The sequence below is a fragment of the Rhinatrema bivittatum genome, chromosome 8, assembly GCF_901001135.1.
Source record: "Rhinatrema bivittatum chromosome 8, aRhiBiv1.1, whole genome shotgun sequence".
NCBI classification, from domain to species: Eukaryota; Metazoa; Chordata; class Amphibia; order Gymnophiona; family Rhinatrematidae; genus Rhinatrema; species Rhinatrema bivittatum.
In genome coordinates, this window is record NC_042622.1 from 249,553,624 (window position 1) to 250,130,339 (window position 576,716).

General features: G+C 46.8%; 3 protein-coding genes across 10 annotated transcripts; all 3 read right to left on the reverse strand.

The window, feature by feature from the left end:
- Window positions 1-472: 472 nt before the first annotated feature.
- LOC115098162 (perilipin-3-like) lies at window positions 473-74,663 on the reverse strand. Of its 4 annotated transcripts, none has more exons than XM_029614539.1 (8): window positions 74,606-74,663; window positions 20,385-20,458; window positions 18,391-18,586; window positions 17,417-17,499; window positions 16,968-17,253; window positions 10,969-11,168; window positions 9,995-10,111; window positions 473-1,533 (listed from the first exon to the last, which is right to left on the reverse strand). In XM_029614539.1, exons 1-8 carry the CDS (start codon window positions 74,646-74,648, stop codon window positions 1,177-1,179), a joined length of 1,356 nt encoding a protein of 451 aa, XP_029470399.1. In that variant the 5' UTR covers window positions 74,649-74,663; the 3' UTR covers window positions 473-1,176. The 4 variants fall into 4 exon arrangements, with proteins under 4 accessions (XP_029470399.1, XP_029470400.1, XP_029470401.1 ...); XM_029614540.1 differs by lacking the exon at window positions 74,606-74,663 and adding an exon at window positions 21,599-21,638; XM_029614541.1 differs by lacking the exon at window positions 74,606-74,663 and adding an exon at window positions 21,543-21,613.
- An 11,200-nt stretch (window positions 74,664-85,863) lies between these two features.
- Window positions 85,864-110,486, reverse strand: LRG1 (leucine rich alpha-2-glycoprotein 1). 2 transcript variants are annotated; one of them, XM_029614543.1, is made up of 3 exons: window positions 110,368-110,461; window positions 108,536-108,713; window positions 85,864-87,715 (listed from the first exon to the last, which is right to left on the reverse strand). In XM_029614543.1, the coding sequence occupies exon 3, from the start codon at window positions 87,697-87,699 to the stop codon at window positions 86,683-86,685; it is 1,017 nt and encodes a 338-aa protein (XP_029470403.1). In that variant the 5' UTR covers window positions 87,700-87,715; window positions 108,536-108,713; window positions 110,368-110,461; the 3' UTR covers window positions 85,864-86,682. The 2 variants fall into 2 exon arrangements, with proteins under 2 accessions (XP_029470403.1, XP_029470404.1); XM_029614544.1 differs by lacking the exon at window positions 108,536-108,713 and having other exon boundaries at window positions 110,368-110,486.
- A 38,817-nt stretch (window positions 110,487-149,303) lies between these two features.
- Window positions 149,304-429,730, reverse strand: SEMA6B (semaphorin 6B). Of its 4 annotated transcripts, XM_029614550.1 has the most exons (19): window positions 429,283-429,730; window positions 301,956-302,194; window positions 264,876-264,970; window positions 242,351-242,486; window positions 240,492-240,621; window positions 205,121-205,181; window positions 204,428-204,490; window positions 202,987-203,088; window positions 202,101-202,191; window positions 194,747-194,866; window positions 194,259-194,347; window positions 193,576-193,793; window positions 181,853-181,984; window positions 176,945-177,094; window positions 176,119-176,313; window positions 173,915-174,055; window positions 172,698-172,775; window positions 170,976-171,034; window positions 149,304-151,763 (listed from the first exon to the last, which is right to left on the reverse strand). In XM_029614550.1, the coding sequence occupies exons 4-19, from the start codon at window positions 242,460-242,462 to the stop codon at window positions 150,748-150,750; spliced, it is 2,757 nt and encodes a 918-aa protein (XP_029470410.1). In that variant the 5' UTR covers window positions 242,463-242,486; window positions 264,876-264,970; window positions 301,956-302,194; window positions 429,283-429,730; the 3' UTR covers window positions 149,304-150,747. The 4 variants fall into 4 exon arrangements, with proteins under 4 accessions (XP_029470410.1, XP_029470409.1, XP_029470411.1 ...); XM_029614549.1 differs by lacking the exon at window positions 301,956-302,194; XM_029614551.1 differs by lacking the exons at window positions 264,876-264,970; window positions 301,956-302,194.
- Window positions 429,731-576,716: the final 146,986 nt, after the last annotated feature.

Consider the following 576,716-nt stretch of genomic DNA (forward strand, 5'->3'; position numbering starts at 1 on the left):
GGACATGTGTTTGTGTTCTCAATGAACTTATCACCCTGTATGATGTACATACCAGCTGCTGTATGGTACATGCATTCCAGCTACTTCCCATGAACAAACTACACAGATAATTTCAAACTAATCACCACAGGGTGACAAGGGAAAGCAGGTGAGTGAGGTAGCTGGTATGACTCTGCAAGTAGATGCCCTACCTGCAATTTGTACTGGAGGATACAAGGCAAGTAGTTACTTATTCTGAATTGGGCCTATTGTTTGACCCTTTAGAAGTTGTCTACATAGAGGTAGGCTTGATCTGCAGTGAGACCTCTGCCTGCAGTTGCAAGTCAGGTGCTAGCTGCTACATACCTGAAAGTTCTAGCTAAAGCCTTTAGTACTGTAATTCAGCCTTACACTGGACCTTTGATTTTAGATACTCCAGCTAATGACATGAGCATTAGCTTGGTAACAGCTCACAGCAGTATACTACAACAAGTTCAATGCAATAAAGTTTTATTTTGGTTTTAGGAGTACAAGTTATGGCACAGTACAAAATCTATTAGGCTAAGAATCTGATACATATATTCAGAAGGCAGCTTGGCAATTGTATGTTTTGATACCCTGGAAAGGCAGGTTTGGCTTCTCCTATGAAGAAGTTTAGCTTAGACCCCCCCCCCCCCCAATCAATAGGACATTTCTTCCAAGAAATGTATCACTTCAGTAGATTCTGCCTGGATAGATGGCTAAGTTTTATTCTGACATCTCAAAGCCACCCTGAATAGAAGATGAGTGAGTAGCTGCTAATAGAGTAGAGCATCCCAAGTGTATAGATCCCTAATGAATTTAATCTGCCAACACTTATGCAAAACATGTATTAAAGTTATGCAGTTAGAATGTCAGAGGCAAGTGCAGATACTAGAAAATTGCACATTCTAGAGACTAGTGGGTAGAGGGCTTTGAAGTTCTAGCACCACATTAGTGCACTTGAACCCTGGAGGCAAGGTGTGTTTGGCAAGTAATTTAAAGTAAAGTTGGCTTTGTTCTCTGGAGCTGGTTAGATTTTGGAAGTACTGAAAAACAGGACATGCAGCTAAGACTGCCTGCAGGCACTCCCACCAGCTCTGATTAATGTAGGATTAAGTAGTATTCATTGTGAAAAATCAACTGAAATGTTGGACCTTTGGGTGTCCCCTGATACAGTTACTGAATCTCCTCCATCTCCTGCTCTTCTGGATGCTCCACAAGTTGAGGAGCAAAGGGCCCCACCAGCCAAGTAAGGGGAGTGTTTGTCACCAAGTAGTTGACTAATTCATCCATGTGTTCCCAGGCCTTGTTCACTTGCTCTCTGCTCTGGGCCAAGACACTGCTGGACAGATCCTGGAAGGAGTGAGCTGTGGAGAAGGAGTAGTGGAGCTCCTCTGTATTCTGGCGCAGCTGCTGGACTTTCTCCTGGATGTTAGATGGAAGGCCCTGCATACTGGATACAAGGGTCTGGCAGGTGGTCTGGAGTTGCTGTGTCAGAGAACGTGTCATAGCCAGAGCACGAGACTCAATGTGCTGTAAGGAAAGTTAAAGAAAGCTTTAAGCCAGTAATCCTGTTGCTTTTTAGGGTCGCTTCACCTCTTCACCAGCTGCTCAGTGCAACTAGCATCCTGAGCCATCCCATGTCCACCTGCAGTTGCTACTACCCCATGCAGCCTACAGTCCTGCCCCTTGACCATGTCTATGGCTGTGACTGAGGTTTTAAAAGCAGGTGCCAGCCCTAGGCACTATGTGCAGAAGGAGCATACCCCTTGGTGCTGCATCCACCACACTTCCAACAATTGACCTGAACAGAAGTGGAAGCCTCAAACACCCTCCCTTCTGTTAGCAACTGCTACAATTTGGCTCCTCAATATAACTGTGCTCCCCCCCCCCCCCCTTTTGCCTTTATAGTTAGCATTTTTCCCCATCCTCATCTACCTTGCCCTATTCTCAAATACTATCCTTCCAAATTCAGGAATCCACCCTTAACCCAAGATTCTTGCCAATCATGTTATCCCCTCACAGGTTCTGGGCCTCACAGCTTTCTCCCTCTTCCAATTCCCAATCCATCGTTAAGACTCCCATACTCTGACATCTGTACTATAACAGAAACCTGGTTCAAAGAAACAGACTTAGTCCTCTTAAACCAACTCACCATGCACATAACATCTTCTATACCAAGGCAAAAACAAAAAACTCCTGTCAGCTAAGAGATTGCTATGTTAGAGAGCAATATGAACACTGCACCCAGATTTGAAATAGGTCTCTTCAAATCTCCACAACTATAATTGTTGAGTCTACACCCCCCAGGTCTCCTTGAAAAAAAAAATTCCTCCCCTCATTGAATTTATAACATAGAAATAGAGACATTCCTGTGATCATGCTTGGGGATTTTTTTTTTTTTTTTTTTTAACTATATAGATGCCATCCCCTCACTTGTGGAGCCTTCCTAGCCTCCTTCAATGCCATGAGTTAAGCAAATTATCTGGCCCCACTCACAAAGCAGGTCATTCCCTAGATTTAACCTTTATAAACTCACATCCTGACACTCCCTCGGTCTGACCATTCACTCAAAAAAAAAAAAAAAAAAGAAACCAACCCCCCCCCCCACACAAACAGTACTACCATCATTTCAGAAAACCCTGCACCAAAGAGGACCTAATCAATTCCCTCACTAATGCCCTTGACAAACTTGAACCACTGAAACTGCACTCTTTTTGGAATAATCTCACTACCGCCATCCTAAGGAACTTAACCCTTCTTGCAACAAAGGAAAAAAAAAAACCAGACCTAAGTCTCAACGAAAAGAAATGGTGTAAAGATCCCACCCAGCTGGCAATACACAAATCCTCCTTGCACTTCTACCAAGAGACTCCTTAAAACCAAAGGAGACTATGCCCTTAGAATCCACAACCTGCAATTCAACACCAAAGCACTATTTGCATGACTTTCTGATCTAACAAACTTCCACCCCACCTATATCAGACAAAGACTCCAAATCAAAAATGTGATGACCTTTGCATATGAGCCCGCTTTTTCAACAAAATCACAGAACTGATACTATGTTTCCCACCAGCCACCTTGCACACCAAATTCTACCCAATAAACCCTCATAATACTATGAATGCTTTTGAGACCACCTCCATCATAGAGATAGAATCCCTTTTAAAGAAAGGGGTTTCCTTCAGGAGCGATGGGAGGAATATATCAAACTCAAGCCCAGGACTCTTTGGGAAGTGGGAAAAGCAGTGATGCGTGGGTACATCATAGCATATGTTGCCACTCAGAATAAGGCTAGAAACACCAATACTTAAACTTAAAGAGTTGAAAGCTGCCCAACTGACATATGCAGGTGATGTCCAGAGTATTCATGAAATGTTACAAGCGCTCTTACATCAGAGCGTCCAAATCCTTGTGCTATTATCAGTTTCAGATGTATTATGGTAGAGCTAGTAAGCTATTAGCTAGTCTAGTACATGTGTGTGGCCCTAAATCTTTATCACCAGTATTAAGGACCACACTGGGGTGCACCATGTCACCACACAGGTGATAGTGGATCAATTTTATGAATACTACAGTTAAGTTATATGGTGATAAGCCACGTAATGAGATGAGGGAAGCATTTAATAATTTGCCTTGGCCTAAGTTTACTGCAGAACAGGCCATGTTAAATAAACCAATAGACAGATGTCCATGCGGGCGGTGATACATGGATTGAAGCCAGGCAAGGTGGTGGGGCCGGATGGATTAGGACTGGAATTCTACAAGATCCTAAAATTTCCCATGCTGCTGGTGTTGAGGCAGTATTATAATGGGTTGCTTCAGGGACCAACAGTTAGTCCCATGGAAAAATCAATCTATAGTTCTATTGCTGAAACAAGGCAAAGATTTGCAAGATGTTGGCTCTTATAGGCCTATTTCTCTTAACAGTGACCTGAAGATTCTTTCTGCTGTCTTTGCTGCTAGATTAGACTCCCTCTTGCCTTCTGTAATTCATGAAGACCACATGGGTTTTATTAAAGGGAGGCAGGGAGTAGAGAATGTGATGAGTTTGATTGGCCTGCTAAATTTTCAGCAGACAGAGGCGGTGGTTGAGCCTGGATGTGGAGAAGGCTTTAGATTCCCTTTCTTGGAATTTATTTTGGGCTCTACAGACTTATGGTAGCTCTGGTCCTTTTCTCACTTGGTTGCAGGCACTGTATTCTAATCCTAGTGCCCATCTCCTCATTAAATGGGGCCTTATCTACACCTTTTCCTATTCAATGTAGGGTAGGACAGGGGTGCCCCCCCCTCGCCTTTTGTTTTGTGTTAAGAGCCTCTGGCTACTACATTAAGGCTGGATGGGGAATTTGAGGGCCTATGACTGGGGAGACGACAGATGAAACTGGCAATCTGAAAGCTAGTATCCCAGTTATCAGTCATGTTACCTCTTTTCACAGTATAGCGGGCTTAGTTTTGCAAAGTTGGAGGCTCTGGCATTAAACCCTAATGTGCAGGAGATTTCACCTTTACTTGGGCCCACAAAATAAAATTGGGGGTTTGGATATCATGAGATCTTGCAGACTTTTATGAACTAAAGGTATCCAACACTATTGCAGCTTTAGCTGCCCAACTCCAGACATAGTGGACCCTGCCTCTTTCCCTATTTGGCAGATGTGCTTTGCTTAAAATGGTTCTACTGCTGAAGTTACTCTATAAGATGCACATGTTGCCTTGTTTGCTAACAGGCAGGGACGTCAATTGGTTACAAGCAGTTTTCCAAAAGTTTGTGTGGGCTGGAAAGAGGGCTTGGCATACTCTTGGGGGAGGGGGGGTCTAGGTCTGCCAGATAGTAGACTAATGCAGCCCATCAGCTACTTGATCGCTATACTTACTGTGAAGATGGCTAGTCAGTATGGTTTCTCCGTGGTCCCCATTATACCTTATGCAAGCTAGTAATACTGTGTATTGGTCTTTACAAATACTGTGTAGTTTGGTTCACTCCTGCCGCCAGGCACGGCGATGGATCCAGGCACAGGGAGGCTTGACTGGACTCCTCTTAATGCCGTTGCTGGGTAACTGGGATTTTCCCCCAGGGCGTGAACATTATGCTATTTGACAATTGGCTACAAAAAGGACTCCCGTTTACTTATCAATTCTATTCTGAGGACACACCACTAGTGCAAGATTTTGCATTGTTGGCCATAGATTATGAGTTGCCAGCTAAGCAATTTTCTGCATATTTACAAATGTGTCATTTGCAAAGTTTCAAGTGGACAGACAACCAGTACAGACAGGAACGCCTATTCACTCAGTGTTTGATGCGGCCTTAAAGCAAAATTCAAAGGATGGTGCGAGGTGGGTAGGCAATATCATTTGCCTCAGTATCTCATATCTAGCACAATATTGGACTGAAATGGGGTGACTGATGTTGCCTCATCCTACTTGCTTTCATGTTTCAAAAATATGCAAAAAAGGTTTGCTGGATTTATCTCCAGGAACTACAATTTAAAATTTTACATCATTTGTGATGACATGCATAGTTATCAAATGGGGATGCTTGCATCGCCCACGGAATTAAGAAAAACAGTGACCTAACCATCTTAAGTAACTATAGACCTGTTTCAAACTTGCCCATGATTGCAAAATAGAAAAAGCAGTACAAAAGCAACTAGCAGAACATCTAGACAACATACTCTTCCCATCACAACATGGTTTCAGAAAACACTATAGCACTGAAATGTTACTAATCTCTAACAGATACTTTACTTCATGGATTTGACAGTGGAAAACACTACATCATGACACTGCTAGATCTGTCAGCAGCATTTGACATGGTAAACTATGACATACTATTGAAAAGACTGGAAGAAATAGGATTACAAACAAAACAATTGAATGGTTCAAATCCTATCTTAACAATAGATCTTATCAGGTTCAGATAAACTCAATATCAGACAAAATCACACTAGTGACAGGAGTCCCCCAGGGTTCAGCACTCTCAGCAACTCTTTAACATTTACATGCTCCCCTCTGCCACCTACTGGCTGGGCTAGGTATCACTACATATATGCCGATGACATTCAATTGATTCTACCGGTTGAAGAATCAATTGAAAAAACACTAAACTTTGCAATGTTATACCTAGACATAATTAAACTATTAAACCAAATGGAACTAGTAATTAACATTGAAAAAACAGAATTTACACATCTTGAATGAACATTGAAAGTTCAAAATCCCATTAGACTTAAAAATGACAAATCAATAGAATTAACTGATAAAGCTAGAAACTTAGGAATTATAGACACGGAACTGAGCCTTAAGCAACACATCAATAAAAGCAAGAGAAGGCTATGCCAAACTAATGGTCCTTAGAAGACTAAAACCCTTATTAAATCAGGAACACTTTTGTACAGTACTACAAGCATTAATATTTGCCAGCACGGACTACTATAATTCACTTTTCCTAGGATTACCATACACCAGACTACTGCAAATACTACAAAACTCTGCTGCCAGAATACTTACTGGTAAAGGCAGAAGAGATCACCCAACCACTTGCAGATTTACACTGGCTCCCAATAGAACAGAGTTCTATTTAACACATTATGCACAGTTCATAAGCTAATAAATGACAAATTCTGACTGGCTAAACACTGCATTACGATTACATGTCCCTCAAAGAAATCTCAGATCAGCCAATAAAGCTCTAACCATACCCTCAGTCAAAACAGCAAAATTGACCCAAGTTAGAGAGCACTATCTTTGGCAGGACCATTACTATGGAACACATTACCACTGAAATTAGACTAATGAAAGAATTAAAACTCTTCAAAAAAGCTAAAAACATGGCTCTTCAAAAAAGCATTTCACAATGAGGTAGCGGAATAACACACAAAGCAGAAAGTCACCATGAAAAAGCAGGACTGCTTATTTGTTATCTCCTCACAATTAAGTATTAAATGAGACAGTTAATCATAAATGGTAACTACACCCATTCCCCAATTAGAGTATATTATTGAACTATGTAACTGTATAATGGCACCCCATGGATAATTTAGAAACCACATTTGTGCCTAACTGTAAACCGTTGTGATGATGCACTAAACGACAGTATAGAAAAGCTTTAAATAAGCAAATGTAATCAAGGCAGAGGAACTTTGGTCTACTGGTTATTTAAGTGCCCACAGTTGGCAGGGTTTTGGAATGAAGTATTGGCTGTTTTTGCTCAAAGTACACATTCAACCATTGGCAGGAGTGGTAAGCTTCTTCTGTTGGGCCTGTGGGGTGCTGTACCAGTCTATCAGGTCTCTTTGGACAGGTTTGGGCATACTGCTATATTATTGGCTTATTGCATGGTCCTGGCAGACTGGATACAACTGAATATACTCCCTACCATAGAGGCATAGTACTATTGACTTGCATCCTCTATGCAAATGGAGAGATTAGCCTCACTGCAGGGCTTATGGCTGCTGGACCCGGACTACAGACAGACAATGCTGGGCTGTTTCACCTTAATTCTGCTGGAAATTCAAACTCATCTGCTTTCAATGGGATATTCATGGAAGTGATTAAACTATGCCAGTTTATAGTTATAGAATCCTTGTAAATGGGTCAAATTGGCTGGGCTATACTGTACTGCTTTATCTGATTTTCCTCTGAAGGAGTATGTCTTACCAGTCCTATGTGATACTCTCCTAGGGATTTGGGGAAGGGGATTGGATGAGTGCATGTATGGGATGAATGGGGTGAGTGAGATGTGTGACTGATTTAGCAGATTCTCTGGTGGTCAGCATCTGCTGGAATGTGAAAAAGTGGGGCAGTGTGCCTGGCAACAGGTGGAAGTATGATATGACACTATTGTGGGATATCTGACACTTGTTTTGATGGTTGTACTGTCTTTACTCTTCAATAAAGATTAGAAAAAACAGAAAAATGAAACCCTCACTGCACCCATCTGATACCATCCCAACTAAATCCCTCATGTCCATCCCTAACTTGATAGCCCAACCCCTAGAAATGTTCATGATTAACAAGCCATAGTCAAACCCATACTAAAGAAACTGAATTGATCCAAATGACCTTGCCAACTTTTTGGCCAATTTCTAGTTTATGCTTCCTAGCAAAAATCCTCAAAAAAAAAGTAGTAAACCTCCAACTGACCACTTAGATATAATCTATTCCCTCCCAATTTGGTTTCTGCAAATGTTTCAGTACTGAAACATCTTATTCACAGACACTCTCAAAAGGTTTAGACAAGGGCCATTCTTGCATTACTAGATCTATATTTCATCTGCTTTTGACACCATAAGCCACAGCACCCTATTAGACAGTCTTACTGAAGTTGGCATCTCAGGAACCCCCTTTAGCTGGTTTGAACTGTACCTAGATAGACTCTGCAAGGTCAGAATAGGTAATGAATCCAAAGCTATCAACCTAACTAGAGGCATTCCACAAGGCTGCCCTCTTGCCAACTCCTCTCTGATCTAGGTCTCACTTCATTTATGTGGATGAAGTCCAAATCTTTATCCCTATTAAGGACTCTTTATCCAAATCCCTCAAAACCTGGGAAAACCCCTCTATCTCCTTGCTTACCTCAACCTTGCACTTAATACTTCCAAAATGGAGCTTCTCCCCCACCATAACCCTCTTGACATTAACTCCTGCCCCCTGCAATATCCTTCTCAAACATGTGAAACCTAGGTGTCATTGATGACCAACTAAACCTAAAATTCATCAGCTCCATTATGAAAGAATGGCATTATAAATTCCATATTCTAAAGAAACTAAGACCCTCCTCCCCTTAGACTTCCCACTGTCCTTCAGGCCACTATTTTCTCCAAAATGGATTGTAATGCCTTACTTCTAGGCCTCCAAAGCCACCATTAAACCCCTACAAATGATTCAAAATTCTGCTGCCAGATCCCTCACGAACACTTGCAAAAGAGACCATATCACCCCCATCCTCAGATCTCCACTGGCTCCCAATCTCATTCTAAATTCTCTACAAGATGCTCACAATCATACATAAAACCCTACATAACTAACACATGCACTGGCTAACTCCCTTCACTTCCACACCTCTACAGACCCACCAGATCTTCTTACAAGGGAACCCTACACACCCTCTCTCCTAGTCTCACTCATCTGATTGCAACAAAAGAATGTGCACTATTGCAGGACCATCCATTTGGAACTATGCCCCCCTGACCTGTTCCAAGAACACTGTACCCATTAACAAAAAACTGAAAACTTGACTCAAGCAGGCCTTTGCATAATTCCCCCCACATTATATTAAGTAATGCTACTGTATATTACCTCTCCACATGCCTTTATATCCTCATTGTTATACTAGTTCAGTTCTAATTTCATATGTTGCTGTTAGCACTGTTCTATGTAAATCTTGTTTGAGTTGTTCCATGTAAACTGATGTGATATGCAAATTGTTGGTATAAAAAAAGCTTTAAATAAAAATAAAGTGTAGCCATACTGTGAATGGCTACCTGGCCTTTTTGCATTATATTTGATCAGTTAAAGTCTGCCCAGGAAGTATATTTCATGCACAAGCCCAGCCTGTATTTCAGAATGGTACATGGTTTAGACTGAGCCAGACTAGCCTGTAAGTTTGAAATTACTAGTCAAGGCCTCAAATCACATTTCTGCCATTCCCCAGTCATACAGGATTCTAATGTGCCTGAGGCACCAGTTACTCAGATTTGCAAGTCAGCATGCTGAAGTGTCATGAACACAAGCACATTTTACCAATAGGAAGAGCCTAACAAGGCTATGATTAACTGCCAGGGACTCAAGTCTTGGTAAAGTGGTGCATTAGTATACATCATTTGCCAATTAGGTTCTAGCAGCTGAAGCTTTTCTTGGTACAGGGTAGCTAAAGCCATGGATTAAAGACCTGTTTTATAACACAAGTATAGCTACTGTCAGCTACAGAAGAACAAGAATGTTTAGGATCCACCAGAAAGACCACTTTCCACCTCTCCTCCATGAGTGTTACCTCTGGCTCTGCAGGCCTATCAGCACTGGTCCCAGCAGCCTGTTTTTTGTTCCAGTCCAGCCATAGTTGATTCAGCTTCTCCTGGCCATCATGAATGCTTTGCTTGGCCATGTCAATCTGGAAAGAAGTCACAAGCCACAACTTGAGTGAATGGCTAAAGCTACTGAATAGACACTTGCCAGTAATGAGATTGTTCAATGCCATATGTAAGCTTTGGCCTTATCTAGCAAGCATACATGTATCCCACAGCAGATAGGGGCCCAATCTAATGGACTAGAAGCAAGCAGTTTGCAGAAGTGTGCATTTTAGTAGGCCATATCTATGCAAGTTATTGAAAAGCTTGGTTTGGTCCATTCCAGCCTCCTTTATGTAAGTGAGGTGTCTCATGCCTTGTCATTGGTAGAAGTACCAAAGATGCTCAGCTATGTTTTATGCATGAGCAGATGACCTAGAAGATTTAGTTTTTGTATTGTTAATTGGAATATGAATAAGGTTTGTAGTCAATACATCTGGGGTAGTTTTATAGAGGTGCCTTAAATTTTGGAAGGCAGCCAGTATTACAATGAGTCAAGACTTGTTCTTGAGGCATTTTGAGCATTACAAAGTTTGATCATATTTTTGTTCAAGACGAGCTTGGCTGCATTCCTGGCTTTAGTACAGAAATAGCTGTTAGGTACCTGGTGCAAGGATGGCAGAACTGACTTGCCACTGGCTATAGTGCCTGTTCAGAGGAAAGTAGAATCTCTAACCACCTACCTCCCCCATTCCCCAGAGAGCCTAATGTTCCAGGATTTGACCTGCAGCAATAAGTGATATCTCCTGTGCATAGTAAGCTGTAGAAGGGTGCAGAATGTTGCCACCATGCTAGTGTACTGTCAGACAAGACATTTAGAGCAAGCAGTGAAAGCATCTGGCAGAGAGATAGTAGGCCCCACAGGACAGTGCTTTAGAGGGACATAGAAGTGTATTCCTACCAGGTCGATGGTTTGATGAAGCTGTGAGAGTGCCTCTTGAGTACTCTGCCTGGCATGCCTCACCTTGCCCAGGGAGTGCTGGTATGCACGATTGCGCACTTTGGTTGACAGTGAGCCCAGACGCACAAAGTAACTCTGCTCACTTTTTTGCTGCTGCAGAGAAGCTCCCTCAAAGCCTTCCACAGATGAAGCCAGGAGAGCTGTAGGACATAGGAACCAAAGAACTAGTTAAAAGCTAGGCTACCTCATGTCAAATGAGAATCCAGATCTACCTTTAGATGACCAACAGAAATGGAGAAATTACTTACCTGATAATTTCATTTTCCTTAGTGTAGACAGATGGACTCAGGACCAATGGGTATAGTGTACTCCTGTTAGCAGTTGGAGACTGATCAGATTTCAATCTGATGTCAGCCCCTAGTACATATACCCCTGCAGGAAGTGCAGCTCTTCAGTATTCTCCTTGAAAAGCATTGGATATGTGTGTGACTGATTTATGAAGTTACTCAAGTTAACCAAATTAAAGTTAATCACTTTGTTAAATGTTCAAACTTGATCTGGTTGATTGACTATAGCTGGAGACTGCCACTGTACTCAACTGGAAAGTGTTGACACCTAGCAGGGTGGATGCCCTAGGTAAAATGAAAACATGGCTTACCCTTGAGTTATTTGAAAGACCATGCATAACAGCAGACAAGTGTGGGATGCAGAGTCCATCTGTCTACACTACAGAAAATGAAATTCAGGTAATTTCTCAATTTCCTAGCATGTAGCAGATGGATGCAGGACCAAGGGATGTATAAAAGCTATTCCTGAACCGGGTGGGAGGCTGCCTGTGGTCCACTTAGTATTGCCCTTGCAAATGCCGTGTCCTCCTGAGCCTGAACATCCAGATGGTAGAATCTAGAGAAAGTATGGTTGGAGGACCATGTAGCTGCCCTGCAGATCTTGGCTGGTGACAGCATTCTAGTTTCTGCCCAGGATACTACCTGGGCTCTGGTAGAATGAGTCTTGACCTGTAGAGGTGGTGAATTGCCATCTATGTAGGCTGCCTTGATCCAGTGGGCAATGGTTGCCCGTGAGGCTGCTTCCCCTTGTCTTTCTGCTGTGAAGGACAAAAAGGTGGTCTGTTCTTTGTATGGGTTCTGACATTTCCAGGTACCTGGTAGGAGTCTGCTGATGTTGAGGTGACGTAGACTATGGACTTCTTACAAATTCAAGCCTTCCGTCGTTTGTAGTGAGATGGTCTGTTTGAGGTGGAAGTGTGAGGCCACTTTGGGGAGGAAGGAGGGAATCGTGCATAGTTGGATGGACCCTGGGGAACGGCTCACGGCAGGACAGTGCTTGTAGTTCTGAGATGCGGTGGGCTGAACATGCTGCTAGCAATAACACAGTCTTTAGGGTTAACAGGTGGCGGGACAGGCCTCGGAGGGGTCTGAAGGTGGTTCCCTCTAGAAGTCCAAAACGAGATTGAGATTCCACAGAGGTACCGGCTCATGGTAACTTTATATGAGTGTGGCCTGATGTTGTGGTCTTCGCACCAGGCTTCAAATACTCTCCAGATCCTTATGTTAAGGATATGGAGAACGGTGTTGATTACCGCCCGAGTATCCGCTCTCAGGCGGGCCCTCAATGGCCAGACCGCAAGAGAGAACTGAGCTGGGTCTTCTTGGAGGATTGGATCTTGTTGTAGCAGGTCCCTGTGTGGGGGCAGGGGGTAGAGGGTTCCCTGCCAGCAGTCTTCTCATGTCTGCATACCAGGGTCTTCTTGGCCAATCTGTAGCCACCAAAAGAACTAGTCCTGTGTAGTTGTATCTTGTGAATGATTGCACCCAATAGGGGCCATGGCGGGAAGGTGTAAAGTAGAGTCCCTGGTAGCCAGGTCATTGATCCCTTGGGACTGTGGCTGAAGTATCTGGATACTTGGGTGTTTGATCTGCTTGCCAGAAGGTCCATGTCCAGTGTCCCCACAGATTCACTATCAATTGGAAGGCTATGGATGATAGCCTCCATTCTCCTGGGAATAGACTTTCCCTGCTGAGGAAATCTGCCGTGATGTCTCCCAGAGATGTGGACGGCGTAGATCTCCTGGAGGTTTGCTTCCACCCATGCCATCGGGGTGGGGGGGGCTATTTCTAGGGACACCTGTTGGCTCCTGGTTCCCCCCTGCTGGGGGATGTAGGCCACTGTCATGGTGTTGTCTGACAAATCTGACCGCTTTGTTTCAGAGTATGTGAGCAGACTGCAGACAGGCTAGTCTGACTGCCCGTGCTTCTAGGCAGTTGATGTTCCATCCTCCTCTTCTGCATTCCACTGCCCTTGGGTGGTTAACTCCTCACATCCTCATAGACTGGCATGTCTTGAGTAGGGTCCAGGGTGGGGAGAATAGCCTTGATCCTCTGCTCATGTGGCTGGCCTGCAGCCACAACTGTAGTTAGTCCGAACTCTGTCTGGGAGTGAGATATGTGGTGTAGTTCTGGGACCCTGGGCTCCACCGTGATAGGAGTGAGCATTGTAGGGGGCCTCATGCCCATGGCAGAGCTTCCAGGGTGGATGCCATCAGCCCAAGGACTTGCAGGTAATCCATGCTGTAGGATGAGGATTGTTCAACAAGGTTTGCAACCAGTTCCACAATTTTGATCTCCTTGTGGAGGGTCAGGCTGACCTTGTCCTCTTTGGTGTCGAATCAGACTCCTAGGTATTCCAGTGACTGTGAGGGCTATAGGGAGCTTTTGTTTGTGTTGACCACCCATCCTAGGCTCTCCAGTAGAGTTATGACTGCTGGTTGCTTTCCTCTGGTGACTTTGCCCTGATCAGCCAATTGTCCAGGTAAGGGTGAATGAGGATTTCTTCCTCAGTGTTGCCACCACCACTACTACCTTGGTGAACGTCTGGGGTGCTGTGGCTAACCCGAAGGGTAGTGCCCGGAACTGGTAGTGATGGTTCAGGACTTTGAAGTGTAGGTACTGCTGGTGATCCTGATTAGGATGTGTAGGTAGGCCTCCGAAAGATCCAGGGTTGTATCGCCCTTATTACGGATCGTAGGGTTTCCATGCGGAAGCGGGGAATCCTGAGGCGGTGGTTGACCGACTTGAGGTCCAGGATGGGCCTGAATGTTCCCTCTTTCTTGGGGACAAAATAAATGGAATATGCCCAGTACTTATTTCTTGCGGAGGCACTGGGGTTATGGCCTTGAGGGCCAGTAGCCTGGACAGTGTAGCTTCCACTGCTGCCCTCTTGGAGATGTCGTGGCAGGGGGACTCCACGAACTTGTCTGGAGAGATTCATAGAAAATGCAGGTAGTACCCCTTCCGAATGATGGCTAGGACCCACTTGTCTGACGTTCGACCCATCTGTGGTAGAATAGGGCTAGTCTGCCCCCTATGGCTTCTTCCTTTGGATGGGTTGGCTGAATCTCATTGTGGGGTGCAGCTGGGGCCTGTACCCGAGTTGGTTCCCCTCTTGTTGTGCTTGGTCCGAAAGGACTTGTTCCTGCCCATAGGGTGGGGGGCTTGATAGTTGCTCCTGTAAGGATTGAAGCACTGAACTTCTGCCCCTGGAGAAGGGTTGCTGGTTTTAGTCTTATCCTCTGGTAGGCACAGCAAATGGGACTCACCCCATTTGTTGGCCAGTTTCTCTAGTTTGCTGCCAAACAGGAGGGATCCTTTGAAGGGCATCCTCATGAGGCATGTTTTGGAAGATGTGACCAACCAGCTTTGGAGCCAGAGTTGCCTCCTGGCTGCCACCAGAGGACACTCCTCTGGCTGCGGTGTGCACTAGGTCGGAGGCAGCGTCCACAAGGAATGATACTGCTGGTTCCATGTCTTCTCCCGGGGTGTTGCTCCTGGTTTGTGATAAGCAGGCAGGTGTCACCACAGTGCAGCAGGCCACAATTTGTAGAGACATAGCAGCTATGTCAAATGACTGTTTGAGGATGGACTCTGTCGGTCATGTGCATCCTTGAGCACGGCTCCTCCCTCCACCGGGATGGTAGTACGCTTTGAGACTGTGTAGACCATGGCATCAACTCTTGGGCATGCAAGCAGATCTTTGGTTGCTGGGTACAGGGCTGCCAAAGCTAGTCCCCCCTTGAAAGTGGACTTGAGCATTCCATGTCAATCAGCTGTTGTGCTGCTTATAACAGAGGGAAATGGCAAGAAGTCTGTTGAAGACCCTCCAGCAGGGGGTTCGGTTTAGGTTCCCCTGAAGTACCTGGGCCCGGGATAGCGAGCTCTGTCAGGCATTGGTTGACTAGGTCTGGGAGCTCGTTTTGTGAAGCAGCATCTCATGGTTCGGTGAGGCTCTGTCCGTGGGGGGGAGCTCCCCCTCTAAGGGTTTGGTTTCCTCCTCAAGAGATGTCAGAGTCACCATAGGTGGGGCTTCTGGGTAGTGGAAGTCTGTGCCTAGGTCTTGAAGGGTCCTCCTGTGGCACATGTGGCTGGTCAGCCTGAGGTTCAGTTTGCATTTGAACTAAGGCATGAATCCCCTTTAAGAACTCCACCCATGAGATAGATGCTGGTTCCTTGGGGGTCCCTGTCTGTGGAGAGGTCCACCTGGCTAGGACTGGGGTACCCCCCCCCCCCCGAGGAGCTAGAACTCTGCCCTGGGTGGGACTGGGTCTCCCAGGGCCTCTTTGCACAGGGTGTCAGCCTCCTCACTGTGTGGCTCTGATGTTGCATGCTGGGTAGAGGCCTTGAGTCTTTATCCCCCTTTCTGGAGGTGCCATGGCTGTCGGCACAAACTTATGCGCTCCAGTGCACTTAAGATGAGCGTATAGTTGTGTGCACAGCTGTGCGTTCAGCCATAGATATGCACCTGGCTCTGTGCGTGCAACTTATGTGCGCAAGGTTTTGTGCCTAGCTCGAATTGTGTGCTCTTGGAACAGTGTGTCGAATAGGGCCCAAGATGGCAACGGCGAGCATGCGGGGCAATATGGCGACCCCTTGGAGGGTCTCCATGTGGGTAGACCCTTGGAAATAGCCAGGGCCTGGCCCTGCTAGGGCAGATCAACCCAGTGGCACTGGTCCTGGCCAGTGACCTGTGCTCCTCCTTGATCTTCAGAGACTGGATTCAAGCAGAAGATTTCTACCTTACCTTGTCTTTGGCGCTTCCTGGTTTCGTCCCAGGTGGTCTCTGGCTGTGGGGGGGGGAGAGGGCAAATACCTTCACTGCTGCACCCACTGCCTCTCAGCTGTGCCCAAGTATCGGGGCTAGGTCCTCACTGCAATTTGGCTGCCAGACCGAGGCTTACCTCTGAGGGACCACAGAAGTCACCTTGGGAATCTCAACTGGGGGAGGGACCAGAGGGTATCACTGCAGGACAGCAGGGCTCATCTTCAGGTAGGTTTCTTCTTTAAATTTGGTTCTAATGCTGTGAGTGTGCAGATAGTCCCTAACTGCTAGTACAGGGGTATATGTACTAGGGGCTGACGTCTGATTGAAATCTGATCTGTTTCCAACTGCTAACAGGAGTACACTATACCCATTGGTCCTGAGTCCATCTGCTACATTCTAGGAAGCCAAAGTTATTGAGTGGGGAGGCAGTTAACTCAGTCCCTCTTACCCGTTCCCAATGCAGTACACCAGCAAGTACTTACTACAGAAAGACAGGTATCTAGAATCTTTTCAGATTTAGAAATAGGATGCCTGGACAAGTCCAAATCAACCCTCCCCCCCCCCACCAAGTTCTATCATGCAGTTAAGACTAACTCCAGATACTGCATGTGCCCCATCTAGTGGGCTGTTACTCAGCTGTGCCTCCTTTCTCTTGAAGGTCAGGCCACAAGTACAGTGTGTTCTTGCCTATTATATATGTTATTAGGTTTCCTTATGGAAACTTTTGTACATGTGGAATATAGGCAATATAAATTAAGGTTAAGGACCACTGTCAAGATTATCAGCATAAGACATCACCCTGCAGTTGCTCAGTACAAGTATTGTCCTGTTGACATGTTTTATAGAAAAAACATGGAGTTTGTCACCCTAGTCTGAAGTCTCACCCAGTTCCTCATCTGTCATAGGCAGATAATGGTCAACCCACTCTTCCGATTTCCCCAGCATTGTGCCGACACTGCTGGATACCAGTTGGCCTACTTTGGAACCCATAACTGTGTTCACACTGCTGGTCACTGCAGCCTTTGTCATCTCCACACTGCCTTGTACTGCTCCTTTGGCCATGTCCACCACACCAGTGACCCGGTTGCTCACAGCATCTTTGGCTCCAGTGACTGTGCTGGAAACTGCATCTTTAGCACCACTGACTAGCTCTTTGGTTTCTGACACCACCTAGAATGAAAAGTCAGATAAATGTAGATTTAACATCTAAGAGGAGATTTTACACCTCTTTAAGACAGGCCATGACAAAGCTTTCATCTATGGTACCACCACTGGTAGGTCAAGGTGTTGCCATTTGAGTATTCTGAACACCCCACCCCATGAAGGGCATTACCTTCTCAGTGGGCTGCTGCAGGAATGGTAGCTTCTCCTCCAGCTTATCCAGTCCTTTACAAGCGTACTCATTAGCTGTTGAAACTGTTGTAAGATAGAGGATAGCTTATTTCTCAGGCAAACAAAGCTACAAGAATCCTATCTAATCTCAGTTATTTACTGTGCATGTGTAGAGGCATTTAATATCTAGCTTTGATATAATTAGGGATTGCATAATAAGACATTACCACAATGCTTTTAGTGTCTCAACATAAAAAGTATGACCTGGTAGCAAGTGCTTTATCAGATGTAAAGCTAGCAAACCTCTGCAGAGTTTACTGGGAAGGGACTGCCACCATTCCACTTCAAGGAAGCTTTGCACGTTATGAATGCCATCTCATGGGGTATTGTGCACACAGTCAAGTTGAATTGACAAGTACATTGTTATAAGCTAACAATGATAAAGTATCAGAAGAGTGCTTCTATGAGTTGAAAACCCTAGCCAAGAGACTTAACAGGCAACATAGAAAAATTAGGTACAAGGGTGCTTTTCCCCCTTTCCCAAAAAAAAAACAAAACCAAAAACACTTATACTGGCAGAGGTAGCTGTGTATGCCCTTGCAACATGGTAGCTAGAGGTCATAATGCAGGCTTCTGGAATGTTGCCTACACATTTGACAGTCCAGATTTATGGATAGGAGGAGTACTCAGGCTGGACCTCTCCTCCCCCTAATACCCTACAAAACAAGGACAGTAGTGAAAGGATCTTAAATGCCACTTGATGCCAGCAAATGCTGTTATAGCCAGCTTGCTCTGATATGTCAGGCACAGTTAAGATTTGTTTGGGAGTGTTATCCTCCTACAGACACTAACCAGGAGTGCTGTGAGAAGCAGCCAGTGACATGACCCCTGCACTGTCACAAGAATGTTTTGAGGGCAGCATTAATATTTAGGAGTGCTACCTCCCTCTTATTCCCCTCCCCCCACTTCACTCACTTTGTGGTTCAAGTTTGTTCAGGATTGGCTGAGCACCACTGACTGCTGCAGCAGTGATGGTCTTAACTCCCATTTCAGCCACATCACAGACTGATTTGATGTAGGGGTGGTTTTCCTTGGTGGATGTATAAGCACTGGACACCATGTTGTAGGCTGAGCTGACCAGAGGCAGACTGGCTACCCTGGAGACTACATTCTAAAAAAAAAAAAAAAAAAAGTTACTGAAAATTAGACTAGATCACATGTTCTGACAGCATTGTTGCTAAGTTAACTGCACAAAAAACCCACCTCTAAACCCTTAAACAGTTTAATTTCATTTTGAACATTTTTAGACATGCTATGCTTAACACTTTTGACTACCTAAGGAGTTGCCTAGGAGTTAAGTTCCATCCTGTTTTTAGATTTAAAACAGATGGAACCAGTATCTACTAGGCTATGACACTAGAAGGTGCAGCTTCCATTCTACACAGGTGCATGGTATTCAAGATTGTCCCAATTCTACTTCAAGTCTTCATAGATGAAGACTTGATTCCCTACTTAAATCTAGGAAGCAAGTCTAACTCTAAAGCCAAGAACAATGCACTCATCCAGCCACTAAAGCCATTATTGTGATTACCAGTGATGCCTCCTAGTGGTTAGAGCAGTAGGCCAAGAACCAGACACCTCCTTGTGACCTTGGGCAAGTTGTTTCTCCCTCTATTGCCTCAGGCATGGATAAGGAAATAACCACAGTACTAAAATGCAAGTCCCCTTGAGCTACCAGTGGGGCAGATGCAAAAGAGTTGTGCTGAAAGTGGGTACTATGTTCAGTGCCTGCTTTCATAACATACCCCCAGGCACCTCTCCTGGGGACACGATGTATTAAATTAGGGCTCTTGCTGTTGAGGCGGTGCTAGGGGAGATTGCACACCTTGACGGCACCTGCGGAAGAGGTCTGCTGGATAAGAAAGTGGATGCTGAATTTGATTATGGGCACCATAAGGAGTGTATAAATCAATATTATTGATTAAGGAGATTAGTTAACACCTATACAACCCACATCCAACTGTGGGTTATACAGTGCACTGGCCATAGTGAAAACTTCCTAGTTTTATTATTTTTCTCATATTTAAGTATTATACTAGAAAGACAGTATAAACATATTACACTAACAATCACAAATGGTAACCACACCCATTTAGAGTATATTATTGATCTATGTAATTGTATAATACTGGCACTTTTTTGGATAAATTAGAAACCAAACCAAACATATTTGTGCCTAACTGTAAACTGTTGTGATGGTGCTCTATTAAATGACGGTATAGAAAAGTTTTAAAATAAGCTAATTGAGTTGCCCCAGAGGTTACAGACCCCATTTCTGCAGCAACTCCACCCAGCCTTAGGAGCTGGAAGTATTTAAAAAGTGGATGATCAGACTGGCTGCTAAATTCAGGTAGGACACTGGAGTTACATGCCCCCCCCCCAAAAAAGGGATAATTGAGTTTTCAGTGTCAGGAACTCTACAATATGAAAGCCATTATAAAGTATTCTAAAAAAAAAAAAAGTGGAGCTGAGTTCAGCTATTCCCAGTTTTTCAAAATTACAAGATGAAATTGAGGTTTCTATGATTTGTGCTGTGCTCAAACCCACACTTGTTAGCATTAAAGTGTCTAGATCTACTTTAAAAAAAAAAGTTAGCTACTTGAATGACTTGTAGCTGCACAAGGCTCAATGCCTGTTGCTTACCATAAGGGTGATCTCAGTACATCCCTTAAAGGCAAGTAGGAACATCAGAGCTACCCCCCTTGTTCACCACCTCCAGATTTAAACATTTTTATATACCGGCATTCGTCGTGGACGAATTCACAGTAAACAGTTAAGTTTGGAAATTACATTTTAACAGGGAGGTCAAAACCGGGAGAGGGGGTAACGATAGGCAGCTAAGAAAAGATAGGGTAAACAATGAACAAGGTACCTCACGGAGAGGAGATGGAGTAAACAGATAAACTCACCTGCTGCTCTTCACTCTCTGGTGTAGCAGGATTGGTGGATCCAGTTGTGTCTGAAGACATTGTTACTTTTACAACTGAAAGCATAAGGTAGCAATTAATGCTCATCTAGGTCTTAATCAGTCACATCTGAGAGAATGGGTAAAGTACAGTGCCACACAGCAGCTCAGGTTATGTGAAGTAGAGAAAGTAGTGGTTTACCAGAGCAGTTATAGTGTTAGCTACATTGCATTAATGTGAGCAGTTAGAACAAGACTACTGTAAATATTATTTCATGTTCAGGAGTATTGCTGTAGTTAGGGCATCAAGTAGCATTTACAGACCAGGTACTCCAAGCTAATGTGACCTAACCCTCCCCACTGCATCCAGGCACAAGATACAAGAGAAATTACTTTAACCCCCTATAAACTTTGTCCGAGGGAGTGACCCGCTTTATCTAAATAGTGCTATCTCGGGAAATTCAGCTGATTAGGCTTACTAGCTGATGTAAAGCTTTAGACCGCAAGTATACAACCCTATAACCATTAGGTGCCGAGAATTTCCGAAGTCCGAGACTGGAGTTTTTTAGTCCTACCTTCATGTTTTCGAACACTAGTACACCCCACAGATTTAAGTGAGCCAATGATACAATTAAGTGTGAAACCAAGGCGCAGCAGTGACGTTTGATTTGCATACTTAAGTCTCCAGGAATACTAATATATTTTACAAATCCCCTCTAGATAGTCTAATAAATCATATCCTTAGACTACTAAGTGTTACTAGTAAATAAAGCATGGAATACAGCCAAACCCCACAAGACGACAAGATTAGGACGACCACGATTCTATGATTCAGTGAACTAGGATAGAGCTTGTTTACCCCTAGAAAAAACAATGACGAAAGATCTAGTAGTTAGTAGACACTTAAACGCAGCCCCCCGGCATACAGATCTAACCTTGGACAAAAAAAAAACAAAACCCAAAACACGCAGAAGGAATACCAGGAAGCAGATCACGTGCTATTAAAGCCCTCAACATACCACTCTTTAAATGCATAAAAGGGGAGAAAAGTTTTTCAGAGACAGCTCCAGCCAGGACTGTCCTGGCGTGATTAAAGACAGAAGAAAGACATAGTTAAACCCATACTAAAAAAAGAAGCCAAATTGGCCTCGCACGCGCTTACTCTTCACCGTCTACTCTCTCAACTCCCGGGGTGTGAAACTAAAGTGCAATCCCAACCTTTAAGTATCTGCCCTGACGTCATCGCGGGGGCAGGGTAAGGGCGGGGACCAGCCTCCTGTCCCCGCCGGCAGCCGTAACGTCATATGGGCGGAGTGTAAGGGGCTCGTGCCCTTTGCCCCTGTTCACAGCTGAGCTGGGTAAGTAAGGTGGGGGAGGGGAGGGGAGGGGAGGGGAGTGGGATTCTGAAAGGGCACACCCGTGGAGCCAGGAGATTCTGGGCATGTGTTAGACTTGGCAGGGGCGGAGAAGAACTGTGACAGATTCCCCCGCTCCATGCCCAGAGTTCTATTCATTATGGTCATTTGTGTTTTCACTTTTATTTATTATTGGGATAAGTGGAAGAAATTAGTAGATCCGCGCTGTGTATGGTGGTGGGGGTGGTAGTGTCTGAGAAGAAAGCGCCTGTGGGAGCCCCTAAACACACTGCAAGTGTTAACTTTATAGTGTATTACCTTATGATGAGTTTCCGAGTGCTCTGCTGCCTTCATATGCTTCCAAGATGTTTCGCATAGGGAGATAGGATCCTTCATGGTGTGGGGTGTAAATCTGAGGGAGTTCATGACTTTGGACGTGCTAACCGGATGCTCACCAGCTGTTTAATTATGTGGAAGAAGTTCTAAAACAGCTTTGGAGCCCATTAACTTTAATACCAGCTTTAAATGAGACTGCTTTTGGATTCTTCCTTTCTTTGGTGTAGTTTAAGAATTATTATTTTTTTTAATTTATTGTGTTTTATCATGGGAGCCAACTTGTCAAAATGATTGGGGTGCTAAACACAACACATATCACCCCTCTCTGGAAACAGAAAAGGAGTTTGCTCAATCTTGGGGTTGCTCAAGCACCCACAGAGCTGGCACCTGTGCCTCTGTGATATCTCACTGGGCACTAGGGGATGCTGTAATCAACAATAGTTGAGATAGGATTAGATCTGTAAATTAGGGATATGCAGCAGCCATACTAACTCAGTGTTCAAGCTGCCTGTTTTTTTCTCTAAAGACACAGTAACTCGACAGGCTCATTGGCTATTGGATAGAGTTTGTTTTGCTTAATAAATCTGTAGGACTAAACATCATGATGTATACTTCTATTAAGTCTAAAACAATTTTGATGCTTCTGGTTGTAGAATGGTGGCACATCATGAGATCCCTTTCATTCGAATCGGAAAAATCCAGTTTGTCCCAGGGCCAGCCAATGGGATCCTTAATGAGGTAAGTGAGTGATATCCTGATGGTGTTAGCACAAGGGACAGCTGATGCCTTTCTAATGCAGAGCCTTCTATCACTTTCATGTGATAATGGGTTCGGAGCACTTGACCTGGTGATCCTAGTTTTATTCATGAAGGGAGAAGTGGCACCTTACAGACTAACAAATTTATTAAAGCATGAGCTTTCGAGGACAGAATATGGATTCTGACAAAGTGGACTCTGTCCTCGAAAGCTCATGCTTTAATAAATTAGTCTATAAGGTGCCACTCCACTCTGTCTTTTTTGCTAGACCAGACCAACACAGCTATCTCTCTATATGCCAGTCTACTTAAATGCTTGACTTTGGCTTCTTGTGATTGGGGAATGGGAACATTGTGATCATAAGAGTTGCAATAGTAAATGATGGCAGATTGGCCCATCTAGTCTGCCAGAAGTCTGAGGATCTTTAGCTTATCAGAGGACGTCATTCATGAACAATCCTACCATCTCTCTTGGCATGGCTGGCTTTTGGGGTGTCTGACCTGTGTGGTTACACAGGGTGCCATGCACGGGCGGGAGGCAGGGGTGCCGCTATGTCAGCGCCTCCTCTCCCGTCGTGCTACCACATCAACATGGAACATAGAGAAGGAGATGCTGGATAAGGGAAGAGAAAGGGGAATACTGTGCTGGAGATACCGTGACTACAGAAGGAGAGGCGTCTTTGCCAGAATTGCCACTGCTGAAAGGGAGAGGATGCCAAGTTCAGTTTTTGCTCAGAGTACAGCTGGCCTAAAACCAGCCTTGTATCTCTGGGATAAATATTATCTTCCTTGGGAATCAAATAATACTCAAAGCCCTCCATGCAGAAACAAATGTCTTCACTGGTTTGTATTATTTTATTTTTTTTTAGCATTTGACAATTTTTTTTCTCTGATTCATTCCTTAGCATTAAATCGTCTAGACTGTTATGCCTTTTATCAGGGCCTTATTGCTATTTCATTGAAACTCCTCCAAAAACCTGCAGCTAGGCTGTTCTGTGGAGCCAAAAACTTTGAACACATAAGTTGACCTCTGGTCAGACTTCATTGGCTGACTAATGTGGGTAGAATCAAATATAAAATCCTCGTTTTGATGTTTTGCTGCCTATCAGGCCGATACAGTACAGTGCGCTCCGGCGGAGTACACTGTTAACCCGTGATTGGACGCGCGTTTTGGACACGCTAGCTTTACCCCTTATTCAGTAAGGGGTAATAGCGCGTCCAAAACGTGCATCCAACCCCCCCGAACCTAATAGCGCCCACAACATGCAAATGCATGTTGATGGCCCTATTAGGTATTCCCGCACGATTCAGAAAGCAAAATGTGCAGCCAAGCCGCATTTTGGTAGGCGCTAATTTCTGCCAGCACCGGAACCGGAAAAGTGCACAGAAAAGCAGTAAAAACTGCTTTTCTGTGCACCCTCCGACTTAATATCATGGCGATATTAAGTCGGAGGTCCTGAAAGTTAAAAAAAAAAGTAAAAAAAAAAAATTTGAAATAGGCCCCGCGGCTCACGGGTTGAAAACCGGACGCCCAATTTTGCCGGTGTCCGGTTTCCGAACCCGTGGCTGTCAGCGAGCTTGAGAACCAACGCCAGCAAAATTGAGCTTCGGCTGTCAAACCCGCTGACAGCCGCCGCTCCTGTCCGAAAAGAGGCACTAGGGACGCACTAGTAGCTCGGGGTGAGGTTTGTGGGGTGAGTTGGGTTTTAGGGGGCAGGTTAACATACACAGTCATACGTATGAACAGCACAGTAACCTTCAGTGAAGATTTAATGTGATTTGGAGGGATGGAAGGTGAATGAAGAGTAGATTTGTATCTTGTTCTCTCTCCCTAACTTGATGTACTATCTACCTAGCTGCAATCAAGCTAGGTAGAGAGAAAACATGGTACAAATCTACTCTTCTTTCGCCTTCCATCCCTCCAAATCACATTAACTCTTTTCTGAAGATAACTGTGCTGCTTGTACATATGACTGTGCATAATAACCTGCCCCCCTAAAACCCAACTACATGCACTACAGTCGTAGCTGGATCTGTTGCTGAGGCAGGGAATATCGGGAAAGTTACCCTTATATAGGGCAATGCCAGTGATGTCATCAGTAGGGGCCACAGGGACACTCCCGCCATGGCCCTTTTAAATGACCCGAGGTCGGGCACATGCATGCCTAAGGGGAGGCATGGGTAGCTGAAGCTAGCAGTGTCCTGCTGCATCGTGCCTGGCTGCCTCCCACTAGGGGAAGAGGCGGTGTCCTGCTGCGCTTGGAAGAAGAGCAGCCAACCTGGCCGCAGAGGTAAGAGGGGCAGTTCACAGGAGCAGCCCGCAAACCGCTGAATGCAACAGATGAGGCATCAAAGTCCAAGTTGACCAAACTACCCTTCAAAGGGGAGTTCTTGTTTGGAGAAGAACTAGAGAAACTTTAAAGGGCTTGGGAGAATCAAAATCATTAAAGTTCCCGAAGGACAAACCACAAACTAGTTCTAGGGCCTCAAGGTATTACCGACTTAGAGACTATCGTGGATATAGAGCAGGTGGCTATGGTACACAGCAGTCTAAAAGATTTAGGGCTCAGCCCTTTCAAGGAGCCAGAAGGCCTAGGAATGAACCCCAGGCTCAGGCAGGAACCAGTCGCCCATCCAAGTGTCAGTTAACGGATCCCTCTGGGAATTCCACCAGTAGGTGGACACTTATGGTGGTTTTACACAGAGTGGACCCAAGACACTACAGACTAGTGGGTCCTGGAAGTCATCTGAAGGGTTATGCACCTGAATTAAGAGAGCTGGTTCCTCAAGTCTTTGTGGCTTTCCCGTGCACTTCGTCCGCGAAAAGAGAAGCCATAGAGTCGACTCTTTGAGGACTGCAGGAGCTACAAGCGATTATAGAACAGGGCTTAGGGACATACTCCATTTATTTTGTGGTCCCCAAAAAGGATGGGTCATTCCATCCAGTGCTGGGTTTCAAGGGAGTCAACAAATTCCTTAAGGTGCCACATTTTCAATTTGAAACCCTGAGATCGGTAATAGCAGCAGTAAAAGATGGGAAGTTTCTGGCCCTCCTTGATTTAGCGGAAGCCTACTTTAATATCCTTATAAAGGACTCTTACCAAAGGCTCTTAAGATTTTGCATTCTAGGAAAACATTTTCACTTCCAGGTGCTACCATTTGGAATTGCAACAGCACCAAGGTAATGGTGGTAGAAGCAGCAGCTCTATGCAGTCAAGGTATACTAGTCTACCCTTATCTGCACGAATGGCTTATCCAGGCAAAGTCTGTGCAGGAGAATATTCAGGCCATGGCCATGGTAATATGTTTGCTAGAACAACTAGGATGGGTGGTGAATTACAAAAAGAACAATCTTTTTCCCACCCAGACCTTGGAGTTCCTGGGGGCACAATTTGACACAAAAGGGTGGAGAAGTTAATCTCCTGTACCTCAGCCTTTCAAGGACATCAGGCCCCCGAAGCTTGGGACTGCCTGCATCTACTGTGATTCATGGCAGCAACAATCGACCAGGTGCCTTGGACCAGAGCTCACCCTGTGTCCGCTACAAAAGGACCTCCTAACAGGATGGTCTCCAGCCTCAAGCAACTACAGGCACGAGATACCCCTATCTTGCTACGGTAAGGGACAGTCTCGATTGGTGGACTCAGCCCACCAACCTATTGGAAGGAATGAGTTTTTTCTCCACCCATGAGGGTGATCATAGACACAGATGCCAGCAGTTTCGGCTGGGGAGCTCGCCGCTTCAGCCACATGGCACAGGGACAGTGGTTGGAGCAGGAAGTGCATCGAACAGATTAGAGCTAAGAGCTATCAAGGTGGCTCAAGTTGCCTTTCTCCCACTGTTCTCCTGCAGTCCTCAAAGAGTCGACTCTATGGCTTCTCTTTTCGCTGACGAAGTGCACGGGGAAGCCACAAAGACTTGAGGAACCAGCTCTCTTAATTCAGGTGCATAACCCTTCAGATGACTTCCAGGACCCACTAGTCTGTAGTGTCTTGGGTCCACTCTGTGTAAAACCACCATAAGTGTCCACCTACTGGTGGAATTCCCAGAGGGATCCGTTAAATGACACTTGGATGGGCGACTGGTTCCTGCCTGAGCCTGGGGTTCATTCCTAGGCCTTCTGGCTCCTTGAAAGGGCTGAGCCCTAAATCTTTTAGACTGCTGTGTACCATAGCCACCTGCTCTATATCCACGATAGTCTCTAAGTCGGTAATACCTTGAGGCCCTAGAACTAGTTTGTGGTTTGTCCTTCGGGAACTTTAATGATTTTGATTCTCCCAAGCCCTTTAAAGTTTCTCTAGTTCTTCTCCAAACAAGAACTCCCCTTTGAAGGGTAGTTTGGTCAACTTGGACTTTGATGCCTCATCTGTTGCATTCAGCGGTTTGCGGGCTGCTCCTGTGAACTGCCCCTCTTACCTCTGCGGCCAGGTTGGCTGCTCTTCTTCCAAGCTCAGCAGGACACCGCCTCTTCCCCTAGTGGGAGGCAGCCAGGCAAGTCAAGTCACGTCAGAAGTTTCTTGGACAATGCAGCGGCGGTCTCATACATGAACCGGGAAGGGGGAATGCACAGCCAAACACTAGCCCTCAAAGCCGCAAACATCTGCAAGTGGGCAGAACAGAACCTGGCCTTACTATCAACAGCACGTATTGCAGGAACAGACAATGCCCAAGCAGATTTTCAAAGCAAGAACAAGCTGAATCCATAGCTAAACCCTGTGACTTTAAGCATTTATTTTTGAGAATCGAAGGCAGCTGACCAAGGATCAGCTTTGACAGAAGGCACCTGTTGCTGCCCTAAGCCACACCTCCTTGTAGTGAGCCTGATATCATGGAAGGTGTGGCCTCTGTCGCCACCAACTGCAGAGAGGGGAGTTCCCCAAAGTAAAGACTGGTCTAGCAAGAGTAATGGAAAGAAGATATAATTTCGCCTTCCTGCATATAATGGTGAATTTTCAAAAGTTGCGTGCGTAAAAAATAGTACTTGTGTGTATTAAATAACACATATGTCAGTATAAGCTATTTTAGAAACCTCAACATACACATGCAAATCCGGGTCCAAAGTAAACTTACACATGTATAAAAGGGAGTGGTCCAGGGTTGTTCCCAAGCAAGTTGCTGTTTTATAAGCAAGTTACACAGGTAATGTGGCATCGTGCTCACGTATAATTTACTCCTGCTCAATATCAGAATTAAGTGATTGTAAACAACTTAAAATTAAAAAAAATAAATGACCGGGTAAGGGGGTCTGGGTGAAATTGGGAGGCTTCAGGCTGAAGAGCCAGGAAGGACTTCATGAACTGTAGATAGACTGGCCGAACTGTTAGACTAATTGGCAAAACTGGTGCCGTACGCATGTCAGAACATCCCCCAACCTATGCATGTAAAAGCCGACTTGCGGGGAGGGGGGGGGGGGGTAAATGCATCTAAATAACGCATGTAAAATCTATTCGCATATCCCTTAAGAACATAAGAACATAAGAAAATGCCATACTGGGTCAGACCAAGGGTCCATCAAGCCCAGCATCCTGTTTCCAACAGTGGCCAATCCAGGCCATAAGAACCTGGCAAGTACCCAAAAACTAAGTCTATTCCATGTAACCATTGCTAATGGCAGTGGCTATTCTCTAAGTGAACATAATAGCAGATAATGGACTTCTCCTCCAAGAACTTATCCAATCCTTTTTTAAACACAGCTATACTAACTGCACTAACCACATTCTCTGGCAACAAATTCCAGAGTTTAATTGTGCGTTGAGTAAAAAAGAACTTTCTCCGATTAGTTTTAAATGTGCCCCATGCTAACTTCATGGAGTGCCCCCTAGTCTTTCTACTATCCGAAAGAGTAAATAACCGATTCACGTCTACCCGTTCTAGACCTCTCATGATTTTAAACACTTCTATCATATCCCCCCTCAGTCGTCTCTTCTCCAAGCTGAAAAGTCCTAACCTCTTTAGTCTTTCCTCATAGGGGAGTTGTTCCATTCCCCTTATCATTTTGGTAGCCCTTCTCTGTACCTTCTCCATCGCAATTATATCTTTTTTGAGATGCGGCGACCAGAATTGTACACAGTATTCAAGGTGCGGTCTCACCATGGAGCGATACAGAGGCATTATGACATTTTCCGTTTTATTCATCATTCCTTTTCTAATAATTCCCAACATTCTGTTTGCTTTTTTGACTGCCGAAGCACACTGCACCGACAATTTCAATGTGTTATTCACTATGACACCTAGATCTCTTTCTTGGGTTGTAGCACCTAATATGGAACCCAGCATTGTGTAATTATATGCATCACCTTGCACTTATCCACATTAAATTTCATCTGCCATTTGGATGCCCAATTTTCCAGTCTCACAAGGTCTTCCTGCAATTTATCACAATCTGCTTGTGATTTAACTACTCTGAACAATTTTGTGTCATCTGCAAATTTGATTATCTCACTCGTCGTATTTCTTTCCAGATCATTTATAAATATACAAGCCGTTAAGCCCGTCACAACGGGCTACATTACATTTTTGTTTTCGGTCCATTTTCGAAAACAGCACCCTCCTACACTTTTTCTCCCTCATTCCCCCTTCCCCCTCAGTCACTCACCCCCTTCCCACCCCTCAGTCTTACTCACTCTCTGTCTCCCACTGCCTCCTTCCCCTCACTCTCACCTCCCTCCCCTTCGTCACTCCCACCTCTCTCCCCTTCCCTCAGTCACTCCCCACCCTGTCTCAATCCCATCTCCCTCAGCCCTCCTCCACTCCCTTTTTCTCTGCTCCACAACTTCTAACCCTTCCACTTACTCACATCCCTGTCTCTCACCTCTCCCTCATTCTCACTCTTCCCCACCCCCTACCTCCCTCCCACTCAGTCCCTCCCCCTCAGTCCCTCCCTCCCTCTCACTCAGTCCCTCCCCCTACCTCCCTCCCACTCAGTCCCTCCCTCCCTCCCACTCAGTCCCTCCCTCCCTCAGTTCGTCCCTCCCTCTCTCTCTCTCCTCCCTCCCTTGCTACTGGCCGCCGCTGCCGCCGCTCCTCGTCATCATTCGCCGCCACCGCCGCTGCCACCCGCCGCCGCTGCCACCGGACGCCGCCGCCCCCCGACACCGCCGCCACCGCTGCCGCTGCCCCCCGACACCTGCCGCCGCCACCGGACGCCGCCACCGCTGCCCCCCGACACCGCCGCCGCCACCGCTGCCGCCGCCGCCGCCGCTGCCCCCCCGACACCGCCTCCACCATGTTTTTTTTTTTTTTTTGACGCTGGCTAAGACCGACGTCCTTGCCCGCACATGCGCAGTAGAGCTGTGCTCTACTGCGCATTTGCGGGCCGTCGGTCATGGCCCATTTATAAGGTAGATTGAACAGTAAGGGTCCCAATACAGATCCCTGAGGCACTCCACTGTCCACTCCCTTCCACTGAGAAAATTGCCCATTTAATCCTACTCTCTGTTTCCTGTCTTTTAGCCAGTTTGCAATCCACGAAAGGACATCGCCACCTATCCCATGACTTTTAAATCAACTTATCGTCTTTGCTGCTGCTTAGACAAATTCGGACTTATCCAGCTAAGTAGCAGCAAGACACTACTTAGCCGGATGAGTTTGAAAAAGTTCTACGTAGATGAATATGTCTTAAAACGCTATGGGGCAGATTTTTAATATTACGTGCGTGGGGTACACGCGGCACGCACAAACGTACACTCGATTTTATAACATGCGTGCGCTGCTGCGCACATGTTATAAAATCCAGGGTCGGTGCGCGCAAGAGGGTGCACACTTGTGCACTTTGGGACAGATTTTCAAAGATATGCGCGTACCCCCCGAAAACCTGCCCCAAGTTCCCCCTGCGCACGCCGAGCCTATGTTGAATGGCGCGCGTAAGTCCCGGGGCTTTCCTGGGGGGGGGGGCGTGTTGCAGCATCACATCATCCGGGGGCGGGGCCGCGAGTGTGGTTCCGGCCCGGGGGCATTTCGGGGGTGTGGCCGAGGCCTCCGAAACTACTCCCGGGCTGGGGAATCGTGCGCCGGCAGCCGGCCCGGTGCGCGCAAGTTACGCCTGCCTCAGGCAGGCGTAACTTTGCCAACAAAGATAGGGGGGGGTTTAGATAGGGCTGGGGGAGTGGGTTAGGTAGGGGAAGGGAGGGGAAGGTGCGGGGGGTGAAAGGAAAGTTCCCTCCGAGGCCGCTCCGATTTCTATTGCGTTCGTGCCTGTTCTCGCCCTCGCTCCACCCTCTCTACCTTAGTGGAGACTCCCTTCGGGTCTGATGGACAGATGCTGCCGCGGCTTCTCCTCGCCGTACTTCCTGGAATCTCCGGGCTGGCCTGACGCTGCGGCTCTGCCATGTTCCTGATGACGTAAGGGCGCGCGCACGCGCTCCAGAGTTTGTACCAGCAAGGGCGCGAACCTCGGGGGCGTCCCCCCGTAGTGACGTCATACGCTTCCACCTTAAAAGGTCTTTGCTTGCAACTACGAATCGAGTTAGCAAGGACTCTGTTGGACTAGCTTCGGCTGTCCAAGACTACTTGCACTCGGGGAATTCTTTCCCTGCTGTTCTGCCTCCACCAACTTACCTAGGGCCCCCGCTCCTCGGGGGCCCTGATCTCTCTTCTTGATTTCAGATTGCTAAGACGGGATAAGGTACTCGCTCCACGAGGGCCTACGTCCCTGAATGCTCAGAAGACTCCTTACTACCTGGAAGCGATCGCAGACGTGAACACAGTGGGCCGGATTTTAAAAGCTAAATCTCCCCCCCACCTTATTTCATTGAGTTATGCCTGCCGGCTCACCATCCCTCGGCACAGGACACTGTGCAGGAGGATTCTGGCCCGCCCCCGAACTGCCGCCACGCCCCGGCCCCGCCCCTGGCCTGCCCACGAATCGCCGTCACGCCTCGGCCACGCCACTGGACCGCCCATTTTTTAAAGCCCCGGGACATACGCGTGTCCAGGGGCTTGCGTGCGCCGCCAAGCCTATGCAAAATAGGCTCGGCGCGCGCAGGGGCAGGTGCGTAAGTTACGCGGGTAACCCTTTGAAAATCCACCCCAATATTTGCATGTATTTTATTATCTTCGCATATCAGATATGTGCAGGTTATAAAATACAGTATCAGCTTTGTGTGTAGGGTAATTTTTGAGGTAGAGATCACTTCAGTATGGAGATGCAAGCTGAGGCTTTTAGTTGCTTTTATTGTCTTATTATTACTAATATTTTTATATTATATTGTTTTATGTATTTTACTTTTTGATACTGTTTTTGTTTTATTTATTTATTTATTTATTTAATGTCTCTTATATACCGATGTCCGTTTGCACATCGCATCGGTTCACAGTAAAACATGAACTTTATGGGCGAAGCCCTTACAAGGAACAGATAAATACAGTTAACTTTAGGGCATAGCCCTTAACAAAAACCAAGGAAGAAATACATTGGAGGGGGGTATTGATTTACATACTATAACCTATATATATGTATATATATATATATATATATAAATAACTATAAACATAAAATTATAACATTTCAAGGTACCAAAATCAGAGGCATTTCGTAATCCAATGTTCAGGCCGAGTTCACAAATGTGGATTGGGGTTATCCATTTCGGAAGGAGTTTATGTGATGGGGGGTGACGTAGGGTAGGCTTGCTGGAAGAGCCAGGTCTTTAGTTTTTTTTTGAAAGTGGGTGTATATGACTCCATGCGGATGTCATGAGGTAAGGAGTTCCAGATAGTGGGACCGGCTAGAGAGAAGGCTCTGCTTATGGTGGAGGAGAGTTTGAAAGCTTTAATGGGTTGGGAATGTAGGGTTCCTAGGAGAGCTGTGCGGGTGGGTCTGTTGGAGGTGCGAGGGGTGAGTGGAGGGTTGATCCAATTGAGATTGGAGTGTAGCAGACTTTTGTGGATGATGGAGAGTGCTTTATAAAGAATTCGGGAGTGTATAGGGAGCCAGTGTAGAGAGATGAGTATGGGGGTGATATGGTCCTTCTTTTTGGAGTTTGATAGAATACGAGCGGCAGCATTTTGTAAAAGTTGTAAAGGCTTGGTGTGTGAAGCGGGGATGCCAAGGAGAAGTGCGTTACAATAGTCTATTTTGGATAGAATAATAGACTGAAGTACAGTACGGAAATCCATGAAATGGAGAAGAGGTCTGAGTTTTTTTATTGTTTGAAGCTTATAATAACATTCCTTAATGATAGAGTTAATGAATGATTTACAAGTCAGGTGATTATCTATAAGTACACCTAAATTGCGAACCTGTGTGGGGAAAGAGGAGGATGAGTGTGTAGGTGGAATGTCTGGAAGAGGTTGCTTGTTAGATATAATTAAAAGTTCAGTTTTTTTGGGATTTAAAGCTAGATGCATGTCATTAAGAAGTTGGGTGATGGAGGAAAGGCAGGATTCCCAGTTATGTAGGGCAGTTTGGAGGGAGTCGGAAAATGGGAAAATGATTTGCACATCGTCAGCATAAATGAAATGCTTGATGTGCAGGTTGGTGAGCAGGGTGGTGAGAGGAAGCATGTATATATTGAAGAGGGTAGAAGAGAGGGAGGAGCCTTGGGGAACACCCTGAGGCAGACTAATGGGGTCAGATTCTTTATTATCCACAAAGACAGTGAAGAAGCGATTTTGGAGATATGATTGTATCCAGGAGAGGGCATTGCCGGAGATCCCAATACTCCTGAGGATGTTAAGGAGGACATCGTGGTTGACTGTGTCGAACGCAGCCGAGATGTCAAGCATGGCAACCAGATAAGAGGAACCTGAGTCAGTCCCTCTGATGAGAGTATCATGCAGGGAGAGCAGTAAGGTTTCAGTACTGAGATGTTTCCTGAAACCATGTAGTGTGGGAGGGAGGATATTGTTTAGTTCAAGGTGATCAGAAAGACGAGAGTTGACTAGTTTCTCAAGGATTTTAGCTAGGAAGGGGAGGTTAGAAACAGGTCTGTAGTTAGACAAGGTAGCGGGGTCGAGATTGGGTTTTTTGAGTAGTGGTTTCACTACTGCTTGTTTTAGGAAATTTGGGACTGAGCCATGTTCTAGTGAGCAGTTCAGGATATTCGATAGAGGTTTGGCAATTACTTTGGGTATTGAAAGCAGGAGTTTCGAAGGAATAGTTTCAGAGGGATGCGATGAGGGTTTCATCCTTTTAAGGATGTTTTCTACTTCGAGGGAGGAAGAAGAGTCGAACGAGGAGAGGGAGACTGAAGCGCTAAAAGTCGGTAGGCAAATATTTAAGTTATTATTAGAGAATTGCGTTGTGATGGCGGAGACTTTATTTTTAAAAAATTGGGCTAATTCATTGCAGCGATTTTTTGAAGAGTTAGAAATTTGTTGTGTGTGGGAGGGAGAGGTGAGTTCAGCTACCATAGAGAAAAGGGCCTTGGGATTGTATTGCAAGCCATGTATTTTTTTGGCGTAGTATTCACGTTTGGTGTGAATGATGGAATTTCTATATTCATGCATGCGTTGGTAGTAGATTGTTTTATTAGAGGGGGATTGTTGTTTGCGCCAGGATCTTTCAGCAGCTCTAAGTTGTGTTTTAAGATTTCTGAGGTACGGATTGTACCAGGGTTTTCTATTTCTGTGGTTCAGGTTTACAGTTTTTGTTATTTGTGGGCAATGCTCATTGGCAATGGAGAGAGTAATGTTGACCCAGGTGGAGAAGGCGTTTTCTGGGGAAGAGAGGTCAATTTTTTTTTCTAATTCAGCGCATGCTTGTGAGATGGTATCAGTGGAGCAGGCTTTACGAAATTTAAAAGATAATGGCTGTCGTGGTACGGTGGTAGAACTTTGAGGAAGAATAAGTTTAGTCTGGATCAAGTAATGATCTGACCAGGGAACTGCTGTGCAAGAGGGTGGATTGCTGATGTTGATGGGGGAGTTAATAAAAATCAGATCAAGTGTGTGGCCAGCTTTGTGTGTGGGAGAGTTCACAATTTGATGGAAACCCATAGCTTCAAGGGATGATATGAAAGCTTCGCAGGCCGGGGATTGTGGGGAGGTATCAACGTGTAAATTAAAGTCACCTAGGAGGATCGTAGGTATATCATGGGATAGTGAGTTTGCAATAAATTCAATGAGTGGGGATGAGTCTTTCTCTAGAAGCCCTGGGGAGGTATAAATGAGACAGAGCTGGAGTGTGTTGGATTTGAAAAATCCAATTTCGTATTGAATTGGAAGATCGCATTTTTGGGCCAATAGTTGTAAGTCCTTTTTAACAGCTAAGAGGATGCCGCCTCCTCTCTTCTTTTTCCTAGGGATTGAGAAAACATCGTAAGTATCTAAGGGTAATTGGTTGATGAGTGGTGTGTCATGCTGTTTGAACCAGGTTTCAGTGACAGCGCATATTTCTGGTTTCGAATCAGTTAGAAAGTCATGTAGTATATGAGTTTTCTTTGTTAGTGATTGTGCGTTGAAAAGGATAATGGAAATGAGTGAGATACTAATTGCTTGAGAGCGTGTGAGTGTCTTTATGGGGATCAGCCTTCTTTTGTTGAGAGAGATCTTGTGTTTTGAGGTCAGGTGTGTGAATGAGAATGGCTGATTAGAGTGGTGTTCTGGTTGGAAGGCAACAGAGCAGTTGGTGATTAAAGGAGGCATTGTGTCCTGCACGTGTCTTGAGGTATTAGAGTCAGGAAAGAGTGGGAAGTGAAGTATAATTGCAGCACAAGCAGGGTACAATCCAAGTGACAGGGCAAGTGCATTCAAACAACATACAAACAACATACAGGTATCAGGCATACTACTGACTGCTAATTAATAAGGTGGATTATACAGTCAAAACCTAGATAGTCGATACTTTTATCCGTTGAGAACTAGCAGACTACAATACCATTCGTGCTGCTTAGCCTTGTCTTGCTTGATCAGAGGTGTACGGTGAACTTTGCTGTCCTTTCCGGATGTGGGAAGCGTGATGAGGTGGGTGGAAAGATGTTGCCGTACTCAACGTCCATTTATATGTGGCCGCATATTATAGGAAACAAGTTACAGTGCTTTGGGGCTGTCTGAAGGGATTGCTCGAAGGGGCGCTCAAAGGGGCAGGCCCCTTTGTCGCGCTCCTTCGGCGCGTGACGCTCGGCGCGTGACGCCTAGATTAGCAGGTCTTTTAAAGCCCAGCGCGGGCTGCCTTGATATAAGTATTTTAAACTGTTGTAAACTGGTATGATTGTATCAGAATACTGGTATAGAAAATTAAATAAATAAATACACAGAGAAAGAGAAAAGAGGCTCTTATATGTCAACTATTTATATCACTATAGGAGGGCCAGCTAGTAATTCGAGGTGAGGTTTTGATGGTGGTGTAGGGTTTTGGGACCAGTTTTACATGCACAGGAAGAGGTACGAACAGCACAGTACACATCCCTGAAGATTTGACGTGATTTGGAATGAGGAAAGGTACACAAAGATAAGATTTATACAATGATCTCTCGCCCTAGCTTGATGCACTCTCTACCTGGGTACTATCAGGCTAGGGCGAGAGTACATTGTACAAATATTTATTTTTTTTATTATTTTGTTATTTATTTTTTTATATTCATCTTTGTGTACCTTTCCTCCTTTCAAATCACATCAAATCATCACTGATGTGTACTGTGCTGTTTGTACCTCTGCCTGTGCATGTGAAACTGGCCCCAAAATATAGCTATTTCCAGCGTTATTGCCACGATAGCATGTATAACGCAAGTGTTGTGCTAAATAACACATGCGTTAAAGTGTTATCGTGGGTGTTGGGGCGCTAACACGATTTGATGAATGGCCCTGTTAATTTGAAACCAACAAATGCCCATATTTTTTACACACCCTGGGCTCTGATTGATTTTCAAAGCACCACTTAAATGCATAAAACAAGGTTTTATATGTGTAAGTCATTTTGAAAATCAAGCCCTAAATATCTCGCCTTTGTTGTAGTATAAAGAACATCTGCCTTGATGCCTAAGATAAAGGCATTTTACTAAGTTAATAATTAAATCCACTTATCTTCCTCTATGGTTCTTTACCACTTTGGATAGATGGGCGTACAAACCAAGCCCAGTTCCCCTATCCCCGGTGTCTTATACCCAATTGAGTTCCCACCACTGCCCTCTGTATCTGTCCCAGGCATGTTTAAATTCTGTTACAGTGCTGGTCGCTGCCACTTCCAATGATGCACACTTCCAGGCATGGTTGTCTTGCCCTTTGGGTCTTACATGTCCCAATACTTAAGCCAGCGCCCAGGCCCCCACCCAGGTCTTACCACCGAGCTTTGTAGTAATCCAAACAGCCCACCAGACACTATTGAGCAAGCTTTTCTGTGCTGATGCTACAGTGAAGGGTTATGCATAGAATTTGATATGTTTGTGCATACTTTATGAGGCTGTGGTTATTGATTTGGCACTGATTGAGTTGTCATATCATTTATGTGTTATTTGGTAAATTACTCAGAACTTTGAATGTGAGGTCTGGAAAAACTTTTAAATTAATTAATAAATACCCTCAGTGGGGTCTAGACCTGCCGTAATAAGGTGTGCTCAGCTATGTGTGCGCACGTCAGCACAAGGTTGTGTGTGCAAGATTGCTCCCAGTATGGCAAGGAGTTTTGCACACAAAATATGTACTCCTTTTCACTCAAGTATGTATGCACAGCTTAGCACTCCTCCTTGCAAATCCCATGTTAATCAAGGTGTTCGCTGCTGCTCCCCAAAGCAGAGTTGTGGGGAATGCGTTTCTCGTGTTTTCCTTAGAGCTGGAAAAATAGTTCCTGGTCAGAACTGGGGCAAAGTTGGCAGGGGAGTCCTGTACTTGGGGAATCTATACACACCAATTTTATGCTCTTAACATGATTTGTGTGCAGTGCTTTTTAGGTGTACGACTTTGGTGCTCATAAACCACGGTTATGCTTCTAAAACATGCTTTCTGCGCATTAGCCATAAATTATAAGTATAAACTATGGTTTGTGCACATTAAACATGATTTATGTGTGCAGTTCAGTTTTTGAGCCCTTTTTTATGTTTACATGCTTTTTTTTTTTTTTTTTTAAGTCCTTCTGCATTTGCATACCTCATTAGCTTACCTCATTGGGAGTTAACTTTTTTTTTTATTCAGCGAGAAAATGAGTGCTGAAATACAGCATACAGTTTTTCCTCCTGTCTTATTACATCAGGCCTTTGTATAATTAAGCTGTGAAATCAATTCAGATCCGCACCCACATCCTCTTGGAATGTGTAAGAAAAGTGATATCTTGGTGAGCTGCAATACCTTCTTTTGCACCAAGGAAATCAAAGTTGTGCCAGGTGAGCTAGAGATCTCGCAGGGGACGGCTTCCTTCATCAGACTACAGGCCGGATTCACTCTGGCTTAAGAACATAAGAAATTGCCATGCTGGGTCCATCAAGGGTCCATCAAACCCAGCATCCTGTTTCCAAAAGAGGCCAAACCAGGACACAAGAACCTGGCAATTACCCAAACACTAAGAAGATCCCATGCTACTGATGCAATTAATAGCAGTGGCTATTCCCTAAGTGAACTTGATTAATAGCAGTTAATGGACTTCTCCTCCAAGAACTTATCCAAACCTTTTTTGAACCCAGCTACACTAACTGCATTAACCACATCCTCTGGCAACAAATTCCAGAGCTTTATTGTACATTGAGTGAAAAAGAATTTTCTCTGATTAGTCTTAAATGTGATACTTGCTAACTTCATGGAATGCCCCCTAGTCCTTCTATTATTCGAAAGTGTAAATAACCGAGTCACATCTACTCGTTCAAAACCTCTCATGATCTTAAAGACCTAAGAACATAAGAACATAAGAACATGCCATACTGGGTCAGACCAAGGGTCCATCAAGCCCAGCATCCTGTTTCCAACAGTGGCCAATCCAGGCCATAAGAACCTGGCAAGTACCCAAAAACTAAGTCTATTTCGTGTTACCGTTGCTAGTAATAGCAATGGCTATTTTCTAAGTCAACTTAATTAATAGCAGGTAATGGACTTCACCTCCAAGAACTTATCCAATCCTTTTTTAAACACAGCTATACTAACTGAACTAACCACGTCCTCTGGCAACAAATTCCAGAGTTTAATTGTGCGTTAAGTGAAGAAGAACTTTCTCCGATTAGTTTTAAATGTGCCACATGCTAACTTCATGGAGTGACCCCTAGTCTTTCTATTATCTGAAAGACTAAATAACCACCTCTGTCATATCCCCCCTCAGCCGTCTCTTCTCCAAGCTGAACAGCCCTAACCTCTTCAGCCTTTCCTCATAGGGGAGCTGCTCCATCCCCTTTATCATTTTTGTTGCCCTTCTCTGTACCTTCTCCATCGCAACTATATCTTTTTTGAGATGCGGCGACCAGAATTGTACACAGTATTCAAGGTGCGGTCTCACCATGGAGCAATATAGAGGCATTATGACATTTTCTGTTCTATCAACCATTCCCTTCCTAATAATTCCTAACATTCTGTTTCTTTTTTGACTGCTGCAGCACACTGAGCCGACAATTTTAAAATATTATCCACTTTGATGCCTAGATATTTTTCCTGGTTGGTAGCTCCTAATATGGAACCTAACATCGTGTGACTACAGCAAGGGTTATTTTTCCCTATATGCATCACCTTGCACGTGTCCACATTAAATTTCATCTGCCATTTGGATGCCCAATCTTCCAGTCTTGCAAGGTCCTCCTGTAATGTATCACAGTGTGCTTGTGATTTAACTACTCTGAATAATTTTGTATCATCCGCAAATTTGATAACCTCACTTGTCGTATTCCTTTCCAGATCATTTATATATATATTGAAAAGCACCGGTCCAAGTACTGGGGCACTCCACCTTTTACCCTTTTCCACTGAGAAAATTGACCATTTAATCCTACTCTCTGTTTCCTGTCTTTTAACCAGTTTGTAATCCACGAAAGGACATCGTCGCCTATCCCATGAATTTTTAGTTTTCGAAGAAGCCTCTCATGAGGGACTTTGTCAAATGCCTTCTGAAAATCCAAATACACTACATCTACCGGTTCACCTTTATCTACATGTTTATTAATCCCTTCAAAAAAACGAAGCAGATTTGTTAGGCAAGACTTCCCTTGGGTAAATCTATGTTGACTGTGTTCCATTAAACCATGTCTTTTTATATGCTCTACGATTTTGATCTTGAGAATAGTTTCCACTATTTTTCCTGGCACTGAAGTCTATAGTTACCCGGATCGCCTCTAGAGCCTTTTTTAAATATTGGGGTTACATTGGCCACCCTCCAGTCTTCAGGTTCAATGGATGATTTTAATGATAGGTTACAAATTATAACTAATAGATCAGAAATTTCATTTTTTAGTTCCTTCAGTACCCTAGGATGCATACCATCAGGTCCAGGTGATTTGCTACTCTTTAGTTTATTAATCTGGCCTACTACATCTTCCAGGTTCACAGTGATTTCATTCAATTCGTCTGACTCATCACCCATGAAAATCATCTCCGGAACTGGTATCTCCACCACATCCTCATTAGTAAACACTGACGCAAAGAATTCATTTAGTCTTTCTGCAATGGCCTTATATTCCCTAAGAGCCCCTTTAACGCCTCGGTCATCTAATGGTCCAACCGACTCCCTCACAGGTTTCTTGCTTCGGATATATTTTTAAATGTTTTTATTATGAGTTTTTGCCTCTATGGCCAACTTCATTTCAAATTCTCTCTTCGCCTGTCTTATCAATGTTTTACACTTAACTTGACAATGCTTGTTTTATCCTATTTTCTTCAGATGGAATCTTCTTCCAATTTTTGAAGGATGTTTTTTTGACTAAAATAGCCTCTTTCACCTCACCTTTTCAATTAAAAGTTTTTTATTGAACCAAAGAATAGAACGTGTAAACCAGGCTGTACGGCCAGGATAACAGATATACATGACAAATATCATGGCTAACAAAATAGAACAGTATGCACAAGTAAGGTTTACATCACATAATTGAAATCACCAAGTCTTTCATGTTTTATAGAAGTAATAAACCCCCCTCCCCCCATGCTTCACATGAGCGCTATAACAGAAAGTAATTATTGGGTACCCCACAAAAGAAGATGGGTAAGCCATAAAATTACACCCAGGGTATGAATGAAGAGCCAGGCTGCCCGGGAAGTCGGGTCGCATATAAAACATAAGATAGCGATTAAGCCGAGTTGCCCACAGACATAAAAGAGAGACATTTTTGGTAGGGTTTCCAAATCGATTCAAAGCAAGATAGTCTCTTATGCTTATATGCTGTAATTTTGGATAATAAAAAGATCCTCTGCACTTTGTGTTGAATGGCTTCTGTTGTGGGAACTCTGGGGGATTTCCACAAGCGTGCTATCTCGCAGCGACTAGCGGTTAATATATACTGGGCTAACTGGTTAGAATCCTTCGATAGCCCAGGTAGTGTCATACCTAATAGCGCTTGCGCAGGTGTAAAGAATGTCAACCCAGGGAACAAATTTCTCAGCCACTGAAAGAACTCTCCCAGACAACCTGAACTTGGGGACAAGCCCACCACATATGGTAGAATGTATCCTTCTCCATACAGGATCGCCAACAAGTGTCCGGGTATAGAGGTGTGTATTTATGCAACTGAGAAGGACACAGATACCAGCGGTACAACACCTTATAAGAGTTCTCAATAAGAGAGGCCGCTATATATCCTCTACCCATGTTTTGAAAAATCGACTTCCAAACCTGTGGGGTCCAGCATACCTGGAGATCTTGTTCCCAAGACTGTTGAAAGGTATAGGTAGGCATGTCCTGTGGCAATAAAAGTTGGTATAGCCTGGATAATACTTTAGAACAACCATTAGCCTTCTCACATAACTTCTCAAAATCGGACTTGCCCTGGGAAAGATGTAAAGCAAGCATATTTGCCCTGGCAAAATAAGCTAATTGTAAATATGAATACAAAGCCGAATCAGGCAATGCATAAGCTCGCTGAAGATCTGCAAAAGGGCGCATGGTTGTTGGACCTCAAACATGTCCCCAATACCTGATGCCCCGTCTCCACACTGAAAAAGCCGAGCTCTCAAAACCCGGGCGGAAAGCTTTATTAGTGTATAAGTTGGTACTAGTATGGTATGCCCTGTTGCCCACCATTGAAGTACCATATTGTTGCCATAAATGAAGCAGCATAAGTGTGGAGGGAGGGAGCACCAAACCCGGGTCTACTGTCCAAGTGTGTTTAGGCTGCCAGAGAAGACTGCAAAGTGGCACAGATCCCATAAGTTCCTGGTTAATGAGCACCCACTGCTTCGGTCGTCTGGATAAGTGCAAATCCACCAATTTTTTAAACTGGGCGGTGCGGAAATAACGGGTAAGATCCGGCACACCAAGTCCACCTCTGAGTTTGGGTTGTGTAAGGACCCTACGAGCTACCCGGGGCCGCCTTCCCGCCCAGATAAAGGCCATACACCGCTTCTGCCATTGTTTTAACAGAGATACAGATACCAGAACGGGGAGTGTCTGAAATAGATATAGAAGTTTTGGTAAAATATTCATTTTGAAAGCAGCCATTCTACCCAGCCAGGAAATCTGGTAGCGGCTCCACTCTTCCATGTCCTTAGATAATTTATTCCATAGAGGGATATAATTAATGGTGAGTAAGTCCTGCATGGCACTAAGCTGAATCCCTAGGTATTTAATCTGTGTTTTAGCCCATTTGAATGGAAAAACTCCTGAAGTCGACTGACCGTCCTGGGATGTAGATTTATGTTAAGAATCTCCGACTTGTCCCAATTTACTGTGAAGCCAGAGACCCTACCAAAGGCCTCCATCTCATCAGTTACACTGTCAAGGGAATTTGCTGGATCAGTGAGAGTGAATAAAATATCATCTGCATACAGAGAAATTTTAGTGGAAAGGTTGCCTATGGTCACTCCAGAGATATTAGCGTTTCTACGGATAGTAATAGCAAAAGGTTCAAGGAATAGTGCAAAGAGTAGGGGGGACAGCGGGCAGCCCTGCCTAGTCCCTCTGCCCACTTCAAAAGGAGATGAGTAACCTCAGTTTATCTTCAAGCAGGCCCTGGGAGAACTATAGAGCTGACGCAACCACTGAAGATAGGGGGTGCCAAAACCCATACACTCCAATGTCTGGAAAAGATAAGGCCAGTGCACCCTGTCGAATGCCTTCTCAGCATCAATTGACAAAGCCAAAGCCGGGATTTTGTATTTTTGAGCATACCAGATAGTGTCCATAATTTTGTGAACATTGTCAGCAGTAGTTCTCCCAGGGATAAAACCTGCCTGGTCGGCCCCCACCAATTGAGTTATGAAACAATTCAAACGGTTCACCAGAATTTTTGCCAATAATTTAACATCGATATTCAACAGAGAAATGGGCCTGTACGAACCACATATCGAAGGGTCCCGACCAGGTTTGACCAGTAGCGTGATCTCGGCCATATTAGCCTGTGCAGATAAAGTGGTCCCCATCCTGAGAGAGTTGAAAAACTTCAATAGAAGGGGCGTTAGGGCCGTAGCAAATTGTTTATAAAACCTTGGAGTGTACCCATCGAGGCCCGGGGATTTTCCTGGTTTGAGTGAGTTAATAGCTTCCTGGAGTTCTATGGCCATAATGTCCCTATCTAAAAATTGCCTCTGGGCAGCGGTCAAAGTAGGGAGAGGAATCTGAGATAGGTAAGCCTCGATCAAGTCTGCCTGTATGCCCAGATCACCACTGTAAAGTGACGAGTAAAACTGATGAAAACGTTGCCTAATTGAGGTGTTATCAGTAAGGATCCTCCCAGTATTATCTTTAATTTTGGAGATATTAGCCTGTGCCTGTCTCCGTTTAAGAGCGTGGGCTAAATAGCGTCCAGCTTTATTCCCGCCCTCAAAAAACTGTTGCTAGGCCAGTTCCATATGATGGGCTATCCGGGCTGAATCCAGAGCCATGATCTTATCCCTAATCTCCTGAATAGAACCCCGCAATTGGGAGCGAGCCGCATCCCGCATGTGGGCCTGTTCCAACTTAGATAGGGCCATCAGCAAAGTCTGGCGTGCCTTCTCCCGCTGCTGCTTAACATGAGACGCCCGGGCAATGAAAGAGCCCCGTAAGACACATTTCAGACACTCCCACAGAGCCCCTGCACCAACTTCTCCTGTGTCATTATTACGGATGTATTCCTGAATTTCCGTAGCCAGCTGCTTCTGAAAGGTACTGTCCTCCAACAGGGAGTCATTCAGACGCCAAAAGCGCTGACCTGAATCATACTGGCTTATGGATATTTGAAACCAAATGGGAGCATGATCAGACCACACTATAGGCTCAATATCTACCGCACGCACTGCATTAAGTTTGGTCTTATCAAGCAGAAACATATCTAAACTAGAGTAACTATTGTGAGGGGGCGAGAAATAAGTATAGTTACGAGAAGTGGGAAAGCGAGAGCGCCAAATATCCACCCCCGCTGTAAGTGTGAGAATCTGTTTAAGAGCCTTCCGGGCAAGGGCAGAATCGGAACTAGTCCCCGAGGAATTATCCAATCTAGGGTTAAGCGTCAGGTTAAAGTCCCCACCAAGGATGACACTTCCCTCCGCATTGTCTGCTAAAATCTTATGGAGCTTGGTAAAAAAAGCTTCCTTCTGAGAAGTAGGACCATACACTGAACAAAGTGCAAAGGACTCCCCACCCAAAATCACATTGAGGAGAAGATATCTGCCCTGCGGGTCAGGGAATGCATCCCGTACTTCAAAATGGACATCTTTGTGTATTAAAATACCACTCCCGAGTACTTGGATTCTTGTCAGAATTGGTTTGGGTAATTGTTGGAACGTAGGAGGCCTTCATATCGCTTGCGGAGGTGAGTTTCTTGTAAGTAAATCACATCAGCAGATAAACGCTCCATTTCCTGATATAAAAGCCTCCTTTTCCTACCAGAGTTTAAACCCTTAACATTAAGGGAAATAAATTTAATTGTGGAATATCATTACTGTCCAGCCACATCTCCCTGCCCATTCCCATATCCCATCGCCTCTGGTCTGAGGAACCAGAGCAGCAAGCGCCAAGGTAAAAAACACATTCCCTGTAACCCCAGGGGATAGACCCTGGAGCTCCCCAGGATTATTAGAACCCAATGCAAGACCGACCACCAAAGAACCACCCTAAAGTGTAAGAGACCGCCCAATGTGAAGCAATATACCCTTCCCCCCCTCCCCCATCCCCCAATGTACCCAGGAAGGATTCCCTCTTTCCTGGAAGAAATCTGGAGGAAGAAACCATGCCGGGAGGCGGATTCCTCCTGCCCCGGAGCACCTGCTAATACTCGTGTAACATTTTTATGCTCAACTGAAACTGAAATTACCCACTCTGCTGTATAACCAGTCAGTCCAAGTTAGGTGAGAACGTGAAGAGTAGCCAGCTATAAGCCAGTTAGTGAGAAACAGGCCAGCCAAAATGGCTAATCAGTTCAGGTAAGGGCTTCAGCCGCCACAATATCACTGGCATTCCTGCAAAGTCTGCATCCTCCTTTGTTGACACGTTGCCATCGCGGTGCGGCTATTTTAGAACTCGAGGGAGCTCCTTCCTTCTGCACCGGCAATTCCACCGCTATTCCCACCTCTTTCAGGGCCTGTACCGCTGCATCCAGACTTCGAACCTTATAGGATTTCCCGTCCACCTGGAACCATAAACTGAAAGGGAAGAGCCATCTGTAACGTATGGATGCAGAAGCGAGTGAAGAAGTGATTGGTCTAAAAGTTATTCTCTTGCGTAAGGTGCTGGATGCTAAGTCTGCATAGATGGCAATCTCATTCCCTTCCCAGGTCCAAACTCACCGTTGCCGGGCTGCAGCGGTAATTATTTCTTTGTATGCGAAGGAATGAAAGCATACCACGATATCTCGTGGCCGGTTGCCAATCCTGGGCCCCAGTGACCTGTGCGCACGCTCTATCCACAGTTCGGGCGGAGTGCCCCCGTTGTCAGTCTCCATATCCCCAAGAATCAGGTGGCAAATCTTCTGAATGGTGGATGCGCAGTCCACATATTCCTCTTTTTCAGGGATGCCCTTAAAACGTAGATTACAGCGTCTGGACCTATTCTCTAGGTCTTCAAGTTTGTCCGCCATTTCTGCCTGAGCTGATCTTAGAGCTGTGACCTCCAGTTGTTGTTGCTGCCAGCGCTCCTCATCAAGCCTGCATCCCAAAGCCGTGTGGTCCTCCCTCATTTCTTGTAAAGTCTCTGCAATCTCGGTTTTAAAAGCTTTGATATCTCGCCTCAGTTCCATAAACCATGAACGCATCTCGGTGCGTAGAGGCCGTTCAGCTTCCAGCGAGCCCGGATCAGCCCCTTCATTCTCCGAGTCCTCCGACTCGGCAGCAGCCGCCATTTTGCTGTCTGGAGGGTCCGGGGCATCTCCTCCTTTGATGTACGAAAATTTTTTAAAATCCACCGACTTTTTTTTTGTCGCCATGTTCCTGCTACTGTCCGCTGTCGGAGACAAGAAAAAGCGCTGCAATTCGCGTGGGTTTAGCTGTTTTTTTTTACCAAAAACGCTCCGGGGGCAGAGAGCACCGCTAGAAAGCAGCCGGCATGGGAAGTGACGTCACTTCCTCCTGTCACCTCACCTTTTAACCATGACGGTAATCGTTTCGCCTTCTTTCCACCTTTCTTAATGCGTGGAATACATATGGACTGCGCCTCTAGGATTGTATTTTTAAACAATGTCCAAGCCTGTTGAACACTTCTAACTTTTGCAGCGTGCAAAGGAGTTTTTTTCTAACTATTTTCCTCATTTTATCAAAGTTTCCCTTTTGAAAGTTTAGTGTTAGAGCTGCAGATTTACTTATTGTCCCCCTTCCAGTTATTAGTTTAAATTTGATTGTTATGATCACTGTTGCCAAGTGGCCCTACCATCGTTACCTCTCTCACCAAATCCTGCATTCCACTAAGAATTAAATCTAAAATAGCTCCCTCTCTTGTTGGTTCCTGAACCAATTGCTCCATGAAGCAATCATTTATTTCATCCAGGAACTTTATGTCTCTAGTAAGTCCTGATGTTACATTTACCCGGTCAATATTGAGGTAATTGAAATCTCCCATTATTATTGCCAAATTGTTTTGCTTCCCTGATTTCTCTTAGCATTTCATCATCTCTCTGACCATTTTGTCCAGGTGGACAAAGTTCTAACAATTCAAAGTTCTAACAATTCAAAGTTCTAACAATTCTACACAATGCAATTTATAAAGCCGACAACACAGCTCTGGACAATGTCATACATGTACACAGGGCACTACGTACGACCAGGTCAACAAGTAACCTACATCTAGAAGTGCCACCACTACCGCTAGCCAAACTGTCCTCCACAAGAAATAGAGCCATTTCCATTGCTGGCCCGAATCTATGGAATTCCTTACCGCAACACCTGAGCTCACAAGAAAACCTTAAAACTTTCAAAAACAACTCTCACAACATTCTCTACCCTTCTCAATTCGGATTCAGGAAACGCCTAAACACAGAATCCCTCCTTCTTTCTTTAACAGACAACATCCTGATGGGCCTTGACAAGGGACAATCCTACCTTCTAGCCCTTCTCGATATTTCAGCGGCGTTCGACACGGTAAACCATACTATCCTCATCAACCGTCTAATGGAAATAGGCATCTCTGGCTCTGCACTGCTATGGTTCAAATCCTTTCTGAACAACAGGCACTACAAAGTTAAAATAAATGACAAAGAATCCCAACCCATTCCTGCTAAACAAGGAGTACCACAGGGTTCCTCTCTATCCCCTACCCTGTTTAATATCTATCTACTCCCTTTATGCCAGCTACTCAACAGCCTCACCCTCACCCATTTTATATATGCGGATGATGTGCAGATCCTAATCCCCATCTCGGACCACATCTCCACTACTCTAAATTTTTGGAACAGCTGCTTACACTCCATCAACCTCCTTCTCTCGAGTCTCAACCTGGTCCTTAATACACCCAAAACAGAACTCATGGTTATCTCCCCCAGCGATAACAACCTCTTCGCCAACAATGCAACTACTCCACTAGCAAGCCAGGTTAGAGACCTTGGAGCCACCCTAGACTATAGATTAAACTTCAAAAAGTTCATTAACTCCACAACTAAAGAATGCTTCTTTAAGCTACAGGTCCTGAAGCAGCTAAGACCACTTCTACACTTCCAGGATTTCCGTTCAGTCCTTCAAGCCATCCTGTTTTCAAAGATCGACTATTGCAACGCACTACTACTCGGTCTCCCCGCCTCTTCTACTAAACCCCTACAGATGCTGCAAAACGCAGCGGCCAGGATCCTTACAAACACACGTCGTAAGGACCATATTACACCTATCCTAAAATTCCTACACTGGCTACCTATCCAATATAGAATTCTCTTCAAGACACTCACCATCATCCACAAATCTATCTTCCAGCAAACCACACTCCAACTAGCCATCCCTCTGGAATTACATACTTCAGCAAGGCCAATCAGATTTTCCTACAAAGGTTCTCTCAAGGCCCCCCCCCAACAAATCCTCGGTCCACAACTCCATCCATAAGAGAGCACTTTCGACAGCGGGCCCGCTACATTGGAATTCGCTTCCACCAGATATACGCCAGGAACAATCCCATCTCACCTTCAGAAAGAAACTGAAAACCTGGCTGTTCGCACAAGCTTACCGCTGAATGAACCTCGATCAACTAACATTGACTCTCACCTTCCTACCCTCTACCCTCCCTCCCCCCTCCCAGTCCCTACCATCCCTTCTCCCCCCCATGCTTACCTCCCCGTGATCCCTGCTTCCTCAGGAAACAATATGTTAATAATTGCCTATGATATCTACAGCCGATCTCAGCTACCTTTATATGACTCGCAACTCTTTTGTTTTTATTTAACTGTTTTTTAATACTCTCCAGTTGTATTCGTTTATATATCTTTCCTGTCTTCCAACTCCCATGTTCTTGCTCCCTGTTTAATGTAACTTTACTTTCTGCATAGTTGTTAATTGATTTCCCCCAGTTACACTGTAAACCGGTACGATAAGACCTGGTCTTGAGCATCGGTATATTAAAAGAATTTAAATAAATAAATAATAAATAAAAAAGAACTCAAAACATGGCTATTCACCCAAACACTCAAAGACGGCATAGGATAACACAACAGACCACACCTACTGCATCCCCTCTTCGGATATGCAATATCATTCCAATGACTATTCCACTAACTCACCGAAACCTCATCAATCTTCTCCCTCTAACATCTCTTCCCCAGACATAATTTAAGCACAGCTATATACTTCGTTATATGATTTTTTCGTTTGTTTTTGTTTTTATTTATTGCACTAAGTTATTGTTCAGTAGCAGTTCCAATTACTGTTTAAATGCTTTAGATGTAACAGGTTGTTGTAAATGTAAACCGGAGTGAAGGCATTTTTTGCTATACCTTGGTATATAAAAAACTCCTAAATAAATAAAAATAAATAAATCTTGTTGGACTCTATACTCTCCCAGACATAAAGTGCCACACCCCCACCAAGTTGATCCTCCCTATCATTGCGATATAATTTGTACCCTGATAAAGCACTGTCCCATTGGTTATCCTCCTTCCACCAAGTCTCTGTGATGCCAATTATGTCAATCTCATCATTTGCTGCTATACACTCTAACTCTCCCATCTTACTTCTTAGACTTCTGGCATTGGCATACAGACATTTCAAAGTGTGTTTTTTGTTTGTTTTAACAACCTGCTTTTCAGTTGTTTGGGATAATTCGGAAATCATTAACTTCGGTGATTTTTTACATATAGGCATATGAACTATGTTTGCTTTTAATGGAACCTCTCTGTTGGGATGCCCTAACTCTCCTGTTTCATTAGTATCCTTCAAGGATACATTTCTCCGAACCATGCACTGCTGAGTGACTGTCGGCTTTCCCCCTTGTTCTAGTTTAAAAGCTGCTCTATCTCCTTTTTGAAAGTTAGTGCCAACAGCTTGGTTCCACTCTGGTTAAGGTGGAGCCCATGCTTTCGGAAAACATAGAAACATAGAAACATAGAAATGACGGCAGAAGAAGACCAAACGGCCCATCCAGTCTGCCCAGCAAGCTATACACTTTATCCATTTTTTTTATCCCCTTTTTCTCTCTCCCACCTTTTACTATTGGCTTCCAGTACCCTCCAGCCCTAATTCCCCTCCACCCCACCACCAATTTAGAGAGCAGCGCCGTATCTGCATCCAAGTGACATCCAGATCAATTAGGGGTAGCAAACGCTGTAACAAGCAGGCCACACCCTTGCCCCATTCTCTTACCCACCCCTGTTTTTATTTTTTTGTTTGTTTTTTTATTTTTTATTTTTTGAGATAGCAGCCCTCCATCCTTCCGCTCCATGAAGGTGGAACACTAACTACTGGCCACTGGCATCCCGCTCCATGAATGCCTCTGTGGCTACTGCCGCTCCGTGCAGTGTTTGAATGCCTCTGTGGCTACTGCCGCTCCGTGCAGTGTTTTGCTGCCTCCACTTTATTCATGCCCTCTAGACTTGATGGATCCACAGTGTTTATCCCACGCCCCTTTGAAGTCGTTCACAGTTTTAGACTTCACCACTTCCTCCGGAAGGGCATTCCAGGCATCCACCACCCTTTCCGTGAAGAAATACTTCCTGACATTGGTTCTTAGTCTTCCTCCCTGGAGCCTCAGCTCGTGACCTCTGGTTCTGCTGATTTTTTTCTGATGGAAAAGGTTTGTCGTTGTCTTTGGATCATTAAAGTTTTTCAAGTATCTGAAAGTCTGAATCATATCACCCCTGCTCCTCCTTTCCTCCAGGGAGTACATATTTAGATTCTTCAATCTCTCCTCGTATGTCTTCCGATGAAGACCCTCCACCTTCCTGGTCGCCCTTCTCTGTACCGCTTCAATCTTGTCCTTGTCTCTTTGTAGATACAGTCTCCAGAACTGAATACAGTACTCCAGGTGAGGCCTCACCAAGGACCTGTACAAGGGGATAATCACTTCCCTTTTCTTACTCGATATTCCTCTCTCTATGCATCCCAGCATTCTTCTGGCTTTTGCTATCGCCTTGTCGCATTGTTTCGCAGACTTCATATCATTAGACACTATCACCCCAAGGTCTCTCTCCTGCTCCGTGCACATCAGCCTTCCCCCCCCCCCATCGAATACAGTTCATTCGGATTTCCACTCCCCATATGCATGACTTCGCACTTCTTGGCATTGAATCTCAGCTGCCATATCTTCGACCACTCTTCCAGTTTCCTTAAATCCCGTCTCATTCTCTCCACTCCTTCCGGCGTGTCCACTCTGTTGCAGATCTTAGTGTCATCCTCAAAAAGACAAACCTTACCTTCTATCCCGTCCGCAATGTCGCTCACAAAAATATTGAACAGGACCGGTCCCAACACCGATCCTTGCGGTACACCACTTAAAACCGCTCTCTCTTCGGAGAAAGTTCCATTTACCATCACACATTGTCTTCTGTCCATCAACCAGTTTTCAATCCAGGTCACCACCTCGGCACGCACTCCTAAGCTTCTCGTTTTATTCACCAGTCTCCTGTGCGGAACCGTATCAAAAGCTTTGCTGAAATCCAAGTAGATGACATCGAGCGCTCTTCCTTGATCCAATTCCTTGGTTACCCAGTCAAAAAAGTCAATCAGATTTGTCTGACAGGATCTTCTCCTGGTGAATCCATGCTGCCTCTGGTCCATCAATTCTCCGGACTGTAGATAGTTCACTATTCTCTCTCTTCAACAGTGACTCCATTACTTTTCCCACCACCGAAGTGAGGCTAACCGGTCTGTAGTTACCAGCCTCCTCTCTGTTCCCACTCTTGTGAAGCGGGACCACCACCGCTCTTCTCCAATCACTCGGCACCACTCCCGTTTCTAGGGATCTATTGAACAGGTCGCACAGCGGACCCGCCAGCACATCTCTGAGCTCCCTCAGTATCCTTGGAAGAATCCCATCAGGCCCCATGGCTTTGTCCACTTTCAGATTCTTTAGCTCTTCCCATACATTTTCTACTGTAAAAGGATTTTCATCTATTCCACTTCCCTCCAGTTTCTTGTTGTGTAGAGATGGTCCTTCTCCAGGGTCTTCTTTAGTGAACACCGAGCTGAAGTATTCGTTTAATATTTCTGCCATTTCTTGGTCTCTCTCCACACATTGATCATTTCCACCTTTCAATTTCACTATACCACTTTGGACTTTTCTCTTTTCGCTGATGTATCTGAAAAATGTTTTGTCACCATTTTTTATCTCCTTGGCAATCCTCTCTTCCGCTTGACTTTTTGCCAACTTGATTAATTTCTTCGTCTCCCTCAGTTGAATCAAATATTCTTCTTTGTGCTCCTTCCTTTGGGATCTTTTATATTTCTTGAACGCTGTTCTTTTAGCTTTAATTTTGTCAGCCACCTCCTTTGAGAACCAGATAGGTTTCATTTTTCTTTTGCTTTTCTTTACATTTCTAACATATAGAGCAGTTGCCTTGGTGATTGCTCCTTTTAGATTGGTCCACTGCTGATCCACATCTCTCTCATTCTCCCATCCATTTAGTTCTTCCTCTAGGTACTTCCCCATTTCCTCAAAGTCCGTGTTTTTGAACTGTAAAACTCTGGTCTTTGTGCTTCTTTTCCATATTCTTTTAGTGATATTAAACCATACCGTTTGATGATCACTGGTGCTGAGGTGGACGCCCACCTTGACATCAGAGACATTATCTCCATTAGTGAGCACTAGGTCGAGTATAGTTCCTTCTCTCGTGGGTTCCAATACCATTTGTTTGAACAAAGTTACTTGCATGGCATCCACTATTGCTCTACTATTTTTAGATTCTGCAGATGGGATTTTCCAGTCTACATCTGGCATATTAAAGTCACCAACGATCACCACTTCCCCCTTCATACCTATCTTATGGATGTCTTCAACCAGATCTCTGTCCAGCTCTTCCTTTTGGTTTGGAGGCCTGTAAACCACTCCAATATAAATGGATGCTCCATCATCTTTTTTTAGGTCGACCCATAGTGCTTCTTCCTTGCCCCAACTTCCTTGCAGCTCAGATGCTTGGATATTATTTCTGACATAAAGAGCCACACCTCCCCCTTTTCTATCCACTCTGTCCTTCCTTAACAAGTTATAGCCTGGTATTGCCATATCCCATTCATGAGATTCTGTGAACCATGTCTCTGTGATAGCAACAATGTCCAATTCTGCCTCCGTCATTAGGGCCTGCAGATCTGGGATTTTATTTCCCAAACTATGAGCATTTGTGGTCATAGCTTTCCAGATACTCTCTTTAAGGTTATTGCTTTTCCTGTACTCCTTATGAGACTTTAGTTGAGATTTGTTATTCACTTCACTCTTTCCTTTTACAGTTGTGCCACTGATGCCAGAGTTATCCATCTCAATTAGCTTTTTCTTTTGGTTATGGATCTTGAAATTCTGCATGCATTGGTTTTTTCTCTTTTCTGGTAACACTTCAATATTTTTCTCTAGAACTTCTTCAGTTATTAATATAGGGAAGGCTTTTTGTTCTTGTTGCATTTGATACTGTGTGTGTCTCCTTGTTACAGGTCTAATTCTACCAGAGCCCACCGTAATCCTGGTTTTTAATGATTTACTAAATGACCTGTTTGAGTGGGGGGTATACTTGTTGGCTTCCCATCTGTCAAGAATGGGTGACTGTGGGACACATGTGTTATCCTACCTGAGTCTACTGTATTTCTTTTTCTTGACTCCTGGTTATTCTTTGGTATTGGGGAATTATTTTCTGAGTAATGCAATGTGGGTGTAATTCTTGTAATTGAAGCTAATTGAGCTGTAACCTCAGTCAGCTCCTTTTTGAAAGAAGAGAGCTGTGCACAGATCGGGCAAGCTCCAAGTCTCCAGATGCTTTCCCTCAGAATAAAGGCTCCACAACAGTTGCATTGGATAGTTCTCATATTGGTAAATTTTTGGATTGGCATTTCCTTAGCCGTTAACAATTTACTAATTTATCTTGTTGCTAATGCTAATTTATTCAGTCTATATTAGAAATCTAACTCCAGGGGTGGGTGGGCAGAGGGGTAGGGTGGGAGGGAATCAAACAGTTTAACCTGGGACAAGCTGGGTAGAGCAGGACACTTTCTGGAACTTTACTAGTCCTTTAGCTATTAAATGATCCCTCAGCACTTCTGTCCCCTTCTTCTCCCCTTTCCCCAAAAGTTTCCCCAGTTCCTTACAAAGCTGAATCCCTCTTCCCTGCACCATTGTCTCATCCACGCATTGAAACTCTGGAGCTCTGCCTGCCTCTGGGGACCTGCATGTGGAACAGGAAGCATTTCAGAGAATGCCATCCTGGAAGTTCTGGATTTCAGCTTCCTACCTGAAATCCTAAATTTGGCTTCCAGAACCTCTCTCCCACATTTTTCTATATCGTTGGTGCCCACATGTACCACGACAGCCGGGTCCTCCCCAGCACTGTCTATAATCCTATCTAGGTGTCGCGTGAGGTCTGCCACCTTCGCACCAGGCAGGCAAGTTACCAGGTGGTCCTCACGTCCACCAGCCACCCTGCTATCTACATTTCTAATAATCGAATCACCAACTATGATGGCCGGCCTAACCCTTCCCTCCTGGGCAGTAGCCCTGGGAGACTTGTCCTCAGTGCGAGAGGACAATACATCACCTGGAGAGCAGGTCCTTGCTACAGGATCAGTTCCTGCTACACCAGGGTGATGTTCTCCTACTGGGAGACCTTTCTGATCCAAGGCAGCACTGGGGCTGCCAGACTGGATTTGGGACTTGGCTACTATGTCCCTGAAGGTCTCATCAATGTACCTCTCTGTCTCTCTCAGCTCCTCCAAGTCTGCTACTCTAGCCTCCAGAGATCGGACTCATTCCCTGAGAGCCAGGAGCTCTTTGCACCGAGTGCACACATTCAATCTCTCACCGGCAGGTAAAAATTATACATGTGACACTCAATGCAAAAGATTGGAAAGCCCCCCTCTTGCTGCTGGACTCCTGCCTTCATCTTAGTTTTGTTTTTTTTTTCAATATAATGTTTATTCAAATTGCACATATTGTGAACATTTGTACGATAACATGCATAAAGTTACAAAACCTCTCAGAAAAGAACCATACTATGCACATAATCGAATTGTATAATACATAGTACTGCCGTACAACCTTAGCAAAATTAAGAATAAGTATAAGAGATGCACAAGTATTATAATAGAATCTTCTCATTGTCCACCGGTGGAATATTATCTCGCCTCAAGAGATTGAAAACTGCTGCTATCAACAAATGGTAAGTATGACTAAGTCATGTATGAACAAAACAGCTTAATAAAGTATAACAATACCACAAGCATCTGAGTCTGACTGAGTTCATGTGTTCCTTACTATTTATGCAGGAGAGTTAGTGGTTCCCTCGGCTAGGGGTCCCTCTTCCCTTCTCCAATTAAGAAATGGTGCCCACGTCTTTTCAAATTTGGGGATTTGTCTGTGTTTTTGGGCTGTTATCTTATACATCACACTCATAGTATCTAACTTTTGTATTAAGGAAGTCTTAGTAGGTACTGTAGGTTGTTTCCAGGAGAGCGCTAATATGCATCGTGCCCCCAGACAGAACTGATTAACGAGTGTACTTTCGAACTTAGAGCCGTCAACTGGTGCATTTAAAAGACCCTGTACCTGTGATAAAACTACTCGCTTCTTTAATGTACAATAGACAATATCCTGCATATCCAACCATAGTCTCTGGACTTGAGTACATTCCCACCACATGTGCAAGATCGTGCCACGTTGTCCACACCCCTTCCAACACAAGTCAGTATCACATAAGTGAGCTTTATACAGCCTACTCGGAGTAAGATGCCATCTGAACAAGATCTTATACCCATTCTCTGTAAGGGAGGAGGATACTGAACATCCCTTAGTATGGAGAAAAATCTGATCCCACTCCTCCTCGGATAACATTATTCCCAAGTCACTTTCCCATGTTGAAACATATTTAGGCCGTTGTGGCAACAAGTTTTGTAACAGGGTGTAATTTTTCGATAAGCCACCAGTTATGCGATCTGCCATATCACACCAGCCTTCGAATTGCGATCTACCTTTAGCTATTTCTCCCTTCATGTTCTCCCGTCTAATGAATTGTTGTAATTGATAGTACGAGAAATAGGCGGTGGGTGGAAGTTGGTATACTTCTTGCAATTGTGTAAATGTCATGATATCAACTCTGCCCTTCCACTCATGATATCAACTCTGCCCTTCCACTCATGAAATAGTGCAGAGTCCCACCCCGGAGGAAAGGATACATGATGGAATAAATGAGTATTCATAAAGTAACGTCTCGTGCCCACCAATAGAGCTTTCCATCGATCCCAGGATTGTAGGGTAGTTTGTAAAGGTAAAGAAATATAACCTTCAATTTTCAAGGATTTCTTAGGTTGCCATATAAGAGCTCGTAGTGGAATGGATCCTAAAGTAGCCTGTTCTATAGCTACCCATCTAGGTTGCTCGCCACACTTGTGCCAAGCCAAAATGGCAGCTAATTGGGCCGCAGCATAGTACCATTGAAGTTTTGGAACCCCTAATCCTCCTCGTAACTTATGGCGATAAAGAGTAGCTTGCGCTACCCTAGGAGGTCTCCGCTTCCAAATGAATGTGAACAGGCGTTTCTGCCAAGTTTTTAACATAGCCGTGGGGATCGAAATCGGTAATGACTGGAATAGGTAGTTAAATTTAGGAAGTATTGTCATCTTAACTACGGCTACCCTCCCAGTCCAGGATATTGGCAGATTATTCCAATTATCCAGGTCCTGGAAAATCTTAGACACAAGAGGTAGGTAATTCAGTTTAAACAGGTCATCCAAATTCTGGCCAATTTGTATCCCAAGGTATTTAATTTTTGACCCAGCCCATTTCAATGGGAATTGGTGTTGCAGACTTAATGTTTGTGCAGGGGGCAGAGAAATGTTCAATACCTCTGATTTATCAAGGTTAAGGCGAAAGCCCGATACCAAGCTGAACTCTGACAAGCGACCTATCACCCCTGTCAATGATTGTTGGGGGTTTGTAAGAATGAACAACACATCATCTGCAAAAAGCGACATTTTATAGTCCTCCACCCTCACCTTTATGCCGGATACTGTCTGGTCCCCCCTTATGATTGTAGTGAGAGGCTCTAAGAACAGAGCGAACAACAGGGGAGATAGAGGGCAACCCTGTCTTGTGCCCCGCGTTATTGGGAATGGATTCGAGTAGGTCCCATTAACCTTCACTCTCGCTCTAGGATTATCATAAAGTCTGTATAGCCAGGTTAAGAATTTGGGTCCAAAGTTCATTTTTTCCAGCGTACAAAAGAGAAATTGCCAGTGGACCATGTCAAACGCTTTTTCAGCGTCTATAGCAAACAATATGGCTGGAGTTTGATCCCTTTTAGCATTCCATAATAAATCTAGTATTTTCCTGACATTGTCCGCTGCCTTTCGCCCCGGAATAAAACCGGCTTGGTCTGGATGAGTCAATTTCGCCATCACCCTATTCAATCGTGTAGCCAAAATCTTGACTAATAGTTTTAAATCAATATTAATCAAAGAGATTGGGCGATATGACCCACACTCTAGAGGGTCTCTGCCTGGTTTCGCCAGGATTGTAATGCCTGCAACATTAGCTTCAGCAGGCAGGGACTCACCGTCTTGCAAAGCATTAAAAGTCTCAAGCAAGTAGGGAGATACCCGGTCCGTGAATTTTTTGTAAAACAGACCAGTATAGCCATCGAGACCTGGCGCTTTATTAAGTTTGAGAGCCTTAATTGCAAGCGAGAGTTCAGCTGGCGTTATAAGTTTCTCAAAATATTGCCGCTCAACATCTGTTAATTGGGGCAAAGTAATAGTAGCTAGGTAGTCATCGATATTTGTCGTAGAGATACTAGAGTCTGCCGTATACAAGTCCCCATAAAATTGCTGGAATCGACTCTGGATCTGCTCTGCGGAGTCCAAAAGGGAACCATCTACTGCTTTATAATCCTGGTAATCTGATTTTGAGTGGACAACTTTTTCAATTTACGCGCCAATATCCTACCAGTTTTGTTACCCCACTCAAAATGTTCCTGCCGAGTAAGTTGTAATTTATGGGCAATATCTTTCGCTTGGAGATCTTTCAAAGCCGTGCGAGCTCTCTGAAGTTGGCTATAAAACCTTGGTAGATAAAGATATCTTATGTTGTTTTTCCTGAGCTGAGATAGCGGACAATAACTCTGCTTCTTTTGCTTGAGTAATCTTTTTTTGGTGCGAGGCCTGAGATATAAATCTACCCCGGAGAACCACCTTTAAACATTCCCATATAATAGGCCTAGAGTGTGCATCTGATCTATTAAATTTTTGATATTCCTCTATTGCTAATCGAATATTTTGACAGAAATCATCACTCTCCAGTAGGGAATCATTAAGTTTCCAATAGCGTAACCCGGTCTGGGAAACCTGCGTCCTTAGTGACAGCCAAATCGCACCATGGTCCGACCAAGTTATGGGACCAATACCTAGATCTCGTACCCGAAAATTAAGTGTTTTGTCCAATAGAAAATAATCAATGCGGGAATATGAATGGTGGGGGTGTGAATAAAATGTGTAGTTTCTAGTGCCATTATTCCTGTGGCGCCAGATATCCAACACCTCCCTGGTCTTTATAAATTTTTTGAGACGTTTACGGCCTGCAGCTGATCCCAAACCGCCCCCAGAGGAATTATCCTCTGGGGGCGGTTTGGGATTAAAATCACCCGCAAGAATTAAATGATTTTCCTCCACAGTGGTAAGGATATTATCTAGCTGGTCTAGATAATTCGAGTGAGAGGTATTGGGAGCATAAACATTTACAATAGTGTATGTTTCCTTATCTACCACTAATTGGAGCAATAAAAACCGGCCCATAGGATCTGCAATATGTTGAAGTACAGTGCCCTGGAAGTCCTTACGAAGCAAGATACTAACCCCAGTGTACTTTCCTTCCTTAGGGGCTGCAGCATGATATTGTTGGAGGTAGAGATGCCATTGAAGCAAATTTACATATTGTTGCTGCAGGTGTGTTTCTTGTAGAAGCAAAATATCTGCCTGTGACTTCTGTGCTTCCCGTCTAAGGTGCTGTCTCTTTTGAGGACTGTTGAGGCCCTTTACATTCAAAGACCATATTTTAAATGACATCATAGTTCCCTCCCTCACATCCCACCCTTCGCAGTAATCTCCCCTCCAGGCACTCCATCAGCCAAACCCAGTTCCCCCCATGAAACCCCACTCTTAAACCAGTATTCAATCCCTGCTGCATTTCAAAACGTGTGACCACCTTTGTGGATATGTATTGTGCATTATTTCTGTTGTGCATTGAATGTATAGTCCCTCCCAATCCCTCCCACCACCCCCCTCCCCACTTCTGCCAGAATGCCTCACGGAACTGTACTAATACCATTCCGTAAAGGTTTGCAGGGGTAGCAATCACACCGACGAGGCCCGCATCCCCCCGTTCCGGCCCCTCCGCCGCCGGCACCCCCTAGCACAATGTCAGTAAACCACATTTTAAACCATAACCTAACATGTAAAGGCAATACGCAACAACATCGCTGTAAACATGAACCAAAGTCCAACAGATAATAGCATCACCCAGCTTATTCACGATAGGTTCAGCCCTTCCCCTTGTTCTGGTCCGATGAGCTGTCTCCCGAATGGCGTCGGAGCCGCCTCCCGCCATTTCGGACTCTCTGCCAACGTGGGGTCTCCAATGAAGCAATAGAAGAGGATGAAGATGAGCTCCCCGTTATAGTGGCGGCGTTCACATGATGACCTGCGGACTTTAAAATGGCTGCCGCTTCCTGCAAGGTCTTAGCCGTGGTAGTGGCGCCTTCAATGGTGATGGCTATACCAAAGGGGAACAACCAGCGGTACCGAATGTTCTCTTTACGAAGTAATGTTATGATTTCTTTAAATTCCATACGTTTCTTCAAGGTCAGGGGAGAAAGATCTGTAAATATCTGTATTTCATGGGATTCCCATTCCCATGTTGCCTTCTTCCTTGCAATTTGGAAAATTGTATCTTTCACCGGGAATCTGGTAAAGCATACTATTATATCTCGTGGTTTACCAGCAATTCTGGGGCCCAGAGTCCTGTGTGTACGTTCCAATTCAATCCGAATAGCTGAGTCCTGTCCTGCAGTGTTCGTTGGTGTTTGTTGCAGGAGAAAAGCACAAAGCCTTTGAATCGTGTCTACACAGTCTGCATACAGATCCGTTTCAGGGATGCCCCTGAATCTCAAGTTGTTACGCCGGCTCCTGTTTTCTAAATCTTCCAGTTTGGCCAAAAAAGTATCTGAATCTTGTATAACCCTGTGCACTGTTTTAGTGATGGCGTCCATTTTCTCAGATTGCACATCCAAACGCATATCACAATCATCCACGCGCCTTCCTATGTCTGCCATATCTTCTTTTAACTGCTGAATTGTTGCCATAAGTTCCTTTTTATTATCTTTCATTTCTTTGCGTATGTCCCCAAACCAGCGGCGAAAATCATCTCTTGTGGGAAGATCCGGGACCGCTGTCTGCGTGCCACTCAACATGCTCTCTCCCTCGGGCGCCATCTCACTCAATGCCGAGGCTTCCAATATGCTCTCGGGCCCCTCTTCCAGGTCGGGGAGTTTTGAGAACGCAAACTGCTTGAGATCCGTTCCCTTTTTACGCTGTGCCATCTCAAGGGTTTCCGATTGCTAAAGCAAGTGGTTTACTAGCTTTTACTGCAGGTTTCACGGGGGTACCGGCGAAATCCGGCCCGGAAACACGAGGGAGCTCTAGATTAGGTGGCCATCTTGCTCCGCGGCGAGAGCACCCCCCTTCATCTTAGTTTTATTGAGTTCATAGTTAAGTTTAGGATACTAAGGGAGTTGGAATGAGAGTATTTTAAATTTACAGGTGAATTTACTAATTAATCAGCTAGTGTCCTACAAGGGGATGATTAAACTTTCAATAAGGGCTGGTACAATAGTATGATTAGATAAGACCCTGATTGATTTTAATGAGAAAGTATCTCATGCCTAAAAATCAAGGGGTTGAGTGGCTGGGGAAAGACAGACACTAGAATTAACTATCTTGGCTTGCTTATTAACTCAGACACACAAACTCTAAATAATATATCCCTAATTTCACCTTTCACCAAACTTTTATAAGCCCAAAAATTTCTGAAAGCTATACTTACCAATCCTCTTTAACCACCGTTAAATTAATCTTTACTCAGTTAATGGAAGGGTTTGAGATTCGGCGCGCGCTTCTGGTCCTCCTCTACCTGCAAAGGGTTGCAGGGCCTCTGGAAGCTGGGGCTGTGGAAGTCAATCCCTGGATCGCTTGCGGTGACCTCTGGACTCCTCTCCTGGGGATGCTGGGAGCAGTAGCAGATGAGCCTTCCGGTCCTCCTCTACCGCAAAGGGTGCAGGGCCTCTGGAAGCTGGGGCTGTGGAAGTCAATCCCTGGATCGCTTGTGGTGACCTCTGGACTCCTCTCCTGGGGGATGCTGGGAGCAGTAGCAGATGAGCCTTCCGGTCCTCCTCTACCGCAAAGGGTGCAGGGCCTCTGGAAGCTGGGGCTGTGGAAGTCAATCCCTGGATCGCTTGCGGTGACCTCTGGACTCCTCTCCCGGGGGATGCTGGGAGCAGTATGCAGATGATCCTTCCAGTCCTCCTCTACTGCAAAGGGTGCGGGGCCTCTGGAAGCTGGGGCTGTGGAAGTCAATCCCTGGATTGCTTGCGGTGACCTCTGGACTCCTCTCCTGGGGGATGCTGGGAGCAGTATGCAGATGAGCCTTCCGGTCCTCCTCTACCGCAAAGGGTGAGGGGCCTCTGGAAGCTGGGGCTGTGGAAGTCAAGGACCAGTTTCCACTATTAGCATGTGCAGGGATCCAGATCGAAATCAGTTAAATGAGTAAAGGAGTATAGTCTCGGCTTACCCACCCGAATACCAAAAAAAGAAGTAGTTAGTCCTGTGAATGAGGTGGGAGTTCTGTTACAAACCATCAGATGCACTTTCTCCATTTACACTGTAAAGTCAATAATACCCATAACCTGGTAGTATTTAAGGAGAAAAACCAATAACCAAAATATAACAAAAGCTAAAAATATAAGTTAACGAAGTGGTCCAGGCATGATTAGAAGCAGGATTCCTCCCATTTCAAAAAAGGGACCCCATATTTTTTGAAACAACGATTTACGTTTGTGCAAGGCAGCTGAGAGAGATGCCATCCAGCAGTAAAAATGTACTCTTTGTTGTACTTTTTGTAAAGAGGGAATTTCAGGGCATTTTCAATTCAGTGCATGTTCGCATCTAGCTGCAATAAAAACTTGTTGGCAAAATCATTGTTGATATTTCCCCAGGGACTACAGTGGAATATTAAGGAAAATGTCACATAAATCTCCAGCTCCTAAGATCTCCTCTAGCCATGTAATCACCGCTGCCCAAAACAAGGAAACCTTTTTGCACCCCCACCAGACGTGAATAAAAGTGCCCACTTCACCACATCCCCTCCGACAAAGATCACTAAGGGAGGAGTATTGGCGATGCAATTTGTGTGGTGTGAAATGCCATCTCACAAGCAATTTATAACAATTTTCTTGTACCACTGCTGAAATGGAGCATTTCCAAATGGACATAAACACCTGATCCCAAGTTTCCGATGGTAGTTTCCTCCTCAAGTCTGCTTCCAAAGCCCCAATATGAGGAAAGGGTTGTCTAATAGGACCATTAAAGAGAGAGAATTTTTTTTAGATCAAGCCTTGTTTCCTATCAACTTCCCCACACAAATGCTCAAAGAGGGTTTTCCCTTGTGCTAAAGTGGAAGAGATCTCCAGGGACTAAAGAAAGTGGGTAATAGGCCAAAAGTCTAGCTCGACGAAGTCATTCTTAGTCTTGAAATCTGCACTAGACATAAGGGCATCCCCAAACATCATAAGTTCAAATCAGGTTATACCCCAGGTTCACCATCCCAGAAAGGCCTTATTAAGGTGTTGTGGAGGTGGACCCTTGGCCCACAGGTCCCCACTGTCGGGAGGCGAGGCCAAACGGGAAGCGGAGGCTAGCTGGAGCTTCGCCAGTACCAGCCCTCGTTCCCTGCAGGTTGAGCCCTTGGATGCCGGGGCCAGCTGGACTTAGGTGGGCCTCCACATGGATGATCCCGATGGGTTGGCCAGAAGATGTACGCCAGAGGGCAGCAGTGAAGAAGAGTCCCAGCAGAGATACGCAATGTGGTACGAAGTCAGGTTCAGGCAGATGGTCAGAGGCAGGCGGCAAGTTCGTAGTCAGGTTCAAGTCTGGGTCAAAGCCAAGGAGGTCTGTCTGAAGGGAAAGGAGGGCTGATGCAGGAACTGGAACTGGAATGCCAGTTATCTATATTCCCATCCCGCACAGGAGCGGGATCTGGAACTGGAATGGGTACTGGAACAGAACTAGAATGAAGCAGGAATAAGAGCTGGAGCAGGAACAGGTACTGAACAGGAAGTGGAACTAGCAATGTAGTAACACCAGCAGGTCTGCGTGGAGACCCGTTGCAAGGCAGGCTCTGACGTTGGAGCCTGCCTTAAATAATGGAGCTAGTCAATGTCATCAGCAGGGGCTGCGGGAGTCTTTCCCGCCGCAGCCCCTTTAAATCCAGCAGAAATGCGTGCGCGCCTAGGACCGTTGAGCCGAAAGAGAGGTGATGGCAACGTCTTCCCATGCGACAGAAGAGGAAGCCAGATCGGGCCCAGGGGAACTCCCCGTGGAGCTGGAAGGGGAGCGCAGGAGGAGTGCGGGCGCATAGATGGCTACCCGCCGCCGCCAACGAGGTTGGGCCAGCTCCGGAAACTTGGTGTTGGGGGTGAGTGAACCCGGCTGAGGGACTGCCATGGCCGGGGAGCGCAACATAAGGTATCCTGCTGGAAAGTTTTATTGTGAAACAAATGAGCAGAGTAAAAATAATCTCTCCGCCTTACTATTGAGGCCTTCCATCTGGACCACACTTTCAATGTGGTGTGTAGAGAAAATGGAAGATTTCATCTCCCTCCCGGCACAGGTATCCTGCGGCTACCAAGGCAATGCACTCAGAGGCATCCTTCCATCATACATTGTTCCAGCTGAACCCACTGTTTGGGTGTGGTTACTCTACATAAGAACATAAGAAATTGCCATGCTGGGTCTGACCAAGGGTCCATCAAGCCCAGCATCCTGTTTCCAACAGAGGCCAAACCAGGCCACAAGAACCTGGCAATTACCCAAACACTAAGCAGATCCCATGCTACTGATGCAATTAATAGCAGTGGCTATTCCCTAAGTAAACTTGATTAATAGCCGTTAATAGACTTTTCCTCCAAGAACTTATCCAAACCTTTTTTGAACCCAGCTGTTGCGGTCCCGGTCGCAGCACTGGCAACCGGGACCTTACCTTTCGTTCCGTGGTTCCGGATCCCGGATCCGCCGCTCCGCGGCTCTGGCTTCGGGCAGTGGCCACCGCATCCAGGCGGGCCTGCGCGGCCTGTTCGGCGGTGTCTCTAAACGTCGCCTCTCCCTTCCTAGGCACGCGCGCGAAGGAGGGCAATTTAAAGGCCTTTTCCCAACGGACAGCGGGCCGCCCCTTTTGTGACGTCAGACGCCAGCAGATACTTAAGGCCGGCGTCTACCCTCAGACAGTGCCTTGCAACAAGGTTACCTGCTTTCCCTGTTGCTGTGTGCTCCGGACGCTCGTCTGTACTTCTTGGAATCTTGATCCTGTCTTCAGTTCCAGGTTCGGATCCTGTCTTCAGTTCCAGTTCCAGGTTCGGATCCTGTCTTCGGTTCCAGTTCCAGATCCTGTCTTCAGTTCCAGTTCCAGGTTCGGATCCTGCCTTCAGTTCCAGATTGTCCTCTTCAGCTCCAGTTCTGGCTTTGGTTCCAGTCCTGGTTCTTCGTTCTTCAGTTCCCGCTCTGTTTCTGTTCCGGTTCCGAATCTTCCTCGTTTGTTCCTCCGGTACGGACCTCTGCCTGCCTCCGACTTTGCTTGCTAGCCGCCTTCCTCGACCCTCGGACCGTCTCTTCCAGCTTGCTGTTCGCCTAAGTCCCAGCGGTCCGGGTTCCCACGGGCTCCTCCCGGGGGAGCCTTGGGCTTCCAGGGTGAAGTCATCTTCCTCGGCCACCTAAGTCCCAGTGGCTCGGATCCCCAAGGGCTCCTCCCGAGGGGATTCCACCTTCCAGGGTAAAGAGCTTCCTTCTCGCTCTGTTAGCATCCGCCTCCTGGCCTGTGTCCTATCCACGGAGACGCCTTCTACCATCATCCTCTCTCCGTCAGGCCGGCTCAAGGGTCCACCGTTACTCCCGCAACACCCAGCTACACTAACTTCACTAACCACTTCCTCTGGCAACAAATTCCAGAGCTTTATTGTGTGTTGAGTGAAAAAGAATTTTCTCTGATTAGTCTTAAATGTGCTACTTGCTAACTTCATGGGATGCCCCCTAGTCCTTCTATTATTTGAATGTGTAAATAACTGATTCACATCTACTCATTCAAGACCTCTCATGATCTTAAAGACCTCTATCATACCCCCCCTCAGCCATCTCTTCTCCATGCTGAACAGCCCTAACCTCTTCAGCCTTTCCTCATAGGGGAGCTGTTCCATCCCCTTTATCATTTTGGTTGACAGTAATTGAGCAGCCACATAAAACCAGTTCAAGTTCGGTACCCCCAACACCCCCCCTTTCCCTTGGCTGATACAAAAGAAGTTGTGAAATCCTTGGAGGGCGCCTCCTCCAAATAAAATAAAAAATCTTCTTCTGCCACGTGCGCAGGATACCTGTACTAATGAAAATTGGAAGGATGATAAATACAAAAAAATGCGGGAGGATTTTCATCTTTACGATCGCAATCCATGCTAGCCATGAGAAAGTTTCCCTCCACAGTTTTCACTAATGGGTGATAATTTAGGGCAAAGAGATCTTGCACATCAGAGCCAATCTGAATTCCTAAATATTTTATGGATTTTTTTGACCATTTGAAAGGAAAAGTCGTTTTTAGAAGTCTAGTTTCGCTGTCCACTAGGGCAGTGGTTCTCAACCTTTTTTCGGCCGGGACACACCTGACAGATGGTTCTCACATGTGTGACACACTGAACATGTGACCATCACGGGGCAAAATGTAAATATACATTCTGCATCCTCAGGAACCCCCTCGACCCCCAAAAATGGGTGCAAAGCAGAACTAGGGCATTACCCATACAACTCACCATACAAAAAAGATATTCTGGTTCTGATGACATTTCAGTAAAAGCAAAACAAACTCTCTTTACTGGCAGGCACAATACCCCGACCTTATGAAAAGACAATAATTTACTACTACAAATATTTAACCAGGCCTTAAATACTAACACACCTACTATTAGGAAAACGGAGCAAGCCAAGCTGCTATAGATAGAAACCCACTTAGAAACAATTGTAAAACTATACTAATAAATGTTATAAAATAGCTGATGAACAAAATAACATCCAACAATTAAAAACTCATAAAAATGATTACACATTGTCCAAATATCAATAAAATATTTCAAAACAGCAGACACATCCCATAATACCCAATAATTAAAATGGCAGTCAATCAAGAAAAATAAGCTTAAAAAGCCACTTTTACTTACCCTCTCCAGCAACTCTCCTCTCCTTTTCCTTGCAGGCCAAGGCCAAAGGCACTCACCAGAAGCAGCAGTGGCTGCTGAAGCTCTGACCTCACAGTCCTCTTCCTTAGGGCCCACAACCAGTCACAACCTGTCTCACACAGACCAGTCACCTCGCTAACTAGTATCTCTTCCTCACACAGACACCAGTCACCTCCCTGACCAGTCGCTGTCTCTCTCACACAGACACCAGTCACCTCCCTAACTAGTATCTCTTCCTCACACAGACACCAGTCACCTCCCTGACCAGTCTCTGCCTCTCTCACACAGACCCAGTCACCTCCCTGACCAGTCTCTGTCTCTCTCACACAGACCAGTCACCTCCCAAACTAGTATCTCTTCCTCACACAGACACCAGTCACCTCCCTGACCGGTCTCTGTCTCTCTCACACAGACCCAGTCACCTCCCTGACTAGTCTCTGTCTCTCTTTCACACACACCAATCACTTCGCTGACCAATCTCTGTCTCGCTCTCACAGAAACACATCCACCTCTGACAGTCTCTCTCTCATCACAACACATGCTCTGTCACTTACATAGAAGCTCTCAATCACACACAAATGCTCTTGCTCCCATTCCACCACACACACACAAAAGCTGCCACCACCCAGGCACCCATTCTACACACTCACACAAAACTGCCACTCACAGCACTCAGGCACCCATTCTATCACACACACACACAAAGCTGCCACTCATGCACCCATTGTACCACACACACACACACACAAAGCTGCCACTCATGCACCCATTGTACCAAACACACACAAGCTCTCACTCATGCACCCAGGTACCATTTTACCACACACACACACACACAGCTGCCATTCATGCACCCAGGCACCCATTCTACCACACACACACACTCATGCACCCATTCTACCACACACACACAAAGCTGCCACTCCTGCACCCATTCTACCACACACACAAAGCTGCCACTCATGCACCCAATCTACCACACACACACAAAGCTGCCACTCCTGCACCCATTCTACCACACACACACACTCAGCTGCCATTCATGCACCCAGGCACCCATTCTACCACACACACACTCATGCACCCATTCTACCACACACACACAAAGCTGCCACTCCTGCACCCATTCTACCCACACACACAAAGCTGCCACTCCTGCACCCATTCTACCACACACACACACACAAAGCTGCCACTCCTGCACCCATTCTACCACACACACACACACAAAGCTGCCACTCCTGCACCCATTCTACCACATACACACACACAAAGCTGCCACTCATGCACCCAATCTACCACACACACACACACAAGCTCACATGGAGCCTCTTCTCATTGTTTGGCCCAATATGCCTGGCCTCCGCTTATCAGTCGCTGCTGGCCTGACCTCCAGCGGTGTGCAACGTCTCTCCAACCGCCTCCGGCGGTGTGCAGGGTCTCTCTGCTCTTCGTCCCGCCGGCCTGGCCTCTGGCAGTGGCGCACAGATCACTCTTCAGCTGCTGGTGGCGGCGCGCAGCGTCTCCATTCTTCGGCCCCGCCGGCGGTGCACAGGTCTCGCCAGTCTTCAGTCGGCGGTGGCACGCAGCATCGCTCCTTTCTTCGGCCCCACCGGCGCTGCGCAGCATCGCTTCCTTCTTCGGCCCTGCCGGCGGCGCGCAGCATCGCTTCCTTCTTCGGCCCCGCCGGCGGCGCGCAGCATCGCTTCCTTCTTCGGCCCCGCCAGCAGCGCGCAGCGTCTCTCCCTTCTTCGGCCCCGCCGGCGGCACGCAGGTCTCGCCAGTCTTCAGTCGGCGGTGGCACGCAGCGTCTCTCCCTTCTTCGGCCCCGCCGGCGGCGCGTAGGTCTCTCCAGTCTTCAGCCGGCGGTAGTGCGCAGCATCTTTCCACTCTTCAGTCCTGCCCCTGGGGAGAAGGGAAGCACAAGCGGGGCAGTGGGGCACCGGGAGCCGCGACACACCTGCCAGTGCTTGGTGACACACTGGTGTTTCGCGACACACCGGTTGAGAACCGCTGCACTAGGGTAACGTTTAGTATTCCGGATTTCTCTAGATTGACTTTTAATCTAGAGGCAGCACTAAAGAGTTCGCTTGCAATGTTCCGCAGTGAAAGCGTGGGCTTGGTTAGAGTGAATAGTAAATCGTCTGCAAAAAGGGATTTTTTGAGGTCCATATCCCCTCTCTGTATACTGCAAATTCCTTCAGAAGTTCTAACTCTTTGAGCAAACGGCTCTAAAATAAGGTAAATAAAAACAGCAAGAGAGGGCACCCCTGGCGAGTCCCTCTCCCCACAGGAAAGCTACTACCACATAAACACCATTAACTTTAATACATGCATGCGGATCACGATATAATTGTTTTATCCAATTTAAAAAAAAAAAGGCCCAAATCGCATCTTCTCTAGCGTAGAGAAAAGAAATGGCCAGTGAACCATATCGAATATTTTTTCAGCATCGATAGAGGAGAAAAGAAGGAATACTATTCTTTTTAATCCACCATAAAATATCTATGACTTTCCGGACGTAATCAGCAGCCATATGTTGTGGAATAAAGCCCACCTGATCTCTATGCACCAGTCCTGAAAGTACGGTATTCAATCGTCCTGCTAGAACTCTGGCTAAGATCTTAAGATCAACGTTAATTAGAGAGATTGGGTGATAGGAACCGCACAAGGTTGGGTCCCTACCCGGCTTAGCAATAATCATGATCCCGGCAATATGTTTTGGGAGAGAGCTTCCATCCCTAATACTATTAAAGAATTTCATTAAAGGGTCTATGAGCAAAGGGTGAAACTGTTTATAATATCTTCCTGTAATCCCATCCAGCCCCAGAGATTTCCCATGTTTAAGAGATCTAATTGCCTGTAAAAATTCTTTAGAATTAATAGCCTCCTCCAGAAATTGTATTTGGTCATCTGACAAAAAAGACAATGAAACTGATTCCAAATAGCTTGAAATGCTAGTTATCTATATTCCCATCCTCACTATCAGGCCGATACAGTGTTAGCCTGCTATTGGACGCGCATTTTCCCTTACCCCTTATTCAGTAAGGGGAGGAAAACGTGCGTCCAACCCGCGGCACCTAATAGGGCTCTCAACATGCAAATGCATGTTGAGGGCCCTATTAGGTATGTGCGCGGGATACAGAAAGTAAAATGTGCAGCCAAGCCGCACAAGGTCGACGCTAATTTCTTCCAGCGCTGGGAAAGTGCACAGAAAAGCAGTAAAAACTGCTTTTCTGTACACCCTCCGAATTAATATCATAGCGATATTAAGTTGGAGGTCCCGAAAAGTAAAAAAAAAAAAAAAAAAAATTGAATCGGCCCACGGCTGTCGGGCCGAAAACCGGACGCTCAATTTTGCCGGCGTCCGGTTTCCGAGCCCGTGGCTGTCAGCGGACTCGAGAACCGACGCCGGCAAAATTGAGCGTCGGCTGTCAAACCCGCTGACAACTGCCGCTCCTGTCAAAAAGGAGGCGCTAGGGACGCGCTAGTGTCCCTAGCGCCTCCTTTTCCCCGTTTTTACCGCGTCACCTAATTTAAATACAGAATCGCGCGCACCGGCGAAGGGCCGGTGCGTGCGCCGGGAGAGCGGGCGTTCGTCCGCTCTCCCGCGGATTTTACTGAATCAGCCTGTATATAAAGAAGAATAGAAACTGGTAAAACATTCCCTTATGGTAGGGGTGGTGGTTATTATTTTCCTGCTAGCACCTTCAACTTTGCTATGCTATTCTGAACCTTTAGTTTCCGTTAGGGATGTGAATCGTTTTTTGACGATTTAAAATATCGTCCGATATATTTTAAATTGTCAAAAATCGTTAGAGCCGCGATACAATAACAATTCCCCCGATTTATCGTCAAAAATCGTAAATCGGGGGAAGGGGGAGGGGAAGGGGGAGGGCAGGAAAACCGGCACACTAAAACAACCCTAAAACCCACCCCGACCCTTTAAAATAAATCCCCCACCCTCCCGAACCCCCCCAAAATGCCTTAAATTACCTGGGGTCCAGAGGAAAGGTCCCGGTGTGATCTTTTACTCTCGGACCTCCGTGCGTTGTAGAAATGGCGCCGGCGCTACCTTTGACCTGACAGGTCAAAGGTAGCGCCGGCGCCATTTTGTTTTTTTGTCCCCCGACGTCAGGAGCGTAGGAGATCGCTCCCGGACCCCCGCTGGACCCCCAGGGACTTTTGGCCAGCTTGGGGGGGCCTCCTGACCCCCACAAGACTTGCCAAAAGTCCAGCGGGGGTCCGGGAACGACTTCCTGCACGCAAATTGTTTTTCCGTACGGCCGTACGGCAACACGATTCGACTGCAGGAGGTCGTTCCGGACCCCCGCTGGACTTTTGGCAAGTCTTGTGGGGGTCAGGAGGCCCCCCCAAGCTGGCCAAAAGTCCCTGGGGGTCCAGCGGGGGTCCGGGAGCGATCTCCTACGCTCCTGCCGTGAATCGTTTTTCCGTACGGAAAAACGATTCGCGTGCAGGAAGTCGTTCCCGGACCCCCGCTGGACTTTTGGCAAGTGTTGTGGGGGTCAGGAGGCCCCCCCAAGCTGGCCAAATGTCCCTGGGGGTCCAGCGGGGGTCCGGGAGCGATCTCCTACGCTCCTGCCGTCGGGGGACAAAAAAACAAAATGGCGCCGGCGCTACCTTTGCCCTGTCATATGACAGGTCAAAGGTAGCGCCGGCACCATTTCTACAACGCACGGAGGTCCGAGAGTAAAAGATCACACCGGGACCCTTCCTCTGGACCCCAGGTAATTTAAGGCATTTTGGGGGGGTTTGGGAGGGTTTGGGAGGGTGGGGAATTTATTTTAAAGGGTCAGGGTGGGTTTTAGGGATGTTTTAGTGTGCCGGTTTTCGATTTACACGATTTACACGATATTTAAAAACCCAAACTGCGACGATCCGATTCCCTCCCCCTCCCAGCCGAAATCGATCGTGCTAAAAATTTTCCCTGCCTTATTGCCCCCTTCATAGAAGGTCTGTTTATTGCGTTCCAGCATGAACACTATGGGGCAGATTTTCAAAGGCTACGCGCGTAACCCAAGAAAATCTGCCCCTGCGTGCGCCGAGCCTATTTTGCATAGGACTTTCGAAAATGGGTGGATCGGGGGTGGGGCCAGGGGTATGATGGTGATCTGGGGGCGGGGCCAGGGGCGTGGTGGCAGTACGGGGGCGGAGCCGGGGCAGTTCCAAGTCCTTTGGCACAGCGGCCATGCTGGAGTTTCACGCGCCGGCAGCTGGCTGGTGCGCGCAAGTTACGCCTGCCAGAGATAGGCGAAACTCCATCAAATAAGTTAGGGGGGGGATTTAGGTAGGGCCGGGGGGTGGGTTAGATAGGGGAAGGGAGGAAAAGGTGGGGGGGATTAAAAAAAATGTTCCCTCCAAGGCCGCTCAGATTTCGGAGCGGCCTTGGAGGGAACGGGGAAAGCCAGCGGGGCTCCCCTTGGGCTCGGCGTGCACAAGTGTGCACCCCCTTGCGCGCGCCAACCCTGGATTTTATAACATGCGCGCGGCTGCGCGCACATGTTAAAAAATTGGGTGTAGATTTGCACGCACAAATCTACGCCCGCACATAAGTTTTAAAATCTGGCCCTATTTGAGCAGATTCTACAACATTTAATTCACTTCGAACAGCATTCAATTGTCTTAGCACCGAGCAATTTTGTGATTTCATGTGAAGACATGAGAGAGTTGGCAGCCTGTCTAGGAATACCGATTTGCGGTTTTTCTTCTCTTGTTTAAGAAAAGAAGCCTGAGCTATAAAATAACCCCTCATTACAACTTTGGAACATTCCCATACAGATCCAGCAGATACCATGGGGTCTGTGTTCAACTGAAAATATTCTTTAAGCTTAGCGCTGATGGACTTTCAAAATCCCTCATCCTGAAGCAAACTATCATTCAAGTGCCAGTATCTTAGTCCAGTCTCTTTCCATAAATTGAAGAGAGACCTAGACAGGGGCACGCCCAGGTCTGACCACGTGATATCACCAATCCCAACTTCCTGGGCTCTATTGTGCAATAATGTGTCTATTAATAAGTAATCAATTCTTGAGTATGTCGCAAGAAACTGGAGGGAAGTGGAATAGATGAAAATCCTTTTACAGTTGAAAATGTATGGGAAGAGCTAAAGAATCTGAAAGTGGACAAAGCCATGGGGCCTGATGGGATTCATCCAAGGATACTGAGGGAGCTCAGAGATGTGCTGGCGGGTCCGCTGTGTGACCTGTTTAATAGATCCCTAGAAGCGGGAGTGTGCCGAGTGATTGGAGAAGAGCGGTGGTGGTCCCGCTTCACAAGAGTGGGAACAGAGAGGAGGCTAGTAACTACAGACCGGTTAGCCTCACTTCGGTGGTGGGAAAAGTAATGGAGTCACTGTTGAAAGAGAGAATAGTGAACTATCTACAGTCCGGAGAATTGATGGACCAGAGGCAGCATGGATTCACCAGGAGAAGATCCTGTCAGACAAATCTGATTGACTTTTTTGACTGGGTAACCAAGGAATTGGATCAAGGAAGAGCGCTAGATGTCATCTACTTGGATTTCAGCAAAGCTTTTGATACGGTTCCGCACAGGAGACTGGTGAATAAAACGAGAAGCTTAGGAGTGAGTGCCGAGGTGGTGACCTGGATTACAAACTGGTTGACGGACAGAAGACCATGTGTGATGGTAAACCACTTAAAACCGCTCTCTCTGAAGAGAGAGCGGTTTTAAGTGGTGTACCGCAAGGATCGGTGTTGGGACCGGTCCTGTTCAATATCTTTGTGAGCGACATTGCGGACGGGATAGAAGGTAAGGTTTGTCTTTTTGCGGATGACACTAAGATCTGCAACAGAGTGGACACGCCGGAAGGCGTGGAGAGAATGAGACGGGATTTAAGGAAACTGGAAGAGTGGTCGAAGATATGGCAGCTGAGATTCAATGCCAAGAAGTGCAAAGTCATGCATATGGGGAGTGGAAATCCAAATGAACTGTATTCGATGGGGGGGAAAGGCTGATGTGCACGGAGCAGGAGAGAGACCTTGGGGTGATAGTGTCTAATGATATGAAGTCTGCGAAACAATGCGACAAGGCGATAGCAAAAGCCAGAAGAATGCTAGGCTGCATAGAGAGAGGAATATTGAGTAAGAAAAAGGAAGTGATTATCCCCTTGTACAGGTCCTTGGTGAGGCCTCACCTGGAGTACTGTGTTCCGTTATGGAGACCGTATCTACAAAGAGACAAAGACAAGATGGAAGCGGTACAGAGAAGGGCGACCAGGAAGGTGGAGGGTCTTCATCGGATGACATACGAGGAGAGATTGAAGAATCTAAATATGTACTCCCTGGAGGAAAGGAGGAGCAGTGGTGATATGATTCAGACTTTCAGATACTTGAAAAACTTTAATGATCCAAAGACACCGACAAACCTTTTCCGTCAGAAAAAAATCAGCAGAACCAGAGGTCACGAGCTGAGGCTCCAGGGAGGAAGACTAAGAACCAGTGTCAGGAAGTATTTCCTCACGGAAGGGGTGGTGGATGCCTGGAATGCCCTTCCGGAGGAAGTGGTGAAGTCTAAAACTGTGAAGGACTTCAAAGGGGCGTGGGATAAACACTGTGGATCCATCAAGTCTAGAGGGCGTGAATAAAGAGGAGGCAGCAAAACACTGCACGGAGCGGCAGTAGCCACAGAGGCATTCACGGAGCAGGATGCCAGTGGTTGGTGTTCCACCTTCACGGAGCGGAAGGATGGAGGGCTGCCATCTCCAAAAAAAACCAAACAACCAACCACTGGAGCGGGATGCCAGTGGTTGGTGTTCCACCTTCACGGAGCGGAAGGATGGAGGGCTGCCATCTCCAAAAACAAACAAACAAACAAAAAACAAAACAAAACAGGGGTGGGTAAGAGTATGGGGCAGGGGTGTGGCCTGCTTGTTACAGCGGTTGCTACCCCTAATTGAGCTGGATGTTCACTTGGATGCAGATACGGCGCTGCTCTCTACATTGGTGGTGGGGTGGAGGGGAATTAAGGCTGGAGGGTACTGGAAGCCAATAGTAACAGGTGGGAGAGAGAAAAAGGGGAAAAAAAATGGATAAAGTGCGTAGCTTGCTGGGCAGACTGGATGGGCCGTTTGGTCTTCTTCTGCCATCATTCTATGTTTCTATGTTTCATTCTATGAGGCGTGGAATAGAACGTGTAAGACCTACCGTAAATGTGGGATAACGTTTCCAGATATCTTCTGTTCCCCATCTGCCCATCAAGGATACCAGTTCTAATTGTGCTTTAGTGCCGGATGTTAACCTATAATGAGATGTGTCGAGTCTGAGATTTCTAACAAAATCAAAATCCCTCCCCCATACTACCATTCCTTCAACATGATTTTTTAGCACATTATCTAATACTCTCAAAAAAGCGTATTGATCTGTGTTAGGTGCATAAACGTTCAAGAAGGTAAAAGTTTCCCCACTGATTTTTAATTTCAGAAGTACGGTATATATCACCTGAGGGGATCTGCAACATGATGGAGATACTCATGAATAAGGGTTTGGGAAATAACATTGCCTACTCCAACATACTTCGTACCCTTCGTACTGGCTGCTAAATACTTATTAGGGTTTCCTCCACCTTATATGAGTTTCCTGGCACAGGGCAATTGAGACCTTATAATGTATTAATTTTGTAGGAGAAGATGTCTTTTCCTATAAGAATTTAGCCCCTTAACATTAAGGGACCACATACACACAGGCATCATGGGTTTGAGAAGGCACCCCAATAAGGTATCGGGGTGCCCGGAGTAATGTGGGTGACAGGCTAGATTCGTGCCAGCACCAAAAAGGGGCAGGGCGAGCTGCTGGGCGTGAAATGGGGGCGGGGGGCTTTATGCCTGGTGTGCCAGCCCATTGGCTGGCTTGTATTGGCGAGGTTTTGGGGGGGGGGGGGGAACCAGGAACCTTTTGGTTCCCTTGGGCCCAAGTCATCAGGCGGGGGAAGACCAATTGGGGGAGGGCGGGGATTACTGTTAGAGAAACGGCCAACAACACTTGCCTGCTGTTGCTCTGGGAAGCCTCTTCCCTCCTACCCACCCTCATTTGCATTTGTATTTCGATTGTTGAGATTTTCAGGGGCTGTGTTGCTGCAGCTGGGGGTAGGTTGCCTGAGCCAATCAAGATTCAGCGTGGTCTTGAATGGTGTGACAACCCGACAGGTGTCAGGTCTGAACTTCGGGTGGGACAATTGGGTGCAGTTGTCCTGCGTGTGGCTCCTTTGCTGGCAGGTGGCGGGGGGCTTATTTTCACGACTCCTTGCTGGGTGATGGCGGGGGTTGTGGGTGCGAATCTGGCAAATGTTAATGGCACAAGGTTGACTGGCCTGGATCTGTGCATCTTGCTGGTGGGTGGCGGGTGCATATTGAGGCCTATGTAACTTACTTGAGCTCGGGCACCTAATTGTTGTGCAATAAAGCTGGGCCTGTTTAATCCCCAATTGCTGTATGTGTTTTATTGCTATGGATTGTGAGAGGGTGGGTACTGGGAGAATAGTTGGTCCTGCTACCCATATTAGAAAGAAAAAAGAAAAGAAATAGAATCTATAATCCAAATTCCCCAAAAATCAAGGATGATTACTGAGCCATATTTCTATACAATTGTTGTAAGTGTAGGTGTATCTCCCTCCCCATTTCCATTACCTTCCCTCCCAGCTACCGCGTGCATACCTTGGACACCTCCCAATTCGAGGGGCTAGTCACTCAAACCAAAGAATCCTCCCCGCCTCAAGCTCCAACAACCCAGTACACCGAAAAAAGAAATCCCCCGTGAACCTATATAACCTGGAATCAATTAGTGGTTCAGCTATAGTATAGCATTCCACGTGTTAGACTACGGTCAGTAGTGAGGTGCCAGAGGTACCCCCAGCATTTAGATTCGCGAAGTTGGGTATAAGGGATGGCGGAGTTTACATTGTTTGTTTCTTCTTTTCTCAGATTTATGAGATTGTTGATGTTACTTTATATTTTGTGATATACGCACTAGTTTGGATAAAGGTATTAGCTTCAGGTACCATGCCCATAATGGAAGTGTCACTGCAAAGCCTGTCTCTCTTTATTAAACCATGGTTAAAGTAATTTCTCTTATGTAAAAGGCCTTAACACCTATAGGAAGCACTTTCTCCCTCAGGAGGGAACTAACACACCTCAAGCTGATGTTGCTTTTGTTCAGGAAACTCACCTGAAACGTAAACACCATCATCTTTTAGCTTTTTAAGGAATATCCACATGTCTTCTTGGCTGCCAGCGGGAATACTAATAAATATGCAGGTACGGGTATTCTCATATCTGCCCAGTTAGTATTTGATCTCCTTGTCCAAGTCCTAGATCCTTCAGGCAGATATGCACTGATAAAAATCCAAATAGGATCCCAAATATACACCTTGGTTTCTATTTACGCCCCAAACCGGGATCAGGAAGCCTTTTTGCAGGAACTTCAAACAGGCCTTCTCCTAACCCTTCCACACTCCACCTCCACAGGAATCATAACTAATCCTTCACCAAACTCTGACTTCCAAACTGTACATAGTTGGGTCTCCTTCTCCTTTTTGTTTCTCCTCCCTCCCAATTTATTTAATGCCATTCTCTCCTCCCTCCCAATTTATTTAATGCCATTCTCTCCATGCTACCTGATTACCTGGTTTCCCGGCGTTTACCATATTTCCTGGTTCCCATATGGTCCATGTTATTTATTACTGTATAATGAAGTTTATTTTATTATTTTGTGTTCCATGCACTCGTCGTGCCATGCAATTAGCATTCTGTTTCCTTGTTCCATGTAAACCGATACGATGTGAAAACGGATATCGGTATATAAAAAAATACAAATAAATAAATAAAATAACTTCAGGGCATCCTGCTAAAATATGTGGAAGGAGCTCTAATTATGGGGGGCGACTTTAATATTACACTATGCCAGGCTTTGGATACCTCCAGTGGTCAAGCTTCCGCAGCCAAGCATAGCCATCTTAAGCTGAAGGGTATTATGGATCACTGGCAGCTGGTTGACATTTGGAGGAACCGGTACCCTCACTCCTGCACTTACACTTTTTATTCTGCTCCCCACACTAGCTATTCCCGAATTGACTACAGGCTGGTTGATAAACTATTATGTAATCAGGTCCATAGAGTCGACATCGAAGCTATCACGTGGTCAGACCATGCACCAGTAAGCTTGGAGGTCGAGATGGAGTAAGGGATGTGGGTGACCGTTTCTGGAAATTAAATGAGTCCCTGTTACAGGATGACAAGTTTGTTCATACATTAGATACTCAGATACAAGAGTATTTCTTATTAAATGCTAATCCCTTAATTTCGCCCAGCAACCTGTGGGATTGTTCCAAGGCCGTAGTGAGGGGATTTCTTATCTCCAGGGCCACAGCATGCAAACGCCAACAAAACCAATGAAGAGCAGCATTGCTTTCCAAGATCAATCACTTAGCCAAGGAGCATATGAGAACCCAGTCCAGTCGTTGCTATAATAAGCTTTTAGCACTTAAATCCGAACTCTATCAATTAGATCATAAACAATTACTCCACACCCTGGAAATTACTAAGCAAATATATTATGAAGGGGAGATAAAGCGGGGCGTCGTCTTGCTAGACAACTATGACCTCTGATTTCCCAGAACAACATTTCTAAGATCAAAGGCTCCACTGGGACCATGATCACTGATTCTCCGGAATCCGTGAGGCCTTCTCTCTTTTTTTATCAGAAGCTATATAGCAAGGAAGAGAATATCCAACCTCCCCAAATAGAGGACTATTTACAGTCGATCACTCTACCAAGTCTCACACCCGAACAATGCCTAACTCTTGAATCACCCGATCACTGCTGATTAAGTACTATCTGTTATTAAGTTACTAAAGATGGGTAAATCTCCTGGCCTTGATGGGCTGTCGGGAGCTTACTATAAAAAATTTGCACATACTTTAGCAGAGCCGCTAGCCCAGTATTTCAATAGTCTTCGGGAAGCTGGGATGATTGGAGCTCAAGCCAATGTGGCAGGCATCACTATTCTTGCCAAGCCAGGGAGGGATCCAATGCAATGTAGCTCAATTAGACCTATCTCCTTAATAAATGTTGATCTTAAAATTTTGGCTAGATTACTTGCTTTACAGCTTAATAAGTACCTTCCATGTTTAATACATTCAGATCAAGTGGGCTTTGTGCCATAACGTATGGCTGCGGACAACTTAAATGGTTTTGGATTTGATGTGGTGGGTGTGTGAGGAGCAGGAGCCGGCAGTGCTTCTATCTATTGATGCTGAAAAAGCGTTTGATCTGGTCCACTGGCCGTTCCTGTTCCTTACCTTGCAGAAGATGGCGTTTGGGCCCTTTTTCATCACATGGATCCAAAAACTTTATAGCCATCCTCAAGCTAGGGTAAAGGTCAATAATGGGTACGGGCAGGAGTTTGACATTGGTCGTGGCACTAGACAAGGGTGCCCTTTATCACCTTTGCTCTTTTCCCTGTACTTAGAACCACTAACATCCAAAATTCAATTGGCCTCTGAGATTAAGGGAGTTTCACTGGGTACAAAGTAATATAAACTTTCTTTATTTGCGGATGATGTTCTTCTTATCTTAACTGACCCAGTTAAATCCTTGAAGGGGGTAATGCGGGAATTAAATGGCTTTGGTAAGGTTGCTGTTCTTAAAGTGAATTTAGAAAAATCAGAGCTCCTCAATATTACCCTGGCCCCCCAGGATGTTAAAGTAATTGGGCAACAATTCCCATTTAAGTGGGCTAAATCCTCTATCAAATATCTGGGAGTGCGCATTTCAGCAAACCTTCCAGATTTGTACTCAATCAACTACACACCGCTTCTTACCAAGATTACCACAGACTTGAGCAGATGGAACAAGGAAGCCTTCTCCTGGCTAGGCAGGATAGCTATCATTAAAATGTCAGTACTCCCCAAATTTCTGAATTTGTTTTCATCACTGCCAGTATTTATACCCTCGTCCATCTTACGATCCTGGCAGAAAAACATTTTCGATTTCATTTGGAGGCAGAGGCCCCCAAGAATAGCCAGTCAGGTGCTTTATTTACCAAAATTCATGGGAGGAATGGCAGTACCAAATCTTACCTGGTATTATGGTGCCTCCCAATTGCGGGCTATGGTAGATTTTTATCGCCTCAAAGCTCAGAAGCAATGGGTTCAAATTGAGCAGTTTATTGTGGGACCCATGGAACTGACTGCTATGATGTGGCAACCCCGCACCACTTGGCGCCCAGTATGCAAAATTCCCTGGTCGCTGAACGTCACTATACGCATATGGGCAAACCATAGACAACGACTGGTTGGGAAATATCAATACTATTATCAGTCCTCCATTATGAACATAGTGATGAACTCAAGGGATCAGTTTCTAAAATATATCAATTGTTAATTCCGATCCCAACTGAGCCATGCAGGTTCGTTGTTCAGTGGGAATCGGATTTGGGTAAATCACTGGGTAACAAAACCTTGGGAGAGGTTCTTTTGCGAGCTTGACGCAGCTCCATCTCAGCCCGTTTACAAGAGAACTGCATTAAGATGATATATAGGTGGTATCTCACACCAGATAAGCTTCATCGGTTTTACCCTCAACTGTCAGATCTTTGTTGGCGTAATTGTGGAGCAGGAGGCACTTATATGCACATTTGGTGGGAATGCCCTCGGATCACACTTTTCTGGAATGCTCTCTTTGAATGGCTTGGTGAGCTTCTCCACATCCCAGTTGCTCCCTCCGTAGAGGCCGCACTGCTGCATGTATTTCCTGACAATCTGGGTAAACTCTATCACAGATTTTGTATCCATGTATTCATTGCTGCTCGCACATTGGAGGCCCTTAAATGGAAGTCGATTCAGCTGCCCCAGCTTAATGATGTTATTGCTAGGTTACACACTTATTTCACATTAGCCTCTTTAACTGCAGTAAAATATCGCACTATGGCTTCCTTTCATAAGAACTGGAAACCTTTTTCAAATTATATTGCACAACTGTGATGCTTACCATATATGGACCATACACAGACCTGTCCTTTATTTAGTTTTTTCTTTATCTAGTTTTTACTAATTGTTTAAAATGTTCCAATGTGAAATGTACTTTTGCATGTCATGAATCTGTTTTATATTGATGCTTTAATACATCTCCACTTAGGGGAAGGGGAGGGAGGGGGGAATAATGGATATTCACAGTACTTTTCATGCTAATACAGTATTGGTTGTGATATCTCCTATATGTACATTATGTTATATGTGTTACTTATTTCACATGTGTTAAAAGTACAATAAACTTCAAATACAAAAAAAAAAATTCAAAACTTATCCGCCCTGGTGTATCAGCAGTAAGCGCTACACCGGCATCAATCACCGTGAGCCGCAGTCCCATGCAAAATAGGAAGATTGCAGGCCTCGGACATTTTGATTCATGATGTCATTAATAAACTGTTCAAGCCTTCTGTGATGGAGCTCAGCGGGCGCTTGCTGATGTCTGACGCTTTAGTCTCCTGCGATTGCCAGCTCTTTGCCACCTCGGCAGGGCATTAGCTTTCATTCTGTCCGCCTCTCCTCATTGAACTGGGAAATTCACCAGTAGACTTGCTTGTTTAAAAGCTTTTCCAGCCTCCTGCAGGATTTTGACCTTATAAGTCTCTCCATTCATGGTGAAAGAAAGGCCAAATGGAAATGCCCATTGGTAACGCAGCGCAGCCATGACCACTTTTAAATCATAGCGCTTGCGTAGCGTGGTAGGAGCGAGGTCACTGAATATTATTATTTTATGGCCTTCCCAGTGCCAGTCCTGCTGCTTCCTGGCTGCTGTGTAAATCTGCTCCTTGGGAATATAACTATGCAGGCAAATTACTCTATCTCGTGCCCTGCCTGCAACCCGAGGCCTCAAGGACCCATGAGCCCTCTCTATTTTTATGTCCTCTAAAGTCTCCTGTCCAGCAGTCGCCGAAGAAGAGGCTGAAGTGATTAGAAACTTACAGATTGCAGCTGACACTGTGAAGCAATTGTTGTACTCCGGTGACTCCGGCACACCGCGAATCATCAGATTTCATCATTGTGCACGATTTTCCAAGTCCTCCATCTTTTCCACCAAGACCTCTTGCTCAGCTCGCAGGTTTTGTTGAAGGTTTGCAATCTGCTTTATTGAATCCTCCTGGCCCTCCACGCGCACATACATGTCATCGACACGTGCTCCCAAGGCCACAGGTCCTCCTGAATTTCAGATATAGATGATAGTAGTCCTTGTTTATGTCTGCTCGAATGTCCATAAATCACTCCCAAAGTTCCTCTCGAGTGGGTATGTTGGACAGGCCTGGGTAGGGGGAATTATTCTTTGCCAGATCGTCGGTCACTTCCGCAGCCTGCCTGCCTTCAGCCTCCAGCAATTCTGCCGCGGTTTTGTTATAGAAAAACTGTTTAAGGTCAGCAGTTTTCCCTTTAGCAGCCATGGTGAGTGTATCAGCACCTTCTCTTTCAAAATTAAGCTCTGAACAGGCGCGGATGGCAAAGGTTCACGATAGATTCTTGCAGGGTAGCAGGAAGCTCTCGGGATAGGCAGCCATTCTCATTGGTGATGTCAGCACACCCCCCTATTTCTCTGCTCTTTTACCATCAACGGAATACAATAAATGGTCAACACAATAATTCAAAGTATGATGTCTGTCATGTTTTTAGAAGATTGTGCCTGGATGGAAGAGGTAATTGTGATTCTTCAATTTGTCTTAAAATCTTGGGGGAGGGGCTGGGCCTGGGAAGGGACCTTTGGGCCCATGCCCCAGATCTTTTAAGTACCTAAGCAAAGCCCCTGGCCATCTTCTAACTACTAGGGATCCTCTGTGTTTATCCCACACCATTTCAAATTCCATTTCCATTCTTGTCTTCTGGAAGGGCATTCCAGGCACCACCACCCTTCCTCTGAAAAAAGACTTCCTGGTGTTCCTGAGTCTACCCCCTTGGTGATTCATAATCCTACAGCTTCCTTTTCCGTCAGAAAAGGTTGGATTCTTGAGTATTGTAATACCTTTCAGGTATTTAAAAGTCTGTATGATATCTCCCCTGTCTGACTTCTTCAAGGTATTTATGTCATCAAGTCTCATTTTATGTCTTTCAGTGCAGACCCCGCACCATTTTGGCTGCCTTTCTCTGGACAGCTTGTGTCCTATCTTCTAGAGCTTTCTTTCCTCTGGATCTATACCTATGAAGTATTTGCATGTCTCTGTCATTTCTACCTATCTCTGGGGCTGATTCAGCACCGTGCTCTAGCTGCTGCGCACGGCCTAACATGTGACTGGATGCGCGTCCATAACACCCGATCCAATACATGTGTCCAAATCTCCACCTAGCTAATAGCGCTCATCACATAAAAATCAATGTAGTTGAGGCTATTAGCTAACCCCTGCGATCCAATAAATTTTCTGCGTGACCAATGCGCCCTTGTAACGCAGCAAATTTTACGCCATCCTGGGATTGGCATAAAGGTATATCACACTCAAGGGCATATTGAAAAAAAAAGAAAAATCCTGGTTTCTGAGATTTCTCCTAATAGGATCGTAGCAATACTATGTAGGAGGAACCAAATAAAGCAGTATTTATTTAAAAAAAAAAATTCTTTGAAAAAATAGAAATTGGATGTCCAGTACACACACAAGATGCACAGTCCAGGCTGTGCATGTATATGTTGGTATAAGGAGAAAGCGGATGCTCGTAGATTGAGCGTCCGTTTTCCCAACCTGCTTGACAGCCACCTCCCCTGTACGTCCGATTCCGAGGAGGTGCTAGGGATGCCCATTTTTCCCCAGCGCCTCCTTTTTAGCATGACTCCCTCATTTTAATATTGGATCGGGAGCCCAGGAGAGATGGCTGAGGCACACGTTAGGAAAACGGGTGCTCAGCACTGAGCACCTGTTCTCTGCACACATTTATTGCCTTTCTGACACAGATTACAGCTGAAATTGGGAGGGGCAGGGGGCATTCAGTTCAGCCTGCAGCTCAGAAGCTGCACTCAGGGCTGCTCTCTCTCTGGCCCAGCACTGAAATATCCACTGCTCAGGCTGCTGCTGTTCCTGAGTGATGTTAGATGGCTGAGCCCCAGAAGTGCAGGACCCTGGCCAGTCACTCTGATTTGCCCCTCCACCCAAAGATGGTTCTGATTGCACTTAGGATACATGCATGTGATTTTGTTCTTGTGTTTGCATGTTTTCCCCCTCCCCAACTCAGTTTTTTATTCTGGTTTCCTGCAAAGACTGTCTTGACATGGGGCTTGTACAGCTGTTGTATATCCCAGTGATCCACCCTCCTCTACTGTTTGATGTGGAAGATTATTTTTGTGCCGTGTGGAACAGGATGAGAAGGGGCATTTGCAAATGTGACTGCCTGTTCTGCAAGCAGCTGAATGTTCCTCTCTGCCAGACATTATTTATTTCATACCCCTTACTAGCTTTAGCAGGCACTGCAGCTGCAATTATCATGTGCCCCCTGCCCTGCTGCCTTCTATTCTGGTGCATAGGGGTGCTGGCAGTCTGGCAGGTGGCCAGGTCAGAGACTGAGCGTTGGACCACTGTTGAGATGAAGAGGATGCATCATTGCCTCAGCTCTCAATGGGCCGATGCAATACAGTGAGCTCAACTCAGCGCACTGTTTAACCCGTAGTTGGATGCAGGTTTTGGACGCGCGTCCACAACTCCTTATTCTATAAGGGATTAGCGCGTCCAAAACACGCATCCAACCCCCGTGAAACTAATAGCGCTCATCACATGCAAATGCATGTTGATGAACATAAGAACATAAGAAAATGCCATACTGGGTCAGACCAAGGGTCCATCAAGCCCAGCATCCTGTTTCCAACAGTGGCCAATCCAGGCCACAAGAACCTGGCAAGCACCCAAAAACCAAGTCCATTCCATGTAACCATTGCTAATGGCAGTGGCTATTCTCTAAGTGAACTTAATAGCAGGTAATGGACTTCTCCTCCAAGAACTTATCCAATCCTTTTTTAAACACCGCTATACTAACTGCACTAACCACATCCTCTGGCAACAAATTCCAGAGTTTAATTGTGCGTTGAGTAAAAAAGAACTTTCTCAGACTAGTTTTAAATGTGCCCCATGCTAACTTCATGGAGTGCCCCCTAGTCTTTCTACTATCCGAAAGAGTAAATAACCGATTCACATCTACCCGTTCTAGACCTCTCATGATTTTAAACACCTTTATCATATCCCCCCTCAGTCGTCTCTTCTCCAAGCTGAAAAGTCCTAACCTCTTTAGTCTTTCCTCATAGGGGAGTTGTTCCATTCCCCTTATCATTTTGGTAGCCCTTCTCTGTACCTTCTCCATCGCAATTATATCTTTTTTGAGATGCGGCGACCAGAATTGTACACAGCTATTGGCTATTCTCCCCCAAAAAAACCATGTACGCCCAACACACACATTTTTACCCTCAGAAATTAACGCCTGCCCAGAGCAGGCGTTAATTTCTGAGCAGCCCAAAAAGTGCTATTTTTCTGTACTTCCTCCAACTTAATTTCGTGGCGATATTAAGTCGGAGGAACAAAAAGGAGGGGAATGTAAAAAAAAAAAAAAAAAAAGTTTTTTTAAAGTGTGCTGGCGGTCAGGTTAGAAAAAAGGGACGCTCAATTAACGAGTGTCCGTTTTCTTAACCCGTGGCAGTGCACCGGTTAGGAAAAGGGATGCTCGTAAAATTGAGTGCCCGTTTTCCTAACCCACTGACAGCCACCTCTCCTGGTCGCCCACTGCCAAGGAGGCACTGGAAGCGCACACTTATCCCTAGCGCCTCCTTGGCAGCATGACCCATTTAAATATTCAATCGTGTGCCCAGGAGAGGTGGCTGGGCGCTCATTAGGGAAGCGGTTGCCCGTTTTCTGCGCTGATTTATTGGATTGGCCTGTTTGACTTTCTGATTCTTAACAAATTATTGAATTTTACCATCATTTTCTTTTTGCACATCATAGTTCTGGCCTCCCGTGATGGTGCTGCCGGTATTGGGCTCACATAGGTGCTTGCACAGGGCACTGCATCTTCCAGACAGTATTATCAATGCACAGGTGTTGGCCATAAGCCCGGATCATGTAACCTCCCGCTCAGTACTTTGAGAATATGAGATTACTTGTATGTGGGAGACTCTAGTCCCCCACTCCTTCCACACCCTCTTTTGCTCTTTCCCTCTCTCCCGTTGTGCTGTACTCCTCTAGCTCTTCTTACCACACCCAGTGACGTCTGTACCAGGAGAGCCCTCCTCCCCCCTGCCAAGCACACTGCCAGACACACAGGGCTCAGATTAAGTGCTGGGGCCCACTGACAGGTCCCTCCCCTCCCCGTACCATTTTTTCACATCACTCGCATTCCATCCAGGAGCAATATCGCTTGTTAAGTATGGAAGAAGAGGACTCATTAGACTACATGGAGTCTTTTTTTTTTGTTTTTTTTATTGACGAGATAAATCAGGATAGATTGTGCTCACAGTTGGAGCAATTCGGTTTAATTGAAAGCTTCCCCAGGCTCTCGGTCATGTCATAAACTTACAGGCATGGCATGGGAACATTTTGTTTCCATTTAAGAGGGAAAAAGTGAGAAAAGGAGTCGCTGAGAGCCAGGTGGAGGAGGACGGTTGCCCTGGGAAGGATTCTTCCTAGTCTCTCCTGATGCTTTCTTTATTTTAAACCTGTGAGATTGGACTGGGCTCTTGTGGATGCCATTGATAATTTACAGAGCTTGATACCAGGCTGCCGTGGGCTGTGTGCACATGCAGGATTCAGACAGCACTGCTGAGGGATCCAATTTCTATGCAGACAGGGAGACTAAGTCAGTCTTGGCCTTTTGACACCCCTGACATTCTGATGCATATTATTGCGTACAAGTGGGGACTAGAAATCAATGTGCTGGGATACAAATTTTAAAAAAATGGTCAGGAATGGCCAAAGTCTTCCTTGCCAGGCCTGGTTCATCTCCCACTGGAAGAAATAGAAACTCCAGGAATAAAGGATGGAATTTCTGGATATGATGAATGCATCCATCTACTGACCTGTGTTCCCAGGATAATAGTAGTCCTTTTTTCACAATTGGCGAGCATGGATGTTTTAATACTAGGTGATTCTACCAAGCCTGAGCTGAGCACCTTTTATGTTGGTGGACTGTGAAGCTTGACTCCTCACTAGCTTCTTGGCCCACTGAATTGATGTAGTTATGGGTACGGAGAACTTGAGAGGACCACGAAAGATGAAGGAGTCAACAGAAATGGTGTAGCAGTTTTTGAGAGACATTGGAGATCAGCTGATTTTTTAGCTGATCCGGAGTAGCACAGACTGTATCCTCTAATGAGTAGAGTATCTCAGACTTGGTAGCCACCCACTCGTGCAGGTAGACCAAGTAGCAATCGCAGTGCCATCTGTTCCAAGAGAGATCGAGCCCCTTCCCGTTCTGGTGCCCCAGCTTCAAATTCTTCTCAAACAATCTTGGAGGAATGGAACTCAGCTTATTCTGAGACAGGTCCAAGGTGTCCAACTGGGGCAAGGGATGGAAAATTTCAGTGGGCAGCTTCTCCAGGCTGTTGTTCTGCAGGAATAGGAACTTCAGGTTGGACGTGTACATGAAGAAGTCTTCTGCAATGGAGTGAAGTTGATTGCCTTCCAGTATGAGCCTTTCCAGCATGGACAAGTTGAAGAGCATCTCAACTGGGAGCTCTTCCAGCTGGTTGTGAGAGAGGTCAAGAATCCTCAGATTGGTGAGATTGCTGAAGGAGTTTAGAGGCACCTTCTGGAGCCGATTCCAGGATAGATCCAACCACTCCACCTGCTGTATTCCCTGAAACCACTCGAGGTCCAAGGCAGCCAGCCGATTGTCACTCAGCACGAGGGAACGTAGGGCAGGTGTGCAACTGAAGATTTTGGGAGGTAGAAACTCCAAGAGGTTATTGCTCAGATCCAAGGTGTGCAGTTGTGCGAGGTCCTGGAATAGGATTTCAGGCAGGCTTGCTAGCTTATTGTTTGTTAGGTGAAGGACCTCCAGGTGGAGAAGGCCAATTAGGGCAGCAGGGACAATGCTGCTGATATTGGTAAATTGAACAGTGATCATGAGCGAATATGTAGGAAAGAAGGATGGGAAGGTGGAGATGTTTTCTGATGTGCAGATGACAGCTCTGTCACTTGTGATGGTGGTGCACTGGCACTCAGCTGGGCATGCCTCGATGCGTTGTAACCACAGGAACGATAGAAAGGTCACCAGAGCAGGCTGCCAGGAACTCATCTTTAGGAATGATAGGCTTTATAAACAGGAAATGGAGCAATTAGTCACTGCATGGATATGACCACATTTGATTTAACGTTAGAAGGGGTTTTGAGATTAGTTTAATGCAAACCAAGACCCTTTGGGGGGGGGGGGGGGATTGTTTAACTTTCTTTATTTATACACAAAATAAAGGCATTGGAGTTATAATCAATTCAAACTATTAGTGAGATACAGAAAAATATAATAATCATTATATAAAACTACTGGGTGTACCCAGCAGTGGATTTATACCTCTGGCTGCTTAACAGGAAAGGACACTCTAGGGATGAGGGTGAAAGGGGGGTAGACTCAGGTGTAATCTTAGGAAATATTTCTTTACAGAGAGGATGGTGGATGTGTGGAATAGCCTCCCAGTGGAAGTGGTGGAGACAAGGAAAATATCTAAGTTCAAGAGAACATGGGACAAGCTTGGAGAATCTCTGAGGAAGAGGAAGGGACTATAAAGATGAGCAGGAGATGTGGCCGGCTAGACTGGATGAACCACATGGTCTTTATCTGCATCTAGTTCTATGTTGACAGTCTACGGCCCCCTCCCCACAACTTTCCTATGTGAAGCTAGAAAATGAGAAGGAAAAACAGTGGTAGTGGTGCTGGACCATAGCTGATGATGTAAAACAAGTGACACATAAGAACATAAGAAGTTGCCATACTGGGTCAGACCAAGAGTCCATCAAGCCCAGCATCCTGTTTCCAGCAATGGCCAATCCAGGCTACAAGAACTTGGCAAGTACCCAAACACTAAGTAGATCCCATGCTACTGATGATTCCCTAAGTCAACTTGATTAATAGCAGTTAACGGACTTCTCCTCCGAGAACTTATCCGAACCTTTTTTAAACCCAGCTACACTACTGCACTAACCACATCCCCTGGCAACAAATTCCAGAGCTTAAGTGTGCGATGAGTGAAAAAGAATTTTCTCCGATTAATTTTAAATGTGCTACTTGCTAACTTCATGGAGTGCCCCCTAGTCCTTCTATTATCTGAAAGAGTAAATAACCGATTCACAGTTATCCGTTCTAGACCACTCATGATTTTAAATACCTCTATCATATCCCCCCTCAGTCTTCTCTTCTCCATGCTGAACAGCCCTAACCTCTTTGCCTTTCATCATAGGGGAGCCTTTCCATTCCCTTTATTATTTTGGTTGCCCTTCTCTGTACTTTCTCCAGCCACACATTTGCCTATTCTGCCAATTGATAAATCTGCTCATATATGTACACAGTGCTATACAATGGTGATAAGTATTCAGGTGTGGTAAGTTCCTGCCCAAGTGAGCTCACAATCTAGTTTCGTACCTGTGGCAATGAGAAAGAAAGTGTGAGCAGAGGTATTAGAACCTGGGATCCTTGAGGGCCGTAATCAAGTTGGATTTTAAGGATTGCCTCCATGAATATGCTTGAGATCTATTTGAATGCACTACCTCCATTGTATGCAGAGAGATCTCTTGCATATTCATACTGGCAATCCTGAAAACCCTGATTGAGTTGTGGCCCTCAAGGACCAAATTTAAGGATCCCAAGTTACAGCAACAGGCTGGGAACCAGGGTTCTAGTACCTCTTCTCACACTTTCTTTCTCATTTATAGGGACCGAGTTTGGGAACCCCTGTTCTTAACTCCTTACTCATATCAATTGGTAGTATGTGTTACGAGCGCGGTCGTCGTAAGTGGGTGGTGAGCCCTTGGGCCACGGCAGGACTCAAGGAGGAGCCCCAAGCCACACCGTGGGAGGTGAGCTGAGCAGGCATGGTGAGCCAGGCAGGCAGGAACAGAAGCAGGGAGTCTGACCCTCAGCCGGACCTGCATGCCCATGGTAGCCAACACGGGGAAGTTGACTAATGAACGGTCCTCCGACTGTTCCCGGCCCTTTCGGACCTGCCGCTGGGAATGGCAATGGGCAGCAGGCCGGACAGAGGCGAGGGCAGACAGAGTCCTTTACAGAAGACATCAGACGGGGGCTGAAGCAGACATCCAAGACAGGCTAAAGCAAGACGTTGGAGACATCAGGGCAAGGGCTGAAGCGAGACATAGGAAAGATCCAGGCGGGCAGGAACTCCGATGCTGGGATACTAACATCCGAAGCCCCTTCAGCTGGCAGAAGCTCAAGAGCCCGTGGGACGAATCCCTCCTGTTGGCCACTCCAGGGCCCAACAGGACAGAAGGCTCAGGAACCAGACGAGGACGTAGGTCAAGGCAGAGACACGAAGACATCAGGGCAAGGGCTGAAACAGACATCGAGACAAGGTACCATCTAGACACGGCAGACCACGGAGGACCTGGATCGGGAGCGGCCACAGACAACTGTGTAACCCAATCCGAAGGCAAACAGGAACTAACAAGCAAGTCCTTATATACTGGAGGTTGTAGGCAACTCCCTGGGAGGAGTTAGACAGGACCGCCCCTTGCTGGCCCTATAACTGGGGAAGAGAGCTGCGGGCCAGCCCCTAGAGAAACGGGCGTGGCTGAAAGCAGGAAGTCCAAACACAGGCACGACGCCACAGGAACAGCTAGGCCTCTCAGGCCCTGGAGCAAGTCCCGGATGGAACACAGGCGAGGCCCTGGCTTCAGAGCGGCCTCTGGAGGAAGGTAAGAGACCTCCTGTAGCGCAGCAGCAAGGGGGAACGCAACAGTATGTTAGTGTGTTAAGATCTGCGGTAGGCAACTCTGGTCCTGGAGTGCCAAAAATAGGTCTGGTTTTCAGGATATCCCCAATAAATATGCACAAGATATTTGCATGTAAAACATTTAAAATCTAATTTTTTGTTTCTGTGTTTCAGTAGCTTCATAGGAGTGATGTGAAGAGGAAACCGTTAAATCGGGTATTATTGATGTAATGCCATTTGGCTTCATAATGCAGATTTAAAAGATTTTCTGTGGTAATATTTTAATTTTCAATATGATTAGAATGGGGCAGTGAGTCTTATTTTCTGTGTATAATGGTGACTTGTTAATTTTGCCTATTGTAGGATATTTATCCCCCTGAGGAAGCCCGGTTGGGTGAAATGAGGGTCCCTTGTAAGGGAAGACTCTCTGTGACGGCACAAGATTATTTTTCAATATATTTGGAAGGCATTTTTCAGATTCGGGAAGTCTTGCAAATGAATTATATGAACCTTTAATAGGGGAAGATTCTTTGTGACAGGACAAGATTGTTTTCGATACATTTGGAAGGCATTCTTCAGATTCCGAAGGTCTTGTGAATGAATTATATGAACCTTTAATGTAAAGTATTTTCAATAGATGTATCATCTTTAAGAAGGACTTTTGATGCATTAATAGATAATAGATAGATAAAAGAAATGTGGGCAGTATTTTAGATATTGAGATATAGTCCATATGTCTCGAATTTTAATGACATGAATGAGGTATGAATGGGAATTTGGTTGTTGGATTTTTATTGTGCTCATTGAATGATTATATATAGATGAGAAATTATCGTGCAGTAGGGTATTCCCTTATTGTGAGGTTGTATCTTTGCCCTTTAGTTATTTATGTACATGTGTTGTTCTATTTGTCTATGAAGTTGCTGTAATAAAATTTGTACATGTTTTACATTTCTGTAAATTTTTGCGTATATCTTTCATTGGTTATATGAATGAATGCAGTTTTATATTGAGAGTAATGTGCAATTTCACCTGCTTAATTTTTGTAATTCAGAAGATCCCAACCAGCATACCAGTGGATTTTTACCCCAGTGAATCAGCTGCTGACCACAGAAGACTTTCTGCCTATTCTCCCTGCCCATTCCTTCTGACCTCCAGCTGGCAGGAGAAGACTGCAAGCCGAGCTTCTTACCTGCTACTGCTGCTGCCGCCGTTCCTCTGCAATCAGAACCGAGTGGGGCCTTGTAGTCTCATGAGTCCCACCAACTTCATACAGTTCTGATTGCAGAGGAAATACAGTAGTAGCAGGTAAGAATTGTTGCTCCATGAATATGAGGGATGAGGGGATGATGAAAGTGAGTATGCCAGGGTGGGTGGGAGGATGATGGAGATGATGTGGTTTTGCCGGGAGTGTGGTAGGATGAGGAAGGTAGCATAGTAAAGTGATGTATTTATGCTGGGGGAGAAGGGGGGAAAGAGAGGGCAGGGACAGGATTTTTTTTGGGGGGGGCATGTGATATTTGGGCAGATGCAATACTGACGCGCTAAAAATGTGCATCCAAACTGGACACACTTTTTTTTTAAACGCACACACAATCGCCTCTCCGGGGTGCTCGATGCAATAGGAAAATGAGCCGCCACATTAAAAAGGATGCGCTAGGGATAAGTTGTACGTCCCTAGCATGTCCTTAGCATTGGGCACCCAGGAGACGTGGCAGTGCTGAACGCTGGCAAGACCTTTTTTTTTTCACATTGCTGCTTTCTGTGGTTCCTCCAAATTAATATTGCCACAATTTTAAATCGTCGGCCCAGTGTGCTGTGGCGATCAAAAAAGCAAACAGAATGTTAGGAATTATTAGGAAGGGAATGGCGAATAAAATGGAGGATGTCATAATGCCTCTGTATTGCTCCACGGTGAGACCGCACCTTGAATACTGTGTACAGTTCTGGTCACCGCATCTCAAAAAAGATATAGTTGCACTGGAGAAAGTACAGAGAAGGGTGACCAAAATGATAAAGGGGATGGAACAGCTACCCTATGAGGAAAGGCTAAAGAAGTTAGGGCTGTTCAGTTTGGAGAAGAGACGACTGAGGGGGGATATGATAGAAGTCTACAAAATCATGAAAGGACTTGAACAAGTTAATGTAAATCGGGGGACACTCCATGAAGTTAGCAAGTAGCTCATTTAAAACTAATCGGAGAAAATTATTTTTCACTCAATGCATAGTTAAGCTCTGGAATTCATTGCCAGAGGATGTGGTTACAACAGCTAGTGTAACTGGGTTTAAAAAAGGTTTGGATAAGTTCCTAGAGGATAAATCCATAAACTGCCATGTCGGTAATTAATAAGCAATAGTAGCTTGTGATCTATTTAATGTTTGGGTACTTGCCAGGTACTTGTGACTTGGATTGGCCACTGTTGGAAACAGGATACTGGGCTTGATGGACCCTTGATCTGACCCAGTATGGCATTTCTTATGTTCTTATGAACCACAGAAAAGCAGTATTTTCTGCTTCTGTTCAACTTTTGGGGCTCCTCAAGACTTAATGCCAGCTCCGGGGCACATTGGGGGTACTAACTAATAGCCTCATCAACATGGCATTTACATGTGATGAGCACTACTAGCTATGCACTAGTTTGTGTGCATGTTTTGGATACGCTAATCCCCTTATTGCATAAGGGATTATGAACGCACGTCCAAAATGCGCATCCAACCGAGGGTTAACTTGTGCAGTAGCTTGACCGCACGCTATTGCATCAGCCTGAATGTTAGCATAAATGTGATATAATTGATGTAGAAGTGAATGTACTGGTGCTCACACGTATGTGGGGGTTTAAGAATGTATTTATGGTGGGAGAGAGCCTAATGTTCTTGTTTGCCTAGGCTATATGCCTGGGAACTCTCTGGAATTTGCATCAATTGCCAGTTCTCCAGGGAACTGCTCTGAGGACACCCCATTTAGGAAGCCTGCAGGGAGCAAGAGAGGAGGGGGTCAGCCTGGAGCACACACTGCAGGCAGCATGTGGGGAGAAATGGGAAAGGGGCTGCAGAAAAAAGTGCTCACCTCTTTGTGATTCCAGAACCTGCAACTCAGAGGAGGGCAGAGCAAAGGTGCTCAAGTCAGGGAGCTGTGTCTTGCAGGGGGCTGGGAGTGAAGAGCCTGCCAGAGGCAGGGAAGGAGGATAGGGGAAGAATGCTGGAGGGGACAAATGTGCGAGTGCTGGCGGGGGAGAGAGAGAGGTGTTAGAACAGAGAAAGTTGATGTGTGTTATTCCTTGCTCCACCCTCCTGGCAAATGAACCACAATCTCAGGGTGAGGACAACTCAGAAGCTCCCAGGTATGAGACCAAGAGTGGCCAATCTGGGCCATTTGGATGAACCTGGCAGATCCTAATAGGAAAGTCCATTCCCTCTTGTAAGAGGTGGAGGCCCATGTCCATCCTGCTAATAATCATTTATGAACCTGTCCTCCAGGAGCTTGCCCAAACCCAGTTCAAACTCAGCTGTATTAGCAGAGCCTTGACCACATTCTCTGGCAACAAATTCCATACCTTAATTGTTCATTGATGGAAAGAATAGTTTAAAAAATGTGTTTGAAATCTGCTACCTGTTAGTGCCAAGGAGTGTCCCTTTCTCACAGGACAAGCAGGATGGTAGTCCTCACATATGGGTGACATCATCAGGATGGAGCCCAATCACGGAACACTTTTGTCAAAGTTTCTAGAACTTTGACTGGCACCTACTGGGCATGCCCAGCATGGCACTAACCCTGCATCCAGCAGGGGTCCCCCTTCAGTCTCTTTTTTTTCCACGCAGCAGTAGCCACACGGGTTAAGGTGCTCTATAGAGATTCCTGACAGGAATTTTCCTCACGGAACTTCTTTCAAAATTTTCAAACATTCTACCCCATAGGGGTCCCCCTATCGATATCCGTACTCTGTGTCGAAAGGTAAGGCTTTACCCTCGTTTGCGGTCGATTCCTGTCGAGTTTTCCCTTCGGGGCCTACTGGCCATTGACTGCACCGCGGCTAAATTTTTGTCGAAGCCATGGCGTCGGGTTTTCGTCGGTTCCCTGATTGTCCTCGGACAATGTCCATCACAGACCCACATAGAGTTTGTGTATTGTGCTTGGGGTCCGACCATGACACCCTAACTTGCACCAAATGTGCCCAAATGACGCCGAAGGGCCGTAAGGCCCGCTTAGAAAAGATGGGCGCCCACCTCAGCACCAGTGGGCGCCATCCAGGTGGGCACCCACCTCAGCACCAGTGATCATCAAATGGTATGGTTTAATATCACAAAAAGGATACAGAAAAGAAACACAAAGACCCAAGTTTTGCAGTTCACAAACATGGACTTTGAGGAAATGGGGAAGTACCTGGAGGAAGAACTAAAAGGCTGGGAGAACGAAAGAGATGTGGATCAGCAGTGGACCAATCTAAAAGGAGCAATTACCAAGGCAACTACTCTATATGTTAGAAAAGTAAAGAAAAGCAAAAGAAAAATAAAACCTATCTGGTTCTCAAAGGAGGTGGCTGACAAAATAAAGGCCAAAAGAACAGCATTCAAGAAATATAAAACAACCCAAAGGGAGGACCACAAAGAAGAATATTTGATTGAACTGAGGGTGACGAAGAAATTAATCAAGATGGCAAAAAGTCAAGCGGAAGAGAGGATTGCCAAGGAGATAAAGAATGGTGACAAAACATTTTTCAGATACATCAACGAAAAGAGAAAAGTTCAAAGTGGTATAGTGAAATTGAAAGGTAGAAAGGATCAATGTGTGGAGAGTGACGAAGAAATGGCAGAAATATTAAACGAATACTTCAGTTCTGTGTTCACTAAAGAAGACCCTGGAGAAGGACCATCTCTACTTAACAAGAAACTGGAGGGGAGTGGAGTAGATGAAAATCCATTTACAGTAGAAAGTGTATGGGAAGAGCTGAGGAATCTGAAAGTGGACAAAGCCATGGGACCTGATGAGGTTCATCCCAGGATACTGAGGGAGCTCAGAGATGTGCTGGCAGGTCCACATGTGACCTGTTCAATAGATCCCTAGAAACGGGAGTGGTGCCGAGTGATTGGAGAAGAGCGGTGGTGGTCCCGCTTCACAAGAACATAAGAACATAAGAAAATGCCATACTGGGTCAGACCAAGGGTCCATCAAGCCCAGCATCCTGTTTCCAACAGTGGCCAATCCAGGCCATAAGAACCTGGCAAGTATCCAAAAACTAAGTCTATTCCATGTAACCATTGCTAATGGCAGTGGCTATTCTCTAAGTGAACTTAATAGCAGGTAATGGACTTCTCCTCCAAAAACTTATCCAATCCTTTTTTAAACACAGCTATACTAACTGCACTAACCACATCCTCTGGCAACAAATTCCAGAGTTTAATTGTGCGTTGACTAAAAAAGAACTTTCTCCGATTAGTTTTAAATGTGCCCCATGCTAACTTCATGGAGTGCCCCCTAGTCTTTCTACTATCCGAAAGAGTAAATAACCGATTCACATCTACCCGTTCTAGACCTCTTATGATTTTAAACACCGCTATCATATCCCCCCTCAGTCGTCTCTTCTCCAAGCTGAAAAGTCCTAACTTCTTTAGTCTTTCCTCATAGGGGAGTTGTTCCATTCCCCTTATCATTTTGGTAGCCCTTCTCTGTACCTTCTCCATCGCAATTATATCTTTTTTGAGATGCGGCGACCAGAATTGTACACAGTATTCACCATGGAGCGATACAGAGGCATTATGACATTTTCCGTTTTATTTACCATTCCCTTTCTAATAATTCCCAACATTCTGTTTGCTTTTTTGACTGCCGCAGCACACTGTACCGACGATTTCAATGTGTTATCCACTATGACCCCTAGATCTCTTTCTTGGGTTGTAGCACCTAATATGGAACCCAACATTGTGTAATTATAGCATGGGTTATTTTTCCTATATGCATCACCTTGCACGTATCCACATTAAATTTCATCTGCCATTTGGATGCCCAATTTTCCAGTCTCACAAGGTCTTCCTGCAATTTATCACAATCTGCTTGTGATTTAACTACTCTGAACAATTTTGTGTCATCTGCAAATTTGATTATCTCACTCGTCGTATTTCTTTCCAGATCATTTATAAATATATTGAAAAGTAAGGGTCCCAATACAGATCCCTGAGGCACTCCACTGTCCACTCCCTTCCACTGAGAAAATTGCCCATTTAATCCTACTCTCTGTTTCCTGTCTTTTAGCCAGTTTGCAATCCATGAAAGGACATCGCCACCTATTCCCATGACTTTTTACTTTTCCTAGAAGCCTCTCATGAGGAACTTTGTCAAACGCCTTCTGAAAATCCAAGTACACTATATCTACCGGTTCACCTTTATCCACATGTTTATTAACTCCTTCAAAAAAGTGAAGCAGATTTGTGAGGCAAGACTTGCCCTGGGTAAAGCCATGCTGACTTTGTTCCATTAAACCATGTCTTTCTATATGTTCTGTGATTTTGATGTTTAGAACACTTTCCACTATTTTTCCTGGCACTGAAGTCAGGCTAACCGGTCTGTAGTTTCCCGGATCGCCCCTGGAGCCCTTTTTAAATATTGGGGTTACATTTGCTATCCTCCAGTCTTCAGGTACAATGGATGATTTTAATGATAAGTTACAAATTTTTACTAATAGGTCTGAAATTTCATTTTTTAGTTCCTTCAGAACTCTGGGGTGTATACCATCCGGTCCAGGTGATTTACTACTCTTCAGTTTGTCAATCAGACCTACCACATCTTCTAGGTTCACCGTGATTTGATTCAGTCCATCTGAATCATTACCCATGAAAACCTTCTCCATTACGGGTACCTCCCCAACATCCTCTTCAGTAAACACCGAAGCAAAGAAATCATTTAATCTTTCCGCGATGGCCTTATCTTCTCTAAGTGCCCCTTTAACCCCTCGATCATCTAACGGTCCAACTGACTCCCTCACAGGCTTTCTGCTTCGGATATATTTTAAAAAGTTTTGACTGTGAGTTTTTGCCTCTACAGCCAACTTCTTTTCAAATTCTCTCATTAGCCTGTCTTATCAATGTCTTACATTTAACTTGCCAATGTTTATGCTTTATCCTATTTTCTTCTGTTGGATCCTTCTTCCAATTTTTGAATGAAGATCTTTTGGCTAAAATAGCTTCTTTCACCTCCCCTTTTAACCATGCCGGTAATTGTTTTGCCTTCTTTCCACCTTTCTTAATGTGTGGAATACATCTGGACTGTGCTTCTAGAATGGTATTTTTTAACAATGACTACGTCTCTTGGACATTTTTTACTTTTGTAGCTGCTCCTTTCAGTTTTTTTCTAACAATTTTTCTCATTTTATCAAAGTTTCCCTTTTGAAAGTTTAGCATGAGAGCCTTGGATTTGCACACTGTTCCTTTTCCAGTCATTAAATCAAATTTGATCATATTATGATCACTATTGCCAAGCGGCCCCACCACCGTTACCTCTCTCACCAAGTCCTGTGCTCCACTGAGAATTAGATCTAAAATTGCTCCCTCTCTCGTCGGTTCCTGAACCAATTGCTCCATAAAGCTATCATTTATTCCATCCAGGAACATTATCTCTCTAGCGTGACCCGATGATACATTTACCCAGTCTATATTGGGGTAATTGAAGTCTCCATCTTATTACTGCACTACCAATTTGGTTAGCTTCCCTAATTTCTCTTAGCATTTCACTGTCCATCTCCCCATCTTGACCAGGTGGACGGTAGTATACCCTATCACTATAGTCTTCCCTGACACACAAGGGATTTCTACCCATAAAGATTCAATTTTGTATTTAGTCTATGCAGGATGTTTATCCTGTTGGACTCTATGCCATCCCGGACATAAAGTGCCACACCTCCTCCCGAGTGTTTCCTCTCTGTCATTGCGATATAATTTGTACCCCGGTATAGCACTGTCCCATTGGTTATCCTCTTTCCACCATGTCTCTGAGATGCCAATTAAGTCTATGTCATCATTTACTGCTATACATTCTAATTCTCCCATCTTACTTCTTAGACTTCTGGCATTAGCATACAAACATTTCAAAGTTTGTTTTTTGTTTGTATTTTCATTCTGCTTTTTAATGATAGGGATAAGTTAGAATTTTTTTAGCTCAGGTGAGTTTTTAGTTACAGGCACTTGGACTGCTTTTCTAATTATTGGAACCTCACTGTCGGGATGCCCTAATTCTAATGCATCATTAGTATCCTTTAAAGATACCTCTCTCCGAACCATGCGCTGCTGAGCGACTGTCGGCTGTCCCCTTTGTCTAGTTTAAAAGCTGCTCTATCTCCTTTTTAAAGGTTAGCACCAGCAGTCTGGATCCACCCCTGGTTAAGGTGGAGCCCATCCCTTCGGAAGAGACTCCACCCTTCCCCAAAAGGTTCCCCAGTTCCTAACAAAACTGAATCCCTCTTCCTTGCACACCATCGTCTCATCCATGCATTGAGACTCCGGAGCTCTGCCTGCCTCTGGTGACCTGCACGTGAACAGGGAGCATTTCAGAGAATGCTACCCTGGAGGTTCTGGATTTAATCTTTCTACCTAAGAACCTAAATTTGGCTTCCAGAACCTCCCTCCCACATTTTCCTATTGTCGTTGGTGCCCACATGTACCACGACAGCCGGCTCCTCCCCAGCACTGTCTAAAATCCTATCTAGGTGACGCGTGAGGTCCGCCACCTTCGCACCAGGTAGGCATGTTACCAGGCGATCCTCATGGCCCACCAGCCACCCAGCTATCTACATTTCCTAATAATCGAATCACCAACTATGACGGCCGACCTAACCCTTCCCTCCTGGGCAGTAGGCCTTGGGGAGATATCCTCAGTGCGAAAGGACAATGCATCACCTAGAGAGCAGGTCCTTGCTACAGGATCCTTTCCTGCTACAACCTGGTTGGTGCTCTCCCATCATGAGAACCTTCTTCCTCCAAGGCAGCACCAGGGCTGCCAGTCTGAAGTTGGGACTTGACTACTATGTCCCTGAAGGTCTCATCTATATACCTCTCTGTCTGGCCTCAGCTCGTCCAGGTCTGCCACTCTAGCCTCCAGAGATCGGACTCGTTCTCTGAGAGCCAGGAGCTCTTTGCATCGCATGCACATGTACAACTTCTCACCGGTGGGTAAAAAATCATACATGTGACACTCGATGCAAAGACTGGGAAGCCCCCCTCTTGCTGCTGGACTGCTGCCTTCATCTCAATTTTGATCAGTTCCTAGTTAAGTTTAGGTTGCTATGGGCAGTAGGAATGTGTCTAACTTCCTTTAATGTATTAGTGAATTCACTATGTGTCTGGTAGTGGGCTACCGGGGTCTGATCGAATTCTCAATAAAGTTTTTGTTGATGTTTTTTGTTTTTGTTTTTTTTTTTTTGTGAAAGTGGCATCTGCCTATAATTAAGGGATGAGCTAGGACGGTTGGGAAATACAACAGTCTAACTTCAGAGTGGGAACAGAGAAGAGGCTGGTAACTACAGACTGGTTAGCCTCCACTTCGGTGGTGGGAAAAGTAATGGAGTCACTGTTGAAAGAGAGAATAGTGAACTATCTACAGTCCGGAGAATTGCTGGACCAGAGGCAGCATGGATTCACCAGGGAAGATCCTGTCAGGACAAATCTATTTGACTTTTTGACTGGGTAACCAAGGAATTGGATCAAGGAAGAGCGCTTGATGTCATCACTTGGATTTCAGCAAAGCTTTTGATACGGTTCTGCACAGGAGACTGGTGAATAAAATGAGAAGCTTAGGAGTGAGTGCCGAGGTGGTGGCCTGGATTGCAAACTGGTTGACGGACAGAAGACAATGTGTGATGGTAAATGGAACTCTCTCTGAAGAGAGAGCGGGTTTTTAAGCGGTGTACCGCAAGGATCTGTGTTGGGACCGGTCCTGTTCAATATCTTTGTGAGCGACATTGCGGACGGGATAGAAGGTAAGGTTTGTCTATTTGCGGATGACACTAAGATCTGCAACAGAGTGGACACGCCAGAAGGAATGGAGAGAATGAGACGGGATTTAAGGAAGCTGGAAGAGTGGTCGAAGATATGGCAGCTGAGATTCAATGCCAAGAAGTGCAAAGTCTTGCATATGGGGAGTGGAAATCCGAATGGACTGTATTCAATGGGGGGGGGGGGGAAGGCTGATGTGCACGGAGCAGGAGAGAGACCTTGGGGTGATAGTGTCTAATGATATGAAGTCGGCGAAACAATGTGACAAGGCGATAACAAAAGCCAGAAGAATGCTGGGCTGCATAGAGAGAGGAATATCGAGTAAGAAAAGGGAAGTGATTAGCCCCTTGTACAGGTCCTTGGTGAGGCTTCATCTGGAGTACTGTGTTCAGTTCTGGAGACCGTATCTACAAAGAGACAGAGACAAGATGGAAGCGGTACAGAGAAGGGCGACCAGAAAGGTGGAGGGTCTTCATCGAATGACTTATGAGGAGAGATTGAAGAATCTAAATATATACACCCTGGAAGAAAGGAGGAGCAGGGGTGATATGATTCAAACTTTCAGATACTTGAAAGGGTTTTAACGATCCAAAGACAACGACAAACCTTTTCCCATCAAAAAAAAAATCAGCAGAACCAGGGTCACAAGCTGAAGCTCCAGGGAGGAAGACTCAGAACCAATGTCAGGAAGTATTTCTTCACGGAGAGGGTGGTGGATGCCTGGAATGCCCTTCCGGAGGAAGTGGTGAAGACCAGAACTGTGAAGGACTTCAAAGGGGGGGCGTGGGATAAACACTGTGGATCCATCAAGTCTAGAGGATGTGAATGAAAGAGGGGGTGGCTCGCGGGAATGAAGGCTACTACCTGGAGATAATACCTTTATTCAATATACATACACACGGTTTAATGCGACTCCAACATTGCTCTAAGCTTCAACGGGTAAGAGGAAATGTGGAAAAAAAAAAAGAAGGATTTGCATTCACAAAAAAGCGGGGTGTAGCTTGCTTGTTATGGCGGATACTACCCCCAAACCAAATAAGCCTGATACTTGACTTTCAATGCATATCTAGCCAGGATAGCTCTCTGCTTCAATTGGCAGGGGAGAAAGTCTGATACTTCACTTTCAACGCATAACCAGCATAGCTCTCTGCTTCAACGGCAGGGGAGAAAGTCTGTTACTTCACTTTCAACGCATAGCCAGCATAGCTCTCTGCTTCAACGGCAGGGGAGAAAGTCTGATACTTCACTTTCAACACAGATCCAGCATAGCTCTCTGTTTCAACGGAAGACTTTCTCCCCTGCCGTTGAAGCTCTCTGCTCAACGGCAGGGGAGAAAGTCTGTTACTTCACTTTCAACGCATAGCTAGCATAGCTCTCTGCTTCAATGGCAGGGGAGAAAGTCTGATACTTCACTTTCAATGCATAGCCAGCATAGCTCTCTGCTTCAACGGCAGGGGAGAAAGTCTGATACTTCAGTTTCAATGCATAGCCAGCATAGCTCTCTGCTTCAATGGCAGGGGAGAAAGTCTGATACTTCACTTTCAACGCATATCCAGCATAGCTCTCTGCTTCAACGGCAGGGGAGAAAGTCTGATACTGATACTTCACTTTCAACGCATATCCAGCATAGCTCTCTGCTTCAACGGCAGGGGAGAAAGTCTGATACTGATACTTCACTTTCAATGCATATCCAGCATAGCTCTCTGCTTCAACAGCAGGGGAGAAAGTCTGATATTTCACTTTCAATGCATAGCTCTCTGCTTCAACGGCAGGGGAGAAAGTCTGATACTTCACTTTCAACGCATAGCTCTCTGCTTCAACGGCAGACTTTCTCCCCTGCCGTTGAAGCTCTCTGTTTCAACGGCAGGGGGAGAAAGTTTGTTACTTCACTTTCAACGCATAGCCAGCATAGCTCTCTGCTTCAGCGGCAGGGGAGAAAGTCTGTTACTTCACCTTCAACGCATAGCCAGCATAGCTCTCTGCTTCAATGGCAGGGGCAATGTAGAAAAGAGTATCTATATATATAGACAACAACCAACAAGACTAAATTACATAGTCGAGTAAACAAAAGCATGGGTGTAGCTTGCTTATTGAGGCGGTTACTACCCCTAACTAAGCTACATATTCAATTAGATGCACTTCCAACACTGCTCTCTACATTAATGGTGGGGTGGAAGGGAATTAAAACTAAAAGGTACTAAGAGCCAAGCGTAACAAGTAAGAGGAAAAAAAAAAGTGCATAGCTTGCTGGGCAGACTGGATGGGCCGTTTGGTCTTCTTCTGCCGTCATTTCTATGTTTCTATGGAGTTTCTTTTTCATTCAAAGCCCCAGATTCCATCGACCGACTTCGTCTGAGCCGGTGCCATCGACCTCTCGCCAGCAGCAGGACACCGGTGTTGCCTGACCGGCATCGACTACTCCAAAGGTTTCGACTTCTTCCTCATCGCCTCAGGAGAAGGATCGAGGAGAACATTGTGAAAAGTGTCAACACCGTCATCGGAAGACTCAATCTGCTGATCCAGGCAAGGCATCGGCGTCGACAGAGCCACCGACAAAGAATCCTGTCCAGAGAAGGCCCCATCCTTCTCTGCGACCAGATCACCAAGGCGTTCCCCACTTTCATCGGTGCAGGGAGCCACGACTCCACTTTTACCGGTGGACCCTCTGGCTACACCTCTGTTGCCTTCCACTCCGGAGCTGGGGATTACATGCCCCAGGCTTCCACGAGGAATTGGATCGGTTGATCGGTAAGACACTTCAGGGATTCCAACCTCCATCGGCACCAACACCGATGCAAGCCCAGTCACCGACCCGATACCCACAGTGCTTGCACCGCTCCTAAGTAGACTGGATGTGCTGATCGGTGCTCTTCCACTGGTGGAACCGAGAGTACCGGTGCCTCCACCGCCATCCACGCCAATACTCTTGTCGTCGGAAGATGAAGAAACACCGATACACATACCGCCGTCTGGAATCTTGCCACCAACTCACCCGATGTCACTGGTTCCATCGGTACCTTTATTGCCATCGGTACCGCATCGTCCTCCATCGGTGATACCATCGATGCCTTCGGTGCCACAGTCGGTGCTGCCGTCGATACCGTCTGTGCCTCCTCCGTTACCATCGATGCCTAGGCCTGATCCTTCAGGACTAACACCATTTCTTCCCTCTGGTGATCACTCTTCCCAGGATTCTAATGATTTGCCTTCAGAGCCCTCTCCCCCTGAGGAAAGATGACGCTCTCCTCCAGAGGATCTTTCCTTTATTAATTTCATAAAGGAAATGTCTGAAACGATTCAATTTCAGCTTCAGATAGAAGAGGACTCGAGGCACAAAATTCTGGATGCCCCAAAGGAAATCATGTCTATTCCTATTCATGAAATCCTAATTGACCTGCTGAAAAAGAATTGGGAGCACCCAGGCTCGGTACCACCTGTCAACCGAAAGACAGATGCCACCTACCTTGACCAGACAGCCCCTGGTTTTCAAAGAACACAGCTGGCTCACCATTCTGTGGTTGTGGAGTCAGCCCAGAAGAAGGCATGACGTTCTAAGCCTCATTCCTCCATACCTTCAGGGAAAGAACAGAGGTCCCTGGGTGCTTTTGGTAGGCGTGTCTTCCATGGCTCAATGCTCATTTCTCGCATTGCTTCCTACCAGTTTTACATGACCCAGTATAACAGGGACCTGTTCAAGAAGATCCAAGATTTCTCTGAATCTTTACCAGAACAATTCCAAGATCCACTCAATGCTCTAGCTAAAAAAGGTCTGCAGTGGGGATTAGTGCAAGAAGGTGGGCCTGATTGAAGGACTCAGACCTACGACCAGAGGTGCAGGACCGGTTAGCAGACCTACCCTGCGCTGGAGATAATCTCTTCGGGGACAAAATCAGGAAACAGTGGCACAGCTAAAGGACCACCATGAAACGCTGCGCCAGCTTTCCTCAGTACCCTCTGATTTCCCATTCACTTCTAAGAGAACATTCTGAAGGGACTCTAAGCGACCATCTTTCAAGCCACTCGGGGCCGTCCTTCCAGACCTTATCAGAAGGGTCAGCCCAGGCAAGCCCAACCTCAGAAGACCCAGCCAGCACCTCAACCGGGCCCAGCTGCTGGATTTTGACTCCTTGCTGGAGAGCATAAGCCAACTTCCTCTACTGTCCGTACCAGTCGGCGGTCGGCTGTGCCATTTCACCAACATTTGGCACATGATCACTTCAGACCAGTGGGGTACTTGCTGCACTGACCCAGGGCTACCACAACTTCCTATCGGTACCAGCAGACTCCCCACCTCGGCCAACGTGGGGTTCATCTGACCACTCCTCTCTTCTGGAAGAGGAGGTATCAACCCTCCTGAAATCCTGGGCAATAGAACCAGTGCCCCTCTCGCAGCAGGGGCAGGGGCTCTATTCCAGGTATTTATTCATCCCAAAAATGTCAGGCTGCGTTCGTCCAATACTGGACCTGCGCGCCTTAAACAAATATCTACAGAGGGAGAAGTTCAGGATGGTGACCTAGGGTTCTCTACTGCCTCTTCTACAAAGAGGAGATTGGCTTTGCTCTCTAGATCTTCAGGACATGTATACACACATCTTGCTCACTCCGAACCACTGCAAATTCCTTTGTTTCCTGGTCGGCCCCCAGCATTTTCAGTACCGGGTGCTGTTCGGCCTTTCATCCGCTCTTTGAGTCTTCACCAAGTGCCTCATAGTGGGAGCAGCCTATCTGAGATGTCAGGGTGTCCATGTCTACCCTTATCTCGACGATTAGCTGATAAGGGCTCCGACTCAGATGGGTGCATTAGCCTCCTTATGTCTAACTATCTAACTATCTCGGATTTCTGATCAACTACCCCAAGTCCAGCCTAGTTCCATCTCAAACCCTATCCTACATAGAAGCCAACCTGGACACCATGCAGGCGAGAGGATTTCTCCCTCAGGATCGAGCTCGTACTCTCATATCCCTCGCACAATGCCTCCAGATTCGGCGTTATTCGACAGCTCGTCATTTTCTCATTTTGCTGGATCACATGGCGTCCGCTGTACATGTCACTCCAATGACATGCCTCGCCATGCGAGTCATGCTGTGGACTCTAAAATCCCAGTGGACTCAAGCTTACCATCCAATATCCAGCAATGTCCACGTTACCAGGCAACTCCACCTGCTGCTGGCCTGGTGGATGCAGCTCTCCAACCTTCTTCAAGGCCTTCCCTTTCAGGTTCCAGAGCCTCAAATTGTCCTAATGACAGATGCCTCCAATCTAGGTTGGGGTGCTCATGACAACGACCTACAGACTCAGGGTCCCTGGTCTCCAGAGGAAAGCAAACATCAGATAAATTTCTTGGAACTTCGAGCGATCAGATGTGCCTCAGAGTCTTTCAGGATTGCCTCTCAAACAAGACCATCCTGATCAAACCGACAACCAGGTAGCGATGTGGTGCATCAACAAGCAAGGGGGAACGGACTCCTACCTTCTGTGTCAGGAAGCTGCACAGATATGGGCGTGGGCTCTTTCCCACTCGATGTACCTCAGAGCGACCTACTTGGCGGGCGTGGACAATGTTCTGGCAGACAGATTGAGTCGGACCTTCCATCCGCATGAATGGTCTATCATCTTGCGGTAAAAGGACACAATCTTCCAAAGTTGGAGGTATCCACACATAGACCTCTTTGCATCCTTTCCACAACTGCAAAGTAGAGAACTTCTGCTTGCTCACTCGCAGCCGCCACTCACAGCCGAGGGACACTTTCGCCCTCTCGTGGTCCAGCAGTCTCCTCTATGCGTACCCCCCCTTCCACTCATATCAAAGACTCTCGTGAAGTTATGAAGGGACAAGGGCTTAATGATTCTGATAGCCCCTCATTGGCCACGCCAAGTCTGGTTCCCAATTCTTGAGGATCTATCAGTTCAACGTCGCATCCCTCTAGGGAAGGATCCGCTTCTGATAACTCAGAGCAATGGATGCCTGCGCCACCCCAATCTCCAGGCCTTGTCACTGACGGCCTGGATGTTGAAAGGTTAATACTTCAACCCCTTAACCTTTCGGAGTCAGTATCCCGAGTCCTGGTAGCTTCACGAAAGCCTTCCACGAGACACTCTTATCTATCCAAGTGGAAAAGGTTTACGGTCTGGTGCACGTCTATGTCCATAGACCCCTTCACTTGTTCCACTGCGAAGTTTCTGGACTATCTCTGACATCTGTCAGAATCAGATCTGAAAACTTCCTCTATAAGAGTGCATGTCAGTGCGGTAGCCGCCTTCCACAACGGAATAGGAGATGTCTCTATTTCGACACAGCCCTTAGTCACACGCTTCATGAGAGGGTTGCTCCACTGAAACCTCCATTGCGCCCTCCGGCTCCCACTTGGGACCTTAACGTGGTCTTAGGGCGGCTCATGAAACCTCCGTTTGAGCCTCTCCACTCCTTGCTTCAGGAGGAGGGGAGAGAGGACTGGGGCTGCCCCGGCACCCATCTACGCGGCCAGGGCAGGTGAGCGGGGGCTGGAGGAATGTTTGCCGCCTACCCTTAACAAAAGTTAACTTACTTTTTATTACAGTCCTCTCTGCCCTCCTCTGGAGGCACGCACCGTGGCTCCCCTGCCTTCCTGGGGCAGCCGGCGGCGAAAGCAGCCCCTGCCGGCGAAGATGGATGAACGCACGCCCGTAGTGCAATTTGGGCGCTCAAGCCAGCAAAGGTGCATGAACGGGCCTGCGTGATGTCACGGCGTTCATTCATACGCTTTCGGTGCCTTGAGCGCCCGTCCCAAATTGACGGGTGCTCAAGCCAGCAAAGGCGCATGAATGGGCGTGCGTGACGTCACGCACGCCCGTTCATGCGCCTTTGCTGGCTTGAGCGCCCAAATTGCACAAAGGGCGTGCGTTCATCCATCTTCGCTAGCAGGGGCCGCTTTCGCCGCCGGCTGCCCCCGGGAGGCAGGGGAGCCGCGGTGCGCGCCTCCGGAGAAGGGCAGAGAGGACTGTAAGAAAAAGTAAGTTAACTTTTGTTACACTTTATTCCCAATACTTAAATAGCATGTCGAGTCGCTTTTCGCCCTGAGCCTTGCTTCGGGAGGAGGGGAGAGAGGACTGGGGCTGCCCCGGAGACCGGCACCCATCTACACTGCCAGGGCAGGTGAGCGGGGGCTGGGGGAAAGTTTGCCGCCTACCCTTACCCCTGCCTCTAACGCAGGGGTAAGGGTAGGCGGTAAATTAGCAGGTAAAAGACACGGCAAGATAGCAGGTTAAAAAGGAGATAGTTGGGGCGCACGTTACTGTATGGGAGGGAATAGCTAATCGGATCATTTACATACATATACATGCCGCGGGCGGAAAGGGATACGCGTCGAGTAAAAGAAGCGGTAAGGATCGGTAAAAACAGATAATGAATCGCGGGTTAGACTTAAGCGGCCAAATTGTGAGTACACAGCGGGTTAGAAACGGGGGTAACTGTGGCCGCGCCTTTACTGTATCAGCCCGTCTGTTAGGGCCGTGGCAACTTCTGTGGTTCACCTTCGGTCGGTGCCACTTATTGATATTTGTAAGGCTGCAACCTGGAGCTCTCTCCATACCTTCGCAGCCCATTATTGCTTAGATAAGGCTGGCAGACAAGATTCCATTTTTGGCCAGTCTGTTCTACGCAACTTAGTCTCAGCTTAACTACCCAACATCCTACCAGAGACCCGTTCAGGGTTTTCAGGATGCCCTCCTACTCAAATTCACCCCTGTTGTTGTGCCTGTTGCACATCTTTGGGTGCATTTGGTGCATTGCTCGGGCATCCTCAGCTTGCTACTCACCCATATGTGAGGACTACCATCTTGCTTGTCCTGTGAGAAAGCAGAGTTGCTTACCTGTAACAGATGTTCTCACAGGACAGCAGGATGGTAGTCCTCATGAAACCTGCCCGCCACCCCGCTGAGTTGGGTTCACTTGCAATTTGTTATTTTATTTTTTGCATGTACTTTTTGCTATACACGAGACTGAAGGGGGACCCCTGCTGGATGCAGGGTTAGTGCCATGCTGGGCATGCCCAGTAGGTACCAGTCAAAATTCTAGAAACTTTGACAAAAGTGTTCCGTGATTGGGCTCCATCCTGATGATGTCACCCATATGTGAGGACTAACATCCTGCTGTCCTGTGAGAACACCTGTTACAGGTAAGCAACTCTGCTTATTCTTAATACTAATTGAAAAATTAAATGACTGCTCCTATTTACCTTTTCCACCCCACTTATGATTTTATAGACCTCTATCATATCCCCTCTCAGCCGTCTCTTCTCCAGGCTGGAGAGCCCTAATCTGTTTAGCCTTTCCTTACAGCAGGGCCATTCCCATCCTCTTTATTGTTTCGGTTGCTCTTCTCTCTGTCTTTTCTGTTTCCTCGACATCTTTCTTCTGATGGGGGCGACAAGAACAGCACATAATACTCAAACAATGCAAACCTAATTAAAAAATATAATTTGATTTCTAGTTTTAGACTCTCTCTGCCCACTTGAAATCTGAGGAATGACTGGTGGGTTCCTGCCAGACACTCTCTCACTGTTCCATGCAGTGAGTTTGGTGTCAGACCTAGCTAGAAATCAGGGCACAGCACATAAACCTTCAGTCTCTGCAGTCCTCTTGCTCTGAGATCACCAGCCTAATGAGTCTGGGGGCTCAACTCTGTGCTAGTTACATGGCAGCTGTAAGCAGTCGTGGCACATTCCCTGCCTCCATGCCAGGCGACAGCAGCCTGTACCCTGACCCAGCCGCACACTGTTGGAAAGGAAGAAGATCAAGCTTGCAGACAGACTCCAGCCATTCAGCCACATGCCCTGCTGCTCCCTGAACTCTTACCCATGCTCCACTTTGAATACCAATAGTCTACACAGTATGAAATCTAGATAGTTCGTGATGGGCTAGTTGCTTCTTACTTTGACTGTGTTCTAATCAGTGATGGATTTTGGCACCCCTAGGTGCTGCATGCCCACCCCAATCTCAGATCCTATCCCATAATACCCCCTGCCCTGGCAGACGTCTGATTCCATTCCCCACCTAACCTCACATCTAATCTCTTTACTCCTCCCCACACCACAGATTCCATTCTCTCCTCCCTCTAATTTCATCCCCACCCCCGAAACTCGGATCTGATCCCCACCTCTCCCGAAACCTCAGATCTGATTCCTTTAGTTCCCTCACCTGCTGACCCATATCTATTCCCAAGCTACCTTCACCTTAGCAGCAGGAGGGGAACCAGGCAGCAGCTCTTCATCCCTGCTCCCTGCCTGTAGTAGCACCAGCACGCTTTGGACCCCAAACTGGGGCTGCATGCAGAAGAGGAAGCCAGCGAGTTTTCCAGCCCTGCTCGCTGTGTGAGCGGCAATGGAAGTCGGCTGCTCTCTGGCATTGAGGGCCACCTTAGGGAAGGAGGAAGGCAGTGGCAGCTTTTCTACAGCAGTGCTGGAGGTAGTGGGGCCCAAGCAATGAAGGGGACACCCAGCAAGCAGGGTACGCCTGAGTAGCTTAGTCAACTTCAGCCTGCATGGCTCCCATACGATATGGAAACTGCATGGGCTCCCCCCCCCCTGCAGTTGCTCTGTATCCCCACCTCTGATTTTGTCATTAGTAGGGGCCCAGTTTGATCATTGTTGTGCCACTGATTGGGAGGGAAGATGCATAGAAGGGGTGGCGGCCTCTTCTGCCCCACAGTTGCAGACAGCAGCAGCAGAACGGACAGAACTGGAGGCGGTAAAACGATTGTTCTGTTTGCCACCCCCAGAATTTTGCTGCCCAAGACACAGGCTTGGTATGCCTGCGCACAGATCCAGGCCCTAAGGAGCAAAAGTGAGCATAGATGGAATCCAGTCGTTTGCGCTGTGTCACACAGAAACCTCCGTTTAAATGACTTGCTCTTCTGATGCAGGGATACAGAAGAGTCCCCTGGAATCTCCACCGCTCCTCCCCTTGTACGGAAAGGGATCTGGATGTTATTGCTTTCTTCTGATGCATTTATCTCTGCAGACCTCTGGAGAAAGATGGGGGGGGGGGCGAGAGAGGAATTTTCTCTTACCTGCGGTGGGAGCCTCAGTCTCCGAGCAGTAGGTGCCTCTGCAGAGCTGGCTGCCTTTTATAAAGTGCCACTCCCCCACCCCATGCTAACATTTCCAGTAGCCTTGCAGGACTTTTCCAGGACAGGGGGGTGCTTACGACATCAAACCACCTTTGTTGTCTTTTAGGAAACATTTTCTTCATTCTTGGAACAGACTGCAGCCTGGACTAGGTCCATGGGGAGAAGGTCAGCATTTAGATCCTCTGCCAATGTTTGCAACATCCAGTCTTGTGTAAAACCCTGCCAGGACGGCCAAAGTACACCATGATTAATGCTTGCTTTATAATTTGAACTGATCCCTGACCCCTCCCTCTTCCCAACCTGGACACACACAAACACACACACATGATATTGGCTAAATTCTGCTGTAAAGATGATTCGAAACACAAACTTTTTTTCACATGGAGGAAAATCTAAATAAAATGACATGCAGATGCCATTGTTTATGGACTGCAAATGGCAACTTTGTGAATTCTGCCAAGCCAGGTAACCTCCCTGTGATCAGACTTGGCCTGTAAGTCCTTTGCTTTAGGGATACAGCAGCCAAGGGCTTCTCCGCATACCTGGGAGCTCTCAGGATTTCACCCCGAAGGAACTTGCATCAGTTGCAGGATCTCACTAGAAATCTCAGGGCCTCTCTTTATACAGCTCAGCCACCCTGCTTCCTCAGTAAGCCTGCAGAGAACAGGAGACATAGGGTGAGTATGGAACAGCTACTGCAAGCAGCATGAGGGCAGAAACTGGAGAAGAGACCTGCGAGACACACAAAAAGCCTGCAGCTGTGATTCTGGACTCACTCAGCTAAGGGCAGAGAGAGGGTGCATAAGTCATGGAGCTGTAACTTATAGGGGGTGGGAGCAAAGAGGAAGGGGAATTATGCTGGGGTTATCTCTGCGGGGGGGGGGGGGGGGGGGGGGACAGGGGAGGGGGGGGAGAAAGAGAACGTGCGGATTAGTGGGGGGTGGAAGAGAGAAAGCTGAATCATATTATTCCATTCCTTCCCCTCTGCTAATCAATAGCGATCTCAGGGTGAGGCCAACTCAAAAAGCTCCCAGGTATGCAGGTGAGTCCTAATCCTCCGACACCCCCTTTTCCCCTTTAATCAGACTTGCTCCAGACTTTCTAACTTTCAGGAAGCAACTGGAAACCTTTGAAGCATCCTTCAGTCCATGCTGCCTGCCTGCCAAGGCCCTAGACTTGGCACACACCCTCCCCTCCCCCTACAATAATCACTGCTGTCAGTCACTTCACTTCTTCCCTAGTTAGATCTCCAGCTGCTCCAAACAGATAGTGGTCACTAGGTCCTGCACCTCATATTTATTTATTCATCTATCCATATTTGATGTACAGGAGACTACCGTCTTGACATGTGTCACTTGATACCCTGGACTCGTGTTTCCTGTCCCCCCACCTCCAGTATAGGCTTTAACCGACTGAACTGTTCTGCATTCGCACTGCCACTGTTTCCATCAGTAAATTTCCCTACTGCTATTTCTTTTCTGAACATCTGTTTCTATAGTTTAGACGAAAATCTATTGGAATCTGACTTTACCACTGATTCCCATTTGTGATTGTTCTTCTAACATTTTATATTTAGACCCAAATCTATGGAAACAGCTGGCCCCGCATTGTATGGGTTTGATCCTGCACTTCTCGTTTGCTGTAACCTCCGACTTAATATCACTATGATATTAAGTCGGATGGTGTACAGAAAAGCAGGTTTTTCTGCTTTTCTGTACACTTTCCCTGTGCCGGCCAAAATTAACTTCTGCCTTTGGGCAGGCGTTAATTTCTGAAAGTAAAATGTGCAGCTTTGCTGCACATTTACTTTCTGTATCGCGCGGGAATAGCTAATAGGCCCATCAACATGCATTTGCATGTTGTGGGTGCTATTAGTTTCGGGGGGGTTGGCCATGTGTTTTCGACACGCTATTATCTCTTGCTGTATAAGGGGTAAAAATAGCGTGTCGAAAATGCGCGACCAAACCGGGGCTAAAGGTAAGCTCGGCCGAGCTCATCATACTGAATCGGCCTGTCAACTCGCTGTACGTAACCGTTTCCTCCTCCATTCACTTGCTGCGCATATCATCACACCCTGCTCGCCTCCTTGCAAACCCAAACCTATTGTTACATGCTCTGAACGCACTAGCGTGATATAAATAGACGGTGATTTACGTACAGTACCTGGGGTCACAGCTTCTCTCTGGAGCAGGCTAAATTGCCCTTTCTTGTTGGATGGTTTTGACTGCTGAGGATGGTTCTGCTCTCGCCTCGCTTTACTGCCGTTGAACAGCCAGAGCCATCTCAGAGTGTTTGATATGGGACTGGCTGGGAGGGGAAACCGGATTAAAGGTCAGCCAAGGGTCGTACTTAGCAGGGCAGCTTAAATCAACCACCAGGGAAGGGGTGATACTGGGTCCACTGGGCCCAACGACAGCTCCTCCCTCTAGCCTCCAGCTAGGAGAACCCTCAGCCAGCCACTGGCTTCCGCCCCAGTCCCATGTGATACCCCAGGAGTTGAGCTTCATCTGGTTCAGCCCCCTGCTGGTTGTTTGCCCCCACGCTGGAGAGTTCCGTGTCTTAGAGGCATGCAGTTTCGTAGCAGGCACTACAATAATTCCCTGCTTTCCACCTGGGTAAAGTGGAAGCCAGCACCCCCAGTTCCAGCCCTTGTTTATCAGTAGAAAATGAACCCTTGTTGAGTTGTTTTCTTCAAATCACAGTGTACCTAGAAGTTGTGGTAGACCTGATTGACAAACTTAAGAGTAGTAAATCACCTGGACCGGATGGTATACACCCCAGAGTTCTGAAGGAACTACAAAATGAAATTTCAGACCTATTAGTAAAAATTTGTAACCTATCATTAAAATCATCCATTGTACCTGATGACTGGAGGATAGCTAATGTAACCCCCATATTTAAAAGGGGCTCCAGGGGCAATCCGGGAAACTACAGACCGGTTAGCCTGACTTCAGTGCCAGGAAAAATATTGGAAAGTGTTCTAAACATCAAAATCACAGAACATATAGAAAGACATTGTTTAATGGAACTAAGTCAGCATAGCTTTACCCAAGGCAAGTCTTGCCTCACAAATCTGCTTCACTTTTTTGAAGGAGTTAATAAACATGTGGATAAAGGTGAACCGGTAGATGTAGTGTACTTGAATTTTCAGAAGGCATTTGATAAAGTTCCTCATGAGAGGCTTCTAGGAAAAATAAAAAGTCATGGGAATAGGTGGCGATGTCCTTTCGTGGATTACAAACTGGCTAAAAGACAGGAAACAGAGAGTAGGATTAAATGGACAATTTTCTCAGTAAAAGGGAGTGGGCAGTGGAGTGCCTCAGGGATCTGTATTGGGACCCTTACTTTTCAATATATTTATAAATGATCTGGAAAGAAATACGACAAGTGAGGTAATCAAATTTGCGGATGATACAAAACTGTTCAGAGTAGTTAAAATCAAGAGCAGATTGTGATAAATTGCAGGAAGACCTTGTGAGGCTGGAAAATTGGGCATCAAAATGGCAGATGAAATTTAATGTGGATAAGTGCAAAGTGATGCATATAGGGAAAAATAACCCTTGCTATGGTTACACAATATTAGGTTCCATATTAGGTGCTACTACCCAAGAAAGAGATCTAGGCGTTATAGTGGATAACACATTGAAATCGTCAGTCAAAAAGCAAACAGAATGTTGGGAATTATTAGAAAGGGAATGGTGAATAAAACGGAAAATGTCATAATGCCTCTGTATTGCTCTATGGTGAGACCGCACCTTGAATACTGTGTACAATTCTAGTCGCCGCATCTCAAAAAAGATATAATTGCGATGGAGAAGGTACAGAGAAGGGCTACCAAAATGATAAGGGGAATGGAACAGCTCCCCTATGAGGAAAGACTAAAGAGGTTAGGACTTTTCAGCTTGGAGAAGAGACGGCTGAGGGGGGATATGATAGAGGTGTTTAAAATCATGAGAGGTCTAGAACGGGTAGATGTGAATCGGTTATTTACTCTTTCGGATAGTAGAAAGACTAGGGGGCACTCCATGAAGTTAGCATGTGGCACATTTAAAACTAATCGGAGAAAGTTCTTTTTCACTCAACGCACAATTAAACTCTGGAATTTGTTGCCAGAAGATGTGGTTAGTGCAGGTAGTATAGCTGTGTTTAAAAAAGGATTGGATAAGTTCTTGGAGGAGAAGTCCATTACCTGCTATTAATTAAGTTGACTTAGATAATAACCACCGCTATTACTAGCAACTGTAACATGGAATAGACTTAGTTTTTGGGGTACTTGCCAGGTTCTTATGGCCTGGATTGGCCACTGTTGGAAACAGGATGCTGGGCTTGATGGACCCTTGGTCTGACCCAATATGGCATGTTCTTATGTCTTCATGGCAAGCACTTTATTAAAGCCTCACCCTGAACTAAATTCTCATTAAAAACATTTGGCGTTCTGTTGGCTCCTGCTGCTGGATCCCAGCTTTGACCACCAGGTGGCAATCTTGCTATTCTTTTCTGATGAAATGAACCATCTGAGATCCAGGCTTACAAGGCTGAGCTGTGAGCCAGGGGTGGCTCCTTCTAGGCCGTGACTATGGGGGTAGGGGAGGGATTTAATGCCCTGTCTCAGCTCTTTTGGGGACATGACATAATAACCATGGTTAAAGTAGGAGAATTACTAAAAAAACAAACTTCCCACAGCAGCTCTCAGAACTCAGATTTTTACTGAAAACCTCAAGGCCTGATTTACTACGCTTTTTTTCCCATAGACACAAAAGGGCTGATCAGCTGCGAAGTGGCTAGTTAAGTTAGCCAGATATAACTATCCATCTAACTTAACGGTGTATTCTCTGGCATGGCCGCACTGCTGAATATACCCGGCTATCTTAAAGTTAGCCACATAAGTATATCTGGCTAAATTTAGGTCAACCCTATGGCTAACTCTGAATAGCAGTGATAGCCATGTAACTTATGCGGCTAACTCTGGCCCATCGCAAAATGCCTCCCACCTGTCCCTGGGCCACCCTTGAATTATGCAGCTAAATTCTAGCCTTGTAACTCATTATGCGGCTATGATCTAGCCGCATATGGCTTCAAATATCACCACTTTGCCATTTCAGTTATCTGCCTAAATGGCTTCTGAATTTCAGCCTCAAAGTGGGATAAAAGCATTAGTAAATCGGGCTTTGACTTTTGTTGCGGTGGGTCTCCGGAATAATTGTGGGTGCCATGTAGGGCTTGCTTTAGGATGTGGGTGCAGCACGGAGGGGGAAGGGTGTTGGATGGACTTGTGGCTGCAGCACTGGGAGAAGCGGGTCCTGGATGCCGAATCACTCCCCGGGGCCTGAGGTCCTCCAGTGTGGCTCCTTTGTGCTTTTGCAGAGGAGAATCAATGTCCTGGTAATGCCTTCCTTTTTATCTGCTTCCCATGCTCCGGGGGGTGGGAGAGAGACGCCATGATATAATGGTACAAGCAGAAAGCCTGCGGCAGTCTAGTGACATAGCCACATTTCTTCGTCTGATGGAAAGATCAATGGAGCAGGTTTATGTGAGCAGAAATGTTGTAAATGCTAAATTAATTTTAAAGGAATTACAGTGTAAAGGATTCCAAGCACAAAAGCTTCTCGGAAGATATCCAGTTTCCAAACTTTAAGGGGAGCTCACTGTGCCGCAGTAACCTGTGCAGTGCTGGTTATTGAGACGGGTTTGCTGTGATAAATTCTGTAAAGGAAGGAACTGTGAAATGTGAAATGTTCTGCTAAATGTGGACCTAAAATACCGGAAGGAAAAACCCTCCTATTGTAGTAATTGCTGCCCCATGCAGGATACCCCCAGATAACACAGCTTACCCTTTTCTTCATTTCCTTCCATTTTTTTCCCATGCCCTTTTGAATTCCATTACCGTTCTCATCTTCACCACCTCTTCAGGGAGGCCATTCCAAGCATCCACTTCCCTTTCTATGAAGAAATATTTCCTAATGTTGATCTTCTGTCCTACCTCCTTGGAGCTTCATATTGTAACCCCTAGTTCTACAACTTCCTTTCCATCACAAAAGGTTTGATTGCTGCACATCATTGATTCCTTTCAGGTAGCTGAAGGTCTGTATCCTATCTCCCCACACTCTCTTCTCATCTCATAAGTCTTCCCATGCAGACCCCACACCATTTTGGTCGACTTTCTCTGGACAGCCTCCATCCTGTCTCTGTCCTTTTTGAGATGAGGTCTCCAGAACTGAACCCAGTACTCCAGGTGACGCCTCATCAAACACCTGTACATGGGGCGTTATCACCTCCTTTTTCCTGTGGGTTATGCCTCTCTCTATTCAGCCCAGCATCCCTCTGGCCTTAGCCACCACCTTATCACTTCAGACACTAACACCCCGAGGTCTCTTTCCAGTCCATGCACATCACTCTTTCTTCCCCCATCACACAGTTCCTTTTGACTCTGCACTTCTTGGCTTTGAATCCCAACTGCCACTCTATGAGGTTTAGATTGCTTCTCATTCTTTCTACTCCTTCAGGTGTGTCTACTCTGTTGCAAATCTTAGTGTCAAAAAGGCAAACGTTTCTTTCTGACCCTTCCTCAGTATCACTCACAAAGATATTGAACAGAACCGGTCCCAGCAGGGGCTGCTCAAGGTCACGTGCTGTTTGAGGCGAGGGATGAGATAGCGCTCATCCCCACCCCAGGCACAACACGAGTCAAATCACTGAGAGGCCCAAAGGGGGTCTCCTTGGAGTCTGGCCCTTTTGGTGACTTGAGATGCTACAGAAGGGGGAAAGCAGGGGTCAGAGTTCCCAGAGGAGAGGCAGGGAGAGTGTCAGTGATAATGTTTCTAGGAAGATGGCAAACCTGCCAGACTCCCACTAACTCTACCACCTACCTCCCATGTTTCCCCTGTAGCTGTCATCCACAGAGTTTAAGGAACAGTCTTCTTGTCAGTTAGTTTCTGCGTTTATGGCAAATTTGCCAAGATTTACAGGAATTTAAGCATCAAGCTTAGCTGTTATTTCGATGATGTTTGAGATGGGGCTTTCCAGTCAAAGTCATTAAACAAGTGTACAAGCATATCTTGTGCATGCAGAGACCTTTACTGTTGACTTAGCAACTGAAGATCCCCAGTGATATGACCTGTGTCTTACAGTTTTCGGCTAGGACTCAGAAAGTAGCCGGTATACTTCACCGACATTGGCATGTACTTAACCTTTCATCCTGTCTTTCGAGAACATTTAAGGATAGCATTTTCATGAGGACGGATTCTTAAAGATATTATAGTAAAATCATTATTGCCCATTTTACAAGAGAGTGCAGGAAGACACAGTGAGTTATTACGCTTGTGGACAGTGCTCCATGTGTGAGACAGTGATGCAGGGGCCCATTTGGATCCATTCCAAAACAAGAAAGGTCATCGCACTTAAGAGGAAAACAGAATGACAGCAGGGGTCATTTATTTGATTCGGTGCTCCTGTGATTTGGTTTATATAGGATGGACTAAGAGACCTATTCAGACCAGACTAATTGAACACCATAGTCACCTTGGAACTGAAACAGGTAATGCTCTAATGGTCTCCCGTTCAATGGAGCACCAGCATACTTTTCAGAATTTGCGTTATGTAGTATTGGAACAAGTCCAAACTCCCATGTGGGGAGGGGACTTTCAAGTTATTTTAAATAAAGAGAGCAGTATTGGATTTTTCATTTGTGCACCATGAGCCCTCATGGTTTGAATGACCAACTATAGTGCTTTCTTTAATTTAAATAAAGTGTCTTTGCAACTTAAGAACACATTGATATTTTGACTGCAATTTAAACAAATAGGTGTTAACAAAGGAAGTTACATTTTTGATGACATCACTTCCAATTCTTTCATGTCATAAGTAGTTTTTCTTTCAGATGTCGACAGGACCATCTTAAAGGACTGAAGATATGCAACAGCAGTAACGGCTGAAGGATAAGGTTTGTGATGCAGATGATATCGAAACAAGACACCATGTCAGGATTTCTGCACTAGGATCTAGTGGTTGCACATAGAAAAGCTAAGTTGCTATTGGTTTTTAAAAAGATAAGAGAAATATGTCTCAGCACCATACCGGGAACTTTTGACTTCCAGTCACCCTGAGATTACCATGGATTAGTGGGGAGGGCAACTGCATAGTGGGACCAGATGCTCACAAATTTGTTCTCATAAACACTCTCTTATATGTTCACACTTACTTTCACTGCTCATTCTCTCATATTCTCACATGTCCATTTACACCTTTACTTCTGCCATTCTCCCCCCAACACACACACACTCATTCACTCACGTCTCTCCCTCTTCCATATACACATGCCCACTCACTTTCACACCCATGCTCACTTGCACTCAGCTCTCTCCTACTCACCTACATACACTCTCAGATCTCTTCTTCCTACACAAATACACACATACTCACTCACTCTCACAGACATGCTCATTCATTCTTTCTCCCCCCCTTTCAAAACACACTAGCAACAGCAGACTCTAACTTGGGCACCTGGAGCAGCAGCAGCCTCTTCCTTCTCCTCCTGTGCTGCGGAAGTGGATGCTGTCTGTTTCTTACTCCTCGTTTGATGCACGGGCAGGAAATTGCAATGTCGATTGGCCAAGGCAAACAGGATGGGGCGGGCAAGTGGCTGGATACAGGAAACAGGCTGTGTAGGAGCAGGTGGTGTCACGAGGAAGCGAAGTTAAGAGTTAAAAAGGTCCAGAGATGGTAGAAATCACTGTTGAGTTCCTCCTTTTTCAGCCGTGCAAGACCAATGATGTTCCTTTCTTCTTTCCGGGTCCAAGCAGATTGGTTTTGCTGCAGCACCCGGAGATTTCTGGTATTGGCCCGGAGACCCGGTAATTCTTTTAGAATTCCGGAGTCTCCGGGCCAAATCCGGAGAGTTCCCAGGTATGCTCAGCACTCATGAACGCTTATTGAATGTTATCCAATAAAAATAGGGACTAGTGAGAAGTAATGGAGCTTTGGTTTATAAATCCTCCAAGACGGTTCAACGGTCCCCCAAACTCGTGCAAAGTAATAGAAGGTAAAATTGTGTACAGGGAGATTTATTAATGTGATTGTAGAGCTCCTCCAAGTATGAGCAAATAATTGGGGCTTTTTCTCTGTTCCCATGCTTCCCCAGCATTTGCCCCATAGAGAAGTGGGATATGGATGAATGGTGGGGGTCTGGGTGTGGCGCACTCTCTCCAGGTCGGTGCAAGAGTATTAGGTGCCCTAAGTGAATTTTACAGCTTTGTGCCACCTCCCTTCTAGCCATCACCACACACAATTAAAAACTGGACATTTATAATAACAGATTTTACAGGAAAAATGACATTCATAATCTTCTGAAGTAAAAATATCACAACAACATGTATATTATTTTTATATACACTGCAGTGCCCTGCAAAAAAGACACTTGGAACCCATATGGTATTAGGCCTATTGTAAAGTGCATTTGAGTGGGCTTGGCCCTCAGAGAGCACACAGACACATGCATATGGTTCTCTCACACATCCACACTAAACACACTTGCACACTGGCTCTCACACACACACACACACACACACACACACTCTCTCACCATGTATACAGGCTCTCTTACACACATGCGCACACACACACACACACACACACACACACACACATACACAGTCACACTCTTAGGGCCTCCCCCTCCCACTTTTGCCCCACTGGGCTGCCTCTTTAGGTTGTGGTGGAATGGGCTCCATTACGACCCCCGCCAGGCATCCTCTTTCCAAGGGGTCACAGTGGGGTGGGCTCTGCCACAACCCAGCCAGGCTTTCTCTTTCATTGGGCTGCAGTGGGTAATAAGCATATTTTTGCCGCTTCCAAAATTGCCTCACCCTACCTCATGATAGAATTGCCCCTGGGCCCCAGAATCGAGGCACTCTATTTATAACTTTTCTCTCCTCGGAGTAGGTTTAATTTACCATTGTCATCTGTCTGTCAATTGATAATCCATTCCACCATCTTGGGACCCACTCGCAGGCTTTTCATTTTGTTCATGAGCCTCCTGTGTGGGACACTGTCCAAAGCTTTGCTGAAATCCAAGTAAACCACATCACTTGCTCATCCATGATCTAATTCTCTAGTCACCCAATCAAAAAAATCAGTCGGTTTCCTTTTTCCTTTGGTAAAACCATGTTGCCTTAGATGCAGTAACCTAGCAGATTTTGGTAGTTGACTATCCTTTCCTTCAGCAGAATCTTCATTAATTTTCCCACCACTGGCATAAAGCTAACCGGTCTATAGTGTCTAGCCTCATCCCTGCTATCACTTTTGTGAAGCGGGACCTTCTCCAGTTCTGGGTTGTTCTCTCTTTGATATATGGAGCTGAGGAAGGAAAGATGATTTGTAAGACCACTGTTAACCTCATTTAAAGAAACGGGCATCCTGGGCATGACCCCAGCAGCAATCAGATTCTCCAAAAGTAGTGTGCTGTGTATCAGGAGGAGAAGCGCTGATTTAGGAATGGCATTTCTGAGTCTGCATTTGCAATGTTGTAAAGGTTTGCAGCTCTTTCTCCTCTCCCCCCACCCAAGTGCATCTGAGTCTAAGCTTCCTGAATCTGATTTATCTTGCAGGATGAGGGAATATTTCTCTTGGGAATCTGCTTGTTAGCAGCAGCCTTCTGAAGGCCTGAAGAGTGCCAGCAGGGTGTTTTTAATGAAGACAGTGTTTGGGGACTTAGTTTGGTGGGGGTTGGGAGTAGACAGATTGCCGGTGATAAGGTTGGTAGTAACATAGCAGTGATGGCAGAAAAGGACCATCAAGTATGCCAGCAAGCATAAGGAAATTGAGCATATAGAAAACTTGTTACGTTCTAAGAACATGAGAATATAACATTTTCCAATCACTCGGCTTTTATCTCCTTGGGAGATGTTTAAAAAATTCTTGAAAGAGATGTTATTATATCAAGATGAGGAAATTCCAAAAATTTCAAAATTTATTACTTGGAAAAAAAGGCCCTCAGACATACTGGAGGGCAGAATGATAATGGAGAAATCCCATCTACTCTGGGAGTGTCGATCTTCTTAGAGGAGTCGATTGATATTATCAATAAAAGAGCTACTCTCTTTATATCATTCATTGCTGAGCAAGATAAGGAGAATATATTTAAGAAGTTCTTTAGATCAAAAAATTTGTTATTTTGTGGCCATAAATTGTAAATATTTCCAGATGTGGCCAGGGCCACACAAGCTAGAAGAAAGTATTTCTTATCGTTAAAACTTCGTGTGCTTGCAATTGGTGCAACATTTTTCTTAAAATTTCCGTGTTTATGCCTTGTTAATTATAGAGGGAAGAGGTTTGGATTTATAGATCCCACACACTTAGAAACATTTTTGTCTGATAAAAGTCAAGCTAAACTATTAAGGGATGATGTCCAGTAAAATAAACGAATACCTCCCTTCTTTATTTTTGCTTCTTGCTGTTTAAATAACAGAATGTAAGAATTGCTTTGATTTATTATTTGTGAGGATTATTCATTAATAATGTCTATTTAATGTCTCCCCCAATTATGAAATATGTAACAACAGGAATAATGATGTGAGATTTGTTTCTTTGCTTTCTTTAAGTTGTAGTACATATTTTCTTGTTTTCATAATGTAATATTTGTGAAAAAAGTATGCCAGCAAGCTTCTTATGGTAGCATCTGTTGTGCCGTGCAGGTTATCCCCCATGTTTCACTTAAGGGTAGCAAATGTTGCTCCATGCAGTTATTCTCAAGCCTTATGATAACCCATAAAAAATGAACTGCTAGCAACATTTTTACTGGGTGATGAGCCTTCTTGAAAATTCAGACAGTGCTGATGTGTTTTGCTTGTTGACTTGGCCTTAGAAGCAGTTCTGTGCTTTTTCACTTATGTCTGCATATCAGTGCCCTAGACCGTAAAAGTCAGGGCACCTGAATCCAATTCCTTTTCCGTCCCTCACTGCTGTCAACTGATGTTACAGTTGTGTCAAAAGCATCAAGGCTTATTGGGTAAGGGTAGTAATCCCATGCCTTCTGTTAAGGGTAGTAATTGCTGTTCCGCGCAGGTTACCCCCATGCTTATCAATTCCCTAGACCATAAAAGTCTGGGTCCTCATTGGTTGCTGTCTGAATCCAACTCCCCTTTTCCCTTTGCTGTTGAAGCGGAGAGCAATGTTGCAATTGTATCAAAAGTATGAAGGCTTATTGGTTAAGGGTAGCAACCGCCTCACCAGCAAGTTACCCCCATGCACTCCTTTCTTCATTTCCATCCTTTAGGGATCCACAGTGTTTAATCCATGCCACTTTGAATTCTTTGATTGTTTTTGTCTTTATCACCTCCTCCGGAAGAGCATTGCAGACATTCACCACCCTCTCCGTGAAGAAATAGTTTCTGATGTTGGATCTGAGTTGTTCCCCCTGGAGTTTCATTTTGTGACCCCTAGTTCTATTGATTTATTTCCAATGGAAAAGGTTTGTAGTTCATACAGACCTTCAGGTACCTGAAGGTCCGTATCATTATCTCTCCTGCACCTCCTCTCCTCCAGAGTATGCAAAGTCAGATCCTTCAGCCTCTCCTCATAAATCTTTCAATACTGACACCATTTTGGTCGCCCTTCTCTGACTGCCTCTATCCTGTCTCTGTCCTTTTTGAGATACGGTCTCCAGAACTGAACACAGTACTCCAGATGAGGCCTTACCAAGGACCTGTACAAGGCATTATCACCTCCTTTTTCTTACTGATTATTCTTCTCTCTATGCAGCCCAGCATTCTTCTGGTTTTAGCTATCGCCTTGTCACATTGCTTTGCCATCTTCAGATCACCAGACATACCACCCCAGATCCCTCTTTTGGTCCGTGCTCAATAGTCTTTCACCTCTCATCACATATAGGTCTTTTGAGTTACTGCATCCCAGATGCATGACTCTGTACTTCTTAGCATTGAATCTCAACTGCCAAATCTTCGACCACTCTTCATGTTTTCTTAAATCACTTTTCATTCTCTCTACTTCTTTAAGTGAGTTCACTCTGTTGCAGATCTTAGTATCATATGCAACTAGACAAACTTTACCTGCTTTCGCTTCTGCAGTGTTGCTCACAAAGATATTAAGCTAGTCCCAATACCACTCCTTGTGGCACTCCACGTAACATCATTTTCTTTTCAGAGTAGGTTCCATTTAACATTACCCACTGTCTCTTGTCAATCAACCAGTTTGTAATCCACTCCACCACCTTGGTGCTGACTCCCAAGCTTCTCATTTTATTCACAAGTCTTCTATGTGGGATCATATCAAAAGATTTGCTGAAATCCAAGGAAATCACATCGAGCATTCTACATCAATCCGATTCTCTATTCATCCAATCAAAAAGATCAATCAGATTTGTCTGACAGGACTTTCCCCTGGAGAATCCATGCTGCCTTAGATCCAGCAACTTTCCAAATTGTAGATAGTTCCCTATTCTTTCTTTCAGCAGTCTCCCCAATAATTTTCCCACCACCGAGGTGAGGCTAACCAGCTTGTAGTTTCCAGTCTACTCTCTGCTACCACTCTTGTGAAATGGGACCACAACTGCTCTTCTCCAGTCAAGTGGTACCACTCTTATTTCCAGGGATCTATTCAACATGTCTTTTCAGCAGACTCTCCTGGACATCTCTGAGCTACCGTAGTATCCTGGGATGTACCTCATCCAGCCCCATGGCCTTGTCCACTTTCAGTTTTCCTAGTTCTTACCATACATTCTGTTATTTAAAAGGAGTTGTGTCTACCCCATTCCCATCTATGGTCTTGTCAACTAGCAATGGTCCTCCTTCAGGGTCTTTAGTGAACACAGAACTGAAGTATCTGTTTAATAGTTCTGCCATTTCTTTGTCCGTCTCTACACCTTGCTCCTTGTCACCTTTCAGTTTCACTATACCACTTTGGGCCTTCCTTCTTTCTCTGATATATTTGAAAAATGTTTTGTCACCTCGCTTTACCTCTTTGGCAATCCTTTATCTGCTTGACCTTTTGCTTTCCTGATTTCTTTCTTCGTCTCCCTCAGTTCCACCAGATCTTCTTCCCTGTGTTCCTTTTTTTGGGATGTTTTATACTTCCTGAACGCTGTTCTTTTTGCCTTTATTTTTTCAGCCACCTCCTTTCAGAACCAGATCAGTTTCTTTTTCCTCTTGCTTTCTTTTACTTTTCTAACATATAGATTTGTTGCCTTTGTAATAGCTCCTTTTAATTTGGCCATTGTTGTTCCACCTTGCCCATTTTCTCCCAGTCTTCCAGTTATTCTTCCAGGAACATCTCCATTTTGTCAGTCCATATTTTTTAAATTCAGAACTCATGTCTTCATATGTCTTCTCTGTATCTTATTTGTGATATCAAACCATACCGTCTGATGATCACTGGCGCTGGGTGGCATCTACCCGGACATTAGAGACATTATCCCTGTTAGTGAGCACTAGGTCGAGTATCACACCCTCCCTTGTGGTTTCCATTACTATTTGTTTGAGAAGAGCCCCTTGTGGACATTCACTAACTATTTCCTGCAGATTCTGCAGAAAGAGTACTCCAATCCACATCTGGAAGATTAAGATCTCCAGCAATCAACACTTCTCCCTTCTTTCCCACCTTTTGGATGTCTTTCACCCGATCTCAATCCAGGTCTTCAGTTTGGGTTGGAGACCTGAAGACCAAGCCATTGCCATTCGTTTTTTAAGACAGCCCATAATGCTTCCTCCCTACCCCACGACTCTTGCATTTTGGTTGCACTGATATTGTTTTCAGCATAAAGAGCTACTCCTCCCCCTTTTCTTTCCTCTCTGTCCTTCCTTAACAAGTTATAGCCCGAGATGGCTGTATCTTAGTCATGATGCTCCATGAACCATGTCTCCATAATGGCAACAATGTCCAAGTCCATTTCCACCATTAGAATTTGCAGATCTGGAATTGTGTTGCCCAGGCTATGAGCATTTGTGGTCATAACTTTCCAGCTTTCCACCCTTAATTTGCTTATCTTCATAGTCACCTTTTCTGCTCCTTTGCTTGAGCTGGAATGTAGAGCTGATTGATTTTGTTATTTCCTCTCGCTTCCTGTATTGCTTAGTGGTGGCATTCCAGTTTCATTGACCAACTTCTGCCACCCCCATCCTGTAGTCTAAATGCCTGATGATGTATGAATGGAATTTTTCACTGGGACGGTAGCTTTTAAACAGCCATGTGGGCGAGGACGCGGCCATTTTATAACATATGTGCATATATGCACGCATGTTATAAAATAGCTTGGACGTGCGTACATGCACGCACAATTTTAAATGGTCGCGCACATGTGTGCGCAAATGCCACTTCTACCATGTAAGTATGGAAAATTTTACAAAGGATGCACGCTGATGCCATAGGTAGTTTTCCCAGTTCATTCCCAGTTTGCCCAGTTTAGGGACAGTTCTTGCCAACCCCCTTAATTTTATAGCCACTCTTCCCCCATTAGCCCTGACCCTGAAAACCCTGCTGCCTGGCCTAAATTTTTAAATTTTATTACTTACACATCCTCTATAGCAGAATTAAATTTACGTGGCAGGGGACCCTGGCTTGTGCCAATGCATGTATTTACGCACACATTTTTTGACAAGGCCTCAACTCGCTCATGCCCATACCCCACCTCTTTATAGAAACTTTTCACTTGTGCACGCAGCGGTAGATAAGTGTACTGCTTGGATAATGTTTCCTGCAAGGTCATTGGTCCCCATATGGATGATAACATTGATATTAGAGTCTTTACTTTCTTGTTTAATTGCACCAATTACCTGGATTGCTTTTCTACCAGCTGAAGATCCTGGAAGGCATTTCATTTTCATCGCCTTTGGAAAGAGATCACAAATTAGTTCCTCTAATGATTGAGTCTATCAGAAGGAGCTTTTTTTTTTTTTATGAGGTTTGATAACGTTAAAGGGTTTTCGGTTGCATTGGATGGCCTCTTCCTTTACAGACGTCCACTTATTGTCTGTTGGAGGAAGAGCTTCAGTTTCCAGTGCAGAAAAGGCATTATGTAAGAGCATCAGCGTGGACAGAGGATATCTCTTCACCCCAGGCCTTAATCTACCAGAGCCCACTGTATTCCTGGATATTTGACTCCTCTGAGATTGGGGGCAGATATCCTGAATGTTTCTCAGTTGAGGAGAGTGGGTGTCTCTGGGTCACAGGTCTTGTTCTACCAGAGACCACTGTAATCCATTACTCCTGGATATTTGAGTCCTCTGTGGGAGTGGGGCCAGATTTCATGAATGTTTCTTAGTTGAGGAGAGTGGATGTCTCTGGGTCACAGGTCTTGTTCTACCAGAGCCCACTGTAATCCATTACTCCTGATTATTTGAGTCCTCTGTGGGAGTGGGGGCAGATTTCCTGAATTTTTCTTAGTTGAGGAGAGTGGGTATCTCTGGGTCACAGGTCTTATTCTAACTTACAAGTAGAAGCTCTTAATATCTCCATTTTGAAAAAGGAAATTTGATATAAAGACTAGCCAAAAAATACTCTCTTTACAACTATGTAAAAACATGTTTCAGTTGGCAAGGCCTGTTCTAAACAATGTAGCACAGAGAGCTTTAATAAATATCAGCTGGAGCATTGTGATCTACAAGCAAGATCACTGTGAAAATATACAGACAGGATAGCCCAGGTTAATAAACTCAGACGTAGGAGAAAAGGATTAAACAGCAGCAGAAAGAAAACACACTAAGAAAGGGAAAGTCTTGCCTCACAAATCTGCTTCACTTTTTGAAGGAGTTAATAAACATGTGGATAAAGGTGAACCGGTAGATGTAGTATACTTGGATTTTCAGAAGGCGTTTGACAAAATTCCTCATGAGAGGCTTCTAGGAAAAGTAAAAAGTCATGGGATAGGTGGTGATGTCCTTTCATGGATTGCAAACTGGCTAAAACACAGGAAACAGAGAGTAGGATTAAATGGACAATTTTCTCAGTGGAAGGGAATGGGCAGTGGTGTGCCTCAGGGATCTGTATTGGGACCCTTACTTTTCAATATATTTATAAATGATCTATTGCGATCCTGCCCGCGAGGAGCGCGGACAGGCTCTTACCCTCATGCGGCCAGCCGGGCCGCTGACGCTGTCGCCGTTGCAACGGTCCTGCCGCGGACTCCGGGCTCCTCCCCGGCCGTCTCTTGTGCCATGCAGCGGGGCCGAACCACTGCAAGCTCCCCCTCGCGGCCTGGACCCCCGCTGCCTCTCCTGGCCTGCCCCGGCGTGCTCTGTCTCCCCCGGGGCCTCAGCCAGCAGGGAGGGCGTCCCTGCCGGTGCCTGTTGCTGTAGTTCGGGTCCTTGCCCGGCAGGGAGGCCGTCCCTGCCGGTGCCTGCGGTCTGCTCAGTTCCCACAGCTCCCTGCAGCCAGCCTTACCTCTCTGCCTGCAGCCTGCTACACCTTCTTGCTCGTCCTGCAGTCAGCCTTTTCCAGCTCTCTGCTTCCTGCTTTCGTCTGCGTGGCTGGAAGCCGCTCCTGCGACCTGTCTTCACCCAGCTTCAGTCCAGGGTTGCTCCGCGGCTTCCCTGGGCCTCCACGTGGCTGAGGACGCCCCCAGCTTCCAGCGCTCGTCTCTCCAGCTCCCTAGGGCGCGGGCGCGCGCCTCTCGTCTGTTCTTCAAGGGCCAGCCAGGTGTGGCCCCTGCTGGCTCCTCCCTGGGCGTTGTCCACCTCAGCTCTACAAAGGGATTCAACGTTCAGTCTGTCTTTGCCTTTGCAAGGAGTTGGTCACTCCTGAGATCCTCGTTCCAGGAGCTGCCTTGTGTTCCAGCCTTCTGCAAGGTCCAGTGTTCCATGTTTCCTGTCGGAGCTTCTTGTCCAGTTGTTCCAGTCCTGATGTTTCCAGTTGTTCCAGTCCTGATGTCTTCAGTTGTTCCAGTCCCGATGTTCGCCTGTTCCTGGTCCTGCCTTGAGGTCTGATTCCTAATCCGGTGTCCATGATCCAGCCCAGATATTACAAGCCTTGCACCTTGATCCTGAAACTCGCCTGAAAGCTAAGTTCCTTGTTCTTGAATCTCTTGAAAGCTAGCACCTTGATCCTGTGTTCTCCAATGTCCTGGTACCTCACGGCAAGCCACGCCGTGGTCCGTGACCAGCCCTCGGGGCGGGCTGTTTAGGGCCATCTGCGATGCAAGCCATGTTCCTCGTTTCTAAAAGCTAGCACCTTGATCCTGTGTCCTCCAATGTCCTGGTACCTCGCGGCAAGCCACGCCGTGGTCCGTGACCAGCCCTCGGGGCGGGCTGATTAGGGTCATCTGTGATGCAAGCCATGTACCTCGTTCCTAAGTCTCTGAGAAGTCCTTGTTCCTGACCCTGTCTCCTGCTTTGGCTGCCGGTGTGCAGCAAACCAGCCTCTTCCCTGTTACCTTGATGTCGGTGCCAGATCCAGTTCCTGATCCAGTCCCATATGTTCTGCCCTTTGTCTTCATCTGGCTCCTGAGCCTTCTGGCCTGTTGGGCCCTGAAGTGGCCAACAGGTGGGATTCGTCCCTGTGCTTTGGAGCTTCCCTTCCTGCCAGCCGACGGGGCTTCGGATGTCAGTATCCCAGCATCGGAGTTCGCTTCGCCTGGATCTCTCCTGCATTCTCCTGTTCTCAGCGTGGTCCGTGACCTGCCCTCCAAGGCAGTGTTGGGGACGCCTGGGACAGGGTGGCCCTTGACTCAGTCCCAGGAGTGGTCTGAGCGGGGTGCCCTGAGGGACAGTGCCCATGTCTTCCTTCAGTCTTCCTGAGTCTACATCTTCCTGAGTCTACATCTGCACCTTCAGTACCTCGTTTCTGAACCTACCTCAACATCTTCAGTACCTCGCCTTTGAATCTACCTCCACACCTTCAGTACCTTGCTTCTGAGTCTACGTCAGCACGCCCAGTATCTTGTCTCTGAGTCTTCGTCTGCACTTCCAGTACCTTGCTTCTGAGTCTACGTCAGCACGTCCAGTACCTTGCTTCTGAGTCTACGTCTGCACTCCCAGTACCTTGCTTCTGAGTCTACGTCTGCACTTCCAGTACCCTGCTTCTGAGTCTCGTCTGAATCTATGTTCCAGTCTTCGCTGTCCTGGCCTCCGTCCGGCCTGCCGCTTCGTGCCGTACCCTGCGGCAGGTCCAAAAGGGCTGGGAACGGTCGGAGGACTCTTCACAAGACCAACATTGCGTTGTTGGGTCTTCCGAAGCGTGCAGGTCCGGAGGAGGGCCTGTCGTCTGGTCATCACTCCAGTCTTGCTTCCGTCCTACCCATGCTCGGGCATGCCACGCCTCCCACGGCCCTCTTCGGAATCCTCTGGGGTCGAGCCGCGGCCCAAGGACACACCTCTCTCAGGAAGTGGGATCGCTCTCTGAGCGCTCCACAACATGATCTGGAAAGAAATACGACAAGTGAGATAATCAAATTTGCAGATGATACAAAATTGTTCAGAGTAGTTAAATCACAAACAGATTGTGATAAATTGCAGGAAGACCTTGTGAGACTGGAAAATTGGGCATCAAAATGGCAGATGAAATTTAATGTGGATAAGTGCAAGGTGATGCATATAGGGAAAAATAACCTAACACAATGTTAGGTGCTACAACCCAAGAAAGAGATCTAGGCGTCATAGTGGATAACACATTGAAATCATCGGTTCAGTGTGCTGCGGCAGTCAAAAAAGCAAACAGAATGTTGGGAATTATTAGAAAAGGAATGGTGAATAAAACAGAAAATGTCATAATGTCTCTGTATCGCTCCATGGTGAGACCGCACCTTGAATACTGTGTACAATTCTGGTCGCCGCATCTCAAAAAAGATATAATTGCGATGGAGAAGGTACAGAGAAGGGCTACCAAAATGATAAGGGGAATGGAACAGCTCCCCTATGAGGAAAGACTAAAGAGGTTAGGACTTTTCAGCTTGGAGAAGAGATGGCTGAGGGGGGATATGATAGAGGTGTTTAAATCATGAGAGGTCTAGAATGGGTAAATGTGAATCGGTTATTTACTCTTTCGGATAATAGAAAGACTAGGGAGCACTCCATGAAGTTAGCATGTGGCACATTTAAAACTAATTGGAGAAAGTTCTTTTTTACTCAACGCACAATTAAACTCTGGAATTTGTTGCCAGAGGATGTGGTTAGTGCAGTTAGTATAGCTGTGTTTAAAAAAGGATTGGATAAGTTCTTGGAGGAGAAGTCCATTACCTGCTATTAATTAAGTTGACTTAGAAAATAGCCACTGCTATTACTAGCAACGGTAACATGGAATAGACTTAGTTTTTGGGTACTTGCCAGGTTCTTATGGCCTGGATTGGCCACTGTTGGAAACAGGATGCTGGGCTTGATGGACCCTTAGTCTGACCCAGTATGGCATGTTCTTATGTTCTTAAAGCATACATAAAGCAACATAACACAAACCCAGCATCGCTTGCCACCCTCGAGTTGATGTCTGCTCTAGAAATAGAAAACATCCTCAAGAAGATGAAGCCCTCTTCCCACCCATCAGACCACATACCATCCAATCTGCTGTTCTACATTCCTAACATCATCGCCAAACCCATCGCTGACATCATAAACTGCTCGCTGTCTCAAGGCCAAGTCCCGGACCAATTTAAACTGGCAATACTCAAACCCCTCCTTAAAAAACCCAACCTTCAGACCCATTGCTAACCTTCCAATGATCGCTAAAATCTTGGAGAAGGTTGTAAACAGACAACTATCTGAATTTTTGGAAGAAAACAACATTCTCACCTCAAACCAATTCGGATTCCAAAAATCACTGAACACCGAATCACTTCTAACCTCTCTCTCTGACTCCATTCTCATCAACCAGGAAAAAGGTCAACCATTCCTTCTCGCACTATTGGATCTCTCCTCAGCATTCGATACGGTCAACCATTCGTGCCTCATCCAGCGTCTTGCAGACATTGGCATAACAGGAGTGGCGCTCAACGGGTTTAAATCTTTCCTTGAAAACAGGCTCTACAAGGTTAGGATTAACAACAAAGTGTCACACCCTATCAGATCGAAGCATGGAGTACCACAAGGATCTTCCCTTTCACGTACACTATTCAACATTTACCTTCTCCCTCTCTGCCATCTACTATCCAGCCTCAAGCTAACTCACTTCCTATACGCGGATGACATCCAGATCCTCATCCCGATAACTGAATCTCTCCACAAAACGTGGTCTTACTGGAACAGCTGCCTCACAGCAATCAACAACCTGCTCTGTAGCCTCAACCTTGTACTAAACACCAGCAAAACCGAAATCCTCATAATAGCTTCAGATAATTGCACCCGGCTCAACCCAACATTTACTTCTCAACTCTCCCTCACACCGATCGACCACACGCCGCAAGTAAGAGACCTTGGGGTGCTCCTAGACAACCGACTCAACTTCAGCAAGTTCGTAAACAACACCACCAGAGAATGCTTCTTCAAATTGCAGGTATTAAAAAAACTAAAACCTCTACTACACTTCCGAGATTTCCGCCTGGTTCTACAATCTATCATCCTCCCAAAACTGGATTATTGCAACTCTCTCCTCCTGGGCCTGCCCGCCAGCACCATCAAACCGCTTCAGATGGTCCAGAATGCGACGACTAGAATCCTCACAAACACCAAAAAAAGAGAACACATTACCCCTATCCTCCAGAACCTTCACTGGCTGCCTATAAAATTCAGGATACTCTTTAAAGCAAGCATGATGATTCATAAGGCTCTACACAACATCTCTCCCCTCAACCTATCTTTTCAACTACAGCTACACACCTCAGAGAGACCGATCAGAAGTGCATACCAGAACTTGCTTCACACCCACCCGGCTACAACTTCACTAAAGAAACGAGCTTTGTCCACTGCTGGTCCCCTCCTTTGGAACAGGCTTCCACCAGACCTCCGCCAAGAACCTTGCCTAGCAGCTTTCAAAAAGAAGCTAACGTTCTGGCTATTCACCCAAGCCTTCCCTGAGATCTAAAACTTGATGAAGAGACGGACGGTACCCATATCACCGTACTAACACTTTCTGTTGGTGCACTATGTAGCACCTGTTATACCCTGATTTTGTACCTAGTTCTTTTACCATACTCAGTTATTTTGTTTTTTGAATTGTTCTCCCTCAAAGTTCTATGTCAATTTATTACAATGTATTACGCCCCCGAGGCGACAGTTCAGTTCCTTGTAAACCAGTGCGATATGTATTGTATACAGGAACATCGGAATAGAAAAATTAAAAAATAAATAAAGCAGACTCTCTCCTCCTGGTTAGCTGACTATACTTCCTTTTGCTTTCAGCAAGCAGGGATTCCGCTCCAAGACCTCAGTAGCACACCTCTGCTCGGTGCCACTTACTGACATTTGTAAAGCTGCTACCTGGAGCTCTCTCCATACCTTTGCAGCCTGTTATTGCTTAGACAAGGCTGGCAGACAAGATTCCATCTTCGGCCAGTTTGTCCTACGCAACTTATTTGCCAATTAATATACCAACATCCTTCCTCTGACCCATCAGATTTCAGGATGCCCTTTTAACCAAATTCCACCCCAGTTGTTGTGCCTGTTGGACATCTTTGGGTACATTTGGTGCATTGCTCGGGCATCCTCAGCTTGGTACTCACCCATATGTGAGGACTACCATCCTGCTTGTCCTGTGAGAAAGCAGAGTTGCTTACCTGTAACAGGTGTTCTCATAGGACAGCAGGATGTTAGTCCTCACGAAACCCACCCGCCAGCCCGCGATGTTGGGTTCATTACGTTTTCTTATTTTTCGTATGTACTTTTACTATAAGACAAGATTAAAGAGGGACCCCTGCTGGATGCAGGGTTGGTGCTATGCTGGGCATGCCCAGTAGGTGCCAGTCAAAGTTCTAGAAACTTTGAAAAAGATTTTCCGTGATTGGGCTCCATCCGGATGATGTCACCCATATGTGAGGACTAACATCCGGCTGTCCTGTGAGAATACTTGTTACAGGTAAGCAACTCTGTTTTATTCTCTATTCCTTTCCAAATAATCCCTAGCATTCTATTTGCTTTCATGGCTGCTGCTGCACACTGAGCAGATAACACTGCTGAATTCTTTTGAATCAGGCTGCACACTGAAAGTGTGCCGCAGTCTGGTTAGGACCTGTTTTACTTTTTTTTTTTTTTTTTAATCTTCTAGGACCTTTGGTACACTGGCTCCCCTCCTATAGAGACAGCTTTGTAGCTTTGTACAATGGACTAGATAGGACAGGTAAATCTAATCTTTGAACCCCACAGCAGATTCACCAAGCTAAGTTTCTTTTAGAATGAAGAGCAGCCCTTATATATTTCTTATTTGGAAATAACAGATTCTCCATGCAAGCAAAGGAAAGAGTAAAAGAATTCCAATAGGTCAAGGAATCAACAATACAAACAGATTTAACAACCAGGCTATAAGCAATAGCTTTTAAAAAGGAATATTAAAAAAACAACCAAGGCAATCGCTTATTCCAAACAATGTAGCACAGAAAGCTATTAATACATGTATTTATTAATTAATTAATGGTTAGCCTGGCCTGCCTCACAAGCCCTTTCCCTCAGTTTTTTCCTGATCATTTTGAATGCAGAGGTAACCAGTGATATTTTCTTTCTCCCAAAAATAGGTCAGGTGTACAGTTGGTGCAGTTCTTTGAACTACCACCAGGTGTCAGCTTAAGAGCAGTATTGTCTGTACCCTGCCCCAGCTGGCCAGAATCTTAGTTCTGGTTTAAGCTGTAGGGAAAGGTGATTACAGTATCGATATTAAATACAGCTGTATTATATACTATTTTAAAAAGGGTTTAAAACAATTAAGGTCAATAGTTAGCACTGCTTAACTGGTTAAGTTCCAACACAGAAACATAAAAATGATGGCAGAAAAGGACCAATGGTCCATCCAGTCTGCCCAGCAAGCTTCCCATGGTAGTATCTGCCATGCCGAGCAGGTTACCCCCATGTATCAGCCAGCTTTGCTTGACGTGCTTTTCTTATGTACTTGGCCGTAGAAGCAGTTCTGTGTTTTTTCCTTAATGTCTGAGCATCAGTATCCCAGATTGTAAAAAAGTCATGGCTCGTGTGGGTTGCCCCTGAATCCAAATTTCTCTTTCCTTTCAGCCCCCACCTCCCTCCTTCGAAGCAGAGAGTGATGTTGCAGTTGCATCAAAAGCATCAAGGCTCCTTGGTTAAGGGTAGTAATCCCATGCATTCTATTAAGGGTAGTAACTGCTGCACAGTGCTGGTTACCCCCATGCTCATCAGTTCCTCAGACTGTAAGAGTCAGAGCCCTCGATGGTTGCTATCTAAATCCAATTCCCCTTTCCCCCTGCCATTGAAACAGAGAGCAATGATAGAGTTGCATTAATGGTATGTAGGCTTATTGATTAAGGCTAGTAATTACCCCCAAGCACTCTTTTCTTCATTTCCTTTAAGACTTGGCCAAAGAAGCAGTTCTGTGCTTTTTCCCTTATGTCCATATTCCAGACCATGGGATGCTCGTTTGTCGTCTGAATCCAGTTCCTCTTATCCTCCTGCCATCTAAATGGGGAGCAATGTTGCAGTTGCAATAAAAACATTAAAGCATATTGGTTAAGGCCAGTAAACTGCATGTCTTCTGCTAATGATATTAACCGCTGTATCAGCAAGTTATTTCCCTCTAGCCTTTAGAGATCCACAGGGGTACATTTTAAGAAACAGCGTGCACCAGGCGCGAACAAAAGTACACTGGATTTTATAAGATACGCGTGTTGCTGCGCGTATCTTATAAAATCCGGGGTCGGCGCGCAAGGGGGTGCACATTTGTGCACCTTGCGCGCGCTGAGCCCTGCGCGCGCTGCCCGTTCCCTCCGAGGCCGCTCCGAAATCGGAGCGGCCTCGGAGGGAACTTTCCTTCCACCCACCCGCACCTTCCCCTCCTTCCTCTACCTAATCCACCCCCCCGGCCCTATCTAAACCGCCCCCCCCACCTTTATTCTAAAAGTTACGCCTGCCTCCGGCAAGTGTAACTCGCACGCACCAGTGGGCTGCTGGCGCGCCATCTCCCGACCCGGGGGCTGTTCCGGAGGCCTCAGCCGCGCCCCCGGAATGCCCCCGGGCCGGCTTAATGGCCCCCGACACGCCCCCGGGAATGCCCCGATCGTCGCGCCGCCCACCCGACATGCCCCTCTAGCGAAGCCCCAGGACTTACGCGCGTCCCGGGGCTTGTGCTCGCTGCTGAGCCTATGCAAAATAGGCTCGGCGCGCGCAGGGGGGTTTTAAAAGGGTTACGCGCGTACCTTATGCAGGTAACCCTTTTAAAATCTGGCCCACAGTGTTTATCCCATGCTGCTGTTACAATTCCCGGTCTCATGAAGCCTGTTCCTACCACCAGGCCCGGGCCACGACCCTTCTCTTCTCGGCCACACCTGGCGGTCGCCACCGCAGACCTGCTGCCTCCCAGCTCCCCGGCTCAGCCCAGGACTGCTCCCTCGTTCTCCCATCCATGGTGGAGGGGTGCCGGTGCTTCAACTTCCGCACGGGCTGCCTCCCGGCCGGAGCAAGGGAGCAACGCCATGCTGCCCACGCTGCCGCAACCGCCCTGCTGCCCACACCGTTGCAGCTGCCCTGCTTGGCCCCTGCTCCTAGGTGCGCATGCGCACCACTGGCCAGGATTTAAAAGGGCCGTGGCGGGAAAAGCTCCCGCGGCCCCTAGTGATGACGTTTCCAGCCTTGAGTATATAAGGCAAGCTCTGACAGTCAGAGCAACGGGTCTCCTCGCTTTCATTTGCTCGAGTTCCAGAGTTGCTGTTCCAGTTCCTGCGTTCCTGTCCTTGCACCCATCTCCTGCTTCTGCTCCGGCTCTCCTCATTCCAGTTCCCGTTGTTCCTTGCTTCCTGAGATGGATCTCCACCTGCTTGACCTCTGGACCTGACCTGACCACGCATCCTGCCGCCTGCCTCTCACCTCTGGACCGGAGCTGACTACGGATCCTGCTGCCTGCCTCTGACCTCTGGACTGGACTTGACCACGCATGCTGCTGCCTGCCTCTGACCTCTGGACCATACCTGACTACACAATCCTGGCACCTGCCTTGGACCCCTGGACCAGGCCTGCCCACACTCTCCGCCACCCGCCTTGTCCATCAGACTGGATCTGACTCTGCCTTTGGCTTCGGCCTCGGGCCTCTCTCTCCTGGCTGCCACTGTGCTCTCTCGCCAATTCCCTGGGATCATCCACACAGAGGCTCACCTAAGACCAGCTGGCTCCGGTACCCAAGGGCTCAACTTGTGGGGAATGTGGGCTGGTACTGGTGAAGTTCCAGCTGGCCTCGCCACCCAACGGTGGGGACCTTTGCGGGGTCCCCCACAGTTGGTGCCAATACCACCTTGGGCCAAGGGTCCATGATCGCAACAGCCCCTTTGAATTCTTTGACTGTTTTCTTCTTCATCACCTCCTCTGGAAGAGCATTCCAGACGTCCACCATCCTCCTTGAAGAAATATTTCCTGACATTGGTTCTTAGGCATCCCCCCTGGAATTTCATTTCGTGAATTGTATTGTTTCTTTCCAATGGAAAAGGTTTGAAGTCCATACATCATTGAAACCTTTTAGGTATCTGAAGGTCTGTATCTTATCTCCCCTGCATCTCCTCTCCTCCAGGGTATGCATATTTATATCCTTCATGTTGCGGTCTGGTCCGCGAGGCTCGCGTACCGGCCCTTACCTCGAGGGTCTGTCCCAGCTGGGAACGTAGCGGAGTCGGAACCTGGGCGTCCCCGCGGGGGAGACGCCATTGCTGGCCTGCCTCTAGGCGCGTGCATGCGGCTGCCCCGCGCTTTTCTAGGCAGTTTCCCGCCCGAGGGTGGCTCCGCCCCTGGTCTGACGTCAGACGCCGCGGCCTACTTAGGGTCACCGCGGACACCTGTTCAGTGCCTTGCAACAGGGTTCCCTCGGTCCCCCATTGCCTCGAGCCCCGGAGTCCGCCAGCGCCCTGGCTACTCCGTTCCTGCCTGCCTGCCATAGTGGTACTCGCCTTGCTCTCTTGTACGGGTTCCTGCCTGTCTACAGCCCAAGTCGGGTTCCTGCCTGCCTCATCCAAGCCTGGTACTCGCCTGCTTCCACTCCATTGGCTGTCGTACCTATCCTAGGTCCAGCTCTGAGCCTTGCCTAAGTCCCAGTGGTCGGACCCCTACGGGCTCCTCCCGGGGGTGCTCCGACTTCCAGGGTGAATCTCCTAAGTCCCAGCGGCTGGACTCCCAAGGGCTCCTCCCGGGGGAGTACCAGCTTCCAGGGTGAAACAATCTCCACCTGTCCGCCAGAGGTTTGCCTCCCGGCCTGTTCAGTCGAGACCAGTGAAGTCCTTCCCAAGTCTCCTATAGGCCGGCCCAAGGGTCCACTAGTCCATTGATCACAGCACTTCAGCCTCTCCTCATAAACCTTTCAATACTGACACCATTTTGGTCGCCCTTCTTTGGATTACCTCCGTCCTGTCTCTATCCCTTTTGAGATACAATCTCCAGAACTCACCAAGGTCCTGTACAAGGGCATCATCACCTCCTTTTTCCTGCTGATTATTTCTCTCTCTATGCAGCCCAGCATTCTTCTGGCTTTGGCTATCGCCTTGTCACATTGCTTTGCTATCTTCATATCCCCAGACACTGTCACCCCAAGGTCCCTCCCTTGGTCTGTGCACATCAATTTTTCACCCCCCCGTCACATACAGCTCTTTTGGATTATTGCACCCCAAATGCTTGACTCTGCACTTCTTGGTATTGAATCCCAGCTGCCAAATCTTCGACCACTCTTCCAGCTTTCTTAAATCACTTTTCATTATTTCTACTCCTTCAGGCGTGTCCACGTGGTGCTATCTGAAAATTCAGCCACGCTGACCAGCCACCACTTAGCCAGCTAACAGCCAAATAAGTGAGGGACAGGATGAGGGCGTTCTGGGAAGAAGCTACTTATCTGGCTAACTTGGCCAGGTAAGTGCTGATTTTCAGCCTTATCCAGCTATTTTGCTGTCCTATAGACATTCAGCTAAATTTATCCAGTTAACTGTAAAATAGCCAAGTGTAATCAGTGGTGCAGCCATGTTGCTGAATATCTCACCAAGTTAGCTGGATAAGTTTATCCTGCTAAGTTGCTCAGTCAGATAGTGGCTGAATATTGATCTCTCGCTCTCTCTTTATATATACAGTGTGTGTATATATATATATATATATATATTTTTTTTTTTTTTAAATCTAAATGCAACACACCAATACATTTCACTGCATCCAGTATCATCCTTTATGGTTTCATTCTGATCATGCTCGACTCCATTTCAGGGCATTAGTGGTAGTTTGATCCTTTTTGATGTGGTAGAGCCTAGACTAGAGAGTTATTGTTTATGATCTCCAGCCAGGCTTTCCTACTACAGACTGCAGCTTTATCACAGGAGCTCTGAATTTCTCAGTTGTGCAGGCTTTTGCAGTTGGCCATGTCCAGGATTTCAAGGTATATGTCTTGGTGCACCAAACCATGGTGTCCAACATTTGCTGTCTGTGCCTGTGGCTCTTGCAAGCCCCCTCCAGTACTTTGCTGTGGCATCACTGGCAGTGCATCATGAGAATTCTGAGGCTCCTAGAATCCAAGATGGCCACCCTTTATCCCTATTCCATGACTGTTTAAAATATAAACTTTTGTCCATCGAGGCAAAATTCCCAGAATCTGAAAGACTGATGGGGGAGTTTTATGTTTTGCAGTGTGTGATAGGGATTATTTTTTGTTTTTGTGGCTTTTTCATTTGACTCCAGACTTAAATTGCCTCGGTCTTGTTAACATCTAATTAGTCTTGCAGAATACGAGTGACTGAAAAATGGTAAGAAATGAGAAAAAGGTAAATTTTCCACTAGTTTTATAACCTCCCCCCACCCCCCCACCAGTAGTTCAGCATTTCTCTGGGAAAGTTGCCATGTCCTTCCTCACTGCCGGGGTTGGGGAGTGGTGGGAGGCGGGAGGTGGGTGTCAGTCTGTTTAGCTTTATGGAGGAGACCCAGGCTATATAGCACAGTCCAGTATACACAACTTCCAAAAAATTTCTTTTAAAAAAGGAAATGCAAGAACACTTTAAGTTAGAAAACCATGCCATTTTTAACTGAACTGCATCTGCAGTTTTCAAGTGCCTTTGCTGTTTAGTTTAAAAAAAAAATAAAAATCTACCCTGTGTGTCAGTTTATTGGTGAGCTGCAAAGTTTGGTAAAGATAATGTTAGTGGTTAGTGCAACAGCCTGAGAACCAGGGTTCAAATCCCCTTCTCCCACTGCCATTCTCTGGGACCTCCTGGGCAAATCACTTTATCTTGCCTTACCTCAGATACCCACTTAGGGGCCAAAGGAATTAATGTGTGCTGAAAGCAGGTGCTGAATACTCAGTGCCCGCTTGCCTAATGCGCCCCCAGGCGCCCCTCCTAAGGACACCATGCAATATTTAAATTAGGGGCCCCTAGTGCCTCGAGAACGGGAGCCTGCGAGCGGTCGGCCGTCTGCCAGTTAGGAATACAGACACCAAATGTATTGGCATCTGTTTTCCTAATCGGCGCACAGCCAGGAGTTCAGGAAATGGACGCTTGTTAACTGAGCGTCCGTTTTCTGAACCTGACCGCTGGCACTTTTTAAAAGTTTTTTAAAGAGTTGTTCCTCCTACTTCATATTGCAACAACATGAAGTAGGAGGATGTACAGAAAAGCAGTTTTTCCTGCTTTTCTGTACAACATTTGGGAGCAATTAACGCACATTTTTTATTTTTTGCATTCGGAGTGAATGGCTAATAGCCTCATTCACATTGCATAAGGGGATTAGTTAGCACCTACTATACAACCCGCATCCAACTGCCGGTTAAACAGTGCACTCGGCTGAGCGCACTGTATTACATCGGCCCCTTAGATTGTAAGTACCTTGAGCACCCTTTGGAAAGGTGAGCTAAAAGTCTCAAATTTATTACAGAGTTTGGAGGAGAGGGAGCAGGCTCCATTTCCTGAACCATCTTCATCCTGGGTAGAGTTTTTCTAGTGCTTACATAGATGAAGCGCATGGATCTGTCTACTGCATTTTTTTTTTTTTTTTGGAGGATGGCCCCTGGTTTTGATTATAAAATGACCATTTCCCAGCTCCGTCTTGCCAAAAAAAAAAATAAAAATTTTCCAATCCAAAGCATTATCTGCATTCTCCCCCTTCCCTCAATGTGCCCAAGGACTGTGGCCACCCTGGGCCCACTTGCTCTTTGCATGGCTGACTGCTGCAGCCGTTAAAACTTGGACTGGCTCGTAATGAGGCTTGGCAGCTGCAGGCTTGACACCAAAGGAATTCATTAAGTGCGGCAGAGAAGCGCTCGTCATCGGAGAGCGTTTTCTGGAGTGGCAGCCTGGCTCCCTGCATATATTATATACACGCCATCTGTTAATGCCAGCCCGCCACTGTCCCACTGGGTCCTTTTCTCATCTCTCTCCCTGTCCCAGCCTGGAGAGCTGCATGGAGCCGAGGACTGTCTGTCTCTCCCGTCTGCAGTCCTGCTGATTATGTAGCCTCCATACTCCTGATTCTGTGCGGCTCCACTCTCCTCCTTCCCTCATCTCTATCTTACCTGCTCCCTCTCCCCTTTATAGCCTGCTTTCTGAAAGGAAAAAAAGGTTCATGGGATTGCTATGTCTGTGTGCACTACCCCCATCCCCTCCCCACAACCAAATTTCCACACCAGTTTTTCAGTATAGCAGGAGGTCCAAGGGGCTATTTTTCCCCCCTTTGGAGATACAAATGCCCATTCTGGGATGCAGGCTCCATTAGTTCTGCCTGGAGGGGAGCACCGCATCCACTGCAGCAAGCCCCGCCTCTGGTTTTTGACCCTAGCTCCTTGCCATCCTGGCTCTTTGACCCAGTCTTGAGGTTTCCATGTCCTGTTGTGTCCCTCTTGCCCATGCATTTCCATGGAGAAGTCTGGGACCAGACTAACCAAAGTCGCAAAACCAGGAACTGGACTGCACTGTCTTGCCAATGTGGAGTGAGACGCTACCTCAAGTCCTGTCTGTTATCACAGGCAGAACTGCATGGTGCAAGCAAAGCCCTGGGTACAGTCTTATACCTCTGAATTTCCTAGATGATACTGATGTAAAGGGCCACAGACAGACACAGACAGAAGAAAAGAGCTGGCACCCTTAGCCTTGTAAACAAAACTTTATTGGCAGGAAAGTCTTCAGAGCTCATGCAGTGGGGTGCAGGGCACAGAATAGGGTCCCTTTTTGGACCATTTGTTTTACTGATTTCATCTTGTTGGACTACAGCCATTACAAAACATTTGCTGATAGTATTACATAGCCAGTGCCCAGCCCAGCATGGATGGGGAAGGGCTGGTTGTTAGATCTGGCAGGGGAGAGGGGGGAGGAATCGATAAAACACAGCTGTCTCAGATGAGGGTTCTCTTAATATACCCCCCCCCCCCAAGTCCTCAGGGCCTGCCCCGTTACAGAATTGGGGCCTCAGAGTGGGCTCACAGCTCTCGTCTCTGCCCTAGGGAAGCTGCGGTGTCTTCCAGGCCTGATGGAGCGGGCAGGGTGGACATGCTGGGAAGCAAGGCTCCATGTGCATGCTGCCCTTATCTGCTGTGGGCCTAGAATGGTGAGCAGCTCAAGGACTAGGTGTGTTCCAGGATACAGCAAGTGAGAGCCTGCAGCACATCCTTCCCAAAATCTTAGGCGACATGAAGAAATGCTATACTGGGTCAGACCAAAAGCCAATCCAGGTTGCAAGTCGATAAGCAGGATCCCAAAGAATCAGCCTAATCCTTCTTGCTCATAACCGGAGACAAACAATGGCTTTACCACTTACCAGGTCTACATGGGCAACAGTGGTTTATGGACTTTTCCTCCAGGCGAAAACCATTAGTGGATGTTTATGCCTCCACTGATTGTTCAGCACATCCCACCTTTCCTTCATAGCGTGCAATGCTGAGATCCACAACTTAACACAACTCCATTGGAGTTACTCCCATGACCCAGCTATAAACATAGTGTGCACCACAATACTACCCGCAGCTGAAACATTGATTTTAATCCATGCCATTGTGGCTGGATGAAGGATTACGCTGGTTCTCCTTCATCACATGTTTTGGGAAGCTTATGTAATTACTTTTTTGCTATAACATAGATTTCTGTTGAGCAATGTGATCTTACTGGTGTAGTCTAGTCTCTGTAAAGTGAACACACACAGGGTCTTGGTGTATAAAGATGTTTTTTTTTTCCCATAGAAACAAGGAAGGCAAAAATCAAAGCTATTTCCACAGATAAAACAGAAATAGCTGTTTGAAGATTTCCCACCCCAGGTTGAAGATTTCCCACCCCAGGTTGCTGCTTAAGGACAGAAGGTGCTGCCTTTCAACTCCTCGTATGGTATGTGGTGTGCAGGAGCAGAGAGCTGCTTTTAAGTGCCTTTTGTCTGCAAGCTCTATCAAAGATATAGCGTTAGATAATTTACTATTGATTAGTCTCCTCGGACTTCAAGCACATCTTGCTCTGGGCCAGGCTCACTCCTGTAGTGATAGGCAGACGGGTGTTCTGGGTTTCACATCTCCAGAACCTGCCATCTGAATGCCCTTTGGGTAGCCGACCTGGGGGAGGAAAATTGTAGCTACTACCTCTGCATCACCACTTGGCAGGAGGAGCAGGCAGACCAGGTCAGGAACTGATTGCGAATCTCTTCAACAGAGATGCCATACTGTAATCACCATCTACCAATTGTTCCTCACGCCAGATTCAGACTTCCATGAAAGGGGCCGTTTGTTTGTTTTTTTTCGTGTGTGCAGTTGCTCTCTGTTCACCAAGGCGGGAAACGCGCCTCGAGAGTCATTTTTTTCTTGAAGGGCCTCCTATTCTCTGGAAAGCAAGGGGCTTGTGCTTGAGAACCGCTACCACAGCAGGGCAGTGTCCTGTCTATGGGATGAGTAGTGGGCAGCCTCTATACCCGCAGCAACAGGTTCAGCTTAACCTTGGGGCTATGAATTCCTTCCCACTGCATTTTGGGAGCTGTAGTCCTGATTTTCTCTCTAAGATTTGCAGGACTACAGGGATGAGTAGTGGGCAGCCTCTATACCCGCAGCAGCAGGTTCAGCTTAACCTTGGGCTATGAATTCCTTCCACTGCATTTTGGGAGCTGTAGTCCTGATTTTCTCTCTAAGATTTGCAGGACTACAGCTTCTAAAAATGCAGTATGTTTTTTAACATTAAACCCAATGCCCATCAGGGCATCCTGCCTCTGACAGGCTGGGGGGAGACACGGTCTTTGATTGGATGTAACTCATGATTTTGTATTTTATTGTGTGATCTGATGCTCATAAACAAAGTATCTAAAACACAAGAGAAGACCCAGGACCGAGACAGCCATGTTTGTGACTTCTGCTGCCCTCCAGGGTTTTCTCGCTTCTTTCAGAAAGGCATTCTGAGATAGCATTTTGCCAGTGTTAGATGTGAGTACAGGGCTGTTCCCTTCCCTTGGTAATGGACCCTCCAGGCTTCTCTGCTCAAGACTGCAAGGACTTTTGGAAGAGCACCTCCTGCCATTGCATTTTAGATGGACTTTGGGATAGGCCCCTGCCTTAACGAGGTAGAGGTGAGGCCGCCGAGAGCCCTCCCATGGTGCAGAAACGAAGGAATGCGCAGGGCACAACTGACCTTTTGTTTGGGGGCTGCATTAACATAAGCACCCAGCAGCAGCAGCTGTCCTGTCCAAGCCGTGTGTTGGTCAGATCTGAGAGGAGCTGCACATCTCCTTCACCCCCAGCCCTCCCCTCACCCCCATCTTCTGCAGCTGTGGGGATGACTCTGCCCAGCCCTAACAGATATGAAGAGAGGGACCGAGGAAGATGCAATCCCCATGTGTGGAAAAAACACAGCAGTGTTACAAAGCCCCCCAAATCCCTAGTAACATTTCCCGGGCACACACAATGCTGGGGCTACATGCCTGCCACAAAACTGAATTAAAAAAAGACAAAAACAGTAAGAATAATTATAATAAAACAAAAGTACATGGATTGTTCGATCATTTAAAAAAAAAAAAAAAAAAATCAAACCGGACACCCCTCTTCCAACACCCAAGCAGGCTGAGACTGAGACCTTTCTTCACAGTATCTGCAAACAAATACAATCTCCAAACAAGAAAAAAATAAAGCACATGAGAAGCAAAAATATCAGTGCTTGAAAAGACCGTGGGCTTCACCCCAGAACCTGAAGATAAATCAGATTTGTGCTTTTCGCAGTTATGGAGCCAAGGGAGATGTGCCCTCGGCTTAAGTCACGTGGTAGCATGCCCAATGGATGAGGTTAGCAGCTGTTGACCATCAGATGATGGTGGCGGGGGAAGGGGGGCATTTGGATTGTCCCATTCTGTTCCCGAATACAGACACACCTACAGACATACAGTCCTCATGGCATCATCGTGTGGTGGGATCCTGTGTTTCCTGCAGCAGTGATGTTGTCGGTGGAAGGCAAGGATGGCTCTCCCAGAAGGGTGCCTGCAGGCCACAGCTGGGTGCAGTAACTGTGCCAGAAAAGGAAATGCTGTGGCTTGGACTCAGCTCCGATGATGGCAAACCCAGTATATAAAGGATGGATTGTGGGGTCAGGTTCCCACAGAAGGGTCCCCTTCCCACTCCCCTTCTCTTTTATGACAAGAATGGATGGAAGACTCACAGGCCCAAGCTCATGCACTAGCCAGATTCATACAAGGGTGAGCCCTCTGCACCGGAAGTAGAACTTTCATACAAGACATTTCCTGCTATGGACAAGCTCTCCTTCAATGTTGGGAAGCCTACTGAAAGCTTGAAGACCCAAGGACAATTTCAGACCATGTGGTCCTTCTAGCCCGAAATGGCATAAAAATCCCAGGGTTGAGTTTTGCACCTTTCAGCCTAAAGGCAAAGAGGGGGGACGTGACCTGTATTAGTCTGTTGGACATATCAGAGGGTGCAGAACTGAGATTGCATTTTAAGAGGCAGAAGAAAAGAGAGCATGCGTCTGAAACTGAGACAATGGAAGCCCCTCTAGGATCATGGAAGACTGGGCCATGGTCCCTTTCACCCTCTCTTCATCAGAAGAATTATGCATCCCTCTCTGCTTTAGCTGTGAGAATGTACGAATGCACATGTCCTTAGGCGGTGGAATAGATGTGCAGAGTTTTTTGTCGGAGAAGAAAAGCTGTGCACTCTGTTTGCATAATCTGTGCTGCTCACAGATCCTGTTACAGTCACTGGGTGCTTCCTCCATTGCATGGGGAGTGGGCTTTTAGAACCTCATCCACCACAAAGGGGACTGCGTTGTTAACAGCATAAAGAGCTTTGTGGCACGTGAATCTTCCTCCCTCCCGGTGTAATTCCCCCCCCCCCAGAGCAGCAGTAGGCTGAGTAACTGCTGTGAACTGGAACTTCCAAAACAGAGCACCTAGATTGGCTGCTGGGTAGCTGCCAAGCTATGACATCACAAAGCCCATTGTGAGGGCACAGTGGGCTATGTTGCAGTGGTAGGGTTCTAGATTTTCCCCCTCAGTTCTGTTAACCCCCTCGCTGCTGTTGATGTTCCCTCCATCTTATGCATGAATAAAGGATGTGTTAATTTTTAGCCTACTTTCTGAAGGAAGAAAAATAGGCTTATGAGATGACAGTGTGTTGTCCATCCCCCCCACCCCCAATAACTTTTGTGTTTGGTGTCCTATCCATACCAGATTTTCAGAACATGGTGGGGGATGGGTCCAAGAGGATCCTGTTCAATGGGCATTCTATGTGCACCCTGGAAATTAGACTCTGTTACTTCTGAGAGGACCTTCTTATTTTCCAGTCATTCCGCAAAAATTCTTTGAGCTCATGAAATCTTTCCACTTTGTAACGGCAGTTTGCTGCAGGGTGTGAGGAATGGGGTGCCACGTCTCAAGTTTGTCATCTAAACCTCCTACCACCTTCCACTAATTTGTTCCATCGTAGAACCTAGACTTTTAAAGGGAAAGTTGCACTGGGGAAATAACGGATATTTCGTGAATCTTGGATGACGCTGAGGTAGTTGCAATGACTGGCTCTCCCCCACCCCCAGTCTGATTATGCTAAGATCCTGTATGCACTTATGTCATGCTTATATTATTGTCTATTCCATATATTTAGGATTGTCTGTCCATAGTATTGGCAGATTGCCAAGAATTCAAAGTGTAGCAGCTCAGCTCTTGGAGGAGGCAGGGCTTAGAGAGCACGTTGCTTCTATTCTGTGCATTTATACTGGTCACATTTGCTCAGCAGTACTGGCTCTGGCATGTAAAGCACAGAATGAAATGGGTCCAATCTTTTTAACTAAGAGGCTATCTAGACATCCACCTGGTCAGCTGTTATGATCACAAGCAGTGGGGCATTTGGAGGTACCATCTCTCCATTTGATATCGCGTGCAAGGGCTCATGCCTGTTCTTGTTATGGAACAAACAGCCAGTTGGATTGCGACAAGCGGGTGACCTAAAGCAGTTTAGATGAGAGCTAAAAATGTTTTTGTTTGCTGGAATTGATTAAGTAATATGAGCTAGGGCAGTGATGAGGAAAGATGGGTCAGCAGATGAGAGAGGGGTCTTATGTGTGTTTATTCCAAATGTTATGTTGTAACCTAATCTGGGGGTTTTCGATAGGATTGGGACATATCAAAGTAAATAAATACATTTGAAGAGGGTTGAGGGTTGGGCGTGGAGAAGAGCAAGGCAGTGTAAATGTTAAGGATTTTAATTTGGTTCTGGTTCGAGTCTTTCAGTACTGTCACAACACCAGTCCAAAAGCTGCCTTCCCAGTGGAAGGCGTCAGAAGTTGTGCAAATAAGCATTACTAATTGCAGCCCCTCCAACCAAAGCCTGTCACATGGCGGGTTTCTTCATCTCTTTTACACATTTCTTTGATTGTTTTGTTATGATTTGACTATGTTCGATTTTTAAGCATTTTGTCTGTATGTTTTTCTATTATTACTTAGTTTTATTGACATATTTGGGCGGTTTTAATTGGAAAGGCAGATCAATACAAATTTTGAGTTGAGATTTTTCTAGAAGGCTCTGGTGAGATTTAGCCTTCCCCCTGTAGAGAGCAAGGTTTCTATAGAAACTTGGTTCCAGCTGTTAAGCTGATTCTTCTGTTCAAACCACAGCCCCCTCAAACTCCTAACCAAAACTACCGTAAAGATCAGTACAGGAATACTTCTTAATAAGAAGAGGTTTACATGTTCTAGAAATCCCTTGCTGGTCCGTCTACAGACGGACCAGCATATTACACCTGCTTGCCAAATGTAATTCCTGTATTACGTTGGCCAGCGATAGTAAAGTATTGCAAGCTCTCCTATATAAATACATTCAGTTATTGTAATTAATATGTATGAGTGCAGTTAAAGTCTTTGGGTGGATGCTGTTAGCTTAATTTAGAGGCAAGTGTTCTAACACTGCTGCCAGGAATTGATTAGCAGTTGCGAGACTGGAGGCGATTCTATGATGTTGCAGGCATTTCATGGGGGACTATGATGAATGTTTTGTTGGAAATTTATTTTTTGTAGGTGAGTTGGATTCTATTGGGGGGGGGGCGTAGGGTTGGGAAATGTGCATACTTTGTTTACCATTAAACTAGGGGCCCTGTTGCTAAAAAAAATAAAAAATAAAAAATGTTGTTGCTTGCATTGTGCAGCTAATTACTGATATCATCCACTGAGGGCTTGTTTTGGTCTGGTACATCTTGTGTCTGAGGTAGCCCAGTGGCCATTCACCAGGGACCCTGCCCTAAGAACATAAGAAATTGCCATGGTGGGTCAGACCAAGGGTCCATCAAGCCCAGCATCCTGTTTCCAACAGAGGCCAAACCAGGCCACAAGAACCTGGCAATTATCCAAACACTAAGAAGATCCCATGCTACTGATGCAATTAATAGCAGTGGCTATTCCCTGTTGTTATACAAGCCCAGTGGGCAAATCCCTTCTTGCTGGACAAGGACTGAACCTGCAAGTCACGCATCCATCCTTTCCCTGTTCTGGTTCTCACAGGCCTTGGACAAACTTGGTGTTCAATAGATCCACTGGGAATGTTCATGTAAGAACCCACTCAATGCACACTTTTTGGGTTACCCTAAAAACAAGGTCCAGTTGTATGGCTCTTGATGGTATGGACTCAGAAAAACCAAAGTCTTCCAGTGAAATGCCTATGTAGTTTACATCAAGGATAATCACAATTTAAAACAAGCAGGAGCTGCATCGAAAGGGAGGTGATATCGCCCCCGTATAGGTCCCTGGTGAGACCTCACTTGGAATACTGAGTCCAGACCCTCAAGAGCCATACAAACGGACCTTGTTTTTAGGGTAACCCAAAAGGTGTGCATTGAGCGGGTTCTTACTCGAACATTCCCAGTGGGATCTTATTGAACACCAAGTTTGTCCAAGGCCTGTGCGAAACCAAATATAAACAGGATGGAGTCAGTCCACTAAAATGATCAGTGTTCTTCTTCTAAAGCTATGGGGACAGAAGATTTAATATGTATACCCTAGCAGAAAGAGTGAGATAGGGGAGATATGATAGAGACATTTAAATACTTCCAAGGCTACTTGTGCAAGAGGCAAGCCTCTTTCAACAGAAATGAGACTCTAGAATGAGGGGTCCTGGGATCAGGGTGAAAGGAGATAGGACTCGGGAGTAATCCAAGACAATATTTTACAGAGGGTGGTGGATGCAAGGAACAGCCTCTAGGTGGGAAGTCAGGACAGTCCTCTGAATCAAGAAAGCATGGAATAAACACAGGGGGCTCTCTGAGGGAGTGGCAGGGATTGTAAACTGAATTATGTGGTGTGGATGAGCAGACTACATAAGCAGCATGGTTTTTTGCTGCCATTACGTTTCTATGGGAAGTTTGAGTTAAAACTACTAGGCCAGGGGCTCACAGCCCTGCTCCGTGTCCATTCTTTTTTTTTTTTGGTAACCGTGCTATACAAATAAAGCTGATTCTTAAACTAAATGTGTTAGATACGCCCAATGTAGATTCAGCGTGGAGATCCTGAAAACCTTGTTTGTGGCCCTTGGGGGACCTCAGCCAAGCACTTTTAAACCACCTTCATCCCTAAACCGCCTTAAAATCACTAAGAGAAATATCTCCCTCCCAGAGCTGACCTTGGAGGGAGGGGGTGTGTGGAAGGGATGGGCAGAGCCCAGGCCCAATCGGCTGCAGCAGGGCTCTGGCACACTGATGGCAGTAGTTCCACCCCCATATTCACTGGAAATGACAGTGCTGGAAGTGGGGCTACGATGGGAGCACAGGGCTCAGAGCAATCACCCCCGCCTAAGGGTGGCCCTGCTCCATCACTTGATCTGCCTCCTCTGGTGAGTTGCATTTCAGAAAGAAGTTTAGCGGTAATATCGCTCTCAAGGAACCTGATTTATATAGGAGTAAATTCACATAACTTATATAGGTTTTGGGTTGCAGTGTTAATGGCACGGATAGGATCGCAGGCCCTCCACTATTAGTGTCATGGAAATTTCTGCAGATGGGTGTGGTACATGACCTGTCTAGCAGGTGAAAAAGCAGTAGGCTTTTGTTTGATAGGCCCAAGGAAGAGTTGGCATTTTCACCAGTGAGTGAAGGAGTGGGTTTCTCTAAGAAAGACCTCGATACCAAATGGCTCCAGGTAGCCATCTGGGGACAGGCTCAGCCAGGCCTGCATTCGTCCTAGTGAGACTCTGAACCTGTAGCTCCTGCTAGGCTTAGGATAATTGACTCAATCTATCTATAAAGGCAGTGGGAGGGGTAAACATAGGCTCGACTCAGACTGTGCCTGCTGCTAGGACTTGTCTGTAACTCTACTGGTAGGAGCTCTGCCATAGCAGTTGACGTTCTGTAGATGGACAAGGGCACTTTAATAGAGGCGGGGGAAGGGGGGTTGGAACTGGGCAAAGCAAACAAACAGATGGACCTCATCACACATTCTGTTAATGGGCCCCACCCATGGGAGGAGGGCAGCTCCAGCTCTAGGGTGGCAGGTTATCAAAAAAGTAAAAGTGACTGGTAAAACAGTTTCAGCCTTTCAAAACGCCATGATTTTCAATTCTTTTTGGCATGCCCCCTCCCCCTCTTTTCCCTTAGACTGAGTTTTCTGGCTGAGGGAGAAGCACCAGCAGGCAAATGATCTTCCCACCCCCCACCTCCATAAAAATGAAGTTTCCAGTACTGTCCGATCCCTGAGGATCCTAGGTGGCTCCAAAGTTGTTGTTTTTTACATATAGATAAATTTATTTATATAGAATCTGTGTATTAGTAACAGCATGGCCTCTGGCCCAGCAAGCTCTCTGTTCTGAGTCAGAGCTACGAAAATGAGCTCTCTCTTATTTCAGAGTGGGAGTCCGCTCTGTGCCGTACTTGAGCAGGAGGCTGAAGTCTGTGAATCCACACTGCCCACTCATGGCCGTGGTAGCCCGGTGTGGGGGGGCCATATGCCTCAGATAGAGGGGTTCTGCAAGCCGGGAGTGGCTGTCTGTACTGTTGAATGTGTGGTTCCTCTTGAGGTGGGCTGGTCTGACCGCATTGTTGCTGTTGAAGTTCAGCTTGTCTGGGTTCCAGTGCAGAGAGCTGGCATAGTCCATGGCGCAGGTGGGCGCAGAGACCACCCGCCGCCGGTCAGGGCTGTCATGCGGCGTGACAGGGAACTCGCCATAGGAGCTCCTTCCCAGGCTGACCCCAGGCCTGTGGTGCAGCTGCCTGGGGACCTCACTGTGCTCGCGCCCACTGATGGGCACATAATGCCTGTCCACTGAGGAGTTGCTGATCTCGTCCGCCAGCTCCTGGTCCATCAGCATGGAGTGGCAGGAGATGGGAACAACTCTCCCGCTGTTGCTGCCTCCAACGTGGTGACTGGTGTGTAGCAGGATCATGGATGACCCTGGATGGCACGAGGGATCCCGGATGGAGGAGTTAATCAGGTTGTGGCTCTGCTCCCAGCTGCAGGTCTTCAAACTGTTGGGGCAGCGTTTCTGCTGCAAGGGCGTCTGCTCTGGTGTGGGCAGGACCCCTGAATCCAGATTGTGCTGACTTATTTTGATAAGACCCTTGGGCCAGCCGTTCTGCATCAAGGGTGCCAGCAGGTTCTCAGGCTGACCCCTGGGCCTGCGTTCGGACATGCCACCCAGCCGACTGACACTGACCACGGACTCGCTGTGGGAAAGGATGTTTTCCTTGTCCTTTCGCCGGGCCATCTCCTTCCGGTCTCGGTGGCCAATAAACCAGCACACGCTGAAGCCAGAGATCACCGCACCGATAACAAAGGCAGCCACAGAAGAAATCACCAGCAGATTCACGGACACCAGCCCATCTGGCTCCTCCACAAAGCTCTCAGTGACTGATCCTGTGGCAGAGGAGGAACAAAAAAAAGTAAGTGTATAAAGAGGAGAAACAGTGAGGCACAGACTGCTATATGCTTTGTGTCTATATTGTGCAACTTAACGAAAAGTCCACACAGAAAGCATGTGATTTTATTTTCTTCCTCCAATTAAATATTTAATAGCCTTCCATCAATTCCCCTGGATCTTTAGGAGCTGCTGTGTTGGTAACGGAGTCACACATTGTCTTCTCAAATAGATCTTTTTGGTTTAGACTGGATGTGATGTAAAAAAACCTCTATGAATGAGCCAATCAAATCCTATTCCATGTGTCACTGTTCTGGGCATGGCTGCTCCTAAAGAAACTACAGGAAAGAGCTTTAAGAGCTGTAACAATATAATTCTAGGGCAGTAAAATACTGAATTGATAGAGGATGCTTTTGAAATCTGCCCTAGATGGCATCTAGAACTTTTCTTTTAAGAGAAGCCTGCATGAAGATGGGGGTGTAACAAGCACACAGGCCGATATAGTAAGGACGCGGTAGAAAGAGTGTGGCAGTGCCGGGCGCACCCTCATTTGCTGCACGCACAGTTCAGATCACATACCGCTCGATACAGTATTTAAATGGCATGCAAATGCAAGCCGCGTCCAAAGCGCGTCCAAGAAGCGTCCATGAATCCATTTTACTGTATAGAGCGCTATACAGCACCTATACAGTATCCTGGGTGCGCTGGTACCTGTCATTTCAAATGACATTTGAAATGACAGGTACCAGGAAGTGGATCCCAACTTTAAGCAAAAGAAAAGGGTCAGAGAAGTATCAGCCAGTCATTAACAGCAAGGGTCATGATTTAGCAAGACAATTCCACTAGGGGAAAAAAAATACAATCAAATCAGACCAAAAGAAAAACGTGCCTGCCCAACCTAAAATCTAACGCACCGGGAAAGCCACTCTTCAGATGGCGACTAATCCCATCACTGGAAGGACGAAAGATTTTTTTAAGCGTCCCAGTTCCTCTCTCCGTTATGTCAATGCATTCTCCTTTCCACTGCAATGCGAACAGTATTCTGAAAAATAACTTTCAAACCCAGGGTGGTGGAGGATTGTTGTGCTTGATAAAACCTGCCCTCAACAGGATCGGGCAAACTTTCCCCCAGCCCCCGCTCACCTGCCCTGGCCGCATCCATGGGTGCCGGTCTCCGGAGCAGCCCCAGTCCTCTCTCCCCTCCTCCCGGGGGCAGCCGGCGGAGAGAGCGGCTTCAGCAGCCCGGGGCGGATCGGGCACTCCCCATGCGAGGCGGCTTCCAGCAGCCCTCGCCGGCGATGGTGAATGAGCGCACGCCGTGACCTCGGACGTCCAGCCGGGCACTCAGGTCACGGCGTACGTTCATGCACCCTCGCCGGCAGGGGCTGCTGGAAGCCGTCTCGCATGGGAAGCGCCTGATCCGCCCCGAGCTGCTGAAACCGCTCTCGCTCTCGCCGCCGGCTGCCCCGGGAGGAGGGGAGAGAGGACTGGGGCTGCTCCGGAGACCGGCACCCATGGACGCGGCCAGGGCAGGTGAGCGGAGGCTGGGGAAAGTTTGCCCGATCCTGTTGAGTGCAGGTTTTATCAAGCACAACAATGCTCCACCACCCTGGGTTTGAAAGTTATTTTTCAGAATACTGTTCGCATTGCAGTGGAAAGGAGAATGCATTGATATAGCGGAGAGAGGAACTGGGACGCTTAAAAAAATCTTTCGTCCTTCCAGTGATGGGATTAGTCGCCATCTGAAGAGTGGCTTTCCCGGTGCGTTAGATTTTAGGTTGGGCAGGCAAGAGTTTAGGTTATGCTTGGAAACAACAGGTCCTTCCTTCCTGCTCTGGAGCTGTCAGCGCGCGACCAGGGCAGGTGAGCGGGGGCTGGGGGAAAGCTTGCCCGATCCTGGCTCCTCTAAAGGTCTTGTCCTGGGGGGTGAGGGGGTTGTTTGCCCGGGAAATTTCGTCTCTCTGACCTGACGCTCCACACTAACGCAGGGGTAAGGGTAGGCGGTAAATTAGCAGGTTAAACACGCGGCAAAACTGCAGGCTAAAAAGGCGATAATCGGGGCGCACGTTACTGTATGGGAGGGAATAGCTAATCTGATCGTTTACATTTCATATACATGCCGCGGGCGGAAAGGGTTACCCGTTGATTTAAAGAAGCCGTAAGGATGGGTTAAAAGGGATAGTGAATCGCGGGTTGGACTAACGTGGCCAAATTGTGAGTACAAAGTGGGTTAGAAGCAGGGTAACCGCGGCCGTGCTTTACTGTATCGGTCTGACAGAAAGTCAAGACACTGATTTTCCTCTGTGGTGGCACAGGGACCTTCATTTTCAGTTTTTATTTTATTTTTCCCTGGAATTTATCAATGTTTATTATAACAAACAAACAAGGGAGAAATCAGTGGAAAAAACATGAGTCATTCCTTTCCCCTGATGTTCTCCCATTTTTGTTTGTTATAATAAATACTGCTAACTTCCAAAGAAAAATAAAAACTGAAAACAAAGGTCCCTAGGTATACATTAAACACTACAAAACAACTGAAAGTGTCCTTCTGCTGGCAGGCAGGGAACAGGGTTGACAACTTTCAACTGTGAAAATTCCAAACACTTGGACGAGCTGAGTAAAAACTTTGCCAGCGTCCTTCCACGTGACTATTATTTCATTTTAAACTTTTGGTAGATACCTCATCACTAAAAAAAAAGAAAAACAAAAACTGTACAAAAGCAAGGTACAACCCAATGGTCCCAAATATTAACAAACCAATTGCATTCCCTTAAAACCGTCCAGAAAACTGCAATTACTGCCACACCCACCATTAGGAAAACCTGCATTTCATTTGAAGGAGAATCACAAATACCTGTCATTTATCAGGCCACACAAACATTTTAATATAGAACAAGAACGAGTGACATGTAAAATACCAAGGATACATGTTTCAAATGGACAAAACATGAGATTAATTATCAAATAGCCTTTATATTGAAATTTTCTTTAACCGGAACCCTGAGGGCACTCTCTATAATTGTATAACTTTTGAAAACATATTACTCATTAGTATTTTGTGCCTTACTGTAAACCATTGTGATGGTACATAACTTAACGACGGTATAGAAAAGATTTTAAACAAATAAATAAATTAAAGTTATTTTGCCTGATTTACTCTTGCTTGTCCCTCGAATCAGTGATGACAGTGTCATAACGTAAGAGAAGAAGCAGATAAAGACCAAACGGACCCATCTGGCCTGCCCACTTGGGATGTTTCTGCTCTGGGTAAATGAGCACTCACATTCCCACAGAATTTATTTCTTGAGTCAAACATCAGCCATTAACATGTCTTCTACCTGATATCTCGAACCTTTGTCCACCAGTGCTATCCACATCCGTCCCAATTGTGCCCAGTGACACATATTGACAAGTTTACAACAATGTAAGAGAGGAGAAAGCATGCCTTGTGGCACATGTTTTAGTGTTTATGGTGCTGGATTTGCCTAATTCAACAGTTAAGTGTTGGGAATGAATTGCAAAGCAATTAATATAAAATGCTAGACGTCCAAGTGGAAATACAGGCACCCACGTGGGTTTGTCTGACAGTCTACAATAGTAGATTCGATTAGCAGCTGGGTCTATCTAGCAGGCTAAAAGTACCATTGATAACTAGAAATCGTAGCAAAGACGCAGATGCTCATATTGCCAGGTCTGTCTGGCAGGCTACATGGCTCACTAGTAATGGTAGCTATTTAGATCAGGCTGTGATGATAGAATCCAACTAGCAGCTGGGTCTGTCCAAGAGGTTGCAACTAGAGAAATTTCTAGAAGACCTAATGGAACTCATATATTCATGTAGGTGGGTCAGTCTGGAGACCTAGCTGGGCATACGTCCGAGCTAAAGAGGGGGAAAAACCCAGGCCAATGGGCAGAGAGTGGAAGTACAGTTGTATAAGGCTTGATTAAATCCTAGCAGTAGTGGTAGGCTGTGTTAGGTTGACATGGTGAAAAACCTAACTACCCTGGGACACCCTGCACAGTGCTGCAGTTACAACCGTGGCAGCAGCAGTACAACTGCATCGGGCTTTCAAGGAGGCTATGGTAATCTCTGTGTGTGTTTTTCTGAGGTTGTATGTGTCTGTATGCATGGGTGAGAGAGAATGTGGTAAAGGCTTTGGAAACTGACCACATGCCATGACACCTGATCCAGCAGGACAGGGAGAGACGACATGTTTAGGCTGCAGCTGGTAAAGGCTGTGTGCTGGAGCTGGGAAGCAGCATGTCAGCAGCTGTGAGTCAAAGTGGCAGCAATCAAATCTGGAATTGCATTGCAGCTGGAGGAAGTGTGTGTAGGGGTGGGTGGGTAGGAGGGGCTTTGTGCACCTGTTCAAGCCTCCAGGAGAGTGCACCAGGCATAGATACTATGATATTTGAGTGCACCATTCCCACCGATGCATGTCCAAGTGGAGGCAGGGCTAAGAGAGACATCACCATGGACACTCTTACAGCAGCATGCACATTTTTTTTATATAGTGCGCAATATAGATATATACAGATTGATAGATTCTGATGTGGATATTATACATAATATAGAAAGATCTATATTGACTTATATAAAGATATATATATACTCTGCAGGAGGACACTTTCAGTTGTTTTGTAGTGTTTAATGTATACCTAGGGACCTGTGTTTTCAGTTTTTATTTTTCTTTGGAATTTAGCAGTATTTATTATAACAAACAAAAATGGGAGAACATCAGGCGAAAGAAATGACTCATGTTTTTTCCACTGATTTCTCCCTTGTTTGTTTGTTATAATAAACATTGATAAATTCCAGGGAAAAATAAAATAAAAACCCGCTTTGTGTATACAGTATATTTATATGCATATGCACAGCGAGAGAGGTCTCTGTGTGTATACAGTATATATACATATACCAATTATTTCTTTTATTTATTTATTTATTTATTTATTTAACTCTTTTTTTTTTTTTTGTAATACAATTTTATTGGTTTATCAAGAAAATAATACAACACGGGAGGCGGGTGTACACTTCACCACCATCCCTGAATACTACAAACTCGTTATACCCCACTGAGAAACGTCCCCAGATATCCCCCCATTCCCTCCCACCCCCCCTCCCTAGTCTCCCTGGATATGCAACTCATGAATAAGAGTCCAAGGTCGAATCCAGTCCTCGGTGTACAGAAGAAATCCGAAGAAGAAGTCTCTGCCAGTCCAAGATGTACGCATTACATGCCCTCATTGTAGATCGAGCTGCGGACACGTTGAGGTAAGGATTGCAGGTATACATCCCAGACGTCCATGAATCGCTTCCGATGACGTGGAGAAAGACGCATAGAAGCAGCTTCGAGAATCATCAGGCGGTGGAAACAGTTACGCCAAGTCCAATAAGAAGGAGGCTGGACCTCACGCCATTGCATCAAAATCACTTTTTTCCCCACCAAGCACGCCTTATGAATAAATAAGCGGATTCCCCAACCTCGCACACGCAAAGGAGAGATGCATCCAAAGAGAAGCCACAGGGGGGACAGGGGAATAATCACCCCCAACAAAGTTTCCAAGTAATGGACCAAGCGAGCCCACAACGAATGAACCGCGGGGCACGCCCAAAAAGCATGAGACAGTGTGCCCCGCAGGCTGCCACAGCGGACACATGCAGGGGAAGCGGAGATTCTAGAGTTAAATGCCCCCTGCGCTGATATATAGCTTCTCCTTAAAAATTTATATTGCATCTCTCTATACTACGAGTTCACTGAGAGTTGGGAAATGCGCCGGAAGCCAGCAGCAATAATTTGTCTATTAAGGACAAACACCCCATCACTATTCCACCTCTGAACTAAGATTGAGCAAGAATCCACCTCTGTTAACTGCCGCAACTTGATATAATAGGAGGACAAAGAGGGTAGCTTTTCTCGAGTAAGAGAGAACAATGAGTCTAAGGCGTGAAAGTGCGAGGGCTGTCTAGCATCCGGGGGAAGCGAAGAGACATAATGCTTCAACTGTAAATAGGTAAACACATCAGCTTTAGGAATACCATAGGCGTCCCCCAATTCAATGAAGGAAAGTAAGGACCCGTCTGGGGACAGGACATGGCCCAAAAAGGAAATCCCCTTCGTACGCCAATGCTGAAACGCCCCCGTGTGCGTACCCGGGGTGAAATCAAGATTTCCCCGGATCGGTAAAAACCAGGCAATAATACGTGGAACGCGCAGGATGCGGGTGAGCCGAAGCCATGCGGCCCGAACTGGACGAACCAGGATATTACTCCCAATGTGGCTAGGGATCGAGCTAGACGGCGCCTGTAACACAAAAGGAAGCGAAAAGGGGGCCACCAGCTCCGTGTCTGCCGCCAGATGTACGACCTCAGAAGAGGTTCGCAGCCAATCTCTAATCAGTCGCAAATTGCTGGCTAAGTTGTACAGTGCCAAATCAGGGACCCCTAACCCCCCTCTTCCCCAGCGCCCCCGCATCCACCCTAAAGGGATACGAGATTTCCCTCCCTTCCAATAAAAACGCCTTTGGGCCTTGTCTAACTGCCGAAGCTCCGCAGTGCGTAACTGCAAGGGTAAATTTTGGATCAGGTAAAGCCATTTTGGCAAAATAATCATTTTGAATAGGTGTACCCTACCGCCCAAAGAGATGGGTAAGCCTGCCCAAGCCGCCAGCTTGTCCTGTGTAAATTTGAGTAAGGGAAGAACATTTAATCGATATATCTGAGAGAGATCCCGGGATAGAACTATACCAAGATACTTAAACGAGGCACCAGCCCACTGTAAAGGGAAGTCGTCCCCCCACCCCGTTTCCAGGGACTCAGGAAACGGCAAAGCCGCCGACTTAACAAGATTTAAGCGAAAGCCTGAAAAGACGCCATACTCCCAAAAAATCCGAAGTAAGGAGGAGAGGGAGGCCCGAGGGTTAGTAAGAAAAACCAAAATGTCATCGGCGAACGCGGCATATTTAAAGGTAGTAGACTGGAAACGAAATCCCTTAACAGTTTTACACAATTGGATATGCTGTAGCAGAGGTTCCAATTGGAGAACGAATAAAAGAGGGGACAACGGACACCCCTGTCTAGTACCTCGGGAAATCGAAAAACTCTCCGAAGAAGAACCATTGGCTATCACCGTGGCCTCCGGAGCCTGATAAAGCAAGCTCACTGCATCAAGGTAAAAGCCAGCAAACCCCATCTGTTTTAACACCCAGAAGAGGTATTTCCACTCCACCCGGTCGAACGCTTTCTCCGCGTCGAAACTGACAGCTAGGAAGGGGGCCTCCATCCGCTGACACATGATCATTGCCGCTAAAACTTTACGGATGTTAGTCAGAGCATACCTCTTACGAACAAAGCCCACCTGGTCCGTGCCCACTAATGTGGGAAGGATAACCGATAAGCGATCTGCCAACACCTTAGCAATCAACTTATGGTCAAAATTCAGGAGGGAGATAGGGCGATAAGCTTCGGGTGCCAGAGCGTCCTTCCCGGGTTTGGGTATCAAAACAATATTAGCCATATTAACATGAGCTGGGAACGAACCCTGGACAACAAGGGCTTCCACCACCTGCACCAAAGGGGGCCCCACCAAGTCAATCAAGCATTTATAAAACTCTGCCCCATATCCATCAGGGCCCGGCGACTTAAGAGCCTTCGCCCCCCGAATATCAGACTGTATTTCAGCTAAGGTCACCGGTCCGTTCAAACGATCCCTCTGCTCACAGGTCAGACAGGGAAGTTGCAACCTTTCACAGAAGCGAGCACACGCCTCCGGATCCCAATGACCAGACGTGTAGAGCTCCCGGTAATAGTCCCTGAATCTGCCCAAGATGTCCTTAGTGGCCGTCAATACCCCCCCGGTATGAGAGCGTATCGCGGGAATGTAACGTGACCCCTTAACTGAGCGTACTAGGTTAGCCAGCATTTTCCCTGCTTTGTTACTGTGCTGATGAAGTTTATACTGGTAATAAAGAAAACTCTTCCGGGCCCTCTGGTGAAGGAGAGTATTTAACTCGCCCTGAATAGTGAAGTAGGCCACCCGCAAGCTATGTGTGTTCCTAGCATTTAATGCCGCCCGGGCCCTCTGTAAATTGTTGGTTAACGTCAAGATCCTATGGTTCATAGCCTTTTTCCGATGAGTCATATAAGAAATAATTTCGCCCCTTAACACTGCCTTAGCTGTGTACCAAAACAGTATCGGGTCCTCAGCATGTTGAGCATTGAGGGTCGCATAGTCTGTCCAGCGAGCTCGCAAAAATTCTTGAAACTTAACATCCTGCACGAGATAAAATGGGAATCGCCACTGATAAGTAGTACTCAAGGCTCGGCCCAGTTGTACCGCCAGTGACACCGGGGCATGGTCTGAGATGACAATGTCGCCAATGACGACTTCCCCCACTTGTGCCAAAAGGTGGGCACTGACTAGGAAATAATCAATCCTCGAGAGGGTACCATGCGCCCGAGAGATATGTGTGAAGTCCTTCTCTCCAGGGTGCAAAACACGCCAGACATCAATCAAATGAAAGGATTGCTCCAAAAAGGAGGGTCCCCTTCCATGTCCCCCCTGCGAACCCGCTGGTGCAGACCTGTCCAAATGTTCATCCCGGATCGTATTAAAGTCCCCCCCGATCAGTAAGGGTTCCACTGCATATGGGAGAAGATGGCGATATATTTCCTGATAGAAGCTGGCACTATAATTATTGGGAGCATAGATATTACACAAAATCACCTTAGTCTGATTGACCTCAGCCTCCAAAAGGAGATACCGCCCCAATGGGTCCTGAACTGTAGAGTGTACCTGTATGGGCATCTGGGATTTAATCCAAATGACCACTCCCGCAGATTTGGTCGTACCAGAGGCATAATACACCTGGCCCCCCCAGAGTTTACTTAATTTCTCATGTTCCCCATCTGTGAGGTGCGTCTCCTGCAAAAATGCAATATTGGCACCCTTACGCTTAAGGAGAGTGTGAATTTTAGAGCGCTTAATAGGGGAGTTTATCCCACAAACGTTCCAGGTAATTAAATTAAGGGCAGAATTAGAGGATCAGCCGTAAAAATAGATTATTCAGTAAAATCCAAGTCCAAGTTGTAAGAGGCAGAGGCCCTCCCAGCCGAGGCCTCTCCCCCAAAAAACCACCAGGATTGGCAGACATATTGTAACTGGTCGACCATATTTGACAGAATATACCCCAGGAGACTAGATCCCAAACCCCCCCCCCCCTACCCAACAACCCAAATACCCTAACCCCTTCCCTATCCGCCTTACCAAATCCCCAGTAAGGACTTCTGTCCCCTTTAACAACGAGATCACTGCCATACTGGCCTTCCCCCCCCCCCCCCATCTGCATCCCACAGCAAGAACAAGAACAAGAAAACACTTAGAGACGTGGTTTGGGCGGCAAGACCCTCACTAAAGACAGTAAAAAAACTGCTCAAAAATCCAACCATGGATATAAAACAATAGGGTCATCCTCATCACCAAGTCATAACAGATATATAACATAGCATTTGAAAGGTTATGAGCAATCATACACCCCCAATTCCAAAATAGCAGCATGGCATTCAGTCTCAAAACAAATAAAGGAAAATACTGAAGCAGGAACAGTTGCTTTTAACAAATGTCAGGTTACAAAAAATCTGAATAGGAACCATAACGAGAGCCTGCCATGAACTAGCTCCTGTAGAGAGACTGCACGAGGGAGAGTAGACTCGCATCATCAAAAAAAAACACAGTCTCAATCCAAGGCAGCTTAGAAACACGCCACAATGGTAATTCCAGGCAACAGAAAATGAAAAAAAACCACTCAGAATGTACGTGAGGTTCAGTTCAGTTCCAAAGGTGCGTCAAAGCATGCCCCACAATGAGGGCCGCGAGCCAAGTATAAGGAGCCATCCAGAAAAAGGCAAAACAACAACAAAAACAAAAAAAATTAAAGCAAAGTCCGCTCTGTAATCGGAGCCATGAATGCACGCAGCCTTCCTGACATTTATGTCAAAACGGAGCCCCACTACCGAATCGCAAATTCAGGGGATATCAAAACTGCACCCCGACTGTGGCCGACTACGCCGAGGCTCCAGCTCACGGTAGCGGCGAAGCAACCGGGGACCCCGCCGTCGGTTCACTGGAATCCAATAGCAAGGCACGGGCCTCTTGAGGAGATGTGTACCACCGGACTCCCGCCTCAGTGGCGACCCGCAATCGGGCCGGGAATAGGAGAGATGCACGGACTCCTCGTGCCAGCAGCTGTGTACAGACGGGGGCCATCGCGCGCCGCTGAGCCAAAACCGCCGACGAAAAGTCCTGAAAAATCAGAACCCTCTGGTTCTCGTAGTGGAGGGCGCGGCCTTTCCGCATGGCTGCCAGAATCTCCTGCTTGTGGGCAAAGTTTAATAGCTTAGCCACAACCACCCGGGGTCTGCCCGCCTCCGGCCTTTTCGCCCCAAGCCGGTGCGCCCTCTCCACGCGCAAGGCCCCATGAGCTGTGGTAAGTGAGAGTTCCCGGGTGAGCCACGTTTCCAGGAAGTCCCCGAGGGCACGATCATCGATGGTTTCGGGCAAGCCTACAAAGCGCAGATTCGAGCGCCGGGCCCGATTCTCTAGGTCTTCCATTTTTGCAGTGTTTTTGGTCACCTCGGCCCGCAGCGCCACGAGCTCTGTTTGCATGCTGTGGAGGCCATCTTGATTTTGGGAGACCCGATTCTCCAATTCAGCACAGCGGGATTCAAATTTGTTTAAATTGGCCGAAATTTCAGCCACCGCCGTCGAGATCGATTTCAGTTCGGGCCCCAACGCCTCGAGAACGGCTGTCTTGATTTCGGCTAACGCCGGCGCCGCAGGCTGTTCGGCTGGGTGTTCCATGGCCGCCATATTTGAGGGCCCCGGGGGTGCCAGCAAATCTTTTCCCTTCTCTTTTATAGATTTGGCCGAACGAGTCGGCATGCCCAGGTCCGTGCCCGTACCTTAAGGGAGAGTGCCACGTCGATTCCGAAGCCCAAACACCGTTTTTAGGGTGCAGATGGGGGAGGATTCCAGAGGCAGGACGCCGAGAGCAAGGGAATCACATCCTCCACCCTCAGTGCATCACGTGATCTCCATTTATTTAACTCTTTTATATACCGACATTTGTTTGCACATCACATCATTTTACATTAGAACAATTGAACTAAGAAAGGAAATTACATCATAACAATTCGGGTAACTAGGAGTTAACAATATGGAACAACTCTGAATTCAGGGAGGGGGGAGAGGATGCAGGAACAGAAGAGAACAAAATCAAAGAGGAACAAGTAACTATAACTATTGAGACTGTAGTGGTTAACATGTTGACTGGGGAGTTCATATTTTATATCTTTTTAAACTGTAGTGGGTAACCTGTTGACTTGGGAGCTTACATTCTGTAAGGTGGCTGTGGGGGGGACGGGACGGGACAGGTTGTGTGAGTGATAGTAGAGTGTGTGAGAGTTATTGGTAGGCTCGTTTGAAGAGCCAGGTTTTCATCTTTTTTTTTTAAATTAATAGTATTAGATTCAAGCCTTAGGTCTAGGGGCATAGTGTTCCAAGTGGTGGGACCGGCGAGGGAGAAGGCACGTTCTCGTGTTGAGGATAGGTTAGTGAGCTTGGGGGAGGTTATTGGTAGAGTGCCATTATTGGCTGACCTTGTGGATCTTTGGAGGGGTTGACAGAGGTTATATTTTGATTGTATAGTGTTTTGTGAACTAGAGTAAGACTTTTAAATCATATTCTGAGGTGAATGGGGAGCCAGTGTAAGTATTTTAGTATAGGGGTGATGTGTTCGTTTCTTCTGGAGTTTGTGAGGATTATGGCGGTGGCATTGTGGAGCATTTGTAGGGGCTTAAAGGATGTTGCTGGGAGTCCTAGGAGTTGCAGTAGTCTATTTTTGATAGGATGAGTGTCGTGAATCTCCGTGAGGAGTTAGCAATCTGTCATAATCCACTATGTTGATGGGAGGAGCAATCAGATAGGAGGAGCAATCTGATGTATTCTGTAGGCGGAGTAGCAATCAATTGTTATAGACTGCTGGAGATAGTAGTGGGTGGATCCTTGGGCCAGTGGCAGATGACCATGCCCCCGGGGGAAGATCCCGAGAGGGACCACCAGCTAGGCTTAGAGTATGGAGACAGACACACACTAGTTCTTTTATTAAACAGGTCTTGAAACCACCAGAGGTGGCAGTAGTGAGCTGAAGTGCCCAGCAGGGCTAAAGTCTCTCAGATACTGGAACAGCGATCCCTGGATGGCTGAGCTGTTGAGAAACTGTAGACAGTGAGTAGGCAGGGTATGCAGAGTTCATGAACAAAACTTAGATGACAACACTCACATATTGGTCTCAGGGAGCTCAGGAGCTGGAAAGGATAGGCCCTAACCTTTGCTAACTCGGTTTGTCAGCGATATCAGAGACCTTTAAATATCGGAAACAGATGATGTCATCTCAGGGGGACGCCCCTGAGGTTCGCACCCTTGCTGGTACTTCACTCGGAGTGCACGCGCCCTAGGCTTCAAGCAACATGGCGGATCTGCAGCATTGAGCCGGTCCGGGGACGCCGGACGGAGACGGCAGGGAGACACCGCGGCAGCCAGCCATCCTTCAGACCTGGAGGGAGTCGCCACAGAAATAAAGAGGGCGGAGTGAAGACGTCTGGCAGCGACGATCGCAACAGAATGGTACCAGGCTTAGGTTTTGAAGGATGCGCGAGGTGGAATTGACGAAGCATCTCTTTGTCTAAGATATTGGTCTGAGGCTCCCAAGAGATTGTCGGGGCCGAAACCCTCCCATATCAGAAGGTATTCAAAAGTCTTGCCTCCTATACGAACATCCAGAATCTCTTAGATCTTAATCTCTAAGTCGTCATCTGCATCGATGACAGGTGGATCTTTTGGAAGAATTTTGTTTGTAGATAGCAGCAGCAAGGAATGAGCTACTGTGTATGTCACTGAGGGAATCAATGGAAGTGGCGGTGATAGGGAACGTCCAAAAACCACTTCAATTGGTGATTCTCCAGTAGATGTTGCTGGATGAGAGTTGATGGCATCGCTTGCGGATACAGACTGGCTGGATGCCAAGGGTATCTTCTTCGGGTCTATTATGTGCTGTGGTTCATCAGGCACATCTTCTGAGTGAAACGAGCGTGACAGAGCATCTGCTCTGGTGTTTCGATCTCCAGGTCGGAACTTAAGCACAAAATCAAAATGGTTGAAAAATAAAGACCATCTGGACTGTCTGTAATTCAAACGTTGTGCGTGGAGGAGATACTCAAAGTTCTTATGATCCGTGAAGACGGTTATTTGATGTTGAGCACCTTCGAGCCAAGGCTGCCACTCTTCGAATGCAAGTTTTATTGCCAGGAGCTCCTTGTCGCCGATCCTGAAGTTCTTCTCGGCTGGAGAAAATCTTCGGGAGAAGAATGAACAGGGTCATAAGGTTTTTGAGTCTACCGCTTGGCTCAACACAGCCCCTACGCCTACATCTGAAGCATCAACTTCAACTATGAAGGGCTTGTTGGGGTCTGGATGCCGCAAGCATGGTTCTGTGGAGAAGATGGTCTTCAATTTCTCGAACGCGGAAATGGCCTCTGCTGACCATTTTGAAGCGTTGGCAATCTTACGAGTCATTGCCGTCAAGGGTACGGTTAAGGAGGAATAGTTCTTAATAAAGCTTTGATAATCATTGGTAAACCCCAGAAATCTCCTTAAAGCCTTCAGACTGGTAGGTTGGGACCAATTCTTGATACTTTCAAGTTTGTGAGGGTCCATTTGGAAGCCTTCTTTTGACACTATGTAGCCTAGAAAAGGCACAGAGTCTTTATGAAATTCACACTTGGAGAGTTTGGCGTACAGCCGGTGTTCGCGGAGACGATGGAGTACTTGCTTGACATCTACAATGTGGGTGTTCAAATCCTGGGAGAATATGAATATGTCAACCAGGTAGACCACAACATTCTTGTACAGCAGGTCCCACAAGAGGAGGAGGAGGAATAGCCTAGTGGTTAGAACAGTGGACTATGAACCAGGAGACCAGGGTTTGAGTCCTGCTGTCACACCTTGGGCAAGTCACTCTACCCTCCATTGCCTCACATACAAAAACTTAGATTGTAAGCCCTCTGGGGATAGAGAAATACCTACAGAACCTGAATGTAAACCAGTGTGATATCTCAATTGAGATCAAATGTTGGTATATAAAATAATAAATAAATAAGATGTCATTCATCATATTTTGGAAAATGGTGGGTGCATTGCACAACCCGAACGGCATTACAAGATACTCGAAGTGGCCGTCTCACGTACTAAAGGCCGTTTTCCATTCATCGCCGCTCCGAATGTGAATGAGGTTGTAGGCCCCCTTCAGGTCAAGCTTTGAAAATCTGTCAAATTGACAGCTTTGCAGTCTGTCAAATAGCTCCGAGATTAACGGCAAGGGGTAATGGTCTTTGATTGTGATTTCATTCAGACCTCAGTATTTGATACATTACTCAGTGTACCGTCCTTCTTCCCTACAAAGAAAAAGCCTGCGCCGGCTGGCGATTTAGATTGTCGGATAAAACCCTTCTGGAGATTTTCCTCAATATATTCCAACATTGCTTTATTCTCAAGCACAGAGAGAGGATACACCCGTCCTTTCGGTGGCTCGGTATTGGGCTTCAGTCTTATGGCACAGTCATAAGGCCTATGTGGAGGAAGAATATCAGCCGCTTCTTTGGAGAATACATCCCTGAAGGATGTGTAGTGGGGCGGCAGTCCTGGCATTGCTGGAGTCATAGGCATGCATATGTTAGGCGAGATCTCCTTAAGACACTTCCCATGCCATTCTGGGCCCCATTGTGAGAGATCCAGGGATGCCCAGTCAAATTTGGGTTGGTGCACTTGCAGCCAGGGTAACCCCAGGACGACAGGGTGCATAGCCTTTTCCAGTACAAAGAAGGAAATAGAATCCGTATGGAGTGCTCCGGTGCGAAGAGTAACTGGTACGGTTTCGCAAGTTACGTTGCCCGGTAAGGGCTCCCCGTGAATGGAGGATAACAGTAGTGGATCTTTTAATTTGATGAGAGGGATACTCAAGTATTCCACTAAACGTCTGAGAATGAAGTTGCCTCCTGCCCCTGAATCCACCAAGGCAGGAGTCTGAACCGTAACTGGTCCGTAGGTTAAGGAGACTGGGGGAGAGGACGCGGTAAGGCCTAAGAACAGTCCTCCTGCAGGACTTAGGCCCGTCTGTTTATCAGACACAATGGAGCATGTAGAGACATCATGGCCGGACTGACCACAGTACATGCATAGGCCGGGCTTCTTCCAAAATCTTCTCTCCTTGGAGGTCAAGTGTCCATGACCAAGTTGCATCGGTTCATCTGTATCAGCAGCGGAAGTTACTGGAACCATCCGAGATACATTGGTAGTACTGGCCTGTTTCAACCCTGGTAACATCTTAGGCCGGAGTTCCTTCACCTTGTCCCGGAGTTGATGATCAATCCGAGTGGCCAAGGCTACTAATTCGTCCAGCGAGTCAGGTGTCTGGCGAGCAGCCAGCTCGTCCTTCACATGGGTATTCAGGCCTCTGCAGAAGAGTGTCTTGAGACATTTGGGGTCCCAGCGGAGTTCTGCCGCAAGAGTCTTGAATTCTATGGCGAATTCAGCCAATGATCTGCTGCCTTGCTTCAAGTCCACTAAAGCAGAACCGGCAACAGAGGTTCGCGCAGGGTGATCAAAAACGGATTTAAACAAGTCCATAAATCCTTCTATGTCCTGCAAAATGGGGTCCTTGCGTTCCCACAAGGTGGATGCCCACGACAGAGCTCTACCATCCAAGTACGAAAGGATGTAGGTAGTCTTAGAGAGTGCCGTAGGAAATAAAGATGGTTGTAAAGTAAAGTGCATGCCGCACTGGTTCAAAAAGCCCCGGGTCTTCTGGATTTCTCCGGAAAAGCGGATTGGAGCTGCCAGTGGTACAGCAGTCTTCAAAGTTACCTCCTGTAACTGACCTTCATGGTTGGAAGCTGTGCCTTGAACCTTCTTGTGTGTGTAGCTGATAAAATGCTGCAGTAAGTTTCTCCAAGGCATCTTGCTGCTCCAAGATGCGCAGGGCCAGGCCCAGTATGGCCTGCAAGGCAGAGAGTTGTGCCAGATCCATGGAGTTAGGCCGGGTCAGTGCAGTCAAGCCAGATCCATAGAGTTAGCTGGGTCCTGGAGTCATAATCCGCTATGTTGATGAGAGTAGCAATCAGATAGGAGGAGCAATCTGATGTATTCCGTAGGTAGTAGTGGGTGGATCCTTGGGCCGGTGGCAGATGACCACGCCCCCAGGGGAAGATCCCGAGAGGGACACCGACTAGGCTTAGAGTATGGAGACAGACACACACTAGTTCTTTTATTAAACAGGTCTTGAAACCACCAGAGGTGGCAGTAGTGAGCTGAAGTGCCCGGCAGGGCTGAAGTTCCTCAGATACTGGAACAGCGATCCCTGGATGGCTGAGCTGTTGAGAAACTGTAGACAGTGAGTAGGCAGGGTATGCAGAGTTCATGAACAGAACTTAGATGACAACACTCACATATTGGTCTCAGGGAGCTCAGGAGCTGGAAAGGATAGGCCCTCGAGGAGCGAGTACCTGGTTCTAGGGAAAGCTCTGAGAGAGCGATGGTAACTCACAATGATGTAGACAGTGATGGCTTCCAGGCAGAAGAGAATCAGCAGATAGTCAGGGACGAGGGCCCTCGAGGAGCGAGTACCGGTTCCTGTCTGTAACCTGAAAAGCAAAGAGAGAGCGAGGCCCCCGAGGAGCGGGTACCTCTGGTAAGTCTGAGGAGGCAGAGTAGCTTAGGCAGGGTAACCTGAGTAAATCTTGTCCTAACCTTTGCTAACTTGGTTTGCCAGCGATATCAGAGACCTTTAAATATTGGAAGCGGGTGACGTCATCTTAGGGGGATGCCCCTGAGGTTCGCGCCCTTGCTGGTACTTCACTCGGAGCGCCCGCACCCTAGGCTTCAGGCAACATAGCGGATCTGCAGCGTCAAGCCGGTCCGGGGACGCCGGACGGAGACGGCAGGGAGACGACGCGGCAGCCAGCCGTCCTTCAGACCTGGAGGGAGTCGCCACAGAGGTAAAGAGGGCGGAGTGAAGACGTCGGGCAGTGACGGTCGCAACTATGAGTGCCTGTAGGACTGTTTTGACGTCATTTTGATGGAGGAGGGGTCTTAGCTTTTTTAGCACGTGTAATTTATAAAAGCAGTCTTTTATAGTTGAGTTTATGAATTTCTTTAAGTTTAACTCATTTTCTATTGTGACGCCTAAGTTTCTAACTTCTTTTGAAATGGGGGGTTGTCCTTGCTGAGGGGAGGTTATAGAGGGGAATATGTTGTTGGATTTATGGCTTAATATCAATAGTTCGGTTTTGTCGGTATTGAGGAGTTGTTTGATGGAAGTGGGGTGTTTTCCCAGAGGAAATTGTTAATGGATTCAGGGATGGGGATGAGAATTTGTATGTCGTCCGTGTAGATGAAGAAGATGAGACCAAGGTCTGTTAGGAGTTTACACAGGGGGAGCATGTATATGTTGAAAAGTGTAGAAGATAGGGAGGAGCCTTGTGGTACGCCTTGGGTTATTTTGATAGACTCAGATTCAATTTTGACAATTTTGACTTTATATTGTCTATTCTCTAGGTATGAGATAAACCATTGTAATGCAATGCCAGAAAGTCCAATTTCAATTAATCGGTCGATAAGGATGTTGTGATTAACAGTATCGAAGGCAGCTAAGATATCAAGCATAGCTAGGATGAAGGATTGTCCCTTACCTAGTCCTTTGAAGACGGTATCGGAGAGGGAGAGTAATAGTGTTTCTGTGCTGTAGAATTTGCGGAAGCCAAATTGGGAGGGGTGTAGTATATTGTGTTTTTTGAGGTGTTCTGTTAGTTGGTTGTTCACAACTTTTTCTAGGATTTTTGCAAGGAAAGGGAGGATGGATATGGGTCTGAAGTTATTTAGTTCAGCGGGGTTCAGTTGAGGCTTTTTTAAGATGGGATTGACTAGGGCTTCTTTTATGTTGGTAGATACATGTCCTTGAGATAGGGATGTGTTTATAATGTCTGTTATGGGTTTGGCTGGGTGTACATATATGTACACCCAGCGAGAGAGAGATCTGTTTGTGTGTATACAGTAAATATACACACACACACACACACACACAATTATAACTGATATATATACACCCAGCGAGAGAGAGATCTGTTTGTGTGTGTGTATACGCATGATCAGGCTGGGGAAGGAGGCAGCAGCTTAGTGCTTTAGCCTGGGCCAGGCCCAGTGAGCAGATTAAACTTTAGGTTGGCGCTGCTCAATAATACTGCAAGTGCACTCCTCTAATCCGCCAGCCTGTCTGCATGCAAGATACTGTACGGGCACTGGCTGCCGGACTGAGAGAGCTGGGATTCTCGCTGGGCTGGCAGGTGCACTCACTCACTGCATGGAGGGGTAGAATCAAGGAACTGCAGTCCTGGACTCAGAGGGCTCAAATCTGGACAAGGTCAAGACATCTTAGCCCTCCCACAATCTTCTGGACATGAAGCTGAAATTTAGTACTAGCAGGGAAGGAGGGTAGCAAGGTTAGAGCTGGTGACTCCAGTTTAACCTCCTCTGTTGGTCTCTGGGTTTTTGCCTGTGATTGTGCTTGTGGAGGGCAGGTTAGAGAGAGCATTGTCAGAATGGTTGTTTCCCCTATAGTTAACACTAAAAACAAGAAACTGTTTTTTTTAAATTTCTGATTTGGAATAGCAGCTTATATCTTTCCACTCAGTGAACATTTTGGGGCAGGAGCTGGTTGAATTCTGGTTCCAGGGTAGCAACGCAGACCCCTTGCAATCTCAGTTTTAGGTAGATGCAGCTTCTCTTACATCTAATCCCTATGGCTGGTGACCACGGCTCCTCATTAAAATGAATTGAGGGTGCTGGGGAACTGAGTTTACCCAGTCAAAAATTTAAAAAACACTTGCCTCTTGGAAGCAGTCACCCCCTGATTGTGCTGCCTTAGAGCAGGTCCCAGCACTGACTGGGTATCCCTCCAAAAGAAAAGCTTTTTTGGGTTTCTTTTCTGCTTGGGACAGCCTTGTTGGCCTCTTGGGGGGAGTTAGTCCACTGGATTCCAGAGCCAGGAGTTCATGCATGGGCCAGACGGTGAGGGAGGGGAGTGTTGCAAGCTCCTGTACCTACCTACACATTCGCCAAGGTGCAAGGTGCTGCCTCCAGCAATGTCCTGTTCAAACGTCACCCTAAGACAGGAGCACAAGAGAAGCCGCTCAGCCTCAGGAAGAGCAATACCAGGCCTCATTCACCCACAGCACCCCCTGAGAAGGGCAGGAGAGAGCCGGCTGAGAGCCAAGACCAGAAAAGGAGCAAGGCGGGAAAGGCCAGAGTGGGAAGGGGCAGGTTTCATGATGGCGGCATGTTCTCTCACATTATGCACAGCAGCCCATCTGCCCCAAACCCCGAGAAATGTAAGCTGCTGAAATGTAATAGCAATTCTTATAAAAATGCAGCCTCCAATTCTCTCCCCCTACTAATTCTGGAAACATAAGACCTTTTAGTTTCACCTAGTCTGCTCATGTGCATCTTCTTTGTTGTCACAGGTCTGGTTTTCCCGTCTGCTCTCCCGCCTAACAGCATTTCTGACTCCACTTGAGGACTGTCTGGCTGGAATTCATATGCCTCCCTCCTCCCATCCCTTATCCTTAAGGGCCGGGGACAGCAGACCTGTCTCCGAGAGCCGCTAGTTGTTCTGGATTCCCAGCCCAAAATACCTCCTGTGTGTGCCAGAGAAGGGAAACAGAGATAGCTTGGTACACTAAATAAAGTGGATCTGCTTCTCGCTAGGGAAGCAGAAAAGTAAGCTGGACGCTGTTTCATGCCGTCCCTGGTCAGGCATGGGTGCTCTTGGCAATCCCTGAGGCAGCTTGAAGGATCTCTTAATGAAGTGGTTGGATTAAAAAGATCATCAGTGATCCATCATCCAGCCCAACCCATCTGGCAATCTTTTTTTTTTTTTTTTTTTTAAAGATGAACCACTGATTTGATGCAGGAGGGAGTTGGGGGCAAGGGTCGTGGCAGTTCAGAGGTCTCCTACAGGCGGTGGGGGTGGAGTGCACTGTGAGATCCGTCCCTGGTACAGGCTGTAGCATTCACAGATTTCACACAAAACATGAAACTGGCTCTGCTCCCTTCAATTTCTCTCTTTTTTTTAATTAAGCTTGTCTAACACTCATATTTCATAAAAAAAAAATGCTTGCAGTAAAATGAAATTGTCTGTGTAGCTCATCCTGAACTTTAAAGGAAAAATACATGTATTTAATGTTAGCTGACGTTTTAAAGTAGTTCTGTATATGTTTTTGGGTCTCAGTTAATATTTCCTTTCACCCAGCACCTCCAGTACTTTCTAAAAGTGGGCCTTGACTTGCAGGGGTGCTGAAATGTGAAGAAAGGGCTCCTGCAGCAGCATGGATCTGCCCTTACTAATAATGATCCTTTTTCCATGAATGGGCCTAGTGCTCTCAAAACTGTCATACTGGCTCCATTTCCTCCATATCAGCTGCTCCAGGCCTGGTTTTTATGCTGCTGGCATGCATGGGCTGGTGGTCTTCCCGCAACCAAAAAAAAAAAATTATATCAGAACCACAGGCCTGTGTGGCAAGAGCTAAATCCAGATCTATTGGGTAGGAAGATAATTTATCTTCACATCAGGGGGAACAGGCTAAGACAGTTCTGGTTTTACCCCTTTGCATTCAGGGAAGTAAACACCAGGCTGGGTCATGCTGGTGCATGGTCACCCTACCATCAGGTGACCTGACTGCGCCGGCTCTTGTTTGATTTCTACGTTGACAGGATGCTAAGGCCCTTTTTTCCCCCCTCCAAATCTGTATTTTCTCCATTCTCTCCTACCTCACGCCTGGTTCCAAGAATAGGCAGGAGCCCTCGGGTGTCCATCCGCAGTATGGGTCCCGGCTCTCCAGGCAGCTCCTATAACCAGCAATAAAAGTTTTTAGGTGAGCTGCAATTAGGAAGAAAGACCAGACTAGATAAATGGTCAGGAGCTGCCAGCCTGAGCTTGCCCTCCCACTCCCCTCCCAGGATTCCCCTGGAATTCTCCCAGCCTCTCTACATCTGTCTCCTGCTGGTGCCTGGGCCAGAACAGGCCTTTCCCTGCAGGAGGTGGGGCACGGGTACCCAAACTTTAACAAGCTTCGATGACAAGATTAAAAGGAGAACAGGAGGACAGGGGAATGCCATAAAGAAGTAAGAGAGAATCTGTGGGTAGGGAGGCTGGAAAGGCAGCTCTGTTTTGTGGGAAGGCAAAATGAAGTGAGCCACAAGCTATCCCCTTCTCCTATAGTCCATAAAGGGGGAGGGTTCCAGACCACTCAACACCCTGACCCTCCACTTTCTCCCCCACCAATGGTTGCTGGAGTCAGGCCCTTGGGTGGTGCATCCCCTCCACCCTTTACATAAACTCTGCTCTCCCAGAGCGCTGACTGGCAGGGCTCCCCTCCCTGCTGCAGCCAGGATTTCGTTTGCCCTGAGCTTCCCCAGAGGGCAGCACGTTTCTAATTGGGCTCAGGGTTGTCAGCAGCTACAAGGGAGGAAAATAGTTCAGGTCTCCCAAACTTTGAAAAATGCTTTTAATAACCTGCTGCAATTTTTCAACAGCATTATCTTGAAAGAAAGAAAGAAAGAAAAAAGTGATAAACCCATTCGTTCTGCTACAAGATGTAAAAAGTGGTTGTCAGGGCATCCTGGTGGGTCAGTGACAGTGCCATGCTCCATCATGGGAAGGGCCTGGGTTCAGTTCGCGGGGTCAAGACTTCCGCTTCCAGGGTCGGCCGGGGACTCCACACAGGCAGGGTTCACAGCCCTGGGAGGAGTAATCAGGGTTCAGGACCCCTGATCTCAGGGTTCTGAAGGGAGCCCTGGTGCACAGCCCCCAGCCCTGCAGCACACTTGAGTGACTGCACTAAAGGAATGGTAGGAGATTAACCTAATCTCCCCTAGCATGATTTAAGCTCATTGCTTCTTGTCCAAACTTCAGCAGAGATGGGGAACTGAGCCCCTGTCCTCCCTCTCCTCCTCCCCTCTGTGCGACTGGCGACTGAGAAACTCACTTCATGCATCCCGAGTGCTGCTGGCACCGTGCGATGGGTGCCTTCACCACACAGGGCGAGAAAGCCAACAGCAAGGATCCAGAGGTTTTGTCCAATGCCATTCCCAGGAGCCGCCTATCCTCCTCGCTGTCCCGGCCACACCTGGAGGAAGAAGGAGGAAAAAGCTGTAGGCTTGGCTTGCACTATCTGCTCGCGTATATCCGAAAGGCAAACATGAGAGATAGATCCTTGCACGCTATACATCTCCACACCAACTACACAGCTGCACTCTGTAACCTGCTTTGGCTAAAAGCAGCCTGTAAACTGGATGGGAGGGGGTTAATGAATTAGATTTGGAGGGAGATTTTCAGAATCCCCAATGGCATGCATCTTTCTACCCCAGGGAAATGGTGGGAGGCCAATAATGGGGGGAAGAGGGGTTGGATTTGTGCGAGGAAGGAGCGGGGATGGGGCACAAAATGGAACAAACATGAGAGTCTGGCCCCACTTGGAAGAGGTTGGGCTCCTCCAGGGCAGAGATGATGAGCAAGCTCCAAGGATCCATGAGGCTAAATGTCGCTCTTCATGAACACCTCAGAGTATCTCCATAAAAATCCCAACACTTGCTTGCTTTGGAACAGTACTAATCTGATGCTGGTTCAGAACTGCCCAAACCAGTCCCAATGACTCCATGTTCTGTCACGATATTCATAATGTACATGCAAGAGATAAGTCTGCATATATTGTATCAAATGTATGCAAATTTCTCTCATGTATATTCAGTGGGCATATTCTGAAAACCCAACAGGACTAGTTTGAGAAGCCATGTGCTAATCCTTCCCAGCTTCTTGTCTTTAAACATGGGGGAGCTCTGACTGGAGCCCCTGGGTTCTCCTTGTTGTCCAGATTCATTCCACCTCCTTTATATTCTCATCCTATTTAACAAAATCAGGTAGGTTCTCTATTTCCCCCTTTGCCCAGGGCTGGTGTTTCAATTAGGCAAATTAGGTGGCCGCCTAGCATGCCAGAATTTTGGAGGCAGCACAATTCTGCCAGTGCAAGACCAGAAGGGTGCTGTGCCAGAGCCACTGGTGGTAGTGGCTCTGGCACAGCTATGTTGGAAATGCCACCAATAGGTAAGTTAGAGGAGGGGAGGGGGTGTATGACTGGAGATTCACCTAGGGCGTCAGCCCTGCCTTCCCCTTTACTTCCTCTACATTAAACACCATCTGGCATTTGAGGTTGGCACATAAAATCTCTCTCCGGAATGACTGTACCGACTGCCCTAAAGGTCACATAGATCTCCGGCAGCTTCCCACAGCCCTCCTGTTCTAGGATTCAGAGTACTTCCAGCAGCCATGCTGGTCCTGGAGAATGCTGGAGCATTTGGGTTAAGGACCACCACCAACAAAAAAGATGATGTGGACCAGGAGCTTTACAGGTCCCTTCCTAAAATGTGACTTTAAGGCTGAAGGAAGGATGGATGCTTATGTATCTTGAGGATGATGTGGGGCAGCCACTCCCACCAAAATGACCATCAGGATATGTCCAGGATAACTAGATTAGCATCAGCAGGTGTCTAATGTCTTCCCAGCCTAATGATTTCAATGGTGGAAATGGCTGCCCCACTTCTTCTAGAATGCTTTCTTCCTTCTACCTTGAAGCCAGATTGAAAGAAGGCGCTTGCATGGTCTCCTAAGCTCATAGATCATGTTGCCTTGCTTCTTTAGCAGATATCACAACCTACTAACTCTCTGGGATTCAGTGTGCCACCTCTGTTTCTCCGAGGCAAGAGAGACAACCTTGGCTTGGACATGAGCTCAGAAAGGCACATAGTCCTGAGGATAAGGACCATCAGATCAATCTTATTCGAATAAAATAGATAAGAAGCTCAAGGACACATGATAGGGAGTCATGATCGGAAGCTGAAAGGAGAAAGGCTTCAAGGAAATGCAAGGACATGGTGCTTTCCTTAGAGGCTGGAGGGTGCCTGGAACTGCCACCAGCAGAGGTGGTGGAAACCAAACTTGTGACCGAATTCAAGCATTCCTAGGGCAGATCCAGACATAAGAGGAAGGGTGGAATATTAGTGGAGATAGAGTAGGGTCTGTGGTGACATAATACATAGGGCAGGCTGAGAGGTCAGTATCTGCTGATTACTACCATCTTGCTCTGACCTGTACATTCATGGCATCGACTCATATAACATGAAAAACAGTTCCTACTTGTCAGGATGGTATGTCTCAAACTCCTCCAGGAAGACACTCTGATTAGCCATGTTGACGGCAGATCCCAGTGTGCTGATGTTGGGCTGAATGAGGAACTTCAGGACAGTTCCTGTATCTGATCCCAGAAAGACAACAGTATGATTGCCAAAAGGCCCAGCCGCAGTGTCCACCACGATCTTACTGAGCTGGAACCTGCAAAGAGGAGGAGATGAGGGCATCACTGCCTTATGGCAGAGGCATGGAAGGCACTACGGCTGAAGTTCACATGCAGTGGGCGAGCACAAATGCATTCATATGTACGTATGCCTGCTTGCACAAGCACCAAAGGTACAGATACATCCTTGCTCACATGCACCCATACACATCTTCGTAAGCAGATACCTAGACATTCATAGCTTTCTCCTTATTGAACTGATCTCTCTGCCCTCCTCCCCTTCTACATAGTCTCTGAATTGGTTTATTGGAGGTCAGCCTCCAATCTTGTCACTATGAGAGTGAGCTGTTAAACCCCCTCCACTATCCAGCAGAGAGGTGCTGCGGCCTCTTTTCCGCTCTGGGCCCCTACCCCACCATTATCTGCCACTACTGGATAGGCACCTCAGGAACTTTCAAAGTAAAAGAAGTGGGGATTTAAAAAAAAAAAAAAAAAAAAAAAAAAAGGAGCAATAGGGTAAAAATATGGAGATTAAGTAGTGGAGAAATCAGAGCAAAGGGTGCTGAGAAGGGAAAACTGAGAGCAGAACGGAGAAAGCAGCTCGCCCCTCAGCTCTATTTCTGGATGGGACTAGGCCGCCGGTGCCAGACTCTGGCAGCTGGTACTCACCTGGTCATTGTCCTCATAACCCAGGGGGTGTCCCCCAGGGAAGGCACAGACTCGTCCATCAGTGGGTGGGTCTTCACAAAGTTCAGCATCTCATCGGGGAAGCTGATGGAGGAGTTGTAATGCAAGCTGGGGGTGGCGCAGCAGCCGGGGCTACAGGGGACAGGAGAGAAGAAGGTAGAGCAGAGCCTCAGGGCGGGTAGGTCACCGCTGCCTTGCAGCTCCTCTAACACACACACCTTTGCCCTTCCTCTGCACTGGCTGAGATTAGGGAAAAAACCATTTACACTTTTAACTGTCCCCCTGAGAGGAACCTGCCTTGTAGTGAGCTTTGGCTTACTCTATTAAATCAACTGCTGTAAATTCTCTCCTGCCCCTGGCTTTTTTTTTTTTTCAATTTAAACTTTTATTATATTACAAAGGAAATACCAAAAACACAAAAATAAGCGTGAGCAACTACACACAAGACTAGAACAGCAACAAGTCACTATACAAGAAAAGGTCATGCTCTCAAGCAAATCTAAATACTGATTCTGAAGCATATGTAGTCATATTTCTGAATTTCTAAAATTCTGGATAATTTCCTTCTCCCCAGCCATACTCCCACTCAAATCTAGTCCTATGCATGAATTTCTAATATTGAAATCACTGTTGATATGGTAAAGTAGCCTCGAAAAACTGTGAGACTGTCATAATACAATGTTCATAGTCCTGAAACAGTGTACAGCACATAGCTAGAAAAATATAAGGTAAAAATGTTACATTATAAAAAGATACAAATATCATACCCTATTAATGTGCTTCTCTTTCCGCTGTATACTTACAGCGGAAAGAGAAGAATAAGAATAAGACCATATCTTTTCAAAGTTATTCAGCGTGGGGTAGATTTTAAGACCTGCGCGCGGGCATACATGTGCGCGTGCTACCCGGCGCACACATGTATACCCGATTTTATAACAGATGCACGCAGGCACGCGCATGTTATAAAATCAGGGGTCAGCGCACGCAAGGGGGTGCACAATTGTGCACCTTGCGTGCACCGAACCCGTGCCGAGCCACGCTGCCTTCCCCCGTTCTCTACCCTCCCACCACACCTTCCCTTCCCTTTCCCCCCTACCTTTTTATTCTTTTTTCTTTTATTTCCAAACTTACTTCAGCCCTGGGGCTGAAGTAAGTTGCGCGTGCCAGCTGCCTGCCGGCACTCAAACCCCGGCACAGCGGTAAATGGCCACTGTGCCAGGACCCTCTGACCCCGCCCTACCCTTTTTTGCAAGCCCTGGGACTTACACGCGTCCTGGGGCTGTATGCGCGTCGCCGGGCCTTTTGAAAATAGCCTGGCGCGCATAACCTTTTGAAAATCCGGCACTGTGTCTTCTATAAGTGGTGATCCTACTTAAGACGGTATATATGATCTAAGCGTTTAAGAGTAGAGAATACTGTTGGAGCATTTAGTTTTTTCCAAACTATTTCACAATGGGCGGCTAAGGAAATCTGCTTAATGAGCAATTGTAAATTTCTATCTGCTTGAGGTACTGGTAAATTCAATAATGCTTATTTAGGTGACATAGTTATATGCAACCCTGTGATATTCTGAATCAAGCAGTTAATCCCTTGCCAAAATGCACTAATACTTCCTTGTTTCCACCATATGTGACAGAAAGTTCCCACCGCTGAACAACCCCTCCAACACGTATCACCAGTCTTTTAGCCCTTTCTGACCTGCTCCTCAGTAATTCCTGCTAAATTCTCAAAGTAGCTGAACACTGTGAGACACCACTCCTGCTGCTGCCGGGAGCTCTTTGGAGCACCACTGCTGCCACCATTGCTGGGAATTTCTCTGAGTGCCGCTCCTGCCATCATTGGCAGACTTACACTGGCTTCCAAGAAAACAAAGAATCAAGAATAAAATTTTGTGTATTATACACAAATCGTTAAATTGTGACTGAACTGAATGGTTAAACGCTTCTTTACATTTGCATACACAGGAAAGGAATCTCAGGTCTGCAAATAAAGGTCTTCTCACAGTGCCTTCTATAAGAACAGCACATTTATCTGAAGTCAGAGACAGAGCAATTTCAGTGGCAGGCCCTAATTTATGGAATTATTTACCACATGAGCTTAGGCTCCAAAAAGATATCAGAATATTTAAGAAAAACCTTAAAACCTGGTTATTTAAAAAAGCTTATGACAACTAAAGACTAATGCAGCAGTCAGATGTGTTTTTATGACAATGGTTTAAGTAGTATTCAGCAGTCAGTAATGTCCTTATTAATCACATTTTTATCGTATGTTAGGCTTAATTACTTTTAGTTATTTTTATTGTATTTTAATGAATTTGAATTTAATATTTTGTATTATTTCTATTATATGATTATTGTATACTGCTTGTCAGATCTGAAGCTTATTTTACTTTTCTTTTACTTTATTTTAATGAATTTGAGTTTAATTTTTCTATTGTTTCTCTTGTAAATGATTATTTTAAAATGTTTTCTTTTAATTTTGTATTTATTTATTCTACACCATCTAGACTGTCTACAGATTGACGGTATATAAAATTAAATAAATAAATAAATAAATTGGCTCCTCCAAGCACTGCTCCTGCTGTTCCAGCTGGAAAAGGGATCCTTCAAACACCAGCCCTGCTACTGCTGCCAGGGATTCCTCCAAGTGCCAATGAGCTTTTTTTTTCTGCTTCATTCACAGACCTGGCTCAGAGGAACCCCTGGCAGCAGTGCTATGTACAAGAAGGCTAGAAACTGCTAAGGAACCCTAAGCTCAGCAGAGGTTTATGAAAAGAAAATGTGAGCCTAACACAGGGCAGGATATTCTGAAAGGTTAAAAATGGGCTGTTTAACAAGGGAAATCTTTTTTCCAGTCCCCCTTTAATTTCAGATTGAGGTTAGTTTCCTTCCTTCAGATAATAGCTTCTCTTCTTGCTAGCTGTGGCATGTTGCACCTGGTTTCTGCTGAGCGCAGCAGTACAACCCAACCCAACTCACAGGTCGATACAGTAACGTGCGGTTAAAGATTCCCCGTCTGTAACGTGCTGGGAGCGCACAATACAGACGAGTAAGGCCATCCAGCGATACAGTCTCCAGTTTCACGCGTCCTTAGCGCTTTGTAAAATAGACACATAACCCTTTCCGCACCCAGCATGTAAATGAACGAAAAAGCTGTATAATGAAGGAATTAGCTATTCCCCTCCGATACTGTAACGGGCGCTGATATTATCTCCTTAGTTTACCGCCTCCCCCTAGTAGGAGTTAGGAGTCTAGTAACAAATCCATCGACACCGCTTAAGATACTCAAACACAATAAAACAATAAGCCTGGCACCCTCCTTGATGTAGTACGTCCCGGATGCCCCCCCCCTCCCCAGCGCGCCCGCCACTACCCCTTTCATCAGCTGCATCCACCCATTATGCCCCTCACGGGCATGTCCCGCTTCACAGAGCGCTCCCACTCAAATCCGTTCATGGGTATATACCCTTTCGCCCCCCTCACAGCGCCATGCTACCACTGCGACCCGGCAGTCCCGTGAGGCCTACAAAAAAAAAAAAAAATCCCCGGCTCACGCGCCCCCGCACTGGCCCGCCGACTCTACCCCCCTCCTCCCGATCGGGCGGGTAGGCGGCGGCGAAAAGCAAAAAAAAAACAAAATCAATTTTTTTTTTTCAAAAAGCGACATCACACAATGCATAAAATAATTTCTCCAGCCTTAAAGCGACAATTTTGGTTTTTTCCAAAAGCGACTTACTTTTGGGATCTGTCAAGATCCCAAAAGTAAGTCGCAAAAGTAACTTACTTTTCTGAAGCCATCAGGAACACGATCTTAGCTCCTCCGGACGAAGACGAAGATGGCCGCCTGCACGGGGAAAGCATGCAATTGACAGCTGAAGACGTGACGTCACGACGTTTGGCGTCACGGGATGTGACGTCACGTCTTCAGCGGCCAATTGCACGCTTTCCCCCATGCAGGCAGCCATCTTCGTCTTGAGCTACGATCGTGATGGCTTCAGAAAAGTAAGTTACTTTTGCGACTTACTTGACAGATCCCAAAAGTAAGTCGCTTTAAGGCTGGAGAAATTATTTTATGCATTGTGTGATGTCGCTTTTTGAAAAAAAAAAAAAATTGCTTTGGTTTTCGCCGCCGCCTACCCGCCCGATCGGGAGGAGGGGGGTAAAGTCGGCGGGCCAGTGCGGGGGCGCGGGAGCCAGGGATTTTTTTTTTTTTTGTAGGCCTCACGGGACTGCCGGGTCGCAGTGGATGCAGCTGATGGAAAGGGGTAGTGGCGGGCGCGCTGGGGAGGGGGGGGCATCCGGGACGTACTACATCAAGGAGGGTGCCAGGCTTACCGAAACGCTGCTATTGCCTCTGCTCGCAGGTCTATTTCGCCGGCTTGCTGCACGCTTTCGCTTTGCTCGCATGCTTTCGCTTTGCTCGGCTCTGCTCGGCTCTGCTTTTTCTCCTCTCCCGTCTGTCTTCGCCGCTGTGCCTCACCTCCTCCCGGAGCAAGGCTGCTTTCACGCCCTGCTCCGGGAGGAGAGACACAGCGACGAAGCAACAAAGACTTTTCGTGTTTTTTACACTTCCTGGTGCCTGTCATTCCAAATGCCATTTGAAATGACATTTGAAATGACAGGTACCAGCGCACCCAGGTTACTGTATAGGCCCTGTATTAAGCGCCTATACAGTAAAATGGGTTGCGCGGGCATAACCCTTCCCTAACGCTTTAAAGCCGCGGCATGCATTTGCATGCAATTAGAAGAGAGTATCGGGGACTTAGTGAAGAGAACTGTGCGTGCGGGGAGGAAGGGTGCGCCTGACACTGCCGCACTGTTTCTACCGCGGCCTTACTGTATTGACCCGTCAGTCTGATCTCTTCCAAGCCCCTAGAGTTTGGCCACTTACCGGGGTTTTGGAACCAGTTCCTCTGGCACAGGAGTCCAGATGGACTCGGGGGACTTCTGTTCTCTGAAGCGTCCCTCAAATACCAGTACTATCTGTTCCATATCAAAAGCACAGACAGCCGAACCAGGGATACTACAGAAGGAGAGAGAAAGAAAGATGCTGGTAACCCAGATTCAGGTACAGGGGAAAAGCAGGGAGAGATATTTCAGATCTTGGCGGGTGGCCAATGTAACCCCGATATTTAAAAAGAGCTCCAGGGGTGATCCGGGAAATTATAGACTGGTGAACCTGACTTCAGTGCCAGGAAAACTATTCTAAAGATCAAAATCACAAAGCATATAGATAAACATGGTTTAATGGGACACAGCCAGCATGGATTTACCCAAGGGAAATCTTATCTCACAAATCTCCTACATTTTTTTGAAGGAGTGAACAAGCATGTGGACAAAGGTGAACTGGTAGACGTGGTGTATTTGGATTTTCAGAAGGCGTTTGACAAAGTCCTGCATGAGAGGCTTCTAAGAAAACTAAAAAGTCATGGGATGGGGGAGATGTCCTTTTGTGGATTACAAACTGGTTAAAAGACAGGAAACAGAGAGTAGGATTAAATGGAGAAATTACTTACCTGATAATTTCGTTTTCCTTAGTGTAGACAGATGAACTCAGGATCAATGGGTATATTGTACTCCTGATAGCAGATGGGAGACGGAGTCAGATTTCAACGCTGACATCAGCCTACATATATCCGTGCAGGAAGCTTAGCTCTTCAGTATTCTCCTCAAAAATCAATTGTGGATATATGTGTGCTTTAATAACTTGATTAACTTGATTAACTAGGACTGGTTCAACTGATTTCCAAATTGGAGACTGCCAGCGCACTCAACCGAATAAAGCCGACACCCGGTAACTATGGGTGTCTAGAACTAGGGGTAATACCTGGCTTACCCGTGCTTGTCTTGTTCTCGGGGTTTGTCACCCGAGGTTTCCGGATTCCGGGGCAGCCGTGAGCGGGATGCTGAGTCCATCTGTCTACACTAAGGAAAACAAAATTATCAGGTAAGTAATTTCTCCATTTCCTTGCGTGTAGCAGATGGACTAAGGATGTACAAAAGCTAGTCCCGAACAGGGTGGGAGGTTGCTTGTGGCCCACTTAGTACTGCCCTTGCAAAGGTTGTGTCCTCCCGGGCCTGGACATCCAGGCGGTAGAACCTGGAGAAAGTGTGTCTGAAGGACCACGTAGCCGCCCGACAGATCTCGGCAGGCGACAGCATCTTGGTTTCCACCCAGAACACTGCCTGGGCCCTTGTAGAATGAGCCTTGACTCATTGACTCCACTTGTAGAGGTGGAGGCTTCCCTGCCTCTACGTAGGCCGCTTTGATTACTTCTTTGATCCAGCGGGCTATAGTTGCCCGTAAGGCCGCTTCCCTCTGTTTCTTTCCGCTGTGAAGGACGAATAGGTGGTCCGTCTTTCGCACAGATTCCGATCTTTCCAGGTATCGGGCTAGGAGTCTGCCAACGTTTAGATGGCAAAGACGGGGTGAGTCTTCCGATTCCTCATGATCATCTGGCGATGGCAGCGAAATGGTTTGGTTTAGATGAAACTGAGAAACCACTTTTGGTAGAAAGGAGGGGACAGTGTGTAGCTGTATGGTTCCCAGTGTGAACCCGAGGAACGGTTCCCGACAGGATAGTGCTTGAAGCTCGGAGATGCGACGGGCTGAACATATTGCCACTAGGAATGCAGTCTTCAGGGTCAGGAGCCGTAGTGACAGACCGCGTGTTGGTCTGAAGGAAGTTCCCGCTAGGAAGTCTAGTACTAGATTGATGATTCCATAGGGGCACCAGCCACTTTAATGGTGGTTGGATTTGTTTAACCCCTCTCAGGAAGCGGGAAACATCTGGATGGGTTGATAGGCTGATGTCGTCCACTTTGGCTCTGAAGCAGGCCAGCGCGGCCACCTGAACCTTGAGGGAGATGAGAGACAATCCCTTCTTCAAGCTGTCCTGTAGGAATTCCAGGATCATGGGAATTTTGACTGTCCACGGAAGGATCTCGTGGTCCTCACACCAGGCTTCGAATACTCTCCATATTCGTATGTAAGCTAGTGATGTGGAGAACTTGTGGGTTCAAAGCAAGGTGTCATTCACTGCCTTAGAGTATCCGCTTTTCTTTAGGCAAGTCCTCTCAAGGGCCAGACCGTAAGAAAGAATCAAGTCGGGCCTTCGTGGAGGATCGGTCCTTGCCGGAGAAGGTCCCTGTGTGGAGGTAGGCACAGAGGGTTCCCCGCAAGAAGTCTTCGCATGTCTGCATACCATGGCCTTCTTGGCCAGTCCAGGGCCACTAGAAGTATTAGTCCCCTGTGGTGTTCTATCTTGCTGATGATCATGCCCAGTAGTGGCCATGAGGGAAAGGCGTACAGCAGGTCTTCCTGTGGCCAGGTATGGACAAGGGTGTTGATTCCCCGGGATTGCGGTTCTCATCTGTGGCTGAAGAACTTGGGAACTTGGGCGTTGGACCGGGTTGCCAGGCAATCCATGGCTGGGGTTCCCCAGCAGTTTACTATCAACTGGAAGGCTGTGGTCGAAAGTGTCCATTCCCCTGGGTCTAGCCTCTCTCTGCTGAGGTAGTCTGCAGAGACATTGTCTTTTCCCACGATGTGGGCGGCTGAGATCCCTTGCAAGTTTGCTTCCGCCCACGCCATGAGGAGGTCTATTTCCAGGAACACCTGTTGGCTTCTGGTCCTCCCTGGAGGTTGATATAGGCAACTGTTGTGGCGTTGTCCGACATGACTCTGACAGATTCGCCCCGGAGTCTGTGGCCGAATCATAGGCAGGCTAGTCTGACTGCTCGGGCTTCCAGTCGGTTTATGTTCCATCCCGACTCTTCCTTGTCCCATTGTCCCTGGGCCGTCGGTTCCTGGCAGTGGGCTCCCCACCCTCGCAGGCTCGTATCCATGGTGAGCAAGATCCAGTTCGGTGGGGATAGTTTTACTCCCTTGCTCAGATGGTCTTCCTTTAGCCACCATTGGAGCTGGGTCCGAACCTCTGCTGGTAGCTGGAGGTGAATGGAGTAGTTCTGGGAAGTCAGGTTCCATCGTGACAGTAGGGAACGTTGTAGTGGGTGTTTGAGAGCCCTTGCCCATGGAACGACTTCTAGGGTTGATGTCATGAGACTTGGAGGTAGTTCTATACCTTGGGGGGAGCATAGTTCAACAGTTTTCGCAGCTGACCTATCAGTTTCCTTCTCCTTGGAGGGGGAAGGACAACCTTGTCTTGTTTGGTGTCGAACCGGACTCCCAGGTACTCTAGAAATTGGGAGGGCTGCAGGCAGCTCTTGGTTGCATTGATGACCCACCCAAGATTCTGCAGTAGATTCTTGACTCTGGTGGTCGCTTGGTAACTTTTCTCTGGAGATTTTGCCTTGATCAGCCAATCGTCCAGATACAGATGTACGAGGATTCATTTTTTCCTCAGTGTTGCCGCCATTACCACCATGATTTTGGTGAAGGTCCGAGGGGCAGTAGCGAGTCCGAAGGGTAGCGCCCGGAACTGGTAATGATGGTCCAGTACGCAAAGCATAGGAAGCGCTGATGTTCGAAATGGACCAGGATGTGGAGATAGGCTTCGGATAGATCCAGTAAAGTCAGGAATTCTCCCGGCTGTATTGCCCTTATGACTGAGTGTAAGGTTTCCATGCGGAAGTGTGGTACCCTCAGGTAGCGATTGAGGGTCTTGAGGTCCAGGATGGGCCTGAACGTTCCCTCCTTCTTGGGGACGATAAAATAGATGGAATAGTGACCAGTATTTTGTTGGTGCATGGGCACCGGGGTTATCGCCTTTAGGCTGAGTAGTTTTGTCAGTGTGGATTCCACTGCCATCCTCTTGGAGAGGGAGTGGCACAGTGATCTCACAAATTTGTCTGGAGGGATGCTGTGGAAGTCCACATAGTATCCCTCTTGAATGATGGTTAGAACTCACTTGTCCGACGTTATCTCGACCCAACTTTGGTAGAAGAGGGTAAGAGTGCCCCCTATGACTTCTTCCTGTGGATGGGTCTGTTTATTCTCATTGTGGGTTGCGGCCGGGGCCTGTACTTGAGCCTGCTTCCCTCTTGTTGTGTCTGTTCCGAAAGGACTGGGACCTGGCTGCGGGCCGAGGTGCTTGGTAGTATGTGTTCTTGTATGGTCTAAAGTGCTGGGCTCCTCTGCCCTTGGTTCTTCGGGGGGAGGAGCACTGGTTTCTTTTGTTCCTGTCCTCCGGTTGTTGCGTTCGTGGCTGCTCTATGCCCTTGCTCCAACCTCTCTACCTCTGTGGCGACTCCCTCCGGGTCTGATGGACGGCTTGCTGCCGCGGCGTCCCCATGCCGCTTCTCCCTGGCGTCCCTGGACCGGCTCGATGCTGCGGATCCGCCATGTTCCTGATGATGTAGGGCACGCGCGCGCACGCTCCGAAGTATGTACCAGCAAGGGCGCGAAACTCAGGGGCATCCCCCTGTATTGACGTCATCCGTTTTCAACATAAAAGGTCTTCACTTTCGCTTATGATTTGAGTTAGCAAGGACCCGGACTCCGAATCGGACTAGAACACGAATTCGGTCTCGGACAAGGATTCGGAATCGCTTACTGGATTCGTCCAAGCTACTCTGCCTCCTCGGGGGCCTCGCTCTCTTTTCTCTATTTCAGATTGCAGATAGGAACCGGTATTCGCTCCTCGAGGGCCCATGTTCCTGAATACTTTATGTATGTTATATTTATAGTTTTCACTATTTATTGATCTATTAATTTGCATTGCCTACTCCCCCGGTTATTTGTATTGTTATCGGTTATATGTAAGGGTGCTGCCCAAAAGTTTTTTGTTCATTGTGAACCGATGCGATGTGCGAATGGCTATCGGTATATAAGAGACTTTAAATAAATAAATAAATAAATTCTCTACTGCCTGGAAGCTCTCGCAGATACAGACATTCGTGAGTTACCACCGCTCTCTCAGAGCTTTCCCTGGAACCAGGTACTCGCTCCTCGAGGGCCTAACTCTTTCCAGCTACTGAGCCTCCTTAAGAATCTATGTGAGATTGTCATCTACTACTGGCTATGTATTCAGCATACCCTGTCTACTCACTATCTATAGTCTCTCTACAGCTCAGCAACCCTGGGATCGCAGTTCCAGTATCTGAGGGACTTCAGCCCTGCCGGGCATATCAGCTCACTATTGCCACCTCTCGGTGGTTCTACTAACCTGTCTAATAAAAGAACTATCTGTGTATGTCTCCATACCCAAGCCTAGCCGGTGGTCCCTCTCAGGATATCCTCCTGGGGGCGCTGTCATCTGCCATCGGCCCAAGGATTCACCTATTTACATTCCTTTCCAGCTGAGTACCCTCTCTAGTACTCCGCTGGTACAGATTGCCAACTCAGCAGTCTATATCATAACAAGATTGCTAGATTGCTAGTTCCGCCTACGGAGCATATCAGATTGCTAAACTCCTCCTTCCACGGGAGCCAGTCCCTAACTGATTGCTAACACTGCACGGTGACTCATAACAGATTGCTGACTCCTTCCCCAACAGGAGTATCCAGCAGCAGATTTACAACAGATTGCTCACTCCTCCCAATTCAGGAGCTGAGTACAACAGATTGTTAACACCTCCCACTCCAGGAGCTAATTCCTAACAGATCGCTAACTCCCATCTGCTTGCTCCTCCCATCAGCATAGCAGATTCTAACACCGGTAGATGAGGTACTGGAGATTCGCCCCATTTGTTGGCTAAGTTCTCCAATTCACTTCCAAACAGGCATTCTCGTGAAGTTCGCTTTGGAGGTCGCGTCGGCTGACCAATTTCGGAGCCAAAGTTGCCTTCTGGCTGCCACTATGGAGGAGACGCCCCTGGCTGAGGTTGCATCCGTGAGGAAGGATATCGCCGGTTCTAATGTTTCAGCGGAAGTGGTTGCATCTCTGGAGAGAAGCAAGCAGGATTACCTAAAGTGACGTTACATTCGATACAACTTTTGTTGAACTCAGCTGCAAGGCTTGTTTCACATTCAAAGCGTTTTGAGCACATTTCTCCCATCCTGTGTAGACTTAATTGGTTACCAGTAACTGATCGAATTGTATTCAAAATTGTTATGATTGTCTTTAAGCTTCTTGCTTCAGATTCTTCGTTTTGGCTAAACGCTTTATTACGGATTTATAAACCTGTAAGAAACTTAAGATCGTCCCAGTTGAATCTTCTAGAAATTCCATCGGTTCGACAAGCACACTTGTTCTGTACTAGAGAGACCTCCTTTTCCATTGCTGCACCAGCTCAGTGGAATCTTATTCCATTTGAACTCCGGTCTTTAGATGATGTAAAAAAATTTAAATATCTATTAAAAGAGTATTTGCTCCTTCGTGCTTATAATGTATGTTAGAGAAATGTAAGTGAGAATAATTCTTATAATAAGCTGTGATGTATAGGAGATACGATCTAGAGCTAATGTATACCTAAGTATCTTTATATGGTATTGGTTATTTTAGTTTCTGTGAAACTAAAGATTGTGTGTTACATATATGTTAATTACATGTTTTTACTATGTATGTATGTATTGTATATCGCCTAGGCCTACTTGTGTTAGGCGATTAATAAATTTTAATAAATGAAATGTGCGTCACAACGGCACAGCAGGAAGCGATCTGCAGGGTCATTGCTGCAACATCAAATGACTGTTTGAGGATGGATTCCTGACGTCTGTCCTGGGCATCTTTGAGTGTAGCTCCTCCTTCGACTGGGATGGTCGTGCGCTTTGAGATTGTGCAAACCATGGCATCCACTTTTGGGAACCGTAGCAGGTCTTTGGCCATGGGTTCCAGGGGGAATAGGGCTTCTAGGGCCCAACCTCCTTTGAAGCTGGCCTCAAGGGCATTCTATTCCAGGTCAATCAGTTGTTGTACGGCCTACAGCATTGGGAAATAGCATGAGGCCTGACGGAGGGAAACCAAAACGGGGTTTGTCTTTGGCTCCGCTGTGGTACTCATGCCTGGAATGGTCAGCGCCTTCAGGGTTAGGGACACGAGAGCTGGTAACTCGTCTTTGGAGAAGAATCACAGCATGGTTCGGTATGGTTCCATCCCTGGAGGGATGTCCCCTTCCTCCAGGGAGTCAGTCTCGTCCCCCGAGGTGTCTGTATCCCCTTAGGGAAGGCTTTTGCTTGAATGGGGCACGTCTTGGGAGGTCCGAGAGGTGCTTGGAAGGTCTTGTGCTTCTGATGGAGACTGGGACTGTGTCGCAGGCAGTACCGATTGCGCCTGGACAAAGATTTGCAGCCCTTTGAAGAATTCCGCTCAGGAAAAAGTCCCTGGGTCCATATTAAATCCAGTGGAGGCCCCCGAGGTGCCCTCCTGTGTAGGCGCTGACTCAGAGATACAGAGGTCCGGGGTACTATCATTGGTGGATCCAGATCCCTCTACTGGCTGTGGGGGGCCTTGCTTAGGTTCCCCCTGAGCCTCTTCGCACTGCAGGCATAGGACGGAGGCCACTTCAGGTTGCGCAGCGCTCAGGTGTCAGACTGGGCAGAGGGCTTGTCCCTTGGCTTTCTTGGCTGGCGGTGCCATGATTTGTGCACGTGGAGTGACTCAAAACTCGTCTGTACGCGTAGGTGCGTGCGCCGGGAGGCTTAGATGTGCGCTCCGGTTGCGCCGATGATGTGCGTGCGGGATGCGCAAGATGTGTGTGCAGGTTACTATTTGTGCGCCTGGCTAAGATGCGCGCGCCGCTGTGCGCAAAGGCCTATCTGTGCGCTCGGGCCATTTGTGCAGGCCACTATGCGTAGGGCACAATTGTGCGCGCCGCTGTGCGCACAAGTCGGTTGTGCGCACGGCTCAGGTGAGCGGACAATACGGTGGTCAAGGGGGGGGGGAAATGGCGCCGATGACCATGCAGACAAGATGGCGACCCCCCGGAGTGTCTCCATGTGTGTGGACCCTCGCACCGGATCGCGGTCTAGCCCAGACGGGACTGCTCAACCCGATTTAACAGACGCCGGAAGGATGATCTGAGTGGCTAATCGAGCCTCGGAGACTGGAGAATTTAAGAGAGGTTTCTACCTTACCTGGTCTCGGCGTTTCCCAGTCTCATGCCAGGTGGTCTCCGGCTGAAGGGGGAGAGGGAGTTACCTTCACTGCCGCGCTCATTTCTGCACCTGCTGCCTCTCAGCCACTCTGGGGGCTAAGTCCATGCCGGGAACCGGCTACCGGACCGAGGCTTGCCTCTGAGGGATCTCTGAAATCACCTCAGGAATTCTCGACTGGGGGAGGGACCCTTAGGCAGGAGAGCGGGGCTCGTCTTGTAGAGGTAAATTTTCTTTTTTTTTTTTTCTTTGGTTTAAATTTTCTAACACTATTCTAGTGTGTGTAGTGTCCCTATCTGCTTTAGGAGACGGAGAAATACTGAAGAGCTAAGCTTCCTGCACGGGTATATGTAGGCTGACGTCAGCGTTGAAATCTGACTCTGTATCCCATCTGCTATCAGGAGTACACTATACCCATTGGTCCTGAGTCCATCTGCTACACGCTAGGAAATGGTCAATTTTCTCAGTGGAAAAAGGTAAACAGTGGAGTGCCTCAGGGATCTGTACTTGGACCGGTGCTTTTCAATATATTTATAAATGATCTGGAGGTGATCAAATTTGCAGATGATACAGAATTATTCAGAGTAGTTAAATCACAAGCAGATTGTGATAAATTGCAGGAGGATCTTGCGAGACTGGAAGATTGGGCATCCAAATGGCAGATGAAATTTAATGTGGATAAGTGCAAGGTGTTGCATATAGGGAAAAATAACCCTTGCTGTAATTACGCAATGTTAGGTTCTATCTTAGGAGTTACCACCCAGGAAAGAGATCTAGGTGTCATAGTGGATAACACATTGAAATTGACTCAGTGTGCTGTGGCAATCAAAAAAACAAACAGAATGTTAGGAATTATTAGGGAGGGAATGGTGAATAAAACGGAAAATGTCATAATGCCTTTGTATCACTCCATGGTGAGACCGCACCTTGAATATTGTCTACAATTCTGGTTGCCGCATCTGAAAAAAGATATAGTTGCGATGGAGAAGGTACAGAGAAGGGAGACCTAAATGATAAAGGGCACAGAACAGCTCCCCTATGAGGAAAAGCTAAAGTGGTTAGGGCTGTTCACCTTGGAGAAGAGATGGCTGAGGGGGGATATGATAGAGGTCTACAAAATCATGAAAAGACTTGAATGGGTAAATGTGAATTGGTTCTGATAATAGAAAGACTAGGGGGCACTCCATAAAGTTAGTAAGTAGCACATTTAAAACAAATCGGAGAAAATTCTTTTCACTCAACACACAAGCTATGGAATTCATTGCTGGAGGTGGTGGTTAGTGCAGTTAGTGTAGCTGGGTTTAAAAAAGGTTTGGATAAGTTCCTGGAGGAGAAGCCCATAAATTGCTATTAATCAAGCTGACTTAGGAAATAGTCACTGCTATCACTGGCATTAGTAGAATGGGATCTATTTAATGTTTTGGGTACTTTCCAGGTACTTGTAGCCTAGATTAGCCATGGTTGGAAACAGGATGCTGGGCTTGATTGACCCTCGGTCTGACCCAGTATGGCAACTTCTTATGTTCTTATGTACCACTTCCCTCCCTGCTGAAATAAACCCTAGTGAAGTTTTTCTGTCCAAGCCTCCACCATGAGAGCTTCACGGTTGGTTTCTCTGCCTAATCTCAAGGGTCACACAGAGGCTCTCCCCACCTCTGATACCCTGCAGATCCACCCTCATGCTTTCTCACCAACAGAAATGGGGACACCTGCATCTGTGGCCCTGCAGTCAGGCTTCATGCAGCTGGCTAGATAGCAGCTCGGTTTGCTTCATTTATGCTGGAGCGAATGAGTTTCTTAAACAGGGCTGGAGCATGCCTGTGGCAGACTGCAAGGGTCTTGCACCTTCAGCAGGGCCCTGGGGTCAGGAGAAACACCCTTTCATGAAGCAATGCACCAGAACTTCTAGCCCATAAGGGGAGGTTGGGATGATGGTTAGCTCGAGGGCAGCTTAAAGGGTGTGCCCTTTCGAGTGAGAATGGGCCCAGAAGCATCAGAACATCTTCACCGAAGGCTCAGGGTCTGACAGTAATACAGCGGGGCCTGGTGTTCCTTTATTCCCTTTGTACAATATCGCACTCATAATTTAACTGATCCTGTTTCAGCTACCGCCTGGCCTCATCTACCTAAGGCTCCCAAAGGGGCTAATGGGCTACTTCCGGCATCTGCCTGCAACATCTGTGTCAACCTGCAGCTCATAGGCTCAAGTCCTGGCACGGGCCCACTTAGCCTCTTAGCCTGCAGAGGAAAATAACAGGAGGGTAAATTGTAAGTTGATAATTACCGAGCAATCTGTCTGTAACTCGCACTAGAAAGAAGCATCATAAAAAAACACCTGCACTATTACAGGAACGAGATGCCATGGGGAAGGGAAATAATCTCAGACACAGGTCTCAAGCCACGAGAGGAAGGGCAGAATCCCATGGACACCTCTCCATTCCCAAGAAGACATTGAGATGGGATAAATCCCATAGACGCAACCACCTCAACAAGTCGACACAGATGGGAACAATCCCCACAGACACATCTTCATCCACAAGACGATGCAGAGAAGAGGAGAATACTGAGGAAATGTTTCCAGCCATGAAAGGGTGGGTAGAAGTGAAGATTCCCATGGATAAAAATAAAAGGTTTTCCCTGGGAGGACATAGAGAAGAAAAACATCCCAGAGTAAATGTGTTGCAGCTGCTGTAGGAGGAGAACTTCCAGAGACCCAGTCATCAACCGAGGACACAAGACTGACTTCAGGAATAGGGTCAATGGGAAGGTCAGGGAAGGTCAGGGAGCGGGTGCCATGGGAGGAAATCAGCAGATCTCAGCTCCGACATGACTTATTTCTGTAGGAGAGATGGCCCTGCTTTTTTCTGATTCCAGGAAGGGGCTCCCAGGCCATATTGTTGCACAAGTCGCTTGCCATGTGGAATAGCTCAACCACCCTCCCCCCCCTCAGCAAAGAGAAACTCTATGCACACATGGCAACCCACCCCCCACCTCAATTGCAAGCGAACAGAAATTAATTGCAGCAGTAGGAAGGCTTCTTCGTACAGTTAGCAGCGCCCACGACAATGCGGGAGGCTCATAATAAACAGACACTGGCTGTTCCACTCCTAGCGATGAATATTCAGAGCACAGCAAGTCCAAAGCAGGCCCTGGCGCTTTTGGTTTCTTTTTGCTTTCTTTTCTCCTCTGCTCGGTAAAGGAAAACAGTTGGGATGCAGGCCCAGGAATGCTTTCCACTAGAGCAATCAGAAAGCCCCCATGCTAGGAACTGGGAGTCTGGCACTCGACAGAGACTGAAGGAAAAAAAAATCTGTTCTCACAGAGTGGCTGGCTCCCTGTCACTCCTGAAACGTGTCAGGCATGGTTGAGCTGGAAGCACTTAAAACAGCCACTAGCATGAAAAGTGTGCAAATTCTTCCTTCCTATCATCTTAGAAGGACCAGGATTGGTTTTAGACAGGCCCAGGGCAGTTGGGCTCTTAGGGACAGGGACCTTTTTAAGATCCTTTTGGGGTGGGGGTGGGGATCTGGCTTCTCGTTAGGTAAAGGGCATCACGGTGTCCCCCAGAAACTGCACAGCCCTGCAGGCAGCAGCAGTCCCATGGGAGGAGCAGGACTCACCTGTTGGTGGGGGTGGAGAAGACCACAAGGACTACGGGCCGACCACCTAGGAAGATTATGTCCGTCACCGACTGAATGACATTGAAATAGAAATGCGAGTCTCCTGGGACAGAGCAGTTCAGGCGAGCCTTGAGGAAGGAGGTCCACTGCTTCTCCAGCACACGCTGAGAACCACCCAGGTCATTCTTACACACGCGGCCAACACGGGACACCACCACCTGCAACAGGGATCAGCTAAGAGGGAGAGGAAAAGACATACAGCTACAGCCCACCCCTCCCTCACCTCAGAATTCACTTTTCCAAAATCTCCTGCAGCAGGGAGATCAGTCTGTGGTATTAGTTAAAAAGCAGATGAGATGGACTTTGTGGTTGCTATCTGCCATTATGATCCTATCAAATTAGAAGATAAAAGGCAAAAGACTTCCAAGTTATGTTTTTTTTTTTTTACTTTTAAAACAAAAACAAAAAAAGGCATGAGTATAATACAAATGAGAATTTCTGGGTCTTCAGAAACCCATGACTGGCCTGCTGCTGAGCGCAGGGCGGATGCCAACTAGAGAGGTTAGATATGGGTAAAATCTTTCTGCACCCCCACCACTTTTGACTTTGCTTAAAATTTGCACAGGGCCCCCTCTTCAGATCCCTCCTTGGTAAAGCCAGGGAGATAGAACAGACTCTCTTACCTTTTCCAGGTAGTTGTACTCCATGGCAATCTCCCGGAAGAAGAAATAGACATGGCTCCCCCACTCTATGGCATGAACGAAGAATGGCTCTAACAGAAAGAGTCCAAACACAAGATGAGCATCAACTCAGCACAGGTGTGAGCTAATGTAGCACTATCAGCACTGTGGGCAGTGTCTTGATCCAAGGCTCCTTAATGAAGAGGGACTCAACTACCTGGGAGTTATCTGGCAGAGGTGGTCCTAGAGAGCGCTGAACCTCTGCCTGGTGCTAGCACGCACAGAAAACAGAGAACTTGATCACCAGTAGAAGGGGGCAATTTGTCCCTTAGTTTGTATAGGTTATCAGAGACTGCCCTGATCCAAAGATCTTTTGTAAGGAGGAACCTTTCATTTGAAATCTTTAGATAATGAGGGGCATCCTTATCTGGGGCTTCTCCTATGCCCTTTCTCTAACTTTCAGAAGCCCAGCTGCTCAGCGGCTGCCTCACCTTTGAACCACTTGGAGTCGTGTTTGACCGTGCGCAGCGTGGGGCTGTCTCCAAGGCTTCGATAAATGACGGCATCGATTGCCAGGAAATCGGTCACCGTAGCCGTGAAAAGCATCCCGTCTGGTTAAAAAAAAAAGAAAGAAAAGAGGGAAGGACCAGGAGAGAAGGTGAAAGGAAGAAAGAGGAAAAATTGGAGAAAAAATAATTGGAAATCTCATCCCACCCTGGGTCCTCGAAGACAGCATGGTACACAAGTATTACAGAGAGTCAGGGGACGATCCACCAACTTGTCACTGAACTGGCTGAGCCTTCTATGCCTCTTATTCTGCATACAGTATGGTCTTGTGATTGGGAAAAGCAACAGGGGAAGGTAATTTCCCCCTAATGCCTTTAAAATGTAAAAATGTTAAAAGTTAATAGTTGACACACATGGATGGTACTGCATGTGTTGGAGTTGGGAGGGGGCGGAAACCCTCAGTTCTTGCTCAAGCTGTGGATGAGATCTTTGGGCTGAAAGCAATCAAAATATGGCCAACTCTGAAGTTAGCAGAGCGAGACGTAATGTCGGAGTATTTAGTATAACCCACTAAGGAAAAATAAAAGGGATGGAATGGCTCTGCTGAAAGGAAAGATTAAACAGGTTAGGGCTTTCCAGCCTGGAGAAGAGATGGCTGAGAGGGGATATGATAGAGGTCTATAAAATCATGAGTGGGGTGGAACAGGTAAAAAGGGAACCGTTAATTATCCTTTCAGATAGTACTAGGGTTAGGAGACACTCCATGAAAGTAGCAGATCAATTGGAGAAAGTATTTATTCATGCTACCCGTAATTAAACTATGGAATTTATTGCTGGAGGATCTGGTCAAGGTATCTAGCAGAGCTGTGTTTACAGTTCCTGTGGAAAAGCTCCATAAGCAATTATTAACCAAGTGGACTCTGAAAAAGCCACCACTTATCCCTGGGAGTGAGCAACAAGGATTTCCAACTGCTCTTTGGGATCTGCTGGATGCTTCCCAATGACCTGGATTGGCCATTGTTGGAGACAGGATCCTGGGCTTGATGGACTCTTGGTCCGAGCCAAAGGAAAATTGGTTCTTACCTGCTAATTTTCGTCCCTGTAGTACTACGGATCAGTCCAGACTGCTGGGTTTTGCCTCCCTTCCAGCAGATGGAGACAGAGAAAAACTTGAAGAGCATCCCCTCTTAATCTGGTGTGCCACCTGTGTCTCTTCAGTATTAACCTTACCAAAGCAGAAAAACCAGTTTAAACAACGGTCAGATCAGGCAAGGACAGAAGAAACCAAACAAACTATGTACATGTGAGAAATAATCTGTAATCTTCTTCTGCAGCACCTAGGAGATCAAATAGGAAATGCTGTGAATAGAAACAACGAGCGGACTCTCAAGGAAAAAAACTGGACACCCCTCCCCCCCAATGGGCGGGTATGTGGACTGATCCATAGTACTACAGGAATGAAAATTAGCAAGTAAGAACCAATTTTCCTTTCCCTGTATGTTCCAGGATCAGGGTGGGACCTGGAGAGTCCCGCTCGAATGACACTGCTCCCAAAACAGTTGATGTCCAGTGCCTGGATGTCCAAACGATAGTGTCTGGCAAAAGTGTGCAGAGACTTCCAAGTCACCGCTTTGCAGATTTCTTGCAGCAATACCAACTGGCTCTCTGCCCAGGAAGCAGCTTGCAACCGGACTGAATGAGCTTTTAAACCGTCCGGAACAAGTTGTCCATGGCAAATATAAGCGGAAGTGATAGCCTCTTTCAACCAGCGGGCAATGGTAGCTTTAGATGCTTTATGTCCTTTCTTAGCACCATTCCACAGAACAAAAAGAAGATCTGAAACCCGAAAGGCATTGGTGACCTCGAGGTAACGCAAAAGAATTCTTTTGACATCTAGACGCTTCAATTCTTTAGCGTGAGGAGTATCCCAATCAAAAACCAGAAAGGCCGGGAGTTCCACTGACTGATTTAAGTGGAAGGCCAAAACAACCTTCAGAAGGAAGGAGGGAACCATTCTGAGTAAAACCCCTGAATCAGAAAACCATAGAAAAGGCTCCCTACAGGAGAGGGCTTGAATCTCAGAGACCCTCCTTGTGGAGCAGATAGCCACCAAAAAAAGTGTCTTGAGAGTTAAATCCTTTAAGGTGGATTTCTTGAGGGACTCAAAGGGAGGTTCACATAACACCCGGAGCACCAAATTAAGACTCCACAAAGGACAAATGGAACGGACCGGAGGGTTCATGCTTCGCCCCTATAAGAAAACGTACCACATCAGGGTGAGCTGCCAAAGCCGCACCCTCAATCTTGCCTCTAAGACATCCCAAAGCTGCTACTTGCACCCGGAGGGAACTAAAGGATAACCCTTGCTGAGGCCTTTCTGTAGAAATGCAAGAATCTGTGTCACCAAGGCTTGACGAGGAAGGACTCCTTACTCGCTACAAAAAGAGTCAAAGACCTTCCATACCCTGACATGTTATAGAAGTAGAGGTCTTTTGCGCCCGTAAGAGAGTGGTTATGATATCCTCAGGATAATCTTGCTTTCTCAATTGTCTCCTCTCATAAGCCAGGCCACTAGACAAAAGCGATCCTCCTGGTCTAAAAATACTGGACCCTGATGCAGCAGGTTTGGAAGATGACCATCCAAGGCCAGGTTGACTAGATCTGCAAACCATGGTCTCCAAGGCCACTCCAGAGCTACTAGGATGAACGTCCCTGGGTGAGCTTCTATTCGCCTCAGAATCTTGCCTACCAGAGGCCATGGAGGAAACATGTAGAGCAGAATGTCATGGGGCCAAGGAAGCATTAGTGCATATACCCCTTCCGCCCCATGTTCCCTTCTGCAACTGAAGGAGCGTGGCGCCTTTGCATTCTTTTGAGTCGCCATGAAATCCAAATGAGGAGTGACCCATCGGTGAAAGATAAGTGCCATTGCATACCAGAACAGCTTCCATTCTCTGGAGTCCAATCATTGATAGCTGAGAAAATCCGCCTGCACATTGTCGACCCTCACTATGTGAGAGGCCACCAGCAGGGCTAGATGACGTTCCGCCCAGGCCATAAGTTTCTCTGCTAAGGCTACTGGACGACTCTTGGCTCCCCCTTGACAGTTGATGTAAGCCACTATCGTCGCATTGTCAGACAATACTCTCATCGCCCGACTGTGGACTAGAGGGAGAAATCTCTGCAACGCCAAGTACACCGCTCTTGTTTCCAGGAGACTGATGGACCATTGTGCCTCCTCTTGCCACCACTGGCTCAGGGCTGACTGAGACTGGTACACAGCTCCCCAACCAGAGAGACTGGCGTCTGTGGTTACTATCACCTCAAGGTCCACACTTTGCTTCAAGTGGTCGAGGACAAGCGGACTATGTGAGTGGTAAGGGAACCTGGAACTCCTCAGACATCGGATCCCAGCGGGAAAGCAAAGCTCTCTGTAAAGGCCTCATATGAGCAATCGTCCATGGGACCAATTCCAGAGTGGATGCCATGGAACCAAGAACCCGCAAGTAATCCCAGATCCTGTGTGCTGGCAGTGTCAAGAGATGATGAACTTGCGACATCAGCTTGGTTATCAGTTCCTCCATGAGGAAGACTTTGCCGACCTGAGTATCGAATCACGCTCCCAAGAAGTCCAGGACCTGGGAAGGAAGCAGATGGCTCTTGGACTGACTGATGACCCAGCCGAGGGAGCGCAGGTGGTGTAAAACTTTGTGTATCACCAGCCTGCAGAGGTCCTCCCATTTCGCTTGAATGAGTCAGTCGTCTAGATATGGATGAACCAGTACTCCCTCTCACCTGAGAGTTGCCGCCACCACCATCATCATCTTGGTGAAGGTGCGGGTAGCTGTCACCAAACCGAACCTTGAACTGAAAATGCCTCCGGTTTCTCTGAACCGGAGATATCTCTGATGATATTTGTGGATTCTGATGTGCAGATATGCTTCCGGTAGATCCAGAAAAGCCAAGAACTCATCACTGCACACTGCCGCAATGACTGAACACAGGGTTTCCATCCAAAACTATGGCACTTTGAGAGCCTTGTTCACCTGTTTGAGATCCAGAATCGGACGGAAAGTGCCTTCTTTCTTGGGCACCACAAAATAGATGGAGTAACGCCCGGTCCTGAATTTGTCTGGGGGAATCGGAACTAAGGCCCCAAGGCTTTCCAGCTTGTTGAGATTTGAGTCACAATCTGCTTCTTTACCGATGCCGTGCAGGGAGAAATCAGAAATAGGTCTCAAAGAGGCCGAGCAAATTCTAAAGCGTAACCGTGTTCTATAATGTTTAGAACCCACTGGTCCGACGTTATTTTGACCCATTCCTCGTAAAACAAGGACAGCCATCCACCGATGAACAGAGGAATTGGTCGGTCTTACCTCATTGAGAGGATTTGGGTCCAGAAGAGTCTTGGTTGACTCCGTCGCAGACTGGTCTGAGCCCTCGAAAGGACTAGGACCAGGAATGAGATCTCCCTGATGTTTGCCGCTGTCCCAGGGGAGGTGCCCTGCTCTGTCGAAAATGTCTCTAACCCCGAAAGCGAGAACGAGGAGGGAGGAAATTTCTAGTCCCTCTAGGCTTGTCCTTGGGAAGCTTATGCACCTTATTCTCCCCTAAAGACTTTATCAGCTGCGCCAAATCATCTCCAAACAGGAATTTTCCCTTAACGGGGAGCACCCCCAGCTGAGACCTAGAGGAAACCTCAGCCAACCAGCTATGTAGCCACAAGAGCCTTCAGGCCGAAACTGCAGACACCATAGACCTGGACGAGGTACGGAGGAGGTCATACAAGGCATCCATACCATACGCTACTGCCCCCCTTCCAAGCGCTCCGACTCCTGAACTGAGGAGTTGCTGAACCCACCTCAGGCTTGCTCCCTGCATGAGACCGCTACAGTCAGCAGCCCTCACCCCTAGTGCCGACACCTCGAAGATTCTCTTGAGGTGGACTTTGAGTTTCTTGTCCTGGAAATCTTTAAGGGCCGCTGCTCCTGCCACCGGGATAGCTGTTCTTTTGGTGACAGCTGACAATCAAGATCTCCAGAGACTCCTCAGGCAGTGGATATAGCTTGTCTGTAGCTCGCTCCACTAGCAGACCCGACTCCGGATTGTCCCACTCCCAGATCATCAGCTGTTGAAGCATAGGATGAAAAGGAAAGGTCCTAGCTGGACCACGCAACCCGGCCAGAACAGGATCTACCGTGTCGTGGCCCGGGACATCCTGAGGGAGCAAAATTCCCAACTTGGCAAGGACATGCAGGATCAGCGGGTCAAGCTCATCTCTCTGAAATAAGCGAACCACCCTCGGGTCATCACCTTCCACTGGAACAGACCTCTCTGGTTTATTTATTCTATTTATTTAAAAACTTTTCTATACCGTCGCTAAGTTATATACCATCGCAACGGTTTACAAATAGGCACATAGACTAAGGTTAGTAAATCTAGGATATCGTACATTCTAACAGGTGCCAATAAAGTTCGGTTACAATTTCATAAACAAAATCATTATTTGAGTAATGTTGGTCAAGTCCAGGTATATTATTGAGTTACTATCTCTTTGAGATATTACTTCTTAAATGTAGGATTGAGTAAATTCATTCTCATCTGCATTCCTCTGTACTTTCATTCTCTACCCTCCACACTCTTTAGTGAAGGCTTTTTTAAAGAGCCATGTTTTTAAATTTTTCTTAAAAGTTTTGAGATTATTCTGTAATCTGAGTTTGGGGGGCATCGTGTTCCATAGTATGGGCCCAGCCAATGATAAAGCCCTTTCTCTCACTTGGGTTAATTTTGCTGACTTTACTGAAGGGATTGTTAGTAGTTCCTCGTCCTGATCCATCCCAGTGAGGGGAGCAGGAGGCTGGGAAGAGTCAGGGCCTGGGTGCCCCCGCAGGTCCGAGGCCCCTTGATCTCCACGAGGTGAGGGACCCTGGATCTTATGAATCCGAATAGCCCCCTGCGACGTCAACCACCTGGGGACCTTCCGGGGTGGTGGGTCTTCAGGCAGTCCGCGCGCTCCTGTCTTGCCCGGCTCTGACCTGCTGGCAAAATAGGTTTTGTGCATCAGCAGCACAAAGTCCGCGGTAAAGGCAGGTTGGCCCCTAGGATCCCACACCGGGAGAACGGGATCGTCATTGGGGAAATCTTGAAACGAGTCCTGGGGACTCCCAGGACTCAAATCTGGGGGAGAAAGTTGTGGCGGGAGATCCCCTCCCCCTGCCGCTCGAGCTGATGCAGCAGCAAATGTATCCAAAATGGCTGCTGTTCCCGTGTTCAGTGAGAACGGGTCAGCCTCATCCCCCTGCACAGTTGGCTGCTTGCCCGCACCGCGAGACTTAGCCAAACTTCTCTCCGCTGCCTCCGATGTTCCCTTCCTGCCGGGGAGGCACCGGAAACACAGGCCTGTTCGGGAGAATTGCCAAGCCAGCTCCCCACAGGCGCTGCACCGAGACGCACATGGCATGCTGGAGAGGGGAGAAGCGCGTGGGCGCTCATGTATGGCGCAGAGCAAGCTCTAAATAGCGAGCGGATGCCAGGAGCCTAAGGCGCGACAGCGAGATAATACTGCCACCGGGCTGGTGGAGTAAAGGGCAGTCGCACGGCTTTTCTGTTTTTGTTTCTTTTTATTAAAGGCCAAGCCACTCAACCAGAGGAATTCAAAAAACTTCCCTGGAGCTGATGTGAAGGAGGGGGAGGGACCAGACCACTGGTAATCACCCCAGGCGCCTCACTGGATCAAGGGAGCAGGCAGAATGTCCAACCCCAGCTCCAGAGCTACCTACAACCAGGGGGGATGGACCCACCAGGACCTGCCTACCCCCTGGGAGGATCAGTACCACTTGTAGTTCTGCTGCAAAACTCTTCCCTTGTTGTCCTGTTTGATCTGTTTTTTTTGTTTTTGTGAACTTCAAGATCAATTCAGGACTGCAGGTTTTGCACCACCTCCGTCTGCAGGAGACAGAGAAATACTGAAGAGTCGCAGGTGGCACACCAGGTTAAGAGGGGGTGCTCTTCAAGTTTTTCTCTGTCTCCGTCTGCTGGAAGGGAGGCAAAACCCAGCAGTCTGGACTGATTCGGGTACATACAGGGGACATGTCATTTCTTAAGTTCTTAGCAGAAAAGTACTGAAAGTACACACCCAATAAGTAAATGAGTCATGGCTTCCCCAAGCCCCCTAGAATTAGTGGGGTAATTTCTATCTTTAAATGTGGGGCCCAAAAGCTTCAGTGAGTCATGGAAGGTTTCCCAGTTGTCATATCTGTTGATTTTTATGTCTCCATCAGAGAATAGATAGTGACCCGAGAACCCTCTCTCAGTTCAGAGGAAGCTAACCCCCTTTACCTGCAAACAGGGCCACATTGGCATGTTTGGGGTCATAAGGGCACCGAGCCATGCCACTGATACTCTCCCCGACAGACTCCAGCGTGTCCATCTGCAGCAAGAGAGAGAGAGAGAGAGGGAGCATGTGAAAGAGTGGGAGAGCGATCCCCAAGCAGGCAGAGCCCAGAAAAACAAGGAGACAATGTCAAGATAGACAGAGGAAGAGGAAGCAGAGCCAAAGAGGCAGTGACGAAAGGCAAATATGAAGGAAGGGCTCAGAGGGAAAGAACGAGGGACAGAGGGAGCCAGGGGAGGTGAGTGAGGCTTGCCCATTGCCAGAGGAACTTACCAGTTCGAATTGCTGGAGCACTTGTTAAATTACAGCTCAAGATGATTCTTTATCATTTTGCCTCTCAGTTCTTTTTGGTGGAGGGAGCTTTTTAATATAAATTGCAGCACAGCGGGTAGGCAGGTGCGATGCGGATACCTTTCAGGGCCAGCTGCCTTTGCTTTCCCAGTCCACAGAGGAAAGCAGGGGATGGGGTTTTCCAAGCATCAAAAAGGTAGTGAAAAGGCAGGATAAAGGCTCACAGCCCTTCCCAGGCCAGGCACAGCAGGAAGCAATGAACATGGACCAGGCATTGGTTTCATTCCAGTTTTTGCCTTGCAGAAAAACCCTCCCCTCCTCCATGCTCTCCCACAGGGAGAGGCAAGCAGCTGAGCAGTTCAGACTGTCCTAAAGATTTACTTTGAAAGACTGGCAATTCAAATCAGATTGGAAAATTGGAAAGAGAGAGCGAGAGGCGGAGACCTACAGTCTGAGGAGATTACACTTGCAGGGGTGGGCAGAGCTCTGCAAGGCAGCTGTCAGTCCCACAGCCTCTCGAGGCGCCACGCAGGTACTCACAGTGTAGTTGGCACACGTGGGGTTGAAGGCGTTGGTGCCACACACAAACAGCGTGTGATCGTTCCTCAGCAGCAACACCTTCACAAAATTCCTGCACTCATCCTGGGAAGAAAGCAGAGAGAGAGATGGGCGATGGCCACCAAGGCGAAGGACAGACACGACAGCAGCAAAGAGGGTTGTGGTGGGGAGGGATCGTAACCTGTTTCCCTGCTCTGCCACATCAGCTACGGTGAGAGGAACATGCCCTTTTACAGACTATTCCCTATTGCCCAGCCTAACACAGCACAGCAGCAAGAGGAGAGACAGTGATCGATATCTACCCCTTCATGCAAGAAAAAGGGGAGTGGCATCCACAGCTGTTTAACAATCCCGGCTTCAGTCCGGTGACATTACTGATGTGGTCTCATTTGTTTGTCCCTGCAGACAGCAATGGGAGCTGTTTCAGCGTGACACCTTAGCAGCTGCAGCCCTGCCCTGGGTGTGCTGAGAAACCTTCAGCCCGAAGTGATGCAGCGCCAGACCTGTGACTCTCTCATTTCTGTCTGCCTGTCTTCTTCATCTGATCTCCCATGCTCAGGTTCGGAGCCGCAGCGTGGGGGGCTGGGAATACCAGGAATTCTGGGTCTGCTCCACCAATCATCCTGTCTTTCCTGGCATCAGGGCCTGCAACATGCAGCCACTGCCAGCATCAGCCGAACATTAATAGAATTGGGAAATTAGATTTCTTGCAGATTATGAGATGTGTCTGTTCTGATCAACAGACCAGAAATAATTAATTACAAAACCGATTACACAGGCGTCTAATAAATTGCATTTGACACTAATGATTTGGGGGAGGGAGGGGGCTTGGGAGGCACAGTGTGTGACAGAGGGCCAGCAGGCACCAGTGGCGCTGCCCACAAGAGTGTTCATGGAGAAAATACAAAGATCCCTTATCGCTGCAGCCCTTGTGACTTATCAATAAAAGGACAAGTGACCTTTAAATTTAATGTGCAGGACAAATCTTAGCACTAGCAAACAGAAGTGTGGTGGCTCTTAGAAGGTTAGGTCCCAGTCCTGGTGTGAAATGGGGGGAGGGGGCACGTCAGATCCACATCCTCATGCAAATCCCAGCCCTGATGTGTAAGTGAGCCTAGCACGCCTGGGATCCAATCCCAATGCACATAAGAGACTGTGTGTATAGACTATGGTGTCTCTCCTGCTATATAGCTTACCAGAGGATGAAATTCCTAACAATAAAAACAGCCCCGCAAGTGATTCTTAATGGCCAGAAATTCAGGGAGTGGAAATCCTGCTGCTGGTGTGCCTTCTGATGTAGTCAAACTGGGGAGTGGCTCCCCCCTGCTTAAAGACGGGGTAAGCACTGTCCACGTTACCCTCCCTCAGGGGAGAGCACAACTGCTTCAAATGCTAAGAAGCAGCAGGAAGCACATTGCCTCACCTCGTGCTTTCCTTTCATCCGGCAGACCTTGATATCCTGATGGTTGGACTTCCAGCTCAACTTCTGCATGTTCCAAAAAGAAACCAAAAAAAAAAAAAAAACCAAATCAAAAAAATGCACAAAACAGAATTCATGGAAATGGCAAGAAATTAATAACTGAATTAAAAAAAAAAAAGAAGGGCAAACTAGGAAATCTAAGCGATGGAATTTGAGGAGCAGGAACGGTGCCTTCTGCCATGAATGATCTGAGCTGTGACCCCAGGAAATCACCAACATAAAAGGGAGGGGAGGGGGTGCTGGCTTAGGGTGGACCCCCTAAATTAAGCTCAGAGATTTCATTTTGAAATCCCGACACCAGTACAAGCAGCCCGCAGACTTTCAAAATTGTCCTCATAATAAATAGCATCAGTGCGGTACTGTGGACAACATTATCATCTTAATGCAATGATTATTAATCCTAGCTGCACCCATTCACGGGTATTTGCCCGCAAGCTGCTCACATTGCAAGCTTGCGGTGCATTCGGGCTCATGGCCCTCCAGCTCCCGCCGGTACCGGAGGACTGGGAGCCAGTCCCGTCACTGCCTTTGCTGCGCGGACAGTTTCGGGATGGATCTGCCTGGAAGGGAGCAGCAGCCGTATAGGGGATGCATTCTCTAGGACCCTCCTGCCCCTACCCACACACACACACTTACCCGGTTGTAGTGCAGCTCGCCAGACGGAGAGTAGTCCAGGTCCACGCGGTATAGCCTATCTCTGCAAGGAAGCATAGAAAAGGGGAAACTCAAGGAAGGCCAAGGTAAGAAGTGGAGAGGACCAATTCTCCTTACCGTGCTAATGTCACAACTCAAGGCAACAACCCAGGCCCTGCTTTCTATACCATAACAAAGCAGGTTATGACAGTTTCATGGCCCTGTCCAGGGAATGTTTTTCCTGTAGCACCTGCTTTTTTGGGAGCTCAGACATCTTTTATTGGACCAACACATGAGCCACCCAAATACGAGCAGATGCCTAAGCTTTTGAGACCACATGCGTCACTTCTTCAGATCCAAGACCTCCATTTTCTCCAGGGTCAGCAGTATTACTAGATCCCTGCGCTGGGGGTGGACAGAGCCCCTCTCCCCGAACAGCTCTAGCACTTCCCCTCCTCAAAACAAGAATTCAAGGCACCCAAACTAAACAAGAATTCTCTCCAAGACAGACAAAAAAATGCCCTTATAAGTATGCAGGACCCAGAAGGCGTTAAGGAAATACTTTTCCATATTGTGTGGCTCTCTGTGTCTGCTCTCACCGTACCAGAGTTACCATGGTTACTTTTACTGAGATCGCTGTTACTAACACAGCTTAGTAAGCTGACTTTCCATCTCCTGAGATGCCTGCTTCCTGCCACAGGGCACTTGGCTTTTCTGACTGCAGAGTCACTTCCTACTTTCTGGAAACCAACGCTTCCCACCACGGCATTTCCTCTGGCATTCCAGCCACAGCTCAGTCTTCCTGTCAAGTTGAGAAAGGGTGAGGTAGCAACTTCCCTCCCTGCCTCCCCCATCAAGCTCATTTTCTAGAGCAGAATGGAAAGTACTTGCTCACTGTTATGCCACTGTGCCTCAGTCTTGGTCCACCTCAGGACAAGGAATGTCCATGCCTGGGCAACCCTTGGCCTCTCTGCGGAGACCATCAACAAGGGTGACAGTGTGGGTTTGGGATGGCAGGATTTTAAATTTCAGCAATAGTGATGGCAGCTGGACTGAGACCACCAGCTTGTTTCATGTCAGCCACCGAAAAGCTTGAAGGGCTGATTAACACACACACACACACACACACACACACACTCTCTCTCCCCACTGAGCACCACCGTCCCCAGTGCTTGAGCTGGACCTTATCCTCTGGCTCTGCTCCAAGCTCGTTGTTGCTGGGTGCATAGTTCATTTTTGCTTTCCTACCTTTTGCAAGGTTTTTCTTTTTTTTTTTTTTTTAAATTCTTTCTTTATTAGAATTTTACAATAAAACACCAAACACTAGAGAACATTAGAACACAATGGATCCCCATCCCCCCTCCCCATCCCATCCCCCCCCCCCCACATACACCACAGTCCATAAGCATGTCACAAGCTGCGTAGAGCTCCAGTACTGACCCTTCAGTTTCCCTCGAGACTTAGCACCCAGTCTCACCCGAAGATTGGTATTTGTATCCAGTAACCTTAAGAATCAAATCCCTTGTAGAGCCGGTTAAGGTTTTTCTTTTAAAGAGTTTTCATTTCACACTTCAATAAAAAAGCATTATTGTTCAACAGGCACCTCTGGTGCATCAGTGTGCTTCCTTTTCTGGGTTTAATCGCTCTGAACCATTCCTGGCACACTGCACTGCATCCCCCTCCCCTCCACCCTGTTTCTTTCTCTCTTCTCTTTCTGGCGCTTGCTTCCTGTTGCTTTGACCTTTTGCTGCAGGGAAAGGTGGAACCAGGGCTGTATTATTAAATGAGGAATTGCCCACGGGCACTAAACGGATGCCCCCATGAGAATGCCCATTTCTCCCACTGTCAGAAGACTGCCCAGCTCTTCAGGACAATGAGCTGGCATAGCCATGGAAGGAAGGTGGGTCAGCAGGATTAGGAAGCATTTCCAGAAGAATGAGATTGTTTTAATTTAAGACAAAAAGCTGAAATGTCACTCATGTGAAGTGTATGGAGGTTAGTACTGTTGAGGAGTGGGCTTAAGTTTCTTAAAATGAGGGCGAGTTGAAATGTCTGGCTAGGGAAGGGGTTACATGTCTCTGGGTTCATAAGTGTAATATAGTCCCAGTCTGGTTTCTGAAGCTGATTACCCCCTCCGCCAAAGCGTTTTAGGACTTGTAGCCTTGGTAGGGTAAAACAATTTCAGGCACCTATCCCAGGATGTTAAAAAAACAACCAGCCCAGCCTTGTACCTCTGTGACCTGATCTTTAGAACTCAAAGAGAGCCACCGTCGCATCAGAATAAGGGCAGCTGGCAAGGGGCTGAGGTGCGTTTCACCTATGCCAAGCAAAGAGCTCACAGTCCGAGCAGCTGAGTCTTACCCAGGGGCTCCTTTGGCTGGGCACATGGGCATGTGAGCCATCAAATTGTGACCGAACAAGCTGGAGGAGGGAGAGTGGACTTCAGATGTACCACAGGGAGACAGAAAAAAAAGGGGAAAACAGAAACAGCTGGGGAAAATGAGAAGGGAAACAGGGGGAGGGAGCGGGTAGAGGCATAGAAGAAAGACAAGGGAAGGAAACATGGAAAGGAAACTCATGGGGAGAGGGAGAAGGTAGAAGCAGAGGAAGGAAGAGAGATAGGAGATGGAGAGAGAAACTGAGACCAGTGCAGAAATGAAACTAAGGCTAGTGCCAGACACCCTGAAGCTAAGGGGCTCCTCGTGGTACTTAGGCCCCCATCAATTACCCTGCTGCCTCCTCCTCCTCCACCAAAGCCAGCCCGGACTGGGACCTTTATTTATTTATTTATTTATTTAAGCTTTTTTTTATATACCAACAATCATTGGAAACATCTTATTGGTTTACAGAGAAAATAATGCAGCAACAGGCTTTACATGGAACACTTAATAAGGGAGACATGAGACAGCTGCTCCTTACCTACCTTCTAACCGGTCGATGCAATACCGTGTGCTCAGGCTAGCACACAGGTTAACCCGTGGTGATGCAATAAGGGGATCAGCGCGTCCAAACCAGCGCGCAGCTAATAGCGCTCATCACGTGTAAATGCCAAGTTGATGAGGCTATTAGCTAGTACCCCCGATGTAAAAAATAACCTTGTGCCCGACGCGCACATTCTAACCCTCAAAAATTAATGCCAGCCCTGGAGCTGGTGTTAAGTCTTGAGGAGCCCCAAAAGTTGAAGCAGAAAATACTTCTTTTCTGTGGTTCCTCAGACTTAATATTGTTGCAATATTAAGTCTGAGGAACCACAGAAAGCAGAACATGGGGAAAAAAAAAGTCTTGATGGCACTCAGGTTTGGAAAACCGACGCTTGATTTATGAGCGTCCTCTTTCCTAACTTGTGCACAGCCACTTCTCCTGGGCGCCCAATGCTGAGGAGGCGCTAGGGACGCACAATTTCCCCCAGCGCCTCCTTTTTAACGAAGCGGCTCATTAGCCTTCTGCATTGCACGCCCGGGAGAGGTGGGTGGGTGCGCGTTAGGACAGCAGGCGCACAGTCACAAGCGCCCATTTTTTTTTGTGCGCCAACACTGCAATGGCCTTTTAGAAAGCAGTGCCTTGTGTTCGATGTCTCTTAGCATTCCTTTGCAATGTATGATTGACGGCTGTTTGTTGCTGATCTGTGAAAGACACTACCCATACATCAGCAAGACTTATAAGCAAACAAAGGGAAGAGTAAGGCATATGGCAGGGCTCGCAAGCCTCACTTGGGCCAAGGATGAGAGTCCTCTGCTATGCCAGAAAGATTCCAGGCATAGGAAAGAGCCTTCGCCCTCTGCTTCTTTACTCCCCAACCCCCTACCTGACCCCTGCCCGAGGATAGCAGAGCAAAAAAAAAAAAAGCCATAGCTTCCAGGAGCCATCTCGCAGGTTTTATGAAATCTTGTGACTATTCTTGTAATCTGACCGCGTCCATTGTAAGGAAGGACTTGTGCTCAGCTGGTGCTTCCTGAGTATATGTTTGTGCTTCCTGAGTATGTGTTTGTGCTCATTACCTTGGAGGGGTCGTGGGATGAATTCCCAAAGGTTTACTCAGGACCCAGGTGGGTAAAAACAAGAAGATACAGAAGGAGATGGGCCGAATCTGCATAAGTGAAATTTTTTTCTCACCTGAAGACTACGCTTCAAAGAGAGGCATTTATGACTTCCGGGATGATGTCACTGGGGTCGGCAGTATAGGAAGCCAGCTCCGGGCCCTCTCTCTCACAAGCGGCTGCCATCCCTCCGTTAAAATTTGCCATCACCTCCCCTCTTGCTAGAAGGATGTGGAGGGAGTTCAGGGCTCTTGATTCGCCATAAAATCTGGCAAAAACGAGCATAAGGAGGCGGTAAGGAGCCCAACCCCCCTCGCTGCATCAGCACGCCTGATCTGGGCTCCCTCCAGCTTAATCAGCTGTCAGCCGTGTCCCTCGGTTTCATTCACCTGTTTTTTTTTTGGGTGGAGGAGAAAGAAGGCGCTAGGAATAGCCTACTGGTTACAGCAGTGGACTATGAACCAGGAGACCAGGGTTCAAGTCCTGCTGTCGCTCCTTGTGACCTTGGGCAAGTCACTTTACCTTCCATTGCCTCAGGTACAAAACTTAGATTGTAAGCCCTCTGGGGATAGGGAAATACCTACAGTACCTGAATGTAAACTGGTGTGATATCTCGATTGAGATCAAATGTTGGTATATAAAAATAATAAATAAATAAATCACCGTGGTCTGCGGTAGAAACAATCATTCCATGGCCCGTGATGTGCCAAAGATCGGTGCTATCCTCCCAGCATCACCAGCAGCCTAGTGTGGCCAAGGTGGAGGCCGTGACTGCAGGTGAGCACCAACCCTGGTGGCAGAGGTCTTGGAGGAGGCCCTGTTAAATATCTCTGCCAGGGTTACTGAGGCCTTAGATGTAAGGCTCCTTAAAATCCAATCTTCCTTGGAGGATATTAAAAATGCAGTAGAGGGGCAGGCAAAAAGGCTGGACGAGGCAGAGCACAGACTGTCTGCTCAAGAGGACCAGCTGAATACTGTGGAAAGGCAAGTATAAACCTTATTTATGCATAACTCCTTGTTGCTGGACCACCTAGATGACCAAGAGAATCAGAACCGGTGCAATAATATTAAAATAATAGGCCTCCCTGAATCGATACCAGCACAGGAACTGTAGGATCTTATTGAAACCTGGTTACCGAGTCAATTGGGTCTGACCTTCACTTCTGGATGCCTGTGCTGTGAAAGGGTATATTGGATGGGACCACCCTGGGAGGACGCCAGTAAATCACAGCCTGTGATGGCCAGAATTTTAAATTGGTCACACAAAATTCAGCTTATGCATGCCTTCCGGCAACACTCTGGTGTGGAATACCAGGGGAAGCGGCTCCTGTTGTTTCATGATTTTTCTGCGGCAGTGTCAGTACAACGCAAAGCCCTTTCTCCTGCATGTACTGAGCTACATGAGTGGGGGATACAGTTTGCGCTCCTTTTTCCTGCTAAACTGCGAGTTCAGCATTAACGGCAATGTCCTCTTTTTTTGTAAAAAGGAAGAAGCCAACTCCTTCATCTCTTCTTTGGAGCCTGGACAGATTCCTTGATTAGCACTGGCCAGCAGGCACTGAAGCCATCAGAGCTCGTGTACCCACTCCACCATGGCTGTAAAAACACTGGTTTTGGTCCACTATAGAGGGGCTGATTTCCGTCTCTTTATAAACTGTTCTTTCTTACCATTATTTTTCCACGAGAGACGGTTTTGTTGTTAAGAACAAAAGAACATAAGAAATTTGCCATGCTGGGTCAGACCAAGGGTCCATCAAGCCCAGCATCCTGTTTCCAACAGAGGCCAAACCACACCACAAGAACCTGGCAATTACCCAAACACTAAGAAGATCCCATGCTACTGATGCAATTAATAGCAGTGGCTATTCCCTAACTAAACTTGATTCAAAGCCGTTAATGGACTTCTCCTCCAAGAACTTATCCAAACCTTTTTGAACCCAGCGAACACTAACTGCAGTAATCACATCCTCTGGCAACAAATTCCAGAGCTTTATTGTGCGTTGGGTGAAAAAGAATTTTCTCCAATTAGTCTTAAAGTGTACTTGCTAACTTCATGGAATTCCCCCTAGTCCTTCTATTATTCGAAAGTGTAAATAACTGATTCACATCTACTCGTTCAAGACCTCTCATGATCTTAAAGACCTCTATCATATCCCCCCTCAGCCGTCTCTTCTCCAAGCTGAACAGCCCTAATCTCTTCAGCCTTTCCTCATAGGGGAGCTGTTCCATCCCCTTTATCATTTTGGTTGCCTTTCTCTGTATCTTCTCCATCGCAACTATTTCTTTTTTGAGATGCGGCGACCAGAATTGTATACAGTATTCAAGGTGCGGTTTCACCATGGAGCGATATAGAGGCATTATGACATTTTCTGTTTTATTAACCATTCCCTTCCTAATAATTCCCAACATTCTGTTTGCTTTTTTGACTGCTGCAGCACACTGAGCCGACAATTTTAAAGTATTAACCACTATGACGCCTAGATCTTTTTCCTGGTGGTAGCTCCTAATATGGAACCTAACATTGTGTAACTACAGCAAGGGTTATTTTTCCCTATATGCAACACCTTGCACTTGTCCACATTAAATTTCATCTGCCATTTGGATGCCCAATCTTCCAGTCTTGCAAGGTCCTCCTGTAATGTATCACAGTCCGCTTGTGATTTAACTACTCTGAATAATTTTGCCAAAAGATCTTTAGCCTACTCTGAATAATTTAGCCAAAAGATCTTCATTCAAAAATTGGCAGAAGGATCCAACAGAAGAAAATAGGATAAAGCATAAACATTGGCAAGTTAAACGTAAGACATTGATAAGACAGGCTAAGAGAGAATTTGAAAAGAAGTTGGCTGTAGAGGCAAAAACTCACAGTCAAAACTTTTTAAAATATATCCGAAGCAGAAAGCCTGTGAGGGAGTCAGTTGGACCATTAGATGATCGAGGGGTTAAAGGGGCACTTAGAGAAGATAAGGCCATCGCGGAAAGATTAAATGATTTCTTTGCTTCAGTGTTTACTGAAGAGGATGTTGGGGAGGTACCCGTAATGGAGAAGGTTTTCATGGGTAATGATTCAGATGGAGTGAATCAAATCACGGTGAACCTAGAAGATGTGGTAGGCCTGATTGACAAACTGAAGAGTAGTAAATCACCTGGACCAGATGGTATACACCCCAGAGTTCTGAAGGAACTAAAAATGAAATTTCAGACCTATTAGTAAAAATTTGTAACTTATCATTAAAATCATCCATTGTACCTGAAGACTGGAGGATAGCAAATGTAACCCCAATATTTTAAAAGGGCTCCAGGGGCGATCCGGGAAACTACAGACCGGTTAGCCTGACTTCAGTGCCAGGAAAAATAGTGGAAAGTGTTCTAAACATCAAAATCACAGAACATATAGTAAGACATGGTTTAATGGAACAAAGTCAGCATGGCTTTACCCAGGGCAAGTCTTGCCTCACAAATCTGCTTCACTTTTTGAAGGAGTTAATAAACATGTGGATAAAGGTGAACCGGTAGATATAGTATACTTGGATTTTCAGAAGGCGTTTGACAAAGTTCCTCATGAGAGGCTTCTAGGAAAAGTAAAAAGTCATGGGATAGGTGGCGTTGTCCTTTCGTGGATTGCAAACTGGCTAAAAGACAGGAAACAGAGAGTAGGATTAAATGGGCAATTTTCTCAGTGGAAGGGAGTGGACATTGGAGTGCCTCAGGGATCTGTATTGGGACCCTTACTTTTCAATATATTTATAAATGATCTGGAAAGAAATACGAGTGAGATAATCAAATTTGCAGATGACACAAAATTGTTCAGAGTAGTTAAATCACAAGCAGATTGTGATAAATTGCAGGAAGACCTTGTGAGACTGGAAAATTGGGCATCCAAATGGCAGATGAAATTTAATGTGGATAAGTGCAAGGTGATGCATATAATGAAAAATAACCCATGCTATAATTACACAATGTTGGGTTCCATATTAGGTGCTACAACCCAAGAAAGAGATCTAGGTGTCATAGTGGATAACACATTGAAATCGTCAGTACAGTGTGCTGCGGCAGTCAAAAAAGCAAACAGAATGTTGGGAATTATTAGAAAGGGAATGGTGAATAAAACGGAAAATGTCATCATGCCTCTGTATCGCTCCATGGTGAGACCGCACCTTGAATACTGTGTACAATTCTGGTCGCCGCATCTCAAAAAAGATATAATTGCGATGGAGAAGGTACAGAGAAGGGCTACCAAAATGATAAGGGGAATGGAACAGCTCCCCTATGAGGAAAGACTAAAGAGGTTAGGACTTTTCAGCTTGGAGAAGAGACAACTGAGGGGGGATATGATAGAGGTGTTTAAAATCATGAGAGGTCTAGAACGGGTAGATGTGAATCGGTTATTTACTCTTTCGGATAGTAGAAAGACTAGGGGGCACTCCATGAAGTTAGCATGGGGCACATTTAAAACTAATCGGAGAAAGTTCTTTTTTACTCAACGCACAATTAAACTCTGGAATTTGTTGCCAGAGGATGTGGTTAGTGCAGTTAGTATAGCGGTGTTTAAAAAAGGATTGGATAAGTTCTTGGAGGAGAAGTCCATTACCTGCTATTAAGTTCACTAAGGGGCGGATTTTCAGAGCCCTGCTCGCGTAAATCCGCCCAAAACCAGGCGGATTTACGCGAGCAGGGCCCTGCGCGCCGGGAAGCCTATTTTACATAGGCCTCCCGGCGCGCGCAGAGCCCCGGGACTCGCGTAAGTCCCGGGGTTCTCCGAGGGGGGCGTGTCGGGGGGCGGGCCCGGTCGTCGCGGCGTTTCGGGGGCGTGTCGGCAGCGTTTTGGGGGCGGGTACGGGGGCGTGGCTACGGCCCAGGGCGGTCCGGGGGCGTGGCCGCGCCCTCCGTACCCGCCCCCAGGTCGCGGCCCGGCGCGCAGGAGGCCCGCTGGCGCGCGGGGATTTACGTCTCCCTCCGGGAGGCGTAAATCCCCCGACAAAGGTAAGGGGGGGGTGTAGACAGGGCCGGGTGGGTGGGTTAGGTAGGGGAAGGGAGGGTAAGGTAAGGGGAGGGCAAAGGAAAGTTCCCTCCGAGGCCGCTCCGATTTCGGAGCGGCCTCGGAGGGAACGGGGGGAGGCAGCGCGGCTCGGCGCGCGCAGGCTATACAAAATCGATAGCCTTGCGCGCGCCGATCCAGGATTTTAGTGGATACGCGCGGCTCCGCGCGTATCTACTAAAATCCAGCGTACTTTTGCTTGAGTCTGATGCACAAGCAAAAGTAGGCTGATCGCGCTTCTTTTAAAATCTACCCCTTAGAGAATAGCCACTGACATTAGCAATGGTAACATGGAATAGACTTAGTTTTTGGGTACTTGCCAGGTTCTTATGGCCTGGATTGGCCACTGTTGGAAACAGGATGCTGGGCTTGATGGACCCTTGGTCTGACCCAGTATGGCATTTTCTTATGTTCTTATGTTCTTTTCTGCAAATTTGATAACCTCACTCGTCTTACTCCTTTCCAGATCATTTGGTGGATCTCTTAACTAAGCTGCCAGACTGTGATTTAATAGTGGGAGGCGATTTCAATGCTGTTATGGACAAGCAAATTGATTGTAGACCCCCCGAGGCCCATAGGCAGTAATGATCTGCACTTGGGAGTCAATTTCCTTTGTCATGAGTTGAATTTATTAGACATTTGGAAGATTTTACACCCAGGAGAGCAAGATTTTACCTTCTTTTCTGTTGTGACCATCGCTGCCCGACGTCTTCACTCTGCCCTCTTTACCTCTGTGGCGACTCCCTCCAGGTCTGAATAACAGCTGGCTGCCATGGCGTCTCCGGTGTCCCCAGAACGGCTCAACGCTGCAGATCCGCCATGTTGCCTGAAGCCTAGGGCGCGCGCTCTGAGTGAAGTACCAGCAAGGGCGCGAACCTCAGGGGCGTCCCCCTGAGATGACGTCATCTGCTTCCGATATTTAAAGGTCTCTGATATCGCTGACAAACCGAGTTAGCAAAGGTTAGGACAAGGTTTACTCAGGTTACCCTGCCTAAGCTACTCTGCCTCCTCGGACTTACCAGAGGTATCCGCTCCTTTGGGGCCTCGCTCTCTCTTTGCTTTTCAGGTTACAGACAGGAACCAGTACTCGCTCCTCGAGGGCCCTCGTTCCTGACTATCTGCTGATTCTCTTCTGCCTGGAAGCCATCACTGTCTACATCATTGTGAGTTACCATTGCTCTCTCAGAGCTTTCCCTGGAACCAGGTACTCGCTCCTTGAGGGCCTATCATTTCCAGCTCCTGAGCTCCCTGAGACCAATATGTGAGTGTTGTCATCTAAGTTCTGTTCATGAAGTCTGCATACCCTGCCTACTCACTGTCTACAGTTTCTCAATAGCTCAGCCATCCAGGGATCGCTGTTCCAGTATCTGAGAGACTTTAGCCCTGCTGGGCACTTCAGCTCACTACTGCCACCTCTGGTGGTTTCAAGACCTGTTTAATAAAAGAACTAGTGTGTGTCTGTCTCCATACTCTAAGCCTAGCCGGTGGTCCCTCTCGGGATCTTCCCCCGGGGGCGTAGTCATTTGCCACCGGCCCAAGGATCCACCCACTACTATCTCCAGCAGTCTATAACAACTGATTGCTACTCCGCCTATAGAATACATCAGATTGCTCCTCCTATCTGATTGCTCCTCCCATCAACATAGCGGATTATGACATTTTCTCACCCTCATGGTTCTCATTCCAGGCTGGATTATATTTTGGTGCCGGAAAAATTTTTTCCCCGAGTCACGGAAGCCAATATAGGGGTAATTTCAGTTTCCAATCATACCCCTGTCTCTGTTACTTTACAAATCATAAGTCCCCCCCTACGGCTTTTTCCTGGAGAATGCTGCCTGATCTGGGTTCTGATGTCCACTTCCAGGAATATATCAAAGCGGGATGGGAAGAGTATATTAAATTTAATAATTTGCCCGATACTGCCCCACACACGCTCTGGCACGTGGGGAAAGCAGTCATGGGGGAGAAATTATAGCTTATGTTGCCACACGGAATAAGCAACGGAATGCAGAAATCGTGCGCTTAACCACAGAGCTAAAGATAGCGCAGAACCTATTTGTACGGGACCCCACTACTGCAAATCAGCAAGCGGCGGACTGGGTGCACCAAGCCCTTAAAAGTGCTTTGCACCATAGAGCGTCTAAATCGTTAAGGTTTTTTAAATACAAGTTGTTCAAACATGGGAATGTCCCGGGTAAGCTCCTGGCAAATTTAGTTAGGCCTCGACGAGCACAATCCTTCATAGCTGGAGTTAAAGGCCGCAATGGCGCCTATTAGACCCATCCAAAAGATATTGAAGCTAGCTTTGTGGATTATTATAAGAATCTATATGCTTCCAAACCTCACACTCAGTTGGTGTCTGAGGATTTTTTCCAAAATTTTCCCTGGCTGCAATTGCTTGGTGACCAGCTCCCGGCATTAAATTTTTGCCATTATCCAGAAATTAAAAAATGGTAAAGTGGCTGGTCTCTATGGGTTGAGCAATAAGTTTTACAAAGCGCTAAAATTTCCTCTTTTACTGAGCCTGGTGTCTTATAATTCTCTTCTCCACAATCAGTCCCTCCCGCTGAAGAAAATTGCTCAACTATCATCCTTTTGCCTAAAAAGGGGCGGGATCCACAGGATATGGGATATTACCGACCCATCTCCCTAATCAATGTTGATATCAAAATACTTGCAGCAGTCCTGGCTGCCCGGCTTGCTGCTCTCTTACCCATGTTGATCCACTCAGATCAGACTGGCTTTGTTCAATGTTGGCAGGGGGTTCAAAATGTGAGACGTCTCATTGCAGCCCTCAGTTATCAGGAGGAAGCGTTAATTCTTAGTCTAGATGCTGAAATAGCTTTTATTTCCCTATCCTAGGATTAAATGTTTTGGGTACTCAAGCAATATGGGATAGAAGGCGATTTTGTCTCCTGGTTAAATGTTTTATACCACAATCCAAGTGCTCGACTTCTTATCAATGGGGGCCTGTCGGTTCCTTTCCCTTTACAATGCGGAGTACACCAAGGATGCCCGCTTTCCCCCCTGCTATTTGTATTGGCAATTGAGCCCTTAGCCGAAACACTCCGGCGAGACAAAGGATTCTGGGAGCTCAGTTTGGGAGGGCACTCCATTAAACTTGCCATGTTCGCCGATGACATTTGTAGGCCGGCCCAGAGTGTACCAGTTATATTGTCACGCTTTACAAAGTTTACAAACATAGCCAGTCTTCACATTAACTTTTCCAAGTTAGAGGCCTTGGCTCTAAACTCCCACCTCCCTATGTTTTGGGGTAGTCCCTTCCCATTTACGTGGGCCCTCGGGAAGCTGAAATATTTAGGGGTCTGGATTCCTAGAGAGTTGGAGAAGCTGTATGACTTAAATCTCCCTGAAACTTTGGCTAATATTGGGCAGCAGTTACAGGCTTGGCAGTCCCTTCCCCTCACCTTTTCTGGGCGTGGTGCTTTAATAAAAATGATGATTGTTCCCAAATTATTATATAAACTTCATATGCTTCCTCTTTGGCTCAAAATACGCGACTTTAAAAAGTTGCAGACGGGGCTGACAAAATTTTTATGGGCAGGAAAATGAGCACGGATTAAATATCAAACTTTGGTGTACTCCAAGACACAAGGAGGGGTGGGACTGCCTGATTTTCGAGTTTACAACGTTGCTTGCCAGCTGCGCTTTATAGGGGAATGGATAATTGATGCTTATACTTACTATGAGGAGGGGTTGTTACCACATATGTCCTTCCCTTGGTCTCCCTTGTATTTAGTGCAGGCGCCAGCAGCTACACTGCAAACATTGCATATCCCTCACTGTTTTTTGTATTCCTGCCAAAAGCCCTGGAGATGGGTGTGCAATCTTTACCAATTGCGAAAACCTCTCTCGCTGTTAATGCCATTAGTGGGCAATTGTGACTTTCAGCCTGGAGTGAGTGCCAGTGGGGTTTTTAAGACATGGGCCCGTCAGGGTTTAATGTATGCCTTTCACTATTTCAAAGAAGGTGTCCCTCAAGTGTTGGGGTATGAGACTTTGGTTAAAAATTATCAACTACCACACAAGGTTTTCTATGCTTATCTTCAAGTGAGACATTATCTGCAGGCCTTCCAGTGGCAACCAGAGGAATTTTCTCACGAAGTCGCCTTCGCCAACTCTCTGTTTGAAACTGCATGTTTGCATAACTCCATCAAAGGCTGGAGTGGGCTGCTTAAAAGCCAGTGGTCGGCACCACACCTTGAGCATCTGGCCACATATTGGTCGCAGTTATGCCCTCCGGACATATCTACAACATTCATTCCTTCCTGTTTTAAACCTCTACATAAATGACTGAAAGATAGTGGGCTTCGAGATCTCCAGTTCAGAATTTTGAACCACATCATATGTGATGATGTGTGTCGCTTTCATATGGGACGCCTTCCTTCTCCGTTATGCATTAAATGCACTCAAGTAGAAGGTACCATGACTCGGTTAATTTTTTGCCCAACTTTGGATTTTTTCTGGACTCAGATAATGGATTGTATTGCTAAATGTATCCAGGTACCCCTCCAGTTGTCATCAGCTCTTCTCTTGGCCGGACCACAAGCGCTTTCTGATACGTGCACTGGGGGTCAGTATCGTTTTGGCAGGATTGCGGTTTTGTTAGCATGCCGAACTATTCTTGCTGTTTGGACTGATCCCTTACATGCGCATGTTGTGGCCTGGCATCATCGTATGATGGACCGGGTGCTGTTGGACCAAATGGGTTATCCACGTTCACCCTCTCCTGAATATCAAGGTCATTTGACAAGAGCAGGTTACCGTGCTCATTGGTATCCCACTGCTTTAGTCGCATCTAAGCCTTGAGCGGGACTATGATGTATGTTCTTCTTTTCTTTTTATTTGTCAGTTACCGTCTGTGGAGGTGGGCACTGGGGCTCCTGGGATAGGCTCATCTGATGGTTGGAGTGGATGATTGGATGGAGGGGAAAGAGTGGGGTGTGTCTAGTATGAATGTCACGAACGTGTGTTCTGAAATTTGGGGTTTTCGTTTGTATGCAAGGGTGGGAGCTGATGTTTAAATGTAAACTCCTTCACATTCCCCCTGCATGCAAGAGACCTAGGTGTCATTCTTGATAGCCAACTCAATTTTAAAAAATTTATCAATAACATCACCAAAGACTGCTTCTACAAACTTCAGGTTCTAAAGAAATTAAGACCCCTCCTTCATTATAATGACTTTCGAAGTTATCCAAGCCACATTATTTTCAAAAATTGATTATTGTAATACACTACTCTTAGGCCTACCCACATCTACCATCAAAACGCAGCAGCCAGAATCCTCACCAATACCCGCAGAAAAGAACATATCACGCCAATTCTTAGAGACCAATTCTTCCGATCCACTCCAGAATCCTCCATAAGAGCCTCACAATTATTCATACAACTCTTCACAACCAGAATGTTCACTGGCTTAATGACTCTTTACACTACCATATCTCTAACAGACCCACCAGATCCGCCTGCAAAGGATCCCTTGTAACACCCTCGCCCAAACTTACCCAACATATGTCCACCAAAGAACGAGCGCTACCTATAGCTGGACCATCAATATGGAATTCTATGCTTCCTGACTTACGCCAAGAACACTGCAAAAGGACTTTTAAGAAAAAATTAAAAACGTGGCTGTTCAAACTGGCATATACATAAGATCACCCCTCTCACCCCGCCTCCCCCTTCCCTCTGGTTCTAGCCCCCCAGTTCCCACCCTTCCCCCCCCTTACTCTACAATAAAATTATTTATGTACGCCATCAATTTCAGTCATAAATTATGGTTAAACGTTTTTTATTGAGTTTTTAAGATTAAAAGTAATAACAACATCGCTAGGGAGAGCAGGGCACTTGGCTCTCCCCAGCTCTGGACAACAAATACAGCAATCAGTACTTCAATACTCCTCTTAACACCCTCCCTCCCCCCCCCCCCCCCCCCACCCCCCACAGACAAGGGATATAGTCTGTTATAGGAACACTGCGAACCTTGTAACATTATTACATTATTACAGTAGAGTTGGTGCATAATTACTTTCAGAAAACTTAATCGTTAACCACCAAGCTTCGGGCTTTCGAGGAGAGGGACTGAATATAGGGTTGCCACACCTTCAGAAAAAACTTTTTACGTTTCGGAGAGACCCTCGCCTCCAAGTTCTCCATTGTCATCATGATATGCCAATGATTTCTCCAGGCCCAGTAGGACGGAGTCTCCGAGGATCGCCACGCCGAGAGTATCAGCTTCTTCCCCACCAAACTAGCCTTTTGAAGGAGCATTCGGGAGCCCTGATCCCGAATTCTAATAGGGGATATACATCCAAAGAGCATCCACATAGGGGTTACTGGAAAAGATATATCTATCAAATCTGCTAAATAAGCTGCTATTCTGTGCCAGAAAGGCACACGCCCAGAACATGTGAGAAAGAGTCCCCACCACTGCGCCACACTTAGGACAGGTCGCAGTGAGCGCGATGGTCGATTGCTGCGCCGCTTGCGGCGATATATAGGCCCGACTGAGAAATTTAAACTGAAGTTCACGGTAATTCGTGGCTCTCGAGATCCTGGCTATACCCCGAAATGCTCTCTTCAATATTGTCTGACTAACCACGAATACCCCGTCTCTATTCCAGCGAGCTTCCAACACTGCGCACATATCTACCTCCACGGTACGAACTAGAGTTTTATAGTATGTGGATAAAGTGGGGGCATTAACCGCCTCGACTTGAAACACCTGATCAATAGTATGATATGTCAAGGGGTGTTTGGTCTCCACGGGTAACGCTTGTAAATAATGCCTGATCTGTAAATAAGGGAAGGTGTGTGTGACTCCAAACCCAGACGTTGCCATAAATTCTTTAAAAGAGAGACACTGCCCCTCCCCTGTCAACAAGTGTCCTAATAAAGTAATTCCTCTCTCTTCCCATCGCTGAAAATAGGAGGCCTGTAACCCCGGGCTGAATTCCATATTCCCCCTAATTGGGAGAAAGTAAGCACACACCCCCTGGGTCCTCAAACGTTTCATCAATCGTAGCCAGGTCTGCCTTAAAGGCCAAATCATCATATTTCTGGTAATGAATGGGACAAGATGTGTGGATCTCGCTTGTAGCGCATACCTCGGTGCCACTGGGGCCATTATTGCCCGGTCTGCTTGTAATGCTGTGTAAACTGGGTTATTTGTCAGCCAATCACGGATGACTCTTAGGTTACAGGCCAAATCAGGTAACCCCAAGCCCCCTCTCCCCCACCCAGTCTTTAACCAAGACAGGGGCAGCCGGGATTTCCCTCCCCGCCACAGAAAACGCCGAATGGCACTATCGTCCCCGACCTCGGCGCTATCGTCCCCGACCTCGGCGACGACCTCGCTGAAAATAGGAGGCCTGTAACCCCGGGCTGAATTCCATATTCCCCCTAATTGGGAGAAAGTAAGCACAAACCCCCTGGGTCCTCAACGTTTCATCAATCGTAGCCAGGTCTGCCTTAAAGGCCAAATCATCATATTTCGGGTAATGAATGGGACAAGATGTGTGGATCTCGCTTGTAGCGATTACCTCGGTGCCACTGGGGCCATTATTGCCCGGTCTGCTTGTAATGCTGTGTAAACTGGGTTATTTGTCAGCCAATCACGGATGACTCTTAGGTTACAGGCCAAATCAGGTAACCCCAAGCCCCCTCTCCCCCACCCAGTCTTTAACCAAGACAGGGGCAGCCGGGATTTCCCTCCCCGCCACAGAAAACGCCGAATGGCACTATCGTCCCCGACCTCGGCGACGATAGCGCGGCAAAGCTAAGTATAGCTGTCCGGCTAGAAAAAGAAAACAGAAAAATCAAAAACCGCGCCGAAAACGGGAGCCCCGCCCCCTGATCCAGCTCCACCAATAGGAGCCAGCCCTGAGGGGCTTTAAATCTGGATTCGGTCCGGCGCCATTTCCTCTTCACCACAGGCATGATCGGGGAAGACCTGCGCTACCGGTGCCGAGCCCCGCCGGGGGAAGGTCTGGGCTTCACTCTCCCCACCCGGGGGACCTCGGCGACGATAGCGCGGCAAAGCTAAGTATAGCTGTCCGGCTAGAAAAAGAAAACAGAAAAATCAAAAACCGCGCCGAAAACGGGAGCCCCGCCCCCTGATCCAGCTCCACCAATAGGAGCCAGCCCTGAGGGGCTTTAAATCTGGATTCCGTCCGGCGCCGCGCGCCGAGCGTCGCGCGCCGAGTTTCGCCCCTTCGTACAGCCCCGAGGAAGCACCGAGCCATACCCGCGGAAGAATCTAAAACTACATTCATAATAATTGTAGCTGTCTGCATAAGTCCTGAGCTAACAGATCTTGCTAGCTGAAATAAAGCCACCACTCAACCAACTTCACCAGCAGCCACTCCAGCATTCATTCCAGCCTCTCCAACGTCCATCAAGACTCTCCAGCACCCGCTCCAGCCTCTTCAGCATCCACCCAGCATCCACTCCAGCCTCTTCAGCATCCACCCAGCACCCACTCCAGCCTCTTCAGCATCCACCCAGCGTCCATTCCAGCCTCTTCAGCATCCACCCAGCATCCATTCCAGCCTCTCCAGCATCCACCCAGCACCCACTCCAGCCTCTTCAGCATCCACCCAGCACCCACTCCAGCCTCTCCAGCATCCACCCAGCTTCCAATCCAGCTTCTCCGACATCCAGCAAGACTCTACAACATGCTAGCCCAACATATTCCAATAAGATACCATCGACTACACCTCAACAGGCTTCCAGCTCTGACTCCGATACCTCCAGTAAGAACCCCTAGATCTCTCATTCCAATCATGATAAACCCGCTGACTCAGTTCCTAGGACTAACTCTACTCTCAGTGACCCTAGTTAACTCTCAATCTCTGACAAAAAAGACTCACATCCTCAACGACTATCTCTTGGACGGTAACCCAGACATCTGTGCAATCACAGAAACATGGCTAAAAAACTCAGACATTGCCCTTATCAACCAATTACCCTCCCACAAATATGACTTTTTTACAATTCACAGACAAAAAAAGAGAGGAGGCGGTCTGTTACTAGCCACCAAAAAAGAACTCAGACTAACTCCGCATACAATTAAGTCAGAATCTAAAATTGAGCTAGGCCTATTCAAATCAAACCAACTGCAAGTACTACTAGTCTACGCGCCCCCAGGAGTATTAGATACAGATGCCTCCCCTCTTATAGAATCCGTGGTGAAACACGTCAACACTGACTCACCCACCATAATCATGGGAGATTTCAACTTCCACTTTGAGGCTTCTTCCCACTCATCCAACTGTGACGCCCTCCTCACAGCCCTCAGTGCAATGGGATTCACTCAGATTGTAAACAAACCAACACACAAAGCAGGACATACCCTGGACCTTATTTTTATCAACTCTAACTTCTCCAACTCCACGGAACCTGTGTGTACCCCTATCCCCTGGTCAGATCACTTTCTGATAACAACCACCCTCACTACAAAAAAACAGTCTCCCCCCCCCACAGCACCTTTCATCCTTTCAATTCAGGAAACCCTGTGCTTCTGAGACCCTCAGTGAACACCTCTCCAAGGAACTCTCTAATTTAGATCTGGCCAATCCTAACACTGCAGTGCTATCATGGCACAAGATCACTGAAGAGGTAGCAAATAAACTCTGCCCAACAATCACGAAACTAAGCAACACGACAAAAAAAGGAAATCAACCTTGGTTCTCCAGCGAACTCAAACGGATAAAACAAGAATTACGCCACAAAGAAAATAAATGGCGCAAAGCACCTTCCACCACTACACTACTGTCATACAAAGGAACTCTACATTTCTACAGGACTTCAATTCTAAAAGCAAAAAGAGAATACTTCGGTAATAAAATCCATGATCTCCAATTTGATGCAAAAACCCTCTTTGCATATGTCTCTCAAATAACAAAGTCTCTACCACCATCAATTCCTGACGAACAAGCTCAAACCAAAGCAAATGAGTTAGCCCTATTCTTTCAGCAGAAGATTTCAAATACACTTGCTCTCCTTCCAACCAAGACTGACTACACCACCTCATTCGATAACACCTACATTCTTAAGGGAATCAAATTTGACAAATTCGAATTAACATCGACCAAAGAGATCGAATCCATTCTCAAAAGGCAAAAACCATCTAGCCACCCATCGGACAACATACCTTCCAAGCTACTGCTACTTATCCCAAATATAATCTCTGGTCCCTTAACCAAAATCATAAACTGCTGCTTAACTCAAGGATTCTACCCAGATAGTCTAAAAAACGCTTCCCTGAAACCACTCCTCAAGAAACATAACCTAGACCCTGGTGTTCTGGCTAATTTCCGCCCTATCTCGAATCTACCATTTTTAGCCAAACTCACTGAGAAATTGGTCAACACCCAGCTTTCTGATTATCTAGAAGATCACAACTTACTTTTCCCTTCCCAATATGGGTTCCACAAATCTCGCAGCACTGAAACCCTACTCATATCTCTAACAGACCATATTATTATGGGGCTAGACAAAGGACACTCCTTTCTCCTAATCCTTCTAGACATCTCGGCTGCTTTCGACACCGTCAACCACCTCATCCTCTTGAATCGCCTTTCAGACATAGGCATCTCGGGAACAGTCCACAATTGGTTCAAGTCGTTCCTCAGTAACAGGAGTTTTAAAGTCAAAATCAACAATAAGGAATCACCATCTACAAATTCCGCTCTTGGCGTACCACAAGGTTCATCCCTATCACCTACCCTTTTCAATATTTACCTCCTTCCCCTTTGCCAACTGTTAACTAGTCTTAACCTCATTCACTACATCTACGCAGACGATGTTCAGATTTTGATTCCCATAACAGAATCTATTAACAAATCCCTCGCACTCTGGAAGAACAGCTTACAAGCCATCACTAATCTCCTCAACAGTCTAAATCTGGTCATCAATGCATCTAAGACTGAATTCCTATTCATTTCCTCCAACCAAGAAAACCTCTCATCTCAGATTCATCACAAACACCTTCTCACCCACTCTCATGTGAGAGACCTTGGAGTAATTATAGACAACCGTCTTAACCTAAAGAATATGATCAAAACCACAACTAAAGAGTGCTTCTACAGACTTCAGGTGTTAAAAAGACTCAAACCTCTCCTATATTTTCATGACTTTAGGACTGTTCTCCAATCTCTAATATTTGCCAAAATTGACTACTGCAGCGCTCTCCTCACCGGCCTACCAAGCTCTACAACCAAGCCCTTACAGATGATACATAACGCTGCAGCAAGAATTTTGACAAGCACCAACCAGAGAGACCATATTACGCCCATCCTCCGTAATCTTCACTGGTTACCAGTCAGTTACAGGGCTCTACACAAATCGCTAACTCTAATCCACAAATCAATTCATAACCTCCTCCATCTCGACCTCGAATTCCCACTCAAACTCCACACTTCCAACAGACCAATGAGGGAAACCTACAAAGGAACTCTACAAGCCCCGCCATCTAAAGCCACACGACTCATCTCTACCAGGGACCGAGCTTTTTCTACAGCAGGTCCATCCATCTGGAACAACCTCCCCTCAGAACTCAGAATGGAACCGTGCCTAACTACATTTAAAAAAAAACTCAAAACTTGGCTCTTCTTACAAGCCTTCCCTGATCCATCAAACTTTCACTAGATAACTACTCAGCTTTTGAATATGGAACTTCGCCCCGCCAATATTCACCTCATTTACTAGTTTGGACATATCACAATGTACTTAATTTAATACCTTCTTAAGGCTTCTCTTTTTCCAGCTGAACCAGCTTCCAAGTTCAAGGTCCTTGTTATTATGTAACTTTTTGCTTCTCTGCTCTTGTCTCTTACCACAAAATTTGCTCCTTATGTTATGTTACGTTATACTGATCTACCCCTGTTCGATGTAAACCGACCTGATATGGTATTCAACCTTGAAGGTCGGTATAGAAAAAATGTTAAATAAATAAATAAATAAATTCTAAGCGCAATATATCCATTCGCTTGATAAGTAAGGGTATATTTTGGAGTAAGTAAAGCCATTTGGGCAAGATAATCATTTTAAGTAAATTTACTCGACCAATTAAAGAGAGGGGCAATGTCCGCCAAAGAGCCAGCTTCTCTGTGGTCACTTGAACCTGCCTGGGTATATTAGCCACATAAATGTCGACAGTCATAAATTATTTATGCCTTTTAATCACAGTTATAAATGCCTGTCCTTGGTCCGCCTGACCCTCCTTTTTTCTCCCCTTCATACCCATCTTGTTCCTTTATCTCCTTGTTACATGTAACTTTTACTTTCCTTTCCAAAGTTAAATTTACCGTTCTTTGTAAACCGATGTGATTATGCAAATGAATGCCAGTATATAAAAGTTTCAAATAAATAAATAAATAAATAAATAAATGTGGATTTGCACAACCACTGTCTTGATTGTTCCATTGTTGGTTCCACTTCTGTACCATTTATGAGATTGTGGATTTGCGGGTCTTCACAATAAAAGTGATTTTGCAAAAAAAAAAAAAGAGAGGCATTTAGGAGGTAGGGCTCTTTACTGTAAGCCGCGTTGAACGACTGTATCAATGATTGCGGGGTAGAAGAATAAATAAGTCCACGTGGACCTTTACACCTTTAGCTGAAAGGATTTATAAAACACGTGCATACTTACTGTGTAACCACAACCTGATCTGCCAATGTAAAATATGCCTTATTGTGATGACAGAATTAACTAGCAACTGGGTCGGTCAAGCAGGCTGCAGACTGCAAGCACAATATCTCCAGAGGTCAACATTGTCATTTGTCTACCAATAGCATGGAATAATTACTTATGTAAAGATGCTATATATTACAATGTTTTGGATCCTAATTGTTTTTATGTATTTTATTTGTTTTAGTTTTGCTTGTAATCCGCTTAGAAGGGTTTCCTGTATAGGCAGAATAGAAATTGTTGAAGAAATAAATAAAAATAAATAATAAACAGAAGCCCTTGCAGAAACACAGGCGTTCACGTAGCCGGGTCCGTCTGGCAGGATATGCATTTCTCCTGTTGACTGGTTGGCGCCAGCAGATTTGTGATGGTGGGGCACCATCCAGAAAGGCCACAGCCACCTAGGAGGCCAGATGTTCTGCCAACAGCCATGCTAGTATTGGTAGCTATGTAGATTATTACCAAGCTGTGTGGTCAGACATGGGATAGGAGGGGTTCCAGCCATAAACTAACAGCTCAATACAGTAAAGTGCAGCCGCGGTTACCCTGCTCCTAACCGGCTTTCTACTCACTTTTCGGCCGCGTTAGTCCAACCCGCGATACACTATCCCCTTTAACCTACTCCTACCGCGTCCTAAAATCCCTGGGCAACCCCTTCCGCACGCGGCATGTATATTGCATGTAAACGATCGAATTAGCTATTCCCTACCATCCAGTAACGCGCGCCCCGACTATCGCTATTTTACCCTGCCGTTTTGCCGCGCGTTTAACCTGCTAACTTACCGCCTACCCTTACCCCTGCGTTAGAGGCAGGGGTAAGGGTAGGCGGCAAACTTTCCCCCAGCCCCCGCTCTCCTGCCCTGGCCGCGTCCATGGGTGCTGGTCTCCGGGGCAGCCCCAGTCCTCTCCCCTCCTCCCGAAGCAAAAACAAAAAGCAAAAAAAAAAGTTGCAAGAGAGCGAGGGGAGAGAGGACGGGCAATCCTACGCTCGGGATTGTCAGCCCTCTCCCCTCCTCCCGAAGCAAGCAACCAAAGCGGAAAAAACGAAAAAAAAAAAAAAAAAGTAGCAAGAGAGTGAGGGGAGAGAGGACGGGCAATCCTACGCTCGGGATTGCCAGTCCCCCCTCCCCTCCTCCCGAAGCAGGGCGCGAAAAGCAGCCTTGCTCCGGGAGGAGGAGAGGGGGGACTGGCAGTGTAAAGTGACGAAGCGACTTACTTTTTGCAGCCCCCCTCCGGACATCGGCGAGGACGACCCCCTCTCCTGCCTCCAGCTGCCCGCGAAGATACACGCCTGCACGGGCAAAAGCGGCCCCTGTTCGTGCAATTGGGCCGCTCAAGGCGTGACGTCACGACGTTTGGCGTCACGGCATGTGACGTCACGTCTTGAGCGGCCCAATTGCACGAACAGGGGCCGCTTTCGCCCTTGCAGGCGTCCATCTTCACGGGCAGCTGGAGGCAGGAGAGGGGGTCGTCCTCGCCGATGTCCGGAGGGGGGCTGCAAAAAGTAAGTCGCTTCGTCGCTTTACACTGCCAGTCCCCCCTCCCCTCCTCCCGGAGCAGGGCTGCTTTTCGCGCCCTGCTTTGGGAGGAGGGGAGGGGGGACTGGCAATCCCGAGCGTAGGATTGCCCGTCCTCTCTCCCCTCGCTCTCTTGCTACTTTTTTTTTGCTTTACACTGCCAGTCCTGTCTCCCCTCCTCCCGGAGCAAGGCTGCTTTTCGCGCCTTGCTTCGGGAGGAGGGACTGGCAATCCCGAGCGTAGGATTGCCCGTCCTCTCTCCCTTCGCTCTCTTGCTACTTTGTTTTTTTTTTTTTTCGTTTTTTTCCGCTTTGGTTGCTTGCTTCGGGAGGAGGGGAGAGGGCTGACAATCCCGAGCGTCGGAGAACTGGCCACTTCCTGGTACCTGTCATTTCAAATGACATTTGAAATGACAGATACCAGCGTGGCCGTGAAGCGTTAGGCCCGCGCACCCAGGTTAATGTATAGGCGCTCTATACAGTAAAATGGGTTGCGCGGGACTAACGCTTCACGGACGCTTCTTAGACGCAGCTTGCATTTGCAAGCTATTTACATACAGGATCGAGCGGTAGGTGAGCTGCACTGTGCGTGCGGCAACCGTGGGTGCGCCGGGCACTAACGCAGCTCTTCCTACCGCTCGTTACTGGATTGACCTGTATCTTGGTTATAAGGCGCCTTTTCTTACAGCTATCCAGTAATACGCACACTGCCTTCTGAAGCGTTAACACAGAGTTTCCTGGTGCTAAAGATGACTGGAATCTGTGTAGGCTGAGATACCTTTTAACTGGACCAACGAAAGGTAAAGTAGTGCTGTGACCTTTCAAGGCCACCCAGGTCTGTAGGGCAGACGTGACCCATGTGGTCTCCAAAGCTCACAGCAGCATTTTTATTGGCCTGATTGAAAGGATATCAGAACCTACAAAGACTCTTTTTGAAACTGGCATACTGCCCACCAGTCTTTTCCTAGGAGGCCTTCCCTGATAAAGCACCTCTCTGTCATGTATCACACTCAACTTTACTGCAATTCCCTCCGATGAAATGCTCTCTCCAGCTGCAGCTGAGCCCTCATCGCCTTACAAAGGAGAAGAGTCGAAGAAGCCTTTTTAGCCTCAACTTTTCAACATTTTATTCTGTTCTACAGTAAAAATTAAAAAAAAAAAGTGCTGAAAAGGCTGTACTGGGGAGAGCTCTCAGGAGCCACACACAGGGATCCTGAGCGCCATGCTGCAATTTACGACTACAAAAACCACCAGAGCTTCTCAGATAGGTTCCTATCATTACTGCCGTGCTAAGGAGCAGGTTGGCATGAACTACAAGGTTGGGGGTGGGGAGTTAGTGTGTAAATTTCCATAGAGAAGGAAGACAACTTTTCATAATGATTGGGGGGTGCTAAGCTCAATACAAATGACCCTTTCCTAGGCACAGTGAAGGTGTTTGTCCCGTATTGAGGGTGCTCAAGCATCCACTGCCCGCACAGAACTGGCACCTATGGTGCCAGTTGGTGGTGCACGTGCTCGGTAAGAGAATTTTCAGAAGGGTGGAAATGTGTGCACACAAAGAGGGTGCTGCAAGGCAGGGGTATGGAAGTGCATGCTCATTTCCATATTTCATAAGCAGAGCATGTGCTCGTGCTTTACGCCTCCTAACCACATCACCTAAATTAAATCAGACTTTTGTCTGCAGTTTTTGGGTGGGTGGGGGGTGAACTGGTTGAAGGGTGGAGGTGAAGCTAGTGCTTGGAAGAATGCATATCTTCATGTATGACATACGTGCATACATCAGCCAACTTTACAAAATACTGCCTCCACACATACACGGAGGGTTATTATGTATAGGTTACTATTAATTAACATGTAAAGTATATGTGCTCACTTTTAGAAGATTGGTGTACAAACTATGTGGATCTCTGCATTAAAGAAAACGTACATGTACTGAAATGTGTTTGTATATTTCCAGGGCTTTCCAAACTTGTCCTGGGGATGCCACAGCCAGTCAGGTTTTCAGGATATCCACAATGAATTTGCATGAGATACATTTGCATATACTGAGTCTCCATTATATGCACATTTATCTCATGCATATTCATTGTGGATATCCTGAAAATTCGACTGGCTGCGGGATCCCCAGGACAGGTTTGGGAAGCCCTGCACTATGCTCCCGCTGAACAGTTTAGAAAATGCAGGTGGAATGTTAGGCACAGTTACTTATGCGTGTATTCTACTGAAAATGATCATATGTTTAAATAATAGCACCACAGAGTGACTGTGTAGCTGCATGTCAAGAGGGACAGGCTTAGCCAGTCCTAATTTTGCCCCCATTGCATGCTGGGAGATGTAGTTCTTATTTCCCCTAAGGAAAGCAGAAGCTTTACTCTCCACGCTGAGACCACCCCTTATGACATGCAGCCATCCAGTCATCCATCACCACTAACTTCCCATGGCTGAAGTTAAGTCATGACACGGGTGCCCAGTTTGCACATTGGTAATTTATGTGGCGCATGGCCCGGATCGGGTTTTAATTCATCTCAATGAATGCATGGTGGGAGATCCTGAAACATTTGATGTAAGCCTGATAAACAGCTGGATTACAGATATGAATCAGCATTTCTTGTCTGCATCAGAATGAATCGCTATCAAAAACAGCGCCGTCTGCAACCGGTGCCCTGCAGTGGACCAGTGGGTAGAAGGAGCCTGCCTTGTCCGCTGGGCACTCCCTAATCGAAATAAATTCTGAAAGTCATGCCGCCTTCCACAGGCCTCCAGTACTGAATTATGACAAGGTTTGAGAAAACAGAATCTTAAATCAATACTGGAAGAACGTGTAAATCACTTTAAATATCACCAGCTTTTTTTTGGGGGGGGGGGGTGGGGGGGAAATCTTTTTTTTTTTTTTACCACTTAGGTCAAAATGAATAAACTGTTACAGATATTTATATACAATGTCTGACGACCTGACTTGGAAATGAAATATGCAGAGCTTGTAAATCACCACTGTTGCTCACAAACTCTGTGTGCTTTGCATAACCTAAATCTGATCTACAAATCCAATGATTAAAATGCAAAAAAAAAATAAAAAAATTCCTTTTAATCATAACGGTTCTCCATGTTGTGGGGACAGACTGCTTGTCATGAGCGAGAGGTAAAACTAAACACCGCCATCGTAACCAAATTATTTTGAAGGTGTGAGGTACTGCCTGTCCTTCCCTCCCTCGCCAATGGTGGTGTTCCCCATCCATTGGGCTGATGCTGTGAACAGGGTGAACACAACCCGAGCCTGGTCATCCAGTTCCAGTCAGCAGCAGCAGCAGCAGTCAAGGTGGCACAGAAAACCCCAGCAGGTAGGACCTGGGAGTCACTGAGCAGGCTTAGATGGGACACTCCCACTCCCTCCCACTAGACACTGTATATTGCTAATTCTAATAAATGCCAGGAGGTAGAGCCTTCCATGGCCACCCAGCACAAGCTGGAAACAGTTTCCATACATCCTCACTCGCCCTCACTCCTGGGCTTGTCCTTGTAAAATCCATGATTCTCTTTTCTAATTATTGAAAGTCACAGTGGGGGTCTCAGTGGCTGTCTACTGCAGACATACTGTAGGAGGGGCACTTAGGCCAGGATGGCGCCGACTCACATTCTATGGTGAACCCAGGGGTCCCCAACCTTTCTGGGAGTGTGGACCCCTTTTCAGTTTGCTTCCATTTTTGCACACAGTTATATACCATTAAAGAAATATTGTTATGCATACCAGAATCATTCATAATGTATAAAACTTCACATTAAATAATGCTTACTGATCTAAACTGAATACACAGGGAGGGCAATTTCCATGTCAAGATCTGGTGGTAAACCTGGCTTTGAAGACACTGCAAGCCTATAATTTATGTGGGGTGTATTAATGTTTGCAGGGCGGGAACAGAATCCATCTGACAGATGCTTTTGTAATGAAAAAGAAACCAGAGGAAATGTGTATATTCTGTTACTTGGTGTGTGTACACAGGATTTTGTATGCTGTGCTTGGAATTTCAATTAAAAAGTTTAAACATAACAAAAAGATTCTTAGTTTCAGCCTGGTAGAAAATCAGCACTGTTACCTGTAGGCCCGCACTCTCCTTTTCAAAGGGAAAGGCGGCCGGTGGGGAGGGGGTATTCTGTACATGCGTAAAAGCATGCACAGGGATTCCAGAATTAAATCCTTGCATGTGTTCCCTTCCCCAGCCTAATCCTGCTCCTTTCCCCCTACCGCATTCTCTTCTCAGTGCAGGGACTTTTACTCAGTGGCAGGGTGGAGCATAAAATGTTTTGAAAATTAACCTTCCTGAAAACTCCTCGCCCCCCAGCCTGCTTTTCAAAGGAATGAAGGCTTATGAGCATGTCTGTGAGGGTGTGTCCTCTAAATAACTTCTGTGTTTGTCCTTGTTTATCTACACCCCACGGTCAACTCTTCCTCCCTCCTCTTTGAGCCCAGTGGCCTCCTGCCCCTTCTTCCCTCCTGATCTTCTTGATCCCAGGCAGCTCTTTCTCCTTATCTCCGGTCCGGCAGGAAACCTGGGGCTCCTTTTCTCCCCCTCCCAGTTTATGGTGCTCATCTCTCATCTGTTAGGCTGCCATCCACAATCATTCCCCTTAGCCAGGCCAATCCTGGCTTTGTCTCCTCCTTTTCTTCCTTCGTGCTTATCACATTCCTTCTCCCCTCCGTCCTTCCCCTTCAGACTATCAATCCCAGTCCTCTTTCCTCCTTCCTTCCACTCAGCCATTCTACTCATGTTTTGATAGAGAGATCCTCTCCTCTGCTAGTCAGGCACATGGCAGTGACAGGACATGCTCCTCACCACTGATCACCCAGCTTTCTCCTGCTTTCAGTGCAGCTTATGGCTATTGAGAGCTATGATTGGCCCCCACCTCTGCTGGACATGTGGCAGTGCGATCTGAGGCTCTAATGGCCATGATCGTTCCCCTCTGTTTCGCTTCCTGCAGCAATATGGGGGTGCAGTAGGCCCTTTTCTCACTCTTTCTGGCCTGCTGCAGCAGCTCAACTAATGACAGCTAGCAGCAGTCTAATCTTTTGCTCCCCAGCTAAACTTGCTTGCATTCCTTCCAGCAGACCTCCTACAATGGTCTCATGTACCCCAGGTTGGGAACCACTGCTCTATAGCATTTGGAGGCAAGAAGGACACTCAGATTCAAACCCACCCCCACACACTCTCTGGTCAGCTGCAGAGCTTTGAGTGGGTTTAGATTCTCTCTCCTGGTGGGGGATTGAGAGAGGTCAGGATCTTTGCTGAACCTGCAGGATGGGGTTGGCTTCTCTGTCCTTCTCTCTGGGGGGGGGTTTAGGGGAGGAGAGGAGCCTCACCGCACTGCAGAATTTTGGGTGGGGTTGGCTTTCCTTCCTTCTCCTGGCTGCAAGAAGCAGAGGTGGGGGGAGAACTGGAGGCAGAGCTCTCCTGGTTAAAGGATGACTTCTGATGGAGCTGAAGGGCTGAGCATTCTCACTATCTCTGGGCTGCACGTTGCCATGGTGATCCAACATGTAGGATGTACTTAGGGCTAGTACCTGGGCCCCAGCATGGATGCTCTCTGTATATCCCTCTCCCCAGGAGACCCCAGGATTTCAGCAGCACCAGCCCTTGGTAATCCCCCTCAGAATTAAACAGAAAACATCAGACCAGCACTCGGATGACTCAAATTGGGGGAATGGGCGGGTAGAGACAGGCTGTGACTTACTAGGGATGAAAGCATCGTAACTAAAAATGGAATTCCTGCCCCCCCCCCAACACAAAAAAACAGGTTTCTTCTTTCTTGCCTTCATCCTTTGTCCTTTTGGATGTTTTTTTTTTTCTTTTTTTGCTACCAGATTAAATTTTCTACTGCAGAGTAGGTGCAGAGCCTCAGACCATTACAGCCAGTGTCTCCTGCTGCAAAAACAGGGGGGGTGTAGTCAGAGCCGCCAAGATAGCCCTCCCCTCGCACCTGCTGCCTTGCTTCCAACAATCATTTCCTTCCCCAGAAAGGAGCAGAGATGTGGTCTCGTTTCTATACATTCCACCCCATTCCACATGCTGAAATGAACCCGTGGAGGCACCCTCTCTCCCTCAGACTCATACCAGCTGCCGTTCGGATTATCCTGGCTATTGTGTTTATTTCCCGAGCTCAATGATTTGCACCAACATAACGTTCTTCCTGCTTGGAAGAGCACCATGTGTGGGGTAGAGAGTAGTGGAAGGGAAGTGGGGGGGGGGGGGGGAGGAGTGTGCGCACAGCTCTCAGCTGAATACTTCCTGGCTGACAAGCCGATTCAGTAAAAGTCGCGGGAGAGCGGGTGAGCGCCGGCTCTCCTGTGCGCACAATTCAGGGGGGAAAAAGATGCAAATGAGGGCCCCGTTAAAAAGAGGTGCTAGGGACACTAGCGCATCCCTAGCGCCTCCTTTTTGACAGGAGTGGCGGCTGTCAGCGGGTTTGACAGCTGACGCTCAATTTTTCTGGTGTCGATTCTCAAACCCGCTGACAGCCACAAGTTCGGAAAACGGACACTGGCATAATTGAGCGTCCGTCTTCCGACCCATGGGCCGTGGGCACATTTAAAATTTTTTTTTTTATTTTTGGGGCCTCCGACTTAATATTGCTATGATATTAAGTCGGAAGGTGTACAAAAAAGCAGTTCCGGCAGAAATTAACGCCAGCCTTTGGGCAGGCGTTAATTTCTGAGAGTAAAATCTGTGGCTTGGCCGCACATTTTACTTTCTGAATCGCGAGGGAATAACTAATAGGCCCATCAACATGCATGTGCATGTTGCAGGCGCTATTAGTTTCAAGGGGGTTGGCCGCGCGTTTTCGACGCGCTATTACCCCTTACTGTAGAAGGGGTAAAGCTAGCGCATCGAAAACGCGCGTCCAAACCCAGGCTAACAGTGCGCTCCACCTGCCCGTGATTTAGAACATCAAAAGTACAACTCCTGCAAACCTCAGCGGTTTCCTCCACCACTATGAGAAGCACGAGGGTGCAGCAGGAAAGGATCCTTTAGCAAGCACCTGCTCTCCAAGTGATGCATTGCCCTTTGGCACCGAGGATATCTCCCCAAGGCCTGCTGCCCAGGAGGGAAGGGTTAGGTCGGCCATCATAGTTAGTGATTCGATTATTAGGAATGTAGACAGCTGGGTGGCTGGTGGGCGTGAGGATCGCCTGGTAACATGCCTACCTGGTGCGAAGGTGGCAGACCTCATGCGTCACCTAGATAGGATTTTAGACAGTGCTGGGGAGGAGCCGGCTGTCATGGTACATGTGGGCAGGGAGGGAGGTTCTGGAAGCCAATTTAGGCTCGTAGGTAGAAAGCTTAAATCCAGAACCTCCAGGGTAGTATTCTCTGAAATGCTCCCTGTTCCACATCCAGGTCACCAGAGGCAGGCAGAGCTCCGGAGTCTCAATATGTGGATGAGACGATGGTGCAAGGAAGAGGGATTCAGTTTTGTTAGGAACTGGGGAAACTTTTGGGGAAGGGGGAGTCTCTTCCGAAGGGATGGGCTCCACCTTAACCAGGGTGGAACCAGACTGCTGGCGCTAACCTTTAAAAAGGAGAGAGAGCAGCTTTTAAACTAGAACAAAGGGGAAAGCTGACAGTCACTCAGCAGCGCATGGTTCGGAGAGAGGTATCTTCAAAGGATACTAATGATGCATTAGAATTAGGGCATCCCGATAGTGAGGTTCCAATAATAAGAAAAGTAGTCCAAGGGCCTGTAACTAAAAACTCACCTGAGCTAAAAAATTCTAACTTATCCCTATCAATTAAAAAGCAGAATGAAAATACAAACAAAAAACAAACTTTGAAATGTTTGTATGCTAATGCCAGAAGTTAAGAAGTAAGATGAGAGAATTAGAATGTATAGCAGTGAATGATGACATAGACTTAATTGGCATCTCAGAGACATGGTGGAAGGAGGACAACCAATAGGACAGTGCTATACCGGGGTACAAATTATATCGCAATGACAGAGAGGAGCACCCAGGAGGCAATGTGGCGCTTTATGTCCGGGATGGCATAGAGTCCAACAGGATAAACATCCTGCATGAGACTAAATGCACAATTGAATCTTTATGGGTAGAAATCCCTTGTGTGTCGGGGAAGACTATAATGATAGGAGTATACTACCGTCCACCTGGTCAAGATGATGAGACAGACAGTGAAATGGTAAGAGAAATTAGGGAAGCTAACCAAATTGGTAGAGCGGTAATAATGGGAAACTTCAATTACCAAATCCAAAAATTCTCTTACTATGTAATCCCACGATTAGCACAATCTATAAATAAGAGACGTGGTACTAAGAGATTTTTCAACTTGTAAAGCTGTATATAACAATGCTTGTATATATTTAGACTGTAAATTTAAGGACCATCATACCACACATAGTGCTCACAAGTTAGAACTTGTATTTCATGCACTTCATTTGGGTCACTTTTAATCATTGGTCGGAATCAGCTAGCATCCAGTATATTAGTTTTCAATGTTCAAAAGAATTTTTTTGGTTTTTTTAAGTGTATATATTTAAAACAAATGAACTTCCCTTCTGTAGCTGTCGGGGTTAATCGTCCGACGCGCGCGTTTCGCAACACTGCTGCTTCAGAGACATCAATTCAAAACTCTCCTGATCCAGCACTCCCCTTCTGATTCTTTAACGGGGGTGTACCTCAGCGATGCGAGTTTGTGCGATGCTGCGGGTCCATCAATTTTTCAGACCCGACGCCATTTCCCCGCCAAATTTCTAAGCGGGGAAATGGCGTCGGGTCTGAAAAATTGATGGACCCGCAGCATCGCACAAACTCGCATCGCTGAGGTACACCCCCGTTAAAGAATCAGAAGGGGAGTGCTGGATCAGGAGAGTTTTGAATTGATGTCTCTGAAGCAGCAGTGTTGCGAAACGCGCACGTCGGACGATTAATCCCGACAGCTACAGAAGGGAAGTTCATTTGTTTTAAATATATATGCTTAAAAAAACCAAAAAAATTCTTTTGAACATTGAAAACTAATATACTAGATGCTAGCTGATTCGGACCAATGATTAAAAGTGACCCAAATGAAGTGCATGAAATACAAGTTCTAACTTGTAAGCACTATGGGTGGTATGATGGTCCTTAAATTTACAGTCTAAATATATACAAGCATTGTTATATACAGCTTTACAAGTTGAAAAATCTCTCAGTACCACATCTCTTATTTATAGACTTCAATTACCCCAGTATTGACTGGGTAAATGTATTATCGGGACATGCTAGAGAGATAACATTCCTGGATGGAATAAATGATAGCTTTATGGAGCAATTGGTTCAGGAACCGACGAGAGAGGGAGCAATTTTAGATCTAATTCTCAGTGGAGCACAGGATTTGGTGAGAGAGGTAGCGGTGGTGGGGCCGCTTGGCAATAGTGATCATAATATGATCAAATTTGAATTAATGACTGGAAGAGGAACAATATGCAAATCCACGGCTCTCGTGCTAAACTTTCAAAAGGGAAACTTTGATAAAATGAGAAAAATTGTTAGAAAAAAACTGAAAGGAGCAGCTACAAAAGTAAAACATGTGCAAGAGGCGTGCACAGTCGAAATGTATTCCACACATTAAGAAAGGTGGAAAGAAGGCAAAACGATTACCGGCATGGTTAAAAGGGGAGGTGAAAGAAGCTATTTTAGCCAAAAGATCTTCATTCAAAAATTGGAAGAAGGATCCAAACAGAAGAAAATAGGATAATGCATAAATGTTGGCAAGTTAAATGAAAGACATTGATAAGACAGGCTAAGAGAGAATTTGAAAGGAAGTTGGCCGTAGAGGCAAAAACTAACAGTAAAAACTTTTAAAAATATATCCGAAGCAGAAAGCCTGTGAGGGAGTCAGTTGGACCATTAGATGATCGAGGGGTTAAAGGGGCACTTAGAGAAGATAAGGGCCATCGCGGAAAGATTAAATGATTTCTTTGCTTCGATGTTTACTGAAGAGGATGTTGGGAGGTACCCATACTGGAGAAGGTTTTCATGGGTAATGATTCAGATGGACTGAATCAAATCACGGGTGAACCTAGAAGATGTGGTAGACCTGATTGACAAACTGAAGAGTAGTAAATCACCTGGACCGGATGGTATACACCCCAGAGTTCTGAAGGAACTAAAAAATGAAATTTCAGACCTATTAGTAAAATGTGTAACCTATCATTAAAATCATCCATTGTACCTGAAGACTGGAGGATAGCTAATGTAACCCCAATATTTAAAAAGGGCTCCAGGGGCGATCCGGGAAACTACAGACCGGTTAGCCTGACTTCAGTGCCAGGAAAAATAGTGGAAAGTGTTCTAAACATCAAAATTACAGAACATATAGAAAGAAATGGTTTAATGGAACAAAGTCAGCATGGCTTTTCCCAAGGCAAGTCTTGCCTCACAAATCTGCTTCACTTTTTTGAAGGAGTTAATAAACATGTGGATAAAGGTGAACCGGTAGATGTAGTATACTTGGATTTTCAGAAGGCATTTGACAAAGTTCCTCATGAGAGGCTTCTAGGAAAAGTAAAAAGTCATGGGATAGGTGGCGATGTCCTTTTGTTGATTGCAAACTGGCTAAAAGACAGGAAACAGAGAGTAGGATTAAATGGACAATTTTCTCAGTGCAAGGGAGTGGGCAGTGGAGTGCCTCAGGGATCTGTACTGGGACCCTTACTTTTCAATATATTTATAAATGATCTGGAAATAAATACGACGAGTGAGATAATCAAATTTGTAGATGATACAAAATTGTTCAGAGTAGTTAAATCACAAGCAGATTGTGATAAATTGCAGGACGACCTTGTGAGACTGGAAAATTGGGCATCAAAATGGCAGATAAAATTTAATGTGGATAAGTGCAAGGTGATGCATATAGGGAAAAATAACCCATGCCATAGTTACACAATGTTAGGTTCCATATTAGGTGCTACAACCCAAGAAAGAGATCTAGGCGTCATAGTGGATAACACATTGAAATCGTCGGTTCAGTGTGCTGCGGCAGTCAAAAAAGCAAACAGAATGTTGGGAATTATTAGAAAGGGAAAGGTGAATAAAACGAAAAATGTCATAATGCCTCTGTATCGCTCCATGGTGAGACCGCACCTTGAATACTGTGTACAATTCTGGTCGCCGCATCTCAAAAAAATATAATTGTGATGGAGAAGGTACAGAGAAGGGCTACCAAAATGATAAGGGGAATGGAACAGCTCCCCTATGAGGAAAGACTAAAGAGGTAGGACTTTTCAGCTTGGAGAAGAGAAGACTGAGGGGGGATATGATAGAGGTGTTTAAAATCATGAGAGGTCTAGAATGTGTAGATGTGAATCGGTTATTTACTCTTTCGGATAATAGAAAGACTAGGGGGCACTCCATGAAGTTAGCATGTGGCACATTTAAAACTAATTGGAGAAAGTTCTTTTTTACTCAACGCACAATTAAACTCTGGAATTTGTTGCCAGAGGATGTGGTTAGTGCAGTTAGTATAACTGTGTTTAAAAAAGGATTGGATAAGTTCTTTGAGGAGAAGTCCATTACATGCTATTAATTAAGTTGACTTAGAAAATAGCCACTGCTATTACTAGCAACGGTAACATGGAATAGACTTAGTTTTTGGGTACTTGCCAGGTTCTTATGGCCTGGATTGGCCACTATTGGAAACAGGATGCTGGGCTTGATGGACCCTTGGTCTGACCCAGTATGGCATGTTCTTATGTTCTTATGAGGGGATGGGGAGGGGGTGCCCTGCTGAGGCTACATCCCGCTGCAACTGGGGAAATGCACGCTTCTCTCTCCTCCCCCCCCCCTCTAAACCTAGGCTGCCATAAGCACTGCGTCTTCTGGAACATCAGCAAGGGGCATAAAGGAAGCAGTCGCTTAAAGTCCTACTAAGAAATGCAGCCCGAAACTATCCAGTGCCGGCACCCTATAGTGGCACCTTCTGATGCGGGGACAGCACGCCTGCAGGTGGTCCCCTATGAGAGGCTCAAGTCCATACCTCTTAGCCAGAGGAGCGTCAAGGTGTACATTCATAGCCACACACACGTGCACACACCTGTCTCCAATGTACAACGTTCTGTTCACTTTAAGCATTCGTTGGATGTTAAGTTGTTCTGAACTGCCAATGTCGGTCACAGAGGATCTTCCCGGTCCACTTCCCATAAACACGGAGTATTCCTTCACATCTGTAGGGGGAGAGGAGAGAGACAGCATGGCAGATGGTTAGGCAGGTAAAAATATTATATTGAAGTTGAACCAGAAAAGACTATTTTTGCACTTATATTTGTTGAACTATAGTTGCTGAGTGCAATTTTTGCTCCTGTGTGTGATTGGAGATGGTTAGGCAGGACCATCACAGCCTTTCTAACCACTGGATTCTAAGCCTCAGTCTAAAAAGGGAAAAACAAAAAATGGAAAATCACACACATAGCACACATATACAGAGCAGATTCCCTTCTGCAGAACAACAGATAGGCATGCAATCTCCCTTCTTTAACCTAACTCAACAGAAAAACAGCACCCTGCTATTTCTAAGACCCTCCCCCCCCCCAATACACCTCACTTATGCCCTGCAGCACCCTCTGCTACAACAGTACCGAGAGCCATACACGCACAGTTCTGCCAATACACCTAACTCCCACCCTGCAGCACCCCTGCTATTCCCAACACCACCACATATACAACTCTGCCAATGTATGTCATTCCAGACCTGCAGCACAGCACTCCTTACCAATCCAGCTCACATACACTGCTTCAGCTGCTACACCACTCATCCCCTGGAGAAGTGACCACTGTGCTCCAATTCAGCTCACATAGCGGGGTCATCCGAACTGGGCAGATGGCCAGCAATCAGTGCTTCCCAGTCTGTGTCATCCATGGAGCAGAAAGGATAAACCCTCTGCTCCAGAAGAAGCCATCAGAAAATCCTCTGATGTATCCCCACCACAAGAATACAAATCCCAGACAAGCATCCTCATCCAACCTCAAACTCCAGCAAGGGCCATTTCAGTTTCAGCCATGCCTGATCCTCAATCCTAACTTTTGTGCCCTCTCTCTCCTTACATTGTATTCTGGTGCTTGGAGTTCGGAATGTTCTTTTTGTTTAAAAAAGGACTCCAGGTCTCAAATGCATAGCACTGCAAGGTTCAACTCCTCTCCCCACTCCCAGGAATTAATAAATCTCCCAGGATACATGTCAGCAAGACGGCCAAGCTGGTTACATATTGCAGGACATGCTGAGCTCAGGTCTAGTTTTAAAGTGTTACATCACCTGTTTAACCTGTTACATCACTTCTAGTCCCTGCTTTCTTTCAGACGTCGGAACTACAACTCCATAGAGGCACTGAGGGCAAAGCTAGCCTGGCCCTGACAACATGGAGCTATCTGGCTACCTTAGGGTAGACCTGGCTTCCCAGTTGCTTTCCTATAATAAACTTTGCCAACCCTAACATTTTAAAAACTTACTAAAAAAAGAGACTATGTGAATGCTCTTCTCAGAAACCAGGTTATCACACCTGGGAAGAAGGCCCCAGGTGTGACAGTAGGCCAGCATGTGACACACAGCTAGACAACGCCTGGTCTCACTTTTTTGCCCCAGACCTTGCCTTTCTACATGACATCTTACCTCTTCTTAAGGGGTCTGGCTATTACTACCTCAGAAGCTTCAGGTAACCTCCTTCATCAAAACAAACGAGTCGATCACTGAACAGAAGGGGGTGAAGAAATCCCCCAAAACAGTCTTCAAGCACTCTCAAAATGCACTGCCAACTGGTTCGATTCTAGTTTCGCATGCACTGGTGGAGCAAGTTTAAGACGTGCAGTGCTGCGGCTCAGTCTAAGCCTGCACACCCTGAGCGTCTACAATCTAAACCCTGGAAAGAGCGTGAAAGGTGAGTCCAGTTCTCCAACACTCACAGTGTGCAGGTGAGACGCTGATGGGCTTTGGCTCGTCAGGGAATAAGGCATCCACTGCTCCCTTCAGTAGGCACAGCGAGAGCGGGAGCAGCAGTAGGGCACAGGGGCTCATGATCCCGGGGTGTGGCCGATGCACCTGCAGCAGAGTGAGAGAAAAATGGGAGGGGTGATTGAGGGTCTGAGAGAAGAGAGAAGTCGCCAGCGCTCAGCAGGGAAGGGGGTGATGGAACAGGATGGCAGCAACACACATGAAAAAACAACTCACGGGTGCCCGAAGGCATATACTGAAGTGCAAGGAGCGCCATTTCAAAACACTTGTTGATTGGTGACTGAGTCAAAGAAAGCAATGGACCTCACATCCTATTCCCTCCTCCTGCAAGTCTCAGCTCTTTTCTTTCCTAACTTTTTCATTTCTTAATGGATGAATGGGATAGTCTAAACACAGAGGATCTTCAGCGGTGGCGGGGACTAAACAGGGTCTACATTATGTGGTAAGAAAGGAGGGGAAGAGGCTGACAAGATGGCCACTATCATAAGAACATAAGAAAATGCCATACTGGGTCAGACCAAGGGTCCATCAAGCCCAGCATCCTGTTTCCAACAGTGGCCAATCCAGGCCATAAGAACCTGGCAAGTACCCAAAAACTAAGTCTATTCCATGTAACCATTGCTAATGGCAGTGCTATTCTCTAAGTGAACTTAATAGCAGGTAATGGACTTCTCCTCCAAGAACTTATCCAATCCTTTTTTAAACACAGCTATACTAACTGCACTAACCACATTCTCTGGCAACAAATTCCATAGTTTAATTGTGCGTTGAGTAAAAAAGAACTTTCTCCAATTAGTTTTAAATGTGCCCCATGCTAACTTCATGGAGTGCCCCCTAGTCTTTCTACTATCCGAAAGAGTAAATAACCGATTCACATCTACCCGTTCTAGACCTCTCATGATTTTAAACACCTCTATCATATCCCCCCTCAGTCGTCTCTTCTCCAAGCTGAAAAGTCCTAACCTCTTTAGTCTTTCCTCATAGGGGAGTTGTTCCATTCCCCTTATCATTTTGGTAGCCCTTCTCTGTACCTTCTCCATCGCAATTATATCTTTTTTGAGATGCGGCGACCAGAATTGTACACAGTATTCAAGGTGCGGTCTCACCATGGAGCGATACAGAGGCATTATGACATTTTCCGTTTTATTCACCATTCCTTTTCTAATAATTCCCAACATTCTGTTTGCTTTTTTGACTGCCGCAGCACACTGCACCGACGATTTCAATGTGTTATCCACTATCACACCTAGATCTCTTTCTTGGGTTGTAGCACCTAATATGGAACCCAACATTGTGTAATTATAGCATGGGTTATTTTTCCCTATATGCATCACCTGGCACTTATCCACATTCAATTTCATCTGCCATTTGGATGCCCAATTTTCCAGTCTCACAAGGTCTTCCTGCAATTTATCACAATCTGCTTGTGATTTAACTACTCTGAACAATTTTGTGTCATCTGCAAATTTGATTGTCTCACTCGTCGTATTTCTTTCCAGATCATTTATAAATATATTGAAAAGTAAGGGTTCCAATACAGATCCCTGAGGCACTCCACTGTCCACTCCCTTCCACTGAGAAAATTGCCCATTTAATCCTACTCTCTGTTTCCTGTCTTTTAGCCAGTTTGCAATCCACAAAAGGACATCGCCACCTATCCCATGACTTTTTACTTTTCCTAGAAGCCTCTCATGAGGAACTTTGTCAAACGCCTTCTGAAAATCCAAGTATACTACATCTACCGGTTCACCTTTATCCACATGTTTATTAACTCCTTCAAAAAAGTGAAGCAGATTTGTGAGGCAAGACTTGCCCTGGGTAAAGCCATGCTGACTTTGTTCCATTAAACCATGTCTTTCTATATGTTCTGTGATTTTGATGTTTAGAACACTTTCCACTATTTTTCCTGGCACTGAAGTCAGGCTAACCGGTCTGTAGTTTCCCGGATCGCCCCTGGAGCCCTTTTTAAATATTGGGGTTACATTTGCTATCCTCCAGTCTTCAGGTACAATGGATGATTTTAATGATAAGTTACAAATTTTTACTAATAGGTCTGAAATTTCATTTCACCCACTTTACAAATTTGCAGCTGGCATGTCTAGTATTGCATTAAGAAAGGAAGGAGAATTAGAATTTCTTTAAAGAACTTTTATATAAACATGAATCTAGCTGGTTTCACCATTTAATACGTCACAAACAAGCACTCAGCCGCCTCTGAGGTGAAGGGCCTGGGAGCACGTCTCGGACAATTTCCAAAGGGAAGAAGGCGTGTGTTATAAATACTCAAGAGGCTTACTGGTTAGAGCAGCGGGCTATGAACCAGGGAAACCAGCGTTCAAATCCTAGTGCTGCTCCTTCTGACCTTGGGCAAGTCACTTTACCCTCATTGCCTCAGGAGCAAATTTACAGGCCGATAATAAGGTGTGCTCGGCCGAGTGCACCATTTAACCTGCAATTGGCTGTGCGTTTTTGACGTGCATCTATTACCCCTTATACAGTAAGGGGTTTAGCGCGTCGAAAACATTCGACCAATCCTTCCCCCCGAAAACTAATAGCGTTCATCACATGCAAGGGAAGGTGTTAAATTCTAGGCAACCCGGAAAAGTGTAGAGAAAAGCAGAAAATACTGTTTTTCTGTAACCCTCTGACTTAATATCCTAGCGATATTAAGTTGGAGAAACCAAAACTCAAAAAAAAAAAGTAAAAAAAAATCTGCCTGTTATGGCCGCCGGCTGTGGCAGTCCGCAACTGGGGCCGGCCACTCACCCGTGGCGTCAGGCCCTCTGAGGCACCTGTAGGAGCAGGTAGCTGTCCCAGATGCTCTCTTTGTGGCCGTTGCCGCTACTGAGGCCTGGCCGCGTCTTCCTTCCTGCCGTGCTGACTCCTCCCCCTCCGGGCCTGTCTAGAGCCACACATGCGGCTGAAAACCAAATTAAAAGAGGCAACGACAGGAAATCGTCATGGCTCCTCCCTAGAGACTCCTCCTTCCTAAGGACTATTTAAGGCAAGACCTGCCCTTGCCTTGGGTTCTTGGCTCCTGGTTCTGTGTTGTTCCTGCAGTCCTGATCCTGTGTTCCGGCTTCCTGTTCTCCGCAGCCTGTCCTCATGGAACACGCTCCTGGCTTCCTGCTCCCTTCTCCCTTGGATGCATTCTTCTGGCTTCAAATCTGTAATTGTTGTGGGATATAGGATATTTAAAGCATTAGCTAAATCAATTCTGCCCTTATCTCACCCATATCAATTAGAAATTGCATTGGAATCTGTTGAGGACCTAACAACAACCCCTGGACCGGCTTCCGACCATTCTTCTGGCTTCGACCCCTGGACCGGCTTCCGACCATTCTTCTGGCCTCGACTCCTGGACTGGCTTACGACAGCGCCAGCTGTCTGGATTCCTCGACCTGCAGGAGGCGCCTGCACCCATCTCCAGTCCTCAGGGGTTCACCTAAGTCCAAGCGGCCCGGGTCCCTATGGGTTTCCAGTGGCGAAGTACTTGTTAGGTCTTGCTTTATTTGGCCTCACCTTCTGATGGTAGGGACCTAAGAGGGTTTACTCTCTCTCAGGTAGTGCCAACTCTACCTCGGACTAAGGGTCCACCTTCAGATCCGCAACAGTAACCCAAGGCCATGGATCCGGCAGAGGCCTGGCCCAGAAGATTATGGAGCAACAACAGGTATTAGAATCCTTGGTGTCCTCCCTAGATCGATTCAACGCTCGCCTTGATTCAATGGTCACGGCACACGCAGTTCCTCCTCGCAGTTCCTCCACCAGTTGCGCTATTGTCCCTAGCGCCTCCTTATTAGTGCACCACCTCATTTAAATACAAGATCGCGTGCCCAGGAGAGGTGCCTGGGTACGCGTTGGGAGAGCGGGTGCTCAACACAGAGAGCCTCCGTATTTTTTAATGTATCGGCTTTTTGATTGAAAGCCCTCTGGGGATAGGGAAACACCTCTAGTATCTGAAAGCAATCCGCTTTGAAGCGCCGAAAAGCATAAAATAAAGATCAATAAACTGAGGCACAGGAAGACTGCATTTTGTGAATGGTTACACAAAGATTTGGTAGTGTTGTCAGAAAGGGTTTTAGCTTGCCTTCTGAGATTCATCCAGACTTGCACTTCACTGGGTCACCCCTCTCCCGTATCACCATTTACACTTATTAATCATGTCTACAAATGCTCCCAGCGATTTACAGATTGTAAACTTCTTGCCCAGATCAGTTGTGAATACCTCAAGGTCATGGGACTCGCTTGAGGTTATGGCAATAGCTAAGATGTCCAGCTCCATGCTCCAACCGCTCCACCTTCATTGCCAAATGACTGTGATGTCACAAAAGCTAATGATGTCATCAAGCAGGAAGAAGGGGCAGGCACGGGCTGTGAGAATATTTTCCTCCCTAACAGGAGCAGCTGCCTCAGATGAGGGATGAGATGGCACTCCCCTTCCTCTCCCCCCAAGGCATTGAGAGGCCCAAGGGGCATCTCCTTGGAGTCTGGCCCTTTTGGTGATTTGAAATGCTGCAGAAGAAGGAAAGCAGGGGTCAGAGTTCCCAGAGGAGTGACAGATACATGCTCCCAGGAATCCTATGACCTGCCTCCCGCATTTCCCCAGCATTTGTCACCTGGAGAAATGGGAAATGGGTGAATGATGGGGGTCTGTGTGTAGCACACACTCCCCAGGTCAGCGCAAGGGTATTAGGTGCTCTTACCTAATTTTAGAGCCTTGTTCTCCCTCCTTCCCAGCCCTCACCACACAAATTAAAAATAATGCATTTAAAATAACAGATGTTACATGAAAATGGACATCCCAACATGTATATTTTATTTACATGCACTGCTGTGGTGCCAACCAAAAAAAGCTGCAAAAAAGACACTTGGAACCCATATGGTATTAAGCCTATTGTAAAGTGTGTTCGATGTGGGCTTGGCCATCAGAAAACCATGAGTATAGTAAATCTTCCATACTAAAACAGCACTAACTGCCAACATCCAAACAGTAACAATCCTACCTATTAAATGGCAACACTGCAAATTTACCTACTTACTTTTCCATTTTTTCAGGCACTTTAAAACAGATTACATTTCAGTATTGAAGATTACATTCTGGTACTGCAAATATTACACCAGGACCTAAACACCCATACACCTCCTATTAAGAAAACAGAACAAGCTAGATCCCTACACAGAAACAACATGCCAGCAGAGCACAGACATTCTCTCACCAAATACAGAATAAAGACTCCATAAAGTATAAATAGAAATGTGCAGACAAAAACAGAACTGGAAATCGCAAGAAGCCAGATTGCATGCTGTGCAACAATGGAAAAACAGAAACACCGTCATTCCTCATAAAACAATAATAAAATCAAGCAATATAATAGAACAATCATAATAGTGAATTATACTAATAGAAAGAATAAATACTTAAAAAAAGTTAACAGATCATTCAATAATTAAACAAAAATTTTAAAAAGTTCTCAAAAATCAATAAAATATTTCAAAACAACAGACAAAACAAATAATACCCAACAATTAAAACTAATAAAAATAAAAAAATTCCCTGCTCTTCATATCTGAGATCTTTTGATTTACAATCACCCTGAGATTGTCCTGGATTGGGGGGCGGGGGTCACACAAACTTTATTCTCATATACACACACATACACCCATGCTTTCACACACACCCCCTCTCTCATATACACAGGCTCTGTCTTCCTCACACACACATACACACGCTCTCTCTCACACATATGCATACAGGCTATCTCTCACAAACATAGACAGGCACACACTCACACTCTCCCTCACACACATACAGGCTCTCTCGCACACCCTCTCTCACACATATTCAGACTCTCAGACAAATCCTCTCTCTCTCTCACACACACAGATATTCACTCATACCCCTCTTCGGGCTGCAAGCACTTAGGCATCATATCTGTGGCAAGGTGAGGCAGCCACCACAGGAGTGTTTTAGGGAGCACTTTTTGCTGCTCCCCAAATTTTGCTGCCTGAGGCAGTTACCTCACCCTGTCTTATAACAGAACCACCCCTGCTCACTAAGCATTCCCCCCCCCATGAATAAAGAAAGATTGTTCAATCCAATCCCTGTCCCTGCCAACAGTCTCACTCCTCCTCACCCACACAACTGTAAGCTGGTGGCATGTGGTGGCTATTGGAAACCTCAGTCTCTGCATTTTCTCAAACATCTCTATTGTTTTGCACTGCAGTTGGACAGCAAATGAATCCCTGCATGGGCCACCCAAAGGAAGAATATGCTTCCTCTCCAGGAAGATTTGGGGCTTCCCTTGAAGAATTCAACTTGCATTCACCACCAGATAGACAAACATTCAGAACATTCAGGAGTACTTTTCTCATGAGGATTTTATCTAGAACAGTGGTTCTCAACCTTTCTAATGCCGTGACCCCGCAATACAGTTCCTCATGTTGCGGTGACCCCTCGCCCCGCCCTCGCCCCGTGAGGGTGGGGTGAGGGCGGGGCTTTGGTCATATGGGGGCGGGGTTATGGATGGGGTTGGATTTTAGTGCACACTTATCATTTAATTATGACATTTATAATGTGAATGTAACTCAACTCACCATAGGTTCTCACATGCATGGCACACTGACCCATGATCGTCACGGGGCTAGATGTAAAAGTACAGTTTGTATCCACAGGAACCCCCCTGACCCACAATAATGGATGTAAAGCAGAATTATGACATTCCCCATACAACTCACCCTACAAAAAAGATATTCTGGTTCTAGTGACATCTCAGTAACAGCAACTCAAACTCCTTCTATTTCCAGGCTCAATAGCCCTTCTTATGAAAAGACAGCAGTTTACCACCAATGCATGTCCTCTGAGAAAACACAACAAATAAGACCGATACAAACGCTTACATGCTAGCAAAATATCTCATCTCGGTAACAGACACAGAACCAACCTAACATACTCCCAGGATCTGTAGTAATGCACATAAACTAATCCGCACACAGTTACACCTGTATTATGGAATACACTCAAACAGGAGCAACCCTATCTATGAAAAGGCAACACTACAAATATTAAATCAGGTCCTAAAAACCAATACACCTCTTATTAGGAAAACAGAACTAGCAAGCAGCTGTATATCCCCACACAGAAATAATTGTAAAACTATACTAATAAGCAGAATAAATGTTTCAAAACAGCTATGAACATCCAACAATTAAAAACTCATAAAAACTATTAAACATTCTCCAAACACCAATAAAATATTTCAAAAAAGCAGACATCACACAATTAAAATGGCAGTCAAGAAAAATAAACTTAAAAAGCCACCTTTACTTACCCCCTCCAGCAGCTCTCCTACTCCCCTTCCCTGCAGGCCGTGGCACTCACCAGAAGCAGCAGTAGAAGCTAAGCTCTATACTTATGGTCCTCTTCCTTAGTGCCCATGTCTCTCACACACACACACCATACCAGTCATGCCCCCATGACCAGTTTCTGTCTCTCACACACCAATCATCTCCCAAACAGTCTTTGGCACACACACACCAGTCACCTTCCTGAACAGTTTCGCTCATGCCATACACACACACACACACAGGCTTCCCACTCCCGTGTTCTACTTACATATACGGGCTTCTCACTCTCATAATCACTTTCTCACACACACACACACACCAGTCACCTTCCTGAACAGTTTCTCTCATGCCATACACACACACACACACAGGCTTCCCACTCCCGTGTTCTACTTACATATATGGGCTTCTCACTCTCATAATCACTTTCTCTGTCTCTCTCTCTCTCACACACACACACACTCACTCACTCACTCACCAGTCTCTCACTCCCATGCTTGTTCTCTCCACGTGCACAGGCTTCTCATTCCCTGAATCACATTCTCTCATATTCACACACACACACCAGTCTTTTTCTCTCACACGCACCATCACCTTACCAAGCAGTCTCTCTCTCTCATGCATGCACACTCACCCAGGTTTCTCACTCCCATGCTTTCTTTCACCCCCACAACACCAGGCTTCTTATGCCCATGCTTTCTCACATACCCAGACTTCTCACTTCCATGCTTTTTTTCTCTCTCACACACACACATCAGTCACCTCCCTGACTAATGTCTCACACTCTCACATACACATCAGTCATCTCCCTGAGCAATCACTTTCATTGTCTCTCACATACACACACACATCAGCTCTCTGACCAGTCAATCACACAGGCTGGCTGGCTGCTTCTCTCTCTTTCTCTCACTCACTTCCTCCCCCCCCCCCCCCCCCCCGAGCACAAATGGGAGCTGCAGCAGCCTCCGCTGGCCAAGAAAGAAGAATCCCATCGGCCGCGGGAGGCTCATGCTGCTGTCTCCTTTCTCCATTACCGGCTGCTTCTATTGCTCGAGGACCGATGCTGCAGCCGCTGCTGCTACTTTTTCGCGCGGCGCGGCTCTCTCTCCTTCCCGCGCACCGCGATTCACTTCCTGTTCCGGGTCACGGGAGGGGGGGGGGGGCGCAGGCGCAGGAAGAAGAAAAGGCCCAGCCACGGGTGCACAGCTTCTTCTAGCGCCGCTGCCGTTCCCGCTGGGCTTGAACGTGCTGACAGCCCGGCGGCAACGGCAGCGGGAGAGACCGGGAGCGCGCGACACAAGGCGACCCCTGTGTTTTGGGCGTTTGACCCCCGCCGGGGTCGCGACCCATAGGTTGAGAACCGCTGATCTAGAACATTTAGAGAGTCTGTAGCCACTAGGCTGGTTGCCTGGCTCCATTTTGTCTCAATGACTAATCCAATGAGAAGCTTTATAAAGGGAAAAGAGAGAGGAAAGGAGAAGAGAAAGAGAGCGACAATAGTTGAAAGAACCGTGGAAGACAAAACTAGAAATGGGGAGAGACTTATACAGGGCTAGTGCAAGGGTGTTAGGCGTCTTAGTTGAACCTTACAGCCTTATGTGCACTACCTTTGTCCTCTCATACACAATTAAAAAATTATGCATTTATAATCTACTAATGTATAGTTTCTACTTGTTGCGTCCGTTGGTCTCAGACGGCTTTGACCTTTGTGCCTCACCTTTCTTCCTTCTCTCTTCTCAAGCCTTGGGAGGCTGGCTGCCACCGCATCTTCATGCCGCTCTCCCCGGCGTCCCCGGATCAGCAACGGCGACGGTGTTCGCCATGTTTCTACTAAGGGCCTCCTAGGGTGCGCGCGCACATGCCACCCACGTCTTTATTCACGTCATGGCAGGAACCTCGGGGCGTCCCCTCCGAGTGACGTCAGCACATCCTGGTATTTAGCCTGCCCTTCATTTGCTAATAAACTGAGTTAGCAAGGATTGGATTGCTCCGGTCTAAGCTGCTCTGCCTGAAGCTCTCTCTCTGCCCTTCGGGGTAATCCATCGCTAATCTGGGTACCCGCTCCTCGGGGGCCCATCTTCTCTCTTTCAGGTACCTATCTGGGAAACCGGGTACTTGCTCCTCGAGGGCCTGCGCTCCCTACACTGGTGCCTGCAACTGCTTCGCTTCTGCCTGCCAGGATCTCCATCAATACAGCTAACTACTCAGTGAGTACTGATTCTCTCAGTCTGTTCCACCTTCAGCTTCAGCGCTTGGAGTCTACATCCGGGTCCTGCCTCTGCTATCCTGCGCTGCCTTTCATCTGATCAAGAGTGGGACTGGTCTCCTCTACCGAGGACCCCTGGACTGCTTCTACTGGGTTGCCTTACTGCCGTCCACCCCGGGCAGTACCATCCAGCTGTACAATAAAAGCTACTTCTCTGTGTCTGCGTGTATAGAGTTTAGCCTAGTACTGTGGTTCCTCACGGGACTCCTCCCCGTGGGAGTGGCCATCTCCGCAGTACCCAAGAATCCACTTCAACACCTCAAAACGCTAAATGATTGCTAACTCCATGGATTCGGCTCAGTTCACTGCCTTACAGGCCATTCCGGGCCTGGCCCAACGAATCTCCGAACAACAGAACTCGTTGGACAATTTGACTGTTGCCTTTAATCAATTACACGTACAGATGAATACATCGACTACCGCAGGTAAAGAAGCTACACCGTTTGAAGTGACAGTCAAGTGTACAGTGCCTCTATTTGCTCCGACATGCTTCGCGGGTGAAGTTTAGAAATGTAGAGGATTTATTAATCAATGTTGCATGCACTTCTCTCTGCAACCTAACCATTTCCTCACAGCTTATGCCAAGACCACCTATATCCTTTCGTATCTGGACAGAAGAGCGTTGGCTTGGGCCTCACCACTGTGGGAGTGCAATGACCCTATCCTGAATGATCTTGCCGGGTTTCTTGAACTGTCTAAGTCAGTCTTTGATGGCCCTGCCCAGTATTCGACAGCAGGATCAACCTTGGTTCATTTAAAACAAGGCAATAAACTTTTACCAGATTTCGCCATTGAATTCAAGATGTTGGCTTCTGAATTACATTGGGACCCGAGGTGCCTAAAGACCCTATTCTTTGAAGGCTTGAATTCCCGGTTGAAAGATGAACTGGTGACTCATGAGATGCCTGAGACCTTAGTGGAACTGATGAACTTGGCAGCAAAGATTGATTGCTGAATTCACGACAAGGTTCAAGAGGTCAGGAGTCCCAGAAGACCACTTTAGGGAGAGACTTGTGTCAAGTCTATACCCAGGCCTACACACCCAGGGCCTGTTGCTGGCGAAGAAGAACCAATGCAATTGGGCAGCAGTCATTTGACTTCTAAAGACAGACGATTCCGAAAGAGGTCGGGACTATGTATGTATTGTGGACAAGCTGGTCATATTGTACAAACATGCCCTATATGTCCGGGAAACTGGCAGACCTAAGTCCTGTGGGAGGACTCTTCTTAGGTCTAACTGCACCCTCTCCTCCACTCTCTCTTCCTGTATCTTTAATCTGCGGGCCTTTGGAATACCAGACCCTTGCCTTAGTGGACTCTGGGGCAGGGGGAAATTTCATTTTGAAATGTCTAGTGGAACATTTGCGGATCTCTACCACTACTATGACGCCTCCATTACTTTTGTCCTCTATTCATGGAGAGCCTTTACCGGGTGAAGTAACCCTGCTTACAGAACCAGTGAGCTTACGTACTGGTGCTCTTCATATTGAAACTATTTTCTTCTTTGTGCTAGAGAAGGCCATGTACCCTTTGGTACTTGGGCTACCGTGGCTGCAGAAACACATGCCACAATTCAACTGGGCCACCTTGGAGCTTTCATGTTGGGGTCCAGATTGGCATGGCAAATGCTTGATGGAAGTCTCTCCTATACCATGCATGCCAACTACCCCGTTTTGCCTGGGTTGCCGCCTCAATATGCATCTTACCAAGATGTATTCTCAAAAGAAGCTGCTGATGTGTTGCCTCCACACAGATCATATGACTGCGCAATTAACTTGAAGCCAAATATGGAGCCACCCAAAGGAAGAGTTTACCCCCTCTCCGTGGTGAAGAATAAACCGATGTCAGAGTACATCCAGGAGAATCTCCAGAAAGGCTCCATAAGACCTTCTAAGTCTCCTGCCGGAGCAGGATTTTTCTTCGTGGGAAAGGGGGACGGAACGTTATGTCCATGTATTGACTATAGAGGTCTGAATGAGATCACCATAAAGGACCGCTACCCTTTACCACTCATCTCGGAGCTATTCAACAGGTTACAGGGAGCCAAGATATTTTCCAAGCTTGACCTCAAAGGAGCTTATAATTTAGTTCGCATCCGCTCTGCTGATGAATGGAAGACCGCTTTTAATACCCGGAATGGGCACTTTGAGTACCTGGTGATGCCCTTCGGCTTGTGCAACGCCCCGGCTGTCTTCCAAAACATGATGAACGATATTCTGCGCGATTTACTCTACCAGTGTGTCGTTGTCTACTTGGTCGACATCTTGATATTTTCTCAGGACCTGCAATCCCATCAAGAAGATGTCAAAAGAGTTCTGCAGAGACTTTGCGAGTATCGCCTGTACGCCAAATTGACCAAATGCGAATTTCATAAGGAATCAGTACCCTTCCTAGGGTACACTGTCTCAAACCCAGGTTTCCAAATGGACCCTCAGAAGCTTGAAAATATCCAAAAATGGCCACAACCCACTGGCCTAAAAGCTCTAAGATGGTTTTTGGGATTTACCAACTACTACAGGACGTTTATTAAGAATTACTCTTCACTGACTGTTCCATTAACAGCAATGACTAAAAAAGGAGCCAACGTTGCCACTTGATCTACTGAAGCTGTGACAGCATTCCAGAAGTTAATACATGCCTTTTCAAGCAAACCATGCCTCTGCTATCCATATCCTACACGACCCTTCATTGTGGAAGTCGATGCCTCTGATGTAGGTGTAGGGGCCGTGCTAAGCCAGACCAGTGATTCGAAGATCTTGCACCCCTGTTCATTCTTTTCCCGACGCTTCTCGCCAGCGGAGAAGAACTACGGCACTGGGGATAAAGAACTGTTGGCAATAAAAATGGCATTTGAAGAATTGCACCCCTGGTTTGAAGGTGCACAACATCAGATCACTGTTTACACTGATCACAAAAATCTGGAGTACCTCCGTCACGCCCAACGCCTCAACAGGCAAGGTGGTCCCTGTTCTTCAACAGATTTGATTTTCTGCTGAAATATCGCCCTGGGGACAAGAATGTCAGAGCAGACGTATTATCTCACTCTTTTCTCTCAGAGGACGTACCTGATGAACCCCAGCATATTATTGACCTGAAGAGAGTGATTCTCGCAGCTACACATCCGATACCCCTGGGCAAGACTATTGTACCCTGCAATTTAAGGAAGAAATTGCTAACATAGGCTTATGATTCTAGATTGGCCGGACACCCTGGTCAACGGAGAACACTGGCTAAGCTACAGAAGTACTATTGGTGGCCCACCATGAAAGAAGACATTCTTGCGTACGTAGCCTCTTGTTCCAACTGTGCCAGACAGAAACCTCCGCCCGGACGTCCTTGGGGCCTGCTTCAACCCTTGCCAGCACCGGATGAGCCCTGGACCCACATTGCAACAGACTTTGTGGTAGACCTGCCACTTTCCAGAGGTAACAATACCATTTGAGTGACAGTGGATCGATTTTCGAAGATGGCTCACTTCATGGCTCTCCCTGGCTTGCCATCAGCCAAGGAACTTGGTAAATTATTCATCAGTCACATCAGTCACACGGCATGCCTAAACACATTGTTTCTGACAGAGGAACTCAATTTACAGCAAAGTTCTGGAAAGCCTTGTGTAAGAAATTTGACATCACACTTGACTTCACCTCTGTGTATCATCCTCAGTCGAATGGCCAAACAGAGAATGAATAGAACGCTCAAGCAGTTCCTCCGTGCCTATGTTGGTTCACGACAGAATGACTGGGCTGAACTGTTGCCCTGGGCTGAATTTGCCATCAATTCCCATCCAGCGTCATCTACTGGATCTACACCATTTGAAGTGGTCTGTGGACGACAACCTTTACCACTTCCACTTACTGTGTCATCCCCGGCAGCTCAATCTACTGCCAAAGATATACAGCAGCTCTGGAGAGAGACTAAAAGATGCTGCAAAAAGCAGGACAAAGAGCAAAGAAAGGCTATGACACTAACCGAAGTAAGGCTCCTGAATTTCAGCCTGGTGATAAAGTTTGGCTGTCTATCAAACATCTGAGATGTAAGCTTCCATCTGCTCAGTTTGCTCCATGCTTTGTTGGACCCTTTTCCATTCTCCGACGGTTGGGCTTTCTCACCTATAGTCTGAAACTTCCTCCAGCTATGAAGATCCATAATGCGTTCCATGTTTCGCTGCTGAAACCGCTTGTCCTGAGCGAGTTCTCCACCAAGGCACCTGAACCTACTTCTGTTGATGCAGAAGAAGACATTGAGTATAAGGTTGATGCCATCCTTGATGTAAGAGGCAGAGTTTGGGAATACTTCCTGTCATGGGAGGGATACGGACCAAAGAAAACTCTTGGGAACCATTAGCTAATATCATGGACAAAGAGATGCTTCATCAATTTCATCCTCAAAAACCAAGACCAGGTAGGGGGTCTGGAAGGGGCCCTTTGAAGGGGAGTACTGTTGCGTCCATCTGTCTCAGACGGCTTCGACCTTTGTGCCTCACCTTTCTTCCTTCTCTCTCCTCAAGCCTTGGAGGTTGGCTGCCACCGCGTCTTCATGCCGCTCTCCCCAGCGCCCCGGATCGGCAACGGCGACGGCGTTCGCCATGTTTCTCCTAAGGGCCTCCTAGGGTGCGCGCGCGCATGCCACCCACGTCTTTATTCACGTCATGGCGGGAACCTCGGGAGCGTCCCCTCCGAGTGACGTCAGCACATCCTAGTATTTAGCCTGCCCTTCGTTTGCTAACAAACATACAGGCCGATACAGTAAGGACGCGTAAGAAATAGTGCGGCAGTGCCGGGCGCACCCTCGTTTGCCGTGCGCACAGTTTGGATCACATACCGCTCGATACAGTATTCAAATGAGACACAAATGCAAGCCGGGTCCAAAGCGCATCCATGAAGCGTAGGCGTGCGCAGTCCATTTTACTGTATAGAGCGGTATACAGCCGCCTATACAGTATCCCTGGTGCGCTGGTACCTGTCATTTCAATGTTGAGATTACTTACCTGATAATCTCCTTTTCCTTAATGTAGACAGATGGACTCAGAACAAGTGGGTATAGTGTGCTCGTGCTAGCAGTTGGAGACGGATCTGACGTCAGCACGGGTACATATACCCTCACAGGAAGTGAAGCAACTCAGTAATCTTCCTTGCAAAAGCTGTTATGGATATATGTGTACTGACGATCAATGAATTAGTGAAACAGGATTCCCCTGACCGATTGATAGTAGCTGGAGACCGCCAGCGCTTCCAACCGGAAGGCGTCGACACCTGGTAGAGTGGACGCTCTTATGTAAGAAAATGACATGGCTTACCTTGAATCGGTGAAACCCATGTATACCGGCAGCCGGGCAGGATGCTGAGTCCATCTGTCTACACTAAGGAAAAGGAGATTATCAGGTAAGTAATCTCAACATTTCCTGGCGTGTAGCCAGATGGACTCAGAACAAGTGGGATGTACAAAAGCTACTCCCGGACTGGGCGGGAGGCTGCCTGAGGACCGCGTAGGACTGCCCTCGCAAATGCTGTGTCCTCCCTGGCCTGGACATCCAGACGGTAAAATCTGGAAAAGGTATGGCGGGAGGACCATGTCGCCGCCTTACATATCTCCGCGGGCGACAGCATCCTAGATTCTGCCCAAGAGGCCGCCTGCGCTCTGGTGGAATGAGCCTTGACCTGCAGAGGTGGTGACTTCCCGGCCTCTACGTAGGCCGCTCTGATAACTTCTTTGATCCAGCGGGCTATGGTGGGCCGAGAGGCCGCTTCCCCTTGCTTCTTCCCGCTGTGAAGGACGAACAGATGGTCCGTCTTTCGTACTGCTTCTGTCTTTTCCAGGTATCTGGGCAGCAATCTGCCGATGTCGAGATGGCGTAGCAAACGCCCTTCTTCTGATTTCTTCAAACCCGCCGTGGTTGGCAAAGAAATGGTTTGGTTGAGGTGAAATTGTGAGACTACTTTAGGTAAGAAAGAGGGAACCGTGCGAAGATGGATAGCCTCTGGAGTGATTCTAAGAAAGGGATCACGGCAGGACAGCGCTTGTAGCTCTGAGATGTGGCGTGCGGAACACACTGCCAGCAAGAACACCATCTTCAAAGTTAGCGAATGGAGAGACAGGCCCCGAAGGGGTCTGAAGGTGGATCCCGCGAGGAAATCCAAAACTATGTTGAGGTTCCACAGGGGCACTGGCCACTTCAGTGGCGGACGAATGTGCTTGACTCCTTTCAGGAAGCGGGAAACATCTGGGTGCGTGGCGATGGTCTTGCCATCCTTCCTGGGACTGTAGCAAGACAGCGCAGCCACCTGAACCTTGATGGAGCTTAGGGAGAGACCCTTCTGAAGCCCATCCTGCAGGAAATCCAGAACAATAGGGATTGTGGTCGCATGTGGATTGGTGCCATGAGTGTCGCACCAGGCTTCAAATACTCTCCAGATCCTTATGTAGGTGAGGGATGTGGAAAACTTGCGAGCTCGGAGGAGTGTATCTATCACCGGCTCCGAGTAACCTCTTTTCTTAGGTCTAGCCCTCTCAATGGCCAGAACGTAAGAGAGAATTGAGCCGGATCCTCGTGGAGGATGGGACCTTGACGAAGCAGGTCCCTGAGAGGAGGCAGGGGAAGAGGCTCCCCTGTCAGTAGTCTTCTCATGTCTGCGTACCAGGGTCTTCTTGGCCAGTCTGGTGCTACTAGAAGAACTAGGCCTCTGTGCCTCTGAATCTTGTGTATAAGGGCACCCAGCAGGGACCACGGAGGAAAGGCATATAGCAGTGTCCCTGGAGGCCATGGCTGAACCAGGGTGTCGATCCCGTGAGAGAACGGATCTCGCTTGCGGCTGAAGTATCTGGGTACTTGAGCATTGGACCTGTCCGCTAATAGGTCCATGTCCGGAGTTCCCCACTGATCCACAATCATCTGGAAGGCTGTGGGGGACAGCTGCCATTCTCCCGGATTTAGGCTTTCCCTGCTGAGGAAGTCTGCTGCGGTGTTGTCCCTTCCGGCAATGTGGACGGCGGAGATGTCCTGGAGATTCGCCTCTGCCCAAGCCATCAGCGGGGCTATCTCTAGGGACACCTATTGGCTCCTGGTTCCGCCCTGTCGGTTGATGTATGCCACCGTGGTGGCGTTGTCGGACATCACTCTGACTGCTCTGTTCCTCAGTCTGTGAGCAAATCGCAGGCAGGCTAATCGGACTGCCCGTGCCTCTAGACGGTTGATGTTCCACCCCGACTCTTCTCTGTTCCACCGCCCTTGGGCGGTGAGCTCTTCGCAGTGTGCTCCCCATCCGCTCAGGCTGGCATCTGTGGTGAGCAGAGTCCACGTGGGGGAGGACATCTTCGACCCCCTGCTCGTGTGGTTGGACTGCAACCACCACCGTAGCTGGGTCCGCAGTCTGGCTGGTAGAGGTGGATGCACAGAGTAATTCCGGAAGCGTGGGCTCCATCGAGAGAGGAGGGAGCGTTGTAGTGGGCTCATATGGGCCCGCGCCCAGGGTACCACTTCCAGGGTGGATGCCATGAGACCGAGAACCTGCAGATAGTCCCAAGCTATGGGCCGGCTGGCCCCCATCAAGGACCGTAGACGCGTCTGGAGTTTTAACCTTCTCTTGGTGGTGAGGCTGATTTTGTCTGCCTGGGTGTCGAACTGGACTCCCAGGTATTCCAGTAATTGGGAAGGCTGTAGGCAGCTCTTGTTTAGGTTGACTACCCATCCCAGGCTTTCCAGCAGGGAGATTACTCTGTTGGTTGCCCGATGGCTCTCTTCTCGGGATTTCGCCCTGATCAGCCAATCGTCTAGGTAGGGATGGACAAGGATTCCTTCCCGTCTGAGCGCCGCTGCCACCGCTACGATCACCTTGGTGAAGGTCCGCGGCACCGTGGCTAACCCGAAGGGCAAAGCTCGAAATTGGAAGTGTCGTCCCAGAACCTTGAAGCGTAGGTAGCGCTGATGATCCTGATGGATCGGGATATGCAGGTAGGCTTCTGACAAGTCTAAGGCCGTGAGGAATTTCCCTGGCTGTACTGCGGTCTTGACTGAGCGCAGAGTTTCCATGCGAAACCTCGGGACCCTTAAGTATCGGTTGACTGACTTGAGGTCCAATACGGGCCGGAAAGTGCCCTCTTTCTTGGGTACCATGAAATAAATGGAATAGTGCCCAGAATCCATTTCCTATGCAGGTACTGGGATTGCGGCTTTCAAGGACAGGAGCCTCACCAGGGTAGTTTCCAATGCTGCCTTCTTGTGGATTGGACACGGAGATTCCACAAACCTGTCCGGAGGGATGTGATGGAAGTCCAGATAATACCCCTCTCGGATGATGGCGAGGACCCACTGGTCCGACGTAATCTCGACCCATCTGGGGTAGAAGAGGGTTAACCTGCCCCCTATGGCTTCGTCCCCCGGATGGATCGGCTGATTCTCATTGTGGGGTGTGGCCGGGACCCGAACCCGAGCCGGCTCCCCTCTTATGCTGCTTGGTCCGAAAGGACTGGTTCCTGGCCTGAGGACGAGGTGCCTGATAGCGACTCCTATAGGGAGTGAAGCGTTGGGAGCTTCTACCTCTGGAGGGCCTCGGAAAGGTGCGCTGGTTCCTCTTGGACCCGTCTTCCGGCAGTCGAGGTACTGGAGAGGCACCCCATGTGCTGGCCAGTTTATCTAGGTTGCTGCCGAACAGAAGAGACCCCTTGAACGGCATTCTAGTGAGATGTGTCTTAGAAGGAGCGTCGGCTGACCAGTTCCTTATCCAGAGCTGCCTCCTGGCTGCTACTGAGGATGAGACCCCCTTGGCTGTCGTACGGACTAAGTCGGAGGCAGCATCCGTAAAGAACGAAAGAGCTGACTCCATGTCTGCTGCCGGCGCATTGTTCCTGACCTGTGACAAACAGGAACGCGTTACCACTGTGCAGCAGGTTGCGATTCGCAGAGACAGAGCTGCCACCTCAAAGGTTTGTTACAGGATGGCGTCCAGGCTTCGGTCATGAGCCTCCTTGAGGGCCGCCCCCCCCCCCTCCACTGGAATGGTAGTGCGCTTGACCACAGCGCTAACCAAGGCGTCCACCTTAGGGCACGCCAGCATATCCTTGATTGCCGGGTCCAGGGGGTACATGCCGGACAAGGCCCGACCCCCTTTGAATGAGGCCTCCGGCGCATTCCACTCCAAATCGATCAGCTGTTGCGCCGCTTGCAGGAAGGGGAAATGGAGGGCTGTGGGACGAAGACCCTCCAGCAGGGGGTTCTGCGCAGATGCCTCCATGGTGCTGGGGCCTGGAATAGCCAACTCCGTCAGGCACTGAGAGACCAGGTCGGAGAGATCCTCCTTGGGAAAGAACCGCCTCATAGTTCGATATGGCTCTATCCCCGAGGGAAGTTCCCCCTCCTCGGGGGGTTCAGACTCGTCCTCCGAGACATCAGGGTCCGCAGGAGCCGGACTGCCCAGAGATGGGTGCCCACGATAAGGGCGAGAAGGTCCAGGGGCAGGGTCAGCCGGAGCGGCAGCAGGGCCTGGACGGGAAGCTGACTGCATCTGTACAAAGGCATGGATCCCCTTAAATAAATCCACCCAGGAAATGGAAGCGGTCTCAAGCCGTCGGGGTACCAGGTCCCCCGGGATTCCTGGTTGTTCGAGACGGCCCGCTAGATCCGGGGTGGCCCCTGGGGAACTGTTGGTAAACCTCGGTTGAGACTGGTCCTGGCCCGAGGCTCCCATGGCCTCCTCACATTGGGCACAAAGGGAGTCTGGCTCCTTGGTCTGTGTGGCTCTAAGCTGGCACGCTGAGCAGAGGCCGAGAGCTTTCACGCCGGAATCAGGAGGTGCCGCCTCTCGAGACGCCGGGGCGTTTAAATATTCCATCGCGTCTTGCGAATGCAGGGCGCCGGCGCTTATGCTGCCAATAATATGCGCTCAATAATATGCCGTCAGCAATATGCGCTCAATAATATGCGCTCAATATACAATATGCGCTCAATAATATGCGGCCAGCAATATGCGCTCAATAATTTACAATATGCGCTCAATAATATGCGATTAGCAATATGCGCTCAATAATATACAATATGCGCTCAACAATATACAATATGCGCTCAATAATATGCGATCAGCAATATGCACTCACTAATATACAATATGCGCTCAATAATATGCGGTCAGCAATATGCACTCACTAATATACAATATGAACATACGCTTTAGCAATAAATATGCTGCGTTGTGCGCCCATCAACAGGCGCCTATCATGGGCGCTCAATACCTGAACAAGGCAGACAAAATGGCGACCTCCACAGCGTGCCACATGCAGGCAACGCCGCCGATCCTCGTACCTCGGAGACCAAAAGTAAGAGATGTACGCCTTACCTGATCCTCGGCGCTTCCCGGCTGTAACCCGGGCGGTCTCCTGCTGCGGGGGGAGAGGGGAAATACCTTCACTGCCGCGCTTGAGGAAATGCATCCGCTGCCTCTAAGCCGCCAAACTCGTCTCGCTCGGGGCTAAGTCCTTGCCGGGACCGAGGCGCCTCTCAGCCAGGCCCGAGCCCTTCTCGCTCGGGGGCTAGATCCCTGTCGCGATTCGGCCACCGGACCGAGGCGTAGAGCTCCGAGGGGTCGCGGAAACCACCTCGGGAAACTCAACTGGGGGAGGGACCCAAGGGTATCACCGCAGGAGTGCGGGGCTCGTCTTCTGAGAAATTTGCAAAGTAGAAAGTAAAAAGTAGAAAGTAGATTTGGAAAACACGCTCAGCGAGCGTGCAGGCGCTCCAAACTGCTTTGGAGACGGAAATTACTGAGTTGCTTCACTTCCTGTGGGGGTATATGTACCCGTGCTGACGTCAGATCCGTCTCCAACTGCTAGCACGAGCACACTATACCCACTTGTTCTGAGTCCATCTGGCTACACGCCAGGAAAATGTCATTTGAAATGTCATTCCACCAGGAAAGTGGATGGTTCTCCTACAGACCCCGCTGCCTTGAGCGCCAGCGGCAGCAAGCCCCAGCAGCCAGCGATCGGCGGCAGGGAGTGCAACAAAGCACCTGTGCGCGCAGCTCCGATTTTCCGCCTCCTTCGGACAGGCAAGAGAGAGACGAAATTTCACGGGCAAACTTTCCCCCAGCCCCCGCTCATCTGCCCTGGCCGCGGCCACGCAAGCCCCCAGCAGCAGCAGCAGAAGGGCGTCCATGGGTGCTGGTCTCCCGTGTGGGTGCACTGACAGCTCCGGAGCAGCCCCAGTCCTCTCTCCCCTCCTCCTGAGGCGTGCACCGCAGCTCCCCTGCCTTCCGGGGGCAGCCGGCGGCGAGAGCGGCTTCAGCAGCCCGGGGCGGATCGGGCGCTCCCGATGCGAGGCAGCTTCCAGCAGCCCCCACCGGCGAAGGTGCATGAACGCATGCCTGTACGCCCAATTTGGGTGCCGTTCTCCCATGCAGGCGCGCTGACAGCTCCGGAGCAGGTTAAAGACGCGGCAGGTTAAAGACAGCTCCGGAGCAGGTTAAAGACGCGGCAAAATAGCTGGTTAAAAAGGCGATAATCTGGGTGCATGTTACTGTATCGGAAGGAATAGCTAATCCGATCATTAACATATCATATACATGCCGCGGGCGGAAAGGGATATGCGTCGATTTCAAGAAGCGGTAAGGACGGGTAAAACCGGATACTGAATCGCGGGTTAGACATACGCGTCCAAATTGTGCGTACAAAGCGGGTTAGAAACAGGGTAACCGCAGCCGCGCTTTACTGTATCGGCCTGTGAGTTAGCAAGGATTGGATTGCTCCGGTCTAAGTTGCTCTGCCTGAAGCTCTCTCTCTGCCCTTCGGGCTAATCCATCGCTAACCTGGGTACCCGCTCCTCGGGGGCCCATCTTCTCTCTTTCAGGTACCTATCTCAGAAACCGGGTACTCGCTCCTCGAGGGCCTGCGCTCCCTACACTGGTGCCTGCAACTGCTTCGCTTCTGCCTGCCAGGATCTCCATCAGTACAGCTAACTACTCAATGAATACTGATTCTCTCAGTCTGTTCCACCTTCAGCTTCAGCGCTTGGAGTCTACATTCGGGTCCTGCCTCTGCTACCCTGTGCTGTCTTTCATCTGATCAAGAGTGGGACTGGTCTCCTCTGCCGAGGACCCCTGGACTGCTTCTACTGGATTGCCTTACTTCTGTCCACCCCAGGACAGTGGTCTGTGTACGACAACCTTTACCACTTCCACTTACCACTTACCACTTCAACAAGCCAGGGTGCTATAGATCCCTAAGTAGTGTTAGCGTTTTGAGGTGTTGAAGTGGATTCTTGGGTACTGCAGAGATGGCCACTCCCACGGGGAGGAGCCCCGTGAGGAAACGCAGTACCTGGCTAGACTCTATACACGCAGACACAGAGAATTTGTATTTACTATATAGCTTGATGGTACCATCAAGCTATATAGTAAATACCATCAAGCTATATAGTAAATACAAATTCTCTGTGTCTGCGTGTATAGTCTAGCCAGGTACTGCGTTTCCTCACGGGGCTCCTCCCCGTGGGAGTGGCCATCTCTGCAGTACCCAAGAATCCACTTCAACACCTCAAAACGCTAACACTACTTAGGGATCTATAGCACCCTGGCTTGTTTTGTTTTCCTAATAGGAGGTGTATTGGTGTTTTAGGACCTGGTGTAATATTTACATTGTTGTCTTTTTATAGGTAGGGCTGTTTCTGTTTGAGTGCTGATAGTCAGTGCTGTTTGGGTATAACAGGTTTACTATATTGTAATTGTAATTCAGTTTACTCATGGCTTTCCGAGGACTAAACCCACATTACAATAGGTATAATACAATATGGGTTGGGTCTTTTTAGCAGGGTATCCTGGCTGGCACCATAGCAGTGCATGTAAATGTAACAATCATGTTGTTAGAAGTTATATTTTTACCTCATAAGATTATACTTTGAATGTCCTTTTTCAAGTAAAATCTGTTAATCCCTCATCTTGGTCACACGTGCAGAACACAGACGATTCCTCACCAACTACAGAATAAAGAGATTAAAAAGTATAAACAAAAATGTGTAGACAAAAACTGAACTGGTATGGCCAGACTCTGTTTGCAGTGCAACAATGGAAAAATAGGAACATCACCAAGCCTCATAAAACTTCAAATAAAATCAAGAAATATAAAACATCAATCATAATAGTAAAAAAAAAAAAAAAGTAAGGTTAGGGTTACAGAGAAATAAAGAACTAGAACAGGACAAATGAGAAAACAGAGCCATGAAGATGGAGATGACACAACTGAAAAGGTTTCCTGTCTAGGCAAATATCAAACTCTTGTCTCTGGGAATATGTAAAGCACCATCCGTGGCTAGCAATGATGACCTGACCAGAATCCCATTTCCAATGAAGGTGGGTCCCATCTGCATAACTGCATAGGGTCATGAGATGGCTTCAGGCCATCAGAACCAGGCCTGGGTCTACCCCCAACGCCTCTACGGACTTATGCTCCTGCTTTTCATAGAGCAACTGGAACTGCAGGTGCATACGGGCCACGGGCCATAGCCAGGACCAGCTGAGCCTGGTGTTTGATGACCTGGTGTAATCTGGTGACCTTATCAGTAAGTAACAGAGCCCCCTTCCCCATTCTTTGCTAATGGAGGTCAACCTGTAGATTTATAGTGGGCAGGCTCCAACGGCATACCAAATCACTCTGTCTGTGATATAGTTGTGATGGAGAAGGTACAGAGAAGGGCAACCAAAATGATAAAGGGGATGGAACAGCGTCCCTATGAGGAAAGGCTGAAGAGGTTAGGGCTGTTCAACTTGGAGAAGAGACGGCTGAGGGGGGATATGATAGAGGTCTTTAAGATCATGAGAGGTCTTGAACGAGTAGATGTGACTCGGTTATATACACTTTCGAATAATAGAAGGACTAGGGGGCATTCCATGAAGTTAGCAAGTAGCACATTTAAGACTAATTGGAGAAAATTATTTTTCACTCAACACACAATAAAGCTCTGGAATTTGTTGCCAGAGGATGTGGTTAGTGCAGTTAGTGTAGCTGGGTTCAAAAAAGGTTTGGATAAGTTCTTGGAGGAGAAGTCCATTAATGGCTATTAATCAAGTTTACTTAGGGGCGGATTTTAAAACGAGCGCGAATAGCCTACTTTTGTTTGCGCTCCGTTCCCTCCAAGGCCGCTCCGAAATCGGAGCGGCCTCGGAGGGAACTTTCCTTTGCCCTCCCCTCACCTTCCCCTCCCTTCCCCTACCTAACCCACCCGCCCGGCCCTGTCTAAACCCCCCCTTACCTTTGTCGGGGGATTTACGCCTCCCGGAGGGAGGCGTAAATCCCCGCGCGTCAGCGGGCCTCCTGCGCGCCGGGACGCGACCTGGGGGCGGGTCCGGAGGGCGCGGCCACGCCCCCGGGCCGCCCCGGGCCGTGGCCACGCCCCCAGAACGCTCCCGACACGCCCCGAAAAAGCCGCGCGGTTCGGGCCCGCCCCCCGACACGCCCCCTCCGAAAACCCCGGGACTTACGCGAGTCCCGGGGCTCTGCGCGCGCCGGTAGGCCTATGTAAAATAGGCTTCCCGGCGAGCAGGGCTCTGAAAATCCGCCCCTTAGGGAATAGCCACTGCTATTAATTGCATCAGTAGCATGGGATCTTCTTAGTGTTTGGGTAATTGCCAGGTTCTTATGGCCTGGTTTGACCTCTGTTGGAAACAGGATGCTGGGCTTGATGGACCCTTGGTCTGACTCAGCATGGCAATTTCTTATGTTCTGTGTCCACATGGGAGCAGGTTAGCTGCTTCCCAAACAGTTAAAAGCTCAGTGAGCATTATTTTTTCGCTGTCATTTGAAGATCGCTCGCCACATGGCTGCTTCTAACTGGCTTCTTGTCTGAAATGCAATTGCATCGGGCAGTGCACCGTGTTAAAAAAAAAAAAGAGAAAGAATCAATTCAAACACATCGCAGTTCAAAGCAGACAGTTTTAAAAAAGCCTTTTTCACTCTAGCTGAACCTGCTGAGAAAATCACCAGTCTTCAGAACCTTCCAATGACGGTAAAATGGCCCACTGGCCTCTTGGAGCTCTCACACAAACAAGGACTTTTTAACACGGGCACCCTGAACAGGCTGGGTCCCTCCCCCCCTCTCTCTATAGAGCTTACAGCAGGAGCTAGTCTTGGAATGAAAGCCCAGGCTCCTGGCAACCATCCAGACATCGCAAATTAGTCCGTAACCAACAAATTAATTAATTCATCGATTTAAATGTAACCACTGAGCTGGGACATGGGTTATATTAAAAGAGACTCCACTCCCACACACGAGAGGCCGCCAGCTGTTACACTATACCACCAGTACAATGCACCTCGGAACCCATGGGGTGCTGGGAGGTGGGGGGAAGGGGGTTCAGGACTTCCTCCAGGCCAAAACCAAAAACAGATATATTGGGGAAAAAAAATCCAAACAATCCAGAAGGGTTCTAAGAATAGCTGCACCTCGTAAGTGGAATTCTGCCACTGGATTAATGCCTGCTGTGATTAGACAGGGTTATTATGAGATGGATCGACGTGCTCTTGAATGGGCAGAGTCAGTCCTGGTTTTACCCCAATGCAGGCTGGGAGATGTAGTCCTGCTTTTGCTAGAGAAATCAGAATTTCATCTTTCTGCATGGCATGAGGCAAAAACCAGGACTGGCTCAGCTCGTTCTCGGCGACTGAGTCACCCTCTGTAGAGGGCCAGGCGGGTCAGCTTTGCTGGAAAATGCTACAGTGGGAGCATGAGATAGGCGCAGATGTGACTGATCTTGCAGAAATCTGATGGGAGGTGTGTGTGTGTTGGGGGGAGAGTTGGCCTTCGATAGATAAAAGCAAAGCTGGTCACTGGCTGATTGGGTTTACCCAAAAACGCTGGAACCAATGTGAATGCCCATGAGAGAACCAGGCTCTTCCATTCTAAAAGCACTAATATACCCAGCAAACACAAGCTTCATTCCCTGGCTGGTGCCGTCAGACAGCAGGAACATTTTGGTGATGGTGTGAGCTTCCGACAAGGCTACACAGAGCCCTTCACATGCTTTCGAGATCATGTCCCTGAAAAGCAATATTCCTCTAATAAAGAGCAAGTTGATATTTGAGCCAAAACCAGTGAAATAAATAACATTTTCTTAAGAAATGTCAAGTTTAGGAAATGAGAGACTGGCATTAAATTAGAATTAAGTTCATAAACTAAAAACAGGACACAGAATACCTGCTAGAAGTGCTGTTCCCAAGCAAAAACTGCCATCGTCTTTTGCATAATATATCCTGCTATGCCTAGAGGGCCTGGTGTCTGTTTGCACAGCTTGTCTTATGGGAGATTTGTTGCAGAATAGCAGCTGAAGGTTACTTGGAAGCAGTACTGAGACACATCACTCTAGGACTTCTATTATATTATAGAAAGCTCTCAGGAACCTCCAGTTCTGAGACTCGACTGCATTAATCTCTTCAGCATCCAAATGTCTCCAACCCATTTGCCAGCAATAACAGCACCAGTGAATCATCGGTACCTATATTCTTATCATGGTTGGCCAGTGCTTGAGAAATGGCACTACTGCCAAAGTGGCCACCATCCACCAATGTCGAGGATCATAAGACAAGCGCGGCTCTACACACATCATTATCATCATCTGTAATAATAAATGCCCAACCAGACATCAAGTCTGGGAATTCTGCATAAAGCAGGTCCCATTTTGATTTAAAGGAAATTGGCTGTTATATGAAGACCATGGCAAGCCTTTGTCCACTTGTGTTAACAAAGTCACACCGAGGGCAAGAACTACAATAAACTCATAACCAACCCATAGCCAGCCCTTTGCCAACTGTGGCTTACCAAGGTCTACAGTTTAATGGGATGAGAAACGCCCTGGTTACCGTTTCAACCTCCCTTACCCAACTTCAAAACATAAAGCACAGATAGAAACATAGAAGTGACGGCAAAGGAGAAGAAGTGACGGCAAAGGAGAAGAAAAAGGGTTCGCACTCAAAACGCGGGGAGTAGCTGGCTTGTTACGGCAGTTACTACCCCAAACCAAATGTGCCTGATACTTCACTTTCCATGCATATCCAGCATGGTTCTCTGCTGCATCGGCATGGGAGAAAGACTGATACATCACGCATTTCCAGCATAGCTCTCTGCTTCAACGGCAGGGGGAAAAAAAAAAAAAAAACAAAACAAAAACAAAAAACTGATGCTTCACGCATATCCTGCATAGCTTCAACGACAGGGGTGAAGAAAAAAGGATTCGCAATCACAAAGCAAGGAGTAGCTGGCTTGTTACGGCGGTTACTACCCCAAACCAAATGTGCCTGATACTTCACTTTCAATGCATATCCAGCATGGCTCTCTGCTTCTACAGCAGGGGAGAAGAAAAAAAAAAACCAACAAGAGCTGTACAACATAGTCTAGGTAAAACAAATAAGCATGGGTGTAGCTTGCTTATCGCAGCAGTTACTGCCCCTACTACCCCTAACTAATCAAGCTAGATATTTCACTTGCATGCAGCTCCATCACTGCTCTCTACATTAATGGTGGGGGTGGAAGGGGAATAGAACAAGGAGCTAAGAGTAACAGATAAGAATGAGAGAAAAAATGTGTGAGGCTTGCTGGGCAGACTGGATGGGCCATTCGGTCTTCTTCTGCCGTCATTTCTATGTTTCTATGTAAGACCAAACGGCCCATCCAGTCTGCCCAGCAAGCTTTCACACCTATTTGTTTTCATAATCTGTTACTCTGACCACTGAGGTCAGGGCCCTTATTGGTAACTTTTTGGTTCCAGTTCCCTTCCACCCCCACCATCGATGCAGACAGCAGTGCTGGAGCTGCATCTAAGTGAAGTATCTAGCTAATTGGTTTGGGGTAGTAACCGCCTTAATAAGCAAGCTACTCCCATTTGTTTACCCTGCATGTGCAATTCAGCCATTGTTGGCTGTCTGAATAAAAATCCTCTTTACTTAATTCCCTCTGTTGCTGAAGCAGTGAGCTGCGCTGGATACTTATTCCAAGTCAAGTATCAGGCTTAATTGATTCGGGGTAGTAGCCACCGTAACAAGCAAGCTACACCCATGCTTATTTATTTACCCAGACTATGTAATTCATTCCTTGTTGGTTGATGCTGATATAAATCATAAAGATATAAGTACATCACAGACTGGTGTGCTGCCCTGCTTCTTGGCAGTTTACTATTAGCAATTATGGTCTCCTCCATCCCCCCCCCCCCAACCCCTCCATTTCCAGACTCTCCTCACCTTCCAATCCCATCATTATCTCCTTATTTCTAAAAGCTTTCCACCAGTCCATAATCCTCTTCCCTGCAGTGTTCTGCCATTAATAATATATGATCATATGACAGGCATCGGGAAAGAATTAGCATAATTAGAAATTAAAAGCTGCTTCTTCACACAAAGGGGTCCCTAATTTAAGGCTCTGGGCAATCAGCCGACAAAACAAAGAGTGTCAATATTTCATTCCCTGCGAAAAACACATGCTCTGGGAATGCGTGTCACAGCTGTGATCTGCTAGGAAAGGCCAGTGCCCTGTTACTGGGGGGCCAGCAAGGCAAGTCACCCCAAGTCAGTAGTGCTCGGGGTGGAAAAACTTAAATCAGCTTTGGTCAGGGCCCAGAGATCTAGACCAGAACACTCTAATTTCAGAAGCAAGATGTAGTACCACAGCCAGGAACCAGTATCACCGTTTCTGATATGCCTGCACTGGTAGAGGGGTGGCAATGAGACAGCACCCCGCCCCCCACACTGCGCTGTCATCATAGCTAAGTAGAGGCAAGGGTGGTAAGAGGTTGGGTGCTGCAGTCTGTGGAGCTGGAGGAAGGTCCTCCACTCTTGCCTGTTTCTTTCTTGCAGCAGTGGGAGGATCCCTGTGCTCCCCCCCACCCCCTTCATTCTATTACCATGTCTCTCATCTTAGACTGGACAAGGTGTGAAGAGAGACAGACATAGTAAATCCCCCAACCTCCGCCCCCACTACCAAGTGCTCCAGCACAGACGCAGGTCTACCACACCAACATCCAGAATGCCAACACCCAACTTTGCGGCAGACAATCAGGGACAGCTCCCGTGTGCATTCACGCCCACTGCAGTCTGTTCTTATATATAAGAAATCACTACATTACTTTATTTATTTATTTATTTATTTATTTATTTAAAAACTTTTTTTATACCGGCATTCGTAGGACACATCATGTCGGTTTACAAAAAACTGAGAAGGAAAGGAAATTACAATGAACAGGGGAGGGGGTAACTGGAAGATATACATAAGTACAGGAGAGGAGAGTCAACAGGCAGCGTTACAACTATTTGCATTGGATTAGGATTATATATGCAAATGAACTAATATACAATGTTAAGTGGCATGTGCACTTGATACACTTAGTATATGAGGATATTTACATTAATACAGGTGCAAGTAGTACAGTAATACAGGAGCGTGCTCTGTGCTCGGTCTGTCTGTGTGAATAGACACACACACAGTTTGCTCAGCTGCACTTCATGAAGCTGCTACAGCTAAGGATGTTGCCTAATTGTCAGCTGCACAAGGCCCTCTCCTCCTTTTTTCCCTTAGCTGGGAGGTGGAGCCAAGCCAGCCTGCTGTCCCTGCAGGGTGACCTGATGGCTCCGGCTCCCTTTCCCTCTCCTGTCCTGGTGTTGATCCAGGCTGGTTGACCCTACCGCCTCTCCCTAGGAACTCAAAACAGCAGTATCACTACTTTCTGAAAGTCTACTTTCTACTCTCTTTTTTTTTTTTGACTCTTTACACCTTTCAAGCATGTAATTTGTTATACCTAGATCAATGCTCAAGGACTCGCCCTCCCTCCAATTGTTTTACCTTACCTCTTCCACACACCCTCCTCTTCCCACTGCCCTCTGTCCCAAGCATGCTGGTTTCTACTACCGCTGTTGGTAGTTATTCCAGGCATCTTCCACCCTCTCAGTAAACAGTAACTTTTAAACTGGCACGCGGGTGCAAATATGCGTGCATTCGTTAGCCCGCACCCAGGGACATGCCATTTTATAACATACATGCTTATATATGTGCATGTTATAAAATAGCCTGACCGTGTGCACGTGTGCGTGCCATTTTAAGTGGACGTGTAGCTATGCGCGCAAATGCCGCTTCTACTATGTAAGTGGAGGGATTTTAAAAGACACATGCGCCGACACCATTACCAGTTTTCCCAGTTCATTCCCAGTTTGCCCAGGTAAGGGATAGGACTTCGAAAGCCTCCTAGTTTACTAACCTCCGCTCTGTTAGCCCCGATCTTTAAAACTCCGCTGACCTGCCTACAATTTTTTGTTTTATGACTTACACATCCTCTATAGCAGAAGTAAAGTTACGTGGCAGGGGATCCTGGTGCGTGCCTATTCGCTTAAGTATTATGTCCATTCCCTGCTCAGATCACAGCCATGCCCCTCTCCTTTTTTGAACTTTTCATTTGTGCGCGCAGTGGGAGATACACGCATACTCAGGTGGCTTTCAGAATCCACAGCAAGGACTCACGTTGAAGCCATTACTTACACTGATCGTGTCTTAAGTGACCAAGGGATCAAATCACCCACTTCCTATACACACACACACACACCTGTAGATGAGACCACTCACTCGCTACATAAACAGTCAGCTCTGGGTTAACTTGTATCCTGCGTGAAAACTGAAATTCATGCACCCTCTGGTTATAACATCCGCATCCTTGCTCTTACCTTCTGTCTTCTCCTCCTTGCTCTTAACATCCATCCCTGCCCCTCCCCACACCCTGCACCCCGTCTTTCCATCCTTGTCCTGGCCCAGCCCTGCCAATAGGAAAGCAGCCAGAGGGTCCTTCTATTTCCTCCTCCCCCCAACCATGTCATTCAGACAGGAGAGAGAAGAGCCCAGGGCCCATGCTTCTATTAGGCAAACTAGGCGATCGCGGAGGACAGCAAAATTCCACCACCACGAGGCCCAGAAGAGGAGGGCCCATATTGCCAAAGAAGTTTGTACTGTGCTGAAGGTGTCGCCAATAAGTAAGTTGGCAGGGGAGGGTGCATGACTGAAAGTTTGCCTAGGGCACCATATACTCCTGCACCAGCTCTGCAGCAGGAAGTGCCAGGGCCCCAGCACTGCTCTCCTGTCTGTGGGGGCAGCACAGCAGCCACAGAATAACTACAGTCTCATGGGCCACAAGGGATGAGGCAGCACTCAGCAGCAACCCTTCTTTGGCCCAACAGGCCCTATTGACCCAGCAGCCTCACTGAGAGGGATGCCAGCACCCCGTATTGCTTGGAGCTCTGTATGACTGCACAAGTCGCACACCCCAAAAGCTGGCCCTACGTTGGCATATTCTGTGGTGTAGTGTACGTGCAATCCATCAGACCCGGTACAGGAACAGTTTTCTCTGTGGTAGCTCCTTGCATGTGGAAAGAGCTACCAGGTTTTTTTTTTAGAAAAAAAATTAAAACCCATCTGTTTTCGGAAAATGGATGAATACCTTGGGGTGACAGGGCACATATACTCAGTGATGGATATATGAATGGTGGGATTATTCTTTTCTGTATTAAATTATACAGTCGTGGCTCAACTTTATGTTTTAGTTATGATTTTAATTGTATGGAGTTTTATTTTATGTGTGTTACAGTCTAGATTGATCTTGGTGACCAGAAAGCAGTATAGAAATGTGCTACAGAAATGCACTACACCATTCACTTTGACTCTAGACACTTCAACCCTTTATCCTGTTTCTGTGCACAGAACAAAAATCAGAGACTCTGAAGGCAAATAAAGACCACAAGCACCACTCAGGCTCCCTATTTAACACAGCTCTTACTTGATCTCTGGCTTCACTTTCTTTACCGCATCTAAAGGAAACTGTGCCAGACCCATGTGCTCTTAAATTCTGCTACCGCTCTTGGCTTCTGTCACCTCTCCCAGCAAGGCCGTTCCATGCATTCACCACCACCTTTTTGAAGAAATATTTTCCAGTGTTACTCCCGAGTCTAATTAGTGTCTGGATGGGAAAAATGATTTGCCGAAATGAAAAAGCACAGCAAAAGCAGGTCAGCAAAGGTGTAATCTTTGCATGGAGAAAGGCTGGATGTGTGAACATGAGATAGAGACTGCTGTGACACTCCCGAGCCTGCAGAGGGGCCCAGAGCAGAAGTCGGATGTTGCCCCTTATTACTCGCCATGGAAAACAAATAATATTCTAATTCTGCTGCCACCTCAGTAAGAGCAACAAGCTCACGCTACTACCAGGCACCTGGTGAAGTAACATAAAATCCCGCAAAACACACAGGCAGCACTGATGTGGCAAACCTGCCACCTCATAACAGCACTAACTCCCAGCAAAAAAAAAATCCTCCTCCTCTGAATAAAGGCAGGACTGGAAATATTGTAACAGGCCCTGCACCACCAGGTCACAACACAAAAGCAAGCTGCACGGATTTTATCTTGGTTTTGCTTTTGAGACTTAAGACTTGGTTATTCAAGCAAGCTTTCCCAGACTCAATCTAATAACACAAATCAAGGACACAAACCAAGGATTCCTCATAACATTCAGCCATTAATCATGCCATTTGTACATAGCATTTAATTTATTTGTATACCGTTTAACCGTTTATTCTTTCCTTTCTCTTCCTCCTTCTCCAAGTTCTTCTTCCCTCGTTATTTGTAACTGTTCCTTCGGTCACCACAGTTCTAGTTGATGTATTTAATGCACTCCTGTTTCATGTAAACCAGCAAGATATGTTCTCATGATTGCCGGTATATAAAAACCTTAAATAAATAAATAAATAAATAAAATTTTTGTGTTTTATTTTACTGGATGTTCAGTCTGTTTTATTTCCAGCTTATGGAAATGTGACATGCTTTGATATGTTCTCTGAAGGGTGGCATTTCACTGTGAATAAACTAAACAGATCCCTGCACTCTAGCGGGATCCCTCACCGCAGTCGCACATGCAGAAAACAGACAGGCCTTCCACAAATACAGAATAAAGGGACAATTCTCAAAGGAATTTGCCAGGGCAACAAAGGTAGTTACTGGGTAAACTCCCCAGAATGAAAACTGCACTACTTTTTAGTGCAGGGGGAAAAAGGGGGTGATGCAGGGGGAATAGAGTTAGAACAGGGAAGGTAAAGAAGCTCACTTATTTCACCGTGTCTCTAGGTTTTGTTTTTATTTTTACCCGTGGTCTCCATGGGCAGCTTCCCTTTGGAAATTAGCCATGAAGGTCCAAGGGTACTATCCTGCAGACTCCCCACAGTTTTTTGTTTTTTTTAAATTGCCCCCTAACTGGCTAATTTTAAAAGGAACGCGTATGCGCCCATAAACGCGCAAGCAAAGATATGCTTAATTTTATATCGTGCGTGCAAGTACACGCGTATCATTTAAAATATCCCTTCCGCATGTATGCGTGCAGCCTTTACACGCATATTTTAATAACATGCTCACACAAATGACCGGATGGGGGGGGGGGGGGAGAGAGAGAGAGACAATCTGACACTGTATATCTCCCACTGTAAGAGAGGCACTTTCAACTCAGAGTGGGTTTTGGGGTGAGGGAGGGTGTTACATTGGTCTGCCTAGGATGCAAGGTTTGTAGACCCTTGTAATACTGCCCCCCTGAGTTGAAAGTGCCTCTCTTACAGTGGGAGATATATATAGCGTGTCAGATTCTCTCTCTCCCTTCCCCCCAGGGTTCTTAAAACTCAACATCTCCAGACTTTCTCCTCAGGACCAGCAGTAAAGTTATGTGGGTAACATGCCAATGCGTGCCATGATCAGCCTTTGCAAATTCAGGGTTACGCGCATAAAGTCTTGGCACCGCCCCTTTCCCGCCTCCTTATTCTTGCAACATGCACAGGTTTGTACGCGCATACTTCCTAGCTTCTTAAAATTCGCGATGCTCACACACGGCCCACATACGCCTGTATGTGGGCCATTTTTGCGCAATCAATGCTTTTAAAATCTACCTTTAAGTGACCACCGTCTAGAAAGAGAAACATGCAGACCAAAACTGAAACGAAAACCTCAAGAATCCCGACTCTAGATTCTGTGCAACACTGCCGAAATGAAAACAAGTAAATCTATTGCCTCCTGTACAGTGCAAAATACAAAGACATGGTTTCCCAAAGCTGAGAGAGAAAATACAAGACTTCCCAAAAAAGAGCGATCAGAAAATAACTCTATGTAATCCTCAGGGAAAGAGAAGATACAGCAGCCAGAGCAGCAAAATCTGTGCCATCCTGCCACCGGGCCAGAAATGTAACAAGATCAGAGACAATAGTGGACATCGGCAGAATCCAGGAATGTATTTATTTATTTGATTTATATTCTGCTTTTTGACACTTCAAAGTGGATTACATTCAGGTATGGTAAGTATTTGTTATCATCTCTGTACTATGTAATTTTTTCTTCTTATTTTTTTTCTTTTCTTTAATCTGCTTTATGTACAGTTTTGGCAAAACAGGTACAAATTATCAGGCCAATGAAGTTCCCCGAATCCGAGAGAGAGAGAGAGAACGCAAAGTGCACCAAAGGGAAGGCCACAGTTTTGCTAATTAGTGGGATGAATGAATACTGGAGTACCCCAGACAGACAGACACCCACTTCTGGCTTTCCTCGAGCTAACACACAGCACGGATCCGCCCCTCCTCCCCCAGCCTGGGTAAATACGATGCCTGCACCGATGTCGAATGGCTCTTTCACTGCATCCAACAACCTCTGGTTTAAGGGGCTAAACTCACTTTCCAACGATCCAGCCTTCTACACAGGGAGGACAGATACAATAAAAAGGTGGTGGAGTTGGAAGGGGGAGGGCTGGTGGTGAGATAATATGGTCACATAGCAAAATCATGGGGGGGGGGATCTCCCACCCTGCCTCAGTTGATCTTCATACATCCTTGTACGTCACTAACTCTAACAGGCCCAACTGGCAGGTGGACCTCAGCTGCTTATCAGCAAACACTGTGGCCACAGGAGAAGCGCACAGGAGCTCCTCTAGAGTACGCTTTTGTGTTCCGTTTGTTTAAATATTCATCCCTTCTGCGAAAAGCTGATTCTGCATTTTCAGTAGATTATTAGCCTTGTAATCGCTTGGTAATCTTGCAAGCAGAGATGACAGGGGATGATGCCGCTTCGCCTGTGCTGGACCTGGGAACAGTGCACCCTCTGTCTGTTTCTATCAGACTTACATAATGTGCTGCCGAATGAGGTCTGACGTTCAGAAACATCAGAGAGAATTACAAGCCAGACCAGCACTGTGCAAATTACATCCAGCATTATTCCAGTTCCAAGACTCCTCTCTCCCCTCATCTCTGCCAATGCACCTCACTTCCTGCTTGCAACACCTCCAGTACTGAGACCCTCCCATCTCATTCCTGTCCTACAGCTCCCCTTGCTATTGCAAACTTGACTCTCACACGCAGCCCTGCAGCACCCTCTACTAGTCCAGTACTGAGACCCTCATACATAGCTCTGCCAATACTCCTGCCCAGCAGCACTCCCTGCTATTCCAATACAGAGAACCACAGATACAGCTCTGCCAATGCACCTCACTTCTGCCCTGCAACATCCCCCTGCTAGTCAAGTAGAGACCCATACCCAGCTCTGGCAGCATTAATAGTGACCTGCAAGTCCTCCAGCATTGTAGTACCAAGACCACTGACCCCAAGTACTGCTCTCTAACACAACTCAACATATCTACATCCCAGCCATGAGCATCGTTAGCCCTGGGCACATGGGGCCTGTGCCCTGAGTCTCCTCAGTACCCAGAGTCTCCTTAAGCAGCTGATGGGTTGTGAAGAAAAGGAGATGCAATGGCCAAAGAAGAAGTCCAGAGTGAGAGCCTGTATGAGTGTGTGAGAGGGAATGTAGATGACAGCGTGTGTGTGTCTGTGTGTCCTCATGTGTTTGTACAAGTGAGAGAGAGAAAGAAAGCGGGTATGACAGCATTTGTGTGTTTGAGTTAGAGGAAGCATACATGAGTGTGTATGTGTGAGAGAGAGAGAGAGAGAAGCATGTATGAGAGAGAGAGGGGAAGCATGTATGACAGCATGTATGTATGAAAAAGAGAAAGAGGAAGCATGCATGGGAATGTGTGTGTATGTGTGAGAAAGGAAGCATATATGAGAATATATGAGTGTGAGAGAGAAAGCATAAATGAGTGTGTGTGTGTGTGTGTGAGAGAGAGAGACAGGAAGTATGTACAAGAGTGTATATGTGTGTGAGATGAAGCGTGTATGAGATCATGTCTGTGTGAGAGAAAATGTGTATGAGAGCATGTGTATGAGAAAGAAGTATGTATGAGATCATGTGAGTGTGTGTGTGAGAGAGGAAGTATGTAAGAGTATATATGTGTGTGAGAGAGAGGAAGCATGCATGAGTGTATATGTGTGAGTGAGTGTATATGTGTGAGTGAGAAGAAGTGTGTATGAGAGCAAGTGTGTATGTGAATGAGAGGAAGCATGTATGAGTGGGTGTATGAGGAAGTGTGTATAAGAATATGTGTGTGTATGTGTGAGAGAGAGCATAAATAACTACAGTACCTTTATTTATTTATTTATTTATTTATTGTTTTTTTATATACCGACATTCGATCTCAATTGAGATATCACACCGGTTTACATTTGTAATTTGCTATGAAGCAGAATATAAAAAAATAAAATAAAAATAAAATGTGTGTAACATTAGTCTGTTACAGAATGTGCGTATATAACAGCAAAAATTTTGTACGGCTCCCCCACTTCCACTCCACCCCACTAAATCAAAGACATCTCAGGGGGACCGGAAATCAAAAGTTGCCAGGTATGGACAATGGGGGATTTTTATCCTTATGAGTTTTAATTAATGGGTGTTATTTGATGTATCTGCTTTTTTGAAATATTGGTGTTTGGTAAATTTTTTAAAAATTTTAAGAATTTTTAATTATTGGATTTTTAAAAAAATTTGTCAGATGTTTTGAAATCTTTTATATTTCTTTATTTCATTGATGTTTTATGAGGAAAGGTGATGTTTCTGTTTATCCATTGTTTCACTGTATGCAGAGTCTGGCCATACCAGTTCAGTTTTTGTCTGCATGTTTGTATTTCTACTTTATGGTCTCTTTATTCTGTATTTGGCGAGTGTCTGTCTGTGTGACTGAGGTGAAGAATTCTGCTTGATTACTGTTTCTGTATATGGACTAGCAGCCTGATTTGTTCTGTTTTCTTAATAGGAGGTGTATTGGTGTTTTAGGGCCTGGTGTAATATTTGCAGTGTGTTTCCTTTTCATAGGTAGGTTTATTATTGTTTGAGTCTGGCAGTTAGGGTTTTATGGTATGACAGGTTTCCTATAGGTTCTGAGTACATTTTTTTGCAGGATTTTGTATTATTGCAGTATACAATGTTTCTGGTAGTGGGGGGAATTTGTGTTGTTGTTAACGAAGTGACACCAGAATTTGAATATTATTTTTCTATGGTGAGTGGTAAGGGGAAGTGTCCTTGTTCTGTACTCTTTGTCGGGGGAGTTTCTGTGAATGCAGGGTATTGTAGAACTTGAGGTGCAGATTTTGTACTGGGGTTCTGTCCTATCCCCAGATTTCATTCACATATAGAAGAATTTTTATTGAGTAATGGTCTCAAATAATTTTCGTGGTAGTGTTACTAGATGGTGGAAACTGGCATGGGGTTTCTGTATTACCTAGAAGGTTCTTCTGTCTAAAGACATAGAACATAGAATAGAGATCATTTGTGTGATGTCTAATTAAGTGCTTTTATAGGATTGTTCTTGGGGGAGGGGAAGATGATGATCGTGACTGAGTTAATTATCAAAATTTCAGAGGGAGGAAAGGAGGGCTTATAGGTGTGTCTTGGATATTTTTAGACCCAGCGTAACAAACCGAGGGTATGGGAGAAATCTGAACCTGGGTTTCCAGTAGTCTCTGGACCAACCATTGGCATCCATCACTTTACTTGCAATGAATTAGAACATATACGCCAAAACGGATTTTGTTCATCTCATGCCAAGTCAAGAATTATTATAAGCAAATCACTGAAATGATTTGATGCTGTTGGGTGTATATATATCTACAGCTCCCCCTTTCCTTCCCCTCTACTCTTGTAAAACAAATGGTCTGAAAAAGGTCCATATTCAGCCGCCGTGTGGCTCAGCTAGTTATCTGGATACACTTACGGGGCTAACTTAGCCCATATATTCAGTGGTGTAGCCACGCAATTGAATATATCTGGCTATCTTAAAGCTAGCCAAATAAGTTTATCCAGCTAACTTTAGGACAGGTCTATGGGCCAACCAGAGTTAGCCAGATAAGTTATCCTCCCAGTTATGCACACAGAACGCCCCTAACTTATTAACCAGCTAGAATTTAGCTGGATAAGTCCCTAAATCTTTATTTAACCAGGTAACTTCTGAGCTATCCAGCTAAATGCTTTGAATATGAACCTCAATGAGACTGGAAATTTTCTCACCTGGTATGTATAAAGTCCCTGAGCTCCCTCTCATGTGCATGTGGAGTGGAGGAGTAGCCTAGTGGTTAGAGCAGTGGGCTATGAACCAGGAGACCAGGGTTAGAGTCCTGCTGTTGCTCCTTGTGACCTTGGGCAAGTCACTTTATTCTCCATTGCTTCAGGAACAAACTTAGATTGTAAGCCCTCCGGGGATAGGGAAATACCTACAGTACCTGAATGTAATCTGCTTTGAAGTGTTGAAAAAAAGTGTGAAAAGCGGAATATAAATCTAAATAAATAAATAAATCTTCCTCCACACAAAACTCTGGTGCTGTCTCTATCCTGGATAATAAACAAATCCAGCCACTAATTTCAACATGTGTATCCTGGAGGTGCACTAGGCAATTCAGTTGTCAGACCTACCAAATAAAGTGAAGAGAGAGCGAAACCCACTCAGAGAGAGAGAGAGAGAGAGACAGCCATCCCCCACACAAAGAAACAGCCCTTGTCCACAGAGCGAGTGCCCTCACCCACATACATAGAGAGCGAGTGAAACACAGCCTTTGCCCACACACAGAAAGAGACAACCCTTGCCCACAGAGACAGCCCTTGCCCAAATACAGAGCCAGCTCTCGCCCAGAGAGAGAAAGAGCTCACACCATAGAAAAAGAGAGCCAGAGTGCCCTCACCCACTCAAAAAGAGAGCCAGAGAGCCCTTGCCCACAGAGAGAGACAGCCCTTGCCCACACAGAAATAACCCTCACCCAGAGAGACAGCCCTCACCTAAACACACAGAGAGCGAGACAGCCATCATCCTCACGAGGGAGACTGCCCTTGTTCACATGAGAGAGAGATAGCCTTTGCCCATATTAAAAGAGCCCTCGCCCACAGAGAGACAGCCCTTTCTCACACAGAGTCAGTCCTCACCCAAACACATAGAAAGAACAAGAGACAGTCCTCATCCTCACAATGAGAGATAGCCCTCATTCACACAAAGAAAGCAACAGAGAGATAGTCTTGGCCACCGAGAGAAAGAGCCCTTGCCCAGAGAGAGAAAGGCAGCCCTCAACCTCACAATGAGAGACAGCTCTTGCTCACACAAAGAAAGAGAAAGACACACAAAGAGAAAAAGAGCCCTGGCTCACACAGAGAGGGAGAGAGCACTCACCCAAACACAAAGAGTGAGAGACAGACCTTGTCCTCACAATGACAACTCTTGCACACACAAAGAGGGACAACCTTGCCCACACACACACACACAAACAGCCCTTGCCCACACAGACAGCTCTCATCTACAAAGAGATAGCCCTCACCCAAACACACAGAGAGTCAGATCTCATCCTCACAATGAGAGACAGCCCTCGTCCTCACCTAGACAGTCCTTGCCCACACAGAGATAACCCTCACCCAGAGAGACAGCCCTCACCTAAACACACAGAAAGCGAGACAACCCTCATCCTCATAATGAGGGAGACAGCCCTTGTTCACACAGAGACAGCCCTCACCCAAACACACAGAGTGAGAAACAGAAACAGATGTTGTCCTCACAATGAGTCCTTCGTCCACATAGAGAGACAGCCCTTGCCCATACAGAGAGAGCTCTCATCCACACACACACACAGACAGTTCTCCCCCACACAGAGAGCTCTCACAGAGAGAGAGAGAGAGACAGCCCCACCCAGAGAGAGAACAAGATATCCCTCGCCCACACAGCCTGATACAGAGGGAGGTATCCCTCGCTTACACATAGAGAGAGAAAGAGAAATAGAGAGACAGTCCTTGCCCATACACAGGTCGATACTATAAAGTGTGCTCAGCCGAGCACACTGTTTAACATGTGGTTGGACTGCGTTTTCGACGCATTTACAGTATAAGAGGTAGTGGATGCGCATGTTGATGAGGCTACTATTTATGAACCCTGGATACTGAAAAAATGTGCGGCCAAGCCGCACTCAGAAATTGTACAGAAAAGCAGAAAATACTGCTTTTCTGTATACCCTCCGACTTAATATCCTAGTGATATTAAGTTGGAGGAATCAAAAATGTTTAAAAAAAATGTGCTGGCTGTTCAAGTTAAGAAAACAGACACTCAATTCTACCGGCGTCCATTTTCCTAACCTATGGCTGTCAGCAGGTTTGGAAAACAGACACGTAAAATTGAGCGTCTGTTTCCTGAACCCACCGACAGCCACCTCTCCTGGGTTTCTGCTGCTAAGAAGGCGCTAGGGGCGCGCTATTGTCCCTAGCGCCTCCTTTTTAGTGCGACCCCCTCATTTAAATACAGGATGACGTGCTCAGGAGAAGTGGCAGGGCGCCCGTTTCCCTGCACTCTTATTGTATCGGCCTGACAGTCTGGCATAGAGAGAGACAGTCCTCTCATTGTCACAAACAGGAGAGGCAGAGGCTTGCTCTTTACTTGGGAGTAGTGGAAGGTGGAAAGTTTGCCTGTCCCTAGCTCAGACTGTTTCCTAGCAGGGAGAAGACAGAGCAGGTGGGATAAGACCATGCTGAATAATGGAGGCCAGCAGTGCATCTCAGCAGGCAAAGCTGTATGCTGTATGCTGAAAGCATCCACTCTTCTCTTCCTTCGCACAGAGCCCACCTGCCAATCTATCCCGACTTAAGTGTGGCTGGAGTTGTTTGTCTGCGGGAGAGCAAGAAATTACCAAATGACACTCCTTTCTGTTTCTCTCCAGGCTACAAATAGAACTGAAACAAGGAGATAGCTGAGTCGCTGCAGGTAGCCCAGCCAAGAGATTCTGTGCCTTCAGCAAATCTTAGCCTCAGCTGGCTTTCCATTCATCAATGAAAGACAAAAGGACCCAAGAAGTAAAAAAACAACAACAACAAAATGGATGAACTGTTAAAGCCAGGAAGGAGGAGTAAAAATCAGAGTATGGGCCATACCAGGGCCGGTGCAAAGATCTTAGGAGCCCTCGGTGAACCTTCAGTCTTGCATCCTCCCCCTTATGTGCCTGCCTATCAGTGGCATGGCATCCCCCTCTCTCACCCCACTCTTCTCTCAGCCTCTGCCAAGTCTTGCATCCCCTTCCCTTTGCCTTCTGTCCACAATGGCCTGCTCCCTTCTATTATCTTCATCCAGCATCGCTCTTCTCTCCTTCTCTCCCCCCAGCAGCCTCCTTTCTTCTCTTCAGCACAGCAGCAGCATTCCAATCTTTTCCCCCTTTTTCAGTGCTCATCTTCTCTCTCCACCTCTGACTTGGAACAGAAGCCACTTTCTCTCTCTCTATGCCAACTGCCCAGCATCCTCTCTCTCTCTCCACCCACCTAGCACCCTCTCTCCACAACTCCACCACCCAGCCAGCTTCCTCTCTGGTTCCACCTCCCCCATGTATGCCCTTTTCTTTTGTGGTGCTGGGCCTTCACAGTGGGTAGGCAGCACCTGGAAGTTTTTTTCAGCCCCCCCCAAACTTTGTAAGAACCAGCTCTGCCCCACACACACATACATTCCCCCTCCCATGTAGTGAAAAATCTTCAAAGGGTCAACCGTGTTAGTCTGGGGTAGCAAAAATGACAGGAATCAAGTGGCACCTTATAGACTTACCAATTTATTAAAAAATGAGCTTTCGAGGACAGAGTCCACTTCGTCATGCATCTAAGTTCAAACGTGTCCGTCTAAGTAGCGGGAAAGTCACTATTTAGCCAAATAAGTTGGAAATTAGCCAGATAAGTTTGCACAACTCATGTACCTGCATTATTTGCACTTCCAATTTTACAAGGATTGATGAACTGTAAATTTTTATTGCATTAAATTTGACGCTTTTATCTCCTGTAAAATCGGCTTTTACATGCGTAAATCAGGGTATTTTATAACATGTGCATGGCAATGAGATAACCAGTTTTACCATTTAGTTTACCAGTTCACCCAATCCATCTGCAGCTCATGAAGACTCTCCAGGTTCTTCCACGTAAAGTCCCCCCATTGTATCCAGGCCCTCTACCTAGTCATTTTTTCACTTTAACGATATTTACAATCACTTACACCAGATACTGAGCAGAAGTAAATATACGCAAGTAAAAGACGTATGCACGTCTTTCTTCCACGAACAAAGTTACTCGTGGGCCCCAATTTATGCGTGTAAGTTGCAGGTTTTAAAATAGCATGTATTCATGTATGTGCTATTTTATGTGCGCAAGGGCTAATTTTTACATGTGCAATATTTGAAAATTCATCTGATATTGCATTAACCTCATTAGCCCACAACAATTAGAGGGAAAAAGAAAAGACCCTGGATCACAAGTCTAATTCAGCAAGATATATTATAAAAAAAGACGACTACATCTAAGCAGAACCCACTGCCCACAAATATATAATAAGCATCAGCATTCATCTAGCATCTATAAACTCTCTTAGCTGTGCAGGAGCATAAAATAAGAATCTAGAGGCATCAAAGATTACAACGCACTTGCAAGGATGTCTGATTACACACATGGCCCTCAAGGACCACACTTCTGGCCTCATTGCCGAGAACGTCCTCCTTCAGGCTTGCGTGGCCTTAGCAAGATCAGGAAAGATCCAAAGTTTCTTCCCTTAAATAATATATGTCGGTGATTAAATTAAAGAGAAAGTAGATTTATTGCAATCGTGAGGGAAAATAAAAGCTACAAGCAAAGTTGCCTCCTCTGGTTTCTCCAAAAAATTAGATCAATGGAAGTTTCCACAAAATCTTTTTCCAAAGTTTTCTTAGATGATAATGCATATTCCCAATTGGTGGTAGAGTAGCTTCAGGGATCTGTAGAACCTCCTTCATAATGTGACATTCATATAAGACTTAAAAAGTTCAGAGGGGGAAAGAAGCCGAACCTCTCAAAAATTAAGTATACGCAAATTAAAAAACCAAACAGAATTTTCCAAATTTTCTACCCTCCGAGAATACAAGGTTAACCTGAACGTCTTTTACTGGCACCTACTGAGTGAGGTGGAAGTGTCAGTCTCTTCTCACAGTCAGACATACCTTCTCCCTGAGACTGAAATTTTGAATGCATGTCCAATGTTAACTTATCTAGGGAAGAAACGGACTTCTTGATTGGCCCCCATGGCTGACCACAAACTGTCCAAGACAACTAGTACAGGTTTATTAAAGTTAGCTCTGACCTTGAGTCCAGAAATGGCAGATTGCAGAGCTCCTTGCTGGCAGAGGACTTCCATCAGGCACAAACAACGCAGCACAAGCTGCCTTGACTCCTTCCATCGGCTCCTGGGGACGACAAACATCTCCCAGCTGCATTTCTCTTGCTGGCTGGGGCAGTGAAACGCTGTCTGATGAGACAGCAGACCCGCTAGATCCCTCCAACTGCACTGGCATCTCCTTCACCGCTAGAGCAGCGCTATCCAGGGCCTTCAGCATAGATTGGCTATCGGAGCTAAGCAAAATTTCTTCTGCCAACGGGTTAGCCACCCCATATCCAGCCAAGCCAGACTCTAATGATGCAACAGGCAGGATGAGTGCATGTCTGAGCAGGGCTGTCTGCTGGGGCTTGGCTGACTGAACACCAGACGCTGTTCTTCTTCCCTTTTCCCCATGTTGTCTAACTCAGGAAAAACTGAAAGCAAATTAGCAACTCAGGGGAGCTCAGATGCCATCTTGGATTCTCCCTCTTCACTTGCACGTAAAGCCCCGGGACACGTGTAAGTCCTGGCACTTTACAAAAGGGGCGGTGCTGGGGTGGGGCCAGAGGCCTCCGACATAACGGCCATTGCTGCTGTGTCAGAGGATCGCGTGCTGGCAGGCTGCTGGTGTGCGCAACTTGCGCCTGCCTCTAGGCAGGCGCAAAAGGTAAGACAAGAGTCGGGGGGGGGGTTAGAGGGAAGGGATCAGAGGAAGGCAGCGTGGCTCGGCGCGTGCAAGGTGCACAATTGTGCCAACCCCAGATTTTATAACATGTGCACACCTGCGTGCAATTGTTATAAAATCGGGCGTACATGTGAGCGCACTGGGTAGCATGCGCACATGTAGGCCGCACGCGGTTCTTTTAAAATCTACCCCTTTATTTTTCCAGTCCTGTCCACCCCGCAAACAACTCTCCTAAAAATGGCTTAAAGCATGAGCAATGTGAAGCAGCACACATACTTTTAACAAGAGGATGAACAATTTTCAAATCACCAATTTACCCAGGCAAATAGCTTTGAAATGTACCCTCTACCTCAACATACAGCATCCTAGTGGGTGGACCAAAACTTCCGTTGTCAAATTACTACTACTACTACTACTTAACATTTCTAGAGCACTACACAACATATGCAGCACTGTACAAACATACAAAAAGCCAGTCCCTGCTCAATAGAGCTTACATCTAATAAATATAGGTAAAATATGTGGGTTCTTAGGTATTTTTAGCTGAGAGGACATTGCAGGAGTGGCCAACTCTGAATCTCTAGAGCCACAAACATTTGTTTTCCAGGATGTTCATAATGAATATACATGAGATAGATTTGAATACAATGGAAGCAGTGCATGGAAATCATTTTGGATATCCTGAAAACCAGGCCTGTTTATGGCTCTTGAGAATTAAGGTTGGCCACCCCTGGCATAAATGGAGTATATACAGATGGGTGTGGCTGATCTACAAATGTCTCCCAAAGATGACCTGTGCTAAAAACCCAGCAGTGCTGTAGAGAATACAGCGCTTCCCAACCTTATCCTGGTGACCACACAGCCATATCCAACATGAACACGCATGAGGGATGTATCTACATCAGAAACATTTGAGGATGATTATTCAGAGGAACTGAAACAAATCACAATGAACCAAGAAGATGTAATAGTTCAAACTGACAAATTAAAAATAACAAATCACCAGGATTGGATGGCATACACCCCAGAATTCTTAAAGAACTAAAAAATTAAATTGCAGACTTATTACTAATTCAAATCAGCATTGGTACCTGAGAATTAGAGCGTGGTCAACCTAATGCCCATTTTTAAAAATGGTTCTGATATGAATATGGGAAACTACAGACCAGTGAGCTTGACATTGGTGCTGGGCAAAATGGTAGAAACTGTTCTGAAGAACAAAATTACTGGCCATCTGCATAGATATAGATTCATGAAGCACAGCCAACATGGATTTAGCAAAGGAAGTCTTGCCTTACATATCAATTAGATATTTTTGAAGGAGTTAATAAACATTTGATCAAGGGTGAGTTGGTTGACACGGTGAACCATGACATCTTAATAGCGAGATTAAAAGAAATAGGATTAACAAACATCACAATTAAATGGTTGACATCCTTCCTCCACCAGAGATCATTTCAGGTCAAGATAGGTGACACAATTTCAGATAAGCTCGAACTTAACACCAGTGTACCACAAGGCTCCGCCTTGTCGGCTACTCTGTGTGCCACCTCTTGGCCGGCCTTAGTTTGAACTTCTATATTTATGCCGACGACATACAGATACTCATTCCTATTACTGATACGCTTGAATAGACTTTGAAATTAATCAACATTTACCTGGCTGCAATAAAACAACTCCTCTGCCATATGAAACTAGCCATCAACATGTGAAAAAACAAGTTTATACTTCTTGACAGGAAACAAAAAACCAATAGTCAAAACACAATGGGGCAGATTTTTATTCTTACGCGCGCGGAGTACATTTGTGCTCGCTACCCGGCGCGCACAAATGTACACCCAATTTTATAACATGCGCACGCTGCTGCGCGCATGTTATAAAATCCGGGGTCGGCACGTGCAAGGGGATGCACACTTGTTCACCTTGCGCATGCTGAGCCCTAGGGGAGGCCCAATGGCTTTCCCTGTTCCCTGCCCAATGGCTTTCCCTGTTTCCCTGTTCCCTGCCCAAGGCAGGCGTAACTTGCGTGCGCCAGCCAAGCTGCCAGCACGCAAACCTCCGGTACAGCTGCTGTGCCGAAGGACTCGGGACCGCCCCTGGACTGCTGCCCCGTCCCCTTCCCTGGACCACCCATTTTTGAAAGCCCCGGGACATACGCGCGTCCTGGGGCTTGCGCGCGCCGCTGAGCCTATGCAAAATAGGCTCGGCCCGCGCAGGGGTAGGTTTTCGGGGGTTATGCACATATATTACACGCGTAACCCTTTGAAAATCTACCCCAATATCGCTGTCCAACAATATTAAGATAGATCTGTCCGATTCAGTGAAAGACTTAGGAATAATCATTGATTGCGAATTAAACTTTAAGAAACATATTTCCATAAAATTACGAGAAGGGTACAACAAACTGTTAGTCCTTAGACGGCTGAAACCCCTCTTGGATTTCAACGATTTCCGTTCAGTGTTACAAGTGCTCATATTTTCTTCACTTGACTATTGTAATTCTTTATTATTAGGCCTGCCCCAATCATCATTACGCCCTCTCCAAGTACTGCAAAACTCTGCGGCGAGAGTCTTAACAAATTGTAATAAACGTGAACTCATCACCCCAATATTGATAAATCTTCATTGGCTCCCAATAATCCAGAGAATAACATATAAAATATGCTGTATTCTACATAAAGCCATTTACGGACAAAAAACTGATTGGTTAAATTTTTCAATTCGCCTGCATGCTCCTCACTGATCTTTGAGATCTGCTAACAAAGGGCTTCTTCATGTTCCTCCAATAAGCACAGCACACTTAGCCTTAGTTAGAGACAGAGTTATTTCAATCGCAGGCCCAAGTTTGTGGAACACCATGCCGGCACTTCTAAGATTGGAGACAGAGCCTAAAAAATGTAAGAAAGGCTTAAAGACCTGGCTCTTCGAGCAAGCCTATTCAGATAACTTCCAAAAGGTCATTAAATTCTTAATCCCTCTACATTTTTTACATTTATTATAGATCTTTTAAAAAAAATCTCCTTTAATATTTGTTTTTTGTATGTATTGTATAGTCTCCTTGACTTTGTTACTGCAATGTATTAACACAGGGAAGCAAGACAGCAGCTCGCTTCTTCTCATCCCCCGTACAAACACACATAACAACAGTATGGATTTAAAACATATCCGCAATTTATTATCAAATTAACCTGAGCCCCTCAACTTGTTAACAATTATAACCAAATAAATATGCTCCACCCCCCACCCTTGTCTCCTTCTTCCCCCTCTTCACTTACCACCGCGTCCCAATGATAAGACTCCGTCGACATTCCCCCTCTCTTTCCCCGCCGCAGCCCCCAGCGAGGGTAAGCACCAGCCTGAGCATCGGCCCCCCCCTTGCTCATAGGCCTTCCCATGTAGCGGCCCCAAGCTACACGAGACTTTCCCCTCCCCCTCCAATAACCTTTACAATGCAATACAAACATACCCCTTAGGGCTCGGGTTTCCGCCACAAACAAAAATAACCACTGCGGCCCTACACATATCGGATTTGTTGTTCCAATCCTTCCTGCAACACATTATTGAACATGTCATTCCCAATATCAGAAAGATGAACCCCATCCCTCCTGAAAAACCCGCCAATCAAGTCCCATGACCAATCATGCGGTATCCAGAAACCACCCCTTATAACCAGCCACTTACCAATTTGGCAGTTCACTTTTTTGACGCCCCTACGCCATAAGGGCTTGGTATGATTCTTCATTCAGATTATAATATCCAACCACCCAATTCTCGTGCCTGGCATCATATTCATGATATCCGCAAGGTCTTTCCTTTTATTCATTATCAAATCCCGACAAGACAACTTCCCAATGTCATTACCCCCCAAATGCACAATCATTATCCGCGGAAAGCCCTGTATCCCCTTTTGCTCTTGCAGGAAAGATGACAACTGCCCCTAACGCATGCCCCTGCGTCCGAGCCACTGGATTGTCCATTTGCTAGTGTCCAGGTTCAGGTTCTCTCCATACGATTGCCATGCTGCCCTCTGCTGCGCCCAATGGACAAAGGTCCATGACCCAAGCACATTCCTGATTACGAGGAAACCTCTGCCATTCTGCAAGGAAAGGAACCTTGTTATGTATATGCCTGTATATGTACCTCCCTCCCCTGAACCCACGAATCATCACTTTCGGACATATGACCTGTATGCCTCCGATTTTCATCGTCCGATCTTTTGAATCATCCTTGCTGGCAAACCTAATTCTGCTGCTGTGGTTGCCACCCTGATCCGAAACGAATGCGGCATGAAGTACTCCGCGTCCCACTCTAAACTTTCGACTGCCCATTTCAAGACTTTGGAAAATTGAAAAATAGTTAGGGGCAAACCATCCTCATGCACCAAAAATGCTCCCTGGACCGCCGGTCTGACCTGTATGAACGCTTTGACACTACGCACCGGGCATGCCTCCTTGTTGCTAGCTGGCACCAAGGAAATCCAATGCCCCCTGCCCTTCTGATCTGTCTTGGATTTATGAATGCACAGGGTCACTGAATAGCTCATCCAGCAGGCCAGCCCCCAAAGCATTCTTTTTTGATTTGGCGACCAACTCGCTAACTTGCATGGCCCCACAAAATGCCAGCGAAAATGCTGCTCAAAACAACGAAACTTCATAACAAGACCAGGAAACATGAGCCACTTGTTTGGCTATCCTCAACAGATCGGCATACCTAATCAGCCGCCTTTTGTCCCCAACTCTCTCCTCCCCTCTCCCCCAGCCACTAATACCTTCTTTACCAAAAAACTGTTGGCTGGCGGACCCCAACCTCCCAACTTTTGAAAAAAATGCAAAACCTGCTAACTGTGCACGCACGGTCGCCAACAAATACCCGACTCGTCTGGCCCACATATTAAACTGCACCACGTCGCATTCGCGAACCCACCCCCCCTGCCACCCCAAACTCTGCAAGAAACAAGATACTACTCCTCGACCCTCCAAGTATGATTTCCAAGTAGCCGGCGCCAGTGATTGCTGAATCAATCTCCATGTGTCGTCCTGCCAAGTTGCAATAGATGCTCCGGAAAAGCCTCTCCTTTCATGCTCGCTTGTGGAGCCAATGCCCTGAAGACGTCCCACTTGAAACGAGAAAGAGCATCGGCAATCAAGTTCAAGTTACCTGGGACATGCCTGGCCTTAATGGTAACATTCCATGTCAGGCACAAGAAAACCAATTCCCTTAACAACTCCGCTACACGAGGACATCTGGCAGACTGCTTGTTGATTACTTGCACAACCCCCAAGTTATCACACCAGAACACTACTTTTTTGTTCTGTAATCTATGCCCCCAAATATCCATGGCGACCACTAACGGGAACAATTCTAAGGACATGTTTCTGGTAATTCCCTCTGCCGCCCAATCTACCGGCCACTCCTCAGCGCACCATTACCCTTTAAAATAGAGCCCGAAACCCCCTGCCCCTGCCGCATCCGAATACAATTCCAAATCTTTGTTGGCTACCTCCGGCTCCTGCATCATGCACACTCCGTTAAATGAGTCTAAGAACCTTTCCCTGATCCCCAAATCCTCCTTCACGGCCCACATCACCTGAATAAAATGATGTCCTGCCTTCACACCTACGGTACGCAAAGAAAGCCGACGAATGAAAGCGCGACCCATGGGAATCACACGGCACACAAAGTTAAGGGAGTTTTGTGAGTGACTGCATCTGCTTTAGAGTCATCTTCTTGGAACCTTTAACCAAACTGACCAATTCCTTGAGTTTAACTACCTTATCCATAGGCAACCGCGACACCAGTTCGACTGAATCCAATTCAATGCCTAAGAATGTCAATCTAGTCACTGGGCCCTCTGTCTTATCCCCCGCAATTGGCACACCTAGAGTACTGGTAACTTCGAGAAAACCATCCAACTGTTCTTGGCAAACACATGTGTGTTTAGGTCCCACAAACAAAAAAAAATCATCCAAATAGTGCAATATTGTGTCACACTCCGTATGCTGCACGACCGACCATTGAATAAAAATACTAAAAGCCTCAAGTAGGCACAAGAAATCACACAACCCATGGGTAAACAACGATCCACAAAATAACCTCTTTCAAAAACAAAACCCAACAAGGGAAAGCTGTCCGGATGAATCGGTAACAACCGAAATGCCGATTCTATATCCGCCTTGGCTAAGAAAGCCCCTTGTCCCACTCCTCGCAGTAAACTAACTGCTTCATCGAAAGAAGCGTATTTCACAGTACATTCCTTGTGTGGCATAAAGTCATTGACGGACGACCCCGCTGGAGAGGACAAATTCAATATCAACCTAAACTTTCCAACTGCCTTCTTGGGTATCACTGCCAGCGGCGACAGATGCATCCTAAGGAACGGAGGCCTGTCAAACGGCCCAACAACCCTACCCAACTGCACCTCCTAATTCAACTTTTCCCTAGCCACCTCTGCCAACCTGTAGGCCGACCTCTCATTTCGTGCCCGCCCACCCTGACCCCTCGTAAGGTATACTAAAATCAAAACTAAAACCACTCATTAACAAGCTCGCTGCTGTGGCATTGGGATAACACCACAACTACTCCCTCAATACAAGAACGACTATCGGTGAATCTGCTTTCTGATTCAGGACCCTAAGATTAACCACCTTTAACGGCGGTATTGTGCCCTTGCAGACATTTGATTGCGGGATGGGCCGCTCCACAGGAGGAGCAGGCATACCGAAACTTGCACTCTGGAAAAAGACATGTGAGCTTGTTAAAGCGCCAGCAGATGTCTGAACTTCCCCCGAACCCTTTGTTTTGCGTCTCATACTTACGTCCTCCCCCTGACCCACGAAAGGACCCACTCTTACCACCATTGGTCCCCCACACCCCTTTGAATTCCCACTTTGGGTAGTGCTAACCTCCCCTCCGACTCCTGTGCCTTTCCCCGTGCCTACTCCCTTAAAGGTCATCTGGGTGAGCCACAGATGAATGTCCTGTGTACCCCAGGACATGAACCTGTTGCCCGTCATGTTGTCCCAAAACTTTTCATCATAGTTGAGCCAAGCCTAACCTTCATAATCCTTAAATGCACCCAGGATGCTGTCTGCATAGGACAGCAACGCTCCATACTGGGTTGGATCAAAATGCCCCACGCCACTTGCCAGCCTACCGGTAGCATATCCTGCAACATCCCACCGCCTCGCCCGGTCGCCTGCTCGCCTGGCCCTCCGTCCCCTGCTGCCACTTGTGTTCTCTCCAAGCTTCCTGCTTGGATGTTCCTGGGAACGCTCTTCCTCTGGAGCTGAAAAACACTCAACCTCTCTTTTGTCCCCCTTAGCTCCCTTTGTACCCACACCTCCCTGCCATTGACTCGAGGGACAAGGTCCCGGGAAATGCCTCTCCTGACTTCTTGCCCCTGTATGCCTACTCTGCCCTTCCAGAAACCTCCCCCAGCATGCCTTTCCTCCTCCCCATGCTCGATCCCAAAATCTAACAGCCACTCCCCTATGCCGCCCCTACCTCCATGTTCACCCCTCCTCCCGGGCTGGGGTCTGATTCCAAATCGCGAGTCCATGTACTGGCTCACCATGTCTGCTATCAGCTCAACCGTCGGCTCTCCGTGTACCCCTGATTGACCCGGGGCAGAAATCTGAGCACTAGGATGGGGCCGTCCCCTGCGCCCTAAGACATGACTTTGGATGACACCAGCTACTTTGGCTGACCCTGTCACCGACCTCTTTCCTTTGCAACATGCCTTGATAATTGTGTTGACCCCCTCAGGCTCTGCGGTGACTGAGTTGCCCTGGCAACCGGGACCTTCGCTCTGCCTAAAATCCCGGTGCCCTGGGTGAGCTGATGTGGCCTTGGGCTGGCAGCTCTCGTTCCGTCGGACCTCCCTCTGCCCATTATTAATCTACTCTGCCCCATGGGAGCCGCCTTCCTAACTTGTCCTGCCCCTTCTAACCCCGATGCCTGCGAAGCCCTCCGCTGCGTGCTGCGGGAAGGCCCGGCTGTATGCCCGAGAGCGTCTGCACCCGGGAGAAAGGTATCGGAGGGGGAGAAAGGATGGGGCAGGTGAATGGTGCACGAACCACGGCGGGGAGGGGGGGCAGGGCCAACGGGTGGGACGGGGCAGGGTGAAAGCTCACCGCCCAACGCGATGTAAATCTCGGCCTCCCAACCCACGGCTGCGAAGGAGGGAGGAGAAGGGGAGCGGGGGAGAGCAGCCTGTACAAAAAACGGAGTGCCAGCCGACTCCGGGATGCTCTCCCCGAAGTCCAAAGAACATGTCTCGGGGGGGAGGGGGGGCCACAGGGGGTAGTGCCGTCGATGATCCCAAAAGGAGGGGGACCCTCAAGGAGGAGCCACTTACTGCAGAGGGCCGAGCCGGGGAAGAAATCACCACATCCCCATGGGCCATGCTGCTGGCCGGCGCTGCTGGGCCCCTCCTCATATCCGATACGTTGCTAGCGATACGGGCTCTGGCACGCTTCATCCCTGAGAAAACCTGGGCGATGAAATAAAAAACAAAAACCCGCCTAAAAAGCGAAAACCCCCCAGAAAATAGCAATGGAGCAAACGCAGTAAAAAACCTGCTGCTTGCTTCGCTGCTACTCGCTGACTGAAATCAGCTCCCCGCGCCAAAACTCCTTGAGCTCCTGTGCAGCCAATGAGGATGCAGCAATTCAAATTGTTGCCATTCTTGCCGGTTGCTCGCCCCCCCGCTGCTCCCCCCCCTCACGTGACTCACTCTCTGCTCCTAGCCACGTGTTAGCTGCGCTTCACGTCTTTGATTTTGTTTTATTCTTTTGTAAACCGCTGTGATGTAATTACAAATGACGGTATATAAAATCTTTTAAGTAAATAAATAAATATAGTATATCTGGATTTTCAAAACGTATTGACAAAGTCCCTCACAAGAGACACATCAGGAAATTAAAGAGTCATGGGACAGGAGAAAATGTCCTGTTGTGGATTGGTAACGGACTACAAAGAGAGGCACCCCTTGTATATTTATACTCCTACTCCTTTAACAATAATAATATATTTTTCTCTTGAACCATAGTTAACCTTGTTACTTATATTTTTCTGTTCCTCTCGTTTCTCTCCTACTACTTGTTGGGGTCTCCTCCCGACCCCCAGTTACTCTTAGTATCCCTTCTCCCCCCCCCCCGTTATTTGTAATTTCCACCTTTTTGTTATCATGTAAACCAACATGATGTGTATTTTAATGTCGGTATAGAAAAATTGTTAAATTAAAATAAATAGGACTGAATGGCCATTTCTCTCAGTGCAGAAAGGTAAATAGTGGAGTACCCCAGGGAATTGTACTGGGACTGGTGCTTTTTAATCTACCTTATAAATGGCCTGTGACCGACGGCCCGCAAATGCGCAGTAGAGCGCAGCTCTACTGCGCATGTGCGGGCAAGGATGTCGATCAGAAAAAAAAAATGGCGGTGGGGCCGCAGGAGCGGGAGGAGAAGCAGCGGCGCCCCGCGCGCGCGCGGTGCCGCTGCTTCTCCTCCCCAGATCTGCCGGCAGATCTCGGGGGGGGGGGGTGTCACTCCCGCGCCCCCCCCACCAAGATCTGCCGGCAGATCTCGGGGGGGTCACTGCCGCGCGCGCGGGAGTGACCCCCCCCGAGATCTGCCGGCAGGAGCGGGAGGAGTTAATGGAGCCGGGTGAGGGTTGCGGGAAGTCGCGCTTACGGCGCCGGGAGGAAATGGAAGTGGGTGAAGGGAGGGAGGGAGGGAGAGGGGGACTGAGTGAGTGGGAGGGAGGGAGGGAGAGGGGGACTGAGTGAGTGGGAGGGAGGGAGAGGGGGGACTGAGTGGGAGGGAGGGAGAGGGGGACTGAGTGAGTGGGAGGGAGGGAGAGGGGGGACTGAGTGGGAGGGAGTGAGGGAGAGGGGGGACTGAGTGAGAGGAGAGGGAGGGTGGAGAGAGGGGGGTGGTGAAGAGTGAGGGGAGAGAGAATGAGGGGGAGGTGAGAGACAGAGGGATGTAGCCCGTTTTAACGGGCTTTACGGCTTGTAGATTTATAAATGATCTAGAAAGGGGAGTGATAAGCAAGGTGGTCACATTTGCAGATGACACAAAATTAATCAATGTAGTTAAATCTTGAGCTGACTGGGAGGAATTGAAGAGGACCTTGCGAGACTGAAGGATCGGGCAGCTAAACGGCAGATGAACTTTTATGCAGACAAGTGCAAAGTGATGCAAATAGGGAAGAATAATCATGAGTGTCACCATCTAGAATAAGAATTGTTGAGCACAATACTTTGAAATCCTCAGTTCAGTGTGTGGTAGTGGTCATAAAAACAAATGGGATGTTAGGTATTATAAGGAAAGGAATGGAAAATAAAACAGAGGATATCACAAAGCCTCTGTATCGGTCCTTGGCGCAACTGCACCTTGAGTAATATGTTCATTTCTGATCGTCCCCATCTCAAAAAAGATACAGTGGAATTAGAAATGATGCAGAGAAGGGCAACCAAAATGATAACCATGAAGGAACAGCTCCCCTGTGAGGAAAAAGACTAAACAGGACTCTTCAGCCTGAGGATGAGACAGCTGAGGAGAGATATGAGAGAAGGCTATAAAATCATGAATGGGGTAGTTATTTACCCTTTTCAGTAGTACTAGGACTAGGGGATGCTACATGAAGCTAATAGGTAGCACTTTTAAAATAAAGAGAAGAAAGTAATTTTTCACTAGATGTACAATTAAAGTGTGGAATGTATTGCCAGAAGATATGGTAAAGCAGTTAGCATAGCTGGGTTTAAAAAGGGTTTAGACAAGTTCCTGGAGGAAAGTCCATAAACCACTGTTAGCCATGTAGACGTGGAAAAGCCACTGCTTATCCCTGGTTCTGAGTAAGAAGGATTGGACTGATTCTTTGGGATCCTACCAGGTACTTGTGACCTGGATTGGCCACTCTAGGAGACACAATGATGGGCTCGATGGAACTGTGGGACCCAGTACAGCATTTCTTATAAATTTCTATGGCCAGAATATGCAAATTTATCTCACTGGAATATCCTGAAAACCCAGCTAGCTGTGGTGTCACCAGGACAAGTTTGGGGGAGTCCTGGCAAAATTAGTTGGAAGCATTAACCCATCAAAAGTGGGAAGGCGGGTCAGGGAATATCAACTCTCTCAACCCTGGTTTTCAGAGGGATTTGATTAGTGGTACAGAGTTTTATTTTATTTGGATTTAGCTCATGCCTTTTCATTGGTAACTCAAGGAGAGTTATATTCAGGTACAGTGGATATTTTCTTCTTCCCATACGGGTAGATTTAAAAAATGCTGCACGTGTAAAAAATGGGGGTTACGTGCTGAAGTGCCGGGCCCAGAGAAAGGGGCGGTCCGGGGAGGGGCAGGGCTGGAGGTGGCCGGAATAGAAGCCATTTGCTGCTGTGCCGGGGAAGCGCGTGCCGGCAGTCGGCCAGCTGGCACAAGTTGCTTCAGTTCCCACTGAGCAGTAAGCAACAAAACAAAAAAAAAAAAGGTAGTAGAATGGGTTTAGGGGGTGGGGAGGAGAGGGGAAGAGGGAGGGAGTATGGTGGGGCGGGGGGGGGGGGGGGGTAGGGAACTGGGAGAGGCCCGATCTCATCGCAACGTGTACTTTTATAAAATTAGGCACCCCTGCGTGCGCTGCCCGCACATGCTCACGTGAGGTTTTTAAAACATGCATGCGCTGGCACAGTGCATCCATTTGCATGCGCTTCTATTAAAATTTACCCCATAGTGCTTACAATCCAAGGGCTTCATTCACTAAGCATTTTTTCCAGACACAGAATGGGAGAAAGCCTTAGAAAATCAGGCCCTAAGGGGGTCATTTATCAAAGTGCTATATAGTGTTTTTGCATGCGTTAAGGTGTTTTCGCATGACAAACAGCCTAGCTATCAGGGCCCTTCTACAACCAGGAGGGGGAGAGAGAGAGAGAACCTAGCCATAATGCCCTCATACTAGGCAGGTATTTATACCTCTATATGAGGCCTACCTAGTCACTCAAGGTGAGGTTTAGGTATTAGTGTAGGGGTTAGGGGCCACTTTGATATTCAAAGTGAAACGTACGAACAGAACAGTGCTCTCTTGTGAAGATTTGATGACCTTCGGAGTGAGGAAACTCACCCAAAGATGAGATTTGTGCAATGTTCTCTCAACCTAGCTTGATGTTACCCAGGCCTAAGTTTGTATAAAAAGCAACGGAGGGTGAATTGACTTGCCCAAGGTCATAAGATGTGTCTTTGGGATGTGAACCCTGGCTTCTCTGGTTCAGAGTCTGCTACTCTAACAACTAGGCTACTTAGAAAACTGTAATTAAATGTCTTCGCTAGAATAGTTATAAGACAATACTGCCAATGGGAAAAGATGTACTATCTATCATTCTTAGGCCTGGATTCACCATTCTATTGCAGAATGGTGAATCCAGCGAAAATGGGGGGGGGGCGGGCCTGCAAAAGCCAGCAGCCATCGCACCACCACGATGTTATCGCTGCCGGCTTTCGCACCCAATAGCGCCACCATGAAAGGTGGCGCTATTGGGCGCGCTACTGGCGACGATAACGTGGCTTACCTTATTGCCTCCAGCAAAGACATCACAGAGTCCACCCCGACTCCTCCCCTCGCCGCCCCGACTCCACCCCTAGCAAGCTATTGCACGCGATAAGCTTTACAAAATGACCCCCTTGGAGAGGTGCATTTGTTGTTAACAAATCCAAACATTTTCAAAATATTTTCATATTTGTTGCAATTTTAATAAAAGGGCTCCAACAGCCCAGCACATTTAGCACTCAAAGTAAGAGAAGGATATGGAAAATTAATGGTATTAAAGCAACTTAAACCATTATTAAATAAAAATGATTTTAGAACTATCTTAGTCCTTAATTTTTGCAAATACTGATTACTGCAACTCTTTATTTCTTGGCTTACCATCCTGTACTATCAGACCACTCCAAATTTTACAGAATGCAGCAGCAAGGGTATTAACCAGTATTAGAAAAAAGGACCACATCACATCAATATTAGCAGATTTACATTGGCTTCCAATCGAATATTGAATACAGTATAAAACACTCAGTATGCTTCACAAATTAATATACGATGAGCATGCAGACTGGCTTAATACAACAATTCGTCTTCACACACCCATAGGAATTTAAGATCCGCAAATAAAGGCCTATTACTGATACCATCAGTAAAAACAGCACATTTAACTCAGGTTAGAGATAGAGCAATTTCACTCGCTGGGTCTAAAATTTGGAATGTCATACCCGTGAAACTCAGACTTCAACATGAACTCTGCAATTTAAGAAGGACTTGAAAACATGGCTATATACACAGGCTTTTACCACCGAGAAATGAGATTCTTAGAGTAGTTATTTGTGGTTTATTTCTTCTTTTATTAGAATTTTAGTATTTATTGTGTATTTTACATTATTAATGTTGTTTTATGCTCTTATTGATTTTTATAAAATTTTATTAGGTTTTGAGTACTTTGATGTATTTTATTATCTGATTATTAATATTTATCATGTTATTATGTCACAGTGTATGAATTGTAAACCGTTGTGATGGTCCCACTTAACGATGGTATATAAAAGCTGTTAAATAAATAAATAAATATAGAGCCTAGCCCCAGTGCCAAGGACTAGACCCAGGCCCAGCATTGAGGCCTAGTCTTTGTGTGAGACCTAGGTCTGGGGCCAGCACTGAGTACAAGTCCCAGTGCCAAATCCCAGGTCCAGGCCCTAGTCCAGGCTGGGACCCAGCATTGAGTCTTGGTTTTGGCTCTGAGGCCTAGTCCAGGCCTGACACAGAGGCCTGGTCTCAGTACCCAGGCCCGGGCTGGGGCTCAGCATTGATGCCTGCTCTCAGTGCCTGTGCCTTCACAAGGCCTGGTCTCTGTGCCAGGGCCCAGCACCGAGGCTCAGTCCCAGTGCTGAGGCCTCGTACTGAAGCCTAGGCCTAACACCCGACAGTGCGGCCTAGGCCCAGGCCTCCAGTGCTCCTGTTTATGTCCTGGCACTTGAAAAATGACACCGTCTGCTTAGAGGATGGCACTGGAGTGATATTACTTTGGCACCTTCCTCTCGAGCAGACAGTACAATTTTGGCACATGAACTAAACCAAAAAAACATTTAGCAAACTAAATTTAAATGAAAAAATCCCCCAATTACACTTCAGCTTCTTCCAGATCTCAGATATCCCATAATGAGGAGGCTTCCCACTGCTATATGTCGCCCTATCACAAATGTGTGAATTTCATATATGACCAACAGTTGTGCCCAAGGATGGAAAATTAAATAATTTAAGATGAAAAAAGAAGCGGTTCTGTACCAATCAAAGGACCCAGTCTCTCTTCATATAAAGAGAGGTCTTTAGATTATCTTACAACCTAGGAGCTGTTAGTCTTCTTTACCCATGCACCAATTACTGATAATTCATCCACTGGCTGCATGCTATAATAAGGACATTCTAATTTAACAGGTCGTTAATAAGGAAGAGATGTTGTGCTCATTTTGTTACAGAAAGAAAATGGTCAACAAACAAGCTGTAGGTGATACTTTTTTCATCAGACTAACTCAGTACAGCTGCTGAAGAGAGCAGAGCTCTGGAAAGCTCATCATAAATGTATTTAGTCCGATATAAAGGTCTCATCCACAGCTTGCTGGATGATCTTTACGTCTATCTATCCAAGGGCTTCTATTATGACTATTTAATGCAGAAAGAAATCTGAAATCAGTACATTAATGCACTAACTTTAATACTAAGAGGCATATTATCAGAAGTCTAACCAGAGTGAAGGATCCTGAGGAGGTCGAGAATTGCTTTAGAAGGGCATCAACCAGTTGGGGTGCAGATGAGATGAAAGATCTGTGATTAAAAGGCACCCAGTTAGAGATTGTGCTAAACTAACTCCAGGTCCTCCTGATGGACAGCACAATTACTATGCAGATGGAGGGTTTGTTTGGGTAGTTTGGGCAGTGGGGATAATTGTTTGTTATGATGATGATTATTATATTCATTATGTATGTTATATGCAGATTTTAAATTTATGCCTTTTATACTTTATTATTTATGTATTTTTCTATCTTTTGACTGTAAGTCGCTTTGGGCAGTCTTGCGAGATTATGAGGGTGGGATGTTAAATATAAATAGAAATGCTTTACCATGCATCCTAGGCTCAACTTGTTAGCAATGAGTTAGCAATGTATGGTACACAGATTACACAGAAGTCTGAAGATATGTTAGGTGACCTGCCAAAGCTACCAAAGTTTATCCCTTTGATGAATGGTAAACCTTCTCATGGTGATGCTGCAATCAGCCCACGGTAATCACATTTCAACATCTGGCCTGAAAAACAACAAAATTTCTTCCCTCTTAATAGCAGAAAATTTATGAGATATCATCTTTATGTGGTTAGAATAAGAATTTAGAGTAAGAATTTTGCCAACTCCCAGCCAAACCCCCCCCCCCAAACCACATAACCATGTGGGGTGATTCACTGCCAGCCAGTTAGTAATTGGCTTCATTTTCTGCCAGCTTGTTCTCAACTCATCTGCCAACATGTGGGTCAGAAATTTCAGTAAGGGCCTGGCGGTGTTACATTTCCACCCATCTCAGAGTGAAAAAAAGGAAAGAAGGATGATAAATAGAAAAAAATACAGGAAAAGGAACAAGGAAGGGAAAAAGGTTCACTCTCAGCACCTTGTCACACCCATGAGTTAAGGCACCAACTCACTCCTGTTATCCAGCGATAAGCACCAAGACTCTGGCTCCGAGGCACCTGGGACAGATGTAGCCCTGCAGACAACAGCTGGAGCAGGAGATTTCTTGTCCAGAATAATGTCAGGCGCCAAGCGTGATAATAAATTACCGGAGCTGAGCCTTTCAGGGGCTTGTCCACGCTCCGCCAAGGCTTCTCCACATTTAATCTCCTCTCAAAGCCTGGCTCATGCCGTTTCCGTGGTGAAATATGTGCTATAAAAAAAAGAAAAGAAAAAGCCAGGGTACTTCACTAGATTGTGATTAAACTGGCGGTGAGCTCAGCACCCCGAGAACCTGGTTGAGGAAAGAGGGGTTCTCCAAGACCTTTGTGACTGCCAAGGCGTTCTGCAGAGAGGATACTGCGCCCCCGCTGGAATCCCCCATCCCATGCCTGCGAGGTTTCCTCTGGGCTCAAAGGTGGTGCATCAGGGGTTATAAAGCCACACAAGGGAAGGGCTGGAGCAATGATATTAAGCACCCTAGAAGAACCTTCAGTCATACGCCCACCATACACAATTAAAAATGATGCATTTATTCTAACAGATTTTACATGGAAAAGGACATTCAAAGTACAGTCTTCTGAGGTAAAAATATCAAACACACTGTTGTGGTGCCAGTGAGGAAGTCTTGCCAAAAAAAAAAAAAATAAATTTAGAGTCCATATGGTATTAGGCCTATTGTAAGGGATGTTGGATGTGGCTTGGCCCTCAGAAAGCCACGCATAAACAGAATTAGAATTACAATATACTAAACCTCTCATACCCAAACAGCACAAACTGCCAGCACTCAAACAATAACAACCTTATCTACGAAAAAATAATACTGTAAATATTACACCAGGCCCTAAAACACCAATACACCTCCTATTAGGGAAACAGAACAAGTTAGGCTGCTATAGATCCCTATACAGAAACTACATGCTAATAGACTATCTCACCTCTATCACACATGCAGAACACAGACAGGCCCTCACCAAATAGGACTGCCACAATGAATATGCATGAGATAGAGTTGCATGCACCGGGGTCTCCAGGATCTTCAGTGTATGCAACTCTATCTCATGCATATTCATTACAGATATCCTGAAAACCAGACCAGTTAGATGTGCCTCCAGGAGAGGGTTGGAAAACACTGAAATAGAGAATAAAGAAACCATAAAGGATACACATAAACTAAACTGGAAACTACAACAAGCCAGACACTTTTTGCAGTACAATGATGGAAAAACAGAACCATAACCATTCCTCATAAAACAAATAAAATCAAGAAATATAAATCAATAAAATCATATTAATAAAAGGAATAGATTTTTCAAAACAGCTGAGGAACAGAATAACATCCGATAATTAAAAACTCATAAAAATGTCAAAAACAATTTCCAAATAATAATAAAATATTTCGAGACAGCAGACAGAAACAGGGGCCCGATATTCAAATCACATTCAGCGCTATTTAGCTAGATAAGCGGGATTTATATGGCTAAGTAGTGGTCGCTGAATATGCTTTTATGTTTAGCAGCCGCCGCTGAGCTGTATAAGGGACTTATATGACTAAAAATTACACACACAAAACGTAAGCATATATTGGGCAGATCGAGGGTGGAGCGAGTTAGTCATGGCTTTGCTGTGCCGCTGAATATACATCGTAACTTAGCCAGATGAGTTCTAATCGGCTAAGCTACTTACACGGCCAGCTTTGAATATCTAGCCCCCCAGTAATTAAAACTCAGATATTCTGAGATAGTTGTGGTCAAGCTGGGGGAGGGTTAAGGGGTTATTGAGCAGGAACCTTCTACTCATTCTCACACTCTCTCTCATACCTGCTCACTCACACACTCCTCGTCTCACTTGCTATTTTCTTAAGTCCCTCTGAAATATACATGGTGGCAATAGCAGCAGCCTTCTCCTTCAGCCCCTGTGGCCCCCGGCTGCACCTGCTCCTAAGAAAGCTGAGTTACATCCTGGCCCTCTCCTACTTTCCATGGTGGGCCGAGTCCCCTATACCAACATTCCTCCCCCTCCACTGATGCTGCTCTGCTTCCAGTGGCATCACAACGGCATTTTTTGCTTCTTCTTGCCTGCGTAGGGGCCAGGAAGAGAAAGTGGTATATCAGGACCTGTGCAGGCAAGAAGGAGAGAGGCCATCGCTCAACCAGGTCCAGAAATGTGGCACTGTAATCGGCCACTTAGTCTGCCTACTGCTTCCACCAGCCCTGCACAAGGGTTATCAAGATTTACAAGTACTCCTCAAACACTGATCCCCAACACCAGGGCTTCCCACACCTTTACTGGGCACACCCACAGCCAGTTGGGGTTTTCCAGATATTCACCTTGAGCTGCGTGTACTGGATCTATGCAAATTTATCTCATGAACCAATCAAGCTCACAACTTAGGAATCATTCTTGACTCCAATTTGTCTATACCCATCAACATTGCTAAAGTTGTTAAAACTTCCTTTTACAAACTCAACATTCTCAAAAGATTAAAGCCTCTATTATACTCTGTTGATTTCAAAACTGTTCTACAAGCTCTTATACTTTCTGGACTAGATTACTGCAATTCGATCGGTCCGTTACACCTAATTCAAAATGCTGCAGCCCGTCTCCTTACAAATGTCAAAATTAGAGAACACATTACCCCAGTTCTCCTTGATCTTCACTGGCTCCCATCCGACAACGTACCTACTACAAAACGTTGATGTTGATTTTCAATTTAATCCACAACCCCTCTACCGTTTGGCTATGCACCTCCTTACAACTATATTTTATTTATTTATTTATTTATTTATTTATTATTTGTCCAGGGCGGATCACGTGAGCATGCATAAGGTTGGCTTTGAGGGTCAGGGTTTCAGTGGAGGTGGGAACAATTAGGCAGACAGTTGTGATGGAAGCTCAGGAGGGGTGTGAGTGTGTGGGGAGACAGTCCTGGGATGGAGATCAGAAGATGTGGGAATGTATGGGCAGAATGCTCTGCGTTGAGGGAGCAGCAGAGATGAGGGGAAACTGTCTTGGGAAGGGGGTTAACAGAGACAGAAGTGTATGGCAAAAGAACCCTGAGATGGGGTCAATTATGTTCAGCTGATAAAAACCTCCTTCAGATCCCAACAGTTAAAATAGCTAGGCTCGACCTAACAAGAAAATGCACTCTCTCAGGAGTGGGTTCATCTCTTTAGAACTCTGTTCCAGCAACCTTAAGACTACTAACCAACCCCAAAGAATTTAGAAAAAAATGAAAAATCCATCTATGGTCCATCGCTTTCAAATCATCACACTCCAATTGATACTTTTCTTATGTATTTTAAATGTATACTCAGTCCTGTTGTAATGAAAATATTTGAGTATGTGTTATCTTATGTTTTTAATTATATATGTTTACATTATGTAAACTGCCTAGATCTCATTTTGTATAAGCGGTAAATAAATAAATGATATCCAGAAAATCCCGAGTGGTTGTAGGATTCCCGGAATAATTAGGGAAGCCTTGCCCAACAGAGTTTTGTTTGTCCATACATTCCCACCTCTGCTGAACCACTATCTCAGGGCGCTCTCCCTACTTCCACTGCTGCTGACCACAGCCCCCCATCTCAGGGGTCTTTTGCCATACACTTCTGTCTCTGTTGACCCCCTTCCCAAGACAGTCTCCCCTCATCTCTGCTGCTCCCTCAATGCAGAGCATTCTGCCCATACATTCCCACATCTTCTGATCTCCATCCCAGGACTGTCTCCCCACACACTCACACCCCTCCTGAGCTTCCATCACAACTGTCTGCCTAATTGTTCCCACCTCCGCTGAAACCCTGACCCTCAAAGCCAACCTTATGCATGCTCACGTGATCCGCCTGAACATACATTATATATGGAAGTTGAGGAATATAAGAACAAATAAATGAGTAAAATCTCTCATCTGCTCCCACCGCTGCACATTTTTCAAACGGGATTTTAGCATAAGAAGTCCGATTTTAGCCCAGTTTATTGGCTCTTTGTGCTTCAATAAATGGTTGATGCAGGTCTTCATGACTGCTTATTTACTTTCAGTCAATGATGCATTTAGAAGCACCGTATACACAAACCGGGCTAGCGGTACCTACAGTGAAACAGCTACAGAAGGAAACAGTGAATAAATCAATGCGTCTGGTCACTGCACCTCAAAAAAGATATAGTTGTGACGGAGAAGGTACAGAGAAGGGCGACCAAAATGATAAAGGGGATGGAACGACTACGAGGAAAGACTAAAGAGGTTAGGACTGTTCAGCCTGGAGAAGAGACAGCTGAGGGGGGATATGATAGAGGTGTTTAAAATCATGAGAGGCCTAGAATGGGTAAATGTGAATTGGTTATTTACTCTTTTGGATAATTGAAGGACTAGGGGGCACTCCATGAAGTTAGCATGTAGCACATTTAAGACTAATCGGAGCACAATTAAGCTCTGGAATATGATGCCAGAGGATGTGGTTAGTGCAGTTAGTGTAGCTGGGTTTAAAAAAGGTTGGGTTACGTTCTTGGAGGAGAAGTCCATTAACTGCTATTAATCAAGTTGACTTAGGGAATGGCCACTGCTATTACTGGCATTAGTAGCGTATCTTAGTGTTTGGGTACTTGCCAGGTTCTTGTGGCCTGGTTTGGCCACTGTTGGAAACATGATGCTGTGCTTGATGGACCCTTGGTCTGACTCAGCATGGCAATTTATAATGTTCTTATGAGAATCGCCATGCGGTTACTTAATTCAGACCGGATATATGGATTTATTTAGTTAAATCCCAAAATAATGCAGAAACAACATGTTTATTTATTTACCTGTCTCGAATGGAAAGAAAAGATGAAAAGCACGGCCCATCCACCCTCAGCACCTGAAGGACGGGTGAATCCATGAGGGAAAATAATGGCCAAAGCTGCCAGAGGGCTCCATGTCATACGGGGCGGGCTGCGCCAGCCCTGGTTTTACCTCCTCCCCCTCCCACTGCAGCCCTGCACTGCCAGTACCAGTTTCCCAATGAACAGCAGGAGCTGCTGGTCCACCGATACAATGGACTTAATTAAAACCAGAACTGGTGCAGCCTGGCCCTTGTGACAGAGTTATCCACGCACCCTCCGTAAAGGAGATGTTAGTAGCTGAAAGGTAATGTTGGAATTCATAGTAATAATTGTTAGAATGGCACTGAGGTGGGATGAGGAATGATGGGTGTGTTGGGGGGGGGGGTTAAAATTAATGGAGTTATGAGACAGGAAAGGAGTCTGACAGTTATTACAAGGATGAATCTCCTCCTTTTACGGATATTCTTCCCCCATCTATCCCCCTCCCCCAATAAGAAGGAGCAGTCACACACGGTGAGAGAACCGCAGACTAAACTGGCACCTGCATGCCTCTTCCCCCAAAATAAAAAAAAATACAAGCCCAGACCCGTTTCATTTCATGGGGCTCACAGACTCACAATGCCCTTTAAAAAAAAAACAAAAACAGGACCCCATGAAGTGATCTGCGGGTTCATTAGCAGCCTCTAGGCTGTGGATGGGCAGTCCATGCTCCCTGAAGGGAGGAGCTTGTGATCTGGGACTCACTGCTCAGCTGGTTTTCAATCAGAGGTGCCCAGGAATCAGAGGCTTTTCTCCCAGAGGTGGGGAAAAGGTCTAGAGAGAGGTTTGAGATTTCTCTATATGATTATATTGACATTTATACGATATCCTGAAAAGGCACCATACAACACATTACAAACAGATTTATCAAATATATCCCTTCCCCAAAGAGTTTACAGTATACATGAGCATCTGAGGCACAAGGAGATGCACAGATGGCCATGATCTCCTTACCTTATTTATTTAAAAACATTTCTAGCCCAATGTCCAGAGTGGGTTACATAAAACACATATAATAAAAATGACCGACAATACTTTAAAATATTGCTTGGCCTTTTTTGCATGGACATGATCCCCTGGGGTGGGTCTCAGGGCATCCTGAAACCACAACAGCTGGAAAGCAAAGGTGCAACAGGCCACTCTACACCCTCATACATTTCCGGCTGCTGAAGACAGAACGTCAGCAAGACCAAAACCTTTGATCTGGCCCTGTTTGGTAAGTCTTCTTTTCTGCCCCACCTCTGGTACTTCCACTCCATGTGCTCTTGCCCCAGGCTACATGCTGTGCACCCCTCCCCCTCCACCCTGGCTCATGCACCCCACTCAGGTGAATAACTGGCATCGGGCCAGTAACTATAGAGCTCCCCACCCCCATCATGCTCACCTTCGGTCTGAGTCGGCCAATCAAATCTGACACTTATTAAAAAACCTTCTCCCCTTGGACGCAAGCCCCCCATATTATTTTTCAGAGCCTTTTTTTTGAATCCATTAACATTTTAATTGCAATAATTAAAGTCTCAGCGTCTCTTCCCCCGGCTATCACTGGAAGCTCTTACCACCTGTGCTGGAAGACTAGCCCTTTCCTATGGCCCTCCTGGGAGTCGTAACCCCACACTTTTCATTTACCTGAATACTATTACTAGCTGCCTGGGACTCTCATGCCCTCTCCGAACAGCGAGGAGGCATCAGCCTCTCAACCAACCCCGCTCAGGCAGCCAGGCAGTAAAGACACACTCACTTGCTCATCCCTCCTTCTCTTTTTGGAGCGCTCACGTCTGTCTCTTAAGCTCATGGAATTCTCTCTCAATCATAGGCTCATGTTTTGTTTTTTTTTTCTCTCCTTGTGTGCATCTCTGTCTACCTCTCAGCTTCAGCGCCTTTGCTTATTTTAATATTCTGCCTTTCCTTTCGTGACACTTCAAAGCGGATTACATTTAGGTACTGTAGGCTCTCCCTGGTGGGCTTACAATCAATGGGGCTACTGAAAATGCTGAGCGTTAAAATTGTGCCACTAATTAACGCGGACACGGTTTCTTAATACGCAAGCTAATTTTTTTTTTAACTCCTGATGCAGTAAGCTAATGGTATGTTAATGCATCGGGAGTTTAAAAATACACAAAACCAGAAAATGTGTGCAATGAAAAGGTTTAGGGCACAGCAAAACATGATTTATGTGCCTAACTCATATTTTGTGCGTGGAAAACATGATCAGTGCACATAAACCATGTTTTCTGCTCATAAAATATGAGTTATGCACACAAAAATGTTTTCAGTGCAGAAAGTAATTTTTTTGCACATAAATCATATATCTTTGATGGAAACCATATTTTTTGTGCACATAGCATGTTTTCCCTGCATAAAATCTGGACTACAGGTCCTGGCACCGGAACTCCCGCTTCCACCCATAGACTAACATTAGGCATGGAAACTTTATTCCACTTTGGACTTTATTCAACTTTGGACTTCCAGAGCTAAGAAAACATGAGGTAAGCCAGCGCACCTCTCTGCATTGGGAGGTAATAAGTAATGCCAACATTAGCATGGAATTTCTATGCAAGTGTGCCAACTTAAAACATACATTGTCGTGTGCACGTACTCCTTGCTGCATCGGCAGTAAAGTTTGTGCACAAAATACAAGCGCATTACTGTTACTACTGTCGCTGCTCGACGTCTCCACTCCACCCTCCTTACCTCTTTTGCGACTCCTCCCGCGGTTGATGGATGTCTGGCTGCCGCGGCGTCTGCCTGCCGTTCTCTCCGGCGTCCCTGGTCCGGCTTGGGCGCTGCATCCCACCATGTTGTTCAGCTACCTTAGGGCGTGCGGGCCGCACGGCCCTGCTTCTTATGCTTTCTTTGGCGCGAACCTCAGGGGCGGCCCCCTGTGATGACGTCACGCATCCCGGATAAAAAAGCCTACTCTGTTTGCTAGCTAATCGAGTTAGCAAGGTGAAGGGACTCCTTACGGTTGGGATTTGCTCTCCGTACCTAGCTACTCTGCCTCTCCTTAATTGGACTTACTCTATCGGGGTACCCGCTCCTCGGGGGCCTTTCTCTTTTCTTTCAGGTCGCTGTCTGGAACGGGTACTCGCTCCTCGAGGGCCCAGGTTCCCAGACTCGCTGCCTGAGCTTCACTTCTGCTTGGAAGATACCGCTGCCTACACCATCAGTGAGTTACCATCTATTTCTCTCAGAGCTGTTCCCTGGAACCAGGTACTCGCTCCTCGAGGGCCTGCCTCTATTCCAGCTTCTGTGTTACCTTCCGGGAGAAACTGCTGTGTGAGTAATCATCCAACGAGGCTCCATTCCAGCACCCTGTGTATGCTCCACTGTACTCACTATCTCAGCTTCTCTCCACTACAGCACAGCTATTGAGGGATCGCTGTTCCAGTGTCCTGAGGGACTACAAGCTCAGCCGGGCTTCATCTCTACTCACTACTGCCACCTCTGGTGGCTCCACAACTCTGTTTAATAAAAGATAATTATGTGTTGTGTGTTCTAAAGCTGAGCCTGACCTGTGGCCCCTCATGGGACATCCCCCCCGTGGGCGTGGTCAGCAGCCACAGTGTCCAAGGGTCCACCCAAAACCTTACAAACAATAACAATTGCAGAGGGTTAAACTGTGCACCATGCCAGATCCTAAGTTTGTGCCTGAGCTAATGGAGGGTGAAGTGACCTGCTCAAGGTCACAAGGAGTGGCTCTTGGATTTGAGCCCTGGTGTCCCTGGTTCACAGCCCGCTGCTCCTCTGCCCCTCTCCAAACCAGTCCTCACCAGAATCCCTACCAAGCCAGATTTGAATGACTCATAATTTTTATGTTTAAAAAAATACATATATTTTCTAGCTAGAATGAATACTGTCTAAAAGTTAGGAGGGGAGGGGGCACAACTTAAATTCCAGATAGAAATTATTTGGATTGGGGATGAACTAGCTTTACACCAAACTCCAATACTATAAATAGATGAATTACATTCAGGCCTATTCAGTACGGTGCACACAGCCGAGCGCACCGTTTAGCACCCATTTGGCCATGCGTTTTCGACATGCGTCTATTACCCCTTATACCAGAGCTTTCCAAAGTGTGTGTCGCGACACTTTGGTGTGTCGCCTGAGGTGTGCCGGTGTGTCGCGCAAGCCCGGTGCACGTGACACACCGGCAAGTGGGAGCCAATGCAGCCGCCGGTGGAGCTCATCCCACTGGCGGCTGAGCAGTAAAGAATCGCTGTGCTGTGTGCCGCGGACACACACAGCAGGAAGATCGGCATGGCCGTGGTGAGTTCACGTCACCACGGCCCGAAGAAAAAGGGCACGTCTAAACGTGCAGGTGCTCCTCCTCCTTCCTGCCCATGCGGTCCCGGAAGAAAAATGTTGCCGGAGCCACATGGGCAGAAAGGGGGAGGAGCGTCAGCCGCGTGCAGAAGAGGAGCAGCAGCGTTGTTGCAGCGGGTAAGAAGAGGAGGAGGCCGGATGCAGGGTCCCCACCGCGGATCGGCCCGAGAAGATCAGGGCCGCTGCAGAGCCCATCCTGCAGCGACCCGTGAAGAGGAGGCCCAGAGGTAAGAGAGAGGCTGAGGGCCCGTAGAGTACGTGTGTGAGGTGAGTTGAGCGATTGTGTGCGTCTGTGAGCTGAGTTGAGAGATTGTGTGCGTCTGTGAGCTGAGTTGAGCGATTGTGTGCGTCTGTGAGCTGAGTTGAGAGATTGTGTGCGTGAATGAGGTGAGTTGAGCGATTGTGTGTGTGTATGAGGTGAGTTGAGAGATTGTGTGTGGGAGTGAGGACCTGAATGTTTGCAGAGACAGCATGTGAGAGAGCCTGTGTGTGTGTGTGAGAGAGACAGCATGTGACAGTGAGAGTCTGTGCTTGAGCAAGACAGCATGTGGGAGTGAGAGAGAGCCTGGGTGTGTGAGAGTCAGACAGCATGTGCAAGAGAGAGACTGTGTATGAATGATTGTATGAGAGAGAGCATGTGACAGTGAGAGCCTGTGCTTGAGCAAGACAACATGTGGGTGTGAGAGAGAGCCTGGGTGTGTGAGAGTCAGACAGCATGTGCAAGAGAGAGACTGTATGAATGATTGTATGAGAGAGAGCCTGTGAGTGTGTGTGAGAGAGAAAGCATGTGAGAATGAGAACCTGACTGAATGTTTGAGGGAAGAAGATAGATGGAGAGAAAAGAAATAGAAAAAAAGACAATATGAAAGGAATTGGCAAAAAAATAAGAAAGGGGAGGTGGAACAAAAAAGCCTGTGACCAACCGATTAGAAAACTAAGATCAGACAGCAAAGGTAAAAAAAAAGAAATAAATTACTTTTTACTGATTGGCACATGTAATCTTTGGTAATGTGCAAGAGTAGCACTTTCTCTATGCTGATTTCACAATGTACGAGATCAACATGGAGGAAGTGGAAACCCACGGGGCCTGCACAGAGGAGGCAGCAGAATGGGCTTCAGTGCCAATAGCAGCAATCAGCGCCTCCCCAATAGCCATGCGGCAGCAGTGACAGTGGCAGCAGAGGAATGAGAGAGGCTCCGAGGTTGCTGGCAAAAGAAAGAGAGGGGGTTTGCCTTTAGTGTGTGCCTGCCTGAGGGTGTGTCTGTGTATGAGAATGTATGGGTGTCTTCCTGGGGTTTGTATGTGTGAGAATAGGTGCCGGCCTGTGTGTGGTGTATGTGTGTGTGAGAATGAATTGGTGCCTGCCTGGGGGTCTGTGTGTGTGAGAATGAATGTGTGCATGCCTGAGGGAGTGGTGTGAAATTGAATGGAAGCCTGCCTGGGGGTCAGTTTCAGTGTGTGAGAATGACTGGGAGCTTGCCTGGGTGTGTGTGTTTGTGTGTATGTGAGGGAGCCAGACAGAGTATGTATGAGAAAATCCAGGGGAGTAAGAGTTTGTGTGGGGGTGTGTGTGTGGAGGGAGAGAGAGTGTCTTAGAGCTTGAGAGTGTGTCAGTGTCTGTGAGAGCGAGAGGTTATGGTGGGTATAAGAGCATGAATGTGTATGTATGTGACAGTATATGTGTGAGAGAGAATGGAAATGTGAGTATGTGTGAGAGAGAGAGGATAACCTCCTAATCCTTGACAATATCAGGGTGACTGGAAATCAAGAGCTCCCACGTATGGACAGCAGGGGCTTTTTAAAATCCTTATTAGTTTTAATTATTGGGTGTTATTTGATATATGTGCTGTTTTGAAATATTTTATTGGTGTTTAGGAAATTGTACAAAATGTATATGATTTTAATGAATAGAAATTCTATTTATCAGTAGTTTTAAAATATTCTTTTATTAGTATGGTTTACTATTATAACTGATGCTTTGTGTTTCTTGATTTTATTTGTTTTATGAGGAATGGTGGTTCTGTTTTTCCATTATTAATACACAGAGTCTGGCTTCTTGGGGTTTCCATTTCAGGTTTTGTCTAATTTGTGCTCCTTTATTTTGTATTCTGTATTTGGTGAGGGTCTGTCTCTGCTCTGTGTGTGTGACCATGATGAGAAATTCACTAGCATAGGGATCTATAGCAATCGGGTTTGTTTTGTTTCCTCAGTAGGTGGTGTATTGGTATTCTAGGACCCAGTATAATATTTACCCTTGCTTTTTCACAGGTAGGGTTATTGTTGTTTGAGTCCTTGGTGTTATTACTGTTATGTTATGATGGGATTGCAGTATAGATTTTGAGTGTCTTTTTTTTTTTGGCGAGGTTTTATTTTCATTCACAATGTGCCTGGCAGTGGAAGGTGTTTGTGCTGCTGTTACTGTGAGGTGACACCAGAATTTGAAAACATCTTTAGTATGATGAGCTGTAAGGGAAACATTCAAGCTCCATTGTTTGGGGGAATTTCAGTGGATGCACAGAGTTACAGAACTGGAGATGCAGGATTTATATTGACATTCTGTCCCTTCCTATAAATTCCAGTCTTCACTCTCATAGCCATATAGAATTAGTTGAATGAGGCTATCAAATAATTTTATAGTGTGAAACTGGCCAGCTTTTTAAAATTACGCAGAAGACCCTTTGGACTTTCTTATTAACACCAAATATTCAAAAGCTGTGCTCGTCCCATCAAGCTCATATATCTCATTAAAGAGGTAAATTGAATAACACAATAACTTTGTTTTATTATTGTTACTCATAAATTATAACAATAACATTAATCTTGGAATATTATATATTTTTAATATAAATGAAAGATTTTCACAAGATAGGTTGTGTCGTGAAACATTTTATTATGTATATATTTAAGGAAACATACATAAATTGTCGAAATACATTTTGTTCGTTTAACCTTTAACCTCTGGTTTGCTAGTAGACTGAATTACTGTGTCCCGAAATTATGTTTGTCTAAAAAGTGTGTCACCAACATGAAAAGTTTGGAAAGCTCTGCCTTATACTGTAAGGGGTAATAGCGCCTTGAAAACACGCGGCCTACCTTACGAAACCTAATAGCGCTCATCTCATGCAAATGCATGTTGATGAGCCTATTAGTTAGTCGCCCGGGATACTGAAAGTAAACTGTGCGGCCAAGCCACACATTTTACTTTCAGACATTAACGCCTGCCCAAAGGCAAGCGTTAAGATCTAAGCAATCTGGGAAACGTTGGGGATCCAAGGCTGCACTAGCAGGGAGGGAGAGGCAGTGGCTCTGCTACTCACAAATGCCGAGCAGGTCGGCGCACTTAGGATTGGCCATGGCGGAGGAGAGAGCAAGAAGCCCACAGGCCGCACTCCGAGACCGGCTCTGAGCGAGGAAGAGAGCAGTAGCTGCAAAACTTGCGAGAAAATGGTGCCAATGTCAGCCTGGCTCGCCCAGTGGCATGGTGGGAGTCGTGGCTGTCAGCGGGTTCGACATCTGAAGCTGCTGATGGCTGTCTCTTCTGCTAATGAGGCGCTAGGGTTGAGCTATTGTCCCTAGCGCCGCCTTATTAGCACGCGGCTTCATTTAAATAGAGAATCGGTGCCCGGGAGAGGTGCCTGGGCACGCTTCGGGAGAGCAGGCGCTCAACACGGAGCGCCCGCTCTCCTGCGATTTTTACAGTATCGGCCTAATTGTGGATTCTTGTTCTGCTTTTAAACAAACAGTGGGTTATGTACACTGATTCCGCTGGGTTCTGTGGGCGGGATTATGCTAAACTGAGCCACATCATCATCAATGACATCAAAGTCACACCTTTTCATTGGTAGCTCAAGGCAAATTACATTCAGGTACTGTAGATATTTTCCCTTGTCCTCAGAGGGCTCACAATCTAAGGGCCTCATTCACTCAGACATGTTAGGCCACTTACCGTGTAAATGGCCTAACTGATAAATGATAAATAAAAGGAGAAAGGAGGCAAGTTAATGATTATATTACAAGAAAGACGCAAGGCCGTGGAGGCATGCATCTATAATATGAAACTTACCTCATCTCCTTTCAAATTATTTCTTAATTGTTTAAATAAAGTAGTTAGTTCATAAGAACTTTATAGTAGGTGAGATTACAATTATTTTGGGATACATTTATATTTCTCATCTTAAGCGGAGATAGACATTACTAACTGATAATGTAACATATTTCAAATATCTTATGTTATTCCAGGCACATGCATATCTAAATGATCCCATTAACATGCAAATACATGCTAATGACTCATTAGTATACTAAACTATGCTAATCAAATAACCTGTGTCAGAACTTGAACTTGGCTCTCCTGATTTCCAGCCCAGCTCTAGGCCACACTCAGACATTTCCAGCTGAAGTAAATGCTCTTCCAACTGTACAGAAAATTGGACAGTTGTCCAATTTTCTGTACAGTTACTGGATATCCCCGAAGGTTTCAGGACACTTCTCAGCAGCAGGATATCCCCTCCCTGCCTTCTTGCAACAACTTCAAACTATGAAAGGCCATCATCTAGAGAGGCGAGGTGGCTAAATAAATCCTTGAAACATGCTATTAATTACAATATTAATATCAGAGGGTGTAGGATGAAGAGTAGGGGTTTTCGTGAGACTAAAATGAACTCCACAAGTGTCACCTCCCCTCATATCTCAAAATTAAAAGTAATTAAAATGAGCCCTCCCCTCTCCTTCCCTCCAAGTAATTGGAGGGCGATGGTGCCTCTGTGCGGCTAGATCATGTTCAAAGATACAAGTTTTCAAAGTGCTCGAGGGCCCTTCCTCAAAAATGGATGGAAAAGAAGCCAGCAAGATTTATTATAGTGGAACAGAAATCACACACATCAGAAGGGCGCCTCCGGGTCCCTCCTCAGGATTTTACTGCTTCACCAAGCCTTGCACAAGACCTCCCACCTTACGCACTCCTCATGCAACCCCCACCCAGAATCCGCCTCTCCTAACAAGCAGGCCGATACCGAAAAACCCGCGGGAGAGCTGGCGAGCGCCCACTCTCCAGACGCGCACCCAGGCCACTCTCCTGGGCGCGTGATTCAGTAAAAAAAAAAAAGTAAATGAGGGCAGAAGCGGCGCCTGTCGGCGGGTTTGCCAGCCGACGCTCAATTTTTCCGGCATAATTGAGCGTCCGTCTTCCAACCCGCAGGCCGCAGGCAGATTTAAAAAATTTTTTTACTTTTGCGGCCTCTGACTTAATATCGCTATGATATTAAGTCGGAGAATGTACAGAAAAGCAGTTTTTTCTGCTTTTCTGTACACTTCCCCGGTGCTGGCCGAAATTAACGCCTGCCTGAAAGTAAAATGTGCTGCTTGGCTGCACATTTTACTTTCTGGATCACGTGGGAATGACTAATAGGCCCATCAACATGCATTTGCATGTTGTGGGCACTATTAGTTTCGGGGAGGGGGGGGGGGGGGTTGGCCGCACGTTTTCGACGTGCTATTACACCTTACTGTATAAGGGGTAAAAATAGCGCGTCGAAAACGTGCGGCCAAACGCGGGCTAACACTGCGCTCCTTTACTGTATCTGGCCGAAAGAGGCAGACACTTGCGCTCCAGTTCTGCCTTCAGCCATTAATTCCCTTAATCTCTGTCAGGCCGATACAGTACAGTGCGCTCTGGTGGAGTGCACTGTTAACCCGCATTTGGACGCGCGTTTTCGACGCGCTAGCATTACCCCTTATTCAGTAAGGGGTAATAGCACGTCGAAAACGCGCGTCCAACCCCCCTGAGACTAATAGTGTCCGCAACATGCAAATGCATGTTGATGGCCCTATTAGTCATCCCCACGCGATACAGAAAGTAAAATGTGCAGCCAAGCCGCACATTTTACTTTAAGAAATTAGCGCCTACCCAAAGGTAGGCGTTAATTTCTGCTGGCGCCACGAAGTGCACAGAAAAGCAGTAAAATCTGCTTTTCTGTGCACCAGCGGCGGATTCTCGAGGAAGACCGGCCCGGGGATTCGCCGCCCAGCCACATCACGTGGTCTGCCGAGTGCGGCAGACCACGTGACTGGAGCGACCGGCCCACCGGGGGATGCCCGATCCCCCGATAGGCCAATCCGCCCCTGCTGTGCAATATTATGGCGATATTAAGTCGGAGGTCCCAAAAGTTAAAAATTAAAGAAAAAAAATTAAAATGGGCCCACAGCTTGCAAACAGGACGGTCAATTTTGCTGGTGTTCGGTTTCCAAACCCGTGGCTGTCAGTGGGTTTGAGAACCGATGCCGGCAAAATTGAGCGTCAGCTGTCAAACTCGCTGACAGCCGCCACTCCTGTCCAAAAAGAGGCGCTAGGGATGCGCTAGTGTCCCTAGCGCCTCTTTTTACCGTGGGCCCCAATTTAAATAAATTTACTGAATCGCGCGCACAGGAGAGTGGCCTGTGCGCGCGCCCGCTCTCCCGCGATTTTTACTGTATCGGCCTGTGTGTCTGAGTTTCACAATTAGGGCCCTTAGGGACCACAATCTGTCACCTGAGCTCCTGCGGTTAAGGTTATTACAGCAGAAATGGATGGGGCAGGGCTGGGCGATCGCACCATCTGGGGCCAGAAAAGATTCTTGCAGGCCTCAGAGGTGCCTGCTATGAATTGAAACGGAGGCGAAGGGGAGGGGGGACTGGGGTGAGACACCACTGAGACAGAGAGATGAAGTCCTCCGTTTCTTAGCAGGACAATGGAAACCGCTATGGATTTTGTAATAAGACCAGGGGCAGCAATTATCTCTCCTCGTTATTCTTAGGAAGGAAACAAGAAGGGGGCAGGGGGAGGAATAGACAGGGGAGGAGAAAACCGGAAAAGTCAGTCCACCGTCTGGGGTGCAAGGCGGGTGGTATCGGGTGGCGGCCGTCTTGCATTACACCGAAACAAGAGGTCCATTCAAATTCTGCTGCATTGTCATACGGGAACGGACACTGCGAGGGGGGCCATGCATGAGGCACTGATTTTTTTGGGGGGGGATGGACGGACAGGTTTCTCTCATAATTCTTGAATGCTAAGGTGAAAACTGCTGGGGTGGGGGTGGGCGGCACAAGCAGCAGAGAGAGAAGGGTGGAGGGAGTCCTAGACAGCGCCAACATATTTGTTGGGGGGGGGTTGCCTGGAAAAATTGTTCTGGGCAGCAGAAGGAAAGTTAATTGGTTTTAGCCTAAGCAATGCATATTAATGTTTAGTAGGATAAAAGAGCTGGAACTAGCACACATCCCCAGCTAATACTCACCAAGCAGAGCAAGAGGAAGAGCAAGCATACTTACTTTAAATTAGCCCTCTTTCCCCCCCGTAATATACAATACTATATTAATACAAATTACAACCAGGCCGGATTTACAGCTCGGGGCTCCCAAACCACAGGGCAGGCCAGACTCCGACGAAAGCTGCAGCTTTCCTCTCCCTCCCTTCCTAGGGTGAAAATGCTCTCACCGAAAGAGTGGGGTGGGAGGGTCAACCAATCAGCAAAACCTTTTTTGCCTTTTAATTGGAGTGACCTTTGTGACGGGGCTTTACAAAGCTCTGCTCCCTCTCATTGGATCACAGAGAAAGAGCGGAGGGGTTTGCCAGGGGCGGGGGCCATGGGAGAAGACGTTCCTGCTCCCCATGAATCTTGGGGTGGGGTCATACACCTTGGACACGTCTCAGCAACCCCAAAACCCCCCTTGGGTAAACTTACTCTTGTATCTCCTGTATCCCCTAAGTTTATTAGGCCTGGACTGGGTTTGGACTTACACATATACTTTTGGATTTGCATAAGTGTGCGTGTAAATTTCCTTGGAAAAAACCTCTTGCTCACAAATTAGCAGGTATAATTTTGTACTGGTAGATTTGGTGGGGTAATTATCAAAGTGAACCCACATGCATAAGTTTACTTTGAATGCTTGCGTGCATACGATTTAAAATATGCCTATCGCGCGTACGGTATGCTCCTAATTTTAAGAGGTTACTCGAACAAGCCTACTTTGCGTACCTTCCATAGGACTTTGCCGACTTTAACGTGCCTGTGTAAGCAAATTTTAAAACATGCTTGCATGAGGGACATTCCCAGTTTTTCCAATTAGTCCACCAGTTTGCCCAGTCAATCACGAGGTTATGCAGACCTCTCTGCTTCTTTATCCTGCACGCCCCCCCTCCCAGTTGACCCTGACCCCTCACCCTCTCCTGTAAGCCCTAAAACTCGTGATCTCCAGAGTTGCTCTTCACCAACAGCAGCAGTAAAGTTACTCAGCTAACAAGCTGCTGCGTGCTGCGGCCTCCGGTTTTAAAGCATGCAGGGCCGGTGGAAGCACTAGGCAGACTAGGCGAGGGCCTAGGGCACTACCGGTCGGGGGCAGTATCGGCACGGTCTCTCCCTCTTCCCACCCAAACGGCTGGAAGAGAACATGCCACGGCGCGGTCCTGCGCAGGCGGGAAGAGGGAGAGACCATGCCGATGCCAATGTAGGCGGGAACAAGAAGAGCACGTCCTTGCCACAAGAAGAAGTGGTACTGGCCCGGGCTGTGCTGCAATGAAGAGCAGGAAGAGCAGCGCAGCGTGGCCCCGCCCACCCAGAATGACTGTAACGTTGGCCCCGCTCCCTGCTCAGCTTTAGGAAACTGCGTAGAAGGCAGAGAAGCGCCAGCTCCTGCAGGTCTGAAGAAACAGGAAACGCACCATGGGCTGAAGGACGAGGCTGTTGCTGTTGGCCTTGTACTGCCAGGGGAAGCAAAGTGAGCATGTTTGTGTGTGCATGTATCAGAAGGCATGTCTGTGTGTGTGTGCATGTATGAAAGGGCATGTGTGTGTACGTATGAGAGACAGGGCATGTCTGTCTATGTGTGTGCATGTATGAGAGAAAGAATGTCTATGTGCATGTATGAGAGAAAGCGTGTGTGTGTGCATGAGAAGGCATGTCCGTGTGTGTGAATGTATGAGAGAAAGCATGCATGTGTGTGTGTGTGTGAGGGCATGTGTGTGCATGCGCATGTATGAGAGAGGGAATGTGTGTGCAAAAATGAGAGGGCATGTCTGTGTGTGTGTGCATGTATGAGAGGACAGTTGGGTGTATGTATGAGAGAGCAAGCTTGTGTATACATATGAGAGAGAGAGAATAAAGTTTATGAGCAACAACCCCTCTCCTCTCCCCATGCTAATCCTCAACAACCTCAGGGCATCTGGAATTCAAAAGATCCCAGGTACGGACAGCAGGGTATTATTTTTTATCTTTATTAATTTTAATTATTGGATGCTCTCTGATGACACATAAAACTCATACAAATTTTTCAAATATCAACAGACACTGTTGATATTTGAAAAATTTGTATGAGTTTTAAATTATTGGATGTTGTTCTACTCATCATCTGTTATCTATCAGAACATAACATCCTTCATGGAAATCAACATGGGTTCCACAAAGAACACTCCACTGAAACTCTTCTGTTAACCTCCTTTGACACCATGTTTCGAGCTTTTGATTCCTACACAGACTATATCATCGTTTTCCTGGACATATTTGCAGCCTTTGACACAGTTGATCATCAGATTCTCATTTCTGGGCTTAAATCTATAGGTATTTCAAGCACAGTTCTACAGTGGTTTTCTTCATTTCTTACAGATCGCACCCAACAAGTGAATATAGACAATCATTCCTCCGATCCTTACTCAATCGCTTCAGGTGTTCCTCGGGGTTCTTAATTATCTCCTATTCTTTTTAATATCTACCTGTTACCACTCTGCCGCATTCTTTCTTCTCTAAACTTACAGTTCAAAATCTATGCTGATGATTTACAGTTTATGGTTCCATATAACACATCCTGGTCAGACACTCTCTCCTTAGTCTCCTTATACTTAACAACTATCAACACATGGCTTTCACACAACCGCCTAAAATTAAATCACACAACCGCCTAAAATTAAATCCAACTAAAATAGAAATTGTTCACTTACTTCTATTTCAGAATCTTCCATTGGTCCCCCTTCTCACTTTCTGTTTAATGGTACATCCATTCCAATCTCTAATTATGCAAAACATTTAGGTGTAATTATCAATACAGACCCAAACATGAAGCAACATATCTCATCAGTAACCAGAAACTCCTTTTACAAACTACAACTTCTGAAGCACCTTCGTCTATTACTTTTCTTTCAAGATTTTCGTACTATTCTTCAATCTCTTATCTTTTCAGGTCTTGATTGTTGCAGTTGGGTACTGCTATGGAATAGTGGACCCTTGGGCTGACCTACCACGAGAGGCGGGGTAGGCCGGGAGGCGGAGCCAAGGCTCAAAGTGTTCACCAGGTGACTGCCCGGGAACCAGGAACCCCCCAGGAGGAGCCCGTAGGGTCCTGGCCCCTTGGGACTTAGGTACCAGAGAGAGAGTCCAGTAACAGAGAACCAGGAAGTCCAATGGTAATTGAGTCTAGCACAAGATCTTCACCCGGGTACCCAGAACCCCCCAGGAGGGGCCAGTAGGGTTCTGGCACCTTGGGACTTGGGTACTAGAGAGAGAGTCCAGCAATAGAGAACCAGGAAGTCCAAAGATAATAGAGTCTCTAAAGGAGCAGACGTGAGTAGGAGCAAGTAGAAACCTGGAGCGGGGTCCGCAGCCAGCAAGTGAAGGCCAGGCTGAAGGCTGAAGCAGGAACAGAGACGAGCCGATATCAAAGGCAGGCGGCAACAGAGCGTGGTCAGGGACGAACCGGGGTCGAGGCAGGCAGCAGGCAGAGCGTAGTCAGGGACGAACGGGGTCGAGGCAGGCAGCAGGCAGAGCGTAGTCAGGGACGAACCGGGGTCGAGGCAGGCAGCAGGCAGAACGTAGTCAGGAACTCCAAGGTCAACGGCAGGAACACAGCAAGACGAAGCGCAACTCAGAACTACAAGACTGTAGTGAACCTCGTTGCAAGGCGATGAGGGAACGTCCGGATGCCGGTTATATCTGTCTCGGAGCGTGACGTCATCAGCGCAGGCGGGGCTTGACTTCCGGGTTCTGGGCGCTCAAAGTGGCCGTACTCTCGCGCGCGTGAGGCCGCGGTGAGAGAGACAGGCAAATGGCGGATGCCACATGGAACTGAGCGCGTCTTTGGGTCCTGGAGACCGCGGAGTGCGGCGTCCCCAGACGCGGAGGTAGGCGCTGGTCACGGGGAAGAGAGGGGAAGCGGTGCAGACCACAACATTGATTACTGTAATTCTCTTTATCTAGGTCTTCCCGATAATATCATCCAACCATTACAACAAGCTCAGAATGCTGCAGCACATATCCTATCAGGTACTTCCATTAGAAATCACATCACTCCAGTGCTTCAGACTTATCATTGGTTACCAATAAAATTTAGACTACAATACAAAATCCTTACCATTATCCATTCACTCATCCATAACTCTTCTTCTACCTGGCTCTGCTCTTTATTCCATATTTACAAACCCACTAGACATTTGAGATCCCTAACAAAAAACTTTCTTAGACATCCCTTCACCACGACAAGCACAATTAGATATCACAAGGAAAAGGGCCTTTTCAGTAGCAGGTCCCACCCTTTGGAATGCATTACCAGATTCATTTAGATCACTATCCAACTCAATTCACTTCAAGAAATCCCTAAAAACACATCTGTTTCAGATTGCTTTCAAGATTGCTTCAATTAAACATTAACCACTCTACACTCAATTCCACCACCCCTTTCTCTCATTCCTCTTTTCTTTTCATATACCGCAATAGTCATAAGATGGCACTTGACTTGATCTTGTTATGTTTGATTTGATTAGATTTAATAACTTATTAACTTTGTTTTATTGTATTTTATTATAAGATTTTTGTAATTTTTTAGTTATGTAATTTTATTTTATGATTTATATCTTTTGTACAGTTTTGACTAAACTTTGTAAAAGCAGTATAGAAACATTTTTAAATAAATAAATAAATCTGTTATGAAATATTTATTCTTTTTATAGTATCATTTTACTCTATTGATAAACAATAAAATCAAGAAATATAAATTATGTTAAATTACTATAAATGCATAATTTTGTGTAAGGAGGGTGTGACTGAGGGTCAGCAGGCTCTAAGTTTCGCCTAGGGCACCTAATAACCTTGCACTGGTCCTGAAAATACGGAATTACTTGTGTAAAGGTTGGCCCCGCCCTGGAATACCCAAGCCCCATCCCCTTTCCGAACCCTCGCATATACACACGCAAATCGTGGCTTTTAAAATCTGTGTTGCTCACTTGCATATATGGGCATTTTTTTGCGAGCAACACTTTTCAAATCCATCCCTGTGTGCATATTGCAGACTTTTTTCTGCGTGGCTAGATTTGAGAGCTCGTATAATCGCAAACCATGCAGGTACCGCTAAAGCAAGCACATCATAGAAATTTTCACAAAAAAATCCACCTGCAAGGTTCTCTTTGAAGATCAGCAATAGCAAAGTACACGCAGCTAGACATACCTGCGTACTGTCCACCGGCTTGTGCAGGCGGGAGAGGGGGGGAATGCAAAGTAGCTTCCATACATTTGAAAACTGAAGGTACTCACGTCATTTCCTTCCCCAACCCAATGCTCCTCTTTCTCCATTATTTATTTGATTTGTATTCCACCTTTCAGGCACTTCAAAACGGATTAGGTTCAGGTATTGAAAGCATTTCACTATTCCGAGAGGTGCTCACAATCTGAATTCATACCTGAGGCAATGGAGAATGAAGCAAAGCAACTGGCCCCAGGTCACAAGGAGCATTGTGGGATTTGAACCCTGGCTCCCAGCCTGCTGCTCTGAGGGCAAATTTTCAGCCACGTTGTTTTACCTCTGAGTCAGGCCAAGAGGAAAGCTAACACCACTTACATCCTAAAACGTTTATTGACCTTTATTTCGATGCATCCATCTGGACAAACATGGTGTACCCATTCACCTACTGTATCCCACCAAACCTGGTTACCATCCCTTGTGAATTACTCATGAGGAACTCCATCTTTCTCCTAAACATGTTCACTCCAGTCCCTTAGGAGTATGTATTGTATATAGCCCCATTGACAGCATCAGTATTAAAATCAGCCATTTCCTCTTTACATCATACCGACGGGTTTTCAACCTCTTCCAAAAATTTGATAGCCTTTTAACTGTTCACATAATTGATTTTGTGCTAAAGTGTGCAGCTGTTTTTCGATATTTAATTCCTCCTCTCACAATAGGAGATGGTCCGTCTCCTGGTTTGATGTCCAATTCCTCCCCCTCCCCAACGCCCCCTCTACCCTACCCCTCCCCTCCCTGCCTAGCCATCTGGTTTTAGCATTAAAACATGGAAACTTGAGGATGTCCCAGGGCGTCCAATTCCAGACATCCCAGATCAAACCGATAAACTTTGACATCATGCGCTTGCTCTCAGCCCAGAGAAGTTGGGGAGAGGGGGGGGGGGGGGGAATGGGCCAGGAGACAAGACTATTGTAGCTGCTACTCTCAGCTTGCAGGCAGTGAAACCACAGGGAGAGCACTGGTGGGAGGCTTTGTGCGCATCTCGCTCAGATACATGAATCTGTTATTCCATCCTTCAAAGCTGGTTCTGTAGCTGGAACTGCTGTTAAATGGAGATCGAGATGCACAATTTTGGTTCTGCGATCTCCCAAGGGAGCTAGACCCCCTCCCCCTCCTCTATCTACTGCCAGTCCCGCTCAGGTTTTGAAACTGCAGGGCTGCAGCAGGAAGTCTCACGGAGCAGACTGCATAGGGCGCATTGTTTTCCCTGCGTGCCCTGGCTGCACACCCTGAAAGCAGCTCAGCAGTTAGGCTACTCCGGTAACGAGCTAGGAGGAAAGGGGAGAGCTAAAGGTATTGGATTTGTGCTGGTGCAAAGGTGCTATCAAAATGAGGATACTCTAATGCGGTGTTTATCGGGTCAATCAAGAATGCCAGGAGACTTGGGAATCAATCTCGACGTTAAAGCTTGCCATTCAAAGCAAACATCAGAAATGTTTGCTAATGAGTCCACTTTCAAAGGGTTTAGGTATCTAACATACGGGCCGATACAGTACAGTGCGCTCCAGTGGAGCGCACTGTTAGCCCGCGTTTGGATGCGCGTTTTTGACGCGCTACCTTTACCCCTTCTTCAGTAAGGGGGTCGAAAACGCGTGTCCAACCCCCCCGAAACTAAAAGCGCCCTTAACATGCAAATGCATGTTGATGGCCCTATTAGTTATTCCCGCGCGTTTCAGTAAGTAAAATGTGCAGCCAAGCCGCACATTTTACTTTCAGAAATTAGCGCCTACCCAAAGGCACCCTCCAATTTAATATCATGGCGATATTAAGTTGGAGGTCCCAAAAGTTAAAAATTTTAAAAAACAAAAATTTTAAATCGGCCCCCGGCTTGAAAACCGGACGCTCAATTTTGCCAGCTTCCGGTTTCCGAACCCATGGCTGTCAGCGGGTTTGAGAAACGACCCCGGCAAAATTGAACGTCGGCTGTCAAACTCGCTGACAGCCGCCGCCAGTCAAAAAAGAGGCGCTAGGGCCGCGCTAGTGTCCCTACTGCCTCTTTTTACCGCGGGCCCTCATTTAAATACTGAATCACGCGCACAGGAGAGTTGACTGTGCGCTCGCCCGCTCTTCCGCGACTTTTACTGAATCGGCCTGCAAGAACCTGATTCACTAAGGGTTTTTCCCATAGACAGAAAATGGGAGAAGAGCTAGGGCAGCTACAGGGCCGGAGATGGGGCAGGAAAGAACGAGTCAGGACATAGCATGGATTTTCAGCACTAAAGGACGATTTGAGTTGCTTTATGCTTATGTTTGACTTAGACATTATCATGCACATTAGTAACCCAAGGTTTTGGTTGATTTTAATGCGGCTTACATTACAGCAAATGGGGCCTCTCTAAAAAAACAAACAAAAAACAGTAGCGCATTTTAGTAAATCAGCCAGGTAAGTTTTAAATCTAGGAAAATGAATCACATTTTCACCTGAAAAGTTAGGAAACTGGAAAGGTAGGCAGGGAGCATTTTTTGAAAATTAACCCTAAAATTACCTCATCATAACCCTCCTCTCCGCTCCACAAGATGCTCCTTGACCCCTAAAAATGACTGAGGCAACCACAAGGTCCTCCAATGAATCTGAGATCTGTATGGAACCCTAGCAACTCCCAGTGAAGACCTCAGAGGGTAGGCCCGCACTTCCCATTCCCTCCCCCACTTATCCCTTTGTAACCCCCAAAAGCTTCCACCAAAAGCCCCAGTGATTAGCATGGATGTCAGAGCTGTTCTTGCATCTTGGCCATAGCAACTGGGGGCTGCATGCCAAATACTTTCAGAAAGAAACTGGACATACATTCCAGGACCGGGGGGAGGGGAGATCTAGGAGCTCGCTTAATCAAAGAAAGAGAAAGCAAAAAGTGAGCCAGCTCTGGGTGCTGAGCACCCCCCCCCCCCCCCCCCCTATATTGAGCAAACTCTTTGACTGTCTATAAAGGGGTAATTTGTACTGCATTTAGCACCCCCAATCATTTTGAAAACTTGTCTCCCATGCCAGGGTCGGAAAACTCATCCGGTCCAGGATTCTGTGCAGGCTCAGATACCCTTTTACTGAACTAGTGTACGAGTTAACCAAAAGGATGGAAGCTGCAAAAACCCCATGTACCCTTTCTTTCTTCAGATACAGCCAGGACAGAGCCTATACAATCATTTCAGACACTTGTGGGCTGCAGGGAGTCCCCCAGACTAATGCGGCTAATAGGAACTGTGCTGCCTGTTCTCAGTAAATTTTCAGCCTTGTAATCTGTCCCCAGTTTGCCCTCTTCCTCCACTCCCCAAGACCCCCTGCCGCCAGCAAAGCACCCCAGAAGAGACCCTGGAATCCCAGAGAGCACAGGCTCCCCCCACCCCCACGAAACAAAGGGAAACAGCTGGACTGCTGCTGTCTACACCAGTGCTACCGTCTGTTCACTGAGGTGCTGCTTATCGCAGAAGCTAATTAACTGCATGGGACGGCATGGGTATTGCTCTCTGTTTATTGAGTTGTCATTGAATTCCTATGGCAATCCTGAGTCTTCCCCATTAGCCAGTCATGGGTCTATTCAAACAGAACTCCTTTACTCCGGTACTAATGCTGTCTAGCAGACCCCTTGCTATGTCCTTGTATCTGCACATCCCACCCCGTACACACACACACACACACAAACACACCTCAACTTGGGAGCAGTCTGACAGCCATAGATTGCACCATTGATTCACACACTTGAGAGAGTCCTGCTCTTTTCTCTCCACTTCGGAGGACAAGCGTGAAAGAAAGGGAATGGAGACACGTGCATGTATGCCTAGGCCAAAGAGAGGCAGGGAGGAAAGGGGAGATGTGTATGATTTATTTATTTATTTAAGGTTTTATATACCGGCAATCATGACAACATATCTTGCTGGTTTACATAAAACAGGAGTGCAGTAGATACATCAAACTGGAACTGTGGTGACCGAAGGTGCAGTTACATTTAACAAGGGTAGCAGAACTGGGAGAAGGAGGAAGAGAGAGGATAGATTGGTAACGATTAAACAATATACAAATAAAATACTATATACAAAAGCACTGTTGAAGGCTGCTTGTTTTGAGAAGGAGACAGTGATGTCATTAGATTGTGTCCGGGAAAGCTTGCTTGAACAGCCAAGTCTTAAGTCTTTTTCTAAAAGTTAGGAGGCAGGGCTCCTGTCTGAGATCTGTAGGAATGGATCTGAGGTGATATGATAGAAAGGATCTGAGGTGCATGATAGAAAGGATCTGAGGTGTATGATAGAAAGGAAAACTTTTGAGAAAGAACAGAAAACATGGGATAGGGAAATATCTACAGTACCTGAAAGTAATCCACTTTGAAGCGCTGAAAAAAGTGCGAAAGAGGAATATAAATCTAAATAAATAAATAAAAATGGCTCAATGATTGTCAAGGCCTCAGCAACTCTTGTGTTTTAGGTGCAATTTGCCAAGAATGTTACTGCATTTCGGGAAGGTCCTGTTGGGCATCTGGGACTGCACGGATTCCAAGAGACGGCTCTGGCCAGCCCAGTGGCAGATATGGAAGGCCCCTGGTTCGATCCCCAAATTGACTGAGGCTGCTGTGGAGGCAGCGTGTGTAGCCCCCCAGAGGAGGGAACTGTGGTCATTGCTTAAGGGCGACACCTAGTAGCCAGATTCAGGGCCCATGATACAGGGCTCTGAAAGAAGACCTGCTGCATGGCCCCTGACCCAGAACCATCACTGCAGTGATGAGACTAAGTAGTGGAGGGGGAAGAGTGAGCGTGATAAAAATATCCCCGAGTAGTTTTGTGAGTGAAAGTTCATGGTGCCAGATCCCAGCCCTGGTTCCATTTGCGCTGGAAACTCAAAGGAGCAGGAGAAAACTACCAGGATCAATTCCCCAGCCAAAAAATAATAATAATAATTGACGACTGTGGTCAGCATGGGGTTGATTTGTGTCAAGGCTTCATTCCAGAGGTTCCCCATGGCTGAAATCACAGTCAAATCCTTGGGTTATGGAGCAGGATCTCAGGATTTGGGGAGCATAGTTTGATTGAAGTAATCGACTGCTCAGGGTGACACACTGATAGGTGGAGATGGGATCCACTACAGCTATACCACCAGACTCCCCCCAAAACAAGAAAATACCAGAAGAAGCTTAGTTATGAGTTGGATAACCTAGCCCCAGCTTCTGCAGACCTACAACACAGCTAGAAGTAAACGTTGAGCAAACGCATACAGAGAAACTTCGGCAGAGAAGGAACCCTGTGTCCATCCAGTCTGCCCATCTGTGTTACATTCAGCCATATTTCAATGTATTTAAGCGGACTAAGAAGGCAACCACCACCTAAAGCCAGCTCGAAGCACATCACACGGGAGATGGCTCAGCAGCGCAAGCTTTCAGCGTCTGGGGAGAAAGCACGGGAAACACACATAGAAAAGGGAAAGGGCAGTGGGAAGAGAGAAGGAGAGGGAGAACGTACCAAGTGTGCCAGAGAAAGCGTTAAGCAATAAGCATCCCTCCATCTCACTCTTGTGGCCTCCCCCATTACCAGCGCCGCCATGCTACAATTCCCTCAGCAAGATTCCACCTGATTAAAATGCGCTGGTCCTTTTAGGAGACTCATTTAGGCTGTCAGTCAAAGCCTGGGTACATGAGCAGCATCCCGGCTTCCCAGGGCAGAGAGAAAAGCAATATAAAATCACCGCTCGGTCAGCCGTATGGAGCACTGCCGCTCCCAAACGCGATATTAACCAAAGCAGATTTCTCTGTCTTCCCGGCTTTGACACATGGAACGCCGCGTGGGGAGCAGGTGGGGGCCTGGGGAGGGGGGGAGTAGGCGCAAGCTGTAGGCTCCACACTGCATTTGCAGATTTTACCAGAGAGGCATCAAATCCTGTTATTTGTGAAATGAGTCATTTTTCTTTCTTAAGAATACATTAAGACTATTTTCAACAGAATTTATGCATCATGGGGCTATAATGGGAACTGGCCTTCTATGGCACCATACACTTTGGATCACAGCTACTTGGGGGAGGGGAGAGGGGGAAGGGTATGTGAAGTGTTTTCCTCCAGCTTCACTTTTAATGGCATTTCATGTAGCTCAGCCACCATGGTGACTGCGGACCAAGGCTCCCTCCAGGACCTGCTGTACATGTGTGCTCAAGTCTGACCACTAGGTGTCGCCATTGGGCAATGGTTGGGGCTCCCTCTGGAAAGGTGTCCAAAGGCTCTGAACTCTATTTCTGCAGCATCTCCAGCCCTGGCTAGCTAAGAAGCAGGAAACATGAGTAGAAATCACACCTGGGTCTCCCACGTGGCAGAACTCAGTGCTTTTGTCTTTGCTGTGTGTGTCTGTTGAATTCACAAGAACTTTTTTAGATAAAATTTGAACATGCTATAAAGTTATCATGTCTGGGAGAATACTACCATCATATTGTATAGTTTAATCTCTACAACATCATTTTGGTATCGGAACCAACAAACGTACACCAAATCTTCTGTGATTTTTGCCAATGAATCTTACTAAGACTATGGACTGTAAAGTTACCCTAAGAACATAAGAAATTACCATACTGGGTCAGACCAAGGGTCCATCAAGCCCAGCATCCTGTTTCCAACAGTGGCCAATCCAGGCCATAAGAACCTGGCAAGTACCCAAAAACTAAGTCTATCCCATGTTACTGCTGCTAGTAATAGCAGTGGCTGTTCCCTAAGTCAACTTGATTAATGGACTTCGGCTCCAAGAACTTATCCATACCTTTTTTTAAACACAGCTACACTAACTGCACTAACCACATCCTCTGGCAACAAATTCCAGAGCTTAATTGTGCATTGAGGGCTAGATTTTAAAAGCCCTGCGCGCATAAATCCTCCCGGATTTACGTGCACAGGGCACTCGCGCGCCTATTTTGCATAGGCTGCCGCCGGCGCGCGCAAAGCCCCGGGTCGCGCATAAGTCCCAGGGCTTCATAAAAGGGGCGGGAGGGGCATGTCTGGGGCATGTCTGGGGGGTCAGGGGGCGGTCTGGGGCGGGTCCGGGGGCGTGGTAACGGTTCACGGGCGGGCCGGGAAGGCGGTCCTGAGTCCCCCGGCACTGCGGCCTGTGCCGAGGGATGCGAGGCGGCGCGCGCAAGTTACACCTGCTTCAAGCAGGCGTAACTTGCCCAACAAAGGTAGGAGGGGGATTTAGGTAGGGCCGGGGGTTGGGTTAGGTAGGAGAAGGGAGGGGAAGGTGGGGGGACGCGGAAGGAAAGTTCCCTCCGAGGCTGCTCCGATTTCGGAGTGGCCTCGGAGGGAACGGAGGCAGGTTGCGCGGCTCGGCGCGCTCAGGCTGCCGATTTTGCGCAGCCTTGCGCGTGCCGACCCCGGATTTTATAAGATACGCATGGCTACACGCGTATCTTGTAAATTCCGGCGTACTTTTTAAAGATCTACCTCTGAGTGAAAAATAATTTTCTCCGATTAGTCTTAAATGTGCTACTTGCTAACTTCATGGAGTGCTCCCTAGTCCTTCTATTATCCGAAAGAGTAAATAATCGATCACATCTACTCATTCAAGACCTCTCATGATCTTAAAGACCTCTACCATATCCCACCTCAGCTGTCTCTTCTCCAAGCTGAAAACCCTAACCTCTTCAGCCTTTCCTCATAGGGTAGCTGTTCCATGCCCTTTATCATTTTGGTCACCCTTCTCTGTACCTTCTCCATCGCAACTATATCTTTTTCTTTTTACCCTAAATTAAACATATGATCCCCCACAGGTTGCATTCAGAAGATATGTAAGAGGAATCCGCTATGCAACCTCTTCCCATAATTCTTGCATTTTTCACAGAAGAGTTCACTTGCTCCCAAAAAGTCAAAAACCAACGATCTAACATTGTGAGCCCGACTCACTAAGGCTCTTCTCCCTTCCTCTATCTATGGGAAAAGACCTGGCAGACTCAGGCCCTACATACTGCAAGCTTCTATTGTCCCTTCCTTTCATTCTGGTCATATGTCTGTATTCTGCCTTGCCTCCCTATAAAACACTTGTCTTTCATTTAATCTCATTCCTTCATTTGAAACAAAGCTACTCTATATGAGATCCATTTTCCAGTCCCACTTTCCTGAAAAGGATCCCGCACCATTCTCCAGATCAAAAGCATATAAACAATTATTGCAAATTTCATATCAAGACTGTACCATCCCCTCAGATCCCAGTTTTTATGTATCCTGCCCCAAACTTTGGAGGATGTGAGTTATAATTTTAAATACATAAATCTCCCAGTATTTAATTTACTATATTCAGCTTACCCCTATTAACATGAATATTTTGTTATGTATCTCCAACAATCTCCTAGATAAAACTTGCCAGACTCCCCCCTCATGCCAGCTTTTAAGACTTGTGCATACATGTGTACTAGCTCTGTGATAATGCAGAATATACTCACATATATAATCACCCTCCTTCACATTCTGAAACAAAGCCATGATCATTAGCATGGCTCAATGCACAACACTTACATCCAAGAGACGTGCTGACTAATAGTTGGCCACTAAGATGCTACTCCATAAGTTGGCTGCATTTCCCAGAACATCTCTGGAAATCAAGTGGGTCTCTTGTTTTTACAGTTACAGTCACATAAACAGTAGCTCTCAATCCCCGGCACAGATTTACAACCCTGCCCATATCTCACAGGACCCTCTCTCACTCTCCTGCCTGCTTCCTTTTCCTGGGCCTGTAAAACACCTTCAGAACAGCTGACCCCCATTAAGTCTGTCACCTTTAGGTCCAGGAACATGCTCTCACATCCCTTATAAAACGCAAAGGCTCTCGTAGGCGATCTCCAGGACATCATTCATGCTCATAATCTTCAGATCACGGGCGGGAATTTCAAAGCCATTCCATGTGGGTAAACTGGCTGGCTGAACACTGCCCTCCCTCAGCTTTTCCTAGCCAGACAGTAAAGGAGGTGTGTTCAGGGCACGGCAGGAAAATAACCCGCCTAAATTGGGTTGGCTAAAATTCACCCATGTTTATTTTCCACTGAAAATTTAATCTGCACAAAACGGACAGATGCAATACTGTGCGCTGGCCGCAGCACACGGCGTTTTGGATGCGCGTCCATAACCTGCGAAGCAAAACGGGGGTTAGCGTGTCCAAAACACGCATCCAATCGCACGTGTAGATAATAGCATTCATCACTTGTAAATGCATGTTGATGAGGCTATTATCTATTCCCGATGCAAAAAAAAAAATGAACACACCATGCACATTTTTACTCGCCAAAATGAACGCCTGCTCTGAGCAGGCGTTAATTATGGAGGAGCCAAAAAAGTGTTCAGAAAAGCAGAAAATACTGCTTTTCTGTACTTCTTTGCACTTACCATGGTAGCAACATTAAGTCGGAGGAACTAAAAAATTAGAAATGTCCCCAAAACGGGCAAGTTAAGAAAAAGGGACGCTCATTAAATTGAGCATCCGTTTCCCTAACTGGATGACAGCCACCTTGTCCATTGCTGAGGAGGTGTGAGGGGCGCACAATTTCCCCTAGCGCCTTCTTTTTACCGCAGCACCCAATTAAAATATTAAATCGGGTGCCTGGGTCAGGTGGATCGGTGGTAGTTAAGGGAGCTGGTGCTCAATCATGAGCGCCCATTTAACACGCGCCAATACTGCATCGGCCTGAAAAATCGAATGCAGAGTCTGCAGGTCCTTTGTACCTATGGACAGTTTTCAGAAGGTAAAGGATAAAAACTGCCTCCTTAAAAAGTTAAATGAAGTATTCATACATAGCTGCAAGGTTTTTTCCACATTGCATTTTACTGGAAATCTCCGGAAGATTCCTCACATAGAGGCACTACAGTATTCCACTCGTGTTTATGGTAAGTTCTTACACTGAGATGGTAACTTTTAAGCAGCCGCGCGGGTGAACATGTACACGCGTATGCCGGCTCGCACCAAAGGATGCGGCCATTTTATAACATACGCACGTATATGCACGCATGGTATAAAACAGGCTGTATGCGCATACATGTGTGCACAATTTTACATGGATGCGCGCAAATGCTGCCTCTACTGCACAATGTGCGCTGATACAATTATCAATTTCCCCAGTTCATTCCAAGTTTTCCCAGGTAAAGGATAAGACTTCCTAACCCCCCATGTTAATTAGCCTCCCTTTACCCTGTTAGCCCCTACCCTTAAAACCCTGCTGACTAGCCAAGTTTGTTTTGTTTTAGGACTTACACGCCATCCATGGCAGAAGTAAAGTTACGCGGTAGGGGACCCCGGCGTGCACTTGTGCATATTTACACGCTGATTTCATTCATAAATTCCTGAATGCCCATACCCCGCTCAGACTACGCCCTGCCTCTTTTCTGGAAAAAATATTTGTGCGCATACCCAGAGATATGCACATGCGTGGGCGCCTTTTAAAATCCACGCTGCGTGCACCAGCCCGACTTCTGCGCGTATGTCCTGGCTTTGGCACATGCTGGGCTTTTAAAATTCACTCTGTAGATTTCCCAGTCTCCCTCCCCACTTCACAAGTACCAAACCTGCCTGCAGATCTGAAGTTCTCAAACTACGCAAGCTTCACACAAACTGAACTGCTCACAGATTTTCCATGGTCAGTCCAGTTATAATCAAGCATCTTTCCTAAATTCAAACCCACATACACACTCTTGTTTTGCATTATAACAGCAGCAGTGCAAATCAAAAGTCACCAAGCAAGTCTCAGAGCCAGGAGTACAGTACATAAAACCCACTGGTATTCTCCATTTGTCTCCTCCATCTGCACACATGAATCACCGGAGTCTCCATTTGTCTTCTGAAAGAGAATCGCTAACTTTGTAGTCCTCAAATGTTCTGTTCTTAGTATTCAGAGTGTCTTTCATCCTTGGTGGAGAGAACTGACTCCAGGAGCAGACTGATAGTGATCTGGGTCGAGGGGCAATAAGGGTCATTGACCCCTAACCTCCTATCTGAGGCTAGGGGAGAGTGCTCTGGGCCCTTGGGCACTGCCCTATTGCCTAGGCCAGTTCACCTCTTAACTTTCATATTTCTTAGCTGCTCCTGCATTGCCAGAAACCTCTTCCTTTTCTGTTCTATGCCTTTCTTTGGATCCAAATTGTGCTTTCCTTTCCCCAGTACAGGTGCCCATACCTTGACTTTTTTCACAATTTTCAGCAGTTGAAGATATCTCAAGATACAAACCGCTATTGCTACTGGCGTGATAGGCACTCTGTGCTAATTGAATTTCCAGTAGCTTGGCCTGAAATGTCTTCACAAATTTCACTGGATCATCACCTTCCATTCCCTCTGGAATCTCCAAAACCCTCAGACTGAACTTGCAAATAACAGACGTCAGAGAAACAAAGTCCCTTGCCTTCTGAGTTCAGCCTTGGATTCTGACTTTGTCCAACAGCAGTATCACAGTAACTCCCAACAAGGAGCTCCTTTCCCCAGATCTTTTGAAATAAAGAGAACTGTGCTGGAAGGGAGGCCACCAACCTTTCACTTTCTTTAGTTGCATCTTGATTCTCGTCATTAGGACTTTTAGGGGCTGCTGCTGCTTCATGATTATGAGAAGGGAGGCTTCTGTTTCACATTCCTCCCCTGCAGCCACCGTTTCTAATGATGGAGGGTCCAGTTTGGACTTTTTGACTCTGTATGACACTGCAGAAGCTGCATTTTTTTATTTCCCAGTGTAACGCTTGCCATGACAATTATCTGTCCTCTTGGGATAAGTATTTGGAAAAAGACTGCAATTTTACTTGCAGAGTTGTCGTCTTAATGAAGATGTGTCCTTAACGGAGATGTCGAAGTCAGACCTATTAACATAGAAGTATTTATACTTGACTATCTTCTAAAAAAAAGTCACAGAATTCTCAAAAGAAGGGAAAAAGAGTAAAGTTAAACAGGCTAAGAGCAGTAGTTTGGTACACCGACTTGGGGGTGCTCTCTGTCTGCAGTTTCCCCCATTTGTAGCATGCAATGCTATTCTCTAGCAGTTGCACCGATTCTGGAGAAAACTAGATCCTTTGCAGATTACAGAAAAACGCAGTCTCAAGAGCTTTCAATACTGCCTAGCTCCCTTCTTCAAAATGCGGTCTCCAAAAAAGGATCAATGCGCTCTAACATCCATGCTAGAATCTTCACGTCAAGCCAACGAGAAAAACCCAAGCCTCCCCTCCCCCAATTTCTTGCTGTCCTTGACAGATAGGTCATGCTACTTTAAAAAAAGGAAGAAAAAAAAGTTTAAAGTGACAGTACCTGTAAGGTGGAAGTTTCTTTACTTTTAAGCGAATCAGTAAAGGGCAGCCCCAGAGAACAACGACTGACCTACCTCCACCCAACATCGCATTCTCCCCTCGGTGTCTTAAAGGAGCGGCATTCATAAGGTCGGTTATGTTAGACAACAGCGACGTACGGAGAATGACTGCTCTTCATCCCCCTCCCATGCCCGACAGGCTCTGGCAACATTGCTCCTTTTGTCCTTCCCCCTTATCCAGCCCTGGCAGTGGGGAACGCATTGCAAGAATATTCTAAGTGGGCGGGGGGATTTGTAACCTAGATTGAAGCAGGTCGCATGTGTCCACATTAAACTGAGGCACTCCTGCCCACGGTGCACATACAGGTTATTTTCCATCCAGACAAGCAGCGGGTACAAAGCATACAAGTCTCTTTCAGACCGATTCTGTAAGCTCCGCAGGAAATCGGACACCAGTGTGGAGCGCCCACTTCCCAAACGCGCGCCCAACCACCTCTCCTGGGCACGCAATACCGTATTTAAATGAGGTTGCGCTAAAAAGGAGGCGCTAGTGACAATAGTGCGCCCTTAGCGCGCCTGAGCAGCAGAAGCCCAGGAGAGCTGGCTGTCAGCGGGTTTGGAAAACGGATGCTCCTAAAACTGAGCGTCCATCTTCTTAACCTGACCCGTCGGCACATTTTTTTAAATCTGCTTTTCTGTACACTTTTTTCGGACTGCTCAGAAATTAGTGCCTGCTCTTGCGCACACATTTTTTTTTCTGAATCCCGAGCGAATAGCTAATAGCCTCATCAACATACATTTGTATGTGATGAGTGCTATTAGTTTTGGGGGGGGGGGGGGGGGATTTGGACATGCATTTTGGACGCACTAAGCCCCTTAGGGGTAGATTTTAAAAGAAGCGCGATCAGCCTACTTTTGCTTGCGCATCAGACTCAAGCAAAAGTACGCTGGATTTTAGTAGATACGCGCGGAGCCGCGCGTATCCACTAAAATCCTGGATCGGCGCGCGCAAGGCTATCGATTTTGTATAGCCTGCGCGCGCCGCGCTGCCTCCCCCCGTTCCCTCCGAGGCCGCTCCGAAATCGGAGCGGCCTCGGAGGGAACTTTCCTTTGCCCTCCCCTCACCTTACCCTCCCTTCCCCTACCTAACCCACCCACCCGGCCCTGTCTACACCCCCCCCTTACCTTTGTCGGGGGATTTACGCCTCCCGGAGGGAGACGTAAATCCCCGCGCGCCAGCGGGCCTGCTGCGCGCCGGGCCGCGACCTGGGGGCGGGTACGGAGGGCGCGGCCACGCCCCCGGGCCGTAGCCACGCCCCGTACCCGCCCCCAAAACGCTGCCGACACGCCCCCGCAACGCCGCGCGCTCCGGCCCCGCCCCCCGACACGCCCCCCTCCGAGAACCCCGGGACGTACGCGAGTCCCGGGGCTCTGCGCGCGCCGGGAGGCCTATGTAAAATAGGCTTCCCGGCGCGCAGGGCCCTGCTCGCGTAAATCCGCCCGGTTTTGGGCGGATTTACGCGAGCAGGGCTCTGAAAATCCGCCCCTTATTGTATAAGGGGCTTAGTGCGTAGAAAGACTTAGTAGAAAGACTAGGGGGCACTCCATGAAGTTAGCATGGGGCACATTTAAAACTAATCGGAGAAAGTTCTTTTTTACTCAACGCACAATTAAACTCTGGAATTTGTTGCCAGAGGATGTGGTTAGTGCAGTTAGTATAGCGGTGTTTAAAAAAGGATTGGATAAGTTCTTGGAGGAGAAGTCCATTTCCTGCTATTAAGTTCACTTAGAGAATAGCCACTGCCATTAGCAATGGTAACATGGAATAGACTTAGTTTTTGGGTAATTGCCAGGTTCTTATGGCCTGGATTGGCCACTGTTGGTAACAGGATGCTGGGCTTGATGGACCCTTGGTCTGACCCAGTATGGCATTTTCTTATGTTCTTATGAAGTGGATGCGCATCCAACTGAAGATTAAAAAGTGCGCGCAGCTGAGCACACTTATTGGCCTGTAAGAGTGCCTGTGCAATTTTGCAATTACACGGGTTATTTACAAAGTGCCACCTCCTAAGGCATATATATGGGTGGCTACCAAAGAATGGGTCTCCCAGCATAGGACCTGTCCCAGTCTGACATCTCCTCCCTCTCCTCTGGAAGGTATCAAAGCTGCAGGGCTGGACTTCTTTTCTCCCCCTACAATCCCCTCCTAATCCAGAAACTTGCTGTATATTAATATTTACTCTCTGGATCAAGAGATTTTTACCCAGGAGTTTTACTCAGTCATAACCGAAAGATATTAAATGCACAAATAAACCTTTTCCAGTGGAAAAGAAGCTAAGGAATTAGGGGTGGTCCCAGCTTGAAGCTCCAAGGAGGGAGATTCAGGAACATCATCAGAATTTATTTTTCACAGAAAGGGTGGTGGATGCATGGAATGCCCTCCTGGGGGAGGTGGTAGAGACAAAGATGGTAGCAGAATTTCAAAAAAGTGTGTGATAAACACACGAGGTTCCCTTATTGACAAGAAGACAGAAACAACATAGCAAGGCAATCTGCATGGAAGAGTGCTTGAACCCCAAACCACACTGAAACGATCGGATTGTGCTTCCAAGAAAGGTGTAGGGGTAACTTGCACGGAGCAACAGTTACAACCCTGAAATGCTTGCTGGGCAGACTGGATGGGCCAGTTAGGCCTTTTTCTACCAACATTTACTATGTTACAATATATTAGACTTTCTCTGAGTTTCACTCCCCAGAGACTTCTGGTTTCAGGGGTTTTATTAGCAATATGACCAAGGCTCTCCGTAGACTGCTAATGAAAGCTAAGAGGCTTTTAATCTTGCAGCGCAGCACCACCACACCACTCTCACAAGCTAACCGCACTCTCGCCAAATTCCCTGCACTCACTAAACTGAATTTGTGCTGGACAGGCCAGGCTGCAGGGCTCAAATAGTCAAGCCATGAAGGATAACTAGATTGGGGCTGTTGGCATAGTGCGATGTTGGGAGACCCCCAGTTCAGTCTTTCCACCCCTGCATGTTTTCCGCTCCACGATGTAATAAAAGAATTCTAGTTCCAATGATATTTGGGGAGACCATTCCTCACCTCTCCCCCCCCCCCCCCAGATATGACATTGTGCTCAGCTCTCTCTCTCTGCTTGGCATCTTTCACTGGGCACCTCCCCCCCCCCCCATGTTCTGCCTTCCAGGCAGCAGAGAGAAACTGCATACCATCACAGAGCCTTGACAAAAAAGGGCTTTAATTACACTAAAGTAATTATTTTCATACTACTCATGGAAAAAAAACACCTCTAAAAGTCCAGAGTATTCAATTAAAAATGTAATTACACTTCAAGGAACTGATGGCTGCTGTTACTTCGGACTCTCCTGCCCTCCCTTTTTAATCTGACCAATTTGCTCCCTTCTCCCCCCCCCCCCCCCCCTGTCCAGGGACCAGGAGATTTGGCGTCTCTCAGTTGCATGGTTGCAATATGCCCATATATGAACTTATTGTCCGTCTCCAACTCTACCATGCTGCAATCAGCCATCAGAGAACCTGCCAGCCAGAAGGCTGACCTAAAGGACCAAAGCTCCAGAGGCTACAGAGGGCAGGAGCTCTGACCTCCGACAGCACAGTGAGTGGCCAGAGCATGGCCAGAGGGCAACATTTCAGGAATCCGGGGAATAAAATGCACTGAGCAACACTATAGAGTTTATGCTAGTCCAGAAAGCTGGGACTCCTGTTTGACGACCATGTGCACACACGAATGGTATCGCCACACGTGCCCGCTCATTCACTGCTCTATCCAACCTTATCTCCTTTCTTCCAAACCTTTTGTACTGCTACTTCACTAACTTGAGGTGGAAATGATTTATTTTATTTTATTATTTATTTATTTATTTAACATTTTTATATACCGGGATTCATACAAGATATTGCATATCGTCTCGGTTTACATTGAAACTGAACACAAGCATGAGAGCATGCTAATTACATAGAACATAAAATGCTGATAGAACGCTGATAACATAGAATGCTAAATGCTAATTATATGTAATGTTAAATGCTAATTTTAGATTTTAGGATTTTCTTTGTCAGACAGAAAGATGGCATGTCATACAGACAGCAAACCAAACTGGGGCATTAACAGGGGCGGGGATAGGGATGTCATTCCAGCAGAGGGCATCAAATGTTTAAAATGAGCATCGCCCTGAGGATAAGGAGGCATTTGGGGGGGGGGGGGGGCACGAGGGAAGGGCAGGGGGAATCTGATCCCCCTCTTCATCCCTCCCCCAAAACAATAGCAAAACACTTTTCGGAGCATTCTGTTAACCCCTGGGAACACCCCTTTCTGAATGCGTGATGGTTTTATTTTTTAAGGATCCATGCCTCATGCAGATTTTTAGCCCTTGAAACTGCCCTTTTCAGTTTGCTTCCAATTTTCTCATTTTATCAAAGTCTCCCTTTTTGAAGCTGAATGTTACTGCAGTCATTTTATATAAGAATTCCCCCTTTGGTGACTACTTCAGATTTGATTGTATTACGATTACTATTGCCAAGCAGCCCCACCACCATTACCCCTTGAACCGGATCCTGCAATCCACTAAGAACTAAAGTCTAAAACAGTTTCCCACTCTTTGGTTCCAGAACCAGCTGCTTCATGATGGAGTCATTTATGGAATCTAAAAACTTTTCCTCCCCCCTGTATGCCTTGATCAGACACTCACCCAATAAATACTGGGGTAATGGAAATCCCACCTTATTATTGTGCTGTCAAAATTGTTAACCTGTCACAATCTGTTTTATCAATCGGGTCAGGGGGATGATAGTATACTCCTAACATTATACAGTTCCCTGTCTCACATGGAATTACTATCCATAGATATTTCAGAGTGCAGTTTGTTTCTCGTTGAACTTGTATCCTACTGGACTCTATGCCATATTTAGCATATAGTGCAACCCCATCCCCAAGTCCATCTACCCTGCCATTTTGATCTATTTTGTACCTTGGTTTTAGCTTTTCCTACTGGCTACCCTCTTTGCAACAGGTCTCAGGGATGCCTGTTAAGTCAATATCTTTATATAATGCCATCCACTCTGATTAGGGCTGGTGGAACTCATTGTGCAAGCCGTGTATTTGCACAGAGCAGTGAGAAGGGGCGGCGGCCCAGTACCAGAGGTCCATGAGTAAGAAGAGACCCAGGGCTGCCAGCACCAAAGAGAGAAAAGCTCTGCGGCTATTGGGAAAGCACTGTTGCGACCATCGCTGCCCGACGTCTTCACTCCGCCCACTTTACCTCTGTGGTGACTCCCTCCAGGGTTGAAGGATGGCTGGCTGCCACGGTGTCTCCCTGCCGTTTCTCTCCGGTGGCCCCAGGCCGGCTCGATGCTGCAGATCCGCCATGTTGTCTGAAGCCTAGGGTGCGCGCGCTCGCTCCGAGTGAAGTACCAGCAAGGGTGCGAACCTTAGGGGCGTCCCCTTGAGTTGACGTCATCCGCTTCCGATATTTAAAGGTCTCTGTTATCGCTACTAGTAGAGTTAGCAAGGGCTAAGTTTCAGATTGGGTTCAGATTGGGTTCCCTGCCTAAGCTACTTACCAGAGGTACCCGCTCCTCGGGGGCCTCGCTCTCTCTCTTTGCCTTTCAGGTTACAGACTGGAACCGGTACTCACTCCTCAAGGGCCATCGCTCCTGACTATCTGCTGATTCTCTTCTGCCTGGAAGTCATCAATATCTACATCATTGTGAGTTACCATCGCTCTCTCAGAGCTTTCCCTGGAACCAGGTACTCGCTCCTCGAGGGCCTATCCTTTCCAGCTCCTGAGCTCCCTGAGACCAATTTGTGAGTGTTGTCATCTAGTTCTGTTCATGAACTCTGCATACCCTGCCTACTCACTGTCTACAGTTTCTCAACAGCTCAGCCATCCAGGGATCGCTGTTACAGTATCTGAGGGACTTCAGCCCTACCTTGCACTTCAGCTCACTACTGCCACCTCTGGTGGTTTCAAGACCTGTTTAATAAAAGAACTAGTGTGTGTCTGTCTCCATACTCTAAGCCTAGCCGGTGGTCCCTCTCGGGATCTTCCCCCGGGGGGATGGTCATCTGCCACTGGCCCAAGGATCCACTTGCTACTATCTCCGGCAGTCTATAACAACAGATTGCTAAAGTCTGCCTAAGGAATACATCAGATTGACACCCCTATCTGATTGCTCCTCCCACCAGCATAGCGGATCATGACAGATTGCTAACTCCATGGACCCAGCATAACTCCAAGGACCCAGCATACTACCATGGATCTGGCACAACTCTCTGCCTTGCAGGCCATACCGGGCCTGGCCCTGCGCATCTTGGAGCAGCAAGATGCCTTGGAGAAACTTACTGCAGCATTTCATCAGCTACCCATATAGAAGATTCAAGGCACAGCTTCCAACCATGAAGGTCAGTTACAGGAGGTAACTTTGAAGACTGCTGTACCACTGGTGGCTCCAGTCCGCTTTTCCAGAGAAATCCAGAAGACCCGGGGATTTTTGAACCAGTGCTGCATGCACTTTACTTTACAACCATCTTTATTTCCTATGGCACTCTCTAAGACCACCTACATCCTTTCGTATTTGGATGGTAGAGCACTGTCGTGGGCATCCATCTTGTGGGAACGCAAGGACCCCATTTTGCAGGACATAGAAGGATTTATGGACTTGTTTAAATCCGTTTTTGATGACCCTGCGCGAACTTCTGTTGCTGGTTCTGCTTTAATGGACTTGAAGCAGGGCAGCAGATCATTGGCTGAATTCGCCATAGTATTAAAGACTCTTGCGGCAGAACTCCGCTGGGACCCCAAATGTCTCAAGACACTCTTCTGCAGAGGCCTGGATATCAGTTTGAAGGACTAGCTGGCCGCTCGCCAGACACCTGACTCGCTGGACAAAATAGTAGCCTTGGCTACTCGGATTGATCATCGACTCCGGGACAAGGTGAAGGAACTCCGGCCTAAGGTGTTACCAGGGTTGAAACAGGCTAGTGCTACCAATGCACCTCGGATGGTTCCAGTAACTTCTGCTGCTGATACAGATGAACAGATGCAACTTGGTCAGGGACACTTGACCTCCAAGGAGAGAAGATTTTGGAAGAAGCGCGGTCTATGCATGTACTGCGGTCAGCCAGGCCATGATGTCTCTACATGCCCCATTCGTCCGGGAAACAGACGGGCCTAAGTTCTGCGGGAGGACTGTTCTTAGGCCATACCGTGTTCTCTCCTCCGTTCTCTCTCCCAGTCTCCGTGATCTATGAACCAGCTACGGTTCAGACTCAAGCCCTGGTGGACTCAAGGACAGGAGGCAACTTCATTCTCAGACGCCTAGCGGAAGACCTGAGGAGTCCTTTTCTCAAATGTGAAGATCCATTATTGCATTATAACTTGAAGTGGGTTTTGGATGTTTCTCAGCATCGCCACTTCCACTGAAGATCTCTGTGACGTTCCCAGCAGCCTTATCCATTGCTGCTGATATTCATAACGCTTTCAACGTTCACCTTGTCTCGAAGGCGTTCAACATCAAAATCCATATTCACAGATCATAGATTTAGAGTATCTCTGTCACGTTCTTTCCATTCGGAAGATGTGCCTGATGAGCCACAGCACATAATTGACCCGAAGAAGATACTTTAGGCAACCAGCCAGTTGCATCCGCTAGTGATGCCATCAACTCTAATCCAGCAACATCTACTGGAGAATCACCAATTGAAGTGGTTTCTGGACGTTCCTTATCTCCGCCACTTCCACTGAATCCTTCAGTGACATCCACAGCAGCTCATTCCATCGCTGCTGATATCTACACACAAACTTCTTCCAGAACTCAAGATCCACTTGTCATCGATGCAGAAGTCGACTTAGAGATTAAGATCAAAGAGATTCTAGATGTTCGTAAAAGAGGCAAGACTTTTGAATACCTTCTGATATGGGAGGGTTTCGGCCCCAACATAATCTCTTGGGAGCCTCAGATCAATATCTTGGATAAAGAGATGCTTCGTCAGTTCCACCTCGCGCATCCTTCAAAACCTAAGCCTGGTATCCGAACAGGAGATTACCCTTTGAAGGAGGGTAACTGTTGCGACCATCGCTGCCCGACATCTTCACTCCACCCTCTTTACCTCTGAGGCGACTCCCTCCAGGGTTGAAGGACGGCTGGCTGCTGCGGCGTCTCCCTGTTCTCTCTCTCCGGCGTACCCGGGCCGGCTCGACACTGCAGATCCGCCATGTTGCCTGAAGCCTAGGGCGCGCGTATGCGCTCCGAGTGAAGTACCAGCAAGGGCGCGAACCTCAGGGGCGTCCCCCTGAGATGACGTCATCCGCTTCTGATATTTAAAGGTCTCTGTTATCGCTACTAGTGGAGTTAGCAAGGGCTAAGGTTCAGATTGGGTTCCCTGCCTAAGCTACTCTGCCTCCTCGGACTTACCAAAGGTACCCGCTCCTCGGGGGCCTCGCTCTCTCTCTTTGCCTTTCAGGTTACAGACGGGAACCGGTACTCGCTCCTTGAGGGCCCTCATTCCTATCTGCTGATTTTCTTCTGCCTGGAAGTCATTATCTACATCATTGTGAGTTACCATCGCTCTCTCAGAGCTTTCCCTGGAACCAGGTACTCGCTCCTCGAGAGCCTATCCTTTCCAGCTCCTGAGCTCCCTGAGACCAATTTGTGAGTGTTGTCATCTAGTTCTGTTCATGAACTCTGCATACCCTGCCTACTCACTGTCTACAGTTTCTCAACAGCTCAGCCATCCAGGGATCGCTGTTACAGTATCTGAGGGACTTCAGCCCTATCAGGCACTTCAGCTCACTACTGCCACCTCTGGTGGTTTCAAGACCTGTTTAATAAAAGAACTAGTGTGTGTCTGTCTCCATACTCTAAGCCTAGCCGGTGGTCCCTCTCGGGATCTTCCCCCGGGGGCGTGGTCATCTGCCACCAGCCCAAGGATCCACTTGCTACTATCTCCGGCAGTCTATAACAACAGATTGCTAAAGTCCGCCTAAGGAATACATCAGATTGACACCCCTATCTGATTGCTCTTCCCACCAGCATAGCGGATCATGACAAGCACAACTCACCGGTGGCCGAAGAAGGAGAGGTTCTGCTGGCTGCCAGCAGAGCCTAACCCGCTGGTAGTTAAAGGAGAAGAGAGGTTCTGCTGGCCGCTGAGTTCAACTGCTGCCCAACTTTCCCTCCCCTCCTCCTGGTGGCTGAAAAGGAGGTAAGGCCCTGTGAGCAGCTGAAGGACACACTTTAGAGGTAACCGACTCAGCCCAATCCACTGATGGTTGAAGAAAATGAGAGGCCCAGCCATTTACAGAGCTCAAGCTGCCCAAGGCCAAAGAAGAGGAGAGGCCAGCCTGAGTGAGAGCATATGTGTGAGACAGCAGTGTGTCCATATGTGTGTATGTGTATATATATATATCTATATATTAGAGATGTGCTTCAGGGTCAAATTTCGTATCGGGCTTCGTTTCGGGCCCCTCGCGGGAATTTCGTTTTTCCTGCAGTTTGGGGTTTTTTATTTCGGGGGCCCGATTTTTGCTTTAGTGCGCGCTAACTCCCATTAGTGCACGCTAAAGTGGAAGAATTAGTGCACATTATCGGGGATAGATAGATAGATATATGAGAAAGTTTGGAGACCCACCTTCTCCCACTAATCCACATCAATCTCAGTGTTTCGACTGTCGCTGCCCGACGTCGCCACTCCGCCCACCTTACCTTTTTTGCGACTCCTCCCGCGGTTGATGGATGTCTGGCTGCCGCGGCGTCTGCCTGCTGTCCTCTCCGGCATCCCCGGTCCGGCTTGGGCGCTGCATCCCGCCATGTTGTCCAGGTACCATAGGGCGCACGCGCCGCGCAGCCCTGCTTCTTATTCTCTCTTTGGCGCGAACCTCAGGGGTGTCCCCCTGTGATGACGTCACGCATCCCAGATACAAAAGCCTACACTTTTTGCTAGCTAATCGAGTTAGCAAGGAAATCCTTACGGATGGGATTCGCTCTCCGTACCTAGCTACTCTGCCTCTCCAACTTTTGGACTAATGGGGTACCCGCTCCTCGGGGGCCTCTCCCATTTCTTGCAGGGTGCTATCAGGAACCGATACTCGCTCCTCGAGGGCCCATGTTCTCTGATTCGCTGCCTGAACTTATCGCTTCTGCTTGGAAGAAACCGCTGGGCTATCAACACGTTCAAGCCCAGCGGGAACGGCAGCGGTGCAAAAAAAAAAAAAAGCTGTGGCATCCGCGGCTGGCCTTTTCTTCTTCCCGCCTCCCCCCTCCCTCTGACCCGGAACAGGAAGTGATACTCGGTGCGTGGGAAGGAGAAAGAGCCGTGCCGCATGAAAAAATAGCAGCGGCGACAGCAGCATCGGCCCCCGAGCAATCGAAGCAGCTGATAATAGGTAAAGGAGACAGCAACATGAGCCTCCCGCGGCCGATGGGATTCTTCTTTCTTGGCCTGCGGGGGCTGGAGGAGGAGGTGGTGCAGCTACCGTTTGTGCTCGGGGGGGTGGGGGGGAGAGGAAGTGAGTGAGAGAAAGAGAGAGAAGCAGGCAGCCAGCCTGTGTGTGATTGACTGGTCAGAGAGCTGATGTGTGTGTGTGTGTGTGTGTGTGTATGTGAGAGACAATGAAAGTGATTGCTCAGGGAGATGACTGATGTGTATGTGAGAGTGTGAGACATTAGTCAGGGAGGTGACTGATGTGTGTGTGTGAGAGAGAAAAAGCATGGAAGTGAGAAGTCTGGGTATGTGAGAAAGCATGGGCGTAAGAAGCCTGGTGTTGTGGGGGTGAAAGAAAGCATGGGAGTGAGAAACCTGGGTGAGTGTGCATGCATGAGAGAGAGAGACTGCTTGGTAAGGTGACGGTGTGTGTGAAAGAAAAAGACTGGTGTGTGTGAATGTGAGAGAATGTGATTCAGGGAATGAGAAGCCTGTGCACGTGGAGAGTGAGCATGGAAATGAGAGAGACTGGTGTGTGTGTAACAGAGAGAAAGTGATTATGGGAATGAGAAGCCTGTGCATGTGAAGAGTGAGCATGGGAGTGAGAAACCTGGGTGTGTGTGAGACACAGCATAGGAGGGAGAAGCCTGTATATCTGAAAGAGAACATGGGAGTGGGAAGCCTGTGTGTGTGTGTATGCATGAGCGAGATCAGGTGACTGGTGTGTGTGTGTGTGAGAGAGAGAGAGAGAGAGAGAGAAATAAAGTGATTATGGGAATGAGAAGCCTGTGCATGTGAAGAGTGAGCATGGGAGTGAGAAACCTGGGTGTGTGTGTGAGACACATCATGGGAGGGAGAAGCCTGTATATCTGAAAGAGAACATGGGAGTGAGAGACTGGTGAGTGTGTGTGTGTGTGTGTGAGAGAGAGAGAGACAGAGAAAGTGATTATGAGAGTGAGAAGCCCATATATGTAAGTAGAACACGGGAGTGGGAAGCCTGTGTGTGTGTGTGTGTGTATGGCATGAGAGAAACTGTTCAGGAAGGTGACTGGTGTGTGTGTGTGCCAAAGACTGTTGGGGAGATTATTGGTGTGTGAGAGACTGAAACTGGTCATGGGGGCATGACTGGTATGGTGTGTGTGTGTGAGTCATGGGCACTAAGGAAGAGGACCATAAGTATAGAGCTTAGCTTCTACTGCTGCTTCTGGTGTGTGCCACGGCCTGCAGGGAAGGGGAGTAGGACAGCTGCTGGGGGGGTAAGTAAAAGTGGCTTTTTAAGTTTATTTTTCTTGACTGCCATTTTAATTGTGTGATGTCTGCTTTTTTGAAATATTTTATTGGTGTTTGGAGAATGTTTAATAGTTTTTATGAGTTTTTAATTGTTGGATGTTATTCTGTTCATAGCTGTTTTGAAACATTTATTCTGCTTATTAGTATAGTTTTACAATTATTTCTGTGTGGGGATCTATAGCTGCTTGCTAGTTCTGTTTTCCTAATAAGAGATGTATTGGTTTTTAGGATCTGATTTAATATTTGTAGTGTTGCCTTTTCATAGATAGGGTTGCTCCTGTTTGAGTGTATTCCATAATACAGGTGTAACTGTGTGCGGATTAGTTTATGTGCATTACTACAGATCCTGGGAGTATGTTAGGTTGGTTCTGTGTCTGTTACCGAGATGAGATATTTTACTAGCATGTAAGCGTTTGTATCGTTCTTATTTGTTGTGTTTTCTCAAGAGGACATGCATTGGTGGTAAACTGCTGTCTTTTCATAAGTAGGGCTATTGAGCCTGGAAGTAGAAGGAGTTTGAGTTACTGTTACTGAGATGTCACCAGAACCAGAATATCTTTTTTGTAGGGTGAGTTGTATGGGGAATGTCATAATTCTGCTTTACATCCATTATTGTGGGTCAGGGGGGTTCCCGTGGATACAAACTGTACTTTTACATCTAGCCCCATGACGATCATGGGTCAGTGTGCCATGCATATGAGAACCTATGGTGAGTTGAGTCACATTCACATTATAAATGTCATAATTAAATGATAAGTGTGCACTAAAATCCAACCCCCTCCATAACCCTGCCCTCATATGACCAAAGCCCCGCCCCTGCCCCGCCCTGCCGGGCCATGGAAAAATGGTCTTGCTTGAAGCCCTGGTGCAAAAAAGGTTGGGGACCACTGCTCTACACTACAGCACAGCCATAGAGGGAATTGCTGTTCCAGAATCCTGAGGAACCCTAGCCCAGCTGGGCTTCATCTCTACTCACTACTGCCACCTCTGGTGGCTTCTCAACTCTGTCTAATAAAAGATATAACTCTGTGTTGTGTGTCCCAAAGCTGAGCCTGACGTGGCTCCTCATGGGACTTCCCCCCGTGGGCACGGTCAGCTGCCACAGTGTCCAAGGGTCCATCCAAACCTTACAAACAATAACACTCAGGGTGACTGTAAATCAAAAAGTTCTCAAGTATGGAAAGCAGGGATTTGTTTATCCTTATTAGTTTTAATTATTGGGTGTTATCTGATGTGTCCGATGTTTTGAAATATTTTATTGTTGTTTGGGAAATTTTAAAATATTTGTATATGTGTTTTTCATATTGGAGATTATTCTATTCCCTAGATGCTTTGATATATTTATTCTTTTTATTTTAGTACAGCTTTACTATTATGATATTTTTTTTATTATTATTTAATTGTTTGATGTTTTCCAAAGAATGGTGGTATTTCTGTCACTCCTTATGACCTTGGGCAAGTCACTTTATCCTCCATTGCCTCAGGTACAAATTTAGATTGTAAGCCCTCTGGGGATAGGGAAATTCCTACAGTACCTGAATGTAATCCACTTTGAAGTGCTGAAAACAGTGTGAAAAGTGGAATATAAATAAAAAATAAATAAAAAATAAAATAGTTGCACTGCATACAAAATTTGGCTTGTTGCAGTTTCCAGTTCATTTTTTGTCTGCATTTTTCTATTTATGGGCTTTCTATTCTGTATTTGGTGAGGGTCTGTCTGTGTTCTATACGTGTAACTGAGGTGAGGTATTCTGCTAGCATGTAGTTTCTGTGTAGGGATCTATAGAGCTTTGCTTGTTTGAGTTTTCTAACATGAGATGTTTTGGGGTTTTAGGGCTTGGCATAATATGTCTTTTCATAGGTAGAGTTGTTGCTGTTTGAGTGCTGGCAGCTAGTGCTGTTTTGGTATAGGAGGTTTACTATATTGTAATTGTAATTCAGTTTATGCATGACTTTCTAAGGGCCAAACACACATCCAACATGCCATAGGTTTTGGAAGGGGGGAGCTGTAGAGGCCATGCCCCCCCCCCCCAAATTTCAGCTGGCATTAGTGTTTGCCCTTCTCCTTCCCACCCACCCCAGAAAAAGAAGACATTGGTGGCAGTGGACGGCTCGTATCCTTTTGAATCAGAGAAGAGCTCCTCCATGTCCTCCTTCCTTCTCCCTTCTCCCTCTTCCCTTGTATTTTGAACCCATGTGTTTCACAGCACAACACTCGTGCCCTGCCCCCAGCAGGGGAGGAAGGAGGACACCCTTTATTTATTTATTTAAATTCTTTTAATATATCAATGCTCAAGACAGTAGAACCAGGGGGAAACCATTTAACTAGAAGAAAGAAAGTTACAATAAACAGGAAGTAACATTCAGGGCCGTTAAGAGAGAAAGAATTAGTTTAACGTAACTCAACTAGAGAGGTAATGTAAAATAGCAGAAAACAATTGCTTAAAATAGCAGAAAACAATTGATTAACATAGGGTGCTGATTTAGCAGGATATATAAATAAGCAGTTCAAGCATAACAGTTCCTTTGGATAAGGGTCAGAGGAGGCAACCGAAAGGGGCGAGGGAGGGCAGGGGCCGGAAACGGGGCAGGGGCAGGGGGGAAGTGGTTAAAGGTCCAGGTGAGGAGGAAGGTAATAAGGAGGAGGTGTGAGAGTCAATGCTAGTTGGGGATTGACCCCTCAGGGGTATGCTTGAGAGCACAGCCAGGTTTTCAATTTCTTTCTAAAGGAAAGATGGCATTGTTCCTGGTGTAGATCCGGGGGTAGTGAATTCCAATGATGAGGTCCAGCAGTGGACAGTGCTCGTTTTTGAATGGAGTTGTGAATGGAGGATTTGTTTGGGGGAGCCTGGAGAGATCCTTTGTATGCGGATCTAATCGGTCTTGAGGAGGAATGGAGTTCGAGAGGGATGGTGAGTTGGAGTGAGGATTGCTGATAGATGGTTTTGTGAATGATGGTCAGTGACTTGAACAGTATTCTATAGTGGATGGGTAACCAGTGTAAGTTTTTTAGTATCGGTGTGATGTGGTCCTTACGACGAGAGTTTGTAAGGATCCTGGCTGCGGCGTTTTGCAGCATCTGTAGTGGTTTAGTTGAGGAGACGGGGAGGCCGAGTAGTAGCGCGTTGCGGTAATCATGAAAGTGTAGGAGAGGTTTTAGCTGTTTTAGAACATGTAGCTTATAGAAGCATTCCTTTGTGGTGGTGTTAATGAACTTTTTGAAGTTCATTCTAGTGTCCATGGTGGCACCGAGGTCTCTCACCTGGTTTACTAGTGGTATGATTGGGTTGCTGACGAGGGGGTTATTATCATTGGGAGAGATGACGAGGAGTTCTGTTTTGGACGTATTAAGAACCAGATTGAGACTAGAAAGAAGGAGGTTGATGGAGTGAAGGCAACTGTTCCAGAAGTTTAGGGTGCTGGAGATGGGATCCGTGATGGGGATTAGGATCTGCACGTCGTCAGCGTATATAAAGTGGGTAAGGTTGAGGCTTTTAAGTAATTGGCATAGGGGGAGCAGATAAATATTAAACAGGGTAGGGGATAGTGATGAACCTTGGGGTACTCCTTGATTGGAAGGGACGGGGTTGGATTCCTTATCGTTTATTCTAACTTTGTAATGCCTGTTGTTGAGGAAGGATTTGAACCAGAAGAGTGCAGAGCCAGTGATGCCGATTTCCGTCAGACGGTTGATGAGGATTGTATGGTTTACTGTGTCGAACGCTGCAGAATTGTCGAGAAGAGCTAGTAGGTAGGATTGGCCCTTGTCAAGACCCATCAGGATGTTGTCCGTTAACAAGAGCAGGAGAGATTCCGTGTTTAAGCGTTTCCGGAAACCAAATTGAGAAGGGTAGAGAATATTATGGGCGTCAAGGTAATCTGTGAGTCGGTTGTTGACCAGTTTTCTATTAGTTTGGCTATAAAAGGTAAGTTAGCAATGGGGCGGAAGTTTACAGGGTTGGCTGGATCCAGGTTGGGTTTTTTTAGTAAGGGTTTCAGAGAAGCAGTTTTTAATGCTTCCGGGACAGATCCTTGAGCGAGGGAGCAATTAATGATGTCGGCCAGCAGTTTGGCTATGGTGTTAGGAATGGTAAGTAATAGTTTGGTAGGTATTTGGTCTGTTCGATGTGACGAAGGCTTCATTTTCTTGATTATAGATTCAATTTCCAGGGATGATGTGAGTTCAAATGATTCTAGTGTCTGTTTATGGATAGCTGGGGAAGGGTTTTGGCCAGGTGGAGGCTGGGTGTTTGATGTTGTCAGAGGTGCAAGTAAATTTTTGATTTTGTTGTCAAAGAATAATGCCAGCTCCGTAGATTTGTTTTGGGCTTCTTCTTCTGGGATGATTGGAGGAACAGGGGTGGTAAGGGCTGCAACATATGAAAATAATGTTTTTGGGTCGTATAGGAAGCTATGTATTTTTTTGGCGTAGAAATCTCGCTTAGTACGTAGAATGGTGATCCTGTAATGGTTCATAGCGGTTTTATAAGAAGCCTGGGTAGTGGAGGAGGGATCCTTATGCCAGCGTTGTTCTTTATGTTGGAGGTCTTGTTTGAGCTTTTTTAATTCTATTGAGAACCAAGGATTTTTGTTAGGATGGGCTGGATTGATGACATGGGGCAGATTTTATTTGCTACTGAGCACATGATGTTTATCCAAGAGGTCATAGCAGTGTCGGCGTTGGTGAGGTCCATGCAGGAGATGTTTTTTAAAAGGATACAAGCTGGTGAGTGAGGGGATCCATAGGGGGCAGGGAGGGAGTGAACTGGGGATCAGTGGGTGGGGAATGAACCAGGGTGAGTGAAAGGTTTGGTGGTGGGGGAGGGGAAGGAATGAACTGGGGAAAGTGAGGGTTTTTTGGGGGAGGGTGGGAAAATACCGAGGTGAGTGGGGGGCAGGCCTCTCCACTACCCCAACAGCATTCCCTCTCTCCCCCACCCACTTCCCTTCAGCCTCTCCCCTCAGCCCCAGTTTCTCTTCACCCTCGCTCCCTTATTACCCCTCTTCTCACTTTGGCCTCCTCCTCTCTTTCATCACCCTCCTTCTCCTTACCCTTGCTCCCACACCCCTCCTCTTGCTCTTTGTTCTCCATCCTGCCCCACCCCACACAAAAAAGCAGCAAAGCCCCCCCCGACCTCTCCTCTTTCTCTCCTGCCTCCCCTTCAGCCCCTTCCTCTATAGCACCCTACTCTCTCTCTATCCCCGCTCTTTGCTCTCATCCCCTCTTCCTCTTCAGCACCATATATCTCTCCCACATCCCTCCCCCATCTCCACTCCCTTTAGCTCTTGCTCCGACATCCCTCCCTTCTATTCCTTCGGCTTCCCTCCTCTCCACTGTTTGCTCCCACTCCTCTTCCTGTTGCTCTCTCTACCACCTACCCCACTCCTACCCACCCCCCACCAAACAAAGGGCAAAGGCTCAGTGGCTCCAACATAATACCATATTCTGCGGACACTGCGAGCCTTTGTCGTTTTTCTTGGTACCGCCCCTCACTCTTGGTACTTGATGATCTTCTCTCCATGCATTACAGAATAGTCACTTAGTACTGACATTTCTTTCAGAATGCTGATTTTGTCTTTTCTTCTTTTTTCCTACAATGTCTGGGTTTTTTTTTTAGCATCAAGCATTTACTTGGTCTGGGAATGAATAATTATACTCTGCGATTTATGCGAAGAATGTATTAAGATAGAATGACAAACTGTAATGTGTAAAAACTGGCAGTGGAAGTGTGGGCAGAACTTGGGATGGAGTTGGGGGCGAAGCTTCGTTGCCCCCCCCCCCAACCAGAAGGGCATTCCGCTGCCCCTGCCACATGCATTATAATAGACCTAATACTGAGGAAAGCAGGGGTTCCCAAGCTCTCAGGGAACACGGAGTCCTTTTCAGCTTCAAAAGGTTTCATGGACCCAGACGCTTCTCTTTAATTTTTTCATGCCCTAACTGAAGAAATAATGCTATGCACTCCAGAATCATTCACAATGTAGAAAACTTTTATCTATATTGAATATGTAGGGAGCACAATTTCCAAAGCTACTTAAAAATTGCCCTCATAATTGAAGGTTGAGGCCATTCCACCTTCCAGTCTTGCTGCAATGGAGGAAAGGAAGAAAGTTCAAAATAGTTTCAGGTTGGCAACTTGGTATGGCCTGGCAGAGAACCAGCACCGGTACCTGCAGACTGCAATCCAATTTTCAAAGGGAAGGCACCCATGGAGTTTCCTTTTGAAAACTCGGGCCGGCGGGAGAAAGCCAATACTTTTGATCCTGCTTTGAAGCAGGTGTAAAGTGCAGCGGCCTGTTTGTTGGTGCAGCTTTCTTGTCCTCTCTGTCAGGCCAGTGGCAGAGCTCGTGGCAGTAGTGGGAAACGTTTTCCTCAGGATGCAGCAGTAGCTGAAAAGTTTCTGACAACCTCAATCAGTCCCTTCTCTTCTCCACATCCTCATGAAGTGCAGCAGTGGGGTTTACAGTCGGTCCCTCCTTCTCCACGTCCACTAATCATGTGAAATATGGTTTGAGGCTTCTCACGGGTGTGAATGGCCCCTGTTTGTCCCTCCTCCTAGTCTCAAAACAATATGAGGTGAAGTTTCTGCGACCATACTAGGCCCCCACTCTCACTCTCCTGGCCTGTGGCAGCAGCTCAGCTAATCACAGCTAGAAGCAGCCCACTTGTTTTCTCCCTAGTGAAAATTTCTGGCATCCCTTCTGGAGGACCCCTTGATGGTCTCGCGGACCCCAGGTTGGGAACCACTGCCATATGGGTTCCAAGTGTCTTTTCTGCAGGGTTTTCTGGTTGGCACCACAGCAGTGCATGTAAATATAATATACATATTGATATAATGTTGTATGTGATATTTTTACCTTAGGAGGCAGCACTTTGTAGTTTTTCATGTAAAATCCGTTATTATAAGTGCATAATTTTTAATTATGTGTGGTGGGGCTGGTAGGGGGAGGCCAACCCAAGGCTGTAAGGTTCACCTATGGTGTTAAGACACTGCTCTGGTGTAAAATATCCTGCAACCCAGTTCAAAGACTCTGACCGGGACACGTCTCCCACATAGAATATACATTGTTGGGGAGGGGGGGGGTTATCACTTATTCTTGATTTTTTTTTTTTTTATATTTTACATGTTGATAGCTTTTGTTGGCTGTTTTGAAATTTTCTGGTGCATAATTAATTCCCTCGTATGAAGGAAATACCCACCAGCTCTAAGGCTAGGTATTGGGGTTCAAATATTTAATGGTTTGAAAATTCAACGAATGTGCTTTGAGGTACATTTTGAGACTAGATTACTAAATTTTCCATTGAGGCAGTCCTCCAGATAACGACCCCTCCCAGCAAATGAACGAACTACTTCCCCATTTGGCACTACAGAGGAGAAGTGTCCCAGATATGCCTACCACCTTGGTCACCTTACTCTAACCTCACCAAATCTGTAAACCAGAGCCTTCCAAACTGTGTGTTGCGACATTTTAGTGTATCACCTGCAGTGTGCAAGTGTGTCACGCGCTGCGCCGTCAACTCCAGAGCGAGTTTGGGCTTTTTTTTCTAGCGATTCACTTTTTTTTTCAGTTCGTGGGTTGCTTATTATTGGGCGATTTTTGCTGTCAATCGTGTTTTTTTTGGGCTTGGTGTGTGGGACTTGAGCCCAGCTGTCCCTGTCATTGGCTGCTGCTGCCGATGGGGACTGGCCACGAGGAGTACTGACTGCAAGCAACAGTGTCTGGTGATCATGGAAGGTGTTATGCACCACGGCAGGCTTGAACCCTGAAGGGAGTGAAGCACTTAACTGGCAACAATCAAAAAGAAAAGGTACATGAGTATGGGGGCCAGACATGTGGTTGGGGGGTAGAGAGATGAGTGTGGGGGGGGGGGGGGGGGGAAAGAGATGATTGCGTGGGGGACATGTGCTTGGGGGGGGGAGAGCTGACTGTGTGGAGGACAGACTTGTGTTTGGGCTTGTTTTTTTGGAAAATAGTGCTTGGAATATTATATATTTTTAATATAAATGAAAGGTTTTCATGAGATAGGTTGTGTCGTGAAACATTTTATTTATGTATATATTTAAGGAAACATACATAAATTGTCAAAATACGTTTCCTTCGTTTAACCTTTAACCTCTTGTTTGCTAGTCGACTGTCGTGAAATTATGTTTGTCTAAAAAGTGTGTCACCAACAAGAAAAGTTTGGAAAGCTCTGCTGTAAACCATGTTCAGACACAAAAAGGAAACAGGAGAAGCCCATGAATGGCACCATTAAAATCCACTCAGCTCTGACATGGGGGAGGGGAGGAGTCGCAGCACAGGAATTGTTTGCACAGGGCAGCAAAACAGGTAGCATAGGCCCTGACTCTAACTCTCTAATCTTATTTTTTTTAGACTTTTGCATACAGACAATCAAACCTATGGTTTTCTTTTTTGTAGTCCCTAATCCCAACCTGTTTATATGTTGCAGTTGATTCAGGTAATTCTGAAGCACTCATATTTGTCTGCTCTTCCTTTAAATCCACCTGAGCTACCTCAGCTTTTGCTAGCTCCTCTCTATTGGGCAAGTCTGACTCCTCTGTTTTAACAGTGTCCTTTGAAATTACTTCAATCCAAACCATGCACGCCTCAGCAGCTGTTGGGTTTTCTTCAATAGTCTAGTTTAAAAGCTGCTTTCTCCTTTATTAAAATTGTTAGTGCAGCACCCAGGTTCCAGCCTGCTTAAGTTGAAATCCATCCTGTCGGAATAGCCCCCCCCCCTTCCCCAAAATGTTCCCCAGTTCCTAACAAATCTAAAGCCCGCCTCCCTGCACCACCATCTCATCCACGCATTGAAACTCGGGAGCTCTGCTTGCCTCTGGGGTCCAGTACATGAAACTGCGACTGTTTCTGAGAATGCTGTGCTAGAGGTCCTGGATTTCAGCCTTCTCCCTAAAACCCTAAATTTAGCTTCCAGAACCTTCCTCCTGCCCGTTCCAATGTCATTGGTACCCCCATGTATCACGACAGCCAGCTCCTCCCCACTACTCTCTCAAACCCTTCCAAGGTGATGCGTGAAGAACTCCTGCCTTTTAACCAGGCAGGCAAGTTATCAAGCGATCCTCATGCTCACCCAGCCAGCCACATCTCCAATGACTGAATGGACAAAAACAACTGCAGTCCTACCCTTCCCACCCTAGCACACATCCTCAATGTGAGAGGGAAACTCATCACCTGAGCTCCAGGATCACTTCCTGCCACGCCAAGGAAATGCTTTCTTTCCTGGAGACACTGCTCCCGGCCCAAAGCAGCACAGGGGGACCACTCTGATAAGACCTAGGAATTCTCCTAGACAGTGAACTAAGCCTCAAAAAATACATAAACACCATATTAAAGGACGGCTACTACAAACTTCAAGTACTAAAAAAACTAAAACCACTCCTCTACAACCAGGATTTCCGAACAGTACTCCAGTCAACACTCCTCCAGAAACTAGACTACTGCGACGCAGTTCTACTGGGCCTTCCAGCATCCTCATTAAAACCATTGCAACTACTTCAAAACGCAGCAGCCAGAATGCTCACAAACAGCAAAAATTCAGATCACATAACCCCAATCCTTAAAGACCTACACTGGCTACTCATCCCATACAGGATCCAATACAAAACACTCAATCTCATCCACAAAACACTCTATAACCAAAACACAGACTGGTTCAAATCCGAACTACAATTTCAGACACCTAAAAGGAATTTACGTTCCTCAAACACTGGGCTTCTCCAAACCCCCTCTCCAAAATCTATAAATCTTAACGCAGTCAGGGACCGCACCCTCTCCATAGCAGGACCCACATTATGGAATAAACTACCAACAGAACTAAGAATGGAACCCGTAATACAAACTTTTTTAAAAAACCTTAAGACATGGCTTTTCCAAAAAGCATTCCTCCAAACCTAACTAACGCTGCAACAACCATCTACAATGCCGTAAACCTAATCTCTGAGACTTTAAGCACTTGTTACACAATAATATTAAGACTGTTATACTGTTACTAAGTTATTCTGTATAATTACATAAAAAGTTAATGTTTCATACTGTTCTCTAAGTTATTCTGTAAGAAATAAGATGCATATGCCTTATTCGTTCTAACCATTTGCTGTAAACTGTTTATACCGTGACTAAGTTATTCTGTATAATTTACATAAGGGTGTTCTAATACTCCTTTATACTGTTCACTGTTTTACTCTTTAAGAAATAAGATGCATATGCCTTAGTTCTGTCCCCAGCAGTGGGTACATGTTTGTATCTGTATATACTGTAGTTTAACTGTGTTTAATGCAGTCCTTCCCTTCTGAGGATTCTTGATACTGAAACACCTTTTGTAACCCATGATAAAATCTGTGAGCCTTCACCTTTAAGAGGAGCCTTGCCCTTAAGAGAAGCTCCCTCCCCCCTTTACTTTCTCTCACTATGGAAAGAGCTTGATTGCCCCTCAATCTAACATGAGCCTCCTGGGTGCCTCATAGGCTCAAGGAACTACCCTTCATGCTCCCCCTGGGTCACATGGGTCTTAGGCTTGTTGCCACTGGACCTTGCCCCCCCCCCCCCCCCCCCAGCTTGTGGAGGCGTTTCCTTTAGCAGTTCTCGAAGAGAACCAGTTCTGGCCACACTTGCTTTTGAGCCAGCAGCATCCTGTATAACCCTGTGAAACGATTGAGTTTTTACCTTTTTTCTTACTGCAAATCAGACTCATATCTCATAGACCCCCTTCCTGTAAATAGTGATTCTTGTGAGTACATGTACCTGTATATAGCGTTTACTCCCTTATGCTTCTGGTGGTTCCCCCCTTGTATGCTATGTTATATATATATATTGTGGTTCCCTCCTTGTATGCTATATTTCATTGTGCGCTGTTTAGCAGTTTTATGTGCTTTTATCCTTGTTCTCTGTAAAGCTCATTTAGCTACCGTTATGTTCTATGTAAACCGATGAGATGTTCCCAACGTTCATCGGTATATAAAAGCTTATAAATAAATAAATAAAATAAATAAATAAATATCTCCTATGCTTCCTACCTCTACCATAAACTAACTCCTGCAACCCAAGAGACCTCCTTCTCCTTCCTGCCTCCAGCTACCAAAGATCTCTGCCTTGGGGTAAATGTTTGAGATGCAACAATTGCAAGTAATGAAAAATTACCTGTGCAATAAATAATTTCAAACTTAAAGAATCTTTGTCGTGATGACTGATTGGAGAAAAAGTTTAGTTGTCTGATAGGAAAAAGCACGGATGTTTTCTTGATCCAGAATAGCCTTATCTGTTTTTATCGTTTGCTGTAAACCGATGCGATATCTCGGATCGAACGTCAGTATATAAAAATAAATAATAAATAAATAAATGTCCCTTGAAGATCTCCTCCAGGTACCTCTCTGCCTCAGCCCCTCCATATCCGTCACTCTGACTTCCAGAGAGCAAACGCATTCTGAAGAGTGCACCAGGTGCACACATACAGCCTCTTACCAAAAGGCAGATGATCATACATGTGGCACTTAGTGGGCCCCATCTCGCTGCTGCATTGCTGTCTGCATCCTTTTCTTTTAAATTATTAGTTAAAACATGTTCATTAATTGATTTGACTTTTTAAATTTACTCTGCAGCCAAAAACTTATATTGACATACTATTTCTTTCTCAAATTTAACAGGTCGATTCAATAAGGATTGTGGGAGAACGGGCGCTCCGTGTTGAGCGCCCGCTCTTCCAACGTGCCCAGCCACCTTTCCTGGGCATGCGATCCTATATTTAAATGAGGGGTCACACTAAAAGAAGGCACTAGGGACAATTATACGCCTCTAGTGCATCCTTGGCCCAGGAGAGGTGGCTCTGTCAGCAGGTTCAGTATTTCCTGCTTTTCTGTACACTTTTCTGGGCTGCTCATAAATGTGCGGATTGGCTGCACATTTTACTTTCTGAATCCCGGATGACTGACTAATAGCCTCATCAGCATGTGATGAGTGCTACTAGTTTTCAGGGGTTTGGCCGCACGTTTGAGGTGCTAAACCCCTTACAGTATAAGGGGTAATAGACGCCCCTTGAAAACACGCAGCCAAACCCATGTTAAACAGTGTGAGCGGCCGAGTGCACTTTACAGAATCGACCTGTAAGTGAGGGTAAATGTTGCACTTCTTTGTCCAGAGTACTAATTGGTTCTTGTAATGTAAATGTTCTCCCTGCCCCCTACATGGGCAATATAGTCTATAAAAGAGGATTTGAAATGCGATGGATGGGTGAGAAAACCAATCCACGAAACAGCTCTATTACACTATCAAGCAGAAAATATATTTTAAAGCTAAAACTCCCCTGCCACAAGCAAAATCATTTAGAAAGTTAGACAGACTCCAGTTTTAACCCATGCAAAGTTCTGCTCTCACCAGCCCTTGCTTTGATCTTTGAATCATTGTAGATAACACTTTGAAATTGGCTCAGTGTGCAGAGGTGGTTAAAGCAAATAGAATGTTAGCGTCAATCAGAAAGGAATGGAGAATAAAATGGAAAAATATTGTAGTGTGACTGTTTTGGCCGTCGGCTGCGGCGGCCCGCAACCGGGGCCGACTGTCATGGCCGCTGGCCGCGGCGGTCCGCAGCCAGGACCAAGTTCTTACTCGCGACATCGGGTTAGCACCGAGACCCCTGCTGGAGCAGGCAGGCCTCTTCGGCGTTCTTCCCGCAGCCATGGCCGCTGCTGAGGCCAGCCTCTGGGCTCTGCACGGCCGGGACGATTCCTCCCCCTTCTGTCTACTAAAGAGCCGTGCGCGCGGCTGAAGAGAGATTTAAAGGGCCACGAAAGGAAGTGTCGTGGCTCCTTCCCAAGACTCCTCCCTCGCCTTGGATATTTAAGGCAGAGTCTGCTCCTCAGACCTTGCCTTGGTATCGAGGCTCTGTGCTTGGTTTCCTGTGCTCAGTGTTCCTGGATTTGCTCTGTTCTTCGTCCCGCTTCTGCTCCTCCGCTCTGTTGGATTGATTCTTTGGCTTCTGACCTTCGGACCGTGGTGATTCTCTGGCATTGACTTCGGATCGGCTTTGGACCCTTCTCCTGTGTTGCTCCTGGACTGGCTTCGGACCACTCTCCCGTCTGTTCCTGGACTGGCTCTCGACCTCTCTCTGGACTTTGACCGGCTTTGGACTATCCTTCGACTTCTACTCCCGGACTATCTATGACCAGCTGGAGGCGCCAGCCATCTGGAATCCACGACCCGCAGGAGGCACCTGCATCCAGACCTTCATTAGTCTTCAGGGAGTTTCTTAAGTCCCAGCGGCCGGATCCCTACGGACTCCTCCTGGGGGGATCAAGAGCTTCCAGGGTGAAGTATTCATACAACACTTATCTCATCAAGCCTTGCCCTCCGACGGTAGAGACATAAAGGTTTACCTGTTCGTTGAGTAGCGCCAACTCTACCTCAGAACAGGGGTCCACCTTCTGATTCGTAACAGAATACCAAGGCCATGGACCTGGCAGAGGCTTCAGCTCGCCAGGCCATTCCTGGACTAGCCCAGAAAGTCATGGAGCAGCAACGTATATTAGAATCTATGGCGTCTTCCCTGGAACGACTCAATGCCCATCTGGATTCTATGGCCGCAGCTCAGGCTGCTCCTCCACCTATACCAGTATTACCAGGGATACAGAGTGTTATGCGGGCGAACCAAGGATTCCTCGATCATTGCAGTATGCATTTCCAGCTTCAAGCTTCCCTGTTTCCAAATGACCTTACAAAAACCACCTATATCCTGTCTTTTTTAGAAGGTAAAGCCCTAGCCTGGGCTTCTCCTTTCTGGCGACGGTCAGACCCCGCCCTACAAAACTTTCCTAAGTTTTTGGAATTATTTCAAGCAGTATTTGACGATCCAGGGAGACAAGTGGTCGCTGGCTCCAAGCTTCTACAACTTCGACAAGGAAATCGGCCGCTGGCTGACTACACTATTGAATTTAGAACCCTTGCATCCGAACTCCATTGGAAGGAGAATTGTCTCCGGTCTATATATTTGGAGGGTCTGTCACCCCGAATTAAGGATGAAATGGCAGCCTGGAAGTTACCACAATCATTGGACTCTATCGTGGACTTAGTAACTCGTATTGACCGCCAGCTACAGGAAAGAGCTCGGGAAGGATCAAGCACGAGAAGGCACATGGCGGTTACTATTTCTTCTCGCTCTTTTGCTCCTATCTCTCAACTGCGTCTACCACAGAAGGGACTATGGAAGAACCCATGCAATTGGGCCGTAGGCCCCTCTCTCCAGATGAGAGGCAAAGATGTCACAAGGCAGGCCTCTGTCTATATTGTGGAGGGGCGGGCCATCTCATCGCTCGTTGCCCAACACGTCCGGGGAAACTCCCAAGCCTAGGCTCCATTGGGGGAGTAACCCTAGGCATCACTTCCCCGGCTCCCCCATTAACTCTGCATGTCACCCTGTGTTCCGGAGATCACCAGTTTGCCACGCTGGCTTTAGTTGATTCTGGAGCCGGAGGAAACTTCATCCTGCAAGATGTAGTGGAACAACTGCACATTCCTACTCGCCTGTGTCCTAAGCCGTTAATTATATCTTCCATTCATGGAGATGCCCTGCCGGGGAGAATAACCCATCATACAGTTCCTATGGAATGCCACATAGCACCAGACCACACTGAAACTATCTCCTTCTATGTTATCCAAAGAGCCATTCATCCTATAGTTCTTGGTATTCCGTGGTTGTAACAGTACAATCCCCAGTTTGACTGGACATCTTTAAAACTTCTCCTCTGGAGTCCAGCATGCCTTGAGACCTGCATTAAAGGATCCAATTCTTCCTGTAGTTTTATTTGCACCTCTCGCCTTGAGGGACTGCCGTCACAGTACAGTCAGTTTGTAGATGTTTTTTCAAAAAAGGATGCTGACACTTTACCTCCACACCAAGAATTTGATTGCAGCATCAATCTAATCCCTGGAGCAATTCCGCCTCATGGTAGGGTCTATCCTCTATCTGCCTTGGAGACCCGTGCTATGTCTGAATATGTCCAAGACAATTTACAGAAGGGATTCATTAGGCACTCTACATCTCTAGCTGAGGCCGGCTTCTTCTTTGTCGGGAAGAAAGATGGGACCCTGCGCCCATGTACTGACTTCCACAGACTGAACGCTATTACTATCAAAGACTGATACCCATTACCATTAATAGCTGAACTTTTTGACCGTTTACAGGGGGCCAAGGTGTTCTCGAAGTTGGATCTGCGTGGAGCATATAATCTCATCAGAATTCGGGAGGGGGACGAGTGGAAGACGGCTTTCAGCACCAGAGATGGACATTATGAGTATCTTGTTATGCCTTTTGGTTTGACTAATGCTCCGATAGTATTTCAGCACTTCATTAATGAGATATTCCGAGACTTGCTTTATGTTTGCGTGATAGTCTACCTGGATGACATTTTGATTTTCTCTTCTAATCTACAAGCACATCGACAACATGTTATTCTAGTTTTACAACGTCTAAGAGAGAATCATCTCTATGCTAAGATTGAAAAATGTATCTTCGAACAAGAGTCTCTTCCGTTTCTGGGATATATCATCTCCAAATGTGGTTTTCAGATGGATCCCTCCAAATTAAAATGCATTCAAGAATGGCCTCAACCTAATGGATTACGTGCTCTTCAGCGTTTCCTGGGTTTCGCCAACTACTATCGTAGTTTTATTCAGAATTTCTTGAAGTTAGCTGCACCTCTCACGGCTCTTACTCGAAAAGGGGCAAACATTAAGTCCTGGCCTGTAGAAGTTGAAGAGGCATTCTGAGCGCTAAAGGATTCGTTCCTTAAAAAACCTTGCTTTCGGCATCTGGATCCCAGACGCCCGTTTGTAGTAGAGGTGGACGCATCAGCTGAAGGAGTAGGAGCTGTCTTAAGCCAGAATGACACCACAGGAACTGACCATCCTTGTTCTTATTTTTCCAGGAAGTTTTCATTGGCAGAACGTAATTACGCTATCGGCGACAAAGAGCTATTTGCTATAAAATTAGCATTTGAGGAATGGCGTCAATGGCTGGAAGGTGCCCAACATCGTATTACAGTCTACACGGACCATAAGAATCTGGTGTACCTCCAGCAAGCCTAACGCTTGAACCCTCGGCAAGCTCAGTGGGTGCTGTTTTTTACGTGCTTCAACTTTGAATTGTGTTATCGACCGGCTAATAAGAATATTAAGGCAGATGCTTTATCCAGGTCCTTTTCTACAGAGGATATTGATGAGCCTACTCAACACATTATAGACCCAGCATGCATCACCCTTTCTGCAACATTTACCATTCCATCTGGTAAAACAGTTGTACCTAAAAGACTGCGTAATAAGGTACTGGCTTGGGGGCATGATTCACAGATTGCCGGACACCTGGGAAGAGCTCGGACGCAAACACTCCTTCAACAATACTATTGGTGGCCTGAGATGCGCAAGGATATTCGAGCATATGTGGACTCTTGCCCAACTTGTGCGCAACACAAGGTTCCTGTTGGGAAAACTTGGGGACTTTTACAGCCATTACCTATACCCAAGAAACCATGGACACACATTTCCACTGATTTTATTGTGGATCTTCCACCTTCAGAGGGTAATACCATGATATGGGTAGTAGTGGATCATTTTTCGAAAATGGCCCACTTTGTTCCGCTACCCTCCCTCCCATCTGCTCCTCACTTAGCTCAACCATTCATGCTCCATATTTTTCGTCTCCATGGTCTTCCTCAACACATTGCATCAGATCGTGGACCTCAGTTTATGGCTCGTTACTGGCTGAATCTTTGTAAAAAGTTTAGCATTTCTCTGGACTACACTACTGTGTTTCATCCACAAGCAAATGGTCAGGCAGAACGTACTAACCATACCTTGAAACAATTTCTTCGGTTTTATGTCAACTCCCGTCAAGATGACTGGGCAACACTCCTCTCGTGGGCTGAGTTCTCTCATAATTCTCATGCTTGTACCTCCCCGGGGGCATCCCCGTTCCAGATTGTGTTTGGACGATAACCCAGGCTGCCATTGCCATTGCCCTTGGCAGTGCCTTCACCAGCAGCCCAGCTCACGGTGGTACAGTTGCAGCAGCTCTGGATTCATACTCAACACATGCTCCAAAAAGCGGCCCATGCTGCCAAGACGTTTGCCGACAAGCATCGGCGATCTGCTCCATGGTTCCGTCCAGGAGAGAAGGTGTGGTTTAGTTCCAGACACATCCGGTTGAGAGTTCCTTCCATGCGCCTGGCACCACGTTATATTGGACCTTTTCCGGTGCTGCAACAGCTTGGTCCCATGATTTACCAACTTCGGTTGCCGGCCACATTGTGGATTCATAACTCCTTCCACACGTCCCTTTTGAAGCCTCTGGTTCTCTCTTGGCCTCATCGGAGAGTTCCAGAGGTTCCCCAACCCAGAGCGGAGGAGGAGAATATATATCAAGTACGTGAAGTACTAGATGTCCGGAGACATGGCAAAACATGGGAATACCTCTTAGCATGGGAAGGATTCGGACCTGAGGAGAATTCTTGGGAGCCTGCTAAGAACATCCTGGATAAAACTCTTCTCAAGAACTTTCACAATGAACATCCAGGTAAACCCAAGCTTTCTAGAGGGAGGCCTAAAGGAGGGGGTACTGTTATGGCCATTGGCTGTGGCGGTCCGCGATTGGGGCCGACTGTCATGGCCGCTGGCCATGGCGGTCCGCAGCCGGGACCAAGTTCTTACCCGCAGTGTCGGGTTAGCACCGAGACCCCTGCTGGAGCAGGCAGGCCTCTTTGACGTTCTTCCCATGGCCATGGCCGCTGCTGAGGCCGGCCGCTGTGCTCTGCACGGCCAGGATGACTCCTCCCCCTTCTGTCTACTAAAGAGCCGCGCGCACGGCTGAAGAAAGATTTAAAGGGGCCATGACAGGAAGTGTCCTGGCTCCTTCCCAAGATTCCTCCCTCGCCTTGGGTATTTAAGGCAAGGTCTGCTCCTCAGACCTTGCCTTAGTATCAAGGCTCTGTGCTTGGTTTCCTGTGCTCAGTGTTCCTGGATTTGCTCTGTTCTTCATCCCGCTTCTGCTCCTCCGCTCCGTTGGATTGATTCTTTGGCTTCTGATCTTCGGACCGGCTGTGGTGATTCTCTGGCGTTGACTTCGGATTGGCTTTAGACCCTTCTCCTGTGTTGCTCCTGGACTAGCTTCGGACCACTCTCCTGTCTGTTGCTGGACCGGCTCTCGACCTCTCTCTGGACTTTGACCCTTGGACGGGCTTTGGACTATCCTTCGACTTCTACTCCCGGACTATCTACGACCAGCTGGAGGCGCCAGCCATCTGGAATCCACGATCTGCAGGAGGCTCCTGCATCCAGACCTTCATTAGTCTTCAGGGAGTTTCTTAAGTCCCAGCGGCCAGATCCCTATGGGCTCCTCCGGGGGGGATCACGAGCTTCTGGGTGAAGTCTTTATACAACACTTATCTCATCAAGCCTTGCCCTCTGACAGTAGAGACCTAAAGAGTTACCTGTCCGTTTGGGTAGCGCCAATTCTACCTCGTAACAGTGACCACGCCCTGAGTTTGTAGTTCTGATCACCACATCTCAAAAAAAGACATAGCAGAACTAGAAATGGCACGGAAAAAGGCAACAAAAATGGATCGAGGGGATGGAACAGCTTCCTTTTGAAGAAAGGTTGTACAGGTTAGACCTATTCAGTTGGAGAAGAGACAACAGAAGGGGATGTGATAGAGGTTTATAAAATAATGGAGTAGAGTGGAAAAAGTAAATAGGGAGCTGTTATTTACCCTCTCAAATAGTACTAACTAAAGAACTCAATACGACTTTCCTTCCAACCCTGCCCAAATAAATATATTTCATACATCTTCTGTCTACTCCCAACTTTATATCCCTCCAGCACCTTGTGCTAAAAGTGCTACCTCATCCCTGCTAATCCCTCCTCTCCTGATCACCTTAGTCAATGTATGTTTCTTTCACTAAAATGTAGGACATTTGAACACTTCAAGTGAATGCAGTTGTCTACCTATGATATTTATGTCATGAAGTAAACCACTGTGATCTTCACTTGAAACGACAGTATATAAAATGGCCAAATAAAACAAATAAATAAATACTAAGTCCATGGAATCCCCATGAAACTAGCAGGTAGCAAACTTAACACAAATCAGAGAAAGCTTTTCACTCAACATGCAATCGAGCTGTGGCATTTTTTCCCAGAGGATGTAAAATCTAGCAGAGCTGGGTTTAAAAGAGATTAGGACACTCTCTTGGAAGAAAAGTCCATAAACACAATAACATGCATTCCCGGTCTCTCTCCCATTACAAACGAGGTTAAATAAGGCCGCAGTCTATTGACAACTTTACAAGTAAACCCAAGCCCTAGTCACAGTTTATCACAACATTAATGCAACTTCTGTTATAACCTAACCCCACTACAGGCCAAGTTTTGGGGTGATCCGCCACCAACCAGCAGTACCACCAACAATCTCACCCGGCCCACCCCTTCACCAACTCCCCCACCAGCGGTCCTCCACCTCCTCAGTCCCTCCCAGCCATGACCCAGCAGGGAAAGACCTCCGGCATGGCTGGCGAGCCCGCCACTATGTCAACTCTGGGGTTTTAAAACCCCCTCCATCACCATATTTATTCACATAACAATATCCATATAAATTGTACAAATGGCAATCCAGGCTTGGGTTACCCACCAACTGTGACAAACCTACACAGCCAACACCTTCCAAATCACAAACCGGCACAGATCCAAAAAACAGGGTAGGAAGGAGAAAAGCAGGGGAGAAACCGGCCAGAAAACAGAAAATGTAGAAGGGGGGGGGGGGGGAGGATAGAGGTGTGCTTATATATACCCTAAAGCCCCTAACAGGATGGGATCTACTTGCCAAAATGACCAATGAGGGCAACGAGTACCCCAGGCTTGATTCAGCGCAGCACCCGGAAATACTAACTCCTGCAGGAAGTTCAGCCTGTAATACCTTCCCAATAGAATTTAAATATGTTCCTAGGAGTCTGTGAGAGAAAGCTGAGTTGGAGTTACCTTTTGAAAAAAAAAACAAAACCCAGCGATAAGGGAGGCAAAAAGGAGGTTCGGGGGGTGGGAGGGCAGGACCACTACCATGTTAATAACAGCACGCAGAGCTCTTAGCCTGCTTTCTAATCATTAACCAGCGGGCACAGCGAAAGCCCTGCAAGTGAGCAACAAGGAATTGGATCTCCTCTTTGGCATCTGCTGAGTACTTCCTAATGATCCAGAGTGGCCACCGTTGGAGAGCAGATGCTGGGCTCGATGGCCCTTTGGTCTGACCCAGTGTGGAACTTGTGTAGCTCTGCATATCTGGGGAAATGCAAATAAACCCACTCAGTAGGGGACTATAGGTCAGCGCTTAGGAGGGGGCAAAAACCCAGCAAGTCATTTGGTTTATACAGTTGTGAATTAGTCATCCTTTGCCCAAAAATTTTACTCCCTGCAACATCAGGAAGTGAGAATTCCCAGAACTAAAAAAAACCCAAAAACAAATAAAATGTGTAAGAGCTGTTGTAAAATCTTGTGTGGATTTTTTGTTCCCTGTACCCGAAACCAGAGCAGAAAAGGGAACCAAGGCCTCTGACCTACATGTTGCTCTCAAGCTCCTGGAAGCAGAGAGGAGAGAGAGGAGAGGATCCCCAATTTGGGCAGGGTCACATCACTCATGCCTACACAGGCAGAAAGTGGGGAGAATCATCAGTCCATCTGCCCTGGTGTGTGTGCAAGGTCATTAACACCCTCCCCGCAGACAGATGGCTGGCTGTTTGTCCCGGGCAACACGAGACATGCCGGGGCCTGATAATCGGACACCTGCATTTATCTTGGAGCCAGCCTTCTCCGACGCCGACCCAGCTCGGGTGTCTCCCATTCTGTCTCTGGATCCCTCTCCCTCCCAGCCCAGGAGCAAGTGTGAGAGGCGTCCAGTTACCGGCTCTGCTTTCAGCTGCCTTTTATAGGTCATCCTCAACCCCAAACAAGCCCCCTTACAAAAACCAATTTGATTTATCGGCACAAGTAACACCCAGCCAAGAAATCCTGGGGGGGTCTTAAGACACCAAACACCGACTTCAGATCTCTTTTTCTATATGCAGAATCCAACGCGGATAAACTCCACGCTTTGAAGAAAGATCCTGCAGAACAGGACTGCATTAATCTAGATTATACTGCCTCACGGATGTCAACTTGGCACTGATTTTTTTTTTGTTTCTATTCTTTTGAGTGTTGGGGGGGTGGGGGGGAGGGTTAGTGGAGGGGGTGTGTGAGGAGGAAGTTTTCTTGACCTCACAGGTATTTGTTTTTCTTTGTATTGCATTCAAACATGCAGGTCTATCCTGTAAAGTGCGGCCACGTTTACCCTGCTCCTAAGCCGCGTTTTACTCACTTTCCGGCTGCGTTATCCCTTCCTGTGATCCCGAATCCACTATAACCTACTCCTACCGCGTCCTAAAATCCCCGGCCAACCCCTTCCGCACGCGGCATGGATATTGCATGCAAACGAGCGAATTAGCTATTCCCTAGCATCCCGTAACCCGCGCCCTGACTATCGCTATCTTTCCCTGCCGTTTTGTCGCGCGTTTAACCTGCAAACTTACCGCCTACCTGACCCCTGCGGTAGAGGCAAGGGTAAGGTAGGTGGCAAGCTTTCCCCCAGCCCCCGCTCACCTGCCCCCGCCGCGATCGTGGGTGCCGGTCTCCGTGGCAGCCCCAGTCCTCTCCCCTCCTCCCGAAGCAAAAAAAAAAAAAGCGAAAAAAACGTTGCAGCCCCCCTCCGATGTCCGGAGGGGGGCTGCAAAAAGTAAGTTGCTTCGCCGCTGTCAGTTCTTCCCTCCTCCCTGAGCTGCTTTTTCAGCCTTGCTCCGGGAGGAGGGGAGAATAAACACTGACAGCGGCGAAGCGAAAAAAACCCAAAAGCAATTTTGGTTTTTTTTTTCAAAATTTTGGTTTTTTTCCAAAAGCGACAATTTTGGTTTTTTTCCAAAAGCGACTTACTTTTGGGATCTGTCAAGATCCCAAAAGTAAGTCGCTTTTGGACGCCTGCACAACTTACTTTTTTTTGCAGCCATCAGCAGGAACACATGGCGATCGTGGCTCCCGTAGCTCCTCCCGACGAAGATGGCCGCCTGCACGGGGGAAAGCGTGCAATTGGCCGCTGAAGACGTGACGTCACGACGTTTGGCGTCTTGAGCAGCCAATTGAATGCACAGGGGCCGCTTTCCCCCGTGCTGGCAGCCATCTTCCCGGGGAGGCAGGGGAGCAATGATATCTTCAGATGGCCGGATGGCTGGAAAAGTAAGTCGGGTCGGGTCGGGGTCGGGTCCGGGTTCCCTTTTGGTTTTTTCGCTTTTTTTTTTGCTTCGCCGCTGTTGGGTCCGATCGGATACAAAAGTAAGTTGCTTCGCCGGACGGCTGCAAAAGTAAGTCGGGTCGGGTCCGGGTTCGGTCGGGTCGGGTCCGGGTTCCCTTTTGGTTTTTTCGCTTTTTTTTTTTGCTTCGCCGCTGTCGGGTCCGATCGGATGCAAAAGTAAGTTGCTTCGCCGCTGTCATCTCTCTCCCCTCCTCCGGGAGCAAGGCTGCTTTTCGCGCCCTGCTTCGGGAGGAGGGGAGGGGGGACTGGCAGTCCCGACTTCCTGGTATCTGTCATTTCAATAACATTTGAAATGACAGATACCAGCGTGCCGTGAAGCGTTAGGCCCGCGCACCCAGGATACTGTATAGGCGCTCTATCCAGTAAAATGGGTTGCGCGGGCCTAAGGCTTCACGGACGCGGTTTACATTTACATAAAATTAGTGTTCAGGATCGAGCGGTAGGTGAGCTGCACTGTGCGTGCGGCAACCGCGGGTGCCCTCGGCACTAACGCAGCTCTTCCTACCGCTCGGTACTGGATAGACCTGAAAATTATGTGATTATTATGCAATTTTTTTTTACTGTGCACAGCCTCGGGCGTTTTCTAGGGAGGCGGTTCATAAGATTGATAAATAAATCAATCGGGGGAGAGGGAAGGACAAACAAAGCAATGGCCTGTGACCCCCAGCACCAGTGCCAGAAGGGACCCCCTTAGGTGAAACTGAGTGACATCACTAAAGCAGAGTTTCAGGGCACCTGCCTGGCATAAAACGGGTCCATGCCCAAGTTTCTGCCCTGAGCACCAGTAGGTCTATCGCTGGACCTGTGCACACACGTTTTTGTATTAAGGTTGCAGCACTGACACCTAATTGTGCCTCATGTGTTCATACTATTTGACAGTTTGATAATCGTTTTAAGATTAATTATTTGTGAAGCACTGTTTTTCAATAAAAACACACACACATCATGCTATAAACCTTTCAGCACTCACCTAATTCGGCCTTATTTTTATGCTTTTTTAAAAAATCCTAATTCCAAAGCTCTCCAGATTGATGTGTAATAGAAGATAACCCGTCTCGGGATGCGATGCACACGATGCAGCAGAGAGCTCTACCCAGGTGCCCAGCAGCTGGACGCACCAGGAAGCACAGCAGGGCTTGCCGTTGCACAACAGGGCACACCGCAGCACTGAGGGGAAGGTGGAAATCCCACTTGAAGGCAGCTGGGGTCACAGACGGGTAAGGGCATTCAGGTTCTGTTAATAACACCACTAGTCTTCCCCCGTGCATAGCAAAAAGGCTATGGGTCCTACAGGGGCCTGGACACGCACCAATCATTAGAAGGCAAAAAACAAAAAAACAAAACAAAACGCATCAGCACTCCTTCCATATTCCTGTACTCCACTTTCCGTGTGTTCACACCTGTGGACGCCACAGCTTCCTATTTGTGTGCCCTGCACACTCAAGTCTCAACATGTTCAGAGGCTTGGACATGCATGTTGCCCACAAACACACATATTCTCAAAGACACTTTAAGGTCCATGCCTCCCACACCCTGTATGTCCCTAAAACGTGCACACCCATATACACCTGTGCACATATATGGATAGGCTTGAGGGGACGCACTTCTACCGCACTCCTCTCTGTTGAGCCCCTGAACAGAGGAGTGAGCCAAAGCGAGTCTTCTAGCTCAGGGATACACAGGTCTCCTACAGCACGCAGGGCTGGCGGCAACCTGACTGGGGTCCCCCTTCAGTTCTGCAGGAAACCAGCAGCTTTGTGGCTAATTAATTTTAATTACTATCTTTCACTGGTTGGAAATTGGGCACGTTTGAGACAAGGGAGGCAACTTGCAATTAGGAATAAGGGAGAAAAAAAAAAGCTTTTGGAGCGCTCGACAAACCATTTAAGGAAATTAAAGTGTCATTTAAAGTTAGCATGTAATTAACGGAAGGGCGAGCGAGTGGGGAACTGTTAGCTTACATCAGAACATAAAAGAAGGAAGAGTAGGCTAGATAAACCCACAACAGTAGCCACAAGCTCATGCACAAGTGGCAGGGCTTCTCCAGCTCCCGAGAAATTCCTTCAGCTAAGCAAGGGGAGGGAGCCAGATCCTCCCGTGAGAGAGTTAACTTCTATCCTGGCCCTCCCTCGCAAGTCGTGCTGTGGTTATCCAGGCGGCTGCTCCGGCACACGGAACCCTGCCCTCAGGGTCTTTTAACCGTCCTGAGTCTCAACCAAGACACAAAAAAGGGGCTGAATTAGCATAAGGGCTGAACCACAAAACCACAGCTCGCTCTTCAAGTTATTCCTCCACTACTCCCCTCCTACCCCCAATCTCGCATGCGATTAGTGTTATTCCTCGCGTGGACGATTATTAGTATTAACGGATTATTAGTCATTTACTTTCGGAGCTGCTGGTGTGCACAGAAAAAATAAATAACGAGTGAAACATTAATGCGACTTGGGCCAGCCGTGTGATTTAAGACCCATCCGTGCTGCTCCACTCTTGGCTCAGTGAAACTAGTTTGGTGTGCTCAGTTCGGAGAGACCTGCTCCAAAGACAAGCAGTTGCGCTGAGCCACTCCTGGTTTTGCTTCCTCACATGCATGAAATTGTTGTTTTAATCCCCCCACCCTGAAAATGAGTGGGGGTAAAAAACAGGATTGGATTAGCAAGTCGTAAAAAAAAAAAAATTCAAACAAGGAGCCAGTCGGCAACCCAAGAGTTCTCCCCTCCCACAAATATCTTTCCCACTCCTTTCACTCTTAACTACTCCTCCTGGATCTCGGAGAGACGAAGACATTTCACATCTGAAGTAAATCTCACCTTTCCCGACTGTCAGCAATGAACGCTGGGACTAATAACAGAGGACTGGGCCTGGGAAAAAAGCTCTGGGCCGAAACTGGAGGGGGTGCTGGGCGCCACCGCTGCTCCGGCCATGCAAGCTTCCGCTAATGGGGCTGCCTGCACTCGGCCTGACCCAGGACGCAGGGCTTAACTCATCCATAAGAACATGAGAAATTGCCATGCTGGGTCAGACCAAGGGTCCATCAAGCCCAGCATCCTGTTTCCAACAGAGGCAAACCAGGGCACAAGAACCTGGCAATTACCCAAACACTAAGAAGATCCCATGCTACTGATGCAATTAATAGCAGTAGCTATTCCTTAAGTAAATTTGATTAATAGCCGTTAATGGACTTCACCTCCAAGAACTTATCCAAACCTTTTTTGAACCCAGCTACACTAACTGCACTAACCATATCCTCTGGCAACAAATTCCAGAGCTTTATTGTGCGTTGAGTGAAAAAGAATTTCTTCGATTAGTCTTAAATGTGCTACTTGCTAACTTCATGAAATGCCCCCTAGTCCTTCTATTATTCGAAAGTGTAAATAACCAATTCACATCTACTCGTTCAAGACCTCTCATGATCTTAAAGACCTCTATCATATCCCCCCTCAGCCATCTCTTCTCCAAGCTGAACAGCCTTTCCTCATAGGGGAGCTGTTCCATCCCTTTATAATTTTGGTTGCCCTTCTCTGTACCTTCTCCATCACAGCTATATCTTTTTTGAGATGCGGTGACCAGAACTGTACACAGTATTCAAGGTGTGGTCTCACCATGGAGCGATATAGAGGCATTATGACATTTTCCATTCTATTAACCATTCCCTTCCTAATAATTCCTAACATTGTTTGCTTTTTTTGACTGCTGCAGCACACTGAGCTGACTATTTTAAAGTGTTATCCACTATGATACTTAGATCTTTTTCCTGGGTGGTAGCTCCTAATATGGAACCTAACATCGTGTAACTACAGCAAGGGTTATTTTTCCCTATATGCAACACCTTGCACTTATCCACATTAAATTTCATCTGCCATTTGGATGCCCAAACTTCCAGTCTTGCAAGGTCCTCCTGTAATGTATCACAATCCGCTTGTGATTTAACTACTCTGAATAATTTTGTATCATCCGCAAATTTGATAACCTCACTCGTCGTATTCCTTTCCAGATCATTTATATATATTTATTGAAAAGCACTGGTCCAAGTACAGATCCCTGAGGCACTCCACTGTTTACCCTTTTCCACTGAGAAAATTGACCATTTAATCCTACTCTCGGTTTCCTGTCTTTTAACCAGTTTGTAATCCACGAAAGGACATCGCCTCCTATCCCATGACTTTTTAGTTTTCTTAGAAGCCTCTCATGAGGGACTTTGTCAAACACCTTCTGAAAATCCAAATACACTACATCTACCGGTTCACCTTTATCCACGTTTATTAACTCCTTCAAAAAAATGAAGCAGATTTGTTAGGCAAGACTTCCCTTGGGTAAAACCATGTTGACTGTGTTCCATTAAACCATGTCTTTCTATATGCTCTACGATTTTGAACTTGAGAATAGTTTCCACTATTTTTCCCCAGCACTGAAATCAGGCTCACTGGTCTATGGTTACCCAGATCACCCCTGGAGCCGTTTTGAAAATATTGGGGTTACACTGGCCACCCTCCAGTCTTCAGGTACAATGGATGATTTTAATGATAGGTTACAAATTTTAACTAATAGATCAGAAATTTCATTTTTTAGTTCCTTCAGTACCCTAGGATGCATACCATCCAGTTCAGGTGATTTGCTGCTCTTTAGTTTGTCAATCTGGCCTACTACATCTTCCAGATTCACAGTGATTTCATTCAGTTCGTCTGATTCATCACCCCTGAAAACGATCTCCGGAACTGGTATCTCCCCAACATCCTCATTTGTAAACACGGAGGCAAAGAATTCATTTAGTCTTTCTGCAATGGCCTTATCTTCCCTAAGAGCCCCTTTAACCCCTCTGTCATCTAATGGTGCAACCGACTCCCTCACAGGTTTCTTGCTTTGGATATATTTAAAAAAGTTTTTATTATGGGTTTTTGCCTCTATGGCCAACTTCAATTCAAAATCTCTCTTCGCCTGTCTTATCAATATTTTACACTTAACTTGACAATGCTTATGTTTTATCCTATTTTCTTCAGATGGATCCTTCTTCCAATTTTTGAAGGATTTGTTTTGGCTAAAATAGCCTCTTTCACCTCACCTTTTAACCATGACGGTAATCGTTTTGCCTTCCTTCCACCTTTCTTAATGTGTGGAATACATATGGACTGCGCCTCTAGCATTGTATTTTTAAACAATGTCCATGCCTGTTGAACACTTTTAACCTTTGCAGCTGCACCTTTCAGTTTTTTTCTATCTTATTTTCCTCATTTTATAAAAGTTTCCCTTTTGAAAGTTTAGTGTTAGAGCTGCAGATTTACTTATTGTCCCCCTTCCAGTTATTAAATTTGATCATGTTATGATCACTGTTGCCAAGTGGCCCCACCATCATTACCTCTCTCACCAAATCCTGTGTTCCACTAAGAATTAAATCTAAAATAGCTCCCTCTCTTGTTGGTTCCTGATTCAATTGCTCCATGAAGCAATCATTTATTACATCCAGGGACTTTATGTCTCTAGCAAGTCCTGATGTTACATTTACCCAGTCAATATTGGGGTAATTGAAATCTCCCATTATTATTGCACTGCCAAATTGGTTAGCTTCCCTGATTTCTCTAAGCATTTCATCATCTGTCTGACCATTTTGTCCAGGTGGACGGTAGTATACTATCATTATACTCTTACCCAAAACACATGGAATTTCTACCCATATAGATTCTACTGAGCATTTAGTCTCTTGTATGATCTTTATCCTGTTGGACTCTATACCTTCCCGGACATAAAGTGCCACACCCCCACCAAGTTGATCCTCCCTATCATTGCGATATAATTTGTACCCTGATATAGCACTGTCCCATTGGTTATCCTCCTTCCATCAAGTCTCTGTGATGCCAATTATGTCAATCTCATCATTTGCTGCTATACACTCTCCCATCTTACTTCTTAGACTTCTGGCATTGGCATACAGACATTTCAAAGTGTGTTTTTTGTTTGTATTAACAACCTGCTTTTCAGTTGTTAGGGATAATTCGGAAATCATTAGCTTCAGTGATTTTTTATATATAGGCACATGGACTACATTTGCTTTTAATGGAACCTCTCTGTTGGGATGCCCTAACTCTCCTGTTTCATTAGTATCCTTCAAGGATACATTTCTCCAAACCATGCACTGCTGAGTGACTATTGGCTTTCCCCCTTGTTCTAGTTTAAAAGCTGCTCTATCTCCTTTTTGAAAGTTAGTGCCAGCAGCTTGGTTCCACTCTGGTTAAGGTGGAGCCCATCCTTTCGTAAAAGTTTCCCCTTTCCCCAAATGTTTCCCCAGTTCCTTATAAAGCTGAATCCCTCTTCCTTGCACCATCGTTTCATCCACACATTGAAACTCTGGAGCTCTGCCTGCTTCTGGGGACCTGCACGTGGAACAGGAAGCATTTCAGAGAATGCCACCCTGGAGGTTCTGGATTTCAGCTTCCTACCTAAAATCCTAAATTTGACTTCCAGAACCTCTCTCCCACATTTACCTATGTCGTTGGTGCCCACATGTACCACGACAGCCGGCTTCTCCCCAGCACTGTCTATAATCCTATCTAGGTGACACGTTAGGTCTGCCACCTTCGTACCAGGCAGGCAAGTTACCAGGCGATCCTCATGTCCACCAGCCACCCTGCTATCTACATTTCTAATAATCGAATCACCAACTATGATGGCCGGGAGACTTGTCCTCAGTGCGAGAGGACAATACATTACCTGGAGAGCAGGTCCTTGCTACAGGATCACTTCCTGCAACACCAGGGTGATGTTCTCCTACCGGGAGACCTTTCTGATCCAAGGCAGCACTGGGGCTGCCAGACTGGATTTGGGACTTGGCTACTATGTCCCTGAAGGTCTCATCAATGTACCTCTCTGTCTGCCTCAGCTCCTCTAAGTCTGCTACTCTAGCCTCCAGAGATCTGACTCGTTTGTTTGCACGGCACTTTTCCAGCACAACAGTTCAAAGTGTGTTACAGCTGGATTGGTCTTTACAACACTAGACAAGGGATATTCCTTAAGAATATGTACAGAGCGCCGCTCAAAAAGTGCCGAGGATTTGTTTGTTTTGCGCGCCTATCCACCCCCATCCCTGCTCTCTGTCTCTTTCATGCATCGCTACCCCACTGTGTTTCAGACAAATGCTCACTTTAATTGCCTGCAGTCCGGGGTCGGCGGGTTCTCCGTTCCAAATTTCTACGCTTCAAAAAACTTATTTGTAGTTAAATAAGATTAAATATCTAGTCTGGCTCTTTGAGGATTGGATCAGAAACAGTTGGCTGGTCGAAAGGAGTGAGCCATGGGGGGGGGGGGGGGGGGGGGGAGGCGAGACCGGGGCTGCGGGAGAGGATCTGTCGATAATTCCCCCGTCAGGCCTGGAGCGAGGAGCTGCGAGATCCATCACCTGCCGGCCGGCAGCAAAGCCTCCCTCCGCCCAGGCAGTGCCAGGGCATACGTGTGCTCCTAATTTTAAGCAGTTTCACCAGGAAACGTTATTCACCAATCTTTTCTTAGGACTTGTAGGCTTTTACATGAGCAAGTGAGCACATTTTAAAACATTCGTGGTTTGACCACTTAGTCCACCAGTTTGTCCAGTCTCTCTCTAGGTCATCCAGACCCCCTCCGGTTCTTCAGCCTGCACTCCCCGCCCCCCCGCCCCCCCCCCCAGTTTACCCAGAGTCCTCAGTCAGTTTTTGGCTATAACAATTTTTTTTTCTGTCTTAAAACACCTGGAAAAGAACAGAAGTAAATATGCACAGGCATCAGGCGGAAGCACGCTGCGTTCGCCGGTTTTAAAAATTGGGATTTACGTGTGTAAATGTTGGCCCCGCTCTGGAATGTCCTCTGACCTGCCCCAAATCCATTCCTTTTTTTTCACGTGTTCTGCAAGCACATATATGCACGTATTTTTCTGGTTTTAAAATAAGAGCTACTTGTACTCGGCCCATATATGGGCTTTTCAACACAAGCAACTCGTTTAAAATTCACCCCTTAGCTGGGATCCGTCTTTTTGCTAAAACCCTTGAGCTAAACAGGGTCCCTTTCTTGGTGTTTTAGCTGAGAAATGAAACCTTGTACACTACGGGGGGAGGGGGGGATGGTTAATGCCCTGCCACCCCACTGGGACATTAATACTTTAAGACCACTGCCAAGGAGGAGGATTAATGATCCTGTTAAAAAAAATAAAAATAAAATCCTACTTGGAGGCATGACCTCCTGCAGGTCCCTTCCAGCCCTATTTTTCTCCGATTCAGCGTAATTGCTAACCCAGATACAGCACAGAAGCCCTTGTTTCACAGAGAGACACACACTCACAAAAGAGCAGAGAGTAAGCAAGAGAGAGAGTGCCTCTAATGAGGGTAAAATGGGCCCAGCGTTTTCCGCCACCGTGGGCAGTCTCCTTGTAGAGAGCTATGCAGGAAGATCTTTGCTACACACACCAAACCAGAAAATTATCCACACCCCGCGAAAACCTCTTCCTCCCCCCTCCGGAAAGACGCCTTTCCATTGCATTCCATGGTCCATTTTTCTCCCATTTGTGCAATGTGTGGGAGAGAGGAATGAAAACAAAAGGTGGTGGGAGTACAATAACCATACTTAGGATTTATGTAACATCTTTTATTCCGACGTGCTTCATCATCGCAGCACTGCAGGAACGCATGAACAGCAATCTCTAGGGGAGGCGAAGCTTCATGCCACCCGATTCTACTAGTGTATGGATGCTGCAAGACAACCTCGGGAGAAAGCAGATAAACAGTACAAATTTTTAAAAAATACAGTCATAATGAGGTGATGGAATATGCCAAAGGGCAACCAAAGAGCTGGTAGCAAAGCAGGGCATAGAGCCCAGGGCGCCACCTGCCTCCATCATTTTCTGCTACTAAGACTTCAGTTCCCTTCATTTTGCCGATTGAAAGCTGCCCATCTAGGGTGGCCACCAACCTGCCTGCGGGAGAACACGTTGCATACTTCTAGGCCCACCAAGTTTCCCTGCTGCAATGCCACATACCCTCCTTGAGCTGCATCTGGACTCTCACCCGTCCACCACAATAAATTAATTTATGCTTGTCCCGTGCTTTCCTGAATTCTGATACAATGGTTGCTAACCATCATTTCCACTGGCTGTTCCATGTACTCACCACCCTTCCTGTGAAGAAATGCTATGGAAATACCGGCTTCTGCTACAATGAGTACACCTTAAGGTTTGAAGATCTTCATTATAGTCCCCCCCTTTCCTTTTATAAATATAACACTCTCTGCCCACCCACTGGAACCCTGAATAGCAATACAGGAGCCACAAAGCCACAGGCCATGAGGTGCAAAAGAACTCAAAACAAAACTCTTGCAGGCCTCTTGTATAAATGTGCGTCAAAACTCTTGCAGGCCTCTTGTATAAATGTGCTTCCAAACTGGGTGCCCGTTTTTTCAATGTGTGCACACCACCTCTCCTGGGCACGCGGTACTATATTTTAATGACCTGCCATGTTAAAAAGGACATGCTTGGCTAAACGTGTGTCTCTAGTGCTCAAAAGCATCGGGTGCCTGGAACACGTGGCTGTGTGCGGGCCAGGAAAACAGGCTCTCAGAACAAGCATCCGTTTTATCCCACCACAGATAACACACACACATAGAATATACACGCATGCCTACAGCATGAACATCATTGCATGCATACTGTGTGCCTGGAATTTTTATTTTTGTAATCGATCCCTTACATTTTTCCACTAATTTTAAGCACCGCAAGCAGTAGAACTTAAGTCTCGCAACAATACTAAATTATAGGAACCAAAGAGACCAGCATTTTTAATTTTTTCATGTGCTCTTGACTTGTGATATGACTTAACGCCAGTTCCGGGGCTAGCGTTAAATTTGCTACTTTAAAAAGGATGCATTGGTCGACCAGCGATTTTCCTTAGTGTTCAGGTAGGTCAGTCTATGCACTTCTGCCAGCAGATGGAGACGGAACAAAAGCTGAAGTGACTGCTATGTAGTCCTGCCCCATCGGCCTGGTAGTATTCTCCATCTCCAGCAGATGGTGGACATGGATTGCCCTTTGGGGAATTGTCTGTGAGTAAAAAAAAAAATAAAAGAAGAAAAAAGAAAGAAAGAAGTTGGAAAGGAGAATTCTATGTAGCATAGCTTGCCTCCTGAGGTGATACTGTGCGGTCCCTCCCTCAGTAGAGTGCCTCAGTCCGGTACCCTTGACTGGCATGGACCTAAATTCCAATTAGCGGTTGCAAGCCGAGAGAGGCTCGGCGGTGAAGGCTTTAGCCTTCTCTCCCTGCAGCCAGGACCCATTCTTGCTCTCAGCCAGGGAGGGCTGAGCTCAGGTAACAGGTTTTAACTTAAAAAAAAAAAGTCAGCAACAGGAAGACACCAGGAGAACATTCTGTTTCCTCGGCATTCAGCTGTCTTGCTTACATCTCTGGGGAGTGCTGTGAGGTGAGGAGAGAGAGCAGACATGGTGGGCTGAGCAGCTGTTTGGCTAGGCCCTGTTTCCAGGCTTCTCCCATTTTGGCGCGCGGTAGGCCGCTGGGTACTTTTCCGTGATTTTTTGCTGCAGACCATCAGCGCGCGCTTGCATGTCCGGGTGTGCACCCATTCTTGTTTGTTCATTCTTCCTTCTGGAAGCGCATCTTGTGTGCCCAGTTTAGGTGTTGGTCCTGGGCGTTCAGTTTGGATGAGTGGCCTAGGCATGTGGGCTTGGATGCACATTTTTTGTGCATCCATATTAGGCGCATTTGTACGTGCGGAAAAGCTAGGCACGAGCCTTCATCAAGCTGTGCACTTAGGGGTAGATTTACAAAAAATGCGCATTCGCGTACTTTCGTTGGCGCACCAGTCGCAAACAAAAGTACCCTGGATTTTAGTAGATACGCGCGTAGCCGCTAAAATCCAGGATCGTCGCGCGCAAGGCTGCCGATTTTGTGCAGCCGGCGCGCACCGAGCCGCACAGCCTGCCTCCGTTCCCTCCGAGGCCGCTCCGAAATCGGAGCGGCCTCGGAGGGAACTCGCTTTCGCCCTCCCCTCACCTTCCCCTCCCTTCCTCTATCTAACCCACCCCCCCGGCCCTATCTAAACCCCCCCCCCTACCTTTGTCCGAGGATTTACGCCTCACGGAGGGAGAAGTAAATCCCTGCGCGCCAGCGGGCCGCTAGCGCGCCGAGACGCAACCTGGGGGCGGTTCCGGAGGGCGCGGCCACGCCCCCGGACCGCCCCGGGCTGAAACCACGCCCCCGGGCCCGCCCCCAAAATGCGGCATCCCGCCCCCAAAACGCCGCGCCGATCCGCCCCGCCCCCGACACGCCCCCAACACACCCCCGACTGAAAACCCCGGGACTTACGCGAGTCCCGGGGATCTGTGCGTGCCGGTGGCCTATCGAAAATAGGCGCGCCGGCGAGCAGGGCTGTTAAAATCCGCCCCTTAGGTTTCTTCGCTGCAGGCACCATGCTATAAGTGCCTATCTGTGCTATCTGCCACATCAGAGCTGGAGATTTCTTTAAGCCTGTGTCAGCACTGCCTGGCTGCTCGGGGAGATTTGCCTCCTTCCAATTTTACCAACGATGGTCCACCTCCTCGATCTTTGCGGAGTCGGATCGAATGAGACACTGCAGGGGTGTTTCCTCCCCTGATTGGTCTGCAGGTCAAGTCCTCGGGATACTGGCTCGAGGGACATCAGGTTTAGACCTAATAGGCCTGGAATAGAGCCGGCCTCCTTTTCCTGGGTGAAATTAAGAACATAAGAAATTGCCATGCTGGGTCAGACCAAGGGTCCATCAAGCCCTACATCCTGTTTTCAACAGAGACCAAACCAGGCCACAAGAACCTGGCAAGTACCCAAACATTAAGAAGATCCCATGCTACTGATGCCAATAATAGCAGAGGGCATTCCCTAAGTCAACTTGACTAATAGCAATTAATGGACTTCTCCTGCAAGAACTTATCCAAACCTTTTTTAAACCCAGCTACACTAACTGCATTAACCACATCTTCTGGCAACAGACTGCAGACATTTCTACAGGACTAGTCTGCTGAAGCGGCAGTTCCTGCTAAGGTAGGTCCAGACGCTCCGAGTGTTCCTCCGCCTGTCTCCACGGTCAAGGGCCATAGCTCAGTGTGGTCTGACAGAGCTCAAATGCAGGTGGATCAGGATGATACCTATGACGATGGTGGGGGTTCTCCCAGTGAGGAATGGGATATTCCCCCAGATTTGGAGCCATATAGAACACTTCTATGTTTCTTTCAGAGAGATGAGTTGCCGGGTCTAATATCTCAGACTCTGAAGACCCTCGGAGTGGTTGGGCCTGACTCCTTGAGACGCAGAAGGATACTATTTTGGTTACCCTGTGCAAAGCTTCTTGTTTCTTCCCCCTCTTGGATGCAATCCAGGAGTTGATATGGAATGCAATGCGCCAGAAGCGTCCTTTAAAGGAGGAGGACACGTCTTAGCAGGTTTATACCCCTTGGATCCACAGGCCAGAGAGCAGTTGCGTTTCCCTAAGATGGACATATTGGTGTGTTCTGTCACAAAATGTACCACTATCTCGGTAGAGGGATGCTCAGGATAGGAAGATTGAGGCTATCCTGAAGCAAGCCTTTGAGGTAGTAACAACGAACTTGCAAATTGCTTCTTGTTGTGCCTTGGTAGCCCAGGCAACCTTGCGGTTTTGTCAAGAGTCCAGTGGCATTGGGTCAAATTTAGGACTTACGATAGAACCGGGGGCCGCCGTTTTGGTTGGTGCAGGCTATGACTTGGTACACACAGCTGCCAGAAGAGCTGCTTCGGTTAATGCAGCCAGGCGACAGCTGTCCGCAGATACCATTTTAAAGTCCAGTCTGACTAAGCTGCCTTTCAAAGGCTAGCTTCTGTTTGGTAGTGAATTGGAAAAAATGGCAAGTAAATGGGGAGAGACCCATGTCCTGTGTTTGATAAGAAGCCAGTTTCCTGGACTTCTTGGGCAATTGACAGCTTTCGAGACTACCAGCATTTTTTTGTCTTATAAGGGAGGTTCTTCCCAGCAATCCCATCCCTTCCGCAGATCTCAGTCCTTTCAAACACAAGATCCTCGAAAGGATACAGGCTCTGGTGGCGGAGCCCCTTGTTCTGTGGGCTCACCTGGTGGTGCAGGAGATAGGTGGTCTTCTACTCCAGTTTTATTACAGGTGGGCCCAGATTACTTCAGATCAATGGGTTCTTGAAATGATTCGAAATGACTATGCTCTAGAATTTCTTCACATTCCTCCGGATGCCTTCTTGGTCTCTCCATGCAACTCCCCTCAGAAGATAGTAGACGTGGAAGTGACATTACAACAGCTGTTGATTCTGAAAGCAGTGATCCCTGTTCCTGAATTGCATCACCTAGGTAGGATTTTAGACCGGACTGGGGAGGAGGTGGCTGTCGTGGTACATGTGGGCATCAATGACATAGGAAAATGTGTGAGGGAATTTCTGGAAGCCAAATTTAGGCTCTTAGGTAGAAAGCTTAAATCCAGAACCTCCAGGGTAGCATTCTCTGAAATGATCCCTGTTCCATGCGCAGGTCCCCAGAGGCAGGCAGAGCTCCGGAGTCTCAATGCATGGCTGAGACGATGGTGCAAGGAAGAGGGATTAAGTTATGTTAGGAAATGGGGAATCTTTTGGGGAAGGGGGAGTCTCATCCGAAGGGATGGGCTCCATCTTAACCAGGGTGGAAGCAGACTGCTGGCGCTAACCTTTAAAAAGGAGATAGAGCAGCTTTTAAACTAGAACAAAGAGGAAAGCTGACAGTCGCTCAGCAGCGCATGGTTCGGAGAGAGGTATCTTCAAAGGATACTAATGATGCATTAGAATCAGGGCATCCCGACAGTGAGGTTCCAATAATAAGAAAAGTAGTCCAAGTGCCTGTAACTAAAAACTCACCTGAGCTAAAAAATTCTAACTTATCCCTATCAATTAAAAGCAGAATGAAAATACAAACAAAAAACAAACTTTGAAATGTTTGTATGCTAATGCCAGAAGTCTAAGAAGTAAGATGGGAGAATTAGAATGTATAGCAGTAAATGATGACATAGACTTAATTGGCATCTCAGAGACATGGTGGAAAGAGGATAACCAATGGGACAGTGCTATACCGGGGTACAAATTATATCGCAATGACAGAGAGGAGCACTCGGGAGGAGGTGTGGCACTTTATGTCCGGGATGGCATAGAGTCCAACAGGATAAACATCCTGCATGAGACTAAATACAAAATTGAATCTTTATGGGTAGAAATCCCTTGTGTGTCGGGGAAGGCTATAGTGATAGGGGTATACTACCGTCCACCTGGTCAAGATGGTGAGACGGACAGTGAAATGCTAAGAGAAATTAGGGAAGCTAACCAAATTGGTAGTGCAGTAATAATAGGAGGCTTCAATTACCCCAATATAGACTGGGTAAATGTATCGTCGGGTCACGCTAGAGAGATAACATTCCTGGATGGAATAAATGATAGCTTTATGGAGCAATTGGTTCAGGAATCGACGAGAGAGGGAGTAATTTTAGATCTAATTCTCAGTGGAGCACAGGACTTGGTGAGAGAGGTAACGGTGGTGGGGGCGCTTGGCAACAGTGATCATAATATGATCAAATTTGATTTAATGACTGGAAAAGGAACAGTGTGCAAATCCAAGGCTCTCGTGCTAAACTTTCATAAGGGAAACTTTGATAAAATGAGAAAAATTGTTAGAAAAAAAACTGAAAGGAGCAGCTACAAAAGTAAAAAATGTCCAAGAGGCGTGGTCATTGTTAAAAAATACCATTCTAGAAGCACAGTCCAGATGTATTCCACACATTAAGAAAGGTGGAAAGAAGGGAAAACGATTACCAGCATGGTTAAAAGGGGAGGTGAAAGAAGCTATTTTAGCCAAAAGATCTTCATTCAAAAATTGGAAGAAGGATCCAACAGAAGAAAATAGGATAATGCATAAGCATTGGCAAGTTAAATATAAGACATTGATAAGACAGGCTAAGAGAGAATTTGAAAAGAAGTTGGCCGTAGAAGCAAAAACTCACAGTAAAAACTTTTTAAAATATATCTGAAGCAGAAAGCCTGTGAGGGAATCAGTTGGACCATTAGATGATCGAGGGGTTAAAGGGGCACTTAGAGAAGATAAGGCTATCGTGGAAAGATTAAATGATTTCTTTGCTTCGGTGTTTACTGAAGAGGATGTTGGGGAGGTACCTGTACCGGAGAAGGTTTTCATGGGTAATGATTCAGATGGACTGAACCAAATCACGGTGAACCTAGAAGATGTGGTAGGCCTGATTGACAAACTGAAGAGTAATAAATCACCTGGACCGGATAGTATACACCCCAGAGTTCTGAAGGAACTAAAAAATGAAATTTCAGACCTATTAGTAAAAATTTGTAACCTATCATTAAAATCATCCATTGTACCTGAAGACTGGAGGATAGCTAATGTAACCCCAATATTTTAAAAGGGCTCCAGGGGCGATCCGGGAAACTACAGATTGGTTAGCCTGACTTCAGTGCCAGGAAAAATAGTGGAAAGTGTTCTAAACATCAAAATCACAGAACATATAGAAAGACATGGTTTAATATTGCAATCGCTTATGCATTATCCTATTTTCTTCTGTTGGATCCTTCTTTCAAATTTTAAATGAAGATCTTTTGGCTAAAATAGCTTCTTTCACCTCCCCTTTTAACCAATTCTGGTCGCCGCATCTCAAAAAAGATATAGCTGCAATGGAGAAGGTACATAGAAGGGCGACCAAAATGATTAAGGGGATGGAACAGCTCCCCTATGAGGAAAGACTAAAGAGGTTAGGACTTTTCAGCTTGGAGAAGAGACGGCTGAGGGGGGATATGATAGAGGTGTTTAAAATCATGAGAGGTCTAGAACGGGTAGATGTGAATCGGTTATTTACTCTTTCAGATAATAGAAAGACTAGGGGGCATTCCATGAAGTTAGCATGTGGCACATTTAAAACTAATCGGAGAAAGTTCTTTTTCACTCAACGCACAATTAAACTCTGGAATTTGTTGCCAGAGGATGTGGTTAGTGCAGTTAATATAGCTGTGTTCAAAAAAGGATTGGATAAGTTCTTGGAGGAGAAGTCCATTACCTGCTAATAACTGAGTCGACTTAGAAAATAGCCACTGCTATTACTAGCAATGGTAACATGGAATAGACTTAGTTTTTGGGTACTTGCCAGGTTCTTATGGCCTGGATTGGCCACTGTTGGAAACAGGATGGACCCTTGGTCTGACCCAGTATGGCATGTTCTTATGGTAGCATTTAGTCCTCTCCATCTCTAAGTACATGTGCCTCAATGGCACATGTCAATCTTGAGGAGCAGAAGGACCTCTAGAAGGACAATCAGTCACCTCTGGTCAAAGAGAGAAGGAAGGAGTGCTTCCAGGTATTTGCTTGTGGGCATGAGACAATGAAGAAACTTAAATCAGCTTGTCTTAGTTGGTGTTTGGGGCTTATCCAAGTCAGGATTCTCTCATTGCGTTCATCACAGCAATTGTGGAAATGTGCCTACCCATTGATAGAGCTGGAAGGATTGGTAAGTCCCTGGAACATTTTTCATTAGTTTCCAGACATTTGGATCAATCTGCTTTTCTGCTAACATAGCATCATGATCTTGATCTCAGAGCACCCCATGGAATGTCATCGGGTGTCTTCCACCTTGTTTGAGTCATCAGCATTGAGGGGGATCTAAAAGGCCCATAACAGCAAAGTTATTTACTGACTCCATTAGTAAGAATTGCGCTTTATAGTTAGGACCAGAAGTGGCAGTCTTATCATTGCCAAGGGAGAGTCCTCCACAATGGCCAATGCCACTTAAGTCGCATCTCCTCTGCTAACTGAAAAAGGGAGTTTGCAGGAAGATCAAGCCCTCATTTATCAATCATGGATGGTACAACTTTTTGTATGCATCTACTGCAACAGAATGGAGAAATTACTTACCTGATAATTTCGTTTTCCTTAGTGTAGACAGATGGACTTAGGACCAATGGGTATAGTGTACTCCTGATAGCAGATGGGAGACAGAGTCAGATTTCAAAGCTGATGTCAGCCTACATATACCCGAAAGCATGCTCAGCTCTTCAGTATTCTCTTCGAAAAGCCAGTGTGGATATATGTTGCTTAATACTTGATTACCTTTGATTGACCTTGAAATGGTTCAACTGATTATATGTAAAATTTGAAACTGGAGATCGCCAGTGCACTGAAACAATGTATGCAGACACCTGGGCAACTGCGGGTGTCTTGGATTTGAGGTAGGCCGTGGGTTACCATTACCTGCTCAGTCTTGAGATTTGATATCAGAGGTTCTCTATTTCTGGAGCAGCTGTGGGCGGGATACTGAGTCCATCTGTCTACCCTAAGGAAAACGAAATTATCAGGTAAGTAATTTCTCCATTTCCTAGCGTGTAGCCAGATGGACTCAGGATCAATGGGATATACAAAAGCAACTCCCCTACAGGGTGGGAGGCTGCCAGTGGTCCACTTAGTGCTGCCCTTGCGTAAGCTGTGTTCTCCCTGGCCTGAACATCCAGGCAGTAGAACCTGGAGAAGGTGTGTAGGGAGGACCATGTCGCCGCCCGACAGATCTCGGCTGGCGAAAGCGACTTGGTTTCAGCCCAGGAGACTGCCTGGGATCTTGTAGAATGCGCCTTGATCTGTAGAGGTAATGGTTTTCCTGCCTCTATGTATGCTGCATTAATTACTTCATTGATCCAGTGGGCTATAGTCACCCGCGATGCCACTTCCCCTTGTTAAGAATGAACAGGCGATCAGTTTTGCGCACAGGTCCCGATCTTTTCAGGTATCTGACTAGGAGTCTGCCGACATTTAGATGGCAAAGAGGCAGAGTCTTCAGAGTCCTTATATTCATCTGAAGATGGTCTCGAGATGGTTTGGTTCACGTGAAACCACTTTTGGTAAGACGGAGGAGACTGTGCGCAGTTGTATGATTTTAGGTGTGAGCCTAGGGACGGTTCCCGACAGGATAGTGCCTGAGTTTGGAGATGCAACGAGCTGAAGCACCAAGGATGCTGTCTTCAATGTTAAGAGGCGTGGTGGCAGACCACGAGTTGGTCTGCAGGAAGTCCCGTCTAGGTAGAGATTCCATAGAGGTGCCGGCCACTTTAGGTGTGGTCGGAGTTGTTTTAACCCCTTTCTGGGAGTGGGACACATCTGGATGGGTTGCTAGTCTGATGCCGTCTACTTTGGTAGTGAAGCCGGTCAGTGTGGTAAGTTGGAGCTTGAGGGAGTTGATGCCAACCCCTTCTTCATACCGTCCTGCAGGAACTCCAGGATCATGGATTATTGGCTGTCCGCGAGAGAATCCCACTGTTCTTACGCCAGGCTTCAGATACTCTTCAGATCCGTATGTAAGACAGGGAAGTGGAGACCTTGCGCGCTGGAAGCAGAGTGTCCATCACGGCCTTGTGTAACTGCGATTCTTCAGGCTGGGCCTCTCAAGGGTCAGGCCGTAAGAGAGAATCAAGATGGACCAACGTGGAGGATCGGGCCCCGCCGGATGAGATCCCTGTGTGGAAGTAGGCACAGAGGGTTCCTCGCAAGTAGTCTTCGCATGTCTGCATACCATGGTCATCTTGGTCAATCAGGGGGCAACTAGTAAATTAGTCCCCTGTGGTGCTCTATCTTGTGGATGACTCTGCCCAGCGGAGCCATGGGGAAGCGCGCAATAGGTCTTCCTGTGACCAGGTTTGGACGAGAGTGTAGAGTCCCCAGGGTTGTGGTTCTCGTCTGTGACTGAAGAACCTGGGAACTCGGGCATTGAGCCGGGCTGTCAGTAGATCCAAAGCTGGGAGGCCCCAGCTATTTACTATCAGTTGGAGGGCTGTGGTCAACAGCGTCCATTCAGCCTGGTCTAGGCTCTCTCTGCTGGAGTAGTCTGCTGAGATATTATCTTTTCCCGCGAATTGGGAGGCCGAGATCCCTCGTAGGTTTATCTCCGGCCCTGTCAAGGGAGGGTCTATCTACATAGACACCTGCCAGCTCTTGGTTCCTCCCTGGCGGTTGATGTAAGCCACTGTTGTCGCGCTGTCCGACATAATTCTGACTGACTTGTCCCGGAGTCTGTGGCTGAATCGCAGGCACGCTAGCCTGACTGCTCAAGCTTCCAGGCAGATTATGTTCCATTCCACCTCTTTCCTGTTCCCTTGTCCCTGGACTGTCAGTTCCTGACAGTGGGTTCCCCACCCTCGCAGGCTCGCATGATCCAGTTCGGTGGGGATAGGCTTACTCCTCTGCTTAGGTGGACTTCCTGTAGTCACCACTGGGGTTGAGCCTGAACCTCTGCTGGTAGTTGGAGGTGAATTGAGTAGTCCTGAGACAGTGGATGCCATCGTGACAGTAGGGAGTGCTGGAGCAGTCGTGTGTGGGCACTTGCTCACGGAACGACCTCCGGGGTTGATGCCACGAGGCCGCAGGCTTAAAGGTAGTCCCATACCTTGAGGCATGCATTGGTCATCAATTGTCATGATTGTTACCTCAGTTTTCTTCTCCTCGGGGGAAGGAAATCTGTTCTGTTTGGTGTTCACGACCCATCCGAGCTCCTGCAGTAGGCTCGACTCTGCTGGTCGCCTGCCTGCTCTCCTCCTAAGATTTTGTCCTGATCAGCCCGCCGTCCAGGAGACCACTTCAGATTCTACAGAATGCTGCTGCCAGAGTTCTCTCTGGTAAAGGCAAAAGAGATCACATATCCGATACACTTGCCACCCTACATTGGCTACCCATAGAACAAAGAATTCAATTCAAAGCACTGTGCCTATTACACAAACTCGTCCACGATGAAAAAGCAGAGTGGCTAAACACTGCACTTAAAGTACACGTCCCACACAGAAATTCAAGGTCAGCAAACAGAGCACTCCTACCTATTCCATCTGTAAAAACAGCAAGACTTACCCAGGTGAGGGAACGTGCTTTATCTCTAGCCGGTCCCACATTATGGAACTCCATGCCCCTTGACCTCAGACTTCAAAGCAATCATCCATTTTTCAAAACACAACTCAAAACCTGGCTCTTCAAAAAAGCCTTCAAAAAGGAGAACGACACAGGCAACTAAAGAGAACAATTTAAGGTTAAGTGGCTCAAAGCACCCAGCGCCTTAATTCCAGCGCTCAATGGAATTAGTTTCAACTTATTTTAACTGTAGACAACCAGTAAGATGAATCTCTATAAAACACCCAACCACAATCAATGTTGCTTGATATAAACTCTTATATGTTACCGATTTCTAACGGCACCACCCATGTTATTTATGAACTATATTTACTTTGTTATAGGTGCCCATCTGTAAACCGTTATGATGGTATATAGGTGCCCATCTGTAAACCGTTAATGACGGTATATAAAAACTCTTAATAAATAAAAATAAAAAAATGTACCAGGATCCCCTCCTTCTTCAGTGCTGCCACCACAACCACCATGATTTGGTGAAGTTCCTGGAGGCAGTTGCTAGGCCCAAGGGAGACGCCCGGGACTGGTAATGGTGACCCAGTATCGCAAAACACAGGAAGTACTGGTGATCCTGATGAACTGGGATGTGAAGATAGGCTTCGGAAAGGTCCAGGGAGGTTAGGAACTCACCCGGTTGTACTGCCATTATAATGGAGCGCAGGGTTTCCTTGCGGAAATGTGGCATTCGTGGATGACAGTTGACATTCTTGAGATCCAAGATGGGTTGGAATGACCCTTCCCTTCTTGGAAACGATAAACTAGATGGAATAGCGCCCAGAAGTTTGCTGGGGCGTGGACACCGGAGTTATTGCCTTCAGACTGAGTAGTCTTGTTAATGTGGTTTCTACTGCCAGCCTCTTGAGTGGGAGTGGCAGGGTGATCTTATAACTTTGTCTCGATGGATGCAGCGGAATTCCAGAGAGTACCCTTTTCGAATGATATTTAGGACTCATTTGTCCGACGTTATATCGAACCATCTTTGGTAGAAGAGGGCAAGTCGACCCCCTATGGCTTCTTCCTGTGGATGGGCCAGTCTCTTCTCATGTGGGGTATGGCTGGAGCCTGTCCCCCGGTCCTGCTCCCCTCTTGGTGTGTCTGCTCTGGGAGGACTGGTTCCTTCCGGAGGGGCGAGGTACCTGGGACTGCGTTTCCATAGGGTCTAAAGCACTGCGAACCTCTGCCCTAGGTCCTTCTGGGGAAGGAACACTGGGGTCTTTTACCTCTATCTTCCGGTAGTTGATGCACTGGAGATTCGCCCCATTTGTTGGCTAACTTCTCCAAAACGCTCCCGAACAAGAGAGATCCTTTAAGGGGAATCTCGTGAGATTTGCTTTAGATGTCGTCTCTGCAGACCAATTTCGTAGCCATAGTTGTCTTCTGGCTGCTACCACCGAAGCAATGCCTCTGGCTGGAGCACATACTAGGTCTGAGCTTGCATTAGTGAGGAAGGAAACTGTAGATTCCATGGTATTTCCAGCCGAATTTGCATCTCTCGAGAGGAGTAATCAGGGGATGTGTTACCAGTGCACAGCGGCAAGCAATCTGCAGTGTCATTGCTATTGCGTGGAAGGCTTGCTTAAGGATGGACTCCAATCGTCTGTCCTTCAGGGCCGCCCCTCCCTCAATGGGAATCTGTGCTCGCTTTGAGACTACACAGGCCATAGCATCCACTTTCGGGAACGCAGGCGCTCCTTGGCCGCAGGTTCCAGGGTATAGGGCTTCCAAGGGTTGCCCCCCCTTTGAAGTTGGCCTCCGGGGCATTCCATTCCAGGTCAATCAGTTCCTGGATGGCTTCCAACATAGGACAGTAACATGAGGACTTTCGAGAGGGCACCAAGATAGAGTTCCTCTCTGGTTCCGCCATAGAGTCAGTGTCCGGAATGCCCCGCGTCTTCGGAGTCTGAGAAACAAGGGCTGGTAATTCGTCCTTGTGGAAGAAGTGAAGTATGGTTCGGTATGGTTCCATCCCTCGAGGAATTTCTCCTTCTTCCAGGGAGTCACTCTCCTCACTGAGGTATCTGGGCCCCTAATTGCGATGGAGAAGGTACAGAGAAGGGCTACCAAAATGATAAAGGGAATGAAACAGCTCCCCTATGAGGAAAGACTAAAGAGGTTAGGGCTGTTCAGCTTAGAGAAGAGACGGCTGAGGGGGGGATATGATAGAGGTGTTTAAAATCATGAGAGGTCTAGAACGGGTAGATGTGAATCGGTTATTTACTCTTTCGGATAGTAGAAAGACTAGGGGGCACTTCATGAAGTTAGCATGGGGCACATTCAAAACTAATCGGAGAAAGTTCTTTTTTACTCAACGCAGAATTAAACTCTGGAATTTGTTGCCAGAGGATGTGGTTAGTGCAGTTAGTGTAGCTGTGTTTAAAAAAGGATTGGATAAGTTCTTTGAGGAGAAATCCATTACCTGCTATTAAGTTCACTTAGAGAATAGCCATTGCCATTAGCAATGGTAACATGGAATAGATTTAGTTTTTGGGTACTTGCCAGGTTCTTATGGCCTGGATTGGCCACTGTTGGAAACAGGATGCTGGGCTTGATGGACCCTTGGTCTGACCCAGTATGGCATTTTCTTATGTTCTAATAGGGAAATTCTTGTGCTCCTGGCTTGGGTTGAGCCTGGTACGCAGCAGAGGCTGTTCGAAGCCCTTTGAAGAATTCCACCCAAGAGGAGGTCCTTGGGTCTATGTTGATCCCAGGTGGAGTTACGCCCCAGAGGTGTCCTCCTGTGGGGAGGCTGTGCTGAGATATGTAGGTCTGGGGATCAATCCTCAGTAGTTTCGGACCCCTCCGACAGTGGGGGTTCGTTCCCCCTGGGTTCTTCGCACCGCGGGCATAGGCAGGATTTCAAATCAGTCTGCGCAGCTCTTATGTGGCAGGCTGTGCAAAGAGAGGGCCTTCTGGCCTTCTTAGACGCAGGTGCCATTGAATCTATGTCTAGGTGCACAAATTTCACTGCGTGCATGAATTTGTGCGCAGCCGTAGATATGCGCATGGAATTTATGCGCAGCCATAATTATGCGCACGAAGAGTGTTTGTGCGTAGCCGTAGTTATGCGCCTGGAGGCACTCCGGTGTGCGCACGGCCATCTTGTGCGCGCAGCTCGGAAGTGCATTTGCTCCAAGTTGTGCGCATCGACTATGGGGTGGGCACACAAGTTATGCGCTTAGGCCGCCGGAAGATCCTGCGCGTACCACAGAGGGGGAGGGAAGATGGCGCCGGCAACCACCGCGTGCAAGATGGCGCCCCTCTTAAGGGTCTCCACGTGTGGACCCTTGGACTGGATTGGGGTCTAACGAAGGCTGCTCAATCCGATTGGAATTCCCTCTTTAACTCATTGGAAGCAGAGTCGGGATGGCGATCCGAGTTCTGGAGACCGGAGACCTTAAAGTAAAGTTTCCTTTTTACCTGGTCTCGTCGCTTACCGCTTGTGTATCGGACGGTCTCCAGCTGCGGGGGGAGAGGGTTTTACCTTCACCGCCGCACTCGGATGTGCACCTGCTGCCTTTCAGCCACTCTGGGGGCTAAGTCCACGCTGGGACCAAGGCACACCTCAGAGATGTCAGAAATCACCTCAGGCATTCTCGACTGGAGGAGGGACCCTTAGGTTTCACCGCAGGAGAGCGGAGCTCGATCTTCTTAAAGGTACATTTCTTTCTTTTTGCTGTAGATTTCTTTTTGCAGATGCGGACACTATTCTAGTGTGGAATAGTGTCCGCATCTGCTATGGGAGACGGAGAAACACTGAAGAGCTGAGCATGCTCACGGGTATATGTAGGCTGACGTCAGCTTTGAAATCTGACTCCGTCTCCCATCTGCTATCAAGAGTACACTATACCCATTGGTCCTGAGTCCATCTGGCTACATGCTAGGAAATGGTTGTTGAGTTCATTTCAGAATTAAATCATCCTTGGGAACATATGGCAGTGCACTCTCTTGGTTTGCATGCAGAGTCTGAAATCAATGTGTCCACCGGTTGGGCTGAGCCTTCAGCTTCCCCTCCCATGGAAAAAAACTTCACATAAAGCCTATCTCAGGACCCCTGGGCCATTTCACATACTGAAAGAATAAGGTGCCCATACCAACTATTCACCCAATCACTTGCAATAAACCAGCTAAACTCCTGTTTACTGTGTTCAGTTCTGGAGGCCATATTTTAGAACGATATAGAGAGGCTAGAGATGGTCTAGAGAAAAGCAACCAAAATGGTGCAGGGTTTGTACCATAAGCCCTATGAGATAGGACTGAAGGAACTTAATATGTATACCACAGAAGAGAGGTGAGACGGGGGAATGTGATACAGACATTTAAATACCTGAACAATTTCAATACCCAGAAAACCTGGCTTTTCCAATGGAAAGGAAGTTGTAGAACTAGGGTCATAATATGAAGCTCCAAGGGAGTAGATTCAGGAATAATGTCAGGAAGTTTTGGGGGTTTTTTTCATAGAGAGGGTGATGGATGTCTGGAATGCCCTTCCAGAGGAAGTGGTGATGACAAGGACAATGACAGCCTTCAAAAAACCATGGGATAAACACAGAGGATCCCTAGTGGCAACAGAATGATAATGGAGCACTGGGCACCCTTCACCAAGTGAGAGTTGCTGCATTGTGCTTCCAGGAAAACATGGTTAACCCGCACAAAGAAGCAGCTGCAACCCTAAAGGAGACATAAGAGGGCTGGGGGTGGGTTCCATGTGAAAACTGAATCTACTTTGTGCAGATATGCATAAATTTGCTGCTGGTCTAGATGGGACTTTTTTGTTCTTTATCTGTGGGCAAAGTCCGCATTACTTCTATCCCAAAGTCTTAAATCTGTGTCCTCTGGTATCCCAGCATGCTTCCCCAGTCTCTCATTTGCCCATTCATGTTGGCATGTGATTTTTCTTTAACAAACTGAGACAACTTGAAGCGTGAATCTGACTGATCAATGTCTGACAACATATGTCCTGCGCTCAAAAGCCAAAATATGTAGCCCAGACATCTCAGCCTGAATGTACAACCACCTTCTTTTCTGGGAAGAGGAACATTTCTGGAAAAGGATGCATATTCTGTTTTAGAAGGTGTAAAAGACAATAAAGCCCCCCCCCCCCTCCCGAGAAAGGAATACAGTATCCTCTGGTCTGGAAGATTGTGAGGGATTTAAAGCCATTTAATAATTAAGTAAAATAACATAAGTTAAGATCAGGATCTCAGTGTAGCCCAATGCTCAGGCATGAGAGACCAGGAACTGCTCAACTCTCCTCAGGATGGGGAGGAGGTGCTGGCAGGAGGGAAGGGACTTAGCAGGCACAGATTCTCTTTCCTAAGCATGTCTCTCAGTTTCCCTCTCTCTTCCATTATTTAAGCAGGGCCATCTCCAGTTCAAGGCTCTCAGGCACACTGCGGGTTGTGCGCCACCACCTTTGCTCCATCGCCACACCTGCAGGAAGAAAGGAGCGGCGAGTTACGGGGAGCAGGAGAATGCACAGCCCAGATATTCCCCTAGGGGTGAACCTAGATATGTCTTCCTGAGAAGGGACCTGCAAGAGCCAGCTAATCCCGAAACTTCTTCAATGGCAGAGAAATAAGAAAACAAAAAAGGCCACAAAAAAAAAAAAAATTCTTAGGAGCATCATGAATAAAGGAGGGAAGTAAACTGACATTTTTTAAATGTCTGTTTTGGTAGTGCCATTCTTACATCAGGGACAAAATTCCAACATGCAGGGGACAGACAATGGTGGGGGTGAAGGAGGGAGATAACCAGACATTGAATAGGGTCTGTTGTGATCCAGTAAGCAGAGACAACTGGGAAGACTAGAAGGACTGAATGAGGTCCTGGACTGCCAGCAGCAGCATGAAACGGAGGCGAGAAACCCCAGGTGGTTAGTCTGGGTGCAGTGTGGCTACAGCAGGCCCAGGGGCACTCAGTGGTGCAGTACACAGGACTGCCTCATGCAGGACCAAAATTAACGAGCCGACCTGGAATCAGGACAGCTCGGCTCCTACCTGCAGATTCCTGCTAATTAATCAGGTACAGATCTGGCATCCTCACTGGGACCGAAGAAGATGCTATTTTAATTACAATCAAATAATAAAGTAGCAAGAGGACCGAGATCCTATTAGCACAATGCTGCCCCATTGGAACTGTCTTTTACATTTTTTTTTATTAAAAATATTCTATTAAAGTGCAAGGCCTGAAGAAGCAGCTGTCCTGGGTTGCCCAGTAATGGGCAATTCCTAAGACTCTGTAGATTGTATAAAAACGACGACAATGTGGAACAATACAGTATCTTTCTTTTTTTTTTTTTTTTAACATATAAACGATTTTTATTGGTTTTGCATACTGATAACAAGAAAGAAAAACAACAATGAGGAGGTGGGTTTCTGAACCATCCTCATAATACTGTAACCATACAGAATTTACCCCAGCTATATCCCCCCCCCCTCCTCCATCGTAAGCCCTCCCTGCCTCCCTCGTTCCCCCCCTTCCCGTAAACTTGGCAAGCGAAATGAATTTGAAGCTGACAGTAGTCCACAATGTCCACTCTTGGTTTGTTGATGGAGCACTGAACTAGTCGTTCATCGCGAGACTGCGAGCTCGGTGCGGGAGATGTTGAAGACAGGGGTTCCAAACAGCAAGAAACTCGTCTCCGGCATGGAGAGCCTCGGGACGCCAAACCCTCCATGGTCATCATAGCGTGGAAGTGGTTCCTCCAGGCCCAGAAGGACGGTGGGTCCGAAGACTGCCATACCAATAAGATCACTTTTTTCCCCACTAGACTGGCTTTTTGTAAAAGCAAACACGAGCCAGGATCTCGGATCCGAATAGGGGAAATACACCCAAATAAAAGCCAGAAGGGGGGACACTGGAAAGGCTACATCCAGCAAATCCACCATGTAATCTGCCACCTGGCACCAAAACCGATGGACACCCGGGGAGGTCCAGAAAACATGCGACACAGTGCCTTCAGCTTTATTACAGCGGGGGCAAATAGCCGAAGAGGCTATTGTCAATTGATGTGCCACTTGGGGAGACACATACGCACGGCATAAAAATTTAAATTGCAATTCCCGGTAATACATGCTGGTAGAGATCCTGGCTATACGCCTAAAACACACCCGTAAAATAAACTGCGTGACAGTAAAATCCTTGTCCCGGTTCCATCGGGTCACCAAAAGCGAGCATGTGTCAACCTGTACCCACTGTTGTACCTTTTTATAGTAAACAGACAAAGAAGGGACCTTAGTACATTCAAAGGAAAACACTTGATCCAAGGCTGAAAACACCGAAGGTTGCTTAGAGGCTTCCGGCAGGTCACCAATATAATGGCGAATCTGCAAATATGGGAAAGTATGAGTGATCCCCAGGTCATAAGAGGTCAAGAAACTCAGTAAAGTCTAGGATTTCCCCGTCCCACATTAGCAACTGCCCCAAAAGAGGGATTCCCTTAGATACCCACATTTGAAACGCATCAGACTGAGACCCTGGGGGAAATAACGTTCCCCACTATATGGAGAAAGTGAGCACATAATTTTGAGACTCGTAGTAGCTGAGTTAACTGCAACCAGGTTTGTTGAATAAGCCTAATAAGCGCTGTTTGTGTAACAAAACAAAACGGGAGGTGGGCGGACCCCGATTGTACAACGTACGAAAGGGCTAGTGGGAACGATAAGGCATGTTCCACTACCATTGGATCATAGTAAGATGTGCCCAAGAGCCAATCCCGGAGTACCCTCAAATTACAGGCTAAGTTATAAAGGGCTAAATCTGGAACCCCCAGACCCCCCTCTCCCCAGGTCGCCTTTAACCAGGAAAGGGGAAGCCTAGATTTCCCACCCCGCCAAATAAAGCGTCGAAGAGCGCTTTCCAATTGGTCTAAATCCCTCCGCTTCACCATTAATGACATATTTTGCAAAAGGTAAAGCCATTTCGGGAGAATGGTCATTTTGAATAAATTGATTCGTCCCCCTAATGAGAGAGGAAGGGACCCCCAGTTAGCTAAAGGAAAATTATGTTCTTACCTGATAATTTTCGTTCCTGTAGTACCAAGGATCAGTCCAGACTGCTGGGTTATGCCTCCCCTCCAGCAGATGGAGTCAGAGAGAAAAACTGAAAGCACCCCCTAGATATACTGGTGTGCCACCTGCCATCCCTCAGTATAATGGATATCAAAGCAGAAGAAAAGGCAAAACAAATCCTCCGCCAACTTAGCCACTAATTAAACATGGCAACCGTCTAGATCAAGTAGTAAATTCTTCCAAGGCAACTTTATGAATAATAAAACATGCAAACCTTGTAAACAGTAACCAAACTTCAAAAAGGCACCACCCTCAAACAGAAATGAAAAGGGATAGTCACCTACCGTGTCGAAAAATTGAAAAGCTATAGGTAGAGAATTGTTGTTTGAGCGGACTCTCTTCTGACACTGAATATCTGGCGGGCGTCTGGACTGATCCTTGGTACTACAGGAACGAAAATTATCAGGTAAGAACATAATTTTCCTTTCCCTGTACGTACCAGGATCAGTCCAGACTGCTGGGATGTACCCGAGCCACCTTAAATGGGGTGGGACCCAGAGAGTCCCGCTCGAATTACACTGCTGCCAAATGAATCAGCTGATGGTCCCCGAACATCGAGCCGATAATGACGAGCGAAGGTATGCAACGACGTCCACGTGGCTGCCCTGCAAATCTCTTGGCTAGAAACCAGTTGACTTTCTGCCCAGGACGTCGCCTGAGAACGCAGTAAGTGGGCCTTGAGCCCCTCCGGAACAGCCTTACCACAACCAATGTACATGGATGCGATCGAGCTATTCAACCAACGAGCAATAGTTGCCTTGGATGCCTGCAGGCCCTTCTTGGGTCCCTGCCACAGGACAAACAAGTGATCCGACCTTCTGAAGTCATTAGTGACCTCCAAATATTGTATGAGCACTCGACGCACATCTAAACGCTTCAAATCTGAACCGTGCGAAGATTTTAGCTCCGTCTGATTAACATGAAAGGCCGATATCACCTTCGGCAAGAACGAAGGAACCGTACGCAAAGACACACCGGCCTCCGAAATACGCAAGAACGGTTCCCTGCACGAAAGTGCCTGCAGCTCCGACACCCGACTGGCGGACGCGATGGCCACTAGAAACACGGTTTTGAGCATCAAATCCTTCAGAGAGGCCCACTTGAGAGGCTCAAAAGGGGCCGCGTTGAGACCTTTGAGCACCAAATTCAAATTCCAAGGACAAGGGACTCTAAGTGGTGGGCGCAAGTTCCGAACGCCACGCAAAAAACGAGCTATGTCTGGGTGACACGCGAGAGAGGATCCTTCTACCTTTCCCCTCAAACATCCCAGAGCCGCTACCTGAACTCTCAGAGAGCTGTAAGCCAAACCCTTTTTCAAGCCATCCTGCAAGAACGTAAGGATATCACCTACCGAGGCCCGGCGCGGCGGGATTTTAGAGGCAGCGCACCAGGAGTCAAACACTTTCCACACTCTGGCATAGGTAAGTGTGGTGGAGGGCCTGCGCGCACGCAGGAGGGTGGAAATGACAGGTTCTGAGTATCCTTTCCTCCTCAACTGCCTCCTTTCATAAGCCAAGCCGCCAGACAGAAGCGATCTGCCAGATTGAAAAATACGGGCCCCTGCCGAAGCAGGTTCGGAAGATGGCCCAGACGTAGGGGACCGTCCTGCGCGAGATTTACCAGGTCCGCAAACCATGGTCTTCTTGGCCACTCCGGGGCCACTAGAATCACTGGCCCGCGATGGGATTCTATGCGTCTTAACACCTTGCCTATTAGGGACCACGGGGGAAACACGTAGGATGTGACGAGGCCATGGAAGCACCAGGGCATCTACCCCTTCCGATCCGTGTTCTCGCCGTCGACTGAAGAAACGTGCTGCCTGTGCATTTTGCCGAGTCGCCATCAGGTCCAGGCGCGGAACCCCCCACCGCCTGGTGATGAGACTCATTGCCTCGGACGATAGCTCCCACTCTCCGGGATCCAAGTATTGACGACTTAGATAATCCGCATGTATGTTGTCAACGCCCGCTATGTGGGTGGCCGCTATGCGGGACAGATGACGTTCCACCCAGGACATTAATAACGACGCTTCGTCCGCCACGGGCCGACTTCTCGTGCCGCCCTGGCGATTTATATTCGCTTCGGTGGTTGCGTTGTCTGAGAGAACTCGCACCGCCCGACCTTGTACCATCGGAAGAAGGTGACGCAATGCGAGACGCACCGCTCTGGTCTCCAGACGGTTGATGGACCAAGACGCCTGAAGAGGGGTCCACTTTTCTTGTATAGCTCGTAATTGACAGACTGCTCCCCAGCCCGTCAGACTGGCATCCGTCGTCACTATGACCCACGGGGGAGGATCTAGGTCCACCCCCTGCAAGAGATTGTGTGGGACTAACCACCAAGCTAAGCTGGACCGAGCCGGCTCCAACAGCGGCAATTGAACGCCGTAATCCCCTAATCTCTGGTCCCAGCGAGAGAGGAGAGCGCGTTGTAAAGGACGCATATGTGCAAAGGCCCACGGCACCATCTCCAGAGTAGAAACCATATGTCCAATGACTTGCAAATAATCCCAGGCCGTAGGTAACGGGAGGTCTAGTAGGTTCTGCACCTGAAACATCAGGTTCTCTAGTCTTTGTTGAGTGAGGAACACCTTGCCCTGCAAGGTATCGAAACGTGCCCCCAAAAATTCCAACTGTTGACTCGGGACCAACTGGCTCTTCGCAAAGTTGACTACCCAACCTAGTGATTGAAGCTGCTGTACAACCGACTGGACTGCTCGCCTGCACGCGTCCTCTGACTTTGCCCGGATGAGCCAATCGTCCAGATAGGGATGCACCAGAATGCCTTGGCGCCGCAGATAGGCTGCGACTACTACGAGAACCTTGGTAAACACCCTCGGAGCCGTGGCTAGCCCGAACGGAAGAGCGCAAAACTGGAAGTGTTCCCCCAACACCATGAATCTCAGATACCTCTGATGACGTTCCCTGATCCCGATATGAAGATACGCCTCGGCTAGATCCAAAGAAGCCAAAAATTGTCCTTAGTCTTCCGAAGCAACCTTGGGATATTCACCTTATAGATCTGCTCTGGATCAGAGGGAATGAACACACCCAGGTAACGAAGGCTGTCCCCTGCCCATTGTAAGGAATACTGATCCGGCCATTGGTCTTTCAAAGTTTCGGGAAATGCTAATGCAGAGGACTTAGATTCATTCAACCGCAACCCCTGAAAACTTCCAAAGCTCCATATCAACCTCAACAACTAGGGCAAAGAGAAGTGGGGATTTGTAATGAAAACTAATAAATCATCTGCGAAGGCCACACATTTAAAAATACTAGGGCCAAAGCGGATGCCTCGGATGTCCGGTTCGCATTGAATGGCGAGCAAAAGAGGCTCCAGTTGCAAAATAAATAATAAAGGGGACAAGGGGCACCCCTGCTGAGTTCCTCTCGTCACAAAAAACAGCTCCGATTGCGACCCATTCGTGGTATAATACGGACTGCGGGGCTTGATACAATAATTGGATGGCGTGAAAGAAAAAACCCTTGAACCCCATCTTTTGCAATACAGAAGAGATAGTGGCATTCCACCCTATCAAAGGCCTTTTCAGCATCAAAATTAATGGTCAAATAAGGACTAGACGTTTGCTGGCACATAGCCATCACAGTTAAGACTCTGCGTACGTTACCAAGGGTGTAACGCTGGCGCACAAAACCTCCATGATGGTTACCCATGAGAGTGGGAAGAATAGTAGCCAGCCGATCCGCTAATATCTTGGCAAACAACTTTTGGTCATAATTGAGTAATGATATAGGGTAATAGGATTCTGGCAAAAGTGGGTCTTTATCCGCTTTGGGGATGAGAGTGGTGTAGGCTAGGTTTGCGTTGACGGGGAAGGAACCTTGGTCCACAAGTGCAGTATACACAGAGGACAGTGTGCTGGACAACTGTCCCTCTAGGACAGAGCTTTCCAAACTTTTCATGTTGGTGATACACTTTTTAGACAAACGTAATTTCACGACACAGTAATTCAGTCTACCAGCAAACCAGAGATTAAAGGTTAAACGAACAAAATGTATTTCGACAATTTATGTATGTTTCCTTAAATATATACATAAATAAAATGTTTCATGACACAACCTATCTCATATTAAATATTTGCGGGCTTCCACTTCTTCCATGCCGATCTCGTACATTGCGAGATTGGCATAAAGAAAGTGCTACTCTTACACATTCCCAAAGATAACATATGCCAATCACTAAAAAGTAATTTTTTTTTTACCTTTGCTGTCTAAATCGGTTGGTCACAGGCTTTTTTTTCAATTCCTTTTACAAGGTTTGTTTTTTTTCTATTTCCTTTCTCTCCATCTGTCTTCTTCCCTCAAACACACAATCAGGTTCTCATTCTCACACGCTATCTCACACATACAGGCTCTCACACTCACATGCAGCCTCATGCATCCACAGCTCTCACTCTCATACATACATACTGTCTCTCTTGTGCACATGCTGTCTCACTCTCACACACAGGCTCTCTCACTCCCACATGCTCTCTTGCTCAAGCACAGGCTCTCACTGTCACATGCTGTCCCTCTGTGCGGGTTGCCAAAGGATGGGCTCTGCAGCGACCCTGATCGCTGGCCATGACGTGGGATCCACAGCGGTCCTGCTATCGGGTTTCCTCCTCTTCTCAGGCTGCCGCAACGTGGGATCCGCAGCAACCCTATCGGGTTTCCTCCTCTTCTCGGGCCACCGCGACGTGGGATATGCGGCGGCCCATTAACACTGCTCTTCTGTTCGCAGCAGATGCTCCTCCTCCTTCCTACCCACGCGGCTCCGGCAATGTTTTTCTTCCGGGGCTGAGCAGGCAGGAAGGAGGAGGAGTGAACGTGACCATTTTCTTCGGGCCGTGGTGAGGTAAGCGCCACCACGGCCCCGCCGATCTTCTGGCTGTAGTTCCCTGCTTCCGCCAGCCCTGCAGACCAGGCGACACACCTCCACACTGCAGGCTCTCAGGTTCTCATTCTCACACTATCTCACACATACGCACACACACACACAGGCTCTCACACTCACATGCAGCCTCACGCATCCACAGCTCTCACTCTCACATGCTCTCTCTCATACATACATACTGTCTCTCTTGTGCACATGCTGTCTCACTCTCACATGCTCTCTTGCTCAAGCACAGGCTCTCACTGTCACATGCTGTCCCTCTGCGCGGGTTGCCAAAGGATGGGCTCTGCAGCGGCCCTGATCTTCTCTGGCCGTGAATTGGGATCTGCAGCGGCCCTGCTATCGACTCTGCTCTAGGAGCTTAAAGAACTCCGCTGTAAATCTGTCTGGCCCCGGGGCCTTAAAGCTCTTGGATCGCTGAATAGCGAGGCGTACTTCTGTCTCTGTCAGGGGCATATTAATGACTTCACGTTGATCCCTGGTCAAACAAGGAAGAGAAAGTTGGGCACAAAATCTGTCACATGCAGCTGCACTCCACCCCTCAGTGGCATATAAAGCCGAGTAAAAATCCTTAAAACAGTTCAAAATAGAGGGAACTTGGTCCACAAGTGCAGTATACACAAATCTCCCACCCTTATCACCTGGGTGGGAGATTTGCGCAACGCAGGTATAAACCTACTGGCACGAGTGGACCTAATGAGGTTTGACATCATCTTCCCCGCTTTATTACTATATTGATAAGAGCTGGAATTTATAGTACAGATGTCTCTTTTTTGCTCGTTGATGGAGAAGAGAATTTAGGGCGTACTGTTGGGACAAATAGGTAGTCCTCCGTCTCCAATCTAACCAAGCGAGCCCGAGCCTTACGCACCTGAGTACTAAGTGTCAGGATACGCTGGTTGAGGACCTTCCGGCGATGTGAGACGTAGGATATTATTTCGCCTCTCAACACCGCTTTCGCGGCATACCAAAACAAAACTGGTTGTGTTTCATATGACTGATTGAATGCGACATAGTCTGCCCATTTAGTCCGGAAAAAATCCCGAAACTTTTCATCAGTTGCGAAAAAGTAAGGATAACGCCAAATTTTTGTCAAGGCCCCTTGATCTAAAAACCGAAGGTCCACCCATACCGGGGCGTGGTCCGAAAGCACAATGTTATCAATGGCAGTGTCCAGTATACGATGGAAAACATGCCTACTAATGAAAAAATAATCGAGCCACAAAAATGTTGTGTGCGCCCGCAAGACGTGAGTGAAGTCGCGCTCTGTCGGTTGAAGGGTTCGCCAAGTGTCTAACAAATGCAGAGTATTTTCCAACATGGTAGGGCTCTTACCCATGCCAGGTTCCCTCCCACGGCTCTGGGACGCATCCACCTGGGGATCTCTGATAGTGTTAAAATCCCTCCCCCCCCCCCCCACAATCATGATATCGGTTACGTATGGGATCAAATGAGTATATAATCCTCTGAAAAAGCAGGTATCATAGGTATTAGGCATATAAACATTACACAGCACCACAGTCTGATGGAAAATTTCGGTAACCAGAATAAGATAGCGACCCTGAGGATCCTTTATTTCCTTGCAAATCTTTATGGGGAGGTGTTTATTAATCAAAATCGCGACCCCCGCCGACCTGGAGTTGGCCGAGGCAAATCTCACCTCTCCCACCCAAGTACGACGGAGCTTCGCAATTTCTGTGTCAGTGAGATGAGTTTCTTGCAAAAAAGCCACGGCAGCAGATTTTTTTCTTCAAAACAGAGAGCTCCTTAGAGCGCTTAATAGGGGAATTAAGCCCGCACACATTCCAGGAAACAAAGCGTGTGGAATTACTCATTGTTCCAATAAGGGAAAAAATACAATCATGTAATGAATCTTACAATCCTGGTGACGACCCTCCCAGCTGAGGTCCCCACCGGAGCAGCCCAATGCCCAAGTCGCCATGGTGACACATGGTAAAGGAACAGCAAACTCGTCTCGCCTGTCAGCAAAAATTCTTCCTCAATTCCTCCCTCCCTCCCTCCCACCCCACCCTATCCCCTTCTCCCTCCCACCCCCCCCCCCCCGATCCCCTCCACCCTCTTACCCCCCCAGTCTCCCCTCCTCCCCTCCCAACTCCTTTGAGTCCCCACCCCCACTCACCTAATCACCCATACCATTCTAGCCTCCAACTAAGAAGGCTCCGAGATCCAGTATTGGTGTGTCCAGGATCCCACTCCAAATGAAACACAAAGACTGTCAGTTCCATTAGGTACCCATCTGATCCCTTTATGCAGGGTGCACAAAGCAAGAGGGCAACCTCTAGGAAGCAAACTGACAGCTGCAGCCCTTCAGGTGTAAACACAAGACCCACCAAAGGGGGCACCAAAAACATGGTCCTCTGTGCTCCCATTCAGAGGGGTCCCTCTAGGGCCAGAGGACAGCCAACTATGTCTCCTTAAAAAAACTAGAGACATTGGTGTGAGCTACAAACAATCGTAGGTCGAAACTGCAAATCTGCACAAAGACCCCAGCATGACATAGGCAGGACTCTCCCACTGGAAGCCCCGGATGCGTCACGGGGGGTGGGGGAGTGGAAGTGCGGCAGGTCCCTCGGGATCGGATCTCACAGTTGCCAGCTGAGAGTCACCGCACAGCTTATCCAATACAGTGCAGAAAAAAAATTAAAAATTACCAACGAGCTGGCCCGTCAGGGAACAATAAACCAAGGCCCACTAACAGTGAAACTCTGCAAACCAGTTAGTCAGGCGTGAAGGATCCAAGCCCTGGCAAGCAGTCGATCTGAAGATCCAAACACAGGTGAAACAAAAAGATCCGCGGAGCAAAAGAATGTCTGAAAAATTGGCCCTAAAAAAAAAATGACCATAGGTGATAACCTAGATTAAGCCTCTACCGGTACACCACGAGCATCAGACATGCATGAGAACAGCAGGAAAGTATGAATCTGCCATACCAGGACCCTTTCACTTGTCCATTTTATCCACAAATGCTTGGGCCGACTCCGGGGTCTCAAAATAAATGTGACTTGTCCGCGTACCAGATCCGCAGTCGGGCTGGAAACAACAGGGAGAACTTGACTCAACGATTATGCAGGGTGGTGCAGAGCTCTCGACACAGAAGCTGAAAAATCTTGAAAAACCTGAATAGGATGACCCTGGTACAAAAGCGCCGATTTAGTACAGGTTACCCACCAAATTTCTGTCTTATGAGCTGAATTGAGAATCTTAGCAATTACAAGTCGCAGCCTTCGCCCCGAGCCGATGGACATGCTCCACTACTAGCTTCCCTTGTAAATGGGAAGGGCTAGCAACTCCGGGAGCCATTCTGATAGTAGCGTACACAGGGATCTCTGCTCTGTTTCTTCTGGGATGCCATTAAATCTAAGGTTGTCCCACCGGGCTCTATTCTCCGGTTCGTCAACTTTTCTCTGTAGAGCCTGCAAACTTTTATCCCAGGCAGCCATGCTTTCAGCACACGTGGCTGCTCCATCTTCCAACCCAGAGATCCGGTTCTCAGCTTGCTCTAAACGGGGCTTTAGCGCAGTTAAGAGTTTCCCTGACCTCCCCCAGCTGGGACGTGATTTGGGACCATTTTTCATCGAGTGCCTCTCAAATCGCCTCTTTAATGTTGGCGATCATGAACGCTGAGGAGAGGGGGAGGCTCACTATCACTGGCGGCCGCCATCTTGGAGTCAGGAGCTCTCGGTCTTTCTTTTTCTCGTTTTCCTCCTTTGGTGGTCATCACAGGCGAAGTTTTACTGATATAGCGGATTGTGGACATAGGCACCGTCCACCACAGTGTCTAAAGCTCAGCGGAAGGGTCAAACGCGCTGTGATGGGTCACGATTAGTGGAGTGGGTCCCGGAGCCCGAGAGAGACACGTCCTCCCGGCTCAACACATCACGTGATCTCCCAGTGTCTTTCATTTTAACGGGACCCCAAAGCACTTTTCAGTTTTTAAAACTGATTCTGGGCTTGCAGCAGTGGCGTAGCCAGAATTGATTTTTTGGGTGGGCACAAGGTTAACATGGGTGGGCTGTAGGCATGCAGGTCTACTAGTTGTTTTTTTACTGATAAATAATGCCAAATTATGCAGCATAGCATTCACATCTACGCCTAAATATGAGGTTTACTTAATGATACAAACATAATTCACGGTGATTTGTGGTACTTTAGCCTTCTTATTATTACGATTTTATACACGGCTCCTACCTGTCCATAATTTTGAGAGAGCGGTTGTGTTGCTTATATTTAAATTGCTAACATCTCAAAATATAGATATATATTTTTACCTTTGTTGTCTGATCTTTGTATTTTTCTAATCAGTTGGTCCTGGTCTCTTTTTCCCTTATAGCTCATTTCCTAATTCCTTTTCAGTGTCTTTCTTCTATTACTGTCTTCTTCCCTTCCACACACACACACACACACACACACACACATACACGCTTTCTCTCACAGACTCCCTCTCACACACTCAAGCTGTCACTCTCATATGCTCTCCCCCCCCCCCAAGCTCACATTCAAGTTCTCACTTTCTCACCCCTCCCCAGGCTTATATTCTTATGCACACACAGACGCACATCCAGGCACCCATTCTCACTCACACACATAAACCCAGACTCCCATTCTCATCCACAAACCCATGCTCCCAGTCTCACCCACACATATTCAAGCTCCCATTCTCATCCATACATATACACATTTAAGGTACTATTCTCACCCACACATACACACATTCAAGCACCCATTCTTATCCACATATTCAAGCTTCCATTCTCACCCACCCACACAAACCCAGGCTCTCATTCTCACCCATATATACACACATTCAAGCTCCCATTCTCACCCACCCACAAACCCAGGCTCCCATTCTCAACCACACATACACACATTCGAGCTCCCATTCACCCACATATTCAAGCTTCCATTCTCACCCACATACACACCCAGGCTCCAGTTTTCACCCACACACACTCCCATTCTCATCCACACATACACATTCAAGCACGTGCACAGCTTCCGCTTTCTCCCCCAGAGCAGGAAGATCAGCTGCCTTTCCTGCTGCCACCGGCCTCCTGCTATCTTCGGGCGTCGGGCCGTACTGCCCGCCGAACTTCCTGTCGGGGGGGGGGGGGGAGCGGAAGCTCAGCGCACAACGTCCGCTTCCTCCCCCCCCCCCCCCCAAGCAGGAAGATCGGCGGGCAGTATGGCCCGACGCCCGAAGATAGCAGGAGGCCGGTGGCAGCAGGAAAGGCAGCTGATCTTCCTGCTTTGGGGGAGAAAGCGGAAGCTGTGCGCGGCGCTTCCACTCCCCTAAACAGGAAGTTCGGCGGGCCGTTTGGTCCGAAGATAGCAGGAGAACGGGTGGCAGCAGGAGAGGCAGCTGATCTTCCTGCATTGGGGGGAGGAAGCGGAAGCTGCGCGCGGCGCTTCCGCTCCCCCCCGAAAAGGAAGACCGGTTGGCCATACGGCCGCAGCAGCGCTTCCCCACGTGTGCCGTGATGGCGCGCAAGGCGTGGGTTCTCTTGTTCGCTGTCGCGGGGATGGGATCCCGCGACAGCCTTGCAGTTCCGGTGCCAGTTGGGTGGGCCTGGGTCTAAGTTGGGTGGGCACCTGCCCACCCAGGCCCACCCGTGGCTACGCCACTGGCTTGCAGGCCTGTAGATATTTTTGAATCTGCGGGTCTGCAAGAAAATGTAGGGGACCGGCGGTACTGCTGGTGCCAAGTCTGGACCACAAATCACGCGACTGGATTTCAAAACACAAAATCGCCACATGTGACCTGCCCGCTCCATCCTTCCTCTGCGCAGGTAGAGAAAGCACTTATACCCATGGAGAAGGGAGGGAAGTTTTCAGCCCCTGATTTTACTCACGTAACTGTTTTGAATCTTGCCCTTGCAGTGCTTCAGAAACACGTATGCAGCCACCTCAGAAGTGGACGGCCAATAACGATGGGTTTCGTCTTTTGACAGTTCTAGGTATTTATTATTATTTATTTGATGTACCCTGTCCTTCCAATGTGTAGGACGGGGTACATTAGAACATACATAATATAAAAACAAAACATAAAAGCACAAAAAACAACAGTACATGATAAAATATAGTCAGCATGGATGACTCATAGAAACGGCGGTAGAAAAAGACCAAATCGGCCCATCCAGTCTGCCCAGCAAGCTCCCACACTTATTTTCCCATACTTATCTGTTTCACCAACCACCAAGTTCAGGGCCCTTGTTGGTAACAGTTTGATTCAAATTTCCTGCCATTGATGCAGAGAGTAATGTTGGAGTTGCATCGAAGGTGAGCATAAGGCTTAATGGTTAAGGGTAGTAACCGCCGCATCAAGCAAGTTACCCCGATGCTTATTTACCAAGACTGCAATGCCTTGTTGGTTGTTGTCTGAATGCAAATCCTCTTTTCCACATTTCCCCCTGCCATTGAAGCAGAGAGCAACACTGTATATGCATTCAAAGTGATGTATCAGGCTTAATTGTTTTAGGGTAGTAACCGCCATAATAAACAAGGTACCCCCACACTTATTTTTTACCCAGATTGTGAAGTTCAGTCCTTGTTGGTTGTTATCTGAATGCAAATCCTCTTTTCCACATTTCCCCTTGTCGTTGAAGCAGAGAGCAATGTTGGAGTTGCATTAACCGAGAGAAGGCTTATTGAGTAAGGGTAGTAATCACCAGGTAGTAGCCTCCACTCCAGTAATCCACCCCCATGGCTCTTCTCTTCATTCCCATCCTCTAGTCTTTATGGATCCACAGTGTTTATCCCATGCCCCTTTGAAATCCTTCACAGTTTTAGTCTTCACCACTTCCTCCAGAAGGGCATTCCAGGCATCCACCACCCTCTCCGTGAAGAAATACTTCCTGACATTGGTTCTGAGTCTTCCTCCCTGGAGCTTCAAATCGTGACCCCTAGTTCTACTGATTTTTTTCCCAATGTAAAAGGTTTGTTGTTGACCATGGATCATTAAAACCTTTCAAGTATCTGAAAGTCTGTATCATATCACCCCTGCTCCTCCTCTCCTCCAGGGTGTACATATTTAGGTTCTTTAATCTCTCCTCATAAGTCATTTTATGAAGACCATCCACCTTTTTGGTCGCCCTTCTCTGGACCACCTCCATCCTGTCTCTGTCCCTTTGGAGATACGGTCTCCAGAACTTAACACAGTACTCCAGGTGAGGCCTCACCAAAGCCCTGTACAAGGGGGTCATCACTTCCTTTCTCTTACTAGATATTCCTCTCTCTATGCAGCCCAGCATTCTTCTGGCTTTAGCTATCGCCTTGTCACATAATGTCTAACGATCTAAAGTTGGCGAAACAATCACCCCAAGGTCTCTCTCCTGCTCCGTGCACATCAGCCCTTCAGCCCCCATCAAATACAGTTCTTTCGGATTTCCACACCCCATATGCATGATTCTGCTCTTCTTTGCATTCAATCTCAGCTGCCATATCTTCGACCCAGCTTCCTTAAATCCCATCTCATTCTCTCCACTCCTTCCTTTAAAGGTGGCCGCCGCCATTGTAGCATTGAGGCAAGGGGTGGATGTTAAACCAGGACTGGCACAACCTGTCAGAAAACCTACACAATGGTGCCGGCCATCCAGTGCCGGCCATCCAGTGCTCCTACCATGTGACAGGGGCCGACCAATGGCATGGATACCATGTCACATGGTAAGGGCAAAGGGCCATCGGCGCCATCTTTATGAGTGGCAGCCGACGGCCCGAGAATGGGAGCTCGCTCCCGGGACCACCACTAGACCACCAGGTAATTTAAAAATGTTTTGGGGGGATCGGGAGGGTGGGAGAAGCTAAGGGGTCATCTTTAAAGGGTCGGGTAGGTTTTTTTTTAATCGGGCCATCGGCGCCATTTTTGAGTGGCAGCCAAAATGGCGCAGATGGCCCGAGAGCGGGAGATCGGTCCCCGCGCCCCCACTGGACCACCAGGTACTCGTAAAATGTTTTGGGGGGATTCGGGGGGGGGGGGGGGGGGAAGGTAAAGGATTAGTTTTATAGGATCGGGATGGGTTTAGGGGTTGTTTTGGTGTGCTGGTTTTCCCGCCCTCCCCCCAAATAACTCCCGTTAGTGGACACTAACGGGAGTAATGGTTTTTCACGATAAATCGTGAAAATTACTATTGTATCGCGCACTGTACCGATTTTTGACGATTTAAAAAATATCGGACGATTTTTTTTAAATCGTCAAAAAACGATTCACATCCCTCCGTCAGATTGAAATCTGACTCTGTCTCCAACTGCTATCAGGTGCACACCATACCCATTGGTTCTGAGTCCATCTGCTACATGCTAGGAAATCGGGTCTTCGTGCTTCTTCTCCATATCCTATTTGTGATATGAAACCATACCGTTTGATGATCACTGGTGCTGAGGTGGGCACCGACCTGGACATTAGAGATATTATCTCCATTAATGAGTACTAAATCAAGTATAGCTCCCTCCATCGTGGGTTCCATTACCATTTGTTTGAACAGAGCCCTTTGCAGGGCATCCACTATCTCTCGACTACTGCTAGATTCTGCAGAAGGGACTCACAATTGAAACTTTAGTTCATATCGAGTTATTATTCAGATTCTGAAAAGATGTGTTTTGAGGGCTTTTTTGAATAATTTCTTTTCACGGAGGGTTCTTAGCTCATTTGGGAGGGTATTCCAGAGAAGGGGTCTGGCGAAAAAGAATGCACGCTCTCTTGTCTCCTCCATGTGTGTTAACCTTGGGGAGGGAACTACTGGTAAGTAACCCTTCCTCCCCCACAAATTTCAAAATCATTCCCCTTCTCCACAGTGAACCTCAAATCATTTCCCTTCCTCCTCCAGAACCTTTGATCCTTCTTGCGTCCCCTCTCCCCGTGAGCTCCTTGTCTTGCCCCCACCACTGCTGCTATTCCTGAGCTGCCAGCTCCAGCCGGGACTGAATCAGCCCGTGTTCACAGGCCCTCATTGATGGTTGAAGGCAGTGGGACCACCGATATTGCATATGGGGGCTCACATGGTCTGGTTTTACTACATTGCCCCCTATGGACCAGGGAGTTCTGATTTCTCTGAAGAAAATAAAAAACAAAAACAAGAGCTGCAAGTTCATGCTAGCATTGAGGCAAGGGGTGGATGTTAAACCAGGACTGGCACAACCTGTCAGAAAACCTACACAATGGTGGCAGATTTGTACTACTGTTACTGCCCTAATCACTACACCAACCTCCACAAACCATCCCCAAAGTGGAATTTTTATGTATAGATGTGCAACAAACAGAATTATTATTAATAACACACAGATATAAATATAGATATTTATTGGTTTCCATTATACATTTATGTTTTATTTCATGTAATATTTTTGTGAAATGCTGTGGGTTGGTTTTTGTATTGTGATTTAAATTGTTTTGATGAATTTGTTTTTAGTTAGTTTTGTATGGAGAAATGACTTACCTGATAATTTTGTTTTCCTTAGTGTAGACAGATGGACTCAGGACCAGTGGGTTATGCACCTGTGCCAGCAGATGGAGACGGAGCAAGCTGACATCACAGTATATATAACCCTGCAGTGACCCCAACCTGCCTGTATGCTTTTCAAAAGCAACTGTGAATAGACTAGCAAAAAACTTGATTAAGTCAACCAGTACTGTACTAAACCAACAGGAAACAATGAACTCAGGTAATGAATGTATGTACCCCAATCTAGGGACTGGATGAACACTCACCATTTATCCCCTGGAACATATAGCCTCACAGGAGGACCAGTAGACCAATCATTCTGCAGCCAAGGGCGGGAAGCTGAGTCCATCTGTCTACACTATGGAAAACAAAATTATAAGGTAAGTAGTAATTTCTCTTTTCCTAGTGTGTAGACAGATGGACTCAGGACCAGTGGGATGTACCCAAGCTACTCCCGACTAGGGTGGGAGGCTGCCTATGTGCAAAGGCTGCGTCCTCCCAGGCCTGCACATCCAGATGATGATACCTGGAAAAAGTGTGTAAGGAGGACCACGTTACAGCTCGGCAAATATCAACGAGAGACAACAATCTAACCTCCGCTCATGACACTGTTTGAGCCCTAGTGGAATGAGCCCTAACCTGAATAGGCAATGGCTTTTCAGCCTCCAAATATGTGGCCATGACTACCTCCTTAATTGAGTGAGCTATCGTATCCCCTGAGACTGGTTCGCCCTGCTTCCTACCACCATGAAGAGCAAACAGGCGATCCATCTTTCAGAAAGGTTTAGAAATCTCTAGATACCGCACAACATGTCTCTTGACATCCAAAGGATGCAACAGGTGATACTCTTCCACATCTTTCCCCTTATCCAATGACAGCAAGGAAATGGACTGATTCAAGTGAAAATCCGAGACCACATAAGGCAAGAAAGAGGGAACAGTATGCAGCTCACTTGCTCCTGGAGTCACCCAAAGGAACAGCTCCCAGGAAGACAAGGCATGCAGATCAGAAATTCAGCGTGCAAAACATATCGCCACCAGGAACACTGTCTTCAAGATCAATAGACGCAAGAAAAGGCTATGCAGCGATCAAAACATAGGACCCACAAAGAATCCAACACCAGGTTAAGACTCCACAAGGGAACGTAACTCCCTTCAAGAAGCCAGCCACATCAGGATAAGATGATAAGGATTCACCATTGACCTGGCTTCTGAAATAGACAAGAGCCGCAACCTGTACCTTCAGGGAATTAAGGGCCAACCCCTTATTTAATCCATCCTGCAAAAATTCCAAAATGAGCAGGATCTTCACTGAAAGAGGAAGAACACTTCAATCCTCACACCAAGCCTCAAACACTCACCAAACCCGCATATAGGTTAAGGAAGTGGAGAACTTCCAAGCACGTAGCAAGGTGGCAAGCACTACAGAAGAATAGCCATGCTTTAACAAGCGATTCCTTTCAAGGGCCATACGCAAGACAAAAATAGAGTCGGATCTTCGTGAAGGACAGGTCCTTGCTGCAACAGATTCTTGTGGGGCAGAAGATGAAGGGAAGCCTCTACCACGAGTCTCTGGAGATCTGCATACCACAGTTTTCTGGACCAATATGGTGCCACTAGGAGCACCATCCCCCTATGGCCTTTGATCCTGTGAACTATTCTGCCCAACAGGGGCCACGGGGAAAAGGCATACAGCAGCTTGTTTTCCAGCCAGACTTGTACAAGAGCATCGATACCCAAGGACTTCGGATCTCTCCTGCAACTGAAGAATCGAGGAACTTTCGCATTGTGAGAAATCGCCAGCAGGTCTAGAAATGGAAGGCCCCAGCGATCCACTATCAGGTGAAATGCCTCGTCCGACAACACCCATTCTTCCAGGTCCAGACTCTCAGCTGAGAAAGTCTGCTCTTACGTTGTCTTTTCCTGCAATGTGAAAGGCCGAGATCACCTGAAGATGCCCTTCCACCCATTCCATAAGCCAGTCTATTTCCAGCGACACTTGCTGGCTCTTGGTTCCTTCCTGCCGACTGATGTAAGTGACTGTCGTTGCATTGTCTGACATTATTCAAACCGCTTGACCTTGCAGTCTGTCGCTGAACTGCAAGCATGCCAACTATACCGCCCGGGCGTCCAGGCGATTGATGTTCCAGAGAGACTCTTCTGTATTCCAGCGCACTTGCACCATTAGTTCCTGACAGTACACTCCCCAACCCTGGAGACTCGCATCTATTGTGAGTATCAACCAGTCCAACGATGTCAGGGAGGCTCCCTTTCTCAGATGATCCTCCTGTAACCACCACTGCAGGTGAGAGCAGATTTCCATCGGCAAGTGGAGCCAAACCGAATAGTCCTATGATTGTGGGTTCCAACGAGACAGCAGGGAGCACTGAAGGGGACACGTGTGTGCCCTTGCCCATGGCATCACTTCCAGGGTTGCCACCATCAAACAGAGTACCTGAAGATAGGACCACACTGTTAGGCATATAGAGTTCACGAAAAGACGCACCAGCAACTTCTGAATCCGAGCTTCTGGCAGGAAAACATTGCCCTGCCTTGTGTCAAACCAAACAGACAGGTACTCCAACGACTGAGAAGGCTGAAGACTGCTCTTGGCTAGGTTTACTACCCAACCAAGCTCCTACAACAAGGAGATCACCTTGTGGGTCACCAGGCAGCTCTCTACCCGAAACCTGACTTGAATCAGCCACTTGTCCAAATACGGGTGTACCACTGCCACCACCACCATAACATTGGAAAATGTTCTGGGAGCGGTGGTTAGATCAAAAGGCATCGTTCAAAACTGATAATGGCACCCCAGCACCACGAAACGCAGAAAACACTGGTGCTCCAACCGGTTGGGAATATGAAGGTAGGCCTCAGAAAGGACCAGGGAGGTCAGATATTCCCCCATTATCACCGAGCACAAAGTTTCTATGCGAAAATGAGTCACCCACAAATGACTGTTGACTCCTTAGAGATCCAGAATGGAATGAAAGGAGCCCTCCTTCTTGGGCACAATGAAATAAATGGAATATTGCCCCATACTTTCCTGAGATGGAGGCACTGGGACCACAGCCTTCAGACTGAGGAGCCTTGACAGGGTAGACTCCACTGCCTGCTTCTTCTGTGGGGAGTGGCAAGGAGACACTATGAGCACATCCTGAGGAACACTACGAAATTCCAATGCATATCCTTCTCATATCACCTCTAGGACCCACTGATCTGATGTGACTGCAACCCACCTCTGATAAAAGAGAAAGAGACGTTCCCCTATCTCTTTTTCCAGGGGTGGGTCAGTAAACTTTCATTATTAGGCTTGGTAGGGTCCTCCCCTGAGCACGTGCCTCTCTTGGGTTGTCTGGGACGAAAGGACTGAGACCTGCCGAAAAGCCGAGGCCTCTGAAAGGTCGACCCCCTGTAGGGACAAAACTGCTTGGAACCCCGAAGACGACCCCTCATACCAAAGGGGCACTGCAACTGCTTCTTATCCTCTGACAATCGAGGAACCAGGGATTCGCCCCACGTGCTGGCCAGTTTCTCCAGCTCGCTCCCGAACAAGAGGGAACCTTTAAATGGCAACTTCGTAAGATTAGCTTTGGAGGTTGCGTCGGTCAACCAATTATGTAGCCATAATTGACATCTGGCCACTATTACCAAAGCCACTCCCCTAGCCGAAGTATAGACCAAGTTGCAGCCCGCATCTGCTAAAAAGGCAGCAGCAGGGTCCATAACTGCTCTGGAATTCACTCCAGAACCATCAACCTTGAAATTCGCCTCTGGAGCATCCCATTCAAGATCAATCAAGTTTTGAATGGCTTCCATAACAGTGAAAAAACAAGAGACTTTATGCAAGGAATCCAAAATGGGATTCTTCTTTGGCTCAGACATGGAATCTGCCCCAGGTACTCCCAGCATCTTCAAGGTCTGGGAAATCAGGGCCGGCAGTTCATCTCTATGAAAGTACCACAACATGGTCCGAAATGGATCCAGTCCCGGAGGAATTTCCCCATCTTCCAGGGAGTCAGATTCTGCCTCATCAGCAGTGCCATCCGGGTTCCTGTCTGGAATACCTGCAGCTAAATGAGGCATGCTTCGGGGCTGAACCTTACGACTGGGATCCTACCTGACCGGATTGGTCGAAGCTAAGGACTGCGCCTGAAGAAAGGATTGCAATCCCTGAAAAAAAAACAAACTCTACCCAAGAAAAGGCAGAAGGATCCAGGCCAAAACCAGAAGGCACAGGAGCAGGGCTCACTGAGCTGTCATCTCCTGCGGAGGAACCGGTCAGGGGAGTTCCGAGGTCGCATTCCTCCAGACAAGTTCTTAACCAGACCATCATCCGGCTGGGAAGAACCAGGCTTAGCAAAAATCAGAGGAAGACAATCCTCCCTGAGCCTCTAAGCAACGCTGACACATTAGAGGGCACTTTAGGCTGAGATGCCCGAATATGACAGGCAACACAGAAAGAAAGGCGTTTAGGTTTCTTGTTCACTGGCGCCATTAGTTCAGCAATAGACTGAGAATGTGCGTGCAGCTGCTTTGCGCTGAAAAATTTTAAGTGCACAAATTATACAAACACCAAAATTAGGTGCCCCAAGATTAAGTACTGCAAAAACAAATGCACAAACAGTGCGCCAAAATCTTGTCAACCACCGGTATGCTGAAAAATGTGCGCAAAGGAAGTACATGCAAAACTGAGCTCACAAGACATACACAGAGCCAGATGCACTGCACATACCGATGTTCCTATGGAGGGCAGTTGAACACGCACTGAAATGCACAAAATGCCATTGCAGCCTAGCACGCAGCACGCAGGAAAAAACCTAACAGCAGGGCCTAGCCCATCCGGGCTGCTCAACCTGCCAGGCTGCCCAGTTCCCTTAACCCCCACGGGAACGGGAACGAATGTCAGAATGGCGCACCAAGCTCGGAGACTGGAGGAAGACCTACAAAACCTTTCTACACTGTCTGACTTTTTTTTTTTTTTTTAAACTTACCTAATCTCAGCACTTTTCGGCTGAGTAAAGAGACGGTCTCTGGCTGCGGGAGGAGAGGGAGTCTGCCGATGCCATCGTGCTTGGCTTCCTGCTTTATGCTGAACAATCAGCTAAGTCCACACCATCAAAACCAGCTACTGGACCAAGGTACACCTCTGAGGGACCACAGAAATCACCTCAGGAATTCTTAACTGGAGAAGGGATCAGGCTTTTAGAAGAGGTTTTTTGTTTTTGTTTTTTAAATCTCCTTCTCAAATCTGAAGCAGTCCCCCATAGGGAGATGCACATCCACCATCTGCTGGAGACGGAGAATACTGGCAGGCTGATTTGGCTGCAGGAGTATATATACTGTGATGTCAGCTTGCTCCATCTTCATCTGCTGGCAGAGGTGCATAACCCACTGGTCCTAAGTCCATTTGTCTACACGCTAGGAAATCCCTATTATATGGGTGAAACTATGTCAACCACCTAGAATTGATGATAGAGCAGTATACAAGTATTTTAAAGAAATAAATTATAATAAAAATGAAGTTACTAAGTAGCACATTTAAAACAAATCAAAGAAAATATTTTTTCATTCAGTGCATAATTAAGTTCTGGAATTCATTGTCGGAGGTTATGATAAAGGCAGTTAGCATAGCTGGGTTTAAAAAAAGTTTAGACAGGCTTCTGGAGGAAAAATCCATAAACTGTTATTAACCAGGTAGACTCAGGGAAGCCCTGGGCATATACTGCATGATATTTGGGATCCTTCCAGGTTCTTGTGACGTGAATTGGCCACTGTTGGAAACAGGATACTCGGCTTGATGAACACTTATGGCATTTATCATGTCAGTTGTTCTAGGTCAACATCCCATGCGCCCACGACAACTTCACCATGTAAACTGTGAGGCAAGTATGGAGAAGACCATGTGCCTGAGCTAACTAAACACCGATAAAAAAAAAACGAGATGCAAGTGAAGTGGCCAAGGGGGTAAAAGCAGAGGGTGTTTTTCATCGTTCCTCAAGACAGGTTATAATTAAAAACATATTTAGGATCATTTTCAGTGGTGCACATAACTTAGCACATACTCGCATAAGTAGATGCATGTCAAGTTACACCTGTGTTCTATAAACTGTGCAGCAGGAGCCACACATCAGCACCCAAAATTATGCACATATGTTTTAGTACACACACTTTTTTTAATGCAGGGATCCTTAGAGTTATATACCTATATTATAAAAAGTACACACACATGTAATAATTCTCAGTTTATGTGCAGAGGACGTTATTTTATAAAGTTGGCAATGTATGTGCACATCTTGCTTATGAAAACACTTACTTGGTGCATACTTCCAAGCACTAGTTTGCCAAGATCACCACCAGTTCACCCACATTCTCCACCACTTGCTCCAGACAACCCCCTCATCCCAAAAACTGCAAAGCGAGGTCAGATTTAATTTCTGTGATCTGATTAGCAGGTGTAAAAGAATACGCCATTCATAAAATTCATAACTCTGCATATTCTTTCAAAGCCTGCCCCAGAATGCCCTCTCGGCAGCAACAATATACGCATACTCTTGCCTTTCTGAAAATTCACTTACTGCACACAGGGGTATGCCAGTCACTCTAAAAGGAGTTTGCAACTGAACCAAACTTTGCAGGCCTGAGCAACACAAGATGGAAGTCCAGCCACGTGATGACCCCTGCAGTTTCAGTGCCTCTGAGAACTACACAGAGAAGAAGCTGCTATTGTTCTTCATATCAAGCATCTGTCATCAACTTATAATTTTGCTGGTACTGCCAGACACAAACTTGCTAAGCCTGTAACCTTGACAAACTTTGAATCTAGCAATGAAGCTTGGTATTGTTCATCAGATGTCTTCTGACTCATGCCAGCATTTGTGAGAATATGCATATATGTACCAGCTAAGATGAAGTCATATCGGAAGCCCATCTTTATTTATTTATTTTATTTATTTGTAAGGTTTTATATAGTCATTTAGAAAAATTCCATCACAACGATTTACAAAGTAACTAATTAAAATAATAGAAACCTTTCAGAGGAAAGCCAAAGAAAGGTATAAAATAATCGTGTAAAACAATAACAATAAATCATAACAAATATTAAACACTCTCACAAATAGACAAGGAAAAGCATAAAATGATCATAAAATACAATAAAAAAATTAAATAGTTAATAAAACATATAAAAGGAATATAAGCAATTTTAAATTGTCCTGCTCTACTTTTTTGGAATTGTGGTAACATCCAATCAATATTAACTTTTGGATCATATGCATATGTATGAAGTCCAGAGAAGAAAGAAAAAGGACTTTGGACTACAGATTCCAGACTGCATAACAGCCATACTACACTGCTTGCTGCCTTTCACACCCGTGAACCTGGCACTTGAGTCTTTTCAGCAAGCAAGTTATGCAAGCTATGCTTCGGGTCCGAGCATCCAACTCCATTAACTGTGGGGAACTTGCAACCTCATCCTTGCTAAGCCCTGGCAAGCCAAGCCATTTTCCCCCTATCCTTGTCTGCTTAACTTTCGGAAGCTTCTCTAAATTCTGGGTCTGTTGCCCTGAGACTGTGGTGTTAACATGTCATTTGCTTGCTGGAGGTCCAGCTGGCTGCTCTCTGTGCAAAGACAGGACCCTGATTCTCCTGGGGGATGGCCCAATCACTGCTGCAGAGGATGAGATAAATTGGCTAAATTACTACTTTAGGATGGGGTAGTTTAATTGGCATTACATTTGACAAATGCAAGGTAACTGAGTTAAATGCAGGGGTTTTTATAACCTTTGCAAAAAGAGTGCTTTGCTCTTTTTAAAACCAGAAATGTAAAAAAACCATATCTACTGTATTAAAAAAAAGTGTGTTTATGTTGCTACAATAAAAATCCTATCATCTATCTCTAAAAAGTGTTCTGTCCCTTTAACATACATAATCCATAACTGTAGAATCCCTTACACTACTTATGCATGTATATGCCTATTTTAAATGCACAACTCCTTGCGTAAGCCTTTGAAAAATTACCCCATAATACATGATCATATTATACAATAAAAACAAAAAATATTCAGGATATCATTAACCCCACCCACAGCAATAATAAATCAGTCTCTTGTACAGGTAAAAATTAATCTACATTAGTTTGAAAATAAAACACCTCAATCTCTTATGAAATTACAGGCAGCTGGTCTTCTTCCTAAGATCATATGGAAGCTCATTCCAAAGAAAAGAGGCCGGATTTCTAAAGGCCGAACAGCTAGTAGCCAAAGAACCTCAGGAGGAGAGGTGTCACCAAGAGAGCAAGCAACATGCAAGCTTGTAAGGCATGCATAACTCAGCTAAGTGCACAGGACACCCCAGGTATAAGCATCTATAAACTATCATCAGAAGCCTGCACCACATGTGAAGTTCCCAGAGAATCAGAACCAAGGTGGCTAAAATGGGTATAATACGGTCCAGTTTGCTAGCTCCTGTCAACAGTCATGTAGCCGTGTGTTGAAGCAGCTGGTAAAGTGATATACTAGTAATGCCCATGTAAAGACATTATCTAAAATGATAAAAGTACCAGTGAATGGACAAGCATAATATAGTCCTTTTTATCTTTAAAAAAAAAAAAGACCATAGCTGACAATATTAAAATAGAAAAAAGTGAAACACTGCCTAAGTCTGAGAATACACATTAAGCTTCGCATCCAATTTCACTTCTAAAGTGTGCCACCCCAGAAATGGATGGCAAAACTGACAAGGAGCACCTAACATGATCCATACTTCATCAGCAGTTGCTCCCTGTGTGGCCTCAACCAGGGAGCAACTGCTTCCAAACAGGAATTTAAAATGTGTTAAATTTTCAAGATGATTCTCCCCAACACAGGTGCCTTAACTGCACATCGGCAGAAAAAGTGTGAAGGAGGTGGAGAGGAGAGAAAGACAAAGTGGAGAATGCAAGGGGAAGAGAATGCCAGACACACGAACCCTCTCTCACCCTTTGCTCACAGTCCCATATATCCTACTACACATCCCTCAAACGCTCTCACCCCCACCCACCTTAACCTACACATTGCTCACACCCTTCAACACAAACCCATACAACCTATCCCCACACATCCCAAATATCCTCCCAACACTCTCCGTATACACCCTACCCTCACACTCGCCCATCCACCCTAACTCTTCACATCCTCCATCTCCCCCACAACTTACATATAGACCCACCCTTCCACACTCTCTGTACACACATTTACAAAAGACATTGTAAATTCAATTTCTTTCCTCTCTACTTCATTATTCTCTTTTTTTTACTTCATCTCATCCAACAAAAATGTTTCTCTCAGTAGAGAACCTGTAATTGCTCCCTCCCCCCACCCTGGCCATGCCATTTTCCCATGAAGCACATGTTTTATGTTTTAACGTGCCCTCTTTAAATACTTACACAACTAGTTTTGTGGTTGCCAGAATGAACGGCGAAGGGGGCAATATAAAATGTTAAAAGTCTTAGTGGAACCACAAGCAACTACATGGCCAGGTCTGTCCGGCAGGCTGTGATGACAGAACCAACTAGCAGTTGGGTTGGTCTGGCAGGCTGCAAGTACAGCAATAGCTAGAAGTCCTAGAGAAATGCAGATACTCGTGTATTTGGCCTGTCTAGCAGGCCATGCAGGGGACCTAGGAAGCCCATATGCTCAGGCAATGATCTCACTGGTATGGGTAGCTATTTGAATAGACATAGGAAGGGAGAAGTGTTGGCTGTGAAATGCATGGGGGGGGGGGGGGGCTTGTATACTCATTTGCTTAAAATGATGGAGTTCAGCTGAGGAAGATGACAAAATCTGCCCTGAGCAAGCAGCCACGCTCTCTGGCTAAGTGCTGGGATATAGACTTAGCAGTGCGGACAGGAATATCTGAGAAGACTGGATGGGTCAGCTGGTCTTTTTCTGACACCATCTATTATGTCACCCTGACTTCCAGCTGCAGGTGGCCTGCGTGGAATAAAGATGGCATACACTAAGCAGAATAGCTTAAAATAATCCAAAATATAATATGTAAAAGCAAGAATGAAGTGCAAAGCAGAAAATGTGTGAGGGGGATGGGGTGTGAAAAAAACCTCTCTCATACGCTGCAGCAGTCCTTCCTGACTCTGGGCTCCAGAGTAACAGGCACATCAGAGAGGCCGATACAATCAAGGCGCGAAGAAAGAAGGTGCTGAATAGTCAGCGACCACTCTCTTAATGCGTGCATGGTGCCCCAATGGGGGGGCACCATGCAATATTTAAATTAGGGGGTCGTGCTAGGAAGGAGGCGCTAGGGTCACTTGCATGACCTTAGCACCTCCTTCCTAGCGCGACCCGCCACGGCTGCCTGTCTGCCAGTAATGAAAATGGCCCCCGAGTTTATCGGCGGCCATTTTCATTACTGGCAGACGGCCGGTTATGAAAACCGACGCAGAGTTTACTGGCGGCGGTCTGCCGAGTTATTTTATTTTTTTACTTTAAAAAAGAAGTACAGAAAATTTTTTTCTGTTTTTTCTGCTTTTCTGTACTTTTCAATGCACTCAGCTATTAATGCCTGGTCCAGGCAGACGTTAATATCTGAGCGATAAATGTGCATCTGAGACGCACATTTATCTTTTTGCATTGGGAGTGAATGAGTAATAGGCTCATTCATATGCATTTGCATGTGATGAGTGCTATCTCATTCATGCCGCGTTACACGCACGTTAAATAGGTGCTAATCCCCTTATTGCATTAGGGGATTGATTAGCGCCTATTTTACCCGCATCTAACGGTTCGTTAAGAGTGCACTCGGCATATTGCATCAGCCCCAGAGGATGAAAACTCTTCTGCCACACACACCAGGGGGCAAATGCCTGGGTATACACACAAACTTACAGATTTGTTGAGTTATGAGTGGATGAGAGATTTAGGTTGTAGTGGGGAGAATGGCATGGATGGGGTACGTAAGATGGATGTTATTTTAGGGATTCAGTGTTTGGTTTTTATTAGCTAAAACTTAGTGGCCAGCTTTTCAGATGTCAACTAGGATGGTTCTGACTAATTTATTGTCTGTCACTATGCAATAAAAACTATTTTGGAAAAAACAAGAATACAGACATTCTTTTTCAGTTCTTTCAAATAATTTGGACCTGTTCTTTCTATAAATGAATGGACAGCAAGGAATACTTTAAGACTCCCGCAGTGTAGCACTTTGAGCCATTCACCTATTTATTTATTTATTTATTGGTTTTTGTATACCGTCACTCAGGTTCCATTGTAATGGTTCACAACAATAAATAATAATATACAATAAGGGGTAGATTTTAAAAATGTGCGCGATCGTGTACTTTTGTTCGCGCACCAGGCGCAAACAAAAGTACGCTGGATTTTATAAGATACGCGCGTAGCCGCGCGTATCTTATAAAATCCGGGGTCGGCGCGCGCAAGGGGGTGCACATTTGTGCAACATGCGCGCGCTGAGCCCAGCGCGCGCTGCCTGTTCCCTCCGAGGCCGCTCCGATTTCGGAGCGGCCTCGGAGGGAACTTTCCTTCGCCCTCCCCCCACCTTCCCTTCCCCCACCTAACCCACCCCCCCAGCCCTATCTAAACCCCCCCCTAACTTTGTGTGCGCCGGCCGGCAGCCCCACTCCGTGTTCCGGTCCCGGGGGCTGGTCCAGAGGCCGCGGCCACGCCCCCGGAACACCCCCGGGCCGAAACCACGCCCGTGTCGCCGCCCCCGAAACGCTGCATCACTCGCAACATGCCCCGTCGCTCCGGGCACGCCCCCGACACACCCCTTTTACAAAGCCCTGGGACTTACGCGCGTCCACGCCGGCGGCCCTGCACACGTAAATCCAGCCGGATTTACGTGCGCAGGGCATTTAAAATCCGCCCCTAAATATACTAAAATCAACTTCCTAGGACGAAAAAATAAAACAAATTACAACCATTCAAATAAAAACAAGTTTATTGAATTAGTTTATGAGTTATCATACGACTATCCCTCCCTCCTCCTATCTTATGACCAATGTATGGTGGAAACAATAACACCCAAACCATCTTCTATAAAACAAGATAAAACTAGTTAAAGTTGTAAAATTATGACATAAAAACAGAATTTAAGATGGGTTGGGGTGGGCCTCCTTAAAAAGTCAAGTTTTTAGAGCCCTCTTAAATTTTACTTTGAGCTTAATGAAGGACTCCTAAGATTTTATTTTTTTTTTACCTGTAAAAAGGTAGAGCTAAGAGCCGAGAATCCTGGAAAGAATTTCCATCTCATCTGCTGATCTGCTCAGCTCTTGGCATCTTAACATCTGCTGTATGTGAACATCTGTTAACTACATATATCTGCAAATGCTTTGTTTATATGTTAATTGTAATTGGTATGATGTAATCGTTCCATTGTTTTTATTTTTTATATGTTTCATTCATGTGCTCCACCCCCCCTGCCTCCCCGGACTCAGCTGAAAAACAAGACTTGTGTCTTAATTTGGCATTCCCAGTCAACAAATTAAAGCGGAATTGAAATACATTATCTTACCTGTTCAGGCGTGGCTGCCTGAACTCCTGGTAAAAGCTGGGATGGTGGAAACCGCAGTCCCACTGGAGTATTAAAAATATTCCATGCCCGAGGGCAAAAGAGGGCATGCCTCCAGGTCCTGAGCCTGTCAAACTGGCAGAGGCTGCACAGATCCAGCTCCAGTTTTCCTACTGGCAATGAGGTTTTGCCACTTGTACACCCCCCTCCCCTCCTTCATGTGTACCTACAAAAAAAGGGGCAGTCTCACCTCCATAAACAACACAAAACCCCATGTTTTTATCACACCTTGCAAATGGCTGAATGACCAACTCACAGACTGACCCAGCACTGGGTAATCAGCCAGAATCAGAAAATTAAAAAGAAATCTATATGCAGCTAAACTTCCAGAAGTGAGGTAGTGCCCATCTGTAATCTCCATGAAGAGACCTTCGTTTTTAGTTTATTTTCCCTGAGAATCTCAATGATATAACAAAAAATATCAGTGGAAAATTGACTTATAACAGAAGAATCATCAATGGAAATGTCATTTTTCTGATTTTTTTTTTGGCTGTTATAGCATTGAAATTCCCAGGAAAAATAAAATAAAAATAGAAAACGAAGGTCCCTATCTACGTGTAGCACAGACACATGTACTGGGAGGACGGAACATCTCACATATCTCACCCAAAACACCACAGACCATTTCAAAGGACAGCAAGACATCAGTCACCGTGAAAAGCCTGAACTGGCCAATCTGATAGGTCGATTTGGGGTTTTTCAGCCAATATCTTCACAAAGTGACAGTGAACCAGGAAAGAAGACAACTGAGCAAACTGGATGGGCCAATCTGCCATCATCTACTGTTTTACTATAGGTTTATTACTGGAATTACCAGATGGGTCAAAGAGTAGATTTCAGGGAACTATATTTTTTATTTGGGAAATCAACAAACTGCATTCAAAGAACAAAAGAGTTGGATGTAAGTAATTGGACACAAGTCAGGAACTGCTAGGTCTACCAGCTGCTGTCTCCTGTCACAGGTTCTCTGCAGGACAGCAGCAGCTCATTTCAGATCAAACAATGCCCTGGGGCAGGAGGGGAGATTAAGCCCCAGTACTCAATGCTGTTCAGCAGGAAGCCCGAGATGTAAATCCAAACTATCTTCTGCTCCCCCGCCCACCCCACCCCCACTCCAGTGAGTGCTGCAGAGGCAGGGACCACAGTCCTCGAGGGAGGACTGAAGACAAAAGCATTGCTCTCTAGCAACACCTACTGGCCAAAGGAAGGAACTTCAGCAGAGGGTTCCAGAAGTAACTCAAAGGGCCACCAGGCCTCAACTTAGCCATAAGCAACACAGGCAACGAGTAGGGTGCCAAATTTAAGGCACTAAATATCCAAGCCAAAGAGGAACTCACTTCTGCTCGCTTTAAGGCCCTGTGTCAACACAGCTTCAAAGTGTTGCCACCGTGGCAGACTGGCCCCCAGGGCAACATTTTAAAAAGGCCCTTTCCTCCCAATTCTGTGTCTATGGCAAAATCTTTATTAAGGCCCAAAGGGTTTGATCACAATCAGAGGAGTAGAGGAAGCTAGATCTCGGGGGGGGGGGGGGGAGATCTACTGAACTTCAGTTTCTGGGGCAATAAATACAATAGCAATGAAATACAGAGCTGTTTCTATTGGAGCCTCCCAAATTCATAGATAAAATGAAAGCATATGAAAACCACTACAACATGGCACTGTTAATTTAGAGTCTAGACTAGAGGCTGCAGGTATCAAAGCCCGACACGGACCATGTTTCGGCAATTGCCTTCTTCAAGGGGCCTTTTTCCATGCTCTGGTGGTGCATGCTTCAAAATCCCTTGCAAGCTTCTGGCTGCCTGCCAGGCTTTGGGCAATGGCCAGTTGGGTTGTGCCTCCCCTCCCCCACCTGAAGTCTTCCGAGTTCCACTGGTGAGTGAAGATCTAGACGATGGGACCCACTGATTATTCACTGCTCTGGACGGGGGGGGGGGGGGGGGGGGGGGGGGGAAGCACCCAGCTCTCTGCAAAGCATGCCCAGCCTTAGGTCTGTCTGTCAGCCACACTATCTAGCCACTTAGATCTGGCGAGCTACACAACTTTCCAGAAACCGACTGCTATATATTACTAAATATTAATACCTTAACACATAAATATGTATTGCATGGACATAGACTCCCCTGCCCCCCCCCCCCCCGAGTAAAACTTCTCAAGTGGGTAAGAAACATAGCTACCACATATCTATGCTGTGTGGAGACAGTGTGTGATCATGTAAATATTTACATATACTTTGTACACACCCACACACTGACAAAATATCACATAACGTAACTGTCCTTTTTTGTCAGCACATACTGTTTAGTAAAAGTGTGCAGAGCGCAGTCAGCAAAGCCAGGCTCAGCAAGCAGAACACCTTCTCATCCCCACCCAAGCCTCTTCAGGAGGCCAGGGAGCATAAATTCATGGCCCTCCTAGCACAAACGTTTCCCACTTCTCTGCCTTCCAAAATTATATGATGTCCACATTGTCCGGGTAAGATTCTGCCACCTAATAAACATGGCAGAAAATGTTTTGATTTTTTATTTTATTTTTTTTAGAGGGGAGGGGCCCAAATCCACAGGTCACACACCAGTTGATACCTTGTCTCCTGTGAAATGTTTAACATCTCTACTTAAGAAAAAGACGTGCACAGAGAAATTCCAACCTTTTTCTATCTTCACCCTTACAACCTAAACATCTAAAATCACCCTAATGTTCACCAAATTATCCGTATTGCACAATTCTGATCTATCTTCAAAGGTAAAGAACCTTCCCACAAAATGTAGCAAGCAATAAAAAAATATAAAGAGGGGGGCGGAAGAGCCTGCTCGCAGTTCCTTTTTAACCCGATCCCTTTTCAATGGTCTAGGAAAGCTGGATTTGGTTGGGAGAGGTCGTTTTCCCTGGGAAGTTTCCTATGTGCCCTCGCTGAAAGCCGCTTCCGAATGCAGCAAACCTGCACCTGCTTTATCTCCGATGCCTAGGAACATTCTTATGGCTATAAGAGAGCTCTTTAGACTACACTCGGATTGCTTCAACTGCGGGCGATTACCGCGTCTATCCGCATTGAGATCTGAACGGACAAAAGAAGCAGCCTGTCCCGGTGAAGTATCATCACAGGGCACATTAAACGGGAATCTCAGAAGGAAAAAGGGTGGGGGTTGTTAGCGATTAAAAGTTTTCCTCTGCTCTGCTACTCCCACCTGTGCCGAAGCCGAGCAAAATCAGAGTAGGTGACTTCCCAAGAAACCCGCCGGTTTGGCCGTTACAAAAGGCGTGCCCCTCCTCTCCCAACAACCCTGAAACCGCCTAAATCGCTAAACCCAAGAGCGGATGTCGAGAGCTGCAGGCCCCTAGCACCCCCATCTCAGGCAGCAGGGCTCCGCTCCGCACCCCCCCCCTCATATGTTGCAAAATAACAATAAACCGTTATGATCGTCGTTTGGAAGCACGGTATAAAAAACACCTACATAAAATAAATAAATAAGAAATCGGCAGCAGCCAAGAACTGATCGAGCAACACCGAGCGCAGCTTCTGCAAGCAGCTCACAGGATCCAAGCTCCCCCAGCAAGGATGCCAGCACGCGAACGTCTTCTTACCCCGCGCCCCATTAGAAAAGAGTCCCCTCGGTTAACCCCTTCTGTGCCAGGAAAGCAGAGCATCATTTTTTTTGTAGCTGGGCTTACCAAATCCACGTTATATATTGGTGTGAAAACGATGCGCCCCCCTCCTTCGCCGCATATCTCACACACTCCATTGATTCGAATCATCCCTATTAACAGATTACAGGTAGTGCCCTCCTCCCCTCCCTGTCTACCGAGCACGCGTAAGGGGGGGGGGGGGGATCGTCTCGCTTCTGAGTTCAATCTCCTCTCCCCCAGGAATGTGAGCGAGCCCTCGGGAACCAGCAGCACGATCAAAGACCCTCTTCCCCCCCCCCCAGCACTAACAGGGATTTTACTGCAATCAGGTCCACCCCCCGTTTGGGTATTCACTGTAAATCTGGCACAGGACTTTCATTATAAAAACGGGTATACCGTCTGTTGGTGCGTATCCCACTTGCACGGGCATTTACTGACATCCTGCCGGTGCCTCCGCCAGTTTTGCACGGGCATTTGAGGTGTTGCAACCCCCACCGGCGGCACCCAGCTCCGAGTGCTCCCCGGCCCGGGAGACAATCGCAGGCACAAAACGCTTAGGGCCAGAGGAAAGTTGGAGGCAGCTCCCTGCACCTCCCTCCCCCCCATTCCCGGGGTACAGGGATAGTGAAGTAGTATGAGTCCTACCTTGGGAAGCCCGCTGCCCGGCCGCTCCAAGTCCAGCAGATAAAAGGTTCAGGTCGGTCTGATCGCAACTCCAGACTTTGTAGAGGGGTGGGGGGGGGGGGGGAGAGGGGGGTCAGGATGCGGTTTAAAAGAGCCGGGGGTCCGCCCCTCGCACCTGTCCCTGCCTGGCAGCCGGCTCAAGCCGGGGCATCCCGCCAGCCTGCAAGCAACCGGCGCCCCGGGAGAAGATGCGCCCGATTCTCCGGGCAGCTGTGCGCAGTCAGCACCGGCACCTTGTACGGGGGGGAGGGACAGCTGCTGCCAGTGCAAAGGTGGGGAGGAGGGGAGAGGTTGTGGCAGGTCAGCCTGAGCACGGAATCGGATCCTTGACCTCCGGCTGGAGAGGGGGGAGAGCTGCTGCTCCTTCTTCCTTCCCTCCCTGCCGGCGCTGGCTTCTGCCTTATCAGCCGCGCACACATTGCTTGGCAGCTCCCCTTCTGCTGCTCCGCCGGAGCGCACCAAAACCCGGCCTGGAGTCCCGCCCCGGCTCCCTGCCACATGAAGCGGAGCCCAGAATCGTGCACCACCTCAAAGAGTGACAGGAGGAGATTGGTTTTGTTAGGAAAGAATGAGCATTTTCAGGACTTTACAACCAACACACACACGCGATTATTTTTCTGTCTGCTTGCGAGGACTGTGAAAACTGATTTCGCCATGCCCTTTCGGAGAGGATGTAAACGAGCTGTTTGTTATTACCTATGTATATACCAACTCCTTCCAGATTACACCGCTAGCTAGCTATTCATTCGGTGGCTTCTCTTCCTCATGTGGCAGGTGAAGATTGTCTCTAAAAGGGAACGCTGAAATTAGTTTTCCACACTCCTAGCAAGCAATGACAGAAATATTGACGTATAATAACTTCTTACTTATTCTCTGGGTCCCATTCCTATCATAGCATTTCTCCTTTCTATAGTGTAGTTGGGGAAGGAGAGGACAAGGGAAACACTACATAAGCTGAAATTGTTGCAGCCTTACAGATTCAAACCAACAGGAAAAGTCTGACAGGCACAACTATTCCGTTAGGGGAGGGGGAGTAGTCGATGAAATTGTATCCAAAGTTTGTTGTGTTTTGGTTTTTTTTTAGGAATGATTATTCAGAATCAGAAATCAGATTTTAGATTTCTTGATACCCATGGGTATTTTTAAAAAAAGAGGGGAAGAGTAGTGCAGCATCAGTTTGTAAATTTGAACTCTGTTATACATAAAATAATAATTATCATCTCGGGACTGGTAGAGAAATTGTGAATCAAGCGTCCGAGCCGCTCAGAGCTGGTACCTCGCCGGTCTCTAAAAAGTAAGAAGTAAATATCTCAGCCATATCAACACACTAATAGCACGGCAAATGGCAGGCTTAGGTTAGGAATACACACAGCATTCATTTGGCAGGGTACTAGATTTACACAGCACTGCACAGCAGTGATAAAAATGAAAACCAGCAGGCTGTAGACTTAACGGATAATTGAGACATGTTTAAATATTAAATATGTTTTTGCCTTGATTTTAATAGATGTGTTCAGATTGGGGTCGGGCCTGTTATAAAGTACATAAGTGCTATAAAAAGGGAAGCCAGCACTTAACTACAACCTGTGGGGTTTTGTTTGTTTGTTTTTATTTACTTGGAAATAAAGGTCAGCAAAGAGAAATATACGGTGATGCTTTTTTAATTGGACTAAATACATTTCTTCTCTAGCTTTCAGGAGTTACACAACTTGTTTTTCTAGAAATGGCAAAAGAACATCGTTTTTAGGGGATATATTGAGCGCTGCAGCAGGAGGCTTATTTATAATGGTCATACTTTAGGGGTGGAGGAAGTCGGCATATTAAAGAGTGGCTGTACCAGGGCTTTAAAGTGTCCTTTTTATGGTGACACTATATATAATTTATTGTATTGCTATTTTATGTTGCTGGCTGCTTTGGGCATTATTTGGAAATGCAGATTAAAAGTCTAATAAATAAATCACGCTGTGAAATATCATACCTTCTGGTTTCCCGTGGACAGCAGGATGAATTAGCCATGCTGTCATGGGGATCTGTCAATCAGGTCTAGGAGGCAAAACTTGTCAAAGCAGAGATTAGAGTTTTGCTCTATGCGGCTGCGCTTGTGTTCCCGCGCAGGAAAGTAACGGAATCTCCTCAGTCTGTTTTTTCCGCGAGCAGGATCGCACGCGGAACTGTTCTTCTCCTCAGCATTAAAAAATAGAAATGTCAAAATCGGGGTTTAAGCCCTGTAATTGCGGTAAGGTAATGTCGGTCACGGATGGCCATGACCGATGTTACCAATGCCTGGGGCCAGATCACAATCGTGAGGATTGTGAACATTGTTCAAGAATGTCTCCGAGAGTCCTGAAACAACGGGCCTACAGGCTTCAGGAACATTTTGCCTCATCGGAGCCATCGGAGGCTCATTCGTCACCTGGCCCTGCTTCTTTACAGGCTCCCTCAAAAAAGAGGGCATCGTCGTGGGATCCTCAATCCTCCAAATTTGGAGGTAAAGACTTGGCGAACTAGCAAGGGCCATTGGTTTTTAAAAAATCCACAGACCCAGAATCGCCGGCACAAGAGACATTGGCGCCAAACATCCAAGCGCCTAAAACTTCTGCGCCTAAGATGCCTTATGCGCATAACGTGAAGAAGGCGCATGACACTTCTGCGCCTGAAGAGGTATTGGCGCACAAGATGACTGGGCGCACGGCGCCGAAGACACTTGGGCGCAGGGTGCCAAAAGACCCTGTGCGCACGGAGCAGAAAACTTCTGCATGCATGGCGCAGAAGTACCCTGCGCGCACGGTGCTGAAGATTTCTGTGCGCAAGGCGCCGAAGATTCCTGCGTGCATGGTGCCGAAGACGCCTGTGCACACGGCGGCAGAAACACCTGCGCGCACGGCGCAGGACATGTCTCTACGCATGGCACCAGAGATATCGGCGCCGATGACTCCTGTGCGCATGGAATATGCGCACAAGTTTAGTTGTGCGCACAACCCCAAATCGCCGCACAAATCACCAGATCATGGGTTAAAGCAACAACGTGGACATTCCAGAAGATCTTATTCCACCTCTCCATTGCTAACCCCACCTCGTTCTGGTACTTCCCTCTCTTCGAGAGCTACTTCAACAGAGTATACAATAAAACGTAGAAGGTGATCACCGTCTTCACGTACAAATCATACAGACTCGTCGTCACACTATTATCATAAGCACTCACGGCACTCTCACCACAGAAAGTCTAAAAAAAGGAGTGCAACATGGGAAGTAAGCCCTTTGACTTCTAAATCATCTCATGTACCAACTTCAAACACCTTCTCCCACAGAGAGGTAATACAAGTTGATTCCTCTAACACTTCTACAGCTTCGGAGGATTCAATGCACACAATCTGTGGAAAGAAACAGAAAGTCCATAAAGTGTCTAGTAATTTACCTCAAACCACTCCAATGCAACCGAAAGCATGTGAGTCACAAGAAGATGGGCGGACAATAATGCCCCCTCGTACAAAAGAGGCATTTTATCAATTGTCACAGTGTTTGGCAGGATTTTATGAAACACTTCAGTCATCCTTCAAAATGTCTAATCTTGCCTCTGTCAGTTCTCCAGAACATAAGACACAGACTGACAGAGAACCGTCGGTGGAGCTTCCTACATCTCCTATAGTCAACCAACCAACTTCACCGATTTATAAACAGGATACATCTTTTGATTCTCCTTCACCGCAAACATCCCCATTATCATCTACGGGATTCCCATCGGACCCACAGGAACAACCTCAGAAGCCGTATTCCCCTCCGGAAGACCTTACATACCCAAAATTTCTGGAAAAATTGGGTACCCTAAATCAGAAACCCTTGGTCTTCTAAAGATTTTTGATACTCCAGGGGAACCAACATCTCTTCCACCACAAGAAATCCTGCACTCCATCTTACAAAAATCCTGGGAAACACCTTACGCAATCTCAGCGGTATCCAGGAAGACGGACATAAAATTCCGTATGAGGAAAACATCACCGTACTCTATACCACAATTACCTCATGCTTCAATTGTGGTAGAATCGGTGATGCAAAGATTTAAGAAAACGAAGTCGCATTTCTCATACCCACAAGGGAAAGACAACAAATATTTAGATGAATTTGGCAGGAAAATATACCATAACTCCTTGTTGAGTGCCCAAATTATGCACCATCAATTTTACATGGTACAATACCTATATGAGTGCATACAAGCTATAAAAGGGATGTTATCTTCGACTGCAGATCAGATACCACCTCCTCTTCATGACATGGAAGAATGTTCGTGACACCTTTTGAGGTCAATCTATGAAGCATATGAAACATCTTCCAGAGCGTCTGCAACAGCTATTGCAGCCCGAAGACCAGCATGGTTACGCTCAAGTTCGATACGTGAAGATTTACATGAGAAACTAACAAACCTCCCATGTACAGGAGATAACCTGTTCGGGGAAGATAAACTGAAGGAGGAAGCTCTAGCAGTACTTGTCGGCAATCATATGCCCGAAGACCTTACAGATCTTACCAGTCCTTTGGTACACAGACATTCCCTTCTTACCAGCGTCCTGCTCCACAACAAAATTCCTCTAACCAACGCAGGGATAAAACACGTAATCAGAGACAGCAGGCTCAACAGCCGGCTACTACAGTAAAATCGACTCTATCTTTTTAATTACCCAGCCACCATCACAGCATCAAGCACCACCCGGCAGGATTCATTCTTGCCTGGCAGCCTGGGAAAGAATAACATCCGATCAGTGGGTTTTGGAAATAGTACGACCCGGTTGTCACCGCTAGTTTGTCACAAAACCCACATTCCCTCATCTTTCCACTTTCAAGACTCATGACTTCCAACCACAATTGGGGGAGAAAATTGCTTTGCTTCGCAAACAACAAGCAATTCGACAAATTTTCCTGGGAAACCAATCAGTAGGATTTTATTCCCCATATTTCTTCATACCCAAGAAGTCGGGTGGCCTTCGTCCCATACTAGACCTAAGGGAATTGAACAAATTTCTCACCAAAGAGAAATTCATAATGGTATTGTTAAAATCAATCCTTCCTCTGATTCAAACCAACGATTGGATGTGTTCCATCGATCTGAAGGATGCCTACACACACATTCCAATCCATCCATCCTTGTGGCATTACCTATGCTTTCGCTACAAGCATCAATACTACCAGTACAAAGTTCTTCCCTTTGGACTATCGGCTGCACCCAGGGTTTTCACCAAAAGCATAGTTGTGGTGGTGGCTTATCTCAGACAACAAGGTATAACCATCTTCCCATATCTGGACGATTGGCTCATAATCGCCCCAGCTCCAAACATCTTATTCGATCACCTCCAATTGGTGATCAATTTTCAGAAATCACACCTACAACCCATACAATAACTACAATTCATAGGAGCATGCCTGGACACCACTTGCAACCCGGCATACCTACCAAACGACAGAATATCACACTTCCGTCACCTTCTACACGAATTGAACCTTATGCAGAAACCTTCAGCGAGACAAGTTCTAGCAGTCCTAGGCCACATGGCAGCGGCTATTTTCACAGTTCCCAACACCAGGCTACACATGAGATGCCTGCAATGGGGTTTGAAATGTCAATGGAAACAACACTCACAACCATTGACACAGCAAGTATCGTTGACCTCCGAGACGAGGAAAGACATAACATGGTGGCTCCAGGACTCCACCCTGTCCAAAGGAGCATTGTTCAGCTCCCCTCCCCACAACGCAGTCTTAACCACAGATGCGTCGCACAAGGGCTGGGGGTGCCCCCCAGCCCTTGTGCCACCTCAAGATTTACGAAACAAGGGTTATGGACAATTTTGGAACAGAACCTGAAAATAAATTTATTGGAACTCAGAGCGATTTGGAAGGCCTTACAAGTGTTCCAAAACCATCTGTAGGGCCACAGGGTCATGATCTACACGGACAATCAAGTAGCAATGTTTTACATCAACAAACAAGGAGGGTCCGGTTCATGGTCCCTCTGCAAGGAGACCCTGCAAATATTCGAACATGCTCACAAAAATTGCATACATCTACAAGCAACTTACTTACCAAGAGTAGCAAATACAAGAGCGGACAGGCTAAGCCACATCCTTCATCCTCACGAATCGGCACTCAATACAGAAATAGCCCAAGACATATTCATGCACTGGGGGACACCTGCGATAGATCTCTTTGCAACGGAGATCAATGCTCAGGTTCCCAAATTCTGTTCGATAAGACCAAGCCAATTCAGGATCGCTCAAGATGCCTTCCTCATTCCGTGGACAACAGGTCTCCTATACGCCTTTCCTCCCATACCACTCATAACAAGGACAATTCAAAAGTGCATAGCAGACAAAGCTCAACTGATACTCATCGCCCCGGCCTGGCCGATGTAAAGCTCACTCTATGCTTATGGCCAGGGACACAAGAACACTTAGACTCAGTAAAAAGTATAATGTATTTTTATTAGTCAATATAAGTGTTCTCGGGAGGCAACCATGGTAGTTTCCTTCTCCGACTATCCATCTTGGACCCAATTCGGCTACCGAATCGTCAAGACCTTCTCTGCCAAGATCAAGGGATGCTTCTACACCCGCTACACTCATCTCTACACTTGACAGCGTGGAGATTGAGAGGCTCCTTTTAACAGAACAGGGAGTTTCCACTTCGGCACAATTCATTTTGTTAGAATCCAGGAAACTCTCAACCTGGAAAAATTATAGCTATAAATGGAAAAGCTATTCTACCTGGTGCACTTCCAAAGGGGTACCACCATTGGACTGCTCACCTGAATTGCTCATTGATTATCTACATACACTATATGTAGCTGGTCTAGCAACATCATCCACCAGAGTTCATCTCAGCGCCATAGGGGCATATCATAGACCAGTTAACAATATTTCTATATCCAATCACCCTTTACTATCTCGTTTCATCCGTCCTCCGATCTCTAAGCCTCCGATTCCATGGAACCTCAATATAGTTCTGGAACAGCTTATGCTTTTCCCATTCGAACCCATGGACTCGGCACATATTAAATACCTCACATGGAAAGTTGTATTCCTGGTTGCAGTAACATCGGCACGAAGAGTTAGTGAATTACAGCCTTGGTCCATTATTCTCCATATTTGCAATTTCATCACCAAAAGGTAGTTCTCCGAACTCACCCATCCTTCCTACCAAAAGTGGTTTCTCAATTCCATCTCAATCAGACCATGGAATTACTCACCTTTTCCCCTAAACCTCACCCAAATGATAGGGAAAAACTACTGCATACACTAGATTGCAAAAGAGCCTTAGCATACTACAAAGAGAGAACAAACTCAGACTCCCGTGTTTCTCAACTCTTTGTCTCCTTTGACCCAAAGGCACCTGGATTACCAGTGGCTAAACGCACCATCTCCAGCTGGATAGCACAATGCATCAAATTCTGTTACATCAAACAGAAACTACAATTATTCAGAGCCTAAAGCTCACCAAGTCAGAGTAGTAGCAGCCTCATTGGCACACCTAAAGAATGTGCAACCCATAGACATTTGCAAGGCAGCTACATGGTCATCGCTTCATACCTTCACATCTCACTACTGCCTTGATCAACAGGCAGCCACTGATGCGAAGATAGGGCAAGCAATCCTGCAATCTCTATCCTCAAATCCACGGTGACCACCACACTGTCAAAGATCACGTACAAATATATATATCATAAATGACGTGATCGGGAGCTTGGGACTCCCATGATAGCATGGCTAATTCAGCCCTGCTATCGATGTGAAAAGCAAGTTTGCTTACCGTAAACGGTGTTTCCGTAGATAGCAGGATGAATTAGCCATGCTGACCTACCCTCCTCCCTGGCAGTCACCTAGACTTCGACTACACTACAGCTTAATCACAGACTGAGGAGATTCTGTTACTTTCCTGCGTGGGAACACACGCGCAGCCGCAGAGAGCAAAACTCTAATCTCTGCTTTGACAAGCTCCGCCTCCCAGACCTGATTGAAAGATCCCCATGACAGCATGGCTAATTCATCCTGCTATCTACGGAAACACCGTTTACGGTAAACAAACTTGCTTTTACACAATCACATGATCCATCCAAACCGTATTGGCTTACTCTGAGGCACTCTGTCTGTCTTCTCTGCCCCATGTCTGTTTGTGATATCATCAGGCACTGCTTGATGATGTCACCAACAGAGAAACTAAGCTTAATTTCCACAGTATCCACCTCGCAGCCTGGGGAAAGCAGAATTTTTCAGTGAGTAAACTGTGCAGATGAGCCATGTGGCCTGAGAATCATAGAGCAGCCATCTGAAATGCCACTTTTAAGACAGGGCTAGATAGCCTCCTACCACAGTGGATTAAGAAGGGTAACTCAGTAGGAACATCTTCTAGGAGCTCAGGTAAAGGAGATTTTTGGCTTTTTGTAGGGGGAAAAAGGGAGCAAGACTCTTGCCATATCACCTCTTATGAAGCTAATCCAGTCTTGGTTTTGAACCATTGCAAGCATGGACTTTATAGCTCTGATTTTCTTAAGTAAGACTACATCTTCATGTATGCAGTGGGTCAAAACCAGGACTGGATCAGCATCTTTGGATTGACCTGGACAGGTGGCAACTCTAGAAATAAGGTATCAGTTCAGGGAACCCTCCTAAGCAGAACAAGTTAACTTTTTGCTTTGGAGAACATCCAAGCTATATTGTGACTTCATTAGCTGACCCAGAATCTGCCTTGCAACTATTGGCTAATGCCCAACCAGATATGCAAATGAAATCCTTGTACTGGTTCCTGCTGCTCCTGTCAGCAACTGGCATGCTCCTCTCTCCTGAAGACCAGCATCACAAACAGTTTCAAAACTGGAAGGCCAGCTGCACTAATCTTGGGATGTGCTGGGAGGGAGCAGTTTGCAGATTTGAGGATGGGTGTGGCTGTTTCTCTTCCGGGGACTCCCCTTAGCATAGCATTTTCTCCTCCCCTCTGGGCACAGCTGGCTCTCTTTAGGGAGGTCCTAAAGACTGCCGCTGACTCTTGGCGGAGACCTTCTTAAGGTACAGCTGCATTGCTAATATTGCATTTTGGGGGGGCATTCAGCACATAAAAGTTGCCAAGCTGTGTTCTGTGTCCTGCCTCAATCGTATAGGTGGCAAGAATGTTATACAACTATATATTCAACACATAGTGACATACCCAAAATATTTTCAGTGGTAATGCACAGAATGGGTATAAATATATGTTGACAGACAACGCAAGTAATGATAGATTTTGTTGATGAAAATCCATGTTAGGATGTCTTACACACAATCTGTTCAGCTACAGATATGTGTTATATTTTAGTAATAGCAGAACTGTGTTTCTCTCCCACTGTTCCACAGTTGCAAACTGAAGCTGAGAGAGAAAGAACTTATGGCCTTTTGTAATATTTCAGATTTATGTGCCGCTTTCTCATCTGAACAGGATTCCAGTGAGCTTTGCAATTACAGAACTTCAGAAACATTCCTCCTGCCACCTCTGGGAATGGGAGAATCTAGTGTTACATTTCTGGCCCCCGGGTTGCATGATGGATCCAAAGGAGAAGGGACAATGTCATTGTTGCACGCCAATAACAGTTGATTAAACCGAAGCAGAGACACAAAGTGGCTTGCTGAGGTTTAGACAGCAGCTGCTTTCTCCCAATCTATAGGTTTGCACTGTAAATGCCATCAGCGCTGGAATTAAAAAAAAACAAACCTTTCCCTATCCGCTTCAGCGTAAAAATAATATTGGTTAAACAGGTTGTGCATACAGTAATGTGCAGCATTGGATGGGCTCAGAGTGCAGGGTTATGCATACAAAAGGAATCTATGCCACAACAACTGTACCCACAGCTGGCTGTGAACTTGCTCAGGGCAAGGATGACAAACCTCCAAGGCTTGTTCTACTCGAGACGCACTTGCGTGTCACTGGTAAAGGCACTGGCCCGCCAGGTAATTCTAGATGTCTGGCACTTTGTGGTGTGTTATGGTCCAATGTCAGACCTCTCATTGGGCAGCAGAGAAGCGCTATATGGGCTGCACCCACCAAAATCGACCTTCAGATCATCCAGGTCAGGTTTTCTGGCTAAACATCAATAACTTGAATCAGGATCTGTCAAGATTTGCCTCATAAGCATAAGAAGAGAGAAACTCTTTTTTATATGGGCCAGGCAATTTCTTCCAGCTCAATCAGAGCCAGCCTCTATTGGACTATGGCACCTCACTCCTTTATTCACAGTTACCTGGGTATTCTCCCCTCCCCCCCCCCCCCAACACACACACATACACACTTAGTCCAAGCCATCATAGCAACAGCCCTCAGAATACAACTCCCTTTGGAATTCAGCCAATGCGGACCCTAAGTTTGGCACATGAGTGTCACCACTGAGTGATAACAGAGACTGTCCCTCCCACAGGGGCTGTGAGCACTGCATCCACAGCATCCTCAGCCCTGGCTGGCCCAGGACCTCCACATGGCGGTGCATAGTACTGCTACTATGCTGGTCCAGCCCAGTGTGTCTCATGTGTTTGTGTGTGTTATAGATGTATTACAGAGATGTCCCCATTTTGTGTTTATGGGAAAAACAGTACATCTGGCCCTATGTAACGGTGTGCAGTGGGATGCATTATTCTCATAATGCTGAGGAAGGGGTGTGCTATAGCACTTGTCTCTTTCAGTTCTAACCATAGCCTCACCATACAACATCGGGCAAACCATCTTCCTGTAATTCTGTTCACCCTACTGACATTTAATTGTTGTATTAAGAAGAATTTTAAATGCAAGCCGTTTGGGGAAGTGACCACCTAACCAGCTGGCGCAGTGCCGTGTTTGCTGGTGGCACTCCTTCAGAGATGGCAGTTTTGAATAAAGTTTGTTTTTGAAGTCCCGCAGTGCCACACAAGCCATGTGGCATCACCAGCTGAGAAAGTTAGCATTGCAGCCTCCCAGGGTTAAGGAATATAAAGAAGGCTTTATTTCAGGCTCGGTCCATTATAGATTAATGATAACATCAGCTCCTCATCAAGCAGTGCCATGCCGGGAACAAATGGGCCTCCGTGTTTTGAAACCCCCTAATTGCTCTTCGCATTTGCTGTCCATACAGATCAGGTCCCTTTTCTCTCAGGCACCCTTCACAAACTGGCTGGCTCTGTGCTTTTTCCAGCTCTAGGAAACTCTGCCTAGGGAGCAGTTCTGTCAAGTAACCCTTGTTATGCCCGTCGGTCGCAGACGTCTGCAACCACTGTTGCTCACCTCTTTCTTCACTTCCCTGACTCTGTGGGGTAGACTGGAAGCCTCCGCAAGCTGCCAACGCCTGCCTACCACTCTCATGCCTCCCGGGGTGGCACGGACGCCACCGACTGCCATCTTGTCGTTGTAATCCCTTAGGCATGTGCCAGATGATGTCATCCCTCCAGGATATGTAAACCAGCTGGCCCTGCTTACTGACGACTTGGCAAAGAGATCCCTCCTTGCTAATCCGCCTCGTTCTCAGAGGACCTGCGTTCCAGTTCCTGCTTCCTAAGCATAAGACGTCTCGGGTACCCGCTCCTCGGAGGCCCTCTCCACGTCTTGGCTATCTGCTCCTCGGAGGGCCTATGCTTGGGACTTCTGCCTGCCCCGTTCCCCGGGGCTTCTCTAGATCCATCGCTACTCTTACCATGAGTACCCCGCACTGCGGACTACTTTCTGTTTTACCGAGGACCTCTCTGGTGTATCTCGCTTCGCGAACCATTGCCATCTCTACGGAGGACTCCTTTGGGTGTATCCCGCTCTGCGGGCCTTTGTCATCTCTACTGAAGACCCTCACTGGTGTACCCCGCTCTGCGGACCATTACCATCTCTACTAAGGACCTCACCAGGTGTACCCCGCTCTGCGGACTGCTATCATCTCTACTGAGAACCATCTCCGGTGTACTCTGCTCTGCGGACCACTACCATCTCTACTAAGGACCTCATCGGTGTACCCCATTCTGCAGACCACTACCGTCTCTTCTGAGGACCTTCTTCGGTGTACCCCCTTTCGCGGGCCACTACCATCTCTACTAAAGACCTCTTTGGTGTACCCCACTCTGCGGACCTTTACCAACTCTATGGAGGTATCCTCTCTGGGGATTCCCCATTTCACCGACCCTGTGTCTTTGGGTCTGTGTGACCTTCTCTCTAACACCTCCTGCTGTTGTGATGGAGAAAATCCGGATGTGGATCCTTAGGCCGACCGACCCGAGGGAACAGTCGGTAGGCAGAACTCCCACTGGGCAATAGGAGCTTCACCTGGAAACCCGTGACTCCTCCAGAGGAGCTGTGGGAGCCCGGGTTGCTAGGACTTAGGAGTCTTCGCCCTGGAAGCCCGAGGTCCCCCCAGGAGGAGCCCGTAGGGACCCGGGCCGCTGGGACTTAGGCGAGAACAAAGAAACCCAGGAGTGGAATCCGGACTGGAGTCTGGGCAGGCGGCGAGCAAGCAGGAGTCGGGGTCACGAACCGGAGTCAAGGCAGGCTGAAGACAAACTGGAGTCGAAGTCATGGACCGGAGTCAAGGCAGGCTGAAGACAAACAGGAGTCGAAGTCACGGACCGGAGTCAAGGCAGGCTGAAGACAAGCGTGGTCAGGCTATCCGAGGTCAAGGCAGGAGACAGGCAAGCGAAGTCAGGCAAAGCGGGGTCAGGCAGGAAACAGGCAATTCAGGAACGCAACTCAGAGCTACCAGAAGTAGTGAACCTTGTTGCAAGGCAAGGAAGGCTCAGAACTGCAGGGCTTAAATAGCCCTGCAGTGTCTGACGTCAGAAGAGGGAGGAGCCGTGTTTTCCCGCGCTGGTCCCTTCAAAAATGGAGCTCAGCCGCGCGCGCGCGCGCCTGGGGGCGGGGCCAGCCGGGAGAGAACGCCGGAGGCAGAGAAGGAGCTGGCGCATGGCGCCTGATGGCCCTGTAGGCCCGCGCCGAGCTGAAGCGGCAGGGGGAAGCTGCGGCCGAGGTCCCGGGTCCGCGGAACGCGGGAGCTCTCCGGGACCCGGAGAGAAGGTAAGGCCTCGGGCACCAGCGTGGCGACCGAGACCGCAACAGTACCCCCCCTCTTACGCCCCCTCCGCCGAGGGCCAGGCTTCCCGGGATTGTCCAGATGAAACTGAGTTAGCAATGATTTGTCCAAGATGTTCCGAGCTGGCTCCCATGAGTCTTCCTCGGGGCCGCACCCCTCCCATGCCAGCAGGTATTCCCAGCGACGGGCATGGAAGCGAACGTCCAAGATTTCTCGTACCTGATACGTATCTTCCGTAGACGAAGGAGATGATAGTGCGTCAGTGGAAGGATGGTGGTACTGGGATAGTACCACCGGCTTCAGCAAGGATACGTGGAACACGTTATGGATGCGAAGTGAAGACGGAAGGCGAAGTCTGTAGGATACTGTACCAATACGCTCCGCAACTTGAAAAGGCCCGCAGTATCGAGGGGCCAACTTACGAGAGCGGTTAGGTAGTTGGAGGTTCCGAGTGCTTAACCACACCTTGGTACCTGGCAGAAAAACTGGCGCTGGTCGTCGATGACGGTTGGTATACTGCTGGGACTTTCTTGCTGCAGTGGTCAGTTTGAGTTGAATCCCCTTCCAGAGATGATGCACTTGACGTGCTGCGGTTAAGGCAGCAGGTGATGGAATGGAAATAGGAAGCGGCAAAGGAGGCCTTGGGTGACGTCCATACACGATCTGGAAAGGGGTTTGTCCTGTGGCAGCATGGGTATGATTGTTGTAGGCAAACTCTGCCCAAGGCAGGAGAGAAACCCAGTTATTTCCCTTTTCGGAGATGAAACTGCGGAGGAAAGTTTTAAGAGTGCGGTTCGTGCGCTCTGTCTGGCCATTAGTCTGAGGGTGAAAGGCCGTGGACAAATTTAATTGGACCCCAAATTTCCTACAAAGGGCACGCCAAAAACGAGCCGTAAACTGTGGCCCTCGATCCGATCCGATACTCTGTGGTAGTCCATGAGCCCGGAAGATGTGTAGAATAAACAGAAGTGCGAGTTCAGGTGCAGAGGGCAGCTTAGGCAAAGGTACCAGGTGAATCATCTTAGAAAAACGGTCTACGGTTACCCAAATCACCGTATTACCTTCCGAGGGGGGCAGATCCACTACAAAGTCCGTGGCTATGTGGGACCATGGTTCCACAGGAATAGGCAGCGGCTGCAGGAGCCCCCAGGGCCGACCACTAGGCGGTTTTTGCCGGGCACATACTGGGCATGAGTCAACATATACTCGGACATCTTGTCGTATTCGAGGCCACCAGTAATAGCGACTAAGCAGATCGAGCGTCCTCTCCCTGCCGGCGTGACCCCCTGAAAGAGAGTCGTGGGCCCAAGCTAATACCCTTCTGCGGTCTTTGTGGGAAACCACCACTCGTCCTAGGGTGGAAACCGTGGTGCTGGCTAACTGGATCTTAGCGGGATCAATAATGTGTTGTGGGAGGTCTTTCTTCTCCTCCTGAATTTCATAACGGGAGAGCGCGTCAGCCCGTACATTCTTCAAGGCGGGCCGGTACTTCAGTATGAAATTGAAACGGTTAAAGAAAAGGGACCAACGTGCTTGTCGAGGATTAAGACGTTGGGCCTGGTTAAGGAACTCCAGGTTCTTATGATCCGTATAAATTGTAACCGGATGAAGGGAGCCCTCCAACCACTGTCTCCATTCCTCCAGCGCAAGTTTGACAGCTAGCAACTCCTTATCCCCAATGCCGTAGTTGCACTCGGCTGACGAGAATTTCTTGGAAAAATAGGAGCAGGGTAGGAGATGTCCGGAGGTAGAGACTTGCGAGAGGACCGCTCCCACAGCAATGTTAGAGGCATCGACCTCGACGAAGAATGGCCGCGTTGGATCCGGGTGACGTAAACAGGTATCCCGGAGAAACGCCTTCTTTAATTGTTCGAAAGCCTCAGTAGCTTCCTCAGGCCAAAGGCGAGTGTTTGCCCCTTTCCGAGTTAGCGCGGTTAAAGGTGCCACCAAGCGAGAGTACTGGGGAATAAAGTGTCTATAGAAGTTAGCAAACCCCAAAAAACGTTGCAAAGCTTTTAGCCCCTCAGGTCGGGGCCACTTCCTGATAGCGGATACCTTACTGGGGTCCATCCGGAAACCAGTAGAGGACACAATATACCCTAGGAAGGGTAACGACTCTTGCTCAAAGAGACATTTTTCGAACTTAGCATACAAATGGTGGTCTCGTAAGATCTGGAGTACTTGCCTCACATGTTGCCGATGGGAGGTAAGATCTGGGGAGTGTATGAGAACGTCGTCCAAATAGACGATCACGCAGGAGTGCAATAAGTCTCGCAGAATCTCGTTCATCAAGTGCTGGAATACAGCGGGAGCATTGCACAGTCCAAACGGCATCACTAGATATTCATAATGGCCGTCCCGGGTGTTGAACGCCGTCTTCCATTCATCCCCGGGGCGGATTCGAACCAGATTGTATGCGCCGCGGAGGTCCAATTTAGTGAAGACTTGGGCTCCTTGGAGTCTGTCCAGCAATTCCGGAATGAGGGGAAGTGGATACCGGTTCTTCTTGGTGATAGCATTGAGCCCACGGTAATCAATGCAAGGCCGCAAAGCCCCATCCTTTTTTGCAACAAAAAAGAAACCTGCTCCGGCGGGAGACTTGGAAGGGCGTATGAAGCCCTTAGCCAGATTCTCGGTGATGTAATCGGACATAGCCCGGGTCTCTGGCTGAGACAAAGGATAAACTCGTCCTCGGGGGGGAGTAGTACCTGGAAGCAACTCTATCGCACAGTCAAAAGGTCGGTGTTGCGGTAACAATTCCGCTTTTTCCTTGGAAAAGACGTCCTGGAAGTCAGCATACGTAGCCGGTAATACCGGCGAGGTGTGAGCCAGCGGAATCCGTTGGAATCTTTTCACTTGGAGGCAGGATTGGAAACACTCGGAACTCCACTGGGTAATCTGAAAATCCCTCCAGCGAATCACAGGAGAGTGTTTCTGAAGCCAGGGTAACCCAAGAACCACCGGATGTACAGCTTTCTCCAACACTAGCAACGAAATCTCCTCTGAGTGTAATAAGCCCGTCTGCAAAATCAACGGTACGGTCTCGGTGGAGATGCACCCCGACAAAGGAGTACCCTGAATAGAGGTTACCCGTAAGGCAGGAGTCCTGGGTCGCGTAGGGAGATTCAGCTGTTGCACCAAATCCTTAGTAATGAAATTGCCACCAGCCCCGGAATCAACTAGGGCTTGCGTGAGGAAGGAACCACCAGGATACTCCAAGGTTACCGGTATAGTACATTGAGGAGCAGGACTAAGGCAGCCTAGGGGACACTCCTCCCTTACACCTAGGCGCGGGAGTTTTCCGCCCGTTCTTTACACTGTGCAAGGTAGTGGCCCTTTCCGCCACAGTACAGGCACAGCCTCAAGTCACGGCGTCGCTGTCTTTCTTCGGGTGACAAAGACGAACGGCCCACTTGCATGGGCTCGTCAGAGGCAGTTGCTGGTGAAGGTGCGGTTCCCCGTGACCCCGAACCTGAATTCGAGAACCTGGGAGTCACGGACGTCGAACGTCGGAAAGGGCGCCCCTCTTTCGCCCTCTGCTGCAAACGCCGATCAATTCGACCCGCTAAGTCAATCAGGGAACTCAGGGTCTCCGGTAGGTCCCGAGCCGCTAGCTCGTCCTTAATACGACGGGCTAAACCCTCCAGGAACACGCCCCGAAGAGCCTCATCCTGCCAGCCTACCTCGTGGGCGAGGGTGCGAAATTCCAACGCGTAGTCTGCCAAAGTCCGCGATCCTTGCCGGAGCTGGAGTAACTCTGAAGTAGCAGAAGCCTGGCGTGCTGGCTCATCAAAGGCCGCTTTGAACTCTTCCACAAAACGGTTCAAATCCCCCAGTGCAGGATCGTTATTCTCCCACATGGGGGAAGCCCAATTCAGGGCCCGTCCGTCCAGAAGGGCAAAAATGTACGCCACCTTAGTACCATCAGTAGGAAACTGGTTCGGCAGTAGTGCAAAGCGCACATAACATTGGTTTAAGAACCCTCGACACGCCTTGGCATCCCCGGCACAGCGAGAGGGTGCTGGGAGCTGCGTAGGGGACTGGAGGGTTACCAGTGGTGCAGGAACGGGTGCTGGTACTGGAACAGGCGCGGGCGGCTCGGTATCCATGCGAGACGCCAGCCGCTCCACTGTAGCAGCCAGAGAATCCAGGACTTGCTGTTGCTGAACTAACCGCTGGGCCAAACCCGGAATGGCCTGTAGCCCGGCGAGGTCTGCCGGATCCATGGCCTTGCAAACTGTTGTGATGGAGAAAATCCGGATGTGGATCCTTAGGCCGACCGACCCGAGGGAACAGTCGGTAGGCAGAACTCCCACTGGGCAATAGGAGCTTCACCTGGAAACCCGTGACTCCTCCAGAGGAGCTGTGGGAGCCCGGGTTGCTAGGACTTAGGAGTCTTCGCCCTGGAAGCCCGAGGTCCCCCCAGGAGGAGCCCGTAGGGACCCGGGCCGCTGGGACTTAGGCGAGAACGAAGAAACCCAGGAGTGGAATCCGGACTGGAGTCTGGGCAGGCGGCGAGCAAGCAGGAGTCGGGGTCACGAACCGGAGTCAAGGCAGGCTGAAGACAAACTGGAGTCGAAGTCACGGACCGGAGTCAAGGCAGGCTGAAGACAAACAGGAGTCGAAGTCACGGACCGGAGTCAAGGCAGGCTGAAGACAAGCGTGGTCAGGCTATCCGAGGTCAAGGCAGGAGACAGGCAAGCGGAGTCAGGCAAAGCGGGGTCAGGCAGGAAACAGGCAATTCAGGAACGCAACTCAGAGCTACCAGAAGTAGTGAACCTTGTTGCAAGGCAAGGAAGGCTCAGAACTGCAGGGCTTAAATAGCCCTGCAGCGTCTGACGTCAGAAGAGGGAGGAGCCGTGTTTTCCCGCGCTGGTCCCTTCAAAAACGGAGCTCAGCCGCGCGCGCGCGCCTGGGGGCAGGGCCAGCCGGGAGAGAACGCCGGCGGCAGAGAAGGAGCTGGCGCATGGCGCCTGATGGCCCTGTAGGCCCGCGCCGAGCTGAAGCGGCAGGGGGAAGCTGCGGCCGAGGTCCCGGGTCCGCGGAACGCGGGAGCTCTCCGGGACCCGGAGAGAAGGTAAGGCCTCGGGCGCCAGCGTGGCGACCGAGACCGCAACACCTGCTCCACGGTGGTGTCACTCTCTCTCTCTTTAATAAAGACTCTAGACTAATACTGGGTCTGACGTCAGCTGAGACCTCGCCTCCCGACGGTGAGGCTCACATGGCTCCACCCTGTGGGCAGTACCATCTCTCAACTCAGCCCAGGGCCCACACACTAACTAACCCTAACAACCCTTTCTTTGGATTTGGATTTTAGGTTTAATTACTCACCATTTACAAATCTGAACTCAAGGGGAGTTACAATTCAGGTACTGTGGACATTTCCCTATCCCTAGAGGGCTCACAATCTAAGAGCCTCATTTACTAAGGCTTTTCTCCTATTCATTTTCTATGGGAATAATGCTTAGTAAACAAGGCCCTAAGTTTGTACCTAAGGCAATGGAGGGTGAAGCAACTTGCCCAGGGTCATAAGGAGCAGCAGCGGGATTTGAACCCCAGCGTACCTGGTTCTCAGCCTGCTGTTCTTATTTCTTATTTATTTGATTTATATTCTGCCTTTCAGGCACGTCACAACAGATTACATTCAGGTTCAATACGTATTTCCCTGTCTCCAGAGGACTCACAGTCTAAATGCCTCATTTACTAAGCATTTTTCCCATAAACACAAAATAGGAGAAAAGCCTTATTAAAATCAGGCCGTGGAGGGTGATGTGACTTGTCCAAGATTATAAAGATCATTAGTAGGATTGTAACCCTGGCTTCCCTGCCTCCCAGCCTGCTGCTCTAACCTTTAGGCTACTCCTTGGTTGTCTCTTGGTCTGGCTGTGAATGTGGCAGCCAGAGGCTAGGTCTCTCACACACACACACACTCACGGCAGAGAGATACGGGAGGAGGGACAGAGGTTGAGCTATAAAGGCAGGTCTCCATACAGTCTTTATCACCCCCATGGTCAGATTCCACTCTAGAAGAGAAGCACTTGTTGGCAGTAATAGATTGGGGGAGTACAGGATACCTTAAAACAAGTCCCCTCCATTTCAGTGGAAACACCTTCTTTTTAAGGGTAGTTACACTGCCCTCCATGTATACCACCTTAAACTTCAATGGTATCCCCTTCATTAACATGAGAGCAAAAGGAAGTAAACTGGGTTAACTAACTGGGCCTTATAGTCCTTACTATATACTTGGTATGGAATTTTCTCTTTCTGTGTGAACAATTGACAATGAAATCACCCCTAAGAAGGGAGTCTGCAGGCTGAAAGGCCTGTGGAAGCAAGGAATGATATATCACTGTGTAAGAGTAAATATTCACAACCGGATTCAAGGGAAAAGAAAACAGCTTTCAATTATATTGACCAAACTGTGACTTAACACAGACATGTCCTGGGCTCAGTCAGGTCAGCAAAACCAAGCCCACAGCATCACATGGGTCTAACACATATCCAAAATATCAAAGGGATTTTAGTCTGTGCTCAGAGGCACAGTCCCACATGATATCATCAGGGCCAAGAGATGTGGAGGATTTTCATGAGGTCATTACAACCAGGAATCTGAGCTGTTTTCCTGCCTCCTCCCTCTAAGAGCAAATTTTTGTTTGCTTATCACGTTTTTTTATATATATTCCTGTCTATCTGATCTTGCAGTCACAGGACCTTTTATTAGCCAGGCTAAATTTAGCATAGGAAGAGAATTTATTTTTAACAGGAGTGGTTTGATGCTGTGTGACCTTGTCCTGCAGCGAGGGGGTTACAGGGAGCATACAAAGCATCTGGCAGGAACAATGGCTTCAAGCCTGGCCCTTCCCTTTCCCTTGCTGATAAATCGGTGACTTCCCCTCTCTGCACACTCTCCTTCAGAATTCAACTTCAACTGCTGACCCACTTGTAACAGCCTGTGGCTTCAAGGACAAAGCCTCTTCTTCTGTCCCAGAAACCTGAGCTTCAGTGAGGCATCACATGGTGAAAGTGACACCCTGGTTAGAAGGCAATTATCATCTTTTCCCACATCCTCTACTGTTCCTCTATGGACTTCACTTGCATCAGTCTCATTAATAACAGAATTTCTCCATTATAAATATTGATGATTATTGATTGCTAAACCTCAAATACCAGTAAAATGGGAAGGATAAGAGAGGGAGATGATTAGAAACTGTAACATAAAAGAATTTGAGTAGGAAGGTGTATATAAATATCTAGGAGTAGAGGAAGGTGCAACAATCCAGCAGAAGTTACTGAGAGACAAGATCAACAATGAATAGAGTTCCTTTGTATGCTTCTCTGATGGGTCTTGCGGATGAGTAGAGTTTGAAAGGGATCTGAAGGTCTAGTGGTAATTGATTGTGGATGGTTTTGTGGATTATGGTGAGCGCCTTGTGTAAGATTCTGTATTTTATTGGCAGCCAGTGTAAGTTTCGGAGTATGGGAGTGATGTGAGCTCCCTGGATAGTGTTGGTTAAGATTCTAGCGGCTGCGTTCTGGAGCATCTGTAGTGGTTTGGTGGAGGACATGGGTAGCCCCAAGAGGAGAGCATTGCAATAGTCAGTTTTGGAGAACAGCGTTGACTGGAAGACTATTCTGAAGTCCTGAAAATGAAGAAGGGGTTTGAGTCTTTTCAGAACTTGAAGCTTATAGAAACAGTCCTTAGTGGTGGTGTTGATGGATTTCTTTAGATTCAGATGGTTATCGAGGATTACTCCTAGGTCTCTTACTTGTGTGATCCGGGAGTTGGGGAATGTCTGATCGGTCCGGGCCGAGTGGTCGGGGGAGATTAGAAGGATTTCAGTCTTGGCTACATTGAGAACCAGGTTCAGGCTGGAGAGGAGGTGATTAATGGACTTGAGGCAGTTTTCCCAGTATGTAAGAGTTTTTGGAAGGGATCCCTTTATGGGGATCAAGATCTGTACGTCATCTGCATAGAGGTAGTGTATTAAGTTTAGGTTCGTGAGCAGCTGACAGAGGGGCAGTAGGTAGATATTGAAGAGTGTAGGTGATAGAGAAGAGCCTTGGGGGACGCCTAAAGTTGATTTGAAGTTTGGGGATTCTTTGTCATTGATTCTGACCTTGAAGCTTCTGTTTTTGAGGAAGGAGTTGAACCATCTGAGGGCGTGTCCTGATAATCTGATGTCTGAGAGGCGATTTAGAAGGATGGCATGATTAACAGTGTCGAACGCCACAGAGATGTCTAGGAGGACTAGAAGGAAAGAGAGCCCTTTGTCTAGCCCATGAGAATGTGGTCTGATAGGGAGATGAGGAGGGTTTCTGTGCTGGATGATTTAAGGAAGCTGTACTGGGAGGGGTATAGGATTTTGTGTTCCTCCAGGTAGTCTGAGAGTTGTGTGTTGACCACTTTCTCTGTGAGTTTTGCGATAAAAGGGAGGTTGGATATGGATCGGAAATTGGCGAGTTCTTTTGTGTCCAGGTTGGGTTTCTTCAAAAGGGGTTTGAGGGATGTCATTTTTAGCTCATCCGGGTAGATTCCTTGGGCTAGGGAGCAGTTTATGATGTTTGCCAGTGATCTGGAGATAGTGCCCGGGATGAAGAGCAGAAGTTTAGTTGGGATGTGGTCCATCGGGTGGCTGGAAGGTTTCAACTTCTTGAGAGTGGACTCAATCTCCAGGGGGGTTGTGGGCTCGAAGGAGTCGAGGGTGGCTCCAGGGTAAGATGAAGTGTTGGAGTTTGGGGCAGGGGGGATGGAGTTGGTAGGGAGAAGTGCTAGAGTGTTTGCAATTTTATCCTGAAAGAAGAGTGCTAGCTCATTTGCTTTGAATTGAGCCTGGTCATCAGGGATTGTGGGGGCAGAGGGTTTTGTGAGTTGGGATACATAGGAGAATAGAGCCCTGGCATCATATTGGATATCATGAATTCTGCTGGCATTGAAGTCTCTTTTTTTTTATATTTAAGTCTTTTATTGGCAATAGTAAGATAACCTATACACAATCCTCTAGAATCAAAACAGTGAGAAAACTGACACAAGAATTGTGGACAAACCAAATAAACAGCTGTAAAATGGAGTTCTTGTAGAGATGGAGGGTGTGTTTATAATCGGATAGTATTGTGGTGTTGGGGGCCTTACGCCATATGCCTTCCTTGTGTCTGAGGTCTTGCTTCATCCGTTTAAGTTCTGGTGAGAACTAGGGTTGTTTCTTTTTATGAGTCAAGTTGATTATTTTCGTCGCTTTGGGGCAAATTTTATTGGCTATTGACTCCGTGATATTACGCCAGGATAGAAGGGCTGAGTTGGGGTTGGTGGTATCAAGGTTGAGGAGTTCCTTGGGTAGATATTCAATGAGAGTGTCGGAGGCACATGGTTTCCTGAAGTGTATAGTAGAATGAGGTTGAGGCTGAATAGGATTTCCTTGAATCGTGAGGGTAGCTGATATAAGGGAATGGTCCGACCAGGGGACAGGGGTGCAGTCTGGATTGATATTGTATGATAGGCTGGAGTTTATGAAGATGAGGTTGAGTGTGTGTCCTGCTTTATTGGTGGGTTTATTGATAATTTGTTCAAAGCCCATAGCCCCGAGTGTGGTGAGGAAGGTTTCACAGTTGGGAGTGGGTGGTGAGGCGTCAAAATGTAGATTGAAGTCCCCCAGTATCATCGCTGGTGAGTCTGTGTTGATGTGTTTGGCAATGGTTTCTATGAGAGGGGAGGCATCTGTGTCTACTAATCCTGGCGGTGCATATACTAGAAGAATTTGAATATGTTTTGACTTGAATAGACCTAGTTCCAGTTTTTTGGATGAAGTATTGACTGGATGCTGGCTGAGATTGAGTTCTTTTTTGGTGGCTAGGAGCAGACCGCCTCCTCTTTTTTTGTATCTTGGGATTGAGAAAATGTCATAAAGGTGATTCGGTAATTGGTTTATCAGAGGAATGTCGGAGTTTTTGAACCAGGTTTCTCTAATAGCACAGACGTCTGGTTTGGAGTCCAGCAGATAATAATTAAGGATGTGGGTTTTCTTTGTAAGAGACTGAGTGTTGAAGAGGGTTAGAGAGGGTTAGAGAAGAGGCTAGTTGAAGAGGTTAGTTGAAGAGGGTTAGAGAGGGATACTAATGAAGCATTAGAGTTAGGGCATCCCATCAGAGAGGTTCCAATAATAAGATGTTATGAGTGTCGGCCACGGCCGTCCGCAGGCAACCCACCTCACATCTTGTCATGCTTGGCTCTCCACTCCTGGTGAACTCGCGGCAGTGGCGAACTGCCACCGGCGCATTCCTCCTGGCTCTCCGTGCTCCACGTGGCAGCTGGGATGCCGCCGACCTACGCTCTGACTCCAGGTCTCCTTAGGCGCGCGCGTGAGCCATCTGTCCTCCCTTTAAAGGCCCAATGGCGGGAACTCCAGGGTCGTCCCCGGCTGATGACATCACAAGCCTGAGATATTTAAACACCTCCTTTGGTCTACACTAACTGACTTGGCAATGAGTTCCCTGAGCTCCTCTGGTGCTTGTTCCTGTTCTCCAGACCTGCCTTGGATCTCTGCTCTCTGATTGAGGACTCTGGATCTGGGTACCCACTCCTCGGGGGCCTGCTTTGTGCTTCCTTTCCTGGGATTCTGCCTCTGTCTCTGTGCTACCCTGCTCCTCGGGGTAGCTGCTGTGCTACTTCGTCAGAGATCCTGCCTCTACGCTTTCCCGCTCCTCGGGGTAGTCTCAGTATTACCACACCAGAGATCCTGTCTCTACGCTTCCCCGCTCCTCGGGGTAGCCTCAGCGCTACTACAGCAGAGATCCTGTCTAAAAGCTTCCCTGCTCCTCGGGGTAGCCTCAGCATTACTACATCAGAGATCCTGTCTCTACGCTTCCCTGCTCCTCAGGGTAGTCTCAGCGTTACTACACCAGAGATCCTCGGGGCCACCTCAGCGTTACCTCATCAGGGGTCCTGTCTCTGCATTCTGTGGGTCCTGTGCTCTTCTGCATTGGAGATCCTTCCTCTGGTATATCCTCTCTCCTGACCTGCTCAGCACTACAATACCATTGAACTAATTCTCTCAGACCCCGCTCCTCAGGGCACCCCGCATTACTGCTTCAGTGCAGGTGCCTGCGATCACATGGCTGTGACACAGATAGCTCTTCTACGCCTCCTCTCTCCTGGGCCATAGCTGTGGTCTTGTTGCCTGTGTTTCCAGTCTACCTCGCCTCCAGATGGTGGGGAACTGTGGGGCCCAACCCCTCAGGAAGAGTCAACCCCCACCTCGGGCTAAGGATCCACGAAACCTACAAAACCTAACAGATTGCCAAGTCCATGGACCCGGCAGAGGTCTCAGCTATACAGGCTGTTATGGTTATGAGGTGTTAAAGTGGATTCTTGGGTACTGCGGTGATGGCCACTCCCACGGGGAGGAGCCCCGTGAGGAACCGCAGTACTAGGCTAGACTCTATACACTCAGACACAGAGAAGAAGCTTTTATTGTACAGCTGGATGGTACTGCCCAAGGTGGGCAGCAGTGAAGGTAGTCCAGTGAAGTAGTCCAGGGGTCCTCAGCAGAGGAGACCAGTCTCACATTCGAGTAGGTGGTAGGCAGCGCGGCGTAGCAGGGACAAGTCCCAGATGTAATCCTGAGCGCTGATGCTGAAGGTGAGACAGACTGAAAGGTTAGTACTCACTGAAGCAGAAGCTGTATTGTAGAAGGTCCTGGCAGGCAGAAGTTGATCAGTGGCAGGCACCAGATTATGGAGAGCAGGCCCTCGAGGAGCGAGTACCCGGTATCCCAGAATAGGTACCTGAAATAGAGCAGAAGGGCCCCCGAGGAGCGGGTACCCAGGTTGGAGAAGAATACCCCGAAGGGCAGAGAGTTTCCTGCGACAGCTGGAAAGCGGCAGAGCAGCTTAGAGCGGAGGCAATCCAATCCAATCCTTGCTAACTCAGTTTGTTAGCAAACGAAGGGCAGGCTAAATACCAGGATGTGATGATGTCACTCGGAGGGGACACCCCCGAGGTTCCCGCCATGACGTGGATATAGACGTGGGTGGCATGCACGCGCGCACCCTAGGAGGCCCTCAGGGAAATCATGGTGACACCGTCGCCACTGCCGATCCAGGGACACCGGAGAGAGTGACATGAAGACGCAGTAGCAGCCATCTTCCCAAGGCTTGAGGAGAGAGAAGGAAGAAAGGTGAGGCACAGAGGTCGAAGCCATCTGAGACTGACGGACGCAACACAGGCCATTCCTGGCCTGGCACAAAGAATCAGCGAGCAACAAATTTTCCTGGAAACACTTGTTACGAGCGCACGCGGGCGCGGTCGTCTCAAGCGGGTGGTGAGCCCTTGGGCCACGGCAGGACTCAAGGAGGAGCCCCAAGCCACACCGTGGGAGGTGAGCTGGGCAGGCATGGTGAGCCAGGCGGGTACAGAAGCAGGGGAGCAGGCACAGAGTCTGACCCTCAGCCGGACCTGCACGCCCATGGCAACCAACACTGGGGAGTTGATTGATGAACGGTCCTCCGACTGTTCCCAGCCCTTTCGGACCTGCCGCTGGGTACGGCAATGGGCGGCAGGCCGGACAGAGGCGAGGGCAGACAGAGTCCTTTACACTGAAGACATCGTAGACAAGGCAGGTGCAGACATCGTAGACAAAGGCTAGTGCAGACATCGAAGAGGAGGGCTGGAAGGAGACATGGGCACAGTCCCTGAGGGCGCCCTACTCAGCCCACCCAAGGGACTGAGTCGCGGACCACTCCGTCCCATACGCGCCCTACACAGCCCAGGAAGGCTGGTCGCGGACCACGTTGAGAACAGGAGAGCGCAGGGAAGATCCAGGCGACCAGGAACTCCGATGCCGGGAGCAATGACATCCGAAGCCCCTTCGGCTGGCAGGCAGGGAAGCTCCAGAGCGCAGGGTAGAATCCCACCTGTTGGCCACTCCAGGGCCCAACAGGCCAGAAGGCTCAGGAGCCAGACAAGACGTAGGGCAGAATAAGCGGAACTGGATCAGGACATCAGGAACACAACAAGGCAGACGTCAGTAACATCAGGATGCAAACATCCGGACAGAGACAGGACAAGGAGCCATCAATACAAGGCAGACCACGGAAGACCTGGATCGAGGAAGAGGTACAGGCAACTGTAGCACTCAATCTGCAGGCCAGTTGCAAGTGACAAGAAAGTCCTTATATACTGGAGGTTGTAGGCAACTCCCTGGGAGGAGTTTGCCAGGACCGCCCCTCACTGGTCCTATAAGTAAGGTGGAGAGCTGCGGGCCAGCCCCTAGGGAAACGGGCGTGGCTGGAAACCAGGAAGTCCAAACAGCCAAGCTAGCCACAGGAACAGCTAGGCCTCTCAGGCCCTGGAGCAAGTCCCGGATGGAACACAGGCGAGGCCCTGGCTTCGGAGCGGCCTCCGGTGGAAGGTGAGATACCTCCTGTAGCGCAGCAACAGGGGGGATCGCAACAACACTAGCAGATGCCATAGACACCTTGAGCACCTGATTAGACGCCACCATGACAGCAACCACAACTTCCCCCAAGCTCAACCCTTCTATCTCTATGCCGGTTCTCGGCCGACCATTCCGTTGCCGGCACCTCCACGCTTTTCTGGAAACCCATTTGTGTGCAGAGGTTCCTGAACCAATGTAACATGCACTTCTGCCTGCAACTGGCTTATTTCCCAGACGTGATTACCAAGACCACCTATATCCTTTCTCTCCTGGATGGCAAAGCCTTGGACTGGGCTTCACCCCTCTGGGAGCATGCTGACCCGGTTTTTCGAGACCTGCCCGGGTTTCTTGCATTATTTCGCTCTGTCTTCGACGACCCTGACAGAAAATCTGCTTCCGGATCCACGCTTCTCCATCTCCAACAGGGCACCCGGTCCTTGACAGATTATGACATAGAATTCCGGACTCTGGCGTCAGAACTCTATTGGGACCCTGACTGCCTTTGATCCATTTTTTTTCAAGGGACTGAGCTCTTGAATCAAAGATGAGTTGGTGGCCTGCAAATTGCCTGCATCTTTGGACTCTTTGATAGATCTTGCCGGGCAGACTGACCGCCGTCTCCAGGAGCGTTCCCAGGAGACCCGATCTACCAGAAGATCTACGCCAAGCTCGACCCGCATTCAACGCTCGTCTTCCCCCAGGTTGAACTCAGCTCAAAACAAGGCTGAGGAAGAACGTATGCAAATGGGTCAGAGCAGGCTTTCACCCAAGGAATGACGCCACCGCCAACAATCAGGCCTCTGCTTATATTGCGGCAAATCTGTACACGCCCTGTCTTTCCGGGAAACTCCCAGGCCTAGGTTCAGCAGGAGGATTGCTACTAGACTTGACTTCTCCTTCTCCTCCATTGACTCTGCCCATCTTTATCAAGCTTGACAATCAGGAGTTTCATACCCTGGCTCTTGTGGACTCTGGTGCTGGTGGAAATTTTATTTTAAAACAATTGACGGAACACCTCCGGATTCCGACCATCCGCTCCCCAGTACCTCTACTCCTTTCTTCCATCCACGGAGAGCCACTGCCTGGTCAGGTTACCCACACCACAGCTCCTATTGTTCTCTCCACTGGGTTCCTGCACGTGGAGTCCATCTCCTTCCACATTCTGGACAAGGCCATACATCTTGTGGTCTTAGGACTGCTATGGCTACAACAGCACACACCCCAGTTTGAGTGGGCCACCTTACAACTTTCCCGCTGGGGTTCCTCCTGCAACACCAACTCTCTGGAGCCCATCTCGCATTTGCCTTCCCTTGGTACTTCGCTTTCACCTCCTGGCCTTCCTCCTCAATACTCAGCTTAAGCAGATGTGTTCTCCAAAAAGGCCACGGATACTCTGCCTCCGCATCGTAACTACGATTGCGCAATCAACTTGTTCCCTAATACTGAGCCTCTTCAGGGCAGAATCTACTCATTGTCGCTCACAGAGACTGAGCCATGTTGGAGTACATCTGCGAGAACCTGGCTAAGGGGTTCATTCGACCCTGTAAGTTTCCCGCTGGAGCGGGTTTTTTTTTGTGGGAAAAATGATGGATCGCTCCGTCCCTGCATCGACTACCGGAGTTTGACCAAGATCACCCTGAAAGACCTCTATCCACTACCTTTAATTTCTGAACTTTTTGACAGGCTCCAGGGAGCGAAAATATTTTCCAAATTGGACCTCAGGGGATCCTATAATTTAGTTCGAATCCACAAAGGAGATGAATGGAAGACAGCTTTTAATACTCGAGACGGCCACTTTGAATACCTTGTGATGCCGTTTGGCCTTTGCAACGCCCCAGCTGTCTTCCAGAATTTAATGAACGAGGTCTTCAGGGATATGTTATACCAATGTGTTGTGGTGTATCTTGATATTTTAGTATTCTCCAAAGAGCCACCGCCACGATGTCTCTCGCGTCCTCCAGCATCTACGAGACAAACAGCTTTATGCCAAACTCGAAAAGTGTTCTTTCAAGCAGGAGACCGTCCCCTTTCTTGGCTACATAGTCTCCAGTAGGTTTCAGAATGGACCCTCAGAAGTTGAAAAGCATTCAAGATTGGCCTCAGCCTACGGGCCTTTGATCCTTACAAAGATTCCTTGGCTTCATCCATCATTACTCCACTCTTACAGCACCCCTCATGGCCATGACATGCAAGGGGGCTAATGCTTCCCATTGGTCACCCGAGGCCATGACCGCCTTCCAGGATCTCAAGACCGCCTTTCTCCTAGAGCCTCTGCCTAATCTGAGTGAGCCGTCGACCCATATCGTGACTGATTTTATTGTGGACCTTCCTCACTCCGGGGGCAACAACACCATTTGGGTCACAGTAGACTGATTTTCCAAAATGGCCCACTTCGTGGCTCTGCCTGGTCTTCCTTCGGCACCTCAACTCACGCAATATTATATCCGCCATGTGTTCCAGCTCCACGATCTTCCAAAACATATCCTTTCGGACCGCGGAGTCCAGTTTACTGCCCAATTCTGGAGGTCCCTCTGCAAAAAGTTCAATGACTCTCTAGATTTCACATCCGCTTATCAGCCCCAAGCCAATGGGCAAGCAGGGAGAACTATCAGGACTCTTAAACAATTTATTCTTGCCTATGTTAACCTCCGACAGAATGATTGGTCCGACCTTCTTCCCTGGGCTGAGGTCGCCTTGAATTCACACCCATCCTCATCCACTGGCTCTTCACCTTTCCATTATCTGTTCCCTCACCAGTGGCCCAGTCGATCGCCCAGGAGTTACATCAACTCTGGAACAGCACAAAACAGTTGCTACAGCAAGCAGCCCAAAGGGCTAAAATGTTCTTTGATGCTCATCACCGTGAAGCTCCCCAGTTTAAACCGGGCGACAAGGTGCGGCTCAGCACCCGATTTATCCGGCTCAAGCTTCCTTCGTCTCGCTTTCCTCCCAGGTATATCAGTCCCTTTCCGGTGCTCCTTCGTTTGGGTCCAGTCACCTACAAACTCCAGCTTATCTCCTCTCTTAAGATCCACAACACCTTCCACGTATCCTTGCTAAAACCTTTAATATTGTCTGGATTCTCCAAGAAGCCACCAGACCCTCAACCATTGTCTTCCGAAGCGGACGTGACATACCAAGTCCAAGATGTCCTTGATGTGTAGAAACGTGGAAAGAAATGGGAGTACCTCCTGTCTTGGGAGGGCTTCGGGCCAGAAGAGAACAGCTGGGAGCCTGCCACCAATATCCTTGATAAGGATCTCATCAAGCAATTTCATGCCACACATTCTCTGAAACCCAAACCCCCGGGTGGACAACTTAGGAAGAAGGGTACCGTTATGACCGTCGGCCGTGGCCTCCGCGGCCAACCCAACTCACATCATGTCATGCCTGGCTCTCCACTCCTGGTGAACGTGAGGCTTTGGACAGCTGCTACCGCTGCATTTCTCCTAGCTTTCCGTGCTCCGTGCTGAGATGCCGCTGACCTACTCAACTCCGGGCCTCCTTAGGTGCGCGCACCATCTGCCCTCCCTTTAAAGGCCCAATGGCGGGAACTCCAGGGTCATCCCTGGCTGATGACATCACAAGCCTGAGATATTTAAGCACCTCCTTTAGCCTAAGCTAACCGACATGGCAACGAGTTCCCTGAGCTCATCTTGTGAATGTTCTTGTTCTCCGGACCTGCGGTTCCTGCCTTGGATCTCTGCTCTCTGATTGAGGACTCTGGATCTGGGTACCCGCTCCTCGGGGGCCTGCTCTTCGCTTCCTTTCCTGGGACGCTGTCTCTGCGTTACCCCACTCCTTGGGGTAGCCGCTGTGCTACTTCAACAGAGATCCTGCGTCTACGCTTCCCCCCTCCTTGGGGTAGTCTCTGCGCTACTACGCCAGAGAGCCTATCTCCATGCTTTCCCACTCCTCGGGGTAGCCTCAGCGTTACCACACCAGAAATCTTGTCTCTATATTTCCCCGCTCCTCGGGGTAGCCTCAGCATTACCACACCAGAGATCCTGTCTCTACGCTTCCCCGCTCCTTGGGGTAGCATCAGCCTTACCACACCAGAGATCCTGTCTCTACTCTTCCCCGCTCCTCGGGGTAGCCTCAGCGCTACTACACCAGAGATCCTGTCTCTATGCTTCCCCGCTTCTCGGGGTAGCCTCAATGTTACTACACCAGAGATCCTGTCTATACGCTTCCCCACTCCTTGGGGTAGCATCAGCCTTACCACACCAGAGATCCTGTCTCTACTCTTCCCCGCTCCTCGGGGTAGCCTCAGCGCTACTACACCAGAGATCCTGTCTCTATGCTTCCCCGCTCCTCGGGGTAGCCTCAGTGTTACTACACTAGAGATCCTGTCTCTATGCTTCCCTGCTCCTCGGGGCAGTCTCAGCGTTACTACACCAGAGATCCTGTCTCCACGCTTCCCCGCTCCTCAGGGCCACCTCAGCATTACCTCATCAGGGGTCCTGTCTCCGCACTCCCCGTTCCTCGGGGCCTGCCCTGTGCACTTCTGCATTGGAGATCCTTCCTCTGGTATATCCTCTCTCCTGACCTCCCCAGCACTGCAATACCATTCAACTGACACTCTCAGACCCCGCCCCTCGGGGCACCACACAGTACTGCTTCAGTGCAGGTGACTGCGATCACGTGGCTGTGACGCAGACAGCTCTTCTATGCCTCCTCTCTCTTGGCCCACAGCCGTGGTCCTGTTGCCTGTGTTTCCAGTCTACCTTGCCTTCCGATGGTGGGGATCTGTGGGGCCCAACCCCTCAGGTAGTGTCAACCTCCACCTCGGGCCAAGGGTCCATGAAACCTACAAAACCTAACACGAGTTGACCTGAAGAGGTATGCTGGCTGAGGACGGCCCCGACGGCAACGCTGGAGGCATCGACCTCCACTATGAAGGGACGTGTCGGGTCCGGATGGCGGAGACAGGTGTCAGTCAGGAATGCCTTTTTCAGATCGGCGAATGCCTCGATGGCAGTGTCGGGCCAAGTCTTGACATTGGCTCCCTTACAGGTCAGAGCAGTCAGGGGAGCGACCCGGTGGGAGTAGTGAGGGATGAAATGTCTGTAAAAGTTAGCAAACCCCAAGAACCTTTGCAGCGCCTTGAGGCCGCCCGGGCGGGGCCAGTTCGTGATGGCAGAGACTTTCTCCGGGTCCATGCGGAAGCCTGTGGATGAGATGATGTACCCCAGGAAGGGTAAGGATTCTGCCTTGAAGACGCACTTCTCGAGTTTGGCGTAAAGATGGTTGTCCCTGAGGGCTTGTAGCACTTGTCTGATGTGTCGACGATGGGATTCCAGATCCTTGGAGAAAATCAAGACGTCATCCAAGTATACGATGACGTGTGAGTGTAACATCTCACGCAGAACCTCGTTCATGAGGTTTTGGAAGACTGCCGGGGCGTTGCAAAGTACGAAGGGCATCACCAGGTACTCGTAGTGCCCATCCCTGGTGTCCCCGGGGCATATGCGAACAAGGTTGTAGGCCCCTCGAAGATCTAGCTTAGTGAAGAGTTTGGCCCCTTGGAGCCTATCCAAGAGCTCGGGGATCAATGGAAGTGGGTAGCGGTCTCTCTTGGTAATGGCATTTAGGCCCCGATAGTTGATACAAGGACGGAGCGAACCGTCCTTCTTTCCTACAAAGAAGAAGCCGGCCCCGGCAGGGGAGCGCGAAGGGCGAATGAAGCCCTTGGCAACATTCTCGGCTATGTACTGGGACATGGCGGTTGTCTCTGGCACTTCCCGGTACCACACCGGCCTCGAGGCGGTGTGGTACCGGGAAGCAGGTCAATAGGGCAATCAAACGGTCTGTGTTGCGGTAGGATTTCAACCATCTCCTTAGAAAATACATCTGCAAAGGCTTGGTACGGCTCTGGAAGCAGAAGGGACGAGCAGAGCTGGATCGGTGACGGGAGACGCGGTATGTGCAGACAGTGTGTGAAGCAAAAGGGACTCCACTGGGTCAACTGGAGTGTGTCCCATTGGATCACCAGAGAGTGGCGGCGTAGCCACGGTAGGCCCAGGATCAGAGGGTGTACAGCCCGTTCCAAAACCAGCAGCGAGATTTCTTCAGTATGAAGTAGACCGGTCTGGAGGGTCAGCGGATCTGTACAGTAGGAGATAGGCCCAGGGAGCAAGGTACCTCGGATAGAAGAAACGCGGAGTGGAGGGTCCTGGCGCCGTGTGGGTAAGGATAGTTGGTCTACCAAGTCCGCTATAATAAAGTTACCCTCTGCCCCAGAATCAATGAAGGCGCGAGTCTGGAGTTCCCCTCCGGGGTATTTGAGTTTCACCGGTATGGTGCATTGAGGAGCTGAGCCCGTATAGCCTAGGAGTAGCTCCTCGGAATGACCTAGGCACGGGCGTTTCCCGGACGCTCCGGGCATCTGGCAAGGAAGAGGCCCTTTCCTCCGCAGTAGAGACAAAGGCCTTGAGTGCGGCGTCTCTGCTTCTCCTCTGCAGACAACGGAAACCTGCCCAGTTGCATTGACTCCCCGGGTGTGGCGGAAGCGGGTGGTACCTTGGGGGCCATAGGCCGAGCGTGTCCTTGGGAAGCTGGGGGAGACCTTCGGGAAGAGCGTGACTCCTTGTCTCGTTGCTGGAGCCGGCGGTCTACCCTTCCAGCGATGTCGATTAAATCATTGAGTTCATCCGGGAGATCCCGACCAGCCAGCTCATCCTTGATACGGCTAGCCAGACCTTCAAGGAATATCCCCCGAAGGCAGTCATCTCGCCAACCGACCTCCATGTCAAGGGTGCGGAAGTCTATGGTATAGTCCGCCACTGAACGCAGCCCTTGCCTGAGGTGCAACAGTTCAGAAGCAGCTGTGGTTTGACGAGCAGGGTCATCAAAAGCTTGGCGAAACTTAAGCACAAATTCTTGGAGGTTGTGCAGGAGGGGGCCCTGCCACTCCCACATGGGAGAGGCCCAGTCCAAAGCCCTACCATCCAGCAAGGAAAAGATGTAGGCCACCTTGACGGAGTCCGAGGGAAACTGTGCCGGCAGCAGGGTGAACCGGACGTAGCATTGGTTCAGGAAGCCTCGGCATGCTTTGGTGTCCCCAGCATAGCGAGTCGGGGCAGGCAACTGGGTCACTGGTGTGGAGCTGGAGACCGGAGCGGGAGGCAGAGCTGGACGTGGATCTGGCGAGGGTGTCTCCAGGCGGGAGACCAGCTGTTCCACAGTGGCTGCAAGGGCGTCAATGCAATGCTGCTGCTGTTGGAGGCGCTGCGCCATTCCGGGAATGGCCTGTAGAGTGGGGGCCTCCGCCGGGTCCATGGCCTTGCAAACTGTTATGACTGGGCAGTGGGCAAGCAAGAGGTGGACCCTTGGGCCGACCTGCAGGTACACACAGAGCAGGCTGGGAGGCGGAGTCAGAGCTTGGCAGGAACACCCGGAACCTGGAATCCCCCCGGGAGGAGCCCGTAGGGACCCAGGCTCTGGGGACTAGCACAGTTCAAGATAGTCCAGAGGGTTCAGAAAGTTCAAGCCTGGAATTCCCCCGGGAGGAGCCCGTAGGGACCCAGGCTCTGGGGACTAGCACAGTTCAAGATAGTCCAGAGGGTTCAGATAGTTCAGGAATGGCTGCCAGAGAAGAGACAGGGGACTGGGTAGCCGGCGGGTCACTGACGTAGGCGGGGTCTGAGCCGGCCGTGGGTAGGAGGCAAGGCCGCGAGCCTATCCGGGAGCAGGAGAGATGAGTGACCAGCGCAGGAGTCCGAGGCGGACCGGGACCAAGGCAGTCAGCTGGCTAGTGAGAGGTCCGTGAGGCAAGCCGGGAACAAGGCAGGCAGCAGGCTAGCGAGAGGTCCGTGAGGCAAACTGGAATCAAGGCAGGCAGCAAGCTGGCGAGAAGTCCGTGAGGCAAACCGGGGTCAAGGCAGGCGGCAGGCTGGCGAGAGGTCCTTGAGGCAAACCGGGATCTGGAACCAGGAGACAACGAGAACAGCAAGTAAGAACAGGAACAGGAAGCAACTAGTCAGCAGGAAACCTTGTTGCAAGGCGTCTAGTGAGGGACTGGACGCCGGTTAAATCTGGAGCAGAGCGTGACGTCAGTAGGCGAGGCGGAGCCGGGCTTCCGGGTGCTGTGCGCTTAAGAGGAGTCTTCTCGCACGCGCGCGGGGCCAAGCAGGAATAGGCCTGTAATGGCGTCTTCCTCGTGGGGAGTCCTCGGCCGGCGGCCCTATCGAGCCTGGATTTAAGCGGTTTCCTAAGGGAGCTGAAGCGACGGTAAGCGGGCCTGAGCCCGAACATGAGAGGGGCGGTCGGAACCGCAACACTTGGTTGTTGTCTGGATATAGAGCCACTTTTCTTCATTCCCCCTGCCATTGAAGCAGAGAGCTATGCTGGATATGCTTAAAGTAACAGTCTTTCTCCCCTGCCGTTGAAGCAGAGAGCTATGCTGGATATGCGTGAAGTATCGGTCTTTCTCCCCTGCCATTGAAGCAGAGATCTATGCTGGATATGTATTAAAAGTGAAGTATCAGGCTTATTTGGTTTGGGGTAGTAACTGCCGTAACAAGCAAGCTACTCCCCACTTTTTTTGTGAATGCAAATCCTTTTTTCCACTTTTCCTCTTGCTGTTGAAGCTTAGAGCATTGTTGGAGTCGCATTAACTGTGTGAATGTTTTTTGAATATGGGTATTATCTCCAGGCAGTAGCCGTCATTCCCGCGAGCCACCCACTCTTCGTTCTCGTCCTCTAGACTTTATGGATCCACAGTGTTTATCCCACGCCCCTTTGAAGTCCTTCACAGTTCTGGTCTTCACCACTTCCTCCGGAAGGGCATTCCAGGCATCCACCACCCTCTCCATGAAGAAATACTTCCTGACATTGGTTCTGAGTCTTCCTCCCTGGAGTTTCAAATCGTGACCCCTGGTTCTGCTGATTTTTGTCCGACAGAAAAGGTTTGCGTAGTCTTTGGATCATTAAAACCTTTCAAGTATCTGAAAGCCTGTATCATATCACCTCTGCTCCTCCTTTCCTCCAGGGTGTACATATTTAGATTCTTCAATCTCTCCTTATAAGTCATTCGATGAAGACCCTCCACCTTTCTGGTTGCCCTTCTCTGGACCGCCTCCATCTTGTCTTTATCTCTTTGTAGATACGGTCTCCAGAACTGAACACAGTACTCCAGGTGAGGCCTCACCAAGGACCTGTACAAGGGGATAATCACTTCCCTTTTCTTACTCAATATTCCTCTCTCTATGCAGCCCAGCATTCTTCTGGCTTTAGCTATCGCCTTGTCACATTGTTTCGCCGACTTCAGATCATTAGACACCATCACCCCAAAGTCTCTCTCCTGCTCCGTGCACATCAGCCTTTCTCCCCCCATCAAATACAGTTCATTCGGATTTCCACTTCCCATATGCTTGACTCTGCACTTCTTGGCATTGAATCTCAGCTGCCATATCTTCGACCACTCTTCCAGCTTCCTTAAATCCCGTCTCATTCTCTCCACTCCTTCCGGCGTATTCACTCTGTTGCAGATCTTTGTGTCGTCCGCAAAAAGACAAACCTTACCTTCTATCCCGTCCGCAATGTCGCTCACAAAGATATTGAACAGGACCGGTCCCAACACCGATCCTTGCCTTTCTCTACTCGGCCTTTCTCTAATTTCTCTCCTCCTCTTCAATGCCCAATCTCTGCAGAAGAAAACACATATTCTCAACGACCTCCTTAATGACTCCAAACCAGACATCTGTGCTATAACAGAGACCTGGCTGACACCTTCTGATACCTCTCTCCTCAACCAATTGCCCACTGAATCCTACAACTTATTCTCCATCCCTCGATTAAAGAAAAGAGGAGGGGGCATCCTTCTCGCTGCAAATAAAGATTTGCACCTTATTTCCCAGAAGGTCAACATCCCCCCTAAATACGAAGTCGGCCTATTCAAATCTAAATCTATCCAAATCTGCCTCATTTACGCTCCCCCAGGTCTCCTAGAGAATGACCCCTCACCTTTAATAGAATTCTTTGCTGATTCTCTATCTTCTGAACTTCCCACCGTCATCTTTGGCGATTTTAACTTCCACATGGATTCTCACCCTCAATCCCCCTCCTGTGAAGCCTTCTTAACTACCCTCGATGCTATGGGATTTTCTCAGATTATACACTCCCCTACTCATAGGGCTGGCCATACCCTCGACCTCATCTTCACAAATCCCGGCCTACTTACACTAGATTCCCCGTCCTGTCTCCCGGTACCTTGGTCTGATCACTATCTCATGAAAATTACCCTTTCTCCAAATCAATCTGTTTTCTCACCTGCACCTAACTCTCACACCTTCAAATATTGCAAAACTTGCCCATTAGATGTTCTGACAGCAGCTTGCTCAAACATCCCCAATGAAATTGACCTTTCAACAGCTGAAAATGCCATCTCCTCTTGGTTCAATTCTACACTCAATATCACCAACCAAAATTGTCCCATAATTTCAAAAACCATCAACCCTGCCCGTTTCAGTAAAAAACCTTGGTATACCCCTGACCTCAGATCTCAAATGCCGAAAGGAATTGACGTAAACACCCCATACCTGCTACAAAAACCCTTTACTACCAGCTTATGCATAAATACAGGAACTCCATTCAACAAACCAAACGAGACTACTATGCTCATAAAATTCACAATCTCCAATACAACCCCAAAGCTCTGTTCGCCATTATCTCTAATCTAACTAAATCCCCATCCCCCCTCACACAAAGCCCTGCCAGCAAATCCCAGTGCAATGACCTTGCCCTTTTCTTTCAAAACAAGATTACCTCCCTTACAGCAATATTCGCCACAAACTCCGACAAAATTAATTTTCTCCTCCTAATCCCCTCCACCTCGCTTGGTTCACTGGAAGCTTCTTCTTCGCTTGAAAAAGAAAATATTCTAAAGAAAATGAAACCCTCATCATACCCAGTAGAAACCATACCTTCCAAACTACTCCTTGCCATCCCAAAAGTAATATCTAAACCCCTCTCTAACATTCTCAATTGCTCTCTTGAACAAGACATCGTTCCTACCATTCTGAAGCAAACTATTGTTAAGCCTATCCTTAAAAAACCCAACCTAGACCCTTCCATCTTCTCCAACTTCAGGCCCATCTCAAATCTGCCCTTTCTTTCCAAATTTCTAGAAAGACTAGTAAATGTGTGCCTCACCGATTATCTTGACCAGCATAAAATTCTCTTCCCCTCACAATTTGGTTTTCGAAAACACTTAAGCATGGAAACCCTGCTTCTTTCACTAACTGACACCCTTCTCAAAGGGATCGACAGTGGCAAAGCCTATATCCTAGCTATGATTGACATTTCTGCAGCGTTCGACACGGTCAGTCATGGCATCCTAACAAATCTTCTTGTTAATATTGGGATCACCGGAACTGCCCTCGCTTGGCTACAATCTTATCTGCAAAACCGACACTATACTGTGTCCTTTGGCAACCACGAGTCAGACCTATCAACCTAGACCAAGGCGTTCCCCAAGGCTCCTCGCTTTCTTCTACACTGTTTAATGTTGCGGTCTCTACCACTTCCCTCCGCTTAGGGCTCAAACCCGCCTACCTCTGTTTCAGGAATCACCGCATTCCGCCCGCTCTGGACCCCGGGGGCTGCTCTCTCTCCACGTGGCAGCTGCCGTTACGTGCCTGCTTCTCGTCAGTCTCGCGCGTGCGCGAGGACGCCCATCTTGAGCGCTCAACTCCCGGAAGCCTGGCCCTGCCCGTGCTGCTGACGTCACGCCCGAGCCCCGATATAACCGGCGTCCAAACTCTCTCTCATCGCCTTGCAACGAGGTTCACAACTCCATAGTTGTTCTTAGTTGCGATCCTGGTGATCTCCACGTTCCTGCTTCTGACTCCGGTTTGCCTCCGACTCCGCTTCTGCCTGCTGCCTGCTTCTGACTCCGGTTTGCCTCTGACTCTGCTTCTGCCTGCTGCTTGCCTCTGACACCGGTTTGCCTCTGACTCCGCTTCTGCCTGCTGCCTGCCTCTGACTCCGGTTTGCCTCAGACTCCGCTTCAGCCTGCAGCCAGCCTCCGACCCCGGCCTGCTTCCGCTTCAGCCTACAGCCTGCTTCAGCCTCCGGTTTGTTACCGACTCCGCTTCAGCCTACAGCCTGCTTCAGCTTCTGGTTACCACCGACTCTGCTTCAGCCTACAGCCTGCTTCAGCCTCCGGTTACCACCGACTCTGCTTCAGCCTACAGCCTGCTTCAGCCTCCGGTTTGCTACAGACTCCGCTGCTGCCCGCTGCCCTGCCTTCAGCCGGCCCTCGGCCCTGTACAGCCGGTCCCCTGCTTCCTGGGTACCTTGGACTTCCGATCCTTCCTGTTTGCTCTGGTCCCAGTCTAGCCTATCTCAACCACTGGACTTTCAGTCTCTGTTCCAAGCCCCGAGGTCCCAGTGCCCTATGGGCTCCTCCCGGGGGGTTCCTGGTTCCCGGGTGAACACCTCCTGCCTGTAGCTCTGCCTCCTGGTCTACCCTGTCACCCTAGGTAGGCCAGCCCAAGGGTCCACTATCTCGCCTGCAGTATCCAACTGCAACAGTTTAATATATACATGCTCCCTCTAGCCAACCTCCTCACAAATTTGGGATTTGACCACTTCATCTACGCAGATGATGTTCAAATTCTCATCCCCTTCACAGACTCACTTCAGAAAGCTCTCCAAACCTGGGACTCATGTTTGTCCTCCATCAATCAACTCCTAACTGACATGCACCTCGCTCTAATGCCTCAAAAAACTGAGCTAATCATCATCTCCTCTTTCCATTCCTCCCCTAACATCCCCTCTTCTACTCCCCCTACTACCTTCTCATCCCACACTTGTAACCTCGGAACCATTATCGATAATCACCACTCCCTAAAACCATTCATAAACTCAATTCTCAAGGACTACTATTTTAAACTGCACACAATTAAAAAACTTAGACCCCTACTACATGGCTCTGATTTCCGTACGGTACTCCAGGCTATTATTTTCTCCAAATTAGACTACTGTAACGCCCTGTTACTTGGCCTCCCCTCCTCGATTATCAAACCTCTACAACTCCTGCAGAATGCCTCCGCCCACATCCTTACTAACTCCAAAAAGAGGGACCACATCACACCCATCCTGAAAGAGTTGCATTGGCTACCAATCAATTCAAGAATACAATACAAAGTTCTCTCCCTCATTCATAAATCAATTATAAATGAAAACACGCACTGGCTCAGTCCCCCCTTCCTTCCTTACGACTCAACAAGACCCATTCGAACTATCCTTCAAGGAACGTTGCACCTACCTTCCCTGAAACTCATCAAACTCACCTCTACTACTAAAAGAGCGTTAACTCTGGCCGGCCCTTCCCTCTGGAACTCTATGCCGCACGAACTCCTCACTGAATCCTTTACACCCAAGTTTAAAAAAAAATTAAAAACCTGGCTGTTTCAGCAGGCCTTCACCTAAATTCCTCAACGCCTCGGCTATTCTCAATAGACTTACCTCTGCTCACCCCATCTTCCCAAGTGCCATTTCCCAAATTGTTTCAGTTCTTCACCCTTCAGTTTTTCTTCCCTTCCCTAGACCTTATATCTTACTCTTTAATCACTTGTCTAATTAATTCTCTCCCCCCTTGAACCCCTGGTTAATTATTCACAATGTAATTATGCTTTTCCTACTTATATAAGCTGTATCTATTTTTATTATCCTCCTGGTTTAAATGATGATCCTAAGTTTGCATTTGATGTTTTATCTTTATTTTGTTTATCTGTGTTCATATCCGTTTATCACTTTTTTATTTTGTTTATCACTGTTCTATGTTTTATGTAAAGGATACGCCCTTTTTGTGGCCATTCCACTTTGTTCCATGTAAACCGGTACGATGTGTACATGGCTATCGGTATATAAAAATGTTAAAATAAATAAATAAATAAATTATGGATTGCTTTGTGTATGAGCATGAGAGTTTTGTATTGGGATCTGAAAGGTACGGGCAGCCAATGGAATTGTTTGAGTGTGGGCGTGATGTGATCCGTTTTTTTGTTGTTTGTTAGAGACCGTGCAGTTGCATTTTGGAAGAGCTGGAGGGGCTTGAGGGTGGCTGTGGGGAGGCCTGTTAGGAGGGTGTTGCAATAATCTATCTTGGCGAAAAGGAGAGGTTGTACAACTATACGGTAGTCTGGGGGGTGAAGAAGGGGTTGGAGTTTCTTGAGGACTTGAAGTTTGTAGAATCCTTCTTTTATCAGTGTCTTGATATGAAATTTGAAGTTTAGTTCCTTGTTCAGGGTGATTCTGCGGTCTCTAACTGTCCTGAGCATGTTGTATTTGGCTAGTGTTGTGGGGTCAGAATTGGGTGTTGTTGTTTTTCTGGAGAGGTGAAGAATTTCCGTCTTGTTCTGGCTGAGCATTAGTGCCATTTGGGGGAGGGTGGACGTTATTTCTGTCAGGTAGGATTCCCATTGGTTTAGAGTATTGTTGATGTTGTCTCTAATGGGGAGCAGGATCTGTTCGTCTTCGGCATATAGGAAGTAGGTGAGCCCTGTTTTGTCTAAGTAGTTGCATAGTGGCAGCATATAGAAGTTGAAGAGGGTAGGGGATAGCGATGAGCCTTGTGGGACTCCCTGTGAGAGGGGGATTTTTTCTGATGTTGTGCCTTCGTGGGTTACCTTAAAGGATCTGTTGGTGAGGAATGAGGCAGGCGTAACTCAAAGAAATAATGTGGGGGGGATTTAGGTAGGGCTGGGGGATGGTATAGATAGGGAAAGGGAGGGAAAGGTGAGGGGGGAGCTAAAAATAAGTTCCCTCCAAGGCCGCTCCGATTTCGGAGCAGCCTTGGAGGGAACGGGGAAAGCCATCGGGGCTCCCCTTGGGCTCAGCGTGTGCCAGGTTCACAAGTATGCACCCCCTTGTGCGCGCCGACCCCAGATTTTATAACATGCGTGCTGCAGTGCGCGCATGTTATAAAATTGGGTGTACATTTGTGCGCACTGGGTAGTGCGCACAAATGTACCCCATGCACGTAGGAATTAAAATCAGCCCCTATATGTCTAGTAATGGCCTACAGGGGAATGATCAAAGGGTTTTTTTTTTTTTTTTTTTTGTAAGTGGCACCTGCCTATAAATTAAAGGATGAGCTAGAGGTGGATGGGTGGGCGAGGGGTGGCAGGGTTGGGAAATACAAACAGTCTAACTTCAGTTAGTCAGCCAGAGTGACTCACTGCTCTCTTGATTAACAAATGTTGGCACCTAATCAAATCAAATCACACTACCTCAACACTTTTCTAAGGTGAGTAACTGAACTTAACTTTTCAACCTTTTTACTTAGTTATACACTGCTCCTAGCTTATTTCTAGCTTCTGGCTACTTTTATTTTGTTGTTTTTGTTTTTAATATATAAACACTCTAACTTCTGCTTACTAGCTGCCTTACAGACTGACTATTTAAAAATACAAACAGTCTAACTTCTGTTTATTCGCTGCCTTACTGACTATTAAAAGCACAAACACACAAACACACTAAATAATATTCCCAAATAGTTAACTTTGCTCCAATACTTTTAAAAAAGACAATGTGGCAAGCAAAAACTTACTGATTCCTTTCAGCCACCAGCAAGGTGATCCTCTCCTCTCAGTGCGCCCACTGGATTATGGGTTACTGAGCTCTTCCCTTGCAATATATAATGTGCTTCTAAGGTAAATTAGTGCAGAACAATCCCTTTGGAGAGTTACACTACAGTTAGTTGTCCTGAGTGACTCACTGCTGTTCTTATTAACAAATAATGGTACCTAATCAAATCAAACACACAACCTTAACACTTCAGTTAGTTAGCCAGAGTGACTCACTGCTCTCTTGATTAATAAATGTTGGTACCTAATCAAACCAAATCACACTACCTCAACACCTTTCCAAGGTGAGTAACTGAACTGAACTTTTCAACCGTTTTACTTAGTTATATACTGCTCCTAGTTTATTTCTAGCTTCTTTCTACTTTTTTTGTGTTTTTGTTTTTAATATACAAACACTCTAACTTCTGCTTACTAGCTGCCTTACAGACTTTTAAAAATAAACACACTAACTACTGCTTACTAGCTGCCTGGTGCAAGGAAGAGGGATTCAGTTTTGCTAGAAACTGGGGAACCTTTTGGGGAAGGGGGAGTCTCTTCCGAAGGGATGGGCTCCACCTTAACCAGGGTGGAACCAGACTGCTGGTGCTAACCTTTAAAAAGGAGATAGAGCAGCTTTTAAACTAGAACAAAGGGGAAAGCCGACAGTCACTCAGCAGCGAATGGTTCGGAGAGAGGTATCTTCAAAGGATACTAATGATGCATTAGAATTAGGGCATCCCGACAGTGAGGTTCCAATAATTAGAAAAAAAGTCCAAGTGCCTGTAACTAAAAACTCACCTGAGCTAAAAAATTCTAACTTATCCCTATCAATTAAAAAGCAGAATGAAAATACAAACAAAAAACAAACTTTGAAATGTTTGTATGCTAATGCCAGAAGTCTAAGAAGTAAGATGGGAGAAATAGAATGTATGGCAGTGAATGATGACATAGACTTAATTGGCATCTCAGAGACATGGTGGAAAGAGGATAACCAATGGGACAGTGCTATACCGGGGTACAAATTATATCGCAATGACAGAGAGGAGCACCCGGGAGGAGGTGTGGCGCTTTACATCCGGGATGGCATAGAGTCCAACAGGATAAACATCCTGCATGAGACTAAATACAAAATTGAATCTTTATGGGTAGAAATCCCTTGTGTGTCGGGGAAGACTATAGTGATAGGGGTATACTACCGTCCACCTGGTCAAGATGGTGAGACGGACAGTGAAATGCTAAGAGAAATTAGGGAAACTAACCAAATTGGTAGTGCAGTAATAACGGGAGACTTCAATTACCCCAATATTGACTGGGTAAATGAATCATCAGGACATGCTAGAGAGATAATTTTCCTGGATGGAATAAATGATAGCTTTATGGAGCAATTGGTTCAGGAACCGACGAGAGAGGGAGCAATTTTAGATCTAATTCTCAGTGGAGCACAGGACTTGGTGAGAGAGGTAATGGTGGTGGGGCCGCTTGGCAATAGTGATCATAATATGATCAAATTTGATTTAATGACTGGAAGAGGAACAGTGTGCAAATCCAAGGCTCTTGTGCTAAACTTTCAAAAGGGAAACTTTGATAAAATGAGAAAAATTGTTAGAAAAAAACTGAAAGGAGCAGCTACAAAAGTAAAAAATGTCCAAGAGGCGTGGTCATTGTTAAAAAATAGCATTCTAGAAGCAAAGTCTAGATGTATTCCACACATTAAGAAAGGTGGAAAGAAGGCAAAACAATTACCGGCATAGTTAAAAGGGGAGGTGAAATAAGCTATTTTAGCCAAGAGATCTTCATTCAAAAACTGGAAGAAGGATCCAACAGAAGAAAATAGGATAAAGCATAAACGTTGGCAAGTTAAATGTAAGACATTGATAAGACAGACTAAGAGAGAATTTGAAAAGAAGTTGGCTGTAGAGGCAAAAACTCACAGTAAAAACTTTTTAAAATATATCCGAAGCAGAAAGCCTGTGAGGGAGTCAGTTGGACAGTTAGATGATCGAGGGGTTAAAGGGGCACTTAGAGAAGATAAGGCCATTGCAGAAAAATTAAATGATTTCTTTGCTTCGGTGTTTACTGAAGAGGATGTTGGGGAGGTACCCATAATGGAGAAGGTTTTCATGGGTAATGATTCAGATGGACTGAATCAAATCACGGTGAACCTAGAAGATGTGGTAGGCATGATTGACAAACTGAAGAATAGTAAATCACCTAGACCGGATGGTATACACCCCAGAGTTCTGAAGGAACTAAAAAATGAAATTTCAGACCTATTAGTAAAATTTTTAACCTATCATTAATGTGGACAAGTGCAAGGTGTTGCATATAGGGAAAAATAACTTGCTGTAGTTACACGATGTTAGGTTCCATATTAGGAGCTAGCACCCAGGAAAAGGATCTAGGCATCATAGTGGATAATACTTTAAAATTGTTGGCTCAGTGTGCTGCAGCAGTCAAAAAAGCAAACAGAATGTTAGGAATTATTAGGAAGGGAATGGTTATTAAAACGGAAAATGTCATAATGCCTCTATATCGCTCCATGGTGAGACCACACCTTGAATACTGTGTACAATTCTGGTCGCCACATCTCAAAAAAGATATAGTTGCGATGGAAAAGGTACAGAGAAGGGCAACCAAAATGATAAAGGGGATGGAACAGCTCCCCTATGAGGAAAAGCTGAAGAGATTAGGGCTGTTCAGCTTGGAGAAGAGACGGCTGAGGGGGGATATGATAGAGGTCTTTAAGATCATGAGAGGTCTTGAACGAGTAGATGTGACTCGGTTATTTACACTTTTGAATAATAGAAGGACTAGGGGGCATTCCATGAAGTTAGTAAGTAGCACATTTAAGACTAATCGGAGAAAATTCTTTTTCACTCAACGCACAATAAAGCTCTGGAATTTGTTGCCAGAGGATGTGGTTAGTGCAGTTAGTGTAGCTGGGTTCAAAAAAGGTTTGGATAAGTTCTTGGAGGAGAAGTCCATTAACGGCTATTAATCAAGTTTACTTAGGGAATAGTCACTGCATCAGTAACATGGGATCTTCTTAGTGTTTGGATAATTGCCAGGTTCTTGGGCCTGGTTTGGCCTCTGTTGGATACAGGATGCTGGGCTTGATGGACCCTTGGTCTGACCTAGCATGGCAATTTCTTATGTTCTTATGTTCTTACCTGAAGACTGGAGGATAACAAATGTAACCCCAATATTTAAAAAGGGCTCCAGGGGCGATCCGGGAAACTACAGACCGGTTAGCCTGACTTCAGTGCCAGGAAAAAGAGTGGAAAGTGTTCTAAACATCAAAATCACAGAACATATAGAAAGACATGGTTTAATGGAACAAAGTCAGCATGGCTTTACCCAGGGCAAGTCTTGCCTCAGAAATCTGCTTCACTTTTTTGAAGGAGTTAATAAACACGTGGATAAAGGTGAACCGGTAGATGTAATATACTTGGATTTTCAGAAGGCGTTTGATAAAGTTCCTCATGAGAGGCTTCTACGAAAAGTAAAAAGTCATGGGAGAAGTGGCAATGTCCTTTCGTGGATTGCAAACTGGCTAAAAGACAGGAAACAGAGAGTAGGATTAAATGGGCAATTTTCTCAGTGGAAGGGAGTGGACAGTGGAGTGCCTCAGGGATCTGTATTGGGACCCTTACTTTTCAATATATTTATAAATGATCTGGAAAGAAATACGACGAGTGAGATAATCAAATTTGCAGATGACACAAAATTGTTCAGAGTAGTTAAATCACAAGCAGATTGAGATAAATTGCAGGAAGACCTTGTGAGACTGGAAAATTGGGCATCAAAATGGCAGATGAAATTTAATGTGGAAAAGTGCAAGGTGATGCATATAGGGAAAAATAACCCATGCTATAATTACACAATGTTGGGTTCCATATTAGGTGCTACAACCCAAGAAAGAGATCTATGCGTCATAGTGGATAACACATTGAAATCGTCAGTTCAGTGTGCTGCGGCAGTCAAAAAAGCAAACAGAATGTTGGGAATTATTAGAAAGGGAATGGTGAATAAAACGGAAAATGTCATAATGACTCTGTATCGCTCCATGGTGAGACCGCACCTTGAATACTGTGTACAATTCTGGTCGCCTCATCTCAAAAAAGTTATAATTGCGATGGAGAAGGTTCAGAGAAGGGCGACCAAAATGATAAGTGGAATGGAACAGCTCCCTTATGAGGACAGACTAAAGAGGTTAAAGGTTAGGACTTTTCAGCTTGGAGAAGAGACGGCTGAGGGGTGGGATATGATAGAGATGTTTATAATTATGGGAGGTCTAGAATGGGTAGATGTGAATCGGTTATTTACTCTTTCGGATAGTAGAAAGACTAGGGGGCACTCCATGAAGTTAGCATGGGGCACATTTAAAACTAATCGGAGAAAGTTCTTTTTTACTCAACGCACAATTAAACTCTGGAATTTGTTGTCAGAGGATGTGGTTAGTGCAGTTAGTATAGCGGTGTTTAAAAAAGGATTGGATAAGTTCTTGGAGAAGTCCATTACCTGCTATTAAGTTCACTTAGGGGCGGATTTTAAAATCCCTGTGCACGTAAATCCTTCCGGATTTAAGCACGCAGGGGCCTCGCGCGCCGGCGCGCCTATTTTGCATAGGCCGCCGGTGCGCGTAAAGCCCCGGGACGTGCATAAGTCCCGGGGCTTTCGAAAAGGGGCGGGACGGGGCGTTCCCGAAACGACGCGGCGTTTCAGGGGCGTGCCGCAGCGTTTCGGGGGCGAGCCCGGGGGCGTGGCGCCGGCCCGGGGGCGTGGTCGAGGCCTCCGGACCAGCCCCCGGGACCGGAGGACGGAGCGGGGCTGCTTTCAGCAGGCATAACTTTGCCGACAAAGGTAGGGGGGGGTGGGTTAGGTTGGGGGAGGGCGAAGGAAAGTTCCCTCCAAGGCCGCTCCGAAATCGGAGCGGCCTCGGAGGGAACAGGCAGGCCGTGCTAGGCTCGGCGCGTGCAGGTTGCACAAATGTGCACCCCCTTGCGCGCGCCGACCCCGGATTTTATAAGATACGCGCGGCTACGCGCGTATCTTATAAAATCTGGTGTACTTTTGTTCGTGCCTGGTGCGCGAACAAAAGTACGCGATCACGCAAGTATTTAAAATCTACCCCTTAGAGAATAGCCACTGCCATTAGCAATGGTAACATGGAATAGACTTAGTTTTTGGGTACTTGCCAGGTTCTTATGGCCTGGATTGGCCACTGTTGGAAACAGGATGCTGGGCTTGATGGACCCTTGGTCTGACCCAGTATGGCATTTTCTTATGTTCTTATGTTCTTATGCCTTACTGACTATTTAAAAATACAGTCTAACTTGTGTTTATTCGCTGCCTTATTGACTATTAAAAGCACAAACACACTAAATAATATTCCCAAATAGTTAACTTTTCCCCAATACTTTTAAAAAAGACAATGTCCCAAGCAAAAACTTATGGATTCCTTTCAGCCTCCAGCAAGGTGATCCTCTCTTCTCAGTGCTCCCACTGGATTGTGGGACTCTACATCATTTGCAACTGGTGAAGCCTGGGAACCTCTACCAGCCCTTCTACTGCTTGCAGTGGCTTCTCTTTTTATCCTTCACTGGTGGAGCTCGGGAACCCCCACCAGCTCCTCTTCTGCCAGCACCTCCGTTATATTTTTGTTGCTTCCTTGTGCTGGTGGGGATCAGGAAACCCCCCCCCCTCCCCCCTATCAGCCCTTCTGCTCCTGCACTCTTGCTCTGCTCTCACTGGTGGGGTTCCAGGCAACCTCACCGGCTCTTCTTCTGCTGGTGCTTTCATTTCTTGTTGAGGGTGGTTTTTTTGGCTCCCGTTCGCTTCCTCTGTCACATTCATTGGTAGGGCCAAGGAAACTCCACCAGCTTTTCTGCTGCCGGCACTGCTGGTGCACTCATTGGTACCATGCTGCAAATGTTTGCGCGCTGCCCTTGCTGCCTATAGCCCTCCTCTTGCTTTGGGTGATGTATTATATCACGCATGTGCAGATGCAACGCAATGATTACCCAGAGTCCTAATATTTTATAATATAGAGAGAAAAATAACAACATTTATTTCTTATTTCTTATGTTCTTTATCACTATAGGCCTCCAACGCATGGTACAACAAAACTAATATACAGAATTCAGTTAATTCACCAACCCTCCATCATCCATACATACAATAAAATCCAAGACTCCCCAGATAATAAACTCACCCCACTCCAACTCTAGCCGAAAAACACAATAATACAAGACACTTCCCCCCAAACAAGTTAACCCCACCCAAGCCTCAAACAAAAGATTTATTAAGATTACTAAATGCCACCCAGTTGTCCTATGCATAGGCTTCTGTAGGGCTTTACACTTACCTGGGCATATATAGTATTCTATTATCCCGCCTCAATTAGCTGGATAAGCTTGGCCAAATAAGCATGCTTTAAGGCCACTTTATAAAAATATCTATAGCATTCAGATCTTAGGAAACACGTTTCTCAAAGAGGAGAAGAATATTTCAGGCCCTGGAAAATCTCTCTTCCTAAACTGAAGGGACCAGAAATCATGTCTCAGCAGAAGAGCTCAGAGTCTTCCCAGGGGTATATCTAGTCACTCATTTCTGGAGGTATTTTGGTCCTTGACCCCATGTGGATTTGAATGTAAGAACTGAGATTTGAAACTGAATTTTACTGGCAGCAATGGAGAGACTTTAGAATTGGGGTAAGTTCCCCATATTTCCTTCCTGTCACTGTTTTAGCTGCAGCATTTTGAATCAACAAACTTTCTCAAGGTCTTTGATGGAAGTCCACAACATATGTTATTACAGTATTCAATGTGTGACAAAATCAAAGCTTGCATCAAAGGAATTAATTAATTAATTAATTTATTTATTTATTTAGAAAAGGCCACATTTGACAAATAGCTCGCAGATAAAAAAAGAATCCCTTGGCAATAAATGTTTTTTCAAACTCAAATTCACATGCAATATTATTCGTAGAGCTTTCATTTGATCTGCCTCCGGAATCACTACACCTTGCATTATAACTAGTATGTTTAGATGTATACGGAGATCTACGCACAACTAACAGCTCAATTTTAGATGGATTTAGGGCAAGTCTGTTCTTGACCATCCATCCATGGATGACTTTTAACCCAACATGTAAACTGTTTACTGTAATGCCTATATCTATTCCTAAGGCTATACGTAGCTGCATATCATCTGCATAGATGTAATAATGTAGGTTTAATTGTGTGATTAGATCTACTAATGGCTTTATGCATACACTGAATAGAACAAGGGACAACACAAAGCAGGAAGGAAAGGAATCCATTATCACGTTTTGCTTCTGGCCGTTTTAAAAATGAAGCCAGCCATGTCAACAATGCTATATCCATATTATAGGCCTCCTCCAAAAGCAGCTGTGAGATCTTAAAGAGTAACCACTGACCTGTTTTCCAAGTTTAATGTTTGCAGTAGGTCATCCATAAGGTCAATCATTAAGGTTTCCATGCTAAAAGGTGCACAGAAACCAGACTGCCTATCATCAAAATATCCTACCTGCTCTAGCCATTTATTAAGCTGGGTGGCTGCCACTCAGTTAGTTTTGATAAAAAGGACAGGTTGGCAACAGGCTATAATTATCATACCTGGATGCTTATCACCAGTGTATAGCGCTGTGTATGGCCATTAGTGCTAAAAAAAATTCAGAAGTATTAATATTGCATTCTGCCAGCAATGAAGTGTTGTAGCTCCCTCTTTGATTACTGCCATTCTCTGAGCCTCAGCTGCCATGAATGTCGAGATGACACAGTACCATCCTGGCTTTTGCATGGGCTGGCACAGTTTATAATGGCAGGATCTGGGTATCCATTCGCCCAGGTGTCTACCTCAGTACCTCACTGTCACGATCTTTTTATCTTTTTTTCCTTCAGCCACTGATGCTCAGTGGGGCTCAAATGTCAGATTATCATTTTAATTGAAGGCCCAAGCAATTTAATTTAAGAGATATCCCCAGGACTGCAACCCAGCAGGTTCTCTCTCCATCCGAGGATAGACTTCCTCTGAGGCTGTTACCAAGCGGCAGGAAGAGAAGCAGCCAGCTACAGCCCAATCTGATCCCTCTCCTATCCCATCAAAAATTGTAACAACATAGGATACACATTATACAGAGAATAATGCATCAATTATCTATCTATGCATATATATGAGTGAATGAATAAGATTAAATTAATCCCTATATGTATCCAGCACATAAGTCTACCAGCAATAATATCAAAAGAGGAACCAAAAGATTCCTGAAAGGGGCAAGTTAAAAATGTGAACACGCCAGATAATAAAACTGCAGCCTACGGTTGTACGAATACATTTGGCATGGACATGAAGGAAATCCCACAGCCTTATCACAGTTTGTGGGAGGAAGAAGGAAATCCGCCAAATGTTATGGTTAAGAGTGTCATGCAGCAAAATTTGTCACCTGTGGCACAGAAATTTGTTGCCAATATACCGCCATTCCATGGGCACATTTTGCCACAAATGCAGCTTTTTCAGGTGAACAAATCCACAATCGACAGATTTTTCCTTGTGGGGGAGGGTCTGGATTTTTTTGCAACTTTCAACCACGAGCCGTATTTTTTCACTGGTTGGCACAGGGCTTCCTGCAGCTCTAATAGACTGTTCCTGGAGGGGCGTGGGGTGCTGGGAGGGTTAGGGACAGGAACTTTCCTGATGGCTCTTCCTGATTTTACTCCTGTGATTAGCAGGTTCTGTTGTATCCAAATTTCGGAGTAGGAAGGCTGGAAAGCCCCTAAGCCTGGGCAGGCTAGGGTTGGAGGGGAGCCCATGTAAACTGGCATTGACTTTTCCATCAGGAACTCAAAGCACCTGGAAGGATTTAATGAAATGGAAATAAAAGCCATCAAACAGATAAAGAGCTTCTGCTGCCTCTCACTTCCTGATACCAGAAGGCAGAGGAATGAGATTAGTCAGAGCTGGGTGAAGTCTGCATCAGGCAAACATGCGGCACCAGGAGATGCATCTTTGCTAAAGACAGAGACTCAATCACTCATTCGACCCCCAAATCTGTGCCCAGTGACACGATTTAGGGTACTTTAGCCCAAAATCGTGAAGCGTGAACTAATGGCTAAGAACTTAAGGAAGCCAGGGTTCAAATCCCACTATTACCATACTGATGCTACTTGTGACCTTGAGCAAGTCACCTGGTATTCCATTGTCTCAGGTACTAAGTAAAATTGTAAACTGTACCTGAATTCTAACTCGCCCTTGCACTTCAAAATGCCAGATTAATTCTCAGTGAAGTAACAATCATCACACAGTCCACCTGCTGCTGTTTTTGCACAGTCCAGCAGCTGGTGGCAGAGAGGGATAAAGGGGGAATGTTTTATTGCGGGGAGGGAAGACAATTGAAGCTTTTATTAAAGGACTCCAGAGATACATGAGCCTAGCTGGACGAAAAGCACAACTAGGTTTGATCAAGCTTTGAGTACTATGGACTCTTGACAATTCAATCCTAGATTTTACCACACTGGGGGGCCCAATGCAATAAGCCACATTTAAAAACGTGCGTCCAAACTGGGTGCCCGTTTTTTTTAACATGCGCAAAGCCACATCTCCTGGGTGCCTGATGCAGTATGGTAATGAGGTGCTGTGCTAAAAAGGACGTGCTAGGGATCAGTTGTGCGTTCCAGGCACGTCCTTGGCATCAGGAGCCCAGGAAACTTGGCTGTGTGCACGGCCAAGGGTTAGGGAAACCGTCGCTGGTAAATTGAGTGTCCTTTTCCTAAGTTGGCTGCCGTCAAATTTTTTTTTTTTGTGTTGCTGCTTTCTGTGGTTCCTGTAGGAGGAACCACAGAAAGCAGGATTTTTTTTTAGTGAGCCCTTGAAGTGCGGCAAGACTTAACACCAATTTGCTGTGTTAAAAAGTGTGCCTTGGACGCACAGCAATATTTTGCATCTGGGTAATAGCTAGTAGCCTCATCTACATGGCATTTACATGTAACAAGCACTATTGGCTACGCATGAGTTTGGATGTGCATTTTGCATGCACTAATCCCCTTATTGCATTGGGTGTTAGTTTAGTGCATCCAAAACTTGCGTCCAATCACTGGTTAAGTTGTACACTAGGCTGAGCGCATGATATTGCATCTGCCTCTGCATGCAGGTATTTATAGTCCTTGCATGCAGTGGGATAAGGCCAGGACTGGATCAACCTATCCCAAGAAAATAGAATCGGTTGGCAGGCCAATGGCCCATTTCAGAGGTCCGAGTCTATTCTCTCTTACACATAGATTCCATTCTATCGTCTCCTGGTTGCTTCATCCTCTCTCTTTGGGATCTGCCGTGTATTTTCAGTGACCCAGATTGACCACCTTCGGAGACTCAATGGACCTTTGGTCTGACCTAACATGGCACCAGACTGTGGACCTACAGACAGACTGGGCTGCAGTCAGCCGTTCCCACACCTGAAGGCCTCAGCAGATGCCGAGAGGTTAAAGGCAGAGCAGGGACTTGTGCTCACACCATGCTGGCCCCCATTCCCTGGCATCATTCTTTCACGACATTTTACATCTACAGAAGACGCTTGCTGTGTTCTTGATTTCACCAATGTCTGGAACTCATTGTGCCTGCTGCCACACACGGTCATAACATCCAGGAACACAAGGAGCAGGAAGGGCGGGATGCAGCCTGGGACTGCATCTGTTCAAGAGATCAGCATCAAGAGCGCTATAGGGAGGCTTTAGAGGGGAATGGAACAACAACCCAATGGAGTGGATTGTAGATGGGAGCCACACGTAAGTTTGGACCTGGCTCAGGGTGGGAGTCCATGGTAGCTTCTCAGCATGCAGCCTCTACCATCAGTTCTACCAAGAACCTTCCTAGGCCCCTCCCTCTTTGTTTACTTCTCTTCCTTGGTGGATTACCAGAGTTGTGAAACCCTGTTTCCCCCCATGGGATGCATAACCATGCCATTTAGGATCCTGAAGCTTGGAGCCACAACATTTTGAGACCCTGAGAACTTTACCCACTAGGCTGATGAAGAAACAGGGAGTGGGGCCTTGTATCTAAACAAGACTCAATGTGTGTTAGATAAAGAGAAACTGGCAACATTTGATTAGTCCTATTGCATTCTACTCCATCTCAAAGGTACACATAGGAGCCAGATGGTTTAGGAAAAAATGATGTGCGCCCTGTGTTATGTTATTTTTTGGGGCCTGGCAGTTTCCTCCTGCTCATTTGGGTTTCCAGATCAATCAAAAACCAGCCTCTATTACTCTTTGGTGCTAAGCCTTCATTGGCAACTATCATGGGGTTGTGTCCTCTATATTTTTATAGCCCCCTACAAACTGAACCCCACTACTGAAGAGTCATTCTTCAGCCAGGGGCCCCAAACCGTAGCTCCCTCTGGAAACCAACTAACCCAGACCATAAGTCTGGCCACCAGATGTCACCATCGTGCAATAACTGGGACTCCCTCTCCGTGGTGCTGTGAACACTGCTTCTGCAGCATCCCCAGTCCAACCGGTCTGAGGTGCAATCCTGATTTATTTAGATCCATCTTCATAGGAGCATCCAAATAAAAACAACTCAGATGTTTACAGTGGATTTCCATAACCACAAAGGAATACATAAACTGATTTGCAGAGGAGGACATGGTCTGCAAGCTCGGTTAAATTCAAATCTCCTCTACCAATACTTTTCAGGGCGACCACCAGGCACCTTGTGCCTCAGTGTCACTTAGCATATAAATGGATAATAATAATAATTTCATTGTTTCCTTTGCCTTTGGAAGCTTCCGTGCAATCCAGTTGCCAGACCACCCACCCCAAAGGTGACTGCAGGTATGTTTCTGAAGCAGATAATAGTACAGATACAAATAATGTTTGATCTATATTTTTTTTTTGTGTGTGGGGGGGGGGGGGGGGGGTTTATTGCCTCCTTTTCTATGTTCACAGACTGGTTAAGAACATAAGAACATGCCATACTGGGTCAGACCAAGGGTCCATCAAGCCCAACATCTTGTTTTCAACAGTGACCAATCCAGGCCATAAGAACCTGGCAAGTACCCTTGTTTTTGATGGAATAGCCCAATACATGCTGCCACCAGAAGATGTCATTTTGGTGTCTGAGCTGTGGCAGCCCTTTGCTCCCCAGGATAAGTGTCCTTCCAAAAGTCAGTCACAGCAATACTCTTCATCCAGTCTAAATGGAGCCTGTGCTTCAGTGAGCTTAAGAGAGCCACAGAATCCCGAGCCTCCACTAGCCTGGTAGCTGCCCAGCCGCTCTGGCCTCAGGTTGGTCTCATTGTCCAACAGCTGTGGCTCCCGTGGTGATACTACCGAGCCCTTCAACTTCATGTGTAGCAAGGGTATCTCACAAGAACTACCAGCTAAGAACCTTTTCTACCCAGTTTATACAATGGGGGAAGGAGTCCTGTGTCATTTCCTATATGCAGGGCCGCCGTGTCCATTAGGCAAACTTCAGCGGTCGCCTAGGGCACCGAGCCATAGCAGGCGCCAAAGAGCAGCCACGTGGTGCCGCAAGCGGGGTCTATCCTGCTCATGGCAAAGAGAAATAGAGACTGTATGCTTCTCTGTGCCACGAACCTTTTTTTTTAGTTAAGGAACCCTCCTATCATATATTGTGAAATTCTGCACAACCCCACCCTCTCCCCCTCCTCCCCTGTAACTGAACGTAACCCTGACTTGGATGATCCTAAATGAGTCACAGGGCACACTTAGTACTGGAGCTGAGTCTGTGATAACCCTCTGTCTTTCTCTTCTTTTTCCCCCAGCTGGAGGGTCCTCCCAAGGCTCTAGGCATTGACCGTGCAGTCCTTTTTGTGAGTACCAGTACTGAAGCTGGACCTGGTGATGGTATTCCAATACAGATGCTAACTGAAGTACTTGTTCAGTACAGATGACCTGACACATAATGTTACTAGGTCCCAGCAATTTCCCTTTTCATGCCAGAGCCATAGCCAGGCAATTTGGCGCCTATGGCCAAGTGAAAAGCTGCGCCCTTACCCATTACGCACAGCATGACACCACGGATTGGAAGACTCTAGTCAATGTTTGTACAGCAATATGCAAGGCCGGTGCAAGGGTATTAAATGCCCTAGGGGAATCTTACAGCCTTGCACCACATCCCCACTCCCACCCCCAAACACTCTCCCCACTCCCAATTAAAAATCATGCATTTATAATAACAGATTTTACATGAAAAAGAACATTCAAAGTACAGTCTTCTGAGGTAAAAATATTACTTACAATATGTATATTATATTTACATGCACTGCTGTGGTGCCAACCAGAAAACCCTGCAAAAAAGCAAGCGATGCTTGGAACTTTAACACATCTTGGGCATCGGCTTGCTCCTCAGAAAGCCACGAGAAACAGAGTTACAATACAATAAGGGGTGGATTTTAAACAATATGCGCGCTGGTACTTTTGTTCGCGCCACCGGCGCGAACAAAAGTACACCAGATTTTATAAGATACGTGCGTAGCCGCGCGTATCTTATAAAATCTGGGGTCAGCGTGCGCAAGGGGGTGCACATTTGTGCAACCTGCGCGCGCCGAGCCTAGCACGGCCTGCCTGTTCCCTCCGAGGCCGCTCCGATTTCGGAGCGGCCTCGGAGGGAACTTTTCTTCGCCCTCCCCCCACCTTCCCCTCCCCTCCCCTCCCTTCCCCTACCTAACCCACCCCCCCCCCCCGGCCCTATCTAAATCCCCCCCTTACCTTTGTCGGCAAAGTTACGCCTGCTGAAAGCAGGCGTAACTTTGCGCGCGTCGCCGGCAGTCCTGCTCCGTCCTCCGGTCCCGGGGGCGTGGTCTGGAGGCCTCGACCACGCCCCCGGGCCGGCACCACGCCCCCGGGCCCGCCCCCGAAACGCCACGGCACGCCCCCGAAACGCCGCGTTGTTTCGGGAACGCCCCCGGACACGCCCCCTCCCTCCCCGTTTCGAAAGCCCCGGGACTTACCCGCATCCTGGGGCTTTACGCACACCGGCAGCCTATGCAAAATAGGCGCGCCGGCGCGCGAGGGCCCTGCGCGTGTAAATCCTGCCGGATTTACGCGCGCAGGGGTTTTAAAATCCGCCCCTAAGAACATAAGATTTGCCATACTGGGACAGACAAAAGGTCCATCAAGCCCAGTATCCTGTTTCCAGCAGTGGCCAATCTGGGTCACATGTACCTGGCAAGATCCCAAAAGGCCAATAGATTCCATGTTTCTTATCCCAGGGATTAAGCATTGGATTTCCCCAAGTCCACCATAATAATGGTTTATAGACTTTTTTTCTAGGTACTTGTCCAAACCTTTTTTAAACCCAGCTACATTAACATCTTTCACCACATCTTCTGACAATGAGTTCCAGAGCTTAATTATGAGTTGAGTAAAACAATATTTTTTCTTATTAGTTTTAAATGTATCACCCAGTAACTTCATTGTGTGTCCCTTAGACTTTATACTTTTTGAAAGAGTAAACAACCAATTCATGTTTACTCGTTCCATTCCACTCATTATATTATAGACCTCTATCATATCTCCCCTCAGCTATCTCTTTAGCCTTTCCTCACAGGGGAATCGTTTCATCCCCTTTATTATTTTGGTCGCAATTCTCTGACCCTTTTCTAATTCTGCTATATCTTTTTTGATATGTGGTGACCAGAACTGCATACAATACTCAAGCGGGCCGATACAGTAAAAAACGCCCGGCGGTAAAAAGAGGCGCTAGGGACACTAGCGGGTCCCTAGTGCCTCTTTTTTTGACAGGAGCGGAGGTTGTCAGCGGGTTTGGCAGCCGATGCTCAATTTTGCTGGCATCGGTTCTCGAGCCTGCTGACAGCCAAGGGTTCGGAAACCGGACGCCAGCAAAAATGATGTCCGGTTTTCAACCCGCGAGCCGCGGGCCGATTTCAAATTATTTTTTTTTTTACTTTTTTAAACTTTTGGGATCTCAGACTTAATATCGCCATGATATTAAGTCAGAGGGTGCACAGAAAAGCAGTTTTTACTGCTTTTCTGTGCACTTTCCTGGTGCCCGGAGAAATTAGCGCCTACCTTTGGGTAGGCGCTAATTTCTGAAAGTAAAATGTGCGGCTTGGCTGCACATTTTACTTACTGAATCGCGCGGGAATACCTAATAGGGCCATCAACATGCATTTGCATGTTGCGGGTGCTATTAGGTTCGGGGGGGATTGGACGCGCATTTTGGACGCACTATTACCCCTTACTGAATAAGGGGTAAAGCTAGTGTGACGAAAACGCGTGTCGAAATTCCGGCTAACAGTGCGCTCCGTTGGAGAGGGTCTCTAGCTGCAGGTACAGCTGCAGGTACATCTTCAGGCCGATACAGTACAGTGCACTCCGTTGGAGCGCACTGTACTGTATCGGCCTGAAGATGAGGTTGCATCATGGAGCGATACAGAGGCATTAGGATATTCTCAGTTTTATTCACCATTTCTTTCCTGATAATCCCCAGCATTCTATATACTTTCTTGGCTGCTGCTGCACACTGAGCAGAAGATTTCAACATATTATCAACAATGCGCCTAGATCCTTTTCTTGAATAGTAATTCCTAAAGTGCACTCCCTTTCACACAGGTATGCGCTCTCACTCACTCCCACACCACAGGCACTCTCTTACTCCCCCATACACATACTTATGCAGATGCTCTCTTTCACACCCACATGTTCACCCCCCTCTGTCATTCACTCGAAGCAGCAGCAACACCGCTCTCCCTTCCTGTGGCCAACAGGACTACTTTTTCAGGCCACTAGGGCCAATCCTGCTGTGTCCGTGTGATCTTTACTGCAGGGCATTCTGTGCATTGCCTTCTCTTGCTAGACCCTGCTGGCGAGGCTGCCGCTTCCGGTAGGGCAGCACTACACAGCGGAGCTGCTCCTTTTTCTAAGGCTCTCCACTGGTGTGTATTTACTTTTCTTCCTAGGCCCCACCAGCTATGCTTACAATTCCGGTGAGACGGCACTGCTTTTGACGGCTGCAACGGGCAACATTTTCCCTTCTGCACCAGCAGTGCTATGGTGCCCTTAAGATAGCGGTTCCTGTGGCCGAGGCCATATTGGCCAGAGGCACACCACGGCTCTGCTCCCTGCAGCTAGAGACCCTCTCCAGTTTAGGGTCCACTCCACGGTACCTGCATCTTATCGATGCTTCAAGCTGTTCTTCTCTAATTCTTCCATTCCTCTCCTTTTTGTACGGAATAGATAGCTTCTGGGGTGAACACCGTGAAGGTGCCACTTCTACTCCCTTTCCTCCTTATAAAGCTGGGCACCAGATAGGTATCCTCTCTTCCAGAAACACTTCTGCCATAGAGGCACCGTTTCTCTTTCCCCCAGGGGAAACCAGGTGGGAAGACTTCAGTTCCTTTAACAAAAATTGGAAAGGAAGAGTGGAAAAAAAACTTCCTTTCAAATAAGGTTTAAAAAATGAAGGCTCTTCCCCGTCTTAAAAAGATAAACACATTTAAAAAAACCTCTGCAAACTGCAAAAAAAAAAAAAAAAGTGTATCTCATTGAATTAGGCTAAGATTTCTCAAAAAGGAAAGTGAATTAAAAAGAACCAAGCAGACAGGAATCAAGCATTGCAGCAGCCTCCCATGGGGTTGCTGTGGCATAGATGGTATATTCCTTTCTACTTATCTAATGCATAGCTGCTTCTGCAAGGCCACACCTTGGTAGGGATGCTGGTGACATGCACAGGGGCTGATGCAGTAAAAGTATGCCGATGATGATCTTAAGATGGCCAAACAGGTGAACATAAGAACATAAGAAATTGCCATGCTGGGTCAGACCAAGGGTCCATCAAGCCCAGCATCCTGTTTCCAACAGAGGCCAAACCAGGCCACAAGAACCTAGCAATTACCCAAACACTAAGAAGATCCCATGCTACTGATGCAATTAATAGCAGTGGCTATTCCCTAAGTAAACTTGATTAATAGCTATTAATGGACTTCTCCTCCAAGAACTTATCCAAACCTTTTTTGAACCCAGCTACACTAACTGCACTAACAACATCCTCTGGCAACAAATTCCAGAGCTTTATTGTGCGTTGAGTGAAAAAGAATTTTCTCCGATTAGTCTTAAATGTGCTACTTGCTAATTTCATGGAATGCCCCTTAGTCCTTCTAATATTCGAAAGTCTAAATAACTGAGTCACATCTACTCGTTCAAGACCTCTCATGATCTTAAAGACCTCTATCATATCCCCCCTCAGCCGTCTCTTCTCCAAGCTTAACAGCCCTAACCTCTTCAGTCTTTCCTCATAGGAGAGCTGTTCCATCCCCTTTATAATTTTGGTTGCCCTTCTCTGTATCTTTTCCATCGCAACTATATCTTTTTTGAGATGCGCCGACCAGAATTGTACACAGTATTCAAAGGGGTGGATTTTATAAAAGTATGCCCGCGCGCACTTTTGTTTGCGCACCAGACTATACAAAAGTGTATAGCAGCAAATGATGAGATTGACATAATTGGCATCACAGAGACTTGGTGGAAGGAGGATAACCAATGGGACAGTGCTATATCAGGGTACAAATTATATCGCAATGATAGGGAGGATCAACTTGGTGGGGGTGTGGCACTTTATGTCCGGGAGGGTATAGAGTCCAACAGGATAAAGATCATACAAGAGAGTAAATGCTCAGTAGAATCTATATGGGTAGAAATCCCATGTGTGTTGGGTAAGAGTATAGTGATAGGAGTATACTACCGTCCACCTGGACAAAATGGTCAGACAGATGATGAAATGCTAAGAGAAATCAGGGAAGCAAACCAATTTGGCAGTGCAATAATAATGGGAGATTTCAATTACCCCAATATTGACTGGGTAAATGTAACATCAGGACTTGCTAGAGACATAGTTTCTGGATGTAATAAATGATTGCTTCATGGAGCAATTGCTTCAGGAACCAACAAGAGAGGGAGCTATTTTAGATTTAATTCTTAGTGGAACACAATATTTGGTGAAAGAAGTAATGGTGGTGGGGCCACTTGGCAACAGTGATCATAACATGATCAAATTTAAACTAATAATTGGAAGGGGGACAATAAGTAAATCTGCAGCTCTAACACTAAATTTTAAAAAGGGAAACTTTGATAAAATGAGGAAAATAGTTAGAAAAAAAATGAAAGGTGCAGCTGCAAAGGTTAAAAGTGTTCAACAGGCTTGGACATTGTTTAAAAATACAATCCTAGAGGCGCAGTCCATATGTATTCTGCGCATTAAGAAAGGTGGAAGGAAGGCAAAACGATTACCATCATGGTTAAAAGGTGAGGTGAAAGAGGCTATTTTAGCCAAAAAAACATCCTTCAAAAATTGGAAGAAGGATCCATCTGAAGAAAATAGGATAAAACATAAGCATTGTCAAGGTAAGTGTAAAACATTGATAAGACAGGCGAAGAGAGAATTTGAAATGAAGTTGGCCATAGAGGCAAAAACTTATAATAAAAACTTTTAAAAATATATCCAAAGCAAGAAACCTGTGAGGGAGTCGGTTGGACCATTAGATGACAGAGGGGTTAAAGGGGCTCTTAGGGAAGATAAGGCCATTGCAGAAAGACTAAATGAATTCTTTGCCTCCGTGCTTACTAATGAGGATGTTGGGGAGCTACCAGTTCCAGAGACGGTTTTCAGGGGTGATGACTCAGACGAACTGAACGAAATCACTGTGAACCTGGAAGATGTAGTAGGCCAGATTGACAAACTAAAGAGTAGCAAATCACCTGGACTGGATGGTATGCATCCTAGGGTTCTGAAGGAACTAAAAAATGAAATTTCTGATCTATTAGTTAAAATTTGTAACCTATCATTAAAATCATCCATTGTATCTGAAGACTGGAGGGTGGCCAATGTAACCCCAATATTTAAAAAAGGCTCCAGGGGCGATCCGGGTAACTATAGACCAGTGAGCCTGACTTCAGTGCCGGGAAAAATAGTGGAAACTATTCTCAAGATCAAAATCATAGAGCATATGAAAGACATGATTTAATGGGACACAGTCAACATGGATTTAACCAAGGGAAGTCTTGCCTAACAAATCTGCTTCATTTTTTGAAGGGGTTAATAAACATGTGGATAAAGGTGAACCGGTAGATGTAGTGTATTTGGATTTTCAGAAGGCGTTTGACAAAGTCCCTCATGAGAGGCTTCTACGAAAACTAAAAAATCATGGGATAGGAGGCAATGTCCTTTCGTGGATTACAAACTGGTTAAAAGACAGGAAACAGAGAGTAGGATTAAATGGTCAATTTTCTCAGTGGAAAAGGGTAAACAGTGGAGTGCCTCAGGGATCTGTACTTGGACCAGTGCTTTTCAATATATATATAAATGATCTGGAAAGGAATACGACGAGTGAGGTTATCAAATTTGCAGATGATACAAAATTATTCAGAGTAGTTAAATCACAAGCAGACTGTGATATATTACAGGAGGACCTTGCAAGACTGGAAGATTGGGCATCCACATGGCAGATGAAATTTAATGTGGACAAGTGCAAGGTGTTGCATATAGGGAAAAATAACCCTTGCTGTAGTTACACGATGTTAGGTTCCATATTAGGAGCTACCACCCAGGAAAAAGATCTAGGCATCATAGTGGATAATACTTTAAAATCGTCGGCTCAGTGTGCTGCAGCAGTCAAAAAAGCAAATAGAATGTTAGGAATTATTAGGAAGGGAATGGTTAATAGAACGGAAAATGTCATAATGCCTCAGTATCGCTCCATGGTGAGACCGCACCTTGAATACTGTGTACAATTCTGGTCGTCGCATCTCAAAAAAGATATAGTTGCGATGGAGAAGGTACAGAGAAGGGCAACCAAAATGATAAAGGGGATGGAACAGCTCCCCTATGAGGAAAGGCTGAAGAGGTTAGGGCTGTTCAGCTTGGAGAAGAGACGGCTGAGGGGATATGATAGAGGTTTTTAAGATCATGAGAGGTCTTAAACGAGTAGATGTGACTCGGTTATTTACACTTTCGAATAATAGAAGGACTAGGGGGCATTCCATGAAGTTAGTAAGTAGCACATTTAAGACTAATCGGAGAAAATTCTTTTTCATTCAATGCACAATAAAGCTCTGGAATTTGTTGCCAGAGGAGGTGGTTAGTGCTGTTAGTGCCGCCAAGCTTATGCAAGATAGGCTCGGCGTGTGCAGGGAGGTTTGGGGTAGGTTTTCGGGGGTTACGCGCGTATCCCTTTGAAAATCTACCCCAAAGTGCGGTCTCACCATGGAGCAATATGGAGGCATTATGACATTTTCCATTTTATTAACCATTCCATTCCTAATAATGCCTAACATTCTGTTTGCTTTTTTGACTGCTGCAGCACACTGAGCTGACAATTTTAAAGTATTATCCACTATGATCCCTAAATCTTTTTCCTGGGTGGTTGCTCCTAATATGGAACCTAACATCGTGTAACTACAGCAAGGGTTATTTTTCCCTATATGCAACACCTTGCGCTTGTCCACATTAAATTTCATCTGCCATTTGGATGCCCAATCTTCCAGTCTTGCAAGGTCCTCCTGTAATGTATCACAGTCCACTTGTGATTTAACTACTCTGAATAATTTTGCATCATCCGCAAATTTGATAACCTCACTCGTCGAATTCTTTTCTAGATCATTTATATATATATTGAAAAGCACCAGTCCAAGTACAGATCCCTGAGGCACTCCACTGTTTACCCTTTTCCACTGAGAAAATTGACCATTTAATTCTTCTCTCTGTTTCCTGTCTTTTAACCAGTTTGTAATCTACGAAAGGACATCGCCTCCTATCCCATGACTTTAGTTTTCGTAGAAGCCTCTCATGAGGGACTTTGTCGAACGCCTTCTGAAAATCCAAATACACTACATCTACCGGTTCACCTTTATCCACATGTTTATTAACCCCTTCAAAAAAATGAAGCAGATTTATTAGGCAAAATTTCCCTTGGGTAAATCCATGTTGACTGTGTTCCATTAAACCATGTCTTTCTATATGCTATACGATTTTGATCTTGAGAATAGTTTCCACTATTTTTTCCGGCACTGAAGTCAGGCTCACTGGTTTACAGTTACCCGGATTGCCCCTGGAGCCTTTTTTAAATATTGGGGTTACATTGGCCACCCTCCAGTCTTCAGGTACAATGGATGATTTTAATGATCGGCTACAAATTTTAACTAATAGATCAGAAATTTCATTTTTGAGTTCCTTCAGTACCCTAGGATGCATACCATCCGGTCCAGGTGATTTGCTACTCTTTAGTTTGTCAATCTGGCCTACTACATCTTCCAGGTTCACAGTGATTTCGTTCAGTTCGTCTGACTCATCACCCCTGAAAACTATATCCAGAACTGATATCTTCCCCAACATCTTCATTAGTAAACACGGAAGCAAAGAATTCATTTAGTCTTTCTGCAATGGCCTTATCTTCCCTAAGAGCCCCTTTATCCCCCTCGGTCATCTAATGGTCCAACCGACTCCCTCACAGGTTTTTTGCTTTGGATATATTTAAAAAGTTTATATTATGAGTTTTTGCCTCTTTGGCCAACTTCATTTCAAATTCTCTGTGTTTTACACTTAATTTGGCAATGCTTATGTTTTATCCTATTTTCTTCAGATGGATCCTTCTTCCAATTTTTGAAGGATGCATTTTTTTTTGGCTAAAATAGCCTCTTTCACCTCACCTTTTAACCATGATGGTAATCATTTTGCCTTCTTTCCACCTTTCTTAATGTGTTGCATATATATGGACTGCGCCTCTAGGATTGTATTTTTAAACAATGTCCAAGCCTGTTGAATACTCTTAACCTTTGCAGCTGCACCTTTCAGTTTTTTTCTAACTATTTTCCTCATTTTATGAAAGTTTCCCTTTTGAAAGTTTAGTGTTAGAGCTGCAGCTTTACTTATTGCCCCCTTCCAGTTATTAGTTTAAATTTGATCATGTTATGATCACTGTTGCCAAGTGGCCCCATCATCTTTAGCTCTCTCACCAAATCCTGCATTCCACTAAGAATTACATCTAAAATAGTTCCCTTTCTTGTTGGTTCCTGAACCAATTTTTCCATGAAGCAATCATTTATTACAGCCAGGAACTTTACGTCTCTAGCAAGTCCTGATGTTACATTTACCCAGTCAATATTGGGGTAATTGAAATCTCCCATTATTATTGCACTGCCAAATTGGTTTGCTTCCCTGATTTCTCTTAGCATTTCATCATCTGTCTGATCATTTTGTCCAGGTGGATGGTAGAATACTCCTATCACTATACTCTTACCCAACACAAATGGGATTTCTACCCATATAGATTCTACTGAGCATTTAGTCTCTTGTATGATCTTTATCTTGTTGGACTCTATACCCTCCCGGACATAAAGTGCCACACCCCCACCAAGTTGATCCTCCCTATCATTGCGATATAATTTGTACCCTGATAAAGCACTGTCCCATTGGTTATCCTCCTTCCACCAAGTCTCTGTGATGCCAATTATGTCAATCTCATCATTTGCTGCTATACACTCTTAACTCTCCCATCTTACTTCTTAGACTTCTGGCATTGGCATACAGACATTTCAAAGTGTGTTTTTTATTTGTTTTAACAACCTGCTTTTCAGTTGTTTGGGATAATTTGGAAATCATTAGCTTCAGTGATTTTTTACATATAGGCACATGGACTAAGTTTGCTTTTAATGGAACCTCTCTGTTGGGATGCCCTAACTCTCCTGTTTCATTAGTATCCTTCAAGCATACATTTCTCCGAACCATGCACTGCTGAGTGACTGTCGGCTTTCCCCCTTGTTCTAGTTTAAAAGCTGCTCTTTCTCCTTTTTGAATGTTAGTGCCAGCAGCTTGGTTACTCTGGTTAAGGTGGAGCCCATTCTTTTGGAAAAGTTTCCCCTTTCCCCAAAAGTTTCCCCAGTTCCTTACAAAGTTGAATCCCTCTTCCCTGCACCATCGTCTCATCCACACATTGAAACTCTGGAGTTCTGACTGCCTCTGGGGACCTGCATGTGGAACAGGAAGCATTTCAGAGAATGCCACCCTGGAGGTTCTGGATTTCAGCTTCCTACCTAAAATCCTAAATTTGGCTTCCAGAACCTCTCTCCCACATTTTCCTATGTCGTTGGTGCCCACATGTACCACAGCTCCTCCCCAGCACTGTCTATAATCCTATCTAGGTGATGTGTGAGGTTTGCCACCTTCACACCAGACAGACAAGTTACCAGGCGGTCCTCACGTCCACCAGCTACCCTGCTATCAACATTTCTAATAATCGAATCACCAACTATGATGGCCAGCCTAACCCTTCCCTCCTGGGCAGTAGCCCTGGGAGACTTGTCCTCAGTGCGAGAGGACAATAATCACCTGGAGAGCAGGTCCTTGCTACAGGATCACTTTCTGTTACACCAGGGTGATGTTCTCCTACTGGGAGACCTTTCTGATCCAAGGCAGCACCGGGGCTGCCAGACTGGATTTGGGACTTGGCTACCATGTCCCTGAAGGTCTCATCAATGTACCTCTCTGTCTCCCTCAGCTCCTCTCAAGTCTGCTACTCTAGCCTCCAGAGATCGGACTCATTCCCTGAGAGCCAGGAGCTCTTTGCACCGAGTGCATACATACAATCTCTCACCGGCGGGTAAAAAAAATCATACATGTGACACTCAATGCAAAAGACTGGAAAGCCCCCCTCTTGCTGCTGGACTTCTGCCTTCATCTTAGCTTTATTCAGTTCCTAGTTAAGTTTAGAATACTAAGGGAGTTGGAATGAGAGTACTTTAAAATTACAGGTGAATTTATTAATTAATCGGCTAGTGTCCTACAAGGGGATGATTAAACTTTCAATAAGGGCTGGTACAATAGTATGATTTAGATAAGACCCTGATTGATTTTTAGTGAGAAAGTGTCTCATGCCTAAAAATCAAGGGTTGAGTGGGTGGGAAAGACAGACACTAGAATGAACTATCTTTGGCTTGCTTATTACCTCACACACACACAAACTCTAAACAATATACCCCTTAATTTCACCTTTCACCAAACTTTTATAAGCCCAAAAATTTCTGAAAGCTATACTTACCAATCCTCTTTAACCACTGTTAAATTAATCTTTACTCAGTTAATGGAAGGGTTTGAGATTCTCGTGCCGTGAGGCGCACACTTTCGGTCCTCCTCTACTGCAAAGGGTGCACGGCCTCTAGAAGCTGGGGCTGTGGAAGTCAATCCCTGGATCGCTTGCAGTGACCTCTGGACTCCTCTCCTGGGGGATGCTTGGAGCAGTTTGCAAATGAGACTTCCGGTATTCCTCTATTCTAAATTGATGGCAAAAGCCAAAAAGATATTTGGCTGCACAGGGAAAGGAATGGTCACCAGAAAAAAGGAGGCGATGTTGCCCCTGTATAGGTCCTTGGTGATACCTTATTTAAAATATTGTGTACAGTTCTGTAGATCACACCTTCAAAAGGATATAAACCGACTGTAGTTAGTCCAGAGAGTGGCTACTAAAATGATCAGTGGGTTTTGTTCTAAAGCATATGTGGACAGACTTACAAATCTAAATATGTGTACCTTAAAGGAAAGGCAAGAAAAGGTTGATCTGCTGACAGAGACATTTAAATACCTCAAAGGTTTCCATGAACAGGAGGCAGGCCTCTTTCAATTGAAAGGAGGCTTTAGATCAAGGTGCCGAGGGATGAGGATGAAAGTGGGTAGACTCAGGAGTAATCTAAAAAAAAATATATTTCTTTACAGAGAGGGTCCTGGATGCATGGACAGTATTTGAATTCAAGAACAAATGAAATAAATACAGGGGATCTCTGAGGGGAGTGGTAGGGATTGTAAATCTGAATTAGTTGGAGGTTGGGTAGACTAGATAAGCCATATGGTCTTTTTCTGCCATCACCTTTCTCTGTTTCTATGAATATTACTTGAGCCGGGCCTGAAAAGTAGACCATATGTGGACCTCAAGGAATGAAGTTTGAGGTCTCATTATGGGGACTCCCATCAGTGCTGGAGGAGCAGTGAACCAAAGACCTGAGAAGCCTCCTCATGGGGAGAAGCTAGGACAGGAGGAGCCCCGAGCTCCCCACTGCCTATACTTGCCTTATTCCATAAATTGCTGAAAGTGGTGACACTGTGATCTCTCCAGAGCTGCGCTCATGAATCAAAGCCTGTAGGGTCTCCGTGTGGGAGAGTTTGGTGTTCAAAGAGCTATAAGCCCCTCCGCCCCAACCAGCTCTCTAACCAAGAGTCCATGGAGGTCAAAATGAATCACAACTAATTGCTACTTCCCCTCCTTCTAACCCAGTGCTTTATAAGGCTGATGAAGAAAGCGAAGGCAAATATATGTTGGATGACTCAGTTCAGTGACTGGTTTTAATGCCTTTCCCTGGGAACGGCAAGCCTCCCTGCCAGAGGCTCAGTGTGCTTGAAAAAGAATAAAATAAGCCCAAAGTGGAAAGAGGATTGAGATAGAAAATCAAGATAATTTCAAACAAGTTGTTCCATTATATCCAGCACAATCCCAAGAGAGTTGGGAGGCAGTGGTTGAAGCTAATTACGATCTTATCTTTCCACGATCTTCCCCAGTGTTCGCTGTCACTGTCTTTGTATTTGTAATAAAGAGCGGCGTCTGGAAATTGAGATATGGAGAGTGTGGGAGCACCAGGCAATGGGATCTTATCAAAGGGGTGCAGAGTGGTGCAATATTCAAGCCTCCCCCCCCAAAAAAGCCCCAGTATTTTAGCAGCTGTTTCCATCTTTCTACGTGCTGGGGATCTGCTGAACTTGTGCCGAATACAGAAATCAATTTGCAGAACACATTGCAGTGTATACTGGGGAGGAAGAAAGCCCTTGTCTCTGCCACAGACAGAGAGAAATCCTACATTAAGGATCTACTTGGTAAAAACATCCAGACCGATGAAATATCATCACGTAAAAAGCATGCGTTCACACTAGGCGCACGTTTTTTTGAACGCGTGCACATCTATCTCTCCTGGGCATAGTATAGTCACTTAGTATTGTGACTAAACTATTAGTATAGTCACAATACTAAGTAGGAGGAACCACAGAAAGCAGGTTTGTTTTTTTTTGTTGAGCCCTTGAGCGCGGCATGATTCTGCTTTCTGTGGTTCCTCCTACTTAATATTGTGACTATACTAATAGTTGGAATCAGAGAAAGCAGGATTTTTTGTTTTTTTTTGGTGAGCGCGGCATGCTTTAATGTCAGCTCCCAGGCAGTCATTAAATTTGCCGTGTTAAAATGGGTGCCTTGGCCGCGCAAGAATTTTTGGCATCACGGAGTAATAAGCTAATCACTTCATCTACGTGGAATTTGCATGTGATGAGTGCTATTAGATCTGCACTCAATTGGATGCGCGTTTTGGACGTACTAATCCCCGTATTGCATTGGGGGGTATTTTAGTTCATTCAAAACGCGTGTCCAATAGAGTGATACCCAGTGCGCTAGCCTGAGCGCGCTATATTGCCTGATTGAGAATTTCCACAACTGTACCATTGAGCTGGTCATTATGGAACAGCTGGTCACATGACACAGATGTTACATACTATATACATCTGTCTGGGTGCCGGCAATGAATTAGGAAGGCACTCAGATAGCTTAGGGTAGGAATTAGGAGGGTAGGTTAGTGCTGCATGGAGCAACAGTTACTTCCCTTAACAAAAGGCATGGGGAGGAGTGGGATTGCAGAAAAGTACTACACGTCACACGAAGCAGCAGTTACTACCTTTAATAGAAGGCATGGGGAATACCTGCACAAAGCGCAGATACTACCCAAGCAACTTGCTGGGCAGACTGGATGGACCATTTGGGTCTTTATCTGCAGTCATTTACTAAGTAATCTTTATTGACTGGTGGTCTTATGCACGAGTTTCAATGTGTTTACCTTTCTGCATATTGGTTGTGTTCATTGGGCTTTTTTACGGGATAGTATCTAACCTTTCCTGAAGAATGAAGGTTCTCTGTTCTCTCCCTGGTCGTACTCTTGTCTCTGATCAGGCCTTTATGCCCCAGACATCCAAAGAAAATTTATTTCCTCTTCCCTTTCAAGTTCATATGTGGATATGGGAAACAGAGAGAAACCTCATATGCAACAGACATAAGAACCAACTTTTCAAAATGACTGGGGATGCTAAACTCAACACATTACCCCTCTCTGGTCACAGTGAATGTGAGTGCTTAATACTGGGGGTACTCAGGCACCCACAGAGCTGGCACCTATGGCAATGGATGGGTCACATACATAATGAAGGACTCCAATCCAGATGGACTGTAACGCTGAGAGGACTATGATCCAACCACTGCCCTCATACTTGTAGCCAAAGGCTACTTTACTCATTATCCAAACAAAGGAGAAATGGCCAGTTTATGTGGAGGCCTTGCTTGGCCCCTATGAGAAGAAAATAGTCAATTTCTTGCATTTTCAGAATTATAAACAACAAGCTTATAGAAGAGATGGTTCTGTTCAAAACATCAGAGTTCCCAATAATAGGATGGCAGAACTCCTGAAATTTGCCTGTCAGGTGAGGGAAGGCTGTGTCAGTGGGAGTAATTCTCATTGGTGTTAATCCTGTTTACAGCTTTGGTCTTCCCAGGGCTGGTGCAAACTTTCAATCTTGCACCCTCCCCTTCCACACATACTTATTGGCGGCAGCTCTAGCACAGCATCCCTGTCTCTTGCCCTGATCAGCATCTACCTCTTACTCTCCTTTTACCTTTTGCCAGTTCCTGCATGCCCCTGTCTACAATGCCTATCCCCCTGTCCAGCATCTCTCTTCTATTCTGCCCACCAGCATCCTCCTCTTTCTCCACTCCCTGTTCAGCACATCGGCATTACCCTAATCTCTTTGCCTCTTCTCTGCAGTGCCCAGCATACTAACTCTCTCTGCCTCCAACCTGCTCAGAATCCTTTCTCTCTTCACCCTACCCTCTACTCCTGGGTGAATTCTGTGCTACTGTGGGGCGCAGAATTCCCCTCCTGCGCAGAATTTAAAGCTGCCTGGCGGGCCACGAGCGGAGCCCAACCTGCTCACAGCCGAAGACAAAGGAGGCCCCAGTGGGCTTCGAGCAGGTCCCAGCCGAGAAGCAGCAAACAGTTGACAACATTGATGTAGCCTGTGAGTGTGTGTGTGTGTTTGTGCGCAGAATGAGAAGCACAGGAGGGTGTGTGTGTGATTTGGAGCCTGTGTGCCTGAGTTAGGGTATGTGTAAGCAAGGGAATTTGTGAGGGTGTGTGTTTGTGTGTGAGAGGGAACCTGTGCGAAGGGGTGTGTGTGAGTGAGAGAGAAAGCCTATTTGCAGGGGTGTATGAGTCTACAAGAGAGAGGGAGCCTGTGTGAGGGTGGGGTGTGTGCAATAGAGAGAGAGAATCTATGTGAGGGTGCATGTATGTGTGCAAGAGAGAGGGAGCCTGTGTGAGGGTGTGTGTTTGAGAAAAGGACAGAGGGAGCTTGTGTAAGAGGGGAATGTGTGCATGAGAGAGAGAATCTGTGTGAAGGAATGTGTGTTATGTGTGAGAAAGGAACAGAAGTGTGTGTTTGTGAAAAAAAGAAAGGGAGCCTGTGTGAGGATGTGTGTGTATGAAAGACTGTATGAGAGAGTGGTTAAATTCTAGGAGTGGAGGGCTGCAAGGTGGAGATAATGGAAGGGGTTGAGCCTGGAGGGGGAGGGCAGAGATAGTGGAGAGCAGAGAAGTTAGAGCCTGAGGGGACAGAGTGAAAGGGGTCTGGCCAGGGGAGAAGAGAGAGAGGATGAAAAGGACAATCCTACAGTGTACTTCTAGGGGAATTCTGCACAAAATATTTAAAACTCTGCATCTTTGAATAATATTTTTTCTGTATTACATTTTAAGTTAATTACTCAAAGACTGTGATGTATATTGTGTTATTTTGAGCAATGTAAAGTATGCAGAATTTTGCAATTTTGTGCGCAGTATTCCCCCAGATGTATCTGCCCAGTACCCTCTCTCCATAACTCCCCCACCCACCCATTTTCCTCTCTGTCTCCACCCTCCACATTTTCCCAGCATCCATTCCTCTCTTGTGGCACCATGCCTTAAAAGTGGGTAGATGTCATCTGTAGGTTTCTGAGGTTTTTGCTGCCCCACAAAATTTTGGCACCCTAGGCAACTGCCTAATTCACTTAATGAAAGAACCAGGCCTGGGGCTTCCAGCGCAATCCGAACCAGTTTCCATTGGTCTATGGTACCATGAGTTTTCCTTCATAACTATTCAGCTTTTCTCCCCTTTGTTCTTGATGATTGCCCTCCCATACCTAGCAGTAACCTTGGACCTTGGCATGCATGCAACTCTAGGTCTGACCAGTGGGTGTCACCACCGCATGATGGCTGGGACTCTCTCCTGCAAATGCCACCTCCAAGATATCCACAGCCCTAGCTGGCCTAGGAACTGAACCCCACTGGATTCTCCACAGGCTGTGACACCTTTCACTGCACCAACATAAGAATTACCCCAAAAGGAAGATGGACAAGAGCTTTCCAGGTTGCACAGAAAGGACTTTCCAGGTCCCAGAAACGTCATGTACATACATTTTGTGCAATTCTTATGTCTGTTCAATAAAAGGCCTCATGGCCTGCAAAGATTTGAGATTTCTCCAGTATGAATATTTGCTTGGGGAACATAAGTAGCTCAAAACCCTGGAATGTTTTTTGTGGGGGTGGGGGCTTTTTTTTTTAGGTCACTGCAAAACAAACTATTACCCTACACATGGGTAGACTGAAGAATGCTGAAGCTGATGTCTTCTTTCCATCCTTCTAAATATATAAATCTGGATGGGCTTTCCACAACATCTGACCCTCAGTCCTGATTTTCTTGACTCCTCCATTTCCTTCCTTTCTTCTGTTCCAGGCACAGCCTCTTCCATCCATCAAAGCCCATCTTGTTTTCTCAGAATTCACAATAACACTTCCTTCCCCATTTTTTTTTCACTTCTGACCCCGTAATGAATTTTAAGCAGAAGAGTCAAAGTAAGAGCTTTCTCTTCCACCCCCTCCCATTCTCATTTGAAGTTAAATTGACTTCTCCCAAAGTCATTTGATCTCATCCTGCTACGGCGAGGGGGATGAGCAAATGTTATTGTTCTGAAACCATTCTTCTTGACGGGCAGTGGAAATCCTGACACTTCCGCTGCTTGGTTTTAAACAGCTGAAATAGTCATTTTTAGCTCTTTTATACTGTACTTTTATGTTGCATTGGATGACAACAAAGTCAAGAGACAGGGTGGGCTTTCCAAGTATTTATTTATTTATTTATTTATTTACTTAATTTATATTCCATCTTTTGCCACTTCATAGTGGATTACATTCTGTTCTTGTAGGTATTTCCTTATCCCCACAGGGCTTACAATCTAACGAGCAGAGATCAGGCAGTGTCGAGGTCCAGGCTGAGCTTAGAGCAAGCAGCAGTCCAGAAGGATAGTCAGAGTTCGATGCAATACAGGGCACTCAGTCTAGCGCACAGCCTTACGCGCGTTTTGGATGTGCTAGAATAACGCCCAGTGCAATAATGGGATTAGCGTGTTCAAATGCGTGTTCAAACCAGCGTGTAGCTAACAGCGCTCATCCCATGTAAATGCCATGCAGATGAAGTTATTAGCTATTACCCCTAATACAAAAAAGCACCGTGTGCCTGGTGTGCACGTTTTAGCCTTCAAAAATTAACACCAGCCCCGGAGCTGGTGTTAAGTATTGAAGAGCTCCAAAGCTCCATAGAAAAGCAAAAAATACTGCTTTTCTGAGGTTCCTCCTACTTAATATCGTCACAATACTAAGTAGGAGGAAACACAGGAAGCAGCATGAAAAAAAAAATCTTGACGGCAGTCAGGTTAGGGAAACGGACGCTCATTAATTGAGTGTCCATTTTCCTACCCTTTGCACAGCCACATCTCCTGGGCACCTGATGCCATGGACACGCTAGGGACCCCCAATTTATCCCTAGCACATTCTTTTTAGTGTGGCAGCTCATTTGCCTATTGCATTGGGTGCCCAGGAGAGGAGGATGTGCATGCGTTGAAAAAAACACACGCCCAGTTTGGATCCAAGTTTTTTTGCGTTTGATATTGCAGTGGCCCCTAAATTTGTAGTCTGGGTTAGGATGGGGTGGAGGTCAACTTGTTCTCATGTAGGAAAGTGAATTTACCCATATTTCCATCTGTTACACAGATTCTCACTGTTTCCAGGATCTTCCTGAATCACACAGTGAATTTCAGTTGTATGCACAAGTGTTTCAGCTGTGTGCCCATCCTTTGAACACTGCCCAGCAACGTTCAATAAATACAGTATGCCAGACATTACATTTAAAAAAATGCTCCCTGTTATCTTAAGATAGCAGCAGCTCCAAGACTGATCTCCCTTTGTTTATTCCTCATAATCCAAACCTCTAATCCAATTTCAGGACTGAAGCAAAGCAACATAGATTCTGACCAGGGCTGGCACAAGCTGGGCACCTGCCCAGGGTGGCGGTCTGGAGGCACTGGCTGCCTGGGGTTCACCTGTGGTGGAAGTCGAGGCAGCCATGAGGCTGTGGCGGACCCCAACCTATTGGCTGCCTATTGGCTGCTGAAGTTCAGAAGAGGCCGTAGTGGCCCTGCAGTTCCCAACCTGCCTGCTGCTAAAATGCAGAGAAGGCCACAGTGTTCCCAACCCACTGGCTGCCAAAAAGAAAAGGCTGTGTGGTGGCTATCACAAATGTGAGCCCTTGGGCTGTAGCATGGTTGATGCAGCCTAGCAGGCAAACCTACTAGGCCCAAGCTGACAGCATCTTTGCCATGAAAAGATCCCGGCAGTGTCCTGTGGCTTTGGCAGCATTAGGGGTTGGTGCGATCGATTGCAGGACCTTTCTGCGGCCGGCCAAAACATTACAACGGCCAAGCAGTTTCCAACCTGCCTGCCACTGAACTGAAGAGGAGGCTGCAGCTGCTCAGCTGCCCAGCAGATCCCAACCCACAGGGCAGCTAAGACGAAGAGGAGGCTGTAGGTAGCTGACGTAAAGAGGAGGGCCTGGGGCTGCTGGGGACAGAAGAAGAAAGAGATACCCAGTGTGTGTGTAAGAAAGAGATGGGGATGTGTATGAGGAAGCCTGTGTGTGTGTGTGAGCATGTGTATGTAAGAGAGTGGAGCATTTGTGTGTGAGAGTGTGAATGTGCATGTGAGGAGGCATGTATGTGTGTGAGCATATGTATGTGAAAGAGAGGGGGCATTGTGATGTGTGTGTGAATGTCTAAGCATGTGATGACGCATGCATGAGTGTGTGAAGTTGTTTGTGGCAGGGAGAAGGAGCATGAGTGTGTGAATATGTGACAGAAAGGGAGAGAGTATATAAAAGAATGTATTGCTTTATTTATCTATATCTAGATATATGAAAACGAGAGGAGAATGTTTGTGCACCACTCCACTAATCCATGACAATCTCAGGATGACTGGAAATGAAAAGTTCCCAGGTATGGCAAGTGGGGGATTTTTTAAAATCCATATTAGTTTTAATTATTGAGTGTTATTTGATGTGTCTGATGTTTTCAAATAGTTTATGGGTGTTTAGGAAATTTAAAACAAAATTATATGTTTTTTGTTATTGGGTGTTCTATTCATCAGCTGTTTTTATTCTTTTTATTAGTATAGTTATAATGTTTTGATTGATATTTTATATTTCCTAATTTTATTGTTTGATATTTTATGAGGAATATCATTTTTTCCCATTGTTCCATTGCATACTGAGTCTGGCTTCTTGTGGTTTCTAGTTTGGGTTTTGTCTGCCCATTTCTATTTATACATTATGGTCTCCTTTTGTTCTGTATTTAGTGAGAGTCTTTCTGTTCTGCATGTGTGACTGAAATGAGGTATTGTGCTGGCGTGTAGTTTCTGGGTAGGGCTCTATAGGAGACTGACTTGCTCTGTTTTCCTAATAGGAGGTGTATTGGTGTTTTAGGGCCCGGTGTAATATTTGTAGTTTCCCCCTTTTCATAGGTAGGAATGTTTGAGTGCTGTTTTAGTATGGGTGGTTTACCATATTGCTATTGTATTTCATTTTACTTATGGCTTTTTAAGAACCAAGCCCACATCAATATGCACTACAATAGCCTTAATACCATATACAGTCCAAGTGCCTGTTTTGCTTTTTTTTGCAGGGCTTTCTGGTTGGCAGCACAGCAATGCATGTAAATATACATGTTGTAGTAAGTGATATTTTTGCCTTAGAAGACTGTACTTTAAATGTCTTTTTTCATGTAAAATCTGTTATAAGTTTGTAAAATTCATCTATGGCACCTGGTGCTCTGGATTGGTGTAAAGTATCCTGGGTCCCAGTTCAAAGTTTCTGACCAAGGCAGAATTTACATTGTTCAGGGGGTTACTTCTGTCACTTATTCTTTGATTTGTTTTATAATTTACATCTTGATAATGGCTGGATTTTGTTGGCTGATTTGAATTTTTCCGGTACATAATTAATTTTGTGGTATAGGAAATATGTGTCAGCCCTGAAGCTTTGTCTTAGGGTTGAAATATCTGGTGGTTTAAAAATTCAAAGAATGTGCTTTTAGGTATATTTGGAGAGTAGATTACTATAGTTTTCCATTTTGGGCAATTTAACTATTTGCCCACTATTGGCACTACAGGGAAGGAGTGTCCCAAATCTGCCCACCTGAAATGTAGTAAGCTTAGCTCTAACATTTCTGCACCTGTAAAAGATGTTCAGACACAAAGTTATTATTAGAGGAAAAAGCAAATGTTGCTTACCTGTAACAGGTGTTCTCACAGGACAGCAGTATGTTAGTCCTCACATATGGGTGACATCACAGGATGGAGCCCAATCACGAAAAACATCTGTCAAAGTTTCCAGAACTTTGACTGGCCCCTACTGGGCATGCCCAGTATGGCACTAACCCTGCAGCCAGCAGGGGTCCCCCTTCAGTCTTATTTAAAAGCTACAGGCAATGCCGAAAAATAAAATAATAAAACATTACGAACCCAACACCGCGGGGCGGCGGGCGGGTTTCATGAGGACTAACATCCTGCTGTCCTGTGAGAACACCTGTTACAGGTAAGCAACACTTGCTTTCTCACAGGACAAGCAGGATGGTAGTTCTCACATATGGGTGAGTACCGAGCTGAGGATGTCTGAACCTGCACCAAATGTACCCAAAGGTGTGCAACAGGCACAACAACTGGGGCGGAATTTGGGAGAGGGCATCCTGAACCCCACCGGGCAGGCGGAAGGGTGTTGGTACGTCACGTTGGAAATAGGTTACGAAGGACAGACTGGCCGAAAATGGAATCCTGTCTTCCGGCTTTGTCCAAGCAATAGTGGGCTGCAATGGTGTGGAGAGAACTCCAGGTGGCAGCCCTGCAAATGTCAGGAAGCGGCACCGAGCATAGGTGCGCTACTGAAGTTGCCATGGCCCTCACAGAGTGTGCTTTAACACGATCTTAAAATGGAATGCCCGCTTGATGATAGCAAAAGGATATGCAGTCTGCTAACCAGGAGGAGAGAGTCTGCTTACCCACAGGCTTTCCCAACTTGTTAGGGTGGAAAGAGACGAACAATTGAGTGCTTTCCCTGTGGGCCGCTGTACGGTCTAGGTAAAAAGCTAGAGCCCGTTTACAGTCAAGGGTATGCAGAACCTGTTCTCCTGGGTTGGCATGGGGCCTGGCAAAAAAGGTAGGTAGTATGATGGATTGGTTTAGATGAAAATCCGAGACTACCTTAGGTAAAAATTTAGGGTGAGTGCGGAGTACTGCCCGATCCTGCAGAAGTTTAGTGTAAAGCGGATAGGTAACTAGGGCTTGCAATTCACTAACTCTGTGCACTGAAGTGATTGCCAAAAGGAAAATCACTTTCCATGTGAGATATCTGAGTTCGCAAGAGTGAAGAGGCTCGAAAGGTGGTTTCATGAGCCGACCGAGAACCAGATTAAGGTCCCAAGAAGGGGCCGGAGGACATAGTGGAGGCTTGATATGGAGCAAGCCTTTTAAAAAGTGTGTTACAAGGGGTTGTACTGATATAGGAACATCCCCGACACCTTTATGGAAGGCGGCCACCGCACTGACATGCATTCTGATGGAAGAGGTCTTTAGACCTGATTCTGACAAATGCCAAAGATAGTCCAGAAACTTCGGGATTGGACAGGAAAAGGGGTCAAGGGACTGAGAAGAGCACCATGATGTGAATCTTCCATTTGTAAGAGTTTCTCGTGGAAGGCTTTCTTGAAGCAATCAAGACACGGGAAACTGGATTTGAAAGGTTAAGTGGTTGAAGTATTAACCTTTCAACATCCATGCCGTCAGGGACAAGGCTTGAAGATTGGGATGGCGTAGGCTCCTGTCGTTTTGAGTGATCAGGAGCGGGTCCTTTCCCAAGGGAATGTACCTGCGGATGGAGAGATCCTGAAGTATTGGAAACCACATCTGGCGTGGCCAGTGAGGTGCTATCAGGATCATGGTTCCCTTGTCGTGACGCAACTTCACGAGAGTCTTCGAGAGAAGAGGAAGTGGAGGGAATGCATAGAGCAGACCGGTTGCCCATGAGAGGGAGAATGTGTCTCTGGGCTGAGAGTGTTTGCTGCGAATGAGGGAGCAGTAGTTGTCCACTTTGTGGTTCTGAGGGGACGCAAAGAGGTCTATCCGAGGATATCCCCATTGTTGGAAGATGGAGTTCGCTACTGAGGGGTTGAGAGACCACTCGTGCGGTTGAAAGATGCGACTCAGCTGATCTGCCAGCACATTGTCCACTCCTGGCAAGTAGGTGGCCTTGAGGTACATCAAATGGGAGAGGGCTTCCGTCCAAATCAGCGCAGCCTCCTGACACAAGGAAGGAGCCTGTGCCTCCCTGTTTGTTGATGTTCCACATGGCCACCTGGTTGTCTGTCTGAATTAGGATGACCTGATTGGACAGGCGATCCTGAAAGGTCCTGAGAGCATATCTTATTGCTCGAAGTTCCAGGAAATTTATCTGGTGTTTGGCTTCCTCTGGAGACCAAGAGCCTTGTGTTTGCAGATCGGCTACGTGGGCTCCCCACCCGAGGTTGGAAGCGTCGGTGGTGAGAATGACTTGAGGATTTGGAACCTGGAAGGGCAATCCCTGGAGGAGATTGTTCTGATTTTTCCACCAGGCGAGGGACAGACGGAGTGAGTCGGTGATGTGGACAATGGTCGACAGAGGCTGAATAGCTTGAGTCCATTGAGACCTCAGAGTCCAGTGCATGAGCCTCATGGCCAAGCGGGCCATTGGAGTGACATGGATTGAGGATGCCATATGTCCCAGGAGGACGAGAAATTGGCGTGCAGTCGCAGCGTGCTGAGACTGCAGTTGGTGAGCAAGAGACACGATGGCCAGTGCTCGTTGTCGAGGCAGGAAAGCCTTTGCCTGTAAGGTGTCCAAGTCTGCCCCAATGAACGATAAGGTTTGAGATGGGACTAAGTAGGATTTGTCGTAATTGACGAGAAACCCTAACGAAATTAGCGTGTGTAAGGTTATATTGAGGGACGACAGAGCAGCTTGCTGAGTGGGAGCCCTGATTAACCAGTCGTCCAGATAGGGGTAGACGTGAACACATTGTGTCCTGAGGAGAGCTGCGAGGACTACGAGGCATTTTGTAAAGACTCGTGGAGCAGACGCTAGGCCGAATGGAAGCACTCGGTATTGATAGTGCTTGAGGCCTACTAGGAATCTCAGGTATTTGCGATGAGCTGGACTTATCGCAATGTGGGTGTATGTGTCCTGGAGGTCCAGAGAGCAGAGCCAGTCTCCTCTTTGTAGAAGAGGTAGAAGCGAGCTCAAGGTGACCATCTTGAACTTTTCTCGCTGGAGGTACTTGTTGAGGGCCCGTAGATCTAGAATAGGATGGACGCCTCCCGATTTTTTGGGGATTAGGAAGTACCGGGAATAGAACCCTAGGCCTTGCTGAGAGTATGGAACGGGTTCTATTGCTCTTGACTGGAGAAGAAAGGAGACCTCTTGATCCAGAAGAATGGAGTGGTCGGACGTTCTCCACGTCTGCAGAGGTGGGGAGTCCGGTGGCAGGGCGAGAAAGTTCAGATGGTAAGCCTGAGCAATGATTGCTAATACCCATTGGTCGGTTGTGACTGAATGCCACATGTTGTGAAAGTGGCATAGCTGACCTCCCACTGGTATGTGTGACAGAGGAATCTGGCTGCTGCTCTCCAAGTGGAAGTCAAAAACCGGAAGCAGGCCCCGGTTGGGGAGCTGGTTGTGGTTTTTGTTTTCGGGTTTGCCGAGACTGAGGTTTCTGATAAGGTCTCGTAGCACGGGATCTGGCTGGTGGTGGGTAGGACTTTCGTGGATGGTAGAACGACTTCTTGGAGTCCTTTCTAAAGGGCTGCTTTGAAGAGAAGTCGGAAGGCATCAGAGAGCTGTTTTAGGGTCTCATGATGGTCTTTTAGTTCAGCCACTGTCCGCTGGATCTGTTCGCCGAACAGATTATCTCCTACACAGGGCAGGTTGGACAACCGGTCTTGCACTTCTGGGTGAAGGTCAGAAAACTTGAGCCAGGCCGATCGTCTCGCTGAAATAGCAGCTGCAGACACTCTGGTAGGGGTGTCAAAAATGTCATAAGATGTTCGGATCTCATGCTTGCCTGCCTCAAAACCTTTACTTACAAGGGTTTGTAGTTGGTCTTGGAATTGCTAAGGCAGGGAGTCTGAGAAGTCCTATATCTGCTTAAATATGGCCCTGTTATATTGGGTCATATAAAGTTGATAGGCAGCAATTCAGGAGATGAGCATGGCTCCTTGGAATACTCGCGTCCAATGTTGTCCAGGAATTTTTGTTCCTTACCAGGAGGGGTAGATGAGTGAGGTTTTGACCTCTTTGCCCTCTTCTGTGCAGACTTTACCACGACTGAGTGGCGATCAAGCTTGACTTTTGAAAACCTGGGGCTGATTGTAATAAATAAGTAGTGTCAGCTTTTCTGTGTACTGGAACAATTATTCCTGGATTTTCCCAGTTCTTCTTGAGAAGATCAAGAAGAACCTGATGAATGGGAATAGAGGTTATTACCTTGGGGGCATCCAGGAATTGGAGCAACTCCATCATCTATCATCTTGTTCTGTCTGCAATTGAAAAGGAACCAATTCAGCCATTTCCTTCACAAAATGTATAAATGAAAGGTCCTCTGGAGGAGATTGCTTTCTACTCTCAGTGGGTGAAGGTGGTGAAGGTAAGTCATCGGTGTCTGATGAGGTATCCTCACCCTAGGTATCATAAGGGTCAACACCCTTGGAAGTAGAGGGGGACAGGGTGGTTAGATACCTGAAGGTCCAGGTCTGGGATCCGAAGAAATCGGAGGAATTATTGGAGGCACCGATGATGGCATCGAAGGCATCGGTACAGGCATCGAGGGCATCGATGGATGGCTCGGTGGTGCCGATGGATGTATCAGCACCGATGGTTGGATTGGTGGCGAGGGACGTATAGGCATTGATGGCTGAGGCATAACTCCAGATGGAGGAATGCAGAACGGTGTTTCTCCTCCCGATGATGCTGTCAATGGGGAGAGCATCGGAGCCATCGGAGACCCGAGATCCATCGATGGAAAAGCGGCCATGAGGGCTTCCATCCTGGATAGCAGCGGTGCCAGCGCTGCCGGAATCGGGTCGATGATCGGTTCCACAATCGGTGCCAGTGTCGGTGCCGGAGGAAACTGAAGACGTTGCATCACCTTGTCGATGGCCTCCTGGACCATCCGGTCCAGTTCTTCCTGGAGACCTGGAGCAAGCAGCCCCGGCTCCAGAACAGAAGAAGGAGGCAGAGGCATAGCCGGAGGGACCACCGTTTCAGGCGGAGTCGAGGCAACCCTCACCCGATCCCCGATCGGGTGAGGGTTGCCTTGGAGACCCGGTCGCAAGAATGGTCGGTGCCTTTCCTGGACGGGGCTTCTTCGACAGCGGCTTGGACGATGGCGAGGTCAATGATTTTGCTCCCTCGATGGTCCGAGTCTTACGGTGCTGATGGCAATGTTTCTCTCTTCGATCCCCTCGATCCTGAGGGGGAGTAGAGGGTGTCGATGGCTGAGAAGTCGTCGATGCCGGTTGGTCACCGGTCGGTGGTCGATGCTGGCGTGAAGTCGACGGTGCCGGTTCCGACGATGTCGATGCGATGGATGGAGTCGGGGTTTGAGCACGGAAGAGAAGTTCCATCTTCTCCATTCTGGCCTTGCGACCCTTCGGTGTCATTAGGGCACATTTGGTGCAGGTCAAGACATCGTGCTCGCATCCTAAACACATTACACAGACTTTATGGGGGTCTGTGATAGACATGGTGCGGGTACAGTCCGGGCACCGACGAAACCCCAACGCCATGGCCATGGAAAAAAATGTAGCCGCGGGAAGGTCGACGGCCAGTAGGCCGCAAAGGCCAAACTCGACGGTAATCGACAGGAAATGGGTCAAAACTTACCGGAGTACCGCGGAGTTATAAAAGGTAGAAGAGGGACCCCTGAGGGGCAACTTAACTTTTAGTAATTCTGTGAGGAAAATTCCTGTCAGGAATCTCTTCAGAGCTTCTTTACCGCGAGGCTACTGCTGCGCGGAAAAAAGAAGACTGAAGGGGGACCCCTGCTGGCTGCAGGGTTAGTGCCATGCTGGGCATGCCCAGTAGGGGCCAGTCAAAGTTCTGGAAACTTTGACAGAAGTTTTCCGTGATTGGGTTCCATCCTGTGATGTCACCCATATGTGAGGACTACCATCCTGCTTGTCCTGTGAGAAAGAGAAGTCCATGAGTGGCTCCATTAGAATCCAGATGGGTGGGGCTGTGAAGCTGCAGCACAGTAATCCTTTGCACAGGGCAGCAAAAGCAGCCAAGGCCTGGAAGGGCCACTTAGCCTGCCTGACTTGCTTCCTGCTAAAGTAGTATAGACTCCAATGGATCTGTGGCTTTCACCTCATGTCTTTGCAACTGTGCTTAACCCAGTTTTTCTTAAATTCTGTTACTCTTTCGGCCTCCATCACTGGGAGGTCATTCCATATGACTAACACCCTTTCTGTGAACAAATATTTCCTAACGTTACTCTTGAGTTTGCCCCCTTTAAGTCTCATGTTCTAGAACAGCGGTTCTCAACTGGTGTGTCGCCAAGCATTGGCAGGTGTGTCGCGGCTCCCGGTGTCCCACTGCCCCGCTTGTGCTTCCCTTCTTCCCAGGGGCAAGACTGAAGAGTGGAAAGATGCTGCGCACTACCGCCGGCTGAAGACTGGAGAGAACTGCGCGCCGCCGGCGGGGCCGAAGAAGGGAGAGACGCTGCGCGCCGCTGGCGGGGCCGAAGAAGGAAGCTATGCTGCGCGCTGTTGGCGGGGCCGAAGAAGGGAGCGATGCTGCGTGCCACCGCCGACTGAAGACTAGCGAGACCTGTGCACCACCGGTGGGGCCGAAGAATGGAGACGCTGCGTGCTGCCACCAGCAGCTGAAGAGTGATCTGTGCGCCACCGCCAGAGGCCAGGCCGGCGGGACGAAGAGCAGAGAGACCCTGCACTTTGCCGGAGGTGGTTGGAGAGACGTTGCACGCCGCCGGAGGTCAGGCCAGCAGCGACTGATAAGCGGAGGCCAGGCTTATTGGGCCAAACAATGAGAAGAGGCTCCATGTGAGCTTTGTGTGTGTGTGTGTGTGTGTGTGTGTGTGTGTGGTAGATTGGGTGCATGAGTGGCAGCTTTGTGTGTGTGTGTGTTAGAATGGGTGCAGGAGTGGCAGCTTTGTGTGTGTGGGTAGAATGGGTGCAGGAGTGGCAGCTTTGTGTGTGTGTGTGGTAGAATGGGTGCATGAGTGGCAGCTTTGTGTGCATGTGTGGTAGAATGGATGCCTGAGTGCATGAATGGCAGCTGTGTGTGTGTGGTAGAATGGGTGCATGAGTGGCAGCTTTGTGTGTGTGTGTGTGGGTAGAATGGTACCTGGGTGCATGAGTGAGAGCTTGTGTGTGTACGTGGTACAATCAGTGCATGAGTGGCAGCTTTGTGAGTGTATGTGGTAGAATGGTACCTGGGTGCATGAGTGAGAGCTTGTGTGTGTGTGGTACAATGGGTGCATGATTGGCAGCTTTGTGTGTGTTTGGTACAATGGGTGCATGAGTGGCAGCTTTGTGTGTGTGTGTGGTACAATGGGTGCATGAGTGGCAGCTTTGTGTGTGTGTGGTACAATGGGTGCCTGGGTACGTGAGTGGCAGCGCTGTATGTGTGTGATAGAATGGGTGCCTGAGTGCGTGAGTGGCAGTTTTGTGTGTATGTGATAGAATGGGTGCCTGGGTGTGTGAGTGGCAGCTTTGTGGGTTGTGGTGGAATGGGAGCAAGAGCATTTGTGTGTGATTGAGAGCTTCTATGTAAGTGACAGAGCATGTGTGTGATTGAGAGAGAGACTGGTCAGAGGTGATGTGTTTCTGTGAGAGAGAGACAGAGATTGGTCAGCGAAGTGATTGGTGTGTGTGAAAGAGAGACAGAGACTGGTCAGTGAGGTGACTGGGTCTGTGTGAGAGAGACAGAGACTGGTCAGGGAGGTGACTGGTGTCTGTGTGAGGAAGAGATAATAGTTAGGGAGGTGACTGGTCTGTGTGAGACTGGTTGTGACTGGTTGTGGGCCCTAAGGAAGAGGACTGTGAGGTCAGAGCTTCAGCAGCCACTGCTGCTTCTGGTGAGTGCCTTTGGCCTTGGCCTGCAAGGGAAAGGAGAGGAGAGTTGCCGGAGAGGGTAAGTAAAGGTGGCTTTTTAAGCTTATTTTCTTGATTGACTGCCATTTTAATTATTGGGTATTATGTGATGTGTCTGCTGTTTTGAAATATTTTATTGATATTTGGACAATGTGTAATCATTTTTATGAGTTTTTAATTGTTGGATGTTATTTTGTTCATCAGCTGTTTTATAACATTTATTAGTATAGTTTTACAATTGTTTCTAAGTGGGTTTCTATCTACAGCAACTTGGCTTGCTCTGTTTTCCTAATAGGAGGTGTATTAGTGTTTAGGGCCTGGTTAAATATTTGTAGTGGTAAATTACTATCTTTTCATAAGGCCGGGGTATTGTGCCTGCCAGTAAAGAGAGTTTGTTTTGCTTTTACTGAGATGTCATCAGAACCAGAATATCTTTTTTTGTATGGTAAGTTGTATGGGTAATGCCCTAGTTCTGCTTTGCACCCATTTTTGGGGGTCGAGGGGGTTCTTGAGGATGCAGAATGTATATTTACATTTTGCCCCGTGACGGTCACATGTTCAGTGTGTCACACATGTGAGAACCATCTGTCAGGGATGTCCTGGCCGAAAAAAGGTTGAGAACCACTGTTCTAGAACGTCCTTTCCACTGAAATGTGTTTGCTTCTTGTGCATTGTTTATATCTTTGAGATATCCGAATGTCTGTACCATATCTTCCATCTCTGCCCCTCATCCCACTCATATTTAGGATGTTAACTCTCATTTCAAGGGGCCGTGGTGCACACTCTGCTCATATTCCATTACAAAGTAAAACAGAAGTATTGAAAGTCTACACATAGATGTTAGTTAAATGTTTTGGATGCCTGCAATTTTGCATATAGAGTATGCACCTTTCCTTTCACTATCCTAGGGGTATGCATACAGAAGGAATCTTCTACTAAACATGTATTTTCATTCAGCTGTTGAACATCTGGGGCACCTTGAAATTCAAGTGCAAATAATTAAAATCACATCTCTTACTATGGAAACCCTGAATTTCCTCATCAGCTGCTGCAGAAACTTCGAGCCCTCTCCACAATCTTCGCAAATTAGACATCTGTCTCCTTCCCCCCACCTGCCACTGACCCAGTACAGCAGGTGAGACAAACTGCTTTCTTCTCTCATGGCCCATGGAACCAAGCTGGGCCTGCATAGGGAAGGTTTGAGTACTCAGTAATGACTGCAGCAACAGACTGGCCACCTCTGCAGGAAAGGAAAAGCTATCTTCTTCTTTCCTTTTCATTTGGATGTTCTAGGCCTAGTCTTAATTAACTTCAGGATTGATAAATGCACCCTTCCAGTCCTCTCATCGAATCTCTGACCCAGTCCTATTTTGCCAAGCTTTTTTATTTAGGTTCCTATCTGAAAAAAAAGTCTTCAACAGGACATCTGTTTGGAAAAGCACATCTGCTTCCTAAACTCATCCCCCTCACACGATCCTTTTCCCTATTCTCTGAGAACCTCTTTTCTTGCTGGAATATTCACTCTTTTAAACTCCGCCCTCCCCCCCATGGCTTTTCCCCTGCTCCCATCTGTTCAGCTATCTTTTTTCCATTCTCTATTTCAGTGGTAGGCAACTCCAATCCTGGAGAGCCACAGATGGGTCTGGACCTCCACAATGACATGCATTAGATATATTTGCTTAGAATGGAGGCAGTGCATGCAGACATATCTCATGCATATTCATTGTTGATATCCTGAAAACCAGATGTGTTTGTGGCACTCCAGGACCGGAGTTGCTTACCCTCTTTCCTATTTCAAGGATGGCAAACTCTGGTCCTCGAGGGCCACAACTGGATCTGTTTTCCTGAGAACAAGAGCCAAGGTGGGCAGTTGAGTTTCATGAATATTCATCTGGGATACCTTATTTGAAGCACTTGGGAGTAGGGAGGGTGCAGAAATTGCCATTGCAGTTTTCATTATTCCTGGTAGTGATTCCCTTCCATATTTTCTCTCCAACCCTCCCCCAAACACTCTTCCAGTATGTTTTATTTTCACTTTGCTCTTTCCATTGGGCCCCCTAGTTACTGACTCTAGGTGTCTTTCTTTCTGTTACGTTCTGTGTCTGTACTGATCTGGATCTTCCCCCCACCCTCTATTTTTATACTACCCTTTCCATTGCTATAAGTCTCTCTCTGTATATATTGGTCCCTCTCTCCGTATATATATTGCCTGCTATAGTGTCCCTTGTGTCTCTGCCTCTCTGCCTCTATTTAGCTTCTTAAATTCAGCTCATATCACTTTATAGCCATGAAAAAGGAATTATTATTGCTGAGGCTGTTACAAATGGGTAAAGTAAATATGCAAAGGAAGATGTAGAGCATAAAACACTCCGTCCATGAACCATTAACTAAGACCATTAACTAAGAGCTGCATTTAAAACACAGTTAGGTGCAGTGGGACCGCCAAGAGTTTGCGAGACACTGCCAGACGCCAAGCTTTCTGCATCTCCCTTGCCCTACCTCTCTCTCTTTCCTTTCCCCACTGCGGCTCTCACTCTCTCTTCACTCCACCTGTCCCTGTGGAGCCTATGCACGGTCCCCCTCTCTCCTGCTCATCCCTTTTTCCATGGCAATCTGTGTGACTTATCTACCATAACACAGGCAGGTGTCTGGAATAAAACCAGTGCTCCATAGCCACAAATCAGCATTCATGTAGCAGCTTTTAAAAAAAAAAAAAAAATCCACACCTCCTGCATAAAAATTTTATGAATGTAGTGCAAGAATGCCTGGCTGTCTAGATGGGAGCAATTAACTCTAGCCATTGGCTATGGTACTGCGACTCAACTCGCCTTGATCAACTCAACAGCTATGAGCCATGATGAAGATGCTAAGAAGTCAGAGCCTTTGGTCCCTAAGACACTTGCACAAGTCAGGGCCTTCACCAAGGGACATCTGAGTAAAAAAAAAGTCTTTTTTTTTTTTTTTTTTTTTTTTTTAAATCTGAGGGTTTTTTTTACCCCTGCTTGATCTAACCACTCCCCTACAGGGATAAGAGGTCTCATTTTTGGACTCTGTGAGCACTGACATTGCAGTGGCGTGTGTGCCATGGAATGGATCATTATATGATGATGGGAAGTATACCTAAGGAGCATACAGAAGACCAGATCAACATTCCCTTAAATCGTTCCTCTCTGAGTGGGTGGTTGGCATAGGTCAAGTGGTTCTTGCTGGGGGTCAGAGCCAGAGGACAGAAGTATCTCCCCCTACACAGAATAACAATACTGAAGTCCTGAAGCCTGTACAGTGACTTCAGCGGGAAGCTTTCTCCTCCATTATTCCTACACTGGGATTTAGCAAGAAATATAAATACAACATTGTTCACAAATGTGTTTTAGTAACCTCAGCAAGAGTGCAAATCACCCACTGCTTCACCCTATCAGCTCCGACGGCCTGACTGACATTTTCCACGGTTGTTTTTAGCATTGCTTTATTAAATTGTCTCCTGTCAAAACCCCCACTACAAAATCCTGGCACAGGTACCTTTGAGGGAGAAGTAAACATACACATATGGATAGGGGATGCGGGATAGGAAGGGTGAAAGGAGTGCACCTGTTGGGATAAGAAAGAGGTAGGACAGGAGTGTGGCCAGAGAACACAGCGCCGCAGGAAAGGATTGCCGTGGATTTACCCTGCACCACCACCTCCCCAGCAGATAACGTGCATGGAGGGGCAGAAGGCACAGCGGGGAGGGGGAGGGCGGACCTGCTGGAGGGGTAGTTACTACCCTTACCAGAAGGCTCAGCGGGAAGGGTGAGGGAGGACCTGCTGGAGGGGCTGTTACTACCCTTAACAGAAGGCACAGCGGGGAGGGGGAGGGAGGACCTGCTGGAGGGGCAGTTACTACCCCTAACAGAAGGCCAGCTGGGACGGGTAGGGAAGACCTGCTGGAGGGGCAGTTACTACCCCTAACAGAAGGCACAGTGGGGAGGGGGGAGGGAGGACCTGCTGGAGGGGCAGTTATTACCCTTAGCAGAAGGCTCAGCGGGAAGGGTGAGGGAGGACCTGCTGGAGGGGCTGTTACTACCCTTAACAGAAGGCACAGCGGGGAGGGGGAGGGAGGACCTGCTGGAGGGGCAGTTACTACCCCTAACAGAAGGCCAGCTGGGACGGGTAGGGAAGACCTGCTGGAGGGGCAGTTACTACCCCTAACAGAAGGCACAGTGGGGAGGGGGGAGGGAGGACCTGCTGGAGGGGCAGTTATTACCCTTAGCAGAAGGCACAGCGGGGAAGGGGAGGGAGGACCTGCTGGAAGGGCTGTTACTACCCTTAACAGAAGGCCAGCTGGGACGGGTAGAGAAGACCTGCTGGAGGGGCAGTTACTACCCCTAACAGAAGGCACAGTGGGGAGGGGGGAGGGAGGACCTGCTGGAGGGGCAGTTATTACCCTAAGCAGAAGGCACAGCGGGGAAGGGGAGGGAGGACCTGCTGGAGGGGCAGTTTCTACCCTTAACAGAAGGCACAGCTGGGAGGGGGAAGGTGGACCTGCTGGAGGGGCAGTTACTATTCTTACCAGAAGGCACAGCGGGAACGAAGAGGGTGGACCTGCTGGAGGGGCAATTACTACCCCTAACAGAAGGCACAGTAATTTCCCCTGCTGGAGGGACAATTACTACCCCTAACAGAAGGCAAAGTTACTAATGCCCCTCCAACTGACCTGCTGGAGGGGCAGTTACTACCCCTGACAGAAGGCACAGTGGAGAGGGGAGGGAGGACCTGCTGGAGGGGCAGTTACTACCCCTGACAGAAGGCACAGCGGGGAGGAGGAGGGAGGACCTGCTGGAGGGGAAGTTGCTACCCTTAACAGAAGGCACAGTGGGAATGGAGAGGAAGGACCTGCTGGAGGGGCAGATACTATCCCTAACAGAAGGCACAGCGGGGAGGGGAAGAAAGGACCTGCTGGAGGGGCAGTTACTACCCTTACCAGAAGGCGCAGTGGAGAGGGGAGGGAGGACCTGCTGGAGGAGCAGTAACTACGCCTGACAGAAAGCACAGCAGGGAGGGGGAGGGAGGACCTGCTGGAGGGGCAGTTACCACCCTTAGTAGAAGGCACAGCATCGAGGGGGAGGGAGGACCTGTTGGAGGGGCAATTATTACCCTTAGCATAAGGCACAGCGGGGAGGGGAGGGAGAACCTGCTGGAGGGGCAGTTATTTCCCTTAAAAAAGAGACACAGCGGGGAAGGGGAGGGTGGACCTGCTGGAGGGGCAGTTACTACCCTTAGCAGAAGGCACAGCGAGGAAGGGGAGGATCTGCTGGATTGGCAGTTACTACCCTTACCAGAGGGCACAGCAGGGAGGGGGAGGGAGGACCTGCAGGGAGGGGCAGTTACTACCCCTAACAGAAGGCACAGCGGGGAGGGGGAGGGAGGACCTGCTGGAGGGGCAGATACTACCCCTGATAGAAGGCACAGTGGGGAGGGGGAGGAAGGACCTGCTGGAGTGGCAGTTACTACCCTTACCAGACGTCACAGCGGGGAGGGGGAGGGAGAACCTGCTGGAGGGGCAGTTATTACGCTTAACAGGAGACACAGCGGGGAAGGGGAGGGAGGACTTGCTGGAGGGGCTGTTACTACCCTTAACAAAAGGCACAGCAGGGAGGGAAGGGAGGACCTGCTGGAGGGGCAGTTACTTCTCTCAACAGAAGGCACAGCGGGAATGGAGAGGAAGGACCTGCTGGATGGGCAGATACTATCCCTAACAGAAGGCACAGCGGGGAGGGGAAGAAAGGACCTGCTGGAGGGGCAGTTACTACCCTTACCAGAAGGCGCAGTGGAGAGGGGAGGGAGGACCTGCTGGAGGAGCAGTAACTACGCCTGACAGAAAGCACAGCGGGGAGGGGGAGGGAGGACCTGCTGGAGGGGGCAATTATACCCTTAGCAGAAGGCAGAGGGGGAAAGGGAGGGAGGACCTGCTGGAGAGGCAGTTACTACCCCTTACAGAAGGCACAGCGGGGAGGGGGAGGGAGGACCTGCTGGAGGGGCAGTTACTACCCTTAGCAGAAGGCACAGTGGGGAGGGGGAGGGAGGACCTGCTAGAGGGGCAGTTACTACCCTTAGCAGAAGGCACAGCGGGGAGGGGGAGGGAGGACCTACTAGAGGGGCAGTTACTACCCTGATAGAAGGCACAGCAGAGAGGGGGAAAGAGAACCTGCTGAAGGGGCAGTTGCCAGTTACTACATACATAGGTAACTTGCTGGGCAGACTGAATGGGCCATTTACTATGTAGCACTTACCCTCCCCGGCTGGCTGTGCGGATCCCATGGCTGCCTCCCCACTTTGGGCCAACTGGGCTGCTTTTGGCCAGCTCAGGAAATGTGTGGGCACATCCTGGGGTGGGAATGGGGTTGGGGAAATTACATGGAAGGGGGCCAGGCAGTGTGCAGCTTCACCCATTTTCCTCTGTCCTTTGGAGTCTTCCTTCATTTTCCTTTCTCTCTATCTTTGCACCCCACGTGGAATCGTATGTTGCTCGTCCATATTTTGGTCTCAGGTGGGGACACTGGATGTGAGAGATGAAGGGGGGGGGGGGTGCTTGAATGAGTAAAGGTTGGGGATGTTTGTGTAGGACTATATTTGGTTGAAGAGTATGCATACAAGTGTGAGAAAGGGATGTGGTGGACACACATGTGAGAAATGAAATTGCACAGTAACATAGTAATGACAGCAGAAAAAGACCAAATGGTCCATCCAGTCTGTCAAGCAAATTTCTTATGGTAAAAACTGCCACTCCATACAAGTTACTCCCATGTTTCTGTTAAGGATAGTAATTGCTGCTCCATGCAGTTATTTCCAAATCATTGTATGAAGTTGTACACTGTAAACCGGGGTCAAGGCACTTAGCTATACTTCGGTATAAAAAAAGAATATAAATAAATTAAAAAAAAGAATATAAATAAATCTTGTATTAAATCTAGTAATATCAATAATCGAAACCAACTAGCTGTCAAACCCATAACAAAAAAACTGCTAGCTACATTTTTACAGGGAGAGCAGCCTTCCTGATAATTCAGACAATGCTGCTGTTTGAACATGCTTTGCTTTTGGACTTGGCCGTAGAAGCAGTCCTGCGCTTTATCCCTAATGTCTGCGTATCAGTATTCCGGACCGTAAAAGTCAGGGCCCAGAATTGGCTGTTCTGAATCCAATCCCCCCCCCCCGCTGACAAAGCAGACAGCGATGTTGCAGTTGTGCCAAAATCATATAAGCTAATTGGTTAAGGGTAGTAATCCCCATGCCTTCTGTTAAGGGTAGTAACTGCCGCTCCATGCTGGTTACCTCCCATGCATCCTTTTCTTCATTTCCAACTTTAGCCTTTAGGCATCCACCTTGAAGAAATATTTCCTGATGTTGGTTCTGAGTTGTCCACCCTGTAGTTTCATATTGTGACCCCTAGCTCTACTGTTTTCTTTCCTATGGAAAAGGTTCAAGGAACATGCATCATAAAAACATTTCATGAAGATAGCTTTTATATATCCCTGGCACCACTTCTCTTCTAGAGTATTCATATTCAGATCCTTCAAGCTGTCTTTATAATTCTTCCGATACAGACCCCACATCATTTTGGTCACCTTTCTCTGTACCAGCTCCATCCTGTCTTTGTCCCTTTTGCGATAAAGTCTCCAGAACTGAACACGGTACTCCAGGTGAGGCCTCACCAAGGACCTGTACAAGGTATTATCACCTCCTTTTTCTTACTGGTTATTCCTCTCTCTAAGCAGCCCAGTAAGAAAAAAAGAGCCGATAATGCCCTTTTCACCTTCCAATAGGACAGCGAGCCTAAGTACACAGCTAAGACAATGCACGAGTGGCTTCGGCACAAGTCTTGAACCTGATCGAACATCTCTGGAGAGACCTGAAAATAGCTGTGCATCAACGCTCCCCATCCAACGCGACAGAGCTTGAGAGGAACTGCAGAGAAATATGGGAGAAAATTTCCCAATCCAGGTGTGCCAAGATTGTATCATCATACCCAAGAAGATTTGAGGCTGTAATTGCAGCAAAAGGTGCCTCCAGAAAGTACTGAGTAAAGGGTTTGAATAATTATGTAAATTATTTCATGGTTTTTTAAAATTAATTTGCACACATTTCTACAAATTTGATTTTGCTTTGTCATTACGGGGTACTGTGTGTAGATTGAGGAGGGAAAAAATGCCTATTATCCATTTTAGAATAAGGCTGTAATGTAACAAAATGTGGAAAAGATGAAGAGGGTTTGAATACTTTCTGAATACACTGTATGTGCACGTGCTAATATCTGCGTGTATACCCCTTCCAAAAGCAGAAAATCCAAGCTCTGCAGAAAATGCATCTGCAGCAGGCTGGGTACTTGTGAATATTTGTGCATAAAAACATGTTTGTAAGTGCCTATGCATGCACACCATACAGACAGTAATTGACGCACATCTTCTGCATTTCTCATTTGCTTCTATTTCTGTTTTTAATAAATTGTGCCAGTGCCTGTGTTTGTACGTCAGGGAAGGCTACAGAAGCCTACAAACAGGCACAAGTGTCCCTGAGTCAGGGATGGTGGCAGTGGACATTGCCGAAATCATCCAGAGCTCAGAAAGATATTGCCTGGTGCTGCTTCCCTTTGCTTCTCTGCTGATTTTGCATCGTGCCGCTCCAGTCCTTTGCAACTGCCTTTCTTCTCCCTTTTTGAAAGCCTTCCTGACAGGGAAGTCAGCTAATTAAACGGCAGACTGAGACTTGGCCTTGCAGCAGCCATGCGAGATGGAAGAAAGCTAACTGCTTTAATCTCCATGGTGAGGCTGTGCAGAGGAAAGCTATTAATATCAGTGAGTTCTACTGAAGGACGGCTGAGAAGAGAGAAGAGGAAAGCTGCCCCCTCTACCCCTCTCCAGTTTAATCACAAAATTGCAGCATGCCCCCTATGCTAATGTCACTGGTGCTATCCTCTGCCCATGGTCACCAAGCGTGGGAGAGGGTGGGGAGCGCTCATTTCCACCTACCCACTTCACAGCTCAGGACATTTTATTCCTAAGGGCTGTGCTACAAACCAGCTGGGAGAATGCAAAACTTGTGGCGGGTTGAAGGGAAGTGATTTTGAGCCGTTTCCTAGGTTCTTGCCACATGATCTAGCAAACTACAGTCAAATTGCAACCACATCCCCACATGGGGTCACAGATGCAACCAAGGAGCAAAGAGACTGCAAGGGGAAAGATGGAAGAGCATTAGAGTGCTGGGGGCGATGTTACCCTGCTTGGATGAAGTGGTAGATTCTGCGATTTTCAGAGAATCTGATGCAGTTAGGCTCAGAGATGGCTTCTGCCCAGAGTACTACAACCTTCACCTAGGGCCACCTATGATCCACTAGCGGTGGGCACTGTTCGAAGTGAATCCAAGTCTGCAGGGAGGATTTCCACTGGAAAAGGTTCTTGCCCTGCTGTCCACTGCACTGCACATCATTCTTGCTGGGAGCTTCTAATTTATCTCAGTTGGTGAGTGAGTAGACCAGCTGCTGCTGCAGAGGGGATGGGGCTGAATCATCCATCTTCTACAAAGTTAATAAATTGGATGTTCACTCACAGATCGTCTGCCAGGCTGAAGTTGAGGAAAGGGATACGTGCTGGCCACGAGAAGCCTCAGGTTACCCAAAGCCTAGCAGTGAGGGGGGAGGAAACAACAGTGACGCACAGTATTACATTAAGGGACAAAGCAAAGGTCATGAAATGAGCCTGGAGGGGACAGAGTCAAGAGAGATGGTATCTGAATTTAAGAGAGCATGGTACAATACGCATTGGGGGAAGGAAGGGTAAAGACAGATCACAGATGGTCTGTGATGGGACAATGAGCAGACTAGATGGGACATCAGTTTCTGTGTTTAACCTGCTGTGCTCAGCTGTGTCCAATCAATATACTAGTATTCTAACAACATTCCCACTTTTATTATCGGGTTTAAAGCATAGCACATCACAGAGCCATGAAGAAAGGCAAGCCGTGCCACTGAACACAACATTTCCGAAATTCAGCGCTGTGAAGGAAAATTACATAACAGATCCTGTGTAAAAAAAAAAAAAAGCAAAAACCTCCTCCAAGTGACTAATTAACAGTTGCTCTCTAATCGAATCTCCGAGCTGCCCCTCAGAGCAGACCTTCTAGCCATGCATTGGACGCCTGAAACTTGTCCAGGGTTCGTCAGGGTCAGAAACACTGACGCAAGCAGATAAATCAGAACTATTATCCCATGCAGGCAACTGGGGCAAAGCCAGGCCTAGCTTAGCCTCTTTGGGTTGACCTGGCTGAGGTGGGAAACCCTACATGCAAGTTTTGCACCCCTAAATGAAAGATGGGGCTTGAATTTGGTGCTTCTGCTCTCACTGACCGTGAGTTTCTATTGAAAATGAACACCAGCAACTGGACAGCAAGTCTCCGCAATGAAATGGTTTTTGCCTGCAGGTACAGTTGCAGTGAAGAGGAGGAAAGAGATCGTTTTGGCATTCAGTGAAAAAAGAAACACAATTTAACAAAAATAATCACTTCGGTCTTTTTCTGTCCTCCAAGCAACCATTCTTAGAAATAAATTGCTGCTGTCATACAGTAAGATGAATTAAATACATCAGAGGTAACCATTTTAAAAGAAACAAATGCACATTTAAAAAATATATTGCTTAATATTGCTCTGTAAAGAAAAGTGCTTCCAAAAATGTGAGTGCTTTAACAGAACATGGCAAGCTAGTTCCCTTAACATTAACATTAGGCCCAGCCCATTGCAAAGCATTCTGAGATGTGAAAATGTACTCTTTCATAATAGGACTGCAAACCCAGAATGCTTTGAGGATGAATGTTAAAACCAGGAGACTGGTAGACAGCGCCCCAAAGTATGTGGCAACATCTGTTTGCTATTCTCTAATGGCCATCCTTTCATCAGGTAGAGGAACAAATGGCTAAGTATGGTTGTAGATGCAGCCATACTGTCTTCTCTCCAGTGCTATGAAGGTATTTGATTTTTGTGCCTAGATTATGCACATATAGCTGTGTGAATTAATAACCTGTCCTTTCTCTTCCTTCTCAGCCAAGTTCTTATCACCCTGTTATATGTAACTGCCTTTTCAGCACCATTGTTATAGTTATGTTTACTATGCACCCCTGTTTTATGTGAACCAGCATGATGTGACTGCTGTCTCGAATGCCAGTATATAAAAATCTGAAATAAATAAATAAATAAATAAATAAATAAACAAACTTACATTTCAAGGATGTCATGTAATGGTATGCTTTATTCTTCTAAAAAATACGAGTATTTTATTTGTATTCTGCTTATTCAGGCACTTAAAAACGGATTACATACTGTAGGTATTTCTCTGCACCAGAGGTAAACATAGAAACATAGAAATGATGGCAGAAGAAGACCAAACGGTCCATCCAGTCTGCCCAATAATAGAAGATGAAATAATAGAAGATGAAATGACTTGCCAAAGGTGACAAAGAGTAGCAGTGGGAATTGATCTCTAGCTTAACTGGTTCACAGCCCATTACTCTAACAACTAGACTACTCATCCATTTCTTTTCTGATGTTAAGAACATAAGATATGCCATACTGGGTCAGACTAGTATACTGGGTCAAGCCCAGTATCCTGTTTCCAACAGAGGCCAAACCAGGCCACAAGAACCTTGGCAAGTTCCTAACCATTAGATAAATCACAAGCTACTATTGCTTATTCATTACCATAATAAAAGTTTATGGATTTTTCCTCTAGGAACTTATCCAAACCCAGTTATACTAACTGTCAGGCCGATACAGTAAGGAGCGGTAGGAAGAGCTGTGTTAGTGCCGGGCGCACCCGTGTTTGCCGCACGCACAGTCCAGCTCACCTACCTCTCGATACTGTATTAAAATTGCATGCAAATTCAAGCCGCGTCCAACACGCGTCCAATGCGCGTCCATGAAGCACAATCCATTTTACTGTATAGGCGCTTATATACAGCGCCTATACAGTATCCTGGGTGCGCTGGTACCTGTCACTTCAAATGTCATTTCAAATAACATTTCAAATGACATTTCAAATGCCCTCACGACTCGACATGTAAAGTGTAACTTACTTTTCTTGTAGCCCTCCTCTGAAGACGGACCGCGGCTCCCCTGCCTCCCGGGGGCTGCCCCCTGCTTCCTGGGGGCAGCCGGCGGCGAAAGTGGCCCCCGCCGGCGAAGATGGATGCCTGCACGGGCCCTCTGCCACGATCGCTCCCGGGCGAATTCTTTACTAAAGCGCGGCCTCTCCTCCAAAGCTTCTTTGCTCTTCTGCCGTGACGTCAATTTGGGCGCTCAAGCCAGCAAAGCGCACGAACGGGCGTGCGTGCGTGACTTCACGGCGTACGTTCGTTCGCTTTGCTGGCTTGAGCGCCCAAATTGACATCACGGTGGAAGAGCGAAGTTGGCGGACCTCACGCGTCACCTAGATAGGATTTTAGACAGTGCTGGGGAGGAGCCAGCTGTCGTGGTACATGTGGGCACCAACGACATAGGAAAATGTGGGAGGGAGGTTCTGGAAGCCAAATTTAGGCTCTTAGGTAGAAAGCTTAAATCCAGAACCTCCACGGTAGCATTCTCTGAAATGCTCCCTGTTCCACGCGCAGGTCACCAGAGGCAGGCAGAGCTCCGGAGTCTCAATGCGTGGATGAGACGATGGTGCAAGGAAGAGGGATTCAGTTTTGTTAGGAACTGGGGAACCTTTTGGGGAAGGGGGAGTCTCTTCCGAAGGGATGGGCTCCACCTTAACCAGGGTGGAACCAGACTGCTGGCGCTAACCTTTAAAAAGGAGATAGAGCAGCTTTTAAACTAGAACAAAGGGGAAAGCCGACAGTCGCTCAGCAGCGCATGGTTCGGAGAGAGGTATCTTTAAAGGATACTAATGATGCATTAGAATTAGGGCATCCGACAGTGAAGTTCCAATAATTAGAAAAGTAGTCCAAGTGCCTGTAACTAAAAACTCACCTGAGCTAAAAAATTCTAACTTATCCCTATCAATTAAAAAGCAGAATGAAAATACAAACAAAAAACAAACTTTGAAATGTTTGTATGCTAATGCCAGAAGTCGAAGAAGTAAGATGGGAGAATTAGAATGTATAGCAGTAAATGATGACATAGATTTAATTGGCATCTCAGAGACATGGTGGAAAGAGGATAACCAATGGGACAGTGCTATAACGGGGTACAAAATATATCGCAATGACAGAGAGGAGCACTCGGGAGGAGGTGTGGCACTTTATGTCCGGGATGGCATAGAGCCAACAGGATAAACATCCTGCATGAGACTAAATACAAAATTGAATCTTTATGGGTAGAAATCCCTTGTGTGTCGGGGAAGACTATAGTGATAGGGGTATACTACCATCCACCCGGTCAAGATGGTGAGACGGACAGTGAAATGCTAAGAGAAATTAGGGAAGCTAACCAAATTGGTAGTGCAGTAATAATGGGAGACTTCAATTACCCCAATATAGACTGGGTAAATGTATCGTCGGGTCACACTAGAGAGATAACGTTCCTGGATGGAATAAATGATAGCTTTATGGAGCAATTGGTTCAGGAATCGACGAGAGAGGGAGCAATTTTAGATCTAATTCTCAGTGGAGCACAGGACTTGGTGAGAGAGGTAACGGTGGTGGGGCCGCTTGGCAATAGTGATCATAATATGATCAAATTTGATTTAATGACTGGAAAAGGCAAATCCAAGGCTCTCGTGCTAAACTTTCAAAAGGGAAACTTTGATAAAATGAGAAAAATTGTTAGAAAAAAACTGAAAGGAGCAGCTACAAAAGTAAAAAATATTCAAGAGGTCATTGTTAAAAAATACCATTCTAGAAGCATAGTCCAGATGTATTCCATACATTAAAAAAGGTGGAAAGAAGGCAAAACGATTACCGGCATGGTTAAAAGGGGAGGTGAAAGAAGCTATTTTAGCCAAAAGATCTTCATTCAAAAATTGGAAGAAGGATCCAACAGAAGAAAATAGGATAAAGCATAAACATTGGCAAGTTAAATGTAAGACATTGATAAGACAGGCTAAGAGAGAATTTGAAAAGAAGTTGGCTGTAGAGGCAAAAACTCACAGTAAAAACTTTTTTAAATATATCCGAAGCAGAAAGCCTGTGAGGGAGTCAGTTGGACCGTTAGATGATCGAGGGGTTAAAGGGGCAATTAGAGAAGATAAGGCCATCGCGGAAAGATTAAATTATTTCTTTGCTTCGGTGTTTACTGAAGAGGATGTTGGGGAGGTACCCGTAATGGAGAAGGTTTTCATGGGTAATGATTCAGATGGACTGAATCAAATCACGGTGAACCTAGAAGATGTGGTAGGCCTGATTGACAAACTGAAGAGTAGTAAATCACCTGGACCGGATGGTATACACCCCAGAGTTCTGAAGGAACTAAAAAATGAAATTTCAGACCTATTAGTAAAAATTTGTAACTTATCATTAAAATCATCCATTATACCTGAAGACTGGAGGATAGCAAATGTAACCCCAATATTTAAGAAGGGCTCCAGGGGCGATCCAGGAAACTACAGACCTGTTAGCCTGACTTCTGTGCCAGGAAAAATAGTGGAAAGTGTTCTAAACATCAAAATCACAGAACATATAGAAATACATGGTTTAATGGAACAAAGTCAGCATGGCTTTACCCAGGGCAAGTCTTGCCTCAAAAATCTGCTTCACTTTTTTAAAGGAGTTAATAAACATGTGGATAAAGGTGAACCGGTAGATATAGTATACTTGGATTTTCAGAAGGCGTTTGACAAAGTTCCTCATGAGAGGCTTCTAGGAAAAGTAAAAAGTCATGGGATAGGTGGCGATGTCCTTTTGTGGATTGCAAACTGGCTAAAAGACAGGAAACAGAGAGTAGGATTAAATGGGCAATTTTCTCAGTGGAAGGGAGTGGACAGTGGAGTGCCTCAGGGATCTGTATTGGGACCCTTACTTTTCAATGTATTTATAAATGATCTGGAAAGAAATACGAGTGAGATAATCAAATTTGCAGATGACACAAAATTGTTCAGAGTAGTTAAATCACAAGCAGATTGTGATAAATTGCAGGAAGACCTTGTGAGATTGGAAAATTGGGCATCCAAATGGCAGATGAAATTTAATGTGGATAAGTGCAAGGTGATGCATATAGGGAAAAATAACTTATGCTATAATTACACAATGTTGGGTTCCATATTAGGTGCTACAACCCAAGAAAGAGATCTAGGTGTCATAGTGGATAACACATTGAAATCGTCAGTACAGTGTGCTGCGGCAGTCAAAAAAGCAAACAGAATGTTGGGAATTATTAGAAAGGGAATGGTGAATAAAACGGAAAATGTCATAATGCCTCTGTATCGCTCCATGGTGAGACCGCACCTTGAATACTGTGTACAATTCTGGTCGTCGCATCTCAAAAAAGATATAATTGCGATGGAGAAGGTACAGAGAAGGGCTACCAAAATGATAAGGGGAATGGAACAACTCCCCTATGAGGAAAGACTAAAGAGGTTAGGACTTTTCAGCTTGGAGAAGAGACGACTGAGTGGGGATATGATAGAGGTGTTTAAAATCATGAGAGGTCTAGAACGGGTAGATGTGAATTGGTTATTTACTCTTTCGGATAGTAGAAAGACGAGGGGGCACTCCATGAAGTTAGCATGGGGCACGTTTAAAACTAATCGGAGAAAGTTCTTTTTTACTCAACGCACAATTAAACTCTGGAATTTGTTGCCAGAGGATGTGGTTAGTGCAGTTAGTATAGCTGTGTTTAAAAAAGGATTGGATAAGTTCTTGGAGGAGAAGTCCATTACCTGCTATTAAGTTCACTTAGAGAATAGCCACTGCCATTAGCAATGGTAACATGGAATAGACTTAGTTTTTGGGTACTTGCCAGGTTCTTATGGCCTGGATTGGCCACTGTTGGAAACAGGATGCTGGGCTTGATGGACCCTTGGTCTGACCCAGTATGGCATTTTCTTATGTTCTTATGTTCTTAAGAGCGAAGAAGCTTCGGAGGAGAGGCCGCGCTTTAGTAAAGAATTCGCCCGGGAGCGATCGTGGCAGAGGGCCCTTGCAGGCATCCATCTTCACCGGCGGGGGCCGCTTTCGCCGCCGGCTGCCCCCGGGAAGCAGGGGGCAGCCCCCGGGAGGCAGGGGGCAGCCCCCGGGAGGCAGGGGAGCCACGGTACATCTCCGGAGGAGGGCTGCAAGAAAAGTAAGTTACACTTTACATGTCGAGTCGCTTTTCCCCTTTTCCGCTTTTTTCGCTTTTCGTTGCTTCAGGAGGAGGGTAGAGAGGACTGGGCTGCCCCAGAGACCGGCACCCATGGACGAGGCCAGGGCAGGTGAGCGAGGGCTGGGGGAAAGTTTGCCGCCTACCCTTACCCCTGCCTCTAACGCAGGGGTAAGAGTAGGTGGTAAGTTAGCAGGTTAAACGCGCGGCAAAACTGCAGGTTCAAAAAGCGATAATCGGGGCGCGGGTTACTGTATGGAAGGGAATAACTAATCCGATCGTTTACATCTCATATACATGCCGCGGGCGGAAGGGGGTACCCGTGGATTTAAAGAGGCGGTAAGAATGGGTTAAAGGGGATAGTGAATCGCGGGTTGGACTAACGCGGCCAAATTGTGAGAAGAAAGCGGGTTAGAAACAGGGTAACCGCGGCCGTACTTTACTGTATTGACCTGTGTGTAACCACATCCTCTGGAAATGAATTCCAAAGCTTAGATATGTGTTGAGTGAAAGCAAATTTTCTCCAATTTGTTTTAAATGAGCTACTTGCTAACTTCATGGAGTGCCCCTTAGTACTTTTATTGTCTGAGAGAGTAAATAACAGATAAATGTAAATCAGTTCAAGTCCTTTCATGATTTTGTAGACCTCTATCATATCCTCCCTCAGCCGTCTCTTCTCCAAGCTGAACAGCCCTAACCTCTTTAGCCTTTCCTCATAGAGTTGCCATTCCATCCCCTTTATCATTTTGGTCACCCTCCTCTGTACTTTCTCCAGTGTGACTATATCTTTTTTGAGATGTGACAACCAGCATTGCACACAGTATTCAAGGTGCAGTCTCACCATGGAGCAATATAGAGTCATTATGACATCCACCATTTTATTCGCTATTCCCTTCCTAATAATGCCTTACATTATTGATTTCTTTTTTGACCGCCACAACACATTGAGCCGACGATTTCAATGTTTATCCATTATGATACCTACATCTTTTTCCTGGGTGGTGATTTCTAATATGGAACCTAACATGTATAACTATAGCAAGGGTTATTTTTCCTTATATGCTTCACCTTGCACTTGTCCACATTAAATTTCATCTGCCATTTGCACACCCAGCCTCACAAAGTCCTCCTGCAGTTTATCACAATCCACTTGAGATTTAACTACTCTGCATAATTTTGTGTCATCCACTAATTTGATCACCTTACTCGTCGTACCCCTTTCCAGATCATTTATAAATATATTAAAAAGCATTGTTCCAAGTACATATCCCTGAGGCACTCCACTGTTTACATTTTTCCACTGTGAAAACTGACCATTTATTCCTACTCTCTGTTTCCTGTCTTTTAACCAGTTTGTAATCCACAAAATGACGTCGCCTCCTATCCCATGACTTTTTAGTTTTCTTAGAAGCCTTTCATGAGGGACTTTGTCGAACACCTTCTGAAAATCCAAATACACTACATCTACCGGTTCACCTTTGTCCACAATTTAATTCACCCCTTCAAATAAAATGTAGGAAATTAATGAGTCAAGACTTCCCTTGGGTAAACCCATGCTGGCTGTGTCCCATTAAACCATGTCTACCTAAATGTTCTGTGATTTTATTATTTATAAGAGTTTCCATGATTTTTCCTGGCACTGATGTCAGGCTCACCGCTCTACAGTTTCCCGGATCACCCCTGGAGCCCTTTATAAATATTGGGGTTACATTGGCCACCTTCCAGTCTTCAGGTACAATGGATGATTTTAATGATAGGTTGCAAATTAATTGTAATAGGTCTGAAATTTCATTTTTTAGTTTTTCAGAACCCTGGGATGTATACCATCCGGTCCAGGTGATTTACTACTCTTCAGTTTGTCAATCTGGCCTACTACATCTTCCAGGCTCACCATGATTTGATTCAGTTCATCTGAATCGTCATCCTTGAAAACCGTCTCTGGAACTGGTATCTCCCCAACATCGTGTTCAGTAAACATAGAAGCAAAGAATTTGTTTATTCTTTCCACGATGGCCTTATCTTCCCTAAGTGCCCCTTTAACCCCTCTATCATCTAACAGTTCAACTGACTCCCTTGCATTCTTTCTGCTTTGGATATATTTTAAAAAGTTTTTATTATGAGTTTTTCCTCTATGGCCAACTTCTTTTCAAATTTTCTCTTAGCCTGTCTTATCAATGTCTTACCAATGCTTATGCTTTATCTTATTTTCTTCTGATGGAATCTTCTTCCAAGTTTTGAATGAAGATCTTTTGGCTAAAATAGCCTTTTTCACCTCACTTTTTAACCACGCCGGCAATCATTTGGCCTTCCTTCCACCTTTCTTATTGCATGGAATACATTTGGACGCTTCTAAGATGATTTTTTTTAAACAATATCTACACCTGTTGCACACTCTTAACCTTTATAGTTGCACCTTTCAGTGTTTTTTAACTGTTTTTCTTATTTTATCAAAGTTTCCCTTTTGAAAGTTTAGTGCTAGAGCCATGGATTTACTTACTGTCCCCCTTCCAGTCATTAATTCAAATTTTATCATGTTATGATCACTATTGCCAAGCGGTCCCACCACTGTTACCTCTCTCACCAAATCTTGTGCTCCATTGAGACTTAGATCTAAAATTACTCCCTCTCTTGATGGTTCCTGAACCAATTGCTTCATAAAACTGTAATTTATTCCATAAGGAACTTTATCCCTCTAGCATTTCTTGATGTTACATTTACCCAGTCAATACTAGAGTAACTGAAATCTTCTATTATTACTGCACTACCAATTTGGTTAGCTTCCCTAATTTCTCTTACCATTTCACTGTCCATCTCGTCATTTTGGCCAGGTGGACGTTAGTACACACCTATCGCTATACTCTTCCCCAACACACAGGGGACTTCTACCTATAAAGATTCAATTGTACATTTAGGGGTAGATTTTCAAATAGCGCGATTTGGCGTACTTTTGTTGGCGCATCAGGCGCAAACAAAAGTACGCTGGATTTTAGAAGATACGCGCGTAGCCGCGCGTATCCGCTAAAATCCGGGATCGGCGCGCGCAAGGCTATCGATTCCATATAGCCAGTGCGCGCCGAGCCGCGCAGCCTACCTCCGTTCCCTCCGAGGCCGCTCCGAAATCGGAGCGGCCTCGGAGGGAACTTTCTTTTGCCCTCCCCTCACCTTCCCCTCCCTTCCTCTACCTAACCCACCCGCCCGACCCTGTCTAAACCCCCCCCTTACCTTTGTCGGGGGATTTACGCCTCCCGGAGGGAGACGTAAATCCCCGCGCGCCAGCGGGCCACTAGCGCGCCGGGACGCAACCTGGGGGCAGGTCCGGAGGGCGCGGCCACGCCCCCGGGCCCGCCCCCGAAACGCTCCCAACACGCCCCGAAAATGCCGCGTGGATCGGGCCCGCCCCCGACACGCCCCCTCTGAAAACCCCGGGACTTACACGAGTCCCGGGGCTCTGCGCGCGCCGGTAGGCCTATGTAAAATAGGCGCACCGGCGAGCAGGGCTCTTAAAATCCACCCCTTAGTTTCTTGCATGATCTTTATCCTGTTGGACTCTATGCCATCCCAGATATAAAGCGCCACCCTGCCACCAAGTTGCTCCTCTCTATCAATGCGATATATTTTGTACCCAGGTATAGCACTGTCCCATTGGTTAACCTCCTTCCACTATGTCTCTGAGATGCCAATTAAGTCTATGTCATCATTCACTGCTGTACTGCTATGTAAATTACTAAAAGAATCCCTATCCTACTAACCTAATACCCCACCTCCTCAGTTGACACATATAAGAACATCACCCAAGATTCATATGAATCCCCCTGTGTTATGTTTAAATATATTTATTGATTTTCAACGAATCCAGTACATAACAGAAGAATGTCATCGCCAAGTAACATAAACAGAGACGGGGATGACTGGTTGGATCTTTCCAGTGCTCCCGCATGTGTACACGTACCATGACATTCTACACAATAAAAATGACTCCCCTCCCACTACGCCCCCCCCCCCCCCCCAACCTTCCTGAAAGTCCCAGTCAAACAATTAGGCAGTCAAAATGAATAACAAACTTAACCATCATTTAGGACAAGGATTCTTGCCCAGTGTGGCAATTATTTCATCCCAGATAAGTAAGAATGTTTTATGTTTCCTAGTCAAATCAGTCTTTTCAACATATTTCTCATTAATACACATAAGATGCATTTGATTTCTCCAATGTGTTAAATTCGGGGAGGTCTTTGCCAACCCAGTATCACAAATAGATTTTTTTGCAAGTAATAATACCTTCCATATCTAAAGCCTTTGAAACCTCTGCCCCAGGGCAATTCCCCATAGATTATCAAAGAGAAGTACATTAGTATGTAAGGGCAGTAATATACCTGTAACCCAGAAAATATACTGAATTACAGACCCCCAGAAAGAAGCAATTTTAAAACATCCCCAGAACTGATGTCCTAAATTGCCAGTTATAAGGTTGCATTTTGCACACATTGCAGATGTGGCAAGCTTCATGTGAAAAGCCCGCGTATGTGGATAGTAATATCTCATAAGAATTTTGTATTGCACCTCCCTCAGGTCAGCATTACACGTAAGAGATGCTATACGTTTAAAACAAAGGGCATACGGAGGTACTATCAGATCTACAGGACACTCCGACTCCCAACTAGATAACACAAGCCCAAAATCAATGAGCAGCTTTAAATCCAAAAGATGCTTATAGAAATAGAAAATGGAATGCCTAGTGGGATCACGGACATCAAATATATCTGATAGAAATGCCTTCTTGTCCCCATCCCAGTCCTGCACTTCGAGAGATCTAACGTAACTTTTAACTTATAGATGTTCAAAAAAATGTTTGTTGACCAATCCATATTCCTCCACTAATGTCGGGAACGATTTAAAACCACCCCCCTCATCCAGGAACTGGGCAATCAAGTAGAGTCCCTTGGTTGCCCAAAGCTTAAATGTCGCATTGGAAACCCCCAGCAAAAACAGCGCATTGCCCACCAAGGGCAAAAACGGGGAAGCACAGAAATAGCGCCATGATAAAATTAGAGGGGTGACCAGAGACCCTCCCTTAAATATCTCAGAATGCTCATCAAGGACGAGTGCAAAAGATACCCCAAAGTATTACATGGAAGGAAAAGTTCTTATTCAAGCTCAGGGGGGTATAAAAATGAGTTCCTAACAGCTGGTCTGCCACATGAAGCAAGTTACAGGCCTCATTGTACAGTTTCAAATCTGCTAAACCGAGGCCCCTGTGTTCCTGTTTATGCCATAACTTATACCAAGAAATACAGGGTTTCTTATTCTTCCAAACATAACACCATACCAAAGATTCCAACTGATAAACCTCGCACTTAGAGAAATAATAAACCTGTACAGCTCTAGGTAAAAGAATCATTTGAAATAAGTTTAGCCTGCCCGACATAGAAAGAGGGAAATCCTGCCAAGCCCGTAAAGCCGTCTTAGTAGACTGAAGCAACTTCTGAAAATTAACCCTACATAAGTTGGCCAAGTCAATAGTCAGAGTGATACCCAGATATGTAAAGGAATCCTGTACCTGCTGCATCGGGAAGTCCTCACTCCAGTTTTGTCTCAAATCCTTATCCATCGGGAGGGCCTCACACTTGTCCAAATTCAGTTTGAACCCTGCCAGCCTCCCATAAACTTCTTCTTCTTTAAGAAAAGCTGACAAAGATGCATGCAAGTGCAGAAGAATATCATCCATAAAAACAGACATCTTGGAACGATCTCCAATGGGAACTCCCACAATCTCTCCATTATTGCAGAGTCTGCACAAAAAAGGTTCCAGAGAGAGGATAACTAACTAAATATGTTTCTTACCAAAGTATGTGACATACCAAAATATGTTACACCAAAATTTGTAATGACCTAAATGATGAATGTTACTTTTGTCAACCGTTGTGATCTTCGCTTGGAATGACAGTATATAAAATAACTAAACAAACAAATAAAATAAATATACATTCTAACTCTTCCATCTTACTTCTTAGACTTTTGGCATTAGCATACTGACATTTCAAAGTGTTTTTTGTTTGTATTAACATTATGCTTTTCAGTTAACAGGAATAATTAGGAATCTTTTAGCTCAGGTGATTCTTTACTTATAGGCACATGCATACATTTCTTATTATTGGCTATCCTCTTTCCACCATTCCACCAGGCTCCCTTGAGATCAAGCTTGGAGAATATCTTGGCTCCCTGTAGTCTGTTAAATAGCTCCGAGATGAGTGGTAAGGGATAGCGATCTTTCACAGTGATCTTGTTTAGACCTCTGTAGTCAATGCATGGATGCAATGTTCCGTCCTTCTTCCCCACAAAGAAGAAGCCTGCGCCAGCAGGAGGCTTGGAGGGTCATATGAAACCTTTCTGAAGATTCTCCTGTATGTATTCAGACATAGCCTTGTTTTCTACCACGGAGAGAGGGTAAACTCTTCCTTTGGGTGGTTCAGTGTTAGGCTTCAAATTGATGGCGCAGTCGTAGGATCTGTGTGGAGGAAGTATGTCTGTACTTCTTTGGAAAATACATCTTGAAAAGATGCATACTGAGGCGGCAACGCAGGCATCAATGGGGTAGTTGGCATGCAGGGTATAGGAGAGACCATCATCAGACATTTACCCTGGCACTCTGGACCACAACATGAAAGCTCCAGAGTGGCCCAATTGAATTAAGGCATATGCTGCTGCAGTCACGGTAGCCCCAGTACTATCGGGTGCATTGTCTTCTCTAGTACAAAGAAGAAGATAGTCTCTGAGTGAAGAGCACCGGTCCGTAAACCATCTTTGAGATGCCAATTAAGTCTATGTCATCATTCACTGCTATATACTCTACTTCTCCCATCTTACTTTTTAGACTTCTGGCATTAGCATACAAACATTTCAAAGAGTGTTTTTTGTTTGTATTTGTATTCTGGTTTTCAGTTGACAGACATACATTGGAATCTTTTAGCTCAGGTGAGTTTTTAGTTACAGGCACTTGGACTACTTTTTTTTATTATTGGAACCTCTCTGTTGGGATGCCCTAACTCTAATGCTTCATTAGTATCCTTTGACGATACCTCTCTGAGAACCATGCACTGCCGAGTGACTGTCAGCTTTCCCCTTTGTTCTAGTTTAAAAGCTGCTCTATCTCCTTTTTAAAGGTTATGGTGGAGCGCAGTCCTTTAGAAAAGATTCCTCCTTCCCCAAAAGGCTCTGCAGTTCCTTACAAAACTGAATCCCTCTTCCTTGCACCATCATCTCATCCACGCACTGAGACTCTGGTGCTCTGCCTGCCTCTGGGGACCTGCACGTGGAACAGGGAGCATTTCAGAGAAAGCTACCCTGGAGGTTCTGGATTTTAGCTTTCTACCTATGGTTTTGAGGTGTTTGAGTGGATTCTTGAGTACTGTGAACGATGACCACACCCACGGGGAGGAGCCCCGTGGGGAGTCACAGTACTGGGCTAGACTCAGGATGTGCAAACACTGAATTGTCTTTTATTATACAGCAGATGTAAGCCACCAGAGGTGGCAGTAGTGAGCAGGTCCTGAAGTAGCAGTCCAGAGACCCTCGGCAGAGGGGACCTGTCTCACCAAGGTGATACAGGGAGGTTCCAGTGTAGGTTCCCCAGCACGGCAAAGCTGTAGATGAGACAGACTGAGAATTAGATTACTCACTAGATGGTAGCTGTATTGTTGAAGGTTTCCACCAGGCAGAAGTAGATGGTTCCAGGAACCAAGGCAGGGAGAGCAGGCCCTTGAGGAGTGAGTACCTGATCCCAGTAAGGCACCTGATAGAAAAGGAAGGGCCCCGAGGAGCGGGTACCCAGGTTAGTAGTTACCCCGAAGGGAAGAGAGAGAGCTTCCAGCGGCAGCACGGAAGCGGCAGAGCAGCGTAGACTGGATGAATCCAATACTTGCTAACTCAACGAGATAGCAAACAAGTGAAGGCTAAATACCCGGATGTTGTGATGTCACTCGAGGGGGACGCCCCCGAGGTTCACGCCATAGCTGGAATAAAGACGTGGGTAGCACAGGCATGCACACCCTAGGAGGTCCTTGGGAGGAACATGGCAGAAGGCAACACCATAGCCGTTCCGGGGATGCCAGAGTGGCTTGCAGACGCGACGGTGGCCATCTTCCCAAGGCTAGCAGGGAGAGCAGAGAAAAAGGTGAGGCACAAGGGTCGAAGCTGTCTGAGACTGATGGATGCAACAGTACCCCCTTCAAAGGGCCCCCTCCAGACCTCCTACCTGGTCTTGGTTTCCGAGGATGCATTCTGTGGAATTGTTGAAGCATCTCTTTATCCATGATATTTGCCTGAGATTCCAAAGAGTTATTTTCAGGTCCATAACCCTCCCATTACAGGAGGTATTCCCATACTCTGCCTCTTTTTCTGACATCAAGGATAGCGTCTACCTTGTATTCAATGTCTTCTTCTGCATCAATAGGTGTAAGTTCAGGTGTCTTGGTTGAGAACTCACTAAGGATTAATGGTTTCAATAGTGAGACATGGAACGCATTATGAATCTTCAATGAGGGTAGACGTTTTAGACTGTAAGCAAGAGTACCTAGTCGTCGGAGAATGGGGAAGGGTCCGACGAAGTGAGGGGCAAAATGAGCTGAAGGCAGCTTGAGTCTTAGATGTTTTGTAGACAGCCAGACTTTGTCACCAGGCTGGAATTGTGGAGCCTTGACGTGATGAATATCATAGCTTTTCTTTGCTCTTTGTCCTGCTTTATGAAGCATCTCTTTAGTTTTAGTCCAAAGTTGTTGAATATCTTTGGCAGTAGATTGAGCTGGCAGGGATGACACTGAAAGTGGAAGTGGTAAAGGTGGTGATGGTAGTCGTCCGTAGACCACTTCAAATGGTTTTGATCCAGTGGATATTGCTGGATGAGAGTTGCTGGTGAATTCAGCCCAGGGCAACAGTTCAGCCCAATCATTTTGACATGTGCCAACATAGGCGCGAATGAACTGTTTGAGGGTCCGTTTGACTGAGGATGGTGTGATGAGGTGAAGTCGAGAGAGATATCAAACTTCTTGCACAATGTCTTCCAGAACTTGGCTGTGAATTGAGTTCCTCTGTCAGAGACAATGTGCTTAGGCATGCCGGGTAAGCGAAAGATGTGATCTATGAAATGTTTTGCAAGCTCTATGGCTGAGGGTAAGCCAGGAAGGGCCATGAAGTGAGCCATCTTCGAGAAACAACCCATTGTTACCCAGATGGTGTTGTTTCCTCCCGAAAGTGGTAAGTCTACCACAAAGTCTGTAGCAATGTGAGTCCAGGGCTCGTCTGGCACTGGCAGCGGTTGGAGAAGGCCCCAAGGACTTCCGGGCAGTGGTTTCTGTCTGGCACAATTGGAATAAGAAGCAACGTAGGAGAGCGTGTCTTCCTTCATGGTGGGCCACCAGTAGTACTTCTGTAATTTTGCCAGGGTTCTGCTAATGGCTTTTTCCTTTGGTTCTTGGGAACAATGGTCTTACCCGCAGGTACAGGATGAGTAGCTGACAAGCATTTTCTGGTGACTTAAACACTCACTAACACCGCTTCTCGGTCAAGGACTATTCCTATTCCTTCCCCGACATTACCGGGAGCCCTTTCCCCTTTCCACATTGCTCTCGCTCTTTCCCCACCCCTCTTTTCTTCTGCCCCCCATGCCCCAGCCCTTCTCTACCCCCTTCCCTGTTGCAATGTACCCTATTGCGGAGGTTATTTACTCATTATTAATTTATTATAAATCATTTTATTATTATTATCAGTTTTATTACTAGTTATCTATAGATTACATATTATGTTAAGTTGCATATGGGTTGTATTTGCATATGCATGAGTTATTTTCATGTTACTTGTGTCTCAAATATCCTAATTTTACAAATGCTTAGAAATGTTTCAATGTATCGCTCCTTCGTGACAGTTCTGTTGTACTGTAAACCGGTATGATTTGTACATTCTACAGGAATGTCGGTATATAAGAATTTAAAATAAATAAATAAATAAATAAGATAACTCTTTTTGGGTCAATGATATGTTGAGGTTCGTCTGGTACGTCCTCGGAGAGGAATGAGTGAGATAGGGCATCTGCTCTGACGTTTTTATCTCCAGGGCAGTATTTCAGCACAAAGTCAAACCTGTTAAAGAACAGGGACCATCTTGCCTACCTATGGTTTAGGCGTTGAGCATGGTGGAGGTACTCCAGATTCTTGTGATCCGTGAAGACATCTGTTGTTGTGCACCTTCAAGCCAGGGTCGCCACTCTTCAAATGCCAACTCTATTGCCAGTAATTCTTTATCCCCTATTCTGTAGTTCTTCTCCACTGGCAAGAAGCGACGGGAGAAAAAAAGAGCATGGGTGTAAAGTCTTGGAGTCACCAGACTGGCTTAACATGGCCTCTACGCCGACGTCAGAGGCATTGACCTCTACGATGAAGGGCCGGTTCGGATACGGATGTTGGAGGCATGGCTTGCTTGAAAAGGTGTCTTTCAATTTCTGGAATTCTGTTACTGCCTCCGTAGACGAATTGGCAACGTTGGCACCTTTCTTGGTCATTGCTGTCAGCGGGACAGTTAGTGAGGAGTAGTTCTTGATGAAAGTTCTGTAATAGTTAGTAAATCCCAGAAAACATCTAAGAGCTTTGAGACCTGTGGGTTATGTCCATTTCTGAATGCTCTCCAGCTTCTGTGGGTCCATCTGGAAGCCTTGATTGGAAACAATGTACCCTAAGAAAGGCACTGATTCCTTGTGGAACTCGCATTTTGACAACTTGGCGTATAAGCGGTTCTTGCGGAGTCTTTGCAACACCTTTTTGACATCTTCCAGATGAGTGTTCATGTCTTGGAAAAAGATCAAGATGTCATCCAAGTACACAATGACACATTTATAGAGTAGATCGTGCAGGATGTCGTTCATCATGTTTTGGAAGACAGCCGGGGCATTGCACAGGCCGAAGGGCATCACTAGATACTCAAAGTGCCCATCCCGGGTATTGAAGGCTGTCTTCCATTCATCGCCAGAGCGAATGTGAGCTAGGTTGTAGGCTCCCTTGAGATCAAGCTTGGAGAATATCTTGGCTCCCTGTAGTCTGTTAAATAGCTCCGAGATGAGTGGTAAGGGATAGCGATCTTTCACAGTGATCTTGTTTAGACCTCTGTAGTCAATGCATGGATGCAATGTTCCGTCCTTCTTCCCCACAAAGAAGAAGCCTGCGCCAGCAGGAGGCTTGGAGGGTCATATGAAACCTTTCTGAAGATTCTCCTGTATGTATTCAGACATAGCCTTGTTTTCTACCACGGAGAGAGGCTTCAAATTGATGGCGCAGTTGTAGGATCTGTGTGGAGGAAGTATGTCTGTACTTCTTTGGAAAATACATCTTGAAAAGATGCATACTGAGGCGGCAACGCAGGCATCAATGGGGTAGTTGGCATGCAGGGTATAGGAGAGACCATCATCAGACATTTACCCTGGCACTCTGGACCACAACATGAAAGCTCCAGAGTGGCCCAATTGAATTAAGGCATATGCTGCTGCAGTCACGGTAGCCCCAGTACTATCGGGTGCATTGTCTTCTCTAGTACAAAGAAGAAGATAGTCTCTGAGTGAAGAGCACCGGTCCGTAAACTCACTGGTTCGGTGAGCTGGGTTACTTCGCCCGGTAAAGGCTCCCCATGAATTGAAGATAGGAGTAGTGGAGTCGTCATGCTGGTGGTGGAAATCTGCAAGTGCTCCACTAATCGTTTCAAAATAAAGTTGCCTCCTGCCCCTGAATCCACTAGGGCAAGAGTCTGGTATTCTAAAGGTCTGGTATTCCCGCAGGTCTGCCAGTTTCCCGGACATATAGGGCATGTTTGTACAGTGTGGCCAGCTTGTCCACAATACCTGCATAGTCCCAACCTCTTCCGTGTTCTTCTTTCTTTTGACGACAGGTGACTGCGGCCTAATTGCATTGGTTCTTCTTCGCTAGCGACTGGACCCGAGGGAACAGGTCTGGGAGTAGACTTAATTCGAGTCTCACCCTGAAGGACTCTTTTGGGGGGCTTGGCTTCTTGAACCTTGTCACAAAGCCGGCTATCAATCCTGGTTGCCAGCATCACCAGTTCAGCCAAGGTCTCAGGCATCTCACAAGCTGCCAGCTCATCTTTCAAACGAGAATTCAGTCCTTCAAAGAAGAGAGTCTTCAGGCATTTAGGGTCCCAATGTAATTCAGACGCCAGTGTCTTGAATTCAATGGTGAAGTCTGATAAAGGTTTATTACCTTGCTTCAAGTGAACCAATGAAGATCCTGCAATGGTGTGCCGGGCAGGGTCATCAAAAACTGATCTGAACAGTTCAAGGAACCCGGCAAGATCATGTAGGATAGGATCATCACACTTCTACAGCGAAGAGGCCCAAGCCAGCGCTCTTCCGTCCAGATAAGATAAGATGTAGGTGGTCTTGGCATATCCTGTAGGGAAATAATTAGGATGCAGAGAAAAGTGCATGCAACATTGGCTGATAAACCCTCTACATCTCCACTCTTCCCCTGAGAAGCGTGTTGGAGCATATAGAGGTACAATTGTCTTGACTGTCACTTCAGGCGGTGTAACTTCTTTACCTGTGGTGGTTGATGAATTCATCTGTGCGTGCAGCTGATTAAATGCAGCAGTCAAACTCTCCAGTGCGTTCTGTTGTTCAGAGATTCGCTGGGCCAGGCCTGGAATGGCCTGCAATGCGGTGAGCTGAGCCAAATCCATGGAGTTAGCAATCTGTTATGGTTTAGTGGTGTTTGAGTGGATTCTTGGGTACTGGAGACGATGACCACGCCTACAGGAAGGAGCCCCGTGGGGAGCCACAGTACTGAGCTAGACTCAGGTCGCACAAACACTGAATTGTCTTTTATTATACAGCAGATGTAAGCCACCAGAGGTGGCAATAGTGAGCAGGTCCTGAAGTAGCAGTCCAGGGACCCTCGGCAGAGGAGACCCGTCTCACTAAGGTGATATAGGGAGGTTCCGGTGTAGGTTTCCCAGCAAGGCAAAGCTGTAGATGAGACAGACTGAGAATTAAATTACTCACTAGATGGTAGCTGTAGGTTGGCGATTCCACCAGGCAGAAGTAGATGGTACAGGCACCGAGGCAGGGAGAGCAGGCCCTCGAGGAGCGAGTACCTGATCCCTGTAAGGCACCTGAAATAAAGCAGAGGGCCCCAGATCAGACTTATAGAAACATAGAAGTGACGGCAGAAGAAGACCAAACGGCCCATCCAGTCTGCCCAGCAAGCTTTCACACCTATTTTTTCATAGTTATTTATTTATTTATTTATTTATTATTTTTATATACCGACATTCGATCTCAATCGAGATATCACACCGGTTTACATTCAGGTACTGTAGGTATTTCCCTATCCCCAGAGGGCTTACAATCTAAGTTTGTATCTGAGGCAATGGAGGGTAAAGTGACTTGCCCAAGGTCCCAGCAGGACTCGAACCCTGGTCTCCTGGTTCATAGTCCACTGCTCTAACCACTAGGCTATGCCTCCTCCTCCTGTTACTCTGACCGCTGAGGTCAGGGCCCTTATTTGTAACTTTTTGGTTCCAATTCCCTTCCACCCCCCACCAACGATGCAGACAGCAGTGCTGGAGCTGCATCTAAGTGAAGTATCTAGCTAATTGGTTTGGGGTAGTAAACGCCGTAATAAGCAAGCTACTCGCACGCTTGTTTACCCTGCCTGTGTAATTCAGTCCTTGTTGGTTGAATATAAATCCTCTTTACTTCATTCCCCCCTGCCGTTGAAGCAGTGCGTTGAAGCAGATACTTCACTGGGAATATGTATTCCCAGTGAAGTATCAGGCTTAATTGATTCGGGGTAGTAACCGCCGTAACAAGCAATAGTTGGAGACCGGGCCGTACCCCGGTCCCTCCACCCACCTTGGGGCCGGCCCGGCCCGTACGAGTTCCTCTTCGGCCTCCCAGGCCCATTCCGCGGCCTGCCACGGCGTCTCCACTGTGAGGGAGACACCATCGATTCCCCGTTGCTGGTCCCGCCCCCTAGGCGCGCGCACGCGCAGGGGCTCTCCTCTTAAAGGGGCCAGCGCGGGAAAACTAGGACAGCTCCAGGATGACGTCAGACGCTGCAGGGTATATTACCCTGCAGCTGGGATAGATCCTTGCCTTGCAACGAGGTTCTCAGGAGTTCCTGACTTGCTAGGTGCTGTCTGCTCTTGGATTGCTTCTGTCTTCGACCCGGCTTGCTCCTGACTCCGTCTCCTGCCTCCACCCCTTGGTTCTGGTTTCGATGTCCGACATCTGGCTTCTGACCCGGCTCCGTCCCCGACTTCGTCTTCGTCTGCTGTTCCTGGCTTGGTACTGTCTCTGACCTCTGGCTCTGACCCGGCTCCGTCCCCGACTTTGTCTTCAGCTGCTGTTCCTGGCTTGGTACTGTCTCTGACCTCTGGCTCCAACCCGGCTCCGTCTACGACTCCGTCTTCTGCCTCATCCGTGGCTTGGTTTCTCCTCCGACTCCCGGCTTCCGACTCAGCTGTCTTTGTCTTCGCTGGCCCAGAAGATTCAACTAAGTCCCAGCGGCTGGGCCCCTATGGGCACCTCCTGGGGGGGATCCGGCTTCCAGGGCGAATCTCCAAAAGTCCCAGCGGCTGGACTCCTACGGGCTCCTCCTGGGGGAGTACCGGCTTCCAGGGTGAAGGCTCGTCAGTCACCGGGGCCCAACGTCGTCAGTCCTTTCAGCTTTCGCCGAGTCCTTGGTCGCATAGGACTCCACCGTGTCTCAGTGTCGAAGCCTTCTCTGAGCCCTCCGAGCCGCCTCCCGGTTGGGACGCTTGCCGTGGTTCTCCACAGCGCACCATCTTCTGCTCCAACCAGCCCAAGGGTCCACAACCGTAACAGCAATCTACACCCATGCTTATTTGTTTACCCAGACTATGTAATTCATTCCTTGTTGGTTGTTGTCTGAAAATAAATAATCTTTACTTCATTCCCCCCTGCCGTTGAAGCAGAGAGCTATGCTGGATATGTATTCCAAGTGAAGTATCAGGCTTATTTGGTTTGGGTAGTAACCGCCGTAACAAGCAAGCTACTCCCCTGCTTTTTTGTGGATATAAATCCTTTTTTCCATATTTCCTCTTGCCGTTGAAGCATAGAGCAATGTTGGAGTCGCATTAACTGTGTGTATGTTTATTGAATAAGGATATTAATCTCCAGGTAGTAGCTGTCATTTCCGCAAACAAGCCACCCCCGTGCCTCTTCTCTTCATTCACATCCTCTAGACTTTATGGATCCACAGTGTTTTGTTCTCTGAGAGACAAGAGCTCTTTGCACATACAACCTCTCACCAGCGGGTATAAAAATTGTACATGTGACACTTAATGCAAAAGACTGGAAGGCTTCCCTCTTGCTGCTGGGCTGCTGCCTTCATCTTAATTTTGTTCAGTTCCTAGTTAAGTTTAGGTTGTTTTGGGATTTGGAATGCGTACAATTAGAGTCCTTTAAATGTATTAGTGTATTCACTATTTATCTGATAGTGACCTAAAATTGATGATTAAACTCTTGATAAGGCATGGGGCAATCCTGAATTTAAATTAAAAAGCTGTCTTTTGGGGGGGGTTTTAAAACTGAAAGTGTCTCCTGCTTATACATTCAAGGATAAGCTAGGGGTGAGTCGGTGAGGGTTGGTAGGGAGGGAAAATCAAACATATAAACTCCGGGCTTTTGCCTACTTCTGACTAGCTATTTAATACAGACACAAAAACACAATAAAGAATATACCCCAATAGTTAATTCTCCCCAAAACATATAAGTTCTAATATTTCTCAAAACAGTACTTACTAATATTTTTTAGCCACCAGCAAGATGATTCTCTCCTGTCAGTGGTCCCACTGGATGAAGCTTACTGGATTCCCTGCAAGTTGCAATATTTTGTAGTTGGCCAATGTAAGGCTAATCTAAATTATGGTGCAGAAGCTTTTGAGTTCTCAGAGGTCCCATCTTTGGATGAAGACATCTGAAGAAGGGACTTACGTTATAAAAAAAAAAAAATCTCTACATCATCTTTGGATTATTCTTACATTGGTCCAATAAAAAAAAAACATATTACAATCTACAAAGAATCTATGAGGTCAATATTCAGTGCCACTTAGCTGGATAAGTTTGGATGGACAAGCACAGCAATCTATCACACAAGATGGTGTTGTTTTCCCATGGCACTGAGTCAAATCATTTTTCTCTCAAAGCCCAGAAATTTGACTTCATGATCTGAGCATGTGCGACCTTCTCGTACTAGAGTCCCTGCATGCGAACCTTCTCAGTCTATTTTTGTCCACTCAGCGACCAGTTGGCAAATCAGTTCTCTCTCCCTCTCATTGTCACCGCAAAGTTTCAGATGTCTTTGGATAAGAAGGGTAAAAGCTTGTTCAAAACATGTAAACAGTGAACATAAAATGTCCATACTGGATTTACATTCTGCTAACGTGAAATTCCTTGGACCGGATCATGATTCTGTTAAGTGTGGCTCCTGCAGATGTATGTCCCCAAGAGCAATGGTTTACCATAGATTCCAACTTAAATATGAGCATCTAGGTTCATCGAAACAAGGTAAATCAGAAACCCATTTAAAAACAACTCCAGATCAAAGAAACCGAGAGTTGATGGTGGTAGAAGTAGAGGTGCCAAAGCATGAGAATCAGTGATCAGAACCAAGGTCTGTTTGTGCCAAAGAGGCACAGTGCAGATCCATCAGTGCAGAAACATTGAAACTATGAAGTACTGGTGCTGAAAAAATGCAGAACCATCAGTGCAGAAGCATCAACACTGAGATCCACCATTGTCAAAGCACTGGCGCCGAGGATCATCACTGCCAAAACATCAGCACCAAGAATCACCAATGCAAGAAAAAAGCGCCACAGGTGGCTTAGGGTTGAAATCTTGGCTCAAACATGCTTTCATACAGCATGATACATATTTATCACCAAATTTTTCCTCTGATATAATCAAAGTAGAAAGAAAGTGTACAAGGAAGAGGAAACAATAAGAAACAGTATCTACTCATCTCCTACACTGGAGATGCAGACAGAGTTAACAAAAATTGTAAGTCTAGGCATCCTACCACAGCAACTAGGAAAGACGTGTCATGCCTTCGTATAGAAATTATGAGCTGACTTCGTAAACCCATATATGAAGCAAGTTCCGAAACAACAGAAGTCTGCCACTCAACACATACTAGAAACGTTGTGGGAACACCTCCCACCTCCCTCTTGTCAGAAGAGAAAAGAAAATATAATAGAGGAAATATACAATTCAGAAATAGCTTATCTAAAAATTCATATAGTTTATATGACTCTGTATTAATGCAATCAGATGTGACATCTCCAGATCCATGGAGTTTAATACCACCGGAGGCCTCCACATATCCTAATTTTCTACAGAAAATGTTGGAAGCAATACCACTCAGCTCAGAAGAGGATCCAGAGGAAATGAGCGATTTACAAGGGGTCCTAAGATTCATCCAACCTCCAAAACAATAAAAGGTGCTACCAATGCATGATGCTGTAATTAAAGTTCAAGTTAAACTCTGCAAAACTCCTGTCACTGGTCCATCTGTAGCAAAAAATATTGATAAAAAATATAGGATTTAAAAATGCCCAGGACATGAAAGAGTGCAGCTGCCTGAAGACTTTATTATTATAGAATTTGAAATGAAAAAAACAAAAAGACAAAAATGTATACAAATTCACCTCCAGGAAAAGATAAAAAAATCCTCAATATGTTTGGAAAATTAGTACATAAAGGTGCTAACCTGCCAGAAAGAATGGGATCAAATCAGAAATTGATGATCAAGTATCTTTATAATAATGTTGAAAAATTACAGGGATGAACAAAATATTTCAATGAAATCATGGCAGATACTAAGGATTGTGCAATGTACATGTCATGATCTAAATATGACTCTTTCGATAATGCTACAAAGGTTTCTGCAACAGCCATCTCAGTGAGAAGCCTAGCATGGAGAAGGGCGTCAGGCCTCAGAAATAATGTCCATGAGAAACTAGCAGGTATACTTTGTGCAGGCAATAACTTGTTTGAGGATAAAGTAAAGAGACAGTTGAAGCAATAAACAACAAGAATACTGCTCTTCAGTTCCTCACTTCCTCTCACCAAGAGTCATCAACATAAGCAAGAACCTTATAAAAGGTCATACCTCTACTCATAAAGGAGAAGGTATAATCCATACTATACCTACAGAGAATGTCCAATAATAATGCATCAATAACACCAGCTGCAGCAGCAAAGTCGGTAGCTGCAAGCCAGACAACAAAATCGGTCCAGATCTCCACAGAGACAAAGCAATCAGCCTCCCCTGAGATCTACTCAGTCCTTTTGACACCAATCCAGCACACCAACAAAACCCATTTACAGACCTGGAAGTAGGGGAAAGAGTTCAATTTTTCAATAAGTTTTGGAGTTAAATAACATCAGACTAGTGGGTTTTGAAAATAATAAACAAAAGATATTTTCTAAACTTCAAAAATTTGCCACCACGAAATCCCCCGATATAACATCAACATCCAACAGATCAGCTACCCATACTGCAAGAGGAATTGCAGTCACTTCTTCAAATAAAAGCAATTCAACCAGTCCCCCATCTCAAAAGGGAATCAGTTTATATTCCATATACTTCCTGATTCCAAAAAACCCCCCAGAAAAAACAGATCTTCACCCAGTACTTGAACTCAAAGGTTTAAATGTCTATCTAAAAAAAGGAAAGTTCAAGATGAATTCAATAGGTACAATATTACCACTCCTACAAAAAGGGGGTTTGAAGGATGCCTACAAGCACATTCCAATTAACAGAATGCTCTGAAAATATTTACTTTTCACCCTGCAAAATCAATACTACCAATACAGAGGGTTGCCTTTTGGTCTTGCAGCCGTATCCTGAGTATTCACCAAATGCTTAGTAGTATTAGCTCACCTATGAAAACAGAATGTGCTAGCGCTTCCATACTTAGGAATTCGAGTCCAACAAACAAAGATTCAATCAAAGACATAAAACTACCTAAAAGAAAAATATATTTCCTTGGATTTCTACTCAGTTTTGAAAAGTCAACATGCAGATCAAAGAAGCATCTGGAGTTCATAGACATGAAGTTGAATATGATCAAAGCGAAAGCATATTTTCCAATGCAGAAAGCAAAGAAATTAACTTAGCATAGAAAGTGAAAATGAAGAACTGAAAAACAGCCAAAACATTCATGAGACTCCTGGGATACATGACATCATAATAACATAGTAATGAAGGTAGAAAAGGACTAAATTTCCATCCATTCTGCTCATCAAGCTTCTTATGGTACCATCTGCTTTGCTGTGCAGGTCACCTCCATATTTCTTATAAGACAATCAGAAAAGTCACCAGATAACATATATGCGTTCTTTTTTATTTTAACATACTTAAATATTAACTTAAAGAATTACAGTATATATCATGTATGGATATTCCATAAATGGATTTACAATCCATATCACATATAGCATATATTTTTTGAATCATGTAACTGAACAATTTTGGCACCTACCAGTTAATTTATAATCCATTCCGATAGTATTTACGTGCCTATTTGTAAACCGTTGTGATGGTATATCACTGAACGACGGTATAGAAAAGTTTTTAAACAAATAAGTAAGTAAATAAATAAATAAATAAATAAGGATAGAAACTGCTGCTTCATGCAGTTATTCCCAAGCCTTATGAATACCCATAAAAAATGTACTGCTAGCAACATTTTTACTGGGTGATGAGCCTTCTTGAAAATTCAGAATGTGCTGACATGTTTTGCTTATGGACTTGGCCTTAGAAGCAGTCATGTGCTTTTTCACTTATGTCTGCGTATCAGTACTCCAGATCGTAAAAGTCAGGGCCTGTGTTGGTAGTCATCTGAATCCAATTCCTCTTCCACCCCCCTCACCACCACTGCCGTCAAAGTAGAGAGTGATGTTGTAGTTGCTTCAAAAGCATCAAAGCTTATTGGTAAAGGGTAGTAATCCTGTGCTTTCTGTTAAGGGTAGTAATTGCTGCTCTGTTCAGGTTACCCCCATGCTTATTAGTTCCAAAGACCGTAAAAGTCAGGGTGCTCATCGGTTGTTGTCTGAATTCAACTCCCTTTTTCCCCCTGTTATTGAAGCAGAGAGCAATGTTGCAGTTGCATCAAAAATATCAACACTTATTAGTTAAGAGTAGTAACCGCTGCATCAGAAAGTTACTTTCATGCACCCTTTTCTTCATTTCTATCCTCTAGCCTTTAGGGATCCACAGTGTTTATCCTATGCCCCTTTGAAATCTTTCACTGATTTAGTCTTCACCACCTCCTCCAAAAGGGCATTCCAGGCATCCACCACCCTCTCCATGAAGAAATATTTTCTGGTGTTGGTTCTGATTCGTCCTCCCTAGAGTTTCATTTTGTGACCCCTAGTTCTATTGATTTATTTCCAATGGAAAAGGTTTGAAGTTCATGCATCATTAATACCTTTCAGGTATCTGAAGGTCTGTCTGTATCACATCTCCCCTGTACCTTTTCTCTTCTAGGATATACATATTTAGATCCTTCAGCCTCTCCTCATAAGTCTTTCAATACTGATCCCATGCCATTTCAGTCACCCTTCTCTGGACTGCCTCCATCCTGTCTCTATCTTTTTTGAGATACGGTCTCCAGAATTGAACACAGTACTCCAGGTGAGGCCTCACCAAGGACCTGTATAAGGGCATTATTACCTCCTTTTTCTTACTGGTTAGTCCTCTCTCTATGCAGCCCAGCATTCTTCTGGCTTTAGCTATCACCTAGTCACATTGCTTTGCTGACTTCAGATCACCAGATACGATCACCTCAAGATCCCTTTCTTAGTTTGTGCACATCAGTCTTTCTCTGCCCATCAGAGAAAGGCTCTTTTGGATTATCTTATCTCAGATGCATGACTCTGCAGTTCTTGGTATTGAATTCCAGCTGCCAAATCTTCAACCACTCTTCAAGTTTTCTTAAATCACTTTTCATTATCTCTATCCCTTCAGGCATGTCTACTCTGTTGTAGTTCTTAGTATCATCCACAAATAGGCAATGCCTGTTGTGTTTATGGACCCTTGAGCTGAGGTGGAGTTGATGCAACCTGCAGGGAGGAGTCCTGCAGGGAGGATCCCTGCAAGTGTCCACCATCAGCAGCAGGTGAATCTGGATGTGGCAGAGGTCCAACTGCAGCTTCACCTTTACCAGCCCACATTCTCCTCAGGTTGAGCTTTTGGGTGCTGGGAGCCGGCAGGTCTTAGGTGGGGGCCTCTACTGATGGTGGAGAGATCTGTTGAGGTCACTGGCCTGGAGAAGACGTAGTTCAGGCGAATCTGGTCACAGGCAGTAGTCAGTGACAGGCGGCAGTCAGGAGTATCCAGGAACAGGCAAAGGTCACTGGCAGGCAGTGGTCAAGAGTATCCAGGAACAGGCAGAGGTCAATACCGAGTATCCATCCAAAGAGAAGGAGGGACAGTTAGGGAGGGCAGGAGGATGAAGAGAATAGGTGGGTAAAAAGGAGATGAAGATATTTGAAGAACTGAAGACAAGGATGCTGGAACTGAAGAATGCTGGAGCAACTCACACTTCTGAATAGTAGGTAGACCTGTTGCCGAGGCAAAGAGGAGGAGAACAGGAGGGCCTTTTACAGGCCTAAGGATGTGAAGATGTCAAGGAGCGCTGCTGGGCCTTTACCGCTGCAAGCCCTTTAAATGACATGACGTCAGGCGCATGCGCACCTAGGAGAAGCCTGGGTGAGTGTTGTTGGCGTCCTGCTGCAAAGAACATTGGCAGCATCCTGCCTCATCGAGACACAGCATCCTACAGTGCTACATAGTGAGGAGCTTGGTGGCGTTGGGGAAAATGAGCGAGGCCCGGCCCGAGGTATAAGAGTGGCAATTCGCAGGGGAAGCCCACGGATTGCCAAATGCAACAATATTACTGACAAAGATATTGAATAGAGCCAGTCCCAATACCAATTCTTGTGGCACTCCAGTTAACACCATTTTCTCTTCAGAGTAGGTTCCATTTACCATTATCTATTGACTCCCATCAGTCAACCACCACCTTGGCACCGACTCCCAAGCTTTTTTTTTTTTATTCACAAGCCTCCTATGCGGGACCATATCAAAAGCTTTGCTGAAATCCAAATAAATCACATCAAATGCTCTTTCTTGATCCAATTATTTAGTTACCCAATCAAAAAAATCAATTAGATTTGTCTGACAGATCTTTCCCCTGGTGAATCTCTGTTGCCTTGGTTTGAGCAACTTACTGGATTGTAGATAGTTCCCTATTCTTTCTTTCAGCAGAGTCTCCATTAATTTTCCCACCACTGAGGTGAGGCTAACCAGCCTGTAGTTTCCAGCCTCCTCTTTGCTACCACTCTTGTGAAGTGGGACCACAACCACCCTTCTCCAGTCTTGCGGCACCATACTTGTTTCCAGGGATCTATTCAACACGTCTTTCAGTGGACCCGCCAGGACATCTCTGAGCTCCCATAGTATCTTGGAATGTACCTCATCTGACCCCATGTCCTTGTCCACTTTCAATTTTCCTAGCTCTTTCCATACATTCTTTTCTGTAAAAGGAGTTGTATCTACCCTATTCCCATCTATGGTCTTGTTATCCAGCAATGGTCCTTCTCCAGGATCTTCTTTAGTGAACACAGAACTGAAGTATGTATTTAATATTTCTTCCATTTCTTCATCTTTCTCTACATCTTGCTTCTTGTCACATTTCAATTTCACTATACCACTTCAGGTCTTCCTTCTTTCTCTGATATATCTGAAAAATATTTTGTCACCTCTCTTTACTTGTTTGGCAATCTTTTCTTCCGCTTGACCTTTTGCTTTCCTGATTTCTTTCTTTGCCTCCCTCAGTTTCATCAGGTATTCTTCCTGGTGTTCCTCTTTTTGGGATCCTTTATACAATACTTCCTGAACACTGTTCTTTTTGCCTTTATTTTTTCAGCCAACTCCTTTAAGATCGAAATCGGTTTCTTTTTCCTTGTACATTTGTTTACTTTTCTAATTTGTTGCCTTTGTAATAGCTCCTTTTAATTTGGCCCATTGTTTTCTACCAGACTTCTAGTTCTTCTTACAGGTACATCCTTATTTTGTCAAAGTCCATATTTTTGAAATTCAGAATGTGGGTCTTCGTGTGACTTCTCTATATCTTATTTCCGATATCAAACCATTCCATCTGATGATCACTGGTGCTCAGGTGGGCACCTGTCTGGACATTAGAGACATTATCCCAATTAGTGAGCACTAGGTTGAGTATCACACCCTCCATCATAGGTCCCACTACCATTTGTTTGAGCAAAGCCCCTTGAAGAGCATCAACTATTCTCTACTTCTTGCAGATTCTGTAGAAGGCATACTCCAATCCACATCTGGCAGATTAAAATCTCCAACAATCCACACGTCTCCCTTCTTTCTTACTTTTGGGATGTCTTTCACCATATCTTGGTCTTAATTTTGGATTGGAGGCCTGTAAAGGGAAGAACCATTGTCTTGTTTTAGGAGAGCCTATAATGCTTCCTCCCTTCCCCATGTCTCTTGCATTTCGGTTACATTGATATTATTTTTGACATAAAGTGCTACTCCTCCCCTTTTGTGTCCTCTCTGACCTTCCTTAACAAGTTATAGCCTAGGATGGCCATATCCCAGTCATGAGACTCTGTGAACCATGTCTCTGTAATGGCAACAATGTCCAAGTCCACCTCCACAACTAGGGCCTGCAGATCTTGGATTTTGTTGTGGTCATTAGTTAAAAATATATGTAACACCAGTAGCATGACTAAAAATGAAACAGGTGCAATAGCATCTAAACAGCAATTGGACCCAATTCATTCAGCAGTTATGTTACAAAATCCATCTAAACAAAGAAGTGAAGGATTCACTCACATGATGGACAATCAAGAGAAATGTGCTATGTGGTCAACATTTTCACCCACCACCTATACAGACAGTACTGATGACACATGCATCACTTCAGGGATGGGGAGCACATCTCAATAATATCATCTGTACACAAGGAGAATGGTCGCAAGAAGAATCCATGCTTCATATCATTCTTCTGGAACTAAGAGCAAGTTTTAATGCTCCAAAGGTGTTTGAGCCTTAGATGAGAAATAAAATGTTACAGATACAAACAGACAATCAAATAGACATGTTTTATATAAACAAAAAGTGTATTTATATCACTCTATCACTCTGCAAAGAATCTATAGCTATATGGAACTGGGCAACAAAAAGAAAAATACAGATCTCAGTAATCTATCTGCCAGAGAAGAACAACATAATAGCCAACAGATTAAGCCATCAAGTACAACCGCATAAATGGTCTTTCAACAATCTCATGCTGCACAACTTTTTCACGACTTGAAGCACACCAGGACTAGACCTATTCACAGCTCCGCTCAATCACAAACTACCACAGTATTGTTCAAAAAGATGCAATAGCAAAAGATGCCTTTCTGATTCCATGGAACAAAGAAATGGTATATGTTTTTCCACCGATTCCACTAATCTTGCTTGACAAACCAGTCCCAACAAATTAGAATTGGCAACTCTACCTCAAAATGGTGCTCAGTAACAATTGGTGTTCCACAAGGGTCAATGCTTTCAGCTACCTTATGAAACATTTATCTTGCAACTCTCAGTATATGCCGATGATATACAGTTTTTCATTCCCATGAAGTCTTCTTGGAAAGACATTCCATTTCATTTCTCTCTCTTTATCATCAATCAAATGTTGGATGCTACATAATAAATTGTCTCTCAATGTTAATAAAACTGAGTTTCTTATAATATCCAGTCTTCCCTTCATCTTTGTTGTTTGATGGCCACTCTCCAGCTATAAAATCCTGTGTCTGTAACCTTGGTGATCCTTCTTTATTGATGCGAGACCATGTTAGAACAGTAGTAAAGTTGACCTTCTTCAAATTACATATGCTGCGTAGAGTAAAGACATTACTGGAACCAAGTCCATTTCCTACTGTTTTACAGTCATTAATCTTTCCCTTATTAGATATTGCAGTTTTTTGTTTATTGGTTTATTGGTTTACCTGGCAATTCTATTTGGGCATTACAAATTGTCCAGAATTCTGCCACCCATGTTCTAACTGGCATCAGTCCACGCGATCATATTACTCCCTTACTTTACTAGCTCCACTGGCTCCCAGTTTACTGGTGGATAAAATATAAAGTTTCCTTTTTGATCTACAAGCTGTTAAACAACCCTGGTGACCCCTGGATAAATGCAATTGCAAATTTATCAACCCTCAAAGCATTGTGCTCAGCTAATCTCAGCTTACTAGAAATTCCATCTGTAAAGCTTGATCCCTTGGCAGAAACTAGAGAGAGGGCCTTCTCAGTCGCGGGGCCTCTGCTCTAGAATGCACTTCCAGAGCACTTAAACTCACTTCTTTCAAGAGGCCTTTAAGGAATTTTTACAGTCCTCTGATTAGTCAGGCAATGTTTACAAGCACTAATATAAAAGTACGACATTTTGTTTTTTTCATGTGTTTGTCATTATTTTTTGAATGTTTTTCCTGTAACCTGCCTCGAACATTGTAGGGGTTCATATTCAAAAGCCATAACAGGAAAGTTCTCCATCTAAATGTCTTAGCTGCATATTTAAAAGGCTTATGCGGCTAAATTTTATCCAGATAATGAATTATCCAACTAGAATTTAGCTGGGTAAGTCGGGGGCATTCCTAGGGCAGGAGGTAGGCATTCCAGGAGGAGCGGAGTTAACTTAACCGGCTAACTCTAGACACATCATAGGGCAGGTCTAACGTTAGCTGGATATCACATATCCAGCTAACTCTAATTTATCTGGGTATATTCAGCGACGTACCTGCACCACTGAATATCCCAGATAAGTTAGCCAGATATGTGTATCCGACTAACTTAACTAGCTGCTCAGTGGCTGAATATTTACCACTGTAGAGTGTAGAATATAAATCTTTTAAAATAAATAAAAATAAATAATGGAAAAAAACATTCTAAAATTGAGACAGGACAGGGGAAAGAGTTCCTGTGATTAATCAGGCTTGTGGAGGAGGTGCCTATAAAATTACCAGCAATTCTGAACTTGGTAACTCAATACAAAGGAACAGTCCTGCATCCTGATCTCCAGACTTTAACATTGACAGCATGGATATTGAAGGCAGCAAAATCAAGAAATTTCATTTGCCAGAAAGAGTAAATGAGATTCTGCTAGCATCCAGGAAGCCATCCACAAGGAAATCCTATAATTTCAAATGGAAAAGGTTTACTAACTGGTGCACACATCAAGGAGAGCATCCCTCCACAGGGCCGGTGCTTGAATTAGACAAACTAGGCAGTTGCCTAGAGCGCCAAAAATTTGGGGGTGGCAAAATCCAGAGGGGTGCTCGTCCAGAGCCAATACCACCAAAGAATGAAGTGCTGTGCTGGAGCACCACCAGTAGGAAGGAGTACTCCGCTGGAGCTGCTACCAATAGGTAAGTTGGAAAAGGGGTGTGCATGACGAAAGGTTCTCCTAGGGCACCAAATACTCTTGCACCAGCTGTGACCCTCTGCATGTTCAACATCTATAATACTTCAATATTTGCCTTACTTCATGGACTCTGAACTTAAGACAAATTCCATAAGAGTATATTTAAGTGCAATAGTGGAGTATCACAACACTGTTAATAGAAAGTCTATTTCTTAACAACCATTAGTAGCTAGGTTCATAAAAGATCTCTATAACCTTAAACCTCCACTAAAGGAACCAGCACCTCAATGGCATCTAAACACTGTGTTGACACAACTAATGAAACCATTAAACGAGCCAATTGCTTCTTTGGAAATGAAGTTCCTCACGTGGAAAACTTTGTTTATAATAGCAACTGCATCAGCCAAAAGAGTAAGTGAATTACAAGCTTTAGTAATCTATACACCCTATACACAGATATTCAGAAACAAAGTACTCCTCAGAACTCACCCAATGTTTCTTCCATCTAAATCAAGAAATAATACTACCAGCGTTCTTTCCAATGCCAGATATTACATACCCTGGACTGCAGAAGGGCCATTTTGTTCTACTTGGACACAACTCACTCAGGAAATGAACTCATGTTTCATATCTTATGACACAGTGAAAAAAGGTTCAGCAGACAAGAAGCAAACGTTATCTAGATGGCTGATACAATGTATCTCTTATTGCTATAAAACCATGGATTTCAAAATACCACAGTCAATAAAAGCGCATCCGGTCACAGCAATGGCTGTATTAATGGCTCAGCCGTATTGAGCTGCTGCGCGGATCTGCTAGTTAGCCGGTTATACATAACTAGTGCTGTATATTCAGCGCTGAATATGCCCGGCTATCTAAATTTAACTGGTTATGTATAACTGGATAACTTTAAGGCAGCCCTTTGGCTCGACCAGAGTTGGCCGAATACATCAGCCGGCTAACTCTGAATATCCTCCCTGATCCACCCATTCCTTGCCCCTGATTTGTCCAGCTAAAAACGTAGCTGGTTAAGGGGCACCCGCTGAATTTAGCTGGATATTTATTGGCTCTGCTTAGACAGCTGGGTGCCATTTTGAATATCGGGCTCCTCACTGGTATAGCGGTATTAGAGATATGCAGCACCATAAAACAGTAATGAATATTCAGGTTTGATAAGTCTCTGTCTAAAAGATTTTACAATTTAAGTAGGAACTGGAAGCAGTGGGAGATAAAGCGACTTGCTCAAAGTCCAAAGAAAGAGGGATTTGAATCCTGGCTTCCCAGTTCTTAACCCATTGCTCCAACCACTAACCTACTCCTTTGGTTAATTTCATTAAGGGACTACGTGTCGATAGTTTAAAAACTCAGTATATGGTCAACATTGTTTTACCATAATTTCTTTTTATTTCCAGGGAACTGTGATGTTATCAAAGAGCATGAAAGCTCCCTTGTTAATGGTTAATACTTAACCATAAGAGCATGCACCCCTGACACTTGGGTACCACTTGATCATGTTCTGTGTGGTTTCTAATTCACTGGTTCCTAATCTGCCACCTAACTAGGCTGGTTTTTAGAATATGATATCCCCCAATGAATACATGTGAGATGTATTTGCATATATCAGTGCATGCAAATCTATCTCATTCATATTCAGTGTGCAGATCTCCTGAAAATCAGACTGGCCTGGGGTCCCGAGGACAGATTTGGGAACCACTGAGAGACCATCTGACTCCAGGTGCTTAAAAAGAACAAAGCAATCAGTCTGGATTTTTAATTCCTGTTTCATAGCGAGACCAATCTCAGAAATACTCTGAAAACTGACGGTCACATTACTTCTGAATCAAAAAGTTTGTTCTAAAATTGCACCAGCAGGTGCTGGAAACACTCCAGTCTTTCCATCAGATTGTACAAGAAGCTATTTCCATTCAGTGTCCATCTGCCAGTTAACAGAGCGATAAAAACATGACTGAACAAACCTGCAATTTCAGGGATTGTTTTATTTTTGCAAATTAATACCTGCCTTCTCTATGCTGAGACCAGATTGTGACATCTAGGAGAATATGACATCCAATTAAAGATCTGAAGAAAAGACTGACCTACGACATCCACAGGAGGAAGCAGAGAAATGAGATGACAAGGCAATGAAGCCCTTGACACTCAGCCGGGAGACAGCAGGTCAATGAGGCATGTAATGCTCAGAGAGACCACAGGAAAGTGTAGTCCATGCCAATTAGCTGGAAGATTGTGAGGGGTTACACAGTCAGGGCTGGATAGGCAAGGGGAAGGATAAAAGGGTCAATGGGGGAGGAGTCTCTGGTAGCTACACATACAGGCTTCATGGCATCCTAGCCAAGTTAGGGTAGGCTCTGATTGGGATGGAAGAGCAAAATAGCAGAGAGAGAGAGGGATATGTAGCATGCTATATAGCATTTTTATATTTTTCAAGTAAAATTTTAATTTACAGAGGCTCTCTCTCTAAACATGAAAATACAATGAAATCTATAGAGGTATTTTCAAAACAAGACACCCATTGCTGGCAATTTTAAATTGCACCCTGGGACAAATTTTCATTATGAACTATTCATATTCAAGGATATTCAAAAGGATATAAAGAGCTGGAGTGGTCTAGAGGATGGCTACTAAAATGGTCAGTGATCTTTGTTCTAAAACATATGGAGATAGACTTAAAGATCTAAACATGTATACCCTAGAAGAAATGCAAGATAGGGGAGACAGAGGTATTCAAATATCTCAAAGGTTTCCATGCACAGGAGGTGAGCCTTTTTCAATGGAAAGGAAGCTCTAGAACAAGGGGTCATGAAATAAGGTTGAAAGGAGATAGAGTCAGGAGTAATCTAAAGAAATATTTCTTTAAAGAGATAATGGTGGATGTGTAAACCAGCCTCCCAGTGGAAGTTGTAGAGACAAAAACAGTATCTGAATTCAAGAAAGCATGGGATAAATATAGGGGATCTCTAAGGAAGTGCTGAGAAATATAATGCTAAATTGATTGGACAGATGGGCAGGCTAGATGGACCATATGGTCTTTGTCTGCCGTCATATTTCTATGTTTCTAAGGTTGAAGAGGTCAAAAAACATTTGCCACCAATGGCGTTTCTAATATGGATACCTTTAGTGTCAGTGTGTGATGTGAGACGTCATGCAGATCTCCTCCAGGTTGGCGGCCCACCACAATGGCAACCGTTAGAGCAAGGCATGTTTATTTACAGGCAGAGTTGGTTTACAAGTTAAAATCATACAAAGTAAATCATACAAAGTAAGTAAGACATACAAATTCACAGTATAGCATAGTTACAATCAACCAACATCATATTAATAATTTAGGTAACTGTGATTCGCAAGACAGAGGCATTATTTGGTATCAAAGATTCTCATGACAAAGGCATTATTTGATATCAAAGGCTAACTTAAATAGCCAAGTTTTCAGATCTTTTATGAGAGTTTTTAAATTTCTTGACATCTATAGTTGAGGAGCCATGGTATTCCACAATTTGGCGCCAGCTCTTTCACGAACTTCACTCAAATGTGCAGAACATATAGAGGATGATCTAAGAGGTCTTTGAGGTACATACAAGTGCAATGCAGCACCAATCCAATCTGTATCTTTACTGGTCGTGATTTTATAGATTAGTGTCGGGATCGCGTATTGAATGTGATGTTGAATTGGTAACCAGTGAAGTGATTTTAATAAAGGTGTTATGTGATCAAAATGCTTGCCACCAGTAAGTATATGAATTGCTTTGTTTTCAGCGGTGTAGCGAGAGGGGGACCAGGGGGGACAAAGGCCTCCAGGTGCTAGGCTGTAGGGGACACCTAAGGGAAGCCCATCCCACCCGGCGGCAGAAGAAGAGGAGGTCCACAGTCATCTCACGCTCCGCCTCTCCCCGAGGAATAACCAATCGGAGAGAGGGAAGCACGATCACCAATAGGGAGGTTTCCTCAGGGGCTTTAAACCCCAGCACTCCCTCCAGGCGCCCCTTCGTGTGCACCCGAACATAGAAGCTACAACCACCCTCTCTACACCATCTGGAATCTTCTACACCGAACTCAAGCTCTCCCAAAACAGCCCATCTCTAACATTCATCCAGTCTATCTAGCATCCACTCAGCCACTCCAGCATTCGTCCAGCCACTCCAGCATTCGTCCAGCCACTCCAGCGGTCTTCCAGCCACTCCAGCATTCGTCCAGCTACTCCAGCATTTGTCCAGCCACTCTAGCGGTCTTCCAGCCACTCCAGCGGTCTTCCAGCATTCGTTCAGCCACTCCAGCAGTCTTCCAGTCACTCCAGCTATCATCCAATTATGGAACAGCACCGCTACGCTTCACCAATTCTACCCCCTTAAAAGACCATATCCACATTCCCGCATATCCTCTCAGACCATAGGATAACTTCTTCTGGCAAATCCCGTTCAAGCGAATACGATAGTCCTATCAGGATGCTAGGATACTCAATTCCCATATTATATCACAGCACCTCCCTCAAGATGAAGCCTCTGTTGCGATACCAACTCATTTCCCGCAGAAATCTCATGCCGGTCTTGATCTCCCCTCTTACTCAACTCCTCGGGCTTGCCCTATTCACTCTAACACTATGCAATGCCCAATCTATCACCAAAAAAACACACATTCTACACGACCACCTGCTTGACACCAAACCAGATATCTGTGCCATCACAGAGACCTGGCTGAAGCTAACTGACACAGTCCTGATAAATCAACTCCCCACCCAGATATGTGATGTCTTCTCCATCCCTAGACAAAAGAAGAAAGGGGGAGGCCTCCTCCTGGCGGCAAAAAAAGCTCTTAACCTCACCCTACAACCAATCAATACAATACCAAAACTAGAGGTTGCCTTGTTCAAATCCAAATCACTCCAAGTCCTCTTCACATACGCCCCATCTGGATTATTAGAACTAGATGCCTCCCCTATTGTGGAAATAACAGCAAAATACTTAAATCTGGATTCACCAGCCATCATCCTTGGGGACTTTAATCTACACATAGACGCCAAGCCTCGATCTTCCAACTGTGAAGCTTTCTTATCCGCCCTCTCGGACATGGGCTTCAAACAACTAATCAACCAACCCACACATAAAGCAGGCCATACTTATCTTCAGAAACACCAGCCTTACCTCACTCTCACCCCCTCTCTGCCTCCCGGTCCCATGGTCAGATCATTATATGATCTCCTCCACCCTCAGATCGACGACAAGATCGGCTGCACCCCCTCAGCTTACCACCCTGCACTATAGGAAACCCTGCCCATCTGAAGCCCTCGGTAACTCTCTGATCAAAGAACTGTCTAACCTGGATCTGTCAAACCCCAATGCAGCCATCCTATCTTGGCAAAACATTACAGAACCTATAGCCAACAAATTATGCCCACTGTCAGAAAAAAATATAAACCCCTCTCAAAAAAATAAGCAGCCTTGGTTCTCAAAGGACCTCCGAGCACAAAAGCAAGGCTTGAGACGGAAAGAAAAGGAATGGAGGAAGAACCCCAACCCTCACTCTCTAACCTTATACAAAGCCGCTCTCCACCAATACAGAACTGCAACTCTGCGAACAAAAAGAGATTTCTACGCCCACCGTATCCACGACATGATCTTCGATGCGAAGGCTCTTTTCTCGTATGTATCGGAACTCACCAAAACTGCTCCCCCTACAATCCCTGACGACCTGGCTCAATTGAAAGCCAATGAGTTGGCCGTATTCTTCCAGAACAAAATTTCCAATACCCTGACTAAATTACCTATATGCCCTAATATGCCGTCCTAGGATCCCCCCCAACCCCCGAACCTAGTTGTAGGTTTGGAATCCTTCGATCCCACGCACGCATTAGAAGTGGAAAACATGATAAAAAGAATGAAACCCTCCACTCACCCCCTAGACCAAATACCTTCCAAACTGCTGATCCTCATACCAGAATCTTTCTCTAAACATCTAGCAGATATTATCAACTGCTCCCTCTCACAAGGAATCTTCCCGGACACTCTTAAATTGGCCAGCCTGAAACCCATACTCAAAAAACCGAACCTGGACCCGGATGATCCCAACTACCGCCCTATATCAAACCTGCCGTTTGTAGCCAAGATTATGGAAAAAATCATAAAAAATCAACTTTCGAATTACCTGGAGGAACATAATATTCTACACCCTTCACAATATGGATTCCGAAAAGAACACAACACAGAAACTCTCCTCATGTCGCTCCTAGATCAGGTATACATTGGCATTGGCAAAGGAAAGTCCTTCCTCCTAGCACTTCTCGATATCTCGGCGGCTTTCGACACCGTAAATCATACTACCCTTATAAACCGGTTATCAGACATAGGAATTGCAGGACCCGCCCTCAGATGGTTCGACTCTTTTCTTAATAACAGAGCCTACAAGGTTAAAATCAATAACAAAGAATCCCTTCGCACTAACTCCCCATTTGGAGTACCCCAGGGCTCTTCTTTATCGCCCACCCTGTTCAACATTTACCTTCTCCCTCTCTGCCATTTACTCTCAAAATTAAAACTGAAGTTTTACATATATGCAGACGATGTTCAAATCTTAATTCCCATATCTAATTCACTGGATTCTGCTTTCAAACTGTGGGATTCACATTTGCAAACAATCAACCTCCACCTCGCAAGCCTTAACCTGGTGCTTAACACTATCAAGACAGAACTCCTCCTCATCACCCCAGAAGGCAGCCCATTTCATCAACAGCTGCACACTAACACACAAATCTCCCATGCAAGAGACCTTGAAGTCATAATAGACAGCCACCTGAGTCTTAAGAAATTCATAAACCAAACTACGAAGGAATGCTTCTACAAGCAGCAAGTACTCAAAAAACTCAAGCCGCTCCTTTTCCATAATAATTTCAGATCGGTCCTCCAAGCCATCCTGTTCTCCAAGGTCGACTACTGCAACTCCATCTTGCAAGGTCTTCCTGCTATTACAATAAAACCCCTCCAGCTGCTTCAAAACGCGGCTGCGAGAATCCTGATGAACACCAATCGGAGAGAGCACATCTCTCCTATACTAAAAGATCTTCATTGGCTCCCAGTAAACTTCAGGATTCTCCATAAATCACTCACAATTATTCACAAAAGCATACACCATCAGACCCCTCTGGACCTGCTACACCCTCTCAAACTTCACTCTACGACCAGACCCTTAAGGGAAGCTTACAAAACATAAGAACATAAGAACATAAGAAAATGCCATACTGGGTCAGACCAAGGGTCCATGAAGCCCAGCATCCTGCTTCCAACAGTGGCCAATCTAGGCCACAAGAACCTGGCAAGTACCCAAATCTAAGTCTATTCCATGTTACCATTGCTAATGGCAGTGGCTATTCTCTAGGTGAATTTAATAGCAGGTAATGGACTTCTCCTCCAAGAACTTATCCAATCCTTTTTTAAACACAGCTATACTAACTGCACTAACCACATCCTCTGGCAACAAATTCCAGAGTTTAATTGTGCGTTGAGTAAAAAAGAACTTTCTCCAATTAGTTTTAAATGTGCCCCATGCTAACTTCATGGAGTGCCCCCTAGTCTTTCTACTATCCGAAAGAGTAAATAACCGATTCACATCTACCCGTTCTAGACCTCTCATGATTTTAAACACCTCTATCATATCCCCCCTCAGTCGTCTCTTCTCCAAGCTGAAAAGTCCTAACCTCTTTAGTCTTTCCTCATAGGGAAGTTGTTCCATTCCCCTTATCATTTTGGTAGCCCTTCTCTGTACCTTCTCCATCGCAATTATATCTTTTTTGAGATGCGGCGACCAGAATTGTACACAGTATTCAAGGTGCGGTCTCACCATGGAGCGATACAGAGGCATTATGACATTTTCCGTTTTATTCACCATTCCCTTTCTAATAATTCCCAACATTCTGTTTGCTTTTTTGACTGCCGCAGCACACTGAACTGACGATTTCAATGTGTTATCCACTATGACACCTAGATCTCTTTCTTGGGTTGTAGCACCTAATATGGAACCCAACATTGTATAATTATAGCATGGGTTATTTTTCCCTATATGCATCACCTTGCACTTATCCACATTAAATTTCATCTGCCATTTGGATGCCCAATTTTCCAGTCTCACAAGGTCTTCCTGCAATTTATCACAATCTGCTCGTGATTTAACTACTCTGAACAATTTTGTGTCATCTGCAAATTTGATTATCTCACTCGTCGTATTTCTTTCCAGATCATTTATAAATATATTGAAAAGTAAGGGTCCCAATACAGATCCCTGAGGCACTCCACTGTCCACTCCCTTCCATTGAGAAAATTGTCCATTTAATCCTACTCTCTGTTTCCTGTCTTTTAGCCAGTTTGCAATCTATGAAAGGACATCGCCACCTATCCCATGACTTTTTACTTTTCCTAGAAGCCTCTCATGAGGAACTTTGTCAAACACCTTCTGAAAATCCAAATATACTATATCTACCGGTTCACCTTTATCCTTACATGTCACCTTTATCCTTACATGTCCCTCCAATCAAAGCGGGTGCACAATCAAACATCAGAGACCGGGCATTCTCAACAATAGGTCCCTCCATCTGGAACACCATGCCACCGGACCTCAGGCAGGAAACCTGTCTCATAACTTTTAAAAAGAAACTCAAGACATGGCTTTTCTGTCGAGCCTTTCCCTGTTCCTAAGCCAATAGCTTGACTTAGAATTGTTCCCAACTCTACTGTGATTAAACAAACACTAAGGGGCGGATTTTCAGAGCCCTGCTCGCCTAAATCCGCCCAAAACCGGGCGGATTTAGGCGAGCAGGGCCCTGCGCACCGGTGAGCCTTTTTTACATAGGCCTACCGGCGCGCGCAGAGCCCCGGGACTCATGTAAGTCCTGGGGTTCTCCGAGGGGGGCGTGTCGGGGGCGTGTCGGGGGCGGGCCCGGTCGTCTCGGCATTTCGGGGGCGTGTCGACAGCGTTTTGGGGGCGGGTATGGGGGCGTGGCTACGGCCCGGGGCGGTCCGGGGCGTGGCCGCGCCCTCCGTACCCGCCCCCAGGTCGCGGCCCGGCGCGCAGGAGGCCCGCTGGCGCGCGGGGATTTACTTCTCCCTCCGGGAGGCGTAAATCCCCGGAGAAAGGTAAGGGGGGGGGGGTGTAGACAGGGCCGGGTGGGTGGGTTAGATAGAGGAAGGGAGGGGAAGATGAGGGGAGGGCGTTAGAGGATTCCCTCCAAGGCCGCACCGATTTCGGAGCGGCCTTGGAGGGAACGGGGGTAGGCAGCGCGGCTCGGCGCGCGCCGGCTATACAGAATTCATAGCCTTGCGCGCGCCGATCCAGGATTTTAGTGGATACGCGCGGCTCCGTGCGTATCTACTAAAATCCAGCGTACTTTTGCTGGCGCCTGATGCGCCAGAAAAAGTACGCCTATTCGCGTTTTTTGAAAATCTACCCCTAAGTACTCATACGTTATAATGTGGTGGGCTCCTTTGCCTCCCTCCCACACCATCTTCTGTAAATAGTTAATTATCTCTGTTCTCCCCTCTTTATTTCCTACCCCCAGTTTTTGCGCCCCTGTTACAATGTAACTTTTTGCTTCTTCAATCTGTGTCTCTTGTTATTTGGTTACGGTTAACCACTTTGTTCGATGTAAACCAAGTTCATTTGATTTGTATCAAGAAAGTCGGTATATAATAGGGATGTGAATCGTTTTTTAACGATTAAAATTATCGTCCGATAATTTTAATATCATCTTAAATCGTTATAGAACACGATACAATAGAAATTCTAACGATTTATCGTTAAAAATCGTTAAATCGTGTTAGTGCGCACTAACTCCCGTTAGTGCGCACTAACTGAAAATGATACAAATTGACACTTTCCAGGTCAGTAAAGGTCAGTTAGGAATGAATATGTGTTCCTATTGGCTGGCTGCCCTCTTATCTATTGATGTTAACCAGGTTCCCACTGAGGTGATGGTTGGGGGGATGGGAAATGGAAACTCAGGAACACTAACAGAAAATGATACAAGTTATTGACACTATCCAGGTCAGTAAAGGTCAGTTAGGAATGAATATGTATTCCTATTGGCTGGCTGCCCTCTTATCTATTGATGTTACCAAGGTTCCAACTGAGGTGATGGTTGGGGGGATGGGAAATGAAAACTGTTGGTAGTTGACAAAAAAAGTAATGTGATCAGTCAATATGACTAGAACCTGTGCCCTATTCCTGATACCAGGGGTGTTGTGATCTTCCTGCACTCAGTGCCCTATCCCTGATACCAGTCTGAGACAGCTCCCTCCCTGCATTACTAGTGAGAGGCTGGCTTCACAGACAGGGGGGAGCTGCCTGACCCTCACTCCTGACTTCCCCCATGTCCCAGCTAGTGAATGGTGTGTGGGTGAGGGGGGGGGGGGAGGATGGTGAAGTCTGAGACAGCTCCCTCCCTGCATTACTAGTGAGAGGCTGGCTTCACAGACAGGGGGGAGCTGCCTGACCCTCACTCCTGACTTCCCCCATGCCCCAGCTAGTGAATGGTGTGTGGGTGAGGGGGGGGGGGGGGGAGGATGGTGAAGTCTGAGACAGCTCCCTCCCTGCATTACTAGTGAGAGGCTGGCTTCACAGACAGGGGGGAGCTGCCTGACCCTCACTCCTGACTTCCCCCATGCCCCAGCTAGTGAATGGTGTGTGGGTGAGGGGGGGGGAGGATGGTGAAGTCTGAGACAGCTCCCTCCCTGCATTACTAGTGAGAGGCTGGCTTCACAGACAGGGGGGAGCTGCCTGACCCTCACTCCTCCGGGGTATTGTGATCTTCCTGCACACAGTGCCCTATCCCTGATACCGGGATGTGTGCAAGAAGATCCCAACACCCCCGGTATCAGGAATAGGGCACTGTGTGCAGGAAGATCACAACACCCCTGGTATTAGGGATAGGGCACTGTGTGCAGGAAGATCACAACACTCCTGGTATTAATAGGGATGCCCCCGCTCACCTGCCCTGGCCGCGTCCATGGGTGCCGGTCTCCGGGGCAGCCCCAGTCCTCTCTCCCCTCCTCCCGAAGCAACTTTAACCAAAAGAAAACCTAAAAACCTAAAATCCCCTCCTCCTGAAGCAAGGCAGGCGAAAAGCAACTTGACATGTAAAGTATTGTGAATAAGTGTAACCAAAGTAAACTTACTTTTTCTTTCTTTCAGTCCTCTCTGCCCTCCTCCGGAGGCGCGCACCGCGGCTCCCCTGCCTCCCGGGGGCAGCCGGCGGCGAAAGCGGCTTCCAGCGGCCCCTGCTGGCGAAGATGGATGAACGCATGCCCGTAGTGCACGGGCGCTCAAGCCAGCGAAAGCACATGAACGGGCGTGCGTGACGTCACGGCGTACGTTCATACGCTTCGCTGGCTTGAGCGCCCGAAAGCGTATGAACGTACGCCGTGACGTCACGCACACCCGTTCATACGCTTTCGCTGATTTGGGGGCCCGTCAATTTGGGCGCTCAAGCCAGCGAAGCGCGTGACGTCACGGCATACGTTCATACGCTTCGCTGGCTTAAGCGCCCAAATTGACGGGCCCCCAAGTCAGCGAAAGCGTATGAACGGGCGTGCGTGATGTCACGTGATGTCACGCACGCCCGTTCATGTGCTTTCACTGGCTTGAGCGCCCGTGCACTACGGGCGTGTGTTCGTCCATCTTCGCCGGTGGGTGAAAGAAAGAAAAAGTAAGTTTACTTTGGTTACACTTATTCACAATCCTTTACATGTCGAGTTGCTTTTCACCTGCCTTGCTTCAGGAGGAGGGGATTTTAGGTTTTTAGGTTTTCTTTTGGTTAAAGTTGGGATCCACTTCCTGGTACCTGTCATTTCAAATGTTATTTGAAATGACATTTGAAATGACAGGTACCAGTGCACCCAGGATACTGTATAGGCGCCTGTATAGCGCCTATACAGTAAAATGGATTGCTCTTCATGGACGCGCGTTGGACGCAGCTTGCATTTGCATGCCATTTAAATAGAGTATTGAGTGGTATGTGATCCGAACTGTGTGGGCGGCAAAAGCAGGTGCGCCCGGCCCTAACGCGCCTCTTTCTACCGCACCTTACTGTATCGGCCTGAAAGATTGCAGGAGGGAGCTGTGCTTTATTTGATGGGCCCGGGACAGACACTGAATAAATGAGGGGGGGGGGGGGGGGGGGGCGGCAGCACAATCATTTTTCACACAGGGCAGCAAAAAAGCTATCACCAGTCCTGTCAGTAAGGTGGAGGGGCAGGGATTAAGTGGGAATGAGGAAGAGAGGTGCCCCTAGCAATAAAGTGCACAATCGCATCTTTTTGTTGTGATAGGAAAAGCATCCCAGGTTACTAGGCCTGCCTGCGGTGTCTCACTTTGTGCACTGCCATCAGATGGCAAACTACTTCCCATGCTCATTAGTTTACTGCGTCAATACGGCCCCGCTTCATCGCGGTAGGCAGAGCAAAGGAAGAGGCTCAAGCATCAGATTACAAACGATTAAACAGTGATCGACCATGAACAGATCGCTCCAAAGGCTTGGGGCTTTCCAGTGGACAACAAGGAGAGCTAAGGTATGGCCGCAAGGGTGAGTGGGCCTCATTCAAGTGCTGACATAGATTCCAGAAAAGCTTCACCCGAGGCTGGCAGTGCGAATCAAAGTCACCCAAGACTTCCATAAGGCAGATCCCGCCTTATGGAAGGGCGGGGCTGGGTAATAAATGTTTTAAATCAACGCTAAGCTAGCCACAGCTCAATAAAAAGGGAAGCATTCGGAGCCAAAAGACCTGCTGGATGGTATGATCTGAAGGAGGGCAGCGCTTAGGGAAAACAAACAATTTTCGTTCTTATTTTCTCTCCCATATTCTGTTATTTATAGATTTCTTTTGATGCTGGCAGCAGCCTTGTACAGGGGCTTCCAGGAGAGAAGGACATTTCGGTAGCTGCAGCCCAGCAGGGGTGGGGAAAACAGATTTCTCATAAAAGGTGCTTGCCTGCCTCCTGAAAGCCTGCCATTCTCTGAGAGCCCTGACCCCGTTCTGATAATCTCAGCAGGATTTGGTTGGCGGCGGGGACAGACGCGTGTGAAATCCACAAACTGAACCTTTGTGTTTTCTGAAGAGCCGAGAAAGTGCAATATTCATCCAGGGGCAGTGGGGAGGAAGGGACGGCACAACAGATTGCTTTCACAGGGATGGCAGACAGAGGAACAGAAAACGTACCTCAATAAGGACATTTACTATTCTGGGGTTCGGGATGCATGGGAGATGTTTCAACAGAAATCTTTATATAATGAACCATATATCTCTGTAACCCACCCCCACCCCCCTCGGTGGAGGTCACCTTCTAGCTCCAGAGAGCACTGGTGCAAGAACTTTCTGGGTCCCAAGGACTGGGGCCAGGTTCTCTTGCAAGGCCAAGGTGGGCAGAGGTTACCTCAAAAAACCACATGCAGTCCACACAAGAGTTGGCACTCCAGACAGAAAGAAGTTTATTCAGAAAAATTAACCAGGTTTCAGCCAGTGCAAAGTGAAGTCCCCAGCAAAAGTAGCACAGTCCAGCAGTTACAAAACGTGGGTTTGAAATAAAGTCCAAATAATTCCACAGTCAAAGAAAAACACCTCTGTTCTTCCAAATCTTCCCCATCACTTTCACAATGTGCAGTTCTTGTTGAAGGCAGATCTTTCCTCTTCCTTTGAAAATGAGACCTGTAAAGTCTGGGGCTGCCAAAGTACCTACAAACTTTGCACCTGCTGTTTAGGCGGGTCAGGTCTGCAGGTAAAATCACATCCCTGCACACACTTAAAACTTTCATGGCATCCCCCCGCCTCCAAGAATATCTCTTCCATTAGGCAAACTAGGCGGATGCCTAGCGTGCCAAAATTTGAGGAGAGGGTATTTCCAAAATCCCACCAGTATGAGGCCCAGAAGGATGCTGTTCCAGTGCCTATGCTACCAAAGAAGGAAGCTCTGTGCTAGAGCCACAACCACTAGTAGGAGGGAGCACTATGCTGGAACTCATGGTGGAAGGAGGACAACCAATGGAACAGTGCTATACCGGGGTACAAATTATATCACAATGACAGAGAAGAGCACCAGGGATGCGGTGTGGTGCTTTATGTCTGGGATGGCATAGAGTCCAACAGGATAAACATCCTGCATGAGACTAAATGCACAATTGAATCTTTATGGGTAGAAATCCCTTGTGTGTCGGGGAAGACTATAGTGATAGGAGTATACTACCGCCCACCTGGTCAAGATGGTGAGACTGACAGTGAAATGCTAAGAGAAATTAGGGAAGCTAACCAAATTGGTAGTGCGGTAATAATGGGAGACTTCAATTACCCCAATATTGATTGGGTAAATGTATCATCGGGACACGCTAGAGAGATAAAGTTCCTGGAGGGAATAAATGATAGCTTTATGGAGCAATTGGTTCAGGAACAGATGAGAGAGGGAGCAATTTTAGATCTAATTCTCAATGGAGAACAGGATTTGGTGAGAGAGGTAACGGTGGTGGGGCCGCATGGCAATAGTGACCATAATATGATCAAATTTGATTTAATTACTGGAAGGGGAACAGTAAGGAAATCCATGGCTCTCGTGCTAAACTTTCAAAAGGGAAACTTTGATAAAATGAGAAAAATAGTTATAAAAAAACTGAAAGGAGCAGTTACAAAAGTAAAAAGTGTGCAAGAGGCGTAGTCATTGTTAAAAAATCCTAGAAGCACAATCCAGATGTATTCCACACATTAAGAAAGGTGGAAAGAAGGCAAAATGATTACCGGCATGGTTAAAAGGGGAGGTGAAAGAAGCTATTTTAGCCAAAAGATCTTCATTCAAAAATTGGAAGAAGGATCCAACAGAAGAAAATAGGATAATGCATAAATGTTGGCAAGTTAAATGTAAGACATTGATAAGACAGGCTAAGAGAGAATTTGAAAAGAAGTTGGCTGTAGAGGCAAAAACTCACAGTAAAAACTTTTTAAAATATATCTGAAGCAGAAAGCCTGTGATCCCTCACAGGCTTTCTGCTTCAGTTGGACCGTTAGATGATCAAGGAGTTAAAGGGGCACTTAGAGAAGATAAGGCAATCGCGGAAAGATTAAATGATTTCTTTTCTTCGGTGTTTACTGAAGAGGATGTTGGGGAGGTACCCGTACTGGAGAAGGTTTTCATGGGTAATGATTCAGATGGACTGAACCAAATCACGGTGAACCTAGAAGATGTGGTAGACCTGATTGACAAACTTAAGAGTAGTAAATCACCTGGACCGGATGGTATACACCCCAGAGTTCTGAAGGAACTAAAAAATGAAATTTCAGACCTATTAGTAAAAATTTGTAACCTGTCATTAAAATCATCCATTGTACCTGAAGACTGGAGGATAGCTAATGTAACTGTTATGTCCCGAAGGCTTGGAGGCCTTCGGGTTCTGTTACGAGCATGCCCTCTGGCGGTTGTTTAGGACTGAGGGCTGGGTGGCCCTCGGCTATGGTTAAAGGCACAGGGGCGCAGTCATCTCTATAGCAGGTGAAGTGAGCCCTTGGGCCACGGCATGACCCAGGGAGGAGCCCCAAGCCACACTGCGGGAGGTGAGCTGGTGCGAGCATGGGTAACAAGGCAAGAGAAGGCTGAAGCAAGGACTAGGGAACAAGGTCTGATCCTCAACCGGACCTGCACGCCCTGGACAACCAACAACGCAATGTTGATTGATGAACAGTCCTCCGACCGTTCCAAGCCCTTTCGGACCTGCTTCTGGGTATGGCAATGGGCAGACGGAGTCCTTGGAACATAGAAGACATCACAGACGAGGGCCGATGCGAAGACATCACAGACGAGGTGAGGAGCTGGGAAGGTAGACATTGGCACTGTCTCTCAGGGCACCCTCACAGCCCACCTACACGGGCAGACCCAATGGGCTGGTCGCAGACCACCCTGTCACACTGCGTGCCCTACACAGCCTGAGGAGGCTGGTCACAGACCACGCGGAGAGCGGGACGAGCGCAGGAAAGAAATCCAGCCGAGGTGAGACTCTGATGACAGAGCCCGTGTCATCCGGAGAACCACAAGGGCTGGCAGGACAGGAAGGCTCAGGAGCGCAGGACATGAATCCACTGCAGGCAACTTCAATGACAGAGACGTGTCACTCGGAGAACCAAGGAGCCGGCAGAACAGAAGGCTCAAGAGCACAGGAGAACTTGGAAGGAACTGGAGAAGAACATCAAGGAACTTGGGACATCAGGAAGCGAGACATCGGGAGGCGAGACATCGGGAAGCCTGGACGAGGGACCTCTTGAACACGGAGACATCTGACGACATCGACATCAGGATCAGGAACAAGACAACATGAAGCCAAAACATTAGGCACCAGGAACACAAAGACATCTCGATTCGAAGGCAGACATCAGGACTGGGAACAAGGAACATGAAGACACTGAACACGAAGCCATCAAAGCAAGGAAGACCACAGAGGACCTGAATCGATGAAGGAGCACAGATGACTGTGAGACTCAATCCGAAGGTAACGAGAGACTGAAGGAGAATCCCTTTTATAGGGCTGAAGCAGGAAGTCATCATCAGGTGGAGCCAGCATCACTTCCTGGGGCTGGCCCTTTAAATAGCATGAAGAGGCGCATGCCGGCACCTAAAGAAGGCTGAAGAGGAGAGTTGCAGCACCATGGACAGCGGCACCCGGCCACGCAGGAGCAAGGAGGAGCAGGCAGGCCACAGGACGACCTCCTGCCGTCTGAGGAGGACCCCGAGGATCGCGTCAGTGGCCCGAGCCGCGAAGACAGGCTGATGGTGGCTCCCTACCACGGAGGCAGGCTTCGGGGCGGCCTCCAGGCCAAACAAGATGTCGGGGCGGCAGCGGGCTATCTCTGCCGCTTGAAGAGGAGGCGGACAAGTACTGCCTTGGGTCTCGGTGGCAGCACCTGCCGCAAGGCACAGCTCCCGACGGCGTCAGCCCCGCAGTGCAGGGCAGAAGATGGTCGCAGCCTCCAGGCCGCAGCGAGCGGAGCCGGTGGTGTCCTGCCGCGAGGGAAACAGGTGGGTGGTGAGGCCTGCTCGCAGAGAATAGCTCCACAGGCAGGAATCATAACAGTAACCTCCATATTTAAAAAGGGCTCCAGGGGCCATCCAGGAAACTACAGACCTGTAGCCTGACTTCAGTGCCAGGAAAAATAGTGAAAAGTATTCTAAACATCAAAATCACAGAACATATAGAAAGACATGGTTTAATGGAACAAAGTCAGCATGGCTTTACCCAAGGCAAGTCTTGCCTCACAAATCTGCTTCACTTTTTTGAAGGAGTTAATAAACATGTGGATAAAGGTGAACCTGTATGTAGTGTACTTGGATTTTCAGAAGGCATTTGACAAAGTTCTTCATGAGAGGCTTCTAGGAAAAATAAAAAGTCATGGGATAGGTGGCGATGTCCTTTTGTGGATTACAAACTGGCTAAAAGACAGGAAACAGAGAGTAGGATTAAATGGACAATTTTCTCAGTGGAAGGGAGTGGGCAGTGGAGTGCCTCAGGGATCTGTATTGGGACCCTTACTTTTCAATATATTTATAAATGATCTGGAAAGAAATACGACAAGTGAGGTAATCAAATTTGCAGATGATACAAAATTGTTCAGAGTAGTTAAATCATGAGCAGATTGAGATAAATTGCAGGAAGACCTTGTGAGGCTGGAAAACTGGGCATCAAAATGGCAGATGAAATTTAATGTGGACAAGTGCAAGGTGATGCATATAGGGGAAAAATAACCCATGCTATAGTTACACAATGTTAGGTTCCATATTAGGTGCTACTACCCAAGAAAGAGATCTAGGCGTCATAGTGGATAATACATCGAAATCGTTGGTTCAGTGTGCTGCGGCAGTCAAAAAAGCAAACAGAATGTTGGGAATTATTAGAAAGGGAATGGTGAATAAAATGGAAAATGTCATAATGCCTCTGTATCGCTCCATGGTGAGACCGCACCTTGAATACTGTGTACAATTCTGGTCGCCGCATCTCAAAAAAGATATAATTGCGATGGAGAAGGTACAGAGAAGGGCGACCAAAATGATAAAGGGAATGGAACAGCTCCCTTATGAGGAAAGACTAAAGAGGTTAGGATTTTTCAGCTTGGAGAAGAGATGGCTGAGGGAGGATATGATAGATGTGTTTAAAATCATGAGAGGTCTAGAATGGGTAGATGTGAATCGGTTATTTACTCTTTCGGATAATAGAAAGACTAGGGCGCACTCCATGAAGTTAGCATGTGGCACATTTAAAACTAATCTGAGAAAGTTCTTTTTCACTCAACGCACAATTAAACTCTGGAATTTGTTGCCAGAAGACTTGGTTAGTGCAGTTAGTATAGCTGTGTTTAAAAAAGGATTGGATAAGTTCTTGGAGGAGAAGTCCATTACCTGCTATTAATTAAGTTGAGTTAGATAATAACCAACGCTATTACTAGCAACGGTAACATGGAATAGACTTAGTTTTTGGGTACTTGCCAAGTTCTTATGGCCTGGATTGGCCACTATTGGAAACAGGATGCTAGGCTTGATGGACCCTAGCTCTGACCTAGTTTGGCATGTTCTTATGTTCTTAACTTCCACCAGTAGGTACATCGGGGGACAGGTGTACATGACTAAAGATTCTCCTAGGGTGCCAAATTTTCTTGCACTGGCTCTGCCTCTTTTCCCTATGGATAATCATACATGCACTGTTTTTTGCAGCATGTGTACTTTTGCCCACAATAAGGCTGGCTAATTTTCAAAAGCCTATTTTACACAGGTAAAATTGATCTCCCCAGGACATAAGAAATGATATCTGCTGTCAGCCTGTAGAAGTCCAACATGATGTGAAAAAGGGCATGGAATGGCTCCCCTATGAGGAAAGGGTTAGGGGCTGTTCAGCTTGAAGAAGAGATGACTGAGGGAGCATAAGATAGAGGCCTATAAAATCATGAGAGGACTTGAATGGGTAAATGTGAATCGGTTATTTACTCTTTCAGATAATAGACGGTCTAAGGGACACTCCATGAACTTAGCAAATAGCGCATTTAAAACAAACTGGAGAAAATTCTTTTTCACTCAATGCACAATTAAGCTTTGGAATTCATTGCCAGAGAATGTGGTTAGGGCAGTTAGTGCAGCTGGGTTTAAAAAAGGTTTGGATAAGTTCCTGGAGAAGTCCATAAATTGCTATTAACCAGTTTATTAACCAAGTAGATTTAGGAAGTAGCCACTGGCATTGGTAGCATGAGAATTATTTACTATTTGGGTATTTGCCAAGTACTTGTAACCTGGACTGGCTACTGCTGGAAACAGGATACTAGGCTTGATGGCCCCTCAGTCTGACCCAGTATGGCAATTTCTTATGTTCTTATGAAGACTTTCTTCTCTTTTGTGTCCATGGGAAATATACTACACTATAAACAGTACATCCGGACAGAGGACGGTTTCTGTGACAACAACAAAAAATATATGTTATACAATCAAAAGAAAATCGCGTACAGGCAGGGAAGGAGCGTGAAAGGGGTGGAAAGAAAGATAGTGAGGAAAACAGAGAGAGAGGAGGCAGGCGGTAAGAGCAGGTGAAAAGAGTGAAAGGGGAGGAAGCAGATGGGGGTGGGGAGGGAGCAGAGGCAAAGAGGAGGAGGCAGAATGTGCCACACCATCCCCCATCACACTGTCCTCATGTGACAAACAGCTCGTTCTATCCCAAATTTATTTTCCTTTCTACCCCATAAAAGAAAACAAAAGCAGTTAAAAAAGGAAAACCAAGGGGGAGGGATAGTGGGTGAATTTTCCTTTGAGGCAGTGGTGGTAGGCATAAGCAGGGGTGGGGGGAGAAGATGTAGATCAGCCCCCCTGACAACAAATTTCGACAAGGGAAAACAGATGAGAGCCAAAGTAGACACCACAGCTGAGAAACTCTCCATGGCAGCCTGGCCGGAAAAAAGGCTGTGTTAGACGGTGCAAATCAGACTGCGTTGACACGGCGGATATTGAGTTCTTGCAACATCTATTCCAAACCAATTAAGCAGACAGTGCGATGCACTCACAGGCTCAGCCAATGCTACACGGCTTATAAATTACATGTAAAATATTGCAATGCCCTAGTCTAGTACAATGGCAGCTTGAACAAGAGTCAGCTGGCATGGCTGTGGCTGATCTGCAAAGTGCAGCTGGCCACAGGGAGATGGATCTCGGGTTTGGCCTGACACTGTAATGGGTTCGGCTTCTTGAGCCGGAACCGTGGGGTGGGCGTCTCAGAGGACATTTCTTGACAGAGCTGCCATAGCTGCTGACGATAACAGACTGATTTCCAGCTCAGAATGGTCAGAAAATACCATCTGACCGTGTTATCATCTCTGCACCCCTGAAAGGGGCACGCTTGGTTGTCAATTCCTCGGCCTTGCAGTGTTATGTTGCACAGTCCCCCTGCCACCCCCACCCCCCTATTTCCACAGTTTCTTTCCCATGTACAGAAAAAATAATACAGTTAGCCAGGATGGATCCAGGCTTACGTTCTGCACTGCCAGCAGAGGGGAACACTCAGAGTTCAAAGTCATTTATTTTACAGCCAGGTGAGAGATCCCTATTGCAGAGCCTATACGTTTGTAGCCTAGGCAGTTTGTGAATGGGTTGGCTTTGAAGATGACCACCTAGATCCTGCTGTTGCTAGGAGCATCTGTTTTGTGCTGTGGCAGGCAAGTAGTTAACGTCAACATGTCCCACCCCAGAGCGGGAAGGAAGTGGCAAATTGTATATTTGGGTGCATAAAGAAAAGTATTACTAGTAGAAAGAGGGAAGTAATATTTCCTCTCTATAGGTCTCTGGTGAGTTCCCATCTTCAGTACTATGTCCATTTCTGGATACTGACAATATGAAGGC

Excerpts from the sequence above, each read along its gene's own strand:
- SEMA6B (XM_029614551.1), bottom strand. The coding sequence starts at position 242,462 with ATGAGCCCCTGTGCCCTACTGCTGCTCCCGCTCTCGCTGTGCCTACTG. Across the intron at positions 202,192-202,986 it reads CCACGTGTGCCAACTACACT|ATGGACACGCTGGAGTCTGT; the intron begins GTGAGTACCTGC and ends CTCTTGCTGCAG. Across the intron at positions 174,056-176,118 it reads GAGACATACCATCCTGACAA|GTGTGGCCGGGACAGCGAGG; the intron begins GTAGGAACTGTT and ends TTCTTCCTCCAG.
- LOC115098162 (XM_029614539.1), bottom strand. The coding sequence starts at position 74,648 with ATGGGGAACAGAAGATATCTGGAAACGTTATCCCACATTTACG. Across the intron at positions 17,254-17,416 it reads TGCAGCAGCCCACTGAGAAG|GTGGTGTCAGAAACCAAAGA; the intron begins GTAATGCCCTTC and ends TTTTCATTCTAG. Across the intron at positions 10,112-10,968 it reads TTCATCAAACCATCGACCTG|ATTGACATGGCCAAGCAAAG; the intron begins GTAGGAATACAC and ends ACTTCTTTCCAG.
- LRG1 (XM_029614544.1), bottom strand. The coding sequence starts at position 87,699 with ATGAGTTCCTGGCAGCCTGCTCTGGTGACCTTTCTATCGTTCCTGTGG.